General features: G+C 38.5%; 3 protein-coding genes across 5 annotated transcripts in view; 2 read left to right on the top strand and 1 right to left on the bottom strand.

The window, feature by feature from the left end:
- The first annotated feature begins 125432 nt into the window (after positions 1 to 125432).
- LOC109075763 (zinc finger BED domain-containing protein 4-like) lies at positions 125433 to 127773 on the top strand. The gene is made up of 2 exons (XM_019091614.2): positions 125433 to 127054; positions 127245 to 127773. Exons 1-2 carry the CDS (start codon positions 125727 to 125729, stop codon positions 127771 to 127773), a joined length of 1857 nt encoding a protein of 618 aa, XP_018947159.2. The 5' UTR covers positions 125433 to 125726.
- Positions 127774 to 278577: 150804 nt separating this feature from the next.
- On the bottom strand, positions 278578 to 521416 carry LOC109059203 (glutamate receptor ionotropic, kainate 2-like). Of its 3 annotated transcripts, XM_042755741.1 has the most exons (17): positions 521307 to 521416; positions 518753 to 519093; positions 464505 to 464672; positions 463700 to 463957; positions 447743 to 447924; positions 434778 to 434831; positions 434251 to 434424; positions 381317 to 381460; positions 375882 to 375989; positions 372460 to 372573; positions 345008 to 345214; positions 335889 to 336112; positions 327959 to 328077; positions 323894 to 324111; positions 306686 to 306911; positions 287917 to 288167; positions 278578 to 280326 (listed from the first exon to the last, which is right to left on the bottom strand). In XM_042755741.1, the coding sequence occupies exons 2-17, from the start codon at positions 518877 to 518879 to the stop codon at positions 280162 to 280164; spliced, it is 2739 nt and encodes a 912-aa protein (XP_042611675.1). In that variant the 5' UTR covers positions 518880 to 519093; positions 521307 to 521416; the 3' UTR covers positions 278578 to 280161. The 3 variants fall into 3 exon arrangements, with proteins under 3 accessions (XP_042611675.1, XP_042611674.1, XP_042611676.1); XM_042755740.1 differs by lacking the exon at positions 521307 to 521416 and having other exon boundaries at positions 518753 to 519406; XM_042755742.1 differs by lacking the exons at positions 278578 to 280326; positions 521307 to 521416 and adding an exon at positions 285519 to 287586 and having other exon boundaries at positions 518753 to 519407.
- A 42156-nt stretch (positions 521417 to 563572) lies between these two features.
- Positions 563573 to 576716, top strand: part of ascc3 (activating signal cointegrator 1 complex subunit 3) — a 168847-nt gene continuing 155703 nt past the window's right edge. The window contains exons 1-4 of the mRNA XM_042755765.1: positions 563573 to 563697; positions 564550 to 564657; positions 568491 to 568641; positions 576606 to 576716. The exon at positions 576606 to 576716 is cut by the window's right edge and continues 473 nt beyond it. Of these exons, the coding sequence (XP_042611699.1) occupies positions 564568 to 564657; positions 568491 to 568641; positions 576606 to 576716 (352 nt within the window). The 5' untranslated portion in view covers positions 563573 to 563697; positions 564550 to 564567. The remainder of the gene's footprint in view (positions 563698 to 564549; positions 564658 to 568490; positions 568642 to 576605) is intronic.

Below are 576716 nucleotides of genomic sequence, written 5' to 3'. Positions count from 1 at the left end.
TCCTATCCACAGGCTTTATCCACAATACATTTCTTAGTGCCAAAGGGCAGTTACGCCCTTTTGGCACAAACTGGCTTAGTATGTTCAGAGTTAAGTCTTTTGGTTTCTAATGAAGAACTCTAAAATATTAAGAATTCACTTGTGCCCATTTAGCAGTAGAAAGATCTCTCTCCCACACACACACACAAACAATATATATTGATATATTAATATATATATATATATATATATATATATATATATTTTTTTTCAATTTCACCCAAAATGTTTTTCATTTTTTAACCCAGAAATTAAATACAGAAAATGTGGTTTCGTCTTTAATGGTTCAAACACTGATGAATAGAATAAGCAGACACAAGCAATTTTTCATTATTCAAAATTTGTATTTCATAAAAAAACATAAAAAATATATAAAGCTTGTTCTCACGCTACTGACTTGGCCACCATAACTGCTTTATGAAAACCTTTAGCTTCGATATTTTTATGATCTTAAAGTGCCCCTATTATGCCCCCTATTATTTCTAATGTTGCTAGTATTGTTTTTGGAGTCTCCTACAATAGGTTTACATGCAGTCAAGGTCAAATAACCCGTTCATTTTCTCAAAATATGCATTTAATATCACCTCATTTTCCAACGATTCTCAAACGATTGTTCGAAGCAGTTCTAAGTTTTAGTCTCTCTAAACCCCTCCTATGGTCAAGCCTCATTGATTATAATGGATTTTTGTGAGATTGCGATAAAATAAAAAGAAAGACAGCTTTATGGTTATTATAGGGAGCGCAGAGCATGCTTTCTTGGCTAATTCATTCAGAATTTGAATACCTTTTGTTTTTCATGATGCTGTTGGACCAATAACATTTTTTTTTGAGAATGTGGGAGTTCAAATTTGTGCAAGTGCATGGTCTGCCCTGGTCCAAAGCATCTGCTGCATACAGCAAGGCACACTGTAGCAGGAGTATGATTTCACTGATCACGTTAAGAGAGGCGCTTTCAATGCGCATGCTTCAGGTGTAGAGCCTGGTTTATACCTTCCGTGTCAGCACAAGCACGAAAGTGCGATCTCCAAATATTGAAATTATGGAAGACGACGGATTTGGTTTTCACATTAAAATAAAATAAAAGTCTGCTTCATAAACCAGAGAAGGTGAACATATTGGTATTCTTGTGAAAAAAAAAAAAAACTGCAAGTCCTGTCACCGCTGTTTTTGTTTTAAAAAGTTTGTTATCTTTGCTGAATACCTCACGTTACACTATGGAGGCTTTCTTTAATATTTTTGTTTTTTATTTGATTCCTCACTTTTTGCTTAACATTCTGTAATTTATTACTTAGTATATAATAGGCCTATAGCATGTGGAGCCATGCTTCATCAGTTATGCGTTTTTGTTACTAAACGTTATGTAAGATAGTTTGTCATTATAGCCTACTGTTTTATTGTTGTTGTCCTTTTTAATTAAGAATAACAATAAATCAATCTTTTGTTTTAGTCTTAAAAAGTGAAAAGTGTATAGACATAAGCAAAACAGACAATTATCTTTTCTTGTAAAATGTCGCAAATTCAAAGTGAATGAAAGCCGGCTTATTACACCGCAAAAGAGGAATTCCCATTCACAAAATTCAAATCACAAATACTACTGATGAAAAAGAACGGGTTGAATGTTGAACACCCGTTACCATATAACTATATGATAAAATTCATCAGCATACATGCCATGTTGTAGCAAAAGAAATAAATAAATAAAACTGCCAAATGATGTGCTACTACGACCAACTGAGATAGTCGCAAAAGAGCGACCTGTGGGAAGAATGAGTCTAGAGCCCTGTATAGCCTATAAACGCGGCATTATGCAGATGCCACTATCAGTGAACAGGGCAAAAATATGTCAAAATGTATAAGGCTAGAGCACCCTCACTGATTTCTGCAATGTCTATTTTAAAAAATTATGTAAGTATCTGCATCTCTGTTCCAAAGATGGCTCTAGTTATCAACTGAACGTGCGGGAGAAGCATCAATAAATTTGAAAGAAAACTTGTTAAAATCAAAATTTTTCTATATTAATTTGTGCATTTTTCAAATATTTATTAAAAGTGCAAAAATTCATTAGCAAAAATCTGAAAAGAAGTCAATATTTTACTTTTTCTGGCAGATTTTTGTGTATACAGTTCTAATTAAAATTTTGGTTTTTCAGCAAGCATTTAAAAATACAATAACAGTTCTTTTTTTATTTTAAGTTTTTTTCCGTCATGGTTAAAAAACTAAAAACGAATGGACGCAAAAGTACACGGACCGTAATATGTGATTTTTTTTTTTTTGTATTTTAATTTTTTTTACTCAGGATATGTTTACTCAAAAATTGTTAAATTAAAAATAGTAAAGCTTGTCGTGTGCATTTTGGAAAGTTTCATGTACAGATGATTCATGTACAGTGTTGTCAAAATGATCCCCATTCACAGTGAAATATGAAAACGACAAAACATGCTATATTATGCATGCCAGGCCAGTAGTTGGCAATGACATTTTGTAAAGAAACATATGCATCTGTGCACATACAGTACACATTTCTATAGACTGAACACATAATATACATGATGTCACCGTTTTCACAAATTCACGTTTTTGTAGTTTATGCATAAGCAATAATGGTATAATTTTTGGTTACACTTTAAGTTTTAGGTGTCCTTGTTACAGTGTAATTACACATTTGAATACTAAGTAATATCATAAGTAATAAAATCTTTCACTTTGAAACCCATTTTCTAAATTTTGCATTCTCAGGCAGCAACGTTGTTGTGTCAATGAATACCCAAAATGCATGAAAAGTTTTCCATTTTTTTGTTGAAAACATTGTCATGTAAACACCCCCTCAGTATATCTGTTGTGTTTTACAGAATATCTAAACATTCAAAAATCCAGTTATATTCACTTACGATTATTAAGACACTCACAAAATAGATCTTGTTTTCTGAAAACCTGATCAAAATTAAATACAAAATTATGTAATGAAACTCTAGATGGCGATAGGTTCTAACTCAATCTGATATTATGACATCATTATTCACATGGTGCAGCTGATTGGTTTCTTTTCACATCATCAGCCAATGAGCTTGCTGCTAAACATTAACTGGCAGTAGCAAGTCTCGGTATTGCCATTCTGCCGCAGTAGCAGCGTAGCAGATTTATCCCGCTAAGACCAAATATATTAACATAGTCGTGTATATTACCATGCTAAAAGAGTTGTCATGACAGAAGTGAATTTATGCTTTAAACAAGAAAAATGTGGGGTATAGGAAAAATAAACAATTAAAAGGGAAAACAAGATTCTTTTTTTTCTGACCCTACTGACAGATATTTGTTTTTGTTTTAGGCATAAACTTCATTTTGATTTATTTTTCAGAAAACAAGACTTAACATCTTAAGTCATATTCCTTCTTAAGTAAATGCATCTTGATTTAAGAATTGTTAGATATTTGTACTGGAAAACAAGACAAAAATACTATGTAAATTTTTTTTTTTTTTTTTTTTTTTGCAATGCGCAGGGTTCAATTCTAAGATTTCTCTCTTATAGGGGTTAATTCCCCTACCTGATATTTACACAAGTTAGAAATTGAAATTGAAATAAATAAATAAATATATTGCATTTTGTGATTTCACTGGAATGCATTTTCTCCTATATTAAAGACGTAAAAATATACAACCCATCTGCAACACTACTCACCAACCATTCCCACTTTTTCTCACCCACAACCTACACATTCTAGAAAACAAAAATGGGTAACTACAGATGGTAGACAACCAAAATGGGTAATACCGCCGCGCGTACCGCTGCGGTTAACTGCAAATCAGTCGCGTGTTAAAATCATTCGCGAAACTACCGCCAGGTGGCGCAAAGGGACGGATTGCGAACTGAATGTAATTTTAAAATGAAAGGAAGACGTAAAACAACAATAACATTATAATATACATTATAACATCCTTAAAAGCCATTAAAAATAGGATAGTCTTAGGCTACAGTCTACTCATCAAAAAATAAAAAAAAAACCTTTACACAAAGGCTCTTATGCATGCTATTGTTTTTCAACAGTCATTATATAGGCCTATATATATATATATATATATATATATATATATATATATATATATATATATACGGATTAAAAATGTTTTTCATTTCGGTTCATTCTTGGTTTAAAAATAATAATAATAATAATAATAATAATAATAATAATAATAATAATAATAATAATCTTCAGGTTCCATTTGCAGAGCGAAATGAGAACGGTCCAGCATTTACAAATAATTCTTATAACTCTGTTATTATTCTTGATTTTTCAAACTGCTAACACGTTGCATTTTTGAATTATGCCTTTACTGTTTGACCAATAATTGTGAATTTTAACTTTGATCGCGCTGGTGCCTCACGCACACATATTCATTGGAAACAGCAGCCGTTCACCGAGCCATGCGGCGCGAGCAGCGGTCCACTTTGGCATAATTTTGCTAATTATGAGTTGTTGTTTTTTTCGTCGATACTGAAACATGTGTGAAATCCAAAGCCTATTTTACCTAATGAATAAGAGTTTAGCTTCAAATGGGCAACATGTTTGGATTTGTCCCGAATGAGAGAGATAAGCCCAACATAATCTATCGCTTTATATTATTTTAAAATTATTATTATTTTTGTTGTTGTTTATAAGCCTATATTATTATATAGCCTGCTGCAATTATATTTATCCATTAGAATTATATATTTGTAATTCTTGTTCTGTTCTGATATTAACTTAAAATTTAAAGGATTTGTTGTAAAGTGAAGGGAACTAAAAATGTCCTGTTAGCCTATAGCATTATTAGGCCTGCCGTTATTATTTCTGAATGTAATAAAATGCAACTCTCACAAATGTAATTTATTTTTTAGCGGGTTTTCGTGTATGTTTTTATCCAGCTTTATTTTTCCATTGCATCTAAAAATGACTTTGTGCATCACATTCACTTCGTGAACAAACAAATATAACTTCAGATCTGCCTCCTGCGATGCTCAGATTTGGACGATTTCAAAATGTTTGATATAAAGGTTGCTGTCAAATTTTATACAGGAATTGTTCATTTAAAAAAAAAAAAAAATCAAATTATATTGTTAGTTTTATGCTAACATGCACTCAAGTCTTCGGATACTATACAAGATACAAGTTCATTTAGGCTAGCATGCACTGTGACATTTTACCGTTTCAACTTATAAACTCCTTGAGATTTTAAAGTCAGTTTAATAGTATTGAAATTCAAGTTGAATCTCAAAAAAAAAAAAATTAATTAAATTATTTCTATGAATTAATAAGTTAGCATGACTTTTTCATCATAGCATTTTTACGAGGTGTATTCGTTTTCTGAAACCAAGCACCCACTTTTTTCTTTTTTAAATCTATGAATCGCTCGCATATCTCCTACAACCTACAAATAAGGGCTAATAGAGGTTCCTTTCTTTAATTATTTATTTATAATGTTTATTCTTGAAGAAAATAAGTATTTATTCTTTAATAAAATAAGGGATCCAAATATTTGTAATGTACAATAATATAGGTCTATATCTGCCTGCAGTTAAAAAGTTATATTTGTTTTGATTCATCCATTTATGTTACAATTATCCTATTCTAAAAATAAAAATAAATAATGTCATAAAAAATTCCAATCGGTTTGAATAAATTTTACCATTATAGAATTGGGGTAGTAATTTAGGAAGTTAAAATACAGTGAAATTACAAATGGCATGGGATTTTAAAGCATGACAACTGAAGGTCTATGAAACATTTGATGCATTTTTTTAAACAATGGCACTTAAAGTTTTCAACTAAAATATTACTATTTCAACCATATAGCCTGTGAATAAATAAATAAAATGCATACTTTTCAGTGAAAAGAACACTGAGAGTGTAGGTTGCTTCTGGTGTTTGGATTTTTACTTCAATATAATGAGCTCCAAGTTTAAGGATAGCCTACACTAGTTGTATTTTTTTTTGTGTTTTACTCTCTATTTAACAGCATTAACTTACAATGAAATACGTCTTCCTTCAGGCAGACTGAATGTTTTCCTGTCTTGCTAAATGTTGGGTCAGTTTGCGCGAGTCCCGCGCGCTGTGAAGCGGGAGCAGCCTTACGGAGGATTCCGCTTGGTCTTAAAGCCTTCCGCAAACGTCTACGTTCACAAATAACAATGATTTTGGCAAAAATAATGATTAATTATCAATTTGTTATTATTTTGGTCTAGTGAAAATAATAATATGGGCTGCGGGAAAATAATGAATAAAAAGAGAAGGGCTGCTGTGAGTGCAGGCATGTTTCAACCCAGTAACACACCGCTCCTCACGGCCAAAAAACAGAGCGAGTTCAGTTCAGCTGGAGGGGGCTGGGGGTAGTTCTGAATAGCTTGTGGGGGTCGAGATAAAGGTGTGAATTTCTTGCTCTTTCATATGGACAGTCTTATGAGGGTATCAAACTTGCAGAACAGGTTTTAGGACAACTTTAAGAAAGGTTTGATCACTTCAAATGTTGACTACTCTATAGCACAATAAATTAAATTAAAAAAAAAAACTCAACATCAGAGCAAGTCGACCTAACTTAAAAAAAAAAAAAAACTGTTGCATTAGGGCTGGGCGATCACTAAGCTCCGTGTTCATTGATACCAGAAACACTGCTCCGCCTTCACTCCGTGGCTAAAGTTGAAATGTTATGTTCATAATAGCTTATAAAAATAAAATAAAAATAAATAAATAAATAAATAAAATTACAGGAGAGTTTCATAGGGGAATAGGCTATTGTGTGCAAACTTTTTGTCCTACCAAACGCCAAACTAATAAAATTGTCAGCTTTAAAAGGTATAATTGCTGCTTTCTGCTGTGCAAATTTTGTTTGTGATGAAAATAAGTTTACATCGTCAGTTATTTTATCTACAGATCAATGCATTTGTTACAGATTTCTGCTCATTCAAAACCATATAAAAATTAAGTAGCCTACTGTAAGATTACATTTTTTCAAACTCATCACACCGACAAACATTAACTGAGAACCATATGTATAGGAGAGCGGGGTATGTTGTCACACTTTTCACACTGTCTAACATTTACTGAGCACCATACATCAAAATGGTATAAATCTCATACCAAATGAAAGAAGGAAGTCTTGGGCACATATGTTGTATTCATAACATCTTTATATCTTATCTCATTACAGAGTTGTAGACTGTTGAATAGTGACTGTGCACTTGTGACAATTTGCCCCATCGGAGGGTAAGTTGTCACACTAGGGCGGGTAAGTTGTCACACTAGATTATCTAAAAATAAGAACACAACTACTTAATTGTGAATATTGATTTTAATTTTTAAACTCAAACCAAACTGGAAATATAAACATCCGTGCCTGGAGAATCTGGAAAAACAATTATTTCAATCCAAATAATGCACATTTCAATTAAGTGGCAAGACCACTTTACTTTGAACTTTGGTTCAAATGTTCTATGGCTTTCACATAAAACCAGATAACTGAATGGAACGCTGCAGATAACTTGCTTAACTTAACATGTTTAACCTCTGAACAAAACAGATGCCCTGTATGACTAATAGGACTCATCTCCAGAATCACAATTCTGACACACATAAATTGCCTGGCCTGAGGTGCAAGCATCATGGGCCCAATTGTTGCATTTTACACATTTTACCCAGGTCTCCTTTGGACGACTCTTTGAAAATGGCTCTACACAGACGAGGCAGAAGCACTCTTCATCATCTGATGATGACTCTTGCATGATTTTTCTTCTTTTAGCTGCCTTGTTTTTCATAGGTCCAGATTTCTGCTTCCCTTTCTTTTGAAACAGCTTTTTGCTAGATTGAGGCTTATTCTTTTCTATTTCTAGTTGCTGCTTCACTGACGTGTCAGTAAGTATTGCTGTTTTGCATCGTTTTCTTCCTTTGCTGGCTGCTTTTCGGGGGCCGGCTTTTGGATATGGCCGAATGTCCTCTGGAGTTGGTAGCCCACTGTCAGCAATAGCATTGCTGGGTAAGGGTGAGCTGGTGATAGCTGAAGCATAACTCGGTGTGCTCAGCACCTCAGAGTTGGGGCTGGGGCCTGGCATGAAATGGTTGGTGCTGGGGCCTGGCAGGGAAGAGTTGGTGCTGGAGCCTGGCAGGGCAGAGTTGGGGCTGGGGCCTGGCATGGAAGGGTTGGTGCTGGGGCCTGGCAGGGCAGAGTTTGGGCTGGGGCCTGGCATGGAAGGGTTTGTGCTGGGGCCTGGCAGGGCAGAGTTGGTGTTGGAGCCTGGCATGGAAGGGTTGGTGCTGGGGCCTGGCAGGGCAGAGTTGGTGCTGGAGCCTGGCATGGAAGGGTTTGTGCTGGGGCCCTGGCAGGGCAGAGTTGGTGCTGGAGCCTGGCATGGAAGGGTTTGTGCTGGGGCCTGGCAGGGCAGAGTTGGTGCTGGAGCCTGGCATGGAAGGGTTGGTGCTGGGGCCTGGCAGGGCAGAGTTGGTGCTGGAGCCTGGCACGGAAGGGTTTGTGCTGGGGCCTGGCAGGGCAGAGTTGGTGCTGGAGCCTGGCATGGAAGGGTTTGTGCTGGGGCCTGGCAGGGCAGAGTTGGTGCTGGAGCCTGGCATGGAAGGGTTGGTGCTGGGGCCTGGCAGGGCAGAGTTGGTGCTGGAGCCTGGCATGAATTTGGGCTGGCTGGGGCCTGGCAGGGCAGAGTTTGGGCTGGGGCCTGGCATGGAAGGGTTGGTGCTGGGGCCTGGCAGGGCAGAGTTGGTGCTGGGGCCTGTCAGAGCAGAGTTGGTGCTGGAGCCTGACAGCGCAGGGTTCTGAATGGGGCGATCTGTGGCGTAGGATGGTGCAAACTCGGTTTCCATAAATACATCTCTGTTGTAAGGTTGAACGCCAGACACCCTAAAGCCAGCCTGAATGTTTAAGGGGGTTGCAGCAAGAGGATAGGCAATTGCCACAATCCCATGTATGTCATAAATCGACATTGTCTTTCCAGGGTTGTTCCTCATCCAGGCATCACATGCGCTGTTGATGTGCCTCTTTAGTGGCCCGTAGACAGACCTGTCTAATGGTTGGAGCCGATGTGAGCAGTGGGGTGGGAATGACAGCATGATTATGCCATTTTCTTTGGCATAATTGAGTCCATCAATGGACAGATGAGACTCGTGGTTGTCCAAAAGGAGTAAACAAGGCTTCTCCTTTGAGCACTTTGTTTGTTCACTGAAATGTTTCAGGAAGTCAACAAAGTGTGTGTCTTTCATCCATCCAGAGGAATTTGCCCCTCCTTTGCTGCCAGGTGGCCCGTTGATCAGGAAATGAGCACGGAAGTTGACACGGGGGAAAATAAAGTATGGAGGTATACTATTCCCTGTGGCTGAGACAGCACAGGCCAGTGTGACAAGGGTTCCTCTTTCCGCTGAGGTCAGTGACCCTATTTGTTTGAATCCACGTCTGGCCACCACTTTGTCTGGTTTATGTACAGTGGTGACCCCAGTTTCATCAACATTCCAAATGTCTCCTGGTCCAAATTCATATTTGCGTAACACAATCTCTAAGTTGTCAAAGAAAGCATTAACATTCTTTCTGTTGAAACTACTTGCCCTGGCAAGGCTAGTTGCCTCTGGCTTTCTCAGTGACAGCATTGTATGCCGCTTTAAGAAGCCTGTAAACCACTCTTTGCTGGCCTTTTCTTTTTCTGACCACAAAGGTGCAAAATTCAGCTGGTGTGCCACAGCAAACTGGTAGGCAAGCTTTCTGACCTCACTTGGCGACAGACCAAAATAAATGTCAGCTGACCTGGTAATATACTCAACAAGCTGCTTTTCCAAATCAGGTGAAAAAATCTTCCGTGGCGTTGTATAACCAACCATTGTTGTTGGCATGTCTGTCTGACTTTCAATTTCTTCTCTGGTAATCTTTTGACAATACCGAGTCAGAGTACGGTAATTTATGTTAAAATCCTTTGCTGTACTTCTGATGGATTTGTTCTGCAACTTTATCTGCCTGACTGCCTTTAACATTATGTCAGGTGGTGTACTGCCATGCTCTGTCTTTCGTTTATAGTTTCGAACCATCTTCCTTCCTGCCTTTCCTTCCTTAATTCCTGATTTTCCTTCCTTCCTTAATTCCTGATTTTCCTTCCTTCCTTCCTTCCTTCCTTCAAACAACTTATTGCAATTAGAAAGAAATTACAATATCACAATTTATCATGTTTTCTGAGCATGTTCGATGTGTTTGTTTGTACAGGGGCAAGTTGTCACATGTGACGACTTGCCCCAAAGTCATTGAGACAACTTGCCCCATACTTACTTGTGTGCTAATGTTGTCTAAATCTCAAGTTTAGCTCATCATATCACTTTAGCTAAAGTATCAAAAGACACGTTACTGTCTCCTCTATTTTGTGCAAAATAATCATTTTAAACATTCACACCTAACAAAGTTGTATTGCATAAAATGTAAAGTGATTTTTTTTACTTTTTAAGCAGAAAAATAAGAAAATTGTGCTAACCTCAGATTACAGTGATCTTGACCACATGTGAACAGGAAGTTGACTATAGAAGAAGAAGTCACATAAAGTGCCTATTTGATTTTTGAGATAGAGCCTCTAGTGTTGGAGTTATGAACAGTGTGACAACTTACCCGTGTGACAACTTACCCCGCTCTCCCCTATCTGTTTAAATCATGCTTTAACCCGAAAATAATCAGTAAAAGGGAGACAAATTCCTTGAGAACTAACCTGTAACATCCCGCTCGACTATTGCCTTCATTATAGTCTTCTGATCGGAGAGATTATGTGTATCAAGCTATAGCTAAATATGTTTATCATGTGAATTCTTGCTAAATATGCAGTTATATTACGGGCTGTTGGCATGAATTGTATTCGTGATGGAGCGGTGCTGGAGCAAGTGAAAACCACGACGCACCTGACTTTTAAAAAATCCGCTCCTCTTCAGTCAGAATCACTCCGCTCCGCTCATACTCTGCTCGGCAGCGTGTCTCAAACGCGCGGGGGAGGGTTGAGCCCAATCATTCTCAGAACATAAAATATTTATTTTATTCCAATTTTCGTTTTTTGTGTTTCAGAGGAAAAAAATCAGTGTTAAGGCATCTCTCCATTACAGACCGTTCTGAAGGAAGAATTTATGCAAATGCGTATAAAATTCTTTAAAAACTTTAACAGAGATGTCTAGAGGGTATTTATTAGGTCTGCTTCCCACGTAATATTTTTCTAGTTACTAGTCGTTCATTTGTCATTATTCAACTAATCGCAAATTTATATTAAATTTACAACTATAATCCAGCCTTAATATATTCCACGCTCAAGAACATGCATTAAGTTCATCACAAAGCACAGGCAGAAGTAGCCTTATAATTATGAAAAAGGAGACATTTTAATTATTTATTAATAAACGAATGTTTTCTTGTCGACTGCAAGATGAAATTCACAGTGCTGACTCTCTCCACATGGACGCGCCTTTAAACAGAAATACAACCTTTTTACAGATTACATAATGCTTTCGTTTTGAATTGATTCGTTTAAAAGACATTTCAAGCTTTCTGTAGATATATTTCTCATGTATGTGAGACGCCACAATTTTCAGTTATTTCATTATTAGGAAAAAAATTACGTGATCGAGAGGGCGCCTCCCTGTCATGCATGCGCATTAAAATTTTTGCACAAACACTTTAATATAAATAATAATTCACATTTTGCATATGCATTACAAAGTAAATAATTTTTTTTCATGCAATTATCCAAAATAAAACCAAACAAGATTTGTAATTAAGATAAAATATGTAGACAAATAAGAATAAATGCTGCGTGCACTCAGCATCATGCAGAGCAAATCTTGCACTGATATTTTAGGGAATATTATACAAACCTGCATTTAAATGCCGCTGCAATTTATTTATTTATTTTATTTATTTATTTTCATTTTACTTAAATTATATGAAAGCAAGCAAAGAATACTCCATTTAAAATCATTGAAGTTGTCAATTAATGAAGCTCTTTTTATTTTTACATCGTGTGCACTTTGTTGATAAGTAAGGACGTTTTATTAATCCATCCATTCTTTAGAGTTGCAATGATTTAGTTAAATCGTGCAGGTTTAATTTATTCGTTTCTTGTTTTAATTAGGCCTAAATAATGGGAGGGAAATTATACAGTGCCTTATGTTTTACTAAAATAAAGAAAATAATTTATAAAACACGCAAGCCTAGCTCACAATAGGCTATCACTTTTAATGCTCCGATGCAAAGTAAACCACATTTTCTTTTTAATAATATAACACATAATTCATATTATATAAATAATACTGCACACTAGTATTTAAATGTGTCTAATCTAAAATATGGTGTAGAGAAAATATAAGCACAGGCTCATAGGCTTGACATTTATCCTGCTTGAATTCGTTCTAAGAAACGCACATATCTTCATAAGGACTACACTTTCATCTGTGAATATTAAATATTTTTTCTTTCATTTTCCCCGACTGCAATCAAATATAACACTTCGGTGAGGCAAAGCTGACGTCTATTTGCGAAAATGTGCTTTGATGCGCTTGTTTGAAAACCTGTGATTAAAGCGCCACTCAGCGGTCAAAAGCTGCAAATGCACTTTGCAGACGCCGCGGCGGCGGTACGAGCGGCAGTAGAAGCAACGTTTTGGATGTCCACCTACTTTAGTACTTTAATAGTCTTTAATGGGTTTGGTAAGTGGAGGATTCAGATTGAAATAATTTCGGATGAGAATAAACAAATGCACCTGTAAATTGTGACTTCACAGTGAGTAAGAGCAGGAAATAACAATGCTGTAGCAACATTATATTCTAGAATCACACAGCTTGTCTGTATTACAGTAACCTTATTCATTAACTATGTAACAGTGTGATATCCATAGTACTATGCTGGCATTCCCAGCATGTATTGCAACATTAATAAATGCATATAATTCATGGTAAAGAATCAATCTTTAACTTTTTCCATGCCAGCATTTTGAAAATAGTTGCCAGCCACCGCTAGCGATTTTGATGATTTTCACTAAAATTTGATGGCCTACATTAGGAAAATATATATATATATTTTTATCAAAAACTACATCTGGATAATATTCAGTACAATTATCAAAGCATAAATCCAGTAAAATCGCTTCCACCAACACCTCCAAAGCTTGCACAGCCATATATCACTTCCTGGATCATCATTTTACTCCGTAACATTATGCAGTTCCTCTTCAGGAACTCGAGCTGCGTCGGAGAACGCTTTGGGGAACGCCTTCAGTGAGACCGGCTCTGAATCATGTGTGTAATCAGACCAATGGATGGGCAAGACGTCATAGGCAGGTGACGTCAGAGACCAGGAAGCTTAAAAGCACGTGCGGTGAAACTGGCATTTAGCCTTCTGTCTTCAGCAAGCGCTCTGTGTGTGTGTCAGTCGCTATCTAATTGTGAGTCTTATTTAGTGTTGTTTGTCCACTGTTAAGCTCCATTTGTCAAAGCTTCAATCAAGAGAAGTCTTGGGCGAGAGCAGGCAGCGTTCAGACTGTGTGTTTTTCCTGCCCGCAAAAAAAAAAAAAAAAAAAAAAAAAGGGGTAGGGACACACGCAGTTTGCGTGTTGTCTGCTTGAGAGTGAAGCGCGCAGAATCAGCTCTCGAGGGAGTTGACGGCTGCGATACAAGCTTTTTACTTCACTCTCAGAAGGCTCTCTTTGAGGAGGGAGCCTTCACTGGCGTTTCTCGCGATGCCAGCCCCACTTTCGCCGAGGCGGAGCGGTGGTTGTGCTCGCGGGTTTCGCTTTCGTATCCGCTGGAAGGAATGTAGACGGGCAAGTCCCTATCTTCTTCCTTAACCACCAGATCTCGGGGTTTTGGAAGCCAGCATTTGCGGTACTTTCTCCCCGGTGAGAGGGCGTGGCGCTCTGCCTGTCTTTCTCTGAGGAGATTGATGTGGAAGGCATCGATGAGCTCGTCCAGTGCACAAGCATCAGTTACACAAGCATATTATGCCTGATATTATAATGAGCAGCTTTAATGAGGAGTGGAGCTCGCGCAGTCGGGTCTCGGGGGGATGATTGTGCTTTTCTCGCTGTTAAGCACTCCGCTCTCGCCGGGCAAGCTATGAGGCGTGTGTCCGCGCATGCAATCTTGCGGTTGCGGTCCCGCTGCGGCTGAGGCACGGCAGTGACCGAGATCACGGGAATCGCACATGATCTGGCGAACGGGTTGGAGACGGCTTGTCCTATCTCCACCCGTGTTCACTAGATCTAGAGCTCGTTCTCGAGGCTTGGAAGCCCGCGCTGCAGTTTCTTCCCATTCTGAGGCGGAGCTCGCTGCAGCATTCATCTTTCTCTGAGGAGATTGATGTTGTTTGTGTGACTGAGTGCCAAAAAAAAAAAAAAAAAAGAATGTGCGCTGCTGAGACAACGTGTATATTTCTTTGTTTCGTTTAATGTGAATCTTTCTACACCAGACCGTGTTTAATCGTCTGGTTATTGACTACATTTAATTCTGAGGAATATATTTAAATATTTATCTGACTATGACAGTTAGATGTACAGGGGCTCCTGGGTTTTAATTTCTCGAGTGAGAACATGTGTTTACCTCTCTTCCTCTGAGGAGGTTGAGGCGGTCAGGGGCTGCTGGGCAGAGCAGTCCCAACCCTACCGTGTTCCAGCCCCTCGTGCCGGGGGTGTCACTTCTAGAGTCAGAGTGGAAAGCGGTTCTGCGGACCGTCATTTTCGCTGGAGAGCCTTCGTCATAATGTCCTGATGCATAAGGGCTAGGACTTTTTGAGGGCCAGCTCCCTCTGGGGAAGAGTGGTGTACACCGCATTACACAGTGCCCGTCTCTCCTCAGGGCCCTCAGGAGAACGATCTGCCAACCCTGCCGGTGTTCCAGGGCACAGCGGTCTCTGGAGAGCGCTTCTCTCAGTTACCGCCCGGAAACGAAGCGGTGCTAAGAGGCTTGCGACCTCTACGGAGGTCCCTAGAGCAGCTAGTACGGTCGTCCCCTGCCGGTCCACCGCTTCAGGGCACTGAGCTAACTGCTCTGATGGCACCAGAGATCAGTCTCGAGAGGCTGATTCCCTTAGTAGACTATTTGGCAGCGTGAAAACTACTGCCAAATGTGTCTCAGTGGGTCCTGCACACTGTAGTAGAGGCCACAGAATCCATTTCACAACTCAACCACATCAAAGATTGGTTGATCTTAGCTCGATCAGAGTGGTTGGCATCGAGATGTCATTCTCGCTCACATGAAAGAGCTGGAGTTAAGACTTAATGCCAAGAAAAGTGTGCTTTCTCCAGTAGAGAGAACCACTTATCTGGCCGTGGTGTGGGATTCGAACACGATGCAGGCACGTATGTCACCTGCTCGGATCGAGTCTATCCTCACTGCAGTCGCGAGAGTGAGAGAAGGCCGGTCACTCACTGTCAGGTAGTCTCAGAGATTGCTGGGTTTGATGGCAGCTGCGTCCAACGTGAATACTATTGGCCTGCTGCACATGAGATCCCTACAGTGGTGGCTCAAGACCAAGGGGTTCTCCATGAGGGGAAACCCACTTCGCATGCTAAAGGTCACACGGCGGTGCCTACGTGCCTTGGACATGTGGAGAAAGCCTTGGTTCTTGTCTCAGGGCCCGGTGCTGGGAGCTCCTTGTCGCTGTGTGACGCTAGCGACGGACGCCTCCCTCACCGGCTGGGGTGCTGCCATGAGTGGCCACCCTGCCCGCGGTCTGTGGAGTGGTCGCCATCTGACATGGCATATAAACTGCCTGGAGATGCTGGCTGTGCTTCGAGCACTATAATATATTCTCCCGGACCTAAGAGGTCACCATGTGTTGGTGCGCACCGACAACACAGCGGTGGTCTCTTACAATCACCACCAAGGAGGTCTGCACTCACGCCGTTTGTACAAACTAGCATACCAGATCCTTTTGTGGTCCCAGGAAGAACTCCTCTCGCTGAGAGCAGTCCACATTCCTGGGCATCTAATATGGGAACAGACATCCTGTCGAGGCATGGGCCAAGGCCCGGGGAATGGCAGCTTCACACTGAGGTGATGAAGCAGAGTTGGAGAGGTTGGCCAGACTGGGGTGGATCTGTTTGCGACTCGAGAGACATCGCACTGTCCCCTCTGGCTTCCTCTGACTCATCCAGCTCCACTGGGGCTCGACTCCATGGTACAGACGTGACCGAGGCTTCATCTGTAAATTTTACTCCGATTGCTCTGCTCCCGGGAGTTCTGGAGAGAGTGCGCCGGGACGCAGTCTGGCTGCTGTTAGTAGCCCCGTTCTGGCTGGGCCGGGTATGGTTCTTGGGCCTGATTTCTCTTTTTGACGGCACTCCATGGGAGGTTCCCATCAGGAAAGATCTCCTCTCGCAGGCAGAGGGTGCGCCCCCACATGGAGCTTAGAGGCTGGAGGTGTGGTCTCTGAGGAGGCACAAATGTTAGCTTCCGGTCTCTCAGACTGTTCTTCAATCCAGAGCTCCTTCAATGAGGAAACTGTATGCCTTGAAGTGGAAGCTTTTCATTTCTTGGTGCGGAGACCGCCAGCTCGACCCAGTTAACTGCCTGGTTGGTACAGTGCTGAAGTTCCTGCAGGCCCTTCTCTCCGCAGGGTTGACCCACTCCACCCTGAAGGTCTATGTGGCGGCCATTGCGGCCTACCGCGCCCCTCTCGGTGGCCATTCATTGGGCAGACACCCTCTGGTTGCATGTTTCCTCCTTGGTGTGGTGGTGAGGCCTCTGGCCAGAAGAAGCTTATGCTAAGCGGTGATCAGCTTGCTATCCTAAGCCTCGAGTCCTCTGATCTCCGCTCTCTTAGGGGTCAAGACTCACTCCTCTGAAGTTTGGCCATTGGACGGGTTGTCCCCGATTGCTGTCAGGCTCCTGTCTCCTTCTCTTGCTTTAGCTGTGCTCTTCCACACTAGGCAGAGATTTGGAAGTCTGGCGGCGTAGGCATTCTCGTTCCCCAAAGCGTTCTCCGACGCAGCTCGAGTTCCTGAAGAGGAACGTCTCAGGTTACGTATGTAACCATGGTTTCTCGAGGGAACGAGACGCTGCGTCTCGGGGCCATACTTCCAGCATCCCTACCGGTGCTTGCTTCATTCCTACAGGCTAAAGAGCCGGTCTTCGCTGAAGGCGTTCCCCAAAGTGTTTTCTGACGCAGTGTCTCGTTCCCTCGAGGAACGTCTAGGTTACGTATGTAACCCTCGTTCCCTGAAGGAAGGAACGGAGACATTACGTCATAAAGAGACTGAGGAATGGGGTCTCGCCCGAGAGCCCAATCACCTTCGAGTGGTAACAAAACGAGCCAATGGTACACAATGTACCTTGGTCTGCGGGATTTGCATCGCGAGCTCCGCCCCGCTATGTGGGTATATAAGGAGCAGCGCAAGCAACTCGCATTCAAGTCTTCGCTGAGGAGCCGAGCCCAGTGACCCGGCCGTTCAGCGGAACAGCGTTGTGGCAAAGGGACGTAACGTCTCCGTTCCCTCCCTCAGGGAACGAGGGTTACATACGTAACCTAGACGTTCCCTTTCAGTCGGTCACTTTCTACGTTACGTCAGAAAGAGACTGACAAATGGGGTCCCTTACAAAACGCCACATGGCTGTCTTCCAGTGACCCATGTGAGTGATAGCACCCTGTCGTGAGGCCAGCACGAGTGAGGGCCTATGCCTGACACAGAATACACTGGGTAGCATATTCCAGCTGGACGTATGCTAGCAGGCTGCCTGCTCATAGGAGGACTTACAAGGCAGGTATCAACTGAGAGGTGGTGATACACATGAATTCTGAGCTACCCAGCCCGCAGGGTGGAAGTTTCAACGACAGAGCTGACAAGGAGCTTGCCAAGGAAAAGACACTTGCTATGAAGAGACTTAGTGTGGAGATACACGCGTGGGATTGCCCAGAAAGGGGAATCACAACACATGGAGGCACCTAGTCCCACACAGGGCTGACCAATAGGGCATGCATGCAAGTGCTGGACATCAACAGTGCTGGAGGAACCCAGGGAAACCTGAGGGAAATAGCGCACCTATCCAATCCGTGGAGTGGAATGGTGCAGCAAGCTGATTGACACCGAGCAGGTCCTTACTGGTCCAAAGGGGCGAGTACCCGGGAGGACACGGGCTCTACACGGAGATTATAAAATCTCGCAAAGGTGTTAGGTGTCGCCCAGCCTGCAGCTCTACAGATGTCTGTTAGCGAGGCGCTATGTGCCAGCGCCCAGGAGGAGGCTACACTCCTAGTTGAATGAGCTCTCAACCCTAGGGGGCATGGCAGGTCTTGAGCCTGATAAGCCAGGACAATAGCATCCACTATCCAGTGGGATAACCTCTGCTTGGAGACAGCCTTTCCCTTCTGCTAGCCTCTGTAACAAACAAAGAGCTGGTCTGAGGTCCTGAAGCACTGAGTTCTGTCTACTCAAGTGCGGAGCGCACATACTGGACAGAGCAGCGCCAGGGCTGGGTCTGCCTCCTCCAGGGGCAGCGCTTGCAAGTTCACCACCTGATCTCTAAAAGGAGTGGTGGGAACTTTGGGAACGAAAACACCCCCATGTCTCAAGATAACGTGAGAGTTGGCCGGCTCGAATTCCAGGCACGCTTCATCAACTGAAAATGCCTGCAGGTCCCCGACCCTCTTAACCGAAGCCAAAGCCGTCAGGAGCGCAGTCTTCAATGATAAAAACTTTAGCTCTACTGAGAGCAAGGGTTCGAAGTGAGCCCTCTGCAGTGCAGATAGAACAACTGCAAGGTCCCAAGAGGGAACTTGATGAGGGCGAGGCGGATTGAGCCTCCTGGCCCCTCTCAGGAACCTGATGATCAGATTATGCTTCCCAAGAGACTTACCTTCAACAGGGTCATGGTGAGCCGAAATGGCGGCCATGTAGACCTTCAGGGTGGAAGGAGACAGCCTTCGTTCCAACCCAACCCTTCACTCGGAGTGTGCCCTGTTGCCATTCCCATCTCGGGACTCAGTCGTGAAGCCAGTGCTGAAGCGGTCTCATATGGAGCAACCGGAGCGGTATTACTGCCGCTGCAGACGCCATATGCCCCAGGAGCCTCGTAAGCTGCGCGAACATGGCGACCGAGTCTATTTCCATACCGAGAAAAGAGATCCTCTGCACAGGGGAGAATTTGCTCTTTTCCCAGTTGACCCGAAGACCCTGACGGGGGCGAGGTGTCTGAGCACCAGATCCCTGTGCTCGCACAACCGCGCTCGAGAGTAAGCTAGAATCAGCCAGTCGTCGAGGTAGTTGAGGATACGGACACCTTGTTCCCTGAGAGGAGCCATGGTATGCCTGCCCCTCGAAAGCAAACCGAAGAAACGGTCTGTGTCGAGGAAGAATGGAGACATGAAAGTACGTGTCCTTCAGGTTGATTGCTACAAACTAATCCAATGGACGAATGCATACAAAAATGCGCTTGGGCGATAGCATCTTGAATGGAAGTCTGTGAAGAGTTCGGTTCAAGGCACACAAGTCCAGGATTGGCCATTGTCATCATTGTCGCGCGAACACCCCGAAACCTGGGGGACGCCGGGTGAACTGAATCGCGTAGCCGAGCCTGATCGTTCGGATGAGCCAGCGGGACAGCCTGGGGAGCTTTAGCCAGGCTCCCAGAAACCGATCCAGCGGGGTCAAGGGAACTACAGGCATACCCACAGTGGGGCAGTGAGGCGGAAGAGACACCCCCGGCATGGGAGGCATAGCATCCCTTAGTGGGGGCGGAGTGCAAGCACTCGTCTGATTCCGAGTGGGCATGAGAAGGCAATGCGTTCTCAAGCTGGCTCTGCGTGGAAACTGGCAAGGGAAGAGGGGAACGAGAGCGGCAAGGAAGCACGTCGCCAACTGTCATCCGTGGCCTCTTGGGACCCGGAGGTAGAGGAAACAGCTCTTTCAATGAAGGTTTGGGTACCACTGGCCAGTGGCAGAACAAAAAGAAAACGATAACAAAGGATTCTCCCCCTGCCCTCCTCCGGGGTAAGGAGTGGTCCTGCTACCATCTCCTGATGAGCTGACATCCCCAACTCCGGATCTCCTGTCTCAGGAACGCCGCTTGGCCTGAGGCTTGGCAGGTTTAGGGGCAGAGACGGGCTGCGCTGCCCTTCTGCGGCCACCTCCTCACTGCGGCCGGGGTGAAGGCTGCTGCTGTGGCCGAGTGGGAGTGGAGGAGACCACAGGGGGGCACCCTCGAACGACCAGCAGGCTGAGGTGGCTGCACCTGCGGCAGTGTGGAGGCAGCAGCGGGCCGCCGGGGCAGGATGTGTTTAATGGCCTCAGACTGCTTCTGGGCGGCAGAGAACTGCTGGGCAAAATTCTCCACCACGTCGCCAAAGAGGCCAGCCTGGGAGACTAGGGAGTTGAGGAGCTGAGTCCGATCAGACTCCCTCATGTCTGCCAGGTTTAGCCATAAGTGGCGCTCCTGGACCACCAAAGTGGACATCACCTGACCCAGGGAGTGCGCAGTAACCTTCGTTGCCTGAAGAGCGCGGTCGTTAGCAATGCTTGCCTCCTGCAAAACCTCTGGGTCAGCACTGCCCCCGTGCAGCTCTTTGAGCACCTTGGCCTGGTAGACCTGCAGGGTGGCCATGGCGTGAAGGGCAGAAGCGGCCTGACCCGCAGCTCTGTAAGCCTTGGCCACAAGCGTGGATGAGAACTTACAGGCCTTGGAGGGAAGCTAGGGACCACCACGCCATGCGGAGGTGCTCTGAGGACACAGTTGTATGGCAACAGAGCACTCCACTAGGGGAATCCCAGCATACCCCTTGGCCGCTCCACCATCGAGGGCAGTGAAGGCGGAGGAAGCACCAGAACAGTTTCGGGCAGTTAAAGGTGCCTTCCATGAACTGATCACTTCCTGGTGCACTTCCGGAAAGAAACCAGCACGAGCAGCCCCCAGGAACCAATCATCCAGCCTTGAGCGCTCGGGACAGGGTGGAGGATTCCACTCAAGCCCGGTGCACTTAGCTGCCCGGGAAAGCACGGCTGTCAGCTCGGGATCGGACTCGGGCAACGCTGGCACTCCCGAGGGAGGCAACGCAGCCGAATCCTCATCTCCCGAGGACTCAAGCCCGCCTTGTGATGCGGCGATCGACATAAGGTCTTCCTCCCGAGTCCCGAATGAGATGTCAGGAGCCTGGGAGGGTCCAGCAAACTCATCCAGAAACTCAACCGGCTGCGGCGTTTGTGAGGGGGGGTGTGGTCCGAGGAGGCTGGCTCGTCGGGGAAGCCCACACTGTAACCCTCAGATCACCCTGGCCACCAGCCGAAGTAGCCCTCTTACGAGAAGAGGAGCTAGAACGGGGTGTGGCAGAGGGGACCCTATACCTTTTCAGATAATTGAGTCTCAATCTTAATGCCGAGATGGTCATGTTCCCGCAATGAGAACATGAGTCATCCACAAACGCAGTCTCAGCGTGCTGAAAGCCCAGATACGTGACACAGCGATCGTGGCCATCACGAGGAGCAATATATCGACCGCACCCAGAAACACATGGGCAAAATGACATCTTTAAAAAAAAAAAAATTCAACCCGTTTACTCTTTTAGAGACAGGAAAAAGCTCATAGTGGTGCTGAAGCGCTCAGGGGAACGCGGGAGCTGACTGCAGGAAACCCAGACGAACCGCTGAATCGCGCCGTCACAACAAAACCAGCTGACTCACTTGTAAACACTCCGGTGAAAGCAGCAAGCGATGTGCTCGGCTCCAAAGTGAAAGCTTGAATGCGAGTTGCTTGCGCTGCTCCTTATGTACCCACACAGCGGGGCGGAGCTCGCGATACAAATCTCGTAGACCAAGGTACATTATGCACCATTGGCTCGTTTTGTTACCACTCAAAGGTGATTGGGCTCTTGGGCGAGACCCCATTCGTCAGTCTCTTTCTGACGTAACGTAGAACGTGACTGACTGAAAGGGAACCATGGTTACATACGTAACCTGAGACGTTTTCATTTATATGCTGTCTATTGCTGATGATTGCATTACTTATCATATGCATCTGTTTACATAAGAGAACGCTAGTTTTTCCGTCCTGTTCACGTGTGTTTTTATTTCCCGTTTTTAATGTTTAAATATAAGTAAAATAATGAATTCATTTAATTATTTCAATTGTTAAGTCTGTGCAAACAACATCACATGTGGAAGTGATTTGAGGGTCCATTCATGCTTACGGTCAATGGAGTAGACTTTTAAAGGCAGAGAAGAGACAGAGAAGAACAAGGAGTCACACTTTATGTTAAGGTTGACTTTTGGCTCAATAAACTCCTAATTTGCTGTTTATTAATAGTTAGTACGGTAGTTGTTAAGTTTAGGTAGGGTAAGGGTTCTAAAAATAAACAGCTGATATTAAAGTAATATGCATGCTAGTTAACAGTGAGAATTGGTCCTTTAAAAAAAGTGTTACCGACCAAGGAAAGTAAAGTACATATATAAGGGGCTTTAAACTGTGTTTACACTGGCATGGAGAGAACAGAGCGGAGCAGGCATTTTCAGTTCATTTTTAGTTTGCGTGGAGGATTGTGGGATTGATAGTGGATCAGAGAAAACACTGAAAGAAGTTCAGATTTTCCAAAAGTTGAGAAATTCTGAACACATGCCAATCACTGGAAGGTGCAGCCATTTTGAGTTTTTCCTGAATTCTCAGAAAATATGTGAGTTTACAAGTTGTAATTAGGAGATCTACAAGGACAATGAACGTTTTTTCGGAATCTTGTATTTATGGCAATTCCGAAATGACTATGTTATAGGTACGCTTTACATGTAGTAGTGTTTAGTAGTAGTAGTGCAAGTTGAAATGATAGATTTCTATATTTCAGGATATATAAAATTATGTGTACTACATTTTAAGTCTTCTGAAGCTAAGCAATAACTTTGTGTGAGGAACATAAGGTTTTAATCACTGAAAATCATCTTTCATCATAAACACAATCAGATCTCATTCACATCTGTTCCTCACAAAAAGCAACTTACTGGTCATGGAAGACTTGGAATAATTGTAATGTTTTGAATAAATTGTGATTGTACGGTTGATTTTATGAATTTTTTTTTATTTTATTTTTTTTACCTAAAATTTACAGTATTTATAATTATTTAAAGGAATTGTATTTCTTGAACAATTCAATGTTCCATCACTAAAGATTATTGTTCTTGGCATTCACATTTTCCCCGATCAAAAAACAACATCTAGAGTCCCCCAACCCCATCCATAACCCTTATCGGTAAACATGTAATGTTGGCAGAATAAACTGCATCATGGGCCACAAATAGTATCAATTCTTAAGTCTCCACATTTTTAATTTAGTTTGTGTTGACACAGATTGCTATCTTCTATCACTTGTCTACTATCACAGTGAAGAAATTGAATTTTTTGATGCCATATATAGGTGATTCTCCAGGAGCTTATCTGTCATAGTGTGGAAATGCCTTATCTGTCATCAGCAGTGACTTTATTCATTTTTAACAGCTTTCACCCATGTTCAGATTTATAGCCGTTTTGTCCTTGCTCAAAGCCTTGTGCTTCAACCCTCAGCAAATAGAAGCAGCAATTGAATAGAAGCTGTTTTAATGTCTCTCTCCCAAGGCACATCAGCAGTACACGCAGGCCAGGTTTAATCTGGCCTCAGATTGAACTACATACAAGGGCAGCTCTCAGAGTCATGATCGATACCTATGCTTTGATTATTGCTTAACATCATATTGAACGGGTTGGCAGAATGAATCCTCAGAACCTCTGTTAATTGTGTACTAAAGTTACAGTGCTGCATGTTACTATTGCATGATGCCTCAATAGGGAAGATTCATTTTAGGACCATTAAAATTATAATAAATATTAGGTATTATAAATGCAGAACCTGATTTTACTAAGTGCAACATGTTCCTGGATCAACATCTTTTTTGATTCTGGAACAACATTGTGATTAACCAATCAGATTTGAAGAACCAGTTTATAGTTTTTGTGAAGTTTAGGCTTATAATCAGTGTTTGGTGCTTGTACATCAGTGTCATTCATCTATTATTTCCTGATTTTAGGGATTTCTCATGGTTAAGGTTAGGTTTAGGTGTAGGGATATGATCAAGACTAAATTTTTGGATTCAAATGTTGTTCTAGGGTCAACAAAATATGTTGACCTAGGAACACATCTAACTCAGCAAAATCCGAATGTGCATTATAAATGCTAATCACTATAAAATACATTAAAACTAGAAAGACTGCAAACCCTTAAGGATTTTCTATATAAATTTGACCAATTTCGAGATAACAGGTCTCCAAAAACTAAGAATCCAAGAGTTTTACATAGCTTCTCTAACAAGGATATTTACCATGATCATTGTGGTCCATAAATAAGCACAATATTTCCAAACCAGGCTCATTGAAAATGCGTGCTTGTGGCCACATTTCTGCAACACTGATATAACGTACCTTATTGCATGTTTCGCAGCAGTTTCAAAGTGATATGTCCAGTCATCATCATTATCATCTCCTGCTGTAACGCCCAAGGCGCATAGGACAGCAGTGAAATCTCTCCAATGAAGAGCTCTTTATGATGGATCCATCCTCTCTTCTTAGCACATGTCCTATCCATCGCCAATGTATTTTCATGAGCATTGTGGCCATGTCGTCCTGTTTGCAGAGGGACAGCAGGTCTTCATTGGAGATCTTGTTTTGGCCAGAAAATACGAAGTATTCTTCTTTGGTTCCTAGTATGAAAGGTGGACAGTTTGGGCAAGTCTTGTTGTTTCAGTCTCCAGCACTTTACTCTATAGATAAGTACTGGGAGAACACAGCTGTTATAGAGTTTCATGTTTTGACACTGTATTGTGAAGATTTTCAAATGTTGTTCATATTGATGATGACATTCCTTGCTTTACTGAGTCTATTTTGTATGTCTTTCTTACTTCCGCCATCTGGTGTAATGATGCTGCCCAGGTACACCAAGCTTTCGGTGAAGGGAAGATTGTGGTTGTTGACTTTGATTGGAATTTGTCCTATGTTGTTCAGGGTCATTATTTCTGATTCCTTTTTGGCTGAACTTAAGGCCAACTTGTGAACTGTATTGACTCAATTCATCTGTCTTGTCCTGCATATGTCGTAAGGTGTGAGAGAGTAGTTCTAAGTCATCAGCAAAACTAGATCTTCAAGGGTGGAAAAGATTGTCAATCTAATGTCTGTATGTCACTTCCTCCTACACAGCAGCTGTAGTTGCAGCTGTAGTTGTTATAGAAGCACCTTTATTTATATAGCATTTTATACAAAACAGATTGTGTCAAAGCAACTGAACAACATTAATTAGGAAAACAGTGTCAATAATGCAAATTGATAGTTAAAGGCAGTTCATCATTGAATTCAGTAATGTCTTCATTCAGCTCAGTTCAGTTTAAATAGTATCTGTGCAATCATTTGCAATCAAGTCAACGATATCGTTGTAAATGAAGTGTCCCCAACTAAGCAAGCCAGAGGCGACAGCGGCAAGGAACCAAAACTCCATCGGTGACAAAATGGAAAAAAAAAAAAAACCTTGGGAGAAACTAGGCTCAGTCAGTGGGGGGGGGGGGGGTATCTGGGTATCTGGGGCTCATCTAGTTGTCCTGGTCTCCGCTGTCTTTCAGGACTGTAGAGGTCCCTTCTAGGTGCTGATCCACTATCTGGTCTGGATACTTACTGGATCCGAGTGACTGCAGTGACCATCTGATCTGGATACAGATTGGATCTGGTGGCTATGGTGACCTTGGAATAAGAGAGATACAGACTAATATTAGCGTAGATGCCATTCTTCTAACGATGTAGCAAGTACATCGGGTGTTATGGGAAGTGTTCCCGGTTCCGATTTACCTAATTAATGCAGCCTAAAAATCCTTTAACAGATATGGATATTAGAAGTGTATTAATGTGTTATGTATAAGCCAGGTTAAAGAGATAGGTCTTTAATCTAGATTTAAACTGCAAGAATGTGTCTGCCTCCCGAACAATGTTAGGTAGGTTATTCCAGAGTTTAGGCCCTAAATAGGAAAATGATCTGCCACCCACAGTTGACTTTGATATTCTAGGTATTATCAAATAGCCAGAGTATTGAGAACGCAGGGGAAATGGAGGACTATAATGTAACAAGAGCTCGTTCAAATACTTAGGTGCTAAACCATTCAGGGCTTTATAAGTAATAAGCAAGATTTTAAAATCAATACCATGTTTAATAGGTAGCCAGTGCAGTGTTGACAGAACCGGGATAATATGGTCATACTTCCTAGTTCTAGTAAGAACTCTAGCTGCTGCATTTTGGACCAGCTGGAGTTTGTTTATTAAGCGTGCAGAACAACCACCGGATAAAACATTACAATAATCTAACCTTGAGGTCATAAACGCATGGATTAACATTTCTGCATTTGACATTAAGCGCATAGGTCGCAATTTAGATATATTTTTGAGATGGAAAAATGCAATTTTACAAATGCTAGAAATGTGGCTTTCTAAGGAAAGATTGCTCTCAAATAGCACACCTAGGTTCCTAACAGACGACGAAGAATTGACAGATAAGCCATCAAGTCTTAGACAGCGTTCTAGGTTATTACATGCAGAGTTTTTAGGTCCTATATTTAACACCTCTGTTTTTTTTTTCAGAATTTAGTAGTAAGAAATCACTCATCCAGTTTTTTATATCAACTATGCATTCTGTGAAGAAATATAGAGCTGAGTAACAGTGTAACCCAGCACCGTGTTTCCTGATGATATCTCTCAAGGGTAACATGTAAAGCATGAAGAGTAATGGCCCTAGTACTAAGCCTTGAGGTACTTCATACTGCACTTGTGATCGATATGATACCTCTTCTTTCACTGCTAAAAATTGATGGCGGTCATATAGGTATGATTTAATTCATGCTAATGTACTTCCATTAATGCCAACAACGTTTTCTAGTCTATGCAATCAATCAGTCCCTAATAAAACAAAGACAGAACATACTCGCCCTCTAAAGGATAAACAGATCAAAACTTAAAACAAATGAATCACAAATTCATGAATATGTAACACCTTCACCCCCTGCAAAAGTGGACCTTCACCTTTTCATTACCTCTCTAGTTTATGCCCCTAACCCACCCAGGACAGGGCATCAGCCACCACATTATCCTTACCTCGAACGTGTTTGATATCGAGGTCATATGGTTGTAACATCAAACTCCAATGCATAAGACGCTGATTAGTGTTGCGCATTGAATTGAAAAAAAGAAGCGGATTGTGATCACAATAAACAACAATAGGATGAGAGCAAGTCAAATAGACCTCGAAATGACAGATGGCGAAGAATAAAGCCAAAGCCTCCTTCTTAATAGTAGAATAATTCCTTTGGGCAGCAACAAACTTTTTTGAAAAGTAACAGACAGGGTGTTCTACTTCATCAGAACGCCTCTGCTGAAGAACCGCTCCTGCACTTAACATTCTCAAAAGCACTCTGACACGAATCTGACCAGTGAAACAACGGCTTAGGACTTAGCAAATCGGTAAGGGGAGAAACCACAGTTGCAAAATTTTTACAGAACGCTCGATAATAACCGACCATCCCTAGAAAACGGCGCAGTTGTTTTCGATCAACAGGTGGTGGAAATTCACAAATTGCGGTAACCTTTGCCGCAACTGGACGAACCTGTCCCCCTCCACTCACTTTACCTAAATAAATTAGGTTAGCTTTACCGAATTCACATTTACTTAAATTTACAGTCAGCTTTGCATCTGCCAAACGAAAAAAAGACCTCCCTAAGCAAGTTCAAATGCTGATCCCAGGAAGAACTGTATAATACTAGATCGTCCAAATAGGCTTCACAACCAGATACGCCGGCTAGAACAGTATTCACGAGTCTCTGGAATGTGCTAGGAGCATTTCGCCTTCCGAAAGCCATTACCCTGTAATTAAGGAATGCATCAGGAGTTACGAACGCTGAAATCTCCTTAGCACGATCCGTTAAAGGTACCTGCCAGTATCCCTTTAACAAATCAAGTTTTGAAACGTACGTAGCGGAACCTACACGATCTACACAGTCATCTACTCTCGGCAATGGATAACAATCAGCCTTGGTTACAGCATTTACTCGCCGGTAGTCAGTGCAGAATCGATAACTACCGTCAGACTTCCCCACCAGCAAACACGGTGAACTCCAGGGACTAATACTAGGCTCTGCAATTTGATTCTCTAGCATATACTGAACTTCTTTATTCAAAAGAGATCTTTTATTTGGATTAACACGATATGGATGTTGCTTTATGGGTCGAGTGTTAAATCCCACATCTATATCGTGCTCTATAACAGACGTTTGAGTACTTGCTAAAACATACGAGATGTAAAATTAGTACCTTGATTGCTCTGAACTACTTTCGGTAAACCGAACATTGTAAAGAACTTAACGAGTGCTTTAGATATCGTTCTCGCCGTTATAGTACGTAAAGATACCACCTCAGGAAAACGTGTAGTCACGCACATTATGGTCAGCAAGTATTTACAACCAGACTTTGAACGAGGAAGAGGCCAAACACAATCAATGATTATGTGTTCAAAAGGTTCAGCCACCACAGGAACTGGAAACAACGGAGCAGGAGGAATAGTTTGATTAGGCTTCCCAACCATTTGACAAGTATGGCAAGTTTGACAATAGCGGGACACATCTTTCTTCAAACCGGGCCAGTAAAAGTTACGCAAAATTCGATGGTATGTTTTCCTTACACCCAAATGACCAGCCGTACCATCATGAGCCACACTTAAGATCATGTCTCGATAACCAACTGGAATCACAATTTGATCAACCACATTCCAGATATCAGACGAGTAAGAAGGCACCCACTTTCTCATCAATATCCCATCTCTGAGAAAGTAACCCTGGGGTGCATTCCCAAACATCTGCTCTGTATGAACCACTTCAAATAATGACGCAAGCGTAGGATCTGACCTTTGAGTGGCAATTAGTTTATCATAAGACAGAGACGAATCACCAAGATGTTCAAAAACCTTTTCAGCACTCAGAGGATGCAGATTTAATTCCCCCTGTGGAGCAACAGAAGACAACTTGGTTAAATCAGGATTTTCAAACCACGTACCACTTAACTCAACCTCGTCTGAGATGTGAATGTCAGGTTTAACCATAGAGTATGTAACCGCACATGCTGAAAACCCATCAGGGTGCTTTACAGCACACTCATCAGTAGTAGCAACGAGAGGTGACGTTACAACTTCAGGGGGCACATTTAAACAACCCCACACACTGCCTCCAGCTAAATCGTTTCCCAGGATGAAAGTTACGTCAGGAATTGGCAAAGACGAACGAACACCTACTATCACGTTCCCAGACACCAATTCAGAGTTCAAGTGAACACTGTGTAATGAAACTTCTAGAACTCCCATTTCGAACTTAAGACTGATGAAGAAACAGGATATCAGTCCCATGACTTCTCCTTAAATGCTACCTTATGCGTCAACACAAAGTCATCAGCTAACATAGAAGCGTTGTGAAGCATCTCAGCTTTCTGTTCATTTAAATACGTAGACAGAACAGCAGGCAAGCCATTTTTAAAATCTTCCACCAACATTAGTTGTCGCAACTGTTCTCTGCTTTCAACTTTTTTAGACGCGCACCATCGATCAAACAAGATCTCTTTCTCATGTGCAAACTCCACATAAGTCTGACCAGAAAGTTTTACATAATGTCTGAAACGCTGTCTATACGCCTCCGGAACTAATTCATAGGCTTTTAAAATTGCGGATTTCACGGTTTCATAATCTGCTGCTTCGTCTATAGTCAAGGCAGAATAAGCTTCTTGCGCCTTACCAGTGATCACACATTGCAGTAATAAACACCAAAAATCTGCAGGCCACTTTAAAGTAGTAGCAACTCTCTCAAAATGACTAAAGTATTTCTCAACATCCCTTTTGCAAAAAGGAGGAACCATCCTCCGATTTTGTCCCACATCAAATTCAGAGACAGCAGCACCCTTCTTATTGGCCATTTCTAATTCCATTCGTTTTAATGCAAACTCATGATCCAATTCACGATTTCGTAACTCTAATTTTGCTTTTTCGAACTCCATCTCTTTTTTTCTCAAAGCTAATTCTCTCAAACGAAAAGCATGATCTCCCACAGAAGGACCAACCATTTCCTCTACTAAGGGTCTTTCTGAAACACCCAACTTAACAAGATTACTTTTCAGTCTGCTCCGCAAAGTTTCCTTTAAATTCCTATCCTTAGAGGTTATTTCTATTTTATAAAACTCTGCTATCTGCAACAACTGCTCCTTTGTATACAATGAAAGCAGTTCCTCAGAAGGAGATTCCTGAAAAACATCCACCACCGAAGCCATTTCAACTAACTTTTATCCGCACTCGAATAACAAACGAATGTAAACCATACATGCACGTATACAAATAACTAGCTCTCACTAATTAATGATCACTTACGCAACTAAACACGTGCGGCTAACAAACTAGTTGTAACTACCAGCGATCCCGCCAAAATAAATAAATAATGCATTTACCCTATAACAATTTTATCTAGTCTTCAGTGGTGTTAGGGGCTTGGGGCGACTTTAAACGCTAAACTCATGCCCACCTGTGCCCTGATCCCATTAACAAGATCAGTCACACGTGAACTGAAACGTACCCCCACTCCGAATAACCACCAAAAATAAAAAAGACAAAATAACAAAGTGGCAGGTCCAACCTACCCGACGACTACAAAAATAAAGGGCAAATACTCACATGGGACCACCGCAGTTACACCAAACACTTTCCAGGACGGGCAAGATACGTCACAAATTTTCCTCCACACACAAAAAAAACAAACAAAAAAAACTTAATTTAGGACGAGCCCCCAATTATGTTACGACCGCAGCCATAACACACGAGAGGACATAGACAACACAGCTCGTACAATAGGGATTAAAAGGACAAACAGATCAAAACTTAAAACAAACGAATCACAAATACATAAATATGTAACACAGTACTATGATACGGTCTAAATCCTGACTGGAAATCCTCACAGATACCATTTTTTTCGAAGAAGGAATATAATTGTGAGGATACTACCTTTTCTAGTATCTTGGACAGAAAAGGGAGATTCGAGATCGGTCTGTAATTAACTAGATCTTTGGGGTCAAGTTGTGTTTTTTTGATGAGAGGCTTAATAACAGCCAGTTTGAAGGTTTTGGGGACATATCCTAATGACAATGAGGAATTAATAGTAGTCAGAAGAGGATCTATGACTTCTGGAAGCACCTCTTTTAGGAGCTTAGATGGAATAGGGTCTAACATACATGTTGTTGGTTTAGATGATTTAACAAGTTTATACAATTCTTCCTCTCCTATAGTAGAGAATGAGTGGAACTGTTCCTCAGGGGATCTATAGTACACTGATAGTGTCTGATGTGATACTGTAGCTGATGGCTGCATGGATACAATTTTATCTCTAATAGTATCGATCTTATAAGTAAAGTAGTTCATAAAGTCATTACTGCTGTGCTTTTGGGAAATGTCAACACTTGTTGATGCTTTATTTTTCACTAATTTAGCCACTGTATTGAATAAATACCTGGGGTTATGTTTGTTTTCTTCTAAAAGAGAAGAAAAGTAATCAGATCTAGCAGTTTTTAATGCTTTTCTGTAGGATAGGTTACTTTTACGCCAAGCAATACGAAAAACCTCTAGTTTTGTTTTCCTCCAGCTGTGCTCCATTTTCCGGGCTGCTCTCTTTAGGGTGCAAGTGTGCTCTTTATACCACAGTGTCAGACTGTTTTCCTTAATCTTCCTTACACGAAAATGAGCAACTGTATTTAAAATGCTAGAAAAGAGAGAGTCCATAGTTTATGTTAGATCATCAAGTTTTGAAGTTTTGAAGGTTTTGGATATGCTAAGGAATTGTGATACATCAGGAAGATTACTTACAAAGCAATCTTTTGTGGTAGAAGTGATGGTTCTACCATACTTGTAACAAGAAGTAGAATTTACAGTTTTAGCTATATGAAGTTTGCACAAAACTAAATAATGATCTGAGATATCGCTTGGCTGCATAATTTCAACACCATCAACATCAATTCCATGCGACAGTATTAAATCTAGAGTATGATTTTGACAATGAGTAGGTCCTGAGATGTGTTGTCTAACCCCAAATATAGTTCAGAATGTCTATAAATGCTGATCCCAATGCATCTTTTTCATTATCAACATGGATATTAAAATCACCAACAAATAAAACTTTATCTGCAGCCAGCACTAACTCGGATATAAAATCAACAAACTCTTTAATAAAGTCTGTATGGTGCACTGTTGGCCTGTATACAGTAGCCAGTACAAACATCACAGGGGATTTATCATAACACTTGTTTCTCTGGATAATGTTATATGAAGCACCATTACTTCAAACGAGTTATACTTGAAGCCCGCCCTCTGAGAAATACACTCAAAAAAAAAAAAAATATTTGTTGGACTTACATAAAAAAGAGTGTCAAGTGGTTCCACGTAAGTGTGTTGAGTAGTTTCTACAAGTAACAATATAGTTGAATGAAGAAAATAAATTCTGGTAAAGCTGACAATACATTTTTTAGTACATACAACCCATTCAGATGTGTCACTACTGAATTTTATTTATATGTATATTTTACCTAGTAATGTTATGTTACAATTATGAACTTTCATTATGTAAGGTGAGCACATTTTTTATTGATTTTATTCACTTTAAGTATTTGCTCTACAAGTGTAAAACAAATAATCAAGCATATTTTTAGAAACATAATTTATTTTCTTTGTTAAGTTTTGCTATATACAACTGCTAAAAACTGTAAAACAACTTCAATTTCACAGGTCCTTTGAAACAAATACACTACAAGATCAATAATTTAACCGTAAACGTTCTTCACAAGGTCTTTTAAAGTGCATCTGGCTTCAAAAATTTGAAATAATCTTGCTCATAAAAATTTTACATAAATGGAATGTCTGTTGAAATTAAGCAGCATGCCCTAAAATACTGCTAAACTCCATTTCTGATATTTCAGATCTTTAGAATCAACAGTAAAAGTAACATTAAAACTGGCCTCTATTTTTGTAAACAACCACAAACAGCTTAAATAACAGTTTAAAAAAAAAAAAAACCTTTGTCAGTAGTAAACATTCTTACAATGTGCAACTGCCTTTAAATACTGTAATAAAATTTAACTTAGAAAAATAAGTAAAGTTTTTCTTCAAGACAGGCAGCCTATCACAAAATGCTACAGTGCTCAATTTTTGATATTTCAAATCATTTAAGCCATTGGTAAAGAACATTTTAAAACTGGCCTCTATTTTTGTAAACAACCACAAACAGCCAAAAACACAGTAAAAGAACAACATTTTTGTCAATAGTTAACATTATTACAATGTGCAACTTCCTTGAAATATTGTAATAAAAATGTAACTTTGAAAAATAAAAGGAAAGTTTGTTCAAGACAGCATGTCACAAAATGCCACAGTGCTAAATTTGTAAAATCGTTTGAGGCATTGTTAAAGAAAACATTATAATCGGCCTCTATTTTTGTAAACAACCGCAAACAGCTTAAATAACGGAGTTTGTTTCAAAAAGACAAAAGAAACAAAATAATAATAAAAAAAAACTGTAAGAATGTTTACTATTGACAAAAATGTTATTCTTTTACTATGTGCAACTGCCTTCAAATATTGTAATAAAAATGTAACTTCGAAAAATAAAAGGAAATGCTACAGCGCTCAATTTTTGATTTTTCTAATTGTTTGAGGCATTGGTAAAGAAAAGATCCAAAATGGCCTCTAATTTTTGTAAACAACCACAAACAATTTTAACTTCAGTTCTTACAACTTTACAGTTCTTACAAACAATAAACAGTCTGTTCAAGTAAGGCAGCATGCCTCAAAAAGCTGCAGAACTCCATTTCAAATTTTGGTGCAATCAACAAACATAACATTAAAACTGGCCCCCTAATTTTAAAACCAGAAAAAATGTAAGTCACAGCTCTTCACAAAAAAAACAAAAAAAAAACAAGCATCATTCCGGAAAAATCAAGATGTACAGATTCAACCAACAAGTTTGTTCTTGAGAACCTGTATTTTGTGTGACAGTTTCTGTGCATCAAGTCCCAGCAACACTTTCTGGAAAAACTCCAAAGTTGTCTTCAGGTCTGAAGGATAACTGAGATTCAAGCTGTATATGACTCCCAAAAGAAGAGCATAAGCCTTGGTGACATCGCCAAGATTCTGAAGAACTTTCACTCCCTCAACAATCAGTCCAACATCCGATGGTGGGTCACAGGTTTCTGCATCTTCAGGTCTGATGATGTAAATTCCAGTTACAGTATTGGCCATGTCTCTCTCAGAATTCTCAATGTCTGTGTCCTACAAAACACAAAAACAGTAACACTTTGTCACTTTAATTGCATCAAAAATGCAGGTTGTAAATTTAACATCACTTAGTAATACATCTAGAAAAAGCAAATAATCAGAGAATTCTGTATCAACTGTCCATTCCTTAATGTTTCACATCACTGACTTGCAGTGACTTACAAGATTACTCTACTGTGTTTGTTAGGGTTGTCAAAAGTACAGGCTTCGGTACTGAAATTTAAAAATGTGATGAAACCAGCATTTTTCGCAAGAAAATCACTACCGCTTATTGGCCATAGTGTTCATTTGCTAAACAGATATGACTGTGGTGCTCTTCACCAAGCGCTCACACAGATTAACACAACAGAGAGTTTAAAAGCCGCATCTATCAGCGGATCAGTCAGTGGTTCTTTAATATATCTGCTGAGACACGGCTTTCAAACGCTACCATGTGTGAGCATAATCTGTGTAAGCACTCGGTGAAGAGTTTGAAGCAAAGATCATTGAAGCCAATCACAGTTATCTGTCAAGCATGTAAACACTATGGCCAATGAGAATCTGCTCAACAGCGCTAAATTCTCACATGAAATGCTGGTATCACAATTTTTTAATTTCAGTACTGACTGGTACCGAAGTCGGTACTTTTGACAACCCCAAGTTAAATATATTTTGTGTATTTAGATTTCTTGACTATATTATGTGGATTTTGCCAATATATGACCCCTGTATTGTATTGTCTAGTGATGGGGGGGGGGTACTCTAAATATTCACAAAAGACTGCCTGAGAACACTTACTGCATACTCCTTCATGAGGTTTTCATAGTCTTCATTAAGATACACAGAAAGTGCTCTGAGAATGCAAGCTCTCTGAAAGTGGACATTATTTACAAGCATCATAAATACAGATAACTAACCTTGTCGATGGTAGCCATCAGTTTCCAAATTTTACGTCCTGCAATTCCTCCTTTTCTCCGGTAGATGCTGGCCAGCTTGCTTGTGTAACCATCCAGTTTTGACATAAATGTTTGAATTAGTGGGACAGTAGTGATGCAAGGGAACTCAGCAGCAATCTGCAGATTTAAGACACGTAAGATTACAGTAAGGATAGCTTTCATGTTTAAAAATATATTTAGGGTCATTCATTGACATCTGAACACAAAAGCATTTAGGCTAACTCTGCATGGACATGAATAACTAAAATACAAATTTGACATAAGGGAAATTAATTACCATTTGTTTCACCACTTAAAACTACTGTATTAAAGAAATAAATAGTTATACCATCATATTTACCTCATGTTCACAAAACAGAGGTGGCCATCTGCTTTTGAAGTCAACAATGAAGGGCATCTCTTCAATCACTTCATGTCTTCTGTAGACAAAAGTTTTTTCCATTTTGTGTTTAATAATTTGATGGTTGTCCCTTTTCTGGACCTCAGACAGCAATGACAGTCGCTCTTCCTCTAGGCTTTATTTGTTCTCTCCAGCTGGATAATCAGGGTAGAAATTGACTTAAGCCTCCTTCGGCTTTTTGACTTGGTTTGGACTTATATTTTCACCGGGTTTGTGTTTTAAAGAATTTATCTTTACTTCAGAACAGCCAGCTGCTTGTAGTGTACGCCGATAATTCGCCATCTTCCACTGTAGACTGTTCCAGCCATAGAACCCACCAACTGATCCCTTTTCCTGTAGGCATGGATGCTTTGTGATCAGCGCTTTCCCAACCTCTTCATATTCTTCAATCCTAGGGTACACTTTGTACTTCACTACTTCTGCAGCCAAGGATTACAGATTTAGTTTAGGCTTTGAGTCTATGTTAAGTGAAGTACCATCATTCACGAACTCTTCGTGGGCTTTCAGTTCCAGCTCTACCTCATAGGGAAACTTAGGGATCAGAAAGTTAGTTGGCCAGGTTTCACTCCTCAGCTTTGTGGATGAAGACAGCTCAGAAGTTGAGGCAGAAGCAACATCAGACGTTGTTGGAGAAACTGACAGGCAAGATGGTGACGGAGATGAAGTTGATGAGCGTATATCAGTGTCCGCAGAAGATAGAGAACAGACATCATATGCACTTTGTGCTACCACTTTGACTGTTCCTTTGTCCTGGAGATCCACAGTTGAGGTAGCATCAAGATACTGCAGCCTGAAATCTCCTGTACAACATTGTTTCCTAATCTCAGATTTAAACTCTTCAGTAGATTTGGGTATTCCAGAGGGCAGCGTTAATTTCAATGAATTACTATCTCCTAGAACAATTTAGAATTTTGCTGGATCAGTCATTTTCTGTTTGATCAATCACTCTGAAAGTGAAAAAAGAAAACTGGTCAAGCAGCGTGTATGTACCTTTTCAAGGTAACCATACGGATAGCACCAACTTTATAATCACAGAGAGGATAACGGTCTGCCAATTCACCCAGCTCTATTAACGAAACATCCCTTGGATGTGGTTCCAATTCAAAGGATCGATAGTGTTCATTGTACCAGGAACCTAACTTTCTTGCTATAAAAGCAATTCCATCTTTCAAAACACAAATCTGCACAATTTCTGCAAAATCTGCATAAATTGACCAACCATGAGCTAATGTTTCCTGGTCAAAGTCTTGGTGATATTTTTGAAACAGTGTGCCTAGCTACTTGTTTAAAAAAACTGTGCTTGGCTTTGAATCTCATTGTTCAAAATGAAACAGGTGGACCAAAGAGATGGATCATCACTGGATAATGTTCCAGAAAGTGATGTTTTGGCAAAAGCTTTCTTTCTGGAAAAAGTACTTGGAACATATTGCGGTGTTCAGATATTTTGCTCTCCAAGTATGCAACAGACTCCGTGTATGCACAGGACACACAACAAGTTCAACAATGTCTTTCATGAGAAGAATGAGTTCCCAAGCAGGTTCATCCTGAGGTATAAGTTTTCCAACAATTAATGGTATTAACCGCAGCAAACACCAATTCTCATGTGCATTTCCCCCAACAGTTGAGTGGAAGCACATGAGGGCGATTGGTTTTATCTCCCCACTTGAATGGGAATTCCTGAATCAGCTTATTAAGTTGATCAAAGGTGAAATATTTCTTCTTTGTAAATATTTCAAAGCATCCAGCCAACTCAACAGGCAATATACCTTCTAGGAGATCATGGGCCACATCTGGTGGAAAACCTGCAGTAACTTTAAAGTATGAGAGGTTCTCAGATAAAGGACAAGCATTTTTTACACCACAACATGCTTCTCCTTTCTTACATGCATCTGCTACATCATGCTGCTCTTTAGATCTGAGAGGAAAAGCACCATCTCTGACCACCTTTGACTGAATATCTGTGCATGTAGCAGTGCAAAACCTCCAAAAATATTCCCCTGAAAAATTCTCAACAAAACCTGCTAATGCATGTGCACCAAGACTGTCTACAACCACATACTGCACTGTGCCTCTGATAAATGTTTTCAAGTGACTGACAAACACACCCTGTTGCTCTAAAGTGATGAGATTGTTCACAAGAGGCTCAAAAATCTTTCTATAGCCATAGGCCTTCACATCATCACTTTTACATAACAGAGCGAGATGAATTGAGGACAACAATAAACTACAGCCTGTAGGTAAGTTCCCTAAGATCCAATAAACTGCACAGATCTTATGCTTTTTGCGTGAATTTCCAAATGGATTATACAGCTCAAAGTCATCTATGTACAGACACAAGGAGAGTCTGAGCTCAGTCCCTGAGAGAAACGTATTATCTTTAAAGTGCTGACCATCTTTGAAAGATCTGTAAGACCCATCATTTATGATTTGCTGCCCTGTATGAGCACCAACAACTTTATCAAGTATGTCTTTCTGATTAAGCAGCTGTTGTAATGATTTTAGGATGGGTATGTATTGGAAAGATCTTTTTTTTTCAGACTGAAGAATCATTTCAACAGGTTCAATTATTTCAAAATGTTCCCTGTAATATTTCATGCGCCTGAAAGCAGTGGCTAAAGGACCATCTTTTGAAGTAGCTTTCAACAGAGGATTGGATGATGACAAAGAACTGATAAGCTCTTTTATGACCAGCTGATCTAAATGAAGATCATGTTTCTGAAAGTTATCAAGAATAACTTGCGTTGATACGGATCCTGATGCAGAACTGATCAAGTACTGCAAATCTGTGATAAGTTCATCAATAGCATTACTAGGAACATGAAAATAATTTTTAAGTTTTAGCAAAATGGATGCAAATTTTAGCTCTTTGATCTTGGACAAATCTTGTCCTTCTGTGACCATTTCCACACTACCTGAAACATCTAAATTCTCCTCTTCAGCTTGCTATGGATCTTCACTGAATTCCAACCAAAAAAAAACAACCCCTGTTTTTAAGTTCTGAAGAGAATAAGGATTGTGCTTCCTATTCTTATGGGACTTAAATGTGCCATACACATTTGTCTGAAAAGAACAGTGCTCAAACATACAATGCACGTTTTTTAGGTGGTTATGGATGTGACTAAAATACTCTCGTTCTGACGCTATATCGCAGCAAGAACACACATGGCAATTGAACGTGGCTACACTTGCAGGTAACCCAGTGTTCTCCTTTGCATGGTTACAATTGAGATGGCTGTGTAGCGCATTCAAGGTTTTAAATCTACAGGGACACTTGGAATAAGTGCACGGAAAATGATTACCGTGACCATAATGTCCATGCACTAATCTATAGTGTTTCAACAACTGTGATCTAGTCGAGACTTTTATTTTGCAGTCCTTGCACTGCCACATGCTTGCCTTGAGAAACACGACTTAGTATAACTGCCTAAAAAACGCTAAAACTCAAAAGACTGATAAATTAACATAACTCTGTGAACAGCTACATCACTTTTTCCTGGCGGTATTTAACTGGATGAAAGATTTATGAAATATTCATACCTGACAAAGTCGCAACCTTCTCCTCAATGTGGTTCGTGCTTCGCGCTTTCATCTGTCTTCTGTTCCGTTGCTCAGCTCTCCCAGTGAGCAGCTACGGTATCCTCAAAGATCAAATTTATTGGGGTTTTGCGTTTTACTCAACAATGTTAAGTTGGCCCATCAAACTCAGTCATTTTCTTTGTCTGAACCATCACTCTGAAAGATAGGGGGGAAAAACTGGTTACGCAGCACATATATGGATAACACAAACTTTATAAATCACAGAAAGGATAATGCCAAATCAACCCAGCTCTATAAATTAAACATGCTCGGATGCGGTTTCAATTCAAAATACCTTCATTGATAAACACACATAAAAATAAAATCTAATCAAAACTGTTATTTTGCAGTCCTTGCACTGCCACATGCTTTCCTTGAGAAACACGTGTTAGCATAACTGCTAAAAAAACAAAACAAAAGAAAAACTCAAAAGACTCCGAAATACACCGATAACATAAATTAACATAACTCTGTTAACACCCACATCATTTTTTCCTGGTGATATTCAACAGGATGGTAAAGAATTATGAAATATTCATACCTGACAAAGTCGCCATCTTCTCCTCCTCAATGTAGTTCGTGCTTCGCGCTTTCGTCTGTCTTCCGTTCTGTTCTGTTGCTCTGCCTCCAAGTGAGCAGCTACAGTATCCGCAAAGATCTAATTTCATGGGGTTTTACGTTTTATTCAAAAATGTTAAGTTGGCCAATCAAACCCTTATTAAGTAAAGTCTACAGTAATAAATTTTTTGTAGAAATAACAGTTAACTTGTGTTAATTTAGTTACTTTTGTGTTTTATGTACTTTGAACAAGGGTGAGTGTAGTTCCCTTTCAACTGCGTCCTCTAGGGGTCGCTATGGGGAACACTTCGTCGTGACCCGTGTCTGAAGCATACATTGAAAAAACACCAACGGGTTGGCCGGCGACAGCCTCTGACGTCACTACCGGCGTGACTATAAACAGGCACTGGGATAACACGTCATTCTCTTCTTCGTCTTCAAAACTGACCGTTTTGTTTGAAGCGTGCATCTGAAAGAACCGGTAAGAGCGCTCTTTCTCTGACTATCATGGCGACTACTAGCGAGCGTTTAGACAATGTGTGCATCCGTGTCGGCGTTATTTGACACCCGATGACACACACGATCTTTGCGTCATTTGTCTGGGTAAAGACCACGCACCTGATGTCTTTGAGGAGGCAATCTGTGTGCATTGCGAGCGTTTTTTCAAGGAAAAAGCTCCACTCTTGTTCGTCTTTCTTTCCCAGGAAAAAAAAAAGGCAGCCATCTGCTTCCCGCGGTTCAGGACCCGCCGCTGCTGAGCCACGGAGGAGAATGAGCATGTGAAAATTTCAGGTGGATCTGTCTGAATGATTTAGAGAGGGACTTTCCCTTTCGCGCTCATAATGGCGGCGGACGAGAGAGAGCCTCGGGAAGATGATGTTATATCTTTAACACTTTCTGATACTGAGGTTAGTGCTCTGCTGGGTTTTTTTACCCAGGAAAAGCAGTAGATATTTGAGGATGGTGAAGAAGCTGAGGCTGAGCCTTCTCAATTCTCCTGCCCTGCGTATGTAGAGTTGTTGGAGTTTATGGATCACGCCTCGATGAGCGTTATCTTTCCGACCATAGCCCTCCAGCTCAGGTGAGCCTTCCATTTCTGCCTGATCTCCATACAGAGATCGAAAGGAAATGAAAGTGGCCGTTTTCTTCTCGCATCCATCAGTTTTGGCATAAGAGTTTTGCCGACATCGAGGCGATGCGCGAAAACGGCTATGAGAGGATGCCCCCTGTAGAAAGAGCTTTCATTCTGCGGGGAGACATCCTCTCTTAATCTCGTTCCTTGCCATCTAAGCCCCTTCAAGAAATACATCTCGCTTAAATGGCAGGGCATACGCAACAGCAGGTCAGGCTGTGGCTTTATTACACACGATGGTGGTGCTTCAAGCATATCAGACTGATCTGCAAAGAGACCTGGATAGAGGCGAAGGCCTTTTTCCTGATCAGGTAGCCGAGCTGCGCCACACCACAGGCCTCTCTCCAGGCTACCAAGCAGGCCGCCTCTGCCATCGAGAAGTTCGGGGAGACGAAGGTGCACTCCGCTGCTTTCAGATCCTTCGTTCCACGAAGGTCCAGGTCTGTGCCCGAACAACATAGGGGTTTTGGCCTGTCTCGATCTGAGGATCAAAGACGGGCACAGAAGGCTAGTGTCGCGCTCCCCTCACTAGAGGTTTGTAATATTTGAGCTTGCCTCTCCCGTGCGGTTCAGCACCTCTGCGATGCTTAGGAACCTTTAGGTACACACGCTAAGCTCTGTGTCCTTTCTGAAAAACCACATGGTGGTCAGTGTGCACGTGAACACTTTGCGCACTTTCTAAAAATCCACGTATTGGTAAGTGTGCACGCAAGACTCTGCGCACTTTCTGGAATCCTGTATGGTAAGGGTTACACACTCCACCTCGTTCCCTTTCTTGAGATGATTAGACCTTGGCTCCTTGGGCTCCATTCAGCCAGTGTGTATTCGTTTATACACTTCAAGCATCGCTTCCCTCAACATGAGGGGCTATTTGGGCGATTCTCATGGTAGTTTAGCAGCGCTCCCCTTTTCCAAGAAGGATCGCCTATGAGCGCGCTACTCTGGATTCAGGAGTTCTCCTCTCATATGAGACTGAGTTCACTGTTTTTCCCCAGAGCACTCCAGCATTATTTCCCCAGATCGAGTTGATGACTCTCAAACATACTGTTTTGAGATGCACCATTCCATCTATGAGCTGCTCTATCAGAGTGCCACGAGAGCCCTTCCTTAGAACAGTATTTGAAAATCCATGCTATGGTAAGTGTGCATGTGAAGTCTTTGCACACTTTCTGAAATCCCCACCATGGTAAGTTCGCACGCTAGTATTCTGCGTTCTTTCTAAAATCCTATATGGTGAGGGCTTTGCGTGGTTGCTTCGTGCCCTTTCTTGAGTTGGTTAAAGCCCCGTTCATCTTGGGCGCCACTCCACCTATGTATCCTCGGATACCTATCTAAACAGGGTGTTGCTATCTGTTGAGACAGCTCCTTCAGCAAGCTTTTGCGGAAGCAAGCGGTAGCCCCTGTGTGACAGGCAAGACTTGGTATAAAATGCTAGGTTCCTAGCCGTATACCTTTAAGGGAATCTTTCCTGATTCCAAGCCTTCAGCTCTACCCCGGGCCGAGGCCCTAACAATTAAGTTGGGTATGTAGCTTTGGCCTTTGGCCGTAAGTGGTACTGTCACGGACAGCCTTCTAAACGTCCCAGGGGCAACTCCCATGGAAATGGTAGAGTTGGTACTTAGTGTTCGCCATGATTCTGGCCTGAACTCCCCTCAGCATGGCGGCGTGGGTATACTGTTCCCCATAGCGACCCCTAGAGGACACAGTTCGACATTCCCTTGAAAGGGGACGTCTCAGGTTACGAATGTAACCAACATTCCCAAACTAAGAAACGAGACACTGCGTCCTCTAGCTCCCTGCCATGCTTCGGACGCAAGCTTCAGACGAAGAAGTGAATGACGCGTTATCCCGGTGCCTGTTTATAGTCACGCTGGTAGTGACGTCAGAGGCTGTCGACGGCCAACTCGTTTGTGTTTTTTCAATGTATGCTTCAGACACGGGTCACAACGAGGTTTTCCCCATAGAGACCCCTAGAGGACGCAGTGTCTCGTTCCCTACTCAGGGAACCATGGTTACATTCGTAATCTGAGACGTTTTTTGTATTTTCTAGTTCGGGGAACAGACACAGTCTCTATAGTGTGATATCTAGGTGAAAGAGTCTCTATGTGCTGACAATTAACAGACTTCTGTGACATGAGGCGGCTAGCAGATGATCGGTTTAGCCAGTCTGTCTGCTTCCTGACCTGGGCCCCAGTTAGTCAAGTACAAACTCTTAGACTATGTGCCATATTTCTAGTGAGAAGAGCGGCACCACCCCAGGAGGAATGAAGACCATCTCTTTTCAACAGGTCAGGTCTGCCCCAAAAGCTCGTCCAATTGTCCTAAAAAACCTATGAAACCTATTTTATTCTGCGGGCACCACTTAGACATCCAGCCATTGAGTGATGGCAATCTGCTATGTATCTCATCACCACGGTAAGCAGGGAGGGGACCAGAGCATATTACAGTGTCTGACATCATGCGTGCAAGTTCACACACCTCTTTAATGTTATTTTTAGTGATCTCCGACTGGCGAAGTTGATTTCACCGAGTACAACATGTTCCTGGATCAACATCCTTGTTGATCCTGGAACAACATTCCAATCAACCAATCAGAATTGAGATATACCTTTTCAGGAAATATCTGTTTTAGGCTTACAATCAGGGTTAGGTGCTTCTACACTCTTGTTAATCAGCTTTCATTCCACACTGATTTTAGGAATAAATTATTGCTAGGGTTAGGTTTAGGGGTAGGAATTAGGTCAGTTTCATATTTTTGGACATCAATGTTGATCCAGGATCATCAAAAGATGTTGATCCAGGAACATGTCTTACTTGGCAAAACCACGGCAACCCATCTGGTACACAGGTTTTAGTCCAAACTGCTCTAAAAAGTGATTCCAGGATTCCTTACCCTAAGCATGTCTTGAATAAGTCTGCATGTAAATTGTCATGTCCTGGAGCTATGTTATTTTTCAGTGATTTGATGGTTCTTATAATTAATTTTCAATTAATTGCCTTTCTTTTCTTTAATTTGTGGGCTAACTGTGGAAAAGAATTTTCCACAGACCTGTTTAGTAATTCTGTATAACTGACCTTGTTCACCTTGGGCTGCAGCATTTTCCGCTTCCTATGCGAGCTCCTCAGTGAAAGCACAGTGGTCAGCACGCACCATCCTTTTCACTGTTTTATTGGCTTCGCTGTACTGTTGCTTGTATCTTTCTTGCAGCCTTTATAATCAAGTTTTTTTTTTATCTTGCGTCTCTCTTCTATGGCTTGTCCAGGTGTTTTATGTGATCCATTCCTTTGATTTCTTCTTTTCCCTGTATCCCAAACATTCTTCTGCACACTTGGTATGCAGTCTTCATGTTTTCTGAATATTGAATCTTCATTGCATGTGGATCTTATTCAGCGCTTTCCTGAGTTTCAGTCTCACTATCGCTGTGACCAGCTGGTGGTTACTTCCAACGTCAGCACCTTGCTACACTCTCACATCCAATATTGAAGTGGTCTCTCTGGTTTTTGTCTTTGTCATTGGGTGAATACCATGACGATTTGTGAATATAACTGTGTGTGAACAAGGTGCCTCCCACAACAAGATTGTTGTTGCAAAAATTCATTAATCTTTCTCTATTTTCATTCATTGATCCACATCAATGTATTCCCATTGTACACTCATTATTGGTGTTATCATCTCCAACTTTTGCATTTAAATCACCTATGATGATCATTAGGTCGTGCCTTGGAGTTGTCTTGACTTCTGCGTCTAACTGTTCATAAAAAAGGTCTTTTGCCTCATCATTGCTGTTGTTGGTTGCACTGTAGCGCTGTATGATAGCCATGTTTACCCATTTTCCATTCATTCTGATTTTCATCAATCTGCTGTTGACAGGTTTCCATTCAATCAGGCTTTTTTCTGCACCTATTCTTAAGATGATGGCAACTGCTTCTTTATGTTGGTTGTCCTCTCTTCCTGAATATAAGACTGACTCTCCGTTTGGTGTTATAATTTTACCTGATCCAGTCCATCTGCTTTCACTGATGCCGAAAATGTGAAGGCTGTATCGACGCATCTCTGTTGTTATTTGGGCCAGTTTGCCTGTTTGATACATTAAATGGACATTCCAAAAACCTTTTCTTATATTGGTTTTAGAGCTTAATACCTCTATCATCCACAGGTTGGTTTTCACCACTGTCATTCATACAGGTCCCTTGGGGTGACTGTAGAGGCCCATCACACCTGCTTGTGGATGTGGATATTGATTTGTCAGTGTTTCCGTAACCAAGTAATATTTTTTAGGACAGTGTGGCCCTGTGCCAAACATACAGCCTGGAGGCGCAGGGACTGTATTTTGTCTGGTTTCTGCCCTTCAACTTGTCTGGCATGGGAGAACCTACCAGGAGCATAAGGCTCCAGCCAGCACAGCTCTCCAGGTCACTGAAACACTCAAACCCCCCACCTCGACAAGGTGACAGTCCATGGGGGGACATGTCCAGTAAGTGACACTAAAAAGCATGTTCAGTATGTGACTGTGGCCTCGTTTTTGTGGAACAATTTAAATAAAAATAAAGAAAGTGAATGACTGTAAATTCTTTAAGTGAAGATGAGGCAACAATACAAATAATTTTGCCATTGCAACAGATACAGACTTAGACACAGAAATGGCTTTGCTATTAAAAAGGTGATCACAAAAAAAAGGCTTTGCTGCACACATCTGCAAGCTACGTACATACCGCACAGTGAATCGAGGAGGCCTTATGACAGAATAAGTTAAATTGAATGCAGAAATACAGAAAATACTTCAGGATTCACACATTTTCTAGCATATCCATATCAACCATATCAGTACTTCAAGAATTGTGGTTTCACAGTCCTATAGAATCTAATATGGACTTGCAATGGACTTTGGTGCCATAAGTATTTCTACAAACAAACTGGGAAAAGTCTCAGTGATCGATCTTATAGTGCACCATGTTCGTGGCAAAAAAACAAAAGCAAGTCAAACCAAAAGGTGAAAATCTTACATCAGAAACTCAATACTACCTCTACGCTGCAGTTGAACATATCGTGCAATTAGTTTTGTACTTTCCTCATTAGCTACAGAACAGTAATGTATATTATTCTTAGATAATGATGGACTTAATCTGTTTGTCAAAATGACTGTTGAAGACTGCTGTCTCTTACGCATGAAATGTATTACATTACCATCCGAAGAATACAGTTCATTCCAAAATATAATAGCATTATTACACACAACACAATGGATTTTTATTTGCAAAATGTTATTATCGTGTCTAATGTTTAGTTTGCTCTTTGAGATGTACTATACATAATTTGGATAATCTTTTATGCCTGAATCTACAACTCAATGACTAATTTCCTCTGTTAATCTATTCTTGTGACCATATTTATCAGTGACCTGATACTTTTTTTCCTGGTGATTTTATTGTTTACAGTTTTTCTAACTGTGTCACTTGTGTTTCCCTTATGGCTAGTGTGGCATAATGAGCTGAAAGCCCACACGCAGTTTACGTGACGTCATTAATTTGCGCTGGCATATAGGCTCCTTGCGCGTCTTTTGTGAACGCTCGCCTGTTTGCTTTATGCTGCACGCTGCTGTGACCATTCTCAGCGTGTCCTCTGTGAAACCTCACCTGTTTGCTGCGCGCTGCTCTGACCATTTCGGACGGACGACAATTTCCCATTTGCGTTTCATTACAATTGGCTTCATTCGGATGACTGTTGTGCGGGCATCTGTGGACTTCAGGTACGGGTATGACTGGTTTTAATTTATTGTTGTCTTATTAAAGTGTAGCGACTGGTTAGGTGGCAACTTTCCTGCATTTGTTTTGATTAGTTCGTGATTTGGTGGGAGAATGACGACTGTATCAAACTATTGAGGGAATATCCTTTTGGGTGCCTGGCCTCGCAGCTACGGAGAACTACAGTTCGGTGCAGTGTCACCGCTGTTTTGTTTATAGACAATCTGATACTGCTGTAATACAATGTGTTGATACACAATGCTTTAAAACATACCCCACAAAAACTTTCCAAACACACACTTTGCCCATATAATAAGATCTCGAATTATATTTCTTTATTGAAACCTCAAGCAACTTGTGGTTTTCTTTCTTTGGGTTTTTTTTTTATTTTGTGTAATTTTTCATGTCTAAATTGTCACTTTTGGTATAATATCTGTGAATTTATTTATTTCATATATTGTTTATTCATTTGAAGTGTTGATTTATGTATACAACGTAATAACTGTTGATTTCCAACTATATTACTCAATATGTTCTAAATGGCTTTTTTGGATTGGATTGGGCCCATTAAGGTTGAACGTCAAGACCTTTAGGTGGATGGGTATTTGTCATCCACCTGTTAGCTTGTATAACCTTTTTCTTTTTGTATTAATCTCTTTCTTTTCTGTGTGTGTGTGTGGTGTGGAGTGTGTGTTTGTTTTTTTTTAGGAGCTGCGGCCTTTTTGGCTTAGGAAATTGATCGTTTCCCTCCTATCTTTGGTGGTGGTGTCTACAACGTGTGCTGTGACCGATTATTTCACTGGGGCTCTTTGTGCTGTGAGAGTGAGTGTGCTGTGTGAGGGGAACGTACACATCTCTCGTGAGGCCGCAGCTTCCTTTTTGTGAACATTGCGTTTGTGGTTTGTCATTTGTCTGTGCATGGTTTTTATTATAAATTATAATAAACTTTTGGTAATTTTGTATAAATACCTGTGTCTCCATGTTGTTCTGTCTTTAGTGGGGAACCTGTGTGCGGGTATATTATTCCCTGGGTGAAATTCCCAGGGTGGCGTAGTCTAAACTAAATTCAATCATATCTACACTACCCTGTTTCAACACATAAATATTGCTAGCACATTGCAATTTATTCTCATTACAAATGAAAAATGGAGGCTTTGAATATCGATATTCAATCATTTATCCACCAATGTGTTTCAACATGTCTGTATTAAATGTTTCTATTTCTCATAATATTTGCATGTAAAAAAAAAAATCTTACTGGACAGGAAAAACTGCAGCTTATTTATTCATCTCATTTATTTAGTACAGTGCCTTGAAGTCAACACTATTGAAATTCCCCAACTTTTCACATTTTTAGCATACAGACTCCATTCAACCTTTGTAAATCTTTTCAGGCCTGTATTTGTTTATTTGTTTGTCCTATAACTTTATATAACATTTGCAATGTACCAAACAGTAATATCATTTTCACAATACACTAATTAGCCACAAGATTAAAACCACTGACAGGTGAAGTGAATAACATTAATTTTATCAATGTCAATGGCACCTGTCGAGGTGTGGGCAGCAAGTGAGCAGTCAATTCTCTAAATTTACGTGTTGGAAGCAGGCAAAATGGGCCAGGAAAAAGATCCAAGGACCAAATAGTGATGGCTATATGGCTAGCTACTGTAGATCGGTCAAAGCATCTCCAAAACAACAAGTCTTGTGGGGTGTCCTGATATGCAGAAGTGCCTACCAAAAGTAGTGCAAGGATGGACAACCAGTGAACAAGTTAATGTGAACCTGTCAATTGGTGAAGAAGTTAAAGTGGTCATGAACTGCATTTTTATTATTATCATTATTATTATTTTTTACTGTTCTATGAGGTCCACTTATAATGTTATCAAGATTTTTAAGCTTTTGACCGCTGAGTGGCGCTTTAACCACAAATTATCAAACAAGCACATCAAAGCACATTTCCGCAAATAGCCGTCAGCTTTGACTAGCTGATGTGCTACATTTGACTGCTGCTGTCAGGGAAAATCATATTCCTTAAAATTTTAGAGTGCAAGATCTGCGTGCGCGTATGATGCTGAGTGCGACGTGCAGCATTTATTCTTATTTGTCTACATATTTTATCTTCATCACAAACTCGTTTAGTTTTTTTTTTTGGATAATTTCATGTAAAAAATGATTTACTTTGTAATGCATATGCAAAATGTGAAACTGCAATCTTATTCCCAGTCTATAGCATTTAATAATTATCTGTACAATAATATTTAACTTAACCTGCTTTGAATCTTTATTATTTAATGCAAAAGAGATTTATTAAAACAAGTTTATAAGAGTCATGCATCCGTTTAATCTTTATCAAGAACAATGAATGATCAATGATTTGGAGTGACATCGGGTGTTAGGTCATTTTTAAAACCTAGAATAGCCTTCAATTTACAGGTTATAACTGCATCTGTCTTGGTTGTAGACTTGTGAAGATTTATGCGGATCCCATACTGTAACCTAAAAGAAATGTGCTCTATTATTATTCATATTCAAGTGTTTGTGCGAAAATAATTAATGAGCATGCATGACAGGGAGGTGCCCTCTCAATCACTTGATTTTTCTCCTGATAATAAAATAACTTAATATTAGGGTGTCTCACATACTGTACATGAGAAATATATATACAGAAAGCTTGAAATGTCTGATTTTAAATGAACCAATTCAAAACGAAAGCATTATGTAATCTAAGGTTGCATTTCTCTTTAAAGGCGCGTAGAGTATACTGTGGAGATGAAGGTCAACACTGTGAATTTCATCTTGCAGCCGACAAGAAAACATTAGTTTATTAATAAATAATTAAAAGTCTCATTTTTCACAATTATTAGGCTACTTCTGCCTGTGCTTTGTGGCAAACTTAATTCATGTGCTTGAGTGCGGAATATATTAAGGCTCATTATGGATTATAGATATTAATTTAATATAAACGTGCGATTAATTGAATAATGACTTAAATGAACGACTACTAGAACATAACTAGAAAAATCCTACTAAATACCCCATATACATCAAATACAAACTATACATAAATTATTTATTTTGTTAAAGCATCTTATAAGCATTTGTATAAATTCTGCTTTCAGAACGGTCCGTAATGGAGAGATGCCTTAACATTGATTTTTCCTCTGAAACACAAAAACTAAAATTGAAATAAAATTGATATTTTATGTTTTGAGAATGGTCAGCCCTTCTCCATTCTGCAGATATTGTTGCTTCTGGTTTGTGCATTGAAAGTCTACAAAATATGTTGTCTCCCAAAACCTTGGGTCTTTTTGTCATGTTCGTAATGCACGTGTATTTCCCAAATCTAAAATAGCCTATAAAACACGTTCATAGATGGATACTTTTCTGATGTCTGGACTCTGTTTGGGATTTAGAAAAACATAAAGTGATGGTTTAATATATTGGTAATGAATACATTCTGTGAGAATTTATATTTCAGGTTTTGACCATGAATGTCAGTACACTGAAAAAAGTTTTTCAAGCAGTACTTCATCCAGTACTTCATCCAATTAATAATTTGTCTTTCAAATTAATTCCTGAGATAAAACAAAAACATATAATATTGTATGTAATACTCTTTAGGCCTATACAGTTGTAAAAATTGCAAAGGCCAAACCCAACGAGGCATGAAAACCCTTTGCCTAAACCTGCTCTGCAATATGAAACACTCATAAGACACTGTCCATATGAAAGAGCAAGAGATTCACACCTTTATTTTTCAACCCCCACAAGCTATACAGAACTACCCCAAACCCCAACCCCCTCCAGCTGGACTGAATTTAGTAGCTACTGGTTGCTTAGTGTAAAATTAACACCACAACCCAGGATTTGAACCTGTGCTGCTAAAATCACTGACTAACTTGATAAACGAAACTTCCCTTTTCCAGACATGCTCTTCATTCATCTCACTTCGCAATAATAAAAATAACCGTGTAATCAGGCAGATAATTCTTGTGTGCTTATTATAGTGTTTAAATGCTGATCTTGTGTATATATATGTCGGGCTGGATTGGCTAATCGGGAGCACCGGGAGGCTTCGGTCTGTTTCTTGGCTGAGGGCCGGTGTTGTCATGCTACTTGGTTGAAATATGCTGCACTCACAGCAGCCCTACTCTTTTTATGTATTATTTTCTCGCAGCCCATATTATTATTTTCACCTGCTCATAATAATAACAAATTCTCAACTGATAATTAATCTTTTTTTTTTTTTTTTTACGAAAATCATTGTTATTTGTGAACGTAGGCATTTGAGGAAGGCTTTAAAACAAACCAAAGTCCCCTCCAAGCTTCACCCAACTCACAGATCATGAGACCAGCGTTAACTGCACCCAGGTTCACCGTCACAAGTTTTGATTTTACAAAATCAGTTTTGGCTAATGCAACTTATTGATCATGAGCCCAACATTTTGCAAGGCAGGAAAACATTCAGTCTACCTGAAGGAAGACGTATTTAATTGTAAGTTAATGCTGTTAAATAGAGAGAGAAAAAAAATACATTAAAACAAACAAACAAAAAAACCTAGTGTAGGCTATTCTTAAACTTGGACCTCATTATACTGAAGTATCAATCCAAACACCAGAAGCAACCTACACTCTGTAAGTGTTCTTTCATTGTAAAGTATGCATTTTTATTCATTCACAGGCTATATGGTTGAAATAATTTTTTATTTCAAAACTTTAAGTGCCATTGCATATATATATATATATATATATATATATATATATATATATATATATATATATATATATATATATATATATATATATATATATATATATATATACACACACAATGGGTACGGAAAGTATTCAGACCCCCTTAAATTTTTCACTCTTTGTTATATTGCAGCCATTTGCTAAAATCATTTAAGTTCATTTTTTTTCCTTATTAATGTACACACAACACCCCATACTGACAGAAAAACACAGAATTGTTGACATTTTTGCACATTTATTAAAAAAGAAAAACTGAAATATCACATGGTCCTAAGTATTCAGACCCTCTGCTTTGACACTCATATATTTAACTCAGGTGCTGTCCATTTCTTCTGATCATCCTTGAGATGGTTCTACACCTTCAATTGAGTCTAGCTGTGTTTGATTATACTGATTGGACTTGATTAAGAAAGCCACACACCTGTCTATATAAGACCTTACAGCTCACAGTGCATGTCAGAGCAAATGAGAATCACGAGGTCAAAGGAACTGCCTGAAGAGCTCAGAGACAGAATTGTGGCAAGGCACAGATCTGGTCAAGGTTACAAAAAAATTTCTGCTACACTTAAGGTTCCTAAGAGCACAGTGGCCTCCATAATCCTTAAATGGAAGACGTTTTGGACGACCAGAACCCTTCCTAGAGCTGGCCATCCGGCCAAACTGAGCTATCGGGGCAGAAGAGCCTTGGTGAGAGAGGTAAAGAAGAACCCAAAGATCACTGTGGTTGAGCTCCAGAGATGCAGTCGGGAGATGGGAGAAAGTTGCAGAAAGTCAACCATCACTTCAGCCCTCCACCAGTCGGGGCTTTATGGCAGAGTGGCCCGACGGAAGCCTCTCCTCAGTGCAAGACATATGAAAGCCCGCATGGAGTTTGCTTAAATATAGAGAAATAATATTCTCTGGTCTGATGAGACTTTTTGGCCTTAATTCTAAGTGGTATGTGTGGAGAAAACCAGACACTGCTCATCACCTGTCCAATATAGTCCCAACAGTGAAGCATGGTGGTGGCAGCATCATGCTGTGGGGGTGTTTTTCAGCTGCAGGGACAGGACGACTGGTTGCAATCGAGGGAAAGATGAATGCGGCCAAGTACAGGGATATCCTGGACAAAAACCTTCTCCAGAGTGCTCAGGACCTCAGACTGGGCCGAAGGTTCACCTTCCAACAAGACAATAACCCTAAGCACACAGCTAAAATAATGAAGGAGTGGCTTCACAACAACTCCGTGACTCATCTTGAATGGCCCAGCCAGAGCCCTGACTGAAACCCAATTGAGCATCTCTGGAGAGACCTGAAAATGGCTGTCCACCAATGTTTACCATCCAACCTGACAGAACTGGAGAGGTTTTGCAAGGATGAATTGGCAGAGGATCCCCAAATCCAGGTGTGAAAAACTTGTTTCATCTTTCCCAAAAAGACTCATGGCTGTGTTAGATAAAAAGGGTGCTTCTACTAAATACTGAGCAAAGGGTCTGAATATTTAGGACCATGTGGTATTTCAGTTTTTCTTTGTGTAAGAATTACAACAGCTCCCCCCCAATGGGGCGCATGTCCCTCAGAGGTTTGGAATAAGGAGCTGAGGCAAGGCACTGGCCGACGCTCGTCTGCATATACCGGCTCCCCCTCCGGTAGAATTTGGCACCCAAGCAGGCTTGTGGCCCCCCCAACAATTCAGAGCATGAATCCCCACCCTAGAGAACGAACTCCCCAACTGAGAGAATGAAACCCCGACAAGGCGCATGAATTTCCCGACAAAGAGCCTAAGCTGACCCTAGCCTGTATCTTCCATTCCTTCTTTACAGAACTTTGGCCTCCCGGATTATCAATTCCCCTGCCTCCAGATGCTCTCCCCACCTCCAGCCCACTCAGATCCCATCTCGCAGACCAGACGACGGCTGGAGCCCATGAGACTAACCTGGCACATGCCCCTGTTTATTAATCCCCGGGACCGATGAATACTCGGAAATCCTTGAAAAAAAATATATGTGTCTCCCCACTGGGAGGCGCCCTCCGTTTATCTGGTCAGAAACCCATATGTGCCAAGACCGAACAATCTCACCACCGCTGCTCCTCGTAATAACCTAAACCCAAGCCCTAAGGTTGTCAGCGCCTGTTTAGTTGACCTACCATCTCACTCAACTTGGGCCCCATTGGCCTTTCCTAGTCTCCCCAGAGAAAGCATCGGGAGAAATGTTTAAGACACATTATCAATAGGGTACCCCAGGATCATCAGGTGTTTCGGTTCTTTAAACACTAGACACCCTCCCCCAGGGCGACCCGCCCAGGGTGATCAGACCTCGGCGTGTGTCTCATAGTCAGTTGGCTAATATGACCTTCACCGGATCCACAATGCTACTGTTGGGATCCCACCTTCCCCCAATCTCCTAATCACCTCCACACCACGAAAACCTTGGACACAGAAGGTGCAAGACCCCTGAACAAGCCAGCTCCGAACCGGTGAACCCAGCCCGAGCCCGAAGGCCCAGACCGAGTAATCCCGGCCCGGCATCACACCTTCCCCCATATCATAAATAGCACAAGCTCCCTGGGTGCAGAAGGTGCAAGGCCCCTGAACAAGCCTGCTCCAAACCGGCGAACCCAGCCCGAGCCCAAAGGCCCAGACTGAGTAATCTCAGCCCGGCATCACACCCCCTACCCGGTGAGACCAGAATAGGAATAGGGGGCCCCCACCCACTTCCCTGTGGTTTTCCGGTATATCACGTCCGATGGCTCTAGCGAAATGTTTTTTTTTTTGTGTAAGAATTACAACAGCTTCCTCCAATGGGGCGCACGTCCCTCAGATGTTTGGAATAGGGAGCTGAGGCAAGGCACTGGCCGATGCTCGTCTGCATATACCGGCTCCCCTTCCGGGAGAATTTGGCGCCCAAACAGGCTTGTGGGCCCCCCAACAATTCAGAGCATGAATCCCCACCCCAGAGAACGAATCCCCCAACCCTAACCCATGAATTTCCCGACAAAGAGCCTAAGCTGACCCTAGCCTGTATCTTCCATTCCTTCTTTACAGAACTTCGGATTATTAATCCCGGATTATTAATTCCCCTGCCTAAGATATATGTGTCTCCCCACTGGGAGGCACCCTCCGTTTATCTGGTCAGAAACCCATATGTGCCAAGACCGAACAATCTCACCACCGCCGCTCCTCGTAATAACCTAAACCCAAGCCCTAAGGTTGTCAGCGCCTGTTTGGTTGACCTACCATCTCACTCTTGGGCCCCGTTGGCCTTTCCTAGTCTCCCCAGGGAAAGCAACGGGAGAAATGTTTAAGACACATTATCAATAGCGTACCCCAGGATCAACAGGTGTTTCGGTTCTTTAAACACTAGACACCCTCCCCCGGGGCGACCCGCCCAGGGTGATCAGACCTGGGCATGTGTCTCATAGTAAGTTGGCTAATACGACCTTCACCGGATCCACAATGCTACTGTTGGGATCCCGATAACTCTCTCGATCCCCCGCTTTATACTACAACCTCCCCCGGCTGTCAGAGTACACCTTTTTACAAACCCAGGCGAAAAAAATCCTGAACTGGACTCTTCCACTAGCCCTATCCCCCTCTATATTCCCCCACCCCATGCCTGGCGCAGCAAATGTAGTTGGCAAAGTGTGTGCATCCCCATAGAAGACTGGGCTCCAATCAAGGCCTTATAGCCCCAGGCCACCTGCCCTGCGTGCTGTCCAAGTGGACCCAGGTAGGCTGGATACTCACCGTGCAAGTGACCCTTCGTTAACACCGCAAGGTATCCGGGTCACCTGAAAAAAGCCCAACCCCAAATTTAAACCTCCCGCTCAATCCCCTCAGGCCGAGAGCGTGAGACTGGCGGATGCACATTTCTGCACATCAAGCTTCTACCAGTCCACCCCTCTTCAAAGTTCATGCATCTTAGAACCGAACCGAACTCATCCTTACCAGGACAACCGCCAGATGCAGTAACTTCTGCCGTTGCAGTCCCCTGTATCCTCCATGCACCCCCAACCTTGTCCTAGTCACCCCTAGTGATACCCCCAAAAAATGGTTAAATTTTGTCTATTCTTTGTCATTCATGCCCTCATTCCCGAACACCCGAACACCTCGCCAAACACACACACACACCCAACATCTCCACCACCCAACCACCTGGGCAGATGAACCGATCAGCCATGGCTAAGCACACATCCCTCACCGCCCAACGAAAAAAAAACGGCAATGATCGAGACCCTTCCATCCTATGAGGGTTAAGATTAGGGTGTGGGTGGGTTCAGGGCTAATTCCTGCCTTCCATCCTATGAGGGTTAAGATTAGGGTGTGGGTGGGTTCAGGGCTAATTCCCGTCTTTCATTCTATGAGGGTTAGGGTTAGAGTGCGGGTTGGATCAGGGCTATTTCCTGCCCGTCATTCTATGAGGGTTAGGACTGAGGTATAACCTTTTCAAAACTATTTTCTGCCCCGCATTCCCTGAGGGTTTTCAATAGAGTATCGACTAAATTAGGACTATTTTGCCCCCCCCCAAAAAAAAAAAAAAAACTGGGTGGTATATAATTCCTTTTTAATCTAGGGAGCATCAGAAACCGGGATCAAACAACAAAATCTTCTCTGCTGTCATCCCTGGAACATCATCTCTCCCGGGCCAACATTTCTACTTTTCTCAAGTCTGGCTCTTTTTTTTTATTTTTTTTTATTTCTCCAATCAAGATTTTACAAAAAAAAAAAAAAAACCTTTTCTGGACAAACCCTTTTTAAGAGGAAAAAAACCCCAAGGCATACAAATGAAAATACTCCATATAAACAGAACCAAAAAACAACCCTTCCCCAACTGAGTCCCCCAAATCTTATTCTGCAGTGATGTGACTGATCCAGTGCTCAAACATGGCCACCGCCATCTGTACCCTTCAGTGCAGCTTGTCCGCCTCGGTCCTAAACTTTTCCCTCGGCAACAACGGGATACCCCGGCCCACTTCCTCTATGCAATCGTTCAACATTTCCAGGTTGTCCACCTGCCTTCTTAACAAACCCCTGTTATAGTTCATTTTCAGGATGTACACCCGCGCCTGCAGGAATGTTGCCGTTGCCGCCTCCAGCAGCTGCTGAATGGCCCTCCTCATGGAGACCAGACTACTGTCATCCCTATTATTCAGGCCAAACGCCAGGACCACCTTCTTCACCCGAGCCAACACCGGAGTCTTGTGCTGGATTATGTTACACGCCTGGGCCAAATTCCCTCCCGGGTAACAGTGCACCTCCACCTCCACATTATCTATGGGCACAAAGCGCCCCACGTTGGAATCCCCCATGATCACAATGGATCTGCTGGGGGCCAAACTCCAATTAGTATACTTGCTGCCCTGGTGGTCGTGTTTCTTATGCAGACTCTTAGCCCCAGCCCAGGGGCCCATCCTCACTACCCTCTGCTCTTTCGGGGCCTCCGAGCCCTTTGAAGAAGCCGCTGACTCTTTGACTTTCTCCAGAGGACCTCCCTTGCCCAATTCCTCCTGACCCCTTGGGTTCACCAGCCCCGGCTCTGGGGTCCAAAACCAATCCATCTCCTCCTGCAACTCCTCCCACTCAATTTCATCCTCCTTCTCCTTCCGTTCCTGTTCCCGCACTCCCTGTACTTCCCTCCTTTCCGGGGTCCTCTTCCTGCGCCTCCTCCTCTGAGGCTCCTCTACTGCCGTCACCACCAGCCCTCCTTCCTCTTCCTCTCTCACCCTGACCTTACAGGTCCCGGGTGACAATCTGGGCCACCCAGCCTGGTGGTGCCTCTGCTGTGACCCCTCCTTCTCCCTCTCTCCTGATCCTCGCTCTGTTCCCCACCCAGAGTTGCTAGGGCCAGGGTGGATTCTGTGACTGTTTTCATATCCTTGCAGGCCCACCTCATCGCCACCTGCCACGCCTCCCTCCAGTGCCTGCCTGAGGACTCCTGCAACTCCACCCTGGCCCCCTCCAGGGCATCCTGGTAATGATTATGCAAAATATCCACCCCTGTGTGGAACCAATTTTTGTCATTTCCGTAAATTAACCACCTGGTGGTCATGGAGGGGAGGGCCATGTGCATGCCTTCTGAGAGGCTATTGGCTATCCTCTCTAGGCCCCTCGTCCCCCGCTTTTGCTCTTCCGCCACCCGGACCATGCGGTGGTGGTGAAAAGCCTTGACAAATCTATTAAGGGTCTTCACCAGCCTCCGGAACTCCATATCCTCTGCCATTTCAATCTGATATCTATAACACAAAATGACTTACCAGAACCTGTCCTAACAATTGACCAAAAATCCTCTAGTCCCTCCCACATATACACACACACACGCACACCCATACACCCACACTCCCCCAGAGATTATAATTAAATCCGCAGACCAGGAGAGGATATAACTGTCCGGGCCACGCCTCTCCCCTAGGTGAAGGTCGTATTAGCCAACTGACTATGAGACACACGCCGAGGTCTGATCACCCTGGGCGGGTCGCCCCAGGGGAGGGTGTCTAGCGTTTAAAGAACCGAAACGCCTGATGATCCTGGGGTACGCTATTGATAATGTGTCTTAAACATTTCTCCCGATGCTTTCCCTGGGGAGACTAGGAAAGGCCAGTAGAGTGAGATGGCAAGTGAAAGTGCATGCACAATTTGGAGGAGGAAGCAATTTTCAGATGCAATGAAACAAAAAGGGGATAAACACAGACACAAAACTTGTAAATAGTTAACAACATCTCACTGTAAATTTTCTAATGGTTTTTAATTATGTTGCAATGTTATATTATAATGTTACTGTTGTTTTACTTCATCCTTTCATCTCCGTTTACAAACCAACATTTTACAATTACAGTCAGTTTGCAAACCGTCCCTTTGCGCCACCTGGCAGTAGTTTCGCAAATGATTTTAACACTCGACTGACTTGCAGTCAACGCTGCGGCCCTGCGGCGGGGGTATTACCCATTCTGGTTGTCCACCTACTGTATCTGGTATATGCATGTGTTGTCTGTATGTTTCCCTATTACATTAGTCTAGTTACCACTGTTTATTTGTATTAGTTAAGCTCTAAATGCTAATATTCCGGTGTATGAATGTATCTCTGGTTTAATATCTTCTAGAAGTTTCATCCTTGGTATCAAAATTTCTTCCTTGGCTCTCAACGAAGGTGGTCGCATTTTCTCTCCCTCTCCTCCCCCTTACCTTCCCTGCTTTGCTTGTCTCTTCTCGTCTATTGTCTTATACTTTGAGAGACTCTCTCTGCACTGCGCTCCAAACTGAAAAATCATGGATTTCATCAACTGGTCTCTTAACGCAATTGACACCATCTTCTCGACGAGAAGCTTGGGTTCAGGGGAACCTGACTGCCCTGCCGGAACGTTCGCAGCTGGCTACACAATGGATGCGTGGGATAGGTGGCGGTTCGTGTGTCTGGCGGCTCTTTCCATGGAGGACATTGAAGATATCTACCTATTCGGAACCATGATAACAGGTCTTCTGCTGATTGGATTAGGCTTTGCCCTGGGTTATCGAAGAATTCAGAAAATGGGAACAGCTGTCAAAAGCCTCACAGGGCTGCCCGTTGTGATTGGAGCAGTGGGCAGAGCGGTCAGCACTGAGACTGAGACTATTAACCGCAATATGGATAACATCACGGGGGAATCTCACGGCTTTGCAAAGGCAAATGGATCGATTCGGAGACCAGAATGGACTAAGAGAGTAGTCGTGTAAATTGGAATGCGGCTACTCGCCCCAAGACCAAACAATCCCAATCTTATCTGCTTTTGGCTCCCCTCAACCAGCACTGGCCTCAGCCAAGGCCGCTGTTGGAACAACAACTCCCCCAGAAGAGCACTGCAGTGAGACGCTCTTGCGTTCCTCCCCCCACTCCACAGACACCTGCTGATTGTTGACTCTGTCTGGGACCTGATCAAGGCTGTCTTCATGGCAACTTGCTGTGACAATCACTATAACAATCCTGCGGACTGAGGCACCTAGATTTGATGCCAGGAGTAGCGACTCTCCAGGCCTACATACAAGAACTTTTACATACATACACTCACAGATACGCACATATATACAGATATGCATTCACCCCAACCCAGCCCCCATCCCTCGCCTTCGCCGCTTTGTACCGCCAGTCTGACAAGCGGGTATGTGACCAGCGCCGAATGGCTGAAGGACCGGATGGCTGCTTGCCTGTGCTGGGTTACCTCCACCCCCCACTCCCCTCCCCTGAGGATTTCCGTGTGTTTTACATGCTGTATTGATTATGTTCTTTTGTTGCTGAGGTGTTTTTCCTGTTCCCACACTGTACTCCCAGATGAGCATAGTCTGGGGGTTGTTTTTTTTTCTCCTCCCTTCCCTCATGTTATGCTGTATTTCTTCCTCCCTTGTACTGTATTTCGTACTGTATATAAAACCTCTCCCACACCCAAAAAGTGTGCTTCTCTTCACTTGCGGTTCCCTGGAGACACTCATCACCTGGGAAACCCCGCGACTCCCCTTCCGGGGGGAGTCCAATTTTCTGGCAGTTTTCAGCTTAACTTCGGAGCTTTCACACTTAACAGGATTTCAATGGGAATCTACACATTATACATGCACCAGGACAGTTTACTCAGCACCTACAGAACCAATGCAAGTAACCTCTTGTTAACTCTCGAGTTGCGCTTCTAGGCTTTGACCCCTTTTAATTAAGGTGATGTGATTCTTTGAAGGTTCTTAACAGGTTGTGATTAGTTTATGAGTAAACACTGCTATTACTCTTTTGCGCTCTCTCTCTCTCTCTCTCTACATTGCACTCTCTCTCTCTCTCTCTCTCTACATCACACTCTCTCTCTCTCGCTCTCTCTCTCTCTCTCCATGCCTTCCTTGCATTGGCATCTAGGTTTAATGTGTGTATGTTTGTGTCTAGTCAGATGCTGCATGTTCCCCTGTAGTGTAGTATAATAAATATCCATATGTATTCACACTTGGTTGTCTGTGTTTGCTGCTCACAGGACGGGGTCACTTTAACGTTCCGGTTTTGTTACATGCTCTGGGAGCAATGTATTAGTAGTAAATTTTTTTTTTGTGGCCAGAGAAATAATTTTACTTAGTCAATAAACGATTAACACTGTCCGTCCTGTGGATGAACAAATCATATTATTGTACTATTAATGCTATACTGCTACAAGTAATTCCTGAAGATTAATATAGTTAATAAGCCATTATGATTAATTATGTTCATCTCACTTTGAGCTATTTTTTTTTACAGCATCATTAGTGCATCTTGTAATATTATTAGCAGCTTCAAAATAATTTGGTCCCAGCACATATAAGAATCACTATAAATCTCTTGAAACTCTAGGTAAATAAACAGAGCAAATTTTTAGCGTTATGCTGCACAGTGACATGAAGTCAACAGAACGTGCTGAGGGTCATGAAACCAGTAAGCAGCTCACATACAGCATTTTATTTACACAAACACCTTAAACCCATTTCCATTAGGAAATGCAAATGTAGTTGCTTTCATAATTTAATGGGAGGCTTATTGTGATAATACACCTTAAAGACAAGAGACTCTTTTGTATTCTCACTGTGATCAGATGTATGACCTTGAAGACCAGACGAAGGCTAGAAGCTGTTACAGGTGAATTATAACTAGTGGATTTACTTGTTGTAATTCACTAGGGAGTGAACTTTCATCCTTTTTCAGTGATTCTCACAAGATCCAAGATCCAAGGTCCACAAACCTGGACACAGTGAGGTAGAATACAGGCTTATATAGATGATACACACATGCATTACAGCCTTCATCAAATGAGAAAGAGTCATCTGTGCAGTCGTAATAAATGCGTAACACGGTAATCAGTATGCATGGGTGGAGAATGTGGTTTAATCAGATGTTGCTCAAATTATTGTTTTCTCAATATTTGTCTTATTCTGTTGTTGGTAGATACTGGGGAATCCTATACAAGTTGGTGTGTTCTCCTGCAAACATGCTATTGTATAACACAATTTATTTGTTTTTAGTCTTTGTGTGATTACATATCATAAAGTCACTACATGTAAACCTTATTTGGTGGTTTTTACTTAGAAATCCAGCTTGAGCTATATTTTTCTTGCATTCAAATAACAATCGATAAACCTGAGGTGATAGAAGGACTGGAGATGAATTTATTTTACAAATAAGGTAGGAAATGTGCATACATTTAAATCTACACCTACCACGTTGTTTCTTATTTGTCATCTGTGATCCCTTTTGAGTGTCCTAAAAGCTGATGGGGGAGTGGAGAAACATACAAAATGTGCAGAGCAGGGGGGGGGCGCAGGGACTGGAATTGAGAACCGCTGACTTGTACTATCTTTTTACGCATTGCGTTGCATCGTGCCACATAAACATAAAACCATGTCTACATTTGTGATCGGAGAAACGACAAATAATAAGTGCTTCTCTACACTGCTCAAAACTTGCATTTGAATTGTCAGTGGCAAATCCTTTAAATATGTAAACTTACTTACAGACTGTCAGTCAGAACAGCCAGCATTGTAGTCTACTATCCCAGGATCACGAAACCGTTAAATGCACTGCACACATCTGAATATTTGGGTTGACCTATTCTGGAACAGTGCTGTAAATATAACTTAACCACTGATTTCTAGTTTGTCCTCTTTTGGAAGACCAAACAAAGTAGTTTCTCTTTCACAAGGAAAACACAGCGTCTCCACAACATGGCGGCAGCAGCAACAGCGAGAATAAAAGTTTCGCCTTCTTTCTTTGTGTGAACATTTGGGCGCCATTATGCAAATCTTCCCACATTGTGATGCAGACGTGTGGGGGCATGTTTAGATGAGCTGTTTTAGGTAGGCGTGGTTGACTTAACTTTTATCAAGAATATCTCTGGATTTGCAACTTTAGTCTTTGCAACTTTACAGATCTTCTTTATGCACAAAGAGCTTTTAAAACTCCAAAGAGAAAGGAAAAAAAAAAATCATATCATATGACCCCTTTAATGACAATATATTTATTGAACAAATAATATTTATATATTTTTTATAATAAGCAAAAAATAGTGCAATCTTTGCTAAAGTGATTATTTTGAACAAGTATTAACTTTAGACATTAGACATTATATACATTATAGACATTATATCAAATAAAACTAACAAACATAAAAACAACATTATTTTGGCTGAAGTATATGTATTAATACCGTGTGCATTTTACCCCATGCTGGTGCGCTTTTTGCCCCGTGTGGGCATATATATGGGTAAACAAAGGCCTCCTGTAGCGAACTGATGTGTTTTTGTAAGAAAAATAGCCATATTTAAAACGTAATAATCAATTTAATCTAGGTTGTGCTCACTGTTGTACACGGAAGCAGCTTCGGGCGGATGATGTATGAGGTCAGCTTTGTGCATGCGCCACTCAGAAGTGACAAACGTGGAAGCGCAGGGCAAAACAAAGATCAAAACAAAACAACAGTCACTAATGCTGGCAGCCGTGTTACCCTGTAGCCCAAGACTGGTTACCCACTGAAGCTAAGCAGGGTTGAGCCTGGTCAGTACCTGGATGGGAGACCTCCTGAGAAAACTAGGTTGCTGCTGGAAAAGGTGCTAGTGAGGACAGCAGGGGGTGCTCACCCTGTGGTCTGTGTGGGTCCAAGCACCCCAGTGTAGTGATGGGGACACTATACAGTCAACAAGCACCGTCCTTCGGATGAGATGTTAAACCGAGGTCCTGACTCTCTGTGGTCATTAAAAATCCCAGGATGTCTTTGAGAAGAGGAGAGGTGTGACCTCGGCATCCTGACCAAATTCACCCATTGGCCTCTGACCATCATGGCCTCCTAACAATCCCCATATCTACTGATTGGCTTCATCACTCTGTCTCCTCTCCACCAATAAGCTGGTGTGTGGTGGGCGTTCTGGCGCACTATGGCTGCCGTCGCATCATCCAGGTGGATGCTGCACACTGGTGGTGGATGAGGAGACACCCCTTGACAATGTAAAGTGCTTTGAGTGCTTTGAAAAGCGCTATATAAATGTAAGGAATTATTATTATAATTATTATTAATTAGAAGTACAAAATGAGGATTTGTAAAGAAGAATGTCAGAGGTTTTCGATATAAGCCAAGAGGTAACTTTTTTTCTTTGCAAAAGTAAGGAAACTTTGCTTCCTTTGCTCCTGTTAACAAATGTTGGTTTTCACAAGACTCAGAATACAACATGCGTAACTGCGACCTCATACGTCATACACCCGGAGCTGCTTCCATGTACAACTGTTGGCGCAAGCTAGATTAAAGTGAATATTACATTTTGAATATGGATATTTTTCTTACAAAAACACATCGATTCGCTACAGGAGGCCTTTGTTCACCCCCCGGAGCCATGTGAGACACTTTTTGTTTTTTAATGGATGAGCGCTTTTTATTTAACTTCTTTTGGACTGAAGCACTGCAATACCCACTGAGTGCCATTAAACAGCATGATAGATCAAAGACAATTTTTAATATAGCTCCTACTTGATTTTTCTGAAAGAAAAAAAAAAATCATATACACCTAGGATGCCTTGAGGTTGAGTAATTTAAGGCCTAATTTTCATTTTTCAGTGAACTAAGCCTTTAATTATCTAGATGAGCTTCCCCTGTGCTGAACTGATTGATTATCTGAACGTGCTCCTCCTGAACCTTGTTAATAAGACATCAAATAGCTAGCTGGTACAATCTTTCGTCAAAAATAAATGCATGCATGTACAGTATTTGAGCTCACTGCTGGCAAGTCAAATTAATCTCTAAAAATACAAGCTTTAGCTTGGGAAAATATGTATTCTTAATGTTAAAGGATAAACTGAGTAATTTGAACTATATGATTGAATGCACCACTGTACAAAAGAGCCACTAACAATGAAATGTAAAACAATGCTATACTGGCTATGCAGGTGTCTGAACTGCAGTTGAACTGTTGTATATACGCAATATCACACAAGTAGCAGTGCAATTATGCTTTATATCAGCACACTGTGATTACATACTGCACTCGGCCTATGGCCAATTCACAGCCGTGCTGATATACAGTCATATCGCACTGCTACTTGTGTGATATTGCTTATATATTACAAACATTAATAATGAATAGATAATTTGAACTTTACTGGTTATCTCTAGTCAGTTACTTTTATTGTTGAAAATCGTCTCTGTGAGCAAACACTTTCAAATTTAACTCCATTTGATTGTTTAAATATAATTGTTCCTTCTTTGCATTGTTCCTTCTTTTGCCACAAAACATAATTTGTTAACATAAACTCAGCATAAAGTAATTATTATTTTGTATTTTTGTAATTATTTTTAAGTGATCCAGTTAAGTAATTATGAAGATGACCAGATTTCTGAAATGGAAACTGGGGACTTTTAAATAAATTTACTTTATACTAAGTATACTTCAAATCCATTAACATATTTATTGACATATCACTTAAAGGGATACTCCACCCCAAAATGAAAATTTTGTCATTAATCACTTACCCCCATGTCATTCCAAACCTGTAAAAGCTCAGTTTGTCTTCGGAACACAATTTAAGATATTTTGGATGAAAACTGGGAGGCTTGAAACTGTCCCATAGACTGCCAAGTAAATAGCAGTGTCAAGGTCCATAAATGGTATGAAAGTCATCTTCAGAATACTCCATCTAATATCAGACGTGCACTCTGGGTTACATGAAGTGACGGGAACACTTTTTGTAAGCGAAGAAAACAAAAATAACAACTTTATTCAATAATTCCTTTGTCAACGGTGTCCTCTGTGTCTCTCCATATCAACGTATGCTGTGTATGCTCTTCTGTGTCGTCCTTGTGGCAGATGGAGTATTTTGAAGATGACTTTTATATCTTTTATGGACCCTGACACTGTTATTTACTTGGCAGTCTATGGGACAGCCTCCAGGTTTTCATCCAAAATATCTTAAATTGTGTTCCAAAGACGAACAGAAATTTTACGGGTTTTGAACGACATGGGGCTTAGTGATTAATGACAAAATTTTCATTTTGGGGTGGAGTATCCCTTTAAGACTTACTGATATAAAATTATATTTAAACTTTATTTGGAATATTTCTTCATTGCACAATGGACAATATTATTCCTAAAATGTGTTTTAATATCACTATTAGATATGATATGTAAAGTGTACCCGAAGTATATTTGCAATAGTTCTACTTTAGCACAATCAAATATACTTAATTGTATCTTTAGTTGTACTTTAGCACTACGTCCGCACAATTAAAATGCATTAAGCACAAAATAGGTTGTTCCACTTTAGCAGACTTTAAGTATATCAGTTAAGTATACCAAAAGTGCAATTATAGTTCATAAATTTCACGTCTGAATTAAAAAGGGGACAATATATTGTTCTATGTTTTTACTTTTATTTGTTGTGGGTTCCGTATATACTATTATTACAGTAATTAAAAATTATTTTTTACAACAATTTACCAAGAATCACACTATGAAAAATAGGATATGTTTAAATGTGTGTTCAAAACAATCCTACATCCTGTTCAGGCCCTGCTATATAGTACATATAAATAGTATTACTTTAAAATTAATTGTTAGTATGTGACTACCTTGAAACTGAAATTTATGTTGATACAGTAATTTATTATAATAGTGCTCTCTTCTCTTTTTGCAGTGTTGAACATGCTGTGAAACAGGGATGTCACTTTAGAGTCAAAGTTCTTTCTGCATATTCAGTCCAAGTACAAGTGTCATTGACAACAAGCATGACACAGTTTGAGGCAGCATGTTTTAATGTGCACAAGTAAAACTGAGATTTGGAAACTGTGGTGGAAGGGATATCATATGGCTTTAGAAATGTTCAATGTCTATATAGTAGAATCATTAGATCTGGAGCTGTCAGAAGTCAGCTGAATGATGCAAAATGGCACATTCTGCATCATCTGCTGGAATTTTGCTGAAAATAAATGGGGTTATTTGGGTGCAGGTAACATGAAAAAGAATATATATTGTTAATTTACATAACTTCCAACATTGTATCAATGTAAAGCTGGCTGAAAATTGGGGGACCCATTTCTTTATGCATTCTTCAGCACAGCCTTTCAATCACACCATGCTTGAGTGTGCTTTGCAGTATCTCATTTTATTTTCCTGAAAAGCAGTCTACTGTTGACTCTGTATGTATATATGTTCCTTGTCTTCATTGGTAGCCATAGGGGTTGAGAGTACTTTAGGTGAATTAATGGTACTGTCCCTTCACATTACAGTTGTGCTGTAAACAAAATAAAGCCCCAAACCAGCAATGGCAGAAGATCTGCCTGCTCCAATGCCCCTCTTAATCCTTGGGAAATTTGTGTATCTCTGTATCAAGGACCTGCATTACATACAGCAGGACCATAAGCAGACATTGTCAGCTTAGACAAACACAAATAAGATGACAGCGTGAAATCACTTTTTTATTGTTAATGATTTGATCCACCCAGTGTTGTCTGCATGTGCATATTTTAAATATCATGCACTTTTTTAATTTGGCTCATTCTCTGTTTACTCCATTTAGTCATTGCAACTTTCAGATAGGTTAAACAAGAGTTGGCAGAATATCTTTAAATTCAACAAACTCTCTATCTATTAGCATTCAGAGCAGTTTGTGGAATAATTTGAAAAGCTCTTATAAAAGTGCAGATAACAGGTTTAAAGAAGAAACATAAGAACATAAGAACCTTGGATAAACAACAGCAAAGAAACCACTGAAGCACATCACAACTTTCACCAAGAAACTGTATAATCAAGAGCTAGATGGATAGAAAGATATTTATCTCCCAGCATTCCTATAGTGTGCTACATTCAGGTCCTGGAAGTAAAAACTCTCCATAAGTAAAAATATTTTAGTGACAACTTATGAACCTTTAAAAACAGACCTGCTGTGGGCTCAGAATTGGTTGATCGTGGTATATGCTTTCGTTGAATTCTTGCTCTGAATCTTTAGGTCATGCCAAGTCGAATAAACTTTAAAATTCATAAACTGCAAGGTTTAGTTTTTCGCTATTTTTTATTGTTCGTAAAACCTACTTTTTCAAACTCGTCCTAGGCCGCTGCACCGATTGTCGCGAAATTGAACCAGATTATCTTCAGACCATGCTGACCATGCATTATGGAATTCAAGTTGATTCGTCCAACCATTCTTGAATAACATGCGAAAGAATTCTACGAAAAGCACGCAAAAATGCTATGAGGCAATATCTCCACAACAGTTTGAGACCATATTGAGACCAAACTTGGTGTGTGTTATAACAAGCATAACCTGAGACTACCTGCAGTGTTTTGGCACTGTGCCACCTGGTGGTCAGGATATATGAAAAAGGCATATTTTTGCTTATAACTTCTGAATGGTTGGGCCAAAAATTACAAAAATGGTCTGTTTAGATTCGATGCATCATGCCAAGTCGATATCCAATTTTCCCATGTCAGCCATTTTGGACGTCGGCCATTTTGAATTTTGTCATAAAATGTTATAATTTACGAACATATTGACGTATCGTTACAAAACTCGTTAAGCATCTTTGACACCATGCCCTGATGGTACTCAAAAAGTTTGGGTTCAGCACCACCTTGTGGTCAATAGTTAAATGCTAATAACTTTTAATATTAGCCTATTGTAATAGATTCCTTGGATCATGCCGAGAACATTTTGCCATAATTGACTGAACTTCCTGTCCACCAATTTGATTTATGTTGAAAACCTACTTTTTCTAACTCCTCCTAGACCGTCAGTCCAAATTTCAATAAATTCGACTCGGATCATCTTCAGACCATGCTGGCAAAAAGTTATGGATTTTGTGTTGATATAAGAAATGGTTCTCATTTGGTACATCAACGAATTTGCTGGAAAGATGCCAAACTGCATCTGAGGGATGTATCTCTGCAACGCTTTGACATATTTACATCAAACTATATATGTGCCATTTGTTACCTCAAACTGATCATAACACCTCAATCTGGTAACAGCGCCACCTTTTGGTGAAGAGTAATAAGCCATTGTAACAATAAAAAACTTCACAATCACGGGAAGAAGGAGGCGGGAACCGGCGAACATTCAAATAAAACTTTAATAACCAAAATAAGCACAACACAGCCCCTCACGGGCGACTGCCGCGCACAAACAAAAACCAAATACAAAATAAAGCCCAGGCCTGGTCCTCTCTCGTCCTTAACTGTCGTTGCTCCTCTTTTATATCCTTCCGATCTCCTCCGTGGGACTCAAGACCGGTGAGTGGAGCAGGTGTCACTCATACTCCCGAGACTGCGCTCTAACCCCCCCCCTCCGGGGGGGACCACTCACGGTGACCTGCGGGAACCTGGGGGTAAGGACAGACGAGGCGAGAGAAAAGGAGATGGAAGGATGAGGAGCGACAGGAGACGAGAGAGGGGAGAGAAGAGAAAAAAAAAAAAAAAATTCCGGTTCCCAGACACACTGCCGCTTAGCCCTACACCAGCTGTGTGAACTCCTCCGCAGTGCCTGGCGGTGGCACTGGACGGCCCTCGGTGGATGGCACGACACTCCTCCGCCGCCCGGTGGACGGCGACGGCTCCTCAGGTTTTGGGCAGCCGGCAGAAGTCCCCCGTTCCCTGCTCCTCCCCATTCTTGGCGGATGGCAGCAGGCTCCGGCCCCCTGGAGAACGGCGCCGACTCCTCCGCTCCCTCACGGACGGCAGCTGCCCCTCCACGTCGCGGGCGGCCGGCAACGAGTTCGTCCGTCCCCAGCAACTCACTCCAGCCCACCGCCTCGAGCGTCCACGGCGCCAGACTGATACGCCCTGCTCCATGGCACCGCGGATTCACCCCAGCGGCAAGGGATCTTCGGCAGCGCGTCCCTACTTCCTCCCGGGTTTTGGCACCAGTGTAACAATATAAAACTTCACAATCATGGGAAGAAGGAGGCGGGAACCGGCGAACATTCAAATAAAACTTTAATAACCAAAATAAGCACAACACAGCGCAGGTCATCCCGACAACATAGATACCAATTTTTGCTTAGACATTCAGAACTTCCTGTCCGCCATTTTGATGTATGTTGAAAACATACTTTTTCGAACTCCTCCTCGACCGTTGGTCCAATTTTCACCAAAATCAAGTCAGATGATTTTTAGACTATGGTGACAAAACATTATGGATTTCGTGTCAATAAGCGAAAGTGTTTTCGTACAGCACCGCTACAAATTTTAGGCATAGTGCCAAACTGAATCTGAGGCTGTATCTCTGCAAATATTTGACATATTGACACTTAACTTTGTATGTGACATTGTCACCTCACACTGACCATGCCACATTAATTTGGTAACAGCGCCACCTATTGACCAAAAGTGACAAGCCAAAAAATCATATTACTAGTGGTTGTATTTATGATTTTTTCAGCCATTTTGACTAAAATAATCTTAAAATGTTTTATATATATTTTTTTTTTTTCCTTGAAACATGTTACCATTAATACTATTAAGCCTTTCAGAAAATAAGCACAATACCCCACAGGCTCAGGTGGTGGAGAGCAGTCAGACTACACTGCTGATCAGTCACCGATGAGCCCTCACTCAACTCACCAAGCTCAGGTGTGCAATTACTAAATCAAAATGTGCTTTTGTTTGATATGCACTTACAAGATTAAGTCACTTGTGATGTCCAGGCAAGAATAATGTAGATATCCAGATATCAGGGCCTTCAATTAAATAATAGAGGCATAAGTAGTTATTCAGAAATACCTCCATGCAGGAACAGCACACATTTTTAAAAGAAAAGATCACAAATGACAGAGTCTGGACTTGAGAGGCCATCATGCCTGTGTGCAGAGACAAGCATGGTATTGATGTGTTATTTTTTTTAACTCTTTTGTAGCATTCTGAAATATAGAATATTACCTAACAAAGGTGTCTGTTTTATCCTGATACATACAGAGGTGTAAGTTATTTTATTTTGTGGAATCTGTATTTTTCTTGCGTGCCGCTATTTACAAGGGAAAAATAATAAGTTAATAATAATAATAATAATAATGATAATAATAATAATAAGTTAAAAAGTAATATGTTTTACTCCACTATCTATCTATCTATCTATCTATCTATCTATCTATCTATCTATCTATCTATCTATCTATCTATCTATCTATCTATCTATCTATCCTCATGTGACTAACAAGCCAATCAATAATGGTAAGTCAAGATTTTTTATACAGTAAAACTTCTACTTCCAAACGAACTCTGGTACAGTTAAATGGATAAACAAATGAATGGATGACCTTAAGCATATGTGTGGTTTTGTTTACAGTTTCTGGTTCACTTGCAAAAAAAGGGCAGTGTGAAAAGCGAACCGCACCAAAAAAATAAACAAACAAAACAACAACAACAACAACATTGTATTTGCTCTGGACCAAAGAAAGTGAACTAGTGTACTTTTCTGGTGTGAATACACCCTAATTATTCACCCTCATATTGTTCCAAACCTGTAAGACCTTTGTTCATCTTTGGAACAAGATATTTTTTATGAAATCCAAGAGTTTTCTGACCCTGCATAGACAGCAATGCAACTGACATGTTCAAGGGCCAGAAAAGTAGTAAGGACATTGTTAAAATAGTTAATGTGACATCAGTGGTTCAAGCATAATTTTATGAAGCTACGAGAATACTTTTTGTGTGCAAAGAAACAAAAATAATGACTTTATTCCAGTGGCATTCCATCCATATGCGCTGCATTCCCAGGCTGTCTGAGAGAATGAGTTCACGAGCCAATCAATATAAGCATGATTATAAGTTGATCCCTTGTAAAATTCAGACAGCTTGTGAAATGCACACAGCTTGTGGGGACATGAAGTGCCTAAATGGAGAGCTGTTGTTGGATTTCTAACCATTGCCTGCTTATCCTCTTTGTGGAACTAGAGTCATTTCTCTCAAACATAGCATAATATATATATATATATATATATATATATATATATATATATATATATATATATATATATATATTGGGCTTTGGAGAATGTTTGGGTTAACACTGAATTATAATGTCTGACCCCTTTATTTCTTAGTAATGGATTATGTAGATGGTGATCTTGCTGACTTCATTGGTTCTGTGCTGCCAAATTCAAGTTCAAAAGACCCGGTGTTGGAGACTCTCCAGACCTTAGTTGTGGAAACCCTGGAAGATCTTAAATATGTCCAGGAGCCAGATTTTATTAACGTCCTGAGGCCAACTGAAGCTAGAAAATTGATTGCACAGATTAAAGCTTTACATAAGTGTATTTAATTATAAGTAAATGTATATAAACATTAAAATATTATATCCTCACAACATAATGGATCAATTATATTATTTTAGTTTCGCAAAGCAATTGATAGCAAGCCTAATTCCTATTATGTCTCTTCTGTCCAGCTAAGAAAGATGCCAGTGAGATTCCTGATCTCCCTCCCAGATCTCAGCCGAATGTAACGCCATGCAGAAACCATTCGTCTACAAGTATGAGTGCTTAAATCTTTTGGCTTAATTTAAAAAACATGATATTTTCGAATGGTTCCTTGAAAGGATTAGTTCACTTCCAGAACAAAAATGTACAAATAATTTACTCACCCTCTTGTCATCCAAGATGTCCATGTCAGTTGTAAAGAATTATTATTATTATTATTTTTATTTTTTTTACGGAAAACATGTCAGGATTTTTCTCCATATAGTGGACTTTTATGGTGCCCACGAGTTTGAACTTCCAAAATGCAGTTGAAATGCAGCTTCATAGGGCTCTTTTTTGAAAGGTAGTTTTTAGACATACACAACTGTATTGAACCGGAGTACACAGAGTATGCATGTACATCACAGAGCTAGACAAGATTTTTACATTTTAAATAACCAATCATTTCACTAGATAATTCCCTTCTTCCTCTGCAGGGATTGTTTAGAACCCTTTGAAGCTGCATTTTGGAAATTCAAACTCACAGGTATCATTGAAGCAAGCTCCTGGAAAGTTTTCCTAAAAAAACAATTTCTTTATGACTGAAGAAAGAAAGACATGAACATCTTAGATGACAAGGGGTAAGTAAATTATCTGTACATTTTTGTTCTGGAAGTGAACTAATCCTTTGTGAATATAACAATAGAAATGTATGGGCATAAGAGGTACATCGGATATATTTGAAGCTTACATGGAGTGAATATTAATGAATGCTGAAATTTAATTCTTAAATACTTTTTGTGCTGTCTCCAGGTAAATGCAGTGCAGATAATTCTAACTCCTCCGTCTACCTCAAGCTTAAGTGAAGTTTCAACTCATCATAGACACACTCCATTGAACAACAACTGGCACTTAAATTTTGAGATACCCTGGAGTAAACTGCCATCAGAAATTACTAGAAAGCTGAAAAATAAAGAGCAGCCAACCGGACGTGAAAGACGTGAACTGATTGAGCTAATGGTAGGGGAGATCCTGACCATCTTCCATACATCAGGGAAGAAACATCTTAGTGAAATCGCCAGGAAGGTTGTTTCAACTTATCCTCAATCATTCAGAGATGTTACTGAAGATCAAGTTGTAGGTAGTGGTTATGACCACCCTTACCAAGCAGCTGTAGAGTAGAGTTGACAACATGAAAAGGGAAAAAATCTCACTTTACCCGAAAAGACAGACATCCAGAGCAAGTTAGGGAGAAGACCGACCTCCCAAGATGATAAGAGTGGATACCTATGGCTGTATAAATTGCGCTACTGGGATCGAGAATACCAACGCCGCCGCACTGGAAGTGTCTGGACCCCAAGGGTTGTGTAGTGTGCGAGCACAAACATCGAAGAGGTCTCAGACATGCCTAAGGGATGTTGACTCAAGGACATGCAAGCCCGGAGTAGCATGGACATCCAAACTATAGAATCTGACAAATTGCCGCATCACACACTTGCTGCAGAGGGCGCACCTCTTGCTAAAGCCATTGAAGATGCAACCCCCCTGGTTGAATGGGCCCTTACTCCTAGAGGCGAAGTTTGACCACGTGCCTTGTAGGCTAGGCTTGTTTGCCTAGTGGCAGTCGCCCCCCGGTTGCACCCCACATGGCATATAAAAAGCTGCTCCGACTTAAGCCATTGGCTAATGCGGTGGACGTAAATCTGAAGAGCACGTACTGGACACAGTAAGTGAAGTCTTTCCTGCTCCGTGTGTTGTGAATGGGGGAGGACAGAAGGCTTCGAGAACGACCGGATGTATGGTCGAGAAAGGAACTTTCGGAAGATAATTAGGGCGAGGATGCAAAATAACTTTGACTCACCAAGGGGCAAAATCTAAACAGGATGGCAGGACTGACAAAGCCTGTAAATCCCCAATTCTCTTTAGAGAGGTAATGGCCATAAGAAAAAACATCTTTAGAGTCAGAAGCCTGGCAGGTGCTGATTCTAATGGTTCGAAAGGGGTTCCAGCCAGCCAGCCCTTCAAGCACTACGGCTAAATCCCATGAAGGGACCGTAGCTCTAGTGGGTGGCCTCAACCGCTTAGCCTCACGAATGAAGCGGGCGACTAGAGGGTGCTTTCCCACAGAAACCCTGTCAATCAAAACATGGCAAGCAGAAATAGCGGCCACGTAGGTTCTGAGAGTACTAGGACAGGTGCTTGAAGACAATTTCTCTTGCAGGAACTCCAGCACTGAAACAGCTTGGCAGTAAGCCCGGTCTACATGGTGTGTCATGCACCAGCCTTCGAAAACACGCCATCTGAGGGCATAAGTTCTTCTAGTGGAGGGTGCCCTAGCACTTAGAATAGTCTCTACAACGTTGGCTGGAAGGCCAGCATCTCTTAGTTGGTCCTCCTCAGGGGCCAGACATGAAGGTTCCATAGGGCACGGGCCGTCTGCTTAGTTGCATGGAGAGACAGATCTGTGGCGCGGCGAAGTTCTAAAAATGCCTCTTCGTCGATGGACCCGCCTGTGCTCAAGTCTTTTAGCAGGTCAGCCTGGTATGCCTGCAGAACCGCCATGGTGTGCAGGGCAGCACCAGCCTGACCCGCGGCCTGAAAAGCTTTCTCTACCAGTGAAGAAGTCATTCTGCACAGCTTGGTGGGGAACATAGGCTTTTTCAGGGACGATGAAGAGAGATAGCCCGCAAGCGTCTCTTCCACCTGGGGCATTATCATGTAGCCCCATGACTTTGCATCGATAATAGTCAAATAAATCGACGTTGACGGCACGAAGACACGGGACGAATACGGCTTACTCCATGACCACACCAGCTCTTCGTGGAGATCGCCGAAGAAGGGGAGAGACCATTGCTGAGGTCCCTCCCCCTGGCCACCGAGTCTTCAGGAATTTGAATCATATTCTCTTACGGCTCTACTTCACGAAGTAACACATTTGCATAATGTCCGCCCACGTTCTACATCGCCAACTTGCCTGCCCACAAACACATTACAATTTCTGTGTGGTTAAGATCATGTCAAGAAGACGCTGTATCCTATGCTGTGAGAGTAAATTTGTTTTATCACATCTCATAATTAACACAAACTTGTCAACACTTGATACTTACCACTGAGAAATGTCCTGCTCCAGTCATGCTTGTGAATCAGTCTCTTGTCCATCAACCAGTTCAACCATTTCATCATCAGACTCTGGCTCGAGTTGGTAAGCTACAATCCATACTATGTTTTCTATATATTGACAAGTCTCTAGGGCTGTCATTTTGTCATGGTAATAAGCATTTGTTTCCGACATGCACTGTACGTGGTAAACCAATCCAGAGCCAATCTCTACGATTCTGCATCAATCACAAAGGACTGCGCCATCTGACCAATCACAGCAGTGAGGGCTCATGGAAAGGAGGGGAGAGACTGATTCTTTGAACTGCTTCGCAGGAGTCGTTTATGAATCATTTAGAAATTAGGTAAAATTAAATCTATTCTCTGAGCAAACTAACATGTTTTTTGACCTTGCATGCATGTATACCTGTTTCAGGAGTCTCATAAAACAATATTAGCAACCTTAAAAATGGCATAATAGGGGCACTTTAATATTTGGGTGAGCTATACCTTTAAGGAACAGAGTTGAATTTATGTTGTTAATATAACATGTTACTTTGGAATGTAAACTTTCCTTTAAAATCTAGCTGGAAAGCCATGGTCTCCATTCATTTTTGTTGTAAACATGAGCAGTTTCGATATACTGCTATATAATGCCTTTTGTGTTCCATTGAAAAATAATAATAATAATAATAATAATTTTGGCTTAAAAAGACAAAGGGTGAGTAAATGATGACCGAATGTTCATTTTTTGGGTGAACTATCCTTTAAATACAATTTAAATAACTCATAGAAATATGCAGCTATTGTTGTCTAAATATATTAACATATATCTCAAAGAGTATGCACTGTATGAACTGAACTAATGGTGTATTGTAATACTGAACAATTAATAATAACAATAATAATAATAATAAATAAACATAACCACTGTGCTGTTTATTTGGTGTTTGTATTTTAACTTTTATTTCCTGCATATGCATGAATTATGGAAAACATTATCTAGATTTTTTTTATGATTCTTTTTATTACTATGATATGAAGCATTTTTAGAAAATTCTGTTTTATTGCATGTGGACACCATGCAACAAAGGTGTAAAATAGGACACAAAGCCACAGCTGACAATATGGAATATTGTGAATTTTTTATGGCATGTTATGTTATTTATATCAGCTCAGTTATTAAAAACAATAATATCACAATATAATAACAATAAAACACATATTGTAGGAACAATAACAGTAGTTACATGTATGTGGAAACCCATTAGCAATATGGGCAAATCATTTTAATTTTATAACTTATAATTTTGTCCTTATCCCTCTGGAATATTCAATATTATTCTCTACTGACTCCTTGACCTATGCTGTGCCTGTTTGGAAGGCAAAATGCAAATTTGTCTCCATATGTATGTGTAAAGTTGCAATTTAATGCTGTAATATGTCATTTTAAATGGTTATTTTTGTTGATATGTTTGTTAAATGTCTGTTTTATTACAATATAAGACAATTTATAACATATTTGAAAAAAATAGAATAGATATACTAGCAGGTTATATAAATCAGACTTTATGCAATCTGACTCCACTGTTGCAAGATGTCTACATACGTGGACAGTTGGTTATTGGTGAATAAAAACAACATTTTACTCTAAATTTTAGTTTATAAAATACTAACATATTCATCATACTTTACATACTATATATATATATATATATATATATATATATATATATATATATATATATATATATATATATATATATATATATATATATAATAGCAGCGGCCAGTAAGTTAGGCTTTATATATCAATTGTGGTTGGTTTCCAGCATATTACACTCTATATTAAGTGGATAGTTCCCGAGGAGTTACCATGTATGTACATTGGTATTACAGTAGTGCACCAACACCACCAACTCAAGATCCAACTCCTCCCACTTACATATCCCTAAACCTACCCATCTGCACCCCCTGGATCCCATTTCCACCACTAAACCTACCCATTTCCACCCCCTGGATCCCATTTCCACCTCTAAACCTACCAATCTCCACCCCCTGGATCAATGGTTCCAATTACTCTTATACATGTTGTTACAAAATGTAGTTATATTATTCCTGGTACACAAGTACTTAGTGAAGTGGGAAAAAAAGTGTTGTTACCAATGTCCTGTTACACATTTGTACTTACACAAACCATCCTGAGGGTTGTTACATGTGTTAAGTTACTGTAGATACTATGTACTAATGTGTACTTATACTGTGGTTACATACTACGTACACATGTAGTTACTACGTAAGTACACAGGTATTAGGGACACAATATATATATAAAGTGGGACCCAATATTGCTGTCAATCTACTGAAGTGGTTTGGAGAAAATTACACTGATAAATGATCCCTAAATGGAGTTAAATTAACTGTCCACAAATGTGGACACCATGCATGAAAGTGTTAAAACTTATGTTTAATTTAAGTATATACACATATGTTATAAATACAACAAATTAAACATGCCTTACTCATATATGAACATGATTTTATAGGCATACAAGTGTTGTTTATTTGTGTATTTGGGAAAATATTTGTTACATATTTGAAAACTGCCATTTCTGTAATATTTTTAAATATATGTTGCATATATGTGCAAGCATTTGACATATATTCTTATATCCATAAAATCCATAGATGGAATAAATGTGTTTTTTTTACATATATTGTCATATATCAGATTTCTGTATGGGAATCTTTGAGCTACAAAGTGATATTTTTTCTTACGATGGATGAATTAGAGTTGAATGTGAACATGGTTCATGATCAGTCTTGATTATTTGTCTAAAAATCGCTATTCAAATGTCAAACCACTGTAGAATCATCTGCTGCTATCTGGAAATTTTCAAGTGAAGGTTTCAAAATAATACTATGAAACAATTGCAATGGAAATGTAAATTTAAAAAGCTAAGAAAAGTGTTTACTTTTGAATACTTACAATTAAATGCTAACAAGCATTGTTTTAAAAGGAAACTTTTGAGTAAAATATCTGTGCTTTAAGTGCAATTTCTCAGTATTTTTTCACACCCCTGGTTACATTAATATACATTAAGCATATGAGTTGGAATTTATGTTGTAATGAAGCCCTTCCAAAAGCACAAAAAACAAGCCACTTTTGAGCCACGTCTATGTGATCAACAAAAGATTGTGACATACTTTTTTGTTTAATACAGAAATGCTCTATAAATAACTTGTATGCCCTTCTACTATCATATGAAGGCTTTGCAGTTTTCTGGTATCTTTACACAGATATCTATTGACAGTCTCAGGTTTGCTTTGACCGAGGAGAAAAAGATGCCTGGTTTGAAGTCTTGTCAACTGTGCGGCTCTCGGCTGAAAATGGATCCTTTGCATAAAACGAGGCCTCCTGTAAGTTTGTTCTACATTAGCAACAGAATACGCATGGCCAAATGCCAAACTATGAATATATTAGCATTCAAAAGTGCTGCCCCAGCCCTGCTCTACACAGAACATTAGTCTTTTTTTTTTTTCTTTTTTTCTTACACTAACGGAAATGTGATTTATGACGACATAAAATAGATGACTTCTTGTCTTTTTACCCTTAAGGCCCAAGAGAAGATGCAGGGATGTAGTAAGCCTATTAGAACTAATTAAAATATATTACCAAACACTATTTTACCTTGAGTAAAATAAATAAATAATTTGCAGATGTGGGCCCAGGTCACTAGATAAAGCAGCCTTAAAGCTCGCAATTATTTTTTCAGGGTGTTAGGTCTGTGGCCTTTGCTGGCAGCAAATGCTTAAAATTTCTAAAAACACTGTCACTGAGGTTTCTGCTCTTTGAGTTATGAAAGAAAAGATGATGTTATTCCAGTTATTACAAGCATTAGCATTACTTCAGTTAAAGGTCAAATTCATGCACATTTAATGTGGTGATTGTAATAATTAACATGAACAGGGGAAGTGGGCCCATAGATAACATGCTATTTGTCGTTGTCACATGTTAAATGTTACAACATGCCACATATTCCATGTGTTTGTAGGTTGGAAATACTTATTACATTTTATAAAATGAATAGTTTCTTTTATTATAGTAACTAGTTATAGTTAAAATAGTTAAAACTAAAACTGAAACCTAAAATTAAAACCATTAAATATAAAAAAATGAATAAATGAATGAAATAATAAATAACTGCAAAAGCTAAATAAATACAAAAATAATAATAATTTGTTGCATTGTGGGATAATAATGCAAATAGTTGTGCTTTGTTTAAAGTGACCATCATGGTAATTTGTGTACCTCTTGGGAACTTGGACCTTATCTGCTTTTAATTAATTTTCTTCTAGCTGCTTTTACAGAACATTTAGTTGTTTTGATTTATAGAAGTGTTACTGTACAAATTTCTGTGATAGTTTGGCAATTAGTGGTCCTGTAAATTCATGTTTTTGTGTAGTGTAAGGTGACGTCCAACAAAAGATGTTTAGACGTGGTTTACAGCATGTCACAATACAATTCAAAGGATGATATCCATCCCACATGTCGTTGAAGTGTATGATAATGACACAGGCTGGAGAGAATGAAAGCTTGATCCTTTCCGGTGGAGGTTATGCCACTCAACACTCAATCAATGACAGGAGGGACAAAGGAAGAGACGAGCGCCTCCCCCGTGCACTGATCCAGCCCTAAAAACAGCTCTGCTGCTTATGCCTCTGCTCTGCCGTCACAATCATGGCACTGCTCTGCCATCACAATCATGCCACATCTGTCAACGATGAATGGAAAATATGTTTTCCGTCATTTCCTCTCTCAGTAATACCCATGATTAAATCTTATTGAACATTTCTCTATTATGCTAATGTGCCGCATTGGAAAAGTCATTATTTTTAGCAGTTATTTTGCAGTAAAGTCTTTCTGATTGACACATTCTGATGGTGTTGAGACTTTTAATAAAGGAAGACTAAAAGTGTTATGGTTCTTTTTTTATTTTTTTATTTTATGAAATCTATATTAATCTATACGACTTTATATTACTAAAGTACTATAATACACTTTAAATCTATATTATTATACAACTCCAAAACCTCCAAAAAATTTTAGGTGAACAAACCTTAACGTGACTTTAGGTTATCCCAATCATTATTTGGATCACTAAATCCTAAATTGGTATTCACTGTCAATAATGACCAGCCTTTTAAAAAATTGCTTGGTAATCTTGTATTATGCTATATTATTACCGAACACTGGATTCTATCTTTTTATCAACTCGTTTTGTTCAGTATACATAAGCTGTCCACCATATTGTAATGGTCAACTTGACGTCATTCACCATGATAGTCAATGAATATTCGAAGTATCCACAATCCTGCACAGCAGATGGTTGTAAAAACCATTGGTATTATCATCTTTGAATATTCATTGATTATTATGGTGAATGACATCAAGTTGACCGTTAAAGATGGCGGACACATCTACGTGCTTGGCGCAGTTGAATGGGGCATCTACCTTTCCTTATCTATGGGTACAAAGAACATGATGTTAATGTCGGGACCTCAGATGATGCCAACCCTGAAATAACATACAGAACTACCACATTTTGCTAAGTTTGATTGCAGCAAATAATAATTGCTGTTAATAGTGTTCATAGTCTGTTAGATTACGTCTTTAATAGATTTTTTTTTTCTTACATTTCTGCGATATGTACATTTATTGACATAGTCACCATTGATAAGCTACTACTAAATATATTGCAGAAACATATATTGTACAGCTGCTTTACAATGATTTGTATCGTGAAAGGCGCTATACAAATAAACTTGAATTGAATTATTGTTTACACGGCCATCAAGGATACGCAGAGTGAATGTGGTCAGCCATGCCATTGTTTTCAAAAGTCTCCTTTTTGGTCCGTTTACACTGAAACACAACCCTGGAGTTTTCAAACTAAAACGGGGTCTTCAGCATTTTCGAAAGTCTCTGTTTTCAAGGCTCGAAAAGGTGGGGGTAGTGTAAACAAAAGGCATAACCATAACAAAAGTTATGCATTTTAAAATTAAAATGCACTAGTGTAAACAGCCTGATGTGCATAAGTTCAGATCAGTGATGCCTACGATTAGTCAGTTCCAAAAAGCAATACCTTATTGTTATACCCTGTGTGAGAAAAGTAAGTACGTTTTTGTCTTGGGTGACCAGACATCCCTGTTTTCTGGGGACAGTCCCGGTTTTTGGAGTTGTTCCTGGAAATGTCCCCATTTTATAGCACATTCAAGACAGCCTGCAAATACATGAGGTATGTCCAAACTAGTGGTGGGCATAGATTCATTTTTTTAATCTAGATTAATCTCACTGTAATCTTGGAATTAATCTAGATTAATCTACATTAAAATGGCTCATTTGATTTCTGCCGAAGGCATTCAAATTATGTTCAATAAGATGTACTTGTTAGTACTGATAGAGCTCTGCTGCACTCAAACATAGTAGTTTGACGACACTTCCCTTGCGCTACATTGCTTGGCCCGGCATCTTCTGCATTAGCTAAGGGATGCTTTGGGTTTAGGTGCTACTTGAGACTGGAAGAACTCCTACAGTAAACTAATTCCGCATTGCACAGTTGCAAACAACCTTAGCCTGTTTCACACATACTCCGTCTGCAGTGCATATGCGTTGCATTTTTAAAAAAAAATTTTTTAACACACCCATGTTAACGGATTCCAGCGTTCACGCGGTTGTGGTCCGTCAGTGCGTTCCAGGAGCGGTGCGTCTGCAGCAGTGCAGCGATCGTTTACTTACTGAGTCTATTTTTGCTGTACTGTATGCGCTGAATTAAAATGACAGCGCATTGTTCGCGGTAAAAATTAACATGGATTGACACGGAAATGCAGTAATTTCACAATAAATGAATACTAATTAAAGGCTTCTGTGTTATACACGGAACACATGGGTTTTTGGCTAGGTTTAAAACAAGAAAAAGAGCACCTTTAGATAAACGAGGCAACGTGATATAGGCCTATGCACTTTTATGGAATTAGAAAAACAAAGTTCATTAAGAACCGTGCGATTGCTTGTAATATAGATTTAAATGCAAAAGGCACAAGAGTCGACTGTTTCTGTCTGTGGTGCTTTAATTTTAAATATTTGCGATATCCCAACAAGAAAAGTAGGCTAATTGTTGTGTTTAAATGTTTTGCCGCTTGCTTGAGCAGCTTATTATACAAACCTAGAAGTCAAATGCATGAATAATATGTTGTTTATATTTATTAAGTTTAAACTAATGTCTATGATTATGAAAGATTGTTACTGTTCTGTGATAAGAGTCACAATGTTTTTTTTTTTTTTATATATGGTTTGAAATATAGAATAATGAACAAATGTTGTGTTTGTGGACTAAACAGCCGCAGATCAGTAGCGGACTGCAAACGCGTCCTGTGTGAAAGCACAATGAGTCTGCGCTGCTTCTGCACCACACACACACGGACTGCATACGCACTGCAGACGGAGTATGTGTGAAACAGGCGTGAGTCTTGTCGAGGTTTTTTATTTTGGAAAGCTTGGTAATTTCACAGCAGGCATACACACTGGTTCGAAGACTCGTTCTCGTCCCCTACAGTGCAATTCGTCTAGGTATACATCCACGCTAAACTATCACGGTGAAAGTCATCATAGCTTGCGTAGTATAGACCCAGCTCCCAACCCAACTTTGAGAATAGATTAACGGCGATATTTTTTTTATCGCCCGATAAGAGTCTCACGTTAACGCAGCACGTTAACGCCGATAACGGCCCACCACTAGTCCAAACACAAACATAAAAATTTGTTTAAAAATTAAAAAAAGACGTTATCACTGTATACAGTATAATTAGTTTGTGAAAATAAAAATATTAAATACAAATAGAAAACATTAAAAGTATTTTTTTCTTAAATACAGTTTCATATCTTCCTGTATTTATTTTTGTAATGTCTTTTTGTAAAGTCATAATTTTGTTATGTAATACTGTTTTGAATTTCTTGCTTTTTACAGTGGTTACTATTAACTGCTTTCATAGTGTGATTTTTGGTGAATTGTGTTAAAACTACACCAGAAATCACTGTATTACTAATATCATACTAATTGTATGAGATTTCAATGATATTTTGACCACTCATATAGGAAATGTCCCCAGTTTCCATTTCAGAAATATGGTCGCCTTATTTTAGTTAAATAGTTTTCAGGGAAAAGACAATCCTCTCTGGGTCAAAATGACCAGAACACAACATGAGGGATATATTTGCAATTTCTTAATATATTATGATGAAACAAATAAAAAGAGACCATAAAATAAATGTTGTACTTATGGGGATATATTTATGATATTCTCTTAGTTCTGTGTTTATGGCCAGCAGAAAATAAAGTGTTTATTTGACAGAGTCTCAGACATGGGTTTTGTCGTACTCCAGTGACTTTCTCTAATGTACCTGTCATGCCCTTGATATATGGCTGCATGTATATTTTAAGGCTCACCTGGCATATGTGTCACTTGCAGCCTGTTTGTGGCATAATGATTGATCAACACTTCTTTCTTAAGGAAAGGAGGGGGAAAGAATTTACTCAATTGGTGGAGAGCTCCATTTCAAGGTAAACAATAACACATCCTATACTATAAAACTAAACTTTCCTAATTTTTCTGACCAAACTTGCACTTGCCCCCTCAGAATTTTGAGTTTGAGTGTTTTTTTTAATGCACCAAACATGCTTACTAAAATAAAAGTTTGATAAATTGCACCAGTAATGTTGGTCTAAAATAGTCTAAAATGCTTTAATCTATTGACATTCCAGTCGAGTTGCACCTGCAAATAATATACAGAACCTTGTCATCTACCCACCCCCAAACTGGCACATTTCCCATAAAAATAAAATCCAATGTTAAAAGGAAATAAATAGATTAGACAGCTTTTAGAAAAAATTAGTTTTATGATCTCTAAAATAAACTGTGATGAAGAACCACCATCATTTTTGACCACAACACAGACTTATTTCTTCTTAAAGGGATACTCCATCCCAAAATGAAAATGTTGTCATTATTCACTTACCCCCATGACGTTCCAAACCCGTAAAAGCTTCGTTCATATTCAGAACACAATTTGAGATATTTTGAATGAAAACCGATAGGCTTGAGACTGTCCCACAGACTGCCAAGTAAGTAACACTGTCAAGGTCCAGGAAAGTATGAAAAGCATCATCAGAATAGTCCATCTGCCATCAGTGATTCAACTGTAATGTTAAGAAGTGACAATAATACTTTTTGTAAATGAAGAAAACAAAAATAATGACTTTATTCAACAATTCCTCTCCTCTGTGTCTCTCCAAATCAGCGTAGCGCCATTTAGGCAAATCTGAGCAGTACACAGGCGGCGTGTCTGTGTCAGCCCCGCCACAAGGATATGTTTTTTACATTACGCTTTGGTTTTAAAGAAAATAGCGCAACAGTGCAGCGTGGCTGAAAAAGAAGAGTGTACGCCGCCTACATCAACATCACAAATTAACAGCCCTAAGGAAAAAACAAGGTCCAGAGTATGTCCTCTCTCATCTGTAGGGCCAGAGACATGCTGAATAAAATTAAATTAATCCATCAGGTCCGAAAACTCCTTGACCAAAGGCTTCCCAGGACAACAGATATGAATATTAAAATCGCCCACAATTAAGATATAATAAGGCATTAATAAAGTAGAGGATAAGAAATCTGAAAATTCCTGGATAAAAGCCTGGCTATAATTTGGAGGTCGATAAATGACCACACCCAAAACAGGCTTAAAGAACTTCAGTTTTAACAACTGAACTTCAAAGCTCGAGTAGATCAGGGTTGATAAACGGTGACATTTAAACTGCTGTTTGCACACTGTAGCTAGTCCCCCACCACGACCAACTGATCTTGGGGTATTAATTAAATTATAGTCAGTTGGACAAAGTTCATCACATGGACTTTTTATTTATCCAAGTCTCTGTGATAAATAAAAAGTCCAAAACATTATGTGAAATAAAATCATTTAAAATTAAAGTCTTATTTGTAATCGAGCGTGAATTAACCAGCGACATCTTTAAAGTCTGTGAAACCGTGGAAACGACAACTGTGGCTTGACCAGACTTTACTGTCTTAGGATATAGTAAGTTACTCAATTCGGCACCTCTGAAACTCGACGAAGACTTTGCATCCAAGTAAAAGCGCAACACCGACGAACATCCATCCGGAACCCCAAAACTCTGCAGCAAACCCTGCATTGCCGTCTTCTCTTGCAAGCTGCACCACATCAGGATATCTCTACAAAAATCTCCGCTTGACGTGAGCGCCTGCACGCCTTCCCCGTCTTCACCGGCGTCTTTGCTTGCAGTACACACATCCAGCCGGAAAACACTGTATACACAGTGGCAGCACAGAGAAATACTTATTTCCACTGCTAATCGAAAAGTCCACAACAAGTGAGCAAATCTGAAACAGGGTACTGCGATCATAAACCCACAGCGACTGACAAGGACAAAACAAAAAGTATAAAAGAACACAAAAAAAGAAACAAACTAGTGAACAGTGAGGAGCGACGGCAGGCCACTACATTGGTCGGCACCATTTTTTTTTTTTTTTTTTTTTTTACCCAAAAATAAAAATTCTGTCATTATTTACTCACCCTCATGTCGTTCCGAACCTGTATGAGGTGCTTTCTTATGTTGAACATAAAAAGATATTTTGAAGATTGCTGGTAATCAGGTTTGGTAAAACGTAAATGACAGAATTCTGGTTAACTATACATTGAATTAAATGAATAAACACTTTTCACCAGTCATTGCTATGCAGAAAAATAACAGTGACACTGCAATAAAATGTTTGAAAATTACACATTCAGTAGATCCAAAGCTTGCTGTTGATCAGGTCTCTTCAGTTATTATTCCCCACAGTTACTGCATAAAATAACATGGTGAAATGGTCAATGCAAACATTTTACTTGAACTTACTTTCTCATTGGCTCTAATGCTCCTTGCTAGTTCAGTCATAAGTATAGTAAAGACGATGTCCACTGTCTTGGACTCCAAGCACTGCTCAGTGTTCACGTGTCTGAGTAACGTCTGCCATTCCTTCATTGATGACAATTCTATTGGTTACTACAAAACATAGAAATATTAAAAGAAATTTGTAGCATGTTAAGAGAAATAATCAGTTACTCCTGTGTGGCTCTACATCCTGAAGAAGCAATTAAAGTATCAACAAAAGTGATGAACTGTGATGAGCTGTGTTTTTGTTGTCATGTGTTTTGGCAGAGATGAGCATCTGTACAAGTATAGTGATGCATACTGTATATGAATGCAGTACATTCTTATCATAAACATAACTAAAACTAGCTTATGTATTTAGTTGAGGTTATTTGTAAACAACGACCTTAAACACACTTAAATCTTCACTCGTACATACTTTAAGAAATATGGGGGGAAAAAACAATGTTTGCTTATTGTAACTGCATTTACAAAAATAAGAACGTGGAAGCTAAAAAATACAAAGAAACCTTTCTTTTTGTAAATGCTGGACCACCATCATCCTCCTCTTCCTCATATGTCTGTTGGTGGACTGTGTTGCTCATCAGTTTTCTGCAGCGTAAAAACTCTAGACCCACACAACACTTTGATCAAAAATTAAAAATATATTGTTTGTTTTTAACTTACGTTTCGCACAAAGCTGCGATCGCTGCAGTCTCACACGAGGTGAACTTTTGTTAGTTCCTTTATGAGCTTATAAGCACCTGCGCAAGTAAAATACTAAAAATAAATGCTCAACAATGTTTACCAGAAGTATTTTATTGAAATGAGTACATACATCCATATCTCCTGGTAAATAATCCATTGTTTTGTTTGTATCCAAACCGCACAAACATGGCAGACAGCACTCATGAGCACAGGTATGAGACTGGTGAACAGGAATCGGGCCGGTGCTTTACAGCTGCATCACAAACACATGCATGAGAGCGAGCTGCGGGCCACACTCAGCCTGGATAACACTCGCCAGTGCCGAGTCTGAGCCGGAGGTGCCGCAGGGCAGCCGAGCTTGGCCGATTCCTACATGCTATCTGGATTGTTGGTTCCCATTGACTTCTATAGTATTTATTTTCCTACAATGGAAGTCAACGGCAACCACCAACTGTTTGATTACCAGCAATCTTTAAATATATTTAAATATTAATATCTTATTTTATGTTCAACATAAGAAAGCAACTCATACAGGTTTGGAACAACATGAGGGAGAGTAAATGATGACAGAATTTTCAATTTTGGGTGAATTATCCCTATAAGTACACAGACAAATTAAGATAATGAACTAGACACACCTGAACATAATGACATAATAAGACATGAGTGAAAACTAGGACAAAAACAGAAAACAAGACAACAAACTAAAAGTCCATGATGGTGACAGTCGGACAGTATTAGGGAAAGTTACTTTTAAAAGTAATGCATTACAGTATTGTGTTATTCCCTAATTATGTTTCTTAGTTACTTTTTATGGAAAGTAATGTTATGTTACTTTTGCTTAACTTTTTCTCATCTGGGCTGGGCTTGCCTTTTTTATATAAAAAGGTAATATTTTTGGCAAATGTAAAAGCCCTTTCACCTCAGGCTGAAGGGAATGTAATTTCAAAAAGCTCAAACAAATCTTTCTGCTATTCTGGACTGCATGAAAAATAGGACACATGAGAAGAAAGTTCTTCACTCTTTAGCAGAAGAAAGAAAGAAAGAAAGAAAGAAAAAACAAATGTATTTGTATTCTAAAGTATTTTTTTTGCGTATAGTTGAATTGGTTCATTGAAGATCAGCAGCACAGAGAATTTACTGGTTTTCATTCATTTTGAGTACTAAATCTTTTTTTTTTCTTTTTCTGAGCAAGTGAGTTGCACAAAACACAACACCTCTGCACTTATGTGCGATGCATTCGTGGCAGCAGTTTTTGTTTGCGCTTGATTTCCAAGGTAATCTAGCGGCTGGGCGGAGTGTGTTTACATGCTGTGCGTTGCGGTGAGAACATGGAAAGAACCTGACGGGAAATTTCTCCCTATCAGTAATTTCCTTTTGTTTATATAGGAAATGTATAGTGTGGATCTGTCTGCAGTTATTGCACATATGGTTTATATCATGTCCTTCTTGGATAACCACATTATACTGCACGCCGGCTTGAAAAAGAAAAATCCATTTTCATTACGCAAAAACAGATTCCAGCATACTAGTTATGCCAACATCGAGGGGGTGCGTGAGAATGGTTATGAGAAGATGCCACCTGTTGAATAGATGCTGGCCTGCTATCTCTCCATGGGGGAGATGTTTTCTCTTAAGGCGGTAGCAGGTCAGGCTGCAGTCATGTTGCACGCCATAGTGGTGCTTCAGGTTTTTCAGGCTAATCTGCTGAAAGACCTGGATAAAGGCAGGGTCTATCCCCTGATGAGGTGGCTGAGTTGCGTTGCACCACGTATCTTGCTCTCTGTGCTGCTAAGTAGGCCGCCACTGCCATTGGCAGATCCAAAAAAAAAAGGCCATGGTGGTTATGGAGAGACATCTGGTGAAACACTGGTGGTTATCGGGTTGAAAGAGAAGGACTTTCTTCTTGATGCGCCTGTTTCCCCTTCTGAGCTTTTCGTCACTTCTGTCAAGATGGTGGTCATGAGGTTTAAGGAGGCCAAGACATGCTTGGCTGCCTCTATTTCCTTCATTTCATGAAAGTCCAGGCTTCAGACTTCACCTCCAGCCTATGTCATGAGCCTGAGTCATGCGCGGGAGCCATGGTTGGTTTCCTAGTATAACGCTGCAACGTCAGGACCTGTGGGTCCGTCTTGTGGGCTAGTACCATTCTGAGTATATGCTTCGTGACATGCTCCCTATCCTCTGGCCAGATGTGAACTACTCATTTCTCACCCTGTGAGGTCTCCCGAGATTTGAATCATTCCTTAACCTTCATGCACATTCTCTGTGCTAGAGCTCCTCTTGCTGATGCATTGAGGAGCTCAATGCTCCACAGACAGTCGGGCCTGTGGGTCCTCACTGTCACACTGCCCTTATGGTGGAACCAATAATCATCCCTCTGTGGAGTGGGCTGGATTACACTGTGTTCCCTGAGGTAAGAGGTGTTTGTGTTTCTGTGGAAACCCCTCCTTTGTGCTTCTGCTCTGAGGAACAGTAAGCTCTATACACATGAATGGTTATTGGGTCCCACTATTTCTTCAGATTCTTTCGGGTCTGGTTATACGGGACCCGATTGAGTGGCTGAGGGCAGATCTCTATAAAATCCATACTATGGTAAATGTACACGCTAAGCTTCTGTGCACTTTCTAAAATCCACATGGTGGTAAGTGTGCATGCTAAGCACTTTGTGCACTTTCTAAAATCCTGTATAGTAAGGGTTACACGTTATTAGCCTTGTTCCCTTTCTTTGAGTTGGATTGCACCCCGGTACTCGCCTTGGACTCCACTCAACCAGTGTGTTTTTGTTGACACACTTTTGAAGCATCGCTCCCCTCACTGTAGAGGGTTATTTGTGAGCAGGATGCTTTCTTCTGAGCATTCGATTTCTCTTCAGTAATTCAGTAAAGGAGTTGAATTCCCCGCTCTGTGGGCTGTTTCGTGGTGGTATTTAGCATTGCTCCCCTCTATCAGAGGGTTGCCTTTGAGCATGCTACTCCTTTTCTGAATCGCTTCAGAGGGTTGTATTTGAGGTTGCCTCTCCCTTTTGGCTCATTACTTACGGGTATCTGTGAACAGATGCTTGGGAAGCTCTTCAATCCATGCTATGGTAAGTGCACACGCTAAGCTTTGTGCACTTTCTGGAATCCGCATAGTGGTAAGTGTGCATGCTGACCATTTTGTGCACATTCTGAAATCCTGTATGGTAAGAGTTATGTGTTATTAGCCTCGTTCCCTTTCTCTGAGTTGGATTGCACCCCGGTACTCACCTTGGACTCCACTCAACCAGTGTGTTTTTGTTGACACACTTTTGAAGCATCGCTCCCCTCACCATTGAGGGTTATTGTGAGCATGGTGCTTTCTTTCTAGTGTTCAAATTCTCTCCCCGTTTGAGGAGTTGGATTCCTCGCTCCGCGGGCTGTTCTTGTGGTAGTGTTTAGCAGTGCTCCCCTTTATTAAAGGACTGCCTATGAGCACGCTACTCCTTTCTAAATTCGGAGTTCTCCTTTCACGTGAGTTGAGTTCTCTGTTTTCCCAGAACCTGGAACTGGTGACATCAGGCAAGCTAGGCCCTTCCTCTGCCTCCCTGATGCGTTTTTGACTAAGCTTGCAGTATGCTTACCCTTCTTTCTGCACATTTCTATGAACATGTTGAAGGTTGAGCCACCACTCTCGACTGAGAGCTGTGTGTGTTGCTCCCTCAGCTAGGTAACTTACTGCTAGTCTTTCCAGCATTTTACCATAGATCGAGCTGATGACTTCTCAAACATTTTGTTCTGGTGATGTACCATTTCCTTCTATGGGCTGCTTTTTCAGAGTGCCACAGGAGCCCTATAGAACGGTATCTTTAAAATCCATATTATGGTAAGTGTGCACGGGTAGTCTTTGTGCACTTTCTAAAATCCACACTGTGGTAAGTTTGCACGCTAGTTCTTTGCGTTCTTTCTAAAATCCTGTATGGTAAGGGCTACGTGCGGCGGCTCATGCCCTTTTCCTGAGCTGGTTAAAGCCCCGGTTTCACCTTGGGCACTACTCCACCTATGTATCCTCTGGATACCTACTTTAACAGGGTGTTGCTACTAGGGGTCTGTTAAGACAGTTCCTTCAGCAAGCTTATGCAGAGCAAGCTGTAGCCCCTGTGTGAAAGGGCAAGACTTAGTATGTTTATGTATAGGTAAACATTTATATATAGCATATTTATAGTCAAAATCTGTCAGTAAGTTAGTTGTGTATAGGTTTATACTGTTTTACTTCATTGTTGTATGTCTGTATTTATATAGCACCGTGGTCCTGTGAGGCACGACATTTCGTTCCACTGTATGTCCACACATGTAGCGGAATGACAATAAAGCTCAACTTGACTTGACTTGACTTAAAGAAATCTTCTCCTGATTCCAAGCCTTGAGCTCTACCCCGGGCACAGGAGTCTGGCCCTAACAGGTACATTTTTGTGGTGTGTAGCCTAGGCCTTTGGCCGTAGGGGGATAATGTCACTGACAGCTGTCTTAACGTCCCAAGGGCAACTCCAATGGCAATGGTAGAGTTGGTATTTACTGCTCACCGTGGTTTTTTTCTGGCATGCACTCCCCTCAGCATGGTGGTGTGGGTATACAGTTCCCCATAGCGACCACTAGAGGATGCAGTTTGAAGTTCCCTTGAAAGGGAACGTCTCAGGTTATTTATGCAACCATGGTTCCCTTAGTAGGGAACGAGACTAAATAAAATATAAATTAAAACTAAGCTGCTCACATATAACAGTGCTGCACTTTAAGCTCTGCAGCAAGGAGCTTTTATGACACTCCTTTCAGATACAGACCAATCATGTAATTTAAATGTAATCTGAATGATTCTTTCACAAATCAGATTTGATTTTTTTTTAAAATTATTATTATTTTTTTTTATTGGTTTCCATAGTCGATAGGATCAAAATCATTATATAGTATGCTGATTACCTGCTAATATAGACAATGTATTTAGCCCAAAACTAACCCCCCTTTTTTCAATTATGTACATGTTTTTTTTTTTTTTTTCCTCTTTTGGAATGTTCTGGAAATCATATATCATAGATTGTTTGTTTTGCTATTGGAGCAAATGGGAATGCAAAAATCATATTTGCTGTAGTCTCCTTTTCACCATGTAAGTTTTCCCAACTAGCCAATGATGACTATCACTTGAGAACCCTTGAAATGTGAAAAGAGATCATGTTTATGGTATATTTGTATTCAATTCATGTTCTGCTAATGATGCCAGATATATGATCATGTTTAATATTCCCAGAACAATTGCATACATACAGAAAAATATTTTGGGGATATTTCAGTTTTGGGACCAGTTCTCACTAACAACTAGTCGCTTATTAGCATGCATATTATTAGTATATTAGCTGTAAATTAGTACCAATAAAGCACAAATTAATGCCTTATTCTTATTAGAAGCTAGTTATTAGAAGCTAGAGATTACGGATTAAAACGTTTTAAATATGGATATTTTTCTTACAAAAATGCATCAGTTCAAAAGCTGTGTGGTTCACTTTTTATGATGGATGGATGCAGTTTATTGGACTTTTATTGGACTATTGAATATCACCCATTCACTGCAATTATAAAGCTTGGGAGAGTCAGGACATTTTTAAATATAACTTTGATTATATTCGTCTGAAAGACGAAAGTCATAAACACCTAGGATGGCTTGAGGGTGAATAGTAAATCATGGGGTAATTTTCATTTTTGGGTAAACTATCCCTTTAATCCTACCCCATACCTAAGCAGCAATTTAGAAGTTTATTAACGCAAAAGTTATAGTTTATAGTTAGTTAATAGTGATAATTGGTCCCCAAACTAAGGTGTGACTATTTTGGGCTAAGTCAATTACCTTTGTTGGCAATGTACAACAGACAAACCATCTTACTGATTTCTATATATTGCTTATCATGAGCAAAAATTACCATAAACATTAAAAACATCCACAATAACAATTAATTAGTAGACATAAATTCCAAATAAATAAATAAATAAATGTCTGACTGATAAAGTGTAAGTTGTGTCATTTTAGGTCAAGGTATCAGTCACTGACGCCGTCTGATGCTTAGGAATAGTAGCCACAGGAAACACTTCTGGGAGTTTAGAAATCTCACAAAGATTGCACAAAATGGGACAGTGTATAAGCCAACATTTGAAACAGCTGTTTTCTAAAAGTGTTGCAGCTTACTCTGATAGTGGAGTAGGACCTTTATACAAAACTTAATAGCAGAAAAATGTATTGGAAAACTGCAAAAAGAGTTATAACCTTCCCTGGTCTCCCCTATATATCTGCTTTTAGTGAATGAAATGATTGTTATACCTCTAGTTTTAAGGTATCTAGATACTGTACCAGCAACACTGTGCAGTAGCAGGCACTATTTGTAAAGACTAACAGACTAAAATTACTTTATCTAACATGTTTCTCTAATGCATCATTTAATCAACTTAGAATGAATACAAACACCTCATTACAATGGGTCAACTGAACTTGTTCATCTAAAAAAACAATATGTCTACAGACCATGATTATGTCTCTACAAACTAGTCTGTCACATTAAGTGAAGCTGTGCACTCTGCCTGTATTCTAACTTAATGTTGCTTCCCTTGCTTTTGTCATTTCCATGCTTCATTAGCATAATGTGGAAAGGATGTTTCATGACTCCCTAATGACAGGAAGATAACCTTATAGCACAAATTTACATATTAACAAGCTTTTACCTATAATGGCAACTGAAATGGAAAAGCGCAGTGCTAACCGTACTTATCAAGTGGATATACCTTGATCTCTGTATCCTTCTACCATATTAAAACCAGTCCGTGGATAGTTAATCAGAGAAGAGACCGCAATGACTAAAATTAAGCTCCTCTCTTAAAACTTTAGTGAGGGTTATAAAGTGATTGAGCAAAATGGAATAATGATGCACACACTGGTAAATGGCCACTGAAAGTCTAACCATGGCTGAGGTCATAAAAACAACTGATAGAAATGCATGATGCAACAGAAAAGTGCTATGAGCCCCTTGTTGTAAACTTCACTTCACTGCCTTGCAGAATTTGTACTGGCTGAGAGTTGCAGTTTTGTGGTTATAGTAGTCTAACCAATGTTAGATACTGATTTTAATTTTTTTACATAATGGCATTAACCATTAACCAACAAAAACAAACTTAAAATCCATGAACAGAACATAACCGTGACAGTACTCCTCCTCCTGCCAAGCACGATCTCACGCTGTAACAAAAACAAAAGAAAGAAGGGTCAAAGGAGAGCAGGCAGGAAGGCAGGCAGATGACCATGGTGGACCAGACAGAGGGAGGAGCCAGGAGGGAGACAGGAGGTATTTGGAGCAGGAAGAGAGGAAGTCAGATGACCAGGATGGCGACAATGAAGGGAGGAGTCAGGCGGGACACAGAATGCAGCCATAAATGCGGGCCACGGTGGAGCCGATGGAGGGAGGAGCCATGGTGGAGGAAGGGCTGACAAGGGTGGAGCAGGTGGGAGAGGAGCCAGAGGCAGAGACGGAGAGCTGCAGAGCCAGGGCGACAGGGAGGAACCAGAGGGCAAATGCGGAGCAGATGGCTCAGGCGTCTGAGGCGCAGGTGGGGATCCGGAAGGCCGTGGTGGAGCCGGAGCGACAGAGGACCATGATGGAGTCAGAGAGAGGGAGGGAGGAGCCCAGCAGAGCCAGAGGGACGGAGAGACAAGGTCTAGATGGAAGAGCGAAAGGGGAACGACCTCAGTGGTCGTGGAAGGACATACAGACAGTTCAGGGCAGATGGGAGATTCAGGGCAAACAGGGGTTCCCGGACAGACAGGAAGGTCAGAGGATGGCTGAAGACAGGGCATATAATTCTTAAAGTCCAAGTATTCATCTGAGCTCAGCATTTGCTCACCCTCAGCGGTGGTGCAGCGGGCGGGACTTTCCTTCATGCCCTTATGCTCCACTGCGCCATCCACCGTAGCGATGAGCCTCTGGCTCTGGGGCGATCCTCAGCACTTTCGCTCCTTCTGGCAATAGCTTGTAGATCGCATTGCTCTCTGGCTCTCCATCCATAGTGGGCTCGGGCTGACACTCCGCATAACGGGGTGATGATTGGCTGAGCTCTGGGTCTTGCTGTGTACTGGATCGGGGCCAGAGGCTATCCATTTCCCCGTGTTAATTTTTCGCTTTTTAAGAAGTGTTTTGTTTTGTTTTTCCCCGTTCGTTCCGCCGCCTAAATGGCGCGGCACTGTTCCGGATCGGGATAACCTTCCATCGTCCCGCGGAGCTCCCAGACACAACCAACCTTGACTGGAAGGAGGCAGTCATCCGGTATCTGGAGAGCCTCCGGTCCCGATCCGGAACCCCTCAGCCGGCAGTTCCCAAGCCCAGTCAGCCGGCAGTTCCTGAGCCCAATCAGCCAGCCACACCGAGGTCAAGCCTGCCGCCGTTCGTGGCTCACCCAAGCCCGCCGGCTCATGTGGAAAGCCTGCCAGTTAATATGGCAAGCTCACTGAAGATTAATATGGCAAGCCCATTGAACATTATAATGGCAAGCCAAACAAACATTAATATGGCAAGCCCGCCAAATGGTAATCCAGCCCCAGAGCTCTCTCCAGTGTCGGCTCCAGCCCCAGAGCTCGCTTCAGTGTCGGCTCCAGCCCCAGAGCTCGCTCCAATATCAGCTCCACCCCCATAGCCCTCCCCAGAATCTGCCACAGCCCCAGAGATCACTCCAGTGCCAGCTTCTCAAAAGCACTTTGCTGTGCTTGCGCCTCAAGAGCACCAGCCGGTGCCAGCATCACGTAAGCGCATACCCGATCCCCAGTTAAGCCCAGGAAGGGCTCCTGTTACCGAGGTAAGCCCAGGAAGGGCTCCTGTTCCCGAAGTAAGCCCAGGAGGGACTCTTGTTCCCGAAATAAGCCCAGAAAGGGCTCCTGTTCCCAAATTAAGCCCACGGAGGGCTACTGATTCCCCGTTAACCCCCCGGAGGGCTCCTGATTCCTCGTTAAGCCCACGGAGGGCTCCTGTTCCCGAGTCGAGCCTAGAGTGGGCTCCTGATCCCCAGTTAAGCCCATGGAGGTCTTCTGATCCCCCATTAAGCCCTGGGAGGGCTTCAAGCCTTGAGTTCAGACCTGTAACTTCCTCCGCCATGGCCCCCCGGGTCTCCAGCTCCGCCAATGCTCCCCGGGTCTCCAGCTCCACCATGGCCTCCCAGGTCTCCTGCTCCGCCATGGCCCCCCGGGTCCCCAGCTCCGCCATGGCGTACTGTGCAGGTGCCGCTCTGGAGGTCCACTGTCCCGGGTGTGTCCTAGGTGCCTCCAGAGTGCCCACCCCCCCCTCCCCTTATGATGTTATGTGGCGTGAGGTCACGCCTTCCGGAGGGGGGTGTCATGTCAGACTCTGTCCCGTGTTTTGTGTGTGTTCCTGGTCCCTGATTGTTTGAGTGATTAGTTAGTTTGATCCCAGGTGTTCCTCGTCTTCCCCTCATCAAGTCATGTAAATAGTGTTCCCAACCCAAGTTTCTTTGTCTGCTGTTAAATGTCATCCCCGATGTTCCAGTGTTTGTTATTTCCTTGTTTTTTGAATAAAACTCCTTCGAAGTATTCTCCAGCTTCTCTTCGTCCCTTCCTGCCTGAGGAACCATTACAATTTCACGTTTCTAGATATGTGAATATATATTAACTAATGGCCCGTTAAGCATAACATAATGTTTGTTATTGATCTATTAATTATATTAAGTTATTATAAAGTGTTACCCATATTATGTCTAATGTAGCAGCTCTGCTTGATAGAAACTATTTGATTTTTAACACAATATTGTGTTTATTAAGTAGCCAAAATACACAACTAACAGTTTGAATACAGACTGCCATTTGATGAATTTAGTAACATCATGTTAAAACATTGGTGTTGTATGTACGTGTATTTTCTGCTGTTTTATCTAAACCTAATATTGAAAGTATTACAGTAAGTAGTATACTGTATGCATTGTATGTGTCTATTTTGTATGATTCTAGGTCAATATTTGTTACAATTTGTAGAATAACAGGCTTACCTGAGCTAGTTACTTCAGGTTGTATTTCTTGCAATATGTTGTAGGTCATATGGTGATGGGTACAATGTGTTGAATTTATAAGCATTTGGCTCATTGTTGAAGGGTGAACACCTCCAAAGGACATGGATAACTCAAAGACATGTAGGAGGCATCGCATGCCAGCTGTTTACAATTTACTTGTAGTTTTGCCTAAGTTGACAACAATTTTGATTCATACGACAAGAAAGGAAAATCTTCGGCTCCATTTACACCTGGCATTAACATCCATCATGGGTGATCTGATCACAAGTGGTCACCTGAGACATATTACTTTTTATACGATAAATTAGCATGTCTGAAACAGGTCTCTAGTGAGCATTTGTGATTAGATGTCATTGAAGAAAGGGTCTTTCATCACAATATATATCACTGTCTATGTCAGAGTGTTGATGCATGTTAATGACAGACTTGCCTTGTAAATTCTTGCGTATAGGTCTATTTATTTATGGTAGTTTTCTTGTAAAACTTGCAAAGTAGAAAACCCTTGTTTACTTCAGTGTTATTTAGGACACATCAGGACACGTTAGTGTTTACACTACAAACCAATGTGGCCATATGTCTCCCTGATCATCCCTGAATGTGGTTTGAGTAATCAAATATTATGACTCACTTGTAATTAGTTCTATTTGTATTACCTGGGGTGGATGTTAATACTAGGTTTAAATTGCATTATACTGCTCCTATAGCAAACACTGCCTGCTAAACACACAGCAAAATGTTCATAGACTTTACAGTATTTAAAAGCAATTTTACTGTGAAATAAATGTTTTTTATTTATTTATTTATTTATTAAATTTTTACAGTTATTTTGCTATAAAAGAGTTAGCTACAAAAGCTAATTTGCATCTGCAGTCACTGTGCAGGATGTTACATATTTTCAACAACACAATAAATCATCATATTAACTATATCAAAGTTGTTTTGTTAAATCGTGAAGTTACCATTGTGTTGATTACAGTCCATTTGGCTGGGAACTTGTATATTATTTACTTATTATTATTGTTTTTACTCAAGCCAGAGCAGAAAAGACACAACTTGCTCCACTGAGCTATGTACAGAAAACAAACTAAGCAATACTGTGATTTTCTTATAAGTCTGATTATAATTTGCAGTCTACACAGTATCCACTATTACATTGGCAAGAATAAGTTGAATTTACAAAAGCAATCTGACTAAAATATGGAAGCTTGTTTCTGCCACGGGATAATAAATAATAAACAAATAAATAATTACACAAAAAGGCAACTGTGGCTTTTTATCTCACAATTCAGATTTTTTTTCTTCTCACAATTTTGAAAAAAGTCAGTACTGCAGAATACACACTCAGAATTGTGAGAGGGGAAAAGTCTGATTTAAGATATTTAAATGTAAAATTATGATATATAAACTAGATATTTTGAAAAAAAGAGTCAGTATTGGGAGATGTAAACTCAGAACTCAGAGGAAAAAAGTCAATCAACTACTTCATGTATTTATATATTTACACAATTAGGTCAGTGTTCAGATGTGGACTTACCCATTAGGCAAAGGTAGGCGATCGCCTTAGGCCCCAAAACCTAAGGGCCCCCTGAAATGATTTTCATATATGAGATGCTCAGCTTATCGACTTAGACTGGTTTCACCCAAGGTTTTTTTTTTTTTAATATTATTATTATTTTTTTAGATTTCTGTCACAGATGGAGTTTTGGTTCCTTGCCACTGTTGCCTTTGGCTTGTTTAGTTGGGGATGCTTGACTGATTGCACAGACACTATTAGAAGAGAGCTGAACTGGATGATGATGTCACTGAATCATCAAATAACTGACTTTTCTGGAAAAAAAATGACTCTGGACTCTTTGTTATTGATTTATTGCATTATTGACAAGTTATTTTCCTGTTTGACACTGTAAAGTTGCTTTGATACAATCAGAATTTTATAAAGTGCTACACAGATAAAAGTGACTTGATTTAAGCGTAGACATGCGAACGGTTGCTTTTTACTCTGTTTATTACTACAATAACCATCTGTGTGTCTGAGATGAACATGCTTTTGTGTATCCTGCTTGTAGCAAATGAAAATATCATGCATCTGAAGCTGTAATTAAATATTGAGAAACAGTACATATTAACTCTTTCCCCGCCAGCATTTTAGAAAAAAGTTGCCAGCCATCACCAGCAATTTTAATGATTTTCACCAAAATGTGATGGCCTCCAGTATATTTTGCTGTATGAATATTTGAATATGCAATACACCAAAATAAAGAGCACAGCCTCTACTTTTAAACAAAAAATCTGTTTTATTCTAGCTTAAAGCATTATTTTTCTATCAACACTTGAATATAGGTAGATTTCATAAAAATTTATAGTTTTGAGCAAAAAGGTGAGAAAATAAATTTTTTATCAAAAACTACATCTGGATAATATTCAGTACGATTATCAAAGCATGAATAAGTAAATCTCTTCCATCAACAACTCCAAAGCTTGCACAGACATAAACCAGTTCCTGGATCAACATTTTACTCCGTAACATTATGCAGTTTTCATTTATATGCTGTCTATTGCTGATGATCGCATTATTTTTAATATGCATCTGTTTACATCAGAGATCGCTCTTTTCTCCATCCTGTTCACGTGTGTTTTTGTTCGGAGGTTTTGTACTCATTCAGAAGATATGTAATAGCGTCCCCCGAGTGTATAACAGTGAAAACACGAAAAGCCGTAAAAACTTGTCTTTGGTGGGGAAGCATGTCTTCTAAAAGACGATAACTCGTCAATGGTGGGGAAAGAGTTAAATGTTTACTGTTTATGAGAAGGACCCACAGGGGAGTGTTTAGAGTTTTTGGGGCCCTAAGCAAGCGCATGTAAAATTGTGATATATAAACTAGAAATTCTGAGTCAGTATTATGATGAGAAACTTATAATTACAAGAAAGAAAGTCAAAATTCTAAGTCTGAATTGTAAGACAAAGTTGCAATTTTACTCTATCCCATAAATACAATTTTTAAAGTGTGCAATACTTTTCAAAATTTTCTTGAAGACATTGAGTAAACTAAAGGGGGAGGGTGGAACTGTGGAAGTCAATGGGAATCAGAAACTGTTTGGTTACCTACATTCTTAAAAATACCTTATTTTGTGTTCAGGAAAAGAAAGAAATTCATACAAGTTTGGAACAACAGGGTGAGTTAATGATAACAGAAATCTTTATTTTTGGATAAACATTCCTTAATGTAACAGTTGCAGGTTACCCTTTTTTTACAGTAATTGGGTAAGACATACAGTCTTCATTTAGAAAATTAATTGTACATCCACTACTGTAAAAATTACATCGACAGAGTAGCAAAAAGCACATAAAAACTTGACTTCAGACACAGAACAATCTTGAATGTCTATTGAAGCATATACATTACAGCAAACAGCATCAAGCTCTTTCTATAAAAAAAAAAAAAAAAACGCTGAAAGAAAAGGAGTGGCAATTGAATGAAGCGAGATTTGGCAAGAAACCACAGCACTGAGAGGTTGCTTGTGTTAACTGAATGATCTGTGTAGGAAGATGAGAGCTGCAGCGGGCGTTAGAGGATCATGCTCTGTCTGTGTATATAACCCCAGCCCTGCAGGGGAAGTGTACCGTCTGTCATGCTACCAAGCATAGGAGTTAACTAACACAAGGAAAACTTTCTACCAAAGCTCCTTTACTTCCAATTAAAAAGATGCAAGATTGTGTTTTCTTTAGTATTTTGATAGCAATACATTTTATACTGGCATTGTGCCACAAAGAGTTTGTCACTTTGTTGTGTGGCTTACTGTAAAGCTTCTACTACTTGCCTCATTTAATAATTTATATCTTTAAATATTTCAAGTATCATTTCAAATACAAGTGTTTTTGTCAGCGAACTGGAAAGGCCATGACATAATTTCTTATCTGGTTGAAATCCATCTCAAGCACAGTATTACTTATTTAAGCGCTGAATGTTGGTGGTATAAAAAAAAAGAAATGTGTCTTAACATTTAAAATATTGAACTATAGATTGTAAAACAAACAACTACTTCATATATTGATATATTTACACAATTAGGTCAGTGTTTAGAGGTGGACCCATTAGGCAAAGGTAGGAGACATTCCTCTGGGACAGGGGGGCATGCACTTAAAACATTCTAAGTTACTAATTATAATGCTTTCATTGTACAGAAATTAAGCCAAGAACATTTACATTAGAAAATAACATTTTCATAAATCTGGAAACAAATCAAATTTAAGCACTCTCAAAAACCTCATGTTTGTCTATAATCATTGAAGCTGTCTACACTGTGAGATTAATCTCTTTAACTACAACGTATGCAAATTTGCACTCTGATGTTTATGATGAGAATTTGCAATGAGATGAGAGTGCAGAATTCAGTCAGAGAGCAGGCGCACTGAACAAACCTCCACAGCATTTCAGCGATGACTAATCTGAACACTTCTGATTGGACGCTGCATTCATAAGCCCAACTGAATAGTCTGTAATTGGTTTAATGCACAACTCTGGAAAAATGCATAAAATAAAGATATGGTGCAACATGAGCAGATAAATTTAATGCCACAATCAACACTTCATTTTATTTTTCTCTTTATTTGCAACAGTGTGAGAAACATAAAATAAATATTATATGGTTGAAAACACTGAAAAGTTTTGATAGATGACAAGTGAGCCGTCTTATCTTTGGCTCTGCAACAGCCAAAGCACGAACTCAGATTTGAATTGAGCAGCTTATGATAATCTCTCTCTCTCTCTCTCTCTCTCTCTCTCTCTCTCTCTCTCTCTCTCTATATATATATATATATATATATATATACTATTAGGCTTTGTCTTTTGGAAGCTGCATTAAAAATCCCCTTGGGTCAAAAATATGAGGTGCACGTGCCCCCTCGGTTTGAATGGACATGACGCCTTTTGAATTATACAGCCTTTGGAGAGTGGGGAGGCAATTGCGCTGAGCGCAGGCACACAGGTTTACGCTGGAACTCATCCAGCAGCCAAGAGCATTGGGCTGGAACATGTTCCACCTCCCTCAGCCAAGCTTCCCCGGCTGGATGATTGGTTTCTGGGGTCGGAACACACTAAACAGTCACATTCTGTCCCAGTGAATTTCTTCCTGGAAGTGCACAAGTAGCTCAGTCATGGAAAGCTCCTTTTTTGAGCCGTACACACTTCGCTGGGGCCTCTGGTCTCACTACCATCGATGGTTGGGCAGCGCACATTTATGTGGACGTTCCCCAGGTTGAGCACGATATTGTTATGCATTTATGCCCAAGTCGCCCCACCATCTGGTGCGGTTGCTTACAACTCCCATCCAAGGCGTGTGAATTTATCTCATCTCGTCTCTCATGGCGAGGGCTTACAACGCCTCTTGCCAGGTCCTCCTCCCTCCATGCCATGGACATCCTGCAAGTTTATCAGGCCAAGGCATTGAAAGATCTGGACGAGGGTAGTCCCGACCCAGAGGTGTTGCAGGAAATGCATTCAGCCACTGACTATGCCTTTCAGGCCGCGGAGGTAAAGGCGCAGGCCCTAGGTCAGGCAATGTCCACATTAGTGGTCAAGGAGCACCACCTGTGGCTTAACCTGGTTGAGATGAAAGACGCCAAGAAGGTTCTCTTTCTCGATGCCCCACTGTCACAAGATGGCCTCTTCGGTAATACTGTTGAAGAATTTTCCAAGCAGTTCTTGGCAGTGAAAAATCAGACGGAGGCTTTCAAACACATCTTGCCTCGGCACGGTGCCACCTCTAGAGGAGCAAGGACCCGAGGGAAGCCAAGCCTGTCTCCCACCGGAGAGGTCAGCCAACTGAGAGTGCTGCACCGGCTCCGCCTCAGCCTTGGACGGCAACCAGACTGCAGAGGTCTGCTCGCAAACAGGTGGTGCCACCAGCCCATCCTCAGGTCACTAAGAACCTTTGTAAGGCTCCTAAGTGTTCCTGAGATAAGTGACCCAGGGCATTATAGACTGCGCATCAGCTTGCCCTTCACCAGGCAAGCCTCACTCCTTGGGAGGAAGGAGTGAATTTTACAACCTCAATAAAAGAGTAGTTTTCTCTTTCCCTGGGTTAAACTATTTTTCCACTACGGAAGCAGGCCATTCACATCCTCACCTACCTTGACGACTGGCTGATTCTAGCTCAGTCCCGGGAGTTTGCGAACACTGGGAACAGATCGCAAACCAACAGCCAGCCAGACTGCAGAGGTCTGCTCGCAAACAGGTGGCTCCTCGACAGGTCCCCGCCTGCATTGGCACGTTCTCTAAAAAATAAATAAATACCTGTTTAAGGTTTTGGAGATGTTCTTGAACATCTTTGGAGTAAATAACTATATCATCAATATAGACAAAACAGCACTGGCCGATCAAGTCTTGTAACACTGTGAACATCAACCTATGAAAAGTGTTTTAGCATTCAAAGCTCGGTAATCCACACAGAACCACATGCTACCATCCCGCATGGTACCAAAACTGCAGGAGAAGCCCAAGGAGACGTGGGTGTTCTTACAATCCCTCTTGCTATCATAGATGCTACTTCATCATCAATGAATTGCTGTTTACACTTTGGCACAGGATATTTATTCTTTCTTACAGGAATTGGATCAAAGTTACAATCTGATTCTTAATGACCCCTGTGTGCCCTAGTTTGTTCGTGCACACTGTTGGCCAGTTTATCAGCAGCCCTTCAAGTTTTTTTTCTTTTCGGGTCTGGATGCATCAGCGTTCATTGCCAACACTTTGATTACTGTTACTGTTGAGCAACAGGTAGAGCAAGATAAAGGTTAACCAGGTCCAAGGTGGAAAGACAATGAAAAGATCTTGAAACAGTTTCTACCTCAGGCAAATAATGTGTTAAAATCCAGCCTTATTCCTGAAGTAAAAAGAAATTCAAGCCCCAAAACCACAGGGAATGTCAAGTCTTGGTCTTTCATGACAAGCAATGTTTAAGGATAATCATACCCATGCAGAGAGCAGCTCCAGGTGACTCTACCCAATGCTGACTGAGCTTGACCGTTAGTGAGAATAAAAGTCTGTCCTTGGCTGGTTTGCCAAGTTCTGGTTGCTGACTTTAATTTTCTCCACAAAGATTCTTGTATCAAAGAAAAGGTGCTTCCTGAGTCAAGTATAGCCTATCACTATTGACTTTTTATTGATACAGATAAGGTTAAAGGTCCAGCGTGTTTCTCACCTCTTTCTACATGAACAGCAATGGGATGGCTTTGTGCTTGCCCTTGTTTGGGTCTGCTTGTTCCATTACCCCTTGGAGCTTGTTCACGCTTTCGCTGCCTCCAAAAAGCTCTTTCTTCTGCCATGACACATTCCACAAGTGTACCTTAACTAACTCATCAACCAATGTCACAGTTCCACTTAAGATACTGGCAATCATTGGATTACAATTCCGCAAAGTGTGTTGTAGTATCTCCTTTTCTGTCATTGTGGGTTTCACTCTCAAACACAAAGCCCTGTACTAAAAGGCAAAGGTTCTGATGCTTTCATCCACTCTTTGTTTTTGTTTACAAATTCTCCTTTCTGCCTCAGCCTCATGATCGTCTGAGAGGAATGACTGCAAAAAAAAAAAAAAAAAAAAGGTTTTAAACTGATTCCACAATTTTACCTGAACTTTAACAGCCACCCACCAGTCTTTAGCAGTATGGGTTAAAACTGATGGAAGTGATGCTAATATTTCGTTGTCACTCATTGGCCAAACAGTTAAATATTCATTACACTTCTCCAAATAGTCAACAGGATCTTCCTTTTCCATGTTTTAAAACCCTGGAAATTCTACTGTTTGAGTAAATGAATTACTCCGGGATATTGGTTTATTTGAACTCAGAGGGAGTGTCAGCCATGTTAAAGAAGTTAACAGCTTAAGTCATTTGTGGATTAATGCTTATTGTTGACGGGAACCGTTTCAAACGATTCAGTTCGATTTGGTGAACTGGTTCAAGAAGATCCGGTTACATCGAGTGATTCGTTCGCGAACCGGATATCACTAAACTGCAGTGTTGTGAACGCGCTCATAACAGACCCGGGAGAGAAGTCAATGCTGAATAAAGTCGTAGTTTTTGATATTTTTTTTGGACCAAAATGTATTTTCGATGCTTCTATAAATTCTAACGGACCCTCTGATGTCACATGGACTACTTTGAAGATGTTTTTATTACCTTTCTGGACGTGGACAGTATACCGTACATACATTCTCAATGGAGGGACAGAAAGCTCTCGGACTAAATCTAAAATATCTTATACTGTGTTCCGAAGATGAACGGAGGTCTTACGGGTTTGGAACGACATGAGGGTGAGTCATTAATGACATAATTTTCATTTTTGGGTGAACTATCCCTTTAATCATCCCAGCCAACTTCTCATCAAGTTAAGGTCCTTGTCGCTTCTGCATTTGTTTTAGACTTTCTTGTTGTTCAGCTAGATCTTGTATTTGAAATTTTAAATCACTTAATTGACTACTTATGGGTTGGATGGCTCTCTGGACGATTCATTTTGTCTTTAACATGTTTTGCAGAATCAGCTTCTAGCATATCCAACCTAACCTCCAGACGATGGACTTTTGAGGCTATAGCCAAACTAATAAGACTCTCTTCGTCTACTAGAGGAGGAAGTGGTGGTGGCAAAAGTTCTAATTCACCATCATCATTAATTTCTGCTTCATTATCTGATACTAGATATAGACTACCCAGTAACTGAATTAGTTATTGTAATGGCTTATGTCGAATGACAAAGGGGCCTGCAGTAAAATTTGGATCTAGGCTCAGTATCCATCTTCTACTTCATCATTAAATGTGGCCATTATATATGTTCTGGAGAGGGGAATAACAATCTGTACTCATTATGGTTACATGTACAAAAATATATAACATTCACAAAACATCATTCAAAAGTCTACTCATAGGGTAGGCAAGAACACTTTCGATAAATGTCCAAACAAATTTTGCCCGGGCCAAAATAGACTTAAGGATGTTCATGTTCGGACACCAACTTATGTAACACCAGCTATAATAAAACAACCAGAGTTACACAAAATCTGAGAGAGATCATCCACCAACTGTATTTTAAAGTTTTTAACCCCATTACAATATATATATTGTAAAATAAACCTTCAAAAAAAAAAAAAAAAACATAATAATAATAAATAAATAAAAATACATCATTGAACCTGACCACATACAGACATTAAACAACACTACCTTATAACACTCCTCTTAAAGGAGTAGAGATTGCAAAGATATCACAGATCACAGTAATGATGGAGCTCACAGTGGTTAATGTCCATATTAAGGATCCATTTCCCATTCCAGAACAAGGATCAAGGAATATCCCAAGAACAATCAGTCAAAACGAGTACTCAGGATGAAATAGTCCTTACTCTTTCCAATACTCATGGTTGATGGTTGGCACAGCCCATACACCCACAAAAGAAAATCCTATTGAGCTGAAAGAACAACATAGTGATGTTACGTTCTGTGCCGAGGCTTCAGAGCGCGTGTCAAGAAATCCCGGCAGCTTTCAGTGAAGTGTGTATCGAGGTTTATATCGCTTTAGATATCGCAACGACGTCACTGATGACGTCCGAAGCCTCGCTTGGCCAGACTGGTTCAGCGAGCAGTTAAAATCTTGTAAATGCACAGTCCTCTGCCCTGTTAAACCCAGACACTTTCCAGTTTTAGACTAATAATATTGGCCCTCCTGCCAATTATGAGCAAAGACTTGATTTACACACATTTGATAACCCCATTAATTTCAAGCCAATATGTTTATTAAAAAATTATTACACATACAACAGCTTGAACAAAGATGTGCTCCTAGCCCTGCCAAAGCACATGGCTACAATCTTACTCACTCCCTTATAAAAGGGTGAGCTAGAATGGTTACCTTCCTCAACTTCCCCTAGTGACAGGGAGGGGAGTTACAAAAGGAACAGTGGTAACTGTTACATAGTAAGATTTGTGTTCTCTTTTGGATGGTTATTCACTCTTGTAGAAGAGTGGAAGACAAGTGGGGAGAAGAGTTGTGCAATTTTGTCTGCAGAGAGGAGAAGGCAAATGACAATTGGAAAAAAACAGAGTAGTGCTGGAGCCAAGTGATTACAGAACGCAATGAGCAGTGGAGAGGAAATCTGTGTAGCTGTGCTCCACTCATATACGCTGTTCCAGAATTACTTGTGAGTTGAGAGCTACTGCAGGTTGGGGAAGACAAAGTAGCTTATCTGGCATAGATTACTGGAACTGTACAGCATCATTACACTAATGTAGGCATGCATGTCAATGATCTCTTTGAAATTCTGAAAGTGCACTACTACACCAACCATCTGGATCTGCCAAGTTATGCTCTTCTCCTTCTTTTTGCTTTTCACTTTTTTTTCTTTTTTTTGTGTGTGTGTGGCCAATAACAGTGCAGCATTAACTGTGGCAGGAGAAAAAAAGGGAATTTTGTATTTTACATAGGCTATAATTATCCTATATAGAACACATGTAGACATGTTTGTGCTGAAAATAATTAGTATGTCTTTGTATTGTATTGGTGGTTATAAGTTATTATTTGTGCAAAGGTGACACTTTTAGTGAATTCACCCCCTATATATTTTAACATGAACTGAAGGGAAGTCGTAAAGAATGTCATTGCCATTTCTTGATAAAATGAACCTGCCTTGATAGAACACCAGATGATGAGTGTCTTTAATTTGTGTTTCTCTGTATGAATGGATTGTGCTGTTTCAATTAATATTCATCAGACAGGGACATGTTTCAGATTAAATGGATATTTCCTCATTCAGTTTCCATGCTTCCTGGTAATTACGACAATGGCTTCACATTCTCTGCTACAGATTTTGGTTCTTATTTTGGATTTGTGGTTCAAGGTTGTTGAAAATAAATGAAATGGTTTGTGTAATGAACAAATTAAGGGAAACAACCTAGTTTAGCTTAAGACACTGTTTGGCAGTAAGATGATTTGGGGGATTTCTTGTCTAAGAGCAATTGAATTGAAAGGATTCCAGTGTGTTTACAGATTAGGAGGATTATTTAAAAAAAGATCTCTCTTCTTACACCGTAATAATCCAAGATGTTCTTTTTGTTGCCTCTTAGTGGAATGATGAGCAAGATTGTGCTGGAAAAATGCAGCTCACAAGACTACTCTAAAACTTGGTTTCTTTGTCTGCAAAAAATAAAATAAATAAATAAAACTGTTGGCAAAGTTAAGCTTGTGAATGTGCTTAAAATGCTATCTGAAATGTAGCATACACACAGCCTACCTTTCATCAGTATTATTCCGTTTTGGTAACATTTATTTATTTTAAGAACCAATTCTCACTATTAACTAGTTGCTTATTATAGCATGCATATAACTAGCATATTGGCTGTTTATTAGTACTTATAAAGCACATATAAATGCCTTAGTCTGCATGATCTTATTTTAGATCCCTTAATCCTAACCCCATGCCTAAACTTAACAACTACCCTTCTAACTATTAATATGTAGCAAATTAGGAGTTTGTTCAGGGAAAACTCTTAATAGTAAACATGTGTTCCCTTTTCTAAAGTGTTGCTGCAGTTTTTAGCAAGTAGGTATAATGAAACCACACTGGAGTCAAACTATATAATGATTTTCAAACTTATATTTTTTTGCACTTTCATTGTTTTACTGTATATTTAATAGCAGATTCAATTGTGAAAAATACCCCAAAGTGTGATAGTATGACACTGTAGCTTTAACATAAATGTTTAATAGCTTTTGTAGTCTGTACAGAAATGTACTTTCAAAATAAAAAGACATTGCAAAATATTCACTGGAGTAAAAGATCTGACCTATGGAACACATTTTACAGTTAAATTTGTTATTTGTTTTATAGTTTCCCATTGTTCCTGGGTGGAGGTGCAGGGCAGCACCAAGCCAAAGCTGTAGCATGGATCATGTCTAGTAGATTTCTGCTGCTTCCCCAGTGGGGATCGTCATCACTGGTGCAATCATGATGACATATTGATCACACTTTACCTTTCATAGAACTTTGGAACTGTCATTTTGTGTACATTTGCACATCTGCAGCAAGTAACTCAACCTACTTTTGGATCAGCTCATTTTTTCATCTTTTTCCTGTAGAGTTTAACATCATCCCTAATTAAACACACCTGAACCAACTAATCAAAGTCTTCTGGCTCACTAGAAACTTCCATGCAAGTGTGTTGGAGATAATATCTGTAGAATAGGCCCTACAGGAGCAGGACTGGACACCCCAGGCCTAGGTTTTCAAACCTGCTCATGGGGATCTGTCAGGCAAAGTTTATTTCCAACCTGCTTCAGCTCACCTGGCCTGTGATTTTTCAAGCAATCTTGAAGAGCTTGATTAGCTGGTTCAGGTGTGTTCAATTAAGGTTGTAGCTAAACTCCTCAGTACAATGGGTCCCCAGAAGCAGGGTTGAAGACCTGGGGCCGTATGTATAAAGCCGCTCAGAGTAAATTTTTTGTCTTAAGTGTGTCAAAATTCTAAGAATGACATAATTGTCCTTGTATTCCTAGACTTAAGAATAAGAGTGATTCATAAAGGTTTGTAAGTGTTAAGACGGTCTCAGCTCCTAAATTATTTAAGAGAGCTGGATAGGTCTCCTAACCTAGTTAAGAGTAAGAAGACGGCAGCAAAAAGGAGGAGACAAACACTTCCCAACAAAGATTGGACATATTGTAGTTATATGAAGATATGGAGTTGATAAAATGATACAAACTTGATTGTCATGATAGTCAATTTGTTTTTGTAACTGACAAAGTAAGAAATTTAATAACCTCTTCCACTCTAACTGCGGAAATAAAAGTAGCAATTACATTTTTTGGCTGAAAAAATGGAAGAATGCAGCAATGCACCGGTGATGACACAGTAAGCAGGGTCTTACATATTGTGGCACTAACCCAACCAAACACAACAGTGGCCAAAAGTGATGCTTGGTTTTTTTTTTATTTATTTTTTTTCTGACCCCACACTATTATAAAAAAGGGTACGGTTGGGGTCCGTTTGTGAACACTTAGGGTACAAATGGTGAAGTTGTACCCTTAATGGGTCATAGTTACACCTTAGGGTACTTAAATGTACCATGTTTGGATCATTTAATCCCCAAAGGTACAATCACTTGTGTGACAAAAGGAGTAAGCCAAAGTGTATGAAACTGTCACCCAAAATAGAAACAGTAAGATATTCATTTACATGAGCTGTTGGTTATTTGGAAAAGATGCACAACATAACCAAATATATTTAAGAGCCCACATCTTTACTGACTAGTTCTGAACATTACACAAACACATGACATTTAATTGATTATTCAGAGCATCAATATAACATCTTTTAAACATAAAGTAAATGTATTAAAGTAGGCCTACATTTTAATTGCAATTTTAAACCGATATAAGAGCTGTTTTAAGTTAAGTTAACCCTCTGGAGTCGATTAACGCGTATAAGCGTTTTGGGTTATTTTCTCCTGATAACCCCGAAAAGAACTTAAATTACACTTTCAGTTTTGATCGTACAGATAAGTGCAATACATCAATCGAATCTGTAAAAGGGTCTACTTTTTTTTGTATACAGACATAATAACAACAAAACTTTGTGCACTTATAAAATAAAGATAACAAACAAGGAGTGCTGTCTGCAGCCTTTGTCTGCGCTGATCTTCAGATACAAATGCGTCATTAAAATGAACTGTAACTCAGTGAATACTCAACGAAGAGACATGAGAGAGATATCTATAGAAAGCCTGACATGTCTACTTTTAAACTAAACAAGTGCTGCTGAACAAATATTCTGTGATAAAGTAATCCATATGAAAACAACGCGATGTCCGTTTTTCACGTCTCCCTTCATTATCTTCTAATGCGACCACGCCCCCGCGCCGAGCGCGCTTTTGAGATTCAAATGTTTCACTGAAGCGCGCGGCTTTTGAATACGCCCACACAACAGAAGACAACGCGGCGAGACTGTTCTTCAAGTTTTTATTATTTTACTGTTTGCTTCGCGATGAGAGGAATAAGACATAATTCACCCCCCAAAAAGATGTAATGTGGTTGAGGATTTGAGATTTGGATTTCCTCAGAAAAAAGAATGAAGCACTTTATTCAGCAGAGATCATAAACATGAGTAAGTCTCTTTTTATTGATTTATATACTTGTACTAGTTTTCACATAACGTGTAAACATTTTACTAGTTAGACTTTTTCCAAAGACTTTTTCCAAACTATAATTCCTGACTAAATGTATAATCAAGTGAAATATTATGAAGTTTCAATAACAATATACACTACTATACCATTCAAAAGCTTGATGTAAATAATATAAATGTACCAATAAATGTAACTGTAACAAATGTAACAATCATTGCTGTTCTTTCAATTATATCCCCCCTAAAAAAACCTAAAAAAAATATTCTCAGCTCTTTTCAACATTAATAATAATAATAATAATAATAATGATAATAATAACAATAAATGTTTTTTTTTGTAGAAAATAAGATTTCTAAAAGGATTTCTGAAGGATTGTGTGACTGGAGTAATGATGCAAAAAATTCAGTTTGAAAGTCAGCTTTGATTTTTCCTAATAAACTGTTTAACTGGCACTCACAAGTGAATATTAAATTATGTTGTTGGATAATTAAATATATTCTAAATAAACTACAAACATAAAATTAAATAGATTTATTTTGTCCTCACATTCTTTCTTGTAACTCATCCCTCTCAGTGACACAGGTGACTGAATGGCTCATTATGCAGCTCATTATGCAGGCCTTTGTCTTCTCAGGTGTGAATTCATGATAGTTGACGCCCTACTCGCATATGACTTTTACCAACAAAAAGTGTCTTAGAAAAATTTAAATCAATATATTGTTTTCTGTAAGTGAGTAAACAAGATGATTTTCACATCATTTAGAAAAAAAAAAATTCTAGGCTACAAGCTCCAGTTCTCAAAATATCTGGGAAACAATTTTCTGTATGTGTTTTATTGCCTTTTTCACGTGATTTAACATTTTTAGTTTTTCACTAACCACGCATAACATTTTTTTTCTCAAAAACACAATCATGTACATACATGCTGCTCACATATAGCCTAGTTTGTGCTGATTACAGTGAGATTAGACTTTAGCCATTTAGATATTTATAAGAAACTGAAAAAAGCACAAATGTCAGGGCATGACAAAACTTCTCCAGGCCCCAAAAATACCCTTAGACTCCAGAGGGTTAAATTTAAGTTAAATTCATGTCATCCAATGGGATTTTAGCCCGCATGGGACATTTTAATGCTTACAAAGTTGAGATTGTGCACGAGCATGACGGTTATTTCAAAAATCTTCAAAAACTGAAAGAAGCTGGAATACATGTCACTGAAGACGGAACACAGAAATTCAGAGCTAAGTTTAGTTTTAAGTACTGTGTAAATCCGTTGGTTCCGTTTCCAGTCATGTTCACTTGACACTGTGTCTGTAGCTAGGCCTGTTAAGTTACCTGACGCGTGAGGGAAACCTTTCTTCGAAAACACTGACCTGACAAAACCGAAGCATTGTTATTACATTTTAAGCTTATTGTTATTATAACAATAATTTTTTATTATTTAGCCAGAAATTAAACTTTAACTCTTCGCATAACTTATACTCTACCACGACGCTGACAAAACAGCTGTGAAATGGCCATAGAAAGAGTTCAAACCCATCGCGTTTTGTGCGAATCGCCTTTTATTTTCAGTAAAGCTGGGTCTCAATATGGAAACACAGATTTATAAATTCAGTTTCCCAGAATTTTCTTACTATTACCTGTGTTCACTCCGGACACGAGCGAATGCCTCTCCTAGTCAGTCTGAAATTATGTAATTTACGAATATTATCCGTGTTGATTTATAACAGTTTTATTTTGTAACGTTAAGTTACATAAAAAATAAAAAATAAACTTCTAAATATAAGTCCAGGAGAGTCCCAATCATTTAGTCCTGTCAGTCATCCCGAGCGATAAACTGAGGTGATAAGCTCAGAGATGGAGGCGTGCGTCAGCTTTGAGCCCAACAAGCAAGTCAAGTAAAATTTGTTTACCATTATTTATCAAAACTGGTAAACTAGTAAAATAAATTTCTAGTCTTTGAGCTGCTAATTTAAATAATATTGCATCTAATCATACATTCTCAGAAAAAAGTAATGTACATTTCTCTGTTAGTGTACATATTAGTACCTTTTAGCTTTTGTACCTTAAGGTACTGCACCAGTGACAGTTTTGTACCTTTTCTGAGGGTGTATATGTACAGAGTTATTGTGTATTTTGTTAAACTGATGTATTGTTTTTTTTTTTTTTTTTAATACTGATGAATGTCCTTTAAAAATACATTTATTTTATTTTTGCTGTTAAAACCTCAAGCTCACTGTGTGGTCTCACAGAGAACATGATATCATTTATGTCAAGGCTCCTTTAAAAATCAGGCCAAGTTTAACAAATTTGTACACAAGATGAAGACGGTGGTAAAAATAACACAAGAACCAGTGCCAGCAGAATCCTAACCACAAACTTTGACTATAGAAATGTAAGTATAACACTGAGTATTGTGTATTATATTTGTCCTATATTTAGTGGTTGACGATATTGATTTTTTTATGCCTGATGCCGATATCTTAGAAAGCAGGGTGGCCCAGCAGCACACTCAACGAAACTCAGTTTACATGATGTGCTAAACATTCAAAATGTGGAGTTTTTACATTTATAATATATGATGCATTTGCGTAGTGCTGGAACGACGAATAAAATAAATATTAAAATTAATAAAAATATTAACAAAATTACAAATTTGAGCCAGAGAAGTTTCTGAAATGTGGTTGATTTGACATGTAATTACTTATTTGCATAATATATATATATATAAATTCATTGTGCAGCCTTAAATTGAATATCTCTCTTTGTGATGATAAAAATGTAAGGTAAGGAAATAGTGAATGACATTATGTGTTTTTGTGGTGTAACTTTTATTATTATTATTATGATTATTATTGTTATTATTATGGACTTTTAAATTTGATCCAATAGATGATTGCTGTCATTGGTGAGTCACTTTTGAGGGTCATGTAAATGTTCCGCATATCCAATACAACAAAGTGTGACCAGACACCTTGGTGGTCAAAGACTGAATGCATTGAACGTTTGTGTGGCAAAGAAGGGAGATAAGAGATGGAATCACTGGAGGATATACTTAAGAAATACTCTTTCTTAAAAAACACCCTCAGGGTCAGTGATATCACATATTTTAAATCAGTTTTCAGCTTAAAATAATGTCGATATAAACAAACAGAATGTTGATATAAACAAACAGAATGCTAAAATGATCATTCAAACACAGCAAAAAATCCAGAGTGTAATTAACTCTGCTGGGAGTACATGTGAGACCACACTCAAGAGTGGGAATGTGTTAAAACAGGTGTGTTAAATTAACACTGAAGCTGAGTTAAAGTCAATGAGATAATTAATTGATTAATTGAGTGATGACTGACGAGACCTGATGTTAACAAGCAGAATCAACAAAGACGAAAATCACAATTTTTATGTCACCATTATAGTGGTCAGTGTTTGCTTTAGTTGGGTTCTTGACCCTTACATTTTTAAAGTTAGATTTGGTTTGGCTGTTATAACTGAATTGTAACAGACAGACAAGCAAAAATAAAAACATGGGGATGTGATGTTAGTTGTGTTTTTCCATAATGATCATTTGACCTTAATCACCAAACTCATTTAAAGCCTAAACCTAAAAGTGTTCGATTGACCTTGTTGATAATAACAACCCTGTGATTGTACAGTACCCACTAACTAAAAGGATTTCTTGAAAGTTGTTCTGATAATTAAAAAAATAAAAGATTGTTTTAGGCACACACACACATCAAAAATCAGTGTAGAAATCTCAACAATGGTGACAAACAGCATATTCAGATAAACAGATCAACTCTAAACATTAGAAAACAAACTATTAAAAGTAACATTAAAAAACAAAAATAGAATTGTAAGATTAAAGGAAATTACTAAAACAATTCAGCTAATAATTTATTCATGCCGCAATGCATCATGGGACCCATGGATGAATTTTGATAGGTGCACCCAGAATGCACTGCAACATGCTTTTTTGATTGTCACCGTCGTTGAGATTCACAGGTTGATTCTTGATGTTTGCATGTCTAAATGAAAGACTCTTTTGAAAAAACAACTTTTATTTAAAATGCTTGAAATCCTATGCTGAAGAATCATAGGGCTGCAATAATCAACAATGTAAGTTTAACTCAGTGATTCAGGAAAAAAACAATATTTCTTGATTGTCCGTCTTTTTTATAACTCAGTTACAACAGCCAAGAAAAATCTGACTTTAAAATTTTAAGGGTCAAGAGCCCAACTAAAGCCAACACTGACCACTATAATGGTGACATAAAAATAGCGATATTCGTCAATTGTTGATTCTGCTTGTGAACATCAGGTCTCATCAATAATGGTCAATCATCACTCAATTATCACTCAATGCTGACAGGATTTTGATTATGGGTGATTTTAATATCCATGTTTGTTGTCCTGGTTAACCCATGACCAAGGAATTCTTGAATTTAGTTGATTCATTTAACTTATTTCAATGTGTCTCCGGACCAACACACGATCATGGCCACACACTTGACTTGGTCTTTTCTTTGGGGATAACGATAGAAAATATTTGTGTTGAAGAAATGGCCATCTCGGATCATATGCCTATTAGGTTTAATTTTACCTCTACAACAAATGACTGTCATCAGCCTCCATCATTCTTGTCCAGGGTTATCACTACTTCTACATCTAGTGCGTTCTCAACTGCTTTTACTGAATTAGCCCTTCATATTGAGCCTACCATATTGTCAGTTGTGGGACCTAATGAATTGGTGGACTTTTTCAATCATGTTTGCTCTTAAATCTTGGATAATGTTGCACCTTTTAAAATTAGATGTCAAAAAGTTAAAAAACGACCGTGGTTAAATGATGTAACGCATAATTTGAGGTGGGTTTGTCGGCTTGCAGAACTTAAGTGGCTGAAAGATAAATTGCAGATATCTTATGATATTCTTAGAGAATCTCTATCAAACTATCAAAACGCTGTTAGAGCCGCTAGATTCACGAATTATATCACATAATGCAAATAATCCGAAGGTACTATTTTCAACTATAGATCATGTATTGAGTCCATCTATCAATTATTTAATCCTTCCCCGTCTAAGGATCTGTGTGATAGTTTTTTTTAAATATTTTATTGATAAGGTTGTTCTTATTCGGTCGAATATTGTGCCTGTAGGCAATGTTGTAGCCAATATAATTAATCCTTTTGGTTGTTTAAGTAAATTTGCACCTATTACATTAGCTCAGTTGGAAAAGATAATAATGCATTTAAAGCAGACTACCTCACTTTATGATCTTCTCCCGTCGCGATTGTTGGTTGTAGACACTATTGGTCCTAATATACTATTGATTATCAATAGTAGTTTATATCATGGAACTGTACCTTCAGGGTTTAAGCATGCTATTATTGACCCGGTTTTAAAAAAACATAATTTGGATTCACATGAGTTAAAAAATTTCAGACCTATTTCGAAATTGCCTTTTATGAATAAGATTTTAGAGAAAGTTGTCCATAATCAATTTACAGATTTCTTGATTGTAAATAGCATAATGGATTTTTATCAGGCTGGATTTAGGACCAAACATAGCACAGAATCAGCATTATTGAAGGTTACAAATGATATTTTGTGAAGTATTGACTCTGGGAAAAGTGTTGCCTTAATGATGATAGATTTAAGTGCAGCCTTTGATACTTTAGATCACGCTATTTTAATAGACCGCCTTAGAGATTATTTAGGAATCAATGGTGTAGCCCTTAAGTGGTTTTCCTCTTATTTGCATGACAGGACATGTTCTGTTAAAATTGAAAATTATGTCTCTGCATCCGCTGCTATTTCTTGGGGGGGTTCCTCACGGATCAGTCCTTGGTCCGACTGTGTTCTCTCTGTATATGTTACCCCTGGGGTCTATTTTTAAGCAGCATAATATTAACTATCACTTGTATGCTGATGATTTACAATTGTACCTTCCTTTGGAGTGTGATGGTTGTGCATCTTTTACCAATTTTTATAAGTGCTTGACTGAGGTAAAGGGATGGCTAGCAAATAATTTTTTACAATTAAATGAGGATAAGACTGAGTTTATTATGTTTGGGAACAAGGAGCTTGGGGATGACAGATAACCTGGACAGAAGTCAGTTCCAGATCCAGCCTCCTTACCAGACTTCTCACTCACATGGATTGCTGTCTACTAGATATTATCTGTACTCTTCAGACATGCATGCAGATATTATTCATGGACGTGAACACCCGAATATTGCAAAAAATAGAGAAAGTACCTTATTTAAGAATTTAATGTTAAATGTGTAAACACACACACACATATATATATATATATATATATATATATATATATATATATATATATATATATATATATATATATATATATATATATATATTTATATATCTATATATATATATATTTATTTATTTTTATTTTTATTTTTATTATATTTATTATTTTTTTTTTACTGTGTTTTTTGTTTTCCAAAGCACCTAAAAGCCAGTTCACACTGACATACTCCAACAGAGTGAAGACACTGACCAAGCCAAACAAATAAGCATGTTTTTTTTATAGTTCTGTGGAAGTGTGAACTGACTATAATGCTGTATGTAAGGTTTGAGATTCATTCAGCTTGTTTTGCTGATTTAACATGATTAAATATTTGTTCAGAATACTGTCGTTGTTGTGACTTCATCTGTGAGGGGTGTGTATCAAGTGGCTTGGTTTGTTGTTTGGTAATTAACATGGCTGAGACTTTGGCCAGTTATGGCCCATGTGTGGCCCTTGTCTGGAATCCAGACCTGGTCCACACTAGGGCCGTCATTCATTGTGGTATGTGGGCCAAGTAAAAGCTGGTTATGTGAGCCAGAGCTGGGCCAGAGAAAAATTGCTATGTGGGATGGGGTCTCACTTGGGAGGCCAATCATCTCTGAGTTTAAGAGAAAATGCCAATGAAAATTGGCTAGTGGATTTAACATACCTGAGCCACTCCCCATGCCTACAGGTATAAATAAGGTACAGGTGCATCCACTCATTCAGATTTTTGCTTCGGAACCGAGTAGTCGATGAGATATAGTCACTACAAAACCATTCAACTTTTTGTTGCTGGAGTGCTGTTCCTGGTCTGCGTGACGCTCAGTACAGCGGTGTCCCTGCAGTGGTGTTTCCCCTGGGCGCTTCGGCTAAAAGAGCAGTTTCTAAAAGAGCAAATCACGGACGATTCGGGTCTTTTTCAAGATGCCTTTTCGTCCGTGTCCTTCTGGATGTGGTCGTTTCCTGTCCTCGGTTGACGGTCATGAGCGTTGTCTGCAGTGTCTGGGCGTCCAACACGCTGAGGAAGCGCTCATGGATGACTCATGCATCTATTGTGGGCGTATGACCATGGCATCGCACCGATCAGGTCTCTCACTCCTCAAGGGGAGTGCAGCAGACCCCTCTGTCGCCACCCATCCTGGTTTCTCTGGCTCGAGCAGGGGACCGCCGGCTGGCGCTCTGGGAGATCTGAGGGTGACAGTGAGAGCTTGTCCACCGGGCCATGCCCCACGGACCTCTCACTCCTCCCGCAGCGCATGTGCAGCTGCCAATTGATTCTGCTGAGCCGTCTCACAGCGGCCCCAGCGTGTCTTTCAGTGTGCCGCCCGAGGATCAGTTGTTGATTGCTCCATGGGGGGATGGGCTATCGGCCTCTGAGGACGAGGATTCGGTGGGGCTGCCCCCCTCGGGTGTTGTTGCTGCTGCCGAATCTGTGGTATGTGGTATGAGTTTGGGGGCGTGCCTTGCGCTGCCCAACCCGTCGCACTGGCTCATTCGGACTGTTCGACTCGGTTACGCGATTCAGTTCACCCAGCGACCTCCCAAATTCAATGGCGTTCTCGAGACTTTGGTGGCAGTCCGGGACGCCTTTGTCTTGCACGAGGAGATTGCTGTCCTGCTGGCGAAGGATGCAATCGAGCCGGTCCCTCCAGCTGAGATGAGGAGAGGGTTTTACAGCCCTTAATTCATCATACCCAAGAAAAGCGGTGGCCTTCGACCTATCCTGGATCTGTGAGTCTTGAATCAGGCCCTGCACAAGCTCCAGTTCAAGATGTTGATGCAGAAACGTATTATCAAATGCGTCCAAGCCCAGGATTGGTTTGCAGTGATCGACCTGAAAGATGCATACTTTCATGTCTCGATCCTCCCTCACCACAGACTGTTTCTGCGGTTTGCATGTGAGGGTCGGGCATGGCAGTACAAAGTCTCCCCTTCGTGCTCTCCCTGTCTCCCCGTGTCTTCACGAAGGTTGCGGAGGGCGCCCTTGCCCCACTCTGGGAAGTGGGCATCAGGATCCTCAACTATCTCCACGAATGGCTCATCATGGCCCGGTCCCGAGAGGAGTTGTGCGATCACAGGGACCTGGTGTCTCGGCACCTCAGTCAGTTGGGGCTTCAGGTCAACCGAGAGACGACCAAGTTCTTCCCTGCACAGAGAATCTCTTATCTCGGTATGGAGTTAGACTCAGTGAGTATGACGGCGTGTCTCACCAGCGAGCGTGCCCAGTCAGTGCTGAACTGCCTGAATACCTTCAGAGGCAGGACAGTGGTACCACTGAAACACTTTCAGAGGCAGCCATAGTCACACCGCTTGGATTGCTTCATATGAGGCCACTTTAGCACTGGTTGCGCTCCTGAGTCCCGAGATGGGCATGGCATCGTGGTACACATCGTGCCACCATCACACTGATGTGTCACCGCCTATTCAGCCCCTGGTCGGACCTTGCCTTTCTACGGGCCGGCGTGCCCTTAGAACAAGTGTCGCATGTTGTTGTTATGACAGATGCCTCCAACATGGGCTGGGGCACGACGTGCAACGGGCAGGCAGCTTCAGGGTCCTGGACAGGACCTCGACTGCTTTGGCACATCCACTGTCTGGAGTTGCTGGCAGTGCATCTAGCTTTAACAGCGGTTTTGGTCGCTGTTGCTAGAGAAGCACGTGTTGGTCCGCACGGACAACACTGCAGCTGTTTCGTACATCAACCGACAGGGCAATCTACGATCACGTCGCATGTCTCAACTCACCCACCATCTCCTCCTCTGGAGTCAGATGCACATCAAGTCACTGCGTGCTGTCCACATCCCAAAGGGGAGCTCAATCGTGCAGCCGACGTGCTCTCACGACAGCTCACTTTCCCCGGGGAATGGCCACTCCATCCCCAGACGGTCCAGCTGATCTGGAGTCGATTCGGGGAAGCCCAGGTAGACCTGTTTGCTTCCCACGAGTCCTCCCACTGCCAGCTGTACTATTCCCTGTCCCAGGTCCCCCTGGGCACAGATGCACTGGCACACAGCTGGCCTCGGGCTCTACACAAGTATTTGTTCCCCCAGCGAGCCTGCTCGCACAGACACTGTGCAAGGTCAGGGAAGACGAGGAAAAGGTAATGTTGCTTGCGCCTTACTGGCCCACCTGGACCTGGTTTTCGGAACTCATGCTCCTTGTGACAGCCCCTCCCTGGTGCATCCCCTTGAGGAGGGAACTCCTCTCTCAGGGGCTGGGCACCATATGTCACCCACATCCAGATCTTTGGAACCTCCACGTGTGGCTTCTTGATGGGACGCGGCAGACCTAAGTGATCTGCCACCGGTGGTGGTAGACACTATCACTCAGGTTAGAGCCCCCTCCACGAGGCAGGCCTATGTTTTGAAATGGAGTCTGTTCACGAATTGGTGTTCTTCTCATCGAGAAGACCCCCTGAGATGCTCGGTCAGAGTCGTGCTTTCTTTCCTGCAAGAAAGGTTGGAGCATAGGCTGTCACCTTCCACCTTGAAAGTGTATGTGGCTGTATGTGGCTGCGGACTGTGGACTGGCTCGGTGTCATGCTTGCTGCGCCATTCCCCCTAACATGGGGATGCGAGCGCCTTCTTCTCCCAGTAGAGTTCCCCGGTTGGTGTACCCTGGTCGAGCATCCTTCAGCACCCTCTACGGTCAGACTTGGCGGAGCAGTCTGGCGCCAGGCCCAGTATTGGTGTTAGCATGCCCGGAGTCCCGGTCAGCCGCTGTACTAGGCTAGGTGTCCATATGGCTTGATTCCCTACGGGTAATACTATATGTGTATTCTTCCATGGTAATGTTTCCGTCTTGGTAAACCCGTTTCTTCCCTTGACTGACCCTCTCTTTCAGTCTCTTCTGGCAGCTGTTCAATCCCTACTCTAAGGTAGGACTTGCTCAGAGACCCATTCCATATGTAGTCCTGCCCCCAGGGTCAGTCCATATCAGTATCTCCACGTCACCTTCCTATGGGTAGGATGTGGTCTCCGTAGTGACCTTTTCCTTAAGGCTCGCTTCCCCATTGTTCTGCCAAGCTGAAAGAACAAATAGGAAAGATTTGAAGCAATCTCTCACTGAAGGTTGAAATCCCTTCCAAAAACTTTTTGTGGACGGAACAGCAGCATGACCTTCTCCAGCAGCAATGTACTCACCCTTTTGGTCCCCTTCTTTACCAAGGTCATTGAATTTGTGCTGGGGCTTTGGGAAGGTTACGACCTTAAGCATAGCTTTTGTGACACGCCGCAGCTTGTCGACAATTGCAGCACCACAGGGTCGTGATGGTGTTCAGGTTGTGGCGTTTTCCATAGGACCCCATATGTCATTCGACATAACTCGTAGTGACCGACAGATAGGGAACGTCTCGGTTATGTACGTAACCCTCGTTCCCTGATGGAGGGAACGGAGACGTTATGTCCCCATGCCACAACCTTGAACCATTTGCTGTTGCCGGGACACGTTCTCGGCTCCTCAGCGTAAAACCTGCATGAGTGGATGCACCTGTCCTCTATTTATACCCGTAGGCACGGGGAGTGGCTCAGGTATGTTAAATCCACTAGCCAATTTTCATTGGCGTTTTCTCTTAAACTCAGAGATGATTGGCCTCCCAAGTGAGACCGCATATTTCGTTCGACACAACGTCTCCGTTCCCTCCATCAGGGAACGAGGGTTATGTACGTACGTAATCCATCAGGGAACGAGGGTTACGTATTGACGTTCTGATAGATGTTGCATTGTTTTACTGATAGATGTTTAACATTTTCTTTTCACAGTGTGATGCTGACACTCCATACCCAACCATACAGTTGCTAGAAACTGACTGGAAAATGACTTTCTCCAAGAGGGTTCAAGTCCTTGTCAAAGTGGATGGTGTGGAGCTGTGCAGGGGAATAGGACTTGAAGAAAGGATGACTGCAGCCTTCAGTGCTTACTATGTTTTCAACTTGGCTTATCCACCTTACATGAAGAATAAACTGACCTTCCTGCAGCATGCCATAGCAAAGATTACTGAGGTGGGTGGCAAACCCCTTCCAATAACTGTCACCCAAATAATTAATATTCTGTGCTAAAAATCGTCATTCTGCGTGTTTCAAATATGACTGTTGTGAAGTGTGCTTTAAAAGACGTATTCATAATTGACTATATCCATGCAGAGGAAATTCCTCTACTTTTCCAAATTAAATACATTTTAAATGACAATACTGTATGATTTCTGTGTGGGAAGTTTTTAATACCAGTGTCGTATGATTCACACTTCCATGTGTACGCAGTAAAAGTTGACTTTGAATGGAGTGTTATAATGATAAATTGTTTATGATCATTAAGAATGTTTAAGAAAGTTTGAATTAAATGTGTAGTACTGTGTTTGGTGAAATGTGTTTGTGATAAAATGTTTTAAGGGTATAAAGTTAAAATTAATGAAATGTGTACTGTTGGGAAAAGATTGCTTTGTGGTTTTTGATGTTCAAAACTTGTGAAAATTTAGAATGTAGTAGAAAAATGTACTTAAAATAAGATCTAGTGCTGTTTTAAAAAAAGTTAAATTACTTTATAATGTTTTATTACATGGTAAAAAAAAAAGGTTAATGAAATGGGATGTACTGATTTTGAAAAAAAAAAAATAATATTAAGCTTAATATTCTTGCTGTTTACAATTTTATAATATGTTTTAAAAAGTTAAATAAAATTTGTAAATAAAATGTTAAGGGTATAAAGTTACAATTAATGAAATGTGTACTGTTGGGGGAAAAATATGCTTTTTGATTCTTGCTGTTTACAGTTTTGAGTATAAAAAGTTAACTGTTTTTTTTAAGTAAAATTGTGCAATATATGCATTCTGTTATGACATTGTGATAGAGCTTAAAACATTCATCCTGTGAAAAATGTGAGAATGTAATGGTTTTGAATGTTTAATAAATGTGATAAACAGCATTCTAGCCTTTTTAATGTGCTGTATGGAGTACAAATTTGCCATCAAATGGTACAAAAGGCTTGTCACTGGGGCAGTACCCATAAAAGAACAAATTTGCACCTTTTTTAAAGGTACATTATGGTACCGTAGCACTATAAGGTACAATTTAGTCCACAGAGGTACATATTTGCCTTTGAAAGGTACATACTGAAAGGGTACAGATACGTACCAATATGAAAGGGTACAACGGGTGTACCCTTGAGGGTACTGCCCCAGTGACAAGCCATTGTACCTCTAAAGGTACAAATTTTGCAAATATTTTTCTGACAGTGCACATTTTACTTAAACCATCAAAATATGAAGAAAATAAATAAATAAAAATAAATAAAAAACTGCTTTTAGTTGAAGGTGAGTTCCCTGATCTTTATTTATATTTATATAGATCAGTGAACTCGCCTTTATGACGTCACGGGAGTGTCTTGGAATGTAGATAAGGTTTGCCCAAGAAACTGATTTTGATTTTGGAAGTCACTAAATCTAGTGACAAAATCACTAAATTGGCACCATTAGCACATTGACTGCAACATAGGTTATTCATATTTCATTGGTCCTCTAGTTTTTGCATGTGTTCATAATTTCTTTGTAAAAAATCAAAAACAAAAAAAAATAACCAAATAATTTGGGATGTTTCTTTGCATTATTATTACAAATAAAACAACTGACTCTAAGCAACTATGCAATATGCATACAAAATCTTTTGGGTGGGGTGTAAGGGTGAAGATGTCAAATTTCCTAGGCTGGACATCACTTTTTACCACTAATATAAGTCAGTTTATTGACTTTCAAGTCAAGTCAAGTCAAGTCTGCTTTATTGTCAATTCTTCCACATGTACAGTACATACATACAGAGAATCGAAATTGCGTTACTCTCAGACCCCCGGTGCATACAGATAACACTAACAGTAGAGCTTAAAAATCTAGATCAAATATAAAATATAAGATAAAACTATACAATAAGGGAATGTAAAAAAGACATAATAGAAAAAATAAAATAAAAATAAGGTTAAATAAAAGCAGCGCAAGGCACATGGCAGATAGAGTGCAAACCAGTGAACAAACAGTGCAGATAAAAAGATTTTTAGTGCATAAAAAAATAGCTTATTCAGTCTGATTAAAAGTGACAAAGTGACAAAGGGCTCAGAGCAGTTATTTTATTAAACTGACTGATGAGGAGGTAGAATGATGTCAGATCCATGGTGAATGAGGTAGTGAGCAGACCACTGCTGCACAAAGTGACTGGTGCATGACATTCGTATGTTAGAGGGAGGGGGGTGGAAGGACCTGGGGATGTGGGACCTGGGGGGGGGGGGGGGGGGGGGGGTTTCATAGTTCAGTGGTGCCTGAGACAGAAGAGGGACGGGGGGGTAAGTTCGGGAGCGAGTTCAGCTTCCTGACAGCCTGATGGATGCAGCTGTCCTTCAGTCTGCTGGTCCTGGCCTGGAGACTCCGCAGTCTCCTCCCTGATGGCAGCAGACTGAAGAAGCTGTGTGACGGGTGAGTGGGATCACCTGCAATGCAGAGGGCTTTTCGAGTGAGACGGGTTTCCAGCTGACTGCCAAACTATATTGTAAAAACAAACCACTTTTGTGAGGATTGTGGGCTTTCATGGAGTTGTTGGAGCCAATAGAAAATGAAGCATCAGTAATAATTTGTGATAATTTTGCAAAGCATTTAAAAAAAAATACATTTAAAATATTTCAGCGTCTTAATTAAATTATTTTATTGTAGTTACATTAAATGATTGGTATTGTGCTGCTGTGAATTTACATGAGCAGGCTCACTTTTGGCTGATTCAGAGATCGAGGTCAGCCATTTTGTGTGGACATCATTATAGTCCTTAGGTCACAACACTTGTGTTACCTCAGTTAATATTTAAGAATCAGTCTTAGACTGTTAGTTGTTTTGAGCTTCTTTATAAAATGCTTCTACTCTTAGAAAAGTCCTACTTTTTACTAAGAATTTGTTGACAATTAAGTCAAAGCTTAAGACTATTCTTAAAAGCATTTCTGAGAGGTTTTATACATATGGGCCCTGGGCCTGTATTCTTAAAGATTCTAAGAATCCTCTCAGAGAGAGCCTAATTATCTTAAACATTTCTATTAGCTTAAGAGCAATTCAGGACCAATCTGAGAGCAACTCTAAGCGAAAAAGGCAAAAACTTTCATCTTTGTTGAAGAGGCAGGGCTGACCCCGTTACTATGTATGACACAGTCTTTCTAATACTCCAATAAGAAAAAAAAACTGCTACAAAAAAAATAACAATACCCCAAATCTGACAGTAGAGTTGTTCCGATTCCGATACCAGTATCGGAAATGCCTCCGATACTGCCAAATATGCTGGCATCGGAATCGGCGAGTACTGGAGTCCAGGCACCGATCCGATACCATATAATTTATTAGAAATAGGAATCTATTTACTGATTAGCTCCGTTAGCTTACAGTTCTTCTTCTCCGCTCTTAAAACAGTTGCGCTGTGTTGCCATCGGCAGCTACTGTTGTTTTAGAGGGGCGAAGAAGAACTGACCACCTGACTCCTCCCTTAAAAGGAGCTAACCATAGAGCTAACGTTAACGCATCATGTCGGCAGTTTGGCAGTACTTTACAGTGGATTTTCCCACCAGTAAGACGGCGAAATGCAACATATGCAAAGAAGCAATTTCGAGGGGTGGCACGAATGTTGCAAATTTCAACACCAGCAACTTAATCAAACATTTGAAGACACGACACACTAAAGAGCATGACGAATTCACCAAAGCTAAGGGTAAAAAAAAGGACGAACTGCAGCAACAAACTCTGGAAACTGCCTTCCAGCGACGAGATAAATTCCCCAAAGACAGCCAAAAAGCAACAAAGATAACCGACAAAATTGTGGAGTTTATTGTCCTGGATGACCAACCCCTGTCTGTCGTCGAAAATGTGGGATTTCGCCGCTTAATGGAGCATTTGGAGCCAAGGTACTGTTTGCCAGGTCGTAAATATATCTCTGAAACTGCGCTACCCAAATTATACGAGACAGTTAGGGAACACATTTTGTGTATGCTGAAAGACGTGCATGCAATCAGCTTTACCACGGACATTTGGAGCTCCGACGTGTGCCCCATGTCTTTGCTAAGTTTAACGTCACACTGGGTGGACAGAGAGTCAACATTTACCCCTCGAAGTGCGGTGCTGCACGCGAACGAGTTCCGAGGGTCACATACTGGCACATCAATTGCCGAAGCAATTGAGGAGATGCTAGTAAAATGGAAAATCCCCAAGTCCAACGTTCATGTTGTTTTGCGCGACAACGCTAGCAACATGAAGAAAGCCATGGACGAGATGGATGTAGCAAGTTTGGGATGCTTCGCCCACACTCTCCAGCTGGTGGTGCATGAAGGACTACTGTCACAGAGAAGTGTGAGTGATGCACTGGCGAATGGTAGCAAGATAGTCGGTCATTTCAAACACTCGCCACTGGCTACTACACGCCTGGAGGATATTCAAAAAGATCTCCAAATGCCCACCAAACGTCTGCACCAAGACGTAGCAACACGATGGAACAGTACCTACTATATGGTCGAAAGTTTACTGGAGCAGAAGCGGTCAATTTCAGCATATGGAGCTGACCACGACCTGCCAGTGACCCTTACGTCTTACCAGTGGGCTTTACTGGAGAAAATCATCATTGTTCTGGCACCATTTGAAGAACTGACCAGACAGATTAGCTCCTCCACCTCTTCTGCAGCTGAAGTCATTCCCTCAGTCACAGTGCTGAAACGCCTGCTTGCTCGGGAGAACGAGGGGGACACGGGTATAAAAACCATGAAAACAACCCTTCTTGAGGCTGTCCAGAAAAGATTCAAGACCATCGAGAATGAGCCCTTGTATGCAGTTGCCACTCTTTTAGACCCACGATTCAAAGACAGGTATGTCTAATATGTTTATTAAATGTCTATATTATAAACAAAATTTTGAAATGGTGTTTTGGATAACTAGATATTGCATTATTATTGATTACTGTTGCATTAATATGTTACCACTAAAAGCTATTATAGAGGTTGTTTATGTTTATTTTACACATTAAGACATTTATTTATTATTTTTCATTGTTTTTAGATACTTCACAGGAGCAGACAGCAACAAGAATGCCAAGGATGCTCTGACCCAAGAGGTGGAGAAGATGGAGGCAGCGTTACTGAGCAGGACCACACCTGAGGGAGCAGAGACAGTGCCAGAAAACCCCAAAGCCCCACGTCTGGAAGCACAGCCAGACAGCAGCAGCAGCAGCAGAAAGAGCAGCTTGAAAGGCCTGTTTGAGGAAATCCTGCAGGAGCATGATGAGGAACGTGGGGCAAGTAGCACTAGCACACAAGTTCAAAATCAAATACAGACATATTTGACAGAGCAAACGGTCCCACGCTCAGACAGCCCCTTCCAGTACTGGGGAGTCAACCAAATTCGTTTTCCCACCCTGGCTGCCACTGCTGCAAAGTTTCTCTGTGCTCCTTGTACCAGTGTTGACAGTGAGAGACTGTTCAGTGTAGCATCCAACATTATTGATGCAAGAAGAAACAGGCTAGGAGGAGAGAGGGCAGAAATGCTCATCTTCTTGAAGAAGAATCTGCCTTTGCTCTTGAAATTATGAGCAATACTAAATTGCTTAAATGCTACTGCAATGTGTAGCCTACTTGGTGTAAAGTATTTTTTGTTTAATATGTAGCTGCTACTCTTTTGATTTGTATTTTTGTTTATGTTTACTTTATAGGTTGGTGTTGCACTATTGTTAAATACTGCACTATTTGAAGATTTGAATGCCTTTTTATTACATAATGGCTGCACTTTAAGTTTTTTTTTTTTAAAGGAATCATTGAAGTTGCTGTTGGACTACTGTTTTATACTGTTCTATTTAAATGCCTTTTTTATTTTACAATATTGTGGCTGCACTTTATTTAAAAAAAATAATTATTCCTATATCTATTTAGTTAAGTTGTTGTTGCACTACTGTTTTATACTGTTCTATTTAAACATTTAAATGCCTTTATTTTACAATATTGTGGCTGCACTTTATTTTAAAAAAATAATTATTAATATATTTATTTAGTTAAGTTGTTGTTGCACTACTGTTTTATACTGTTCTATTTAAACATTTAAATGCCTTTATTTTACAATATTGTGGCTGCAGTTTAATTAAAAAAAAAAATTATTCCTATATTTATTTAAGTTGCTGTTGCACTACTGTTATACTGTTCTATTTAAAAATAAATGGCTTCCATTTCCTCTATTCATTCATGTTTTACAAAGGGTTTAACCTGAGCCAGACCTTACCACAATGATAATATCACAGTTATGCAGGCGTAGTATGATTTTTTCCTTTTTTTTTTAACACACTGGTATCGGTACTCGGTATCGGTCGATACCCAAAGCACGAGTATCGGAATCGGTATCGGGAGGGAAAAAATGGTATCGGAACATCTCTAATTATAAGCCTTCACTTTGAGATTACAGGCTTATTTTTTTCCTGTTTTACCGTACTCTCTCACACACACATTTATATATTTATATATATATATATATATATATATATATATATATATATATATATATATATATATATATATATATATATATATATAGGTCCTTCTCAAAAAAATTAGCATATTGTGAAAAAGTTCATTATTTTCCATAATGTAATGATAACAATTAAACGTTCATATATTTTAGATTCATTGCACACCAACTGAAATATTTCAGGTCTTTTATTTTTTTAATACTGATGATTTTGGCATACAGCTCATGAAAACCCAAAATCTCAAAAAATTTGCATATCATGAAAAGGTTCTCTAAACGAGCTATTAACCTAATCATCTGAATCAACTAATTAACTCTAAACACCTGCAAAAGATTCCTGAGGCTTTTAAAAACTCCCAGCCTGGTTCATTCCTCAAAACCGCACTCATGGGTAAGAGGTTAATCCAGAAGGCCATCATTGACACCCTCAAGCGAGAGGGTAAGACACAGAAAGAAATTTCTGAACGAATAAGCTGTTGCCAGAGTGCTGTATCAAGGCACCTCAGTGGGATGTCTGTGGGAAGGAAAAAGTGTGGCAAAAAACGCTGCACAACGAGAAGAGGTGACCGGACCCTGAGGAAGATTGTGGAGAAGGACCTATTTCAGACCTTGGGGGACCTGCGGAAGCAGTGGACTGAGTCTGGAGTAGAAACATCCAGAGCCACCGTGCACAGGCGTGTGCTTTTGAACCAGAAACAGCGGCAGAAGCGCCTGACCTGGGCTACAGAGAAGCAGCACTGGACTGTTGCTCAGTGGTCCAAAGTACTTTTTTCGGATGAAAAGCAAATTTTGCATGTCATTCGGAAATCAAGGTGCCAGAGTCTGGAGGAAGACTGGGGAGAAGGAAATGCCAAAATGCCTGAAGTCCAATGTCAAGTACCCACAGTCAGTGATGGTCTGGGGTGCCATGTCAGCTGCTGGTGTTGGTCCACTGTGTTTTATCAAGGGCAGGGTCAATGCAGCTAGCTATCAGGAGCTTTTGGAGCACTTCATGCTTCCATCTGCTGAAAAGCTTTATGGAGATGAAGATTTCATTTTTCAGCACGACCTGGCACCTGCTCACAGTGCCAAAACCACTGGTAAATGGTTTACTGACCATGGTATTACTGTGCTCAATTGGCCTGCCAACTCTCCTGACCTGAACCCCATAGAGAACCTGTGGGATATTATGAAGAGAAAGTTGAGAGACGCAAGACCCAACACTCTGGATGAGCTTAAGGCCGCTATCGAAGCATCCGGGGCCTCCATAACACCTCAGCAGTGACACAGGCTGATTGCCTCCATGCCACGCCGCATTGAAGCAGTCATTTCTGCAAAAGGATTACCGACCACGTATTGAGTGCATAACTGAACATAATTATTTGAAGGTTGACTTTTTTTGTATTAAAAACACTTTTCTTTTATTGGTCGGAAGAAATATGCTAATTTTTTGAGATAGTAATTTTGGGTTTTCATGAGCTGTATGCCAAAATCATCAGTATTAAAACAATAAAAGACCTGAAATATTTCAGCTGGTGTGCAATGAATCTAAAATATATGAAAGTTTAATTTTTATCATTACATTATGGAAAATAATGAACTTTTTCACAATATGCTAATTTTTATATAATTACCCTAATAGGCTACTTACTTTTTTATTTACCATGCTGTTAATGTTGTACTTAAGGTATTTGGGTATTTGATTGGAAATGAACAGCGACACAACAAGGTTCTGAAAGTGCTGGAATTGTTTGTGTGATTACTTTGCTTGTAGAAAGGTATGACAGACTAAAATCATCACTGCTGCAAAGTTGCATTTTTCCAGTTGCCAAATATGTTAATGTACAGCAGCCACGTTCACACAGCAGCAGAATATGGTTATCAGTCCTGTATTTGAGTCCTTAACATGGTTACGCTCACACAATACAGTTATTTACGGGGTGATAACTGCATTCTATAACCGAAATCACACCCGTCTATTTTCAGAACTCACAACAGTATTCTCAGAAAACACACGCTGCATGATCTGGACAACTTGTAGTACAGTGCGAGAGAGTCGCTCATGTGTGGTTTCACTCTGCATAAGTTACAGCAACAGACAATAAAGCTGTGCATCTTCTGAAGGTTTTAGATCCAGTCACTGTTCTCCACTGGAGCAGTTTCTGTCAGTTTTGTGTTCTGAACATGACTCAAATTCAGTGTCATGTGTGAGTATCGCAAGCCCAAAGGGTCAGAATTATGCTATAGATTAATCACATTTGCAGCCAAACGCAGTCAAATACGGCACTTTAAACCATATATGCACCGCAAAATATGCCGTTGTGATTACAAACGGAGTAAAAAAACGTGTGAAAATAGGTCAATGATGCCGTATCTGACGGCGTTTTAGTGTGCATGAAAAATGCCGTTCTCTTTCAAGAGAACTTTGAACTGCATCCTCTAGGGGTCGCTATGGGGAACGCCTCATCATGACCCATGTCTGAAGCATACATTGAAAAACACCAACAACACATTGGCCGGCAAAAGCCCATGACGTCACTACCGATGCGACTATAGTATAATTAGGCTCGGGGAGAACATGTTATACACTTCTTCATCTTCACTGACTGTTTTGTTTGAAGCGTGGTAAGAGCGATCTTTATTCTATCATGGCGAGTACTAGCAAAACGTTTAGAGGATGTGTGCATCCGTGTCGTCATTATTTGTCACCTGATGACACACACGATCTCTGCGTTTTTTGTTTGGGCGAAGAGCACGCACGCGATGTCTTTGAGGGAGCAATTTGCGTGCATTGCGAGCATTTTCTGATGAAAACGCTCCGCTCTCGTTTTTTTCTCTTTTCGAGGAAAGAGGGGTAGCCATCTGCTTCCCGCAGTTCAGGACCCGCTGCTGCTCAGGCACGGAGGAGAATGAGTTCATGGGGATCACAGGTAGATCTGGCTGATGAGTTTAGGGAGGGGCTTTCCTTCTCGCGCTCATCGGCTGGGGACGAGAGAGAGCCTCTGGAAGATGAGGTATTTTCTTCTTACATCGTCTGATCCGGGGGCCAATGCTCTGCTGGGTTTGGCCCAGGGAGAGCAGGATATGTATGAGGATGGCAAAGAAGTTGAGGCTGAGCCTTCCCAATCCTCCTGTCCTGTGTATGACGAGCTATTGGAGGTTATGGATCATGCCACGGCGAGGTTGGACTTGCTGTTGAAGCGGGCAAATAAAGTGATGCCGCGAGGTTGTCTCGATGAGCATTATCTTTCTGGCCATAGTCCTCAGGTGAGCCTTACATTTCTTCTTGATCTCCATACAGAGATCAAGAAGGAATGGAAGAGGCCGTTTTCCTCAATTCCAGCATATGAGTTATGCCAACAATGAGGCGATGCGCGAAAATGGCTATGAAAGGATGTCCCCTGTAGAAGAGACGCTGACTAGCTATCTCTCTATGGGTGAGATGTCACCTCTTAATACTCTGTCCTTGCCATTTAAGCCCCTACATCTCACTTAAATGGCAGGGCATATGCAGCAACAGGTCAGTCTGGGGCTTCGTTGCTCATGATGGCGGTGGTCCAGGCATATCAGGCAGATCTACTGAAAGACCTGGATAAAGGCAAGGGCCTTTCTCTTGATGAGGTAGCTGAGCTGTGCCGCACCACAGATCTCGCTCTCCGTGCTACTAAGCAGGCCGCCTCTGCCATGGGCAGGTCTATAGCATCCATGGTAGTAACGGAGAGACATCTGTGGGTGAACTTGGCAAGTATCAGGAAAAAAGAAAGGGGCTTTCTTCTTGATGCTCTGGTTTTGCCTTCTGAACTTTTTGGTACCTCCATTGAGATGATGGTCAAGAAGTTCAGGGAGGTGAAGGTGCGCTCAGCGGCCTTCAAATCCTTCATTCCACGAAGGTCCAGGTCTGAGCCTGAACAACATAGGGGTCCTGGTCCATCTTGGTCTGAGGATCAGAGACGGGCACAGAAGGTTAGTGTCATGGCTTGCACTCCTCCCCCACCTACGGATAGGGGTAGGATGAATCACGGGTCAAAGGCAGTTAGGCAAGGCCTAAGGGATGTGATCCAGACAAGGCGTCAGTGCTTTCGTCCGGATCAGAGTGATACTTGAGTATCTACTCGTTCCCTTTGGGGGGTTTTACATCTGCCCTTATCCTCCCCTTCCTAATTCCCCTATAACCACTAGCTCTCCACCTGACCGAGGTTAGGTGGGAACTTCCTGCATTACAGTCTCCTATGCTGGACCCATGATGTTTTGGTTGGTTCTATGGCTTCATAGTGACCACCTTACTGATGGTCCGGACTGAAGGCTTCTTTGGAGTCACCACTTGAGCGGGGCTTCAGCGCGGCAACCATGGTGGGTCAGTATGATCCATTCTATATATTTTTGTGTATATATATATATATATATATCACACATTATATATATATATATATATATATATATATATATATATATACACACATATACATATATTAATGTGCTGGTGGTTATGTGTGTATAATCCTTCTGTGAGATTTCTTTGCAGTGTTTTCTGTGACCTGTGGGTTTCTGTCCTTTCTAAGGTAGGTCCTCTGTAAGAAGCCCCTTGGCTGGATTCAGAAACCGGGTACTCGACTTGCAGTGTTACTTTACTCATCGATATTGTGTCCAACCGATATGATATCCCTGGTTCCGGCTTCATGCTGCCTGGATCATGCAGCCAGGTTATAGGTTTCTGTGGGAGCCTTCTTGATCATCAGGTCCCCGGGACGGCACTGTAGAATTTCCTAGGTCGCCCTGAGGGGCTTCCTGGTCACCAGGATATTCTTGCCCCTCTTGCTGAGGCATTGAGCGGGAAGTATATGTGACGTTTGCAAGAACCTTCTTGGGTAATGCTGTCTCAGGCAGTGCTCCCGTTGCCATAGAGGGTTGTATTTGAGCTTGCCACTCCTGTTTGGCTCAGTACTTCTGGGCATCTGTAACAGATACTTGGGAAGCTTCAAGTACACATGCTAAGCTCTGTGTACATTCTGAAATCCACATGATGGTAAGTGTGCACGTGGAACACTTTGCACACTTTCTAAAATCCACATAAGTGGTAAGTGTGCATGCAAGACTTTGTGCACTTTCTGAAATCTTGTATGGTAATGGTTACGCGTATTAGCTCCGTTCCCTTTCTTTGAGTTGGTTAGACGCCGGTACCTTGGGCTCCACTCAACCAGTGTGTCTAACACTAGTATGTGAACAGATGCGTGGGAAGGTTTAAGTACACACACTAAGCTCTGTGTACTTTCTGAAATCCACATGGTGATAAGTGTGCACATTGAACACTTTGCGCACTTTCTAAAATCCACATAAGTGGTGAGTGTGCACGCAAGACTCTGCACACTTTCTGAAATCCTATACAGTAAGGGTTACATGTATTAGCTTCGTTCCCTTTCTCTGAATTGGTTAGACCCCGGTACCTTGGGCTCCATTCAACCAGTGTGTCTATTAACACACTTTGAAGCATCACTCCCCTCAGCATTGAGGGTTATTGTAAGCATGGTGCTTCCTTTTGGGCATTCGAGTTCTCTCCCCTTCTGAGGAGTTGAATTTCTTGCTCCGTGGGCTGGTCTCATGGTCATTTAGCAGCGCTCCCCTTTACCAAAAAGGGTTGCTTATGAGCGCGCTACTCGTTTCTTAATTCAAAGTTCTCCTCTCACGTGAGAGTTGAGTTCTCTGTTTTTCCAGAGCACCTGGAACCAGCAGCATCAGGTGAATTAGGCCCTTCCTCCACCTCGCTGCGATTTTGGCTATCTTGCAGTACACTTACCCTTCTGATTCTATGATCATGCTGTAGGTTGAGCCCCCTCTTTAGTTGATAGCTGGGTTTATGCTCCCTCAGCTAGGTAACCTACTGCTAGCCGTTCCAGCATTGGAACATGCTATAGGTTGAGCATATCTCTCGTTGAGAGCTGGGTGTGTTGATCCCTCAGCTAAATAAATTACTGCTAGCTGTTCCAGCATTGGAACATGCGGTAGATCAAGCTCCCTTCTTATTTGAGAGCTGGGTGTTTGCCCTGCCCTTCAGCTAGATATTTACTGCTAGCGACTCCAGCATTTTACCATGGGTCGAGTTGATGACTCTCAAACATATTGGTTTTGGGATGTACCATTCCATCCATGAGCTGCTCTTTCAGAGTGCCACGAGAGCCTCTTAGAGCGATATCCTAAAATCCATGTTATGGTAAGTGTGCACGTGAAGTCTTTGCACACTTTCTAAAATCCACACTGTGGTAAGTTTGCATGGTAGTACTCTGCATTCTTTTCTAAAAACCTATATGGTGAGGCATTTGTGCGGTTGCTTCGTGCCCTTTCTTGAGCTGGCAAGCTCCGTTCATCTTGGGTGCCTATTTAAACAGCATGTTGCTACTAGGGATCTGTTGAGACAGTTCCTTCAGCAAGCGGTAGCCCCTGTGTGACAGGCCAAGACCTAGTATGATGCTAGCCTCTTGGTTGTATCCCTTTAAAGGAATCTATTCTTGATTCCAAGCCTTGAGCTCTACCCCAGGCCCAGGAGTCTGGCCCTAACAGGTAAGTTGGTTATGTAGCCTATGATAATGTCATGGACAGCCATCTAACGTCCCAGGGGCAAATCCTATGGAAATAGTAGAGTTGGTACTTAGTTCTCACCATAGTTCTGGCCTGCACTCCCCTCAGCACGGCAGCATGGGTATACTGTTCTCCATAGCAACCCCTAGAGGACGCATTTTGAAGTTCCCTTGAAAGGGAACATCTCAGACGCAAGCTTCAGACGAAGAAGTGGATGACGTGTTCTCCCGGCGCCTATTTATACTATAGTCGACGAGGCATTCCCCATAGCGAACCCTAGAGGACGCAGTGTCTCGTTCCCTACTCAGGGAACCATGGTTACATAAGTAAACTGAAGCCCCTTTCACACTGCACATTGGACCCGGAAAATTGCCGGAACATTGCCGTGTCGCCTTCTGTGTGAACGCAAACACGTCCCGGGATTGATTCCGTGATTGATCCCGTGTCGGGACCTAGTAACATTGCCGGGTTCAGTCCCGGAACGAGCTCTGTGTGAACAAAAGCCAGAACTAATGCCGTAAAGTGTAATTAATAATAAATAAGCAAGTTACCAACCAACCCCTCTAAAACTTATTTTGAAGGCAGATCAACGTTCACAACAAAAAAAATATGTGCAAACTGTAATGAAGCAGAGATCAGCTAGTTCCTCACTTTCCGCGCTGAAGCTGAGATCGTTCGCAAGCTTCAGTGAAAGTTAACGTGTCTAGCATTTTCGACTCGTACATTACACGTAACATCCTGATGTCACATGTTTTTATGGGACCTTTACGGGTTGTGTGTGAACGCAAGCAAATATTTCGGGTAATCACTGGCAGTGTGGAAGTGCAAAATCTAGCAACCCGGGAACAATTGCCGGGACACATTACCCGTGTATTTTCCGGAATCGCAGTGTGAAAGGGGCTTGAGACGTTTTTTACGCCGTGTACATTGCCAAATGATAGTGTAAAAAAAGCTGTTTTGGTTGCACAAAGCATGCATCATTTACAGGGTTTTGCTTATAGTATAATTAGCCACACCCACTGATTCCCACAGCCAGTAAGTTTGAACCGTTTTCAACCAAACAATGGTAAACTAAAACAGACCAGACTAATTCAGCACAGATCATTTTAGCCAAATGAATTAATAGGATATATTTATGTACAATAGCTTATAACTTTTTGGATATTTTCATCTCTACTAACATTAAACATATTCATTAATGATTGCACCTCTTCATCATAGTTTGATGTAGGCTAATTGCTAAGATTTCATGTTCAGCAATTATCCTTTTAACTTATTACACAGATACATTTTACTATTGTGTTAGTAAATAACTGGACACAGCTTTGAGTATTGTTTCCAAATTGAGAAAACGTCCCTAGTAAACTAGATGTGTTTAAAATTTGCGCAACATGTCATGTAGTAGCCTAGCTGATAGCCTGTTGTTAAAGTGCCCGACTCCCAAACCGCACCGATCGTGTTCTGCTCTTAGCATTTCAACTTTGATTTACTGGTGAATCAACGTCGGGTTCCATGGTTGAATCAACATTGGATTATGTTTAGATTTTGCTAGTTGGATCAACGTTGATATTGTGACATTGTTACACCATAGTCCCTTTCAACATGGGTGAATACACAGCTGTATGTTCAGTTAGAACCTAGTTTGCATTTAGATCAACACTGTACATTCATAAAGGTTAAAAATCAAATGATTGGCAGCAATGGAATTACAACCAACTTCAATAAACTACAACATGCTAAATTTTTTAAAACAAGTTTTATTTTGGAAACATTCTGTATAAAACAGATGAAAATAATCTCAAACTTTAGCTGGCAGTGTTTTTTGCATTGATGTATTGTTAAAAACCTGTAGAAGAACAATCCAAATACAATATTGGCTAACAAAAAAAAAAAGTTTTTGTAAAAAAACATGCATATTTTGCACTGCACTTGCAAGAGAAACCCTTGTACTTTTTGACTGAAACCAGTTGATCTTTTATTTTGGTGAAAAACTAGTTTATGTGAAAACATGTTTTACTAATGTGTCTCATTACAAGAGATTTGTGCAGTGAGAATGTTTACCACCATGTGCCAGTGGTAAAGGGGTATAGCAGCATATGACCCGTCTTGATTTTTGATGACAGCCAGAGGTGGCACTAAATTTGACAAGAGACAGTCGCCTTGAAATTCTTTATGCAAGAAAAACCCTGCCTTGAATGAAATGCATTTAATATTTTAAGTAGAAATGTTTCTTCAAATTCTGATAAAATGTTAGAACCAACAGCCTTGTGCATATAGCGTGGTTGTGCTTCGGGTGATCATTGAAAGTGTCCCAGCTCTAGGTCCTTTCTGATGCCGTTCCGTCCACTCTCTCCCACTTGTGTGCTTTCTGTATGGTCCTGGGCCGGGTTTCCCGATAACGATGTATCTTAGCTCTTAAGAGCGTTTTCTACGTGCAAACTTACGAACGCTCGCAGCAATTCCACGAGCGTTTCCCAAAAAATGCACTTAACATGAACGCGCGAGAACGCGCTCTACGTGCTACTTACGAGTCGCTGTCCATTCGCGAAGTGCTGAAATTTAACCTTATATGGAATCGTATTCTGAACGTTTAACCTAATAATTGTCATCTGTTTTGGATTACCAATCAAGACAATCAAGTCTATATAAAGCACCTACATACAGGCGGAGACACTGACAAAATGGCTGAACAAAAAAAAAACAAGAAAAGATACCTTTCAAAAGGATGAAATTAATGTCCTCTTAGAGGAGATAGAGAAAAACAAAGATGTGATTTTTACCAGATTTAAAGGACACCATACTAATAAAGAAAAACAAAACATCTGGGAGGACATTGCTACCAAACTAACTGCAACCAGGGGTGTTCAAAGGTCAGGGAAGGAGGTCCGCAAGAAGTGGCAGGATTATGCAAGCCTGGCAAAAAGGAAGAGGGCACTGCAGAGGACTGCAATTAAAAAAAACAGGTGGTGGGACCAATGAGTCCCCCCTTCTTACAGCCGAGGAAGAAAAGGCATTGTCAATACTTGGCACAAGTGCTTTAGATGGAATTAGTGGTGGTATTGACATCCATGGAGGAGTAGGGATAACTCAACCTGAGCCTGAGCCTGAACCTGAGTCAGGTCCTTCATGCTCAGAGGAACCATCAGTTTCATCTGCCATCTCCGAGCACCTACCATCTCCTAGTCCTCCAAAAAACCCTCCCAGGCCACAGCCTCCATCTTCAGTGGTCCAGACTGCAGCCACAACAACTCAGCAGTTTGAGAATGTCTGTAGCTGTAGTCAGGACCTAGTGCAGCTGGAGAGAGAGAAACTAGATGTCTTGAAAGACATTAGGCAATGCCTTCAAGAAGCCAATGAGAGAGACAACAACTTCCAACAGCAGCTCATTGAGCTCAAGAAGGCCAAACTGGCCTTAGAAGAGAGGAGGCTTGCACTAGAGGAGATGAGTTTTGCAAGGCCGCTCAATTTCTGTGCCAATTATCTTGCCAGAAGACACAGGTAATGTGATTTATTGTTTCAGTAATTTGTGCAATGTGAAATTTTTCTATATGTAGTTATGACTCATCTCACTGTACAATGTATTTTGCAGGTTGTGGGGAACTGAATAACCCAAATTAATAAAACTATGCAATGTTTTTTATTAATAAAGCTATATGCAGTGTTTTTGATGTCCATGTGTTTGTTGAACCATGCACACGAGGCCTAAGACCATATGAAATAATATAATAATTGTTATGAGTTCTTCCAAATGTTTCTGAAGTAAATGGCTAATGGTTGATGATTATTTTCAGACATAAGCATTTGTTTCAATATTATTAATATAAAGTCTATATATTTGGCGTGACAGATAACACAAATATATATACAGTACTTCATCTAGCCAATACATTTCTACAGGTATAGACAAAAAAATCAACAACATTTTTTACCAGTACTGTTCTATGTATACATTTTTATAATAAGCACAACTTTTCATCATTATGAACATAGGAAAGATTAAAGGAATATAATATGTAATCTATACAGTTTCTAAGTATGCCACACCTTCACTTTCTTCAAGGTAGGGCCTAATGTCATTACTGAAATTGATGATAGGCAGTGGGATATGTGAACATTATCACAACCTGATGACCTTCACATGGTTTCTTCAATTAAGCTAGGATTAGTATAGAGTTTACACCTCACTAGACTTGCAGAGGAAATCATGGCTGCACTACAGCGTGTTCTTCAATTGAGGGTCAGAGAAAGACAAAGACAGAGACGACCACGAAGTAGACTGGTGACTTTTAATGCCTTCATCAGACAGCATCAAACCCCCTTGGATATCCTTGATGACATGGCTATAATAAGGCGATACCGTCTGCCAAGAGGACAAATAGCCCAATTGCTAAATAGCATTGGACCTCAGCTGATGCGTGCCACCAGGAGAAATTTTGCCTTGTCCCCTGAAATCCAACTCCTATCAGCCTTGAGATTTTATGCAACAGGCAGTTTTCTCCAGGTACTTGGTGATGGGCTTGGACTAAGTAAGGCATCAGTTTCAAGAGCTGTTCAAGCGGTCACCAATGCATTACTTCCACTTGCTGTGGAACACATTCAATTTCCAGCATCAAGACAGGACATCACAGAAATACAACAGTATTTTTGTAACACATCATCACATCCCACAGGTCATTGGAGTGATCGATGGTACCTTGATCCCTATCCTTACACCATCTGTGGATGGCCATGTATATATATGCCACAAAGGCTATGCAGCTATCAACTGCCAGGTGATCTGTGACCATAAGGGTTTGATTACAGACATTGTGGCAAGGTGGCCCGGAAGCACACACGACTCCTTCATGTTCACCAATTCATCTGTTGGTCAGGAGGCACAAAACTTACAGGGACAGTGGAGGCTGCTTGAGGACAGTGGTTACCCACTGAGGCCATATCTCTTCCACGCCTGTGGCTAATCCTATGAATAACAGGGAGACAAATTTCAACGAGGCACACCGTGTTGCACGTAGTATTGTGGAACGCACAATAGGGAGGTGGAAGATGCGCTTTCGGGCAATTCACCAGTCCAGCGGTGGTCTTTTGTTTTCTCCACAAAAGTGCTGTGCAGTAATAATAGTAACAGCTATGCTGCATAACATTGCAGTGCAGATGAGAGTGCCCTTACTTAACAGGGAGGAAGATGAAGAGGTGGAGGAGGAGGAGGAGGAGGAGGATGTGGAGGATGAAGATGGCATGGGACCACATGGCCAACCAAGAAATGCCCAATACATGGCTGGTTTTCGTGCACGTCAGCAAGTCATTGACAGATTTTTTTGAATTCATTCCTATTTTGCCCAGTCTTTGAAGCAAATTTCCCACATTACTTCTTTTATGATTTTTTTTGTTCATTCATTTAATTTAGATGTGTTTTTTTATCTTGTTTTCCCCTTTTTATTTATTTCATTTATAAATTCATGTAAACAAAAAACGAGTACAATAAAGTGTACAATAAATTACAATCAAAATATTATTATATTACTCGCGTTGCAGTGTGTTAAATCTAGATAAAAGTGTAATCTGCCGGTTGTCCTGCAGGTGTCCTCATAAATCTGTCTTCTTACGATGCACTTGGGGATGTACGATTACTCCAGAGCACTCGTAGATCTACGAAGATTTTCAAGTGCTTCTTAAGCTACGATGCTTTTGGGAAACAGACCGTAATATTAAGATCAATCGTATGATCGTTTTTACGATCAACTTAGGCTTACAATGCTTTTGGGAAACGCAGCCCTGTACTAAATACTCATAAAATATCAACTTTGATATTGTGAAATATCTTTAACTGAAAACTGAATGCAAAACAAAGCACATACAATATTTTCACTTTACAGTTCAATAACAGTAGGGTTGGAAACAAAGTGCACAAGACTATTCATTAAACACTTATTTAATGTATTCAAATAAATGTTTGCAATATTAACTAATTATTCACAAGCTGTTTTTTTACACTGTTTTAATCAGAACGCTATCTATACAGTGTATTTAGTAAAACAAGTCAAATCAAATTAAGTAATTTTTTTATTAAACCAAGTAAAATCAAAACCTATCACAAAAGGTCAATGAATCTCTACCTGAAGTGACAGTGCAATGTAGCAGATGAACAATTCCTTAGCAATTTGCCAACAAAAAGCTGGATAGATGACTCTACAAGGGGAAAGAAAAAATTGTTTACTGAAAAGTTCTTAAAAAGCAGGACATCATTTTATTAAATTTCTTTAAACTAGTGGTTCTCAAACTTTTTTATACCAAGTACCACTTCAGAAAATATTTGGCTTTCTGAGTATACCACCATAATGACCAACATTAAATTTCAGCAGCGTAGTAGGCCTAACTATTCAGCTACAGCTCTGCATAGTTCAAAAAGGAGGCAGTTTTATTCCTAATAAGAATATTTATTTTTGTCAGTCACTTCAACATTGTAAATACACAGTTTGAACATTAACACTGTACTGTGCTTACATGCTGCTAAATTAAAAAAAATAATAATAATAATAATAATAATAATAATGATTAAATTATAATGTGTTATACCAAAAGTGAAATAAAAACTGTACTGTACTTAAATGTAAAACAACAACAACAACAAAAATAAACTTTACTCAAATAAAGATTAAATTAAAATGTATTAACATTCATTTATATTTTATTTAGTGATTCCTCTGCGTACCACTAGAGGTAGCCTGAGAACCACTAGTCCTACTCGTACCACACTTTGAGAACCACTCTGTGCATGGCAATATGAACAGGGTAAAAAACGGCATTTTTCATGCACACTAAGATACAGCGTCATTGACGTATTTTCGTACAATTTTTACGGCATTTTTTAATCACAACGGCATATTTTGCAGCGCAAATACTGTTTAAAACACTGTATTTGACACAATATTTCTTCAGACAGGATTAAAATAATAATAATATTAGTGATGATAATATAATAATAAAATCAAACTGTAATTTCTCTTTATTTCTTTTTGTTCGTATTTAGATTTGTTGTTAAATCAAACTTGAGTCACTCAAATAAAGAAATATTCCTAGCCCAGAGTCAGTATTGTAAAAAAAAAAACATAATAATAATAATTGGTTTGATCTGATCATCTTAAATCTTATCCTTTGGGTCTGAGTGCAGTTATTGGATAGCATATTGTAGTAAGATTGGAGATTAATCCTAATAAACATGACACTGCAGTAAAAATATTATAGTACATTTAAAACAGTGTATTTTTATAATTTCAGCAGCATGCAGATGCTTGTTTATTTCAGGACTGCGGCGACAGCAGCGCGGACAATCACTTTGCTAGCTAACATTATGTGATCTATAATGGGAAAATCATATCGTTTTTATGACATGGTGTTATAACAAGAAATAAATATGTTGTTTTAAGGAGATAATTATGTCGTTTTAATGACGTAACATCTTGTTATTACGAGAAAATATGTTGTTTTAACGACATAACATCTCGTTATTATGATGTGAGTGGAAAAAAGTTATATGTGTGGAAGCAATGCATCACTGTATACTTGTTTGTTAAACAGCAAATAAGCTCCCCGTATACCAGACTCTGTATGGAGCGCGACTCGAATCAGCGGTCGTAGCGGTATAGGGGTCAAACACTCTATAAAAAAAGGCTGGACCATTGCCTCCAACTTCTGTAGCTGCACAGCTTTTACACACTCTCTGACTTCCGTTAGCATGTATGATTTCTTGTATTGGTCAAGTCAAGTCAATTTTATTTATATAGTGCTTTATACAAAAAAAAGATTGTCAAAGCAACTGAACAACATTACTTAGGAAAACAGTGTGTCAATAATACAAAATGTTTATACAATTTTTCCTCTCCTATAGTAGAGAATGAGTGGAACTGTTCCTCAGGGGATCTATAGTGGACTGTCTGATGCGATACTGTAGCTGACGGCTGCATGGTTACAATTTTATCTCTAATAGTATCGATCTTAGAAGTAAAGTAGTTCATAAAGTCATTACTGCTGTGCTGTTGGGAAATCTCAACACTTCAATTCAATTCAATTCAATTCAATTAATTTGTATAGCGCTTTTTACGATACAAATCATTGCAAAGCAACTTTACAGAAAAATTAAGTTTCTACAATATTTAGTAGTAGCTTATCAGTGATGACTGTCAGTTTATGTGCATACGGCAGAAATGTTCAGAAAAATCAATAAAAGATGTAAACAAACAGACGATTAACACTATTAACAGCAATTATGCAATCAAACTTATAGCAAAATGTGGTAGTTCTGTATGTTGTCTGTGGGTTAGCATCATCTAAAGGTCCTCTGAGGGGCTGGCATCATCGCTTCTCAGGTGTTCTGGATCCAGACTGGAGCTTAAGTAAATCCCATGGCAAAACAGAGAAACAAATAGAGACATAATTAGCGTAGCTGCTGTTCCAGCCAAGTAAAATTAATTAGTTTAACCCAAGCTAAAGAATAATAATGCGCATTTGATCAGATATAATTGCAGTCCAAAATTATGAGATGCATTATTTGAATGCTTGGCCAAAGAGGTGTGTTTTTAATCTAGATTTAAACTTGTTGATGCTTTATTTTTCGTTAATTTAGCCATTGTATTGAATAAATACCTGGGGTTATGTTTGTTTTCTTCTAAAAGAGACGAAAAGTAATTAAAAAATCTAGGTTACATAGGTTACATTTTCCGGGCTGCTCTCTATAGAGTGCAAGTGTGTTCGTTATACCATGGTGTCAGACTGTTTTCCTTAACCTTCTTTAAGCGTAAAGGAGCAACTGTATTTAAAATGCTAGAAAAGAGAGAGTCCATTGTTTCTGTTACATCATCAAGTTGTTCTGAGGTTTTGGATATGCTTGTACCAAGAAGTAGAATTTACAGTTTTTGCTATATGAAGTTTGCACAAAACTAAATAATGATCTGAGATATCATCTGAGATATCATCGCTTGGCTGCATAATTTCAACACCATCAACATCAATTCCATGTGACAGTATTAAATCTAGAGTATGATTTCGACAATGAGTAGATCCTGAGACGTGTTGTCTAACCCCAATATAGTTCAGAATGTCTATAAATGCTGATCCCAATGCATCTTTTTCATTATCAGCATGGATATTAAAATCACCAACAATTAAAACTTTATCTGCAGCCAGCACTAACTCGGATGTAAAATCAGCAAACTCTCTAATAAAGTCTGTATGGTGCCCTGGTGGCCTGTATACAATAGCCAATACAAACATCACAGGGCATTTATCATTAACACTGGTTTCTCTGGATAATGTTATATGAATCATCATTACTTCAAACGAGTTATACTTGAAGCCCGCCCTCTGAGAAATACTGAGAAGTAAGTAAGTAAGTAAGTAAACTTTATTTATATATCACCTATCACAGATAAAATCACAAAGTGCTTTACATATAGCAAATTAACAAACTTAAAAATAAGAAACATCATACAAAACATAAAACATAATAGCTCAGTCAACTGAAAGCTTGACTGAATAGAAGTGTCTTTAGCTGTTTTTTAAAAGAATCAACAGAATCGACCACACGCAGAGACAGTGGCAAGGCATTCCACAGTTTGGGAGCAAATGCTTGAAAGGAGCGGTCTCCCCCGAGTTTTAAGGCGGGTTTTAGGGACAATCAGGAGATTTTGACCTGAGGAACGAAGAGTACGGAAAGAAGAATAAGGAGTAAGCATGTCTGCGATATATTGGGGGGTCTGTCCATGTAATGCTCTAAAGGTTAAAACTAAAATTTTATAATTAATTCTAAATTTTTTACCGGAAGCCAGTGGAGAGTAAATAAAATCGGAGTAATGTGTGCCCTTCTGTTGGTTCCTGTTAAAAGCCTGGCTGTTGCATTTTGCACCAATTGAAGACGGTTCAGAGAAACATTGTTAAAACAAGTAAAAAGAGAGGTGTTGTTTAATTTGAGGTATTTTTTGTTCTGGAGCAATGATCAAAGTTTCAGTCTTTTTTATATTCAGTTGTAAATAATTGTTGTATAACCAAGTCTTAATGCATGACAGGCATTCCAATAAAGCATTTAATTTACCTAACTCTGGCTCTTTGAATGAGCAGTACAACTGAATGTCATCAGCATAAAAGTGATAAGACACATTATTAAAATTTCGAATAATTTCACCAAGAGGGCTAATATACAATAAAAACAAAATAGGACCCAAAACCGATCCCTGAGGGACTCCATATGACAGAGGGGTCATTTCTGACAGAATGTTATTCATAGACACACAAAATGATCTATCACTCAAGTAAGAGGTGAACCATTTTAAAACAGACCCAGAGAACCCCATTTCATTGCATAACCGATGTATCAATACTGTATGGTCCAATGTATCAAATGCAGACGATAGGTCAAGTAAAATCAATACAGTGTACTGTCCAGAGTCAGCAGCCATCAAAATGTCATTTGATACTTTAACCCTCTGGAGTCTAAGGGTATTTTTGGGGCCTGGAGAAGTTTTGTCATGCCCTGACATTTGTGCTTTTTTCAGTTTCTTATAAATATCTAAATGGCTAAAGTCTAATCTCACTGTAATCAGCACAAACTGGGCTATAATAATATGTGAGCAGCATGTATGTACATGATTGTGTTTTTGAGAAAAAAAATGTTATGCGTGGTTAGTGAAAAACTAAAAATGTTAAATCACTTGAATAAGGCAATAAAACACATACAGAAAATTGGTTCCCGGGACTTTTGAGAACTGGAGCTTGTATACTAGAATTTTTTTTTTCTAAATGATGTGAAAATCATCTTGTTTACTCACTTACAGAAAACAATATATTGATTTAAATTTTCTAAGACACTTTTTGTTGGTAAAAGTCATATGCGAGTAGGCGTCAACTACCATGAATTCACACCTGAGAAGACAAAGGCCTGCATAATGAGCTGCATAATGAGCCATTCAGTCAGCTGTCACTGAGAGGGATGAGTTACAAGAAAGAATGTGAGGACAAAATAAATCTATATAATTTTATGTTTGTAGTTTATTTAGAATATATTTTAATTATCCCACAACATAATTTAATATTCACTTGTGAGTGCAGTTAAACAGTTTATTAGGAAAAAATCAAAGCTGACTTTCAAACTGAATTTTTTGCATCATTACTCCAGTCACACAATCCTTCAGAAATCCTTTTAACAATCTTATTTTCTACAAAAAAAACATTTATTGTTATTATTATCATCATTATTATTATTCTTATTATATATTATTATTATTATTATTATTATTATTATTATTAGTTGTTTAGTTTGTTTAGTCTAAGAATATTTTTAAGGTTTTTTAGGGGGGATAAATTGAAAGAACAGCAATGATTGTTACATTTGTTACAGTTACATTTATTGTTACATTTATATTATTTACATCAAGCTTTTGAATGGTATAGTAGTGTATATTGTTATTGAAACTTCATAATATTTCACTTGATTGTACATTTAGTCAGGAATTATAGTTTGGAAAAAGTCTTTGGAACAAGTCTAACTAGTAAAATGTTTACACTTTATGTGAAAACTAGTACAAGTATATAAATAAATAAAAAGAGACTTACTCATGTTTAAGATCTCTGCTGAATAAAGTGCTTCATTCTTTTTTCTGAGAAAATCCAAATCTCAAATCCTGAACCACATCACATCTTTTTGGGGTGAATTATGTCTTATTCCTCTCATCGCGAAGCAAACAGTAAAATAAAAAAAACTTGAAGAACAATCTCGCTGCGTTGTCTTCTGTTGTGTGGGCGTATTCAAAAGCCGCGCGCTTCAGTGAAACATTATCATCTCAAAAGCGCGCTCGGCGCGGGGGCGTGGTCGCATTAGAAGATAATGAAGGGAGACGTGAAAAACGGACATCGCGTTGTTTTCATATGGATTACTTTATCACAGAATATTTGTTTTCAGCAGCACTTATTTAGTTTAAAAGTAGACATGTCAGGCTTTCTATAGATATCTCTCTCATGTCTCTGTGTTGAGTATTCACGGAGTTACAGTTCATTTTAATGACGCATTTGTAACTGAAGATCAGCGCAGACAAAGGCTGCAGACAGCACTCCTTGTTTGTTATCTTTATTTTATAAGTGCACAAAGTTTTGTTGTTATTATGTCTGTATACAAAAAAAAGTATACCCTTTACAGATTCGATTGATGTATTGCTCTTATCTGTACGATCAAAACTGAAAGTGTAATTTAAGTTCTTTTCGGGGTTATCAGGAGAAAATACCCCAAAACGCGTATACGCGTTAATCGACTCCAGAGGGTTAAGAAGCGCAGTCTCAGTTGAATGACATTTACGAAAACCTGACTGAAATTTATCAAACAAATCTTTCCCATCAAGATATGAAGTCAGCTGCCCCGCCACCACTCTCTCTAGAATTTTAGATAAAAAGGGCAGTTTAGATATAGGCCTGTAGTTAGTTGGTTCAGAAGAATCCAAATTAGGTTTCTTCAATATGGGGCTGACAACTGCTTGTTTAAAATGGCTAGGCACAGAACCAGTTAAAAGGGAAAGATTAATCAGTTTAACAACATACGGTCCGACTAAATCAAACACATTTAGTAGCAATGCAGTCGGCAATACATCAAGCGGGCTTGAGGATGGTTTCACTTTACTCAATAAACCCTTAATATCCTCACAAGTGAACGGTGAAAAAGAGTCCCAAGAGTATGAGGATGCAGAACCATAGGATATAGTCTCAAGAGATGGGTTTATAGTAGCTCTAATATCTTGCACCTTGTTTACAAAAGCATGTAAAAACCTATTACAATCAGACTTTGAGTGCCCAGGTACTTGGGGAGCGAGAGGAGAGACAATCTAGAAATAGTGTCAAACAGGACTTTAGGATTTTTCTTGTTCAAAGTTACAAGATTAGCAAAATAGGTCGACCTAGCCTGTTTTATCATAACATTAAGCAATGTGATAAGCTCCTTCAAATGCAGTCTATGTACTTCCAGACTTGTGGATTTCCACAAACGTTCAACTTTACGGCACTTTCTCCTAAAATACATTATTTCTTCATTCAATCCTTCAAGGGCAAGGATTCTTAGGGAATGTGCTTATTACTTTTCAGGGTAGCAACATTATTTAAAACAGACAGACAATGAATGTTAAAGGACTGAAGAAAAGATTCAGCATCACTACAATCCATAAAAGAACTAGGGTCAAATGACTCTGAAAATTTCTCAGATGTAGTTTGACTAATAATACGTCTTTGCAATGCTGGATTACAGGGAAGACATTCAACAGGTTGAAAAATATGCAACTGTGGTCTGACATATTTAAGTCCATAACACTCAATTGGTCAATGTTCAGGCCTAAAGAAAAAACAAGGTCCAGAGTATGGCCTTTTATATGTGTAGGGCCAGAAACACACTGTTTAAAATGAAATGATTCAGTGAGTGTTAAGAATGTCTTGGTTACGTATGTAACCCTCGTTCCCTGAAGGAGGGAACGGAGACGTTACGAATGGGATCTCGCCCAAGAGCCCAATCACCTTCGAGTGGTAGAAAACGATGGTCACAAAGTACCTTGTTCTGTGGGATTTGCATCGCGAGCTCCGCCCCGCAGAGCGGGTATATAAGGAGCAACACGAGCAACTCGCATTCAAGTCTTCGCTGAGGAGCCGAGCCAATGACCCGGCCATTCAGCGGAACAGCGATGTGGCAAGGGGATGTAACATCTCCGTTCCCTCCTTCAGGGAACGAGGGTTACATACGTAACCAAGACGTTCCCTTTCAGTCGGTCACGTTCGACGTTACGAATGGGGTCCCTTACACGCCACATGGCTGTCTTCCAGCGATCCTTGTGAGTTATAGCACCCTGTCGTGAGGCCAGCACGAGTGAGGGCCTATAGCTCACACAGAATACACTGGGTAGCATATTCCAGCTGGACGTATGCTAGCAGGCTGCCTGCCCGTGGGAGGACTTACAGAAGGCAGGTATCTACCAAGGTGGTGATACATAAGAACTCTGAGTTACCCAGCCCGCAGGGTGGAAGTTTCAACGACAGAGCTGGCAAGGGGCTTGCCAAGGGAAAGACACATGCTGCAGAGGGACTTACTGTGGACATACACACGTGGGATTACCCAGAAAAGGGGAATCACAACACATGGAGGCACCTAGTCCCACACAGGGCTGACCAAAGGGCATGTACGCAAGTGTTGGACATCAACAGTGCTGGAGGAACCCAGGGTTCTGACTGAGGAACTCACCTGAGGGGAATAGCACACGCATCCAGTCCGTGGAGTGGAATGGCGCAGCAAGCGGATTGACACCAAGCAGGTCCTTACTGGCCCGAAGGGGCGAGTACCCGGGAGGACACGGGCTCTAAACGAAAATAAAAAAACTTCTCGCGAATGCGTTAGGTGTCGCACAGCACGCAGCTCTACAGATGTCTGCTAGTGAGGCGCCATGCGCCAGCGCCCAGGAGGAAGCTACGCTCCTAGTTGAGTGAGCTCTCACCCCTAGGGGGCATGGCAGGTCTTGAGCCTGATAACCCAGGACAATGGCATCCACTATCCAGTGGGATAACCTCTGCTTGGAGACAGCCTTTCCCTTCTGCTGGCCTCCGTAACAGACAAAGAGCTGGTCTGAGGTCCTAAGGCACCGAGTTCTGTCCACGTAGGTGCGGAGCGCATGTACTGGACAGAGCAGAGCCAAGGCTGGGTCTGCCTCCTCCAGGGGCAGTGCTTGCAAGTTCACCACCTGATCCCTAAAAGTAGTGGTGGGAACTTTGGGCACGTACCCAGGCCGGGGTCTCAAGATAACGTGAGAGTTAGCCGGCCCGAATTCCAGGCACGCTTCGTCAACTGAAAATGCTTGCAGGTCCCCGACCCTCTTCACCGAAGCCAAAGCCGTCAGGAGTGCAGTTTTCAAAGATAAAAACTTTAGCTCTACTGAGAGCAAGGGTTCGAAGGGAGCTCTCTTCAGTGCTGATAGAACCACTGCGAGGTCCCAAGAGGGGACTTGCTGAGGGCGAGGCGGGTTAAGCCTCCTTGCTCCTCTCAGGAACCTGATGATCAGATCGTGCCTCCCAAGAGACTTACCTTCAACAGGGTCATGGTGAGCAGAAATGGCGGCCACATAGACCTTGAGGGTGGAAGGAGACAGCCTTCGTTCCAACCCCTCCTGAAGAAAGGAAAGCACTGACCCAATCGGACATTTCCAGGGGTCCTCACGTCGTGAAGAACACCAAGTGACGAAGAGGTTCCACTTCAAAGCATAGGCGTGTCTGGTGGACATGGCTCTAGCTGAAGTGATGGTAGCTACCACCTGTGGTGGCAAGGTACCTAAACCTTCCGTGACCCATCCAGAACCCACACATGTAGGTTCCACAGATCGGGACGTGGGTGCCAGAGGGTGCCCCGTCTCTGAGAAAGAAGGTCCTTCCTCAGAGGAATTGGCCAGGGAGGGGCTGTCGCTAGGAGTACAAGTTCGGGGAACCAGGTCCGGCCGGGCCAAAAAGGCGCAACCATGAGGACCTGCTCCTCGTCCTCCCTGATCTTGCACAACGTCTGTGCAAGAAGGCTCAATAGGGGAAATGCATACTTGCGCAGGCCCAGCGGCCAGCTGTGTGCCAGGGCATCTGTGCCGAGAGTGCCCTCGGTCAGGGAGTAAAACAACTGGCAGTGGGAATTTTCACCCTGACGGTTGATGTACGCTACGGTCGCAGTGTTGTCCGTACGGACCAGAACGTGCTTGTCCTTCAGCAGTGCCCTGAAGCGGTGCAGAGCAAGACGTACTGCTAGCAACTCGAGGCAATTGACATGCCACTGAAGTCGGGGTCCTGTCCAGGAGCCCGATGCAGCATGCCCGTTGCACATGGCACCCCAGCCCGTGGCAGAGGCATCTGTTGACACAACAACATGTCTGGACACTGGTTCTAGGGGCACGCCGGCCCGTAGAAACAAGGGGTCCAACCACGGGGTGAAGTTTCGGCGGCAGGCCAAAGTGATGGTCACTCGGAGTGTGCCCTGTTGCCATGCGTTGTGCCCGGAGAGCGAGGTCGGTAGCAGTGCGCGCCTCCTGCAAAACCCCTGGGTCAGCACTGCCCTTGTGCAGCTGCCGGAGCAGCTTGGCCTGATAGACCTGAAGTGAGGCCATGGCATGCAAGGCAGAAGCGGCCTGGCCCACAGCTCTGTAAGCCTTGGCCACAAGAGTGGATAAGAACTTACAGGCCTTGGAGGGCAGCTTGGGACCACCACGCCAAGCGGAGGCGCTCTGTGGACACAGTTGCATCGCAACAGAACGCTCCACCGGGGGAATCCCAACATACCCCTTGGCCGCCCCGCCATCGAGGGCAGTGAAGGCGGAGGAAGTACCAGAACGGTTTCAGGCAGTTAAAGGTGCCTTCCATGAACTGGTTACTTCCTGGTGCACTTCCGGGAAGAAAGGATCCGCATGAGCAGCCCCCAGGAACCAATCATCCAGCCTCGAGCGCTCGGGACAGGGCGGAGGATTCCACTCAAGCCCGATGCTCTCCGCTGCCCGGGAAAGCACGGCCGTCAGCTCGGGATCAGACTCGGACAACGCTGGCACTCCCGAGGGAGGCAACGCAGCCGAACCCTCATCTCCCGAGGACTCAAGCCCGCCTTGTGATGCGGCGAGATGGTCATGTCCCCGCAATGAGAACATGAGCCATCCACGAACGCAGTCTCAGCGTGCTGAAAGCCCAGACACGTGACACAGCGATCGTGACTGTCACGAGGAGCGATGTATCGACCGCACCCAGAAACGCACGGGCGAAATGACATCTTTAAAAAGACGCAAATCAGCCCGTATCTCTTTTGTGAAAGGAATCTTGCTCTTTCAGAGGTGTTGAAGCGCTCAGGGGAAAGCGGGAGCTGTCGCAGGAAACCCAGAAGAAACGCTGAATCGCGCCGTCACACCAACACCAGCTCTTGCTTGTAACACTCCGGTGATAGCAGCAAGCGATGTGCTCGGCTCCGAAGCGAAAGCTTGAATGCGAGTTGCTCGCGTTGCTCCTTATATACCCGCTCTGCGGGGCGGAGCTCGCGATGCAAATCCCGCAGACCAAGGTACTTTGTGTACCATTGGCTCGTTTTGTCCCACTCGAAGGTGATTGGGCTCTCGGGCGAGATCCCATTCGTAACGTCGAACGTGACCGACTGAAAGGGAACTCAGATGCCACAGTACATGAAGAGTCATCAATATGGAAGTTAAAATCCCCAAGTATCAGAACATTTTCAAGTTTGATAATTGAAGATAAAAAATCTGCAAATTCCTCTAAAAATAAGCGAGCAGGACCAGGAGGTCAGTAAATTAAGACACAGTATAATGAATCAGTATTTCCAACCTTAGTCATCTGTAGTTCAAAGGAGTCGAAAGAGTCCGAATTCATTAGCCTGCAGCAGAAACGGTCCCTATACACGAGCGCGAGTCCTCCATCTCGCCGCAACACCCGTGGTGTCCCAAACACAGAACAGTCCGGAGGACACAGTTCATTGAGATGAGTGTAATCCATTTCTCGCTGCCAAGTCTCAGTTAGGAACAAGAAGTCAATATGTTCCTTTGTGAATAAATCATTAAGGATGAACGCCTTGTTTGCAATGGAGCGCGTGTTAAACAAAGCAAATCGCGCCGACTGGGCACGTTCAGATAGGTCGCGATTGTCACTTGCAAACTGGCATGTCACAGGACACAGAATCCGCTCACGCAGAAAGGGATTACGGAGCCGCCGAGTTGGAAAAATCCGGTCAGATTGACTCCTCCAAAGGGACGGAGGCGCACAGGACGAGTTCCAGCCCAACTTATGGACAGGAACCGACCGTAAGCATCGCTCGACCCAGCAAAATCCGGGACCACTCGTACATAGTGGTTGTCTACGGTGTTTCCTCAGCCTGGCCTGGACACCAGCCCTGGATCCCCGCTTCCTTCTCCGGCCGCAAGGCTTAGTTACTAGCAGGTACACCTGTGATGACGTGGAATATTCCAAATTTGGAGGCAAAAACTCTGTCGACCTAGCCCAGGTAACCGAAAAGTCTATCATAGTCTTCTTGATGCGGAATAACGTGTAACGATCATATTTTAAAACAGCTGAGACACAGCTACTAGTTATCAGGGCTGATAAGACAAACAACAACATTAGAGAAACCACAGATACACGTGAGAGCAGAGGCAAAGCCGATCACAGGCGCCATCTTAATAAGGGAACTGAATATTGTTATAAATTAAAGCAACACCTCCCCCTTTACCTTTTGGACATGGCTTATGTTTATAACAGTTATACTGGGGGGTAGACTCATTTAAAATAATGTTATCATCAGGTAACTATCATTAGCACCAGCAAGAATAACAATCTTACTGTATTTGCATTTAGCATTAGCCAGCACTTTTAAATTTTCCAAGATGTCAGGTGCTCTGGCTCCCGGTAAACATTGGACTATGGTGGCTGGTGTCTCTATTTTCACGTTCCATACAATAGAATCACCAATAAATAGAGCACTTTCATCAGGTTTCTCAGTTGGTGCGAAAATTAAATTACTCAAAGCTTATCGAATATTATGAACCAGCACTTATTTATATACATAAAAGGTATTTGGCTAGTAAATGATATATAAACTTGGGGTTGGTATGCTAAAATGTTGTCCATGTAATAAACAATTATATTAAAGTATGATAAAGATGTGGAATCAGCCTATGTTCAATGTATGTAGAGATGAAATATACAAAAAGTTACTTCATATTTCCTGTAAGTTCACAGGCACTTCTTCCGCTTAAACAATCAATTGATCAAGACTGAGGTTGATTAATAGATTTATGCAAAAAAGTTTGAAACAAATATTTATCTGATACATTTTTACAGCAGTTTAATTTAGTGGATGTTTTCATCCACGAACATAACGAAAGGGTAGGGAATTTGCCCACGGTGTATTGTTTTTGAAAATTTTAATTTTCCCAAAATATGTGTCAAAATGAGATCTGTCACCAAAATCATTCCATTTGCTGAAATACAGAGAAAGCTGTGGCCAAAATAAGACTCAACTTTACCCCCTAGTGGACGAAAGCGTCCCCAACAATGCATAATAGGTTAATAGGTCTGCCCATCACGTATGATTTTTCTAGTTACTAGTAATCGTTCATTTGTCATTATACAACTAATCGCATGTTTATATTAAATTAACACAGTCTAATCCATAATGAGCCTTAGCTAATATATTCCGTGCTCAAGCACAAGCAGAAGTATCTTAATAATTGTGAAAAAGGAGACATTTTAATTATGATCAAGATGAAATTCATGGTGCTGACTCTCATCGCGACAGGATGCGCATAATCAAGGAGTATTTGCTTTCGTTTTGAATTGGTTCATTTAAAAGTAGACATTTCAAGCTTTCTGTAGATATATTTCTCATGTAAGTAAGGCACCCCAATTTAAAGTTATTTCATTATCAGGAAAAAAAGGGGAAAAAAATAATAATTATCGCTTCCCTGTCATGCATGTGCATCAATAATTTTCCGCACAAACGCTTGAATATGAATAGTAAAAGAGCACATTTCTTTTAGGTTACAGTATGGGATCCGCATTAAACATAAATCTTCACAAGTCTACAACCGAGACAGATGCAGTTATGACCTGTAAATTGAAGGCTATTTGACGTTTTAAAATGATCTAACGGCCGATTCCGCTCCAATTTGTTGATTTTGATTGTTTTAATAAATCTCTTTTACATTAAATAATAAAGATACAAAGCAGGTTAAGTTAGATATTATCGTACAAATAATTATAAAATGCCATAGACTGCGAATAAGATTGCAGTTTCACATTTTGCATATGGATTACAAAGTTAATCATTTTTTACATGCAATGATACAAAATAAAACAAAAAAAGATTTGTAATGAAGAAAAAATATGTTGAAAAATAAGAATAAATGTTATGCGTCGCACTCAACATCATGCGCAAATCTTGCACTCTGATATTTTAAGGAATAAAATACACTCCTGCATTTAAATGCTGCTGCATTTTTTTTAACTTACATTGTATGAAAGCAAGTAAAGAAGGTTCCCTTTAAAATCACTGAAGTTGCCAATTAATGAAGCTCTTTTTTACATCGTGTGCACTTTGTTGATTATAATGGGAGAACTTGAGTTTAAACGTGAGGACATTTTATTAATCCATCCATTCTTTTCAGTTTCAATGATTTAGCTAAATCATGGCCAGGTTTCATTTATTCGTTTCTTGTTTTAGTTTGTCCTAAATAATGGGAGCAAAATTATTCAGTCCCTCATGTTTTACTAAAATAATGGAAATAATTTATGAAACAGGCAACAATTTTTTAATCAGTGTACAGACAGATATCTTTCCCGAATAACAAAGTATGTGCGTGTTTATTCATTCTAAGAAACGAACATAACTTATTAAGTAGGCTAGTAAAGTTTCATCTGTGAATATTAAATATTTTAACTACAGTGTTTTTCTTTCATTTTCCTCTGACCACAGCCGTCAAATGTTACACACCAGCGAGGCAAACCTGACGGCCATTTGCAAAAATGTGCTTTGATGCTTTTGTTTAACTTGTGGTTAAAATGCCACTCAGCGGTCAAAAGCTGGAAATGCACTTTGCAGATGTGGCGGCGGATGCACTAGAAAGCACACTCTGGTTGGCCACCTACTGTAGCTGTCTTGCTTGCGTGCTTTGGTGTGTGAGGTTTGTGTTTGTTCTTTATGTGCTTTGGCACGTGTTATTGTGTTTGCCATGCATTCATCTGTCAATTGTTGCCCCGCCCTCTTGTTATCATGTTAGTTGATTATTAATATCACATGTTACTCCTTTTTAGCTTCCCTTTATATTCCCTTCATGGTTTCTGTTCTGTGGCAGATTGTGTTAATGTGTCTGGATATGCATGTCTTGTTTTTGTGTCAGTCCTAGTTTTCTATTCAAGCCTTATTTTCTTTAGCTTTATTTTTGTCGCTTAATTCCACTTAATTTCAATTTTGTTTTATTTTGCTGTGATGAGCCAATTTACATTTACATTTAATCATTTAGCAGACGCTTTTATCCAAAGTGACTTACAAATGAGAACAATAGAAGCAATCAGATCAACAAGAGAACAACAATGGTATACAAGTGCTATGACAAGTCTCAGTTAGTCTAGTACAGAACACATAGCCAGGGTTTTATTTATTTTATTTTTTTAATAAGAATATGATAGACAAGAAAAGAAAAGGTAAGTACTAGTATTAGTTGGTTAAGTGCAGGCGAAAAAGATGAGTCTTTAGATGTTTTTTGAAAATGAGTAAAGACTGTTCGAACTGAGATCGGGAGGTCATTCCACCAGCTGGGCGCAGTCCAGGAAAAGGTCCGTGAGAGTGATTTTGAACCTCTTTGGGATGGCACCACAAGGCGTCGTTCACTTGCAGAGCGCAAACTTCTGGAAGGCGCATAAGATTGAACTAATGAGCTTAGGTATGTTGGTGGCGTGCCAGTGGTCGTCTTGTAGGCAAGCATCAGTACCTTGAATTTGATGCGAGCGGCTACTGGTAGCCAGTGTAACCTGATGAGGAGAGGAGTAACGTGAGCTCTTTTTGGCTCATTGAAGACAACCCTCGCTTCTGCATTCTGGATCAGTTGCAGAGGCTTGATAGTACATGCAGGAAGGCCCGCCAGGAGAGCATTTCAATAGTCCAGTCTGGAGAGAACAAGTTGGGTGGCTTGCTCTGGCAGGAAGGGTCTAATCTTCCTAATGTTGTATAAGGCAAATTTGCAGGACCGGGTCATTGTAGCAATATGGTCTGTGAAGCTTAACTGATGATCCATCACAACTCCTAGGTTTCTGGCTGTCCTGGAAGGAGTTATGGTTGACGAACCCAGCTGGAAATGTCACTCAAACAGGCTGAAATGCGAGCAACTACCGTCGGGTCATCTGGTTGGAATGAGAAGTAGAGTTGAGTAGAGAGTTTTGATTTCCAGCTTTGTTTTGATTTTTATTTATTTATTTATTTATTTATTTATTTATTTATTTATTTCACAAGTTTGTTTACTAATTTATCTCGTGTGGTTTTGCCTTTAGATTAGTTCTGTTTAGTATGTGTGTGTGTGTGTGTGTGTGTGTTGGGGGGGGTGTTTCTTTTTTTTCTCTCTCTCTCTCTCCGTTCTCCCTTTTTTTCCCTGGCTGCTGGATTGTGCTTATCTGCCTGCTAACTCTGGCTTTCCCGCTGCCATCTCCCCTTCTCCCCTCCTCACCTGCCATCATTGCCTGTTGCTCCTCCTGTCTTGTTCGCCTTCATCCTTGACCTCCTGAGCTGCAGACTGCTCTTGGCTGGGTAATATCATTCTATGGACTTTGTCTTGCTATCTGAGGCCATCACTGACTATGAACATTATCCAGTCTAGCCCTTGCGGCGATTTCATTACTCCTTGATTTCCTGTTTTCCCAGTAAACTGTAATACCTTGCAAATTGAGTCCTCTTCTTTCTGAACCCTACCATATATGCGGACGTTAAGTGAGTTTTATAGACTTTATATGGTTCTGCTGTGTAAAGGATTTATTGGATTCCTTAAATTAGTGACTGCAGAAAGCAGTTCTGTAACCCTAGAGCCCTGAGGGGTGTCCAGGGTGGCACTGCACACTCCTTTCTTTGTTTAATCATCCTTGAAGCATTTATTTTAGTCTCAAACTCAAGGGTCTGGTGTGCCGCATCACACTTAATCTTGTCAAATGTCGCTTCCCGCCTCTGCTAACTCTCACATACGGTCTCTCACGTCACGCATTAATTTTCTTATGGAGTAAAACATATTGCTGAGCAAAGAGGACATAGACAACATTGACAGAGCAGGTTACTTTTGATAATAAGAAACCAATTCTCAACATTTAAATTCTTTTTGTTTTATTAAGAATTTCAATCAATAAAGTTTTGGAACTCTTTAGTGGCGTGATGGTTCATGTGCACTCCCACTTTGACTCAGTTCTAATTTGCATGAAATAAACAATAATGAACATCTGAGGGTGTGTTGAAACACACTACAACTTACTGAATGTATAATGTCTCATGCAAGCACTCAGCTTGAAAACAGCTTGAAAACATTGTCACATAACCTCAGTAAATCCATTCAGTGTCCATAAACTAGTGATAAAAATGTACACTAGAGAAGAGAATTTAGCAAAATTTACATTTATTATATTTTTGCTTATGTAATTACATTTTTTTATTATTAAAATTAAAATTGTATAGATATAGTTATTATAAAAATGGTCTAATATAAACTTGTATACAAATCAGTTGTTACTTTTAATCTTAACAATGGGGTTTCCTGTATAAAGTTCAGAAATAAAAAAAACCTCTATCACAAGCTTGTTAATTATTCCTGAATAATTCTCACTCCAGTCTGAGCTCAAAAGTTGGCAGCCATATTTGAAGTAAGTTGAAGTTTTAGGTTTCCTGAACAACATTTGCAAAATTCATTGTATGATATTAGATTAGATTGCTTCAACTGCTGGTTAATCAGATGATAAAAATAAGTTCCAATAGACAAACATTTGAAGTTATGGTAGGAAGCTAATGTGTGTTAATGTGAAGTAATCAGCAATCATAGGATTTATTCATACTTTTTTATATCAGGTTAGAGTTATACAATGATTTTCTGTCATGGTCCATGGACCCCTGGATTAACCTTGGCCACTCCATGTATAAAACTCTAGCTTGAAAGGCATGTCATTTAGTGTTATCTGCGCATAAGTGCAGGTGTATTTTTATGTGTGAATGGACCTGCCTAAGTAAGACTTTGCCCAGACACTTAATAATAGTTCTCCTCTTCTATTACTGAGCTGCAATCTGATCAATAGTTTGAATTTGTTTGCTTGTATGTGTATTACAGTTTGTTTGTTTGTTTTTTGCCTAAAGTCAGTGCATTTTCAGCTCTCCTCTTAATAATGCAGCTGTGACTTTATGGAAAGATTATCATGCTAAATTTCTTTTACACTTGTTGCAAGGCTGTCATGTTTTGGCAGCTTGCCCTTGTTATAAACAAACGCTAAAATTGTGAAAGCATTTGGCATCCATCTGGGATAAATTTAAATGTAGCGCACCAGGGTTTGTCATTCAATTATAAATAAGAGAAGAAAAAAAATAACAAGACAAAAATTATTTGTTGTAAAGGTGGTGCTTTATGAACATATGAAACAGATGTATTATACATGTCTCAAATTGTTATTCTAATCAGATGGTATGTCTTGACAGCCTGTATTCTGTCATTAAATTTTTTATTGTTTGGCAAGATAATGTGGATTGAGGGTGAAACTCAATATTAAAATTATTATTATTGTTATTATTATTAGGAAAAAAAGTGTGCAGATTGCTTACAATGCTAGGGTTTTAAGGATGGTTGCTGGGGACTTACCATGTAATTGTTTGGATGTTTTGGGGTTCAAAGCATGTGGTGGTGATTTTTGCATCCTGGAGAGAGCATTTCCCAGCAACACTGAATTAGTGTATTTTAGTAAAATTAAGTATTTTTGTTGTAAATCATTTTAATTTATTCAACACGGGTAATGATTAAATCAGCTAAACGTGTCATTCACTATCAGTCATTTTGCATGATGCTTTTGCCTTGCAAAAAATGAAGCTATATTATTTGTTATCATACTTAATCTAATTACTTGTAATGCTAACTCTGTACTGTTTGTTTACTGGCAGTTTATAAGGAGTCAATCAAAACATCTTCTGACTATCACAAATATGGAGCAGAGGTCACACAGGCCCAGCACTGGCTTCCAACTGGCATACGAATCAGTATCTTTTCAGTGGAAAAGGCATAACGAAGAATAAACAACAAATGCAATTATGAAATATCTATATTTAAATTAAATGTAAAAAATAATAAAAATGTAAAAAGAAGAAAGAAAGAAAGAAAGAAAGAAAGAAAGAATGAATGTACCCATCACGCTACTGCAGTTAGGGAGACGAAGGCATGTCGAAGGTTATAACAACAAATCCTTGTAATGGTAATCCACACAAAGAAGAGGGTCTATCACACAGGGTTACATCAACACTACCGGACCAAAAACAGTGAAGAGAACACAACTTAAAGGGGTCCTATTATGCTCTTTTTACAAAGTTTTGTTTTGGGGGTGTACTAGAACAGGCTCTCATACTAGGTTGTTCGAAAAACACATTATTTTTCACATATTTTACATTATTACAAACACCTCTCTTCGTGCCCTCCCGGAAGGCGCGACATCGCGCTGTAGAAACAACAAAAGGAGGGGAACTTAGGAGGAGGACAAAGGAGTGTATATGGGATGGTGACAGGGGATGGCAAAGGGCTGGCAGGAAGGCAGGCAGACAATATAGGTGGACGATCAGGGCAGGGTGAATCAGATAGAGGAAGAAGCCAGGGAGGAGACAGAAGGTGCTTGGAGGAGCTAGGCGGGACCCAGGTCACAGCCATGATGGCGGCCCACGGTGAAGCCGATGGAGGGTGGATCCATGATGGAGGAAGAGCTGACGGCTCCAGGGGGCTGACCATCAGTAGCGGAACAGGTAGTGGAGCCCGAGGCAGAGACAGAGAGCCGAAGAGCAAGGGTGACGGGGAGGGTTAGGGTGGAGATGAGGGAGCTAGGAGCCATGGTGGAGCCGCTGGGTCGGAGGGCTGAGGAGTCTGGGACTGATGGAGACTGGCAGACCGGTGGCGATCCCAGCACACAGATGGTGGGCTGAGGGTGAGAAGAGGGGCTGCCAGGAGAGGGGCTGCATATATATCCCAATTACAGTCCACTGAGCTCAGCTCACCCTTAGCCATGGTGCAGTGGATGGAGCTTCCCTCCACACTCTCGCTGCCCATGATGCTCTCCCCCCGTGGCGAGATCTTTAGCCGGCTCTCGCACCTGGTCTGATGTGATGGGCTCTAGCTCCGGGGCGATCCTCAGCTCTGTCACTCTCCTTGGTGATGGCTCGTCAGTCGCAGCGGGCTCTGGCTCTCCGTCATCGATGGGCTTAGTCTTTTGCTCTGCACAGCAGGGTGATGGTGGGCTGGGCTCTGGGTCTGGCTGTGTTCTGGATCGGGGGTAGACACTCTCCAGACACCAGATGATTGCCTCCCTCCAGCAAAAGTTCAGTGGTGTTTGGGAGGTCCACGGGACGATGGGAATTTGCCCCGATCCAGAACAGGGTGTTCAGCATAGAGTCGTCCAATGCCTTCAGAATTGTGAGCTGGCTGAACTCCACAGCATTCTCCAATAAGGGAAGGTCTTAATGGGCAAGTGAGGTGAAAAAGGGCCGCAATATAAATGGATACTGGAAAAAAAAAAAAAAAATTCAAAAAAGAAAATAAAACACGAGGGAAACACGGCGTGTTACTTTCTGTGTGGGTCCGGTATTCTGTCTCACTACTGCTGTTAGGGAGACGAAGGAACATTGAATGTTATAACAAGAAATCCTTTTAATGTTAATCCACACGAAGAAGAGGGTCTAACACACAGGTCAAAATCAACACTACTGGACCGAAAACAGTGAACAGAACACAAATCAAGTAGGCTGGCACAGGAAGATAATAAACTAGACCAAATTACATAATCATTGGGAAACTAGGTCGCACAGAGCACATGGGGAAAGAAAACACAACAAACAGTTCAGGGGTGTGACAGTACCATGTAAACACACTGACTGTGTAGTAAATGCAAGTTAATCTGTATGTTTTGACCCAAGTATGGATAAAAAAAAAAGAAAAAAATACACCTTTCTTTCTTTCTTTCTTTCTTTCTTTCCTGTTTATGATTGAAATGCAGTAGACCTCAAGGGCCAGATTTCAGCAAATAATGCAGCATCTTGTATGTATGTATGTATGTATGTATGTATTTATTTTTATTTTTTTATGGCAAACAAGTAAGCAAATACATACATATTTATTTATTTATTTATTGCACTTAAACATGGTAGTATTATTAAGATTATTTACTTATAAATTTGGTTTATAATTTGGCACACCAGTTGCTTTTAATCTTTTCCACTTTATCATATATATATATAGTAAGTTGCACAGACAGTCCTGCACTGGAGTTCATTAGAGCATAGTGGACACTCCTACAGGAATGTCTCCCCATAATGATGCATTTTTCTCTATAGTGCTATGGTTAGGCATTAATTAGCTCTAGCATTCTGAAATGTTTGGTACACTTTCAGGGGAAATATTTATCAATGAAAACTATGGCAAGTGTGATGCATGAAGGTGTATGAAGCTTTAAATATACGAATCTTCTGTTCTTCCCCCCCACAAAGAGCAGTTAAGACTTTTTTTTAAATGTATTTATTTATTTATTTATTTTTTTAGACAACTTTTGAGACAAATAGGGATTGAGATCCCACCTTGCGAGTATCCTAATTTGATAGATAACTATTTTGGCAATGCTGTAGATTAGGGAACATTCTTCACTATTAACTACTTGCTTATTAACTTGCACATAACTAGCATATTGGCTGTTTATTAACACATAATAATGCCTTAATCTGCATGACCATATTCTAGATCCCTTAACCTACCTCATACTTAAAAATAAATAAATAAACATAACTGCTACAAAATTACATTACTATTAATAAGCAGCAAATCAAGTTTATTGAGGAAAAACTATTGAACAGTAAACTTTGAAGTGTCAACTTTTTTAACATATGTTGATTATGTATCTAGTCAGAAAGACTGATGAGCAGCAACCTTTTTATTTTGGGTATGTCATTTGTGTCTCCATGCCAAAAATGGGGGTTGACAGCAAAGAGGTTAATAGTAGATATCTGTAGGCCTCCCACTATTTTATACAGTATCTTAAGAAATCTTATATGACAAACAAGCAACAATGCAATTTGGACACCAAAACACTGACTTCAAAATATTTTATCTCTCAACTGTCAATTATTGATCAGTAATTACTAATATTCATATCTGAAAGCAGAGCACAGTTTCTGATCAACAGGCATGTTGTCCAAGGTCACCTGATGCCTACAACTTTTTGTTGTTGTGAATTTCTGAACTCATAAGGAATATTAAATGACTGAACTAAATACAAATAATATAACACATTATCATCTCTAACTCTAATGGAGGAAATAGCTGCTGACCTTGCAAGTAAATACTGAATATTTTTCTAAAAGGGAGAATACCTGAACCTGAGGTATGAGGAGAATTTTACATTTCACATTTGCCACTGATTTGCACTTCCCACTATTAGTTATTCTATAAGACAGCTTCAAATTCCAAAGGCATTATATATATATGTGTGTGTGTGTGTGTGTGTGTGTGTGTGTGTGACTCAGAGGAACTATGTGGTGACTTGACAGAACTATTCTATTACTAGAGATAAGAAATGAGAGAACCAGGTCCTAAGAAGTGGTGGAAGTTAAACCTAGTGCAAAAAAATTAGGTCATGAATTTCAAAAGTGGAGATTACCATTTCCATGCCTCTTCCCATTAATCAATACTTCACTTTTGATTCCCACCTGAGACAACAATGTATGAGGACGTTACCCAGGGATTATTCTATTAATCAAATGACACATGAAAAAGTACCTGCACTCATGGTATCTAATGATAATCTTCATCGTGCTTAGAGGCTGTGGAGGAAGCTTGGGATATGTTCTCCCTGCTGCTGTGGGGGATCATCTCCACTTTACTGTGCATAGTGGAGATTTGAACCTTATTCTCTACATCATAGCATGTTTATATCTTCAATACAAAAAAAAAAAAAATTCCAGGATTCCTGCCTTACTCAGTGACCCCCATTCACACTACACTTTAAAGGAATAGCTCCCCCATTAATGAAAATTTGCTGTCAATTTACTCACTTTCAGGGCATCCAAGATATTATTGACTTCATTTTTTTTCATGGGAACAGATTTGAAAAAAAAAAAAAGAGCATTACATAACTTGCTCACCAATGAATGATACACACACATATTTTCACTCCACAAGATGTTAATTGATGGACTGGAGTGGTGTGGATTACTTGTCGATTTATTGTAATGTTTTTATTAGCTGTTTGGACACACCCATTCACTGCAGAGGGTCATTGGTGAGCAAGTGATGTAATGCTACATTTCTCCACATCTGTTCCAATGAACAATTGTAGCGTATCAGACCTGAACCAGACAAATTAAAGATTTGATCAGGACCATGGTTGAAACATGAGGTGCCGAATTCCTCAGAAAAGCAACAGGATGTTGTAAATCAACTCCTAGCACCACAGCATGAAGCAACATAACCAACCAGCTCTTTCACAGAACAGCTTTCAACATTAACACCATTAGAACAATTATTGACAATTTCAATTCGAAGAAGAGATTGTCAAATTTGGGGCAAATAGTCAAAGAGATGGACAGTCTGACCCTCACATGTAAAGCCATGAGAGTAAACAAGATCGTTGGATTGACCCCCCCCCCCCCCCCCCCCATCTAGCAGAACTATACTGAAATTCCTAAGGGGACCTTTTAACCTCTGGTCCCCACAGAACATCTTTATGTCAGAGAATGGCACAAGAACTGTCGTTTAATGAACTCAAAAGGACTTATAAATGAATATCAGTCCATTGCTTAACTCCATATTCATTTATATGTAAACCACACATTTGACTATCATGTTTATAATCACTTATTGTGTATGTCTTTTAATAACTATTGGATAGCTTAAGTATTCATATTCATGTTTAGTATGTATGTGTTTCAATCTGCTTGCTTGAAATGTTTCTGACCATCAGTTATTTATTCTTGTTATAGGAATCATGTCCAAATTATACCCTGCAAGAGTGGAAAAATTTGGACCACGTGCTTGATAAGATAACATATGATTTATGAATGGGTAACACCCGAGCAAAGACAATATCTAATTGGTCAAGACAACATTTGAGGTGTGGCCAAAAGGCCAGTTTAAATACTCAGGACACCATCAAATTTTGCTTTTTAGCTTTGGCATTTCAGCTGCTGCTTTTAGTCATGCTTTGTCATCACTTTTAGCATTCTTCGAGCGCTGTTCCAGCGTGCTTCGGCCTGCACACCTGCTGCTACTTAGCTATGATGAGAAGAAACACCACCTAGTCTCGTCAAACTTTACTTCTGTTCTTTTACTTTAGTTTCTTTTCTTTTCCGTTTGAGAGTTTCATGTTCTGAGTTAAGTTTTGTAACGCCGTGTCTCCGAGTCTGACCTCGAGTGCCCGTTCAACTTCAACCAGCCCACAACTCCGCATCGTCAGCCAACACCCATCCACGGGCTTCCCAAGACGTCACTTCAACGACTACTGAACTTCCAGCCAATCAGCAACCTCGGGAAACCCCCTTTTCAGCGACAACAAAGGGAACCCCGTTACACAGGCATCACAAGTAACGTACCTCCAGACTCTGATCTGTACTGGTGAATCTAATATAATTTTAACCTCATTGAGGAACTCAATGTGAGGGTTAATTAAGTAATTAATGGTTGTTCATGTCTATGCAATTTCACGTATTGCTGTAAACTTGGGATTTCACATTTTCATTCTCTTAAACTAATCCTTTCCTAACTTTCTATCCTCCTGCAACTTGTGTGAATGTGTGAGTACATATGCTTATGTGTTAGATTAGTTTATATGTCTTAGATTTATCTAATAAAGCCTTATTCATATTGAAAAGAGAAGTATCTTGTGTTTTGTGCTTACAAGTTAATGTCTTAAACTGCTGATCTTGTTACTGTGCTAATTAATAGTGTTTTCACTATACTTTGGATATTAATATCCATAGCAGAGTTGGTTATACGGCTCATTCAATGAATTGCTGGCCGACTCAGTGATCAGCAGTGAAACAGTGATTCTGTTCAAATTCCCTTTAAAATCTTAAATGATTCCCTGTGAGCTAAATTGACCTGTTTCCCTTACACAATCAAACTCATCTACATCTTGGATAGCTTGATAATGAGTAAATTATTATTGTTGATGTTTTAGTGGAGTAGACCAAAGTAATATCAGAGATTGGAGACTCTTAATGATACCCGGTACTGGTGAGAGAAACTCAATCAAAATTTGTCTACTGGTCAAGAGATGCACCTGTGTTTTTCTGATTTGCTATCACCTCAGATGTCTGCGCCCAAAATAGAATGATCACCGCATTTCCAGCTAGTCGTTGTTCAGTTTGGTTCTGTACACTTGTCACAGCAAATTTAAAAGTGTTAAATTCACACAGTGTGAAAATTAACACTTATTCAGGGTTTATATAGGTCCACACTATTATTATTATTATTTTTTTACATTTGCATAAAGTAAAAAAACAACAACAACAAAAAAAAACAACAACAACAACACTGTGTTCACAGTTAATGCCATTAGTGCCCCCCCCCCATTTACACAAAGTTAGTGTTGAAACTGCACTAGGTGTGTCAATAGCTTAACACCAAGGGAATTATTTCCACACCGATTTAGTGTTTGTACAAACCCTGATTTGTCATTAAATGTAAACTGCATTCAGTTCAACTAAAAATACATCATGTGTCATTTAGCAGATGCCTTTATCCAAAGCAACTTAAAAATTAGGACAATACAATCAATCAAAACTAACAAAAGAGCTACAATATGCAAATGCAAATGAAAAGTCTCGGTTAACCTAATGCAGTACACATAGCAAGTTTATATATATGTATATTAGGTGTGGAACGATACATGTATTCGCACTAAATCGTCACGCCCGCCAGCAAAAGAACAGCGAATGCCGTGAGTTGCTCACTTGAAAACAAAGCCCACTAGACAGTGACCATGTGCTGACACTGAATAAGTCTCACAGACTGACAGAGGAGCATACTTTAAAGAGTTGTGCACTCAACTATTTGTGAAATGGAGCTTTGTGCTTGTGTATCCTACCTCTTTCATTTGGCACAAATCCAAATATTCCATAATATTTCCATATTTGCGATGTAACGTATCTGAATGCTAAACCATTATTCATTATATAAATTATAGGCTTTGTTCTTCAGTTGCATTCCAACAATGACACAGAGGCGGGCGCGCTGATGTTTGGTTCATTGTATTTTATTTTGATAAGGTACCAACTGCGGTGTCAAGTTAGCAGTGCTGGAACTGATGTGTTTTGTGTGTATGTGTGTGTGTGTGCACGCGCTGGTGCGATCACTTCAACTGTTTCCCTTATACCAGCAGAATTAACTTTAAAGGGTCATAAAACCTAGCAAAACTTCACATCATATAATACAATATTAGTTTGTGTTAAACACCATAGAATAAAACCATATCATCCAATAATTTTAACTGTTGGAGAAAACTGGTTAATTTTAAGCTTTTTTTGCTCTATTTCCATCTTCCGGGTTTAAAATCTACATTGTGTTGACGTCACAATTTGTGACATGGTAATGGACTATAGTACATCGATAACGCGTCGGTGTCTATTAAATTATTCATGAGACTGAGCGTTCTTATCCTATGAAAAGACACTTTGCTTAATTATTCACAACAGCATGTGTTGATTTGCTATGACAGATGTTTCAGAATGTAAGATGACATCGCACACATTAACTGAGAGAAACGTTCATGGATCGAAGAAGAGTGTTTGTTTTTGCTTTGTAATAACAGTTAGGCACAAACACGATTCAATCACTTGGTGAGCATAACTGTTTTTACAGCTTTGTGACACAACCCATCAAAAGACTTATATAAACATCACAGTAAAGCCTAAAAAGTTCTCAGAGGTGCAACAGCATCGTTGCACACCTGCGCCTACTCGTCACGGGCTGAGCTGCCACACCTGCGTGCCATCAGCCGCTGCTCATTTAAACCCCGCAAGTGGGCACAGAGGTGAGAGATGTCTCCACGAGAGCCGGCTAACATTGTCTTTTCCTCTGCCCCTAGAAAGCAGCGTGTGACCGACAGCCCCAACGCCACGGGAGAGCACGGACCCACACTGCACTAGAAGCACTTCCTAGACAAGACGCCGAGCACCGAACACCCAAACCACCTCACCGCATCGCCCATCCTTACAAAATCCACCCTTCGGGGAACTTACCCTCATCCTCGTGTCGTGTCCTACTTCACCCTGCTCACAATATATATATATATATGTATATATATGTGTATATATATATATGTGTGTATGTGTATGATATATATATATATATATATATATGTGTGTATGTGTATGTATATATGTGTATGTGTATGTATATATATATATATACCCTATATATATATATATATATATATATATATATATATACATGTGTATATTTATATATATTTATATATATATATATATATGTATGTATGTATATGTATGTATGTATGTATATATATGTATGTATATATATATGTGTATATATATATGTAGTTCAAGTTCAATACCTTTATTTGTCCCCCAGTGGGGCAATTAGTTTTACAGCATAGGAGCACACAAACTTACAAACACAAGTACACATAGTATAATAAAAAATAAAATAAATATAATACACATTCTAATTAAAAAAATAAAAAAAAAAAAATAAAAATTATAATAATGTGTAAGCTACCTTACCCTCCTAGCATTTAGAAGAGAGACAGCAGACGGAACAAAGGAGTGTTTAAATCTGTTTGTTTTGGCAAATGGAAGTCTGAGCAATGAACCTGATGGTAAAAACTGAAACTGTAGATATAAAGGATGAGAGAAGTCAGTCAAGATAGAATTTGCTTTCTTAAACAGCTGTTTTTCGTAAAGATCCTGTAAAGTTTCTTGTGGAAGCCCTATAATTTTACTACTGACGCTAACAACCTTGTTCAGTAAGTTCCTCTCTTTTACCCTCAAGGATTGAAACCAACAAACAAAGGAGAACGTAATAATAGACTCAATAAAAGAACGATAAAACAAAATCATCAAAGTAGAGTCAACCTGGAATTTAGATAGTTTTCTAAGACAAAAAAGACGCTGCTGGCTTTTCTTATGGATCGAGTCAGTATTTTTCTTAAATGTCAGCTTGTCAGTGCCTAAGTACTTATAAGACTCTACCGATTCGACTGTCTGACCATCAATCACTATAGTGTCAGGGGAAGGCTGAACACGTCTAAAATCAATGCACATATCTTTTGTCTTTAAAACGTTTAAGGATAAAAAAGATTCCTGACACCATTTTAAAAAGTAATCAATCACAGGACCATGCGAAGTTTCAGTGCTATTCAACAGGCTCACTATGACTGTGTCATCCGCAAACTTCAATATATGACGGTATGTATATATATATGTATATATATGTGTATGTATATATATGTGTATGTATATATATGTGTATGTATATATATGTGTATGTATATATATGTGTATGTATATATATGTGTATGTATATATATGTGTATGTATATATATGTGTATGTGTATGTATATATATATATATGTATATATATGTATGTATATATATATGTGTATATATATATGTATATATATGTGTGTATATACAGTATATGTATATATGTATATATATGTGTGCATATATATGTATATATATATGTGTATATATGTGTGTATATGTGTATATATATATATATATATTAACTCGATGGGAGCGAAATGAAACTGTCTAAATGCGAAGCTGTGTTTGTTGTCTGTTTCTTCCCCCTCCTCCGCTCCGTTGAACACCACGCACCACTTTTATTTAGCATTTTTTAAACTGTGGTGAGAACTAACCAGTGCTGAAACGGAGGGATTCATTACCCTTTAAACACTAATGCATCACAAGGTCTGCTTTTATTTGTGTACACTCACAATGAAAACAAAACATTGTTCTTTTGTGAAATAAAGAAAACAAATAGGATGTGACTTTCTGCCATTTGAGTTTCTGTAAACAAATTAAGCCTGTCACAAAAATGTTGCACTGTTTTTTTCTCTCCTTTTTAATCTGTAAACTAAATTAAATATATTTCAAGAATTTAGTTCTTGTATGTATATATGTACTGCAGATTTTATATATATATATATATATATATATATATATATATATATATATATATATATATATATAACAATGTAATAATATTTAGTATTTTCACATCTAGGTGGATTATTATTTTTATTATTATTTTTTAAATTTGCACTACTGTCTGTTCAAAATAAATTAAAAGAAACATGCATAGTAGACTTATTTTTTACTTTTTTTTCCTGCTGTACCGAAATCGTATCGAACCGTGACCCACGAACCGAAGTACATACTGAACCGTGACATCTGTGTACCATTCCACCCCTAATATATATACACTCACTGGCCACTTTATTAGGTACACCTTGCTAGTACCAGGTTGGACCCCATTTTGCCTTCAGAATTGCCTTAATTCTTTATGGCATAGATTCAACAAGGTGTTGGAAACATTCCTCAGAGATTTTGGTCCATATTGACATGATAGCACCACGCAGTTGCTGCAGATTTGTCGGCTGCACATCCATGATGCGAATCTCCTGTTCCATCACATCCCAAAGCGGTTCTATAGGATTGAGATCTGGTGACTGTGGAGGCCATTTGAGTAAAGTGAACTCATTTTCATGCTCAAGAAACCAGTCTGGGATGATTTGAGCTTTGTGACATGGTGCATTATCCTGCTCGAAGTAGCCATCAGAAGATGGGTACACTCTAGTCATAAAGGGATGGACATGGTCAGCAACAATAATCAGGTAGGCTGTGGCATTTAAACGATGCTCAATTGGTACTGAGGGGCCCAAAGTGTGCCAATAATATATCTCCCACACCATTTCACCACCACCAGCCTGAACCGTTGAGACAAGGCAGGATGGATCCATGCTTTCATGTTCTTTACGCCAAATTCTGACCCTACCATCTGAATGTCGCAGCAGGAATCGAGACTCATCAGACCAGGCAATGTTTTTCCAATCTCCTATAGTCCAATTTCGGTGAGCCTGTGCGAATTGTAGCCGCTGTTTCCTGTTCTTAGCTGACAGTAGAGGCACCTGGTGTGGTCTTCTGCTGCTGTAGCCCATCTGCTTCAGGGTTTGACGTGTTGTGCATTCAGAGATGGTATTCTACATACCTTGGTTGTAACGAGTGGTTATTTGAGTTACTGTTGCCATTATATCATCTCTAACCAGTCTGCCAATTCTCCTCTGACATCAACAAGGCATTTTTGTCCAAACAACTGCCGCTCACTGGATATTTTCTCTTTTTCGGACCATTCTCTGTAAATCCTAGAGATGGTTGTGCGTGAAAATCCAAGTAGATCAACAGTTTTTGAAATACTCAGACCAGCCTGTCGGGCACCAACAACCATTTCACATTCAAAGTCACTTAAATCCCCTTTCTTCCCCATTCTGATGCTCCGTTTGAACTTCAGCAAGTTGTCTTCATCACATCTAGATGCCTAAATGCATTGAGTTGCTACTATGATTGGCTGATTAGCAATTTGTGTTACCTAGCAATTGAACAGGTGTACCTAATAAAGTGGCTGGTGAGTGAAAAAAGAAAAAAGATGAATAGATAAAGTAGAATTAAAATGGAATAGAAAGTGCTAGAGTTAGAGGGTCAAATAAAGATTGTGTTTTTAAGTCGTTTCTTGAAGATGGCTAAGGACTCAGCTGCTCGGATTGAGTTGGGCAGGTCATTCCACCAGGAGGGAACAGTTAATGAAAAAGTCAGTAAAAGTGATTTTGTGCCTCTTTGAGATTGCACAATAATGTGTCATTCAGTTGCAGAACGCAAGCTTCTAGAGGGCGCATAACTCTGAAGTAATGAGTTTAGGTAAAGGGGTGCAGAGCCAGTGGTGGTTTTGAAGGCAAAAATTTATGCCTAGAATTTTATACGAGTAGCTACTGGTAGCCAGTGCAAATTGATGAACAGAGGTGTGACATGCATTATTTTCGGCTGATTAAAGATTAATCTTGCAGTGGAATTTCGGATTAATTGTAGAGGTTTGATAGAAGTGGTTGGAAGACCTGCCAAGAGAGCATTGCAATAGTCCAGCCTGGATAGATCAGTTTTAGCAATGTGGTCTTGGAAATTCAGCTTATCATCAATCATATCTCCAAGGTTTCTAGCTGTTTTTGAAGTAGTTATGGTTGATGAGCCTAACTGGATGGTGAAATTTTGATAAACTGATGGGTTTGTTGAAACCATAAGCAGTTCTGTCTTAGCCAGGTTGAGTTGAAGGTGATGGTCAATCATCCAGCAAGGAATGTCTGTTAGACATGCTGAGACACGAGCAGCTATCGTTGGATCATCAGGATGGAATGAGAGGTAGAGTTGAGTGTCATCAGCATAGCAGTGATATGAAAAGTCATGTTTCTTGTGATGCCATGTAGACAGAGAAGAGGTCCAAGAACTGAGCATTGAGGCACCCCAGTAGCTAGATGTCGCGACTTGGACACCTCACCTCTCCATGATACCTTGAGGGACCTATCTGAGAGGTAAGACTCAAACCACTGGCATCTGGTTCCTAAGATGTCCAATAGGGTTGACAGGAGAATCTGGTGGTTCACTGTGTCAAAAGCAGCAGACAGATCCAGCAAGATAAGTATAGAAGATTTGGGAGCTCTTGCCAGTCTTAGGGATTCAACAACTGAGAGCAAGACAGACTCGGTCGAATGCCCACTTCTGAAGCCAGATTGGTTGCTGTCCAGGAGGTTGTTCTGTTTGAGAAAGGAAGAGACTTGGTTGATCACAACTCGTTCTAATGTTTTTGCAATGAAAGGTAGAAGGGAAACCGGTCTGTAGTTCTCTAAAAGAGTTGGGTTAAGAGTGCCTTGAGCAAGTTAGCGAGCGCTACCATCTGTGTTGCCAAGTCAGCGGTTGTTTTTGATGTTGCGGGATCTCAATTCGAACAGCTGAGTCTTTACTCATTTTCAAAAAACATCTAAAGACTCATCTTTTTCGCCTGCACTTAACCAACCAATACTAGTACTTACCTTTTCTTTTTCTTGTCTATCGTATTCAAAAAAAAAAAAAAAAAAAAAAACCCTGGCTACGTGTTCTGTACTAGACTAACTGAGACTTGTCATAGCACTTGTATACCGTTGTTGTTCTCTCGTTGATCTGATTGTTTCTACTGTTCTCATTTGTAAGTCGCTTTGGATAAAAGCGTCTGCTAAATGATTAAATGTAAATGTAAATGTAAACTGTAAACGCTTAACAAAACAATAATGGTAAATACGTTAGCCGAGTGCTAACGTGACTAACTGGTGAAACGATACAGTTTGAAAACCAAAATATGTCTACTGTAATATCTGAAGAACGACAGACAAAAGACACTTCGTGTTTTAACCTTTAATTATAACGCAGAACAGCTGTATCACATGCACACCAGCCTAACTAACTCGTCTCTCTCTACCGGGTCTTTTACTCCCTGCATTAACCCTATAACCAGTGTTGGGCAGTAATGCATTACTTAGTAACACGATACTGTAATTTGATTACTTTTTTAGTAACGGTGTAATCTAACACGTTATAATTTTCAAAATAGTAATTAGAGTATAGTTACAAGCCAAGGTCTCTATACGTTACAGCCAAGTTAAATTGCTGACAGAATGCAGTGTTTTATAATCTAGAGATTCTGCACAAAAACTGTCGAGTCAAGTGGCAGTGGATTAGATACCTGCTCCCACGAGACTCAATGCAACAGAGCGTGGCACGGGAGAAGATGGGCGAGTGCTGGTGCGAGCGGGTAAACACTTGTGTGTGTGCAGGATGCGGGAGAATAAAATGATTCACAGGACTCCCTCAAAATAGAAATATCTAAACATAAAATATCTAAAACAAATAAATGGTTATTCATATATTGCACAAAAGCAAAATGAACTAATATAAAATCTAAACTATTAACAGGCGCAAGTGTATGCTGAGTTTCTATTTAGGCTATAACACGTGCAGCGTTAAGCAATGCAGTGCTGAAATTTGCATGCTCAGGAATCCTCTCATTATAACACACGAATTGAAGACATAATAAATATATGCATAAGGAATATTTCATAGTGTTATAATTGTGAGATTGCGATGAACTGAGATGTCTTTTAGAGATTATAAATGCAGTGCTCTTTGTTGGCATTCTGCCATGACAAACCATGCATACAGCAGCCGCTTGCTTTAGTTAAAAACAACAGTGTTCTGTGAATGTTGATGCTTTAATAATAAATATTTATCGGGAGTGTGTATGCTGGGATTTCATAAATTTAATGGATAAAAAAGTAACGTAACTAGTAATGTAACTAATTACTAATTAATATTGAAATAAAGTAATCAGAATAGTAATGTGATTACTTTTAAAATGAGTAATCAGTAATTTGATTACATTTTCAGTGTAACTTGCCCAACACTGCCTATAACTACATAAACTGCACTTTCACAATGATTATAAAGTCTGTGCGCTATACTACATTCTTTGATATTAAACAAATTAGAACAACATCAGTCTACATTAATCTACACATTCTTAGGTTCACAGCGAATTATCAGAACTATTTCAGAAAAACATAATATCATGCTTTACCTGGAAACCTAAAGCTGCACTAGGTATACATCACATGTTAGCACAAAAAAATAAAAAAAAAAAATAATAATAATATTTTGAGGACTCAATAGAAAATGTACACACAATGTATCAATCGTACTTACAGGTTGTGGTTAGGTGACGCTTGTTGGTAAGAAGATTAGAAGCCAACGAAGATAAAAGGCAAGATTAGAGAAGCAGTCCTCGGTAAAATGACGAGCACAACAAAAGGTTTGAATTGTATTGCTGTGGTATCATGGAACACAGCATCTTCTCAACACAGAGGGTATTCATATTTCGTGGGCAGGTGGGGATTATGCTAATGTGTTACCCAGTGACGTATACCAGTAACAGGCAGACGATTTGAAAATATAATGACTCATTAAGGTGATTCTGAGTTGACTCTTTCTTTTGAGAGACAATATCTTCATTTATCATCCATTTTTTTGATTAACAACTTTGCAGACTGTTTACATTGAAGGATAGCTACCTTACAAACTGCAAAATCTGTATTTTTCAAAAACCCATATGACCTGTTCTTTAAGAAGTGGGCTTATACGAGCCTGTTTGAATGCTGAGGGAAAAACATTAGTGTGAAGGGATGTGTTAACGATGTGAGTGAGTGCAGGTACAATGGTAGGAGAAATGGCTTGAAGGAGATGAGATTGAATAGGATCAAGTGGACAATAAGTAGGGTGATTGGAAAGGATGAGTTTAGAGACTTCTACCTCAGAGAGTGGGGAGAAGGATGAAAATGAGTGTATATTTGCTGGTAAGATGTGTTTGACAGTTTGTGGGGTGGCAAATTGTGCACTGAGGTTAGTAATTTTATTAATGAAGAATGTGGCAAAGTCGTCAGCTGTTAGAGTTGATGCAGGACGGGGAGGAGGAGGACAAAGGAGTGAGGAAAATGTTTTAAAAAGCATGCGAGAGTTAGACAAATTGTTAATTTTGATAAAATTAAATTGTTAAAAAATGGTAGTATGTTCTTTTAGCAGTGGAGACATTAGCAGAGAAGGAAGAGAGGAGTGACTGATATACATTAAGGTCAGTAGTATTTTTGGATTTGCGCCATACCCTTTCAGCAGCTCTAAGCTTAGAACGATGTTCGCGCAGAACATCAGATAATCAAGGGGCAGAAGGGGTGGTATGGGCTGGCCTGGAAGACAAGGGGCAAACAGTGTCTAAACAAGATGTAAGAGTGGAGCAGAAAGTATCAGTAGCACTGTTAGTATCAAAAGATGCTAACAGTTTAGCGGAAGGAAGCGAAGATGAAACCATAGCAGATAGCCGGGAGAGGAGCGTAGGTTACGTCGAAAGATGACATGTGGAGGGGTAAGTGATGTGTCAGGGACCATGTTGAGGTTAAGAGTGAGGAGGAAGTGATCCGAAGTGTGCAGTGGAGTAACCAGTACATGATCAGTGGAGCAGTGTCGTGTGAAAATAAGGTCCAGTTGGTTGCCTGATTTGTGAGTAGAAGTAGTTGACACTCGGTTGAGATCAAAAGAAGCAAGCAGAGTGTGGAAGTCTGCAGATAGAGGTTGTGGCGAGGGGGGCATTGGAAGGCGGAAGGCTGCAGTGGGAGAAAGCGTGTGGGGACAAGCGGTAATAAGGAGGTGAAATGATTAATGATTAACACCTATTTTTAATTCCAGTGATTGGGTGAGAGAGGAGTTATTAGCGCCCTGCAGACCGGGGAGGAGACCGACCACTCTCTTATTCTTATTTTTCCCTGATAAAAGATAGGTTGTATCAGGTGACCCAAGATACCCAGACAAAAAGGAATACAACCCAGATATTAGTCCCAAAGAGCCGTCAGGAAATGCTTGCTCTTTATCTAGGTAGATGTTGAAGTCTCCATGCATAACTATAGGAGCACCATCCTCAGGAAAGGTTGAGAGCTGCACATCTAATTCATCCAAAACGTTACCTAGTGGTCCTGGGGGTCGATAGACAACTACAAAATGGATTTTAAGAGGGTAGGTAACTGAATGGGATTCAAAGGAGCTGTTGATACCCAAATATGGTAAAGGATTAAATTTCCAATCATTAGAGATAAGCAGACCAATACCTCCACCTCTTCCAGTCAAACGGGGGGAGTGGGAAAATGAGAAATTATTGGAGAGTGCTGCAGGTGTAGCAGTGTCCTCTGGTGTGATCCAGGTCTCTGTCAGGGCCATAAGATTTAGCTTTGAATGACTAATAATATAAGTAATTAAATCGGCTTTGTTTACAGCAGACTGGCAATTCCAGAGACCAATAGAAAAAGAAAGTAGTGTATTAGCAGACATAGGCAAATTATACAGATTGTTAGGATTGTGCTGCCTACAGTGTGTGATGCGTGGTTTGCGAGTGGTAGTGATAGTAGGGATCTGGAAACACAGTAAGAATTGGTTATAAAAACTGAAACAGAAGTGAAACAAGTAGTAGGAAAAAGGATTAATCAAAACAATACTTATATCCCTTGCCGGTGTCCCTGCCTGGAGGAGTTGCACGGTAGAGTCGATGGTCTTTACACTCCTCGGTCTTCACATGAGGAGGGCTTAACAGGAAGGCTGCTGCGACCACTGCCGCAGTATAATAACCTTTTTTATACCCGTCAGACAAAACGGAAATTGAATTCAGCTGAACACACTTTACTGTTTATCACAACAAAGATCTAAGCAAGCGCACAACACTGACAAGGTATGCGATAGAGTACAAGACTGGGAGAGTGAATATGAATATGCTGCCATATTGGAGATACTCAGATGTAAACAACAGCATGGATTGCATGAATAAAGAAGACTTTTGCTACTAATTTATGACGTCTAAACCATAATAAAAAATTGTGTGGAAGCTGCTTAATCATATAGAGGACTTAGTAAGCAGGAAGGGGTGCAATATTTTGACAATCTAAAGTTAATAGGTGGTAAAGATCAATACAAGCTGGCAACTTTGTTGTGGACTGATGACCTGACAATTATTCCTTCTATTACTTATCCTGAAATAAGCTATGTTTCCATTACCATTAAAACTGTGCAAACTGAAATTGCAAATTGAAAATACTCCCAGTGGAAACATGTCAATTTCGTAAAACCTCCGTGCTGCTTTGATAAAGATACACATCTAATTCTCCTTCGATTAAAAATAATGGCTACTGCAATGGTTGCAATATAGTAAATCTACCAAAATCTGCATAACATTGGTTAATGGAAACACTGTTATTTCATAATATTTTTTATCACAAAAGTTTTGCCAAATTGTGATAGCTACATGACTGGGTCAGAACATTTCCAAACCTGCATAGCCGCAGACCAGTCAGGGTGCCAATGCTGACCCTTGTCCACAGCCGAAAGTGCCAACAGAGGGAATGTGAGCATCAGAACTGGACCAAGGAGCAATGGAAGAAGATGGCCTGGTCTGATAAATCATGATTTCTTTTACATCATGTGTATGGCTGGATGCATGTGCATCGCTTACCTGGGGTACACATGGCACCAGGCTGCACTATGGGAAGAATTTCCTGGTGGCTGTGGCGTCTTTCAGCAGGATAATACACCCTGACACAAAGCAAAAATGGTTAATGAATGGTTTAAGGTGCACAACAATGAGTTTGAGGTGTTGAGTTGGCCTCCAATTTCCTTAGATCTCAATCCAATCGAGCATCTGTAGGATGTGCTGAACAAACAAGTCCAATCCATGGAGGCCCCACCTCGCAACTTACAGAGCTTAAAGGATCTGCTGCTAACATAATCTAAACACAATAATCTTCTTGACTTCTCTAAATTCCTCAGCATATCCAATAGCTCACAAAAACTTGATGGTGTAACAGAAATGATTAACTCTCTCTATTCTTGCACTTTAGATACGGTTTCTCTTTTATGCTTAAAGCAGATTAAGGAAAACAGTTTGACACCATGTTATAACGAGCACACTCACACCTTAAAGAGAGCAGCCCGACAAATGTAGTGCTGCTGGAAGAAAACAAAACTAGACGTATTTTGTATTGCATGGCGGGAAAGTACTTCTACTTATAGAAAAGCTCTAAAGCTACTAGATCTGCTTACTTTCCATCTCTCTTAGAAGAGAACAAACACAACCCCAGGCATTTATTCAATACAGTGGCTAAATGAACAAAAAATAATGCATCAACAGAAGCACACCACTAACAACATCACAAAATTAATTACAACCATCAACAAAACTACTTCCAAGATAGATACTATTAGAGACAAATTGATAACCATGCAGCTTTCAACCACAGTATCACATCAGATTGTGCACTATAGATCCCCTGAGGAACAATTCCACTCATTCTCTGCTATAGGACAGAAAGAATTGTATAATTGTATTTGTCAAATCATCAAAACCTACAACATGTATGTAAGACCCTATTCCATCTAAGCTACTAAAAGAGGTGCTTCCAGAAGTCACAGGTCCTCTTCTGAATATTATTAATTCATCAATGTTTTTAGGATATGTCCTTAAAACCTTCAAATTGGCTGTTATTATGCCTCTCATAAAAAAAAAAAATAAATAAATAAATAAATAATAATAATAATAAATTAAAAAAATAAACACCTTGATCCTAAACAGTTCCTTCTTAGAGAGAAATGGTATCTCTGAGGATTTCCAGTCAGGATTTAGACCGTATCATAGAACTGAAGCTGCTCTCAACAGAGTTACAAATTACCTGCTCTTATCATCCGACCTTGGTTATATTTCTCTGTTAGTGCTACTGGATCTTAGCACTCCATTTGACTCTATCGACCACAATATCCTTTTGAGTAGACTACAAATAATTATTTTTTTATCTGACCGTCATTGATTTGTAGCAGTGAATGACGAGATATCATATCGATCACAAGTGCAGTACGGAGTACCACAAGGCTCAATACTAGGACCGCTGAATATATCATCTGGAAACATATGTGTTAGCTTTCACTGTTATGCTGATGATACTCAGCTCTATATTTCTTTGTGGTCCGATGAAACAAATTTGCAAAACTAATGGAATGCATAGTTGATATAAAAAACTGGATGACTAGTAATTTCCTATTGCTAAATTATGAAAAAATAGTTTTTTTGTCCAATAATTAAATAACAGGATGTAATAACCTAAAACACTGTCTAACACTTGATGGCTGCTCTGTTAATTCCTTATCATCAGTTAGGAACCTTGGTGTGCTATTTGATAGAAATCTATCCTTTGAAAACCATGTTTCTCGCATTTGTACAACTGCATTTTTCCATCTTAGAAAATTATTTCTAAATTACAACCTATGCTCTCAATGTCAAATGCAAAAACAGTTATTCATAAGTTCGTGACCTCAAGGTTAGATTATTGTAATGCTTTATTGGGTGGTATATCTGCACGCTTAATAAACAAACTCCAGCTGTTCCAAAATGCAGCAACTAGATTTTTTACTAGAACCAGGAAGTACAACCATATTAGTCTGGTTCTGTCAACTCTGCACTGGCTCCCTATTGAACAACGAATACATTTTAAAATCTTGTTAATTACTTATAAAGCCCTGAATGGTTTAGTTTCTCAGTACTTGAGCGAGCTCATATGGCATTATTGTCCTTTACTTCCGCTGCGATCTCAAAACTATGGATATTTGATAATACCTAGAAAATCAAATTCAACTGCGGGCAGCAGATCCTTTTCCTATTTAGCGCCCAGAATCTGGAACAATCTACCTAGTGTTGTTCAGAAGACAGACACACTCTGTCAGTTTAAATGTAGATTAAAACCCCATCTCTTTAACCTTGCATACACACAACACACTGTCACATTTCTATAAATCAAATCTGTTAAAGGATTGTTAGGCTGCATTTATTAGGTCAACCGGAACCGGGAACACTTGCCCATAACATCCGATGTATTCACTACATCAAAAGAAGAATGGCATCTATACTAATATTAGTCTCTTTCATTCTTATTCCTAGGTCACTGTAGCCATACGGATCCAGTCTGTATCCAGATCAGTTGGTCACCGTAGCCACCCCAGATCCAGTCTGTATTCAGTCCAGATGGTGGATCAGCACCTAGAGACGACCTCTACAGCCCTGAATGTCAGCAGAGACCATGTCAACTAGATGTGCCCCAGAGACATATCCCCTGCGAAAGACCATCACCTTTACGACCATCGGCACTTGCAGCCTGGAAATAAACCACACCACTCCACCTATATTACAACCTGCAACTAAACCACAACATGCCCCTTTCATCTGGCCAGAGGAGAACTGCCCCCCCAACTGACCTATCAGTAAGCCCCTCCCCTTGATCACAGATGAGCCAATGGCAAAGGAGTATTAGTTGCACGGGGGTGGAACTCTGACATCAAGGTTTCAGTGCCATAGAGAATCACTGGAAGATCTGAAGTTCTCATCAGTTTGTTGGTGTTTATGCTACAAAAATGGAAAAGCGATGTACTTGTAACACTGATTCCAGGTATCCCGAGAGGATGGGCAAGATAATTTAGTTTATTACATTTCCTAAACCCACACAAAACAGAGCAAAATGTCCCTAAGCATTCAACCCCAATCCCAATGAAGGCAAAAAAAGTTAATTTTCTGGTTGTACACTCATTAAGTTACAATTTTAATCTCCTCAAGCAGAACATTAATGTCATCTTGTGCTTCAAAGCATCTCTGGCTAAAACTAGCTAACGATAAAGTTATTGAGTCCATGCTATAACAAACCCAAATAGCTAACTGTTCTCACATCATGTACAGTGTAGGTCAAAAACACAAAGGTCTACATTTCAGTGCCTCTCCGTATTAAACTGGTTAAATGTACATTAATTTAATTGTACCCAGTGATACATGAACAGTGTTGATCCTGCATGTTGTCATCCGTGATCGTGATGACTGTAATATGAGACTTCTCCTGCTTGCATTGTGATCTGTGAACCCTCGCTTCGAGTTACCCAACATATTTATTTTAATCTTTTATATATCTCTCCATGGAATATTTAATTCCCACTTGAATGGTGGTGTTACGAAATACCCAGGAGGCTGAGGATAACAGAAAGACAGTTTTATTCAGGCTCAAGCAGAGGAGCGGGTAGTGCTGGGAAAAAGTGATATGGAGACTGGCAGTGATGAATGGATCCGTAGTAGAGGGGTAGAGACGTCAAGGTAGGGAGGTGTACCACACACACGCACGGAGATGGCTGGGAACTTCTGGAGATCGCTGGAGAGAGGTAAGTAGAGATAGAGTTAGTCCTTAGAGTTAGCATAAAAGTAAGACCTTGTTGCGAACGAGACCGGACGCTGACTGAGTGCGTGTGTGTGGTATTTGTAGTGCAGAGGTGATTGACTGTTGATGAGGGTCAGGTGGAAGTGCTCAGCACTCAGGTGAGGGGGTGCGCTGTGATTGAATGGAGGTGGAACCTGGCGTGTCTGTAACAGTACCCCCCTCCCCACGGCCCGCTCCTGAGGGCTGAGGACCCCGACGACGTGGTGGACGTCCTCTTCCTCTGGGAGCTGGCCTGTTAGGATGACTGGAGTGGAAGGTGTTTAAGTTCGGATCCAGGATGTCGTTGCGTGGGACCCATGAACGTTCCTCTCGACCATATCCCTCCCAGTCCACTAGGTATTCAAGTTGTCCACCACGCCGCCGGGAGTCCAGGATGTCTCTTACTTCGTAGGCAGCACCGTCTTCAAGGAGGAGTGGAGGGGGGGCTTCGCCAGGTTCTGTGGAGGGAGAAACAGAGGGATGGTGAGGCTTAAGGAGAGACACATGGAAAGTGGGGTGAATCCGGTACTCAGGTGGTAATTGGAGTTTGTAAGTGACCGGATTGATCTGCTCAAGGATGGTGAATGGGCCAATGAATCTGGGACTTAGCTTTCGGCAGGGCAGGCGCAGGCGGATGTCCCGGGTGGACAGCCAGACCTTCTGACCGGGTTGGTATGCCGGAGCCTCGGATCGGCGAAGGTCGGCTGTCATCCTGCCCCTGCGTAGGGCCCATTGGAGTTGGTGGTGGGCCGCGTCCCAGACCCTCTCGCTCTCCCGAAACCAGTAGTCGATGGCGGGGACATCCGAGGGTTCTCCTGACCAGGGGAAGCACTGGAATGGAGTGAGTCCGGTGGTTGGTTGTCGCAGGGAGTTCTGTGCGTACTCGGCACACCCTAGGAACTGGTTCCAGGAGTTCTGGTGGCCGTGACAGAAGGTACGGAGGAAGCGTCCAATCTCCTGAACCTTCCTCTCCGTCTGCCCGTTAGATTGTGGATGGTATCCAGAGGACAGACTGATGGCCACACCTAGGAGCTAATGGAATGCTTTCCATACCCGGGAGATGAACTGAGGACCTCTGTCTGAGACGATGTCTTCTGGGATGCCAAAGTACCTGAAGACATGGTTAAATAGTAACTCGGCCGTTTCCATGGCCGTGGGCAGACCTTTCAAGGGGAGAAGACGACATGACTTAGAAAATCTGTCCACTATGACAAGAATGCAGGTATTATTATCAGAGGGAGGAAGATCAGTAATAAAATCCACCCCTAGGTGTGACCACGGGCGATTAGGGACGGGCAGAGGATGGAGATTGCCTGATGGTAGATGGCGTGGGCTTTTAGAGATGGCACAGTCTGTACATCCGTTCACGTACCTTATGATGTCAGAGGCCATGTTGGGCCACCAGAAGCATTCCCTTAGCAGCGAGAGGGTTTCATTGACCCCCGGGTGACCAGTGCCAAGAGATGTGTGAGGGGCGTGAATGAGTGGAGTGCGGCGTGTCCTGGGGATGTACTGGTGTCCCGGTGGGCAACCCGGCGGGGTGTTGGTAGCCGGATCGGATGGAGGAAGAGTCTCGGCAGACAAGGTAATGTGGCAGATGATGACTTTTTCTGGGAGTATGGTTTCCGGTTCTTCTAGGTTTTCTTCGGGGGTGTGACACCGGGACAGGGCATCAGCCTTCACGTTCTTAGCCCCCGGGCGATACGAGATGGTAAAATGGAAGCGGGTGAAGAATAGTGCCCAGCGGGCCTGTCTTGGATTTAGCCTCTTGGTGACCCGAAGATACTCAAGGATCTTGTGGTCAGTGAGAACCAGAAAGGGGTGTTTGGCTCCCTCCAGCCAATGCCTCCATTCTTCCAGGGCCAACTTGATGGCCAACAGCTCACGGTTGCCGATGTCATAATTTACCTCCGACGGGTTGAGCTTCCGGGAGAAGAAGGCGCATGGGTGGAGGCGACTGGGATTCCCCTGCTGCTGAGATAAGACTGCTCCAACTCTGGTAGTAGAGGCGTCGACTTCAACAACGAAGGGTCGGTTGGGGTCAGGATGGACCAGGAGTGGAGCGGTCGTAAATGCCTTCTTGAGGGAGTCAAAGGCCTCTGTGGCGGCTGGAGTCCAAGAGAGTAATTTTGGCTTATTCCGGAGGAGACTAGTGAGAGGGCTGGTGATGGCACTGTAGTTTTGGATGAAACGTCTGTAGAAATTGGCAAAGCCAAGGAATCGTTGGAGTTCCTTGATGGTGGTAGGTATGGGCCAATCCCTTACAGCATTTACCTTCCCCTTGTCCATCCGGATGCCACTGCTGTTGATGTTGTAACCAAGCAACTGCACTGAGGGCTGATGTAAGGAGCATTTCTCGGCCTTGAGGTAGAGCTGAAAGGCCCTCAGGTGTTGCAGGACCTCCGCAACGTGGCGACGATGTTCCGCTAGGCTCCGGGAGTAAATGAGGATATCATCAATGTAGACGAGGATGAACTTATGGAGGAACTCCCGGAGCACCTCATGGATGAAATCCTGGAAGATGGAGGGGGCGTTAACAAGTCCATACGGCATCACGCAGTACTCATAGTGGCCAGTAGGGGTGATGAAGGCTGTTTTACACTCGTCCCCCTCTCGTATCCGGATGAGGTTGTAGGCGCTGCGGAGGTCCAACTTGGTGAAGACAGTGGCACCATGGAGATGTTCCAGGGCAGCTGGGACGAGGGGAAGTGGGTATCGGAACTTGACAGTTATGTTGCTAAGAGCCCGATAATCGATACAGGGTCATAAGCCTCCGTCCTTCTTTTCAATGAAGAAGAAACTCGAAGCAGCAGGGGAGGTAGATGGACGAATGTAACCCTGGGCCAGCGCCTCCATGATGTACTCCTCCATGGCCTTCTCCTCCGGAATTGAAAGGGGGTAGATCCTTCCTTTAGGCACTGGTTCACCCGGAAGCAGATCAATGGCACAGTCCCACGGCCGGTGTGGAGGCAGCTTGGAAGCCCGTTTGGGGCAGAATACGTCACTGAAGGGGGCGTAGCATGTTGGGATGGAGATGGATTGGTTCTCCACCGGGCTCTCAATTGAGGTAGTACAAACTGCAAGAGGTGGAGGGGTAGGTTTGGCTGGGACAGGACAACCGGTGATGCAGCTCTGGAAACAGGAGTCGCCCCACTTCAGGACTTCGCCCATCTTCCACGAGATGACAGGGTTATGCTGCTCCAACCATGGGCGCCCTAGGATGACGTCAGCGGTGGATTCCTCCAGAACCAGCAGGTGGATCTCCTCTTCTAGAATAGAAACAGATTAGTGTAGCAAGAGTCTGGTACTGATGCCAAAGTACTGAAGTGCAGGTGGCTTTATACTGGGAAGGATAATTAAGTGCAGGTGCAGGTGATCAATACTCCGGCGATTGGGATCGGGTGTGATTGGGAACAGGTCATGGTGATAATGGAGGTGGCTGTGACAGTGATGTATCCCTGACAGTTATATTGTCTTCTTGCATCATTGACAAACTGTTTTCCTGTTTGACTCTGTAAAGCTGCTTTGACACAACCAGTATTGTTTAAAGCGCTAAACAAATAAAGATGACTATCTATCTATATATATATATATATATATATATATATATATATATATATACATATATATGAATATTGCGTTAGTTATGTTCATTTGTTTCAATGTGTTATACATATACATGAATCACAGAAATTATCATCTACTTTTTTTTTACCCCAAAGTAAATTTACCCTAAAACAGTTGTGCTGAATGTGCTGAATCTAAACAGAAAAAATGTTAGCATTCTGACAATGTTGTGGAATTTACAAATATTATTCTAAATTCTGAGAAATTAAACTAAATATGAAAATTGACACAATTAAGTGGTTACAAATATATTATACCTGTCCAAACACTCTCTGCTCCTCGTGGTTATCCGCCATTCATCAAAATTGAAACAATGTGTTCCACTTATCACCAATGTCAATTATGTCAACTCGCTGTAATAGCACTGACTCTGAACACTGATTTACAGTAAAAACCAACAACACAAATCAACAGTTTTTAACACTGGAAGATTAACACAATAAAAACAGCTCTAAAGAACACTGGATATTTTGCTGTGATGAAGACTTTATATAAATGTGATTGTCACTACCTGCAAAATAACCAATCTCTGTGTGTACAGAACAAGATTAAGCTTGCAGTAGGAGTGGCAGTCATATTAGCTGCTTGTGTATGGGAGCAAAAACAACACAATGGGCTCAAAGGAGCCAGACATGCTGTTTCCTTCTTAATCCTTATCCACTGGTGTCGCTATTGGACAGTTTTACTTTGTAAAAACAAGTGATTAATATTTGATTTATTATATAATATCATAGTAATATTTGTTTTTCATCAGATTTTCTTTGAGGAGACAATGGCTTTATTGCTTCTTCAGTGAAAATGCCTCTTTCACACATTATAATGTTGTGCTTTTTGTTTTGTTAAGACTGTCTTTATTTGTTTAATTGTTATTATTAAATTTAATGAGCCATTTAATGAGCATACTAAGCCAATGGTTTTCCCTCTAAACAGTTTTCCACATACAAATGACTACTATTTTCAATGACTAACATAATTTAGCGAAAGCTAGATAGTACACACATAACAGGTTCAACTCTACTGAGATCCAGTTTTTTTGATCAACAACACAGTGGTAAAAGTTCCTTTGCTGTTATTTGTGGGGTCTGAATCTGCAATCTGTTTGTTAATCTTGCCCATAATTTATATTATACTCAAAATCATTCTCAAAACTTTAATAGACATTCCCTAAGAATTACCCATTAATCAAAAAGCTTTACTATTCTGATCCTTAAATAAGACGTAACTTTTTATCTCTCTCTTTGTACTTAATCATGAATAAGAGTTAACAAGTCTGATAAAAGTCAGAAATTATCCTTTAGTGTCTTAAAAGACAATGGATATTTAGGAAGTTCGGTTTATTGAGATAATGAAAGTATATTGGAGTGTATCATAAAGTGTTAATACAAATCACACAGCTGAAAATTAGCTCTCTAGATTGAAGATGTGACTCTTTGTCACTTAATTCATCTACACTTTTTGTGTTTTTAAGCTTTGAATTTAACCTATGATTTATTTTTGCTTTCTGTTAATTGTAGATGTTTACATTTGCTATTGAATAAAATATATAAACATTCTTAAATATTCATGTTAATGTGGGACAGCAAGTGGACCTAAATGGTAATCTGGTTCAGTTTTAAGACATTTCTACCATTTATAAATGAGATAATAATAATAATAATAATAATAATAATAATAATAATAATAATAATAATAATAATAATAATAATAATAATAATAAACATAAAGCCACTTATTGGCAAGTGTATTTTTCATTGTTAAAGAATTTTGCTGTAATAAGGGTATAATCTGTCTCTTTAAAATTTTATCACACATTCATGAGATATGGCATTTTACATTGTACTTATGTTTTAAAAATACCTTCATGTAATTACATCTATAATTAATTTCTGTAATTACATTTATAATTACATCGTTGATCCATCCCTTACACCTTGACCTACCCTTAATCCTACCCATACCAACAAACCCGTCCCTGACCTTACCAGTATCCCACCTCAAAAGCAGCAAAAGTGATTTGCAATACAATATGAACAAAATAAGTAAATTGTAATTGTGTTTATTAAACACACACAAAAAATGTGTACTGTACATCATAGTTTATTCAATATTGAATATATGTAGTACATTTTGTTTTCCAAGAAGCATACAATAGCAAGAAAAATTGAAGTAAGGGTCCTTGCATAAACTCTGGCCCTCATTATCGCTTAATTTATAATTTTGGCACCTCGTGAAGGCATGAAGCTTTTGTATCAGACTCAAAAAAGATAAATAATAATAATAATAATAATAATATATATATATATATTGTTTTACATTTTTGTAGTTGCTTGAAGTGTGTATGATTTTAAAGCCATGTCTGTGAGCACAGTTCTTTAGATTGTAAAGAAAAGGTTTTCATGTTGGTATTAGTTGAACATTTTCATTAGGAAGTGATGTGTTGTATTCACAATATCTGATGTGGTCAGTTTGGGCATGGTTGGTAGTAGATTGTTAGATAGTTCTTTGTAGTAAGAGTGAACTTGCTGGACACAGAGGGCAAATTCCCAATGGTGTTTTTGCACCCATGTAGGGCACTTCGGAAAGGGGATGCCATTTGTAGATCAGCTGTTGAACAATGGATTCTCTTTATGTAGGGCCCTTCCCCAAGTCTGTTAGTGAAGGGAATATGTGATTATTACTTTGCACAAGTGATCTTATTGTGTATGGTTGTGACCCAGAGTGGCGAGTCCTTGCTGTTCATTTTAAAGGTGCAATATGTAATTTTGACAGCTAGTGGTTGAAATGGCTACTGCAATCCAATTTCAAAATATTACAGAGGGTTGCCAGAGTGAGTAATGCAACAGGAACAAGTGAAATTTACAATAGGCATTGAACTTTAAACTGTAAGTCTGGTTAATGAAAATGTCTATATCTTTAGTCATAACACAGTTTGTAACATAGACTTCAACTAGGAATATAGAGTGTTTCTCAAAAGACTGTGTGCTTGTATGTGTGTGTTGAGCTATTTCCTTTTGGAAAACAAATTGGGGGAATGAAAGTTCTCATCCTTTGTCAAATAACCAATCTCCTTTAGTTTACCTCACAGTCTGGCAAAACCATGACTATATTTTGAATAGTGTATTCTGTGTGGAACATTCAAATTTTCTTCATATATGAAAGACCAACATGATAGTACATTTGCCAAAACAGGGAACACTATTGTATAAGATGGAAATAACATTAGAAAATATTTATTTTTAAAATTACAATAAAATTTAAATTAAAGATACAGAATCACCAAACATTTCATTCTGAATATAGCTGACTTAGCATGACTTGCTGGTATCGCTAATGTGTGCCAAGTGGCATTAGAAGGAAGAATATTTTCCCTGTTAGAGGATAACTTTATTTTCCAACTCGAAAACTTCCATTTTCCCAGGGAATGAAATGTGTATTAATGTTAAATGTACATCTTGTTACATACAGATGCTATAAACCTTAGATCCCTAAACTAAAATAATAAAAATAAAAATAAAAATAAATGTTGTTTCATGGAGTCTTGAAAAATACAAAAGAATGAATCATCATCAAAAATCAGATTTAGATAACACTGGGTAAAAAAGAAAAGGGAACTTCAAAACATCCCCAATACAGTGCACAAAATACTAACAGTGTGAATATCCTGCTGAAATGAAGCCAATCTGTTAGAAAAAAATAAATAATAATAATAATAATAACAGAAATCTGCCATCTGCTTCCATCAGCATTACGGTCTGTGTGCAATGCACTAATCAGTCAAGGATCTCACTCCTTGACTGTTCTAATGTTAATGCTGTGCCATTACAGTCTAAGATAATGGAGCACATTCATGGTGATGAGATGGGTGGAAGTAAATTAAAACATTGTGAATACAGATTGTAGGTTTCCTAACATCAGATTATGGAAACAAATTCATGTGACCTAAACTTCTTCAGGTACAGTACATTGTAGATTTTCAATGCATATCATTATTATTATTATTATCATTTTTAAAACAATAAATAGCATAAGTATGGCTGGTTCAAGTTACACAATGACAGTTTAATTTATTTAGCATCTTTCAAAAGTTGTTTCAACAATTTTGTCACATTAGCAACCAGAGAGGTAAGGAGTGACGCCATTTCTTCAGAGCTCCATGAATTATGGAACACAGCACCTGAAATGTCAGATCATTATCAGATCATTAGCAACTCACGTCATGCATTTTTCCTTTAACTTAACTGAAGACAAAACTTAATGCTGTTAAGACCTTATAGTAAGGTTATTTGCATACCCTTTGATATATTTTAAAGTTCCTGGCCACAGAGGAATGTGTTGCTCCTGTCAGATGAAGCTGAAAAACCCCATGTGAATGTTCCCTGAGTCAGCGTTTGTAAAGATTATTGTGCTTGAGTGAAAAATGTGTGATTTTAATAAGTTGTGGTCAAAGTTATTTGATTAAAATTTGGTTTAGATGCATTTATTTCCATTCATAATGAGAGTTTGACTACTACGCTGGATTGCTCATTGTTGTCGCAGGTTTGTCATAGAACTATCTGCCAATAGGTTCGCCAAAATGTGTGCCAGTTGTGGCAGATATATGCTAATTGTTTGCCAAAAACTGTTTGCCAGTAGTGGCAAACTCTAGTTGTGCCAAAGGTTTGCCGTAGGTACGACTAATACCAGTGAAGAGCTGCAAACATCTGGCAAAGTGACATCCATTTGGCATAAAACTCGACATTTTCATGTTTTCTGTAGATCTATAATGAGCCCATCCCTTGTTTTAGTGAACATGCTTGATGAATACAGTAATATGTGTTTATTGGGCTGGCTGTTTCTTTATCTTTTGTGTATGTTTTTTTTTTTTTTTTTTTTTTTTTTTTTTTTTTGAGTTTCCATGTGTATGGAGTTATTATTAACTGCTCAGCACAGGCTAATAATTCATCCAAATAATTTCTACTGGTCTGTTTTTTTTTTCTTCTTTTCTTCTTCTTCTTCTTCATATGACTAGGATTTAATACAGCAGTCCTCATTTTCTCCAGTAAAGTGAAACTAGACTACATATAGGGACTCCAGTGACAGTAGTTTTCTTGTTAAAGGAATACTATCCTTAGACATAACCATTAGTTCAGACATTTTACATAAGTCTGGTAATGTATGAGCTCTGTTTCCCCACCACAGTAACAAGACACTCTGGCCATATTTTATCTCTATCAGCTGCGGTGATAAATAGACAGTGTGTAGGAAGCTTGTGGAAAGCGAGAATGAGGCATTCATTTTTCATGATCTCACTCAGCATACTAGAAACTGCCCTGAAACTGGTGGCATTTGCAGTCTGGGGAAAAGAAACAAAATGCTGCCTTACAACTTAAGACAAGCTTTGTCCAGCTTCAGAATAAACTGCAAAATTACAAACTTTGATTTGAAGCATGAGAGTATTTTAAAATAAAATATGCAAAGGAATAAAATAAGTCTGTGTACTTAACATTTATGAGACAATACTCATTCAGTCAATAATTGTCAATGGCCATAATGACTTTATACGTATATTATAACATATTTGGATATACAAAAAGGATGACTATAATGAGAGCATGGACTCTGCAACATCGTTTGCAGTGGTCTATGAGAGCGGGTGGTTGCTGCTGAGCTCTCTGATTGGTGATGCTCTCTTCAGGATTATGGCTAGTAGTTCTTCACTGAGTATTCAGCCACTAAACAGTTTTTTTTTTTTTTTTGAAGATGAAGTTTAGAATTAAATAAATAATAATAATAATAACAAAAAAATCATGTTATATGTTAACTCTAAATAAATATATAAACAAACAAACAAACTCAGTAAACTCAGTCTAAGGTTATGTTCAGCAGTGCTGAGACAAGCTTATGGTAACTATATCCTAAGGGAAACAAAAGAGAAGTTGAACCAAAGATCTAAGTCAGGGATTGTCAACTTTGGTCCTGGAGGGCCACTGTCCTGCTGAGTTTAGCTCCAATCCTAATCAAACACACCTAAACAAGTGTCTTCAAGATTACTATAAAGTTAAAGACAGGTGTGTTTAATTAGCGCTGGAGCCAAATTCTGCAGGACAGTGGCCCTGCAGAGGCCTGTTTCAGAAAGGAAGTTAAGTGAAAACTCTGAGTATGTTAACCCTGAAATGAGTAAGTCAAGCCAGTTTCTGAAAGAGTGGTAACTTATACTCAGAGTAAGTTACCATGGTAACTTACACTGTGAACCTAACCTGGGATGCGCTTCCCAATAGCAACTATGGTCACAAGTTCCCTTTCAAATGGAAACTCATACTGCAACTGTTGATGCGATGGGGAATGCCTTTAGTGTGGCCAGTGTCTAAAGTATGCTTCTTAAACACAACAATCTTATTGGTAGACGACAGTACATGAAGCTACTACTAGTGCACCCGTGAGTATAACAGGGCAGCAGGGTAGTACATATCATCAGGTTTTTCATCATCAGGAGCTGTTTGTTTGTTTACATGCAAAAAAGGCAACCACTATGGACAAACACCATGCCAAGCTTTCAGCGAGTGTGTGCCTTTAACGCGATGTTAGGTGTGTTAGCATGATGTAGAGAGGTTTCTGATACCTGAGGACTTGTGTGTTATGTGTTTGAGTGAGGTACAGGGGTGTTTTTTGCTGAAAAATGCCCAGAGAATTAAATGAAATTCATTACAACTAAAATGTGAGCTTTGAGCTTCTTTCTTTCTTTCTTTCTTTCTTTTTGCGTTTTGGGTCAGGTTGGTCAGGTTCTTAGTATAGTTGTTTTCCCCTTGCTGTCCATAAAACAATCAGAAGAGATCTTCAACGCATTATTCAGTTGCAAACCATTGTGAAACACTGTGCTATAATATATGTAGCTTTTGCAACCTGTCTCTTTCTCTCAGCACTCAACTCTGTTTGTCTGCCTGCTTACTCTAAGGAGCTCACCGTACTGTAGATGTGTTTATGTGTTTCTGAACACATGGCGAACACATTCACATACAAATAATCTCTTTCTTTTGCTTTTTCCTGTGGTTTTTTCTTCATATCACCATAGCCGACAGAACAATAGGTTAACAAGACTGAAATTTCAGGAGTAAATTCTATGTCATCTCATTGTGGCTGAAGCTCTGTAGGAACAGCACGCTAACAAGGTGGATTCAGCTGGAATGAGAGGCAGTGAGAGGGAAGAAAAAAAACTCTTGGCTCAGTCTTCCTCTAATATTTATGAATTGCGTCTTTGTTTTTGTGGAGCTGATAGGCAAGACAGATCCATCCCTGGAGCTTGAAGGTATTCGAATGCTGAAAAATGCATGAGTCTCTTTAGCGATGGAAGTACTGATTCGCATGTGATAGATCATCAGTGATAGCAAAAAGAGAGCAGGAATGCCACTATGTGAAGACAATGTAAGCTGCTGGGAGAGTATTTGGTGTCATTTGTAATGTTCAATGACTATTTGAATTATCTCTACCATGGAGATGCCATCACTGCAGGGATCTGACAACACACAAAATTATAATTGATAAATTAGCACATGAATATCAACAGATCAATCCACATACAGCACTCCCCTTGTATCTGGTATGCCTAAATCATGCTGCATCTACCTCACTAACTGGTGAACACCACAGCTAAATGCATTCAATTCAATATGGTTCACCAACTTACTGTTATAGGCACATCATTTTACAAACTAAATTTATATCTGTGTATAATCAAATACAACCATACAGCTGTAAATTCAGAGATGCTTAGATGTCTAGCTTCAGTGGGCAGAAGTCTCTGCAGTTACAGTGTTGTGTAGTAGATGCTGTGTCATGCATTATAGTTTCAAATATTTAAATCATTACTGTTTCTGAAATTTGGCTTTTTAGAAAATTGTGTCACTAATGTCAACATTTCAGTAATGAAATTTAATTTGTTATTTTTCAAGCAATAAATTGCTAATTACACAATCATATACACTGATAAACTAGTCAAGAATATGTATTGCATGACATGGAATATGCTGTGCTATACATGCAATATATATTTAGTGTGACATACTGCTGAAGCCTTGTTGATGTTGATGATGATGATGATGATTATTATTATTATATTTTGATTTTGTGTCTATACACATAAATTGCTCATGTATAAATGTATAATAATTATACTTTAAAAGGTAATTTATACATCAGCACTGTTTAAATTTATACATCACTATTTAGAAAAAAAGTGATTAAGAGGTGATCAATATACATTTTTACCATAAACTCTTGACATATTTGTTCAAACTCACATGATTTTTTTTTCTTCCATGCAACATACCAAAAAGGTAATTTTGAAGACTCCTGTAATTGCTCTTACATATGTATATAGATATATATTGATTCACCCTTTCTCAGTATGACTTTTAAGATTTGCTTTGTCCACTAAAGTAACAGATTACTCATAGAAATGATCTATGGCCAGATTAGATTCGGAGACTTGTCAGCCCAGCCATGGTTGCCTGACTGCTGCTTAGCAACAGTATTTATGGACATCATGTGCTCTGTCTGTTTTTCCCTTCTTTCTTTTTCAGGTCTTGCATAATTTGATACTGTTTTCTTGGATTTTTCAAGAAAGCCTCAAGATATGCAGTACTTCTGCAACATTAACCTACTCAGTCTCACACACAGAGCTCACATAAAACAAAACAAAGTGCTCTGTGCCCATTTATTGCACTTATAGTAGGTGCTGTTGCGGGTTATTTTCATATAATGAACTTAATAACACCACTTAAAAAAAGTAAACATTAAAATAGGTAAATCATAGAAAGTGATGGGGGGGGGGGGGGGGGGGGGGGGGGGGGGCATGGTGGCTTGTAGGGTATAGCGGGCAGTTCCCGTTTGTACCAGAAGCCTTTCTGTGGGAAGTTTGCATGTTTTCTCCATGCAGGTGAGGATTTTACTTGGTTGCTCCAAATTGTCTGTAGGAATGAGTGAGATTGTGAATGTGTGTATGTATGTTAGCCCCTTGATGGACTGGCCATCTGTCCAGAGTGTGTCCCTGCCTATGACCAGAGATGATGGGAAAAGTTCCAGCACCCATGATAAGCATCTTGGAAAATGGATGACTGGATTGAAGGTGATAAGTGAAAGTGGACTGGCTCCAATTATATTGGATATTAATATTATTATGGATGTGTATATTAATATATATATATATATATATGTATATATATATATATATATATATATATATATGTATCAAGAGTTCGGTTCCAAAATGCAATAAATCCATTTTGATCAATTTGAGTAAAAAAAAAATTTTTTTTTAAACAATAAAGTGGAAAGATGAAAACCATTATTTTCTGTTTCAAACTTTCACATAGCATCTTTAGGTTATAATAACATAAAACAAATCAAATCCAGATTTTGATTTTCAAAGATTTATTATGAAATTGTATTATTTTTTTTCCCAAAATGAAATAAATCCATGACACTTTTTATTTTTCACTGAATCAATATAAAAGTAATTTTTCATATTGAAACGGTTGAAAATACATGACATAGTAAGTTGATCCACATATGACAGGCTCTGAACTTGGTCAGTACTAATCTTATATACAGACACTGGACTAAAAATACATTCAATCAGTCATCACTCCCAAAATGAATTCAACGGGGCATCTTGTTAGTCAAGTCAAGTCAAGTCTGCTTTATTGTCAATTCTTCCACATGTACAGTACATACATACAGATAATAGAAATTGCGTTACTCTCAGACCCTTGGTGCATACAGATAACACTAACAGTAGAACATTAAATACAGATAAAATATAAAGTACAACTATACAAATATACAAATAGGTCATGAAAAAAGAAAGATAACTAAAGCAGCACAAGGCACATTGCAGATTGCAAACCATTGAGAGTGCAAACCAGTGAAGAAAACAAACAGTGCAGATATAATGATTGTAGTGCAAAGAGCTTATTCAGTCTGATTAAAGTGTCAAAAATCTCAGATATCAGTTCCCTATATAAACTGACAGAAGATGTAGTTGAATGAGGTCAGTTAAATGCTGAATGAGGTAGTAAGCAGACCAGTGCTGCACAAAGTGTCTGGTGCAGGTCCCAGTGTGTTAGTGGGAGCTGGGGGGGGGGGGGGTGGGGGGGGGGTATGGGGGCTGAGGTTCAGAGTTCAGTGATGCATAGGGGAAAAGGGGGGAGGCAAGGTTGGGAGGCAGTTCAGCTTCCTGACAGCCTGATCAATGAAGCTGTCCTTCAGTCTGCTGGTTCTGGCCTGGGTGGGTAGGATCACCTGCAATGCAGAGGGCTTTACGGTTGAGACGGGTTCCGTAAATGTCCTGAAGGGAGGGGAGGGAGACACCAACGATCTTCTCAGCTGCTCTCACTATGCATTGAAGGGTCTTCCGGCAGGACGCATGGCAGGCGCCATACCACACAGGGATGCAGCTAGTCAGGATGCTCTCGATAGTGCCTCTGTAGAAGGTGCACATGATGGGGGCTGGGGCTATAGCTCTACACACTTCTCTGAGGAAGTAAGGACACTGCTGTGCTTTCTTGGCCAGTGCTGCGGTGTTGTTGGTCAAGGAAAGGTCCTCTGTGATGTGCACACACAGGAACTTGGTGCTGCTCACCCTCTCCACAGTTGCACCGTTGAGGGTCAGAGGAGCATACTGAGTGTGCACTCTCCTAAAGTCAACAACAATCTCCTTTGTCTTCTCCACATTCAGCAACAATAAAAGCCGGCCAGGCGGCTCACCTCGCTCCTGTAGTTTGTCTCATCTCTGTTGCTAATGAGACCCACCACAGTTGTGTCATCCGCAAACTTAATAAAGAGGTTAGAGTTGTGTGACGGTGTGCAGTCGTGGGTCAGCAGAGTGAAGAGTGAAGAGTGAAGGGGGCACAGCACATATCTTTGGGGGACCCCAGTGTTCAGTGTGATTGTGCTGGATGTGTTACTGCCGACCCGTACTGCCTGAAGTCTTCCGGTCAGAAAGTCCAACAGCCAGTTGCACAGCGAAGTGTTGAGCCCCAGCTGGACCAGTTTGTGAATGAGCTGTTGAGGGATGAGTGTGTTGAATGCTGAACTGAAGTCTATGAAGAGCATTCTGACATATGAGTCTTTTTTGTCCAGATGGAAGGGGTCCAGGGAGGGGGGAGGGCAGACTTGATGTGGTGCATGACTAGCCATTCAAAGCACTTCATGAGAATAGGGGTAAGTGCAACTGGACGGTAGTCATTGAAGCAGGATGGAGACGGCTTCTTCAGGACTGGAATGATGGTGGTAGCTTTGAAGCATGTGGGAACAACAGCCTGAATAGGCAAGATGTTGAAAATGTCCGTGAAGACATCAGTGAGTTCCACTGCACTGTCTCTCAGTACACGCACAGGAATATTGTCAGTAAATATTTTGTTGTTGAGCTGGACAAATCAGGAAACGGCCATAAGAAAACAGGCTGAAATACTTATTTAAAAGTTTAAAACTGGAAATGTTAGCAACCTACCTAGAAGAGGAAATATGTCTATATTGGCCCCTCACATTGCGATGAAGATGGTTTGACTGACCAAACAATCTGTGAGGATCACATGTTTAGAAATGTGGATGCTAGCTGGGTCTTGTGATCATAAAGGTTGTAAATAATGTTAATTTTCTTGCATAGACTGATCATTTTGCTTCATAAAACCTCAATTTACCATCAGGAGCCACGGGTATTAATTTGGTCTTGTCTGCATGTTTCTTTTTTTTAATGCTTAAAAACCAGCAGCCACAGACATGCAGTGTATGACTCGCCAAGGACATAGGTTTCACCTAAAAGTCTCCTTTACTGTTCTACTGAAGAAAAAAGTCACCTATATCTTGGATGACCAAAGGCTGAGAAAATTGACAGCAAATTTTAATTTTTGGGTGAACTATCACTTGAAAATTTTGGGTCATAGCAGTCACAGCAGTTCCCCAACCCAATCCCCATATAAAACCTGCGGAATCAGGTGTAGAACAAGCATGGACCTCTGAATCTTTAAGATTTGCATGGGGTAATGGTCTAATGGAAGTGACATTTTTAGCTGCTATATATAAAATAACTGTTATAAATATAGATAGATAGATAGATAGATAGATAGATAGACACACAAAACTTTTATTTTTCACCACAAAGATCTGTTTGCTGGCTGGCATCGCTTCTCCACAATGCCTTTTATCACACATACCTTTTGGAATAGTATTTCAGCACTGGCTCTTTTTTGACAGACTCAATATTTTCCTCCCTGCTTCATGATGTGCACTTTCCAGGTGGCACAGGAAGCTGGCAGCTTCAAAACTCAGTCCAACTTACAAACTTCAAACCAACTCATTTATTTCAAGTAAAATGATCATTGAAGGTTTACAACTACATGGGCATTTGATTTGAATGTCTATGATGAGACAAATAATAATAATAATAATAATAATAATAATAATAAACATAATAATGTTATTACTCCACCACCTCCATCTACATACGATCAGAACCCCTTGCACTGAGAGAGAAAAAAAAAACACTCATTATATCACTGGTTTCCAGCCACACTTTATAAAGGACATCAAGCACAAACATTGCCTTCATAGTGCAAGAAGTATCACTTGTGTCTACTCCTGTCCCATTTGAAAGGCCTGGAAGTGTCTGCTGTCGCATTAACAGACTAAAAGGCCCTGATATACTTCAAACGAAGTTTGTTCTTTGTTTGGGGGAAAAAAGAAGTTTGAAAATGCTGAGCGACGATATACTGTTTCCGAACATTCCGACACCCCCGCGCTGCTGGAGGCGGGGTGTAGATTAATGTAAACATGACGCTCGTGCATATCCCCTAAACAAAACAACGATGAAATGAAGAAGTGTAGGCAATCTAGGTGTGAGACAGGCCCCAATGGTCAGAATATTATGGACAAAAGAATAATGATTAGAAGCAGTTCAGAGTCAAGTATTATGTTTTCAATACAAAAGAGCAATTCTTTTTCTTTAATCTGTCCTTTATGGGAAGTGTGAATGGCTCATACTCTGAAAACTTTAGCATGATGTGGAAAAAAAGTCAGTTTGTTACTTTATTTTATTAGTGTTTATTTATTTTATTAAACTGGATAAATTGTTACACCTTTTTATATTTTATGTAGTGTCATGATTTACTTTTGATAAAAAACAAAGGTTTATTATTGTATATTTGTTTGGCATTTCATTTATTGTACCCTTTAAATTTGCTTATTGAAAGACCAATAGCAGCAGCATGGTGTAGCATTTATTTGAAACACATGTAGGCTATTCGGTACTTGCTACCACAAAACATCTACTACTTCCTCCCATCATTCTCATCACTTCTTAAAAAAACTTGTCTCGGATGTTTCTCTGCGTCACATTTTGCACAACTCCGGGTCGTCGACACCAAGATTTGTTGCAATTTATTTCTAGGAATTAAACACTTTCTCTGAATCTTTAAAATCTCTATGCAAGCGATCGTACAAGTTTAGATATATTTGTGCCAGCTCAGCTATTTAACACTCCAGTGTAATCAGGAGATGTTTTTCTATGCTCGGACCTCCGTAGAATGAGAAACGAACCTGGGGAAAAAATTGCACATCAAAGAAGATGGAGTTTCAGAACACACCCACCAATTGCTTAACCGCCATGGACCAATGGAAGCTCAAAAGTGTTTAGGAACCAAAAATAACTCCCCCAGAAAGTTTGCTTTGGTGAGATGTTTTGACCTGATTATCTTCAAAATGACGTCATATCAGTTCGTTCTTCGATTTCATTTGAGGTATATCGGGGCCTTCAGGAACAACTTTTCCCCCTCATATGTAAAGCTGTTCAAGGCCTACTTTATAATTTTATATTTTATATTTTGGGCATATTGCTGTGCATATGTCCTTTAATGGGTTTTTTTTTGACCCCATCTGTCCACATCCTTTATTTAATGGTCATATTTATCTTCAATTAATGTAAAGTTAGTACAATCCACTGACTCTGGAAAATAGTATTTTTTTTTTTTTTTAAATCAAAATTCAGCTTAGGGTTTATCCTCCGATAGACATTTTACTTTATTTGTAAAGTGAGGACATAGCATACACATTGATGATTTGTATATGAAGCTATTTAAAATGACTAGACTAACCCTACAAACCCCACTTTTAAATTTAGGTATTCACAAATAGTGTTTTTGTAGGTTTGTCTAACTTCTGCATTCCTACAGAAAAGGAAAGAACAGATGCACAGGAATGAAAGTAAATCCAGTATTTTTGGGCCTGCAGCCATTTTTAAAAATAAATAAATAAATAAAAAATAAATAAATAAATAAAAAAAAAAAATTATCTTACCATATATATATATATATATATATATATATATATATATATATATATATATATAGCTGATGCTGCCTTTATTCATTTAATAAAAAATCTAAAAAATTCTCTTACCAGTGATTATAGCTTTTCCCTGAGGATAAGCATAGATCCACTTAAAAAGCAGCAGACATTAATGCTGATGCTGCCTTTATTCATTTAATAAAAAATCTATTCAAATCAGATGTCAGAAGCCCTAGAGCAATCAACAAACTAAGGCCTGTCTCAGGGTGTTGATACTGATAGCAAGATGTAACAAGAATAAAAGCTTTGACAGTTAACAGAGATCGAGAGAGAGATAAACAGAGAGAGGGTGAAATTTTAACTGTAGATCTTAGACATTTTAATAAACAACCCAATGAGTAAAGTACATTTTGTTGAAGTGCAAAATAACGTTTAACATATTTAGACATTTATTATTAAATGTTTCAAAACTTACATAGGCAGCATCCTTACTGAAATGAAACGCAACATTCTGCATGACTCACAAAATAATATGTAATATAATCTTTTTAATTTAATAAAACTTCTGAGTACATCTCAGTATTGAATGAAATATGTGCATTAGACATTTTTATCATCTTCATGGATTATTTTTATTTGTTTATGTAGTTTGTCTTGAAGCACATATGGAAAAACAAAAGTAAACAAATTAATAACTAAATAATAATAATAATAATAATAATAATAATAATAATAATAATAACAATGCATTTCCTATTTTCTGTTTGATTAATAAAGATTAAGATTAAAAACATTGCTGTATTTGGAATCGCTGTGGAGTTGTAAATTGTTGAGAAATCTATTTTGTGAACACACCTTTCATATCTTAGATGGCCACTCCAATAACTTGCTTTTCTCAACTCACTGATCAAATGAATGATTCAAGAGAATATGTGGAAGGTGATGTATATAAAGATTTCTTTTTTTTAAATAAAGAAATAAAAAACTTAAATTATTCATCATGAGTTGAATGATGAAGAATAAGTTGTCTATTTTAATATGCACAATTATTTCCAAAACTTACCCATTTAAGATATCATTTCTTACAACCCCTTTGGTTTTTATTTTTAGTGAAGTGGGATACAGTAAAAATTAATAAATTAAAATGGTTGAATGTCAAATTTCATTTCCTATACTTATCATAATGGAATATCCCCTAGTCAATAAAAAGCTGAGCTCATATTGAGAGTGTCCTCCTGTGTGATACAGAACCATTATTGAATTTAAATTAATCTTCATTGAGTCTAGGGCTATAGGCTTTGTACTGTATAATGCATTAGGTTTCTCGAATGCTTTAATCCAGTTTAATATATCATCCTGTGTGTGTAATGCAACCCAGCCTCATTGGAAATATGTGACTCTATCTAGTTTTCTGCAGAACCCGAAATACGTTTCTCCAGGTACAATTCACTGCGCTTTTCAGGTGAAACATCCACTAAGTGGTTTAATTTTTTCTCCATTTCAGACGTGCCTTTATTGAAGGTTAGAAAGCAGACAATATCTGTAAATAATGTTCTGTCTTCTCAGCTCTCCATTAAAAATTAATGGGCTCATGTTGTTTTGTCCCTGTGTGTCACTGGAGGTGTGAACGGGGCTTTGCCCTGTAGTTGGTTCACCCTCCGCCTGTGGGTGGATCGCATTGGTAGGGATTCGCACGCCATGGCAACGCACCAAACTGCAAAAAACTAGTTGGCAAGCTACTATTTAATGGTGAGCAAGTATTAATTTATAAATGTGTATCCAGTCTCTTGTGTCTCACTACCGAGAGTTAACTGTAAGTCGAACATATAATAAGATATTGAATAATATGGGGAAAGCATAAATAATTAATTTTGTCAGAATTAATTTTGTTGGGGATGATTTGACTGATTGCACAGAGACACTATTGGAAGAGAGCTGAACTGGATCATCAATGAACTGACTTTAGCTGGAAAAAAAATGACTCGTTATTGTCTTCTTACATTATTGACAATCTATTTAACTGTTTGACACCGTAAAGCTGCTCTGACACAACCAGGATTGTATAAATAATACAAATAAAGGTGACTTGTCTTGACTTGACTCAAAACGTAACAGCATTACGTTTCAGTCAGGTGCTTTTTTATGTAGCCTACTTGTTGAAACGTACCATAAATTTACTAGTGGACAACCACTTTAGTTGACTCTGGTGAAAAAAAAAAAAGTAAAATAAAAAAAATAAAAAAAATGGAAAAAAAAAATCTTTTTTACACTGATTATTGTCATAAAATCTTATAACTCAAGTCTTAGGTAAAACTTACTTAGGTTTTTTTTTTTATTATTATTATTTGAAGTAATTGTCAAGATAACTAGCAGTTCCTGAAAAGTGACTAAGTAACATTTAAGTAATTAGTAATGGATTGTGTGACATTTAGTGTAAAAAAAGAGACAATTTATTATTTCTCAGACACATTAATGTTGTTATTAGAAATTAATTGCTAATTCATTATAGTTTGTCATAGTTATTCATTCTGACTAAAGGTTGATCTTATTCAGTAATTTTTGTTTACCTTATAAAAACTTTATACTTTAAACAATGTACTAATATGTACTGATCTGTTAACCTTGATTCCATATTAGTAATTATGTAACAAAGTTCGTAGATCGGGGAGGAGGAGGCAGGAACTGGCGAACATTTAAACATAATTTAATAACAAAACACGGATGACTGCTGCACACAAACAGAACCAAAACAACATAAATAGTCCAGGCCTGGTTCTCTCTTGTTCATCACTGTCGACACTCCTCCTTTTATCCTTCCGGAGCGCCTCCGTGGGACTTGAGATCGGTGTGTGGCGCAGGTGTCCCTCATTATCTTTCACTCCACCGGCCTCGCTACGTTCCCACAGCTCTCGGCTCCGAAGCATGCACTGTGGTTTCTTCCCCCCAGAGAGAGAGCAATAGGTTTCATCTATCTTCCTCCTCCGAGGTTGATGTGTTTGACATGAGTATTGAGTGTTGACATGGAAGAGACTCTGGACTCGCCACCACAGTCTCTCGCATATGGGGAGCTTGTGGAGGTTGTGACTCGTGCTGTAGCAAAGTTAAACATTAACTGTATCGAGAAGCATGAAGTTCATCCCAAGAGTAAATTAGATGAACGCTTTCTGCACACTAGATCGCATTCTTCATGCTGGGGCCTTACATTTTTCCCTGATCTCTACACTGAGGTGTCCAAATTATGGGATAAACCATACTCGTCCGTTTCTTTTCAGCCCCACCAACACAAATTATTCCAACATTGAGATGCTCACAAGCTATCTCTCCCCATCTTCAGCATCATCCCTGAAGGCCCCAAAGCTTCCCACCAGGCCATTTAGATTGACATCTGGTCTGGTAGGGAAACCTTGTACAGCGGCAGGTTAGGCCGGCGGGTGACTGCACACTATGGCAGTGTTGCAAGCATAACAGGCTGACCTGTTCAAGGAGGCAGTTGCACCAGTTGGTACAGTTCTGGAGTTTCTACAGGAGCATTTCTCTGCAGAGTTGTCTCCCTCCAATCTAAAGGTATACATGGCAGCCATAGCTGCTTACCACGCCCGTCTGGGTGGTCAGTCATTGGGAGGACACCCACTTGTCAGTCGTTTCCTCCATGGCACCCTGAGGCTGAGGCCAGTACAGTGCACTAAGGTGCCTTCATGGGATCTGAAGGTGGTTGTGCAATGCCCCCTTCAAACCCTTTGAGGAGGTTCCAGACAAGTCCAGGGCCCATAGTTCTACAAGCCCTCTGTCCTCCTCCCTTCCAGGAAGCCAGGATGTCACAAGGTGACGGGGGCGGAAAAAATTCGGGAAGTTTGGTTCCGCCCGGAAGTGTTTCCGCCCGGAGAACAACCGGAATTTCCGGTAGCGCCGTAAGAAGGAAAATCAGGGAATTCGATGCACCTGTGCCTAGTTAGGGACAGCGGTTGGTGATTGGAGGATACGCTGGACAAGGCAGTACTTAAGGCCAAGTTATTTCACAGTCTGCGCGCTCTTTCTGGTGTGTGTGAAGCACTGTGTTGTGCCCGTCTTGGTGCGCTGCTGGCGGCTGTCTAACTCTCTCTCTCCCTCAGGCTGGAATTGTATGATTGTGAAGACATCGCGAACCTTAAAGGTTGAGAAGTGAACGGATTATACGGCGAACTGAGACGACGTGAAAAAGGGGATTGGAAGCGACATTGATGTGAGTACTAAGAGCCAGTCGAAAGTGCCCTGTATATTGACCTGGCGTTGTGTAGATCTCTCCAGGAGGAGGAGGGCGCGGCCCTACCCCTAATATAGCGTGGTGGGAGAGCCTAAGGAATACTTATTGAAGTAGTCACAACGACGACATCACTAGCTAGGCCGCATATTCCATCGCCAGATCCGAACCAAGCGAAGTGAAGGAAGACGGGTGTCCTTTTCGTACACTGAGTGTGGTGGGTGAGTCTTCATGCTGTGAAAACCTATAATTTTGACGTGGTGCTGTATATTGCTGTGGGCTGCTGTGTATTGCCGTGTGTCCTGTCAGATAAACCCCCGCCTTCACGCACTTCGTCGCGGGGGGAGGACCAGGAGACTGCTGGTCCTAGCCTAGTTCAGTACAGTATATGTTGTGAGCGTGCTTCAGATCTCCGGAGATAGCACAGTACGCTGTGTCCAGCCCAGAGGTGAAAGCCATCCAAAGCAGAGTAACTGTGCTTTGCGTCCAAGTTGATACCTGTGGAGAGGAAAGGAAAGAGAGAGTGAGTAACACAAGGAGAAACAGAGGAAACCTGTACTTACAGTACGCTGTGTCCAGCCCAGAGGTGAAAGCCATCCAAAGCAGAGTAACTGTGCTATTGTGCCCAAGTTGATACCTGTGGAGAGAAAAGGAGAGAGAGTGAATAACACGAGGAGGAAATAGAGCGAACCCTGTACTTACAGTACGCTGTGTCCAGCCCAGAGGTGAAAGCCATCCAAAGCAGAGTAACCGTGCTTTGCGTCCAAGTTGATACCTGTGGAGAGGAAAGGAAAGAGAGAGTGAGTAACACAAGGAGAAACAGAGGAAACCTGTACTTACAGTACGCTGCGTTCAGCCCAGAGGTGAGAGCCATTCAAAGCAAACTAACTGTGCTATTGTGCCCAAGTTGATACCTGTGGAGAGAAAAAGGAGAGAGAGTGAATAACACGAGGAGGAATAGAGCGAACCCTGTACTTACAGTACGCTGTGTCCAGCCCAGAGGTGAGAGCCATTCAAAGCAAACTAACTGTGCTATTGTGCCCAAGTTGATACCTGTGGAGAGAAAAGGAAAGAGAGAGTGAGTAACACAAGGAGAAACAGAGGAAACCTGTACTTACAGTACGCTGTGTCCAGCCCAGAGGTGAGAGCCATTCAAAGCAAACTAACTGTGCTAGTGTGCCCAAGTTGATGCCTGTGGAGAGAAAAGGAGAGAGAGTGAATAACACGAGGAGGAATAGAGCGAACCCTGTACTTACAGTACGCTGTGTCCAGCCCAGAGGTGAGAGCCATTCACTAACTGTGCTATTGTGCCCCAAGTTGATGCCTGTGGAGAAGAGAAAGAGAGTGAGAGAGAGCAAAAGCAACTTACTGTGCTAGTGTGCCCAGTGAACCACTGTGCCCTTGCCGTGCCTGTGGAGAAAGAGAAAGAGAGTGAGCACCCAGAGAACGAACTGTGTGAACCAGTACTTACCGTGAGCTGTATTCAGCGAAGAGGTGAGAGCAAAACCAAGCCGAATTAACTGTGCTTTTGTGTCCCAGCCGTTGCCTGTGGAGGAAGAGAAAGAGAGTGAGCACCCCGAGAACGAACTGTGTGAACCAGTACTTACCGTGAGCTGTATTCAGCGAAGAGGAGGAAGAAGGAGGGCGCTACGGATACCTAAGACTCAGGCCGGGGCCCGAGTCCCACGCCCCGGATCCCCGTGGCCCCCTTGCTCCCTGACCTCTTCCCGGCCATAGCCCATCTGGAGGGCCGAGTCAGAGTTTAGTTTTAATTGCCCTTTCCCTATTCCCCAAGCTATTTTTAAATATTTAAATAAAGATTGTTTTATCACTTACTTGTTCTCGTGTTGTTTGGCCATTGGGTTGGCTTTGGGGACCTCCTCGAGGTGGAAGTTGAGAAGGGGTGTGGCTTAGTCAAAGCATAGCCAGCCCCTGGGTGTGACAGATTTGGCGTAGTCGGCAGGGTCTCCACCTCGAGTTGAGTAACCAAGGTCGTCCAATGACCGACAACGCGGGGCCTTCAGCCCAACCCCGTGCCATGCCCGTTTTTATGGGGAGCCCCTGGATCCAAAAATATGGGGGGACAGAATCCGAGGTACGATTGTCTGAATGGAAGGCTCAACTAGAGTACCTGGCCGACCTACAGGGCCTTAGTGCAGCCCAGCGGCTTCAATTTGTGTAAAACTCCCTGGATGGAGAAGCGCGGCGAGAGGTGCATGCCGCCCCCGAAGCCGTTAGAGCCAACGCCCAAACCGTGTTCCAGTTCCTCACTGAACAGTATGGTGACCACACCCCCGTAGCTGTCCTTCGCTCCCAGTTCTTCAATTGTAAGCAGGGCCCCCGCCAACCGATTAGAGCTTTCGCCCTGAGGTTGCGAGAGCAATTCGCCCGACTACAGACCCGTCGGGACCACGGGTTGGGAGATGGAGAGACTCTATTGCGGGACCAGTTTCTTCTGGGGTTGAAGGAGGGTCCGATGAGACAGAGCCTACGTATCCAGTTTCGAAGGGACCCGGGTCTTACGTTCGAAGATCTGAAGAAAGAGGCACTGGCCCTGGAAGGTGATGAGACTGAGGTGAGTGGTCCCCCAGTGTGTGCGGCCGTCAGTGAAGTAGCACCAGCACAACCCGGAGGCCCTGACTGGAAGCAAGCACTGAAGGCTGAACTTTTGAAAGATGTCCGCGATCAGATGTCTGAACTGTCTCTAAAGCCCTCGTAGGAGAATTGCGCCAAGGACGGGCGCGGGAGGAACCACGGCCGGCGCCCCGAGACCGAGTGTACTCAGAGGGAGGCCGAGAGCCGTTCAGGCGCCCGAACCACTTTAACCGGCCCCGTTTTGAATGGGACGAGCAAGGGCGACCCATCTGCAACCGCTGTGGCAAACCAGGTCACTATAGCCGCCAGTGTGGGCCCCGCAGGGCGTCAGAAGGGGGTTTTTAGGTCGGCCGGCCACTGTGGGTCGTGTGGCCGGGACCCCTCGAGAAGACCCTGGAAGAGGATATGGCTCTAGGAGCCAGATGATTGGGCGTAGCCCCGTGGCGAAGGTGAGAGTGTGCGGCAAGGAGATTCAATGCCTGGTAGACACAGGCTCCCAAGTGACGTTATTTGCTGAGAGTTTATCCGAAGAAGTGTTTGGGAAACAAGGGGCACCAGGGGCGGAGGCCCCCTGGCTTACTCTGAAGGGCGCAAACGGCCTCGACATCCCATATATTGGCTACCGATTGACGGACCTAGAGGTTCACGGAGTGATGGTCCCCCAGAAAGGTGTGATTATCGTGCAAGACCATTGTCTGGGTGCACATCGAGCCCTGTTGGGCATGAATGTCCTCGCTGATTGCTGGGAAGAGCTATTTCGGGCTAGGCCCGTATCGAAGATACCACCTGCAGAGAGGCCCAAGTGGGAGTGTGTGGTAGCTGACTGTCAAAGGGTGCAAATGAGCCAAGTCCGCAGAGAACAGGAAGAGGTAGGAAGAGTGATGTGTCGTTTTGCTTTGTCTGTCCCCGCAAAAAGTGAGGCTGTTGTGTGGGGGCGCGAGTACCGCCCCGAAGAGCGGGCCCAGAAGAGTGGGTGCTGGTGGAGCCCCATGTGGATTGTCCACAAGTGGAAGTGGCACGAGGACTAGCGACGGTCCGGCGGGGGAGAGTCCCCGTGAGGATACGGAATGTACACCCATACGCGGTGCAACTACATCGGCACCAACGATTAGCCCGTCTGACAACGGTTACACCCCACCAAGTAAGGGAAGAGAGGGATATTAGTTTTCGTCAGGTGTGCCCCACTGTCATCGAGGTGGCCCTGACACAAGTAGACACCCCATGGGGTGGTATGGAGAGGAGCGTGCCGAGCCACCTGGCGGGTGAGTCATTACAAGGGGAGGATTTAGAGCAAGCACAGACACAGAAGTTACAGGCCCTCCTTCGGAGATGGCAGCATGTGTTCGCCACCCACGATGAAGACTACGGATGCACCCAGGTGGTACAACATCATATACCTACCGGGGATGCAGGGCCCAGCCGGGAGAGGTATCGCCCAATTCCGCCCACTTTGTATACCGAGGTACGTACACTCCTGCAAGGCATGCTGAAGCAAGGAGTTGTCAGGGAAAGCAGCAGCCCGTGGGCGGCCCCCATAGTGCTGGTGCAAAAGAAGACGGGGGCTTGGAGATTCTGCGTGGACTACCGTAAGCTGAACCTCGTGACTAAGAAAGACGCTTTCCCTTTGCCACGGATCGAAGATTCGCTTGCCAGCCTCACGCAGTCGGCATGGTACTCTACCTTAGATTTGGCCAGTGGCTACTGGCAGGTGCAGGTGGCCGAAGCAGACCGGGAGAAGACTGCCTTTACAACCCCGTTTGGACTATTTGAATGGGACCGGATGCCTTTCGGGCTCTGTAACGCTCCGGCCACCTTCCAGCGGCTGATGCAGCGGTGCTTGGGAGGTCAGTTAATGGAGTCAGTATTAGTTTACCTGGATGATGTGATTGTCTACTCCCCAGATTTTGATTCACACCTGAGGCACCTCGAGGAAGTCTTTCGGGCCATGGAGAAGTACGGATTGAAACTACAGCCCAATAAGTGTCACTTACTACGGAGAGAAGTCAACTTTCTGGGCCACGTGGTCAGTGCGGCTGGAGTGTCCGTAGATCCTGGAAAGGTATCGGCCGTGAAGGACTGGAAGGCCCCGAGGACAGTGAGGCAAGTGCGATCCTTTTTAGGATTTGTGGGATACTATAGGCGTTTCATAAAGGACTTTTCAAAAATTGCTAAACCCCTTAATCAGTTGCTGGTTGGCACAGGTCGTAACCGGGGCCGGGGGTCGCCCAACGTAGACTGGGATGCAAATTGTGAGTCGGCGTTCCAGACATTGAAGCAGGAGCTGCTACAGGCCCCTATCTTGGCATACGCAGATTTCGCAAAACCATTCCTTTTGTATACAGATGCCAGCAATCTCGGGCTGGGAGCGGTGTTGGCTCAACGGCAGGACGGAGTCGAGAGGGTCATCGCGTACGCCAGCCGGAGCCTCCACCCAGCCGAGAGGAACGATGCGAACTATAGTTCTTTCAAATTGGAGCTGCTGGCGTTGAAGTGGGCCCTAAGTGAGAAATTTAAAGACTACCTCTGGGGTGCCAAGGTGACGATCATTACAGACAATAACCCATTAGTACACTTACAGACGGCGAAGCTGGGAGCCGTGGAGCAGCGGTGGGTGGCCCAACTGGCCAACTTTGACTATCAACTACAGTACCGACCAGGGCGTGAACACACGAACGCGGACGTCCTCTCAAGGCTGCCCGAAGCGGAAAGCCCCGGAGGGGCCAGCCCGGAGGAGGGCTATATGGTAGGAGCAGTAGAGGCACCAGGCAGCAGACAAGAGGCCGTGCCTGAGAACTGGGGATGGGATCCCCGTCGGTGGAGGGAGAGACAGGCCAGGGATCAAGATGTGCGGCTGGTCAGAGAATGGCTGGAACAGGGCCGACGGCTGACGCCAGCAGAGAGGTTAGCACAGACGGATACTGGGAGGAGGCTGCTGGGGCAATGGGACAGGCTGGAGCTGAGAGATGGCGTTCTGTGCAGAAGGGTCAGTGACCCGAAGTTGGGCGAAGAAGTACGCCAGATCGTGGTACCCGCAGATGAGGTAACGGCGTTAGTTTCGGCGTACCACAACCAGTTGGGGCACCAGGGACAGGAGAGGACCGTGTCCCTGCTTAGGAGATTCTTCTTTTGGCCCGGGCTAGAGGCATCGGTGCACGCCCTAATTCAAGCTTGCCCGAGATGCATATTGTTTAAGTCCAGACGGGAGGTCCGAGCGCCAATGGTACCCATCCATGCGAAGGCCCCCCTTCATATCATGGCTATGGACTTCTTGACACTGGGTCGACCACGAGATCGCTACCAGAACATCTTGGTAATAACGGATTTGTTCACAAAGTACGCTTGGGCTATCCCCACCCTCGACCAGACTGCAACCACCACCGCTACAGTTTTATGGCGGGCCGTCTTCCAGACGTTCGGATGCCCGGAGTTTCTGCACTCCGATCAAGGAGCCAACTTTGAGTCCAGGGTAATTAGAGAACTATGCCAGTTGTACGGTTGCACGAAAACTCACACCACTTCGTATCATCCTCAGGGGAACGGCGGCTGTGAGAGATTCAATCAGACCCTATTGGGGCTGCTGGGGACCTTGGACCAACAACGGCAGGACGATTGGGTGAGTGCCTTGCCAAACCTCCTACAGGCCTATAACAACAGTATACATAGTACTACGGGTTACGCCCCCACTTACCTGATGTTTGGCAGACACATACGAATGCCTACTGACCCTGGTCCTAGGAGTGACAGCCGACCAAGAGGAAGCAAGCGTAACGGAGTGGGTGGGGCGCCATCACCAGCGCTTGCATTTCGCCTACGAGCAGGTGTCGAAAAGGATACAGACGGCAGGAGAGAAAAGTAAGCGGTTGTATGATCGGACTGCTAGAGAAGCCCCTCTACTGCCAGGAGAGAGGGTGTTGGTGAGAGATAATCGGCGGCAGGGGAAGGGGAAACTGAGTGACCGTTGGGAGGCCACCCCTTATGTAGTCTGCCGGCAGCAGAGGCCGGGACAGCCGGTCAATACCATCCGGCCAGAAGGGAAGTCAGGCCCCGACCGTGTGGTGCACCGGAACATGATTCGCCCATGCCCTAACTACCCCGAAGCCGTGGAAGAAGTCCCCACGGAACCTGTACCAGCGGCCCCCTGGATTGAAGGTTGGGCTGTGGTACCAGGGAGACCCGTGGTGGCACCACCCCCGATCGCCCCGAGAGAACCAGAAGCAGCCCCTGAACAAGCTGAGCCCGATTCACCAGTGAGACGATCCCAGCGAGAGAACCGAGGCCGACCCCCCTGCCCGCTATGGGGAGTGGACAGCCCGAGGACGTTCTCAGGACTAGAACGGATTGGCGGGGGAGGATGTCACAAGGTGACGATCTTTAGGGGCGGAACCAAAATTCGGGAAGTTTGGTTCCGCCCGGAAGTGTTTCCGCCCGGACCGGAAAAACAGAACAACACCGGAATTTCCGGTAGCGCCGTAAGAAGGAAAATCAGGGAATTCGATGCACCTGTGCCTAGTTAGGGACAGCGGTTGGTGATTGGAGGATACGCTGGACAAGGCAGTACTTAAGGCCAAGTTATTTCACAGTCTGGGCGCTCTTTCTGGTGTGTGTGAAGCACTGTGTTGTGCCCGTCTTGGTGCGCTGCTGGCGGCTGTCTAACTCTCCCTCTCCCTCAGGCTGGAATTGTATGATTGTGAAGACATCGCGAACCTTAAAGGTTGAGAAGTGAACGGATTTACGGCGAACTGAGACGACGTGAAAAAGGGGATTGGAAGCGGCATTGATGTGAGTACTAAGAGCCAGTCGAAAGTGCCCTGTATATTGACCTGGCGTTGTGTAGATCTCTCCAGGAGGAGGAGGGCGGCCCTACCCCTAATATAGCGTGGTGGGAGAGCCGAAGGAATACTTATTGAAGTAATCACAACGACGACATCACTAGCTAGGCCGCATATTCCATCGCCAGATCCGAACCAAGCGAAGTGAAGGAAGACGGGTGTCCTTTTCGTACACTGAGTGTGGTGGGTGAGTCTTCATGCTGTGAAAACCTATAATTTTGACGTGGTGCTGTATATTGCTGTGGGCTGCTGTGTATTGCCGTGTGTCCTGTCAGATAAACCCCCGCCTTCACGCACTTCGTCGCGGGAGGACAAGGAGACTGCTGGTCCTAGCCTAGTTCAGTACAGTATATGTTGTGAGCGTGCTTCAGATCTCCGGAGATAGCACAGTACGCTGTGTCCAGCCCAGAGGTGAAAGCCATCCAAAGCAGAGTAACTGTGCTTTGCGTCCAAGTTGATACCTGTGGAGAGGAAAGGAAAGAGAGAGTGAGTAACACAAGGAGAAACAGAGGAAACCTGTACTTACAGTACGCTGTGTTCAGCCCAGAGGTGAGAGCCATTCAAAGCAAACTAACTGTGCTATTGTGCCCAAGTTGATACCTGTGGAGAGAAAAGGAGAGAGAGTGAATAACACGAGGAGGAATAGAGCGAACCCTGTACTTACAGTACGCTGTGTCCAGCCCAGAGGTGAAAGCCATCCAAAGCAGAGTAACTGTGCTTTGCGTCCAAGTTGATACCTGTGGAGAGGAAAGGAAAGAGAGAGTGAGTAACACAAGGAGAGAAACAGAGGAAACCTGTACTTACAGTACGCTGTGTCCAGCCCAGAGGTGAGAGCCATTCAAAGCAAACTAACTGTGCTATTGTGCCCAAGTTGATACCTGTGGAGAGAAAAGGAGAGAGAGTGAATAACACGAGGAGGAATAGAGCGAACCCTGTACTTACAGTACGCTGTGTCCAGCCCAGAGGTGAGAGCCATTCAAAGCAAACTAACTGAGCTATTGTGCCCAAGTTGATACCTGTGGAGAGAAAAGGAGAGAGAGAGTGAGTAACACAAGGAGAAACAGAGGAAACCTGTACTTACAGTACGCTGTGTTCAGCCCAGAGGTGAGAGCCATTCAAAGCAAACTAACTGTGCTAGTGTGCCCAAGTTGATGCCTGTGGAGAGAAAAGGAGAGAGAGTGAATAACACGAGGAGGAATAGAGCGAACCCTGTACTTACAGTACGCTGTGTCCAGCCCAGAGGTGAGAGCCATTCAAAGCAAACTAACTGTGCTAGTGTGCCCAAGTTGATGCCTGTGGAGAAAGAGAAAGAGAGTGAGCACCCAGAGAACGAACTGTGTGAACCAGTACTTACTGTGAGCTGCAATCAGCGAAGAGGTGAGAGCAAAACCAAGCCGAATTAACTGTGCCTTTGTGTCCCAGCCGTTGCCTGTGGAGGAAGAGAAAGAGAGTGAGCACCCCGAGAACGAACTGTGTGAACCAGTACTTACCGTGAGCTGTATTCAGCGAAGAGGAGGAAGAAGGAGGGCGCTACGGATACCTAAGACTCAGGCCGGGGCCCGAGTCCCACGCCCCGGATCCCCGTGGCCCCCTTGCTCCCTGACCTCTTCCCGGCCATAGCCCATCTGGAGGGCCGAGTCAGAGTTTAGTTTTAATTGCCCTTTCCCTATTCCCCAAGCTATTTTTAAATATTTAAATAAAGATTGTTTTATCACTTACTTGTTCTCGTGTTGTTTGGCCATTGGGTTGGCTTTGGGGACCTCCTCGAGGTGGAAGTTGAGAAGGGGTGTGGCTTAGTCAAAGCATAGCCAGCCCCTGGGTGTGACAACTATGTCTAATTGATGTACATATGGCAGAATTGTACTGTACGTAATCAAACAGACAATAAATACTATTAACAGCTATGATTATATGTTGCAATCAAACTTGTAGCAAATTTTGGTAGTTTATGTTGTTTCAGGGTTGGCATCATCTGAGTTCCTCTGAGGGGTTTGCATCATCTCTTCTCAGGTTTTCAATCATCTCAGGTCTTTGTAAAGGCTGGATCCAGACTGAAGCTTGTGTAATTCCTAGTTATCACGGGATGTCAATCCCATGGCAGAAACAGTGAAACATAATTAGAAAAAATAAAAGACATAATTAGCATAGCTGCTGTTCCAACCAAGCAAAAATGATTTGTTCAACGCAAGGAATACTAAAATGCATTTAATCAGATATAACTGCAGTAGAAGGTTATGAGATGCATTATTTGAATGCTTGGCCAAAGAGGTGTGTCTTTAATCTAGATTTAAACAGAGAGAATCTGAGTGTCTGAACCCCAAACGTTATCAGAAAGGCTATTCCCGAGTTTGGGATGTCAAATGCAAAAAGCTCTACCTCCTTTAGTGGACTTTGCTATCCTAGGTACTACCAAAAGTCCAGAGTTTTGCAACCTTAGGGAGCATGATGAATTGTAGCATGGTAGAAGGCTAGTTAGGTACGCAGGAGCTAAACCATTAAGGGCCTTGTAAGCAAGTAATAATATTTTGTAACTTATACAGATCTTAATAGGTAGCCAGTGCAGAGACTGTAAAATTGGGGTAATATGATCTTATTTTCTTGACCTGGTAAGGACTCTAGCCGCTGCATTTTGGACTACCTGTAGCTTATTTATTGAAGATGCAGGACAACCACCAAGCAGTGCATTACAATATTCCAGACTAGAGGTCATGAATGCACGAACAAGCTATTCTGCATCAGAAAGAGGTAACATGTTTCGTAGTTTGGCTATGTTTCTAAGATGGAAGAATGCTGTTTTTGTAACATGGGAAACAAGATTTACAAAGACAGGTTTCTGTCTAATATAACACCCAGATTTCTGACTGTAGAGGAAGTAACAGTGCATCCATTTAGTTGCATAGTGTAATCGAAGAGATTCTGTGTACTGCTTTTTGTTCCAATAAGTAATATCTCTGTCTTATCTGAATTCAATAGTTGAAAATTATTGGAATTGTGGGTCAACGCCCGACCAAGGCGGAGCTGAAGGGACGAGGGAGCCCAGTGGAGCTGATGGATCGATGGTTGATGGTGGAGGCGAGGGAGCTAGGAGCCGAGGTGGAGCCGCTGGGTCTACTGTCTCCTCTACACCAATAAGCTGGTGTGGTGGGCATTCTGGTGCAATATCAGTGGTGGAGGTAACAAATTACAATTACTCACGTTACTGTAATTAAGTAGTTTTTTCGGGTACTTGTACATTTTTAAGTATATTTTTAAAGCTGTACTTTTACTTGTACTTAAGTACAAATTAAGAAAGATAATCTACTTCTTTATTTTTTTAAATCATAGTTTGTTACTGAGTACGCCCACAATTTGATATTCAAACTTCTGATGGCACTTCAGTAGCCAATAAAAATATCCGATCGTAAAGGGACCAATAAAAGCACTGATATCTGAACCGGGAAAAGCGCCACTGTAGCAGGTGAAGAGCTGATCAGATAGTGAGGGAGCTCAGTGTAATTTATGAACTCAAAGCTTGGAGAAACAAACTACATGATAGTGTTATCATAAATATCTATATTTTGATACCAATTCTGAAATATCTGACACAGTTCCATTACTCATTTTCCACAGTATCTACCGAATATACACCAATACAATATGCGTCTCTCTTTCCACTCAGACAGTGAGTTTGACACGCATACGCCTCCTGTCAATTTCAGAGTCTGAATGTCTGCGCGGGATTGCTGGTATTCAGCATAATTTTAATAATTCCTGCGCAAATGTGGTGAACGCGTTATTGTAACATGAGAACACTGTCATGTAATCACAGAAAATTGGATGCTAGCTCTCAAATAGGCTTAACTAATAAGATTAGATTAGATTAGATTCAACTTTATTGTCACTGCACATGTAAGGTACAAGGCAACGAAATGCAGTTAGCATCTAACCAGAAGTGCAATAAGCAGTAAGTACAGAATATACAAGGTCTACAATATGTACAATAACTATACAGATAAGTATTATGGACAAAATTTACAGATTTTAAATACTATCAGCATGATATACAGATAGGTGTACTATGAACATATTATACAGATGAAATATGTGAAGTGTATGTACACTATAGGCAGAACTATGAACATATGAACAATTTACACTATTGCAATGGAAAGTAAAGTGCATAGAAAATATTTCAGTGTGCAAATGGGTTATTCAGTGTTCTGGATGAACAGACAGTAGTGCAAGTAATAGCAAGTTTGTTGTTTTGCTTGTTGTAAATAAATAAATAAATAAATCAGTCAGATGTAGTGATGAAGTGGGGGAGGAGTCTGTGTGTATGGTGTGGGGGGGTGTCAGAGGTCAGAGTTCAGCAAGGAGACAGCTGTAGGGAAAAAGCTGTTCCTGGATCTGCTGGTCCTTGTCCGGAGGCTCCTGAAGCGCCTCCCGGAGGGCAGGAGGTTAAACAGTCCATGGTCAGGGTGAGAGGAGTCCTTAAGAATGCTGCGAGCTCAACGTACACAATGGTTCCTCTGGATATCCTCAATAGCAGGAAGTGGTGTCCCTGTAATGCGTTGGGCAGTTTTCACCACCCTCTGCAGTGCTTTGCGGTCAGCCACCGTGCAGTTCCCATACCAGACTGTGATGCAGCTGGTCAGGATGCCCTCGATCGCACACCGGTAAAAGTTCACCACTATGGCTGAAGACAGTTGGTTCTTCTTCAGTGTTCTGAGGAAGAATAGGCGTTGGTGAGCCTTCTTGACCAGGCTGGAGGTGTTTGTGGTCCAGGACAGGTCCTCCGTGATGGTGGTTCCCAGGAACTTGAAGCTGGAGACACGTTCAACAACCAACCCGTTAATGTGGATGGGGTCATGCGTGCTTCCTTTCTTCTTCCTGAAGTCCACAATGAGCTCCTTTGTTTTACTGGTGTTAAGGAGCAGGTTATTGTCAGTGCACCATGTGGCCAGGTGCTGAACCTCCTCCCTGTAGGCAGTCTCATCGTTGTGCACTGATGAGGCCAATCACCGTGGTGTCGTCTGCAAACTTAATAATGGATTTGGATCCATGCACAGGCTTGCAGTCGTGGGTGTAGAGTGAGTAGAGGAATGGGCTCAGCACACAGCCCTGTGGTACGCCGGTGTTAAGTGTGATGGTGGTGGAGTGGGTGGTGGCCCTGACCGAACATGCTGAGGCCTGTTGGTCAGAAAGTCCATGATCCAGTTGCAGAGGGAGGTGTTAATGTCCAGGTCTCCAAGTTTTGTGGTCAGCTTGGAGGGAATGACGGTGTTAAATGCTGAACTGAAGTCAACAAACAACATCCGTACATATGTGTTGTTATTGTCCAGGTGTGTGAGTGCAGAGTGCATTACTGTGCATACTGCATCCTCTGTGCTCCTGTTTCTGCGGTAGGCAAATTGATGTGGGTCCAGTGTGGGTGGGAGGCAGTCTTTGAGGTGTGCTAGGACCAATCGCTCAAAGCACTTCATAATGATGGGTGTGAGTGCTACAGGGCGATAGTCATTCAGGCACATTGGGGAGGAGTGTTTCGGGACTGGCACAATGGGATGTGGACTTAAAACATGTTGGCACAGTTGCTTGGGTGAGGGACAGGTTGAAAATGTCTGTGAAGACCCCTGCAAGCTGCTCTGCACATGCTCTAAGCACACGTCCAGGAATGCCGTCCGGGCCGGCAGCCTTGTGTGCGTTGATCCGGCTTAATGCAGTGTGGACATCTGAGGGGGTGAGTTATATAGGTTGTCGACCTACCAAAAAAAAGGTTTTGGTGGCCGTCTCCTTGCTGTCGCTGTTGAAGAGAGCATAAAAGTCATTTAGCTCGTTAAGGAAGGAGACGTCTGTGACAGTTGGAGGAGAGTTGCTTGGTTTGTAGTCACTGATGACCTGGATGCCCTGCCACATGCGTCAGGGGTCAGAGTTGGAAAAGTGTTCCTCTACCTTCAGCTTATAGCAGTACTTGGCCTTTTTGATGCCCCTCTTCAGGTTAGCCCTGGATTTACTGCAGGCCTGCACGTCATCTGACCTCAAGGCAGTGTTGCGGGCTTTCAGCAGCAGGATTCGCACCTCCTTGTTCATCCATGGCTTCTGATTAGGGTATGTTGTGATCTGTTTTTCTGATGTAACACTGTCAATGGTGGTGTTGATGTAAGTCAGTACAGAGGAGGTGTAGATGTCGATGTCCGTGTGAGAGCCACAGGCAGCCTGAGAAGCAAACATACTCCAGTCCGTGTGTTGAAACCTGTCCTGAAGTAAAGAGTCTGCTCCAGCTGGCCACACTTTGATGGTCCTCACTGATGGCTTCACACGGTTGATGAGGGGTGAATACTTGGGGGGTGAGAAACAAAGAAAGGTGATCAGACTGTCCGAGGTGGGGGAGGGGGGTCGCGGTGTAAGCTCCATCAATGTTTGTGTAAACATGATCCAAAGTTTTGTCTCCTCTGGTGTGGCAGGAAACATGCTGGTGAAATTTGGGGAGCACTGTCTTTAATTTGCAGTGATTAAAATCACCCGCGACAATAAAAGCAGCCTCCGGGTGAGCAGTCTGTTGTTTACTAATGGCTGCGTGAAGTTCGTTCAAAGCAAGCTTGGCATTAGCATCCGGTGGAATATAGACTGCAGTTATTATGGTGGAAGTGAACTCCCGCGGCAGATAAAAAGGTCTACATTTAACCATGAGAAACTCTAGGTTAGCTGAGCAGTGTCTCCCAACAATGACAGTGTTCGTACACCAAGCTTTGTTAACATAAATGCACAATCCACCACCTCTTGTCTTGCCGGAGTCATCTGCTGTCCTATCTGCCCGAAGTGTGTAGCGTCCGGCTAGCTCAATAGCATTATTGGGTATGTCGCTGTGTAGCCATGTTTCTGTGAAAACCATGACATTGCAGTCCAAAAGTCTCTTACTGTGGGTGATGCGAAGTCGTAACTCATCCATTTTGTTCACCAGTGACCGCACATTAGCGAGGAAAATGCTTGGTAAAGAGAGCCGGAGCGGTGTTAGCTTTAGCTTAGCTCTTAGACCTCCGCGCTTCCCCCGCCTTTGTTTACGATCTCGACGCCGCCTGCGAGCACTTCCGCCCGGCCGGGTAGAGTGCGCAGCCTCGGGTGTTCTGGCGATCTCAGGGATGAGTCGAAGATTGGTGATAAAACTGTTGGAAAAGTCCTCACCGATATCCAAAAGCTCCCGTCGGGTGTATGATGTTAAAGCAAAGCTGTTCAGTACGAACAGACCCGAGATGAGCAGGAAAAATACTGCAAAATTGCAAAAACTGGAGAGACGCTGAGCCTCACGATGTGTACGCGCCGCCATCTTGGTCATCACAAACTAATACAAAGGAACTGCCTGTCCTCTCACTCCGATATTGCTTGTGTGCAGACTGTGTGCAGCAGTGCAGACTGTGTGCAGTCACAATAATTGGGGAAATTATTTCTCTTTGCTCCTGGATTAAACTTTGTCAAAAGTTATCAACCATTCAGAATAGAGCCACACCTGACCGATGAAAATACTTCTAGAAATGTTATTGTTTGTAAGTGAAATGCACCAGAAAGTCTTTCAACAATCAAAGATGGAACTTTAATTTCTTTACAATGTAAATTTATGCTAGAAATGTTTTGGAATGGGATATTTGTCTGATTTGTACATATAAATATCTTAGTCTACCTAACTGCATCACTACATTGTACAGTCATTACAGGTCAAAGCCATCTGATATTCCATTTATCTAAATAAATAGGCCTAACATACTGTATATGGCTCTTAAATCACTGCTTTTAAAAATTCAGTGTTGTCATATTTTGAATACTTCAAACTGAATTGAGGTCATTTGTTTTATAATTTTATTACTAACTGTGTACTTATCTTTTTTTTTTTGTAAATTCAATACAGTTTGAAATCAAATTTGAAATCAAGCTTCCTTGTGCTGTAAGCTTTTGCAACAAAGTCACCCTATTTTAAAGACACAAGAATGAGCTTTTTGTAATGGTAATTGATCAATATTTATATATATGTAAATAAAAGCCTATATTAAAATCTGTTCATCATATAAAGTGAATGTGTCTTTTTAGAAGACTTAGATTAAACCAATTTCAAGCCTCTACTCATTTCACTTGAGAATACTATCTCAGCAGCAATTTATGAGCACTATTTAATTAATATTACATATTTAAGCTAAGCATTTAAAAATTTGCTGTGCACACTACAGGCTCCGTGCTCACAGTGTCTCGGACACTAATATTTTAGCTGAATCACTGTCAGTCCATCTGGGATTTCAGTATGGAGATAAAGGTTAGGGTTATATTTTTTCAGTATTACATGACATCATGAGTGTGTATATGCACAGTTTGTTGTTTTTTGGGGGGCGTCTGGCAGATCGTTAGGACCCAGAGGCAGTGAAGCCTGATGTCAGATGTAACAAGCAGATATTCTTAAAAAGGTCCTAAAATGCTTTTTCACTTTTTGAATTTTAGTCAGTGTGTAGTGTGTATGTTTGTGCATAAAAAGATCTACAAAATTACAAATCTCAAAGTCCACTCCAAAGGGAGATATTTAATTTTTAAAAAAAAATCCATTTTCAAGAACTAGAACAAATGGCTCATTTGGACTACAGCATTGTTTTCTGGGGTTTGTGATGTCACAAAGCGGCCCATTAGAATATCATTAAAATAATTCCCACCTATTGAAATTCGAATGGTTGGGGGGTGGGGAGGGGCAAGATCGTGGTTAAAACACTTGGTTGAGTGGATCAGACAAGACAACGACAAACAAGTGCTGCTGTAGCATCAAGTTTTGAGGGGAGTCATGAGGGAGTACAGTGTGGTTTTCGCCAAAAAGCTTTTGCTTAAAGACAGAGCAGTTCCCACTTTGTTGGGACAATCTGCTGTATCTGCATCACAGCCTGTAAGTGCGCTGCTTTGTTGTTGTGTGTGTTATTTACATTTCAAAGTATAAGTTGAATGCTGTTTCTGCGATGTAATACATAATACTGTTGCACTTATCTGTACATAGGAAATGCAGTTGTTTTTAAGCGGTTGTTGACATCCTATCTAAAACGTGATTTAGCCAAAAAAAAAAAAAAAAAACAACAATAACATTACCACTCTAATATGTCTTGCAATATCCGTGCGTGCAAAGGTTCTGCGCGATCCTCTTGTTTAATATTCTCAGGGTCTGAATCCAGCTCAAATTGATATGGCAATATTGATGCTATCCTTAACTAAACTGGAGCAGAGGGAACTCGCTGCTTTGGCAAACATCAATACAATACTCAAACACCAACCTATTATGGCATTATTTCCCTGTCAAATGTCGAGAGCGCATTATTGTAGCGCGAAAGTACATTAATATAATGTGCGAGCGCGAATCTCTCTGCTCGCGCGCGGAATATAATGTACCCGAGCGCGGATCTCTCTGCTCGCGCGCGGAATATAATGTGCGGAGCGCGAATCTCTCTGCTCGCGCGCGGGAACTGGGCGCGCGCTCTCAGATACACGTTGGTCTTGTAAGAATTTTCTCTGGGCTCGCTCAAAGAGTATGCCTGCGCTTAAAACGTGTTCAGTGCAATCACGAACCTCCCCTCTTCGCTTAAAGTAAGCGTGTATGTGCTTAGACTGTGTCCCGTGCGTTCACACATGGCCAAGTACTCTTCTCTTCAATTTCTTTCTCTTTGCTCTTGGCATAAACGCTGTCAAAATGGCAACAACCAATCAGAAATAGGCTTCAACGACTGACCAATGAAAATGCGACATCGTACATGGAATCTTATTGGTTGATATTGAGCTGCACATGGAACAAGTTCACTGAAGTTCAATCAAGACGAGCCGAGATGGATCTGCCGAATCGACGATCTCAGGTAACCAGTTTTATTTGTTTTGATGTTAAATATGTCAAATGTATCTTAGAAATGTCTGTGAAGAGGGTGATTTGATTATTTTACATATAAATTACCTAGACTGTCAACCACATTGTTCACACTACGTGCCATGCCCATTGAAGGTTAGATTTTTTAGCCAAATATATTTGAAAGCCGATTCGAAAAGGCAAAAATAATATTTTATGTCTGATAATTAACACATTGTCTTTTGCAATCACACCAGTGATTAAACATTAAGTACGTAGCGAGATCAACTGCTAAATTGAAACAAATATTTCGGGGGAATAAGATAAGGGAGCAAAATGCCCCAGTAAAATTATGTTATCTATGGCTGTCACGAATGAAGTGATGTGAAATTAATGAAAAGTGTCATCTGCAATGGATTTTCTTTATCGCGGATTGCATCGTTGAGTGTTATAATCAATCACGCACTGTTTTTTTTTTTATTATTATTATTTTTTTATCTAAAAAATCTAACCTCCAATGGGCATGGCACGTAGTGTGAACAATGTGGTTGACAGTCTAGGTCATTTATATGTAAAATAATCCAATCGCCCTCTTCCCAGACATTTCTAAGATACATTTGACATATTTAACATAAAAACAAATAAAACTGTTTACCTGAGATCGTCGATTCGGCGGATCCATCTCGCCTCGTCTTGATTGAACTTCACTGAACTTATTCCATGATGGGTCGTTCCCGAATGAGCCGACTCTAAGAGCCGGCTCTTGTAGGTGAACGACGAGAGCTGGCTCGCATTATTACATAAATCATTATGTAATAATGAAATAATGGATGCATTTTATTTTATTTAAAATAATTGACTAATTCAAAGAACAAAAGAAAAATATTATATAGGCCTAAAGGCGCACATATTCGTTTCGACTGTCTGATCAGCCTCACATTCTGTTCCTGTCAATCATACATGAGGTGTCAACCAATTATATGACATGAGGGAGGGGCCGAGCCATCACACACACACCACACACACAGTGTCAAACTCGGAGAAGAAACCGCATCAGCCCCTCGAAAGTAAGGCAGCTTGCATTTCTGAATGTAAATCTCTCATAAAATAAAAATATGATCAGCATTGTGTGTGTGTGTGTTCATGCTAATATACAAAACATAACTAGTGAGATAGTTCATGCTGGTTATATAACATGCCAAAAAAGAGGGACCAGTTTAATCCTTTCAGTTATTTATTTTTCTTTAATATGGGTTCTATTATGTTGTTCAGATTCAGATTGTATTTGTTTTGTAATGTTGTTGTTTCTATACATTAAAAAGTTGTAATTTAAATGCAAATGTTTAATAGTATTCTTTTTTTCATAACAAATCAATGCATTTTTAAAGAAATTGTGAGACATTGTGAGTATGATTTCATTTAATAATTTAATTAGAATTGCTTTCACACCTATCATAGTCAAAATATTATTGTTTTTTAAAGAGCCGTTTGTGAGCCGAAATGCCCATCAACCAATAAGATTCCATGTACAATGTCGCGTTTTCATTGGTCAGTCGTGGAAGCCTATTTCTGATTGGTTGTTGCCGTTTTGACAGCGTTTATGCCAAGAGCAAAGAGAAAGAAATCGAAGAGAAGAGTACTTGGCCATGCGTGAACGCACAGGACACAGTCTAAGCACATACACGCTTACTTTAAGCGAAGAGGAGAGGTTCGCGATTGCACTGAACACGTTTTAAGTGCAGGCATACTCTCTAAGCGAGCCCAGAGAAAATTCTTACAAGAGCAACGTGTATCTGAGAGCGTGCGCCCAGTTCCCGCGCGCGAGCAGAGAGATTCACGCTCCGCACATTATATCCCGCGCGCGCGCAGAGAGATTCGCGCTCGCACATTATATTAATGTACTTTCGCGCTACAATAATGCGCTCTCGACATTTGACAGGGAAATAACGCCATATCTGAGCTGTTTGCCAATCACAACACATTGGGACAGCTAACCAATCACAACACATTTTGTTTTTCGGAAGGCGGGCCTTCATCAAACCCGGAGCTAATTGAGCCGTTTGTGCCAGGCTGGGGAGAAAGGTATTGTAATAATGTAAATTATTTGAACCACCAAGCATAAGAGCATGTTCTAGTACACCCCTCAAAATGAAATCAAGACTTTGTGAAAGAACATAATATGACTCCTTTAACCACTCCTATCCAACCAAGGTATTGAAGTTAGAAATTCCTGTATCAGTTCATCTCCGTGGCTGAGACAGGACAGGCAGAGAGCTCGTGGACGGCCTCCTTGGCCCGTAACAGGACAGGCAGAGAGCTCATGGACAGGAAAAGTCTCTGGAGCGCAGTGAGCGGCCCACACGCTCAAAATGGCGACTGCCATTACTAGAAGTACTGAGGCCATGGGAACAGTCTCAGTGACTGCTAAGACTTGACGAGACTCAGGCGTCTCGGCCATCTTGCCCGGGGAGTCAGGCGTGGCGGCCATCTTGGCCGGGGACTCAGGCGTGGCGGCCATCTTGGCCGGGGACTCAGGCGTGGCGGCCATCTTGGCCGTGGACTCTGGTGTGGCAGCCATTTTGCGTGAAGGCCCTGGCTCGACAGGCATGTCGTGACGGGACTCTGGAATGGCAGCCATGTCGTGACAGGACTCTGGAATGGCGACCATGTCGTGACGGGACCCTGGATGATCAGCTGAGACGTGACGAGGCTCTGGAAGTTCAGCTGAGACGTGACCAGGCTCTGGAAGTTCAGCTGAGGCGTGACGAGACTCTAGAAGAGCAGCCTTTTTCCGAAAAGACTCTTGAGTGGCAGCCATTTTGCGACGGAGCTCTTGAATAGCGGCCATGTTGTGGAGAATCTCTTGAGAAACGGGCATGATGTGAGTAGGCTCTGGCGTAGAAGGCATGACGTGAACAGGTGCTGGCTTGGCAGGCATGACGTGAACATCTCCCGACATGACGGTTGGGACGTGGAAAAGTTCTGATGTTGCGGGTACTGTGGGATAGCTGTGTTCCTCATCAGCAATCCCCACAGTAAATGATGAACCAGCCAGAAAAAGAGCATGGTCAATATATTCCTCCTGGGACCAGTGAACTTTTCCCCCAGGAAGCTGAGAGCAAATGGGCTCATTAAGACTCACCCGAAATATGTCCTTAAGGGCCACATCATTAAAATCCACAAGATGACACAAACCACAAAAGTCCTCCACATAGTTCTCAATGGCCCAGTTTCCTTGGCGAAGACGCAGGAGACGAACAACTGCTGGGTTCATTTTTAAGGTCATGTATTCTGTAACGAACAGTCCACTGAAGGCAAGCGTAGCGATGAACCCAAGTGCAGTTTTATTCACAATGGTGCAATCCAAAATCCAAATATAATCCAAACAGTAAACAAAGACTTGACTTGACGTGGCATGAACAGACTAGACTCACCGACAGCAGGTTACAACATTACGTTACGTTAATACACGACAAGTGACAGTCGCAAAAACATGACTACTTATAGTAAACAATGATGGACACATGACATGAACAAACCGATGGGGAACAAGGCACATGACTAAAACAACCAATCAGAACATGACACATTGTACAAAGGAACCAATAGCAGGAATACAAGAGGGAGGGGGAAGCTTGACACAAACAGCAAATCAAACCACAAAATAAAAGACATGAAAACAAGAACATGAAACAAAACCCCAAAACAGACATTACAGTACTTTTACTTAAGTACTGTTTTGACACCAGTACTTTTACTTGTAATTGAGTATTATTTCAGCAACGTAACAGTACTTTTTTCAGTGTTTTTTTTTTTTTTTTTCAAATTTTCAGTACTCTTTCTACCACTGCGCAATATGGTTGCCATCGCATCATCCAGGTGGATGCTGCACACTGGTGGTGGTTGAGGAGATTCCCCCTTTCTATGTACAGCTCTTTAAGTGCCCAGAAAAGCGCTATAAAGTAGGTTGACAACCAAAATGGGTAATACCGCTGCGGCGCTAACTGCAAGTCAGTCGCATGTTAAAATCATTTGCGAAACTACCGCCAGGTGGCGCAAAGGGACGGATTGCGAACTGAATGTAATTGTGAAATGAAAGTAAGACGTAAAACAATAATAACATTATAATATACATTATAACATAATTAAAAGCCATTAAAAAATAGGATAGTCTTAGGCTACAGTCTACTCATCAAAAATTTAAAGAAAGACCTTTATACAAAGGTTCTCATGCATGCTATTTTTATTAAACATTCATCACATAAATAGGCATATGTACATATATACATATATATATATATATATATATATATATATATACATATATATATATATATATATATATATATATATATATATATATATATATATATATATATATATATATACACGGACATATATATACGGATTAAAAGCTAAATGTTTTCATTTCGGTTCATTCTTGGTTAAAAAAAATAAATAAATAATCTTCAGTTTCCATTTGCAGAGCGAAATGAGAACGGTACAGCATTAACAAATAATTCTTATTCACTCTGTTATTATTCTTGATTTTTCAAACTGCTAACACTTTGCATTTTTGAATTATGCCTTTACTGTGTAACCAAAAAATGTGAACTGTGACTTTTATCGCCACGCGCACATATTCAGTGGAAACAGCAGTCGTTCACCGAGCCATTCGTGTGAGCAGCGGTCCACTGACATATTTTTGCTCATGATTATAATTAGTTATTTATGTATTTATTTATTTTATTTTTTTTTTTATTTTTTTTTTTTCATTGCGTAGATACTGAAACGCGTGTGAAATCCAAAGCCTATTTTACCTCATGAATAAGAGTTTAGCTTCAAATGGGCAACATGTTTGGATTTGTCCCGAATGAGAGCGATAAGCCCAACCTTAACTTATGTATCGCTTTAAATTATTTTTTATTATTATTTTTGTTGTTGTTTATAAGCCTATATTAATATATACTGCCATTATATTTATCCATTAGAATTATATATTTGTAATTCTTGTTCTGTTCTGATAAATTTGTTAAATTTAAAGGATTTGTTGTAAAGTGAAGGGAACTAAAAATATCCTGTCGGTACATTATAACATTATTAGGCCTGCCATTATTATTTCTGAATGTAATAAAATGCAACTCTCACAAATTAAATGTATTTTTTAGCGTGTTTAAAAAAAAAACACAGCAAGCAAAAATAGGTGATTAATCGGTTAAAATGTGTTATTGTGGGTTAACAAATTTACATTATATACTTAGGAACAGAGTATGGGCCTAATCTAGGCTATGTTGTTAACTATTTACAAGTTTCGTGTATGTTTTTATCCAGCTTTATTTTTCCATTGCATCTGAAAATGACTTTGTGCATGCGCATTCACTCCGCGCGCTCAAGCTGCCTCCCGTGATTTTCAGCTGTGGACGATTTCAAAATGTTTAATATAAAGGTTGCTACTGTCACATATTATATACAGGAATTGTTCATTAAAAAAAAGTCCAAATATATTGTTAGTTTTATGCTAACATGCAATCAACGTCTTCAGATACTATATAAGATACAAGTTCATTTAGACTATTTAACATGCACTGTGACATTTTACCGTTATAAACTTATAAACTCCTTGAGATTTTAAAGTCAGTTTAATAGTATTGAAATTCAAGTTGAATATGGTATTTAAAAAGAAGGTTTTAATTGCTTAAATTATTTCTATGAATTAATATGTTATCATGACTTTTTCATCATCATTTTTACGAGCTGTATTCGTTTTCCATTTCGGAAACCAAGCACACTTTTTTTTCTTTTTTAAATCTATTAATCTCTCACATAGCTCTAACAAGGTTTAAATTTTTAAAGGAACGTGCCACTGTCAGGGGAGTCACATCATCATTAGAATTGCACATTAACTTCAGAAATGGAAAATAAGGGCTAGTAGAGGTTCTTTCTTTTATTCTTCATTTATAATGTTTATTTTTTAAGAAAATAAGTATTTACTCTTTAAGAAAATAAAGGACGATAAAAATATTTGTAATGTACAATAATATAGGCCTATCTGTCCATTGGATTTTAAAGCATAACAACTGAAGGTCTATGAAACATTTCTACGATGCATTTTTTTTCAACAATGGCACTTAAAGTTTTCAACTAAAATATTATTTCAACCCTATAGCCTGTGAATAAATAAAATGCATACTTTTCAATGAAAGAACACTTAGAGAGTGTAGGTTGCTTCTGGTGTTTGGATTTGTACTTCAATATAGACAAATCCGGCGAAACACGGAAGTAAAGCAGCGCCGCCATTACTGCGTGCCTTGCTGCTAAGGAAGTAGCAGAAGTAGCGTTAGTCCCGTAGGCGGCTGTAGCAGATTATAGCTGTACGAAAAGTTATTTTTATTTAGTTTTTTTAGTACGTATGCTGTCCAGTGATGCCGAGAAGAGTGTGTTGTGTGGTTGGCTGTTTTAACAACAGCACAAAACTACAGGCATGGAATAAACCCGTTTGTGAAATCCATGAACCTTAGTTGCACATTGACTGCCCATGTTCACGGCCATACGGATTACACAGTTCTTTACTATTAGCTAGAGATGATGAGTTCAGGTGCCGCTAGGGATCTGTCGCGTCACGTTTACAAGCACCAAAACGGTATTCATTGTTTGAATTTCATAATAAAATTGACAGAATCTGAGAGCTGAGATTGTCAGTCTCCGTGTCCTCTTTGCTTCGCGATTTTTCTGTGCGTGAGAAAATGTATGTGTGGTGTGAGAGCGTGTGAAAAGCGTCAATTGCGTGTGTCTCACATTTTATTGCATTTGTATTAGTTTGAAGAGTAAAAAAAAATCTGTGGGTCTTAACGCAATTATATTACAATCGGCAAGTCGGTCGGACAAAAAGGGGAAAAAAATAATTAATTGGGTCAGTCCTAAATTGACAGGGTCGGTCAGTTATGGCAAACAAGAATATTTTTAAGGATGGCCTAATAGTTATTTGAAACTTGTGAAGCTTGTGAACATATTAACAACACAGCTAGTAATGACAGCGTTCGGTTTTATTGTTGTCATCAATTAATACACTTCTTAACAACAATACATTACATATTTATACATTATTACATTATGTTGTCAATAAATTACCTTTATCAGTAAGTTTTGGCCACTGCCTGACATCATCTACCCAATTTTCCCTTTCACCAGACATTTTCTTTAATGAGCAGGATCCGCTTTCATTGAAATGTCATTAGAGGGCACCGGCAAGTGTCACACCGTCACACTTCGCAGGAACGCAGTAATGGCGGCAGGCAAGATGGCGGCGCCCATAGAGTTTGCGGCGGATTTGTGTATAATGAGATCCGAGTTTAAGAATAGCCTACAGTGTTGTTGTTGTTGTTATTGTTTTTTGTTTTTTTTAATCTCTATTTAACAGCATTAGCTCAATGAAATACGTCTTTCTTCAGGTAGACTGAATGTTTTTCTGCCTTGCTAAATCTTGGTCTCATGATCAATAAATTGTATTCACTCAAACTGATTTTATAAAATCCAAACGTGGACGGTGAAGCTGGGTCAGTTAGAGCTCGCACTCGCTTTGAAGTGGGAGCAGCTGACAGAGGACTCCGCTTGGTCTTAAAGCCTGCCTCAAATGTCTATGTTCACAAACGTCTACGATTTTCTCAAAAATAATGATTATCAATTGATAATTTGTTATTATTTTGGTCTAGTGATAATAATAATATGGGCTGCGGGAAAATAATGAATAACAAGAGTAAGGCTGCTGTGAGTGCAGGCATGTTTCAACCCAGTAACATGAGAACACACTGTTCCTCACAGCCAACAAACAGACCGAATTCAGTCCAGCTGGAGGGGGTTGGGGGTAGTTCTGTATAGCTTGTTGGGGTCGAGATAAAGGTGTGAATCTCTTGGTCTTTCATATGCACAGTGTCTTATGAGGGTTTCAAACTTGCAGAACAGGTTTTTAGGACATAGGGCCTATTGGTTATAAAACAACTTTAAAGAAAGGTTTGATCCACTTCAAATGTTGACTACTGTATAGCGCAATAAAGTTTATTAGTTATTATAACTTAATTTCAGAGGAAGTTGCCTTAACTAAAAAAAAACAAAAACTGCTGCATTAGGGCTAGACGATGGCCTAAAAAAAATAGATGATTTTTTTCACAAAAAATCCGATTTACAATTTAAATTGATTTTGTTGACTCCCTACTTAAAATCAATATTCAAATGACAAATAATTTGTTCAAAACAAGTTTTAATATAGTTTTAATATAATATTCTTTATCATTTACCAGTCAAATTTATAACTGAAACAAGATGATTAAAAAAGCAGTAGCTAATGTTATTTGGCTACCTTAATGCTGGAAAGAGCTTTATTTATTTTATTTATTTTTTTAATACTATCCCATCATGCATCTAACCATCCACTCAGCGTTAAGGGCTGTTCAAATTAAAACTGGCAACTCCCCAGTGAGTCAGTGTCATGATGCAGGTCAGAGCAAGTGTAAATATATTTTCTAGTCTATATTTTCATCTCGTTATGCCGCTGGCTTAGGTCATGTATTTATTTTTATTTCTTATATCAATTATTTGTAAATATAGCAGACACTGTCTAACCGTGTCTACACCTGACGGTCTTGTTCATATAGGGTGAAACATCTCTCTCACTCGGCAGCAGAGTATGTGAGAGTGCAGCAGCAACAGTTTCTCCTCCGTGCTCTGAGCATTTAATAATCACTCCGCTCTGTGGTCATTGATACCAGAAACACTGCTCCGCACTCGCTCCGTGGATAAAGTTGAAATGTTATGGTCATAACGTAGCCTATAAAAATAAAATAATAAATAAATAAAATAACAGGAGAGTTTCAAAGGGGATTAGGTTATTGTGTGCAAACTTTTTTTCCTACCAAACGCCAAACTAATAACATTGTCAGCATTAAAAGGTATAATTGCTGCTTTCTGCTGTGCAAATTTTGTTTGTGATGAAAATAACAGTACATTTTCGTCAGTTATTTTATCTAAAGATCAATGCATTTCTTACAGATTTCAAAATCAGTTACAGATGAAGCAGCACTGTAAGATTACATTTGTTTGAATGCATTACTGCGACAGCAATTGCATGTGAATGTGATATCTGTTTAAATCATGCTTTAACCTGAAACTAATCAGTAAAAGGAACAGAGAAACTCCTTGAGAGTTAGCCTGTAACGCTCTACTATTGCCGTCATTATAATCTTCTGATCGGAGATATTATGTGTATCAAGCTATAGCTAAATATATGTTTATCATATGAATTCTTGCTAAATATGCAGTTATATTACGGGCTGTTGGCATGAATTGTTCTAGTGATGGAGTGGTGGTGGAGCGAGTGAAAACCACGACGCTCCGACTTTTAAAGAATCTTCTCCTCGCTCCAGTCAGAATAACACAGCACTGCTCATACTCTGCTCGGCAGCGTGTCTCAAACGCTCAGGGGAGGGTTGAGTCCAATCAGAACTACGAGCCCTGAGTTGAGCATCGGCCGTTTTATTTTGTTGCGTCCATACAATATTTTTTAGAGTGAGAAATATAAATTTTCACAGAATGTAGCCTATTCATGAACAATATATTGAAGTTTTTCTAAATACCAAACAGAGTCCAGACATCAGTAAAGTATCCGTTTATGAACATGTTTTAAAGGCTTTTTTTTTACAGACGTGACAAAAAACACAAGAGTTTTTATATATTTTGTAGACATTATGTGATTTAAAATGCACAAACCAGAAGCACAATATCTGCAGAGAAGGGCTGGCCATTCTCAAAACATAAAATATCAATTTTATTTCAATTTTCATTTTTGTGTTTCAGAGGAAAAATCAGTGTTAAGACATCTCTCCATTACAGACCGTTCTGAAAGAAGAATTTATGCAAACGCAAACTTTAACAGAGATGTCCAGAGGGTATTTAATAGGTCTGCCTCCCACGTAAGATTTTTCTGGTTACTAGTCGTTCATTTGTCATTATTCGTTGCATTATTCAACTAATTGCAGGTTTATATTAAATTTACATCTATAATCCATAATGAGCCTTAATATATTCCACGCTCAAGCACATGCATTAAGTTTGCCACAAAGCACAGGCAGAAGTAGCCCAATAATTTTGAAAAAGGAGACATTTTAATTATTTATTAATAAACAAATGTTTTCTTGTCGGCTGCAAGATAAAATTCACAGTGCTGACTCTCTCCACATGGACACGCCTTTAGAGAGAAATGCAACCTTTACAGATTACATAATGCTTTCGTTTTGAATTGATTCGTTTAAAAGACATTTCAAGCTTTCTGTAGATATATTTCTCATGTATGTGAGACACCACAATTTTTGGTTATTTCATTATCAGGAAAAAAATCACGTGACCGAGAGGGCGTCTCCCTGTCATGCAGGAGTAATAATTTTCGCACAAACACTTGAATATGAATAATAATTCACATTTTGCATATGCATTACAAAGCAAATATTTTTTTTACATGCAATTATCCTAAATAAAACCATACAAGGTTTGTAATAAAGATAAAATATGTAGACTAATAAGAATAAATGCTGCGAGCACTCAGCATCATGTGCCGAACAAATCTTACACTGATATTTTACGGAATATTATACAAACCTGCATTTAAATTAATTAATTAATTTATTTATTATTATTTTTTATTTATTTTTTTACTTAAATTACATGAAAGCAAGTAAAGAAGACTGAAGTTGTCAATTAATGAAGCTCTTTTTTTTTACATCGTGTGTATTTCGTTGATTATAATGAGAGAACTTGAGTTTAATCATGAGGACGTTTTATTAATCAGTCTATTCTTTAGAGTTTCAATGATTTAGTTAAATCTTGCAGGTTTAATTTATTCGTTTCTTGTTTTAATTACCAACGTTTTGGATGGCCACCTACTGTATAAATGTAAGGAATTATTATTATTATAAGTGCAGTTTCTGTGCTATGCTGGGGCCTGAAACCTGACTAAAAATCTTCATAGAGATCATTTTTTTGCAAGAAGGTGTACAAATGAGCAGGAAATTTTTCTAAAATTTTAGACATAAATGGAAGATTTAAAATGGGTCTGTAATTTGCCAGTTTATTAGGCTCTAGTTGTGGTTTCTTAATAATAGGATTAATAACCGCCAGCTTGAATTGTTTTGGGACGTGACCTAAAGATAACGACGAGTTAATAATATTGAGAAGCGGTTCTTCTGCTACAGGTAACAACTCTTTCAGTAATTTAGTGGGTACAGGATCTAACAGGCATGTTGTTTGTTTAGATGCAGTGATAAGTTGCTCATCCTGTCCTATATTTGTAAAACACTGCTTTTTTTTTGGGGTGCGATGAATGAATCTGAAGTACTAGATGCTGTAGAATCTAAATTTGTTATTGTATTACTGATGCTATCTATTGTATCAGTGAAGAAATTCATAAACTTATTACTATTAAACTGTGAGGGAATATTTAGATCGGGTGGTGTCTGGTTATTTGTTAATCGAGCTACTGTGCTAAATAAAAACCTTGGATTGTTTTGGTTGTTTTCTATGAGTTTGTGGATATGCTCGGCCCTGGCAGTTTTTAGAGCCTGTCTGTAGCCGGGCACACTGTTTTTCTATGCAATTCTAAAAACTTCCAAGTTTGCGCTCAAGATTATGAGTTTCTTTCTTGAGAGAGTGGGTATTACTGTTGTACCATGGCACAGTATGTTTTTCTCTAACCTTTTTAAATTTGATGGGGGCAACGGCTTCTAATGTATTAGAGAAGATAGTGCCCATGTAACTAATCATTTCATCTAGTTCATGTGTATTTATGGGTACACAGAGCAGTTGAGATAAATCAGGCAGGTTATTTGTGAATTTGTCTTTGGTGGCTGGAACAATAGTTCTACCCGGACGATAACGTGGAGCCATATAGTTAATATCAGTAATACACAGCATGAACAAAATAAAAGAAAATGGTCAGTAACATCATCACTTTGAGGTACGATATCTATATCAGTAAGATCAATTCCATGCGATATAATTAAATCTAGCATACGATTAAAATGATGAGTGGGCCCAGTGACGTTTTGCTTAAACATAAACTCGTACATAAATTCAATCCAACATCACACAGTATTTCAATAAACACTATCCAAGCATGTTTTTGATAGTTTGCATTTTTTTAAAGTACTCATTTAGAATACAGATTCCCAATTTTTTTACTTTGGGAAACCATGTTCTTACAAGTCATATGTTTTGCCTGCCTTTATTCTGGCTTTGTCATTCTGTTATGTCAGGAGTGATTTAAGTAATTGCCACATTTTATGCTGTTGTGTGCCATTGTTTTGATCAAAATTAATTGTTGAATTCTGAAAATATTGACAGAGAAAACAGAACTTTATTTGAAACAGGAGTTGTATTCTATCTGGTATTTAGGTATGGTTTTTGAAGTATTATGACAAATAAATAAATAAATAAATAAATAAAATAAGCGCAATTGAATAGTGTTACAACACAATGACCAAAGATGTCCTTCTGACATATGATGTGTCTTACTCAAGGGTACAGTTGTAAAAGCTCATGGTTTGCTTCCTATAGAAATCAGCAACCTGGTGGAGATATGAATAATGGCTTAGTGATTAACCCGCATTATTGAAAAGTGTGTGTTAAAAGAATAGGTCACCAAAGTAAAAAAAAAAAAAAAAAAAATCTTTAATTTCTTACACATATCTTTCCAGACTGACCTGGCAGATACCACTGAAATATGTGTTCTGGGGAAAAAAAAGTCTCCATTTGTGATCAGAGAAATGACAAACAACAAGTGCTACTCTACACTTCTCAAAACTCGCGTTTGAATCACCAGTGACAGAAGCGCCAGACTGTCTTTGCAAAGTTAGAATTGTCCCACTTTATAGAAACAGACACCTGCATTGTAGGCTACTCTCACAGGAATCAGTCCTTCGCAAAATGTGCTGCACACATCTGAATATTTGGGTTGGACTGTTCTGGAACAGTGTTGTTAATACAACTTAACCACTGATTTCTAGTTGTTTCCTTTTTTGGAAGGCCAAACAAAGTAGTTTCGCTTTCGCAATGAAACACAGCGCCGGCGGCAACAGCAAGAATAAAAGTTACACCTTCTTTCTTTGCATGAACTTTTGGGTGGTGTTATGCAAATTTTCCCACATCGTGGCGTAGATGTGGGGGCGTGTTAGAACGAGCCATTTTAGGTAGGAGTTGTTGACTCTTAACTTTTATAAAGAATATCTCTTTGGATTTGAGACTTTAGTCTTTACAACTTTACAAATCTTCTTTATGCACCAAGAGCTTGTAACACTCCAAAGAGAAAGGGAAAATTGAAATTGCATCATATGACCATTTTAATCAAACAGAAAACTCTTGAGATACTCAGTCAGGGATGTGGGTTTTTTCTGCAGATCAGATTGTTGAACAAAAGAAGATGGAAATTGTCCTTTTGAAAATGTTATTTTTTCCAATTTTTTTTTTTTTAATGCATAATGCCTAATTGTTTACTGGAACTTTAATATCAGGCGAGAATACTTTTCAGACTGTCATTAAATTATCCTGTTAAGGTGTAAAGAGATGAGAATAAGGCTTTTGGGGTCTGTGCTGCCATTTGATTATAGCTTTTGGGTGCTAAATATCAAAAGTTTCCCTGAAATAGGGCTCATCATTAAGACAAATAGCTGTTTTCCCTAATTTTGGTTGGTACGGAAGCCACAAGATACCTGTTGCTATGGTAACATGCCTGGAAATATGAGATCTCAAAACAAACTGTACGCTGTGAGAGCAAACAAAGCCTTCTGCCACATGTTCTTGGTCAAGCCTTGATAGTTCCATGACAGTGTTAGGTCCGCTAGGGGTAAGACATAATAAATAAATAAATAAATAAAAAAGAACAACAGACTTCCAGCAATGCGCCAGACCAAACAAAAGAACCAAAGAAAACACAAAGTTAGCTTTATTGTACATCACCAAGATAAAAAAACGCAACCACCAATTAAATTCAAGGTGGTCCAAGGGTGGACTTCCTTTTCAGAAACTTTGGACATATTGGCATCCCCGGCCTTAGTCGGGTGGTGAACTGTCCCTTTAACACCTGTCTCACATTTTCAGTAATTGGCATGGAGAGAGAGACTATTAGACACTGGTCAACTGGGAAAAGCATGAGAGACTTCCTGATCTCCTCTGCGTGTGTCTCTGTGGTGAATGAGCCCTGAGTGTACTCCTTCTTATCATGAGAAACATCACATCATGGTTCCTGTTTTGTGTCACGTAACTTATGCCCCCCATGTGATCTTGTAATGTGCATCCTTTGCTTCATGTGTTAAGCTTTCATTGGTTCTTATTTCTGTCTTCTCATTGGTTCACTGAGTACATTTACATGGACAACAATTCTCCAATTTTAATACGATTAAGACAATACTCTGATTAAGAATATACCATGTAAACAGATTTTTGATTACCTTAATCTGGCTAAAGTCATAATCGAAGTAAACCGAAATCGAATTAAGACATGTGGGGTATTCCTATTTTAGTTGCATTACTGAAGTGCAGAATAGACATGTGTAAACACCTTAATCACATTTTTACCATTGTGTAGGACTTTTTGCAGCATTTTGCGACAGGATACACACACGGCAGTGGTCAACCATTTGACGGCAAATAAAAGAGCTTCAACACCGCCATCGTCTGTATGCAAATACGAATAATTAACTGCACTTGTAGCTTCCATAAAAATTAAAAATCAAACACTAAAAACTGTACATGGCATCATCACGAAGATGAACTGTATGTTAATACATGAAATTCCGGAGGGGACGTCGGATGGTGTCAAGTGGGGACGTAATGACGTGTCCCATTAATCGAACTATGTACTATAACATGTAAAACGGGAACATGAAAGGAATATTATAAAAGCAACTCATGTAAACACCATAATCATAATATAACTACACTAGCCTGCCACCTGCTGGCGAGAGCACCCGCTTGCACTCAGGGGCAAAATATATGCTTTTATCAGTGTTTTTGATAAAAAGAAATAATAATAATCAAGATAACAGTGTGACTACACTAAAAAAATTGTTAGAATAAACACGCAACACACGTCATGCTTGTCACCAATGAGAATAAAGTGTGTCGTCATCAAGGCTCTCACAGCCGATTTTGAGCAACTGCAGTGCCTGACCTCGGCGGCTGGTCTCGTTTTGCTCTTGCGGTACTTTAATGGCACATGTGATTGTAAGGTGGCCGCAGCACCGATCAAAGTCAGACAAATGTTCTAACCAGAATGCATTGCTTTTGTCAGGCGGCAGACGATCTTTGCGGCACCGCGTGAAGTTGAACAAGCCTACAGTCGAGCTGTTGTTGTAACCTGCTGTTGGTGAGTTTTTTCAACTCTGTTTATGTTGAATTTAAGTTCTCAATTTCAAGCCTGCTCTAGTTTATGTCATGGTTTTTGTTGTTTGTATCTGGTCCTGTAAAGAGTAGTCCACTGAAGGCAAGCGTAGATGAACCCAAGTGCAGTTTATTTACAAAGTGCAATCCAAAATCCAAACAATAAACAAAGACTTGACTTGAACAGACTTGACTTAAACAGACTTGACTCACCAACAGTAGGTACATACGTTAATACACAACAAGGCACAAATGGCAAAAACATGACTATAACAAACAATACAGGTCACATGACAAGAACAAACTAATGGGAAACAAGACACATGACTAAGACAACCAATCAAAGAGGAACTAATAGCAGGAATACAAGAGGGCAAGGGAAGCTTGACACAAACAGCATAAATCAAACTACAAAATAAAAGACATGAAAACAATGAACAAGAAACAAAACCCAAAACAGACCTTACAGGTCCATGGTTGTTTATCAATAAAACTGCACTTGGGTTCTCTACTCGACTCACCTGCAGTGGACTTTACGTTACAATAATATGGTAACATTTAAATTAATGTGCTCTGATTAAGTTAATCCAGATTTCATAACTACTGCAAAAGAGCACTAATTTCAGTGACATGTTAATGAGCATCAGCATGCTATATTAAATATTGTTTAATATTTTGCATTAGGTGATTTAGAAAGCTGAATCCTATAACAACATATAAGCAACATTTATTTTAAACTCATAAAATAACATAAGTTTGATAAGTGAATTTATGCACACAAAATAAATCACCATAATGTCTCTAAAATCAGTCTGTTGTGGAGCATATCACATTCTGAGGGAAGCCACATATGCCAGGCATTTCATGGATAGAAAGTTCTGGAACATCAACCCATTGATTCTGATAGACAAAAACAGCTGTCAGATATAATACCCACTGCCTTTCATCTCAAACGCACATCGCCTCTGGGATACAGAAGGTATCTTGAAGAAAACAATAAAGGAGAACAATAAAGGAGTTGCATGTAGCAACCAGGCAATAAGCTCATGCAAAATATGAAGGTAAGAAAAGCTAAAGGAATGTGTTGTCAAATCCTCAAAAAATGAAGTTGCATGATGATAAATGTTTGAAATGTAGACCCAAATATTATCAATAATGTTGCTTGCTTTGACATGAATATAAGGTCACTTAAGTCGACAAGAAGCCCAGATACACATCAGCAGACAAAAGCACTAAAAGATGAAACATATAATATTAAAAACAGCTACCCATGCAGGCAACAGCAAGGCTGCTTCATAAAGAGCAACATAACAAAATCTTTGAATATATTTAATTTTTGTCTCCCACTTTTAAGTATTAATGGTTGTTTGTTTCTGTTAAGAAACTGCTGAACACAATTTCTTGCAATATTTGTTGGTTTGCAACATGACCCCACATAAACACAATATATGGATGATGCATGTGCATCTTATGATACTTTTGACAGAATGAGCATTATGATCTAGCCGCAGGTGTTTTTTGTATTTTTATTTTTATTTTATTTTTTGAGAGCTATGAAGGCAAGACTATTGACATGGAATGAGGGTAAGTAGGTGAGGGTCAACATTTTCATTTAGGTGTGAATTATTCCTTTAATTTAACTCTTGATGTGATTAGCACACAACCATTTGGTTAATATGCTTATCATATCAGATTTTGCACATTTAACAAGTAAACACATATATCTGTCCATTTGATAGTTCATAGAATCATTTTCCCTTGGTCTGATGACCAGCCTCTTGTAAGAGCAACTCATGTGTCTCCATTTTGTTCATCTGAATCATCAGACTCAGACAGCATCCTTCAGGAAACATACCGTCTTATGTAAGATGAAAGTGAAACCAAATTTAATGAATAGGCAATAATTATGTAAAAGCTAAAAGTAAAAAAAAAAAAAAATAATTATATAAAAAAATTTATTTTAAATATTTTACAATTAAAAAAAAAAAACACTGGTCAAGTCTAATGTGTAAAGAAAAGCAATAATGTGGAGCTGACTCATAAAAATCCTTTCATGACTACCCCAATCAGACCTGACCTCTGATTATTGTGCTTTGCAAAACTGCTTCATGCATAAATTAATCTCTTGAATATTTCTAAATGTTTAGTGGAGCATACCTCCTAAAGGTACATTCAATTTGGATGATTTTATTAGATTTTGAAAAATCAATATGATAACCATAGTACTAAGTGGGAAGCAAGGTCTCACCATTTGAATGTTTCTTTAGAAGAGGTTGTTTATTGTTATTCTCCTTTTGTGTGGCTGCTGGCACAGCCTTGACCAGGTACTTTGTCAGTTACCTTGGGCTCCTTTTCTCCACTCTCCTCTATCTTAGGTCAGCAGATTCCTTCAGCTGATATCCACATACAATATTATTTTCTGAATGGAACACAAAAATAAATAAATAAATAAATACTATACTATACTATACTATACTATACTATACTATACTATACTATACATGGTAACTTTTTTTTCCAAGTCAAAAATATTATTTGTCATCACTGAATCAACCTAATTACATTAATTTTATACCAACAAAAATCATTCATATAATAGCTGATAAAGAAATTCAATTTACAAGTGCATTATACAGCTTTAGTTTTAGATTATTATCTGGTTTTGCATTATTTGTTATATATGTTGTTCCCCTGCGTAAACTAATTTTCTTGCAAGTAAAATTCTTCTTCTTCTTTTTTTTTTTTGCCTTGACTAAGATCCATTGTTGTTGATTCCAACAGATCATGCATTTTTATCCATACAATTATTTAGCAAAAACTGAGTAAATTATTATAATTCTAATGAGAGCAAATTCAAATGGGGGAAATGTGAATATAAATTAAAACAGAACCGATGTTGAGTATTTAATCAGTAATATCGAAATGATTCCCAGTAAACGCAGGACATGTGTAAATTGCTTATTTTTTTTTTCTAAAAAATATATGTGTTGTTTAATGTATAATCTATAATGTACTCTTTGAGGACAATGTTTACAGGAAATATGATTTAGAATGTTTGAGCCTCCTGTCATGTACTTAGTGTTTTTTAATGTTTTGTTTAGTGACTTTTAAATTTGTAGTTCTATCTTTTGCCCTTTGGTTCTTTTTTTTCTCTCTGTTTTCCCTTCCTACCCATTAGTCAGCCATTTTCATTCACTGGACTACATCAGTGGAGTAATGTAGGAAATAGTGAATGGGGTTATGAGGGTGATTTTGGATACAGTATGTAAGCCAGTATGTTTCTACAATGTAAACCCATGGGTATTCATATTTATGTCAAGTGTGGTCATATCGACACTGAAACATACAATACTGACAGCATGTAAAATGTAAATTATTTACATATGAACTTTATAAATGTACAGATGTGCATGAATGCTTTTGTATGAATTTATGAAACTGTGCCATCAAAAATTAAGTCTATTGTATTTATTAATTATTGTATTCAATTGCTATATCAGTTATATTTTTATTTATTAAACACGGTTAACATATTTAAAAGGAAACAAAACTTTGCTCTAATTACATGTTAAACTTGATTACACTTTAAAACTTTAAAATGAAACATTTCTGTAATTGTTTAACCATTAATTATGTGATACTTTTGTTCGACACAGGACACAAAAGGCATTTTCTCAGCATATAGGTGTCTGCTGTGACTGACAATAGAACCATAAAATACACCAAAAATGCAACATAAAATCACAAAAGTAATCAATGTTTGTGTGTGTGTGCTGTAATCAAAATCCTCAGAATCCATACATTTGCAAGGAACAGACTCACATTCAAAGCCATTCAGTGATCTTTATCTCCGCACAGCAGCAACTGTAAACATCTAAAATATCTGTACCTCACACTAAATTATTGTAACCGCTAAAAAGGACTACAACAAATCATAATTTGGACTACTACTGCTTAAGACTACTATACAAATATCTTTATGCTATAAAATTTTCATAAATATTTTACATTTATTTAGCTGTTAATATATAATATGTCCATACTGTATGTTTCAGCATCTCTCCAAATATACTGTACAAAAATGTATGTTTTATACTTGTAAATGTTACATACTAATACCTACGTATCACAAATGAGACCAGGCTGGTTTCTAGTTTTCTTGGTCTGGTTTTGTCCTTGAAAGGCTTTAGTGCTATCAGCTCCATTCTTGCTCCTGGTTTGATGACAGTGACAGTGACCCAAATTCATCTTTATCAAAGAACGTTTCTTCAGCAAAATCCCACTAACAGCCAAAGAGCACTCATTTAGAAAGGCCCTGTAAAAGCCTCCATAAATGTGCCTTACAAAAAGCTGATCATCATCAAAAAATCTGATTTGACAATACTTGCGACTGACATGATGTCAGGATTCCTTTGTTATATGCACAGTTGCTTTTGACTTGTATTATTAGGTCAGGATTTCATCTTCAAGCCAGCTGCTTATTCAGGACACAATGCTGATGGGCTCACAGCAGCACACTAGCACTGTAGTGCAGTTCAGGGCGGAATGAGTGTGGATATCATCAGCAATCCTATCACATCATTGTGCTCCAACTGTAATTTTTCCCAGGTCAATGACACAAAGAGTAAAAGCTTGCAAAAGACAGGCAGACAGAGAATTACAGTAGTCACCTCAGAAGTGGAAGTTACTAATGGAAGTTTTTGGAGCCTTTGGACCACACTGAAAATGAAGAATGAAAGGATGCTGTGAAAGTGGTAACACAATAAGGCTGAGGTAATTGCTCTCAGTTCAGAACTGAATGACAAATGTCTCGGGCACAAAATGAGATTCATTCTTTCATGCTCCTGTGCTTTATAAAACAGTTCTCTCACTTCTATTATTGCAGAAAAAAATGGCTGCATGAGTGATTAAATTCAAATCAAACTCTTGGCCTAGTGAACCTTGGAGTAGTCATTTTGAGAGTGAGTAACTTGGGAATGATAAAATTTTTGCCTCATTGACATACAAACATTTTTTGCAATAGTCAAGTCAAGTCTGCTTTATTGTCAATTCTTCCACATGTACAGTACATACATACAGAGAATCGAACATGCGTTACTCTCAGACCCTCTGTGCATACAGATAACACTAACAGAAGAGCCTAAAAATCTAGATCAAATATAAAATATTAGATATAACTATACAATAAGGGAATGTAAAAAAAGACATAATAAAAATAAAAATAAAGTTAAATAAAGCAGCGCAAGGCACATGGCAGATAGACTGCAGGGCGATAGGGCGCAAGAGCAGTTATTTTATTTAAACTGACTGATGAGGTGGTAGAATGGCATCAGTTCCATGGTGAATGAGGTAGTGAGCAGACCAATGTTGCACAAAGTGACTGGTGCATGTCATCGTATGTTAGTGGGAGGGGGGGTGGAAGGACCTGGGGATGTGGGATTGGGGGGGGGGTTCATAGTTCAGTGGTGCCTGGGGCAGAAGAGGGACGGGGGGCAATTTCGGGAGCGAGTTCAGCTTCCTGACAGCCTGATGGATGAAGCTGTACTTCAGTCTGCTGGTCCTGGCCTGAAGACTCCGCAGTCTCCTCCCTGATGGCAGCAGACTGAAGAAGCTGTGTGGCGGGTGGGTGGGATCAACTGCGATTCAGAGGGCTTTGCGAGTGAGACGAATTCCGTAAATTTCCTGGAGGGAGGGGAGAGAGACACCAATGATCTTCTCAGCTGCTCTCACTATGCGTTGCAGAGTCTTCCGGCAGGACGCGTTGCAGGCGCCATACCACACAGTGATGCAACTAGTCAGAATGCTCTCAATGGTGCCTCTGTAGAAGTTGTACATGATGGGGGGTGGGGCTCTGGCTCTCCTCAGTTTGCGGAGGAAGTAGAGATGCTTTTGTGATTTCTTGGCCAGTGCTGTGGTGTTGTCGGTCCAGGAGAGGTCCTCTGTGATGTGCACACCCAGGAACTTGGTGCTGCTTACTCTCCACAGTCGCACCGTTGATGGTCAGAGGAACATGCTGAGTGTGCGCTCTCCTGAAGTCAACAACAATCTCCTTCGTCTTCTCCACGTTCAGAGAGAGATTGTTGTCACTGCACCACCCTGCCAGGCGGCTCACCTCGCTCCTGTAGTTTGTCTCATCCTTGTTGTTAATGAGACCCACCACAGTCGTGTCATCCGCAAACTTAATGAAGAGGTTGGAGTTGTGTGATGGTGTGCAGTCGTGGGTCAGCAGAGTGAAGAGCACACATCCTTGGGGGGGCCCAGTGTTCATTGTGATGGTGCTGGATGTGTTGCTGCCGACCCGTACTGCCTGAGGTCTTCCAGTCAGAAAGTCCAACAGCCAGTTGCACAGCGAAGTGTTGAGCCCCAGCTCGACCAGTTTGTGAATGAGCTGTTGAGGGATGATTGTGTTGAATGCTGAACTGAAATCTATGAACAGCATTCTGACGTATGAGTGTTTTTTCTCTAGACGTGTGAGTGCTGAGTGGATGGCAGTAGTGATGTCATCATTGGTCGACCGGTTGGACCTATATGCAAACTGGAATGGGTCCACAGAGGGTGGGAGGGCAGACTTGATGTGGTGCATGACTAGCCATTCAAAGCACTTCATGAGGATGGGGGGTAAGTGCAACAGGACGGTAGTCATTGAAGCAGGATGGAGATGGCTTCTTCGGGACTGGAATGATGGTGGTAGTTTTGAAACCTGTGGGAACAACAGCCTGACTAAGTGAGATGTTGAAAATGTCTGTGAAGACATCAGTGAGTTCTGCTGCACAGTCTCTCAGTACACGCCCAGGAATGTTGTCAGGTCCCGGAGCTTTGCGTGCATTGATCCTGCTGAAGGATCTCCTCATGATGTCTGGGGTCAGCGTCATCACCTGGTCACCGGGAGGAGGTGGAGTCTTCTGTGCAGTGGAGCTGTTTTGTGCCTCAAAGCGAGCAAAGAAGGTGTTCAGCTCGTTCAACAGAGAGATGTTGCTGTCACAGGTCCGTGGCTGGCTTGTAGTCCGTAATGGTCTGTATCCCCTGCCACTGGCTCCGAGTGTCTCTGCTGTCACTGAATTGATGGGCTATCCTCCTGGAGTACTGTCTCTTAGCCTGTCTGATGCCGCGGGACAGGTTGGCCCTGGCTGTTCTCAGGCCCACCTCATCTCCAGCTCTGAATGCAGCGCCCCGCGTCTCCAGGAGTCTGTAGACCTCCCCTGTCATCCATGGCTTCTGGTTAGCCCGGACAGTGATGGTTTTTGTGACTGTTACATCCTCAATACACTTGATGATGTAGGCAGTGACAGTCTCTGAGTACAGCTGGAGGTCAGTGGTGTTATTGTAAGTGGCAGCCTGCTTAAACATATTCCAGTCAGTTGTATCAAAGCAGTCTTGAAGAGCCTCTGACGATCCTTCCGGCCACACTTGAATCTGTTTTTGAACTGGTTTGGCGACTTTAATGAGCGGTCTGTATGCAGGCATTAGTATCTCAGATAAATAAAGTTTCAAGTACCAAATATTATTGGAAACTTTCTGTAAACCCTTTACAGCACATTTTCACTATTTTTCCCTTAATAAATTCCTTATTTCCTGCTTATTGAAAAAGTAGTTGTAGTAGTTTAGTTATAGGGTTGTTACGTAGGAGGTGTGACAACAGAGTTGAGGATCCAAATGCAGCTTTTATTCACAAGAGTGGTCAAAACAGGCAGGGTCAAACACCAGCAAACAGGTTCAATCCAGGGCGAGACAAAATAGTAATCCAATAAACAATCCAAGGTCAAAAACAAGAAGGCAAGGAAAAGCAAAGCTAGGAAACACACAGAGACTAGGAACAGGGTACAGGCTAAACAATAATCAGCAATGTGCATGTGGATGAGTGTAACCTTTATAGTGTCACTGATAGGAAATAGGTGTGGTGCAATAATGAGTTCCTAGGCAGGGGTTTATGGGGAATGGAGTCCAGAGAGAACCTTATCGTGACAGGGTTAGGGTTAATGGATCTAAAATATGGTCATGCAGAATAAGCCATTAATGTGTGCTTCATAATACTAATAAAGAGTCAGTTATAAGTCCTAATGAACAACTTGTTAGTAGGGAATAGTGTTCCATAATCTAAAGTGTAACCAAACTTTCTTTTATCTTTGAGGTGATGTGAGGCTCTGATGTGGTGATTGGCTTTCGTTACCACTGTCTTTCTTTCTGTCTAACTGCATTGATTTGGGTTTCCAGAGTTCACAGCAAACATCTTGAGAGAGAAGAAAGTTTGATCTATAAAATATATGTTGTTAGAAACTTATTTAAGAAATATCTATCTCAGTTCTTGCAGTCTATTAATGTCTTTGACAATTGAATTCATCAACAAAGAGCCGTTGTTTCAAATATTTAGTCGTCTTCCCATCATACTTTTCCATATTTACAAGCTTTTTGATGTTTGCACACAGCACATATCAATAGGCAGGCCTGCAGCTTTGATCTAACTTTCAACGATTGGTTGGAGTGTCAGTGCACCTCTAAGGTAATTATTCCCTCCACTCATCTTTAAGTAGGAAGCTATTCACTGCATTACAATGGGCATTGATCTGTGTGTGTCATGCAGAGAACATAATTCAGAACCTTTCTCACACCTTTCTCACACCTTCTAAGACATCCTTTTTGGCTCCCAACAGTGACCATTGCCCAGATCAGCGATTAACTGGAAAATAATGTCTAAACTCTAAATAAGAAAAGCTGATTATCTCTGAACAGTCAAGATCTGAACCACAGACACACCAGAATTGTGAACATAGTTGTGACTGTTGTTACGTTATGTTTTTCGTAGTGTTATTATAATACTTGTGTTCTGTTGGATGTTTTCTTTTTGAGTTTTAGATTGCTGCTGATTTGCTGAGAGTGCTGCCGTCTATCAGCAGTAATTGGGTGATCAGCTGGTGGTCCTTTTAAAACACCTCTTCCGTTTTTCAGAAGGGGGTTGGTGCAACTTTGGGCCGGTTGTGCTGATCCAGACTCCCTGTTAGCCGCCAGACCAAAATGTATTGTTAGTGTTTTTGATTGTTTCTTTTGATTGTTTGTTTCCTTTGGAATGTGGTAGTAATGTAGGGGAGACCTGCCCTTTTGTTTAAATATCATTTCTACCATGATTTTTTGGTTAAGAGTGGTTAGGTTTGGTTGATTGTAATCATTTTTCTTTTCTTTGTGACAGGTTATTTATATTGCTGTTTTATTTTATTAGATTGGTTTTGTTTGTTATGTTGGGCGTTGGGTCTCTCTGACGAAAAATACCACTTTATTATGAGTATCTCTTTATATTTCTTTATATTTGTCCCTTATATTTCGTTTTCTTGTTATTTATTTGTTTGGACCGTGGGTCCCTCAATGAATTCTATTAAAGGACTGTAATACCAGATACTTAAAAAGTGATCTGTGTGTTTGAGCCACTGCAGGGGCACGTAGTCCGAACAGAGGGTGAACTTTCATCATCCCAGGAGGTAATAACAGAGGTTGGCCATCTAAGGTACTGTACCAACTGTCACTCCCTGAGATCAAGCGCATCAGATTGCTTCAAAGCGATTCTCAGTAAATGAATAGTGCACATTTACAGTATGCCAAGCGATTGCCTATGAACTCCAGTTGATGAATTATGACAGTTTACTTTATGACCTTTATATAATGTTTTAGACGGTTGTAAGAATACATATTTTATCTCTCATCTGAAGGATCAGCCCGCAATAGTGTAGACTGAATATAAAAATGTAGTCATTTTTGAAATTGAATTATTATTATTTATATGATGCATGTTTTGCATTCCACTGTGTCTTTCTGTTGTTTTCTTCATAAACATGCACTAGATGGATGTCTTTGACTGTTAAATTTGTATATTTTGTAGCATATCACGTACAACCTTATAAAAATGTGCCGTTCATGTTAACAAAAAGTTTAAAATTTAAAAAACACATCTGTAGACTTTTTTAAAAATTCCTTTGCATTGCAATGTGTATTGCATTTTATATGTAAACTGTGAACAGGTTGAAAAAAACAACAACAACAACAACAAAAAACAGTAATTTTTGAAATGGAATTATTAGTTATCTGATCCGTGTCTGTGTAAAGAATGGGGCAAAGAATCCGTTTGGATTACAAATTTTGTATGAGTGTGAAAGATGTCCTAATGCTAATTTTGCATTGGGTTCAAGTTGGTCCCGTGGATTTGCTGCATTGACCATCTGGAAGCTGCTTGGTTTGAAAGTGACTTATGTGTGAACTTCATATATCACGTAACTGTTAACAACAGACGGTCAACCTTTTGTCTGCAAAAGTTTGTCAAAGTTTCCGCATCTTAAGACATCAATGCTGGCAAAATATTTTACAAGTTTTCATCTTTTACAACATTTTGTACATTTGCAGTCACACTTACCTTTGTGTAATGAAATTCTGTACAGAATTGCAAAATATAGTCCTGAATTTCCTGAATTTTATGCGGTTTAAGGTTCAAAAACACATTATTTTCCACATACTGTACATTATTGTTTCTTCTCTATACCCCACCTTTCTGAAAGGCATCGTTTTTTACAAAGCTCATCAGTCTGAAAAGTGAGGTGTGCTCTGATTGGCCAGCTATCCAGTGCATTGTGATTGGCCGAATGCCTCAAGTGTGTGACGGAAATGTTACGCCCCTCACCATACTGTGATGCATGTCCCGGTCAGAACACCAGCACGACAAGACAAAAACAATAAAACCCATTACAAACGAGCCATTTGTTGCATCCAGTGGGGACATAATTATGGATTATAATGACTTATACTGTGTTTTTACATGTTGCGTTGCATTGCGCCGTGTAAACATAAAACCATGTCTGCATTTTTGATCGGAAAAATGTCAAACAACAAGCTTTATTCTATACCAGCGGTTCTCAAATCCAGTCCTTGCGACCCCCAGCTCTGTATATTTTGCATGTCTCTATTTGTTAACACACCTGACTCAGATAATCAGCTCATTAGAAGTGAGCTCGTGCATGAACTGTGTTCCCATTGACATGGTCCCTACACAGTGTTAATGGCTCCCTACTCCCTGAGCAGGGGAAATCTGTTAAAGTTTACCTCACTTCTGAACATTCATTCACAGATTTGCACTGCGCAACGTCTTCACACACGGACAAGTGTGACATCACATACCTCTGTAAATAAATACAATTTAAATTCACATCTCGCAAACTTTAATGCACTTTGAATGGAGCATATACGTTCGCTTTAAACTGGAATCATGGCGGAATATCCTGTGATGTCCACTTCGCAGGGCACTCACCTTAGAATAGAACTAACGTCTGAAGCCATAAGAGAAACAAACAAAATGTGCAAAGCAGGGGGGCGCGAGGACTGGAATTGAGAACCGCTGCTCTACACTGCTCAAAACTCACATTTGAATCATCAGTGGCAAATACTTTACATATGTAAACCTACTAACAGACTGAGTGTCAGAACAGCCAGCATTGTAGTCTTCTCTCCCAGGATCAGGAAACAGACCTCCATAAAATGTGCTGCACACACCTGAATATTTGGGTTGAATTGTTTTGGAACAGTGTTGTAAATACAACTTAACCACTGATTTCTAGTTGTGTCCTCTTTTGGAAGGCCAAACAAAGTTTATTTTTTTCCCTTTTACAAAGAAACAGCATCTCCACAACATGGCGCCAGTGGCAACAACGAGAATCAAAAGTTATGCCTTCTTTCTTTGCGTGAACATTTGGGTGGCATTATGCAAATCTTCCCACATAGTAATGTAGACGTGGGGGCGTGTTTAAACGAGGTGTTTTAGGAGGGTGTGGACAAACTTAACTTTGATAAAGACTATCTCTTTGGATTTGAGACTTTAGTCTTTGCAACTTTACAGATCTTCTTTATGCACCAAGAACTTGTAACACTCCAAAGAGAAAGGAAAACTAGAAATTGCATCATATGACCTCTTTAAACACTCAAATTTGCCGTTTTGACCAGTTTTGGAAGTGATCTCTGAGTCAGCAGAATGTCATGCATTGTGGCACTAATATAAATAGAAAAACTGACCTTCTTTGTTTGTAAAATTTTGCTAGATTTTTGCTAATGTGACCATGATTTGGAAAGCAGATCTATAATAATCTTGTCTAACAAACCTGGTATTGTGTGCTATTGGATATTGTTGTAAGTCACTTTGGATAAAAGTGTCTGCAAAATGCATAAACTTAAACATAATGTTTTTTTTTTTTTTTTAATGTAAAAATCATATTTAACATTATATGTGAACCTCAGAGAACATTATAAAATAATTTAAAAAAATGCAGTTCAATAACCCTTTAATGTTATACTGTGACATATGCCATTAAAGTACTGAGAGCAGCTGGCTGGCTCATTCTGTGCAGCATCAGCTATGATGCTATGATGACGACACAGCTGTTTAACGATTGGCCAGATTCACAGATGAACTGTAGTTCTGTTAATGCTCATGGATTAACAGGGAAACACTCTTCATGCAATATTCATGTTATATTGTGTCATGGTTATCAAAATAAATTGATTAAAAAAAAAGAGACCCAACTTTATTGCTATTTTAATAGTATATGCTTATGATGAACTTTAGTCTTGTATATAAAGGCAATGTATTAAGCAGTACGTACTATAAAGTGTTTCTGTTGCTTCATGAAAATGTTTGAAATGTCTGTGTATTTGACAAATATTAAATTTATTCCAGTTCATTTGTGAATGTGTCAGATGGCAAACATCGCCAATTGATTACATGCAGCCACAGCCTAAATCAAACACACCTAATGAAAGGATAAAGCAAAGGAAGATCACATGACTACACAACAAGGAAAACAGGAACCATGAATATGACAAATAAAAGACATGAAAACATGGACATAAAGGAAACCTACAACAGACATTAAAATTAGAGAGCTTTACTGCCGGGAAGAGCAAAGAAAAAAAAATATTAGACTGGATTAGACTATAAATCTAATAAGATCAATGTGCATCATATGCGCAAGTGGATATGTGGGCTTTGCTAGTGATTCTCTCTCTCTCTCTCTCTCTCTCTCTCTCTCTCTTTAATGGAGTTCAACAGAAGGAAACTCACTCAGGATTAAAACAATTTACGAGAGTGAGTAACTGACAGAATTTTCATTTTTGTGTGGACCATCCCTTTAATGTTAATAAACAACAAAACACAAAGAAAAAATCACTCACTGCTCTTGACTGAAGAACTTTAATACAGTTGCTTTAATAAGAATCAATGTATAATTTATACAGTGATGTGTATACTGTATTTTATTTTTATTAGTTCACTCAATTTCTTGAATGCTACTGCTAAATATACCTGCTGTAAAAATAAAGCAATGTTTGTTTAATTTGTATAATATGTGTATTTGTAATGTCTTGCTGTTCTTATGTTTTAATAACAAATATAAAATAATGACAGATTTTTATCTTTGCCCACTTTGGCCTAAATGTCTGCCATTCATTTTTTGTTTTGTTTTTGTTTTATTTTAAATTATGTTATCTTATAAGCCTTTGTTTTTTTTAAAAAAAGGGAAATTAATTTGCCTGTACTGCTCAGACAACTTGCAAAATAGTAAAACCAACAAAGAATCGTGATAAAATCATGTAACAAGACTATAAGTCCCGCTTCGTAGGGGGAAATTACCACGTGTCCTTTGAAGACCTAGAAGTGAAAGGATCTCAGTCACCACTCTGGTGCTTTTAGTCTCAGTATGCACTATGTGCTTTAGTTACACTATTGTATTGTATACTACAGGAATAAGGAACCTTATGAATCAATGTATGATTCAGTTCTCACACCAAACACAGTTCAAATTCTCTGTTCAGTTCAGTCTATATCAGTAAGAGTTTGTATGTGTGTGCAAAGAACATTTGTACCAGTGTGTAGCAATGATGAATTTGATTAGATAACTTGCGATGACTTGTGTTGATTGAAAACAATGGACGTTGTGTCCATGACGTCACCCATAGGTTTCTGAAGAGCATTTTTGAAGCCGAAAATGGGTGGAACCAATTGTCAGAATCTTGGAAGAGTGTCACCCACCGATAATCGAAAATGGGCAAAGAGGCGGGATGTGGGAGGAGCTGAGGTGCCTGGGTTTCTGAAACCTGTTGATCCTCGTGGACTAACAAGTGCACTTAAGTGATGCACAGGAAGAAATTAATGTCTCTCTATTTATGGAAGAGTTCATAAATGATTCGGGAATGCAGCATGGCTCTCAAAAAAAAAAAAAAAAAAGAAAGAAAATAAATAAATAAATCTCGCAGCTCGAATGACACCAAAACAAGTGCTCAGTACAAAACTCACAGCTGCAGCAACTCTCTCTCTCAGCCAGTCTCACACCGTTCTCCATTCAATGTCGCAATCAGCTAAACTTCTGCTACGTCTCTAGTCTCCCATGATAGCTTTAATGTTCACTTAACACACAAAACACAATTTGGCTGTGTATGTGTATATGTCTTCTGTCAAGTCCCCTGCTGCAAAAATTATCTTACACAGCATGTTTCTCTCGTAACACCAGAGATTGCCTTACTATAGGGAGATGAGAGGGTCTGTATTACTTACAATTGGAGAAAGTGTAACGGTCAACTTGGATCATGTGTACCTTAATAACCAATCACATTACAGCCATGACCTCACTGAATCCCACCGGTCGCAAAAAGTCAGTGACTTCTCTTATGCAATGGATTTATTATTATTATTTATTATTTACTTTGTGTGTGTGTAGACTCTGAAAATAGTTAAATCCAAAAATTTTGTTTAGTGTAAAACATGTTGGAGATTAGCCGATAGGCTGTCGATCCATTAAATAAGCTGTTTCCTCTAAAAAGCTGTTTATTCAGCGTAGCGAAGCCTCTCCTCCATTGACATCCATTGAAAAAAAAAAAAAAAAAAAAAAAAAAAACGGCCTCTAGCCTCCTTTCCCATGTACTGCCAAAGCGAAAGAGTTATCATTAACCATTACACTTTTTGGCTAAAGGTTGTAGGCTTGCCGTATAGTGGCTTTGGTAACACTGCTCTTTCTACTTCTTCACGTCGTTGCATCATCTGCGAGCATACCAAAAACAGGACAACCCATCAAAATAAAAGTCCATTTAAGAAAAAAAATACCTCTGTTACATAAATCATTGATATGACACATGATATGATATTTTTGCCATATAGCCCACCCCAAGTCAGCAGCATATGTTTCATTTGCTTTGTGATTGACTGGAATAATGAGTATGCTCCTCCTGATCTTTTAATTAGAGCACTATTACACAAGTTGACATTCACATATTCTATGACAGCAAAAGTAAACTGGTTAGATTTGCAGTTCACAAAGCTGAAGCCAATGCGCGAGACTTGATTTAAGCACTTAGGTTTACCATGTGTGCTCTCTGGATGTGTGGTGAGCAACTTTAGTTAGATGGTAGGCTTCCCCATAGAGCATGGAAAAACAGTGCATAAATAATTTATGAAAGTTGAAAAGAATGAAATAAAGGTACTTAATTAGGAGCATTCAGTGCAAAAGGCATCAAGTTTGCATCTGTGATTTCAGAATTTCCTTCAAAAGGGGAGGGATGGAGAGACACTATACCAAACATGAAAGCTCACATTCAAATAGTCAAAAAAAAAAAAAAAAGGGTCTGGCCAGCCCAGCATAACAGGTACATTTTGGCAAAATTTTATTGCGTTGCTTGTAACAAAATTTCACAGCACTCTCGAAGTGAAATTTCTGGAATGGCACTACTACTTTGATGTCAGTTTGATGGCTTGGGCAGAATATGCTTAATCATGCCCCTCCAACCGTTAGTTTGCTGCTAGTGAGAGTTAAGAGGAGGAGCACCAAAATAAAATCCCACCCTCTATTTAATATTCTGTTTCAGTTGGAAATATGTCACTTTACTGAAATAAAGTAGGCGGCAGCTTCCGGTTCATGCAGACTTTAACGTACACCCTACTCAAAAAAGTGAGAGAAAAATAAATTTGCTGAAGCAGGCATGCAGGTTTCGATTCCTTCTAGGAGGCTTTAAAGCTTTTTTGTAGAGTGTTGTCATGAATCATGTTTCATGCACTTCGTACCCGAGAAATCCGTATTGTGTACACTCTTCTGTGTAAGCCGTGCTGCTCTGATGCGCTGTTTTCTTTCAAACCAAAGCGCAAATACACGTAAAAAAAAAAAAACATATTCTTGTGGCGCGGCTGACACAGAAGAGTGTACGCCGCCTGCGTACAGCTCAGATTTGCCAAAATGTCGCTACGCTGATGTAGAGAGACAAAGAGGAGAGAAATTGTTGAATAAAGTCGGGGTTTTTTTTTTTTTTTTTCGTGTACAAAAAGTATTCTCGTCGCTTCATAACATTACTATTGAATCACTGATGGCAGATAGACTATTCTGATGATGCTTTTCATACTTTCCTGGACCTTGACAGTGTTACTTGGCAGTCTATGGGACAGTCTCAAGCCTCCAGGTTTTCATCCAAAATATCTTAAATTGTGTTCCGAAGACGGATGAAGCTTTTATGGGTTTGGAATGGCATGGGGGTAAGTGAATAATGACAAAATTTTTATTTTGGGATGGAGTATCCCTTTAACAAGCATACTTGGATGCTTCTACTGAGAGTTCTTTCAAGTTCCAAGGTTATTGACATACGTTGTTGCTCACAGTTTGTTGATTCTCATTTTGTGATATGATCTTAAGCTGTTTTCAGGACTGCCACTGGAAGCGCACCCCCTACATCCTACAAGTGTAAGCTCCCTCTCACCAGTTATGGTCAACTAAGTGAGCAGCGCCTTGTTGTTTCTTCACAAAGAGACACAAAGTTGCTCTCCAGAATCTTCACCCCATCTACTCATATCAGGTGGAATGAACTGCCAAACTCCACCCGATCTGCTGAGATCATCACCACTTTCATGAAGCACCCTCAGATGATGACTTTAACCTATACTTGACCCCAGAATCTTTCTTGCACATTTTATACATGCAGACAGGACAGGGCTGTCTGATGACGTTACACAACCCACATTATTTTATTATATTTTTTGAGTGCGTAAATGTGAAATCGATTATACCAAAATTATAGACCATTGTGTAATCAAGGCACTGTTTCAAAGTTGACCTGCCTAGGTAATTTTGCAAATATTTTACTTCCTGTATGACTAATAATAACCTGCATGGCTGACTCTTGTAAGTTGCATAGAAGCCAACAGTCAAATTGGAACTACAAGCTCTTGAAATCTACCATTTTGCCAAGGCAATATTGAGCTACTAGTTCCCAGGCAGAGTTGACCTCATAGAGTCAAGTCAAGTCAAGTCACCTTTATTTGTATAGCGCTTTATACATTAGAGATTGTGTCAAAGCAGCTTTATATTGTTAAACAGGAAAATAGTGTGTGGATAATGCAGGAGGACAATAGTAAACAGTCAGTTTTTCAGATGAAGTCAATTCATTGTTGATTCAGTGAAGTCATCATCAAGCTAGGTTCAGTTCTCTTCAAAAAGTTTCTGTGCAATCAAGCCAACAATATTGCCAGCAATTAAGTAGAGCAGCTTCAGTACTTATGAGAAGGCACAAAGTATAGTGGACAGGGCTACACATGTAACTACACATATTAGTTCATGTTGCTTTTGTGCAATAGATTAACAATTTATTTGTTTTAGATATTTTATGTTTAGATATTTCTATTTTACGGGAGTGTCGTGAATCATTTTATTCTCCCACATCCCGCACACATGAGTCGCACTCGCCTATCAAGTTTTGTCCCACGCTGCAATCTAGCAGTAATATCCAGCAGTAATATATAGAGACCTTGGCTTGTAACTATAACTTATAATGCATTAAATTACTCCGTTACTAAAAAAGCTCTGTTACTGCTGAAGGCTAGAATGAGCTGCAGTGCAAAAAAAGGTGTACAACACAAGTTGTTCAAAGAATGGCCACAAGAAGCTATTAGGCAAATAGTTTAATGTGGGCAGATTGCCATCAATCATGCTGAGTGATTTGCTATGTAATTAAAACAATGTTGTTATATTTACATATTTTTTCATCATTACTTATTGTACCCACTCAAGTATATATTACTGCTTTGAAGAAAAAGAAAAAAAAAAACAATACAAATTATTAGAAATTAGTTTATTTTGAGTTGAATAAATCCAATTTGGGTGTTTTAGAAGAGCACTGTCCTCTTATTAGTTGATTGGTCAAACCTGTCAGAGTTGAGAACACATAGTGTTTTAATCTGACCTATCCTGTCCTGTATTGTATGTTAAATGTTACAATCTAAGGCATGGGAGCGTGTACTGTAAATACTTGTCATTTAGAATCAATGGATGCATTTTGGCTGTTCGTTTAAATGACAACAGTGTTTGGGAGGCCTGAAAATGCACACTTTTGAAAATGGGTTTCAAAGTACAAGTTTTTAAAAATGATGTCTCTGTGTACACGGGAAAGTTTTGACTAACTTTATTTAATAAATGAGTTCAAATAAACCATTGTATACCTATACAGAATTTGGCTTCCAAAAATAAACTGTATTCTAAGGAATATTCACTGGAGTCAAAAGTGTGACGACTAGCCTGGTCTTCCCTACAGTACTTTATAATCAGATGTGTACTTAAACAAAATGCAATATCTCAGTAAATTGCAATGTCTTATGCAACGTAAGGATGTAGTATCATGTAGGGACTAGCTGTCAGTATATTTCATGCATATTTCAATATAGAGAACATAGCATGTTAACTTTCTTCAGTGTTAAGCCACACTGTTAACAATATATATCTTTTTCACAGAATATCACAGAAATCCCCAACAGTCTAAGGCGAATGAGAAGGATTTATTTGCAGACCTTGCAGTTGTGTTATAACTTTGCATATGCCTTGCATGCATCCTTCAGATGAGTTAGCTAATTGTCATTCTGTGAAAACATGGAAGCTCATTATCAAACCCTGAGGCTGTGAACAGAGTTGAGAGAAATGGGCCACTTCGTTTGCATAATATTTGCCCTAATGGCTTTACCATTAGGATAAAACTATCATCTGCATAGTAAAATGGATTTTGAAGGCAAGGATTTTATTTTATTTTATTTTTTATCTAGTGAGAGACACTGTCTCCTGAAGGTTTTTTTGTTTTTTGTTTTTTATCTGAATGGGGAAAAAAATGTATATGCTCATTTATTTTTTATTCCAAATGTAGTATGGTAGCTCACCTGGTCATTTTGTCAATTTGCATCTTGTGAATGACAGAATGATCAGGTGAGCTACCAAGCAAGTTTACTATGTCAGAAAAGCCATACATATGGAGCTGGTTATGTGATGCAAACATTAAAATGTATTTGTTTATAAATTATGCATCATGATAAAAGTGTTTTAAAGTTATGACAGTTTTGTGCTTGAAAAAAATAATAAAAATAAAATAATAATCGATAATCTGCCCCTGTAATCATAATTTGTGTGAAAGGAACAAAATGTTATATATATATATATATATATATATATATATATATATATATATATATATATATATATATATATATATATATATATATATATATATATATATATATATATATATATATGGTATTTTATTGCCTCTTGTATTCATTTCACCTGTACTGCAGTAAAATGCATTTATAATTTTTTTTTTTTTTTTTGAAAATTTATTTATTTATTTATTTTTATTTTTTATTTTTTGAAATTTAAGTAAACAGGACTATTCTTGTTATTCCTGTTTTTATAGGTAAGGAACATCAAAATTATGTATTGTGGTAATCAAGGGAATATCAGAACATTCCTTTAACTTACAGGTTAAACAAATAATGTCTGTGTCTCTAGTGAAATCAGTTGCAATCTGTTATTTGATTGGCCCAACTCACTGGTAATGCTGGTAGATAGCAAGTTTGTGCTGGTTTCTGTTTGATGATGGTAATGGTATTCAATCACACACCTAAACTTTATTTGACATAACAAGAAAACTGTAAGGGACGCAGTATGTAGACCATTTACACTATGTGCCCCAAACTCTTGGATATACTGTATCAAAAAGATTTTATGATTGTAAGGTTAGACTGTTTACATTATTAGAATCGTGTTAAAAAAAGAAGTGTAACATACACCTCACACTTTACATTTTTTTTCCCCCTTTCTATATTTAATACATGTATTGATGTATTTTAAAGGGGTCATTGAATGCTACATGCACTTTTACAAGTTGTTTGAACTGAAATGTGTTAGTAGTGTGTACACACAACCACCCTATAATGATAAAAATCCACCCAGTGTTTTTTATTTGTGGCCCCCGATCTACCTAAATGCGTCTATCTTCGCGCGAATCATTCATGGTCCAGCTTCACCTACAGAAAAAGTGAGTATAGGTTTTTTTTTTAATGAATCTTTGCAAATTGCCTTTCCTAATAATGTGCTAATTAGTGAGTTTCACGATGAATGCGGCTAAAGTAAACAGTCTCTCAGAGAGCGGCTCGGAAGAGAGGGGCAGGGTCAGCATAGCTCATTAACATTTAAAGGAAAATGCTACAAAACGGCTTGCTCTGAAAAGAGCTGTTTTTGACAGGGTAAAAAAGGTGTTTTTACATTACCATTGATACATTTTAACCAAACTATGTCACAGACTTTTCCTTAAGACCCTAAAGAATCATATCAACTTGTGGAAAATGGGCATCCGATGAACCCTTTAATTTTTGTTAAATATAATCTGTTTAATGTTCTTTTTTTTTTTTTCTTTTTTTTTCAAAAAGGAATGCAAATGACTTCCATCATTTTTAATACTTTTATCTTTTGGGTATTAGAGGGATAATTACACATTATTGAACTCTTGTTCAGTAAGTTTCTCTTTTCCCTGCAGAGGCCCAAAATCATCAGTATGCATTGTCAGAAGTGTAATCTACTTTTCAGCCATGGCAGAGCACAGACCAATTCATCATCTCAGTAACAGATATTACAACTACCACATTTGTCTTCAGCTGCCACAGATGAATACTTAAGTCAGAGAGCCACTGACTATGTGTGTGCGCTGTTAGAGACGTTTCCTTTCATTTAACCTTCTTTTTACCTGATAGACTTTTTTTTTTCCTTTTTTTTTTTTTTTTTAAATACATAACGTGCACTGTGATTTTTCTCCAAATAATGAAAAATTTATTAATATGCTTAAACCTGTTTTGGTAAGCCTACATAAGAATTTGATCTAATTAAAAAAACAATCAAAACATATTCTACAAAAATTATGTTTTCTCTTTCAGGTAAGCTGCTATGGTAGATAAGGTATCCCAAGCCTGTGAAATGCAATACAGTAGATCAGAGAGAGAGGGGGAAAAAAAAGGAATAAAAAAAACCTCCCCTTGTTTAACTGCTCAGACACTCTGTTCATCATGTAGGTCAAAATCAACATCCAACATTTCATGCTGGCTATTTCAATAAGGCCATTCAAGGCCGTTCAATTTAAAGGTCACAGCAGTAATAAAACAATGCAGAATCATCTGCACCTTGAACTAATGACATCTCCTATTGGTCACATTCATTACACACAATGCTTTGTGGAATCACACTTTGAGATTTGCTGTACCTCTCACTCAGTATAAAAAAAGATTTATATACACACATTCAGACATGAAATAATAACAATATCATTCAGTGGGGTTCAAAAGTCTGAGATCACTAGTGAAAATGCAGGAACACTTTACAATAAGGCCACATTAGTTTAATTTTAATGCATAAATTAACATTACTCTGTAAGAAGTTGTAACAATATGCAGGTGTTACCTTAAAGAGCCATTTATACCTGATTTAACCCACATATATTTTTATTAAAAAAAATAAAAGGTTTTAATCGAGTTATTTTTATATCTTTTGCTGTAGTGTGTCAGTAGGAAATATCAGTTTACATTTCCAAACATTCCTTTTCCCATTAATTGTAATAATTCAGTGAGATTTTTTGTATGCACAAGGAATCTCACAGCCAGTTCTCCACACAAAGATCTGATCTCGCCATCACCAAGTCCATCTAGAATGACATGAAGAAACAGAAAAAAAACTGAGACAGACTAAATCCAGAAGAATGGTGGCAATGCCTCCAAGACACCTGGAAAAACCTTCCTACAAAGCTACAAAGCAAATGTAAACTGATATTTCCTACTGACACACTACAACAAGTTAGAAATAATTGTTTATTTATTACATTTTAGCTCTGGTCCAATAAAACTAGTGTAACTTTTGCACAGTACTGTATATGTGGGATAATCAGGTATAAATTGTAAAATGCTGTTGTTAGTACATGTTAGCTCTGGTCCAATAAAGCTAGTGTAGACAGTTTATGTGGTACTATCTAACGTAGCTACAAAAACAAATCGTTCAAACAATCTTTGCAAATGCCCCTTTTTAAAGTGTCACAACACAACAACACAAACATCACAGGTCCTACAGGTCTATAAAAGTGAAGGCAAGTCTCTCCAGGTAAAAGTAGGCTACTTTCAATCAAAGGTCATGTGACTCGAGTCCCCCACCTCTGACTTTTAATTAGTTCATGTTAACTAATGTAGTGAAATAATTTTAACAAATGGAATCTTATTGCAAAGTGTTACCAAAAATGCTTCTATTTTGCAGTATTTTCTTCTATTCAATAATATGTTTAAATTAAACATTTCATTATATATTACATTATCAATACTGTATAGCCATTTGAGTGAAAAGTGTCATTCAAAAAAATTATACATTTTAGGTTATTTTGATACATTAACAGCTGCACTCAAGGTAACAAACAAAACATACTGCTCATGTTTTATGTCTCATCATTACGTTAGAATGTTTAAATACATTGTGAGCTTCAGTGGCAGCAAAAAATCTGACATTTTTGTTCATATTCTGTCACAGATTTGCTTACATTTGATTGCTGACTTACAGTGGGTAAAGAAAAGAATCACCCCCTTTAAAATAATCACATTTTGTTGCTTTGCAGCCTGAAATGAAGATGGACACGGTTCTTGTTTTATTTTTATCATTTTGATGAGCTCAGTGTGAAAAGAGCTTTCCTGGAGCATTTCAGTCCTTAGTAGTGCAACTGAAGCAAACAATCAACTATGCACTGTCAAAAGATCTGCGGGAAAAAGATAGGCACAGGCACAAGTCAGGAGATGGATACAAAAAAAAATAAAAAATTGTCAAAGGCTTCATCAATGCCTAGTAGCACAGTGAAGTCTATTATTAAGAAGTGGAAGGTTTGTTACAGCACAGACCCTCCCTGGATCAGGACGTCGCTCCAAACTGGATGAAAGAGCCGGGAGGAAACTGGTCAGAGAGGAGACCAAGAGGCCCACAGCAACTCTGAAGCAGTTGCAGGAATATATGACAAACAGTGGTCATTGTGTGCATGTGATAACAATATCACAAATTCTCCACAAATGCAGTTTCTATGGGAGGGTTGCAAGAAAAAAAAGTCACTCCTCAAGAAAGGCCACGTGCAGTCATGAATGAGCTTTGCCAGAACGCACCTTAAAGATGCATTTTGAGACTTAAACTGAATGAGACTAAAATTTAATTATTTGGCCTCAACACCAAACAAAATATCTTGCATAAATCCAATACAGCTCACCATCCAAATAACAGCATTCTTCCAGTAAAGCATGGAGGTCGTGATGTCCTGTTATGAGGTGTTTCTCTGCAGCAGGGACTGGAGCACTTAGAAGGAAAAATGGATTTGGCAAAATACCATCAAATTCTTGAGGAAAATCTGCTGCCCTCTGCCAGAAAGTTGTTAATGGGAAGAAGGTTTACCTTCCAACATGACAATGACCAAAGTACACAGCAAAACTGAGCACACTGTGGTTGAAGGAGAAAAAGAGCCCAGACTTAAACCCCACTGAAATTCTGTGGGTGTTTATTAGGTCTGTAAACTTTTAAAAAGCATGTGATTTGAGGCTGAGTTCTAATTGGCTTATTTCAGATTGTCCTCTGGGTGCAGAGCACCATGCCCCAGACCCTCCCACTTTTGATTTGAGCGAATCAGTATTGTTTTTATATATTTTGGCCTCATGTGATTGGATATCTCTTCTGAGATTAAAGTAAATTTGATTTTGTCTTGACAAAAAATATTTTCACAAGACATTTTTAATGAAAAAAATAAAAATACGCAACATGGAGCTTGCAAGGAATTGGCTAGCTGGATGTGTAGTAAGTCATGCCATTTATTGTTTTCTCTGTTTTTTATTTCAAGGTCCTGTTACAGAAGCATTGTGGACAGCGACACAGAAGGAAACTGAAACAATGCAGTTTACATAGGTGTGATTGGCAAAGGACAAAAAAAGCAGGAAACTATACAGTGGACTTACCATGACGCGGCGATATACATTTAATGAAAAAATGCAAACAGTGCACATTGAAGTAGACTACTTCTGTTTCTTGGCAGTAGTGTTGTCACGGTACCAAAATTTCAGTATTCGGTACCAATACCAGTAAAAATCCACGGTTCTCGGTACCAATTTCTGTACCAAAGCAAAATACAAAAACATAATTACATTTTTTAAAAACATTTTAGAGTTTTTCAGCGAAGAATAACATCTAAGTTAGCTAAAAATGTAAAAAAAAAAAAAAAATAAAAAAAAAAAACAGAACTGCTTTTCTGACTGATATGACAATGTTAACCATTTGTTCATTCTCTAAAACGCATATTTTAGATTCATAATTCATTTAAAAGCCTCTTGTGTGTAAAAATAGTAAATAGCATCATGTTCTCTTGTTTTTTTATACCTAATAAAAGTTATAGGAGCATTAAATAGTTAAAGAAACTTCATTCTAATGCTCATTATATTTATAGTAGTTATAATTCATTATACGATTAACTACTCTAATAACAGCATTCATTTCAATCCGACATTCAAATTAAAATATTTAATAATATTCATAACAGAAGCGGTGTTTTCCACAGCCTTCCACTATTTTTGGTGGCATATATATGCTAATTAATTTTCTGCCAGCAGGAGGCGCTTGTAGAGCGCGAGAGAGGTTTCCTCAGTAACGGCTGTAATCAAATAAGCGCTCCTTTCCTTAATTCCTCCTTTTGATGTAGTCATGTCTCAGTGCTTTTATGAAGAGAGCGCATCTGCACACCTTTCGGATAGCGCATTAAGAACCGGGTTGACCGGGCGCTCGGTACCACCGGTACTTTTGACAACACTACTTGGCAGCAAGCTTTTTTAATACTTTCAGCCGCAGCTTTTGATAAGTCAGAATACGATTCCATAGGTTATATTTCAGCACTAATTTCGTGAATGCGTTCATGTCAAGTAAATTTTTTGGGAAAAGCGCGTGGAATTGCGGTGCGCGTTTGTAACCTTGCGCGTAGAGAGCGCTCTTCAGAGCTAAGATACATCGTTATCGGGAAACTCGACCCAGATCAGTTTTAAGCATTCATCATAGTGAATCGGTTCAAAGGAGTCATTAGTTCGCAAATGTGTCACTAGTGGACAGATATGCTCATATGCTCCGCACATATAACGTTACTCCCAAATATATTTTTAGGTCACACAGATTAAATTTCAGGAGCATATGCGACAAAAAATGTTGGCAATTTCGAGCCTTGTAGAAGCTGCTAAGCTTTCTAACGTTAGCTAGAAGCAATAACCAACATGGAGTTACTTTGCTAAGTTATCCCAGAATCGTTTAACATTAATGTTATGGAATCATGACAAAAATGATCAATAGATTGGTTAAATTTGACTAGACCTGCATATAAAAATGAAAGACAATATATTGGATTTGATCACCTGAATCATCTGTGTTCACTGTCTTCGTCAGTCAACTGAAGCTGTTCACTTGAGTAGATGCTTATTCATAACGGTGCGCGTACACTTTGAACTTCAATCGTGACAAATGATTGGACTACTTGCGGAGTGACGGCATGAATCAGAGGCACAAAAAACGTTGACAGCGGTGAGCGGTCATTATGTTTACCAATACTCAACCCATCGCACCCCCGCACCCCCCCCCCCTTCTTTTTTTTTTTTTTTTTGCAAGATTTACGAGAGCATCATTTTCAGGTCGGAAAAGCCCGATTTTAACTTGAGCATTGCGGTCCAAGCACAATGGCTTGTGTAGATGATGTAGGTATCCAATTGTCAAGTAAAATAGTCTTTATGGACATTTTTATTATTCTCACAATATTGAAATAAATAAATTGGACATACATTTATGTCTGACAACTTGACATATGTTGTCAGTACCATTATAATTAAGAAAATTATAAAGAAATAATGGTCTATAAGTATTTAGGAGATTACAGTTTTTGCATACTTATTATATTGGGCTTTATTAAACTTTAAGAAAATATAATGAATTTTTAATGCTTTTTTTTTTTTTTTCTACAAGTCAATTTATTGAACAATTTTCACAACAATTTTCTTAAAGGATTTGATATCCTGTGACTCCTTCATGTAGACAACATTAGTATTATGGCCCTCATCTCTGAATCACTTTAATATAAATGGCTGATATTTTTTGAATGAGTACACGTTTAATGATTACTTTTCTAACAATAAACCCACATTAAACTCAAATTCACTGATTCATGGGATCTTATTTCATGCTTTAACAGTTGAATTTTCCACTTCCATTTTTTAGCTAAGCACTAAGCAGTAATGATTCATTATTATGTCACTTTTTAAATGGTTATTTAACAATTGCATCCAGTCCTGCTGCCTGCATAAATAGTGTGATTCAGTTTGTTTGTGCCCGCCCCCAATTTTTTTAGCACCAGCCACCACTGTAGTAGATTCATATCCTGACAGACTAAAGGCTGTAATTAAAGTAAAATGTGTTTCAACAAAATATTGACACAAGGGTGTGATACTTTTTTTCAAATCAGTGATTCTGTTATTTATTATTTTTTTTTTTTTTTAACATACTGGTGTTATATCTTTCACTTGGATGTTATAAGCTGCACTGAGTAAATACAGCTGGATAAAACAAAAACTGTGTCGTCTTCATTTCAGGCTGCAAAGCAACAAAATGCGAGTACTTTAAAGGGGGATGATTCTTTTCTGTACCCACTGTAGAATCTTTTCTATTTTCCCATTACATTTACATTTGAGATTCTAATGTTTTTTTTTTTTTTGCTTAAAATATTTAACAATCCTAAATGGTTCCATTTATTTCAAGGTTTAAAAATAGCAATATATACTTTTGGAGCCCACTGTATGTGCTAATATCTCTGAGATTATTCAGTGTTTTGCATATGTGAATGATTGAAAAAGGATACAAAGAAATAAAAAGAAGAAAGTAAGGGGGAGAGAAACAGCAAATCTCATTTCTGCCACATTTGACAGGAGACATATGTGCGGCTCTCTGCTTCTTTGTCAGCCTGTGGCCAACCGGAATGGATATATTGGCACAGGCTGGTGGCAAGAGCAGGCGGATGATTGATTTAATATTCAGTTAAATAGAGGGTAAATAAATATATTAGGACATCGGAGCTTGTTTATGCTCATCAGGGTTAGAGCAACACTGTCGGCGCCAGGTCCCAATGCCAGAGCTGTCCCCCAAGGACAAAGCAAATATGATGTTGATAAGGAAATTGAAAGGAGGGGGGAGCAGGGATGCTTTGTCCTGGAATAATGAAAGACAGAAGTGTCTCTCATATTCTAGAATGGACTTGTCAGCTGAAGGACTATTACCCATGCGGTCACTTCATTAATCTGATAGAAAAGGTTGACGGCAACAGGGACTGAGTCTTTGTAGTTCCTTGAGTAAACAACAGATCAATATGGCTGTTCATGTATACTGCTGGTACACCTCTGTTAATGAACACATCTCCATGTTGTTTCACACCCACTGAGTGCAGCTCATTAAGCCAGATAAGAGAGAGAGAGAGAGAGAGAGAGAGAGAGAGAGATATTTATCATATTTGGACAAGAACAATAATGCACAAGAAAAGCAATGCAGTCAATGGTGTCATTTTGTGCAATATGTGTTACTAAGACTTACTATGTTATTAGTAGCATACTGAATGTCACATTATTTTTTGCCTGTTTTATGGGCAATGCAAAAGAAAAAGTGTTAGAATGTTTTTTTTTTTTTTTAGGTTATATATTTCCATATTAATAATAGCAAAAGTAAGTGTCACAGTGAATTCTCAAGTGTGAGCTTTCTAAATATATGTTGGTTCTGTATCTAGTCAGACTCATGAGCAGCAACCTTCTTATTTCGAGTATGCCATTTATGCACCTCCTTGCCAAAATGGGGGTGCAAGAGAAGGATTTAATTGTTTTTAAGGTTGGAGTTATGTATCTCCTTATCTCTAAGGATACACAGTTTGTCAAGATGAAATAAGAATAACATCTAAAAATTGTACAATAAATACAAAAAAAAATAAACTAAATAAAAATAAAAAAACTCTTATTAATCTCTTATAATTAATATCACTGACATTTAAACTCAAAAATTAAATTAAATTAAATTAAATTAAATTAAATTAAACACATATACACCTCCAGCAGTAATTATTTCAAATGAAAAGTTTCAGTAAATACATAAATATTTCTGGCATTTTCAGGCATAAATGGCACCATTTCCTGAGAATCACCCAGTTATGTTTCTGATCCTTATTTTTCAACAGTCATATAGAGTACTGTTACAGCTCATTTACAACTTTTTACCAGAGCAGCATTTTGAAAAGCTCTTACAAGTCCTGGACATTTGCAGTGGAGTGTTTATAGGGGTGAACTGAGCTCATGTGCCCATAGCTTTGTATGTGACCAGCCCATCGTTTAATTAAGCCAGACAGAGTTCATCACTAACTGTCTGCCCTGCACGCATAATAACATGCTAGCTCAGGCATCGATTTCTCTGTGAGGTTTTTTGCAGTTTCTTCCAGAGCAAGTAGGATTGGCATAACCATCTTACTAAATGCAGAGATATGAGTGTCAAAAAGCTTCAGCAAAACACAGCATGGTAAGGTTTGCCAGGCACAGGAGCGATAGGCACAGGGTGAATAAGAAGAGAAAATTACATTTAGAATTTCCTGCATGAGACGACCACTTTTAATTCACAAACAGTGATAGACATTGTACATAGCACAAAAACAGCAGCTCTAAAAAAAACAAAAAAAAAAAAAAAAAATGGAAAGGAAAATGTTTTTAATCTATGATTGTAACATTTGTATTTTAAATTTTTTAAACAAATTCTGTATGCATTTCTTTTTGAAAACCATGCTTAAAATAGCTGACAAACGCCAATGAAATAGGTGTTTTGAGAAATCTCGCCTGTCTGTAATACTCTGAGATGAGTGAATTCTTAGTTGGAGAAGGAAAAGTGTGAGGTTAAGGGTGACATTTACACTACAGTTTTCAACTAAAAACAGGGTAGGGACCAATTCTCTCTGTTAACTTATTGCTTATTAGCATGTGTATTGCTAACATATAAGCTGTTTATTAGTACTACTTATAAAGCACACACTAATGCTTTATCTAGCATATTTTAGATCCCTTGATTCTACCCCACATACCTAAACTTAACAACTACCTTACTAACTATTAATAAGCAGCAAATTAAGAGTTTATTGAGGGAAAATTTGTAGTTAATAATTAATTAATAGTAAGAATTGGTCCCCAAACTAAACCCCAAACTATGGTGATAACATTTTATTCATTTTGAGTGTTCATTTAATTATTCAAATGAATTACCTTTTATTTCAAAACGATAACATTATCTTCTCTGTGTAAACTACAAAAACATAAATTTGTGAAAACTGATATCATTAGGGGTGAAAATTGGATGGTTCGTCACGATACGATATGTGAACCTGGACCACAAAACCAGTCATAAGGGTCAATTTTTTAAAACTGAGATTTATACATCATCCATTTTCAGATGTCATGTTAAAAACAAAACACCTGTTATGCAAACTGCATAGCCACACCCTGGAAACCTTCCACAACAACCCAGCATTGTGGGAATAATTTTTTTCTCAGAAAATGTAAACAACTATTTTTAATCGAAAGGTGCAATGGTGTGTTTACTGTATAAATGCATCTGTGTATTTGTGCATATTTGGATTCTGTGACATGGTTTCTGGAGTGAATATAGAGGTGTAATTTTCTTCTGTGCTGCGATAAGGGTTCAACCTGCCTGTGCCTCCTGGAAGAATCTGATATCTTTAAATTGCCTGAATATTAAAAGTGTCTCTTTTTTTCTTTACAATCATGTGCTGGCCCACAGTGATCTTCTTGGCCTATATACCTAGAGCCATTAATTCAGGAGAAATATGACACTGAACGCATGGATGCATATCTGACAGTTCACGAGTCAGGTTCACATGGCTTTTGTAACTGCCACAAAGCAGCAAATGTTTTTTTTTTTTTTTTTTTTTTTTTTTTTTTTTTTTTAGATGTAAAAATTATAATACTATATGTTTCATTCAGCTGCAGTCTTTTGACCCAGATCTGTTTTGGTGGTCTGTTGAATTGTGTATACTGCATAGTTAGACTAGTAAAATAAATAGGTTTACCAACTTTTAAATAGAGAAAATAACATTATTATATTATATTATATTATATTATATTATAGTATTATTCATTTATGTAGATAATAAAACATCATAAAATATAACAACAAATAAAATCAAAACATATTATATAAAGCTGTGTCTGATTAAACTAAGAAATCTGTTTTCTGACTTTTTTCCTCAAAGACCAAATCGCGAAATACAAAACTCAGAAGTGTGAGACAAACTCAACTGCATGACATAAACTGCAGAATTATGAAAATAAAAGAAAGAAATCAGAAATGCTAGATTTTAACTCACAATTGTGAGTTTATAACTCTCAGTTCTGATAAGCAAATTCCAAATTGAGAGATATTAACTCGCAATTGTAAGAAAAAAAGTCTGAATTATGAAATTAAAAGACGCAATTACGCTTTTTATTTTTAATTTTTTCATTCCATGGCAGATACAAACAACAACAAAAAAAGAATTGCCATGTATAAACTCAGAATTCTGTGGAAAATGTAAGAAATGAAAATTATAAATTGAACCATCAGATGTGATTTCAGAATTATAAGAAAGTAAGTCAGAACTATGAGTTTATATCTCATAATTCTGACTTTTTTTTTAAAAAATGTTAAATTTTTTATCAGAATTACTGGGAAAAAGTCTGAATTCTGAGATATAAACTCAGAATTGCAGACTTCCATAGTAATAGGCAACAAAATCAAGAAATGGCAAATTTCCTAATTAACACATTTACAATTTACATAATTCATGCAATGTTTTCTTCCAGACTGTGTTGGGTAAAATATCTCCACTGGCTTTCTCTTTTCTGATGTCAAATTATTCCTCATAATTTATTCATATTTTCTCTGTCACCCAATGAACATCCATTGTATGCTGGAAGAAACAGTGACAGAGGAGGATTATGCTTTATCCCCAGGGATGAGTACTCTTTCTCAAGCAAAAAAAATAAATATATATTATATATATATATATATATATATATATATATATATATATATATATAATGAGTATTGGCATAAAAATCAGAATAAAAATCAATGGCAGCCTCATGCCATTAGAAGATGGATAGCAGGCAAGCACGCCTCAATATAATAAAGCACAAGAGCTGTTATACCCCTAAATTATGGTTATTATTAAAAGTGAAATGAGGCAGTCCATCATAAATCGTCACTAACACAGAGGCTAATGAAAGACTGGTTGGGCTGGCGAGGACTCTTAGCTCTTACACTGGCATGTCTGTTGTGTGCAACACATTAACCTCTATCTTGCTATGTAGAGATGAGCTGAGAGAGTAAATCCATTTTTTGTTTCTTCTAAATTGACAAAAGAATAATCTGTCAACTTTAAACAGCTATCCTACAGTTATTTACAAAGGCAAAATGACTGAATAAAAGCATGACTGTGAGGTAGGGCACAGAAGAAAAAAAAAAGCATTATACTCAACAAATAGAGAACGATTTGCAAAAGACAAATAGAATAAGAAATGAGAACAATATAAACTGCATGATGCATCCCTCTATTCAACTTTAGTAGTGTACATAACATGAGAGTATACATCTTATGCACACATCAGATTTTTTATTTTTTTTTTAATAATAAGGTAGTTGTTAAGTTTAGGGATGTAGAAAAAGGTCTTGTAGAGTAAGGCATTAATATGTGCTTAAAAAAGTTCTAATAAATGGCTAATATTCTAGTAATATTCATACTAATATGCAACTAGTTAAGACACCCTAAATCAAAGTGTTACCGTTAAAATTAGAGTGCTTTTCTGACCCACTTAAGTAGGACTTAAGTACATCTTTAGTACATGCAGGGTGCGATGTTTTCTTGCACTGCCAAATTTACAGAAAAGCATTTATTTTAAATTAAATATACTTGTAATTGTGTAATTGTGAAGTTGCAATTTAATTATTTGCTTACAAACATTCTTGAAAATATCTTCTTCTGAAAAAAAATAGTTTTTATAAGGATACTTCTTTTTGGTTAGGGACAAGATGGGAAAAGGTCATATGTGCAAGCTGTGCTGCTTTTAGAGTGAATAATGCATTGCAAACCTCAAATAAAGCTGGAAAACTGAGCATGAAGCCACCCATGCCACTCATTAATTTACTGCACCTGCACAGGAAGTTTGTTTTTATTCATTTCTTATTCTGTAGACATGCTCATGGGGCTGTATTTTGTAGTAGAAACAAAGCATAAGTTTACCCTGCAGAAGGATGCAACCCTCAGTTAATTTTGAAACAAAAAGAGAAATATTTTTCAAGGCTTCATTTTCATTCATATATGCAGCAAAAAAACAAAACAATGAAAACGCAAGCGCACAGCCATTGTGATAACACACTGAAACTCATAAAGCGCTGCAGAAAGATTATCATTTTTGGGCTACTGCTAGAAACAAGCTAGAAACCGAGAAATGTAATATCCTGCACCTGCTACTGTCAGAGAGCAATGGCTCCCAATGATTCTGTGAATATTTACTTTTTCTAAAGGTTGAATTTCAATGCGTCTTCACCCACTCGCCTTTCAAGTCATGCACCCGATCCTCAGGTGTTTTAATACCAATGCAAAAAGGGAAATTTTACAGAAATCAGACTTGAATTTCTTTTCTTAGATTTTCAAAGCTATTTACCCGTCTGCTGGCAAGAGTTGTCATCCCTTCCCGCCTCTGGTTTTCAGTGTGACAAGTGGGTTTTGTGTCTCTGGAGCTCTAGCTCGATGGCACTCAGCTGTAGGTAATCTGGTCATGTCCCATTAGGCTTGTGTGGGACAGGTTTAGCGTAATCTGTCACGCCCCGTGGGGTTTGGGAGGACCTAGCTCAAGTGTAATTTGGGATTATGTCTATAGCACTGATGTCTTGGGATTCAGGAAAGAATCAACATTTGTGTCCCTTTCTGTCCCCGTGACCTAATACTCTGCTGCTTTTGTGCTGTTGGGATTGATGTATTGTACAAGAAATATATGGAAAATCAAGCCTAGGTGCCACGATTGTTTTCACAGTAACTATTGTGGCATGGTGACAGAGTGTGTCACAGAGGGAAGGTAAGTGCTAGATGGCTACAGCAAACAACAAACCAAGATGGCCACCTGCTCCCAGACTACAGTTACCAGGTTCCTCTGCGGGGGAGGCACAGCTGCGAGTGAAGGAAAAAAGCTGGTGATGAGCTGGGAACAAAGTGACTTGCATTCTCTTTTGTTAGAATGTGTTTAGAGAAGCAGGAAGAGTTTTTTCTCTATTGTAAGTTTTGGAGTTCGGAGTTGATGGTTAAAAAGAAACTTGTGGCTTAATCTCAGTTTGAACTCGATTTGTGAAACAACCCATGCTATGGTGCTATCCTATCTCTCATGATGCCATACTATCAAGTTTGCATTCAGAGGTGGTTTGATAAAACACAATAGTTGGTGATAAATCTTCCATTAATCTTCTCTCTATAGAAGAAATTGAATTTTAAATTTAACCCTATACATTTTTTGTAGAGCCCTGCTGTGAGATCTTCAGTTGTTTACCACTTCATGGAATCCATGTCAGTATGATATAAAATTGTTTTATTTAATTCCCACTACTCATACACTTACAGAGTGATCCACCAATCAGAGATGTTGCTGTTAGCATGAAAATGTAAGCTATACACAAGAGCTCAGAACTGACTGCTCATTCTATGAAATATAACTGTGTGATTTGAATGATTTGATTATGTGATTCAATATGCTGGAAAATGGAATGGAAAATAAAATAATTTTCATATGCTTTAAAAAGAAAAAAGCTTTAGAAAAATGCCATTTCAATATTATATATATATATATATTAATCCATTTGATGTATATATATATATATATATATATATATATATATAATTACATCTAAATATATATATATATATATTAATCCATTTGATGCTTTTTGTACATTTAAATACACAGTCTTAATTATGTCTCAGATATTATTTCTATTTCTTTGTCAAACAAAACAAATGTAGTTTTTTTTTTTTTTTTAATGTATCTTTGTCAGTTTGAAAGGCAATTTATTTATTTATGTATTTATGTATGTATGTATTTATTTATTTATTTTTGTATTTAAAAAAAAATACACTGATTATAATGTAACTGTCACTCCCCTGGACTCATTATGTTGTGTTTTCCCTCCATGTGCTCCTTGTCCAATGTTTATTGTGTCATTATGTTCAGGTGTGTCTTGTCATTACCCTCATTAACGTTCACCTTATAAGTTACATTCAGTTCTGTGTGTGGTTGTCCGGTCTCGTCGATGTGTACGTGTGAGTCTGCCTTCTCCCTATGGATTACCCCTATATGGATTATTAAAGAATTTGTATCATCATCTTTCTCGTTTACGTGTTTCTCTCCCACACCACACCGTGACAGTAACATTGGATAACATAGATAATGATACATTTTGCATTATGCAGGGGTTCATGTTTTTTTTTTTTCTTTTTTCTTTTTCTGATTTTCACTAAACATGAATAATCTTGAAGATTTTTTATTTATTTTTACTAACTTTGACTTTTTATTCATCTAAGAATCCTGAAAAAAAATAATTAAATAAATAAATTAAATAAATAACAGGTTCATTAAAATATGAAGTAGCACAACTGTCTCCAAAATTGATAACATTAGCATATTATAATGATTTCTGAATGATCATGATGCATGTGACACTAAAGAAGAAATGGCTAATTCCAAACTTTTGGCAATATATATGTACAGTATGTGTGTGTGTGTGTGTGGGTGTGTACTTAAATTCTTACTTTTATAAGTAAAATAAATTTGGTAACACTTTATTTTAAGGTGTCTTTGTCACATGTTACATGTACTTACTTTTATAATAACAATTAATTATGCATAATTACATGTACTGTAAGTAACCATAAGCCAAACCCAAATCCTAACAATAACCATAGTAGTAAGTACTTGTAGTTAATTAATATATTACTCAGTACTTATAATTACACTGTAACAAGGACACCTTAAAATATAATGTAACAAATATATACACACTATAAGGTAACATAACAGTTAAGTAATAGATTTTACTGTACAATTTTTGATTGTTAAAATGTGTGTGTCCGCATTGCCCATTCTCAGCAATTCCATTATCAGATTGATGTTTTCACAGAAGGTGGGCTTAGCTGGCCTCCAATCTTCACACTTCCGGCAGGTCAAGTGGAAAGCTCAGCAGCTGATAACAAGCCTACATGCCACATATAATTAATTGGCTAATTATCATAGTAGTTGCGAGAGCAGAAAAATCTAGACCTCACAAGTCATCTTTGTCCTGTGGCATTCTTCTCATCATCAGGTCAAATCCCATCTATCAATTAACAGTTTTAATGAGCATGTAAATGGACATGTCTGTGTAATGTTTCAAATGATGATATTTAAGACTTTCTTGGATTTTAACTGAATCTGTATATTTACAGGAAATATAATTTTATTGTATTAATTGTCCCTTTATTGAAATATACTATTACTGTTTATTTTTTGTTCATTTACAAAAAAAACAGATGATAGGTCATTCGTAGACACTTATGGACTGCCTAGCTGCATATTTAAGTCCCCATTAAAGCTAGTGTAGACAGTTATGGCGCTTTTCCACTACATAATATGACTCGGCTCGGCACAGCTCAGTACGGCACGGTATGGCTCGGCTCAGCTCAATTTGCGTTTCCACTGCAGTTTAGTACCGCTTTAGAGTGGGCAGGATTATTCACATGTTGTTATAGTTGCGCCGCCTCTATTGTGGTAGTAATCTTATCTAGCCGAACTGCAAAAACATAGTTTTCGAACAATCTTTGCAAATGCCCTTTTCACGTGTCACGAAAGTAGGCTACTTTCAATAAAAGGTCCAACATATTAGAAATACTTTAAGTTTAGCTTACCAGTCGAGAGGAAACTTGTCGAATCGATTGGATTCTTTTTCCAGACTGGCTTAACACCCTCTGGCTCAGCCAGCCACAGTGAAGATGAAAGTGAAGATGGTAAATGTGAATACCGGTATGGAAAAACATGCAGCTTTATCCGCGGGACGCACACTGTGGGGAATGCTGGTGCAGTTGCACCAGTGTTCCAAGGAATGTACTCTCCGAGCTATGGACAACAGTAACTTCAGAAGTTGGAGAAGTATGTGTATGGGACGGCTTGACTGACTAACGCACACACCCCAAACACTCACCAACACTTTCGCCACACCCCCTCTTTCACATCTATCGCCATTTAGCATGTGAGTATATAATTTTTTTCTCTTTATTTTATAAATTTTTCTTAAGACAGTGATAAGTTGCTGAATTAATTTTGTTTGCATTTTTCCCTTTACTGTTTTCTTTGAAATACTTTTGCATTGAGAATTGGACTCTTGAAACTGCTGATTTGAACAAGGAAATAGAGTGGATCCGCATCATATTCGCAATCTCAACTATTATTTTTTTCCCCTCCTTTTGATGTTACAAAGTGAAAAGTGTGCAGAACATTTTTGTTGTTTTTCTTTGTATTTGTGAAAATATAATTGAAAACACAACTAAAACCTGGTTACTGTGAATTCTTATTAATTTTTATTGTGCATTAATATCTTATCTTTTGACTAAAAAGTGTAAAGAGGTTTAATTATTTGTGTATGTAATCGGTGGCTTTCTTTTTTAACACATTTGGGTTGATCTTAACTAAATTTAAATTAAAAGTTACTCCCGTCTGGTGCCCGAACTTTCTTTAAAAAAAAAAAAAAAAAAAAAAAAAAAAATCTGTTTGTGTTTTGGGCAACCACCACCATTACATTACAAACATTTTATTGTCCTGAGCCTTCCACACAAGATATATATTTAGATTTTTAAATTTAAACCACTTTAATTATTGATTGGTATCAGAATGTGAAATGAATTTAAACCAGTATATATAAAAAAAAATAAGTTCCCTACCCTAGCTGTAAAATCAAAGTTTAGTATGAATATGTTAGTCTTAAGGTTGTTTATAAGCTCATGTGCACCAAAACAATGAAATTTACATTTTGAAGATATGTGCATTGGACATGTACAGTCTCTCTAACACCAATACAGAAAAACAATTTTGATGACATCCTTCCAGCCTTCAGCTTCTCATCAGAATTTCTGGCCAAATGATCTCTAGAATCTGAAGTGTCCTGACCCCCAACACTGTGAAATTATGCTAAATCTGCCTCTGAAATCACACATTTTCTATTTTCTATAAGGTGAGTGGCACATAGTGCACTATACAGAGGATATAATTTCAGAAAATGGTGTGTGAATATGCTTTCTTTTGGGGTCAGTGTCACCTGAACCTCCACAGCACACACAATGATTCACATGAAACACAAAACCTATCTGACCCAGCTGAATTCTACACTGAATGCTATATTTTAAAGGGCTACAGAGGAGATCAAACCCAGCAAATGAACGGACAGACACAGCATTATAAACAGCACTGATGAGCACAAGAGATACTGCAACACTGGTGGCAAGAACCAACATAAATTGCAAGTTTTTCAAACTACATATCATAACAATTAATAAATTTATAACCTTTTTTTTTTTTCTTCTGTAGTACAGTTTTATATCTAAAGGGTGAATCTATTAGGTCTCTTTACACAGGTAATGGCTGCTCAGTTCCTGCTAAAAAATGAAAAAAAAAAAAAGTAATACAGAATAAAAACCAGACTAAATTATGCCTGTGCAGACCCACCTCAGCCCCTAGTATTGTAGTATACAGTTGTAATTGGTATATAAATGCATGTATGCCACCTCTGAGCAGCATTAAACAGTCTGTGTGAAGACAGCTAAATACCACTTCAGAAGTGCTTCTAAGCTTACCTTTTCAGTGTACATTTGGCATTTGATTATTTTTAATTTATTTTTGAGCTCTTCGATATGTTCAGCATGGACTACTTTCAATTAGCAATATGCCACAAATTGGGGAAAAGTAACCTCATCACCTTTAAACTCTATTGACAAATGGCTAAAGAAAAGTATTTGACAAAAGGATAACAGGAAGTTTGAAAATTAAATCAGTCTGTATAAAGCATTGTAGGAATACAGCTTTATCTCATATTTCAACAGATACTCCCTGTGTAGAGGAATATTTGAGGTACAAAATTGATTACCACAAACAAATATATATATGTAAATAATATTTTTGATTCATCCCTTGTTTTCTTTTACCCCCTCGTTTAGTTTTAATTCAGGATAAATTCAATTATTTTAGGTTTTTAAGTGTTACATTGTCATGGCAATACAATTTTCACAATAAAATCATAATAAATAAATAAATAAATAAATAAATAAATAAATAGTTTACATCTCATAGCTACACTATTTAAACAGTTATTATTTTAATGTTTAAAGATAAGGATGCTTACAATTCCTTGTAAGCGCCTCACTGTAGCTTAGATTTTTTTTTTTTTTTTTTTTTTTTTTTAAAGTTGAAATTAAATGACTCCACAAATGTTAATTGAGTTTAACCTGTACTAAACCCAGAATATTTAATTAAATTTAATTAAATACTTTAAGTAAGCTTCTTCAGATACAGTACATGCTTTGACTGTATATAAAAAAAAAGAAGAAAAAAAAAAAGGTTAGGATAATATATATATTATATCACATAGGGCATCTCAGGAACCACACTCCAGTGGTTTGAGTCTTACCTCTCAGATAGGTCCTTCAAGGTATCTTGGAAAGGTGAGCCTCAGAGGTGAGGTGTGTCCAAGTCACAACATCTAACTATTGGGGTGCCTCAGGGCTCAGTTCTTGGACCGCTTCTCTTCTCTGTCTACATCGTATCACTAGGTTCTGTCATTCAAAAAACATGGCTTTTCATATCACTGCTATGCTGATGACACTCAACTTCACCTCTCATTCCTTTGTGATGATCCAACACTGCTCGCATCTCAGCTTGTCTAACAGACATTTCTTGCTGGATGAAGGACCATCACCTTCAACTCAACCTTGCCAAGACAGAACTGCTTGTGTTTCCATCAAACCCATCATTTCATCACAATTTCACCATCCAGTTAGGGACATTAACCATAACTCCTTCAAAAACAGCCAGAAACCTTGGAGTTATGATTGATGATCAGCTGACTTTCTCAGACCACATTGATAAAACTGCTTGGTCCTGCAGATTTGCTTCATTCAACATCAAGAAGATCAAGTTTATATATATAAAAATTTGCCCCTTTTAGACATGCACTTGCATTTACTATCTGCTTATTTTCTTAAAAAAAAAGAAAAAAGAAAAAAAAAGAAAACGACTAGCTTCTGTAATCTTTTTGTATTATATCTATTTGTTTTCTTTTTATTTATTACAAAAGTAAAAAAAAAGCCTCTAACATTAGCTTGCGCTATTCTTTTTTCCTATTGTGTTTTCTTTTTATTTATTATATTATAATAAAAAAACCTTGCTACGTGTATATTGCATTAAGCTAACTGAGACTTGTTATAGCAATTGCATATCATTGCTCTTTTGTTGATTTTGATTGCTTCCATTGTCCTCATTTGTAAGTCGCTTACAATTATATATATATAATTTTCTTTATTATTTTTTTTTTCAGTGTTTCCGTAAGTGGAACTGGGAATAAGGGAACAAAAATGAGACCACAACCAAGTGTGCTGACTTTTTTAATTACTTCCTTTAAACGTGTGCATCAACTTCAGACAGAAAACTGTGTGCACTTTGTTTTGTTTTCACAATATGGTCAAAATTAGTTTATATCTGAAAAAATCTTTAAATACATCTTATCCATTTGAAACCATTTACACACAACTTCTCGGCACTGAGTACTAGCAGTCTATTAGAAACCGGGGCATTGAATATGAAGCATATTAGCAGTCCTCTTCAATTGTTATATATGTATATATCACACTTCTGAATCAGTTTTGTTGTTTCTATTTATCTCAAGTAAAAATATCTTTCTTTAAATATGATTTATTTAACATGATAAAAATAGGATCTGTCCAAAATGAGTGTCACATCAACACTACCAGGCAAGCTCAGCACTTCTCCTGTCCTGTGTGGGTCTATCATGAACCCTGGCGCAAACTCGTCCTCATGGAGGCCAGGTGATGAGATCCTGTGTTCTGTCACATGGGGCTCATCCATGCAGAAGTGCATCAGTCCCAGGGGCCACTGCGACTTTAAATTCTGGTGTGTGGATTCCACAGGGTGGCCACCCCCGTATCAAGAGAGATGTGCCAATGATTGATTTGTGTTGATAAAAATTATTACAAAATGCTGATATTCTTTAATTGTACAAAACACCTTATTATTTTATTTTTTTATAGAAACCTTACATTTGCACACGTTTACATGAGGACTCTTTTTCTGAAATCTAAACTCAAATTCACAAAGTACATTCATTAAACTGAAATGAAATGTAGTTATTAAAAATAACAGACGTAAAATATTAATTTCAGCTGTGTATTCAAAGTTGCTGTGACCATCACAGAAAGAAAGAAGAAGAAGAAGAAGAAGAAGAAGAAGAAGAAGAAGAAGAAGAAGAAGAAGAAGAAGAAAAAACATTCATAAACCAAATGAAAAATGTTTGAATAAATGCATCACAATAGTTTGTTTTGAGTTCACTCAACTAATTTTTGGAGAGTTGTTCGGATGAATCTCATGAAATTAAAATTTGAGGTGAAATATTATCTTCTAATAAAAAAAAATTACATGAAAGAAATCAATACCAATATGTCTCATAGCATAAATTAAATGAAGCCTATCTTAGGACCATAATTTTTATTTATTCTTTGTGATATTATTGTCAAAACACATTTACCTCTCTTTACTAAATTTATATGAATTTTAACTCAATTCAATTTTAAATAAATCGTTAAATTTAAAGAAAATGTTAAAAATAAAATGTTAAGAATTAAATCATTAAATTTCGAGAATAAAGTCGTTTTGAGAAAAAAAAAACTTGTTACATTTTGAGAAAAAAAGTCAAAATAAGATAAGAGAATAAACTCATTAAATTGCAAGAAAAAAAGTTGTTTCGAGAAGAAAAAAAGTAAAAAGTCAAAAAAATGCTGAGAATGAACGTACTGGTGTCATGTTCATCTGATCTCATTGGACAGTATTAATCATCGTCTGCAGTGGTGTAGGTCGAAGAGAGTATTGCTCATGGATGAAACATTTGATGTGGTCGAAGAGAGTTCAAATTCACCTTTTGCTGAAATCGCTCTTTTTCCTTTTTTCATCACATATCACATCGGAAAAGTCGAAATCAATTGCCTAATGAGTGTTTAGTAATGATGTATTAATTGGGCAGGTTTAGGTGTAGGTAAGCTATAGGGAGGGCTTTGTTGTACCAATAAGGCAGCGTCTATTTAATAATTTGAATAAATAAAATAATTTACATTCTATGTTATTATTGCATATTGTTAATGTACAATACTGAAGTGCAAATTATGTACGTCACTGTTTATAAGTATAAATAGCATCTACTAATAGCAAGTACTATTTACACTTATTGCAAAGATCTGCTACTTTTACGTAGGGTAAACATAATCGCTATTTTCACTTAGTCTAAATAGCACATCGCTAAAAATGCTGCTGTTTGTCACTTAGTGTAAATAGAATATATCACTATTTTCACTTAGTGTAAATAGCATCCGATGTGATATGTGATGAAAAAAAAAAAGGAAGAAGAGTGAGTTCGGCAAAAGGCGGATTTGAACTCTGGTCGATTGCATCATTTGCTTCATTCACGAGCATCGCTCTTTATGACCTATGAAACTGATTAACATTGTCCAACGAGATAAAATGGACATGGCACAAGTGTGTTTATTCTCAGCTTTTATTTCGACTTTACTCTTGTAATTTAATGAGTTTTTTTCTCAAAACAACTTTTTTCTCATAATTTAATGTTTATTCTCAACATGTAATTTTAACTTTTTTTTTTTCTTGGAATTTAATGAGTTTTTTCTCGAAACAACTTTTTTTTCTCATAATTTAATGAGTTTATTCTCAACATTTAATTTGGACTTTTTTTCATCAACATTTAACAAGTATTTTCACGAAACAACGTCTTTATTCTCTAATTCATCTTCTTTGAATAATGTTTAGATATTTTTACTGTAAATGAACAAAAACTGATATTTTCTGTAGGGTACTGTAAATTTGGATAGAACATATTCAGTTGTGCAATGGTTTTAATATGCTTAAAATAAACACAAATGTTGGAATGTGTTGTGGGTCGTACATGTTTTTGTGAGATTCACCATTAGTCATGGTCACACTCTGCAGGGGCCTGAAAATGCAAAGAACTGAAAGTGGTGTATTGCCTGTTGCTATGTCCTGCTTCAATTGCTTGCGAGTGGAGTGTGGGTGTGAAACACACTGAATGATTTCAGTGATATTGCTGTGGTGCTCAGCAAAAGAGTTTTTTTTTTTGCTCCTAAAAGTAGCACAGGTACTGTGGTTTAAAACCTGTCCTTCTTTTGCTTCTGTATTTGTCAGGACGTGTCTCCTCGTTCTCTCTAAAGGACTCAGCTGCTCTCTGTGGACGGACAACAGCCAAATGTGTCATCAAACCAAAAAGAATATGAACATAATGAGCAGACAATCCTCCTTCTGTCACACGCCTCTAGCTGTGTGTGTGTATTTCCTGCTAAAAGTTACCCTGAACCCTGGCATCGGTCACTCTTTGCTCTGGTGGTGATCTGGAGCGATGAGGTAACTAAAATTTTGCCCAGATTCAATTTATTTCCACAGGAAATATGTTTCAGTTTCTGCTGTTGTTTTCAGTAACTAATTGTTTAAAATTACATTTAAGATCCCTTCCCTGTATAGAAAATCGACTTCCTCCCCGCCCAAATTTCTCCCCTTGGAGTTTCCTTTTCCAAGCTCAAGAAAGAGCGAGCTGGTGTCCGTTTTAAGCCATGGTCTCTTTGCCTGGCAGTCTTCGGTCATTGAAGGTATGCATGTTGATGACTTCATCCGTTTTGACCATGACCGGTGGCTGCGGTTTATGTTTGAGTCGGCGCTGGCACTTGAGGGAAACCCTTAGCTCATCCACCATGGCACTGCAGAAGGATCTCTGTGCGGACAGAAGAACACAGCTGATTGGATGTTCCTTCATTTCCAACACACAAACAAACATACTGGCTTTCAGTTCCTGGAAAGGTGGAGGACAGTGGGTGAGTTGGGTCAGTGATAGATAGCAGGTGGTGAAAAGTGAAAATGGGATGAAATTATTATGCTGGTGTCCGTGTGGATGCACAACATGGGCATCATAACTACTGATTTCTCTGTGGCAGATTTCACCTTGCTTCCTCCTGCCAGGATGCTGCATGATTTATTGATGCATATTATTTACCTTTAGATTCATATCATGTATAACTGTATGGCAAGGCAAAAGAAACAAATGGTGAGATTCTCAGCTTTGTAATGGTGAAGCAAGCAAACGTGTGATTGTCATCCTATTTTTCCTTTTGATAAATAATTAACACACATTACAAAACACCCACACCCTATAAAAAGTTATAAAAAAAAAATTAAAAAAATAAAAAAAAAAAAAATAATAAAACAAAAAACACAACATTCACATTCATTCTGAGTAAAAGAACAAATCACCTATGCAGTATATAAAATGAATAATTTCATCTTGCGGCTCACAGGAAATACTGTCTGCTTTTGTGAAGAATATGGCTTTATTTACAGCATTTTCATTTAAGATATGTTTGTGAGAGACGTGTTATATAGGAAATAATAAGGTGCTTGTTAGGCATTCCAATCAGAGTGTTCTTACCCAATGATCTGCCTTCTTCATAGCGACATCCTCCATAACAGCCAATAACAGAACATTAGCATCTAGATTATGATTACTGGCACAGATTTTAATAATTGATGGTTTAAATTTGACAAATTCAGCCACACATAAGAGATTCTGGGTTTAATAGAAAGTATGCTCTATGTACAACGTCAAGCTGTTGATTACCACGGGGGAAAAAAAAGAAAATTGACTCTTCCTCTATTTTTACTAATGCACTCAATTAAAGTCTAGCAAAGCAAAAAAATAAATAAATAAATAAAAAAAATTAAATAAAAATAAAAAAGAAATAAATAATCTACTTAAAGCCATTCAATATAGTGCATTATAAAAGTAGTTTTAATGCATTAATTAGGAATGTAATGCACTCTATAATGCATTGTATGATCTCATGAATAATTAGAAACAATTATAATACTAATATATTCATTGTTGCACCATTAGAAAGTATAATTCATTAAAAAACAAGAACAATTAACCTACAAATATTATAATTCATTTTAACTTTATTAAAAATAAATTACATAAATTATTCAGACCCCCTTAAATTTTTCACTTTATATTATATACAGTGGGTACGGAAAGTATTCAGACCCCCTTAAATTTTTCACTCTCTTTGTTATATTGCAGCCATTTGCTAAAATCATTTGTTCATTTTTTTTTCATCATTAATGTACACACAGCACCCCATATTGACAGAAAAACACAGAATTGTTGACATTTTTACAGATTTATTAAAAAAGAAAACTGAAATATCACATGGTCCTAAGTATTCAGACCCTTTGCTGTGACACTCATATATTTAACTCAGGTGCTGTCCATTTCTTCTGATCATCCTTGAGATGGTTCTTGCACCTTCATTTGAGTCCAGCTGTGTTTGATTATACTGATTGGACTTGATTAGGAAAGCCACACACCTGTCTATATAAGACCTTACAGCTCACAGTGCATGTCAGAGCAAATGAGAATCATGAGGTCAAAGGAACTGCCTGAAGAGCTCAGAGACACAGATTTGTGGCAAGGCACAGATCTGGCCAAGGTTACAAAAAAATTTCTGCTGCACTTGAGGTTCCTAAGAGCACAGTGGCCTCCATAATCCTTAAATGGAAACCGTTTGGGATGACCGGAACCCTTCCTAGAGCTGGCCGTCCTGCCAAACTGAGCTATCGGGGGAGAAGAGCCTTGGTGAGAGAGGTAAAGAAGAACCCAAAGATCACTGTGGCTGAGCTCCAGAGATGCAGTCGGGAGATGGGAGAAAGTTGTAGAAAGTCAACCATCACTGCAGCCCTCCACCAGTCGGGGCTATACGGCAGAGTGGCCCGATGGAAGCCTCTCCTCAGTGAAAGACACATGAAAGCCCACATGGAGTTTGCTAAAAAACAGAGAAATAAGATTCTCTGGTCTGATGAGACCAACATAGAACTTTTTGGCCTTAATTCTAAGTGGTAATGTGTGGAGAAAAACCAGACACTGCTCATCACCTGTCCAATACAGTCCCAACAGTGAAGTATGGTGGTGGCCAGCATCATGCTGTTTGGAGTGTTTTCAGCTGCAGGGACAGGACGACTGGTTGCAGGGAAAGATGAATGTGGCCAAGTACAGGGATATCCTGGACGAAAACCTTCTACAGAGTGCTCAGGACCTAAGACTGGGCCAAAGGTTCACCTTCCAACAAGACAATGACCCTAAGCACACAGCTAAAATAATGAAGGAGTGGCTTCGCAACAACTCCGTGACTGTTCTTGAATGGCCCAGCCAGAGCCCCGACTGAAACCCAATTGAGCATCTCTGGAGAGACCTGAAAATGGCTGTCCACCAAAGTTTACCATCCAACCTGATAGAACTGGAGAGGATCTGCAAGGAGGAATGGCAGAGGATCCCCAAATCCAGGTGTGAAAAACTTGTTGCATCTTTCCCAAAAAGACTCATGGCTGTATTAGATCAAAAGGGTGCTTCTACTAAATACTGAGCAAAGGGTCTGAATATGTGATATTTCAGTTTTTCTTTTTTAATAAATGTGCAAAAATGTCAACAATTCTGTGTTTTTCTGTCAAAATGGGGTGCTGTGTGTACATTGAGGAAAAAAATGAACTTAAATGATTTTAGCAAATGGCTGCAATATAACAGAGTGAAAAATTAAGGGGGTCTGAATACTTTCCGTACCCACTGTATATATATAAATATAATATATAGTATATATATATAGGATATATATATATATATATATATATATATATATATATATATATATATATATATATATATATATATATAATATATTAGTATTAAAATTTTTCATAAATAAAGTTAAAATGAATTATAATATTTGTAGGTTAATTGTCGTGTTTTAATGAATATATTAGTATTATAATTGTTTCTAATCATTCATGAGATCATACAATGCATTATAGAGTGCATTACAATCCTAATTAATGCATTAAAACTTCTTTTATAATGCACTATATTGAATAACTTTAAGTAGATTGTTATTTATTTAATTATTTATTTTTGCTTTGCTAGACTTTAATTGAGTGCATTAGTAAAAATGGAGGAAGAGTCAATTTTTTTTTGTGATAAGCAACATATAATATATATATATACTGTACAACAGTTTGGTCTGGTTCTCAAATCTGATTGGTGGAGAACCGTGAGATATCGTACTGGTATCGCTACAGGAACGCCCTTTCACCATTTGTATCACTCTGCTTCCCGTATTTCTCACAGGGAGTGTCATGGCGGACACCTAAATACACTAAAATGTAAAAATAATACTGTTTTTGTCTCACGGAATGTAGTTTTTTTTTGTTTTTAGGCGAGAATGTACTTGTTTAGACTTCAAATATGTGGTTTGTTAATAAAGATAACGTCTATTTGAAATCTTGCCTCAACCTTTTTTAGAGATGTGAGCTCCAGGGCATCAGTGGCGTTCAGCGCTCATGAACCCGCCGAGTGCAGCCTCACCTCGGCCAGATTTTCTGGTATTTGCCACTGGCTCTGATGTCTTTATAGTGGTTAAACATGATATATAATTTGTTTTGGGTAATTGTAATGGGCAATCTTTGGTCTCATTAATTTATTTTTTGTTATTAATTGGCATTATTATATGGTGACAAGAGAGTCAGCGGTAAAGACTTTTATAATTTACAAGTTAAGATATTTTTACTATTAACAACAGCTTGTAAGGCGCAGTATATGCACTGATCAGCACTGTCATAGCGGACATTCAAACTAATGTTTTATTGTGAATATGAGATTGAGCTGAAGAATGAATGCTGTATCAGATGCAGGTAATCACACTCACTCAGTCCATCTCTCTCATAATAATTTACATATAATACAGAAATCAATCAACACAGTAATACAATAATACTTAAATTAACCAATCACAATTACCAATTGATACTTGTTCTAAAGTGACATTTTAGAATTAGTAACAGAAGCTTGTGCCTAAACTGTCAAACTGAGCTTTGAATCTGTGGTGGAAGGAAGTAGTTCTGCACAAAAGGGTTTTTAAAGACATTCTGTTGTTATTTTTCTTACATATTTACACACTTGTGCTGTCAAATTGTTGTATAAATGCAAAATCACACTCGTAGATGCAATATATGGCTGTATATCAGCATGCTGGTATTTACCTACGGCACTCTGCCTGTCGATATACAGCCATATCTCACGTCTACTCATGTGATATTGCTCATATATATATATATATATATCTCTCTATATATATATATATATATATATTATATTTATATATATACATTGCACTGTATATTATGAATATCTTTATAATGCATTATACAAAAGGTTTTAAGCAAAGTGTTACCAAAATTACAAATAGAAATAGTAGTTTTATTTTTTCTATTATTAGGAATTTTAAGATAAATATTTATATTATTATTATTATTATTATTATTATTACTATTATTATTATTATTATTTCATTGGATCCAACAGCATGATCCAAAATTTGTGGAAATGTATCACATATGTATGTACGGACAGTGGGGACTTTCAGGAGCAAGGATTACTCTTGGAAGGTGGTGGAAGAAATTTGGGAAGTATATTCATGTAAAATGTGCAAAAAAGGAAAACAAGAAACAGAAACATTACAGTAATCCTTTTATTTAAACATTAATTTATATGTGCCTTTGTGCATGTGTGATCTTGAGCATATACACTATCAATTTAAAGATGCACTAAACAAATATTTGTAAAATACATAAAGAAACCATTAACAATGCTAAAAATTATGTTGCAGTTTTCATGAAATACTTGATGTATTTGCCAAAATTATACACCATTATGTAAAGTTTTATTAACAATGTAAATTATTTTAACAATACCTAAATAAATCTGTTTTTGTGATTCTTATCTGGTGGTAGGAAAACCGCAGGAAATCTACATCACATTATGTTAGAACAATTTATATATATATATATTTTTTTTTTATCTAGAGCAATAAGACTGTTGGTCAGATTGTTGGCTCTTTCCTAATCTTACAAAATAGAGGCAATTATAAAATGCAAATTTCTGGGGGAATGCGCTGCTGAGGAGCAAGAGGCATTTCCATATGATGATTATTTATTTATTTATTTATTTTTTTCAGAAAACACTGAACAGAGGACAGCAGCTCAAGTCTTGTACAAAAATGCTTTAATTGCCTCTCTATCCTTTTCAGTTGCCAGATTTGAGACCTAATTTAAATGTTCTCAAATGTGTGTTTTCTATTGCATTGCTTTGTATTGAATTTAAATACTAGCAAAATCACTCATATAAAATTTGACACTTCCATTTAGATCATGAACCCTCAGCACTCTGTCACTCTGTATACAGCCTATACAGTTATGATTATGATGATTCTTAAAAATAAATTTAGTCAAAACCGTTTTCAACCCTTACATCCACTTTTTAATACAACAACATAACTCACTGCTTAGCCACTGTTGTTGCATTGTTGTAGAAACTAACTGGCTGTGACTGCTTCCCAAAAATGTAGGTCCTCTGTCACACATCCGTTGTTTGAACCATGTTGTTAATGTAATCAAACAAGTGGTGGAGTGATAATTCCTGATAATTAATCAGCTTAAGATCAAATTAATGACATAATATTCTTATAAATAATGAACATGGCATCTGAGGACTGCTTCACAATTTTTGTTCTCCATTATTTTGTGGGTTTCCTTACATCACTCCAGGATTCCCCAGGAGATGTGCAATCTTCAAAAATGGTGCTTTAATTTTCTTAACAAACTAAAAGACATAGAATGAAATTTGTATATGTATGGAATGAAGCATATAGATTCCTTATTTTGCTGAAGAGCATGATCTATTCCATATACCATACTAACAAGAAACGATGCTTCTAACCACAGGTCAAGAGCTGCAGTTCCAACCACATCGCTTTGCAATATTGTTCGCAAATGTTTGTTTGAACTATGGATTCAGGAAACATGAATGAACTATAGGTATTTTTCTTTCTATATGTCTCTATATAGAAAGGCACTAGCTCTAGAGTGATGCTCAATATCATTGGCCAGTAGGTTTATCATGTCCATGTAATCATTAAACAAGGATCAGGCAGCAAAATAATGCCTTGCCAGAATATTTGTGAATGTCAATACAATGACTTACAGCAAACAAACAGAAGCACTTAGATAGATCAATATCTATCATTTTCATTTTACTCAGATATTTGCAAGTTATGAATATTTTGGCCGTTATGGCCTCCCATTTAAATTTAGTGCTGATATGCAAATGGGATTAAATGAAATTATTATTCTATTTTTGTGGTGATTACAGAACAAGAGCCATTCTAACTTTTTTTTAATGACTGGCAAAATCTATTCTAAAATAAACAAAGGCAATTAAATGCCTTGTTTTAGTTCCAAAAATGCAAAAATGAAGGCTCAGCGGAGAAGTAAATTATGACAAATATATTAAAACTGATTATTAACATTTTAACAGGACAGTGTGAATGCAAAGAGAACTTCATAGCCTGCTTGGTTTATCCACTCAACTGACATTTGGTTATTTTAAAGAGAATTCTAGAGAAAACACCCATGAAGATCAGATTTACACAGAAACTGCATCATCAAATGGAAATGAATGCTAATAATGATAGGAAAAAAACCTACCAAGCAAACCTGTCCTTTAATCTAGTGAGTGAAATCACAGCTCATGAGTAGAATTTCCAAGATGTAAATTCTTTAAGATGTGCTTAAACATCATATTTGTGATACAAGAGAACTGGAGTTCATTCATTTCAAAGGTTTTTAATTATTAATTTTTTTTTTTTTTTTTTTTTTTTGGGAGAATTATTGTCTACCTCATTATTGACTGTACACTTCAAGCAGTCACTGTTTCAGTAGATCAAGTATACGAGTGAAGTGGATGGGGGAAAGAACAACACATCTGTTCAGGCGGGATGACACAATGGAAGCCATTTGAGCAAGTAAAGCCCAAGCCCTTCTGTCTTCAGAGACTTACATCAAGAAGGACTGTTTGCTCTCCAGACACAGGCACTGTCTGTAAAATATTACCAGTGAAATATACCTCACACTTTGCTCTCAGTACCACAACATAAAAGCCAATTTTAGACAGACTTAATATTGTTTGCATTGATCTGTAACAGATTCTTTCATACTCAGGGGCATCAGTTGAACTCATCTGACTGGCTAGTTTATATTACCCACAATACCCCCGCTGATGAAACACAAAATTGCAGACCAATTTCTTGTGATTATATGTGATTTGTTTTCTCTAAAGAGACTTGCATAATAACCCTAAACTCTTAGTATATCCTAACAGTTTGCAAAATGTTCATTGCAGTCCAGAAATGTGAAAATGTTGCTTTACCTTTTCCAGCTGTGCGTTTTGTTTGGATTTATAGAGAAACTCTCCAACTGCCACAAACACAGAGAGGACGAGTCCCGCAGCCAACACTATGAAAATGCCACCGATGTTCTGGACACCCAGCGCACTGGCCTCCTTATTCTCCTCCTCAGGACAGCCGTTTCCTCGCCACCACTTCTCCTTCATCATGTGCAGCTTCCCTTCTTCCTGTAGCTGCAGGATTGCGATGGTGATCTTATCTCGGTAAGGGGACCCTGAAGGGTTAGAAAGGGGAAACAAGATGCTGAGAATTAGTTCAGCTGAGCATCTGCTTATTTCAGTTGGTCAAATGGATGAAATCTCACAATATTGTCAAGAATGTGTCATATTCTTGACCTACTGGGTCACATTTCACCTCAAAATCAAAAGAAATAAGAAATAATACAGCTGCAAGCAGCCATTCATGAGCAATTAAGCAAGCATTGTAGAGAGCATAATGCCAAAAAAAAGTAATTAAAGACATCTGCTGATGATTTTAAGCAAAATTGTTTTAAACCAATATGATCACTTGTAATTTGTCATAATTGCTTATCACTTTTGACCAATAAGTGGAACAGCCTCTGGCATTGCAGAAATACTTTTTCTAATTTTACTATATATTTTTTTTTATTATTATTATTTTGTACCAGCTTGATGATGATGTGTGTGAAATTTGGTGAAGATTGGGCAAACGGTCTAAAACAAGAAAAAAAAACAAGATTCTTTCGGACCGAGAAAATAGAAAGTTTTTTATAATACATTATTGTGTTTATAAAATATAGTATTTTATCATAAGTTTCAAAATGTATTATGCCCAAAATGGCCAACATGTGACAACTGTGTATGCCGATTTACAGCTAAAGAGACCAGTCTTATTTTAGGCTAGACTGTTCAGAAGTTACAAGTAAAAAAGTCATTTTTTTAATATCTCTCGACCAGTAGGTGGCGCTGTGCCTAAAATGGCTCATTTACCCTCAGGTCATTGTTGTTATAAAGCATACCAAATTTGGTCTGAACCCACTAAACCATTGTAGAAATATAGGATCACATCCATTTTGGCATGCTCTTTGTAGAACATGCTGATGTATCATAACGATTTGGTCTATTGAAAAACTTTTACTTTTTGACTGTCCTCTACCTGTGTGCCAAATTCCATAGTTTTCCTGCAAGCTGCCAAAGAGCGAAGAAGAAGAATAGGTGGCTTCACACCTCTGGTGCTTGGCTCCTAATTTTGTTTAAGAAAATTAAGCCTATTGATGAAGAATTAGTTGTTTTGGATTACAAAACAGACTGAACAATTTGTTCAAGAAAATCACTGCCTCGATGATCCGGTAACAGCAGTTCTGGAGGGGGATATTATAAGTGAATAACGAATTAAATTTCAGTCTGTTTCTGAAATGCATGGCTTCAAAAGTCCTTGAATACAGTGCACCAGTATGGCCTACCTCATTTTTAGAAAAAAGACTTGCAATGAAAATGCTTCAAAATATCAGACAATCTCAAATAAATAATGAAATCTTATTCAGATAATTATAAGGTATTTATACCTTATTCTGGTATTCCTTGTACTGAGTATAAATCAAGAATAAAGCACATTCAAACAAGCCAATGTATAAAACATTCTTATTGACTGCACTACTACAAGACTTGAGGAAAGCTGAGGCAGTGAAAAAGAAACATGAAGTTTGTCACTTCAGTGGTGTGAGATTATGTTTCTCACAGTCTTACGAGCAGTACAGAGGTGAGAAATACAGACACTAATGCAGTGTGAGCCATAAAAGCCTAATGCTGTTTGTTGAAACACAGCTCCCAGGGTGCCATTGATAACACACCAATAAAACCCAATTACATTCGAGGGACTGGCGTTTCCCACTTTTATCTATTTATTTTCTGTCTAATTAAAACTAGTTGCTATTCTTAATTTGAGCTAATGTTTCCTTCTGGGCCTCCTTGCAGGCTTCAATTTGTAACTCTCCCCCATTTCCATCAGCCATTTTACCTCCCTCGCAAAAAGAAGTAAACAAGTCGTGTTCCCTCCATTCAACACAGATCAAAAATGGCTAGAGAGGTGCTTTCTCATTTCATTTGAAATATGAGGTAGAACAAGAGCACTCACAAACCTCGCTGATCCTTTCATGTTGTTGTAGTGGTACTGCTGTAGTTAACTCTCTATAATAAGGATTGTACTATTGCCTGAATAACTGAGCACTCAACTGTTCTTTTGCTCAAATGCACCACACAAGTACTGTATACTGTATATCAAACACAAAGTGCCCTTTATTTGCTGAAATCAAACTCAATTTTATTGTATTTTTTCTTGCTCATTGTTTGCACTTGGGTCATAGGGTTTTGTATAACAGTTGATATAAATAAGTTAATTTGAATATATAAATGTAAATCTGAGTATATAAATGTTAATCTGGATATACAGAGACAAATCTAAATATATACAAGTACATGCTCCCGTACTCTCCATTGTTGAACTGCAAGTCCTCTGCCTCTCAAGCTACCTTGAATGTATGTTTCCCCAGAGTAAGGTGTAGATGACAGGATGTTGATTATAAGATTGGTTAAGCTTCATATTAGAGAGCTGTGTAAACCCCCTATTCTCTTCCAGCCATAGTGTGATTCTATGATTAAATAAAGTCCTGACGCTAATGTATAGCGCTTGAGATATAGTGGTCCAATTAAAACCAATATCACATAATTTCCCAGGTGATTCCTTGAAATATTGAACCTAGTAAAGGGGAAAATGTGCTATGTGATAACATGCATTTATTTATATTGGAATAACAAAAATAAATACAGTGACTGGTTTACACTGGACAAATGCTTGCAAAATGTGTAGCTATGTTGAATTGTGAAGACCTTTTGGCACAGCCTTTTGAAAAATGCAGCAAAAATACTCCATTTGGTTTAGATAAGTGATATGCACTTACAGTAATTAATACAGTACAATATCTGCATTGATGCATTCAGGATGTATAGGCATACTGTTTTAATAAAAATAATAAATAAGAACATCTGTCTTTTGACATGCCTGAATATAAAGATAAATGTACTGTATATTGGTCAATTATATACATATATACTCATATATACACTTAAAATAAATTACAAATTCATATCTAAAAATTCAGATTTACATCTTACAACAGCACAAAAACCAATACATTTATATATTCAGATTTACAGGCAGCCCTGGACCGCATTACATGTCCATATCATTTTGCCAAATTATTTCTGTTATTTCAAAGGTCTTACAACAGCACAATAACCAAAACCCACAACGGAGTAGTTTTACTTTATTAATGTACTTAAGTACATTTTTCAAGTATCTGTATTTTACTGGAGTAGTTTTATTTTGAGTAACTTTTACTTTTACTTCACTACATTCCAAAGCATAAGATCATACTTTTTACTTCACTACATTTCATAAAACATATCGTTACTCCTTATAATATATCACGTGATGCGGTGTCTGACTCAAGAACTACAAGATTCTTTTCAATGAACCTTTTAAATCGGTTCGCAAATCGCACCAAACGATTCATTCACGAATTAGAATGACCTGATTGCAGCTGTTCTCGAGTCTACAACTCACTGATTCAAATGAACCGTTTAGTGCGAGTCTCCAGTGAACTGAATTCACAAGTAAGAACTGGGAGATCTTGTGAGTGCACGCGCAACTGATGCAGCTAAAAGTAAATTACTAATGTCAAATTTTAGGATTAATTATTGTAACTGAAACACATATAAAAACATATTTAGGTCAAAACTGTCAGTTGTTTGTGAACTAAATCTGCTGTAAAGGGTGATCTATTTAAGCTCACTGAAATGCTTGAATGCAGACACATCAGCATAAGTGCCTCTTAGGTAAAAAAAAATAAAAAAAATAAAAAATAAATAAATAAGGACACATTAAAATAACACAGATTAGATAAAATAACTCATGCACGTTCAAATTCCCTGCTGCCGTAACGTTAACAGTTTTATTAAAATGCTACGCATGCCCTATGTGATGTCTGTTTTTATATTGTTTATCAACAGTGTAAATTTGTATATTTTTTGGATTAACTACCCAAGTAGACAGATATGAATGTTTATTAATAACCATACTGAAAATAAGTAAATATTGTTAGCTGATGCTAACTGTCTAGCTAACAAGCTTGCTGGTGCTAAGATGAGGTCATTTTTAGATATAAAGTCCAAATATTTTTATTTAAACACCTATATAGATTAACATTACATCTGGGGGGGAAAAGAAAGGATGTGATGTTCAGAACATGGTAAATGCAGTAATTATCAAAGTGGGAAGTGATGCCCTCTGGGGGCATTTTGCCAGGCGTGTTTTTACACCACAGACAAGGTTTGAGAAGAAAAAAATCATTAAGAAAATTTTTTTTTTTCCTTAAAATGTTCACAGGCCTTATTACCAAAACTGCAGGCCTTTTTTTTATGTCATATATAACTGTGATGTTCTGCAAAACAACAAACTTTAAAACACTTTTGTCTTGCTGGTAAATATCTGATTGTCAAATGTGACCCTGGAGCGCAAAAGCAGTCTTAAGTCGCTGGGGTATATTTGTAGCAAAAGCCAAAAATACATTGTATGGGTCAAAATTATCAATTTTTCTTTTATACCAAAAATTATTAGGATATTAAGTAAAGATCATGTTCCATGAAGATATTTTGTAAATTTCCTACTGTAAATATATCAAAACTTAATTTTTGATTAGTGATATGCATTGCTAAGAACTTCATTTGAACAACTTTAAAGATGATTTTTTCAATATTTAGATTTTTTTGCACCCTCAGATTCCAGATTTTCAAATAGTTGTATCTCGGCCAAATACTGTCCTCCTAACAAACCATACATCAATGGAAAGCTTATTTATTCAGCTTTTGGATGATGCGTAAATCTCAATTTTGAAAAATTGACCCTTATGACTGTTTTTGTGCTCCAGGGTCACAAATCTGTTTTCTCTCAGGTAAATCGCAGTGAACATTACTACATCACTCTCGTCAACGTTGTCCATATCAACAACAAAAATATCTTGACTCCATATAGTGGTTATTTTGGGAAAATTCCTGGTATTTTGAGCAGTAGGATTATATTAAAAAAATGTGCTAATATAAAATTAAATTAGGTAGTCTATATAAAATTGCAAAACAAATCTATCTATCAGTACTTTTTTACTTAAGTACTTAAAAAATCTAGCACTTTTGTACTTTCACTCGAGTAAAATTTGTACTTTTCACCCTTTAACTTTTACTGGAGTAATATTTTATTATACATATCAGTACTTTTACTCAAGTAGTTGATTTGTGTACTTCGTCCACCACTGCTGGCCAGACAAATAAATATGGAAAGCAACATGATAAAAATGACAGATCATTTCCATGTTTTGCCACATAATTACGTTTTATTATGTAGGTAAAGCACATATTCAATCTATCCCTCCCTCTCCCTCACAGACACACATACATAACTTTTAAAAAAAATGTAAAAGCTACATGATATTTCTCTCAAGCGAGGTAACAACGCGGCTGTTCATGAAGAAAATTAAATTTAAGTTTCACTGTTAGTAGAGACACTGCTGCCGAACAATTTTGAGAAACACAGACTCAGAGAGGTGATATACATGCACTCTCTCTCTCTCGCTCGCTCTCTCTCTGTCTGTCTAATACCTTCATTAATATCTTCATTAATCTGCTATCAATGGCTTAAGCCTCCGTTACTAGGTCTAAAATGACATTTTGGAATTAGCAACGGAGGCGTTGGATGAGATGTGGAAGAAATTAATCCTACTCACAATAGCGTTTTAGTACAAAAACCGGACGAGTGCCTTAAATATATCATCTGATCAATGTCTTGAGGTGTGGCAACCATAGTATAAGCGTAATAATTGACTCCGGGCCATTGAATTATTAGAAAAATAATCCACACCCTAGGTGGTGGGAGTCAATTATTCCTTACATAATTTCTTATTCTGCAACAAAGACAAGTGACAGAATAAATCCTTGATCCACTCTACAGCACAGCACTGCAAGTTTCTTCAAATGCTTATATATAGAGAATGGATGTGGTACCTTTAGGAAGCAAGGACAGAAGATAGCTTAAATGTAACCAAATGATAAGGGTTTACTTGGATACTAGTAGCTCCTCATGCACAAGCAAACTTCTGACAGATGTTTGATGACATGGCTTTGTACGTGACTCTTCTTAATGATGCCTCCAGGGACGGGGCCCGTCTACTGGCTGAAAGCTGACTGGGGGGCTTTCTATTCCCACAGTTCTCAAGGGGCATGCAGCACTAACCCGGAACATTGATATACACAGCAAGTGCTACACACATTTAGCAAGACAATGAAGTCACAAGTGAAAAAGGAGCTTGCAGCGGTGCCCATACTAAAGGGTGAAGTGTGCAGGTGATTCAGCGTTAAAATACTTTTCTTCTAGCCCAGTTTACAGTCATATAAATAAAGCCATTGGTCCCACTTTATATTAAATGGCCTTAACTACTATGTACTTACATCAAAAAATAATCACAATGTACTTATTGTGTTCATGTTGTATTGCAAAATATTGCTATCGAGGTGGGATATGGGTAAGGTTAGGGACAGGTTTGGTGGTATGGGTAGGATTAAGGGTGGGTTAAGGTGTAAGGGATGGGTCAACAGTGTAATTTTAAATGTAATTACAGAAATTAATTACAGAAGTAATAACATGCAGGTATTTATTTATTTATTTTAATTTAAGTGCAATGTAAAAACATGTATGAACACAATAAGTGCATTGGACCAAATGATTAATTAACCGTCATCCGTCCCTCCCGAACCTATAACAAAAGTGTCCCTTGCGGGTCAAAATGACCCAAAGGCCAAAAATTACACTAATTTTATTTTTGGTCCAGAAAGCTTATACTGGTCCATGTGTATGTATGTATGTATGTATGTATTTACTTATTTATTTATTTATTTATTTATTTAAATATTTATGTAGGTTTTTCTTTTCTTTTATTTTGGTGATTTGTATTATATTTACCTTTTATTCTGGATATTTTTAAGAAAATATAAGCAAATAAGCAGTTTTTGTACATTATTTCAACAACAACAAAAAAAAAATAATAAAGACACAATTTCAGTCCTGTTTCATCAAAAACCAACAGTTGGCCTTGGAATTGAGTCACTGAGTGTCTCTGATGCCATCTGGTGGAGCAAAAAATTACATAAAATTGCATTTTATTTTAACAGCCACTAGAGGGGCCTATAGAACCCTATGGAGATTTTTAACTAAGCAAAACAATTGAAACATGAGAAATTAAATAATCTTTAGGCTTCAGTTTGGTTGTTTATGGATTAAAATTTACATTTAAACATTACAAAATCCATATTTTGTAAAAAAAAAAAAAAAAAAATCTAACTGATTTATAACTTAAACATACGTATATTCATACACTTTCAGAAATATGAAATAAACATAATATATATGTTTTTAAATATAAATATGATATAAACTCATTGGTCTCCACCACATCACTCAAATCTAACTGTGTCAAAAAAAAAAAAAAAAAAAAAAAAAAAAAGGAAAATTAACTCATCTCAGCAAAAAAAAAAAAAAATTATTCTATGATATTATATACAATACAATTTTTTTTTTTGTGCGTGTGTTTGTTTGTTTTAAAGTGATATAGAGTTTTTTTTCTGCATTGGGGATATTCTGTAGTCTCAGCCCTTCGTTTGGGTATAAATCTTTACTGGATTGTCTAAAATTTTGTCTAAAAAAAATAAATAATAATAATAATTCAAATGTAATGAAAAAATGCAGTTTTCTCATAAATTAATTAATCCATTAATTCCTATATGGGTCAAAATGACCCGCAAGGGACACTTTTGTTATTTATTTATTTATTTATTTTTATTATTGCACCCATTCAAACTCCTCAATTTATTTATTTTTTTATTCCCATTGCAAGTATGACAAAAGTAAAGAAATCGACCGAACGTATGGCGAAAGAGCACTTCGCAGCACTTCGACCTCGGTGCATTAATATCATCACTCCTGAAAACTCCCCCTTGCATCGCATGCATGTCGCTCTCTATTTGTGTGCACTTGCCGCACATCTTTTGCGCACTTAAGTTTGTTATTTCAAATGTAGACAAGTCAAGTCACTTTTATTGTCACATCACATGTGCTGTGGTGATGTGACAATAAAAGTGACTTGACTTGTCTACATTTGAAATAACAAACTTAAGTGCGCAAAAGATGTGATATGTGAATGGCCCCTTAAAGTACATTCATGACTATATTCAAAAACACTTACACTTTTAAAAGTGCACTTTGTATTAATGTCTAATTAAAAGTTTCATATTTAAACATTGTTTTTAATCTTTTGTTGTGATTTCAGTGCAGCTACACTGAAACAAATGTGTAATTTCCGATGTATTTAAATACATAAAAGTTTTAATAGAAATTAAATTAGATATTAATTTGGCCTAAATGCTTGTCAGAACATTCAGAGATGCACTTTATATTTTAATAGAAGCTATTATGAAATTATATAAAAATATGTACTTAAGTCCTTACTTAAGTTCTACTTAGGTAAGCTCAATTAATTACATTATTAATAGCATTAAATTATAAGACATCTTCATTTAATTGTAATGAACATGCAAATAGTTGTCTGAAACTTTACAATCAATTTGCACTTAAGTATATAAAATTTAAAGTGTATTATTTCTGTAATAGGTACTACTGTATTTTAAAAAAAAGAAAAAAAAGTTCAGTTAATTACATTTAGTATTATTTATAATACATATTCATTTAATTGCAATTAACATGTAATTTGCTGTCTAAAAACATTACAATCAGTTTGCAATATATTGCATTTAAAGTATATTAGAATACAGTATATTCAGTAATAAGCACTATTTTTAAGGCTAAAATGCTGTTCTTTCACAAGAAATGACATGTCATTCTCATGTCATTCCAAACCTGTGTTCTGTGGAACAAAAAAGAGGATACTATGTATGGTGAAAAACAGCTGAAACATTTTTCAATGTCAATGGGTTAAAATCAAATTAAAGAGAAAGAAAAGAGAAAAAAAAAAAAAACAAAACATACTGTTCCAATCATTCCAATCATACAGGTTTAGAATGACGTGGAGGTTAGGGAAAAGTGGCTATTTCATACCAGAACAGAGGCAGAGCTGAATGTGAATTTACAGTGGATTGTCAGCGACTACTGCCTTCCTGAAACACCGCTGCCACCGATTTGAGGACTTCATGCATTTCACCTGCTTGTCACTTTCACCTGTCTCAGTATAAAACCAGACGTTCATCTGTGCCAAGAATTAACATATTTTCATTTAAACATCTAATTAAACAACACACCAAATCGCAGATGGTTTGAACACTGGCCCTGTCTGTTCCAGTGCAGGAATGCTTGCCAGAAAGACTTGGGCTTCTCTAGCCATCACAGTTTCAACATTAATTCATCCTGCTGACTGTGTGCTGCTGAAGTCAACAAGATATATGCTAAACGCGTGCCTGTATGCAGTCGGCCTATGTTAACTGATTCCAAAAGGGTAGGATTAGCAATGGAAATGGCCTGTGCTGAGCTGTCTGGGAATGGCACACAGGGGAGTGATGATGCATCCTTTTTCATGTGCCCTGCATTTGTGCAACACAATGCAATCCCATGACACACGACTGCCAAGCTAAAAACACCCTCACTGGGTTGTCTGTTAGACAGCATACCTGACAGATTTGAGCCTGCTGAGTGACAAAGCATTAATATCTGCAAGACGAGGCACTTGATAGCCGGATTTCGCTGTCCATGTGGAAAAGCCTGGATACCACCTTAATCCATTCATGGTTTGGAGGTCTGTGTGCTGGTTTAAGATATTCTAGGCTGTTTAGTCCCTGACACATGGACAATTAATGATTATATGGTTTATAGCACAATAGTGTCAGAACACCTGGATGAATATTCACCTTCTGGAAAGCATGCTGCCTTGATCAGCCAACTTTATTACTAGTGTAATAGAGAACGAGGATGGGAAACAATGAGTAAAAGAGAGGGAACAAGATTAGGAAATAATGCTAACAAGTTTAAAAATTATAAACAGCATGCCTTACAGCGACAGAGCTTCGGTTTCAACATCTGTCCCTTTTTCAAATAGCTACAGGGTAAATTATTTGGTAGACTCAGTCTCTGATGGCATGGCCGCAGTCTGTTCAAGTCAAGCTAGTCATATTTATTTGCATAGAACTTTCTCATAGTCTATGTTGTTTCAAAGCGGCCTTACATATAAACAATGAATCAGACCATCTCATGCATACTGCGTACGAAAAGAGTGGCTGGCTTCTCTAAAACATCTGCGATTCAGGATGCACTAGTCTATTCAGAAATAAAGTCTTGTGAAGGTTGTGGGATGTTAAAGTTGGCATGAAATGAAAATTCACCTTATCTATTTTCTAAGTGCATGTTATAGAATAGGGCTATTCAAGAGTTACAAGAGGTCTGCTCTCTATGTTTCGTTCCCAGCAGAGGTGCAGACAATACTTATTTGAAAAGGTTATACATTTCCATTTGGGTAGCAGTAGAACTTTGTAAAAAAAAAAAAAAAAAAAAAAATTCCTAAACAGTAAAAATATCAAACAAAGATGATAATACTCCCCAACAACACAACAGCAATCAATCAATAAAAAACATAATCAATAATACTATTATTATTTTTACATTTAGATACCTATTTATGGCACAAGGCTATGCGATGTGTAGGGGGTTTCAGGTTTTCAGAGCAATTTTATATTTTGCTTAAAGTAAGTATCTACTGGTTTATTTGAATGGAATCATACAGTATATGATAAATACAAATAATCGTATTTGCTGCATTCTCGTTTTAACGTGGTGTTTTAGTGAATGTATCCACTTATTTTGCTAACCATGTCATCTGCATCTCTTGCAGCACTTTCAGTTTTTATCAGGGGAGAGAAGCGACACACATGGAATGAATAGGCCTAGAATGTAGTGTGTTTGGCTTTAGATCAAAATATTATAGGATACAGAGCCAAAAGATCATTACCATAAATGACCCTGAGCGCTTGCTGGGTGTACTTGCTAGCGTTGTTTTGATGCGCTGGAACATTTGACCTGTTGGAATAAAGCTGGGGTCCAAAACAGACCACGGTTCGATACTTTTTAGGACCCCCGTTATAGAACTTATTGTCAACAATTCATCATTTTAACCGTGGCCCAGTGGTTAGAGAGTTTGACTCTTAACCTTAAGGTTGTGGGTTCTATTCTTCTGGCAATACCACCACTAATGATGTGCCCTTGAGCAAGGCCCCGAAGCCCCAACTGATCCCCGGGTGCCGCAGCATAAATGGCTGCCAACTCGTGTGTGTGTTCACTGCTGTGTGTGTGTGCACTTGGATGGGTTAAATGCAGAGCACAAATTCTGAGTATGGGTCACCATATTTGGCTGTATGTCACGTCACTTTCACTTTATTTATTTATTTTTATTAATTTTTTTAAGCATTTTGGCCTCATAAAATTTAATCAAAATGTAATAATTGGATCTTCTGGTGAAAACGACAGACATCTTTTGAGTGATGTATGCAGGACCCTTCAGTCATTTAGTCAGCTTAAACACACATCTCAAAACCCACCCTACATTTTTACATCACTATACAAAAGAAAACATATGTCGCTACTTCTGTTTCATTGCAGATTTAAGCTGGTGTTGACAAAGAGCTGCTCACTGGATTTGCCTTTTCAGGTCAGTGACATCAAGATGCTCAGTGTTGTTTTTAAGGCGCTTAGGCTATCTAGATATTCACAGGAAAAACTGTATATTCAGCTTTGGTTTCTAAGTTAAGTCCTTTAAAAGATGTCCTTTTAAAGTTCAAAAGTTAATAAGATGTGTTAAAATAAATACATATGAATCAATCAATTTTACTGAAGACACACAATCGCTTCATATGATGAAGGATTTTAGTCACATATAAACATTAATCAACAATATACAGCACATCAAATATGGTTGATGTCTCAGGTTTCATTAAAAATATATTCATTTGTGTTTCAAATATGCAAACAAGTCTTATGAGTTTGAAACAACATAAAGGTGAGTAACTCAGGACAGAATTTTCACCTTTGGTTGAACTTTGAAAAACCTAACTAACTTTAGTTGATCAGTTCACTTGCCAGTAAGACAGTCTCTTCCTAAATGAGCAGTTCTTGGTAAGAACATACTGCAAAATGAACCTAACTTTATTCCAAGATTTTAAAAGTCCAATTATTCGGTAGAATGTGACTCTAGATCACTGATCAGGACTGAGGATCAATATTCAGCTCCCCTGTTAAGAAATGTAGCTGTCCTTCTTTTAATCAGAATATTTCTCACCATCTAAGTATTGACATTCCCTGCAATACAGGCTCAGTAATGTTCTCTTTGAACATTTACTTCCTCTCGGTCTAATGACTTGATAACCGTGTATGTAGTGTTTATCAGTTGTAATGCAGAGAATTTTTCAGTTGTCCCTGGAACTTTACTGACCAGTGTATGACAAGTATTTCCAGATTGTTTTTTCTACATAACACAACTCTCAGAAAAAAAAAAGCTGTCACTGGCGCGGTACCCTTCAAAAGCTACTAATATGTACAAATTAGGTACTACTATGTACAGATATTTAAGGGTAAATAAGGTACAAAGATGTACATTTGAGGTTTTCTACCTTAGGGTGCTGTTCCAGTGACAGCTTTTTATCAACATCAGGGGCGGACTGGCTATCTGGACAGTATGGAGAAGTCCAGAACAGCTGTCCATCCAAAGGCTGTCAGTCTGACTGGTTCATCATCAAAGAAAAAGTGTCAGATAAAGTGTCGTTGACAGCCGACAAAAGGGGACGCCAAATGCAATCTATTTTTGCTTATAAGAAATCGAAACTGCCGTATATGGCCTGCAATGTCTTTTAGTACGGCCCGCTGGATCATTTTAGACTCGGATGATCAATTTTAAAATATTTGAAATGTAAGTCACATAAAGATTGCTTTCAGTTTAATACTATCTTCAACCAGGAGAGGTCGCTAGTTTCCAGCCGCTCCCCATATTAATTTCTTTCACTAATATTAGCAAATAATAAATAAAAAACTGACCATGAAAACAGCATTTTCCAGTCAAGATGGTAAACAGCTTATCTTTTTTCTAAGTTCAATATGTTTGGAGTGTTTGGAAATCTGTTATTTAAATCGTCATCACACCACTACAACAGGGACGCCAGAATTGCACTTGCCTCAAATTTCAAAGGTAAAATGCATTGTCAACAAAAGCTTTTTGCCAAATGCATAACAGAAATGTTTGCACTGAACTATGTTCTTAGGGTTTCCGCAGGTCCTTAAAAAGTCTTCAGTTAAATCGTTTAAATTTAAGGCCACGAAAACTCTAAAATGATACAAAGTCTTAATTATTAGAGGTCTTAAATACGGGGACAGAAAGACAAAAATTGCAATATAGATTAGTATGTAGATTAAATTTCAAAATGCTATGATTTCACTGAATAAACTTGAGCGCTGCACGTTTCAAAGGCAGGCAAGCTGCTTTGTGCTGCGGTTACCGGGGAAACTGCTATATTTCTGCAGTTCCGAAAGTGAAACTCGCTGCTGGCAGAGAACGAATTTGCTTCAATAAGCCCGGCTACTATTTTTGCTACATATTTTTAAATGTGAACCAGTGGATAGACAAAAAGCTAATGCATTATAAAAATGTTATATTGTTATAAAACAATTAAGACACTAAGATATATTTATTTAATTTAATATAATAATTGAATAATAATAGTCTAATTGTTTAAATTCATATAATAATTAATACTTTTGACTCTTACCTTTTATTAAAAATTGTTTAAAGGATGAAATGTGAAGTGCAGGACTTAAAAGGTCTTTAAAGCTTTTAAGTTTTATTAAAAAAATCCTGCAGTTACCCGGTTTTTAAGGTACCATTTGGAATAACTATTTATTTATTCATTTTTAATAAACCCTTTTTAACTGTGCTCTTACGTTGTTTTGAGAATGTTCTGTAATAAAAAATAGGACCTGTTTACATTTGTTTGTTGCAAATTTACAGACAATGTTTATTTGTCGGGGTTATATTGCTGACAACAAAGTTTTCCTTCTGAATTAGCTTAACTGCACACGTTTTATAGTTAATAAAATCTTTAAAAACAAATTACATTAATTATACTAATTTTCTTCAATAAAAAGGAAATTGAGTAAGACGGTGTAAAAGGTGTGTGAACTTTTATTTATTAATCTGGCCCTTGGTATAAAGGAGAAAAAATGTTGGCCCTCGTTACTATCAAAGTTGCCCATTCCTACTATAGAGCATATAGCCTATGAGCACTATATTAAAATCCCAGGACACCCCGGCCCTAGTCCGAACGTTCACTGCTATTTACTACGTCACATCGTCACACACACACACACACACACAGAGAGAGCGAGAGAGAGACGTGTGAATTCTCAAATTGAAGAATTCTGTTGTTTCAGTTTTCTAGATTCTAGGTTTATGCTTATTATTGTCATATTATACATTTTGCATTCTGCTCTTTTTCTATAGATTTCAAGTATTTTAGTTCATACAATAATACATTTATTTCAATCCCCTACTGAAAAAAAAAAAATAATTATGAACCATCACATAATTTGTAATGGTTTTACTGGTTGTAATGAAATTCCGTTGGTTTTAATGGAAACTGTAATGGTGCCTGTTGGTCTCTACTGTTAATTGGTTGCCTTCTGTTGGTGGCTTTTGTTAAAACCATAAAATCCTAATGTAATATGTCCCTAAAAACACACTACATGATACCATTATTTAATGGTTTTAATGGTTGAAAGTTGATGGTTTGTAGTGGTATTTGTAGTTGAAATCATTTTCTGTGATGGTTTTGATTGTTTTTGTCAGCAGGGTCACCATGGGTTTTGTGATGTTATTTGGCATAAATGCGACAGAATTGCTGTAATAATGTGAGACTGTAGTGACTGTTTGTAGTTTTGGTGAGCCTATTTGGGAGAAAATCCAGGGCCGTTTTTCACTCCCAGTCCGTCCCTGATCAACATCAAAAGTGAAATCTATGACAGAGGGGAATATTATTATTAGCATAATTATTTAAATAATATGTTGCTTTTGTGTGGGCTGGGCAACAATTAAATGTATTAATCGCATTGTTATGCACAAAATTCAATAATGAATTCAAAAGTAGTGTATTGTGCACTTCTTCATTTAAAAGTACTGCTATATGAACAAAAGCGCAATAGCATTTGGTTTGCAAACAGTTTAAGCAATTTTTTTTTTTTTTTTTTTACACAGCAGTGTTCCTTTTACATAGTAGCAGTTAAAAAACTACTAAGGCATAGACCAAACTACTTAAATGTTTTTTTTTTCTTCTTTGCTGTTATGTTGTTATATGCTTCATTGTCTCGTTCAGTGTGGAAACTTCTTGTTTCGTTTCTAGTCAGGACATGATGTCATCCTATCATTACATCTCATTAACATCTTCATACACTTTTTTTTTATAACTTTACCAAAAGCTTATTATATGGCATTCCAATTGGAATAAGAATATATTTTAAGGTGTCTTTTACTATAATACATGCACAGTTAGTGGCATATGCCAGGTAGTGGGAAGCTTCTGGGCAAGTGTCCAATCTGCAGGCAGATTAATCTCTACTTCAAAATTGAATGAACATATTAGACACACAAAGCCACATAATACTGAACACAACACACCAGTGCATACACAGTACACTGAATGAGTGAAACAAAGCTAACATTTTACATTCATTTGGCTGATTGACTTGGAGCTTGAGGCAGAGGAATCAGGCTTCAGAGGTGGCCAAATAGCTTTTGATCTTACATTAAGTTGCCTTATCCTTTCTTGGTTATTTTGGTCCTTTCAAAGCAATTCTGCATGTAATGGATCACACTGTTTTATATCCGATATGATCGCATGCTGAAGCAACATGTAGAAGCAACATATTACTAGTAATAATATTACTTTCCCCAGGAACTAGTAGTGTAACTAACTACAAATAAGATTTCAGCAATATTACAGTTACCATCCATAAAATATCTATTCAGTGTTACTTTTGTTGCCTCACGCCCACTGATTTGAAATCCAGCAATCCACTCATCTCTAGATCCATTTTCATAATAGTCAAATTTGACAAGAACATTGTTGTCAAATGTAAATCGTGGCATTACGCACTCTTGCATTAAAGGCTTGTCCACCCACATCCCTTTGATCTTGATATACATTATTCCCAACTATTATCAAAAGTCTTTCTAGAATCTTGCGCGAATATTGACAACATACATGTACAAACATGAAAAATAATTGCACCTGGGTAACAGCTGCATTAGCTGCCATTAACATCAAGCTACATGTGACAATTTCTGAGATTAATCACATGCTATCGGAATAATCGTAAATATGAGTTTCCTAGTTGGAAATTGGACATGAATAGGCCATTGTTGAGTGGGCCATAAACTTTAAACATGGCGGAGGAGAGAAAGAATATTTAGATGCAGTGAATGTTTATATGGTTACCAATGAATGGGACGCTACAACTTACTCAAAACCTGTTAAATATTAAACATTAATTCTATACATTTTAGACTAAATATGAGTTCCTCAAGAAACAGGCAAGAATGAACTCATGAATGGGCTGTCCACCATCATTCCTATTATTTGTCCTATTATTTATATAAAAACAAGTAATTCCAACTTCACACGTGGGAAGTATAGGAAATTTCGGTTTTGGTCCTACAATGAGGAGGAAATATGTTATGTGTAGCATTTTATAAAAAGCTAATTGTTAAAGTGCTGGAAGCGGCTAATGCTCATCAGATCAGGTTATTCACTAGAAAATGAATAGAAATGATGATTCTGTCTGAAGAAATATTCAGAAAGATGTGCACATATGAAGTCTGAATTGGAGAAAGGGCACCATTACCGATTTTGTGGAGTGTAATAAAAAAAGTAATGAATCACTGTTGACAGGAAGTAATAAGTAAAGTAATAATATTACATTTGAAAGCAGTGAGTAATAAAAAAACAAACAAAACAAAACAAAAAAAAAAACAATAGTGTTACATACATATATATATTTCTATATATATATATATATATATACTTGTATTTGTAGTGTACTTCAAATCTTAAAATACTCTCTCTCTCTCTCTCTCTCTCTCTCTCTCTCTAAATACTCTCTCTCTCTCTCTCACTCTCTCTCTCTCTCTCTCTCTCTCTCTCTCAACTGAGGACAGTTATTTCTTCTTACATTATCTTCTAAATTTCTGCTGCTGACACAGCCCGCAGCCGCATGTTTAAAAGAATTAAGATAATCTGCTACTGAGAATGATAATCTTATGCACAGGGGGAAACACCTTACAGTTTCTCTTTGCATTTATTCATCTCATCCATTCATCTATTTCATGCACGTTTGCCTCGGGGTCCGCATTTCTGCACATTCACTGAGCCGCTAAGCTGCGTTCAGAGATGCTAACCTCAACTGCTTCACCTTCACTGACAGAGCCAGACAGTCATTAATCAAAATGAAATGAAGATTTGCGTCAGTGCTGCATACACTTCTGCATGGCAGAGATGTGTTGATAAATGACTGTGTTTCTCATTTCAATCAGTCTGTTCAAATGATTCATGTTTTCGTTGAGGTGTACGACGGATATTTTTTTGAAAGTTAATGCTGCTGAGACTATGTATTTTGGCACAATAGAAATTGTTTTCATTTGAATATGCAGATTTGCTTAGCTCTTGGCAAATAGATGACTGATTATTTATTAGGGCAGTGAAATGAATATCTGCAGCAGCCATTCCTCGGGATATTGATTGACAATTAAAAAAACACTGTAGGATTAGCGATCACTGTTTTGGGGGTATAAGATTAAACCTGGATTTTAGGTACCATCCAGATATCGATCATATTTTAAAAGCAAATTTAAAAAAAAAAAAAAAAAAGAGTAAATCCTGATGTAAATTTAAAAATTAAAATAATTAAATGGTTTCGTCTGGTCAGAGGAGAACTGGCCCCCTGACTGAGCCTGGTTTCTCCCAAGGTTTTTTCTTTCTCCGTTCTGTCACAGATGGAGTTTTGGTTCCTTGTCACTGTTGCCTCTGGCTTGCTTAGTTGGGGACACTTCATTTACAGCGATATCGTTGACTTGAATGCAAATGATTGCACAGATACTATTTAAACTGAACTAAGCTGAATGATGAAATCACTGAATTCAATGATGAACTGCTTTAACTGTCATTTTGCATTATTGACACACTGTTTTCCTAATTAATGTTGTTCAGTTGCTTTGACACAATTTGTTTTGTATAAAGCGCTATATAAATAAAGGTGACTAAATGGCTATGTGCCTAGTAATAAAAGGACATGCAATTAACAAATCATATTGACTGCAAAAAGTGGTAAAATGCAAAATATTTCTACCTGATTTAAACCATATAAAGTAGTTTTAGTGCTATAAATTAACATGTGTGTTAGATTGATTCAGCAATATAAAATTGTTTGACTTGAATGAATCCAGATAATTTATATGTTAGCATTTTATTCAGTGTAAGCTTAAAACATGAAACTATAATGCAGTTATAAATTCAATTCAGTTGTCAAGTAAATGTAAACTGATAAATTATTCAAATAAGACTGATAAATATGCCTTACCCATTGGGGTGCCAACCCCATAGGCCTTGGAGTCTATGAGGCCTCCGATCTGTGTGAGGTTGCAGTTGCGCTGAGTGACAAATTCAATGGTGGTGGACTCCATAAGGAAAGCATAATCTGAGGTGAGTACACGTTCAATTCCTTCCTCGATGCTCTTCACCATCACCGAATGTCTTCGACTGCTCATGAACTCCCACATCTTATCATACGTGGAGATCTTTGTTTTCTGGGACAAGAAGTCAAATTTATTATCAGACTTCTGCTTTTTGACACATAATATACTTTCCTTCCATTATGGCATTAAATTCACACATTTCAATGGCAAACAGAACAGAAAATATCTGAGCTCAAAACAACAACAATATAATAATAAATCTAAAATAGGAAAGAAACGCTGCAATACACAACAGCACAGCAAAATATTGACAAGTACTAAAGTCTTTTTAGAGAAATACATTAATGACACTTTTATTTGGAAATGGAATCAAGACAGGCTAATAAAAGTAGTCACTTGCGCTCTTTGCATGAATGAATTTAATCATCAATGCTGAATAAGTATGGAACATATAAATCATGTTTGTTATATGCATTGTTTCACTGATTTACAGATTTGTGTTTTTGTACTGACATTGGTTTAGACCAGTATTTAGAAATACTTAAATATATTAAAATAAATTAAATAAATGTGGACATATATAATTATAAACATTTAAGTAACATCATGTATTATAAAATAAATAAATAAATAAAAATCAACCTATGAAATCTTTGAATTCACTATTATGAACCTCAATGATTGTCTCTAAAGTCGCATGCCTACAAATACAAATGAGATCACACAGAATTATCAACCACCCACAGACCAGCTTTTCTTGCTCACACTGCTCTCCTGCTGGGAACACAAAGCATATGCAGGTATTTTTCAAAATAATCTTTTTAGGAAGAGTCATACAGCTATTGGTTAAAATGTCAATTTTTTGCCCCCTTTACATGATTACTAGGGCACAAATTGTGGCAGAAGCACACAAATCTGTTTATGACTAATCCTGACTAATCTCCAAAACTGAAATGTTTACCAACAGCATGTAAATTAATACCATCTTATTCCAGTAGAACTGCAAATAAACCCGTAATCAACTTAGATATTAAGGTTAGTAGCAAGAGAAATTGTTGTCAATTGCAAAGAATCTTCAACCATTTTAAAACTCAGGTCTTTCTGTGCCTCTGAGAACACATTTGATGGCATTTGAAACCTAATTAAGTCACATACTCAAGGTCCTGCCTACCATTATTGTGTGTAATGACTTTTTGTGGCCGGTCGATATTTTAGATCAACTGGGTGATTTGCCAAGTGTCTATCAGAATCTTCTGGAGTTACCCTTGACAAATCAGCCGATTGCACATGTAAACTACTCCTGCTGATGAGGCAAAACCATAAGGGCCAAGATAGATAGACTGAAAGAGAGACCAGGAAAGTAAAATCTCATGTAATAAATAGCCAAATAAATATTCCTTCTCATTGGTGTATTGTACTACTCAACTTGTATACAACTTGTATATACATTTTTGTGAAGGCAGTCCACTAGGTTTTGGAACAGAGCTTACCAATGGATCATATGCCATGAAAAAAAAATATATATATATATTTTGTGAGGTGTGAGGTGACAAAAGTTCCCCAGTGTCAGTTCTCTAGCATTTATATCTCATTTTCATGTCATTCTTCCTACAATGCTGTGATGCTGTTTGTGTATTTCGGTTGATTTGAGATTGTGTGGATTGATTAGTGGTGATTTGTCGAATACTTTGATCATGCTGAAGTGCTCACAGATTGCACTACTTAAATCTGCTCTTAGTTCTCGATCTGTTCTGATGCTTTGATTAATTTATGGCATACAACAATCAGACCCAAAGCATTCTCCGCTGTTGCTGTTATTGTTACAGATGACAAGAGAATAAAAAAATAAACAAATTTATTGTCTGTTCTGACTCTGAGACAAATGGTAGAGAAATTGATTTGTTCTGATAAATAGACATTATTGTAGGAGTATTGTGTATTTTTTTTATTATTATTATTATTTTTTTTTTTTATAAAAAATGTATATGTTCCAGATATAAAATATTTAACCAGCGTTTTGAATGAAAAGGAACATCCATCAGTTTTCACTGAGAAACATACACAGAGCACACAACATTATTGATGTATTGGATGTGTGAAAGTAATCATATGAGCCTGTTGTTGACTCCTGTGTGGACATTTTTTTTTTTTTTTTTTTTATGCACAAAATTCAATAATGCATTCAAAAGTAGTGTGTGCACTTTTTTTTCATTTAAATAAGTACTGCTATATGAACAAAAGTGCAATAACATTTGGTTTGCAAACACTTTAAACAAATAAGATGCTTTTTTTACAGCAGTATTCCTTTTACACAGTAACAGTTAAAATGTTTCTTGTAAATCTCAACTTATAACATTAAATAGCGCCGTGACATACAGCCAAGTATGGTGACCCATACTCAGAATTCGTGCTCTTCATTTTATGCTGCGGCACCCGGGGAGCAGTTGGGGGTTCGGTGCCTTGCTCAAGGGCACCTCAGTCATGGTATTGCCAGCCCAAGACTCGAACCCACAACCTTAGGGTTAGGAGTCAAACTCTCTAACCATCAGGCCACTACTTCCCTTTAATGTAATCAAATTAAATATAAAACAAGCAATATTTCAATGCACAATAAAAAAATTTTTTATAGAAAAATATTCAGTTTGTTAAAGAAAAACAAGTTATGCTCAGAGTCCTAAGCCTCCATCATAACATTATAACAGGCACCTTCCTATTAGAGACCTGCACTGTTGCGGGACCTAACACAGCAGAGTGCGTCACGGGACAACTCTTGATGGGCGAGTCGAGTGCTGGTGCGGGCGGGTAGAGACTTGTGTGTGTGTGGGATGCGGGAGAATAAGAGCCTAAATAAATTGATTGGGGTCATTCATGTTAGCACTGATGCAGTCTTAGGCCCTTCCCAAATGCTCTCATTGGTTGAGATGCGTGATGTCACTCATCCCAAGCCAGCACTGATCAACATCCCACCCCTCCTGTGAACCCTGGTTGGTCTGTGTGTATTCAGGGACAGTGAGCAATTAATGTGTCAACGAGATAAGGCATTAATGTGTCAATGCACAATAAAATAATTGTCGGAGTTAAACAATTAATGTGTCAACGAGATAAGGCGTTAACTTGCCCAGCCCTAATATATATATATATATATATATATATATATATATATATATATATATATATATATATAGGCTGATATAAAGTCTGTGGTGAACACATGCTCAAGATATTTTTTTTTTTTTCATTGAAAAAATAACACTGCAATATTTTAAGCTTTTACTAATCTTGAAAGATGTGATTGCTAACAAGTGTCTAAAAAGGTTTGTTAAATAAAGACTTAAAGAGTTTGCAGAAGGTAATTGGTGGTGATGCTGAAGTCATGTGACTGTGGTGTAGTTCATTTATAGTTTACATTTGAGATTTTTAGATCTGGCAATTGTATTTAGGCATCATAATCCATAAAAGTTATGTTCATTTTTGAAGATTCATAATAAACAGTGTGTAAGAATCACTAACTTTTGCTGATCAAAAAGCTTATTGTGTGAAATAATCTAAAGGCCAATGGAAAAATCCTACTGGGTCTTTGTTGAGGGAACCAAGCTGATGCAAACTTCTGGGCTGACCTACAAGTATACGTCATCACTCTATTGGCTGAGACAGTGGTGGAGTGCTTAAAAAGATTGGCGGTTCAAATTCCCAGACAATTAAAAAGTATGCTGCACCCATGTTAGCTATTCTTTACTTCATGTGGTTGAGGCTTACACTGCCATGGAACAACTTCAAACCATCACATAAATATTAAAATGAAGCACTCTAAAAGGACGGATAAGGATCTTAATTGATGTCTAAATGTGTCCACATCTCTGCTTAAGAATGCAGGCCTCGAGTATCCAGAGCTGAATGTTAAGCAGTATGAGCCTACATTACAGTGAATGGCCCATTATTCCTTAATAAACTTTAATGTTGTGTAAAACACATTTAAACTGCATTTAAACTCCACTTATCATATGCGACTGTGAAGTACTACCACATAATGGTTTCATATTAAAACAGAAGACTAGGAAGCTTCAGGGGTTTGCATTTCAACTGAAATGCAGTGTAGTTCTCAGGTTTCCAGATGTTGGAGCAGTGGCATAAAATAGACAATAAATTTAAATGTATTTACATTAATTTCATATTAAATTATGAGTTATTATGTTATTATAACATGAAAGTATTTTTTTTTTTAATTGATGTTCTGACTTGAACATATTGTATACACAAATCAATTTGAGTAATGTAATGAGTAGTATTTAAAAATCAAACAAGAAAGTCAAATTAAATAAAAGTGTTAAACACAACTATGGTATTAAATGTTTAAGTCAATTGCAGTTATTACATATTTATTAAAGTGTTATTATCATTTTATAACAAATGTAATGTAATCACAATTAATCACAGTTTTTGTAGCTAACATGTTAATGGAGTCCTTAAATAGTAATACATGTTAAATAGCAATTTTACTAATACTAACTGTTATATAGTAAATATTTTTGTGACGTAAACTGAATGGATTGAGCAATAAATCCAGAAAAGATAAGAAGACTTTATCATAAATATCCTCACTAAATATTTGAGTTCTCCAGCACACAATGCTGTGTAGATTGCTCGTCTTTTCTCCATGTGAGATATTCCAGAGAGATGCCTGTGTGCAATGAAGGAGATCAGTCCAAAGCAAACATCTCCTGGCCTTACCCTGGCTCAGCCACTAATAATGATGCTGGAAACTACAGCAGGCAGGTGGCTGTCCATTTTAATTCACATTCTCATTATATTGACACACGCAGGAAGGTGACAGTCTTTGTGAAGCCATACAACAGTTTAACAGGATACATCTCACACAGACCAAGATGTGAAGATATTTTTTAAAAAAGCTGCTAACTGTTCAAATTACAAAAAAGCAGACGCGTAGGTTGTGCCATGAGAAAGAAACAGAGAGACTGTATGTGCACAAGGAAAGGAGCATCCACAGGGAAGGGTGTGTGGTTATGTATGCATGTTTGTGTGTGTGCATAATTGCAGAAAGTCTCTTGGGTCTCTATTGTTAGACTTGTCAAAATGCCTTTGATTAGGCCTTATATAAATATATATAACACATAACTGCATCTTTTTAAAATATCAAATGTGCCTTGTGTGTATACCCTATCCACAACATTCAAACAAATATAAATATTTACTGATTGTTTGCACAATTTCTTTCAGCATATTTCATGAAAGTGTTAGTGGAGGGCATAAAACACATTAATGCAAAATAGCATGTTGCAGATTTTCAAAAATTCCACCGCACATGCCTGATCTGAGCAATCGGATGTCGAAGGAAAGAACAAAAGAGTGTGATGGAATTCTCTGAGCAGAATACTAGAAAGTCTCAGACCTCCTATATAGTTACACTTTTTTTTAAGGAACCAATTCTCACTAGTAACTGAGAACTGAGGCGGGAGCACCAGCTTATATGCATTTAAAGGGACAAAGACAAAAACGGCGCGTTTTGGCTCATACTCTAAAAGTGGCTAAGGAGCACCTAAAGGGTCATGGTGGTGGAAAAAAATCAGAGTGAGTGAAAAAATTTGGGGTGGGAAGAAAAAATATTTTTCAGAATTTTTTGCGTTCTCTCACAAAACTTTTGCGTTCCCTCGCAAATCTTTGTGCTCCCTCGCAAAACTTTTGTGTTCTCTCACAAAGATATTTGCGTTCCCTGGCAAAACATTTGCGTTCCCTCGCAAAACTTTTGCGTTCTCTCGCAAAACCAGTTGAGTTCATACAAACACTTCCTGTTTACTTTACAGCTTGTAGTGGTTCATACAGCTCCATAAGTTCACAATGGAGGGGTTCATAGAGTTTTGTTTTGAACTTGGACGAAATAGTCAGTTCATGCTTATTAAGGCACGGTTCTGGGACATTCTAAAACGCTTAATAAAAAACACTGGATGACTAAATTCAGTTCACACCTTATTAATAAAGCATACAGACAAGCAGAATAGCCCAGAAAATGAACGTAACCTGGTAAATTGCACTTTAAGCGTAGGCTATACCTCATAGAAAGAAAACGCTTAATTAATGGACTTAGACAGTGGTATAAAATAGCAGAATTCGGTATACAGTTTATTAATAAATGATACATAAAAGCAGGTAAACCCAGAAGAACAGAAGTGTTTTCTTACCATAAAGAAAATGCTGAGTTTTATTTTAAACTTGGACTCAAGTTCAAATACAGTCAGCTTTGCTTATAGTTTAAGGCTCGGTTTTGGGACATTCTAAAATGCTTAGTGCAATGAATATGTATGCATGAGGCACCGGCGCGATCAAATCGCTGAAACATAAAATACTCCATCACCTACAGTAGGGAATAATTTGATTTTGAATACAGTTTAAAGATTCAGTAATATAAAAGATTATTAGAAAATGTATAAAGCGAACACTGTTACGTTCTTATTTCTCTCTGGAACCTACCACAATGCAATTTTCCCTGAATGTCCAAAAGACTGCAAATGTGACTTTGATTTCATATAACAATTCAACAAAAAAGGCAATATTAAGTGCACATTTTACATTTTAAATGTAGCCTACATTTTAAACACAATATTTTCAATATGGTTTGTTATATTTTATAACAAAATAATAGTTCTAATGAAATCCGCAACAGAACTGGTGTGCGTCTCCAAGCAACAGCAGTGCTTCATTAGTGAATGAATCTGCAGCTTTGAATGATTCGGAGAGTCAGTAATGATTAATAACCCAATCATAACTACAACCATTTGCTTCATTACTGAATGAATGAATGAATGAATGCTTCGCCTTGCTCATTAGACAGTAACTTGCCACCACCTACTGGCGATTTTAGTTTTGAATCTACAGGTATCACTTGTTTTGCCATCATTATTTGCTTTATTCATTATTTTAATAATACACTTAATGGAATGTCAAGATTATGACATAAAACATGACATACAATTAATAAGGCTAGAAAACCTTTTTCTCTATAACAGTAAAAATACACCTGAAAATCAATTTAAGAGAGCAAAAATGTCCCTTAATGGAAAAGGTGTGACTGCGGTCTAAGTGGGGGTAGGCTACTCAGAATAATGTTAGGCTAAATGCCCAAGTGGATACACCATTGTAAAAGGTTTGAGAACCACAGGCTTAATAGATTTCTGCATTGATTGCCTGTAGTAGCCTTTATTTTTAATAAAATAAAAAATGTTCTTATATTAAGCCACGTTAAGCGCGTTTTCTATTGGGAAGAAAACGCTTAAAATGTAATTCAGCTCATATGGGCTGATCTGCTTGCATGTACACAGAATATATTTTTGATAAGTTCTATAGCATATTTGGTCTTTTTTTAATCAGCGTCTTCATTAAGCTGCATTATCTTTATGGGAAAAAAATGCTTCTGTTTTTCTGAGCTTACCTGCTTTCATGTATAATTTATTAATAAACTGGATACCGAATTCAGCCTTTTTATACCACTGTCTTTCTATGAGGGATAGCCTACGCTTAAAGTGCAATTTACTGGGTTATGTTCATATTATGGGCTATTCTGCTTGTCTGTACACTTTATTAATAACGTGTGAACTGAATTTAGTCATCCAGTGTTTTACATTAAGCATTTTATAATGTCCCAAAACCATGCCATGCCGTGCACTGACTATTTCATCCAAGTTCAAAACAAAACCCCATGAACCGCTCCATTGTCAACTTATGGAGCTGTATGAACCACTACAAGCTGTAAAGTAAACAGGAAGTGTTTGTCCGAACTCAACTGGTTTTGCGAGAGAACACAAAAGTTTTGTGAGGGAATGCAAAGTTTCTCGAGGGAACGCAAAAGTTTCGCGAGAGAATGCAAAAATTTTGCAAGCAAATGAAAACAAATATCTTTGAGAGAAAACAAAAAATTTTCGAGAGAACAAAAAAAATCTTCATGAAACACCGCAAAGTTTCGTGAGGGAACGCAAAAGTTTTGCAGGAGAACGGAAAAGTTTTGTGAGGGAACGCAAAGTTTCGTGAGGGAATGCAAAAGTTTTGCAGGAGAACGGAAAAGTTTGGGAGGGAACGCAAAGTTTCTTGTGGGAACCCAAAAGTTTTGTGAGGGAACGCAAAGTTTCCCGAGGGAACGCAAAAGTTTTGCAGGAGAACGCAAATATCTTTGCGAGAGAACAGAATTTTTTTTTTGTGAGGGAACAGAAAGTTTCTCAAGGGAACGCAAACGTTTTGCGAGCGAACGCAAAAAATCTGAAAAATATTGTTTCCTGTTTTCACCACCATGACCCTTTAGGGGCTCCGTAAGTGCCAATTTCAACAAGCTATATAAAAAAAATAAATATCTGTGGGGAAATTTGAGCTAAAACTTCACATACACACTCTGGGGACATCAGAGACTTATTTTACATCTTGTAAAGGGGCATAATAGGTCACCTTTAAAATAAAGTGTGACTAAATAAATAAGCTCTTTCTGATATACAAACTCGATTCCAAAAAAGTTGGGACACTGTACAAATTGTGAGTAAAAAAGGAATGGAATAATTTACAAATCTCATAAACTTATATTTTATTCACAATAGAATATAGATAACATATCAAATGTTGAAAGTGAGACATTTTGAAATGTCATGTCAAATATTGGCTCATTTTGGATTTCATGAGAGCTACACATCCCAAAAAAGTTGGGACAGGTAGCAATAAGAGGCCAGAAAAGTTAAATGTACATATAAGGAACAGCTGGAGGACCAATTTGCAACTTATTAGGTCAACTGGCAACATGATTGGGTATAAAAAGAGCCTCTCAGAGTGGCAGTGTCTCTCAGAAGTCAAGATGGGCAAAGGATCACCAATTCCCCCAATGCTGCGGCGAAAATTAGTGGAGAGTTTTTCAGAGAAAAAAATTGCAAAGAGTTTGAAGTTATCATCATCTACAGTGCATAATATCATCCAAAGATTCAGAGAATCTGGAACAATCTGTGTGCGTAAGGGTCAAGCCCGGAAAACCATACTGGATGCCTGTGATCTGTGGGCCCTTAGACGGCACTGCATCACATACAGGAATGCTACTGTAATGGAAATCACAACATGGACTCAGGAATACTTCCAGAAAACTTGTCGGTGAACACAATCCACTGTGCCATTCGCCGTTGCCAGCTATAACTCTATAGGTCAAAAAAGAAGCCATATCTAAACATGATCCAGAAGCGCAGACGTTTTCTCTAGGCCTAGGCTCATTTAAAATGGACTGTGGCAAAGTGGAAAACTGTTCTGTGGTCAGACAAATCAAAATTTGAAGGTTTTTTTTGGAAAACTGGGACGCCATGTCATCCGGACTAAAGAGGACAAGGACAACCCAAGTTGTTATCAGCGCTCAGTTCAGAAGCCTGCATCTCTAATGGTATGGGGTTGCATGAGTGCGTGTGGCATGGGCAGCTTACACATCTGGAAAGGCACCATCAATGCTGAAAGGTAGATCCAAGTTCTAGAACAACTTATGCTCCCATCCAGACGTCGTCTCTTTCAGGGAAGACCTTGCATTTTCCAACATGACAATGCCAGACCACATACTGCATCAATTACAACATCATGGCTGTGTAGACAAAGGATGTGGGTACTGAAATGGCCAGCCTGCAGTCCAGATCTTTCACCCATAGAAAAAAATTAGCGCATCATAAAGAGGAAGATGCGACAAAGAAGACTAAAGACAGTTGAGCAACTAGAAGCCTGTATTAGACAAGAATGGGACAACATTCCTATTCCTAAACTTGAGCAACTTGTCTCCTCAGTTCCCAGATGTTTGCAGAGTGTTATAAAAAGAAGAGGGGATGCCACACAGTGGTAAACATGGCCTTGTCCCAACTTTTTTGAGATGTGTTGATGCCATGAAATTTAAAATCAACTTATTTTTCCCTTAAAATGATATATTTTCTCAGTTTAAACATTTGATATGTCATCTATGTTGTATTCTGAATAAAATATTGAAATTTGAAACTTCCACATCATTGCATTCTGTTTTTATTCACAATTTGTACAGTGTCCCAACTTTTTTGGAATTGGGTCTGTAAATACATTAATGAATGATTAACAATCCCTATTACATATGGTACAAAAATAAGTACTGCATTTCAACAGTGCCCATAACAACATGTATATAGTATGTTTACTTTGTAGTTAAATTATTATTATTTTATTACGACAGATTAGTTAAATATTTGTTGCCTAAATATGAAATCTATTGCCTTTAGGATGTAGTATATAGTAGCACATACTGCAGAAACAGATTTAAAGGGGTCCTATTATGCCTTTTAAATTTTTCAGCTTTAGTTAAGTGTTTTCTTGCAAAGGTTCTGCATGATCCTGTGTTAGTAAACATTCTCATGGTCTGAATCAGGCTCAAACAAGTATCACAAAATTGAAACCATCATTAAAATTTACAGCTGAGCAGATAAACTTGCAGTTATTGTAAGGGGTGCTCTAAGTGGTTCACCAATCACAACGCACTAGGCCAGCTAAACAATCAGAACACATTTCATATTTCGAAAGTAGGGGTTTAATCGAAATTGGAACTAAACAGTAATTGAGACATCAAGAGAGATGCTGCAATAAATTAAAATATGTGAAAAATAATTGGAAGTTTTAGAATAATCAATCATGAAAACCTATTCTAACCTATCAAGACTACGTCAAAGGGACCCTACTATACTATAAACAATTATAGTATAGATTTTTGGGCAGTTATCATTTCATTGGTGAATTTGTCATTGAAGTACACTGCAGCTAAGCAAACACACATAAACGCTTGACAATCCCGACAACATAGGAATTTTATTTATTTATTTATTTTTAATGGCAGCTATCTGAACTGTCTATAGGCATTTTATTTGAGCTTATTTTTAATTGCTCATTAATTTTACTATGAAAGCTGTACAGAAGAAAAACACTTTACTGTAAGCTTGTGCACTGCATGCAAAGTCATGTCTGCGACACAAATGCACAGTCTTGTATGTGATTTTCTTGTATAAAGCAGGCTCTGAACAATCACTGTTCTTCCATCAGTTTCACTGTATCATTTCAACCGGAAATCTGCTGTGACCGATGTAGAGTATAATGCATGCTATAATTTGACTTAAATTCAAAGTAATAAAATAATATAAGAAATATTTCTCAATCCACAAAGTGAGGTTTAATAAAGATAGAACTGCGCCTTTACATACATAGTGTGCAACAACCATAAATGATCACTAAATTAATGTCATGTTAAATATAGCCCAAATTCATAAAAATGCAGAAAACTGAAAATCTTTGATACCTGACTTTCAATGCCTAAAATATTTTATTTAAATTTCTAATTAAAAATTAGACTATGTGACACGTGAAATTTGAAGTCCTCCATAATCATTCATTTAGAAGACAATAAATTCCTGAAATTGACATGGTAACACTCTAAGGTGTAGTTACATGTTCTTAATATAGCAATAACAGTTAATTACGCATAACCACATGTGACCTAACCCTAAACCAAACCCTAACCCTAACATTAAGAGTAAGTACTTGTAGTTTATTAATATTACTCAGTGTTTTTGTAACAATGTCACCTTACAATAAAGTGTAACCTTTGAAATTACAAACTTACTGTACATTCAGTATGTATTTATATAATTCATAATTAAACATATTACATTAAAATGTATAATTATTATTTTAAAAATGGTACACCTTAGTGTTATACTTATATACCAGATGCTCCATTATATATATATGTATATATATATATATATTATATATATATATATATATATATATATATATATATATATATATATATATATATATTTATATAACAGTCCAGGGGTGCTCTTCACAGGATCCAAGAATGAAAAAATCACCGAAGATTGATGAGACCAAGATTGCAAAGGAAATATGAGAATCTGCTAGTAAGGGTTTTGAAACCGAGAAATGGCCGCACATTCCACAAAAACTTTCTCTACAAATTAAAAAGACAGTGATAGCAAGTGAGACAGTCGGCAAACATTTTCTCACTGACTCTTATGGAGAGACAGATGTGACTGAGGAACAGCAGCCTAGAAAGTGAGCCAAGGTGTGCTCCTCTCTGTGAAAGGTTGCCACAGATTGTTTTGATACTGAAGGATAAGAGAGAGAAAAAGAGAGAGCGAGAGAGAGGTCGTGCTGCTTTCCCAGTGAGCCTGCTTCTCTTTTTGATCATAATATCTTTTGAAGCATAGAATGTGGCATACTAGACGTGACAGATAATACGATGCCTCAGAGCAGAGAAGGACAAAGAAAGCAAACCTCCAGAGAAGAGGAGGACTATATCTGGCCAATACGTCTGCTGTGTTCTCCACCTGCTTTCATGGGTTAGAATATTCTATAATTTAATGTGTCAGCCTAAGGGCAGTATGTTCAGCATGGGAAATGCTTGGCTTCCAGATGGTGGCTACCTAAAATGGCCATAATCTTCAGCTACTATGATATTGAAGCAGATGACAAACTATCTCATGGCTGAAAATCAGATTTTTTTGTTAAAGCTAATTTTTACACTAAAATGTTTTATGGCAGGTCTTTTTGATAGAGAGAAAGCTGTACATTTATGATTGTATTTATTTGTTTATTATTATTATTATTATTATTTTTACAATAATTCAGTACAGGAAGATTTTTTTAACTATTATTTCAAATGTCAGGCTTAACAGGGTTAACAAATACAAGTTTTGATTTTAGTATTGTATTAATTAAACTCAAACAGTTTTATTCAGAAGCCCAAACAAAGAAAAAAATATGAAATTTGTGGGCCAAAATGTATGCTTTTAATCTATTGCAATACAATGACGATTGAGATATTACCTAATAAATATTCCTCAAAAGCATGATATATCATATCCGAAACTGTATTTTAACAAGATATAAGTTGCTTTAATTTGTAAGTGTTCATTTTGAAATATTACTAACATTATACAAATATATTCATACTTTATTAAGACTTCACACCAAGACATTTAACATTTTTTTGAAATATACTAAAAGGCCTTTTATTTGCCATTTTGTACAACAGGATTTTCAGACCTTAGAAATCTGTGTACCAAATATTATTAAAGAAGGCATTACAGGATTTATAATAGGCTTTATTTAGAAATACTGTAATAAATGTATTGCCTATTGTTATTTAATGTTAGTTAATACATTAACTAACATTACAACATAACCTATTTGAACCTTATGTTAAGTGTTAGCAAAACATGTTCTCTTCAAAGAAGCATACAAACACACACTTGATTTTACTGGCATCACGTGCAACAATTTTCAGTATATTGTCACAACGGGCAAACCCTTTTTTTTTCTTTTTTTTTTTTAATGGACAGTTTTCTCTTTCAGGTTAGATGAGACATTTGCTATATAATTTAGTTAAAGTTAGCTAACTGGTTGACATGTTTATAGCTAACCTCCTGTATAATCTAGTTTAATGACAGACATTTAAAGTAAACTCTATCGCCCCCTCAGGTTTGTCACTGCCAGATAAAAGAACACACATTAAGCCTGCCTGCAGTGCATTTGCCAAACATTTATGCAGCATAACACGCTCTCATCGAGCATGTTTCAAAGTAAAATCCCACAGACTACCCAAAAAGGAATCATTTTAACAGGACAGGCGAAGTATATTGAGGATAACAGAGTGATCAAAGGATTAAATCGGTGCTCTCTCATTAATGCAGTCATCCAGCTCCAACTCCCCAGTGCCTCATCAGACACTCGCTAGCGGCCATTTCAATAAACCTCAACATATATTATTAAAATCATTTTTTCAGCAATAAAACCCTAAATTGCTAAAAACCTCCAACAGTTTCAAGGTCTAGAGATTGCAGCACTTGAAATCGCCATTCTGAACTCTTCAGCAGAATCTCACACAGGAGGCCAGACACTACAGCATACCCACACCATCTCATTCCAGCCGGGAGTTAAGTCTGTCGTTACAGGTCACCGATTTAAACTGCTCTACTGTAAAATAAATGAATAAACATGGGTAAAAATGGACCAAATCCATTACATTTTTAGGGCCAAATGATTTCAGCCTAAATCAACAAAATAACCAAAACCCACAACGACACTAGCCAAACCAATATATATATATTAAAAAAGATAAATTATTTCCGTGTTTTTGCCACAAAATTATGTTTTATTAGGCTATATGTGGAATGCACTCGATTTCTCTCGCTCTCTCTCCCTTAAAGACACACACATACAGTACGGACACACACTCACACACGGAAACACACACTCGCACAGAAACTATATATATAATAGCCTACATAACTGCATAGCATGTGGACATGTATAGTATTTTTCTTTTTGCATATTACAGTAAAACAAGAAAAAAAATCTCACTCACTAATAACTGCGAGGGTTATATGCATAGGAGATGTTTTCAAAAAAAAAAAAAGAAAAAGAAAGAAAAAAAGGGCTAATTCACAGCACATGTATATGCATTAAAATCTGTTCTTAACCTTATTATAATGTTAATGCATTTGGAGTATTCTAAACGAGTGACTACATACCCATAGATTAGTAATTTGCATAAAACACACCCAAACCTTCTCCACATCCTTTACTTCATTTCAGCAAACATATGACACTCTCTAAAGATGTGATCCAACCTGAGAGCACGCACTGAATGATCACTGAGCATGGGGAAAAAATAAAAAATAAATAAATAAAATAATCTACTTTATTGATGAAACACGGTTTGTTTGTGAAAATGCTTTTTCTTTCATATCACACACAAATTTAAGCATATCCACGACTAGTGAATGAGACCCATTGTTCTAGATTATATAGCAGTAGATTACAGTTATTTGGCTTGTAACAATAGCAAATTAATAGCAGCTGAAGAAGCCAGCTGTGAAAGTAGAGATGTAAAGAACATAAAACCCCAAACACAAAACAATTTCAGCCACAAGGGGTTACATATGGTTATGCTAGATATAGTTCTAAATTTCTGCAATTAAAGAACATAAAATCAACCCATCTAATTTAAAGTGTAGTGTTCTTGAGTTCTGTGACTTGTCTCTCTGTAGAGCATTATAAAGAATCAATAAAAGCAGTTTATCAAACCGTCAATCACTCACACTGCCACTCAGTTACTCAATACATCAGCACCTGCTAAAAGAACATATGTGTTCAGCTCTCTGAACATCTGCTGTTCCTGTAGGAAATCTGACTGCAATGGATTACAGGCGTTGTCAGGGCCAGGATGCTTTGAAAGGGCTATGTTTTGTTGTTGTTGTTGCTCTCTTTCTCTCTCTCGCTCTCTCTTTCTAGTAATCTGCTCTAGTCTTGTTATCTACAATAGGATGTATTTTTCTTTCAATATTTACACATTATTTGAGTGTGTGTGTGTGTGTGTGTGTGTGTGTGTGTGTGTGTGTGTGTGTGTGTGTGTGTGTGTGTGTGTGTGTGTGTCTGTGTCTGTGTGTGTGTGTGTGTTTCGCCAGAGTGAAGCCAACACTTTTTCACTCCGTAATGTATAATAATTCCATGGAATTTAAACTGGATATCACTGGATATGAAAACAAAAATGTTAAGCAGGACTTGATTTTGTCCTTCAGGAACTGATTGGATCATGATAAGAGATTGAACAAAATGGGTTGAACAAGTTATAAGCATATGTGACATCAAAAAATAATATGAAAAAAAAAAGATAAATGACAACCAAATTTTCTTTTGAATAAACTGTAATGATGAACTGTTCACAATAAGGCAAGGAATATGCAATGAAGCAAACAGGGTCAATTTTGACTTCTGCTGACTAAAGTTTAAAATAAACAATGCAAAACTAAAATAGATTATGATAACATTTAAATTTCTATTATAGTCGAATTCAGTGAATTACAGAACATCATTACATGCGCAATATACCTCTGTAAATTTGCAAGGATATTAAACAGAAGCTGACAGGAAAGACAAAACGTCCTTTGTAAGAGCTTACTTCACTTTTGGCACAGAGGTAGCTGAGGATTTCACTGAACTGGTTACAAACTGGCAATCAAAACCAGACTGAGGGGACACTCTCCATGCTGTGATCTCAGAGCAAAAAATATTGACTTAATAAGAGGAATTTAAGTGTCGCAGTGAACACATTCACAGCCCCCTGGGACTGAATAAAGAAATGCAGAGTAGATCTCCCGCATGCAGTCATAAAATGCTTTCAACCTTTGTCACTTCCAGCAGTCCAAAATGATAAAAGCTCTGAAACACAACCTCAATTATTAGGTCAAGTTTAAAATCTTCATTCTCAAACATTTCAAACATTCAAACCCCTTTTAAAGCTTAGATTTTCAGATAAGATGGTCTGATGGGAGACCACTGATAGCACGTTTGCCCTGTCATTGCTATTATATATAAAATAAATAAATATCTCCATTTATACAGTGCATTAAAAAAAATCACAAATTTTGTGTTCTTTATATTTATTATTATTCTCCATTTATACAGTGGATTTCTTCCTTAAAATTACGCATTACTAAAACCTACTTCTGCTGGGTCTATTTGAAAACTTCCAGGTGTTTCCATAGAGAAAACAGAAAATGTCAGGAATATCACAATCCAGATTCAAACTCACACAAAACATGTGACACCAAAATTCAATATGCCAAGGCACGCAAATTTTTAATGTCTCTTCACCAGATGTCCTTACTGCACAAAACAATATTTAAAATATTACCCTGTCATTGACCTCCCTGGTGACTCAGTAAAGCTGTAATCAATTAAATATGTAATTAAATCAAATCAAATTAGAAAAGGATATTGTACAGTTAGCTGACAGGGTGATAAGGTTATATATCATCCTGATGTGGTCAATTAATTTTTTCTCATCCCTCTAATTATACAGTACATCTGTTTAAATTATAAACAAATAAACTGCCATAAAATACTGATTTAAGTTAAAATAAATGAGACAAAATTGTCCATGAGACAAGAAACACAATGGCCAAAGGTCGTTATTGAGCCTTTTTAAAAGTTCTCTGTAGGACTTGATATTACATGTGCTTCAGTTGACAGCTTCAACTCACCTTAAAGAAGGTCATTGTAGCGCCATCCTCCACCACTCCATACTCAATCTTGGTCTGCTTGGCCAGGTCATCAGCCGAGTCAATTGGAGATTCCATTCTCTCCACAGTAAGGAAGGCGGCTAGGTTGGCAGTGTAGGAGGAGATGATGATTAAGGTAAAAAACCACCAGATGCCTCCTACTATCCTGGTGGAAAGTGCTTTGGGCATGAGCTCAGATCCTAGCAGAGAGGAGCAGAGATAGTAGTTAGGGAAAAGTAGTGGTCTTAATGTGAGGACCAGCATCAGATGCACAGGCCCAACCTAGTCTGGACACAACAACTAGTTGCAGGGAAAGGCTCTGCCTGCTGACAACTGGGAAAACACATCTATGCTAACCGAATATGCCAAAGTCAACTGCAGTGAAGGTGGGAATTCATTTATATTTTAGGATAATTTCTGTGGTCAAATTTAATTACATTACAGACTCTCAGATTTGTGTTAAATCATAAAGGGCTCATGATTTGCTTCTGTCTTTGAACTGCCCTACACACTTTAGTCCATTTGGCTTGTGGGTAAAAGCCAGAATGAAGAAGCATTTTGTGTCACAATCTACGTATAATTTTTCTGTTATTCCTTAATCAAGCTGTCACCATGGTCATGCAGAGGAAATTAATTGATGGGGAAAAGTCCGGACAATAACTAGTTGTCCTAGGAGGAGATGTCAGAGGACAAGAGCGCAGGGAAATAACTGGCTCCTCTTCTCAAGTTCTATGAGTCAGCTGTAAGCTTTGATCTGGCACATTGAGTCCATGGCAAAACACAATGGACTGTTGAAAAGATTAGCCGTTACATGAATTACAATTGAACTGCAATTGTAAGTTCCAGTCAGGCCTGTCCTGTCAATCAAGTCTAAAGTTTGGATATTTATCTCTAGCTGCCAGACAGCCCGAACAACCACAGAAACGGGAAGGAAGAAAGAGAGAATTACTCTTCTCTTATATACACTAGCAATTCCGTTGTTAAAAGTGATGTGTATATTTTCTTCGGTTCTTAAAGACATTCTCCTTTCCCATCAGAGACGACTTTAAGTGCAAACACTGGGGTGCTTAAGTATTTAGACATGTGGCTCAATCAGTGGTATGAGTTTTGGACAGGAATGCCTGTTTATCCAGACTAGTAGTCAGGTACAAGGTAGAAGGGGCAGGGGGAGTGTGTGAGAATCTAGAATCGCATATATTACACACTTCACCTTTAAACATGACTTAGCATAACCAATAGCAGAAAAGCAATGGAGAAACAATGGAAATATATATATAAGAAAACCATCCCAAGAAAAAAGTTGAATGCTGTATTTTCAAAGTATCACCATGCTGGACCATCTGGTGACCTTATATAACCTGGTTGGGGCTGACTGTCATGTACCCAAGGTAACGTCATGTCCAAGCACGCCATCCCACAGTTTTCTGGGGGCTGACAAGCCATGGGCAGGGGAGCCTCTCTACAGTGTAGTGTTTCCCACTCATCATGAGACATGCAGACAGTCAACATACACAATCCCTGCCTGTTTAGCCCTCAGCCGAATGCCACATCTTCTCTTCCAAACTCAAAGAGAATCCTGAACAAATGACAGTCCCAATGACACCCTACAATTATGTTGTAATGGGGTGATGCTGTTGGACGATAATACCTCCCTTAATGATCCAGTCACACTAGCACAGGCTTTTAACAGCCTTTGCTTAATGAGGATTCCTTGTTGATATAAATATTGTTGATAGAAAAGATAAATAAATAAATGCAATCCACACTGTCAGTCACATGGTGGGGTTCAGTAGTTAACCTGCACACTGATGAACCCACATTTGCAGTCAAGCATCTAAGAAAATCACGAACATGCTGCTCCTTCTTATGTGTCTCAACATCATTTGTCCCTCTAGTTCAGAGATCTATATCCCTGCTCCTGAAGAACCACTGTCCCATAGAGATTAGCTCCAAGCCAAATCAACACACCAGAACCAAATTTTTCAGGACTGCTTGAGAATCCAAGACAGGTGTGTTTAAGTAGCTTAGAAATAGACATGTGCCAGTATTCGGTAATGTGATATATCACGGTAATGAATATGCACGTTATTGTTATCGTAAGAACTTCTAAATACCATGAATAATTATACATTACAAATTATTCAGAATTTTGGATGCATTTTAAGTATACTTTTCCCATCAACTGGTCAAAATGCACAACACAGCTGTATGCTGCTTGAAAGACAAGCGTGGGCTGTGATGTAAACAAGCACGCATGAGGAGCACATGGGGGCACACGTGAGAGACCTGCTGAATGAAAGCACATTCACTCTCTGACAGCATATGGCGCTAAACTGCAGAAAATGCAGCCATTTAGCCTGGAAACCCCATAAATAAAGCAGCTGCTACTTTCTAAAACGTATTTAAATAGATTTAAATAGCCAATCAGATTTGTGGATTTGCTATGGTGTTCATCACAGCGCCAAGTACTTAAATATTTAGACTTAATAGGCTATTCATTTACAAACTTTCTTTTTTTACATTTTAATCTGGACTACAACATACCCTAGATGTTGTTTGAAAGTGTTTTGATTCTTTATTGTTCGTTAACACTTTACATTAGGGCTTCATTAGTTAACATTAGTTAATTCATTAGTTAACATAAACTTAATGAAACATTCTTCTGAACATTCATTAATCTTAGTTATTCCAATATTTAATAACATGTTGTTAAAATCGAAAGTTGCAACTGTGTTATTTCATGAGCTAACATGAACCAAGACTTTTTTATAAAGATTAATAACTTATGTAGCAAATGTAGCTATTGCTCATTGTGAATGTTAATGCATTAATTAAGGTTAACTAATGAGGTCTTTTTGTAAAGTCATGCCTATTGGTCTTTATAGTACTTTTGCACTTTAATCTGTGTAAAACAATTTACTTTATATATTTTTCTGTATTGCTTTATTGTATTTAAATATTCGGTTATTTTTGTTATAAGAAAAAAGTTATTAAACCTGTTATACTGTATTATGGCCAGTTTCAATACCGTGATAATACCGTTTACCGTGAAAAAAAGCAATAGCAATTAATCGCAACATGAAAATTTGATACTGGCATATCCCTAGTTAGAAATAAACTTTGCAGGACAGTGGGTCTCCAGAAGTTGGGCTAAAGACCGCTCCTCTAGTTGCTGACTGCATATGGCCTGTGCATGCTTTTTGATTCATTAGAAGAATTAAACAGCCAAATAGCTCTAACAACTAGAACTGCTAGCCAAAAATACCTGCAATGTTTCTTAACTTCTAAAATTGAAAAATAATAAAAATAACTAAATCTAAAAAAATAGCAAACAACTGGTCGCTGGTTTCTGCCAGTCCACAAATACATCTCTTTCACAATGTAGATTTCACAAAGACTCACAGTGCTAATGAGTCTAATGTGACATGGCAATCCAATCCCAACTCTAAACCATTTCTTTTGATAGATGCAGTGCAGATTTGATCATTACCCATGCTACTTTGCAAACAAAGTTGTCTTTTATTACTCAACCAAATGTCATTACATTCTGATGCAACACAAAGGCATGCAGATCAAATGTGACATTCTCCTTCAATCATCATAGGCCTTTCTCTATCTCAAACATCTGCATCCTGAGGCTGAGAAGATGTGGCATCAGGTTTTGACAGGGTTAGGGTTAGAAGTTAAGAATAGATATGGCAGTGTAGGACATAAGACCAACAATTTATCTTTGTGTCATGCTGCCATTTTTTTTTTTTCATATGGAATTGGACTTACCTGCTCAGAACCTTGAAGAGTGAAGACAATGGTGGTTATGGAAAAGTTTAGCATGCAATAAATGATCCTCTGATTCTCTACCAAAAAAAAAAAAAAAAAAAACGAAAAGTCCCACACAGTCCCATTCATACCATTGGACGGCAACCAATTTGCTTCAAGAACTACATGCACAGAGGCAACCATGCGTCATAGTGGGCCTGACAAGAGCAAGTTGGGACCCCCAGCAAAAGAGTGGGATGTGTGCTAAGGGGGGCAGGCAGAGGCGTCTACCTTGTTGCATGAGAGCTCCAACTCCGAACCAGAAACTATTTAGCAGGGTGAAATTGTTTTCCACCACATCCGAGTCGGGGTTGCACGGGTGGGGGTTATACCATTCGTAGGGGCTAAACCTGTGGCAAGCAACACAGAACACACATATACATTTTAGTCCATATTATAGTACATAGAAAAAATAATTGAAGGAATGGCAGGTCAACCTATAGAGAAACAAGGAGAAATAAATAGGTTAGCAATTATTAAAGAAAAATACTGTTCTCTTGAATAATCTATCTATATCTCTCCGTCATTTTATATAAATGGTTATTATTTTTTATTTTCTCCTCGATGCAACAAATAAGTTAGGCTTGTGTTAGGTTACATGCTAGAGCTGTTTATGTTCATTTCAGTCACCCTTTTTAAATTCCAGAAACTCTCAAATAGCATATTCATATCAAAGGCAACCATAATTATCAATGCATAATTTTATTATTTTCTGCAGCACAATCCTCTACTTTAGTAACAATGAAGCTATTGTACAACAGTTTACCATTTATAAACAATAGTTTATATTTTATAAATAATTTATCTATTGTTTACCAATAAAGTTTTTTTTTCTTTATTTTTTTTAATGTAATATACATGTTTATATATGTATGTATATTAATCAATGTACCACATATTCTGTCATTAAAAAATGCATTCAGTAATTTGTTTGCACTTGGTGTGAACAAACAAAAAAAATATTTTGAATAATAATAATAATGACATGCACTCACAAAGTACACAAAATATTGTATGTTATGGCCTGGAAAAGTACTTTGTGTACTTAGTAAGGCACATTTCTTTTTTATTAGTGATTTTTTTTTTTTTTTTTTTTTTTTTTTGTAATTGACAGCCATGCTGTCAAAATAGCTTAACTTGTAGTTAACCCAGAATATTAATTTAAAAAGGATTAGTTTAGATGCCCAATGCAGAATAGCTAGTCTGTTCCATCATCCCCAAACCCCGATCCCTTGTTCTGTGCTATCTCTCTCCCACATTGAGATTTCCCATTTACTCCAGCTAAATTTAAGTGACATTACATTAATAAAGGTTGATTGGTTGACAATTAAGCATTGCGACCCAATTCTGTTTTTGCTGAAGTAGTGGAATAAAAAAAAAAAGCATCAACAGGCTTTTCAAGAGTTAAGCAATCAGATACCAGGGAGAATTTTTTTATTTTGTGTGTGTGTGTGTCTGTGTGTGTCAGCAATTTTTTTATTCTCTGAAATAATAACAAAAATGATTGACTTTCAGAGACTAACAGTGGCGTACACAACATTTTCTGCATAAAGCCTATGAGCAAGATTCATCAAGTGCTGGTGCAGTTTTTTTTTGTTTTTTTTTTCTATTTAAAATGACTGCTGTGCTCTTTAAATAGCTCAACTTCTTCATAATAATAATAATAATAATAATAATAACAAAAACAGTCTACACAACATTCCCACATAAGCTCTACTCAAGAACCTGGCTAACGGAACATACCAAAATATAAGTATATACATACAGTACATACCTGTATGAATACCTTATCATTTTATGACATGAAGTTAAGAGGTTAAGATGCTTCCTTGGAGCTAACTTCCTATGTAGGCTGTAGACAGCAAGGCAGCTCAATAGAATAGAACCATAGGACAATAATTTTTGAGCTTGAAACTGATAGATCTATTCATTCGTTTGCTATTGGTGATGCAAGTCTGAGTAAATACAAACTATAAACTTGCAAAGATGCTGCCCCAGACATTTCATGCTAAGGGTCTTTGTGCAAGTTCACACAATCATGTTCTGTAAAGCCAATTACTAACGGCAAATCTAACATGGATGGCTGTCATCGAGTGGAACGTGCCAGCGGAGGAGAGAGGTGACGAACAGACTCTGTCTGCATGAGACGCGGCTTAACCTGCTGCTACGGGAAGCGTCAGTCGCCCGTTAGCTGTCAGTTTGATCCAATTATACTGACCTTCTGCTATCTCCAGTCATCTGCGCCGCAGAGGGACAATTTTGTGCAAGGTCAACATGAAGAGATAAACAGAGGCTGAGGAAACATTGATGCCTCGGGAAAGAACAATGGTGTTTTTGTTTTGTTTTTGTTTTTTCCCAGAAAGTCATTGTTCACAGGTCTGATAACGCACCTGATAACAGTCATGTCAGATCAGGAAGACTGACATATTTAAATAATGCAACTGTGTAGTTGGGTTTAGCAGCAAAAACATGGGCTGAGGTCATGTTGTTGAGCTAACATACAGTTCAATACGGATGCTACACAAGGATGCATTGCTAATCAATGGACTACCATAGATTTCAAAGACTGACTGCTTGTTCAGCATAGTCTTACTGGGTTTTCGGTCTTAAGAGATGTCTAACTTCCCTGTAGTATTCCAGTGCTAAGCATGACTTCTATTGAATCTAAATTTTCCCTAACCTAAAATGGAAACATCTGTGTAACACAGTTCATAGTTCGGGAAGAAGGAGGCATGAAAGTGGCAAACATTTACATAATTTAATAATAATAAATAAACACACAACTTAAAATAGCGCGACAGCCCCTCACAGATGACTATATTAATATATTATATTAATATATAAAATATATATTTTAAGCATAAATCTTTGTTAATAAACAATTTCTTAATGTTTATGGTTATAAAAAATGGTGATATAAAAATGCATTTAATAAAAATAAAAAAAATGTTTTTTCTTCTACAATTTTCCTGTTTGACACTGTAAAGCTGCTTTGACACAATTAGTATTGCATAAAGTGCTATACAAATAAAGATGACTTGACTTTACTTCTTGGGTAATTGTATCTTAAATATTTTTACTGGAAAATAAAAGAAAAATGATTTTTTTTTATCTTTTTCCCAGTGCTTTCTTTCCATCCTCCCTCCTAGACTTGGAGTTAATTATCTAGTCAGCCCCACACAGCAGTCTGTTAAATCATCCTAAGTGCAGCCCATTTAGAAGCATATTCCACCTGGAAATGAGTGCGAATCTGATAAGCACTTGCCCTGAATGGTGAAGGCATTACTCATCTTGTGAGGAGCACGTATCCTTTCCTTTCACATGCTTGGGTTTTCTCACTGCACTAGGACCGTTGTTCATTAGTGATGTTCACTGAGGCAAACATCACAACAAATACTGCTCATACTTTCGTTCAGGGATTTGAACAAACTCCTAACCCTTAGAATTAAACTCTGGTGTATAACATCCAGCACCATTTGCTACAGATTTGAGCAATACCTTAAATCATACTACTTGCTGAGAGGAGGTGTGCTATTAATAATATAAACAACTGGATTTATGATTTTGGCCTAGTAGGTGATACAAAAAAATCCTAGGTTTTCTAGATCCTTGACTGACACTGAAGAAGGGACCTGAGCACTATCTAGGGACCTGTATCACACTGGCTCTTTTGACTTGGACCAATAAGCAACCTCCTAGAAAACACCCAGAACTTTCTGCACATCAACTCACTGACAAGCACTTAGAACACCTTAGCAACTACCCTGAACATATATTATTATAGTAGCAAAGGCATGCACTATGCATACCATAGGTATAGGTAACCTTATTAATTTTCTTAAATGCATGTTGTATGTAAAGTTTGGTAAATAAGTAAATAAGTAAATAAAAAGGTACAAAAGCTGTCACTGGAACAGGACCCTTTGAAAAGGTACATTTTTGTACCTTATATCCACCCCTAAAAGGTGCAGTTTAGCATCTAAATTTAGTACCTAAATTGTACATATTAGTATCCAAATACATATTAGTACCTTTTGAAAAGGTATCGCCGTTAAAAGTCAATTTAAACTAATCATTTAATGATTAAAACAAATATTTATTTATTTATTTATGTACATTTTTTGTTTTTTTTCAGTGGGACAACTGTGGCTAATGACAAACACACCAGAGAAAAAAATATCATAATATGTATTTAATAATCACTGTTACTATGTAATGTATTATAAATGTCAGTTATGATCATTTATGGTGTGTTTGTTTTATTTTTGTTGTCTTTGCAAACTTTCATCAAAATAGTGTGCTTTGCATCTGATACGGTTTTATAATATATTTTCAGACTTTATGAATCTCGCTTATTTTCCATATGACTCATCCATTGTGGTATGTAATGCCTACTTTCCAATCAATTTGCAATGGATAAAATCTGGTCCAAAATGGCATTTTCTCGCACTTGTTTCACTCATAAGTAAAACTGGTTGCAAACTTTAATCTGTAAATAAGATAAAATAAACATCTGCAAAATATATTTCTATTACTGTATATATTATGAAATAGTGAGATAAGCTTGCCTTTGATAAGAATATGGTTTTACACGTGCCAAATTCACTGTCAGATAACAGAAAAAAATGGGGATTTATTTAAAGCATTAGATTCAGAAGCAGCAGTTGAGTATTGCATCAGCTCAATGATTTACAGCATCAAGGCACAGGTAAAGATGAGAACCAGTAGCATAAGTAAGAGTAAATCATTTCCAATTGAGACTTCCTCAGCTGTTTCATCACCTGCTTTCACAGAAAAGAGAAAAAAAACTTTCTTAAGGAGAGGAAAACAACAGGAACAAAAACAACTGCTGATATGCATTACAGATTTTGAGAAGAGGATAAATATTTGACTTTCATACTGTGCCCAGAAGGAAGGTTTCTAAATACTGCATGGTGAGAGTAAGCCTTAGGAAACCCTCTACCAGTCCCCATTATGTCACCCTGTGATCTCTTTCTCTCTCGCTCTGTCTTTCGCTCTCGCACACAGACATGTTTGCTGCAATACTAGCTTTATAGTGAACATACAAAAACAGTTGCACATGCACACATAAAGAAATGTGTACAAAGAGACAAACACATAAACACAGTAATACTATTTTGTGTTAGGTCTTGTCTGCTGTGTGTTTCTGTTGAAGCATGCTGTTTATTTGTGGACTGGTAATTTGTGCTCTAGCTGAGAATTAGAAAGGTGAACACTTACCCAGCATTAATGTTAGTGCAGTTATAAGGTGAAAGGTGCATATTCTGAACCAACTTAGATGACAGTTGTAGCTTGTTATAAACTTGTGTGATCATATTGCCAGTAACATTTATAAAGCACAAGTGCATTAACCATAAAACTCTCGGGATAGACCAGCCGAATGCGGTCAACCCAGGAGTTTTAAGGTTAAAATAAGGCCTTTTCTTTGGATTTCTCCCCACCATGCTTCAAATGAAGACCAATGGAAAGTACCAATGCATATTCATCTGTCTCAAAATCCAATCAACAAGCGATTATCCATTTTTTGAGAATCTGTTACATTACATTACAATATGGAACAAAGGATCTTCATTTTATCTTGACCAGTGTAAGCCCACAGATTTGAATGTTACATGGGTGTTATTATTTAGAAATGGCTGTTACTTCAAAAAAAAAAAAATAATAATAATAATCTTATCTTGTATAAATTATACAAGAATCCATTTTAAAGCTATGAACATATATGAAAAGGTCCATTCTGCTCTTTTAGAGTACTTTCCTTTACACAGTTCTGCTAACTGCACCTTGCAGCTATATTTTAGTTTGTCTTTACAAACTGAGTTACAAGTCAAAATTGTTTTCTAATTGACATATTAATATGCACTTAACCCAGACATTTTTACTTTAAAGGACAATTAGTCTGTAATGAAGTGTGATTTCCATAAATTAAGTCCTAAAATTACTTTATTTTGTAACTAAATTTTACCTAATTTAAACAGTTAAGCGATAAATGGTATTTACTACAGTATCTGGGGTTTAATTCTCCAAAACAGGAGCATGTCATACAAACAACAATTTAGATGTTCACTGCTCCACAAAGATTTCTAAGTTGTTAGTGTCTTCAACCAACTGTAAAAAAATAAATAAAAAATGATTCTATCAATTTTGGAAAATGTGAATATACATTTTTGTAGCATTACATGTCATAGAATCTCAGTTTCCAAAGGAAATATGAAGCAGGATGTGGAAAGACCCAATCAGAGAGAGAAAAAAAGTATACAAAATAGACACAGTAGGGACAGCGAAGGATGGGGGAGGTTGCGTTTCACACCCGAAAAAATATCACTCACACACACACACACACACACACTTGAACACTCCCACATACCTATTTTCTGTCTTTCACACACACATACTGTCTTGAAACTGTAATTGTGTATCTTTGCTTTTATGGTTTGTGCTATTGTGCATTATCTGACGTGAGGCACATACTGTAGCTCCTCTGTGTCAAGTCAGGAAGACCAAAGCAACCTTTACAGTTCCTCTCTCATGTGTTTACTGCATGTGTGTGTGTGTGTGTGTGTGTGTGTGTGTGTGTGTGTGTGTGTGTGTGTGTGTGTGTGCTTCTCTCTCTCTCTCTCTCTCTCTCTCTCTCTCTCTCTTAACTCTTAGTTATCTGCTGTTCACACCTGCAAGTATTTCATATTTCTAATTTCCCCAGGAAACGACTAAGCTGAACCTCATGACGTTTCATCATGTAAATATTCTCAAATGAATAGTTAACCTAAGTCAGGGGTCTCCAAACCTGATCCTACAGGGCCACTGTCCTGCAGAATTTAGCTCCAACACTAATTAAACACACCTGAAGCAGATGGTCAAGGTCTTCAGACTCATTAGAAACTTCCAGCCAAGTATGTTGGAGCTGGTTGGAGCTAAACTCTGAGCATTGGCCCTCCAGAAGCAGGACTGGACACCCTTGACCCAAGTAATAATTTACAACTTTGTTCATTTTGGTCCAACACCATAAAACTGAACTTTGAAGAATATCCAGAGCCGTTTTTTTCCAAATAAAAGGAATAGATCTTGGGACTGACAAGCTCCAAAATGATAAAAAAGCACCAAACGTGTATCATAGTCCATACGACTTGTGCTCTATATTCAACCCAGGCTCATTGGAAATACATACTTGTGGCGACGTTTCGGGAACACAGAAATTTAGCACTATACAGCATGTATCACAGCAGTTTCAATGTGAAATGTCCAGTGAGTGGCGCTAAAATGCATGTTCAATGCATGACCTTGGCAAAAAAAAAATTTGTTGGTACAGACATGCCGCAATTTTATTACATTGCTTTAGGAACATATTGCGGCAGTTCAGAATTCGAATGTCCTGTAAGTGTTGCTAAAAGGTTAGTGCTCTATTGTGTTGGAAAATAAAAAACCCTACACCAAACCCAACCCTTAACTGACCTAATAGTGTTAACGAAAGCAAAAGTAATATTAAACCCATTCGCTGATGCAACCGTGCTATTTTAACTTCCTTCCACGTGGGTTTGAGCTGTTTTGTCGAACTGTACAGTAGTTTCATAGGATTCGTACCAAAGTGCTACACCTCACACCGTACCACGCTGTATCACTACCAAGCAAACTGCGTTAGAAAACCCATACATATGAAGCTGTATAGGTGACACTAACATTCAAAAGTATCAGTTTTAAAATCAGCATGATATTGTGCAAGCAACTGTGCAAAAATTAGGCTTTCTTTGTTGAAACTCTGTTTGTGTGAAAAAGGAATAAAAGTTGTCAGAGTTTTACCTCCTTAGTGTTCATTTCAACTGGAAACTGCAGCAATTTGTATGTATAGATTTTTTTCAGAAGACATAGCATATTGTTCATGGGTCGCATTTACTTCTTTTATGGTGCTTTTAATCATTTTGAATCTTGAGAGTCCCATTTGCTTTGACATTTTGACCTCATGTGTTCCATGGAAAAAGTCATACAGATCTGGGACAATATGAGGGTGAGTAAACAATGTCAGAATTTAGATTTTTGGGAGAACCGTTCCTTTAAGGCCAGAGTGAACTGCTTCAGTTAGCAAAACATGTTAATGAGACGAGGTTATGACATGGGGTTATGTCTACATATGTGACTGGTATGTTACCTGGCTATGACAAACAGCACACAACTGACACCCAAGTAAGCGAGCAGAATATACATCCAGATGTCGGGGGACAGGGGGTTGAGAAAGGAGAACACCCCCGGGTTGGTGCCATTGGGTTTGCGGTACAGTATACTTATCCCCAGCGTCATGAAGGGTTTGGAAAAGTCGATGACCTTCTCCCGCACGTACGTAATGGCCAGGGGTGCCACTGCAAGATCAGCTTTCTGCCAACAAATAACGCACAGGGAAAAGAGCGATAGGCTGTAAATCAGAGTGAGCAGAAGCATTTAGAGGAAATCAAATTAAGAAAACAGGGCTTTTACACATCACACACTCTGCCCCACAGCGTTTAAGAGGAAATTTAAAGCCCTCTCGTGGACTCGCGCTCTCTCTCTTGATTTACCTGCTACTGTTTCAGCACTTACTAAAGCCTTTCATGATTTACTGGGTCTAAGGGACCGGAGGAGCGCTGAACCGAATCCACTCTCTCAGCTACCCAACTAGACTAAAATATGAAAATAGCAGTTATAAAAAAGGGAAAATGAAGGGGGTTTAAGGTTTTACACAAGTCCGCCGCTGTTGGCTCTCTGTCAAAATCAGAATAACCTTCGTCTCTTAGCATATGTTTTCAGAGCCAGTTTGACTAACTTTTAGTCCACATGAACATTTATATAAATTAAATTTAAATTATATAACTTTCCACTGAGTTTGATATGTTGCATTTTTGGTCATTTTTGTTACTGTAAATAAAAATGTCTTAAAATACATACCATTTCCCAACAATTAATGAAAATAATTAGAAGGTTGACAGAATGGGACTCATTTGCGTATTCTGCTCATTTCATTAAAGAGGCCCAATGTTTGGAAATTGTTATGACCATCAAACCCAATCTCATGAAAAAAAAATATATATATAATTATATAATTTTACATGGACAAATTATCAGTGTACTTCACTTTTACACTTTCATTTGTACGAAAATGTCACTATTTTGCGTTTTGATAAATTAGTGGTGAATTTGTTTTTGACGATTTGGTGGAGAATTTATAGGAAAAATTCCCTTGTTTTACATTTTGATGAATTGGTGATGAATTTGTTCAATTTTATTTGTACAAAAACATCACAATTTTAAGTTTTGACAAATTGGTAGTGATTTCCCAGTTTCATTCGTACAAAACAAACTTTAGAAGAAAAAAAAAAAAAGTCTAACTGTCATTGGGGCGTAGGGAGACTTTTTGAAAACACACAAAGGAAATGTACTAATTCGCCAAAATGTAAAATTGTTATAAATTATTGTGACGACCATCTCCTTACCAATATCTCATTAGTTTCTCATTTAGTTTTTAGGCTTAAGGATTGTCAAATAATGCATATAATTATGTAATCAGATTACTTCCTGGAAAAAGAAGAAGAAAAAAATGTTTTGGATAAGTAATGTGCCTTTTTAAAATAACATTTGTTTACTAATAATATGCAGGCACACCAAACTAGATCAATCCTATTGTAATCAACAAAGGTGTCTATACTTAAAGTGATGCATTATCTATATAGTCATTGAGACACTACAAACTGGGGGGGGGGGGGGTGGATAATAATAATAATATTAAACATCATAATAAATAAATATAAATAAAATCTGCAAGCCAAGCATTTTAAGGAATAATATGCACTCTCCCAATGCAAATAATGTGGCACAAGGTAGGCTCTATTATTATACCGATCATTTTAGCCTAAACAAATTGCGGTCTGCATAGAGTGTTCCAGATCAGTCACTTATGAGGTTCCATTTCTATTGGCTGCTACCTCGGAAGGCAGATAATGACGCTCTAGGCAACCGCCTTGTTTACTTATGCTTAGAAATGGCCCTGCCTACACAAACGCTACTCAACATGCCCTCAAATATATATATTTTTTTTTTGGCCTGCGTGATGTTGTCATCGCTGTGACAACCGCAGCTGCAATAATCAAAACCATGTCATCTTAGCATATCAGTAAGGAGTGTGACTGTATATACCATGTGAGGGCTGACATATATCAGCTGTTAGAGATTCTGCTGTGCTGCTTATCCCACTGTATATTCTCAGGAAAGGAAGAAAAAAAAAAAAAAAACTTTGTTCTGCTTGTAGTGCAGGCAGTTTACGGGAGGAATTCAGATGTGTTTCTTCACTCGTGTCCATTGTAAACAGATGTGAAGTAACAATGCAGTTTTTCACAGGTGTTCGTACTGTATATACAGTCTATTACTGTTCGAACATTTGGGGTCAGTAAGATTCTTGGTAACACTTAATTTTAAGAACCAATTATCAAAACTAACTATTTGCTTATTAACATGCATATTACTAGCATAATAGCTGTTTATTAATACTTATAAAGCACATATTAATGTTCTTATTCTGCATGACCATATTTTAGATCTCTTAATCCTACCCCATACCTAAACTTAACAACTATCTTACATAACTATTAATTGTCAGCCCTGTGTCTTGTGTTTTCCTCCCCCACATGCTCCATGTTCATTTTAGGCCCATATTTTTATTCCTTCCTGTTCCTGTCCTTATTATGTAATTTGTTTACAGGTGTTCCCAATTTCGTTCTATTGATCCCAGGTGTGTCCCATTAGTTCCCTCATTACTTAAGCCCTGTGTTGTTTCCAGTCTAGCGTCCGGTATTGAACGTCGATGTTGTGTTTCCTATGTGTCTCTACCTGCCTTGAGTTACCCCGTGTTGGATGATTAAAGACTGTTTACTTTGAGTTCAGCCCACATCTCCTTGCTTTTCGTTTTGCCAAAGAAGGCAATTGTGACATTAATAAGCAGCAAATTAGAAGTTTGAGGCAAAAATCCTAGTTAATAGTTATTTAATACTGATAACTGGTCAACAAACTAAAGTGTGCCAATATTATTTATTTCTTTATTTGTTTGTTTGTTTTTTATTTGTTCATCAAGGCTATATTTATTTGACAAAAAATACATTAAAAGAGTAATATTCTGAAATCCTGCTGATAAAAACATCGACAGCCAATAAAAATCCATCTTGTTTTAAATAGCTCGAGTGTTCAAAGAAGTAGATGACAAAACTGCAGTGTGTGTGTATAATAAACAGAAAGTTATTATGGTTGGTGTGAACGCTAATATAGTTATCATTATAGTCATCTTTATAGTTATTGATCTTGATGTAAATGGGCAATTATTCCAGTCTTTAGTGTCATGTGATCCTTCAGAAATCATTTTAACATGCTGACGGTGCTTATTATTGTTATTGTTAATATATATATATATATATATATATATATATATATATAAATATATATATATAAAACCATGAAGCTTTTTTTAACAGTAATGTATACATTATAAAACAGTTTCAAATGTGGCTTGTATTGTAAATTTATAACTTGAGAATTTTGCATTGAACTCAACAGTGAAGTTGTTTTTACACGGATCCCAGACTTATCATTCATTCATATTATGAATAATTGTATCGTTCTGATTTGTGTCTCAAACTCCAAATAAAACAGAAAGTAATCAAATGACAAAGTATCTACAGGGCTAAGGAGTCCTGGTCTACAATCTACAGTCTCTTTTAAATCCTGCATAATAGTTTGGAGCCCTCAAACTTATCTTTAAAGGCATATGTCTTAACATTTGAATTACACATTTTCAAGACTAGCGCTGAGTATTCATAGTTTGACTACAGTATGCCTGTAAATCAGAGATTATACCCTGTAAAATTCCAACACAGTAAGCCCGTTACTCCTCCTCCAGAACTTATGGAGGGTCTGCTGTCGAAACGCTGACACTGGCTAAGATGGCTGTGCCCCTAAAACTGACATTTAGTTCAATTTCACTACTTTTACTGTTAGAATTGGTATAATTTCATTCAAAATAAAGGCTTCCATCTAGAATTATTGGATGGCTATAATTATTCCCAGAGGGGGCAAATTAATGCCAGAAGTGAGCAGATGTTGCCTCGCTACCTTCCTTTTTTTCTTCTAAAGTCCTTTGACAAGATATTTTTATCTCTAGCACATCAATGTACTGGCAAACCGCAAACTCCAGACTGCTCTGAAAGCTTGTCAAGGCCAATTACAGTCTGTCCTGCTCCCGTCTTGTGGGGGGGGTGGGGGGTGGGGGGTTGCTGGGGAATGTTACGACATCACACACACACACTTTCACACCAGACAATCCGACCATGACCAATTGAGGAGCAGTGACTAAGAGATATGTCTGATGTATTGGTTGGCACAATGGATACTGCTGTTGAATATGAGGTGTGCAGCACTTTTCTCAGCAATGTGTTTATTCCTATATTAGTCTTTGTGGAGTCTAATGAGGGTGTCGAAGGGCAGTGTATGTGTGTTTGTGAAAGTGTGTGTGCTTAATAAGCTCTATGGGGGAAAAAACTAATGCCAGATTTTTCACTTTGTGTCCTCTCGGTAGTATGTGCTGGAGTTTTATTTTAATGCATTTCATAGCATCTGCTGTGCACACACACACACACACACACACACACACACACACACTGTACTCTTATTTTCATATGTTTCCTCTCTACTCTATAAGCATCTATTTTAATTGTATAATCTTGACAAGTCCCTACTGCAGCAGGGTGGGAATACGTCAGGATTGTGCACCATCCTGAATTGAATTAGGAATGCCTTATAAATTATACTACAATTTCCTAATAATCTAATTTAATTTGAATTGAGGCAACAAACAGGAGGCAAAATTCAAATTTTAGTTTGTAGATAATTCAAAGAAATGTATATAACCGCTGTATATATATATATATATTTAATAATACAATTTTATTTTATTTTTCAGTATCAATTAATATGATAAACATTATTATACACACAAACATAAAGGATCTATTCAGAAAAAAACTGTGAAACTGTGAAAAGCCAATTATATAAATTTATACAAAAGTAAAAAAAAAAAAAAAATAATAATAATATTTTTATATTTATTTGTTTTAAAAAAAAATACTTTTATTCAGCAAGGACACATTCATCAGTTTCCACAAAAATATTACATGGCACACTTGATTTCAACGTTTATAATTACAATGGAGATCAAAATTAGATAACAATTTCCTACATTTCAAGGTCACAGTCCCATTTGAAGTTATCCTAACAGGAGTAGAAGGGCCGTTTTTAAGCATATTTCATAAATTAATGTATTCTGAAGGACAACATTACCCTTAAATGAGATATTTGAGAAAGAAAAAAAAAAAACTCTTACAGATACTTCCAAGTTGTTGGTGTTAATCTGGCACCTGTTGCTAATTTCCTTAATTATATAACAAACCCTATTTAAATGGCAGCATTCCTCTAATTTTCACTGAGATTGTAAGACAGCAGGTCGCTCTAAGGTGACTGAACCCCTGCGACAGGAGGTTGTCCAGATGAAGGCCAAAGGGATGACGCTTTCAGCCACTGTAAGAGAAGCTGGTCATTCCAAATCTGTGGTTTCTAGAATATTGCAGCTTTACAATGATGCTAATTCATTCAAGTCCCCCAAAAAGTCTGGTCGTTCACGTAAGACAAATGCATGAGAAGACAGGATAATGCAGAGACACTCAATGGAGAATAGGTTCAACACTGCAGCTGGAATTGCTCGCCAGTTCAGTGCTGAACGATGCTTGGATCTGTCTTGGCATGTTTCAAGAAGTCAGACTGAAAATGCGTTCTGCAGTGACCAAGCCTCTCATCAGCAGAAACAATCAAAAGGCTAGACAAACCTTTGCTGAGGAGCACGTTTTGTCGAGAGAGGAGAATTGGTCCAAAGTTCACTTTAGTGATGAGAGCCAGTTTAATTTATTTGGGTCCCTTGGCAATTTTTTTTTTTTTATTTTTTGCCATCAAACTGGGGAAAGACTGAACCCAGAGTGCGTAAAGAAGTCAGTAAAAGATGGAGGAAGAAGTCTCATGCTTTAGGGGATGTTTTGTGCAGCAGGAGTTGGGCCTCTTTTACAGCTACATGGCAGGTGAATGCAAATGTTTATCAGAACCTCCTTCAGCAACATGCAGTTCCTTCCCTGCAAGCATTTCCCAGTCAGCCTGCAATTTTCAAGCAAGACAATGTTCCTGTCACACTGCAAAATGGGTAAAGCAGTTCCCTGAACACTGAAATAATAAAGTGTCTGGCCCAGAGTCCTGAAGCCAGATTCACAAAAATCTTCTTAAGAAATAACTTAAGAAATTTCTTACAGGGGTCATATGATGCGATTTCAAGTTTTCCTGTTCAAGTTTTCTCTTTGGAGTGTTACAAGCTGTACGTGCATGGATAAGATCCCTAAAGTTGCAAAGACTAAAGTCTCAAACGCAAAGAGATATTCTTTATAAAAGTTAAGACTCGTCCACGCCCTCCGAAAACACCTCATTTAAACACGCCCCCAAATGTCTACGTCACTGTGTGGGAAGATTTGCATAACACCGCCCAAATTTTCACGCAAAGAAAAAAGGTGTAACTTTGATTCTCACTGTAGTATTGTTGCTGCCACCGCCATGTCCTGGAGATGCTGAGTGTTTCGTTTTGGGAAAGCGAAACTAATTTGTTTGGCTTTCCAAAAGAGGGCACAACTAGAAATTTGATGATTAAAGATTAAAATTTGATGATTAAAGTTGTATTTACAACACTGTTCCAGGACCCTTCAACCCAAATATTCAGATGTGTGCAGTGCATTTTATGGAGGACTGTTTTCTGAACCTGGGAAAGGAGCCTACAATGCCGTCTTCACACAAAGGCTGTTTCTATAAAGGGGGGCAGTTCCAACTTTGCAAGGACAGTCTGGCTCTTCTGACTCACAGCCTGTAAGTACGTTTTCATATAAAAAGAATTTGCCACTGACAATTCAAATGCGAGTTTTGAGCAGTGTAGAGTAGCACTGTTGTTTGTTGTTTTTCTAATCACAACATTAATTTTTTTTTTGTTTACGCTACGCGATATGCAACACAACATGTAAAAAGACAGTATAAGTTATTATAATCAGTAATTATGTGCCCACTGGATGTAACAAATGTCTTGTTTGTTATGTGTTTCATTGGTTTTGTGTCATCGCATCACAATATGGTAAGGGGCGTAACATTTCCATCACATGCTTGAGGCAATCGGCCAATCACAATGCACTGGATAGCTGGCCAATCAGCGTACACCTCACTTTTCAGACTGATGAGCTTTGTAAAAATCGATGCGTTTCAGAAAGGCGGGGCATAGAGGAGCAACAATAATGTACATTATGTGGAAAAAAATGTGTTTTTGAACCTTAAACTGTATAAACACATTGCATTACACCAAATACGCAAAATAATGTTCTTTTTAGCAACATCATATGACCCCTTTAAGATAAAATCCAAGAAGTTTGTCAGAATGTTCCTGAGTACAATTCTTGAAAATTTCTTAAGATGTTCTCAAATATGTTCTTAAGAACATTTTTTTTTAAAGAAAATTAAAGTCTTTACGTGACTGAAAACATAGTGTTTCTAGCCAAAGACTCACTGTTAAACTAAAATAAAAAGAAAATCATTGAAAAAATTATGAATTATGTTGTGTTTATACTAAAATTAAAAATGAGCTTTATATATATGACTTGTTTTTGCAGAGTATTTCTGAATTTTGAATTCAGCAAAGAGTCTCATCACATAAGCTAATCATGACTGACCATTGTTTACATTATCAGTCATCGGTGTCACTTTAGAAAACTTTTGCACATCCCTATTAATATTCCTACTATGTATTATATGTAGTAAGTGTTGTTGTAATGCTTAAATATAACGATGAATTTGAAATAACCCAGTAAATCCACTAAATCATTCTTACCATTTGGGATTTAAGACAAGTCTGAGGCTATCCTAACTTAACTTTATCCTAAGTTATTTGCAATGATTTTTAAGAAGATTCTTTTTTAGAATTCCAAAGAACAAGAAAAAAGATAAGAATATGCTTTAGAAGAATTTTGGAAATATAAAATACTCTTAACTTTTTTTCTTAAGTTAGAAAATAAGATAAAGCCAGTTAAGTAGAAATTTCTTCTAAAGAATGTTTCGTGAATCTGGCCCCTGATCTAAACCTGATTGAAAATCTCTGGAAAATCCCTGGCGACAAAGTTAGAGCTAAAAACCATTTACAGTCACAAAATTATGGAAGAGACTGGAAGAAGAGTGGACCAAGATCACACCAGTGCAGTCTGAGAAACTAGTGATGTCCTGTGGCCGCAGATGTGCTGAAGTCATTCAAAGCAGGGGTCTCTACACTTCCTACTATTTTTTTTCACAGCTGTAAACCTCCAAAATTGTAGTTGTAATCTTGTTTCGTGCTACAGTGGTTACTGTTCTCTAATTTTTATCACTGTGTTTTCCACAAAATGAAGGTTTTTGTTGAAATGCTTCATTATTTTGTCAAACATGTTAGTGGATTAGTGGTATACCAATATTCCTTCAAATTCTGAGCGATGAAGATTAAAAAAATTTCAGAAAAAAAAAAAAGTATTTATAGATTGTTCTCAAATTTTGATCTCCACTGTAATTGTTTGTATTATTATTAATATTATTATTATTGAGCAGAAAATAATCATTCATTAGAATGATTTCTGAAGGATCGCGTGATATATTCAAATAGAAAACAGTTCATTTAAATTTTAATATTTCAGAATATTAGTGTTGAGCATATAATTGTGTTAAATATGTTAGAAGATAATAATTTTGCACTAAATTTGATTCACATTTTGTGTTGCTGTATGAAAGAAATCAAGTTTGATTTAATTGTTTTGACATTTATTGAGAAAGAAATCAGTCTAGTCAGATGAGGGAAACATATCAGGTAATACATGGACATAATAAGTCAAAATTAATGATTATTATTTGTCACAAAGATTTTGTGGGATGATGTTGGATTTCTTTGTATTGCTATTCAATAAATTCCTCTTCCAGTTTTTCAAATTTAAATTCCAATTCAACATCTTTGGGGGACAGGTAGTGTCCATGTCTATGTATATTCGCATTGATGATTTGAAAGGGAAGCAATTTTGCTCAACCTTGCAGGGTTTTATGGAATGATGAGTGGAAAAGAGCCAACCTGAGTGCAATGAAAACAGTATTGGATTGTGGAGTCGGACTCACATGGTCAATCAGTTCTCGGATCATGCCATTCCACTGGCCCGTGCTCTCTTCCTGCGCTCCATACTTGCCATCCTCCACCAGTCGTATTTCATAGGTGAAGCCCAGGATGGCAGCCAGCTCTCGCAGCAGGTCGATGCAGTAGCCCTCGAAGCGATCGTTACCGTATAGCGGCTTATCTGACTTCTTAAACATCACATAAGGCTCTTCCTGTGGAGAGAGAAGACATGTGCTCTGATTGTCAGGAATATGTCTGATATACACCTGATAGGGCTTGCTCACCCAAAGAGATGTGCAGCCACAGTGAGTGAAAAACTGTGTCATGCAGCTCAATTTATGGCTGATAATATAATATAATATAATATAATATAATATAATATAATATAATATAATATAATTTGCATAAATAACATTTTATTATTATTTAAAAAAATATATATAAAAGGGTATTTTTGTCAATGCAGTGAATCGCAATGGGGCCCAATGGTGGGACACTGACACGTTTCGAGTACGTTTCAGACTTGGAATAACGCGAGGGTGAATAAATCATAGCGATTTTCATATCTTTGAATTTCTTTGACATGGTGTTAACTATAGTGATGCATGAGCAACAAATCAGCAATATGAGACAGCTGATCTTGGCAATAAGAATGCACATATCTGGTTTAGATTACAGGAAGCTGGTGTGAACTGATCCTTCTATACCAGTGAGACTATTCAGGAAAATGTGTTGTGCCAGGGGAGCTGCAGCAGAGAGCGATAAGCGCTTTCCTGCCCCCACGCTGCTTTACCGCCCGCATATTCACAGTCCTAATGAACCAATGAGAGGCAGCCTGTTCACAGCAGGAGCCCTGCATAGAAACAAGAGTTCTTTTCATGCATCAATGCACTATGTATAAACTATTTTTGACTTTTTCCCCTTTAAATTCTCTGACATTTGAAAACATTGTCAGTTAAGCCACCTTAAGACCTGTCCACAACAAGCAAAACAAATTGCACAAAGCATGTTGGTCATTCAGCTTTATTCACCTTAAATATAAATAACCCATTTAACACATTCATTCAATATAAAATATAAAACTCATCCGATAATACAGAAATTGCCTGTTTTAGTGCAGGCAAAAACATTTAGTGCATTTAAAAAAATAAAAATAAAATAATAATAATAATAATTAAATAAAATAAAATAAAGAATTTTGTGTTTGTTTGTTTTTTTTGTTTTGTTTTCTTTTTCAGTCACGTTTAAGTGACATCAAGGCAATTTCATGTTAACGCAGAGTTTGCAAAATATTTGTGTTAGATTATTATATTAGAATATTTTCTCTTTATCATTTTTTTTAATTGAATTTAATAAAATATGACATTTAAATATGCTAGACCTACTGGATGATATGCACAATCTCTTGCATTGCCATTAGATTCTATTGTGTTATTGCTGTGAACAGGTTTACAGGAATGCACTGTTTTATTTTCAGCTGACAAAGGTTAATAGATCTGTTGTCATTGTTGCTTTCATTGTAGTTGTATTATAGTGCTTTTATAAATAATAATTAGTGGTGTTTAATAAAGCAAGCATCATTTCTCATACTCATTTCTCAAAATCCATAACATTAAGTTTACATTTAACTCACCTCAACACCCTCAAAAAACAAACAAACAAACAAACAAAAAAAAACCTGTCACTAGAGAAGTACCTTTTTAATATGTACACTTTAATACAATTTGGGTACTAATATGTACCTTTAAAGTACCAATATGCACCCTTTAGGTACAATGGTAATGCCCCAATGACAGCTTTTGTACCTATTTTTCTAAGAGTGAATCTTCCAGCATAGTAATACAACGAAAGAGGGACTTAATCCATATCTAAAGATCAAAATATCATAGAGACTTGGGTTGGGCTCTTTTGAAATGGACTACAGTATTTAAGTAACCACTTTGTAACCACCCAGAACACCTTAGCGACTGCATATAAATGCAGAACACCTATCCTTGCAACACAGTGGAAGCCCTTAGCAACCGCATAATAATGTCCTGGCAATCACCATGGCAAGTCTCTATAGGAATGCAGCAGTCACAATTTCTTTTGTGAAATGTAAAATCTAGTTTCATGTTTCATCATGAATTTTTCTTTGTCTAAATTGCTCATGGTGCATGAGGTTTTGGCCAGAGCTCTAAATCAAAACAGAGCCAATAAGAGCTTTTACGTAAGAGCTCTGAAATGTAAGCGGACTGGCAGACAGGGAACCTGTGTTGCTTCCAGCTCAGTCAGAGCCACCTTTAGTTTATGAACACTGACTGCAAGCTCCTTCAGGCCTCTAGTGTTCAGATCAGATTTTCATTGGCCGGAAGCTCTGTCAAATAACCCTTCTTTGTGCTTGAGCGTTGTTTGTGCATGTGTGTATTTCCATGGAAACAGTGCTGAAGTTGCTCACAGAGAGGGATAATATGTCATAACTGTCTGAGCTTTTTAATCACATGTAGCACTTGAATACTCAGCGAGCGCTGCTGCTTTCTTTTCCATTTGGCTTTTGTTTGTGAATGGTTTTACATTCAGCTGGGTTTCATTTAGAGTGCTGAACTTAAACATCTGCAAGATCCACCAGCCTGCACAGACAACATATCATTCAGAAGAGTGGAAGTTTGCTTGCAAATGGGTTTTTAATTAGTTAGATGATTTTACAATTCTGTTTGGCCAATTTTAAAATGCATTCCTTAGTATTGTCTTTTTCTAATACTTGTTCTCTATTATTCAACCAAAATGTATTTTTGTGATGAAAGACAGGGAGTGAGATAGTGTATACTTTAAAACTTGTCTCTGTGTGTATACACAAGTTTGCGCCAAAAAGAAAGCAGATCATTCAAGTTCAGAATCCTGCAGTGGCTGATGGATAGGACAGCTACTCACAACTCTGAAAAAGATGCATCTTAATATCTGAAAATGCATCGGAATGCTTTGAAGTACTCGTGAAACATTTCATGGAAAAATAGCAGGAGATACATTACATTTTCTCAAGTGCCAGAGGCCTTTGATTAATGTTCCTGAAAACCTGCTATTTCTGCATTACAAACCGCCCTTGATCAACAATATGAATTTGAAGATGTCTGCACTTTGCAGCGCTAACTTCAACAGCACTCCTAAAACACTTCAAAAGTTTGTTAAGTCATCAAAAAGTAACTTCTTCATGAGATCTATTTCATATTGAATACATTTTGGTTAAATCTCTTACAAAACCTGTCAAGATGTAGGGATCGTATTGCAGCCTACAATCAGAAAGACAAATATAAGATAATATATTTTTCCTAAGGAAACAAAGCCCCTTTGAAAACCATTAAGATGTTTTGCACCGCTACTTTTTTTTTTTTTTTTTTTTTGATGTGATAATAGTGGAAATCAGCCAATCTTATCAGAACTGCTGATTTTCAGATAGTGGTTTGGCAGTTTTGTGTGCAGTCTGCATCAGGTGGCCAGTGAACATACTGTAGGCTTCTGAGGAATACTTTACTCGCACATCACACATAACAATACAGTTTCATTTTTCTTATTTCTTATCTTCCGAGATGTTTTGTTTTCCAGGTCCGTGATTAATAGCAGAATGTTTTCAGCATCACAATTTCAACCAGCAATCTGGGTTGGTTCAGGAAAAGTGAGTTCAGGAAACAGCAGCCCAATGTGGTGTGTGGCTTTCCAACCGGATTCAATTGCCTTCACTTCCAGATATTACTAAGTGTAACAGCTTCACAACAGATTGATAAAACTGTGGTTCATTTATTATTATATATATATATATATATATTATATATATATATATATATATATATATATATATATATATATATATATATATATATATTATTTTTTTTAAAAGGTACCAATGAACCAGTATCATTTCCAAGAGTCAGAATATTCCCACTAAAGGTACCAATGAACCAGTATCATTTCCAAGAGTCAGAATATTCCCACTTTTAATTAGATGGCTAGTAATGGAAGGTGACTTAGCCTTTAGGGGCTGTTTCTCTCCCATCTGCTGAATGGATTACTGGTTTAATTAGAGTTTTTATTCTCTCAGTTGCTCTTTTATGAGTTTAGATGCAATATTTCCTGAAGAAGATGTGGTATAAATTGTCTGTGGCAGTTTGGATGCTTCTTAGACAGAATTCTAACACAATTACATTTACATTATATTTGCATTATATTTATGCATTTAGTTGACACTTTTAACCAAAAGCAACTTACGATAGAAGAAGCATCAATTCATAAAGAGAGCCAACAATATTAGTAAATTGTAAGTTGTATCGTAAGTTGATTTATTGACTAAATTAAAAAAATGACATAAAATATGACACATACATAACATTAGGAAAAATGGCCTTTTCTTTTTTTTTCCAGAAATCTGAGGGCAAACCTGCAGCATGTTTGCTCACAACCTATTAATAACAATTTCCTTTCTGCAACAGCACAATGACGGCTTCAGAGGCAAACCTGAGGGCATTAAACTTTCATGTAAGGACTGACATTCACCGCTCAGCATTCACCCCTCCTAGCAGTCTCCTCTCACACTTTCTCTCCTTTCATTTATGACAGCTTTGATCCTTGGCCGCCTGACTCAGGCAACTAGCATTTGTAGCATTTAATGCATTCTGATCGGCCACTGAAAGTGAATGATAATGCTCATGCTACACTAAGTCTAAGTAAAATAGTTTTGCAAGGTTCATGCAGGATTGTTATCATTAACTAAAACTAAAATAATTAAAATAAATATTACATAAAACAATAATAATAATAAGGCTGCAGTGTTGGGCAAGTTACTCTGAAAATGTAATCAAATTACTCATTACTCCTTTTAAAAGTAATCACGTTACTGTTCTGATTACTTTATTTCAAAAGTAATTAGTAATTCCTTGCATTACTAGTTACATTACTGTAAGAATTGTTGTAGCTTTTTTTTCTTTTAAAGAGGGGAATCGAATCTAAAGATTCAAATTGATTTAATTGAGCTGATTCCCAATTTAATTAGTTTATACTTGATCAACGGTTCGTCCAGCGAAGGTTAAAATCAGTATATCTTAAACAGTTCTGTTTATACTACTTCGTGGCCAACGATCATATAAACAAAATGATAATTTATAAGCTACGAGCTGGGTAGCACAGGATCTGGGCAAAGTTTAACTTCAAAATACATGACCCAAGACAATGCTTCTTTATAAATGAAACACGTTACATGGTTATATGGTTACATGGAACTGCTCTAATGAACACAAATACACACACATGCACATACAGTTACTGAAGATGAGGATTAACGGAATTTGAATGAAGTCCCAAGGTTCTAGTATTGGTTGCTAGTTCTTAGATCGCACCAAGAGAATCACAAAAGCAGAGTTGCTCTTCAGGAACCCGAGCTGCATCGGAAAATGCTTTGGGAACGCCTTCAGCATGACCGGCTCTGAATCATGTGTGTAATCAGACCAATGGATGGGCGAGACGTCATAGGCGGGTGACATCATAGACCAGGAAGCTTAAAAGCACGTGCGGCAAAACCGGCATTTAGCCTTGTGTCTTTCAGCAAGCACTCTGTGTGTGTGTCAGTTGCTATCTGTTTGTGAGTGTTATTTAGTGTTGTTTGTCCACTGATAAGCTCCATTATGTCAAAGCTTCAGTCAAGAGAAGTTTTGGGGCGAGAGCAGGCAGCGTTCAGGCTGTGTGTTTTCCCTGCCCGCAAAAAAAAAGGGAGGGGGGGGGACACGCAGTTTGTGTGTTGTCTGCTTGAGAGTGAAGCACGCAGAATCAGCTCTTGAGGGAGCTAACGGCTGTGATGCGAGCATTTGTTACTGCTTTGCTTCACTCTCAGAAGGCTCTCTTTGAAGAGGGAGCCTTCACTGGCGTTTCTCGCGGTGCCAGCCCCGCTTTCGCCGAGGCGGAGCAGTGGTTGTGCTCGCGGGTTTCACTTTCGGATCCGGTGGAAGGGATGTTGACGAGCAAGTCCCTATCTTCTTCCTTAACCACATGATCTGGCACGTGCTCTCGGGGTTTCGGAAACCCGCGTTGCGGTACTTTCCCCCCGGCTCGTCCTATCTCCACCCGTGTACCCTAGATCTAGAGATCATTCTCGAGGCTTGAAAGCCCACGCTGCGGTTTCTTCCCCCTCTGAGTGAGAGCTCGCTGCAGCATTCATCTTTCTCTGAGGAGATTGATGTTGTTTGTGTGACTGAGTGAAGAAAAAAAAAAAAAAACGAGGCAACACGTATATTACATTATTTCATTTTTGATGTGAATTTTTCTACACCAGACCGTGTTTACTCGTCTGGTTGTTTGACTACGTTTAATTCTAAAAAATAAAATGAAATATTTATCTGACTATGAGAAGTTAGATGTACAGGGGCTCTTGACATATAATTTCTCGAGTGAGAACACGTGTTTACCTCTCTTCCTCTGAGGAGGTTGAGGTGGTCAGCAAGGGCTGCTGGGCGGGAGCAGTCCCAACACTACCATGTCCCAGCCCCTCGTGCTGGGGGTGTCACTTCTTGTACTCCGCAGAGTCTAGAGGCAGAGTGGCGCTCCCAGGCCGAAGGCTTCTAGTGGAAAGCGGTTCTGCAGACCGTCATTTTCGCTGGATAGCCTTCATCGTAAATGTCCTGACGCCTAAGGCCTAGGACTTTTTGAGGGCCAGCTCCCTTTTACACAGTGCCCGTCTCTCCTCAGTGCCCTCAGGAGATCGATCTGCCAACCCTGCCAGTGTTCCAGGGTGCAGCGGTCTCCAGGGTGCAGCGGTATCCAGCGAGCGCTTCTCTCAGTTACCGGCCCGGAAACATAGCGGTGCTAAGAGGCTCGCGACCCCTTGAGGTTTCCAGAGCAGCTAGTACGGCCCTCTCCTGCCGGTGCGTCACTTCAGGGCACCGAGCTAATTGCTCTGATGACACCAGAGATCAATGTCGAGAGGCTGATTCTCTTAGTAGACTATCTGGCAGCGTGAAAACTACTGCCAAACGTGTCTCAGTGGGTCCTGCACACTGTAGTGAGATGCCACAGAATCCAGTTCGGTTCTCCTCCGCCTCAATTCAATCGGGACTTTTCCAACCTGGTGGGCCCCGAGCAGGCTCTGGTAATGGAACAGAAGTAGACACTCTTTAAGGACAGAGGCCATCGAGGTGGTCCCTCCTCGCGTTGCAGAGTCTGGGTCCTACAGCCGGTACTTCACTGTTCTGAGGAAGGATGAGGTGTTGAGTCCTATTTTAGATCTGCGTTTTTTGAACCGCTCAGTCAGGGGATTGAAGTTCAGCAAGCTTGCACAGTCCAAGTCCGAGGACTGGTATGTTACTATCGATCTAAAAGATGCACTTATCTCCATCCTTCCTCATCGGAAGTTCCTGAGGTTTGCTTTTGGGGGCAAAAGCCTATCAATACTGGTTCTTCCTCTGGCCTTGCACTTTCACCCCACACTTTCACAACTCAGCCACATCGACAATTGATTGATATTAGCTTAATCAGAGCGGATGGCGGTTCAGCATCGAGGTTTCATTCTCACTCACACGAAAGAGCTGGGGTTAAGACTTAATGCCAAGAAAAGTGTGCTTTCTCCAGTACAGAGAACCACTTATCTGGGCATGGTGCGGGATTCGACCACGATGCAGGCACGTATGTCACCTTCTCAGATCGAGTTGATCCTCACTGCAGTCGCGAGAGTGAGAGAAGGCCGGTCACTCACTGTCAAGCAGTCTTGGAGATTGCTGGGTCTGATGGCAGCTGCATCCAACATAATGCTAGCGACGGACGCGTCCCTCACCGGCTGGGGTGCGGTCATGAGTGGCCACCCTGCCCGCGGTCTGTGGAGTGGTCGCCATCTGACATGGCATATCAACTGCCTGAAGATGCTGGCCATGCTTCGAGCACTACATTACTTTCTCCCAGACCTAAGAGGTCACCATGTGTTGGTGCGCACCGACAACACAGCGGTGGTCTCTTACATCAACCACCAAGGGGGTCTGCGCTCACGCCGTTTATACAAACTAGTGTACCAGATCCTTGTGTGGTCCCAGGGCGAACTCCTCTCGCTGAGAGCAGTCCATATTCCTGGGCATCTGAATATGGGAGCAGACATCCTGTCGAGGCAGGGGCTGAGGCCCAGGGAATGGGGGCTTCACACCGAGGTGGTGAAGCAGAGTTGGAGAGTTTTGGCCAGGCTCGGGTGGATCTGTTTGCGACTCGAGAGACATTGCACTGTCCCCTTTGGTTCTCTCTCTGACTCTCTACTGGGCTGGATGCCATGGTACAGACGTGGCCGAGGCTTCCTCTGTGTGCTTTTCCCCCGATTGCTCTGCTCCTGGGAGTTCTGGAGAGAGTGTGCCGGGACAGAGTCCAGCTGCTGTTAGTAGCCCCGTTCAGGCCGGGCTGGGTATGGTTCTTGGGCCTGATTTCTCTCTTTGACGGCACTCCATGGGAGGTTCCGGTCAGGAGAGATCTCCTCTCACAGGCGGAGGGTGCGCCCTCGCACGGAGCTTGGAGGCTGTAGGTGTGGTCTCTGAGGAGGCACAACTCATAGATTCCGGTCTCTCAACCGAGGTTGTTGAGACCATTCTCCAATCCAGAGCTGTATGTCTTGAAGTGTAAGCTTTTCACTTCTTGGTGCGGAGACCGCCAGCTCAACCAAGTTAACTGCCCGGTTGGTACAGTTCTGGAGTTCCTGCAGGCCCTTCTCTCCGCAGGGTTGACCCACTCCACCCTGAAGATCTACGTGCAGCCTACCAGGCCCCTCTCGGTGGCCAGTCAGTGGGCAGACACCCTCTGGTTACACGTTTCCTCTGCGGTGCGCTGAGGCTAAGGCCTCCAAGCTTATTCTAAGCAGTGGACCAGGATGCTATCCTAAAGCCTCAAGTCCTCTGATCTCCCCTCTCTTGGGGGTCAAGACTCACTCCTTCTGAAGTTTGGCCATTGGATGGGTTGTCCCCGATTACTGTCAGGCTCCTGGCTCCTTCTCTTGCTTTAGCTGTGCTCTTCCACACTAGGCAGAGATTTGAAAGTCTGGTGGCGTGGGCATACTCGTTCCCAAATCGTTTTCCTACGCAGCTCGAGTTCCTGAAGAGGAACATCTCAGGTTACGTATGTAACCATGGTTCCTTGAGGGAATGAGACACTGCGTCTCGGGGCCATACTTCCAGCATCCCTGCTTGCTTCATTCCTACAGGCTAAATGCCGGTTTCACCGCACGTGCTTTTAAGCTTCCTGGTCTCTGACGTCACCCGCCTATGACGTCTCGCCCATCCATTGGTCTGATTACACACGTGATTCAGAGCCGGTTGTGCTGAAGGCATTCCCAAAGCGTTTTCCGACGCAGCGTCTCGTTCCCTCGAGGAACCATGGTTACATACGTAACCTAAGACGTTTTGTCTTATCTTTACTGCTTAAGATCAATTTGCACCTATTTCAGCGAGAAATGAAGTTTGTTTGTTTTACTTGCATTTGTGCTGAAAAGCGGGGTTCAGAAGAGTTGGAGATTCGCTTATTGCCTCATCTCAGGGAATCCCCGCGCCTTGGATTGGTTGCAGATCTGTCATCTGGATGACGTCTTTGGAATTCACATGGTGACGAAAGGGGTTTTCCTTGTAACTGCTGAAGTCAGTTGCTTTAGCTACGGATGGTGAAGCACTGGAAGTTCTTCTGAGAGTTTCGTTGCTCGGCTTTAGACTTTGAAGATTTCGGCAGTCATTGAGGATTCAATGGAGTATTTGATGTTATAGCGCATGAGCACAAAGGCTAAAAGCCCAAGGGAGCGTGAAAAGCAAAACAAGCCAAGATCTGTTCATGCCATTTGGTTTTAAAGCGAGCCGATTTGGTCCCTCCCAGAAGTGACTGTTCCAATCGGACACTGTTGCAGGGGCTTAGCCACGCCCCGTATGGTTTCTTTCCCGTGCATAAATTAAAACACTGTTTAATTCATCACTGTGGAAGTGTGTCACTGTGTTTGGTAATAACTTCTATAAAGTTTCTTAACGTGCGTATGATTCCAGATTTCACCATTTCATCCATACCAAAGCGGTGCAAATAAAACGAGCTTTCATTCAACACTAAACTTTCCATATCTTACACATATTAAATAGCTTTATCTGCTTAAAGGGGTTATAAAACATTGGTTAAAGTTGCACCGATTACATGAAACACATCAAGCATATATAAGACATAACACATATTATTTGGGAATATAGTTGCCCTTTCATACTTTTAAATGGTTGTTTTTTGAACTAATCTATATGAGTTCCTTCGTTTGTACAAAGGAAAAGCGCACATTTTTCTGGAATGTAGAGAAAGGAGGGGGAAAGTGGGGACAGTCCTAAGGTGTCTGTCGCTGGAACCTTTCCAGATACAATGTTCTTTGTTCTGTTGCTCGGTTAAACGTTATCGCTGTTCCTTTGATCCTTGTTTTGGAGGCTTGGAGCTTGCTAGCTAAATTACTCTCTTCCTGTGAAACATGAAGCCGGATCAGCAGGGGACAATCAACCATTTGCTGGCATGGTTCTAAACAAAAGGGTTTTGATTCTTGGATTACCACCATTCTTGGTCTTATCACTGCTTCAGATGTCTCTTGAGACAATTGGGTGCCTTGGTTAACCCCTTTGATCAATTTTACGACTTGCAAAATGGTTAGGAGGGAGAAGCTTTAGATGTCTCTGGAATGTAGAGTTTCAACAGCTCATGTGGTGATTCACAGGTTTATTTGTGTCTGTTCGACAGGGTCCCTACATTACTTTTTTCTCCATGAAATTTATGAAATCCAAGCATACATGCTCCTGATAAATATGTGTTATTAAAGCATCAACATTCACAGAACATTGTTATTTTTAACTAAAGCAAGCGGCTGCTGCGTGCTTGGTTTATATGGTATTGGAAAATGCCAGCAAAGAGCGCTGCATTTAATCTCTAATAGACATCGCAATCTCACAAATCTCTGTTATAACACAATAAATATATGCATAATGAACCTTTCATAATGTCTACAATTCATGTGTTATAATGAGAGGATTCGTGAGCACACAAATTTCAGCACTGCATTGCTCAATGCTGCAAACATGTGTATAGCCTAAACAGAAACTCTACATACGCTTGTGCCTGTAAATCATTTATATTTCATATAAGTTCATGTTGCTTTTGTGCAATAGATGAATAACAATTTATTTGTTTTTAGATATTTTATGTTTAGATATTTCTATTTTGCAGGAGTCCCATGATTCATTTTATTCTCCCGCATCCTGCACACATGAGTCGCACTCGCCTATCAAGTTTTGTCCCGTGCTGCAATCTGTTTCGTAGGGTCTCGCTGGAGCAGGATTCTAATCCACTGGCACTTGACTCGACAGTGCGTGTGCTACATCCTTTTTACAATCTCTAGATTATAAAACACTGCATTCTGTCAGCAATGTAACGTGGCAGTAACGTATCGAGACCTCGGCTTGTAACTATACTCTAATTACTATTTAGAAAATTAAAGGTACTAAAAAAGTAAACAAATTACAGTGTTACTGCCCAACACTGTGAGGCTGATGGCATTAGAGGATACTGACATGATATTTAGAACATAGGAAATTGTTTAAATTCATTAGCAATGTCATAACTCCTCTCATATTCAGAGTTTTAAATGTTAACTGTTAAATTTTAAAGGGATCCTATTATGCTTTTTCACTTTTTCAACTTTAGTTAGTATGCAATGTTGCTGCTTGAGCATAAAAAAAAAACTCAAAATCCAATTCAAAAGGAGATATTTTATTTAACAGAAATCACTTTTCAAAAACTACAACAAACGACTCGTTTGGACTACAACGCATATCTTCCTGGATTTGTGATATCACAAATATCGATGAATGGTTGAGCTGCACTAGAAAAGGCAAACAGTGTTATCACTCTGTCAGAGACACACTAGCTTTCCCAAGAAGACAGACTTAGAGTGATTACAATTATCCAGGTTTAAATCATGCTCTAATTGATTTGATTTTGACGCAATATTTACACTGAAGCTTGCAGCAGGCAGCTATGTAAGGGGCATGACATTTCACAACCAGGTGCCGAGTGGAGCCAGTCACAACACACACTGGCCCAGCTAACCAATCACAGCACATTTTGTATTTTGGAAGGCTTTCATTTGATACAGGAACTATTCTAGCTGTTTATGCCAGACTGGGGAGAGAGGTGTTATAATTTAAAGTATGTGAAAAATAATGTTTTTTGTTGTTGTTGTTGTTGTTGTTTGTTTTTCTTTCACGAACAACCTAGTATTAGAGCCTGTTCTAGTACACCCCCAAAACAAAACCAAGACTTTGTTAAAGAGCTTAATAGGGCACATTTAAGTTAATTAGGCTTTTCAAAGGCAATGAAGAAAATCCGTTCCCCTCTTCCTGACTGTCACATATATGTTCAGTTAGTTTCAGTTTCATGGACTTTTAGTTTGTATTCTTCAGTTCCTGTGCTACTTTGTTTGATTTTCCCTCCACTATTCTGTTTTCATGGTGATTCATTTGATCTCCACAGTCATTTACCATTATTACCCTCATTTGATACCTATTAAAGTTGCAAAACTTTTAGTCCCTAAAACGATGAACATTTGATCTAGACAACTTTTTGTCGGTGACTCGCTGAATTTTTGAGCTAGAGTGCATAAACTTTAAAATGACCCACATTTGTTCACTACAAAATGCACCAATTCAAACCTCTGCAAGAATATCTCAACCCTTATAAGTTGATGTCAAATACATGCAGTGCCCTTGTTACAATCTACCCCACTACTGGGGTAGCTTGTAACACATACTGGGGTCAGTCAGACAAACGAAGCAAAATCAGCAGCCACCCTTATAAAGTTTGCTTCAAATACAGGTTTATTGAAACAATCTAAAAGAACAATACAAAACAATGCCGCACTTTCTACGAATGACCACAGCTCAAATCCACTTTCTGGGGTGCGTTTCCCAAAAGCATCATTAGCCGACTATGGTCGCAAGTTCCGTCATTACCAACATAGTTCAACGATTCGGTGATTAGCGAAACCACAGTTCAAACGAACATTCGCAAAGAGCGTCACAAACTTGCGTGGTTGGAACTACAGCTCTCCACCTGTGGTTAGAAACATAGTTTGTTGTTAGCAAGGGATATGGGCTTAAATAAATATGGTCTTGGGCACAATAAGCAAACTAACATGCAGTACAATCTATATATTCCATTCTATCTAAATATAAATGCATTTTAATTTATGTATTTTTCTCAGGGTTCTGTCACTTCTGTCTAGTGTCATTCATGGTTTTTGTGACAGAGCCCTGACACTCACGTCATGTCATTGTTTTAATGTGAGTGCGCGGCTTCGAGACTGCTCGAGCCGTGCGCTCTCGTCTGCGTGTCCTGTTTTCATGTTGGAGCGTGGTGTTCGGATCCCGGCACTCATGTCTTGCTGAGTTTCGGTTTCGTGTCGGGGGCCCGGACACTCGCGTTCCATGTTTCTGTCTTGTTGTGGGAGTGTGCGGTCTCCAGTGTTTTGTATTGTTGCACGAAGCTTGGTTTTCGCTGGCTGCGTGCTGTCTTGTGTGAACACGCGGCTGATAAGTTTGCTCATTAGCTGCGTGTTTTGTGTCTAGTTCAAGCACATGGCTTGTGATTGGTTTGCAGGCCATGTGCTAGTGTTTTTGTTTTGTGTGTAAGCACATGGCTTTTGTCTTGGTTCCTATGTGCCATGTGTCCTCATCAATTGTCTTGACCCCACCCATCTTGTTTACCTGATTATTTGATGTAATTTTCCCCACATGTGTTCCCTCGTTACCCTCATTAGCTCCCTATTTATTCTCATTGTGTTTGCAGTCTGGTTGTTAGTTCGTCGTCAAAATATTTGTCTGTGTTTTCTCGTGCCTTGCCTTTGCCAGTCTAGTTTTGTCTGTTTCCCCCTACGGGGTAGTTTTTGTTTGTTTATCTTATTTTTTTATTATTAAAGAGCCCTTCTCTCTGCATCATTGAGTCCTTGCCTCATCCCTCTACCGGAACCCTGAACAAGTACGAAACGAAATAACCAACTATGAGGACTCAGCGGAAGAAGGGTTTGCAAAACCGTTCCACCAGCCTCCACTCTCTCCAGCCCCCACTATCAGCGCATGCTCCAGTTTAACACCTTGAGCTCTCTCCATCAACAAGGGACTGATGTGAGGGATTTTGCCCTGGAGTTCAGCGGTAACTGCAGAGGGATTGGAGTTTAATGATTCGGCCCTCAAGGACCCTCTTCAATTACGCCCTTGATGAGCCTCTCAGCTGGTGGAGTATGAAGGGGGCTGGACCACCTGTCGTTTGGGGAATTTGTGGCGTTCGTGGCACGTTCCCCAGCTAAGGAGGCTTCAGTGCTGCCTGTGGTGCCTGTCATAGCGGCAGTGCCCCCTGAGGTGACTTGTGACACTGCAGAACCCCTAGAGGTGGCCGAAGAGACTGCAGCACCTCACTCTCGTAGACGGAGGAGGGGAAGGAAGAGGAATGGCTCTGCCCTGCCACCCCAGAGGTGCCTGATGAGGCTGCAGCGCCCCCAGAGGTGCCTGATGAGGCTGCAGCGCCCCCAGAGGTGCCTGATGAGGCTGCAGCGCCCCCAGAGGTGCCTGATGAGGCTGCAAGCGCCCCCAGAGAGGTGCCTGATGAGGCTTGCAGCCACCCCCCCGTCTCTCGGAAACGGAGGAGGAGAGAAGAAAGGCTTCCTCCATCCCACATGGCCCGGAGGCCATTCGGGAGCCCACTGCTGGTCTGGAGAACATTCCAGTCCATGCCCAAGCTCCTTGCCCTGCCGGCGCCGCCCCTAGCTCCTTGCCCCTGCCGGCGCCGCCGCCCAAAGCTCCTTGCCCTGCCGGCGCCGCCCCTGCCCAAGCTCCTTTCCCTGCCGGCGCCACCCCTGCCCAAGTTCCTTGCCCTGATGCTGGCTCCGCCATTGAGTGCCTTGCCGGTTTTGCCCTTGCGATCTGTTGGGGTCCCTGTTTGGCTGGAGGCCTCCTGGTCTCTCTGTCTGGTTCTGCCCTGGTGGTCTGCCGGGGTTTCCTGTTAGGCCGGATCCTCGCTGTGGTCTGTCCCCTCCCTGCTCCCGCCCCCTGGTGGTCTGCCGGGGTTCCTGTTAGGGCGGAGCCCTCGCTGGTCTGTCCCTCCGGCACCGCCCTGGTCTTTTGTCGGGGTTTCTGTTAAGCCGGAGCCCTCTTGGTCTCTCCCACTGGTTCCGCCCTGCTGGTCTGCCGGGGTTACTGTTAGGCCAGATCCTTGCTGGCTCGTTCCTCCAGCTCCACCCTGGCCCACTGCTGGGACTCCTGGACTGCTTGAGCCTCCTTGGCTCAGCCCTCCCGCTCCTCCTTGGTCCCTTTTAATAACTACTTGGGTTTTCCTGTTGGCTGACTGGGCTCCCTTCCTTCCCTCCCCTATTTTGTCGGTTTTGATTTCCATGTCTTGTTTTCTGTTGTGTATCAGTCTTGTGTTGCCTTGCCAGTACTGTCATGTTTCCTGTCTTGTTTTTGGGTGTTCCTCGTTAGGGACGCCAGGTGGCGTCCCTTTTGAGGGGGGCTAGTGTCAGGGTTCTGTCACTTCTGTCTAGTGTCATTCATGGTTTTGTGACAGAGCCCTGACACTCACGTCATGTCATTGTTTTATAATGTGAGTGCACGGCTTCGAGACTGCTCGAGCCGTGTGCTCTCGTCTGCGTGTCCTGTTTCATGTTGGAGCGTGGTGTTCGGATCCCGGCACTCACGTCTTGCTGAGTTTCGGTTTCGTGTCGGGGACTGGACACTCGCGTTCCATGTTCTGTCTTGTTGTGGGAGCGTGCGGTCTCCAGTGTTTTGTATTGTTGCACGCAGCTTGGTTTTCGCTGGCTGCGTGCTGTCTTGTGTGAACACGCGGCTGATAAGTTTTGCTCATTAGCTGCGTGTTTGTGTCTAGTTCAAGCACATGGCTTGTGATTGGTTTGCAGGCCATGTGCTAGTGTTTTTGTTTTGTGTAAGCACATGGCTTTTGTCTTGGTTCCTATGTGCCATGTGTCCTCATCAATTGTCTTGACCCCACCCATCTTGTTACCTGATTATTGATGTAATTTTCCCCACATGTGTTCCCTCGTTACCCTCATTAGCTCCCTATTTATTCTCATTGTGTTTGCAGTCTGGTTGTTAGTTCGTCGTCAAATATTTGTCTTTGTTTCTCGTGCCTTGCCTTGCCAGTCTAGTTTTGTCTGTTTCCCCTACGGGGTAGTTTTTGTTTGTTTATCTTATTTTGTATTATTAAAGAGCCCTTCTCTCTGCATCATTGAGTCCTTGCCTCATCCCTCTACCTGAACCAACACAATATTAGCACGTCCTCTAAAAGCGCCATTTTTGAAGAGTGTGCATGTGCACAAATACTTAAGGAAACCCCGGAGTATGACGTAAGAGGTAACCTGTGATGAATCAAACATCACATAAAGTAAAATGACAGGGAACAAAAAATAGTAAATTAGTCTTCAGGTGCCATGTTCAATATAGCAGCATCTTAGAGATGTCTAGTCGGTTAAATAGCAGAAGTTATCCTCTACCACATGCATGTGACGTCATTAACATTTTCCCTATGTTGTTAAACTAATGTGGTTCAAACGAATGTGATGCGACCGTGTTTGGGAAACAGTCGTAACTAGCTAGTTAATTTCAACAACAATGCATGGTACTATGGTGGTTAATCAGCGAGTTATGCCATTGTATGGGAAACGCACCCCTGATCGATGCAGGAGTTTGTGCGTGTGTTGTCCTAGTGATGTCCGGACCGTGAACGAATCGTTCTATTTAACCGGATCTTCTTAGTGAACCATTCGAACCAGTTCACTAAGTCAAACTGAATCGTTTGAAACGGTTCGCGTCTCCAGTACACACTAATCCACAAATTATTTAAGTTATTCAGTTTATAAACGTGCCTGACATTCCCTCTGACACGAAATAAACCAATATCCCAAGTTATTCAGTGACTCCTAACAGTACATTGACTAAACTGCTAAAAGAGAATCAATGATGGGATGTGCATGAGCAGAGCAGCTGAACCGAGTCTCATCCTGCTGGGAGACGGCATCACAGTATGTTAAGGGGCTTAACTTTTCTGTCACACGCTTGAGGCATTCGGCCAATCACATCGCACTGGATAGCTGGCCAATCAGAGCACACCACGCTTTTTTAGAACGATGAGCTTTGTAAAAATTTCCGCATTTCAGAAAGGCAGGGCATAGAGAAGAAACAACATTATATGGAAAATAATGTGTTTTTTGAACGTTAAACCGCATAAACACATTGCATTACACAAAATAAGTTTTTTTTTTTTTTTTTTTGCCATGTCATATGACCCCTTTAAGTTCTAAGCAAAATATAGTTTTGGTAAAAGAAAAGGAAAAAAAAAAATTACATCAAAATCAGTTTTTTTCTTTATAAAATCTACATATGCCTATTTATACCCTTGACAACCATTCATATAAGATCAGGGTGGAAGTGGGTAAATAATGAAATTATCATAGGAATCCTAGCTTGTCCCAGAAAAGTGGAAATGGTGATGTTACAACTCTCCCCATGTTACAACCAAACCCGGTCTCCCCTACTTTAAGTGGATTATTAAAAACTTTTGAAATGTTATCTTTTTGTTATTCCTTCAACCTGGTGTGACACTGACATTAAGTCTTGATGCTGTTTTTTCAAGAGTTTTCTACAGCAGGGAAATTTTGCATAGATTTCTATTTAAATTCTGTAAATATAGCCCTATATTTGAAACAATTGCACCATTTGACAGCAAGTCCATCATCAGAAACAATGAGTGATGCAACAGTGAAGGAATTTATTTGCATAAAGCAGTGAGAGATTTTTCATTTTTATTTTCTGACTCCAAATACTGTCATACTGCATGATCAAAAGGAGAAAAAAAATTGTAGAAGTGGAAATTTAGAAATGCAGAGTTTGCCTCAAATGTCAAATACATATTGACTCTTTCCGGTGTCATTTTCCTGTTGTCATTTTGTTTTCATCCATTCAATCAAAAGGCAATTTTAATGCAAGTTTATGACATTTCTGTGAATATTTAGATTTTTTTTTTTTCAATAAAGTTGAGACAAGCAGATCAAAAACATTTTGTGTATGTGCTTTGACACAACACAAAACTGTGAATAAGAACATCGCCTTTGTCAGCAGTCAACAACCTATGGTACACGTGCCTACATCAATGGCACATGAGCAAAAGCAAGAAAGGTGAATGTATTTCATTTATATAAAGCCCCTTACACCCGCTTCCACATTTAGAATTTTCTATGTTTTTCATAATTTATTTAGTTAGGAGGTATAAATACCCTTTAAAATGTAAGAATTAAACTACAAATCAACAGCATACAGCTCAAACAAACCATTCGCTTGACCACTGTGCATCATGAGCCATTGATGGTTCAACACAGATCAAGGCAGCAGTGCATGCTTTAAGTGTCAATCACACAAGTTGAGTCTGTTTTGTTTTAGTCGCACTGCACAATTGAGTAGATGATAGCTCACAGTTTGTTCTGCTCTATTTATTGCTCTTAGCTTTCAAGGAAAAAAAAAGAGACAGCTATTAATGTATCAGATATTCAGCTATACAGAGCTCAGTATACAGTGCACAATCATGAATCAATATGACTATGATGAGCAAAATTCAAAACATTTACATATCCTGTACAAACTTTTGGGTTCAGAATAGGGTCACACTGGAAATGTTTTATTAAATATGTTATATGTAGTCCTAAAGCTGAAAATAAAATTAAAAATTAAAATCTCTCTCTCTCTCTCTCTCTCTCTCTCTCTCTCTCTCTCTCTCCCTCTCTCTCTCCGCTCTCCTCTCTCTCTCTATATATATATATATAATATATATATATATATATATATATATATATATATATATACACACACATATGAAAAACTGCTTCAGAAATAATTGATCAGAAATATGGTACTACTCAAAAAATGAATTTTGTATGAAAAATAATTATGCATAAATACAACTTGTATTTATACAATTACAAAAGCATTAAAGTGGGCAATTAATGAAAATAAAAAGCCAAACTCTTTTATAAACCTACACATACAAGAAAGAAAGAGAAAGAAAGAAAGAAAGAAAGAAAGAAAGAAAGAAAGAAATAAAGAAAGAAATAAAGAAAGAAAGAAAGAATCCCTTGAATATCTCTTAGACCAGAATAAGATTTAGTCAAATTTAGCAAAGATAGCAAACAGGTAATCAGTCTCCTGCTTCTTAGGCCCCGTCCACACGGAGACGGAGCTTACCCCAATCCGATCTTTTTTTCCTCGTCTCAAGAATTAGCAAAGATAGCAAACAGGTAATCAGTCTCCTGCTTCTTAGGCCCCGTCCACACGGAGACGGAGCTTACCCCAATCCGATCTTTTTTTCCTCGTCTCAAGAAATATCCGCGTCCACACGAAACCGCTAAATGATGTAGTATACATGCCAGACCAGTATGTGGTGCTGTAATTCTGCCACAGAGATACACTAAAAACGGAGAAAGAGAAGAAGACTTTTGGACTATGCTCATAAACCTTGCGCGTGGTACACAAAACGAACATGGAACAATACATTTATTAATCTGTGTTAATGTTAGTTAATAAAAAAAGACAATCGTTCAGTGTTTGTTCATGTTTTTGTTGCTGTTACGTGACGTAGAGGTGTCTGACTGGGGGGGAGACGTGGGCTGATGACGTCATTGTTTCAGAAAATATACGGATTAGCCGTCCAGACGGCAACGCAAAGGCGGCGTTTTCAGATTTATCCACTTTGGGACCCGGTTTCAAAAAATATCGGTTTCACCTTACGAAAACGCCGGATCCATGTGGACGAAACGCCTATCCAATAAAAAATTTGTGCGTATTCACAGAAACGCGTCTCCGTGTGGACGGGGCCTTAGACATTTCTTCTGCAAAAGCACCCAGTACAGAATTTGCAAACAATGCCTCAATCTGTGCCCTAAAATACCAAATTCTGCAATCAAAATGAACGTCCACAGGTTACGTATGTAACCATGGTTGAAGGGAATGATACACTGCGTTGGAAAATGCTAATGAAATACCCTCAGTGTGACCATGCTCTGAATCATATGCGTAATCAGTCCAATGGAAGGGCCAGACATCACGGTTTGGTGACATAATGACCAGGAAACTATAAAAGCATGTGCGGTAAAACCAGAGTCAGCTTCTAGGAATGAAGCAAGTGTTCGCAGAGATGCCGGAAATATGGCCCTGAGATGCAGCATCTCGTTCCCTTTTGGGAACCATGGTTACATATGTAACCTGGAGACGTTCCCCTTTAGGAACTCGAGTTGAGTCGGAAAACGCTATGAGAACAAGTATGCCCCGCCGCCAGATTTGCAAATCCCTGCCTAGTGTGGAAGAGCACAGCTAGGGCGAGAGAACAGAAGAGCCAGGAGTGGCTCACATATTAAGGTCATAGAATCTGGTAAACGTGAGAGGCGTGGACCAGCCCGCTGCATCATAGATGTCCTGCATGGACACACCTGCATAAAAGGCCTTGGAGGCTGCCACACTTCAAGTTGAGTGAGCCTTGACCCCCAGAGATGAGGGGAGATCAGAGGACTCATAAGCAGTAGAAATGGCATTAACTATACACCAGCGCACCAGTCTGTTTAGTAGCAGGAAGACCTCTCTTGGGGGACCATAGCACACAAGCAGTTGGTTCATCTTTCTCCGCAGAGCAGCTCTGTGGACATATGTGCCCAGTGCTTGCACATACAATTAAGCTTCTGCTTGTCAGGTTCTCTGAAGAGTGGAGAACAGAAGGCCTGGTGTACGATAGGCTGTGGCATGACAGAGGGGACTTTAGGAACATAACCCACTCGAGGGTAGAGAAAAGCCTTGGACAAGCCGGTCGCAAAGTTAAGGTAGGAAGGGGCCACTGAGAGGGTCTGCAGATCCCCAACTCTCTTTAAAGAAGAATGTGACAAGAGGGGCGGGCCGAGAGCTGTGGGAATGGAGCGAGGCCAGTGGAGTAAATGCTAATGCACGACACCTGCATCACTCACCAGTCTCAAGTCCCGCAGAGGAGCTCCGGAAGGATAAAAGGAGGAGTGAAGACAGTGTTGGATGAGAGAGGACCAGGCCTGGACTTAATTTTGGGGCTGCCGCTTTACTTTCATTTTGTGTTTGTTTATTTTATTGAAGTGTTTAAATGTTCGCCCGGTTCCCGCCTCCTTCTTCACGAGCTATGAACTTTTGTTACAAAGATATCACTAAAAGGAAAACAGTTTTTATGGTGAGAAAGAGATCAGAAATCTCAAAAGAAGGCTTGCAGAGAGCATTTAACACCACAGCCAGGTCCCATGTGGGGACCCAAGATCATACCGTGTAAACGTGTAAATAGGGGGTGTCTGCCCAATGACTGACCACCGAGAGGGAAGCCCCAGTGGAGCTGGATAAGTCAGGGAAAACCAGAGGGGACAGAGCGATGTCATTATTAGATGCCCAGGAATATGCAATGCTCTCAACGAAAAGAGATTGTCCTGAGACCACACAAGGATCTGGTGCACCAGCTTGTACAAGGGGCGCTAACGCAGACCTTCCTGGTGGTTGGTGTAAGAGACCACCGATGTGTTGTCGGTGCGCACCAACACATGACAATCTCTTAGGTCTGGGAGGAAGTGCTTCAAAGCTCAAAACATGGCCAGCATCTACAGAAAATTCATGTGCCACGTGAGATGGTGACCGCTCCACAGACCACGGGGAGGGTGGCCACTCAAGACAGCTCTCCAACCGGTGAGGGATGTGTCCGTTGCTAGCATTACGCGGCGACAAGGAGCTCCCAGCACCAGGCCCTGAGACAACAACCAAGTCTTCCTCCACATGTCCCCTCAGGGAGAACACCTTGTTCTTGAGCAACCACTGTAGGGGTCTCATGTACAGCAGGACAAAAGGTATCACATTGGATGCAGCTGCCATCAGACCCAGCAGTTTCTGAAACTGCTTGATAGTAAGTGACTGACCATCTCTAACTCTTGTGACTGCAGTTAGGAGCGACTCGATCCAAACAGGAGACAGCTGTTCCTGTATCGTGGTCGAATCCTACACCACGCCCAGATAAGTGGTCCTCTGTAAAAGAGAAAGCATACTTTTCTGAAAGCAACCTCAGGAACTTCCTGTTATGAGGAAGTATGGAGACATAGAAGTATGCAACTTTTAGATCTGTTGTAACAAACCAGTCTTCAGACCTGATCTGAGACACAACTTGCTTGATAGTGAGCATTCTGACTTCAGTCGCAGGACTGACCTGTACAACTGACGCAGATCTAAAATGGAATGCAACCCTCCATCCTTCTTCGGAACAATGAAGAACCGACTATAGAACCTGGATCCTCTGTAGTGAGAAGGGACCACCTTGATGGCCTCCATCCTCAAAAGAGTGTTCACTTCTTGTTTTGATGCACGGCTAAACAAAGGCAGAATGCCATAACTCAATTTGAGCATTCCAAACAAAAGTCAAGTCAAGTCAAGTCTGCTTTATTGTCAATTCTTCCACATGTACAGCACATACATACAGAGAACTGAAACTGCGTTACTCTCAGACCCATGGTGCATACAGATAACACTAATATATAAAATATAACTATACAAATAAGGGCATGCAAAAAATAAATAAATAAATAAAAAAAATAAAAAATAAATAAAGTTAAATAAAGCAGCGCAAGGCACATGGCAGATAGAGTGCAAACCAGTGAAGTGGACAAACAGTGCAGATAAAAAGATTGTAGTGCAAAAAAGATTATTCAGACAGAATAAAGTATCCAAGGGCTCAGAGAGCGGTTCTTTTATTTAAACTGACTGAAGAGGTAGTAGAACGACATCAGTTCTATGCTGAATGAGGTAGTGAGCAGACCAATGCTGCACCAATTGACTATTTATGTTAGTGGGAGGGGGGAGTGGAAGGACCTGGGGATATGGGACCTGGGGGGGTTCATAGTTCAGTGGTGCCTGTGGCAGAAGAGGGAAGGGGGGACAAGTTCGCGAGCGAGTTCAGCCTCCTGGCAGCCTGATGAATGAAACTGTCCTTCAGTCTGCTGGTCCTGGCCTGAAGACTCCGCAGTCTCCTCCCTGATGGCAGCAGACTGAAGAAGCTGTGTAACAGGTGAGTGGGATCACCTGCAATGCAGAGGGCTTTGTGAGTGAGAAGGGTTCTGTAAATGGCCTGGAGGGAGGGGAGAAAGACACCAATGTTCCTCTCAGCTGCTCTCACTATGTGTTGAAGGGTCTTCTGGCAGGACACGTTGCAGATGCCATACCACACAGTGATTCAGCTAGTCAGGATGCTGTCAATGGTGCCTCTGTAGATGGTGCACATGATGGGGGCCAGGGCTCTAGCTCTTCTCAGTTTGCGGAGGAAGTAGAGATGCTGTTGTGCTTTCTTGGCTAGTGCTGCTGTGTTTTCAGTCCAGGAGAGGTCCTCTGTGATGTGCACATCCAGGAACTTGGTGCTGCTCACTCTTTCCACAGTCGCACAGTTGATGCTCAGAGGAACATGCTGAGTGTGCACTCTCCTGAAGTCAACAACAATCTCCTTCATCTTCTCCACATTCAGAGAGAGATTGCTGTCACTGCACCACCCGGCCAGGCAGCTCACCTCGCTCCTTTAGTTAGTCTCGTCTCTGTTGCTAATGAGACCCACCACAGTCGTGTCATCCGCAAACTTAATAAAGAGGTTGGAGTTGTGTGATGGTGTGCAGTCGTGGGTCAGCAGAGTGAAGAGGAGGGGGCTCAGCACACATCCTTAGGGGTAGGGGGCCCCAGTGTTCAGTGTGATGGTGCTGGATGTGTTGCTGCCAACCCGTACTGCCTGAGGTCTTCCAGTCAGAAAGTCCAACTTACAAAGTCCAAAGTACAATTTTGTAAGCTCCTCTCTGTGTGATGTAAACAAAGTCTAAAATTGTATTACCTCGTGTTGGAAAGTTAATGTGTTGGTGTATTTTTGGGAACACACTCTTTAAGTCTGCATGGTTGAAATCCCCAGCTATGATGAGAAAAGCATCAGGGTGGGCTGTCTACTGCTCACTGATGTGCTGGTATAGTTCATTTAGTGCATCGTTCCTGTTGCTGTTGTTGTTGTTCAGAGGAATGTATACAGCAACAAGCAGTATGGCTGTATATTCCCTCGGTAGATAGAACGGCCGGCACTTAATAATCATAAACTCCACCAGGGGTGAGCAGTGTTTGCAGACCACATCAGCATCACGGCACCACGCGTCATTGAGGTAAACACAAAGCCCGCCGCCGCCGGTTTTACCTCCTGTGACGAGAGCTCTGTCCGCTCGATAGCATGTCAGCTGATCGAGCTGAATAGCGCAGTCTGGAACATTGATGCTGAGCCATGTTTCCGTGAATACAAAAAAACAACAGTCTCTTACAGTCCTCTGTGTTGAGCGTAGTAGTCGGATGTAGTACAGTTTATTGTCCAAAGAGCGTACATTAGCCAGTATGATGTGGGGATAGCTGGCTTGTGTGGGTTAGCCGTTAGCCTAGCCGGATACCTCCATGCTTACAACTCTTCTGCTTCCTCTCACGCCGATTGTGGCACCTCCGCTGTGGGCGAGATGCAGTAGTGGGGGTCGGTGATGGTGTAGGCCTCCGGAGCAGACAGAGGTTCCACAACTCTTCCGCGTGCACGGAGTTTAACTCAAAAAATGTGGTTCTGCCGACATCCAGCAGAAACTCACGACTATATGCACACTTAAAGACAGGTAGACGCAATGAAGATGTACAAAAACACTGCAACTCACAAGACAAAAAACACAAAAACACCGTTCTGACGGGAGAGAGAGAAGCTGCTGCATGTGGACGTTATGGTCTTTTGCCTTTGCATGGAAGTATATTACTAGTGCACTATATTATGTAAGTTTCTAAAATAGTATGTACATACATATGCTGGAGTACTACCTCAAAAAGACAATATGTTTTAAAATAAATAAATAAAAATAAGACTGTATTTAAAAGGTATTTAACAGGTTACTCTGCCACGCCCCCCTAAAACGGCTCATTCAAACACGCCCCCACATATCTACGTCACTATGTGGAAATATTTGCGTAATGCCGCCCAAATGTTCACGCAAAGAAAGAAGGCGTGGTTTCAGTAACAGCAGTTAGTGTTGAAACAGCCATGTCAGGGAGATGCTGCGTGTATCTAGGCGAAAGCAAAATCAGTTTATTTGGCCTTTCGAGAGTAGATGCATTTAGGAAGCTTTAAGATTACTTACAACAGAACAGCAACACATTTTATGGACGTTTCATGAACCTAGGAGAGGAGGTAATTCAGACTTTGCTACGACAATCTGGCACTTCTGAATCAGCTACTGTAAGTATGTTTTGTTATTAAAGTATTTTCTATTGACTGTTCAAATGCAGAGTTTTGCGTGTCGTGTGTGTGTGCACGCGTGTGTGTGTGTGAGAGAGCGGGTCACACAGTGGAGTCAGCTGTCTTAACCGTCCATGGCTTGTGTATTGCAAACACATACAAGCATCATCATTGAAAGTGAAAGTGAAAGTCGTGACATTTGTCAAGTATGGTTCCATACTCGAAATTGGTGCTCTGCATTTAACCCATCCAAGTGCACACACACAGCAGTGAGAAGTGAACACACCGTGAACACACACCCGAAGAAGTGGGCAGCTATATATCCAGCGCCCGGGGAGCAACTGGGGGTTCAGTGCCTAGCTCAAGGGCACTTCAGCCATGGGTATTGAGGGTGGAAGAGAGCGCTGTTCATTCACTCCCTCCCACCTACAACTCCTGCCAGCACTGTGACTCGAACCTGCGACCTTCTGGTTACAAGTCCAATTCTCTAACCATAAGGCCACAGCTGCCCCTGTGGCCTAATTGTGTCTGTCACGTGACTCTTATCCCCTTCCGGGCTTGAACTGATGGTAAAACTAAGGATAATATTAACTGTCTTTGCATTTATTTTAGTGTGCTCGACCAATCACAATGCACTGGGTCAGTTGGCCAATCAAAGCAGACTGCGCTTGTCAGAAGGAGGGACTTTGTAGAAAACAATGTATTTGAGAGAGGCGGGGCACAGAGGACCTACTATAATGTACAGTATTTGAAAAATAATGTGTGTTTTGAACATTAAAGCATGTCAACATATTCTGTTACACAAATACACAAAATAGTGATATTTAAAAAGTAAGACAAATATATGTAGACTTTTCTATATATTTATTGGTATAAGCTAAATATACTTATCGTAGAATATATAATTATACTTAAATATATCTAATTCAAAAATTAAGTACAATTAAAAGCCAAACAGACTAAAGTGCAACAATGTTAAGTGTATTGTTGATTAGTACATAAAAAGTAGACAAAGTATATTTAAAAGAATTACACTAATAATAAGGGAAAAGCACCTCACTCGACGAAGTGATATTTAAATGAGTACAGTGAGCTCCTTAATAAAGTCTGTTTATACAACTGTCTCTACAGAAATTGAAGAGTTTTCTCAGTGAATTTCTTCAGCTGGCATGTCATGAAAAGATGACAGAGGAACAAAGAGGCTATCCTGATTGTTGGTGAAAGACCGGAATGGTTGGAACAGCCTTAAAGTGTAAGTGAAGCAGTCAGTCAAGTTTACTACATTTAGTAAAATGACTCCCACTTTAATAATAATAATAATAATAATAATAATAATAATAATAATAATAATAATATATAAACACACACGAATAATGTAACCATTTTAAAGAAAAAGGATGTTTTGTTATAGCTTTTGGAGCAAGGGTGCTGCAAAAAGTGCTCGGTTCTGACTGCACGCGAGTACTCTATTGAGTCCCCTTCTCCAAAAGCTAATCACGTCACACGCAGTGGTACTGCAAGATGGTGGTGCCCTTGCTCCAAAAGCTAAAACAAAACATCCTTTTTTCTTTAAAATGGTTATGTTAATCACTTCAAATATCAGAGAGGTTTAAGAAAAGAGGGTGAAGGGAGCAGTAATATATAAAGAGAGTTTTCAAGGTCTGCTGTTTTAAAGAGCTAATCTCAGTGCATGAGAATTATGTATTTAAAATGCTATTCCACATAATTTATCCAATAAAATGTAATATTTTATTTTATTTTATGAATATACCTTAATTAAATTGTTACATATATGCTTAAACAGTGTATATATATATATATATATATATATATATATATATATATATATATATATATATATATATATATATATATGGCTGATTAATTGATCAATGATTGTTTTTTTTTATGTTTTTTTATATTTTATAATGATTTTTTAAGGTAAAATAAGACATAAATACTGATAAAGAAAATTATGTCCATATTGATAGATTTTAAATGCACTTATGTGAAATCACTAAAATGTTATGCAAGCAAAATAGAAGAAATAAAGTGCATAGAATTTTATTTATTTTTTTGTATTATTATGATTTACCAGTATAGTGGACACCACCAGCGATCTGTTGGAGAGAGAATCCGTCACATTGGCTGCCTTTCCCTTCTGGTTTTCTGTCATGTTCAAACCACTCGCAGGATCCCATGTCCCAATCTGCAAAAAACACTTGATGTTTTCATAACTCTATGACATCATACAAAAAGAAGATGAATACTTCAATAACACAATAAAAAGCACTTTCCAACATCCAGTTCTCTTCTAGGGCCATAGAATCTACAGTTTCAGTGAATGCTGTGTGGGTTCTTTACCCATTAGGACATTATCTATGCAGAGCAGTACCGCCGCTCCCTATACGCAGAGTATGCAGTTTGCGTAGGGCACCAACTCCCAGGGGGCACCATCCCAGTTGCTCAAAAAGAAGAAAAAAAAAAAAAAACATGACGCACCATTCCCCCATCCGTGCTTGCACCTCATGTTTGCGGCTAAATGCAAATGTTCATAACTGATGGATGGACATCTATGCCCGTGAAAATCATTCATAAATCACACATTCACACAAAATCACACATTCATAATCCTTTGAATCTCTTACGGCTGTTGACGTTAATAACGTGTTTTAATGTTGGAAATTTCACCATCACCAACGCATCTAATATTCTCTCTGTGTTTCAATGTTCCTGAAAATTAGCCATGGTTTTAACACAAATAACACAAATTAATCATGGTGTTATTACTTCAAATAATAATTTTCAAATAAGTATTAAAGGGATACTCCATCCCAAAATGAAAATTTTGTAATTATTCACTTACCCCCATGTCGTTCCAAACACGTAAAAGCTTTGTTCGTCTTCGGAACACAATTTAAGATATTTTGGATGAAAACAGGGAGGCTTAAGTCTGTCTCTTAGATTGCCAAGTAAGTAACACTGTCAAGGTCCATCTGCCATCAGTGATTCAACCGTAACATTATGAAGCGACGAGAATACTTTTTGTACATGAAGAAAACAAAAATAATGACTTTATTCAACAATTCCTCTCCTTCGTGTCTCTCCAAATCAGCGTAGCGTCATCTTCCGAAGACGAACAAAGCTTTTACGGGTTTGGAACGACATGCAAGTAAATGATTAATGACAAAATTTTCATTTTGGGATGGAGTAACCCTTTAAGATAAGATTTTTTGTGGTTATAAAAACAGACCTGAGCCAACAATAGCCTTTTACATGTAAATGGCTTAAAATACATTAAATAAAAACAAAAACGCAAAAAAAAACTGCTAAAAAAAATAATAAAATACAAAAACAAAACAAACAAATAATTAAAAAAAAAATCCACAAAAGATACCCAAAAAGCCAGCCAAAGACCTTGTAATTGCTGCTGGTACACTTACAGGACAATCAAATCCTTGTTTATAAGGCTACTGACCAAACATTTAATTCAAATATTCACTTAATCTTTCATTTTTGGTCAGCTTTTCGCTATAGATGACACAGTCTCTATTAATTATTTAACAAAAAACATGTGGACATCACAACCCTTACAAAAATCAATCATGGTTTTATCATAGCAAAACTGCTTAATTTTCTTTTGTATGATTTCTGAATGCTTGAGACTATAAAACCAATTAGACAACTGTATTAATAAAGTCATAGCCATAGGTAACTGTCTAGAGCTACAATTGTAATTTGTAAATAATAAAATTTATTTATTTATGTACTTTCATATGTTATTAAAATTCTATTTTGACCCCTATCCCCCTGAAAACTAAAATATAAAAAGCTTTGTGAATTTAGTATTTTTTTATGTCATTACATTGTTTAGAGCTTAAGGCAAAAAAAAAAAAAAAAAAAAAAAAAAAAAAACGGTAAAATAACATTTTTGAAAAATTATATTTTATTTCATGTTATGCTATGTCCTCTGTAGAGAACACCAGAACTCAGTTTTTCTACAAATAAAATGACAAGAATAGACATGAAAAGGCAAAAAATATGTGAATTAAAAAAAATAAAAAATAAAATTCAATCAGTTTTTAAGTTTCATGATTTTTTTTTTTTTTTTTTTATACCACACTTTAAGGATGGTTCTCAGCTATGTTAAAAATATATAACAAAATGATTTGATATACCATTTTGCTTTATGCAATATGTGTACAAAAAGTTTTTTTTTTTTCTCCATTAAGCACAATGTTATACACTATATCTAATTTGCATATTAAAGTGCTGTTGGGAGAGCATGTTGAAAAAAGAAGTGTAATAATGGGAGTAGTAATTGGCCAGATTTTCATAATAATATCTAATATTTCATAAGAATAATGCTATATGATGTGTTTTCCTATGCAATTCTTTTGTCTCCCAAAATGCATAATAAACATGCTTTTAGTCCTGGTGTCCTCTACAGTGGACATGTATTTAAATCAATATCCCGTTTCATAACAGGTCATATTTTGGTTTGAAACCCCATAATATTTTCCTGAGATGTTGATTTATGACAAACAATTTGAAAATTAATCAGATTTAAATTATAATTATAAAATATTATCATATTTCTATAAGGATGTACAATTTTACCACTAAACTAATCTCAGCCATTTATAAAAACCAAGGAGAGGGAGTGTTCATGGTGAAACATCCAATCATTAACCCTGACTGCGCTCTGTACATGTGAGGTCTCAGAGAAATTCACTAAAATATTATGTCTACTATAGAGGCAAAAACTCCATAGCTGGGTCTTAGGAGGATATAGTAGGTGTGTTTTTTTTTTTTTTTTTTTTTTTTTTTTAACTTCCATAATATTTGAGGAAGGGGGCACAACAATACAATCCTGCTTAGGGCACCCATTTGGCCAGCAGCTGCCCTGATGCAGAGGCTTTAAAGGAACTGATGTGAAGACCATGTTATCATGCACAAGAGAGCAAAACGGAGAGATGGAAAAGAGAGATGGAGTAAATGAGAATTGCTTCAGCGGACCAGAGAACTGGGATCCCATCCCTCCCTTCTCATTTACTTCAGAGGACCCTCTTGAGAACTGACAACTCAAAACAAGATGACAAAGTGCAGACATTCTCCCACGTTCAGCCATCAGAAAACAAAGTACTTCAGAAAATGCACGGCCTGTAGTTTGTAATTGCAAATCACCTGTTTAATTCAGTCTTCATAAGGCTAAAGGGCTACTGAAGGCCTTATTATTAATGTAATGTATTATTCATGAAGGTGCAGACACATGTGGAAGAGAACCGAGAGGTCACAGTTTGCTTACAGGCTGTCTTTGTACGTATGTGTGTGTGTGTGTGTGTGTGTGTGTGTGTGTGTGTGTGTGTGTGTGTGTGTGTGGTGGTGGGGGGGGGTTGTTACTGTCTGTTATTAAGTGGCAGGCTGACTGTGTGTATTTTCTGGTGTACACATGTTTGTCCTTATGAAGGACAGCAGGTACATAACTAAGGACATGAAACCAGAGGAATTCAGCACCTTCTCCAGCCCCTCTTCCTTCAGGCTGATCACATCCAGATCAAAATCTGTCCTCAGGCCATTGGTCCTGTTGAAATTTATCCGTCCGGTCAAACCGTCCCAGTGAGCCTAGAGGTGTAAGAAAAGTATTCATTATAACCAACCTGCAACATCCGATGAATTCTTCCTTGCTGGCCAAACAGTTAAAATAAGTTATTTATCAGAATGTAAGGTTCACACTTTTGTATGTTTTTCAAATCTGATCTTCAGAACAGATGATCCTCACTGCCATTTTACAAGTTATGAATTCACATCTGTTTGTTAGGACAAGGGTTATTAGTTAACTAAAACTAAAACTAGAAGAAAAAAAATAATAATAATTTCAGCTACTGGTGTAGTTAAGGCAACACTCATTTTCTCATGTTCATTCAGTTTAACTTGATGTACTAAAATAACTAAAACTGAAATAAAATAACATAAAATGAATGCTTTAAAATAAATAAATAAATACTTACATTGTCACACTTTATGGACTTTTGTGTTTTTAATTTCATCACTAATGTTCTTTGACCTAGTTTCTGTCTCTCCTTGATTGTGTCATTATGTTCAGGTGTTTCGTGTCAATTATCCTCATTTACGTTCCCCTTATAAGTTGCATTCTGTTCTGTTCAGTGTTTCTTTGTCCGGTATTACATTTATGTTGGTGTGTGTCTACCCTTCTTTCTCTGTGGATTATCTTCGTATTGGAAGTTATTAAACTACTTTTAATTAGTTTAATTAATTCCATCATTGTTCTTGTGTGCCTTTCTCGACACGACCATGACAGAATAATGGACCATGAAAAGGGTAAGTAACGATGTCCCATCTATCCATTTTGTTTCCGTTTTTTGTCAGTTTTCATTTTTTACTCATGGATTACCTGAAAGATCTCTTTCCCCTCCTAAAACACGGACATCACCCCAATGTCCTCCTCCTGCTGCTGGAGCATGGGGAGATGCCTCTCGAGGTTCACTCTGCAATCTTTGTTGAGATCGTCAATCATTCCAGCAACCCGGACAGAATCCTCTGCGCGTTCTTCCAGAGTGCGGAGCGTGGTTGTCCAGAGGTTGACCTCGGGATTCATTCTCCACATTTGTGGAGTGGGTGCTGGTGAGCAACAAATCTCCATTCACCATTGGCCCCACCGAGGAGCATCTCAAAAAGTGCCACTCCAGATCCAGATCCAGAGCCCAGCCCACCATCGCTGAGGATCGCTGTGAAGCCAGAAGCTGCAACATCAGACCAGGTGCGAGGGCTGGCAACAGAGCTTGCCATGGTGGAGATTGTCATGGAAAGAGAGAGTGCGGAGGGAAGCTCCGCCCAGTGCACCATGGCTGAGGGTGAGCAGCGCTTTATGGACTGTAATGAGTGATTGTGACCCATACTTGGAATTAGTGCTCTGCATTTATGCCATCCTAAGTGAACACACCCACAACGTGAACACACACCCGGAGCAGTGGGAAGCCATTTTTTGCTGCGGTGCCCGGGGAGCAGTTGGGGGTTCAGTGCACTTAAGTCATGGTATTGAAGGTGGGAGAGATCGCTGTAAATTCACACCCCCCACCTACAATCCCTGCCGGTACTAGACTCGATCCCGCAACCTCTGGCTATAGATAAGAATCTTATTAACCTGGATATAGATGCAGACATGCCTATTCTGCTTCAGTCCTTCATCTGAACTCTCTAGCTAAGCTGAACTATATACATCCCTGGATTTCCCACCCGCCCTCCCTCTCCTACCTCCTCCTATTATCACTACCGCTTCAGCTCTGCCACCGCTGTTTCCTGGCAGCCCCTCAGCTCACCCTCAGCCCACCATCTGTGCACTGGATTTGCCGCGGGTCTGCCACTCTCCATCGGTGTCATGGCTGGAGGATCCCTTGTCTCCGCCTCCAGCCTCTGAGTCCCGGATTCTGCCTCAACCCTTCATCCCAGTGGCTCCACCATGGCTCCCTCCTCTCCACCGTGGCCCATCAGTCCACCAGCTCCACCAGGCTCTCTCGTCCTTCCGGCTCTGCCTTGGTCTTCCCTAGACCACCTGCCGCCTCGGGACTCCACTACTCTGGCTCCGCCTCATCCCTCCATTGCTCAGGCTCTGTCAGGCTCCTCCTTCCCTCCGGCTCCACCTAAGTCCTCTGTCACTCTGGCTCCACCGTGGCCTTTGGGATCCCCATTTCCGCCTCGGTTGTCGGCGCCATCTGCTCTGCCTTGGCCCTCCGGCTTCTCAGTGTCACCCTGGCTCACAGGCTCTCCGTCTTTGCCTCGGGCTCCTCCACTGCCATCAGTCGGCCCCCTGGAGTTGTCAGCCCTTCCTCCAGAATGGCTCCTCCCTCCATTGGCTGCACTGTGGACCGCCATCATGGCTGTGGCCTGGGTCTCGCCTGGCTCCTCCTCCTGCTCCAGTTCCCTCTTGTTGTCACCCTGGCTCCTCCCTCTGTCATCACCCTGAACACTGTTTATCATCCTCCTCCATCCAGCCACCTCCTGCACCTCCTCCTGTCTGGTTGTACCAGTCTCTTGCCATCCCTCCATCTCTTTCCTTCTCTACGGAATGGGGCTGCGCCTTAAGTGAGGGGGCCAAATGTCACACTTTATGGACTTTTGAGTTTGTTTTCATTGCATCCCTCGTGTTCTTTGACCTAGTTTCTGTCTCCCCTTGATTGTGTCATTATTTTCAGGTGTTTTGTGTCAATTATCCCAATTTATGTTCCCCTTATACGTTGCATTCTGTTCAGTGTTTCTTTGTCCGGTATTACGTTTATGTTGGTGTGTGTCTACCCTTCCTTCTCTGTGGATTATCTTTGTATTGGATGCTAAACTACATATTAATTCCATCCTCATTCTCGTGTGCCTTCCTTCATGACCGTGACATACATACATACATACACATACATTATTAAAGAGAGAAAAAAAGTTTATATATATGGTGGTTGTGTATTTTAAGGTACTAAACTGATTTTAATGCTTCACTAGTTTGGTACATTAACATTATTATTACACGGCTCTGTGGACTACTTGATTCAGATTGATCAGTCACAACATTCCGAGGTATGTTATTTCTTGATAACAACCAGTAAAACGGATACCACAGGCTCATCCAGGTAACTGAAGTCAGCGTTATGCTCGCTAAGAACAGTTTTTCTTCGTGGGAGCTTTGCATTTGGTTTGCTAATAAAATATCAAAACTTGATTCAATATAATGTGTTCAATTATTTATTAATGTCATCCTGGTATCACAGATTCACTCTCTCGTTTCGTAAAAATGGAGCTGCTGCCATTTTGCCACTATTGTTTTGTACTCTGTAATGGATTATAAGATACATAAAAAACAAACTGGTAAGATTTTAAAACACTTTTGTCTTAAATCAATATCTTATTTATGTGGTAAAATGTTCTGTAATACATAATGTGACTGTACCACAGTCTTCGCAGAAGCTTTGTGTTTAAATATTTCAACTCATTTCAATATTTTGTATCTAATTGATTACTTACGTGACAAGTAGCCATGTAATAAGTGGGATAATGTACATCCAACTGCTGGATGTACATTATCCCTTACATAATACATATGCTTTATTACTGTACATTTAAGTTCAATCCATAAAAACCTAAAATGTTGCTTTATTTATTTAAATAATAAAGTTCTGGCCACCAGTAGTATTTTTTTTTTCCAAAGCATATATTGTAAACTATGTAACTGTTCTCAGGTCAGTGCCAGGTATCCATCTAAATTAGGGCTTTGGCATTTTCAAAGCCAGTGAAATGTCATCAAACTAAGCTGTCCTCTAATTATCTGTTCCAACAAAACCTCAGCACAGCTTTCCCCGTCTTTCTACAGCCCTGAGCTCTACTTGTAGTCTAGACAGAGAAGATCCCAAGGAGGGTGAGGGGGTCTGGGCCAGGGTCATCACAAGCAGAGATTTCAGTCAATATATGCACTGGCTTACGGAGAGCAGACCACCTTGCTTTTATGTATTTATATCTCCCTCGCTTTGCCTTTGGTCTTGGCTGGCTGGTTAAGATATCACGCACAGCAAATAAAGACGGCTTTTAAGTCAGACTAAATATAGGCAGCAGAATGACAGGAGAGTTCAGATTAGCCGTCCTAGTTTTCCTGAAAATAGCACGGAGAAGAATCGTTTCCAGAGATTAAGATAAATTTGCTGTCTTCTGCAGTGGTGCTCTCACCATGTGGTATTCCAGGTCAGAAACAAGCAAACTCACACTCACGAACGAACACACAAGAGTAAACTGCAGCGTTTTCTCAATGTATTTAAATATACAAGGCATGCCTTCTTTCTATGTAAATTAGGTTTATTATAGATAAACCACATTACTCATAGAAGTCATTTGCCTGGTGCAATTAACATTATTGCAGCCTGCTAAACATTTATTTATTTAAAATAATGTTTGTTCATGTATTCTATTGATCATGGCAGCAGTAATGCATTAAACAATGGAGAAATCATTATGACCAGGCATAAATAAAAACTAATGCTTTTTCAGCATTTAATAGAGTTGATTCTGGTGACAGTATTGCAGGGGTGGATTTCTGATGTTTGCTGTATGTCTGTAACAGCACCCAGAATCTGGACACTTTTTAGTAACACTCTATTTTGCATTGCCCTTTATATGTTACATGCACTTACTAAAATAACAGTAAACTGAAACTTCAAATAAAGCGTCCCTTTTACACGTTACACTACTATTCAAAAGTCTCACCAGGGCTTCAGTTATTTGATCAAAATACACAGAAAATTATTATTAAATTATTAAATTTTAAATATCTGATTTATCTTTTATATTTTAAAATGTTATTTATTCCGGTGATGGCTTTTTTGTTTTTCAGCATCATTATTTCAGAATTCAGTTTTACATGATTCTCCAGAAATCATTAAAATATGCTGATTGCTGCTCAGGCAATACTTCTTTATATTATCAATGCTGAAAGTTTGTGTTGCTTACTTTTTTTCTTTTTAATTTATACATTTTTGAGAGAATCCTGAAAATCCCTTTCTGCAATATGTTTTATTGCAGCATACAAACTATTATGAAATAGGTGACAATATTAGAATATAGGTTAATTGAAATATTAGAAAAAAAAAATAATAATAATTTTGCCTTGGCAAATAATGGAAATAGGTTTAAGTTAAAAATAATAATACAAATAAAAATACTGAAAATAAACCAGAAAATGTAAGTAAATAAATGAAATAGAACTAATACTAAAATAAACTATATATATATATATATATATATATATATATATATATATATATATATATATATATATATATGGCATTCAGGGATTTTATTATTATTATTATTATTTTTTTTGTTTTGCCGTTATGGCAGTGCTAAAACAGCATATCAGCAGAGTGGAATTCATTCTTAGTGAACAGTGTGATGTGCAGTACCTCTTTGATGAGCATCATGAAGCGGTTGCCAAAGCGCCAGGGCTTGTGGCGATTACACTGGAGTGAACTGACAGTGATTTGAGGAGACTGCTGGACGGCCACAGCCACCACATGTACCGCGTCATACATCAGGGCAGCATCTGTCTGGAAACACACACACACACAGTCACAGGTCAATCGGCCATCAGCAGTGCACCTGAGGCTCTCTGACAGTAATTAATCAAGCCTCCAAAACAGGTTAAACTCCAGTGTCATGAGCTATGATTGGTGTATATTCAACTCAATGACCAATCACAGAGAATGAGAAAGTGTCAGAGTAGCCTTCAGCTGCCTGCCACACAAACTGTCAGCCCTTCATACCAGAGACCTCTCATTCCACAGACCAAAATAAAATCTAATTAGTGTTTGCCTTGGATGATTGAGAAGCAATCACAAGACCTCCCAAACTGGGCCGGTATGGAAATCATGCCTGAGGGGGCTTCAGAAATTGCTATCCTGTCAAATAAATCATAGCCAAACCTGTCATTTTCCAGCTTTTGTCTCTGATTTTCTGCCGCAAGGTTGTGGCTAAAGATGGCTCTGCCCTAATAATACTGCAACTTCATGCAAGCTTATTTGTATGTTTGCAGCAAAATAAACCATAGCTGAAGATTACAGCCAAACTGCAATTATACCAAGAATTAAGGACCAAAACCAATCTACTGTATGGATTAAAAACGGTAGAAAAACACGAGAGCTGTACATTTGAATTTGGGAACTTTTACAATGAATATCCGTTCTGCTGCGAATTTCATTGGTCATGTATCAACCAATAAAACAACCTCATTCCCACCCTTTGGTTCTGCTCTCTTGCATCTGCTTTTACAAGTGCACAGGTGAGTAATGCATCATCAATATTGCAAAAGACGTAGCAAAGTCAAGGTGTACTGCAAGATATGAGAGGCTTTAAATGCCGACTTTTGAAACTGAAGTACAAAAGTAAAAATGTAATACACATTTTTGTCTGTATTTTTAGTTTTTGTGAATGTAATTTAAAACAATTGTAACCATTTATCTGCAACTTTGAATTAAAAACATGGGTGTTTTGATTGTTGTCAATTTGCAAATTGAAACTTTCAGCTTTTCACATCAGATCTATGAGTGTAAACTTACATATATGGCTATTTATCGTACAAGTTCTTAAAATCAAATCTACAAGCTCTTGAGTTTCACTACTCTTTTCCATCCATGCATAGCCACCTAAAGTACTTTCTAGAAAACAAATTCCCTAATTCTTAAGCAAACCCTACTGTAAATTGAGACATATGTCCATCAGTCAATAATGTATATTTACAATAATGTAGTATCGATCATATATTAGTCACAATTTTTGGTTCTCTTGATTAATAATGCATAATTGATATTTGCCTACTGGCTATTTATCCTGAAAACTTCTCCTTTTATTTGACATTTCTTATCTTGCAGTGGCAACAATCTTACACTATCTTTCAAGTATGGGGTTGCCAGATGTCAAGAGTTAAAGCCTCCAATCAGATACATTTTCCGCCCAGTGTTTTATATAATCTTCCCAACCTGGCAACCATGTGCATATGCTCTCTCTGCTCCACAAAAAAGGGCAATCTCTACTGCGATATTCTGCTCTAAGGAAACTGTAATATAGCCAGTGTTCCTTCATTAAGTTGCTATTTGTGTTTTGAGCAAACCTTCTCAGTGACATACTACAATTAATTCATTAATTAAATGTCAGTTTAACCATTATCATTCAGCGCTTTTATTCTTTATACTGTCATTAATTTAGTTTTAAACATTAAAAGGCTTTTTGCTCAATGATAAGGCAACTTATCTCAAATCAGAGTAATCTGCTTTTTTGCTCATTACAGTCATCAAAATTACAATGCCAAACGTCAACAACAGGGGTCACATAATTCAGTCCTGGAAGGCAAGAGTCCTGCAGAGTTTAGTTCCAACCCTAATTAAACACACCTGAAGCAGCTAATCAAGGTCTTACTAGGTACAGTATACTAGAAACTTCCAGGCAGGTGTGTTGAGGCAAGTTGGAGCTAAACTCTGCAGGACACTTGCCCTCCAGGACCGAGTTTGGTGATCACTGGTCTACAACGTGGCAAATGTTCGTTAGAAACAGACAACAAATTGTAAATTACTAATTTTACATTAGCACTTCTTTATGCCAAACTCTCAGGTATTGTCACATGTATCTTTCAAAATGAAGGGGGAAAAATATTGTGTTGTTAACAACATAATAACATCAAATTCTGCTGGAATCAATAGAGTCGCTTGTGTGATTTGTGTAAGGAGTGCTATTTGTATAACACACTGATGTTCTGCCTGCAGCATTCTGAGTCAGTATTGGAATGGTCTCAGAGTAAATAGCAGCTATGTAGGCATCAGACACAGAGGAAGCTCACTAGGGTTTGGAACAGGGCCAGTCAGTCATGTTAACTTTCAAAGTGGGCCACCAGAATGTATATCTGACGAGATTTATGAATATATGATGTTATTAAATGTAATTAATTCATTAAATCTATTGACTGCCCTAATTACTACACGATGCCTATCAAAATAGACAGTTCATGTCCATTGATGATAATTAATTGTCTTCTCTTCCCAGGGAAAGTAGAAATTACAATCTCACAAATATTTTGTAAATCCTATTTTTCAGTTTAGCGGGGTCTTAGTAATGGGTCTTGAGTTCAAAATAATAAAGTTAAAAAAATGTTGAAGCCAAAATTATCTATAATTACATTTACTGGTAACACTTTAGTTTAGGGACCAATTCTCACTATTAACTAGCTGCTTATTAGCATGCATATCACTAGCGTGTTGGCTGTTTATTAATACTTATAAAGCACATATTCTGCATGATCATATTCTACACCCAATACCTAAACTTAACAACTACCTTACTAACTATTTATAAGCAATAATTAAGAGTTTACTTAGGCAAAATTCATAGTTAATAGGAAGAATTGCACCTTAAATAAAGTGTGACCCATTTATTTCTAAAGTCTGAACATTCAGAAAAATAAGGTTTGTTAAAAATAGTGTAAATTATTATTTTTTTCTTTAAATTGAACAAACAAACAAAATGTATCATAACACCATGCAATAAGCTATATTTGATGTTATTTCCTTCTGTGGCAGACATTTTTAATACATTATTTTAAGTGTCCTTTCATGTTTCATTATAATAACCATAGTTATTATAGCAACATCATAGTGATTTCAATTCAAATCTGTATTCAAATTTGAAGAAAACCTGATCAAAAAAATAAATAAAAATAAATAACGTGTTAAAACAAGGCCTACCAGTGAAATAATATTATTTGACTCTGTCCACTGATGATAAATAGTTGTTTGCCACATTTTTTTCTTTTTTTTTTTTAGCTTCTGTGTCAGGGGAATTTTTTTGTGTGTGCATGAGGTAAAAATGTGTGCATTAATTAATGTGTCCAGTCAACTATATTATTGTTAAACAATTTATGTATTTGTTCATATGTGTATAATAAAAGTGAATATATACTAAAGTCTTATGGGTTTGCAATGACATGAAGGTGAATAAATGAAAGAATTTTCATTATGGGGTGAACTATCCCTTTAAATACATGTTACTTCAAGTGTAGCACTTATTCAGAGTGTGGAGTGGCAAACAGTTGACAAATTCAGCAGGGAAAACCTCCTTTCCCTTGGAATATCAAAATGGGGTTTAAAGCTTGGCAACTAGCAGAAATATATAAACTGAAACCAAAAGTCATTTAATTAAGAAAACAGATTGTTTCGTCAATGTGAAATATACCCCAAATTATAAAATGAGCCATATACTGTCTATTCATTACGCTAGTTGGTATAGCCTCCGACAAGGTTCCCTGATGACTGAGGGGAAAAAAACAACTTCTGCGATATTAATAATCTGTCCATGAGTGAGCGTTGATGAAAGCGAATGGGTGTGAAGATGCCGTGGGAGGTGAACGGCCCACTTTGGACCCAGGGCTTCAGTCACCAGCTGCTGGTCAAAATGACTAGAGGGTGGTGTGTCTGTGTGTGTGTGTGTGGGTGTGTGTGTGTTTGTGTGTAAAGTTTGACTAGTGGCTGTTTCGCACCACCACAAAACTGTCAATCACCCTCCTACCTCATCCTACACTAACACACAGATCTGCTTCATAATCACTTGTCCACCATTCCACGCCTGTCAATCAATCAGGATGCAAAGGGAGCTCAAAGTGGCAGCCACTGGTCTTGGAGGAAGATGAGACACGGGATGAAGCGTTGTCAAGAACGGACGTGCCATGAATTCACATGTCCGATCACCCCCATCCCCCTCTTTTTGGCATCTGGCTGGGCCATTAAAAGGGGACAGCCGAAGCTGGGGCCCTGTCGCCTATCTGAGGAGAATACACATTATCCTTAGTCACCCGGCCCACCAGCAAGGCACCGTACGTCAATGAGACTGTCTTATGCATTGTGAATAATAAATAAGTAATAACATCAGACAAATAGAAGACAGGGCCTCCACCTGAATACTAAATGAACACTCCTATTACCCGCCTGTGTGTGTGTTTGTGTGTGTATTAGCGCAGCTTTGTGTGATGGAGCAGGGGAGAAAAAATCAAAGCCCCAGGTGCTTGCGATCTCTCCTGGGAGGCATGCTTTGTTTTCTTCAGATTCTCATCAAAGCTTTATGGATCTGTCGGTCTGGCTTACTCTATACCAAAGCGTAGCAGCCAGCCCATAAATGTACACTAAAGATGAGAAACTAGTAAAGACTTGTAAAACATGGTGGCTTCCATCTTAATGATTGTAGAGTAAGATATCTGCATTAAGACTGAAACAACTAAATGCCACGCCAGCAGAGGGAGCTCTCAACTCTGCACTGACTGTTACCGCTCCCTCTGCTTGCTCTATGGTTACTTCTTGTAATATAAGCATGGCCATGCCAAACAGAACTGGCGAAGTATTGTTTGCTAATGCAGACTCTACCAAGCATTTTCTCTGCCATTACCATTGTCTTTTTTTCATGCCATTGCCTTGTTTTCTTTGTCTTGTCTTGTTTTGTTTTGTTACTTTGGATTGCCCATTTGGACCATTGCCTTGTGTTTTGTGAACGTTTTGCTGCCTGCCCTGACCATTGCATGTTTCTGGTTTATGATTCTGTTTTGCCCTTGGATATTCCTTTTTGCTGCTGTTAGGACCTTGCCTGTTTTGACCACGCTGTGTTTTAATAAAAGCTCACACTTGTATCTACAACGCTTGTCTTGTCATAAACTGATTCTGAAAATTGTCAACAATGAATTTCCAATTACTCTCTGGTCTTTGTTCAGCGTAGAACCTTTGACAATGTTGTAGTGGTAATATATACTGTATGTATGTATGTATGTGTGTGTATATTATATATATATATATATATATGTATGTATATATATATATATATATATATATATATATATATATATATATATATAAATTTGAACTTTCATTGAAGATGAGAACTGGATTGTATTTCCAGATATATCTGATTAATTAATTAGTATGTATTTTATTTATTTTTCTATTTTATTTGTTTATTTATATATTTATTTTGAAGTTCTAGCCTGCAGATATGTTTTAAAAAATAATTAAATATATTTGCAAATAAAACAAAGATTACTGGAGTAAATTTTACAAGTTTGACCACCCCCCACTGACCATCGACAGCTCGACTGTGGAGAGAGTCAGCAGCACAAAATTCCTTGGAGTGCACATAACAGAAGACCTCACCTGGACCACCAACACTACTTCACTCTCCAAGAAGGCGCAACTCCGACTTAAAAGAGCAAGTCTCCCTCCACCCATCCTTATTACATTCTACAGGGGCACCATTGAGAGTGTGCTGACCAGCTGCATCACTGTCTGGTATGGGAACTGCAGTTCTGCTGACTGCAAGACCCTACAACGGACAGTGAACACAGCTGCAAAAATCATTGGTGCCCCTCTCCCCTCAATTCTGGACATTTTCCTTGGATGATGCTCCAATAAAGCCACCAGTATCGTGAAGGACTCCACCCATCCCTCCCATTATCTCTTCCAGCTCTTGTCATCAGGAAGATGGTATCAGAGCATCAGAGCCCGCTCTGCAAGACTGCTCAACAGCCTTTTCCCCCAGGCTGTGAGAGCCCTCAATTCCAACCACCTCACCCCCCTCTGAAACCCTATCCACAACCCTACCCCCTGAAACCAAGATCTTCTTAATGAGGACTTAACAAATGTTTACTTGTGAATGCACCACAAATCATATTCTACTATTTGCTTCCTAACCTTAAATACCTCTTTTGCACAATATCATGCACAGTTATTATTTAATATAGTATAATCTGTCTTAGGTTATGTATATGTATAGTCAACTATTTATAGTATATGTATAGTTAGATTACCGCTTTCAGTAAGTTAGTTATGTATAGGTTTTAAAATTGTTCTCACGTCTAGTGTTGTATGTTTATATTTGTTTATTTATGTAGCACCATGGTCCTGCGAGACACAACATTTGTAGTGGAATGACAATAAAGCTCGACTTGACTTGACTTGACTTGAAAATACTACTTCAGTCTTTCTACTTCGAAATTCCACGGTTAATTCAATATTACTTACTATTTATTTGTAATAATTTGTGAAATTTACTATCAATTTCTGAGTAAAAATAATATCCTACACCAAATAGTTTCAGTATTAGTTGGAATTTTTCCAGACTTGATGCAATAAATATAGCACATATATGGAGAATGGAGAAAAGAACATTCTTCATGAACTTAAACTAAAGAAGTAATACATGACCCTGGACCACAAAACCAGTCATAAGGGTCAATTTTTCAAAATATATCATCTGAAAACTGAATAAATACGCTTTCCATTGATGTATTGTTTGTTAGGATAGGACAATATTTGGCCGAGATACAACTATTTGAAAATTTGGAATCTGATGGTGCAAAAAAAAAAAAAAAAAAAGAAAAAAAAAGAAAAATCAAAATATTGAGAAAATCGCCTTTAAAATGGTCCAAATGAAGTTCCTAGCAATGCATATTACTAATCAAAAAAAAGTTTTGATATATTTACAGTAGGAATTTACAAAATAACTTAATGGAAGACAATCTTTACTTAATATCCTAATGATTTTTGGCATAAACTCATACAATGTATTTTTGGCCGTTGCTTCAAATATACCACAGCGACTTAAGACTGGTTTTGTCATCCAGGGTCACATATTAAAAAAGCAACACATACAAATTTCCAGAAATGTTTTCTACAGACATTTTTTATGGCTGATTAGAGTTGAATATGTTAGACTATTCTTAAACTGTACATTATGTTGCATTTAACTCACATTTAGAAACATAGAGAGGGAGAAAAAAAAGAAGAAAAACACCAAGATAAAGAAAGACTGAGGCAGAGAACTGTGGATGTTGGAGAATGCCGTACCTTTCTGTAGCTGAGCCCAACAAGCAGACAGGCAAATGATTGAGCAATACAACCACTTCCCTCTGTGAACATCTCATTAAAATCAATTATGTCACTCCTGAATGAAATCAAAGCTAAACACTTTAAGAGCTGCTTTTCCCCTGTGTAAGCCAATGTGAGCGTAACCTCAGATGTATTTCCTTTTTGCACCTCATTCACACGTCCTCCCCTGCCTTGTGCTGAAAGATTTAATCTTCTCGGCTCAGATTGCTTTCAACACTTTTATGAATTGTTTTATAAATGTGGAGGACTGGCAGGGACGTTTCCGTACATCACTGATCAGGGCCCTGGATAAAAACGTGACCCTCTGGTCATTTATTGCAGCAGCTGTTCTTAAGCAGGGCATTCATCTTTTTTTTTTTTTTTTTTTTTTTTTATAATACTAATACTTTAGTTTTGATTTTACTCAATATGACAATTTGACAGCTTAAACATGAAAAAGCTTTTATGCATATAATTTATGCAAAACTTTGCATAATTCAGATTTCAATAAAAGTTTTGACATGTATGAACATTTACTTGCAAAGCATTGACTTCATTTTGCCAAGCGTCACATGTTCTTGTTGATTTTGGAAAAATCTAATCACGGATATAAATAAAGAGTCGGCGCCCCGTTTGGGGGGTTGTTGGGGTGGGGGTAAAATAGATTTTATTTATGAAATATAATGGTTTATAACGGTTTAAATATGCAGTTGCCAAATGCATAGGCTTCCTAGCATTAATATTGCAACTATAGCAACAATTTAAGACAATCTGTTTCACAAAGTCACATTTTAATTGTTACATCTGACACAAACTTTCCGCGTTAACGATTCAACTAAGAATACAGCACTACTGAGTAAGCTAAAGGTATGATGAAATACATTTTTTAATGTTTAATAGAGGGCTAGATGGTCATAGTTAGTTTATTATTTCACTGTATTGTTATTGTTTGTTGCTTTTCAAGTTATTCTACTTAAAATGGTGCATCTTTTAAATGGGTCGCAATGAATGTTTTATGTCAGGGAATCGGTTGCAATAAGCTTGTATCATTGTAAAGCAGACACAATTAAGTTTTTCTGGTGGTTGTGGTGTTATCACTTGTTTGTATTTGTGGTAAAACTGCTGCCTAAGACATATTATTTTCTCAGATTTTCAAATTTGTTGTCTTTGCGATTTTGTTTTATTCAATAGCTACTCTGCTATCTTTATTTGCTAAGTACCTTTTAGCAGGGTCATTCACTCAGAACCCATTTTCATGCCACTGAATTACTTTTCCACTGGTATTTCAAACTAAATGCTCTACGGACATCTTTCACGTATAGATGGCAACAATGTCAAAATGATCCCTGTTCACACGGATCCACAAAAACGACTTAAAATGCTGTATTATGTGTGCCAGAGCAGTAGTTGTCATTTAAATGAACAGCCAAAATGCATAAAGTTTTCAGTTTTTGGTTAACAATGGTATTGTGTAAACACTCTCTGTTGAAAAGTTTCTTCCATTTTCTTTATACTGATGTTTGCGCTAGATAAATGCACTGAACCCCCACTCCTAAAGAACAAGTGCTACACAATGAAAGGTCTTCTCAAATGGGGGATCCTGCACACACTGCATCAATGGCGTCGTCAGTCATTGTGCTCAGGGTAAACAGTCTATATCTGCACATGTGATGCTATGCCAGCCAGGGGCAAATATTAAAAGTGCATGAGATGACCTTTGGGTCTCTAAACCATGAATATTCCTTTTTTTCTTTTTTTTCAGGTTTAAGCTGCCAGTATGAAGCATGTATATCAGGATGAGTTTTGCAGCATCATGGGTATGCTTGCATCTGGGTGTGGGGATTGCTGTGTAATTAACTGACTTGCTTGTAAATGAAATGTCAAGCTATTATCTGTCATGTTCGCTACCATGAGGGAGCGTGGTGCGAGGAACAAGGAGATGAGGAGTAAACTTCACACAAACAGACTTAAACATCCAAGGAACCAGGAAAACACACAGGGACGGACCCCTACTACCCCCCCCCCCCCAAAAAAAAATAAAAAATCCTTGGTGAGAATGTCAGTTTCAGAGGCCCTCCTAGGGCTGGACCTGGGGACTGGAGCACTTTCTGTGCTAAAATCTGGGACTGGAGCACTCTCTGGGCTTAACTAGGGGACTGGAGCCCTCTCTGGGCTAAACTCAGGAACAGGAGCCCTCCGTAGGTTAAACTCAGGAACTGGAGCCCTCTTTGGGCTGGATTCGGGGGCTGGAACCCACACTGGTGTGGGCTCTGGGGCTAGAGCTGACACTGGAGCGTGCTCTGGGGCTGGAGCCGACACTGGAGCAGACTCAGGGGCTGGAGCCGACACTGGAGCTTAGTCCTGTGGTGTCTGGGAGGTCCACGGGACTAGTGGTCGACCGATATATCGCCAAGGCCGATAAGTTTTCCAATATGTTTATTTTGACGGCGCGGCAGACTTTTATTTTGAGTCTGAGAACGGCAGCTGAGCACACAGTGCTCACATTTTCCCTCTTGTTTACTGTCGTTGTTAACAGTTCTGTCTAATATGGATAGAAGTCGTCTAATAATCAGAAGCAGAAAATGGAGTGCACTGTGGAAGCGCACAGGTGGAGCAGAGAAGCAAAACTACTGTTCAGGGTTTCAAATGCAGGTCAGTTTCATCTGTAAAGATGCTATTGTAGTTTTGTCTTTGTTTACTTAGTCAAGCAGCAGCAGCCCATTGCTCACCATCACTCAAAATACTGTATAAAGGACATCATTATTATCTATTGCAATGTTAAAGTAGTAATTTTGCAAAAAAATAATCATATTTTATAATAGGTTTAGAGGGAGCTAGGGCAGACCACAACACAACCCTTACAAAAATTAACAATGATTTTACTATAAATCCAAAGACAATGGTTACTATTGTTAAACCATGGTAACCACAAATTAACACATTAATTTACAAATTAATTTATTTAAAAATAAATACAAATGGTAATCCATTTGCCAAAAAAAAAAAAAAAAAAAACACTGTACTTTTACTATAATAAAACCATGGTTAATTTTTGTAAGGGAAAAACATGACTCATGTTCAGTATTAGGACTTTTCTATAAAGATAGCGTGTAGTGATGCACTAATTTTGACATGTAGGCAAATTAGAAAGTATAGTTTAGTAAAATCTTGAGTATTAAAGTCATGAGAGATAGATAGCAGGACAAAAAAAAAGAGACTGAAAAGAAAAATGGAAGTGAGGGTGCAGTTCAGGAGAAACCTTTTATTTTGCATGTCCCCAACCTAAAGATTTACACTTTTTTATGTCAGGCCCATATAAAAAATAGGGTTGTCCATGTTTCAGAATCTGTTTGTATGAGTTTGAGATTTCCCGGTCTGAGGGGCAGTCTGCCCCTCGTGGAAATTAATGGCGCAGACATGCGGTTTCATTTACTACACATAGGCCTATGATGCTAGCAGTGTTTTCAGTCTCTGCCGCCTCAATATATGAGTACATGAACACATAAACATGATTCTAAATAAAACATAAGTCACTTCTTGAGCATTTCACTTATTTTGAGAAAACTATCGTCATATCATATACAAAGAGACAGCAATGTTTCAAAAAGACACTAATGTTTCAGGAGTTTAGTACACAGAACAGGACGTATGCTTATTAGATAACCGTATTTGAGCTGATGTATATACTTTTATTTATTATTATTTTTTAATTAACTATTATTTTTTCCAAACAATTGTTAGATACAGTGTTTCCTGTAGTTATGCAAAGATTTGGTTTCAAAAACAGTATCAGTAAACTATTTCTCAACGAAACAGCATCAGCATATAGACCTATTTTTGAATTTAACAAAATTTTTGACTAAATTTACATATAATTCTACTAGTTATTTGACTGCTTTGTCCAACGTGTGTGATGCTGTTTCGTTGAGAAAGCAAAAAGTAAACACGACTAGAAATCATGTTTATATCACATTTATAATGGGTTTTATGTTTTTGTCTCGTCGCTCCGGCCGGACAAGGCATCACAATATGTTAAGAGGCGTAAAATTTCCGTCACTCGCTTGAGGCATTCGGCCAGTCACAATGCGCTGGATAGCTGGCCAATCACAGCACACCGTGCTTTTCAGAGAGATGAGCCTTGTGAAAATCAACCCGTTTCAGAAGGCGGGGCATAGAGGAGCAATTATAATGTACAGTATGTGGATTTTTTTTTTTTTAAACCTCATAAACACATTTCATTACACCAAAAACACAAAAACACATTTCATTACAACCAAATACACAAAATAATGTTCTTTTTAGCAGCATCATATGACCCCTTTAAAAAAGTGTACCCACTGCATCATTCTTAAAATAACACAAACATTACCTATTAAAAGTTCTCAAAAATCCCATAATCCATTGAGATTTCTCCATAACAAAAAGTTTTATTGGTCAGAGCCAGAGCACACTGTAGTTCCTGTTGTCAATTAAATGTGTCAACAGTAAAATGCTATTGCATTTAGCAGTAAACTATACAGTAAGTATAGAGTTAATGATTCAGCAGAATGAACTGATCCATTCAGGTTTTAGCCTTCACAGAGAAAAATTGCTACTGATTTGCCAAAGTTTGTGAGTTCATGGCATTAAATGATTAAAGTATACTCAAATATCTACCTGGTCTCATGGCATACATGTACCTGGGTGCACTTTTTAGTGAGACACGAAATACATACCAATAAGTACATCACTGCAGTTTCCAAAATAAATGAACACTAGAGGCAGTAAAACTCTGACACCTTTTATTCCTTTTCACACAAATTTACAGAGTTTTGATTAATAAAGCATAATTTTGACTTCAAAGCAATATTAATATGCTGGGAGTTTTGAAAACTGATGCTTTTGAATGTTAGAATCGCACATATCCAGCTTCATATCTATGGGTTTTCATAGACGGTAGGTTAGTTCATTAGCTCACAGAGTAAGGAAACATACTTGAGAGGCGATCCTGTGTAACCACGGTCGACAAAGCAGTAAAAATCTGCATATAAGGAAGTTAAAATGGCACGTTTGCATCAGCAAATGCGTTTTTATTTTTAGTTTTGCATTTGTTAACACTATTGGGTAGGTTTAGGGTTGGGTTTGGTGTAGGGCATATTTCCATCACGACAGAGCATTAACTTTTACCGACTGTCCCCGGATATTTGAATTCTGAACCTCCGTAATACTTGCCAGAAGCAACATAATAAAAACACAGCAATACATAGCTATTTCAATGTGCCAGGGTTCACGAATTGAACCAGTGTTTTAGCGCCACTCGGTAGACATTTCTCTTTGAAACTGTGGTGAAACATGCAGTAAGGTACATAAAAACAGTGTGCAGAGAGGAACGTATTTTTATGAGACCAGGTTGTCAAATATACTCAATCAATTAGACTGGATTGTAATTTCTTACATCAGTTCTGTGTTTGGCTCTATACCATCATTTGAAGTAAGCACTTTGCTGCATTTTGTTACGGTGTCATCATAGATAAGTTGTGCCTTAAATATCACATGCAAAAACATTTTTATTTCTTTCTTTCTTTCTATCTTTTTTTTTTTTTTTTGGTCTATAAATTTTACAGTGTACCCTTGAAGTTTTGAGTTGTTTTCTGAAAGAATATGCTGACAGCTTTGGAGATTAATTAAATCAGACCTCACAGCATTGGAAACTAAACTTTTTATGATAATAACCTTGGTGTGTTTGTAATTCTCAGCATTGATGAGGGTCCAAATTAACCAGGGCACTAATCAAAAATGCCACTGAATGTGAAAAAATGCCCAAGATACTGAAAATATGGGAATAATGTGGTGAATAGTAATTTTATCTGTTATAACATTTGATATATTCCATGATACTGTGCATTGAGTATTAAACTGCCTACTCAATCAGAAAACATACAAGAAATCAGAAATAATATAAACTTTAAATTTTTTTTTTTTTTTTTTAATCGTTTTTTAATCGGTTCATATAAATTGTATAATTATTGAATAGTTTAAATCATTTAAAATATATAAAATGTATTGTGTCTCAGAGCATTATCTGTGCATTATATATTTAGCATTGCTTATAGTCATGTTTGTACTTGATTTGATTTTCTGGATTACAGCTCTAATTGTTTAGACTGAGAGTTCATTGTAAAAGTAATTGATTATATTGAAGCATTTTATGTAAATTAGCTCTTTTTTAATATATGGTTGGGGGAAAAAATCTTTTGACATAATTCCACAGTTCAAATTTATATATAAAACTTACATTAAATTATCAAATTATTATTATTATTTTCTTTCTTAATGTTAAGTCGAATTACTTGGGAGTGGGAGTATTAATGCTTTTCAAATAATTAAACTAAAACACACAAGGTAAATAGAGCAAGTAAAACAGTAATAAATAAATAAATAAATAAACTTTAGGCTCTATGGGATGTGTCATTTATGCCCTGAATAAAAGCTAAGCTGAGTAGAGTCTCATTAAAACAGCACATGATGATATGTCAGAAGGGTTATCATGTCTTTCAGGCTTTTTGTCTGTTTGTGTATATGAAACAATGATGTGATGTTGGCACCCGAAGCCCTCTTGGTTGGCGATTGTTGTGTTTAGGCCAAATTTCAGACTCTTTTTGTACTTGTCTAGATGGCAAGTAAACCATCCTGACATATTCCCCCAACAACCCCATGCACACAAGCTTGCTTATTCTCTCCATCTCAACTAACTTCATTCCATTTTCTGATGTAATACCTGGAAAGATATGCTAACCTATTCCTGAGAGTTGATTTAATAGTCTATAAGCACGGGTAGTCAGATCTAGCTATTCTTCATCACAGTCCATCAGTCACTCTTGCCAAGTAGTAATCAGTCATTGGCAAAAATATGTTCATAATGCATTTAAATTGCCTGGTAACCAGAGCAGATTTCTCCAATTTTGTCTGAAATACTTCAGAAACATACTCTACACAAGTACACAAATACAGACAATTTACTTTCTTAATACACCTTCCTGGTCTTATTGTGAACAATGCATTGGTGCACATTAGTTCACAGGAAAAATTGTTGGTCTTACTCTGCTCTGTTCACTATAGCAGCTAATTCGGGACTTGCTTTTGCACATATAGATCTGTCTCAATGTTATTATGTAATGACTGACAATCTAATTTCAATGAGCCAATTAAATATTCAAGTTAAAATATTATAATATCCAGTTTAATTCAGAAATACAAAAATATACTGTATTACAGAAATAAAATGAGTTGCAAACAGCAAACCACCTTGGCGAGTTGCAAACAGCAAACCACCTTGGCTTTAATCCAACCCAGGGCTCATTAGAAACACATGCTTGAAGTGACATTTTTGCAACACTGAAATTACGTTCCTTACTGTATGTTTCGCGACAGTTTCAAGGAGAAATGTCCTGTGAGTGGTGCTAAAATGCCCATTCAATACGTGACTGTGACAAGTTTTTTATTATGTTGGTACAGGCACATATTGCCGAGTTGTTTCAGGAACGTATTGCGACTGTTCAGTATTCAAATGTTTGGTGAATGTTGCTAAAAGTTAATGTTCTTGCTGGAAAATAACAAACCCCCTTCACCAAACCCAACCCTAAACCTACCCGATAGTGTTAAAAAAAGCAAAATTGATACAAAAACACATTCGCTGATGCAACCTTACTATTTTAACCACCTTTTTCATGGGTTTGAGCTGTTATGTCAAACCGTGCATTGATTCGTACTGGAGCTCTTCACCTCACAAGTGCAACAGAGTATCGCATGAGCTACCGAAGAAACCCATACATGTGAAGCTGTATATGTGATGCTAACATTCAAAAGTATCAGTATTCAAATGTTGCAGCATGTGAAATTGTTTTGAATTCTAAACCAAATGTTGTGGAATGAATTGTGCAAAATTAGGCTTTCTTAATCGAAATTCTGGCTACCCCACCCCCAGATAAAAGAAAAAAATAAAAAAATCAAAGAAATAAATAGCACTACCCCACCCCCAGATGACAGCCAATAATGATTTTGGCTGAGAAATGAATAAAATATAAAAATTAAAGAATTAACATTTTCTCATTTTATTTGTATTATTATTTTAGTGGTTAGTGGTTAGAATCCACGGCTTTCACGAAGCGGAGTCCAGCCCGGGGTCGTCACATGTGGTTGCTGCAAGCCCAATGGACGCTCCTTCGTAGAATCCGGTGGCTGCGCCATTCTCAAGCTGCATGCTTCTGCTCACTCAAGCCGGCCTCCACTCACTCTAGGCCTCCGCTCACTCAAGGCCACGGTGTGTGATGCTGCTTCATGGAGAAAGCGAAACTACTTTGTTTGGCCTTCCAAAAGAAGACACGACTAGAAATCATGTTTATATCACGTTTATAATAGGTTTTATGTTTATGTCTCGTCGTTCCAGCCGGACAGGGCATCACAATATGTTAAGGAGTGTAACATTTCCATCACTCGCTTGAGGCATTCTGCCAATCACAATGCTTTGTAAACACACAAATAATGTGTTTTTTGAACCTTAAACCACATAAACACATTTCATTACACCAAATACACAAAATAATGTTCTTTTTAGCAACATAATATGACCCCTTTAAGGTATTCAGAACAGAGCACCATAAAAATCAGAAAATATAAGCAGCTATGCAATTATAGGACAAAGTTTTATGTATATGCTATTATAATTTGTGTTTTATTTTTTAATTGTACAGAATTATAAAATAAAACACAAATCATAATCGGGCCATCAATTATGGTGATAAAAAAAATGACTCGCCATCTCCTCATTGGATGTGCCTTTAGAGAGAAATGCATGGATTGCATTATGTAAATTATTACATAATTTCGATTTTACTTATTTCATTTTAAAGTAGTAATCTAAAGCTTTATATATATATATACACTCACCTAAAGGATTATTAGGAACACCTGTTCAATTTCTCATTAATGCAATTATCTAATCAACCAATCACATGGCAGTTGCTTCAATGCATTTAGGGGGTTGTGGTCCTGGTCAAGACAATCTCCTGAACTCCAAACTGAATGTCAGAATAGGAAAGAAAGGTGATTTAAGCAATTTTTGAGCGTGGCATGGTTGTTGGTGCCAGACGGGCCGGTCTGAGTATTTCACAATATGCTCAGTTACTGGGATTTTCACGCACAACCATTTCTAGGGTTTACAAAGAATGGTGTGAAAAAGGAAAAACATCCAGTATGCGGCAGTCCTGTGGGCGAAAATGCCTTGTTGATGCTAGAGGTCAAAGGAGAATGGGCCAACTGATTCAAGCTGATAGAAGAGCAACTTTGACTGAAATAACCACTCGTTACAACCGAGGTATGCAGCAAAGCATTTGTGAAGCCACAACATGCACAACCTTGAGGCGGATGGCTACAACAGCAGAAGACCCCACCGGGTACCACTCATCTCCACTACAAGTAGGAAAAAGAGGCTACAATTTGCACGAGCTCACCAAAATTGGTCAGTTGAAGATTTCTGTTAAGACATTCAGATGGTAGAGTCAGAATTTGGTGTAAACAGAATGATAACATGGATCCATCATGCCTTGTTACCACTGTGCAGGCTGGTGGTGGTTGTGTAATGGTGTGGGGGATGTTTTCCTTGGCACACTTTAGGCCCCTTAGTGCCAATTGGGCATCATTTAAATGCCACGGCCTACCTGAGCATTGTTTCCTGACCATGTCCATCCCTTTATGACCACCATGTACCCATCCTCTGATGGCTACTTCCAGCAGGATAAATGCACCATGTCACAAAGCTTGAATCATTTCAAATTGGTTTCTTGAACATGTCAATGAGTTCACTGTACTAAAATGGCCCCCACAGTCACCAGATCTCAACCCAATAGAGCATCTTTGGGATGTGGTGGAACGGGAGCTTCGTGCCCTGGATGTGCATCCCACAAATCTCCATCAACTACAAGATGCTATCCTATCAATATGGGCCAACATTTCTAAAGAATGCTTTCAGCACTTTGTTGAATCAATGTCACGTAGAATTAAGGCAGTTCTGAAGGCGAAAGGGGGTCAAACACAGTATTAGTATGGTGTTTCTAATAATCCTTTAGGGGAGTTTGTATATATATATATATATATATATATATATATATATATATATATATATATATGTATATATATATATATATATATCATGTCTGTGAGGCAATTCGCTGAGTTTAGGTTCATCATTGTGAAGCGCTCCTGTTCAAGACTGAGACGGCAGAAAGTGTTCATTTTCTTTATTTTATAAGGCACAACGTTTTGTTGATATTGTGAGTGCACACAAATAAAACTAGACCCTTTATACTTTAGAATGATGTATTACTCTTACCTTTATGAGCAAAAATGACTGCTTATTTTAAGGTGTTTCCACTGTTTCCACTGCTTCAGCTTCCACTCTCCACACAAATAACTGGATATGTGTCTAACAGCACACATTTATATGGGTTAAACATTTAAACAAACATTGTGATATGCTTGAAATGTTTTATATATAGATTTTATTTTATGGCAAGTTGTGATGATTTGAGAAGGCTAAATTGATCAAACATAGGCCTATATGATCAATGCACTATGCAACTGGCCACTTGGTCCTTACTTAAAAAAGAAAAAAAAACCTACATTTAATGAACAAAAAAATAAAAAAAAAAGTAGTTTTTAAAATTGTATGAAAAAAGCTACACTCTTCTGTGAAATCTGAGCTACTGTCATACTACTAAAAAAAAAGACACTAACTAGCATTACTGCTTCTAGTTAGTTTCTCATCAACCCTGATTATCATCCAGGCCACAAACTAAACCCTTAAAGTCAGTATGAAATCAAAACTATTTTTTAAACCTAATTGTAGATTGTACCGGCATAGTAAAAAATCCATCTGTGCATTTTTATCTTTTTTTTATAAAGGCAATTTCACTTAGTAATATTTAATCAAACTGTCATAACTTGCTCTTTCTATGATATCCTCACTTAACAGTACTCACTTTTCACAATCCTAAACAACAACATTGGATAAAATCCCTAAAGTCCTTCACTAAATTGTATTCTTGTTCAATAGCCAATACAACAATACAGTTGGCCACAACTTCAATTTAATGGCTTTAATTGTACTTTTTTCATGCTACCGAGCTAGATAACCTGAAAGTATGCGTCTAAAGATGAAAAATAATCTGAAACAATATGGACGGGTGAGTGCTTGTGCACATGGAATCAGAGAGGCCTGCCTCCAGGCTGTTGTTTGTTTTTGTGATCCTGCCTGGGGCAATATTCCAGATGGGGCTTTATGTTTGTTTCTTTCACTGCTATCAATGTGCTCCGCGTAATTTCTCCCTCGGCTCTCCTGCCTCCGCAGCCATTCCGACTCCACCCAGCCTCTGCAAGCATCACAGTCTGTTTCGATCCAGAGTCATTTGGAGTTTTTCAAATGTAGAACCGCACAGAGGGCATTATGAGCATGAATATATGGGAGAGATGGGCCGCACCTCGCCATTAAGATCTTAAAATGTTGTCATGAGAACAGGCTCGATGGGGAGGGAAATTGACTGTGTAAAATGTATCATTATTACGGTCGGCTTTTCACTTGTAATGACAATATGCTTTCTGCCTATCTCATCTCTTGTCTGGGAAACGATGTAGGGAAATGACCCCTGAAGATGACTGCTGCACATGAGTGATGGAGAGTGATGAAGTGTCTTAATAATGGGAACAGAGCATGAGTGTTGCGTTCAGAAACGAGAGGCTCCTGTACAGAGTGGTCTGTGAGTGAGAGCTGAGAACTGACGATTGAATCAGTAAGATAGATAAACAAAAGACCAGGAAAATAAACGGGAAAATGGATAGTTCTGGCTGTGAATTCTGACTGAATGAGCTGAACTTAAAGCAGTTGTAAAATAGCTACAAAAACATATCTGTGACCACATGTCAGTTACAGTAAATGCCATATTAATGGTTGCTTGACAGCCATAAACACCTCCAGTTGGACTCAGTATAAATGCTTATAATTTCTTAATGTTTGATTCAATGAACTGTCGGACGGACGGACAGAGGGAGGGAGGGAGGGACGGACGGACGGACGGACGGACGGACAGATAGATAGATAGATAGATAGATAGATAGATAGATAGATACATAGATACATAGATAGATAGATAGATAGATAGATAGATAGATAGATAGATGATCATACTAGAGCACTTGTGATTTTGGTGAACGGTGCTTTGACAGACAAACACATACATGCTCTAGCGCACAGGTCTCGACCCTCTGAGCCTCAGGGGAAATGAGAACAGAGATCCACTCAAGCTCACTTTGCCATGGCGGCGTTGATCTGCCCACCGCTCTCTCAAACACGCACGCTTAGCCTGACGGACCCACACACATGTTCAACACTCACCTCCTCTCACACACCAGCACAGGGTCACACATCACCTCCCTCTGTCCGCATGTTAATTACCTCATTCACAGACGGGAACAGCGCACTGCAAATCAGCCTCTAAAGCCCAGCTGATTACATGCAGATATGTAAGAATAATAATATATACGGTCCGAATCATCTTTAGGAAATTAAGAAAAAAAATGAAGCACTTAAAAAAAACAATGTTCAACAATTAATTAAAAAAAAAAGCCAATTTCAAAAGGGTGATATGTCGCAGTAGTACTGCCATAGAATTACTTATCCACACACAGCCAAAATGTTGCTCTGGGAACGTTTTAACCTTGCGTTTGGAGGATTCCATAAAGCCTGGGTTGTGTTCTGATCATATCACTTTTGAATGATGAGATAAGAAAGGAACACGTTGAGATATTCTTCACAACTGTGTGAGGACAGCACTCTAACTGAAATGGCACATATTAGAATGTTTTCTGAAGGGTTGTGTGACAGAGATGATAGATCGAAGTTATTTCAAAAAAAAAAAAAAAAAAAAAAAAAAAGCAAGTGACCATAAAGGCATTTATAATGTTCAAAGAAAGATTTCTGTTTACAATAAATACTGTTCTTTTGATTTTTCTATTCATCAAAGATTCCAGAAAAAAAAAATGCATGATTTCCACAAAAACATTAAGCAAAAAAAAAAAAAAAAAAATTAATAAATAAATAAATTAAAAAAAATGTTTCAACACTGATAATAGTAAGAGTCATTATTAATAACTGAGTACCAAATCAGAATATTACAATGATTTCTGAAGGATCATGTGAGACTGAAGACTGGAGTAATTCTGCATTGCATCACGGCAATAAATTGCATTTTAAAATAAAATCAAATAGAAGTCAGTTTTTTAATAATATTTCAAATATTAGGTTTTTTTTTTTGGATCAAAAAAAATACAGCCTTGGTGAGCAATGTTCAAAAACATTAGAAAATCATGACGATTCCAAAATTTTAATCAGTAGTGTAAATGTACGTAATTGACATAAGCCATATCGCATTCTCATGATCATGCTTTGTTAGAATTCATAAAACTGTTCCATTTAATGTTCTCACCGGTGCTGATTTTTATTCACATTAAGTGCTTTGAGAGTGTTTTTAAATATATTTTGTGGTTTGTTTAGTAATCGCCTAAGGCAATTTCATAGTTTTAATATTCATGCAGTCAACTTCTTTTCTCAAAATTATGCAATTAATGTGGGTCATGCTTCTCAAGTCAGAAAACATGTAAATCCATATAAATACTGAAAGTCTCATCCCTTCTGTCTACAGGAGACACAGCATCTACAGCACTCATTCTCTCTTCACTTTGTAATCAGAGTCTGCAAATCAACAACTAATTGCACCTTCATTTTCAAGTTCTTCCCTAACCTTTAATTCATTTATAGTTTGATTTAAATTTATCTGCTTCCGTCAAAGTGTCACAAAATACTTACGGAGTAACGGAGGTGTATTTTTCCAACAGAACAAAGCTGGCAGCATCTTGAGACCAGTTTGTGTTTATTGGCTTGAGAAATCCCAATTTATTGGATGAACTTGGCTGATTCTAACTCCATCCACCAAACTCTGCACAGCTGATAGAAATATGGAGGCAAAAAGCATCTTTCTCCATTGACAACCTTTCAAAGGCCTTTTATTTCACAGAATAGCTGATGAAATACATAATTTTTGAACACTTACAAGAACATACCATATATTTATATAAACATCCAATTGTTTTTTTTTAAGAGTAGTATAAATATAAAGTATTTAGCATACGTGAAGCCAACTTAGCCTACAAACTCTCAGACAAGCCAACATTGAAATGTCCTCAAAATCTGCCTTTAGTTAAAAAAAATAGTAAAAACAACAACAACAACAAAAAACATGCCACCTCAGGCCACCTAAGATGTAGATATATTAGTTTCTTCAACAAAATAAAGCATTCCATCACTGGCTCACCAACGGATCCTCTACAGTGAATGGGTGCTGTCAGCACACACAGCTTTTCACTTCAGAAGGTGTTAATTGATGCACTGGATTATTGTGATGTTTTTCTCAGCTGTTTGGACTCTCATTCTGATGGCACCCATTCACTCCTGAGGATCCATGGGTGAGCAAGTAATGGAATGCTATATTTCACCAAATTTGTTCTGATGAACAAACAAACTCATCTACATTTTGGATAGCCAGAGGTGCGAGTGAGTCTTCAGAAATGTTTCATTTTTGGGTGAACTATTCCTTTAATAATCTTTTTCTACAGATGTCAGAGCTATTCGTGTTAAAACAGTTCAAATTAAATGCAGCATCATGGGTTAAATGAATACATAATACAAAATGTTATATTCAAACAGATGAGATGGAAACAACTTTTGACATTTCAACACCAGCACATCAGTTCCAGCAGAATGCAAAATCACATATAATAAATAAACTTAAAAAGGAATAAACAGACCAACAATTGTCACACTAATATCAGTTAAGAGACACTGAAAATCAATTTTTTCTCTCACTATGGAAAGGTCTCCAGGGATTAAGCCATAAAGCAGCTTCTTGATGTCACATTAAACATAATGAAGGAGAAGAGAGAAAAACAATTAGCTAAATGTTCCTGGGGATCAGAGGTAATAATTAGAGTGAAATGAAGTGACAGGTTTAACAGGCAGGGATAATTTCACATTGCCCTTCATCCAGAGGGAAATCTGCCCTTTAATGGAGTTTGTAGGCTCTTTGTTTGGCAAACAGGCCAGAGAGCGGAGGCTCACATTGCTACTGTGTCCTGTTGTAGCAACTTTCCTGGGCTTTTATCATCCCTGGCTTCTCTCTCTTCCCCTCTTTTTATTTCTCTCTGTCTCCTTCTGCTCGCTCCCTTGCTCTCAACCTCCCAAACACACTTTACTTTGCACACATATTGGTATTGTCCTATAGAGACCCAACAAAATAACCTCCTGCTCTTTATTTTGAGCAAATGGATTCGGCATCCCATGAGGGGGAGGCAGGAGGCAGGGGGGATTTTGTGATGAAAAAAACTGCTGAAAAGTACTTCCACCATCCCAGCTCCAGTCAGGACTTGGAATAACCTGGAGCTCAATGGAGTGTTAAATGGGAAATCATCTGTATTTCTGCCACAGCCGTAATGTCATTACCCCCCCCCCCCCCCCCTCAATGCCTCACAGCCGAGTGTTGTTGTGAGTGAGCCCTGGGTTATCTAATCTACCGTGAGCATTTCAGCACTGTGTGCTTACAATAGACCATTGCGTTTGTAATGTATGTCTGTGCTTCCTGACTCAACAATGGAGACAAGCACCAAACTCCCAGCAGGAGCAACTCCATTACAGATTTCCAAGGAAAGCTGGTTCTCCCACTTCAAAATATTCACTCATAGGTTTATCTCAATGAAAAGCAATTCTGCATACAATTCAGCAACATCACTACTGAAACCAATATTGCCTAGATGTCAGCATCCTCTGTATACATTGATTGTTGTGAAGATGTGGGTGATCTTGAATTCTGCAATAACATATGTTTTAAAAGATAAAGGGACAGTTCACCCAAAAATGAAAATGTGATGTTTATCTGCTTACCGCCAGGGCATCCAAGATGTAGGTGACTTTCTTTCTACAGTAGAATACAAACAGAGATTTTTAACTAATTTTTAACCGTTGCAGTCTGTCAGTCGTATAATGCAAGTGGACGGGAATCACAGTTTTGAGAGTCATAAAACATACACAAACAAAACCAAATTAAACCCGGTGGCTCATGAAGATACAATGATGTGTAAAGACACAAAACAGTCGGTCTGTGTAAGAAACTGAACAGTATTTATATCATTTTTTTCTGATTTCCACTGCAGTGTCTGAACTTTCCTGAGCGTGTCTTCTTAGCTCTGTTAATAAAGCTATAATCACACATATTAGTCTATTATAAGATGTAAACATACTTTAAACACACAGCCAAATGCTGTCGAGGATCGATCAGTTCACAGCAGTTCATTTTCTCTTCAATGAGCCAACAGATGAAGTAATGTCTCCAACTCGCCCACAGGCATTCAGAAGAGACATCATAAGTGCTGCTGAGGGTACTTTGGGTGCTGAGGTTTTATATATTTACTTACTTATTTAGTAAAGAAACAGTCAGAATTCAACAAGCAAATATAACAAGAACAAATTTAAACCAAAATCTAATTTAAAATACATTTCTTAAAAACTACAAAGTTTACAAAAAAATTAAAAAATAAATAAAATGAGATAACGTGGCTGAAACGATCAGGCTGCATTAATTGCAGTTTAATACTAGAAAAATCCCTTGAAGAAGCTATAATACTAAATCTGAATATTAATTCAAAATGCCAAGTCATTGTCTAAATGAATAAAATTTGCTGAAGTCGTATATATTTCACATTTCTGCATGCATGGGCAAAACATGTAAACAATATACTGTCACAATTTGTTATCTTAATTTTCATTTAATGTTAAGGTTTTAATCTTGAGTTATACAGAGACAGAATGTGGAAGTTTGTCATCTAGGAATGATATGATTTATTTAGTAGTTATTTATGTGTTAACTTATTAGCAACAACGGCTATATTCATGCCAATATTAACAGTATAATTTCAATAGACCATTTACAATAATATAACATTTTCTTAAGAAACAATCATTATACAAAAATATAAAAGAAACAACAATAGTACTGATAAAAATCATATCTAGGCGTGATATGATCACATAATATGAATGATGTATAATTTAGTAGAAAATTAATAGAAATATAATTCTGTCTAAAGAAAAAGGAAGTTAATGCATGAATAGATCAATATGTCTCCGAGGCTTAAAACTAACATCTAATGCAATATCATCAACATCAAATGAAATATTAATAACATCTAACATCAGAGAAAGAAATGTACATACATGTACACCCATAGTTGATTCCTAGTTGATTAATTCTGAAAAGAGCAGATGGAAAATTAAAAAGTGTGGCTCGTGTACATTATGATGTAAAACTACATAAACATCAGAGACATCACTGTAATTACACATTCAAACATATGCTGTAGACACTACTGTGCTTTGTGTATGATGTTACAGTCACATCACATTCAAATCTAATCTGACATTTTGGACTGAAACACATTTCAAAAATCTTTTGATTCTGTAAAAACTGGACTGCATGATTTTTTTTAATTTATTTTTTTAGCTGCAATTTATATACAAGTGCTGTCTGTCTCACAACAAAATGGAGAAGTACTTAATCATATTAATAAAGAAATGAAACCATTTAATATTATTCAAAACAAACACTTAGTGACCGATTTTGTTTATCATGTAATACACATTTGTTCACATAGAGTTCACAGTTTGAGAGTTCTTGTTTCCTATAAGCTATTTTCTAGATCTCTAAATTATCAATTGTTGCTTTTTATTATGGCTGTTAAGGCCATAATTTATTTTGCACTAAATTAAACCATTTCAATATTGTATATGTTATCATGTTTTGTTTATTTATTTATTTACTTACTTATTTTTACTTACTTACTTACTTTTACTTATTTATTTATTTTTAACCCCAAATAAATTTATTGGATATTTCATGATTTTTTATATTTTGCTTGGACAATTTTATTGCTTAAACATTATTGTTTTACTATTTAAACAATCATTTTGTAAAAAGATTTAATATACAAAACTGCTAATATACAAGAAAAGAAAAAGACACCAACAACGACACCCACAATATGTAATCCAGCAGATCTATAGCAGGAGACATCCCCTCCATCCCCTGAAAACACTTTTCACATTATTTCACAGAAGTTTAAACAAGGTTTTTTTTTTTTTTTTTTTTTTTTTTTTTATTGCACTTCACTTGAACATAAACTTCTCAGAAAATAAGGTTTCATATTCATGAGAGTGTTTATATGTACGCATATTTGCAGTGTATTTGAGAGTGAGATGCAATCCAATAATTATCTTTTGTTTTTGTAGCAATTCACAGCTTTCCCATGGAAAACTGCACCCTGTGCATGTTGCCATTACTCTTGCAAGTGTCATAAACGGTTAATCTGGGGAACTGAATTCTACTTACAATGATAATCAACACACAACACGACCATTTGATGGTTGTATCATTGCATTCCACAATTTACACATTTAGATTACCAAAATGTTAATTAATCTAATTGCTTATAGCCTTATGTGTCCACTTTGCCCATAAGTTGCAACCACAATGTTAGAGTGCTGTAGGTGGTTGCCAGGCAGTTGCTAGGGTGTTCTGGGTAGTTAGTAAGACTGTTATTGACTTGTTTCTAAATTTCCAACACTGGAGACAAAGAAACAAACCCATAATTTCTTGGGTTTCGTCTTCCTTTTACCACTATTTTGCATTTTGAAAATGTTTGTTTCTGTGTTCTACAGCAGTGCTAGTAATATGTACCAATTAGTGAGAATGCATAAGTTCTTTATATTTTAAGTGTAAATAAATAAATAAATGAATTAATAAATAGGAACAGAAGAAAATATGAAATCCAAGGGGCAAGAGTGATATCAGACTAGTGTTCAAATGTCTGCGTTAATATTGAATCTATTCAGCTCTGAGCAATGTGGTCAATGGGTCAAAGAAAGGGCAATAACAACACATACAATGACAATCAATTTGGAACACAAACTTTAAAAGCGTCATGTTATATTTGAAAGTTCCCAATTTGGAAATAGGCTTTTGTTAATTCATAACCTTCAAAAAGCCAAAATGCCAAATCAACCTGCTGCAGTTCTCAATGTTACTTAAACAACAATAGAAAAATAGAAAATCACTCATTGCTCTTGAATTAATAACTTACCTACAAGGTTCTTAATGGTTTAGCTCCTGCGTACCTAATTAGTCTTCTACCACGCTACAATCCATCACACTCCCTAAGGTCGGTACTTAAAAGTAAGGTTCTTTTGGTAGTACCTAGTATAGCAAAGTCCACTAAAGAAGGTAGAGCTTTCTCGCATTTGGCTCCCAAATTTTGGAACAGCCTGTCTGATAATGTTCGGGGTTCAGACACACTCTCTCAGTTTAAATCTAGATTAAAGACTCATCTCTTTGGCCAAGCATTCAAATAATGTATCTCATAATCTTGGACTGCAGTTATATCTGATCAAATGCACATTATTAATTAAATTATTAAATTTTACTTTGTTGAAACAGCAGCTATGCTAAGTCTCTATTGGTTTCTCTGTTTCTGCCACATGATTGACGGGACTTACACAAGCTCCAGTCTGGATCCAGAACACCTGAGAAGAGATGATGCCAACCCCTCAGAGGACCTCAGATGATGCTAACCCTGAAACAACATATAGAACTACCAAATTTTGCTATAAGTTTGATTGTATCATATAATAATTGCTGTTAATAGTGTTCATCGTCTGGTTGTTTACGTCTTTTACGTAGTTTTCCATACTTTTATGCCATATGCACATAAACTGACAGTCACCACTGATAAGCTACTACTAAATATTGTAGAAACTTAAGTTTCTGTAAAGATGCTTTGCAATGATTTGTATCGCAAAAAGCACTATACAAATAAACTTGAATGGAATTGAATTTCATTTATACGGTAAAGTTTGCAACTAAAATTAAAGCTGCAAGCAGCGATGAACGGGCCCTCGCACCCGGGTGGCTTTTGTAAAACAGCGAACGGCGAGATATATGTGTTTAATGTGGTAAATATAAGAGAAATATGTCAAAGTCATTTATATGTGCCAATCTTCCTGCTGCCAGCTGGTGGCGCTATGACTATAACTGGAGTTTGGCATATACATTTCTTCAGTCCAGCACTTTTATCAAGCATATGAAATTTAGTGCAGATTGAACATGGAATGTTTGAGTTAGTATAAAGCATGAGGTGTCCTATTGCCAACAGGTGGTGCTATGATTATAACTGAATATTGGCCTTTAGATATCTTCAGGCCATGACTCTTTCCAAACATTTGAAGTTTGGTGCAGACTGGACATAGCATGTTTAATTTAGTGTAAAACAAACCATTTCCTGTTGCCAGCAGGTGGCGCTATGATTATAGTGGAATATTGACCTTCAGATGTGTTCAGGCCAAGACTCTTTTCGAACATGTGAAGTTTGGGGAAGATCTGACATCTTATGCCTGAGTTACAAAACTTCTATTCCCATGGCGAGACATCGAACTTTGTCATGGCGCCATGGCCACACCCTTTAATGAAAACTCAAGATGTTCACAATTTAACACCGCAAAGGCCTTTAGATTAGACTGACAAAGTTTGGTGTTGATCTGAATAAATCTCTAGGAGGAGGAGTTACAGCATAAAACATGTCACTTCCTGTTGCCAGCAGGTGGCGCTACGGCTATAACTGAATATGGGCATGGAGATATGTTCAGGTCAGGAGTCTTATCAAACATGTGAAGTTTGGGGCAGATTGGACATTGTATGTCTGAGTTATAACAACTTCCTTTCTCATGGCGAAACATCAAAATTTGTATGGCCGCCACAGACACGCCCTTCAACGAAACCTCAAGATCTTCGCAATTTAACATCGCAACGGCCTTTAGATTACACTGACAATGTTTGGTATTGATCTGAATAAATCTCTAGGAGGAGTCCGTTAAAGTATAACCCCTGAAAATGGCAAAAACGACACAAATTTTGCAGAGAAAATTCAAAATAACCGACTTCCTATTGGGATTCAAATTTCATACCAAGATACTTTTTTGTAGGTATTGGTGTGTTCCATGTGTGTACCAATTTTTGTACATGAACGTGAAACGTAGCTCGAGCCGCACTCTGTTAAACTTGTATAGGTGGCGGTATCGAGGCATTTTGCCACACCCGATGGAATATTGGCCTTCAGATGTGTTCAGGCCAGAACTCTTATCAAACATGTGAAGTTTGGGCAAGATCGGACGTTTTATGCCTGAGTTAGCATAACATTTATTCCCATGGCGAGATATCAAACTTTTTCACAGCGCCATGGACACGCCCTTTAACGAAAACTCTTCACAACTTAACATCGCACAGGCCTTTAGAATAGAGTGACTGAAAAAAAAAAAGATGTCATAAAATTTCTCAGAGTAGTTCATTACAGCGTAAAATAGGTCACTTCCTGTTGCCAGTAGGTGGCGCTATGACTATAACTGAATATAATCATGTCAATCTGTTCAGGTCAGGAGTCTTTTCAAACATGTGAAGTTTGGGGCAGATTGGACATTGTATGTCTGAGTTATAGCAACTTCATTTTTCATGGCGAAACATCAAAATTCGTCAGGCCGCCACGGACACGCCCTTCAACAAAAACTCAAGATCTTCGCAATTCAACATCAAAGGCAAAGGCAAAGGCCTTTAGATTAGGCATACCAAATTTGGTATTGATCTGAATAAATCTCTAGGAGGAGTTTGTTAAAATACAAGGCATGCAAATGACAAAAATGATGCAAGATTTGCTCATAGAATTAAAAATAACCGACTTCCTGTTGGGTTTCGGATATTGGTCCAAGAGTCTTTTTTGTAGGTACTGATGCTATACATATGTGTGCGCTCGGGCCCTAATAAACATAAAACAAAAAATATCTCTAGGGCTGCTGATTTTTTTAGAATAGGTGGTGCTGTTGAGCCATTTTGCCACACCCTCTTCTGAAACCTATATCAGACGTAAATTTTCACCAGGTCTGACGCGTGTGCAAAGTTTCATGACTTTTCGAGCATGTTTAGGCCCTCAAAAATTCATTTTGGAGAAGAAGAAGAAGAAGAAGAAGAAGAAGAAGAAGAAGAAGAAGAAGAAGAAGAAACAAAGCAGATACAATAGGGTCCTCACACCATCGGTGCTCGGGCCCTAATAACTATATGATGACATATATTGTTATTGTGAAATAAAATCAATCTTGTGACCTAAGATCATATCGCCCACCTCTAAGTCATATAATTCATGGTAGCTTTCTGTAAATAGATGCTTTTTGTCTTTTACATTTTTCTCCCTTCTTTGCAAAGATATGACAGGTCAAGGCCATATCTAAGTGACCCTGAACCAATGCATGCATGCCCAGACTCCTTATCTGGGAGCCATAAATGAGTTTCCAAGACTTAAAGAATGGCCTCGCCAATTAAACAGAGCTCCTTTGTGAGTCATATAAATGGACATGCTTTTAAATGGTCTACCATGGAGTCGTATAAATGGAGTCTAAATAACAGAAGACATAGTAGGCAGGCTAATACACAAAGTCAATTAAAAAGCCATGGTTGCTAGGACAGGGTTAGGTGGTTGCTATGGTGTTTTGTGTAGTTGCTAGTGCACTGCAAGTTGAGTGTTCCGGATGATTGTTGTAGCATTGCTATGCACAATTGCTATGTTTCTAACACTGTGTCCTAATCAGACATGAATGCATTAGGTTTCTAGCAACAAGCAACTGGTCTGTCTACACCAGACACAACATATCTGCAAGATGTTAGAAAATCAATCACAAATCACTAACAATCAGAAGAGTGTGTGGACGGGCTCTCTTTCTGCAAGCACTATCTGTTTTGCAATTAAATTAATAATAATAAAAATAAAACTGAGCTGTAAGTTCCGACTTTGCAGAGTAGAAACAATTAAAACTATTACATTTTCATGGTTGTTTCATATGACCAGCTCCATATCTTTGGCTTTTTTTGGCATAGTAAACTTGCTCGGTTGCTCACCTGGTACAGCAATACACTCGTGATGCGGAGTCCTTGGGTACGAGTTCCGTAAAACATGAGACACAAAAACAGCTCAAAGACTTGTAGAAGCAAATAAAAATGCCATGGTTCCTTTAGCAAATCCATTTTTGTCTCACATTTGCTTTTGTTAACACTATTAGTTTAGTTTAGGTATGTTATTTTCAAATGCAATAGAGCATTAACCTTTTAGCATGACTCACTAGACCAGGGATCTCCAACCCTGCTCCTGAAGAGCTACTGTCCTGCAGACTAAAACCAACATAATAAAATGTTGCCACATCCACGATATCAGTTCAGACAAAGCTGAATGCACTTTTATCATCGCTCACAGGACATTTCACTTCAAATATGTCGTGAAATGTGCAAGAAGCAACGTACAGTAATATAATTTTGCAGAAAGGTCGCCACATGCACATTTTTTCCAATGAGCCTGGGTTGATATTAATAGTGATGCTTGCCTTATTTGAAATGCAAATGCCTTTTCTTAAATTTAAATGCTCTTTCAAATTGCCAGATGGCAATACAAAACTGTTTCAGGAGTTCTATTCAAAGGGTTCTGTTCTAGAGTCTGTCTATAAAGATGTTAGTCCCAGAGGGAGGTTCTAGATCAGTACTAATACTGCATTCCCCTCTGCTGGTCTGTTCATAAACTCAGACCCAGAAGTGCCCTGTAGCGTCAGCTGCTGAGCTGGCACAGCTCATGACAATGACAGTTAAACATGCAGAGAATGAGTGGAGTGAGTCCACCAGTAGTCAGAGCCACAGATCTAATGATGGCTTTAGGTGCTGACTGAAGCAAAGCCCAAACCAGTGCACTATTGACAGCACAACCCTTCTCTCAGTAACTGCAAAGCTTCATCATTCTACTTGTAACATGCTGATATACTCAAAAACTCCTAGGAGCATTCGAATGGCATGTGCTATTTTATTATTTTGAATGGAAAACATCCTATTAGAAAAAAAAAAAAAAAAAACACAAGGGGAAACAGACCAAATGCTCTGTGCTTCAGGGAAGGACAAAATTATGTTTTTTGTTGTGGTGCTCAGAGAAGAGATATGTTTTGTGGAAATGAGAAGCAACACATTGTGTCTCCCAGGAGGAAGAGGATGCAACCGCAAGAATTCTTCAGGGAAAGAAGGGAGTAAAGATGGGAGGAACGGAATGGCACTGTTTCGGCTTCCCAAAATCAACATGATGGCTCCTGTCTGTGGTGTTACCTGCCTCCAGAGACACTTGTCTTACTGGATACCTGACAGTTACGCTGCAGGGCACGGAGTCATTAATCTAGCTTCATGTGTCGGATCAGCCTCCATGTGACAGCACTTTTCTACTCCACAGTACAACACCCCATCAAAAAAATAAAAAAAAATTAAAATAAATAAATTTCAATCCAGTGGAACATGGATTGCACATTTTTCATGTCATTTTTGTTGTTCTCACTGTGTTCTGCAATTCAAAAAAGAGCAGTTTCGATGAAATTGTGAGAGGGTTAAATGTAAAACCTCCAGCACAAACATAAGCACTGTTCCAAAAACAAGTAAGCTGCCTACTTAGACAGCACTGTAAGGCACCACAGGTTATGGCAATAGTGACATGAGCGACGGAAAATTGCAATACTAAACAAAAGTGGAGCGTGTGAGCTGTGTGCGGGACAGACACTGATAATATCAGCAGCAACTGCTTGCCAAGAAAAATTGCAGCAGCGGATTAGTGCTCAAAATAACAAACACACAAATTAAGTGCAAACTCCCATCCGACTGGAGATGCTTCGTCTTTATTAGATGCATCCCTGCTGTGTACATTTCATATAGTGTTGGGCACTATTCCCTCTAAGCTGCACACTTCTGATGTCACGCCCACATAAAGAGAAAAAATAAATAAATAAAATGCCATGATAAAAGATGCAAAATGAGTGGGGAAAACCATTTGATTGTTTTATATTAAATTAGGGAGTTTTTTTTTTTTTTTTTTTTTTTAAGTTTGGGTCAAATTTTATCTATGTAGATCTCAGTTTAATTGCTTCATTTTTTTTTCACATTATATATTCTATTCTATTCTATTCTATTCTATTCTATTATATTATATTATATTATATTATATTATATTATATTATATTATATTATATTATATTATATTATGAGCTTAATGAAGAACTGAAGTAATCAGAATGACTTTTTTTAAGAAAATTTCTTGGCAATAAATGGCACAGTTAACAGCAATGTGTAGATAACTTAAAAAGTGCTTTTGGTAATTTTCATGATTTAATATCACTTTACATCTTTTTTTAAGGAAACTTAAGTTACATTACCTAAAGTAGTTGTTAAGTGTTAAATCAAATAGAAATAGCAGTTTAAATTGAAAGATTATTGCAAGATGTAACCTGCACAGGTCTGATATAACAATACAACTGGTTGCCTATAATGTTTTTCCTCAAGAAATGAGTCTGCCCAATAGAGATTTCAACCACCCTTTTTCAGTAATATTAGTTCACAACTAAAAAGCTAAATGACATTGGCTCATATCAATGGCTCAAGCCTCCATAACTAGCTCTAAAATGGCTTTTTGGAATAAGCAGAGGCTTGGGATGAGACACGTATGAAATTAGTCTTGCACAAAAGAGCATTTTAAGGACAAACAACTGACAAATGTCTTGAAATGAAATATCTAAACAATGGCTTGAGGGGTTGTAGCTGTGGTACAAGCAGAAATGTTAAAAATAATGCACAACCACATTCCAATAATACAACAATTGCTCAAAATTATAGAAAAATTAAAAAATAATTTTTATGCTTATTAGAGTATCATGGCTTTAACTTATAGCAAAATGAAAATATAAAACTCAATGGGAATAAATTGTAAGTCAATTCTCCTTTGCTGCCTAATTCAAATCAATCATTTATGAGGTTCCATTTTGGCTGGGAAGACAGCTGCCTGTGTAAACAGTAGACGGTAAAGCAGCTCACTGATTTGGAACAGAGCAATGAACCGCTGCCATTTTAGAATACATCCATTTGCAAGAATGGGACAAAAAAGCCACTTGCTTTACGAAAAACATTCACAGACAGAAAGATTGGAGATTCCTGCTTGGTTCAGGTGCACAAAAGCTGGCTCAGTATTTTGGGCTGAGCTGAAATGGTCATGTCAGATCCTCCTCATGTCAACCTAACCGCAGTGCAAATACCTCCAACAGCATGTGGTCCAGGTCTGAGCCAAATTTCAGCGCCTCAATCCAAACCAAAACCAACAACCACCCTTATCCGTGGAGAAGGCAGTTGGCCATGGCTTAAAGGGGCTAGCTAGGGTGGGGTTTTTCTGAAATACCAGAGCTTTACAGAGACATTCTCCTCTTGCAGCAATGAAGATGCAGCCAAGGCGCAGTGAAGAAATTTCCCAGCCAAATACAACATCACATGCTTGTCACATGCACCCACACATCATGGAGTCATTTCAATCATTTCTGGTTAGTGAGCTCAGTCATTTCTCTCCGGGGCTCTTGGATTATTCTAGAAAACCTAAATCTGTTTAAGTCCTGTGAGCATAGGGATTGCCATTAAACAGGGATTCTTTCTAGGCAATACTGTGATGACCTTGGAATGGAGGGGGCTAATGGGATCAGAGAAAGCTGGCAGCTCCTCAAGGAGTCCATTTGTTAAGCAAAAAGGACTTGAGGAAAGTTTAATGGGTGTAATGAAAGATACAGAGGTTGATACTCATTCTTTATGGGCTATTTGCGGAACGTTAGGTTTTGAATAGAGCTGTGCTGGTGGGGCTGAGGATCACTTGTCCCCTTCAATCACACATTTACTCCCTACAGAGAGCTGGAGATCAGAAAGATCTCCCACAAGACACTGACAACAGATGGTTCAATCAGATACATACTAGGGGTGTTTGATATTTGCAAAAAAAAAAAAAAAAAGTGTGTGTATATATATATATATATATATATATATATATTTTTTTTTTTTTTGTACTTTTGTACAAAACAATATTTTGCTTAATGTGTTTTATGTTGGTTGGTTTAAGCCTGTCTTGGATGAATAATTATGTCAGAAAAAAAAAAAGCCTACATTCAGAAATAATATAGGCTAAAACACCAGTGTTACAAAGCAAAATGTTTACAAACATTATAAACACAGTTATTAGTTTCTCTCCACAACAAATCCTCTAAAGTTAAGGCTATGCATTTAGGCTATAAAAACTATATATATATATATATATATATATATATATATATATATAGTTATTCAGTATATATATATATATATATATATATATATAGTTATTCAGTATATATATATATATATATATATATATATATATATATATATTTATAGTTATTCAATATATATATATATTTATATGTTGAATCCAAATGTTCGGAAAGCATCTAGATGCTAAAATATTATTTATTATAGGCTTTGTACTTTCATCGACGTAAAACATCATCCTTCACATTGACTAGGCTATATCAGCACAGTGAGGCGCTGGTCACACTGAACGCAACAGATTGAACAACGGAGCAGTGTAACTTTTTATTTGTTTCTTTAATTGTATTTTATTCTGATAATGAACAGGCTGCAATGTCGCAAAAATATGTTGCATGTCCACGTGAGGTGCCGGCGAAATGGTCCAACGCTGGTTGCTTATACAGATAGAAGAAGGCATCATTCAAATCTGTCAAGCTTTTGCCAAATAAATAAAACTGTAAAGCTTTTACAAAATGAAAACTACTCTCTGCCGTCTCGTTTTCCTTTCCAAGAGCTTTGGAACACGTAACAAACCGTAACTCAGCACATTTTTTTCTTTTGTTCTGTTAATCTGTCAATGATTTAAGTGAAATATTTAAAAAACATTTTGTGTATATGCCTATATATTCCTTTTATGCAGTGAGCCTGCAGTTCTATTCTGTTTTCTCCGTTCACAGAAGCGCTGCGGGTGCGTGTGACCTGTTGAATCCTTTTTACACTATCCTCGGATAAACTCTAACGCCAGTGCATTGCCATTGCGAATTACCCATGATGAGTTCACAGCTGAGTGGGGATTTCACCCGTTGGATGCGTCAGCATTACATTTGCAGGCCGTACTACTGGAATTCGTAACTGGTTGACAGCAAATTTCAAATATTAAATGCAACGTTAACATAAATTTCATGGCATCAACTCGCATCATCATGGCATCATCTCAAAAAAGTTGGGACAAGGCCATGTTTACGACTGTGTGGCATCCCCTCTTCTTTTTTTAAGTCTGCAAACGTCTGGGGACTGAGGAGACAAGTTGTTTAGGAATAGGAATGTTGTCCCATTCTTGTCTAATACAGGCTTCTAGTTGCTCAACTGTCTTAGGTCTTCTTTGTCGCATCTTCCTCTTTATGATGCACCAAATGGTTTTCTATGGGTGAAAGATCTGGACTGCAGGCTGGCCATTTCAGTACCCGGATCCTTCTTCTACGCAGCCATGATGTTGTAATTGATGCAGTATGTGTTCTGGCATTGTCATGTTGGAAATTGCAAGGTCTTCCCTGAAAGAGACAATGTCTGGATGGGAGCATATATTGTTCTAGAACTTGGATATACCTTTCAGCATTGATGGTGCCATTCCAGATGTGTAAGCTGCCCATGACACACGCACTCATGCAACCCCATACCATCAGAGATGCGGGCTTCTGAACTGAGCGCTAATAACAACTTGGGTTGTCCTTGTCCTCTTTAGTCCTGATGACATGGCGTCCCAGTTTTCCAAAAAGAACTTCAAATTTTGATTCGTCTGACCAAAGAACAGTTTTCCACTTTGCCACAGTCCATCTTAAATGAGCCTTGGCCTAGAGAAAACGCCTGCGCTTCTGAATCATGTTTAGATATGGCTTCTTTTCTGACCTATAGAGTTTTAGCCGGCAACGGCGAATGGCACAGTGGATTGTGTTCACCGACAATGTTTTCTAGAAGTATTCCTGAGCCCATGTTGTGATTTCCATTACAGTAGCATTCCTGTATTTGATGCAGTGCCATCTAAGGGCCCGAAGATCACGGGCATCCAATATGGTTTTCCGGTCTTGACCCTTATGCACAGAGATTGTTCCAGATTCTCTGAATCTTTGGATGATATTATGCACTGTAGATGATGATAACTTCAAACTCTTTGCAATTTTTATCTAAGAAACTCCTTTCTGATATTGCTCCAGTATTTATCGCCACAGCATTGGGGAATTGGTGATCCTCTGCCCATCTTGACTTCTGAGAGACACTGCCACTCTGAGAGGCTCTTTTTATACCCAATCATGTTGCCAATTGACCTAATAAGTTGCAAATTGGTCCTCCAGCGGTTCCTTATATGTACATTTAACTTTTCCGGCCTCTTATTGCTACCTGTCCCAACTTTTTTTGGAATGTGTAGCTCTCATGAAATCCAAAATGAGCCAATATTTGGCATGACATTTCAAAATGTCTCACTTTCAACATTTGATACAGTATGTTATCTATATTCTATTGTGAATAAAATATAAGTTTATGAGGTTTGTAAATTATCCCATTCCTTTTTTACTCACAATTTGTACAGTGTCCCAACTTTTTTGGAATCGGGTTTGTATATATATATCATCCATTGTGCCAGTGCTGAAACACTCCTCCCTGACGTGCCTGAATGACTACCACCACATAGCACTCACACCTATTGTTATGAAGTGCTTTGAGCGACTGGTCATAGCAAACCTTAAGAACTGCCTCCCACCCACACTGGACCCACACCAATTTGCCTACCATAGCAATAAGACCACAGAGGATGCAGTATGCACAGTGCTGCACTCGGTACTCACACACTTGGACAATAACAACACATATGTACGGATATTGTTTGTTGACTTCAGCTCAGCATTTAACACTGTCATTCCTTCCAAGCTGACCACTATACTTGGAGTCCTGGGCATTAACACCTCCCTCTGCAACTGGATTATGGACTTTCTGACCAACAGACCTCAGCATGTTAGGTCAGGCCACACCTGCTCCACTACCATCACAATCAACACCAGCGTACCATAGGGCTGTGTGCTGAGCCCATTCCTCTACTCCCTCTACACCCACGACTGCAGGCCTGTGCATGGATCCAACTCCATCATTAAGTTTGCAGATGACACCACGGTGATTGGCCTCATCAGAGACAATGATGAGACTGCCTACAGAGAGGAGGTACAGCACCTGGACGCATGGTGCACTGACAACAACCTGCTCCTTAACACCAGAGAACACTGTCTATGTCGAACTTGCAGCATTCTTAAGGACTCCTTTCACCCTGATCATAGACTGTTTAACCTCCTGCTCTCCGGGAGGCACTTTAGGAGCCTCCGGACAAGGACCAGCAGACTCAGGAACAGCTTTTTTTTTTTTTGTTATTACTTGCACTACTGTACATCCGGAATACTGAAGGATCCATTTGCACACTGGAATATTTTTCTATGCACTTTTTTTAAATGTTGATTGCACTAGTGTTTTGTACAGCTTAAAGTATCGCTTACATATTCATTTGTAGATGATGTTCATATGTTCATTTTCTGCTTATAGTGTACATACACTTATTACATAATACATCTGTATATTATGTTCATAGTACACCTAACTGTATATCATGCTGATAGTATTTAAAAATCTGGAAATTGTCCATAGTACTGCTTTATCTGTATATTTATTGTACATTTATAACATATTGTAGACACTGTATATCCTGTACTTACTGCTTATTGCACTTCTGGAAATCTAATCCTTGTACCTTACATGTGCAATGACAATAAAGTTGAATCTAATCTAATCTAATCTAATCTAATCTAATCTAATCTAATATATATACTCACCAGCCACTTTATTAGGTACACCTGTTCAATTGCTTGGTAACACAAATTGCTAATCAGCCAATCACATGGCAGCAACATAAAACAAGAATATCATCAGATGTGGTGAAGACGACTTGCTGAAGTTCAAACTGAGCATCATAATGGGGAAGAAAGGGGATTTAAGTGATGTTTTTTGAACGTGGAATGGTTGTTGGTGCCAGACAGGCTGATCTGAGTGTTTCAAAAACTGCTGATATACTGGGATTTTCACGCACAACCATCTCTAGGGTTTACAAAGAATAGTCCGAAAAAGAGAAAATATCCAGTGAGCGGCAGTTGTGTGGACGAAAATGCCTTGTTGATGTCAGAGGAGAATGGGCAGACTGGTTAGAGATGATAGAAAGGCAACAGTAACTCAAATAACCACTTGTTACAACCAAGGTATGCAGAATACCATCTCTGAACACACAACACGTCAAACCCTGAAGCAGATGGACTACAGCAGCAGAAGACCACACTGGGTGCCACTCCTGTCAGCTAAGAACAGGAAATGGAGGCTAAAATTTGGACAAGCTCACCAAAATTGGACAAAAGAAGATTGGAAAAACATTGTCTGGTCTGATGAGTCTCGATTTCTGCTGCGACATTCAGATGGTAGGGTCAGAATTTGGTGTAAAGAATATGAAAGCATGGATCCATCCTGCCTTGTCTCAACGGTTCAGGCTGGTGGTGGTGGGGGATATTTTCTTGGCACACTTTGGGCCCCTTAGTACCAATTGAGCATTGTTTAAACGCCACAGCCTACCTGAGTATTGTTGCTGACCATGTCCATGCCTTTATGACTACAGTGTACCCATCTTCTGATGGCTACTTCCAGCAGGATAATGCACCATGTTAATATATATATATATATATATATATATATATATATATATATATATATATATATATATATATATATATATATATATATATATATATATATATAATATATATATATATATATATATATATATATTTTTATTTTTTTTTTTTAATTAATTAATCTATTAATAGCTTTTATTATTTATTGTAGATAGCATACAACATGTTTTGTCATGAAGAAGCTTCTGACCATTTCATTTCTGATGTCACCATGATTGTCTGAAACAGTGCCAATTTTACTGGTAACATTTTTAAAGTGCTCTTCCCATCCCTGTTGGAATCCCAGTAAAGACCCTTTTGTCTGGACACTTTTTCTGCTCTGAGTTGTCCTGGAAATGAGCTCCCTCAAAGTAAATCAGACAGAAGTTAAAGCAATTAGCACCGAAGGAAATTATGCTAATAAATCTGAGGACCTTGTTAGGTCATTTTCATTATCCATGTTAAACCATGACTCAGGGCAGCCTTTTACGAATAAAGATTAATTATTGTCCAAAGAGAAAATATGTGGAATTTGATATCCCAATACCCATAACTGAATCTCACAAACATCGGCCCTATCAAGAAATAATAATACAACAGTGCTGTTAGTTTTTCATTTAAAAATATAAAGAAAGAAATAAAGCTTACAGAACTGTTGGTCATCAAGACTTCATTAAATAAATAAAAAATAAATAATAAATAAATAAATAAAAACTCTCCAAGAAAGCACTGCTTTGTTGAACAGCTGATTCAGGTCAGCCAGGGTAGACTTTTGGGTAGACTTTCTTTGTAACCTTCTTTAAATTCAATTCTTCAATTATTAGATTGTTTATATGCTACTAAATGCCTCAAACAAAACGTATCTGTTTTATTTTATGAATCTAAGTTTTAAAAATCCTAAACGTCTTGTTCTTCTTCACAAGCAATCTTAATATTAACCTGACATCTTGAGTCTTGGAAGTTGTATCGCAGTGGAGCTTGCAGTTCCCTTTCAGTCTGTCACTCTCGACGTGCCACTGCAGCTGCAGGTTTGGACGGGCCTGCAGCTGCAGTGGCACATCAATTGGCTAGAGTTGTTAGCAGTGCACCTTGCCCTGAGCCATCTCAAAGGTCGCTTACGAGACAAGCATGTGCTGGTCCGAACGAACAACTCAGCGACCGTTGTGTACATCAACCAACAAGGTGGTCTGCGCTCCCGTCACATGTCACAACTCGCCCACCACCTCCTCCTTTGGAATCGGAAGGTTCTGAGGTCACTTCATGCCATTCACATTCTGGGCTTGCTCAACCGTACAGCCGACGAGCTGTAGAGCAATGCTCCTGGGAGAATGGCGACTCCATCCCCTGACGGTCCAGCTGATTTGGAGACAGTTAGGAGCCGCTCAGGTAGACCTGTTTGCCTCTCCAGAGACCTCTCATTGCCAGTTGTTCTACTCCCTGACCGAGGGAACTCTCAGCACGGACGCACTGGCACACAGCTGGCCGAGGGGCCTATGCAAATATGCGTTTCCCCCAGTGAGACATCTCGCACAGACACTGTGCAAAGTCTGGTAGGACGAGGAGCAAGTCTTGCTAGTGGCACCATATTGGCCCACTCGGACCTGATTCCCCGAACTAGTGCTCCTCGCAACAGCCCCTCCTTGGCAGATTCCTCTGAGGAAGGATCTACTGCCTCAGAGACGGGGCACCGTTTGGCACCCATGTCCAGACCTTTGGAAACTCCATGTCTGGTCCCTGGAAGGGATGCGGAGGTTCTAGGTGACCTACCCCAGGAGGTAGTGAACACCATCACTTCGGCAAGAGCACCATCTACGAGACACGCTTACACCTTGAAGTGGAACCTGTTCGTCGAGTGGTGTTCTTCTTGCCGAAAAGACCCCCGAAGACGCCCGATTGCAGTCGTGCTTTCCTTTCTGCAGCAAGGGCTGGAGCGAAGGCTGTCTCCCTCCACCCTCAAAGTCCAGGTTGCTGCTATTGCTGCGTACCATGACCCCGTGAATGGGAAGTCTTTAGGTAAGCATGACCTCATCATCAGGTTCCTTAGAGGGGCCAGGAGGTTGAATCCTTCCCGGCCCCCCTCCATACCCTCTTGGAACCTGACTCTGGTGCTGAAATCACTATAGCAGGGCCCATTCGAGCCTTTGCATTCAGTTGAGCCAAAGTTTCTTTCATTGAAAACTCTGCTCCTGCTTGCACTGGCCCTTCATCAAGAGGGTAGGGGACCTGCACGCATTTTCGGTCGACGATTCATTCCTAGAGTTTGGGCTGGCTGACTCCCAGGTATTCCTGAGGCCCCGGCCCGGCAACGTGCCCAAGGTTCCCACTACACCCTTCAAAGACCAAGTGGTGAACCTGCAAGTGCTGCCCCTGGAGGAGGCAGACCCAGCCCTGGCTTTGCTCTATCCCGTCTGAGCATTGAGGTGCTACATAGACTGGACACAAAGCTCTCACCTCAAACGGGTAGTGGCATCGAGAGGCCCTGGTTAGTGTCGGCTTGCTAAAACTGCTCCAGAGTGTCCGTACTGTAGATCTTGTTGAGATCCTCCATCACCCTAGGCAGCTGGACGCGGCGGAACGTCCGGCGCCAGGCCTTCATGATGAATCCGTGAGAACCATATAAGGCTGGGTTCCATATTGAGACCTAAGCGGTACTCATATGTGTATAGTCCACGGTATAGCCTTAGAGCCCGTGTTTCCCCGGCAGACTTCTGCCTTTCCAAGAGGGTTTGAATCACCTCAAATTTCTCCATATACACCTAAACGGATGCTATATGTGTATTTGCTCCCGAGACCTCCTTCGGGAAGGATGGGGCTTCCGCAGCATCCCTGTTCCAAGCGAACGGGTACATTTTCCCAGTGTTATCCAGTCTCACCCAGTGAGGTAGTGCTTTGACAATGGTGAGTGGAACTACTTGTTCCGAGCCCCGGCCTACTCCTAATAGGGGCACAGACGGCTCGCACAGGGCACTGGAAGGGGCAGCACCCATGGCGCTTTGGTAGGGATCCCAATTATTTGGTCACCAACATGACGTCGAGAGTGACCGACTGAAAGGGAACGTCTCGGTTACATATTGTAACCGTCGGACCCTGAAGGAGGGAACGGAGACGTCATGTCTCGTCGCCACGGTTGCTGTACCACCGCTGAGACACCCGAAGTAGACTGCTCTAAACTGGTATGCATTGCATCTGCTGCCTTCTTATACTCACGCTGTGATCAGCAGCAGCTGGATGCAATAATTGCATGCCAATGTGCATTGGCTCGTTTAGTTTACACTCGAAGTAGATTGGTCTATCGAAGTGATATCCCAACTAGTCGGTCACCGAGAAGACGTCTCTGTTCCCTCCTTCAGGGAACGAGGGTTACCACACGTAACTGAGAAATTTTCTGAAGTGCTTGCTTGTATTGTATGCAATACACATTATCAATATACAACAGTCAGTTAACTGACTGTGGATGCATTATCTAAAGATAAAATGTTAAAAAATTTGCTAAAGCTAAAATAAAAGTGTAAAAAGAAACAAATTGAATTTGTTACAACCTCAGCTCAATATGTAGCAGTCGTTAAAGCTTTGACAGAACCATAAATATAGCGAACCAGTGAAACTGTTAATCAAACATTTACAGAAACTTTTCACAGTGTCAATATGCATTAGCCTCTGAGTGATTGGCATTTGGCTGATTAATTAACGCCTTCAAATGCAGCTCTCAGGGAAACCTGGACCATTATGGTTTCTAAATAATCATGTTACAACTAAAAGGGATTGACATGTCGATAGACAGCCTTGAATAGAGAGAGTTTGTCCTTTTTCTGAGCTGATGAGTGAAGATTGACTGATGCTGATGTAAGACAGGCTGAGTCAGCTAATTAAAGGCTTTGAGTCTTTTAATCGACTTTGCTAGAAAGGGGAAATTTACCTTCCAACTGGCCTCCCTTCAGCTGTCTATATGTGTGTGTGGATATAGTTCACTCTCTACTGGATTCTTTCTTCAAATAATTCAAGGATTACTCGCCCTCACACTATTCCAAAGCTGTATGATTTTTGAAAATCTACATTGTCAAGCTCCAAAAATACAATATAAAAGTTAAAATAGTCATCCACACAACTTGTGAACTGTATTCCAAGTCATTCTTCTATGGCCATACAATGGATTTGTGTAAGGAACGAATTTAAGTCAACTGTCACATCAAATCTGCTAAATCTCATTCATCTTTGTGCACATTCAAACTCGATAACTCAAGACAGGTCACGTCAGGTTTGACGTCAGTGGCTACCTCAGAGGACATGGAATATTACGCATGAGTCATATGTGGAATTTATTTATTTATTTATTTAATTTTTTTGTGTGTGATTCACATCTGTTTTGGTTGCATTGAAAAAGTAGTCTCATTACCTAGACATAGACTACTGTCATAGTCTGGTCCATTTAGCAGTTTACCAGGGTTTTAAAGGTTTTTTACATTTGTTTTTTTTTTTTTTTTTTTAATGCAGACATTTTTAAGAAATAAGGGAACACAATACACCTACATGTTCTCCAAATGTAACTTCCTAGCATACAAGTTGTTTTAGCAACACTTCAAATTTTAAAATATTTCCAACAGATCTTCATTAATTATTAATTCATTTTACAACAAAACTCAGATTCCAACCATAAGATTATGTAAATCACTTTTACTGTACCTTCTGATAAAACTGGGGGAAAATATATATACTGTATATAATAACAACAATAACAACAACAAATAAATAAAATAAATGAATTAAATTGAACATTTGAAATGTTGATGTTCTTCCTCACTATTATTGTCTTTTTTTCCAAGAATCTTAAATCACAATGCATTTATTGAGAAGCAAAATATCATAAGAAAAGAAGTCATTTCTTTCAAGTTATTTTATGATTATACTAAGGACAAATATCTGCTTATGGGCTCAGAAAAGAAAAAGAAAAAAAAATCAATGGAAAACCTTTCCCTTTTAATATACCTCAGTGAAATAGTTTTTCTTGTTTTAAGCATAAACTTAAAATATTGAGGGAAATATTCTCTTTTTTTTCAGTACATGCAACATTCAATGTCATGATTTGAAGAATTTAAGACTTTCTGCTCTGATTTAAGACCTTAATTTGTAGAAGGGCAAATTAAAGATTTTAAGATCCTTTCAAGACCCACAAAAAACAAAAATCACCAATAGTGTGACATTTATGGGCAGCTTAATCTAAAATCAATGATTTCGAAATAATAGCTTAGTGTGGAAAAAGAAGTCCAAATAATTGCACAACATGTTCGCCTGACATGTGAAAACAAACCACACTGGTTCTAGCACATCAAGAGAATATGGTTCAGCTTCCATTTACCATATTTGACGTGCTCTATATATGCGTGTCAGTGAATGTTTATATGAATGAATGTTTGGATTCAATCTGTTAAAAAGCAATCATGTCTCTTCAGAAAGCTTGAAATAGACTGTTCCATTCATATTGCTTATTTTTGCGCTGTCTTTTAGTACTTTTTGATGAATGAAACTTTTGTTTTGTTTATTACTGTACAACCATACCAGAACAAACTGACATAATTTTGGAAACAGCCACATGACTGGGAAGTCAAGCAGGCAGCAGACTTGTGTAATTCTGCCTGGAGCAAGGACCAGGTGTTTAAAAAAATCAGACCATTGTGCTTCCTCTTGTTTCAAAACCACTCTATGATGAGCCCAACCAATGTTCTTATTTATAGTACTTAAGAGCCTTTTTAATGACCTTACATTTTGAAAAGTGACTATAAGGCACCCCCTGCATCCTGCTAAATATCTCCTATTGTGTTCCACAGAACAAAGACAGTCAGACAGGTTTGGAATGACATGAGCATGAGTAAATCATGACAGAAAGTCTTCACTTATCCAGGGACGTGCACAGGAATTTTGAGGGGCAGTTGCTCTGACCTAAAAAAAGGGCACTCTGATGAGCAGCTAAGGCTAGTGGGAAATGAAGTTCTGACGAAGGTGACAATAAGGGGAAGTGAGACCTCTAGTGGCCACCCAGGGAGACACAGAACAGACACCGTGACACTACCCCCCCTCTAAGGAGCAGCTTCCAGATGCTCCTCAGAACACAATAAACACAAAACAAAGAGACCAGGAGGGAGGTGGACTGGTGGAGGCAGAACAGGGGGAGGGATGGCGGGCCAGGCCAGTGTAGGGGAACTGGGACCGGCAGCGATGGCTCCCCTGGTAGCCCAGGTGGCTTGGTCAGATCAGGGGGCCATGGTGGACCCGAAAGTTCAGGGGACCACGAGGGACCAGGCAGTTCAGGTGGCCACGGTGGACCCGAAAGTTCAGGGGACCACGAGGGACCAGGCAGTTCAGGTGGCCACGGTGGACCCGAAAGTTCAGGGGACCACGAGGGGGCCAGGCAGTTCAGGTGGCCACGGTGGATCAGTCCATTCTCGTTGTGCAGACGGCCAGGGAGGAATTCGCCATTTGAGTGGCCCGAATGGAACCTGCCAATCGGGGAGCCAGTAAGGAGCAGGCTGTGGCAATGGCCAGGTCACGGCCTTGGGAACGGCATCGGGAATGGCCTCAGACAAGGGCACCGCCTCGGGAACGGCCTTGGACACGGGGTATCGCCTCCGGAACCATCTCGGGCCCCGCATCGGCCTCCGGAACAGCATCGGGCACCGCCTCGGGAATGGCCTCAGGAACGGCATCGGACAAGGACACCGCCTCGGGAACGACCTCGGCATCGGGCACCGCCTCGGGAACGGTCTCAGGAACGGCCTCAGGAACGGCCTCAGGAACGGCCTCAGGAACGGCCTCAGGAACGGCCTCAGGAACGGCATTGGACCAGGACCCCCCGCCTCGGGAACGGCCTCGGGCACGGCCTCGGGAACGGCCTCGGGCTTGGCCTCGGGCTCAACTTCGGGCACCGCCTCGGGAACGGCCTCGGCATCGGGCACCGCCTCGGGAACGGCCTCGGCATCGGGCACCGCCTCGGGAACGGCCTTGGACAAGGACACCGCCTCGGGAACGACCTCTGCATCGGGCACCACCTCAGGAACGACCTCGGCCTGCGCATCGGCCACCGCCTCGGGAACGACCTCGGCCTGCGCATCGGGCACCGCCTCGGGCACGGCCTCGGCCTCCTGAACCAACTCGGGCACCGCCTCGGTCTCTGGAACAACATCGGGCACCACCTCGACCTGCGGAACGGCATCGGGCACCACCTCCTCATCGGGAACGGCATCGGGCACCGCCTCGACCTCCAGAACGGCATCGGGCACCGCCCTGACCTCCAGAACAGCCTCAGTCTCGGGCCTTACATTGGGAACCGTCTCTGGCACCGTCTCTGGCACCGCATCGGGCACCGCCTCGGCATCGGGCACCGCCTCGGCATCGGGCACCGCCTCGGCCTCGGGGCACCGCCTCGGCATCGGGCACCGCCCTGACCTCCAGAACAGCCTCAGTCTCGGGCATTACATCGGGAACCGTCTCTGGCACCGTCTCTGGCACCGCATCGGGCACCGCCTCGGCATCGGGCACCGCCTCGGCATCGGGCACCGCCTCGGCATCGGGCACCGCCTCGGCAACGGGCACCGCCTCGGCATCGGGCATTGCATCGGGAACCGCCTCGGCCACCGCATCAGGCACCGCCTCGGGCACCGCCTCGGCATCGGGCACCGCCTCGGCATCGGGCACCGCCTCGGGCACCGCCTCGGCATCGGGCACCGCCTCGGCAACGGGCACCGCCTCGGCATCGGGCACCGCCTCGGGCACCGCCTCGGCATCGGGCACCGCCTCGGCATCGGGCACTGCCTCGGCATCGGACCTTGCATCGGGAACCGCCTCGGCCACCGCATCAGGCACCGCCTCGGGCACCGCCTCGGCATCGGGCACCGCCTCGGCATTGGACATTGCATCGGGAACCACCTCGGCCACCGCATCAGGCCCCGCCTCGGCATCGGGCACCGCCTCGGGCACCGCCTCGGCACCGGGCACCGCCTCGGCAACGGGCACCGCCTCGGCATCGGACATTGCATCGGGAACCGCCTCGGCCACCGCATCAGGCACCGCCTCGGGCACCGCCTCGGCATCGGACACAGCCTCGGGCACCGCCTCGGCATCGGGCACCGCCTCGGCATCGGGCACAGCCTCGGGCACCGCCTCGGCCTCCAGAACCACCTCGAGCCCCGCCTCGGGAACCTCGGGCACGTCCACCTGGACGACAGCGGCCTGCTCGGGAACGTCCTCCTGGACGGCAGCGGCCCGCTCGGGAACGTCCTCCTGGACGGCAGCGGCCCGCTCGGGAACGTCCTCCTGGACGACAGCGGCCCGCTCGGGAACGTCCTCCTGGACGGCAGCGGCCCGCTCGGGAACGTCCTCCGGGCTTTGAGGAACGGCTGACGCCTGTCTCCTCCTCCTGCGGCCTCTATGATGGCGTGCCGGTGGCTCCTTGACGGAAGACTCAGGCGTTGAGTCAACCATCTTGTCTGCCAACACAGGTGTAAATTCGACCATCCTGTGCAGTGGTGCTGGGCTGGCGGTCATCTCGTGCTGTGGTGCTGGGCTGGCGACCATCTTGTGCTGTGGCGCTGGGCTGGCGGCCCTCTTGTGCTGTGGTGATGAACTGGTGGCCATCTTGGGCATTGGCGCTGGCTCAGCGGCCGTGATGTAAACACTCCTGGGACACTCTGGAATCTGGCACATCCTGGAAAAGTAGCTTAATACTGTCTCCGCGGCCATCTTGGGCTGTGGCGCAGGGCTGGCGGCCATCTTGTGCTGTGGCTCTGGGCTGGCGGCCATCTTGTGCTGTGGCGCTGGGCTGGCGGCCATCTTGTGCTGTGGCGCTGGGCTGGCGGCCATCTTGTGCTGTGGCGCTGGGCTGGCGGCCACCTTGTGCTGTGGCTCTGACATGGCGGCCATCTTGTGCTGTGGCACTGGGCTGGCGGCCATCTTGTCTGGAGACTCAAGTGTGGTTGATGTATCCCACTGAGCCCGATGGCACAAGTAACGGGTAAACCCCCAAAAGTCTAGGATCTCCAGCCCCTTCATCTCCCATTGAGGCAAAGGGTCATCCAGACAATTGTTAAAAAAGTCCTTCAGTGCTGCATCATTATAACCCAACCCGACCGCCATGGTCCAAAACAATTGCGCCAGGCCACCCACCTCACTCCCCCTTTGACGAAGGGTGGTTAAGTTCCGGAGTCTCCCCCTCCGTTCCTCCATGGTGGCTGGGGAACGGATTCGAAATCCCACACCGCTGGATCTAGGCCTGACGGCGTCCTTCCTGCCTCGTGGCACTGGCTCTGCGGCCATCGTGGGCAGTGGCGCCACCATGGCGGACTTGCGCTTCCTCTCCCCTCCCCGTCCGCCATGGTGAGACAGTGGCACTGATCCGTCCCCCACGAGCCCAGGGTCGAAGGGAAGCCACGGTTGAGAGCGATGTTGCACCTCCTCTCGACCATTCCTTCCTTGGCGACCTCCCCTGGTTCCCCGGAAGACCACCAGGCGAGTTCCCTCAAACCTGCTCCTCTCCCGCTCTGTGGCTGGGGGAGAATCCTCGAAAAAACATATCGCTGGATCTAGGTTGTGACGGAGTCCTTCTGTCACGACACGCACACAAAAAGGTAGATCCAAGTGCAGTATGTTTATTGGGGCAATCCAAATATCATAAACGTAGCCAGGCAATGGTCAAAATCCAGGTAATCAGTCCAAAACAAGAAACACGAACACAGCAAGGAAACACGAAACCAGGGTGACATTAAACAATCCAAAACACGAACCACGAACATCCACTAGGGAACCAGGAAAAAGCAGGGTGACATGCAACAAGGACTCCGTAACAATGACAGAAACAACCAGGGTATTTAAAGACAGGTGCAAACAAGGTAAGTGGTGACAGCTGAATACAATGAACAGTGATGAGCAGCTAAGGCTAGTGGGAAATGAAGTTCTGACGAAGGTGACAATAAGGGGAAGTGAGACCTCTAGTGGCCACCCAGGGAGACACAGAACAGACACCGTGACAAAAACATGACTTTTTAGTGTTAGTTTTAGTCTTTTTTTGTAATTTGGGTTATTTGTCAGGGGCAAGATTCAAAAAGGTCAGAAAAAGTATTGTGTAATAATAACTCAACAAAAACATACAATTTTAGAAAATATTCATTCAAAAATAAAATCAGTACATAAAATGTACATATGGGCACACATATGTAAACAGTCTCAACACTCCGCAGTAAGTGCAAAATGTGTAAGTGACGTGTGCCAGTAAAAAAAACCTAAAGAACCAACAGACTAAAGAAGACATACATGAACCGCATGTGTTCAACCCATTTTTGAGCCACAACAAGACATTTCTGTCAGATTGTCAGGGAGCTTAATCTGAGAAAAGAACATGACAAATAACAAATAAAAAGAAAACTTTAAATACAGCATAATTTTTTTAGTGTGTGTGTGTGCCGTGGGTGTGTGCATGAGTGAGTGTGCATCGGTGAGAAAGAGAGAGAGCGCTTTACTTTAGTCAAGCAATAATTTTCTATACAGAATTCACACCCTATACAAATTCCACAGCTGTATACTATACTAAATTTACCCTATACAATAGCCTACTCATCTGGAATGAAGGAGCAAACATTCAGTGTAAGAGTAAAAAAATTACATAACATTATTTAATATTTATACTACGGGGCCGTTGAATGGTTGAATCTGATTGGCTGACGAACGTTCTGAGGCGTGACATTATTTTCTGGGAAAAGCATGGCGAACGTAGTTCCAGGCAGCTCTCTTGACCGCATTACAGTTCCATATCACTTCGCATAGTAAAACTGTAATAACGGAAAGTACAGAACTAACAAAAACAACAACATGACAGACGATTAATCAAAACTACACATGACATTTCTCACTAGCGAGGTAATAACAGCGCTGATTAGAGACGCTGCTGCAGTCTAATTCACACAAGCTCTCTCTCTCTCTCTCTCTCTCTCTCTCTCTCTCTCTCTCTCTCTGTGTGTGTGTGTGTGTGTGTGTGTGTCTCTGTCTCTCTCGCTCTCTTTCTAATAACTTCATTAATAACTGCATTATAATACTATCAACAGCTCAAGCCTCCATTACCAGCTTTAAAATGACATTGTGAAACCAGCAAAAGAAGCGTTGGATGAGATGCGGAAGAAATAGTCCTACCCACAATAGCGATTAAGTACAAAAAACCGAACGAATCCCTTTAAATATATCATCTGATAGATGTCTTGAGGGTGTGGTAACCGTGGTATAAGCGGAATAATTGACTCCGCTTCGAGTCGTGACCGAATCACCACCTCAGGTGTGCATTATTTTCCTAATAATTCAACGGCCCGTCGTCAATTATTCCTTACTTGAATCACAGCTTAAATAGTGTTTTGACATCGACAACCCAAGTGCATTTTACCTCGAACTTGCGTCTAGTTAACTTTCTAAAGTAGCAATCGCTTCTCGGGTCGACATTAACACACTGAAAAAATTATATTCAGAATTAAAAATATTTTTATACCACTTTTTAATGTGTGATTGTGTAATGGTTTTCACGAGATACCAACCTTTCGCAAACTTGCTTCCAACACTCGTTCTCATGGAGACGCGGTGTGCACGGAAGGGAGGGCTGTGCGCGCGCGAGTAACGTTATGTGAGAGAGACGCGTGAGTGAGAGACGCAGGGAAATGAAATGCAGCTGAACGTTTGCTCTATGAAAGACATTGACAAAGACGAAAACTAAGGACATTTAATCCATAATTTTATTTTATTTTAGTTAGTTTTGCCAAACACACATTACAGTTTTGAGTTAGTTATCGTTTTTTTGTAATGCCTCGTTTTTATTTTTATTTCAGTTAACACCATTTTTTTCCCAACTAGTTTTCGTTTTTTCGTTCGTTTTCGTTAACGATTATAACCTTACTATTACTTTTCCGACAACGTTGAGTCGTCTCACCCGACAACCGCGACAATCTCCTTAGGGCCGCTCATGCAGGCTCAGCTCAGGTGCCGGTCGCGTGCAGCGCTGCAGCCACGTAAATAGAGTTAGCCCTTCCCCTACCGACTTTCACTTTCGGACGGGTGCCCGAATATGGAAGTGAATGAGGCTTTGCTATTTTTTTTTATTTTTTTATTTTTTTTTATCTAGGCCTACGTGAAATTCTGCATCCATTGTACGATTTTTTTTATTTATTTATTTTTTCCACCTCGGAAGGGCAACGTGAGTCGAGAAGGGCATATGGGCAGTTGCCCGGGCAACCTGAGCAACCCCCCTGTGCACGTCCCTGCACTTATCATAGCTGGGTAAATTTCTCTCTAAACAGGACGTAAAGGACAGAGTCCAATAAAGTGTCATTGTGTTGTGTCCCATGAGAGTTATTTTGGCAGGTTGGATCTTTTTGGCATGTGAGTTCTTATCTTTCCTCTGTTTTCATCTCACCCAGTCACTAGTGAGTTCATATCTTGGCTCTTTTCCCGGATAGGAGAGCCACTGTTGAGGAAGAACTGGGATACTGCCAGTATGCTGATATCAGACAGTTTTTAGATCACTACACCAGAGTCCCTGTTTGTCACACACGCTTCAGATCGCAGCATACCCTGCAGGTTGTGGGTTCAAGTTCTCTGGGGAAAAGTGCTATAAACAGACAGAGCAAACAACTTCCTGCAGCGCATACCAGCATCAATTAAAAACAAACTCTACTATTATCACCTTGACTGTATTTTCAGATCATGCTGTTTGATGACTTAACAATTGTAAATAACAGACAAAAGACTTAAAACAATTACCACAAAAATCTGTCTAAGCTCTGCTCTGACAGAGTCACAGAAAAAAAAAAGCTAAATATCCAACTAACCATGAAATAATGCATAGTTAGCAGTGGTTGCTAAAGTCTAATGCTACTGTCCAGTCATAAGCTATTTTGGCACAAATTCATCTGTCACATGGTAAAACCAAGTTAAATGCCAAAATAGACAGGCTGCGGGACATGACCTCATCCTTGAAAACTGTGAACTAAAACTACTTTAACAACACAAATGATATTAAATACAAGTTCAAAAGATATATATAGTGTGTGCTGACCATATTTTATGTTAAATTATTATATATGCATTAAAATAATGTTACTTTTTAGTTCCTTTTTGTTACTTTGTATGAGAAGCAACTTGATTTTCAATAGTCCACTTCAGACATTCTACTGACTATAAATAGCTTTGCAACAACATCAGCTTACTCTCATTTAAGTATTAGCAAACTGTTAACTTTAGAGGTATGTATAGACTAGTAGGCTAGGGTTAGGGTTAATAGGATAATTTAACATGTACTTGCAAAGTTGCAAAGCAAGTAGAATGACTGTTGGGGGACCATCAAAATAAAGTGTTAGCAGATATTAAGCAGACAGTCTACTAATACTCTAATGACTGGTACTTTAGTTGACGTGTTACTCATAGTTAGGAGAATGTCTACAGTGGACTATCAAAATAAAGTGTTACTCAGTTTTAAAACAGTGTATGGTTGCCACATGATGGCATTGGAAATCTGAGTCAATGTCTTAAACATTTTAAAAGAAAACATGCTGTGAAAGTGTCTTACTGTCATGAAACCATCCAGCAGGCCAGAGTCTGGTTTAGGAGGTGCCTGCAGACGCTCCATGGACCACTTTTCAATGATGGAGGACACCTGGCTGTTTTCTGTGTTTAGGATACGGAATCCTGTCATGTTGACCCCGCTGTAGCGGTAGGGCTCCACATCCAACGCAAAGAGATCCTGAAAATATGTGAAAAGTTTATAAGTTGACTGAAATGGATGTGTGTTATAGCCTTTATAGGCTAAAATCCAGGGAGCTTCCTTGATGTAATTAGCAAAAAATAAATAAACTTAGGCCTATAAATGGGATATCAAGCAATAGGGGGAAAAATAATTTTATAATAATATCATTTTTTTATTGGCCTTAGTCATAATACATCAGCAGTGAAAAAAAAAGGGAAACAGTAATAAAAAATAAAAGAGTTTTAATATTCCTACTTAGGGCATATAATAGCCTGAAATCCAAATGATTTTATGAATATCACTGTGGTTTTGAATGTGAATTATAATATAAAGATTCATACATAACTTACCAGGGTAGTAAAAATGTAGTGGTAATACTCTGTCATCATTCCCATGGCGAGTGCCTGAAAAAAAATATTGAGAACCATGAACAAAACCATTTTGAGACAAGGGAACAGTAACGATGAAAACGTGCAATTTATCACCGAATCAAAGGATAGGCAGGGGAAAATAATGGCGTTTCTTGTTTATATGATGCTCTGCGGCTTGTAATAATTTTATATGCTGTAGGACTGTGAGCTGAAATCATTTGAAGCTTTCATTCTTATCTTTCTGTTCTAATCTTCTGAAATAGCCTGAGCTCTCTTCATTGCTCATAAATACAATACAGAGTGACATCCATGCAAAGTCTGTGCTCTACCTCTAAATAAACCAGTCTGATTTTAAAAAGCTGTTCAAGCGAAACATGTTCTTGTATTTTAATGTACACCTATATACAGCTGGATATCTTTGGTCACTGGATCTCTTGCTTGGTACCATCGGTGATGCATAGCTCAACCTTGAAAAATCAAAACCTCTCAAAACCTCTATATTCAGCTGTGCTCTGTCCAGCTTTCTTTGACCGCAAGAATGTGTCCTTTAGCTGGCCCATAGCTCATTCTGTGTTGTCTGTTCTTGGTAAGTGTGGTTTGTTAAGATGCGTTGCCTGTAGTAGCAGCTGAGGCTGTGCTGACTGCGCAATTCACAAAAACCTTGGTTCAGATGGTAGGAAAATTTCAGTAACACTGAGGTTTATGCAACACATAGTAGTGAGGAAAGTTTTTGTGGTAGTTAGGTTTAGGTATGGGGTAGTGAGGGCAAGATTGTTGTTGTAGATGTTATGTGTAGGTATGGGGCAGGGTTAAGGGATCTAAAATATGGTCATGCTTTGCGTTTAATAACTGCTAATAAACAGCCAATATACTAGTAATATGCACGCTAATAAGTAACTAGTTAATAGTGAATATTGTTGCCTAATCTAATGTGTAAACAAACTTTTTTTATATGATATTTATATAGAGTTCAGAGTGGATTTGGTATGGTCATTGTGGGGGCTTACACATTGAAAAAAAAAAAAAAAAAGACACGTCAGTTTTTTAGTGCATTTTATATTGGCCCTATCCAGTGAGGTCTATAGAAATTCAAGTGGAAAAAGAGTAAATACATACATACATACATACATAAAAACCTATTTAATTCTTACTGAAAGAGACTTGAGTTTGTTCTCGTAAAAAGTACAGCCATGTATGAACACATTTATTTATTTATTTTAAGTTTCTCCAAAATCTTGGAGCCCAGTTTTTTTTTTTTTTTTTTTTTATAATAGTGCATTATTATTATTATTATTATTATTATTATTATTATTATTATTATTATTATATATATATTTTTTTAAGTTTTATCTTAAATGATAATTCTACTTATATTAGTTATTATTATATTAGCTATATATTATATTATATTTATATTAGCTTATTAAATTATACTAATTTTGTGTTTTTGTTTATAGTGAAATTAAGTTGTAAAAAGCAAAACACACACACACACACACACTTATCAAATGAAAAAATATATAATTTCATAAATAAATAAATAAATTCAGCTATAACAAATTAGCGTATTTTTAAAATTGGTCGAGAATATCATTATTAGTTTAGCAATAATTTAATAAAATAATTATTATGATACTAATAAGTTTGTTAAAAAGCAGTCATGCATCAGGAGTGTTTTACAGCAGTTGTTCCCAATTCCAGTCTCTGTTCTGCACATTTTGCATGTCCCCCTTATTTAACACACCTGACTGAGATGGAGAACTACATGACTACTACTACTTTCAATTCATGGATCTCTCCCCTAATGAGCTGAATATCTCAGTCAGGTGTGAACCAATGTTTTAAAGCACTAAGCTCAGCTTTGATTTCTTGGAGAAGGCAAAGTATTTAAAAGAAGAGCAGATGGGATTTTATTTTGCAAATTGCTTATTTGTCTCCATAGCTGTAATGAGCTCTCGGGTTCCCACGCCAATCTAACCACGCATTCACGCAGCATCTCTCGCAGACTGACAGACAACTCAATCAGTAACAATAATTAATTTATGGGCCAAGCTGTTGTGTTGCTAAACGTTGGAACAACAACCATCTAAACCCAAGAGTCAGCCTGTTGCATGCGCTCTATTTAGTGTGCACTTCAGGGCAATGTGAAACATACATGAGGCGGCTCCGTGCAAGTGCGCCTGGTAACAGCTGCTAAATCACAGACGAGATCCTGTATTAGCATGTGAGCTAATTGTGCCCTGTGTGCTGGATGGAAATAGACGTCTTTAACATTGCTCACCCTGTGATATCTTCAGTTATATTACCAGAAGCTGCTGTGCGACACAGATGTGTGTGTGATACACACTCAGACTGCTAGAATGATTATAAATCACACATTATTACTGCTGTCAGCCTGGCGAGGGTGATTGGAATAGGTAGAGGTCAGGTCAGTAATTACATTTGTTGTTGTGTGGTCTGGCGCTGTTAATAACAGGTACTATTGTGAGAGAAAGCTACAGACTGGTGGTGGAAACTCATATTTACTTTGATGAGCCAGCAGCACTCGCACCATTACTGAGTAAAACTGTCAGAAACGGGAGAGCAGGAATTAAAACAGACACAATTTAGATCATTATAGCTCTGAACTTATTCCTTACTGAGAAGTAATATGGAGGTATTTTGATGGATAATACTATTTTTACTAAATACCAGAAGACAAATAGACTTTGATTCTAATTAGCATATAACTGATTCACTTAGGGTAAAATATAGAGGAAGTCCATTCTAAAGTTTCTGGCTGTGTTAACCCAACACAGCTCTAAAATGCTTATCATACAAGTACATAAAATATAATTAAACTCAAGCTTTCTCTTGTGAAAAAGTAATACTCTTTAGCATACTTTTAAAAAGTATACTTATGGAAACAATGTAAGGTACTTAAGTGCATATTACTTACAACTAAATGACAATGTATTATAGTTTAAATTTATATAAAATGCAATTAGTTCAACTTACGCATGCTCTATGATCCACTTAATTAGGACTTAAGCATATATTCATATGTAATTCCTTAATTATGTCTATTGTCTTTGAAATATGGTTAAAGTGTACTGCTGAATGAACTGACAAGCATTTATGGTTAACTGAAATATACTAGACAATATACTAATGTCATCACTTTTGAAACTTGTATGTCCGGTATTTAAATATATTTAAAGTTGCACATTTATAATGATGAAGTTGCAGTTTATGACGTGTAAAATATATTAACTTTAAATTAAATATTGAATAATACAATACAGTTACTTTCTTTAAGCACACTTTGGTGAGTTTTTTTCATTAATATTATATTATCTGCATGTGCAGTTTTATTTATTTATGTATGTAATATACTTTAAGATCTGGGGTACACTACAAGTGCTCTTTCAATACAGTTAAGTGCACTTCTTTTTGCAAGGGTGGTGAAATATTGTCAGGATTATTCTTCGTTTTAATGTTTTCCTGTGTTGATGGCTTCTGTGCTTCCTTTCATTTTTTGTCCAAAATATCCTCTATTGTGTGGCGTCATTACGATTATTTAACTGCTCATGATCGAGACTGAGCATCCTTTAACTCAAATCGTAAATACCAAACATGTTTGATATTTACAACTCTTGATGGGACTGCCTCTTACATGACACACATAGTCAATGAAAGTGAGAAAGTGTCACCTACCAGGTGTTGGGTGTTTCTATAGCTGAAACTTGGCAGCCACAAACATGCAACGAAAGTAGAGTACTGAGAAAGAACATGTCAATTGTCCTCCATGTGTTTTTAACATTGGTCACATTTGATCTCACGAGTCACCGTGAGATCATTCCTACAATCAACTAGTGTGTGGTCTCACAGTCTGGTCGAATCATCTAGAGTGCACGTTCAGAGAATTATGAGGCTAAAAATCAGTTGAAATTGTCTTCATGTCTGTGGTCTCCCATGGTTTTAAAATCTGTTAATATTTGAAAATCGTCTAGTGTGTCCTAGGTCTTATTTACTGTAGTTGCCTGTGTTGGCCCTTGTGTAGCCCTTTGTTTTGAGTTGTGTTTGTCTGTTCTCGTTACATGCAGTGTTTAAGTTTATTCTTGTTAATCTCTTGCTATCTCTGTTTGGTTAATAAAGACTGTTGCTAATTCGGAAAAAAAATAGTGCAAAAGATGTTTCATATCTTCCGTTACTAATTCAAAAATTTCACATAGAGCTAGCATTTCTGCTAAGCTCAATATATAAGACTTTACTATTAAGCAACTTACATTTTAGACACAAAATTGCCAGTTACTTTGTTTTTGAACAAACAAACAAAACTACTTCAAAACGAAACCACATTATATATATACAGTTTAGTGGTGTTACTGTTTGGTTCATGAATGAATCAGTGTTTTTGTTTCATGAATCAGTGTTGCCGCCACCTACTGGTGTTACGTTTAACCAGCAGAAAGCATCACTGAGAAATCCCCACCACTAAAATACACACTGACAGACTATCTGGAAGAATCTGTCTCAGGGCCGTTGACAGAATGTGTTTTAGCATTCCACTGCGCTACTTTTTAATTGGTTTTCTATGTAAACACATGCTGGATGGACGTCTTTAATCCTTTTTTAATGCACAATTAAAAAGTTAGTTGCATTTTAATGTTTGCATTTATTGTATATTGTATACAGTTAAAATGATATTGAATGCAACAGCAAACCCACAGTCCATGAAATAATGATATTTACACTGCATCCCCTAGTGGACATTTTGGGGACTGCCACCAGCAGGACAGATATCTGAAGCACGTGTGGAACAACTCCAATCATATTGGTTCAAGTATCCTCTGACATCACAGACGGACACCCAGAAGTATAAGAGGTCACCTGCCAAACACATCACCAACTTTTGTTGTCTTCAGTAGCCGTTTGTTTGACAGTGTGTGTGTGAAGGCATTATGGAGAAACCTAGGCAAGTGAGCATTATAGAAAGTACTGTATGTGTGTCTCTGTGTATGAAGTTTCTGTCACCCAAGGACACGCTCAATCTATGTGTTATGTGTCTTGGTGAGGAGCTAGTGCATTCAGTGCTTGAGGGCTCAGAATGCTCTTGTTTTGAGAATTTCCAAAGAGAAAGCTCTGTTCATGTTTGTCCCCCTTCTCGAGTGATGAGGGAAAAGCATCTACATCTCATGATTTGGGTCCCGTTGCTGCCGAAGTTCTGCTGAGGCGGTGGTCGAGAAGTTCAAGGAGGCGAAGATGCAGTCCATTGCCTTTCAGGAAGTTAATTCCCTGCAGTCCCAAGTCTTCATCAGGGGCATAACCACTTTTAGAAAAAGGTGATTCTGTACCCCACACTTTGTTTGACCCACCGCCGATATTTCAGCCCATGTCCTCTGATTTGTTTATTTAGATTTGAGTGAACTAACATTCAGTGAATCACAAGGTGAATCATCTCTTGGGTGCGTCTGTCATGAGCTTAAAATATCCTGTTGCTCTCGCGATTTCACTTTGCTCTTTTGGTGGTCTGGGGGTAAAACACACCCCGGAAAAAAGTAGTGTAGCTGTGCTCTTAGATCGGTTGATTGAATGTCCCTCCTGATTGGCTGGGTTCCCCATTTTTATGTAAGTGGCCCCAGGCATCAGTGCCTTGCCCCCTTTCTGAGGGAAGGTTCGTTGTATGTCTGTTGCTTCCATTGGTGATCTCTCATGTGCCGTGACATTGCTGTGTGGGAATTCCATTCCCCATAGTGTCCGCTAGAGGATGTAGTGCAAGTTCCTTAGAAAGGGAATGTCTTGGGTTACGCATGTAACCATCAAGTCAAGTCAAGTCACTTTTATTTTTAACCATGGTTCCCCGAGAAGGAACGAGATGCTGCATCCCCTCGCCATGCGTAGGGCTTGCCTGTTTTCATGTTTCCTTCAGACAACCAAATTGGTGCATTCAGCAGGTGCCCTCTTATATTTCCAGGCACCCTCCTGTGACATCAAGGGCAATGTTGGCCAATGGGATTAGAGTTGTTTCACATGTGCTTCAGAATCCAGTCCTGCTGGTGGCAGTCCCCAAAGTGTCCGCTAGGAGTAGCAGTGTCTCGTTCCCATGGTTACATGCATAACCAGAGATGTTCTCATTTACAGGTACATCTCAAAAAATTAGAATATCATGGAATAGGTTCTTTATTTTTTGTAATTTAATTCAAAACTTTCAAAAATGTAAAGCAAACTTTCTTATATTCTAGATTCATTGCACACAAATGGAAATTTAGTTTGATAAATTTTGAGTATAAATACTGGGTACCTCTTGGGCTAGTTTAGAACATGCAACCACAATTGTGGGAACGACTACTGACTTGACAGTTGTCCAGAAGACGATCATCGACACCCTCCACAAGGAGAGTAAGTCACAGAAGGTCATTGGTGAAAGGGCTGGCTGGTCACAGAGTGCTGTATCGAAATATATTCATAGAAAGTTGACTGGAAGGAAAAAGTGTGGTAGGAAAAGGTGCACAAGAAACAGGGATGACCACAGCATTGGGAAGATTGTCAGGAAAAGCTGATTCAAGAGCTTCACAAGGAATGGACTGAAGCCAGAGTCAGCGTCATCAATAGTCACCACGCTCAGACGTCTTCAGGAAAAGGGCTACAGCTGTCATATTCCTAGAACCAAGCCACTCCTGAACCAGAAAAAAAAACATAAAAAGCATCTCACCTGGGGTAAGGAGAAAACGAACTGGACTGTTGCTCAGTGGTCCACAGTCCTCTTTTCAGATGAAAGTGAATTTTGCATTTAATTTGGAAATCAAGGTCTGGAGTCTGGAGGAAGACTGCAGAGGCACAGAATCCAAACTCCAGTGTGAAGTTTCCGAAGTCAGTAATGATTTGCGGTGCCGTGACGTCTGCTGGTATTGGTTCATTGTGTTTTATCAAGTCAAAAGTCAATGCAGCCATCTACCAGGAGATATTGGAGCACTTTATGCTTCCATCAGCTGACAAGTTGAAGGAGTTGAAGGCCGCTATCAAAGCAACCTGGGGTTCAATAATGCCTCAGCAGTGCCACAGGCTCATCACCTTCATGCCATGCCGCATTGAAGCAATAATTTGTGCAAAAGGAGCCCCAACCAATTATTGAGTGCATAATTAAACCTACTTTGGAGATCTTGAACATTTCTTGATTGATCTTTGAGAAATATTCTATTTTTTTGAGATACTAAATTTTTAATTTTCCTAAGCTGTAAGAATATAAGAAAGATTGCTTTTTTAATTAAATAACAAAAAAATAAAGAATTTTTCCATGATATTCTATATTTTTTAGATGTGCCTGTAATGTGAAAAGGGCATTTATATAGAAGTCTTAAATGCACAGCAGTGATATTTATATCTATTATTCAGTCTACAAATTGTAGAAATTATAAATGTAGTATAATTGTTTTTGGTACGCAATAAACCTAGACTAACATTATTATTATTATAATTGTTTTTTTTGTTTTTTTTTTTGCTTATTTTTTGTAAAACAAATAAAATGACACAAACTATCACCTTATTTTAGAACACATTATTTTATTCCAGTAAACTGAATACCAATAATAATAATAATAATAATAATAACTAATCTGATAGGTTCAGATATACAAAACCTTACATCATTGCTAGACCCAGCCATCATTGCCATCTTCAGCCCCAAAGTGAAATTAATTATAATAACATATGGTTGGGAAAGAATGGCACTGTAGCCTGAGCAGAGTTTAAAAGTGTGGATAACTTCACAAAGCCAAAAGTTTCAAATGTGGATATCACACAAACCCTCTGAGAGCAGCCCATTATAGGAGCATATATCCACTGCCACTAATAATGAGTATCTTCATTATCACTTCAGTGGTCTTAAACTGATTAAGGAGGTCTGTGAGTCATTCTCTGGCTGAATAATACCCACTTTAATATTTGATTATTTCTGTAATTGGGCTAAAATTCTTGCAGTTAAGTCACACACTGAAATATCAGTTTGCTCTTTGGGGTTCTCTAATGTGAGACTGTTCAAAGAAATCTAGGAGTGCATATCCTTATCCATTGTTTGGCAAATCTTATTTAATCAATCTTTCCGATTAAGATTAGATTGCATTACATACAACACTGAAAAAAAAATGGTGGATGAATTATTTTGAAACAATTTTCACTAAAAATTATTAGTATGTTTCACAAATAATAATTAAAGTGACAAGTAACACTGCATTAAACATTAAATGTTGAGAGATTAATAATAATAATAATAATAATAATAATAATAATAATAATAATAATAATAATAAAATACATAAAAAAAAAAATAAACAGTGCAAGTGATGTCAATTGTGGAAGGATAGGTGTCTAGAGAGTGCAAGTGCATGTCTGCAGCCAGACCCTTCTCAAAATATAGCATTTACCTAGATATTAGGAACAAAAGTTGTTAAAAGCATTCTTCTTGTAGCACTTCACATCAGGAGCATTAACCTATTGACCAATTACATGCAAACATACTGAATAATGGAGCATGTATGTTTGACTGGCTGATGGGTAATCAATGAAACCAGTACACTTCACTGATTGTTTACAAATCAATCTCACACACACGATCAAAAGACTCAAATGAATGGGTCAAAAACAATGCATGCACTTTTCTCTTTCATGACATAAAAGAGAATAAAATCGCCATATCAGCAGAGCTTGTAATCATACAAATAATCCACATTTTAGAATCAGAAAGATGAGGGCTCTGTTCTTCACATGTCACTCAACAAATGTAAAATATTGTAATATGTCAGAGCTTCTCATTTTTGTAATTCATATCTGGCTAATTTAGTTCACATACACTTCTAGGCTGAGTTGAGATAACTTGAGTAGCAATGCACAATTGGTTGACGACAATGTATCACATTATATACTCCTATAAGATATAAGTATCATCCAAATCATATGTATTCATTTTGGACTATGTAATTAAATTCATTCATTCATTCTATGCCATTACATTATTTTGAGCATTAAAAACAAATGGAGAAAATTTGAAATATATATTTTAGTTTAGTTTAGTTTCTTATGTAGCAAGTCTACTGCCTTCAAAGCAGCCTGACGTGCTGTACAATGCATTCAAAAAAACCAAACACATACAATAACAAACACAACATCTTAAAAAAAAAAAAAGAAAACAAACATTACGTCTCTCCTAAATCAGATTCAAACGCCTTAATATAAAAATGCTTCTCCAAAGCCGTTTTAAAAGCGAATACAGAGGGGGCAGTGCAAATGACAAGAGGTAGATTATTCCATAGCCAAGGACCAGCAATCGCAAATGTCCGATCACCTTTTTGCTTAAATCGGGACCACGGTACCTGGAGCAATTGTATGTCAGCAGATCTCATGTTCTTAACAGGTTTATGTAAAGTAACAAGATCTGATGAATTTCAAAGGTGCGAGACCATTTAAAATTTTAAAAAATTATTACTAAGCCCTTAAAATTGATCCGTTATCTAGCAGGTAACCAATGCAAGGATGCTAAAATTGTAGTTATTCTATCCTCTTTCTCTTACCAATCAATAGTCTGGCAGCAGCTTTTTGAACAAGCTGTAATTGATTTATCAATGATTGAGAAATTTCTAAATACACAACATTACAATAATCCAATCTACTGTAAATGATATAAAAGCATGGATGATTGTCATGATGAAAGCATTGGTTTAATCTTAGATATTACCCTTGTTGTAGAATCTAGTTTTCGCAACAGTATTAAATGTATTTTTTTTTTTCTTTTTTTTTTTTGAAAATTCAAATCAAAAAAAAAAAAAAACAAATCCTTTTTTTTTTTTTTTTTTTTTTTTTTGAGTATGGATAACCATTTTTAGAAAGAGGCCCCAAATAATTAGAAATAAGTGGAGAAGAGCTAAGAGGACCAAAGACAACCACATCTGTTTTGCTCTCATTTAAATGGAGAAAATTTTTAGCCATCCAGGATTTCACATCCTTGAGACACTTGACATTTGTAGCACAGGACTTATCAACTGTGTAATGGGACATACAATTGAGTATCGTCCACATAACAGTGGTATGCAATCTCAATATTAAATTTTGGCTGTTTTAACTGATAGACCAACAAGCAGTTCTTAAAAATCTCCTTGGAAACTTGTAACCTATCTGACGTTCTGCTTTATGGCAAACCCACCTAAGCACATGGGTATGATGGTTAAACCAAGGGTGTGAATTCGATTTAAAGACTTTTGGTTTTAGTGGTGCAAGCAAGATATTTGCGAGTGAGATAAGGTGGTTGTATAAGATATTTGTACAAGTCTCATTAAACAACACAGTAAGATCCTCAGTATTGTGGCTATTAGATGTTACTTCTAAAACATTTCTAGCTGTGGACTCTAAATAGGCATTAGAGAATTCCTCTGCAGTTGAGGGAGTTAATACAAAAGAATAATACACATCATTCTGCAATAAATTGTATATAATTTGCATACATATTCCTGGGGCAACATGTAATGAAAAATAAGTGTTATAATGAGAGTAACAAATTGGCAAAATTTTCAGATCTCCTATTTCATAGGAATAAAGTTATGCAATTTATTTCCCAATTCATTTGCTGTGTCTTTTTTAAAAATGTCTGATAAACATGTTATTCTGTCCTCTACAGAGAACATGTATAAAATTGATAGCCTGTTTTGTAACAAAAAGTTATCTTCTGATTTGAATCCCCATAAAGCTCTCCTGAGAAAAAATTGGCAGATTTAAATGACAATTAAATGATAAAAGTGCTGAATTCAGTCATTCAGTTAATCACTATGTTTCCATCCAAAGTTGTGAATGTAACAACCTGTCCTCCAACCAATATGCCAATATAGGTAATTTGTCAAAATACCTGAAATAGGACCCATCAGAGCGTATACATTCTCATATTAATATTTTGTACTCTTTTATCTGCGCCATAATTTGGGTTTTGTGTAGCTCAGTTGGTAGAGCATTGCGTTATACAACGATATGTAATCATTTGATCATGCAGTCATGGGTTTAATCCCAGAGAATGCACTTGCTCATAAAACGTATATGAACTATAAATCATGATTTTGCATGATTTCTGTGAGGGGTAGGTTTAGGGGTGGGGTTAGGTGTGGCCATTCATACGAATTTGCCGCCTAGTAAAATATGTACCAATTACCGTGAGATCGGTGTAAAAAGTCCAGACACTGCATTTAAATAAACATGCATTTTGATTGGTAATGACAGTTATAAGTCATTTCATGATGACAGATGCAACACGACACTGTCATTATTTTTACGCCCGCTAGAGGGGACTTAACATTAAAACGTATATATAGGTCATAATAAGGTGCTTTTTGTTGGGGGACAGGCACGAATGTAACTAATGTGCAAAAATTGGAATATCGCATAAAACATTTGCAAATAAAGAACTGTTTCCATCCAATGAGTCAAAGAGAACTCACTTCCTGATAAACTGGCACTAAATATCACTAAGAAAAGTAGGAGAAGCCAATGAATACAATCATTTTCATATATAATACATTACTTCGCCTCACAGGCGAAAGCAGACAAGAGCAAACAGCTGAAACACAATAAATGCGGTCATTGCTTTCAGAGGAGAATGCCTGCTGTTTGGGAATGCAGTCTTGTAAGACAGTTCAAGAAGGCAATTATACAGAAATACTTTGACAACATACTTTGGCTCAGGCATTGCAAAATGACTAAAACAATATTTCAGATGCGGTGCAATGAGACTGGTCCACTGCTTGGTCAAGTTATGTCGTGCAGTCACATCATTTTTTGATGTGCATGGAGGAATTTACTCCGTAAATGTGTTTCCATCTCCCATTATTTGCATTAACACAAGTTAAGGGATTAATTTTTTGTTTGTTTGTTTGTTTCAAAATTTGGCATTTCCATCACTTGTTTCTGATGTGATATGTGCATAAAAACAAGGTGATGGAAACAGCTAATGTCAGTCATTTTTACAGACCAAGCAGGGGGAATTTTTATGGTCAAAAGCCCTGAATGTGCTCTTTACAGTACTTTGTGATATGTATGGTCTCAGAAAAATGTGCTAAAATATAGTGTCATCTACTGAGGAAAAAAGTCTATGGCTGGGTCTCAGGAACCTATTACGTACACTTGTAAATGTCTAGAGATAAGCAGGTTTTGTTATTATGCTAAACACTAGTTGGAACCCTGAAAATTGTGCTTGTAGTCCTACTTGAAAGGGCTTAAATCCTCTACAGTAAAATACAATACAATACAATACAGAGTCTTTATAGCATTTAGGGAGTTCTTTACTCCCCACTCTGAGAATAAACACATAAAGTTCCACCAAACCACTGCCCTGCTTGAGACTGAGAAACGGTTGTTCTCGTGCTTTGTTTTCTAAAATCTATGATCACTCCGTAGTACATTAAATTAATAATTTTATTTTACACTAGAACTTAATTTCCACACTAAAGTAGCCAACCTTTGTACTCTTTCATGTTTTCAATAAAATGATGCAAGTAGATTTGTCAGAGTGGAACGCTGATGGTACAGGTGTGAAATGTATTAATATGTTTTTTTTGTTTTCCTGCTATCCTTCAAACTTTGAAGGTGTTTTACAATTTCAGACTATGTTTTGTCACACCAACATTTAAATTTTGTCTTGATGAACTTTCTTTTTGCAGTAAAAAATTACACACTTTTGCTACTTTATTTATTTTGCCCACTCACAATTCTATCGGTATCTCATATTATGTATTGTGTTTAGTAGCATCCTGTGGTGGAAATGACTGTTTTTTTTCTTCACACATCACATTTATCAGATTTCATATCAAGCATGCTATATATATATATATATATATATATATATATATATATATATATAAATTGTATCAGTTAACTTTCCAAATCAGTCTTTGTAATCCTCAGTGTGAAATTAGATAATGGAAGTGACTCACCTGTTTAAGTATGCCAGCTGCCATTTCATGACCACAGTCAAAGATTACATGAAACTCTTTTCCTCGTTTCATTTCTTTAAGAAGGGGCTTGGCATCTTTTGTTTCTGCTGGTAGCTGACGGATTTTTAATCGGATGTTGTAACGAGATGGAGCCTTGATGAGCTCCTGTAATCGAATCAGACCTAAGTGGGAGAGAGAGAGAGAGAATATAAATAAGGCTATTATAGAATTACATAAATAGTTTCAGTAGTACCAATGGTTTCCAAAAATGGAAATTCTGTCATCATTTACTCACCCTGATGTTCTTACAAAGACATTTTTCTTTCATGGAACACAAATGGACAAGCATCGTTTATATGGTCACCAAATATTGTCATAATAAGACAGAGTCTGAATAAGACAAATGAGATTTGCTAGTTACCTTTATTTTATGAAGGATTGCAGCTTGGACACTCAGAAAAATAAATAAATAAATCTCCTTTTGTGTTCAATGGAAGTAAAAAAGTTGGATGATATTAAGCTAGTAAATGATGACAGAATTGTAATTTTTGTTGTACATTGTCCTTTAAATGTACAACAGAGCATCTGAAATATAATTTGGAGCCATCTATATAGAAGCTCCATTTCATGTAATTCTTATCTTTCTAATTAGAATAACATAAGAAAACCATAAGGATGGATGTTTAAAGTCATAATATTTTTGGGGAAATGAAATTGTTTAACTGCATGGCCCCTTGTTATCCATCTTCTAACTTTTTTTAACTCTCTTGCTCTCTTCTCTATTAATTACTTTTCAGTGAAATGTTGGACACTAAATGCCACCTCCTAATGTAATGAAACATCACATTCCCACTTCAAAAGGTCATCAGCTGAAGAAAAAATCCCATCGCCATCATTTACTTCACACAATGGAGGACTTATACATTTAGTTCCCCATCAGAGAACTCAAGCTGCATCAAAACACTTTGGGAATGCCTCTGCATGACCATGTTCTGAAGTTCTGTGTGGAGTCCAATGGAGAAACAAGACGTTACAAGTGGGGTGACATGAGGAACCAAGAAGCTTAAAAGTGCACCTGGCACAGTGTATGTTAGCTTCTGCTCTTCAGTAAGAGCATTGTGGTTGTGTTTGCACAAGCAGTCAGTCAGATACACTTTGTTAGTAAGAAAGCAAAAATATTAAAGTATAAAGAAAAGCCCAAAAATCGGCGAGCAGACGATTGTGTGTTCCTCCCTGCCCTCGTTACCTCATGGGTGGGGATAAGCACAATCTTTGCATCATCTTTTTGGGAGTGGAGCATGCACTGTCAGCTCTCAGGGGGGCTGACTGTCCTGATTGTGAGCAGCTCCCACTTTGTGTGCACCGCTCCCACCTGGCTATCTTTGATGAGAGCTGCCAGGCTCGCGATCCCTCTGGTTCTAGTCCCACAGCTACTGAGGCACAGCAAAGATTGTTGTCATGGGAATCACAAGTGGATTAAGCAGAGGGATCCAAGATGGGGTCGTCCTTATTTTGGTCCTCACCAGAGTATGTAAGCAGAGTGGAGTGGCAACAATTTCCCCTCCACACTCCGAGCATTTAATAATCACTCCGTTCCAGCTCCACTCTGGGTTCACAATTTCCCGCTCCCGCTCCCGCTCCCGCTCCGCTCCGTGCTCACTGATACCAGAAACACCGCTCCACATTCACTCCATAGCTAAAGTATTTCAGTATGTTTGAAATGTTATGTTCATAACATATCCTATATTAAAATAAAATAAAATAAATAAAATAACAGGAGAGTTTCAAAGTGGCTTAGGCTATTGTGTGCAAACTTTTTTTTCCTACCACATGCCAAATTAATAACATGTTTGTCAGCATTAAATGGTATAATTTCTGCTGTGCAAATTTTATTTGTGATTAAAATAAAAGTACATTTTGTCAGTTATTTTATCTACAGATTTATGCATTTCTTGCAGATTTCTGCTCATTTAAATTCAGATACAGATGAAGTAGCACTGTAAGATTACATTTGTTTGAATGCAAATGCAAATGACGCTTTATTGCGAAAGCGATTGTTTGTGAATATGCTGTACCTGTTTAAATCATGCTTTAACCTGAAAATATTCAGTAAAAGGAACAGACAAACTCCTTGAGAGCTAGCCTATAACTTCCTGCTTAGCTATTACCCTCATTATAACCTTCTGATTTCATCCATCTGTATCAAGCTATAGCTAAATATGTTTAACATGCAAATTCTTACTAAATATGCAGTTATATTATGGGCTGTTGGCATGAATTGTTCTCGTTATGGAGCAGCGGTGGAATGCTCTTGGAGCGACTGTAAACCACAATGCTCTGACTTTTAAAAAATCCGCTCCTCGCTCCAGTCAAAATCGCACTGCTCCACTCCGCACTCCGCTCCGCTCACATACTCTGGTCCTCACCCGCTAGATCCGTGTCTCCTTCTCAAGCAGGAAGCAGGATGTTCGTCAGAAGAGTAAATAAGATGAACGCTTCATGCAAGTTAGATCACAACCTCCATGCTGGGGAGTGTCGAGGTTGTGGAATAATCCCTATTCATCCTGGCCCTACAGCCCCACGGTTTCTGAATATTCTAATATTGTGGGGCTGAATGAGCAGGGAAATGGAACTATAGCAAGGGTGGCTTGTCTCTGAAGGCCCTGAGGCTTCCCACCAAGCCGGTCAGAACAATGTAGGCCTTGGTGGGGAAAGCTTATATAGTGACAGGTCAGGTCGGTGCATTTCTGTACACCATAGTGGTGTTACAGGCATACCAGGCTGACCTGCTTAAGGACCTGAGTGAGAGCGAGGGTAGCTTCCAGCGTGATTTGTAAAGCCCCGAATGGCTGGTTCCCTTAGTAAACTTTCTGGCAGCATTGAAACTTCTGCCAAAATTGCTCACAATGGATTCTGCAGACTGTAGAGAGAGGTGGTTCTCTCCCACCTTGTTTCAACATGGTTGTCCCCACACTAGTGGGCACCAAGCAGGCTCTGGTAATGGAACAAGAAGTAGAAACTCTCTTGAGGAAGGAGGCAATAGAATGTGTTCTTTCTCTCTTGAGAGAGTCCAGGTTCTACAGCCGATACTTCATAGTTCTGAAGAAGGATTGTGTGTTGCGTCCGATCAGAGATCTGTGTCTGCTGAACCATGCTATCAAATGCATTCGGTTCAAAAAGCTTTTGGTTCAGATTGTGTCTCAGATCAGGTCAAAATACTGGTTTGTTATGATAGATCTCAAGGATGCATACTTCCATGTATCCATCCTTCCTCAACACCGGAAGTTCCTGAGGTATGCTTTTGGGGGTGAAGCATACCAATATTGGGTTCTTCCCTTCGGCCATATACCAAATTATATTGATGACTGGCTGATACTACTGCAGTCTAAGCAGCAGGTGATTTGGCATTGAGATGTCATCCTCACCCATATAATAGCTCAGGACTAGAGGTGAAAGGTTTACTTTTACTTGAGTAGAATAAGACTAAAGTATTCAACTTTGCTACATTTATTTTTCACCAAAAGTACAAAAAAAAAATTACTAAGGTGCAAATGGAGAAGAGCGAACTGGCGTTTGATGGGCACTTTTCAAACTGCTCGGGTAGAGTCCTGCACTTCAGCCAATAACAGACAGGTCTGACTCGGGTGCAAAACCAATCAAAACTTCCAGTTCAGCTGAGGGGGCGAGGCGTTCAAACCGTGCTATGCTTTGACTGTCAATCACCGGCATTGTCGTTTTGAATCAGCATCATTAGCATTTCAGTATTTTAGTGAATGTGAGCTATGCTCTGATCTTAAATCGTAATTTTTGTCAGCTCCTGAAATGGATAATACCATCAATATTACACTCGGCTGATAGAAGGACACAGTTATTGCATGTATGGAAAAAGAACAATGTAAGTGTCTAAAATACATGCACATAGTTTAGTTGAATGGTTAAAATTGCCCTCTTTAACAGTGCAGTTAAACTAAATGTACAAAGCTAAAATAACCTCAACATTGAAATAAGAGCGCATACATTTTTTGTGCATCTGGCTGATAGAACAAACATGATTTATCTGTCAGTCAGTTGCATTTAAACTCACTTTTTCTGTGTGCATGCTTTGGATGTGTGAGCACATGGGCATATAAATAAGATGTAGTCTATGTATGACTGTATGACTGGATGATTTATTCATATCCAAAATGAGACGATATGGACATTACGGAGCGCTAAACACTCTCATGCAGTGCTTGTTTCATTCATATCCGAAGCAATCTCATGCAGAAAGTCCAAAACGGCCTAGTAGAAGTAATAAATTATGACATGCAGGAAATCCCTAATATGGACAAAGGCATCCCACTATTGCTCTAGCAAAAAAATAAATAAATAAATAAATAAATAATTGGTAATTTCTGGTAATTTCAAGGTAATTAATAATCCAGTGCTAATTGACATAACATTTAATACATAAAACAAACCAAAAATCCTCATTATGAAAATACATAAACAAATAAAAAAATAAACAATAGAAAAATAAAGAAAAAAAAAAAAAAAAAAAAAAAAAATTATTGGTTATCATCCAGCAGTGTATTTGATTTCTTATCCAATTAAAATACATGCGAAAAAATAAAGCCTTTCAATTAGACGAAAGTCAACTTTTTTTTTTCTTTTTTTTTTACATTTCTGTCCCCCATTTTGTTTTCTCTGCTGCACAAACATCTTTGTGTAAGTGTTCTTTAGCCTATTGATTTTTATTCACAGTATTCAGATAACAAGGACATATTTTGCAATACGAGTTAGAATAAATGTGAATGATATCTAAGATTTTTCATATTTTATTTATTTATTTATTTATTTATTTATTATTTTTACCTAATTTGAATCAAAATTAGGAATTGACAAGAATCAGAATCATGAAATTCAAATGATGCCCAACCTTACCCATATGCCACGTTATTTTTTACTGGTACATTTCATTTCACACTGTTTTAAATGCTTTCTTTTCTTTTAAACCCTTACTTACCCTTCTTTGCTTTTGCCCTTCTTAAAAACAATCACATAATCTTATACATGAATGTACTTTTTTAAAAATTAGTTATAAAACAGTTGCTCCTGGCAACAGGGATAGGTAGTATGTTTGCTTAACATATTGTCAAACTTGACAATTTATGAGACTAATATCATGTTTTGCTCCAAAATCACTATACAACATCAGTCGTGTTTGAAACAATTAGCTTCTGTGGTTCCATGTTGCTTCTTATCACAGTGAGACAGAAAAAAATCTTTATAATAATCTTTATTGTGATACAAGCTATGTCAATTAGCATTGCACTGTATTGCAGTTGGGTGTTTATTGTCTTCCACGTTTCATCAGTCAATGCGTCTCTACCTGCATGTTATTCAGCTGTAGTGATATCTAATGCATTTGTCCATATAAGGAATTTCCTGGGTTTCACTTGTGAAAGAAACATTAAAGTACATGCATGTTAGGGTTAGGGTTAACCCTGCTCCATAATGCTCACATTGTTTCATTTTGGGTAAAAATAGAAAAATAATACTAAAGTACTTTGTAACGCAGTAACTTGATTAGTTTTTCAGCAAACTACTTTTTTACTCTTACTTGAGTCATATTATTTTTCAGTACTTTTACTCACGTCACTTAATAAAATTGAGGTTAAACCACTGGAGTCACATGGAGTACTTTAACAATGTCTTTCCTACCGTTCTGGGCTTTGAATGTGTAAGTTGGTTACTGCCTATGGAAAGACAGAAAGCTCTTGAATTTCATCAAAAATATCTTAATTTGTGTTTGGAAGAGTAACAAAGGTCTTACGGGTGTGAAACTACATGAGGTTGAATTAATGAAAGAATTTCCATTTCTGGGTGAACTATCCCTTTAATTCGTCCATGGTTCCACCTTCCAACTGAAAAAAAAAAAAAGAAAAACTGTTTGGTGCTCAGTGCAAACTGTCTTAGTATGTACTAAAATATCAGATATTGCTCACTGAATTTTATTACAGGACAGAAGATAAAGCTGTGCTGCTCTACAACTTTGCTTTCTAGCTGACAAGTGACGTTAACTTGCTCGTAAAAGTTAGCTACTTGTTTCTAAGGACAAAATGAAATTTTTAAAGGGGTTTTATGAAAGAATTTTCAAGTATTAATCACTTTTTTATTACCAATGTGTGAACAGCATGTAACGAAACTTTAAAAAGTGAGAGCCTGTAATGTTTATGTTAGGGTGATCAAACATGCCATTTTCCCAGGACACATCCTGGCCGGGATTTCTATATTGCCTAAAATATACACATTTTGGCTTTGTTTGCGCTGCGCAGACCAATTGTTGTATGACAGAGCAGAGGGCTTCTTGTGCTTTTGAATCGCTCTCACGATACTTTGATGTCATGCACCGATCGGTAAGCTCAGTGCTGCTTCAAGTCGAACACTAATATGTACATGTATTTGCATCGCTTTGACCGTTCTCTATAGATCCCACCTTCTCATGCACCACAATTGGTCGATTACGTCCAATGTCTGCATGTTATTGGACAAACGATCATTACCTTCATTAAGTATGAAAACAGGAAACCAAAGCCAAAACCTGGATATTTTAGGCAATATAGAAATCCTGGCCAGGACGTGTCCTGGGAAAATGGCACGTTTGGTCACCCTAGTTTATGTGATATTTTTTACTCTGGAAAACCAAGGGAAACTATCATAACAGTGTAATTTTAATGAAACTTATCTGTTGACATGATGTTGGTGAATCACACTGGGTGCTTCTCAATATACCTCCTTGTTTCCTGTTTCCTCAGTCCTCCATACTATGACCTGGAAACCCATTGAGCTCAGCCATCTTGAAGGACATCTCAATTCTCTAATTGCACCACGAGGAGGCGAGGTTCGAGGAGTGAGGAGGCTTCCAGGGAGTTATGAGTGAGGATACACAGGTGTATCCTTTGCGGAAGGTTTTTTTTTTTTTTTTAATCTAAAAATCTGACGCACTTATAAATTCTCCTCCCCCTTCACATCTGTTGTTATAATTTTAATTTATATTTTACCTTTGCAGTTTAAATAAACCATCCATGTCATATATTTTAAACAGGGCATCTTGCTTAATTAATATTTGTTATGAATGTCTTAAATAACAAACTTTAACAACATAAGGGCAGATCTCTTCAGGGCAGCTGATGATGCTTTGAAGTGATGCTAAAGGGAGCGAGGATATATCGTTTCACTCGATTCCATCCTCGCGACTTTTCCTTGAGTTCTTCTCTCGCATCCTGAAGGGGTGGAGCAAAGACACGAGGAAAGGAAGCAAGGAAAGGGAACAAGGATGCACAAATAAGAATTGAGAAGCACCAATTGGCTGTCAATCACTCGCATTACTATAGAGTGTGTGCAAGAGCATAAGCAATAAGTTGCTGGCTACGGCTCACTTGATGGCCACCGGTGTCTCTAATAACAAGGGTTTCTGAATTCTACAGCCCTATCAGCCTTTTAGCAGTTAATCTTTACTGTTGACAGTGAAATAGCTTGAGCCATCCTCTTGAGGACTGCTTAATTTTTGACACGCTGATAAAGAAAGCACTTGTGTAAGAGTCCCATGAAACATGAGTTACAATAAAAGCTTAAGGACTTGTAGAAGGAAGCTAAAATTGCATGGTTGTGTCAGCAAATGTGTTTTACTTTTATTAACACTACTCTTTTCCAGTGAACCTGGGTTCCCTTTCAGTAGGTCACTCTTGACGTCATGTCAGATGACCGATGAATTGGGATCTCACTTAGAGAGACCAATCTACTTCGAGTGTAAACTAAACAAGCCAATGCACATTTAGCACGCTGAGGTAGTGTTTGTGGATGAGTCATGTTCTCATTGCGGGAAGATGAACATCTTGGAGTCACGGGCCAAGCTCCATTTCCTCAAAGGGGCAGAGCTCCGTTGCCTCTGCCTTGATCTAGTTCTCATCATGGCAGCAGTCAGGTGGAGACTACTTCAGGCAGTAGCATGGGCAGTCTTAGGGTAACAGTGATGGCAAATCCTCTAGGGAACCAACTGTTGGGGGACCATCACTCCTCTTGTACTCCTCAACCAGTTGAGCTGCCAATGGAACCTACCAGCAATAACCTTAGGCACTCCTCCGATAACTGGATTTCGATCACTGCATCGGAGGGTGAGCCGGAGCTTTCTGGAAAGGAAGAATCAGCTGCGCTGCTGTCCTCCGGGACTGCATCAATGCCTGAATCAGATCCGAAAATAATGGCTATGCTTTCCTGGGCCGGGTAGGGTAGGGCTCGAGTGGAGACCTCCACCGTGTCCCGAACACTCAAGGTTGGATGACTGGTTCGTCGGGGGGTTCCACGCTGGTTCTCAGCACCCCGCCCCGGTGCCATTCTTCCCGGAGGTGAATGAGGGACTTACCAGGTTGTGGATGGCACCTTTTTCTGCCAGAAACCTACCTGCTAAACTCCTCCTCCCTCACCACTCTCGACGGTGGTGCAGCTAGGGGGTATACGGGGGTCCCCCCTGGTGGAACAGTTGGCTGCAAGGTAGTTGTGTCCTAATACTGCCTCAACCCAGCAGGGTGAACCGTGCCCCCTCTCCCGGGTCTGTCGGTACTCATCTGGCCTTTCCGGCAATGCTTATACAGCTTGTGGAGAAGCTGCCTCCGCCTTACATGCTACTGTGTTACTGCAGGTTCTTTAGGCTAAAGAACTGATGCTGACAAAGTTCAGTTCCTCAAGGTCCCTGTGTACCAGACCAGCCTTTTCGGCAACACAGTCAAGAACATGGCCCATCAGTTCTAAGCTGCACAGAAGCAGACTGAGGCAGTCCAACCTTCTGCCCTGTTGGGCAGCTGCTGCCTCCACCTGTCCGCAGGCCGCAGCTCCCCAGCCTGCTCGTCACCGAGGGTGGCCTCCTGCGTCCACCCCTGCTCCTGTGCCACATCCACAGCAGCCTAAAGCAAGTGGCGCAGTGAAGCTGGCAACCCAGAGAGAGAGGGGTGCACCTCTCCCTTCCCCGGAGCAGGGTCACCTGGGCTGGTTTGCAGCCATCGACCAGAAGGACGCTTACTTTCATGTGTCGATCCTTCCGCACCACAGACCATTGCTGTGGTTCATGTCCAAATGATGAGCATATCAGTACGAGGTCCTGCCCTCCAGGCTGTCCCTGTCGCCCGGTGTCTTCACGTAATTTGCTGAAGCAGCGCTTGTAACCCTGAGAGAACAGGGCATTCATATTTTCAACTACCTCGATGACTGGCTCGTACTAGCTCAGTCTCAGGATCAGTTATGTGCACACAGGGACTTGGGTCTTCGGGTCAACTGGGAAAAGAGCATACTCTCCTTGGAGAGGATCTCTTTTCTCGGTATAGAGTTGGATTCGGTCCAGCATATGCTGTGGTTCACACGGATGCCTCTACCACCGGCTGGGGGGCAACGTTCTACGGGCTTGCAGTGTTGGGGGTTTTGATGGGCCCCCAAGTGCACTGGCATATCAACTGCCTAGAGTTGCTGGCAGTGCGCCTTGCCTTGATCCATCTCAAAGGTCGCTTACGAGGCAAGCACATACTGGCAAGCACGTACTGGTCTGCACGGACAACACTGCGACCGCTGCATGCATATATAGACACTGTGCAAGATCAGGGAGGACGAGGAGCAGGCCCTGCTCGTAGCGCCTTACTGGACCACTGGACCACTCAGACTTGGTTCCCGGAACTGATGATCCTTGTGACAGCCCCTCCTTGGCTGATTCCTCTAAGGAAGGATCTACTGATTCAGAGACAGGGCACCCTGCGGCACCCACGTCCAGACCTCTGGAAACTTCATATAATTAGCTTCAGTCATAACCATGCTTAAAAAGTCATTTACCAAGTGTATGCTGATTTGAAAGTGACAGTGAAAGTGACATGACATACAGCCAAGTATGGTGACCCATACTCAGAATTCGTGCTCTGCATTTAACCCATCCAAAGTGCACATACACAGCAGTGAACACACACACACACCCGGAGCAGTGGGCAGCCATTTATACTGTGGCGCCCGGGGAGCAGTGGGGGGTTCAGTGCCTTGCTCAAGAACACCTCAGTCGTGGTGTTGCCGGCCCAAGACTCAAACCCACAACCTTAGGGTTAGGAGTCAAACTCTCTAACCACTAAGCCACGACTTGGTAGTCTTAGCTGGTCTGCCCTGTTTTAGGTTGGTGTTACAGATGTTTGGGGTCTTTTATTTTTTTTTATTTTTTTTTTTTTTAGCTGGTCAGGCTGGGAGTCTAGCTATATCAGATAGGGAACATGTTGGTCAGGCTAGGAGACCATTTTAAATCAACTAAGACAAGCTTAATCCAGGATTTTCCCTGAAGGGCAAGGGAACAAAACAAGTTCTGCTGAGAGCTAGCTGCCAAACAATTTGCGTTAAAAAAATAAATAAATAAAAAACAACAAAAAATAAAATAAAATAAAATAAAATAAAATAATTATTTAATTAAATTAAATTTGACCAAGGTGGCAGTTTTGCTGATTTGGCTGGCTGGCCATTTGATCTCTCAGCCTGACCATCAGACAAGCCTCAGTTAATGAAAATATGAAACTTAACTTACAAAACAATTCCACACTAATTTTGGTTTTCAGCAGTGGCATCCTGGTTTTTATCATTGTTGTGATGTGAAAATGCAAGAACTAAGAGGGCATTTAGCCCACTAATCAATACTAATGGGTTATCACACTTAATACTATATACAAAAACGACATAAAATGAACAACGTTTAAAATGCCTACACTGTAGCAGTGTAGATTATTTAATTTGTGTACATTGATCAGATGTTTTTGATAACTAATACAGCTTTGTTCGGGTCACTATCTGAGGCAGATTTGCTCTTGTTTTTTGTTTTTTTTAATCCCGACTGGAAGCCGCAGTTCATGCAAAATGCCTGTGATAAATATCCACAGAGAGGCTGCATTGTTCAAAATAAAATTAATTAAATAATCAATTAAATTAAATTAAATAAAAGTATTGGTCTGTCAAGTCTGACTTGTAATCCTCTGTGGTTGTCTGGTCCTCCTCCAGAAGAGTGCTGCTATAAGGTAGTGATGTGAGATGAATACTGCTTCCCTATGGCATTAATTGAAGAGGAACGTGAAAGCTGACTTCTTACTCAAAGCTCTGAGCTCTCCAGACAGGAAGGTCAAGGTTAATGTAGCCTTGACTATATTTATGTATGACTTAATATGTAGAGCAAATTGATCAAGATTAAAATCATGTCACAGGCATGACAAAATTCAAAGGTTTTACACTTTGAAGAACTATCTACACCCAATTTTTCTCATTAATATCAGAGGCATTCTGAGATCTGGAAAAACATTTGAGAACTTCATCCTTTGAGGATAAAAGCTCCTTCTGTTAAGTTAAGATCCGACTTGGCTGTGATGTAGCAATAAAACCGCACGTCAATTTCTGTGAGTGGATATCCAATGTATTCTTATGCATTTTGTTCAACTGATTTGACATCAGATTATGGCTTTTTTAACAGTCACTGGCAGTTTTTTTTAGGTTAAATTAAATTATAACTTTACGCCAGGCATAATTGTCCACTCATTTAAAAAGACATTATTAGTTTAATTTTAGCACATAAGCAGTGAAGAGGCTCGGATTACAATAGTTGCATTAAAATGATATTAAAACTATGAATTATTTTATAATGATAAAAATGGCAGCTACAAAGCGGCAGTTATCAAAACAATTATTAGGACATTACAGCAAAGCCCTAAAAAATGCAACCTAGACTCATAAGAATACATACCTCTGTGCACAATTTGTGCAACACCGTTTTTACGTACAGTACCTTACTATACGTTTTGCCATAGTTTCAAAGAAAATTATGTCCACTGAGTGGTGCTAAAACACTGGTTCAATTTGTGAACCCTGGCACATTTTTATTTTGTTGATATAGGTATGTATTGCTGTGTTTTTATTATATTGCTTCTGGTACTTATTACGGAGGTTCAGAATTCAAATATCAGGGAACTCTTGCTAAAAGTTAAGGCTCTATCGTGTTGGAAATATGCCCTACACCAAACCTAACCATAAACCTACCTGATAGTGTTAACAAATGCAAAACTGATATAAAAACACATTTGTTGATGTAACCGTGCCATTTGAACTTACTTATATGCAGATTTGAACTGCTTTGTTGAACTGTGGTTACAGGGGACTCTAACCAGAGCTCCTCACCTCTCAAGTACAGCTACCGAACAAACCTACCGTCTATGAAAACCCATAGATATGAAGCTGGATATGTGTGAAGCTAATATTAAAAAGCATCAGTTTTCAAATCTCCCAGCATATTAATATTGTTTTGAAGTCATAACATGATATTCTTCAAGTAACTGCGCAAAAATTACACTTTATTAATCAAAACTCTGTAAATTTGTGTGAAAAGGAATAAAAGGTGTCAGAGTTTTACTGCCTCTAGTGTTCATTTATTTTGGAAACTGCAGTGATATGTACCTATCAGTCTGTATTTCGCGTCTTGCTAAAAAGTGCACCCAGGTACATTTATGCCATGAAACCAGGCAGAAAAAATTATGCCTGTTTGGAAACATGGCACTGCAGCTGTCTAAACAATCTCGTGGCCACTGTTAGTTCATATGATGGGCTACGAAAAGCACCACTGGATTGGTGCTCTCAGCAGAATAAATTGAAATGGATGAAATGGTTTGATGGACGCAATTTTCTTTCTTGTGCTGATGTACTGAATAGCCAATAGCCAATGTGAGGATGGCCCAAAGGTCTCTTTTTCTAGAAGGCACTTTATTAAAAAAGAAAAAAAAAGAAAAAAGGATATATATATATATATATATGTTGTGTACAGTGTCTATTGATACAGATTTATTATATCGTTCATATCGCTGTATGTAAATCTTCACAGTGCGTAGTACTAAAAGTTGTTGACACATTGGAGTGTTAAAGAAACGTCTATTATCTATTAATGAGAAACAGGATAAGGATCGATGTGTATTTAATTCATTGTGAAGACTATGCAGAGTTTTATTTTTTATTTATTTATTTTTTATTCCTGAATACTACTGCTAGATAGACCTTACTGGAAAATTTAAAGTACTATAATTTCATAAGCATATGTGCTTTACTGTATTTGTCCTAAAGTTTTGCTTTTTATCTAATTAAATAAAATAAAGTTATGGACCAGTTTTTTGTAGGAAATAGTTACTGAAATATAAGGTCTATCATTTTGCAAGCGCATATTTAAATTATGATTTTAATTTGTTTTTATATTTCATTCTGTATTACCTGAGCTGTGATTTTAATTATTTTATTTTATTTTATTTTATTTTAATTTGTTTTTAGGCATTACATCCTTATGGCAAAGACAATTGTATTGGATTGTAATTGGATGTAACATAACATAGAAAAGGTTAGAAAGTGATTTTAGACTAAAATTATGGTATAAGGAAAATTGCTTATGTTTTGTAGCTATACTTTTAAAACAGTATTTTATTGTTCACAGGTTAAAACCCGCACCATCATCAACCATAAAAAACTCACCACAACAACATGATTGTTGATTTTTCAATTGTGGGACAATTCAAAATTTATCAGCATTATGCAACAAATGCTGTCGACTGAGCTTAATTTACTGAACCCGGAATATTCCTTTAAGACTGTCATAGTAGTAATGTATGAAGCTTTTCTTTTGGGGCATTTAGCAACTTTTTAATCAGTTACTCTTGCTGATGCATGTTGATTTGTAAACACTGTTTCTCTCTGCTGATGCGGTTTGTCCAGGAATGGCATATGCATAACCTATTGTTATTCCTTTGACACATTAAATAATTTAGCAACATTTGTTTTGTGCAATGCAGACACACACTATGTTAGACAGCTTACATTTGCTTTGACAATATCACTGAAGGTTTCTTTGTGGACCCCAAAATCATTCTTCTATGGCATCACTGCAAAAACCTCTTTTGGAACCTTTATTTTTAAGACTGTATGTCATGTAAAAGAAAAAGAAAAATGAATAATAAATAAAAACTGCTGTGTGCCCTGCTATTCATTTCTAACACAATATTGAATTTAACAGCTGAGCAGTGTTGACAGAGCTTTGTGTTGCAGGCTGCCAGTCCACTTCTGCCATTTCAGAGCTGAGCCATTAGGGAATGTCATTACGGCTATTGATTTGCTTGTTTGCATTCATTCATAAAGTTGTTGTACAGCATGGAGAGAAAGACTCCAGTTGTGATTTTGAGGCAGCGTTCAGAATAGCCACCGCTTCTTGAATCAGCATGTGAGCATTTACACATTATTCTGTCCATTCTACTGTTATTATTTCTATCTGTATATCAACCTAGCCAATTTAATGTCAAAATAACTATAATTCAGTAGATACTAAATGTTACTAGCAGTCCATGAGAGATTTAAAAACATGTAGCCTAAATAAATGGCACTGATGGCTTGGACTGTCTGAAAAGTTGTTGGAACAAGGATGCAGCATGACTGTGTGAGATTTATTTTGCACAACAGCTCAATAAACAAGAAGTTAACAAAAATACTTATAAATATAGACACAGCATAACAGCAAACTACTATAGTTTGTATTCCTTTTTTCTTTTCTTTTTTGGCATTCGCCAATAAACAATATGAATAAATACATTTTAAAAATCATGGACGAAAAAGAATTTGGTAAATCACATTTATAAGACAATAAAATGTGAGATATATTAAATAAAGAGATACTAATGTATAACTATGAGATAAAAGTCAGAATTATGAGAAACTATGTTGAAATTATGAGATTTAAAAAATCAAAATGATGAGATACTAAGTCACAATTATGAGATAAAATTCAAAATGATGACATACTAAATCACAATTATGAGATAAAAAGTCAAAATTATGACAAAGGTCAAAATTATTAGATAAAGCCAAATTTATGACTTAAAACTTAAATTCTACCTTTCATATCATTTTTTTTTTTTTTTATCTAATAATTACAAATTTTTAATCACATAATTGACTTAGGGCCAGATTTACTAACAGCTTGCACCAGCACATCACCCATAATTTTGACTTTGAAGATAATATTTATGCATAGTTTTTTTTTGTGTGTGTGTGTGTGTGTGTGTGTGTGTGTGTGTGTGTGTGTGTGTGTGTGTGTGTGTGTGTGTGTGTGTTTTTTTGTGTGTGTGTGTGTGTGTGTGTGTGTGTGTGTGGTGGAAATAGGCTTCAGTAGTTTTTGAACCAGTGAATTATTTAGTGACTCACTCATGAAGAAAGCCACTTGTTTTGTTCCAGAATGATTTTTTTTTTCTTTTTTATTTATTTTTTACAAATCAGTTGAGTGAGTGATTTAGTGACTCTTATAAAGATACGATTGTAACCACCACTTTACACTGGGCATGGTAGAAATCAATTAAAATTAAAACAGTACAATGTGACCAATACAATATAATATCAAATAAAGATGGCTTTTGTTTGTAGCTTTCAATGAAATGTAATAGGGGAGAAATGGATTATTAATTGTTTTATAATACACCATATGTGAAATTCAATAATAAGTAATCATTTGATAATATTAAAAATCATTAGTAAATCTAAACAATGTGCCTCAGTGCCACATTTATATGAATACAGTGTCACAGAATAATAGTGTGTTGTTGCAGTGCAGAATTGTGAATAAGGCTGACTGAATGCTTTGGGAAATCTGGCAGTAAATCCTCTCGTTGGCAAGTTTGCTCCTGAGGCGACCTCTGGCATATGGCATATGTACCCCACACTGTGGTAGCACTTGCTGCCTACTGTTCTAACAGCGCCTGTCAACCAGGGGGGTTTGGCCATACTGTAGGCCAGACGGAGACCAGGGAATGGTGCACGGTCCAGGCCAAAGGGTCAGTCTGCTTAAGGACGGCTGGAGAACAATCACAACATACTATGAGCACTAAAGCGTCGAGCTCTCACCTGTGCTGTCATCGTAAACCACAGTGACCATTTTCCACTTGAAGAAGTGAACCAAATCTAAAATGGCTCTGCTGAGGGAGGAGAAGTCTGGGTAAAGGCTGACATAGAAGGAGTCGCGGTTGTCTGACGCTTGGTGCTTCCATTTGGTCTGGATGTGCGGCACCCCTAGAGCATTACAGATGGACTGCACCGCGTTGGCCGAAGAACTGTGGGAGGGACCGAAGATGGCCGCCACACCCAGAGAGAGCTGGTCGCAAGCTGGAGACAGAGGACAAAATGTTTATTTTCATTGTTTTATTTTGTTATTTTGTTATAATAGAAGCACCAGAGCCCAATTCATAGTTACTCACAGTGTCCAAAATAAAATTGCAACATCAGTAACTCTGAACTCATTTACTTTTATACCCCAGAGTTTTTTGCCAAAGCCACTGTGTTTTAATTGTGTCTTTGTAATCTTTAAATAAACTGTCATGGGGAAAAAAAGCACAGTTACAGTGGCAGTGGCTAATGGAGTGTATAATCATTATAAGAAAATTCAGATGTTTCCCCAGCGTGCAAATGACATATGATTGCAGTCTGCGAACCTGTCTCAGGGGTATCAGTAGTTCACTGAATCACCCCTTCTGACTCATTACATAAACCAATCATTTCTCTCTGCATATGCACCAGACGGCCACTGATGTCCCCCTGTGGTTAAATGAATTCAATCTAAAGCCCACGTCCCTCTTCATATATCTCACAGCACATTTGTTTCTGATTGTGTAGGGTCTCGCTGTAGACAGCTGATGGCTGAAGATGGCTTTACCTTTTCTGGAAGCCTCAAAACTGTCATGGATGTTTATCCTTTGGATGTCGTATGTAAGTGTGGTGTTTGGCAGTAAAGTTCTGTTCCTGTTGATTGTATTTAAAGCAAACTTAAAGGCAAGTTCTTCAGCACCAGATGGGCCACTTTCAATGGATTCAAATATCCCCCCTAAAAGAGAGAGAGAGAGAGAGAGAGAGAGAGAGTGAGAAAAAAACAGTTTTATTAACCTATTACCTTCTTGGCTCTGGTTTCCATAGAAATCAACAAATAATAAAAATATATAAATAAAATAATATAAATAATAAAAAATATAAATATATAATATAATATAATATAATATAATATAATATACCAGATTAGTGAAAAAAATAAAAAATAAAAAAAATAAAAAAACAAACCTTTAAAGTGTACATTTATTGCATGCTTGGATTTATACACTTAATAAATTAGTAATCTTTCAACTTGTATTTAAAGTTTATTTTCCATTTCTGTTATAAAACAAGACAAATACCATGTTGACAACTAAATGAAAATGTATTTTAGCTTAAATTGGTATTAAATGCAATTAGTTTAACTTAAGAGTGTTTTTGACCCACTTAAGTAGGACTTCAGTACATCTTTATATATGATGTCGTAATTACTTCTAATGTCTTTGAATTATGGTTAAAGTTAAATGGTGATTGCACTGACATGCATTTATGGTAAACTAAAATATACATGAATGCAATTTCTATTGAAACTTGTGTGCTTGTATGTCATGTATTTGTACATATTAATACATACAGTACATATTTGTAATTGCACATTTGTAATGAAAAGTACACTACAAATGCAAATTCAATAATACAAATTAACACTTTTTTCACAAAACAAATTAATTTTGAGGTAGAAATGTAATGCACAAGTAGAAATATCAGCATAAATAAAAGAACAGGAAAATATGTGATATGGCATCAATGCAGGTTAAGTGAATGTCAAAGAACAGTGTAATGTAAGAAGTTGGATGCGGAAAAGTAAATTACTGTTTGCTTGGACTCAACCTATCCGAGCATATAATAGATATATATCCAAGCTCCTTACAGAAGGTATGTTTTTAGAGCGCTAGCTACACAACAGCTTTCTCTTTGTGGGTTTGTTTGACAGGCTTTATATAAATGGATGCCTTTAGTGTTGGGGACTGATGTGTTCTGATTGGCTGGCGAATCAATCAATCAAGCCCTGGGGAGCAGTGAAGCACAGCATAGAGAGATTGAAGTGTTTTGCTTGGGTCAGTCAGCAGTTTGCCCCTGTTGACTCACCATATGTCAGACTAGAGCTCGATTCAGTGTTTTTCTTACACTCACTGGAGGCTCCATTATTGAAATGATCCCTCAAGACAGTACAAATAAAAGCATTTCACCGGCACACACTGTCTTTACACGACTCTCTACTGTCCAACATGAAGGACAAGAGCAAGTATTACTGTAGTAATTGTTGTTGTTTCAAATAGCACAGCATACTGCTGAAAACCGACAAAAAACAAACCGAGTGTAACAGTAGTATCGAAAGGATGTTTCTTCACTAATATTGTTATTTTATTTTCTTAGTTTGAAAGAAAAAAAGCCTTTAGTTAAGAAGTTAACAACTATTTGAAACCTCAATGTACTTATGAAGAAAATGTCCAAAACCTTTCCTATTTCAGTATAAAAAAAAATAAAAAATAAAACTATTGACATCAGCTGGTTTGTGAAAAGTAAAAATAGGTTCAGATGAAGAAAGGAAGAAGAGAGTAAATGACTAGAGAGTGCTTGGAACAAAACCCTTATAGGTTTGAGTTACTGTTTTTACTACCATTACTATTCATGGTTACTTCCCTTAAAAGTGCCTGATCAGACAATGCATGATGTAATGAGCATAACTTTTTTGATTATGATCATTATAGTGAAACAAAATAATGTATTGTAATGATTAAACAGTTTAAAAAGAGTGTTCATCCATCAATATGACTGAGTTATATTTTCTGACATTCAGCTTTTACACAGCACTCATGTATAGATCATGTATAGAAAAAATAATGTTGGATGTGTAATCATGTAAAATCATTTCAACAATGATGCTTATTTCCTGTGTTTACTTAAAATCATCACTTTGTTTTAATACTGAGTTGTGATGTAGAATCATATACATGCGTAAAATAAGAAATGTAATATTGATTTTCTGTATGAAAACAAATGTAAGGTTACTAAATGTCATCAGCTGATATTATAACAGAGACTCTGGGCAGGTAACAACAAACTTACCCTTAGGAAAAGCATTCGTACATGTTAAATATCCATCATCCATCTCGTAACTCATAGGGCGAGCTCTGACGTTGATAAACTGGGACTTGTATGACATAATGAATCAATTTCCTTTGGGGAAATGTCAGTTTCTCAAAGAGATCTCTGGGGGTTTGTATAGTCATTCTATCTATAAATAGTTTCAAATTACATGTAATTTACAGATTGACCATTCTAATCCTCCATCTCTTTTTATTTCAATGGGGTGAGTTGTCACACATTTTACTCCAGTGGATATTTCTCAGTTAGGTTTATGTTAAAACGTCCATTCCAGAATAGGCACATACCTTTAAAGCAATAAAGATATGCATTTGCACCAATAAATTGACACAATATATAGGAAACACACCATTAAACAACCTATTATAGGGTATACAGAAATATTTACAGTAACCAGTAAAACAATTCTGGAATGAAAAAAAAAAAAAAAATGTTTTGGACAGCAAATATTGTAATCGATTAATCAATTGCATAAGATTATAGCAACAAATAGATATAAGTTTTTACAAAAAGACCTGATCTTTGAAGGGACAGTCTATTAATGTTACTGGATTTGTTTATAACGTTGAGAGAATATCGCCTGAACTTTTCTGAAAATGTTCCCTGTTAGCTGGGTTAATTTTTTGAGAACATCTATACATCCCATACCAGCTTGTAAAAAAGCCACTGTTTTTGAGTTTTTAAGTGGTTGCTTAAAATTAATTAGGGACTTGACCAGTTTTATCACATGAAAGTGAAAACATGCAAAATGATATTCTTGTAGAGTAGACTGACAACAGATGTGCATGTTATTTTCTGTTTGCTATTGCTATCCTTTTTTAATATAACACATTCCTTGGGAATCTTCTTCATCTGCTATTCTCAGAAGTTAACTTTGATGAATATTATTGGTATTATTGGTGATTATTGGCGATTTGTTTACTCGTTGCTGTCCCATGTGGTGGTGGGAAGGAACCATGTTGAGCTGCTGAATTGGGGTGAGATTTATCTAGGAAGATATAAGAGGATTTTAGAGGGGAACAGATAAGGGGTGTGAAATCTCATCTACATAAATGTTGATTCGTATCGTTTTTATCATATGTTCAACACTACTTTTATAGCTTATTGAAATGTGCTGAGAATTGATAGCAGAAAGTCTGCTGGTCTCCACAGCTGTAGGAAGCCAGCAGCAACTAGAAACGCTCTCTTAAAAAGGACATATACTGTTTTATGGATGTGATGTGATGTGCTGGTGTCCCCATAAGGTATCTTAACAGCTTCAACAGAAAGATCATATTGGTAGACAGGCATTTTTTTGCATAGCTATGTGCTGGATCAGCATGAATCCAGCCATAATCACCAGGACCAGCATGGAAATGTATTCAATTATTCACCAGGACAGGGTCAGAAAATACATAAATGGTCAGGGACTCCACTTGAACTAGAGATAATTACAGGATACAAAAGGTATTCATTTCTCCAGCCCACTACAGATGAAATTTATATTGCTCAGTTGTATTGAAGTTTCACTTCACAGCTCTCAGAAATAATTTTAAAGTAGCAATGTTGTTGCAGATGTTTATGAAACATTCTCCTCCAAATGAGACAATTGCATTAGTACTGAGCACCGCACATGGCATGCAGGAAAAAACAGTTGGCTAAATCGTGTGCATGATTTACTATTTTGTTCCCTCGATTTATAAATTGTGAGCACGATTTACTAATTTGTTTGCTGAATTTGCTAAATCGTGCACATGATTTATAAATCGAGAAAACAAATTAGTAAATTGTGTGCATAATCGTGTGCACATTTTAGTACATCAAGGGAACTAATTAGAAATTTGTGTGCATATTTTTTCTTGCATGTCATTTGCGAGGCTCCGTACTATAGTAAGTGAATAGAGCTATAAAAATAATGTGGATATCTCCAATAGTTTAATCGCAGAAGAATTTTTGTTTCTCAAATTTATACTGAGATCTCTGACTTTTGGTTGTAGACTTTGGTATCTTGGAAAAACAGCATGCATATTTAAATTTCAATGGTAACACTTTAATTTAGGGGTTACTTCTCACTATCAAAAAGTTGTTTGTTAGCATGCATATTCCTAGCATATTGGCTGTTTATTAAAGCAAATATGAATGTCTTATTCTGCATGTCCATATTCTACATCCCACATCTTACCCCACACCAAAAATGGTTCTTAGGACAAAACTTAAGAAGAATTCAAATTCTTGAAAGCTTGAAAAAAAAAAAAAAAAAAAAAAAAAAAAAATTCTAATACGATATGGAGTTTTTCTTTCATTCAAGTCAAGTTTCCATCATGCATTGATCTGTTCTGGCTATCTGTATTATGTCTTTGCGTGAAGTGATGGGGCAGTGTAAAATCTATAATTTTCAGGTCTTTAAGAGCAGAAAATGCACAGCAAGTCCCTGCATGTGACAGACCATGAGGCAACTGCACAGAGATCTAAAGGTGAAACATCTATCTCAACATTCAAGAGAACAGGGAAAAAAATTACACAGAGAAATTAATAACAAAGCTAGTTTTGGTTTGATGCATCTAGGGAGGAGAGGTTATTTATGTGGAAAATGCTAGTATTTTCTCTCCCCAGTGGTGACAGTTTGATGGCAATCAGTGTCAGATTATCAGCCTAGCATATCGGGATGCGTAGTGCAGCGTAACAAGCTTGTAGGACACATTCCATCTTTATCAAACCTGGAGCTGTGATGCAGGAGACAAGGAGCGTGGACTCTGGGTTGAGAAAGAACAGCATGTTTCAACAGGGCTTAGTCTCTGCATACAGCAAGGCTCAAAGATGTGTACTCCAGTAACACAAAATCATACATGAAACTATAAGAATTCATTTCAGGTTTAATTTCAAATGTCCTTCTCAAACTAGCTTGCTCTTTTGAACTGTTTTAAAGCTGCCATGTTTAATATGTGGTGTTAAAATAATTTCTTCTAACCCAGTTTAATGAGTAGAGTCAAATATTTAAGTTTGCTATTGGTATGTTAACTTTCTTAAGATTTTAAACACTGTGACTCTGCAGCACTTTAAATAGATTGTCTACTTCTGGCTCAACCAAGGCAACAAAACCAGAGGAGCATATCAGGACAAGGCCTTATAAATCAACAAAACCAACCCAGGCTCATTGGAAAAAAAGTGCCTGTGGTGACACTTCAGCAAAATTATATTCATGGCATGTCCAAGTGAAATGTCCAGTGTGTGGTGCTACAACCATGTTAAATTTTCTCCAAAACAGATGAATGTGAATGTGGCAACATTACATTGGTTGTTGTACTGTACATATCAGGGAAGTACAGAAATGTCTAGTATGTGTCTCTAAAAAAATGTAATACTCTATTGCATTATGTACCACCTACTGTATATAAACCATATTCTTAATATCACCAATAGTGATAACAAAAGCAAATGTGAGATAAATTCACTTTTGCTGAATAAATCATGTAATTGTTCACTTCTACAAGTCGTTGAGCTTGTTTATTGTGACTTGTGTTTCATGGGACTCGTTCCTGAATGCTCCACATCGCAAGTGCAATGTTGTACCGGGTTGGCTACTGAGTAAGTTTACTACATCAGAAAAGTCATACATTTAGAACTGGTTATGTGATACAAACATGAAAATGTATTAGTTTACAAATCATGCATCATGTAAATGTGTTTTGAGGTCACAATATATGCAAGGAACCAAGCAAAATAAGTCCCTATTGATTTATAATCTGCCCCCTAATCATAATTTATATTTTGAAAACTGCAGTGAAAAAAACAGTAGTCTTGGACTTTAGGCTGACACATACTGGTGTGGCTGTAACATCTCTAAAAAGTATAACATCTTATAAAAGAAAAGTCTTCAGTTACGGATGTCATTGTATAAATGAATCATGTTCATTAAAAGAAAGTAGCTTACACATGGGAGTTACCAAGATATTCGGCTGGTCATGTGGCACTGTTGTAAACACACTGTAGGGACACCCTTATGCAGAATAAACAGCTTTAAAACTGCTCCAGAACTTTCCAGCTTTAAAAGTATGCCCAGTTAAATTCCAGTAAAACATTTTTCTCCAGTTGTCGTTTAAAATACAACCTTGGTGTTGTTGCAACAAATGTTGGTAATCATGAAGCTTAATAGAACCATTTTTAAAATCAATTGCATGTATTAATAATTTCTCAGCCCCCAGGAAACTCCAGTGTATTGTGTAACAAAGAACCAAATTAGTTGTATTTGAGAAATGGCCTGTTCCTTACTCCAGCTGTCACAAAATCACTCGCCCTCACCATCTGCCTTTCCCTGTTTTCCTCATTATTATAATCGCTGCTACATCTTTACTAAAGACCTACTTTGAACAATGTTATCACAGTGGGATAGTCACTCAAATGTTTTTTTTTTTTATTATTTATTTTTATTTTTTGGTTTTAAGCATGTTTTCGAGCTGAACTTCTAGAAAGCTGAATGTCTTTGGCAAAAACAACCAAACAAAACACATGGTACCTTACGTCGGGTAGACCTTGTGTGAGAGAACAAACAAAAAAGACTCGACGTTTAAATCCATGATGTCCAAACACACCGTTTGCACACATTTTTTCTATTCACTTTGCTTTCAAGAAAAATAAATAAATAAATCACACAGTTATGTATGCACCGGGGAATAGAAGACAGACTCCGAAAGCTGAAAAATGACTTTGAGCACACTGCAACATACTGGCATTAACACAGCTCATTTTGTAACTGCTGAGGTGAGCTTTTGGCTTGCATTTTGTGCAGCAGCACTTTGTTAATATGCTTCAGAATAAATCTTATTATGTTTTTTTTTTTTTTTTTTTTTTTTTTACTTTCCATTTCTTTGGTCTTCAGCAGATTGATTTGCTTAACAATTATAAGAATCCCCCCAGCTTAATTCATCCACCTTGGGCCAATTTACAGAAAGCTGGGATTGTGCAGCCTTCTCCATTTTTAATGAAGATTTCTTTTGAACTTGGCCCATGGCGTATTGATTTTCCACTTGCAGTCATGTGTTTGATATGATCTTGAATGGAGATGTGGATTGGAAGATGTGCCTGGATGTGGTTTTCTTTCATTTCTCATAAGTTTTGGCCTATGACCCATCAGTATTTTACAATAATCCTTGCCCATTTAAGAGATCAGCCTTGGATCTAATGAGTTATGAATATAACCCTCACAATGCCCATCAGCTTTGATTTAGGTTTGTGTGGTGAATGCTCACTCTCAGGCTGGGCGGCCGATATAAATTGGGACATGAGGTCTCGCATTAGAGGTGGTCTGTGGGGGCCACTTGCTGGTTGGAGATCAATTGTGAACTTTTAATTCTGGGTGAGAAGTCTTTCAGCTTGGATCCCCAAAGTATAGTATATGTTAACTTTTCTTTTATCTGCCTCATGAAATCCTAAACCCTCAAACTCTATAAAAAGAAGGCTCTACGACAAAGCACATGTGCTGCTCCTGGTTTATCTTGAAAGAAAACAAAGAAAAAAATGCAACATTTCATCCCACAACTGTCCCAAAACCACCTTGACAGGCACGTAGTTTGAATCTATTCTAGGCCAACAGTCACTTCTTTTAAGCTTGGAGAAAAAAAAAAGTAAAGATGCAAAAGACGGCACACAGGGGATCTGCATCAATCTTTACATCCAGAACTATTACGGGAACATTTGTTGTCTTGTTCAGAATTAATTTCTCTGTGAATTGGGGCCAATATCCTACTTATTCATTTGAATATGTTCCAGGGCAGCCAAGAAAATTGAACCTGTGCACTTTTGCTGTGCAGACAGCTATAAGTTTCGTTGCAAATGAGTATTTTGTGACTTATGAACTTGTAGAGGGAGTGTTTTGGGCAAGAGGAACGCTGCAGAACGCGCGCTCCTGATAATGAAAAAACAACGGATAGCAAATCAAATTGACAGAAATTCTATTTTCTTGTGGTGAAAACAAACATCAACTCTGCACTGAATTACAATGGAAAGCTAAGATGGTTCAAGCATTCAGTGATAAAACATGGAACTGCGAGGCTCAGCTACCGCAAACACATTCGAAGAGAAGGATCATTTCTCTCCAGCTGCTTACAGAGCCGGAAAACATCAGGAGGTATGTGTGCGGCCTATATATCTGTGTCTTCCTTTTTAATGAAGTCTGATGAACTTGACAAAAACACTGTCGCTTTGCAGACTCTTGGTAACAAGAAGATGGCCTTACACTTGCACGGATGGCTCCTATTGGTCAGCCGACCTGACAAAGTGAATGGACCATGGCGACGCTTTGTGACTAATAGACTCCAGATCATCCTCAAGGTCACGGCCAGATGGGTTCCATGGCAACAGACAAATCTTTATCAAACCATGGACCGGTTGAAGCGAGCCACTGCTTCTAGAAGGTTCTTTGGGAATCTTTGAGATGGAACAAAGTCTGAGGGATGTGGTGAAATGAGCGAGTTGTCTAAGTAATTAACTTGTTCCCTGGGATTTTCAGACAGGAATAGATGAGAGAAAGTGTTAACACTTTTCCATCTGCACACATGCCTGGCTAGCCTGCCGTGTGTACGGACCCTGATTAAATACAGGAAAAGTGGCCATGGCAACCACATTCATGTCAATCCAACTTAATTTGTGACAAAAATCATTTAGAGCTCCATCCCATATTCCACCAGTTCACATGTTCATTTAAAGGATACGAGGGTTGAGGAAGCAGATACAGATTGCTTGTTATCTGTAGAGGGTGTTGTGCATGAGGCAAGATCACACAATATCACAATTTCCACCCTGGACAAAACTAAAGAACAGTGTTTGTGAGAGGGAAGGATGGAAACCAGAGAACTATTATAATAAGCAGGATTCCACGTAACTGTTACTGAATTCTTCAATTATACAATCTGGGTTAAATGTGTATTAATCTGCCATTATCTATTAATGTAACCGGCACTGGAAGTAATGCTCATGGTTGCTTATGCATTAAATATCATGTGTTTCCCGGGTTCTTAAAAATAAATACATTACTAAAAGAGCAATATAGATCAACAAGACCAATATAAGTCATCAAATATTTGATCATTTTGATGATCAGAATTATCATGCTACTCAATAGCTATTAGAAAACACGAGCAAAACGTCTCTTGTTGCTGGATGAAACTGTGAGTTTCCAATCCACCGGAGTGGTTTCATAGACATCAAGACATTTCTTTCGGGTTTGCACAGCGATGACCTGTGCTCCAGTCTTCTCTCCTCATGACAAGATAAGAAAGACAAAACTCCTCCTTATATATCAAATAACACTTCACACTGGATCAGCTAAGACCCATGTCTATAGAAGCCTGAATTATTGCCAGAACCACAGAAACTGTAGAAGGATGCCATAAAGTTATTAGAGACAGCAACCAGAGGTTAAGTTTATTAAACAAGGAGACAACTGGAATGGCTCAAGTCTCACACTTTGCAATGGTTGAGCTATAACTCCTACACAACCCAAGTTAAGTGTCAATCATTTCTCAAAACAGTTGGAAAAACAGCCCTATATATGTATATATACTGTATACTCTACTTTTCAACAGTTTGGGGTGATATAAATGCTGTTCGTTTGAACTTTCTATTAATCAAAGAACCAAATACATTTTAAAATATACACAAATAGAATCGGTTGTTTTAAATTGTAACAATTAAATTTTTTTACTGTACATTTGATCATATAAATGCTGTCTTGGTGAACATAAGAGATTTAAATTTTTTTTTTTTACAATTTTACTGACTTAAAGGGATACTCCTCCCCAAGGAAAACTGTGTCATTAATCACTTACCCCCATGTCGTTACAAACCTGTAAAAGCTCGGTTCGTCTTCGGAACACAATTTAAGTTATTTTGGAAGAAAACCTGGAGGCCTGTTACTGTCCCATAGACTGCCAAGTAAATAACAGTGTCAAGGTCCATAAAAGGCATGAAAGTTGTCTTCAGAATACTCCATCTGTCATCAGATGTGCAATCTGGGTTATATGAAGCAACGGGAACACTTTTTGTAAGGGAAGACAACAAAAATAACGACTTTTTTCAACAATTCCTTTGTCAATGGTCTAGTCTGTGTCTATCCATATGCTCTTCTGTGTCATTCACGCCACAAGGATGCACTGTTTTTTTTTCCAAATCAAAGCTAAATACACGTAGAAACAGTGCATCCTTGTGGCGTGGATGATAGAGAAGAGCATACGGTGATATGAAGAGACACAGAGGAGACCGCTGACAAAGGAATTATTGAATAAAGTCGTTATTTTTGTTTTCTTCTCTTACAAAAAGTGTTCCCATTGCTTCATATAACCCAAATTGCAAGTCTGATGGCAGATGGATTATTCTGACTACGACTTTCATACATTTATGGACCTTGACACTGTTATTTACTTGCCAGTCTGGGACAGTCTCAAGCCTCCAGGTTTTCATCCAAAATATCTTAAATTGTGTTCCGAAGATGAGCTTTGGAACGACGTGAGGGTAAGTGATTAATGAAAAAAAAAAAAAAAAAAAAAAATTCATTTTGGGGTGGAGTATCCCTTTAACTTTTGAAAAGAAGTGTATAGCAAATATTATCTCAAAATTAGTTTTTCCATGTAATTTTTGTGAAGCCTTAACTGAACTAAAAATGGCTCCAAGTAACTGCATACCATGATATGCAAGAAAAACTGTCTATAATAAATTATAGAAACGGTGAATACTGCAAGCACTGAACGCAGGTTGGATTTTATCAGGCTTGAGAGACTCCTTTCTCTGGATGCAACAGTGACCAGTTCTTTTACTCTCAACACAATTTAAGAGACAACAAGATTTTAAAAAAGACAATCAGCTCTCTTTTTCAGCTTATTACATGATTAGATTGGCAAATGCTTGCATGAAATGGGAAATGCAAATTTTCACAATAGCATGTGACCTCATCACAGCACATATGAGTGGTGTCCAGTTATCATTTTGCACATAAAAATGGTATTCCATGCATCCCAAAAATTCACACACTGTATATTGCAGAAGTCGTAAGAGTACTAGGCTATTTGTATGTTCTTTCCTTTCCTCCTTTAATCAGAGTTTTGTTTATTCTTCTGCACTGCTCCGCCCACCTTCTCTCCATTTCTATCTGCCACCAGGTCTTTCCAATCTCATTCAGTGAGCACAAAAGCCAGCCATCAGTGTGTGTTAATGTATCCTAGCGTGAGCTGAGCAGACAGACAGCCTGATACATTGCATCAAAGATTTGCTCAAAAAATCTAAAGCGCTTCTCAAGAGAATAACAAAATAGCCTCGGAAGTAAGCGGTGACAGTAACTGATTATAAATATTCATAGAGGCTTTTAAAAGTGGGTAATCACTTTTGCTGTTCTGCATAATGCTGCTTATTTATTCAAACGCAGGGATGCATGTGGAGAAAAGCGCGCGAGGAAAGTGTCTTGTGGGTGTGGTGAGCTGAGGAGACAAAAGCACGTATGTGTGTTTGTGTGTGTGTGTTTCGAAAACGATGTTTGGATATTCGGTGATGAGAGGCAGTGAGTGTGTGTGTGATGGGCGGTATTTCACAGTCACACATACACATTATGGGTGATAATTTATGAGGAAACAGCGGCACCTAATTAGGCCTCACACTCAGTGACATCAACATCTGAGCATGTCTGTTGAGTGCTACTGAAACACACACACACAAACACACACACACACACATTCACTCCCCTGTCTTTCATTCTGTGTTTTTATATATTTATACTTACTGTATATTTAGAGATAATGATATATTAATGATTTACTTCTAAATATTCACAGTCTACATTTAGATACAATAAAATGTTTATCTAGAGATTCATATTTACAACTATATTTTCTGATCTATCATTATATATTACGCATGTAATGTATTATATATAAAATATATAATATTTCATAACTCTAAGAAAAATCTGCCTTTCACAAATAACAAACATACTTTTTTTAACCATTTCACTTAAAAAAAATAATTAATACTTAAAAACTGTAAGCATACAAAGGCATTATGATTATATTTAATAAATATAATCTCACAATGTCATCAAGGACATCAGGTTTTAACACAGTTGTGTTTGTTTATTTTCTCTCATTAAGTATATATATATATAATATATATATATATATATATATATATATATATATATTTGTTTATTTTCTCTCATTAAGTTTAAACACTCAGCTCTGGCTTCACTCACAGCTGCTGTGTGTGGTTCTCTCCTCATTGAACACTACAGCTTGAGAGAGGCAGTCCTGCTGGATCCCTGTCTGGAAATAACACTCTTTTTTTTCTGTGTTAAATGAAATAAAACGAAAGTCCTTGCAGCACTATCACTGCCTCAATCAATGTCACACTGCAGTCACACAAAAGAGTTTGCATTAGACATCACCCACATATGCTCAGAAAAACTATGATAGATTCTGCTTACACATATACAGTACATTCATGGAAACAGCTTGCTGGCAACATAGCATGTGTCAGTAAGTATGCTGCTTTCCCTCTATATGTCTCAGAATAAAACTACACAATTGCAGTCTGTAACTCTAAATACAATACTGTCATTTCCCTTCACATTCTCACAATTCGGTATACAGCATATTGCATTGCTAATATGAACAAGACAGTCTTTAAACTAACCAAAAACATGCCATCTGATTCACACTCATCAAGATCATGAAGAGCTTCTCAAGCTGCGCTATTAAAAACATATCTTAATGCATTCTTCTTTCGGATGCTGGCTGCATTCCTGATAAGTTAGCTGTTGTTTAAAGCAATTGCTTTTGTTCAAAGAGTTTTTTATTTTTTATTTATTTATTTTTTTTTGCTTTTCTTAGTTTTACTAAATATATGAATGTTGCCATGAGCAAGATTACAGTAATGCATGTCCTTCTTGTAAAGTCCTATAATGACATCAGGTACATTTCTTTCAGTCTTTTCTTAATTTAAGGGGGGTTATAGCTATATAACTGTATTTATGCATTCATGCTGTTATGATTTATTGCATTTGTTCAGAAAAGAAGACAGATCTGTTCTATGGACATGTCAGGAAAAAAGTGTTGAGTTTGGTTTTCAGGGATGATATTTAACATTTACTGATAATTATTCATTCAATTTGAGCTTGAAAGAAGTTTTAATTGACTAAATGAATACATTTATTACATGAATTACATGATCGTCTTATTTAATTATTTTTTTGTTTATCATTTATTTCAATAAGACACGAGTATAAAAAAAAAAGAAATGCTTGGGATCAAATCACTTAAAATTAATATTAAATAAACCAGGTTGTGATAGATGATTACTTTAGTAGATATTTTTAAATTAATAATGAAATATACTATCACAAAGGTTGTTTAAGCCATGTATTATGTTGCAGTTAGTTAATTTTCTGGCCAAAGCCAATTTGTAATTGCATGAGTGTTAATTTGGACTCTGGTTGTGATACAAAGTGTCCATGAACATTTCCCATAATTATGATTTTTAAAAAGTTTTTTTTTTTCTGTTTGAGAATAAGTCAAACAATGTAATGTATGCATACCATATATATTATTTACAATTTAGATACTACAGCAACATTAAACAGCACAAACAATTATTTATCTGAAATCTCTCTTCATAAAATTACAGAATATTTTGCAAATCGGGACATATTTAATGATTATTCACAGCAGTTCTGCATACCTGCTCAGTCTCAAGGTATTTGCTTAACTTAAATAATTGTGGTCTTGTTCATTAATGTTTCATTTGTGTGGTGCATGTTACATTCAACACATTGACATAATCTAGAATCAGAAGGGTGGAAAAATAGCAGCAGCATGCAATGACAAAGACTGCGTGCTGGCTGCAGTCAAGCTCAGACCCTCTAATGTGTAATCCGATGGCTCACCGTGATCTTTTAGTCATAAGTTCACATCAGTTACACTCCGCATTCAGCCATACACACCTTACTCATTCACGGCTTCACCTATCAATCAATCAATGCCTCCATCAATACACAGCATCAATCAAACAATCACCGCAGAGCTGCTAAGCCTAAAATACAGCACTCAATCTAACGTCCAGTGCTCTTCAACCTGAGCTTATAGATTTGCTAGAGGGGCCAAGACAGAAAAAGACATCTAACTGAGAACAGAGCCTCTTTACATCGCAACAAAGACCTCTCAGGAGAAAGCTGTATGGGCAATATATGTGGGACAAGGTTATAATTATTTATAGAATGTCTAAAAATATTGGACAGTATGGTTTATGGCACAGTTTGTTGATCTCCAGATTTTGGAGTCGGAAAGTAATGCTGCTGGGTTCAGAGTAGCATTTAGGTCACTCAGATACAATTTTACACATTTTATTTCAAGGGTCTGAGAGCAAAGGATTTTGCAAGTGTTAGGTTCATAGATCTACATGTTGTTGGCCAAAAGATTGGAATAATTAGAATTTTTCGAAAATTCGAAAATTGTATGCTGACCAAGGCTGCATTTATTAGATAAAAAATACAGCAAAACAGTAATATTGTGAAATATTGATATAAATACTGTTGAAAACATTTTTGCTGCTAAAAATTCTTGTGAAAACTATGATACACTACAATATAAAGTAATTTTAAAAATAAAGGTATAAGAAACCTGCAATAATGAATCAAAATGAAGTGCAGAAATGATAACATGCATATTGATTGTGTAATAAATAGGGTTATCAGTTGGTTTAAATATTTAATTAAGGTAATTGTTTATTAATTAGTCAAATTAATCTTATATAATCTTACACACACACACACACACACACACACACAAAAAATACATACACATAATACACATATATATATATATATATACATACACACACAATGTGTGTGTGTGTGTATGTGTGAGAGAGAGAGAGCGAGAGAATCTGTATTTACTGAGAAAATCCTCTAAGTAAACATGTTAAATCTGGAATGAATCATTGACAAAAATTGGATTTCGAATATGATACAATCATTGCAAAATTAGCTTTAGAAGTCAATATATTGCTTATTTTATTTCAAATCATTAAACAAAGTCATTCATTCGTCAATTTCAATCCATTCCAAATGAATTCATTTGATCTACACATGCAACAGACAGACATATTTGGTTAATGCATGTCTTGAGCCATGAGTGCTGCTTTAAAAAAAATGCAGTTTAAAACTTTACATTTTTTCGATATTTCTGTATAGTTAGAAAAGATGAATAATCATGTTAATATTTATTATAATAAGTAATGCTAATAAACTGCAATAAACTTTTTATAATATTCTGTTTTCAGTTACACTTTAATTAACATGCTAAAGTTGGCACTAATAATCACTAATAATAGTCACCAATAAAAAATATTGTAATAATGACTGACTAATAAGAACAACAAGTTAAGTGACAAAAGTAATATAATTTAACAAAATAAAAATATAAAAAAATTATCAAAACAAAAAGAAAACTTTTAAACTTGGTCCACTTTTTGATCTTTGGTCTTTGGGTCTTTTAAAGAAGGCTCATGTAGACCCTTAAAGCTATACTGTCAAGAAAAAAGACAGAGAGAGCAGTGTTTTGTCATAAGAGGTTTGGTTCTTCAAAGATCTTCTTTCTCAAGAAGAAAACATTACTAGGTTACACATTCCTAGAACAGTGTTCTCTTTCAAAGAGTATATTTCCTCAAATGCTAAGCTCACCAGAAGTCCTCCTGTAAAAAACATGTTAATCCATTGACCAAAACCCTGAGCTCCATAAGCCGCTCTGTCTGGCTTTTCTTTCCATACCGGTGGCATGTGTACCCTGCCACGTCTCCACTCCATTCAAATAAAGCATGTTCCAGCATACATTTTTAATGAGGCACAGATTAGAAAACTGGATTTAGAATCTGTAAAAGAGGATTAATATTTAAGCAAGGAACCAATTTCCCTTCAAACCGAGAAAGACGGAGAACAGTCCAAAGTTTGGGTAGGCCCCAAAAAAATCAGCTGGTTGTAGATGAATGACTAGGTACATAATCATCTTCTATATTTAATAAGGAAAAGAACATTTAGGATACTCCCTAAGTGGAGTCCAAATATGGGTCTTCACAAACTGACTGCAGTTTCTGCAGCAGATTGACTTCCATGGTATTTTGTTTTCCATACTTAGGTATACATTTGTTTTCCATACTAAGTCAATGGCTACCATCAACTGTTTGGTTACCAACATTCTTCAAAATATCTTTTATTGTGCTCAACAGAAATAGCAAACTCAACAGGTTTGAACCTTGAGTGAGTAAATAACAGAATTTTAATTTTTGGTTGAACAATCTATTTAATCTACAACATTAACTCTCTGTTGAATTAGATGGTATGCAATCTATTTAGAGTTTGGACTAAGGGCACAGCAGCTAGAGTAAGACCAGCAGGAGCTTTAGCGTTCCTTCGTACAACCTGTCTAGCAGGAAAAATCCAATAGGCCAAATGAATAATTGAACACGTCCCGTCAAATACTGTGTACGAATCTGTCAATTTTACATTTAGTCAATAGTTTGAGTGGTTGCTGTGTCAACTGTACTTAAACTCTGTGGAAACAAAGTGTTTGTCCAGCCTAAATGTCTGTAAGTGTGGCCTGAGGCAGTGTTTATGGAGCTGGGTGACAGCACTGATGATAGAATGAGGTCACTGTCATAATTCAGCATGAAGCAGATGCTTTTATGAGCCTGTCCTCCAACTAAAAACGACCATATAGGTCGTTTGTGCAAGCACCTTATTACGACCTATTTTTACGTTTTAACGTTAAGCGGCCTCTAGCGGGCGTAAAAATAATGACAGTATCGCGTTGCGTCTGTCGTCATGAAATGACGTATAACGTCATTACCAATCAAAACGCACGTTTATTTAAATGCAATGTGTGGACTTTTTACACCGATCTTACAGTAATTCGTACATATTTTACTAGGAGGCTTATTCGTTCGAATGACCACACCTAACCCCACCCCCTAAACCTAACCCTCACAGAAATCATGCTAAATTATGATTTTTTGAGCATATACATTTTACGTGCACGTCCATTCTCGGGGATCGAACCCATGATAGCATGATTGCATTTCAAGGTATAACGCAATAATCTACCAACTGAGCTACACGAAACGCAAATCACGGTGCAAATAAAAGAGTACAAAACATTAATATGAACACGACCTTTTGCCGATAGGGGCGCAATTGTAGTATACGCTCTGATGGGTCGTATTTCAGGGATTTGGACAAACGACCTATACGAGCGTATTAGTTGGACAACATATTAGCTTTTATTGTTAACCAAAGTTTCTCTTATCATTAGCACGCAATGGATTCTACTACTACTTGTTTATAAGCACACGTGATGTTTTGTTTTCAGCTTCTGCTGTTTCACTATATGAAGACATGAACACATAAACTTCAACTCCAGAGCTGCACTGAGAGTCGCTTCATCAGCATTTTCGACATTTAATTTGAGAAAACTATAGTCAGAGACACACAAACACTCAAAGGTCTTCACTACAACCCATCAAAAAAAGAGTTTGGTTTAACTTGAAGAAATTGTGACAGAAATATATTACAATTGCACAGTATATGTATTATGTAATAATACAATTATTAAAACTTTATTCAGAAATTTTTTTTTCCATGTTTTAACAGTAAACATCTGTTGTGCAGAACTTTTTTAGTCAAAAAACAAAAATAAAATAAAAGGAATCATTACATTTTCATTTGATTTAAAGGGTCATATGACATTGCTAAAAAGAACATTATTTTGTGTATTTGGTGTAGTGCAATGCATTTATGCGGTTTAAGGTTCAAAAACACATTATTTTCCACATAATGTACATTATTGTTGCTCCTCTATGCCTTCTAAAACGCATCGATTTTCACAAAGCTCATCGTTCAGAAAAGCAAGGTGTGCTCTGATTGGCCAGCTATCCAGTGCGTTGTGATTGGCTGAACGCCTCGAGTGTGTGACGGAAATGTTACGCCCCTTAACATTCTGTGATGCCATCTCCCGGCATGTCGAGACAAAACCAATAAAACCCATTACAAATGAGGCATTTGTTGCATAGAGTGGGGACATAATTACTGATTATAGTTATATAGTTATACTTATACTGTCTTTTTATGCGTTGTGTTGCATATCGCACTGCGTAAACATAAAACCATGTCTGCATTTGTGATCTCAGAAACAACAAACAACAAGCCTACTCTACACTGCGCAAAACTCATGTTTGAATCATCAGTGGCAAATTCTTTAAATATGTAAATGTACTTACAGGCTGTGTGTCAGAAGCGCCAGGCTGTCCTTGCAAAGTTAGAATTGCCCAACTTTATAGAAACAGCCTTTGTGCACAAAGCATTGTAGGCTATGGTTCAGGAAACAGTCCTCGTCCTCTGTAAAATGTGCTGCACACATCTGAATATTTGGTTTGAACTGTTCTGGAACAGTGTTGTAAATACAACTTAACCACTGATTTCTAGTTGTGTCCTCTTTTGGAAGGCCAAACAAAGTAGTTTCGCTTTCACAACGAAACACACAGCGACTCCACAACATGGTGGCGGCGGCAACAGAGAGAATAAAAGTTACGCCTTCTTTCTTTGCGTGAACATTTGGGTGGCGTTATGCAAATCTTCCCACATCGTGACGTAGACATGTGGGAGCGTGTTAGAACGAGCCGTTATGGGGGGTTGACTCCTAACTTTTAAAGAATATCTCTTTGTAATAAAGAATATCTCTTTGGATCTGAGACTTTAGTCTTTGCAAATTTTACAGATCTTCTTTATGCACCAAGAACTTGTAATGCTCCAAAGAGAAAGGCAAATTGAAATCGCATCATATGACCCCTTTAAAGATTAATTACATTTTTAATAGTTTATGCCATCATTTGGTTGTTACTGATAACAAATAAAATAAAATTGTATTAAATCATAAACCCACAAAAATTAAAACACAACAAACAGAATTTCTAAAAGAAATGAACATTTCTTGTGTTATTGTAAAATTTGTAATACATGATTAAACTGTTAAAGTTTTATGAGAATTTATCAGGACCCTATTTTTTTTTTTTTTAACATTTAATAACTTGTTAACTTGTATAAGTTTCATAATTTCAATTATTTAGACTTTTGATTACTTAAATTTAATTTAACCATCAAAATGAAATCCAGAAAAAATAAAATGGCTAAAAATGGAATCATGAGGAAAAAAAATAAACAGAAAATCAATTATTATTAATTTTTTTAAACAAAATAAAAATGGAATTTGGGACAAAAAAAAAAAAAAAAAATTCATAGGGCCATAGAAAAGCAGAGAAAATTACAGCATAGAGGAATACACTCACTGGCCACTTTATTAGGTACACCTTGCTAGTACCGGGTTGGACCCCCTTTTGCCTTCAGAACTGCCTTAATTCTTTGTGGCAAAGATTCAACAAGGTGTTGGAAACATTCCTCAGAGATTTTGGTCCATATTGACATGATAGCATCACACAGTTGCTGCAGATTTGTCGGCTGCACATCCATGATTCCACCACATTCCAAAGCTGCTCTACTGGATTGAGATCTGGTGACTGTAGAGGCCATTTGAGTAAAGTGAACTCATTGTCATGTTCAAGAAACCAGTCTGAGATGATTTGCGCTTTGTGACATGGTGCATTATTCTGCTGGAAGTAGCCATCAGAAGATGGGTACACTGTAGTCATAAAGGGATGGACATGATCAGCAACAATACTCAGGTAGGCTGTGGCATTTAAACAATGCTCAGTTGGTACTAAGGGGCCCAAAGTGTGCCAAGAAAATATCCCCCACACCATTACACCACCACCAGCAGCCTGAACCGTTGAGACAAGGCAGGATGGATCCATGTTTTCATATTCTTTACGCCAAATTCTGTAACCCTGCCATCTGAATGTCGCAGCAGAAATTGATACTCATCAGACCAGGCAACGTTTTTCCAATCTTCTATTGTCCAATTTTGGTGAGCCTGTGCGAATTATAGCCTCCGTTTCCTGTTCTTAGCTGACAGCAGCGGCACCCAGTGTGGTCTTCTGCTGCTGTAGCCCATCTGCTTCAAGGTTCGACATGTTGTGCGTTCAGAGATGGTATTCTGCATACCTTGGTTGTAATGAGTGGCTATTTGAGTTACTGTTGCCTTTCTATCATCTCTAACCAGTCTGCCCATTCTCCTCTGACCTCTGACATCAACAAGGCATTTTCGTCCTCACAACTGTCGTTCACTGGATATTTTCTCTTTTTTTGGACCATTCTCTGTAAACCCTAGAGATGATTGTGTGTGAAAATCCCAGTAGATCAACAGTTTTTGAAACACTCAGACCAGCCCGTCTGGCACCAACAACCATTCCATGTTCAAAGTCACTTAAATCCCCTTTCTTCCCCATTATGATGCTCGGTTTGAACTTCAGCAAGTCGTCTTCACCACATGTAGATGCCTAAATGCACTGAGTTGCTGCCATGTGATTGGCTGATTAGCAATTTGTGTTACCAAGCAATTGAACAGGTGTACCTAATAAAGTGGCCAGTGAGTACACACTTTATTTTAAGGTTTCGTTGTTACAGTGTAATTATACATTTAAGTAATAAGTAATATTAATTAACTACATGTACTTACTATATGGTTAGGATTAGGGTTTGGCTTAGGGTTACTAGTATGTAATTATGCATTACTAATTGTTATTATAATAGTAAGTACATCTAACGTGTAGGCATGGGCCGGTATGAGATTTTGATGGTATGATAACCTTAAGCAAAAATATCAAGGTTTCACGGTATCACGGTATTGTTGTTACAGCTCTAAAATAAACAATCAAAAAAAAAAAACCTAAAAAAAAAAAAAAAAAAAAGTTTCTTGCTGGACACAATATATTTTGTTTTTGAGCAACATACCAAATATTAGAAACAGTAGAATTAGTCTATTTCTTTTCTTCGATTTGTTTCCTAAAAGAAAAAAACCTAAATCTGTCTAAATTTATTTAACCTAAATCTGTAATTACAGTTATTTAATTTTAGTTATATATTTCATATACATATCATTTATATCATTTCATATCATTTAGTTATATAATAATAATCATACACATAATTTGATTTGAAAATAACCCAATTTGAAGCAAAAACAGAATGTTCTGACAAGCTTTAAGAAATTATACCACGTAAACTTTTCAGAAGACACTCAGCTCCACTCAGAAATACATTCATATAAACCCCCAAATCAATATTGAGGATTTTCTTCCAATAGTTTGTGCATCATGAACAGTGAGTGATCTGCCTGCTACAGTATTTTTCTCTGTGCGTCCGTCTTCAGCGTCTCTGAATGTGAACACTGAATGTGAAGTGTACTCGGGCCTTAAGTTCGGCCATCCTACACACACATGACTGACCGCTCGCTGACACCAATAGGAGGAGGAGGGGTCAGTGTTACTCTCTACACTGCACTCAGCCTGAGGGATTCCTACTCTTTCAGTCTTTGAGGAGACATGGAAAACCGCATACCACAGAAACAGTATAATGGAAAATATTAGTGGTTTTGAAACCGTGACATTTTCAAATCGCGGTATACCTTGAAACCGGTAATCGGCCCATGCCTATTAACGTGTAACAAGGACTACTTAAAATAAAGTGTTACCAGGACTTTCACTTTCACATTAACCAAACAAACTTAACCCGGACATCAAAAACTCTGGGGTATTGGTCATTGGTATGAACACAATTCTGCTGTACATAGACGTAGAATTTTCTAATTATGGTATACTGCATATGTCTCTACAGGATTTGCATTTAGCAGACAGTTGTTTTCTTTGCATCTTTACATTCACAACAGACCAACCCACATTCAGCTTCAGTAGACAGAAGATAAAGTTTTGCAGTAAAACCAAAGGGACAAAAACTTGAGTAAAGCAGCTGGTGCCTTGCCCTCCTGAGTCATTACCAAGTGACAGTGGTGAACAGCTGCTGTTAGTACTCATGGTGGTACCAAGCAATCGAACCATGTGTGAGGAGAGCCTAACAGAGCAGTTAATTATGTGATCACTTCGGAAAGTTTTCAAAAAAAAACAAAAAAACAGCATTAAACCTAAGATTTTTTATTTATTTATTTGTTTATTATTTTTTGTTGTTGTTGTTGTTTGTTTGGGGCAGTTAATTTATCAAATTAATTGCACATCAATATTGTCATTTTACTGTAGCTTTTGTTAGTATGTCCAAAGAACATTAGGGGCCAAGTCAAGGTATTCCAACTGTGGGACAAATTAAATTGTTGGTCTACAGTATGTATACAAGCAGATGAATATCTTGGCCATTTTTTCATGTCTATCATCTCACACCATAAGTGCCATTTTTTTAAAGACAGCATGTCAGTTCAGATCTCATTGGAACCAAGTCAAGAAGCATCATCTTTCCCATATCTTGCGCTATGAAGTTCCGTTCTGTTCTCAGTTTACACCAAAACATCTGAAGAGATTTCTTGCTTTACCCCTGTATCTTTTACCCATCTGCTCTATATCTCTGTTTGTCCCCTTTACTTTGCCTTCGCAAGGAGCCTCAACTCCTTTTAGCACTTCCAATCTATCTTCCCATGCAGCTTCTCTAGATGTATCTGATGTATTCTCCTACCTGATATAAAACCATTGGCACCAATTGCATGATTTTTATTTTTATTTACGCATTTATTTATTTTTTAAAAGATGTGTGGCAATGAACTTAAGTATACAGAGGTGCAAATCAGTTTTATACAGACCCTCAATTATGTTGAGTTTGCACTGAAATCAGTGCTGTGGAACACTTGGTCTGGAATTATACAATTAACTCAAGCTGCAAGCTGCTATACCGCTGCCTGCTGCAGACTTCCACCTGTTGCACTCCCTTCACCCTTAAACAAATGAAGCAGAGGCCGGAACTGATGGTCAAGCATCAGACATATGTTGGGAGTTTGGATACCCTCCACATGGCAATCTCCTTATTAGGATCTTTGTCCATTTTTGGAGTTGTAAACTTTTGGTGGCCTGTCATGGTTGCATCAGCATTGGCTGCTACAGGTAACAGGTAATTAGATTCACTTCTTGAGTTTCAGGTGACCTGTCATGGCCTCACCTACACCACTCTGAATTCCCGGTTTCAACCATCTCTACTCCTCAGTTACGAATAGCCCACAAATAAATTTACAGAACATGTTTAGTCATTTAAAAAAGAAGCCCATGAATGAAAAAGTGTTTATTGTTATACATTCATTTCTAAGGAAGAGGTGTGCCATTTCATTGTTGTTTGTCTCGAGATGCCATTCCAGTTCTGGGCAGCTCTGCCCCTCAAGGCCCACTTTCCTTGCAAAGTTTAGTTCCAACCCTGATCAAACTCACCTGCCTGTAGCTTTTTAGTAATGTTAGCCACTGACTGAGAAAACAAAGTGTGACATGGGCCATCTTGGGTTGGTTGAATACCAGATTCGCCACATATTCTGGTTCACCCATAAAGGATTAATCGCACTGGCTGGAATATGAGGATAGTGCATGCCCAACGCATTAGCCACACATTGGCTGTTATAATTTTCTATCTCAACGCTTCTACTCTTGTGTCAAGAAATGAATCACAAATGTGCTTCCACATAAAATTCAGACAATTACACAAAAGTCCTCAGCATCAACAACTTCACCATAGTATTGATCAAATTATCAACCTATTCAACCTACAGTGCTAATCTTTTACACACAGATTGACCCATCATTATGCCAAGCTTTATGCACAGGCCTAAAAGAACTTCTGATGTTCATTTGAGAACCCTACTTTCAATCTTACTGTATCTTGTATGATGCTAAACCCACAACCGACACATTATTACTGCACAGATTCTTATTCTGGCCAAAAGAAGCTGTAAATATCCACAACATAACCACCCCACCCCCGCCACCACAGGATGTTCTGCAAGCATTCACTGAATTGTGGTCTTACAAATTCCTAAAATCAACATCGTGATCACACATTCTCTTGGGGGAACTTACCTGCTAACATTGCCTGCGACATCAAAGGGATCTGATCCAATTAGATGAGAATTAATCTTATTTTGAACTGTTGAATATGGAAGTTCATGCCCAAGGAGGGCTGAGAAGCCCACTGTAATTGACTGGCCTAGCCAGTGCCTAATTTATTATGGCCTTTCTCCCAAAGTTAAACACCCCTTTCACCGTTATAATTCATGCAGTCTTTTAGTCCTCTCAGGACTCCATCAGAGAGAGGGACGGGATAAACCCTGTGCCTGGGACTTCAACCTCTGTTTCTCATATCATCCCAAAGAAAAGGATCACAAGGACGGATGGGGGCCAAGACAGATTATTAAATCAGGCTTGTTAGGGTATAAAAGTCTTTGTTCAACATATTAGCAATTGTAGAAACCACAAACTAGCTCATAAGGGAAACAGCAGCTAAATATCAGCTGCATTGCTGGGAAGCTCCAGAGGAAAATAGTATGTGCCAAATGACATCTAACCACAAAATCTTTCTTTTCTCTTTTTGTAAAACCTGAACTAGCTTGCTCAAACATCCACTCACCCAGCAGTAGAATACAGTCATCAGTCTTGTGCTATATATATATATATATATATATATATATATATATATATATATATATATATATACGTGTGTGTGTGTGTGTGTGTGTGTGTGTGTTATATAAAATTACGTTCACACACTTCAGTTATAGGCAAGAGTGACAATCACATTCTGACTGTAATTAAATTTCACAATGAAACTTTGAGAGTGACTTTGGTTAACCGAACTGGACAACTAGTTGTTTACGATGTGATGTGAGAGAGATACACTACGCCGTTCAAACGTATGGGGTCAATTTTGGAAGAATATAATACTTTTATTTAGAAAGGATGTAGAAATTGATCAAAAGTTACAGTAAAAAATCTCTTTCTATTCATCAAAGAATCCTAAAAAACAAGTATAACGGTTTCCACAGAAATATGAACCGGCACAATTGGTTTTAACATTGATAATAATAAGAAATGTTTCTTGAGCATCAAATAAGCATATTAGAAACATTTCTGAAGTCATGTGACAATGAAGACTGGAGCAATTACTGCAGAAAATCATCAGGGAAAAAAATGGCATTTTAAAATATACTCAAAGGGAAAATAATTATTTTAATTGTAATAGTATTTCACCATATTTTTGTTTTCACTGTATTTTCAAATGACGATCAAAACTTTTGAATGATAATGTAAAAGCTGTCATCCACAGGTTTTAGATCCAGTCTTTGAATAGAGATGTGTTATAAACTCATATTATTAAAATTTATTCAAAATTGTCAGTTAGTAAAAACTGAAAATGCACTCATATTAAATACCATTGTGTCATATGTGATAAGATTTTACAGTGTTATGGATGCATCTTTGATATTTACTTTAGTCTGTCACTATGGTTACAGACATTATTCATGGCTACTGCAACAAATGGGAATTGAAAAAAGGACTGACTTCAGTTATCCATCATATGCAGTATTAAAATGCTACTGTGAGCTGTTTTATGAACAGGACAATTTGAGACCCCGTTAGTAAAACATTGGCTTTGTGAATGTAGCCCCTGTGAACTGCCATTATAAATACCTGTGAGTCTCTATTCATTCTCGCTCTTTTTTAACTCTCTCATTTTTCCTCTCTCTCAAAACATCAATACCACACTCTCTCTCGTACAGAAAATCCTGTATTCTGGAGAAGTGCCACTTAATACTGGAGTGCTTATGTAAAACAGTAATAGCAGAGCGATTCCAGCCCACGGGTCTGCCATCACATCCAGTCACAGAAATCAAAACAGCAAGCACCTAACAAACTTCAGAACAGCAGATTTACACAGCTCCCTTCCAACAATACTGATTCCAGTCAAAGGTCAGTATAACCATAACCTCATTCTGCTGCACTGGATGCTGAACCTGGATGTAGAACTACATTTGAATTACAGAGATATTCAATGCCTACATCTGCCTATGTGTCTTCAGGGCACCTTATGATTTAACGGTGTTACGTCTTGCGGTCTACATTATCCATTGACTTTAATGAGTGTTCTATACTGCATTCATAATGTGCACTGAGCTGGAGAAAATGCGTACCATAAAGTCTGGCTGATAGAGACAGAATAATCCATCTCTTATGTACAGTTATCATGAACGGTGTTGTATTTTCATAGTAATTTAATACTAATAAAATAATACATTTATTTATTAAGCATTTAATAGTGTTGATATAGGTTAGCATTCATAAACTTGCTCACTAACAGAAGAACACACAGTATTCTCTCTCAAACATACAATCATTTATCACCCATGTTGCTGACAGCCATTGAGCTGCTGCATGAAGGATGTTTTGGCTGCAGTTTTGTTGTTTAAAAAAAAAAGGCACTTGAGAAAAATGACAGGTTTTCCTTCACACTGCATGTATAAATTGAAGAAAAAAATCAGTCTCTGATTTGTCTGTGGAGGTTTAATCAAGGTGTTAAATATTATTTTGTTTCACGGGAGCTGCAGTGTTCTTATAGCTCTAATAGTAGACCATATAGCAATGGCAACATTGTGGGTTAAATTCCCAGGGAACATTGTGTAGATAAAAAATATGTGACTTTGGATAAAAGTGTCTACCAAATGTAAAACTGCAAAAAAAAAATATATATATATTATGGAGCCAAAAGGAGTACATAATGGAGGTCTATATACCTGTATTGCATTCAGTGGTTTTCCTCAAAGAAAAAGCATTTTCATTTTCAATGTAATGAAAGAAAACTAAAAATATGATTATATGCAAATGTTTCAGTGATGTTCATTTGTTCATTTTCCCATGATCATATACAATCCAAAAAATATTATTTAAATGTTATTATCAGGGCTCTGAACCAGTTCAAGGAACAAGAAACAAAAACCAGAAAAAAAAAAAAAATTTGACAGGAACATAACCAGAAACAGAAATAGAAACAAAATCAATTTTAATATTAATAAACACAAACTAACAAACCACATAAAATTTAAATTAACAAATAAATTCAATCATTCTGTTTAATATTTTATTTTGCAATTAACCAGTCCCCGACAGCACACAGACGTCTGCAAGATGTCTAAGATTTCTTCATCTGGAAAGTATCTACTGTGTATAAACATCTGATAACTATCTTTAAGATGTCAGTTACATACATTCTAAATAATAGACATCTTAAAGACATTGATATATATATATAATTATTTATTTATGTAATTATTTTTGTAAATAATTATTTATTTATTTATTTTATTTTTTTAGCCATGGTTATTATTGATAATACTTATGACAACATAAAATTCCATAGAAAATGAATCCTTTAGAGAGAATTGAAAAAGCTCAATGTAAAACGCTCCGGTTACTTGTGTACCTGAGATAAGGGAACCAGTGTTACATCAGGTTTTTGACGCTAGGGGAAACTCCTGTTTACTCTATTACTGAAGCCTGATTTGTTCACATTTGTGTAGCTGCACAAACCAATGATGCTCTAGCCCGCCAGAAGGGGAGGAGCTGACTGCTATATAAGTTGGCTTAGAGCACCATTTCATCAGAATCTTTCGACTGAAGCGACAGTCATCGATTTGCGTGCAGCCTTATAGCATGGCAACTTATGCAACTTCGATCCCTTATCTCAGGGAACCAAGGTTGTGCAAGTAACCGGGGCATTCCCTGACGAATGGTCTCTCCCGTTGTGTCAGTGTTTTGATGGTAGAGGAATGCATCCAATCGTGCTGTGCTATAAGCAGTTGAATAATGAAGTCGCTCTGCAAGCTCAGGCATGCAGCACTCAACTGAGGGCTTCTGTAAGCACATAGTGAGACCCGAACCACAAGTCTGAGGTCTTGCAAAGGGGATTAGGCAGAATTAAGCAATTAATCAAACCCATACCTGCATGGCAGGGACGTCCAAATTATAAAATCTAGCAAAGGTATATGGTGACAACCCACTAGCGACTGCACAAATCTCACAAATGGAAATCCCACTACACCAAGTCCAGGAAGCGGTCATCCCTCGAGTAGACTGGGCCTTTATCCCTATAGGGCACTGCAAGCCTGTTGAGGCATAAGCCAAGGCTATAGCATCTACTATCCAGTGAGACAGGCAGCCCTTTAGAGCAGCCTCCTAAGCAAACAAAGAGTTGCTCTGAGTGTCTGAACAGGCCAGAGCACTCTACATACACTCTCAGAGCCTGTACTGGCCATGGGATTGGGACCTTGCTCACCGTCTGCAGTGGGGAGCGCTAGAAGGGTAATAACTTGAGCTCTGAATGGAGTCAAAGGCAATTTTGGCACATAGCCGAGTCTCGGTTTGAGGATGACTCAACAGCTGTTAGGCCCAAACTCAAGACAGGAGGCATCTGTCATGACTAGGCATGGGCTGATTACCGGTTTCAGGGTATACCGTGATTTGAAAATGTCACGCCTTCAAAACCACTAGTATTTTCCATTATACCGTTCCTGCGGTATGCACTGTTTTCCAGGTCTCCTCAATGACTGAAAGAGTAGGACCCCCCCAGGCTGAGTGCAGTTTAGAGAGTAACACTGACCCCTCCTCCTCCTGTTGGTGCAAGCAAGCGGTCAGTCACGTGTGTGTAGGATGGCCAAACTTAAGGCCCGGGTACACTTCACGTTCAGCGTTCCTTTCCCTCTCGCGCACAGCCGCATCTGCACAGCTTTCAAAAGTATACTCAACCGCAGATGAGCGCGGACGGATGAGCTCGACACATGCGCGACTGTCCACGAGCCCTCTTGACAACAAAAATAACATAATGCAGATGGTGCGCGGACGGCCGGAATATACTTTGGCCTTTACGCGATCGGCAACTGGCCGTTTTTTTGCCTTATTGCAACTCTCTGTTCTGGACTTGCACAAACTGCGTTGCAATGCAATCATTTTCCAAAATGTAATTTATGGTAAAATATGAAATCTGTTAATGCCCGTTAACACAGGCCAGAGACACTGAAGACAGACACACAGAGAAAAATACTGTAGCAGGCAGATCACTCACTGTTTATGATTCAGGAACTATTGGAAGAAAATCCTCAATATTGATTTGTGGGTTTATATGAATGTATTTCTGAGTGGAGCTGAGTGTCTTCTGAAAAGTTTAAAGGTATAATTTCACAAAGCTTGTCAGAACTTTCTGCTTTTGCTTTAAATTGGGTTATTATTAAATAAAATTATGTCTATGATTATTATTATATAACTAAATGATATTAAATGATATAAATGATATGTATATGAATTATATAACTAAAATTAAATAACTGTAATTACAGATTTAGGTTAAATAAAGATGTCAGTATTTAATTTTTTCTTTTTAGAAAACAAATTAAAAAATAAACAAATTCTACTGTTTCTAATATTCTGTATGTTGCTCAAAAACTAAATATATTGTGTTCAGCGGGATTTTTTTATATATATTTTTTTTTTCCCAGTCATTTAAAAATAACACATTTCAGAGCTGTAACAACAATACTGTGATACCGTGAAACTGAGATATTTTTGCTCAAGGTTATCATACCATCAAAATCTCATACCGGCCCATGCCTAGTCATGACTACCTTCCATCTGGAGGTCAGTCCCAATGAGATGCTTGACTGGAACAGACGAGAAGTTTTCCAAGGGGCCACAGCTCTGATGCAGCGGTGGGTTACCTTGACATAAAACCTGCCTAGGTGCCAGGCATGGGATGCGAGTCCCATTCCATGCCTGGCACCTGGGCAGGTTTTTATGTCAGGGTAACCCACCGCTGCATCAGAGCCAGTATTGAAGGGGCCACAAGGGAATCGCAGAGGAAGTGGCTGCCTTGAGGCAGTGCATATTCTGGGAAACCCTGCAGGAATGTAAAGTTCCTTGCCTTGAATGATGCCGCTAGCTGCTGAATGGTCAGGGAGTGTTCCAGTGTAATCCATGCTCTCATCAGAAAAGAGTCTATAATTGTTCCCAGAAAGACCACTCGCTGTCCGGGAGACAAAGAGCTCTTGGTCAAATTGATTTTCAACCTAAGACACTGTAGGTGGCTGAGCAGCAGCAACCTGTGAGCGTTGAGTTCCCGTTCTGATCTGGCTAAGACCAGCCAATCGTTGAGGTAATTCAGAATGTGCATTTCCATTTTTCTCAGAAAGGAAAGAGCCACGTCTATGCACTTGGTAAAAGTGCGTGGGGCCAAGGCCAGCCTGAATGGCAGGATTGTGTATTGATAGGCCACCCCCTTGAATGTGAATCTCAAGAACAGACTGTGATGGGGTGGGGCTATCTGGATATGAATGTATGCATCTATCAGATCCACAGCCAGAAACCAGTCCTCAGTAAATCCTTGCGCGAGGATCTGTTTCAAAGTTAACATCTTGAAAGGCCGTCACATGAGCGAATGATTCAGATGTCTGAGATCAAGAATAAGTCTGAGCCAGCTATCTTTCTTGGGAACAAGAAAGTAGCTGCTGTAGAAACCTGACTCGCTGTACGCTAGAGGAACCACTTCTGTGGCTCCTTTTTCAAGCAATGTCTGAATTTCAGACCGAAGAACATGAGCTTCATTGCCCTTTACCGTAGTGTGAATAATACCTCTGAAGCGAGGTGGCCTGTGAGCAAAGTGAAGCGAGTAACCTCTTTCTATCGTTTTTAGAAGCCAGCTTGACACATCTGGATTGGCTTTCCGAGCCTGCAGCTGGATGGCAAGAGGTTCTAACTTTTCGAATGGTAGTTCGCCACACGGGGACAGGGAACTGACATTTGTGATAATGAGGAGAGGAGAAATGCTCTTTTTGTGAATCTGTGGGTCTGCTATAACAGCGGTAGTTTGCTTGGGCCCACACTGAACTTTCAGGATAGACCCAGCTTGAATAGAGCTTCCATCACTTGGTGTTGAATGAAGGGATGGAGAGAGAGCATAAGCTTTCTTCGAGGGAGTTCTGGCCTCGGCGAGAACTGACCCTTCCTCTTCTTCTCTGCAAATGGATGGTTCAGGGTCCAACGTCACTTTAGGGGGGGACCTTGGGGCTTCGGAAACGGGTACCACCGGGGTTGCTGTTGAACCCTGGGCTAAGGTTTAGGCCAAGGCTGAGACGGCACGGGTTTTACAAGCTGCTGGCTGGTTGACTTGAACCAGCCACCGTACTGGAAGGTTTTGGCAAGAAGTGTCGCAGAGCCTGCAAGGTGTTCTGTGCCACTTTGAAATACTCAACAAACCCATCTACGGCTGGGCTGAACAGTCCCTTGGGTAAGACCAGTGAGTCGAGGAAGGCATCCCTGATCTTGGTTAGATTCATCCAAAGGTGGTGCTCCAGTTGCCTTGGTAGCGCACAGAGCTAGATCGGTTGCTGTGCGCAGCTCCTGGAAGGCATCAGCATCTTAGCCAGACTCGTCCATGGAGCGGAGAAGTTTGGCCTGGAATACTTGAATCACCACCACAGTGCTAAGCCAGCCTATCCAGCTGCTGAATAAGCCCTTTTTGCTAATGCTGATGTAGTCCTGTGGGGTTTTGATGGATGCACTGCATGGGCTTTCAGCCCAAGGGCCGATGGTGGGCACAAATGAACAGCTACTGCTTCTTCTTAAGGGGGTAGCTTGCTATAACCTCTCTCTTCATCGACATCAACAGTGGTGTGAGTGGAGGAAGTAGCGGGGTTAACACAGGCTGAGTAGGGGGCCTCCAAAGCCTTCGTAAGCACGCGGATTAGCTCGCTGTCCATGCTGAGCCACATTGACTGCATCAGAGGAGGGGTTTCGGACTCTTCACCGGAACACGCCCATTCTTCAGCGTCAGATGCCATCAATGACATGGAGCTGCTATTTCCTCCTCAGACGTGCTAAAGGATACCAGGAAACGGCGACATTTCTGCAAAATTATGTTATGTTGATTCTTGCACATTTTGTGGCACTTTCAAAGTGAAATTTCCAGTGAGTGGAGCTAAAAGTGTGTTTAGTTTTATTCAAAACAGATGAACATGAATCTGACTACTTTTTATTACATAGGTTTCTGTATGTACTGTGGCAATTCAGAAATGAAATGTTCAGTGAGTGCCATTGAAAGAACTATCGCATTACCAAATTAATGTAACACCTACCCTAAACCTAACTGATAGTGTCAACAAAACCAAAAGTTAAATAAACACACATTTGCTGAAGCAACTGACATTTTTGATGGCTTCTACAAGTCTATGAGCACTTCTATCATTACTCACAATTCACAGGACACTCATACTCAAGAGCTACACATTGTAAGTGAAAGCTATACCAGGTGGGCTACAAAAACTGTTTACTCTGTCAGAAAAGCCTACATAAGTAGCTGGTTATGTGATTCAAACATCAGAATGTATTACTTTACAAATTATGCATTATGGTCAAATATTTTAAGGTCATAACATATTATTGTACAAGAAACCATGGGAAAATAGAACTTCATTTGATCAATATTGATATTATATTGATATTATATAAAATATGATATTTTAATGGTGTTTTACAATTTTGCAAAAATGATGGTAGAGTTTATGTTGTTGTTTTTGTTGTTTTATTTATTTTAGAAATATCAGGCAATGAAATAATTTTATTTATTTTTTGATGTTTTGTTTTTGTTTTTTTATCCCACTGAGTTAATTTTACCCAGTTTACACATTCTAGGGTAAAGCCTACAAGTTTGATCATTTAGTATGTGTTTTAAAGCTGCATCATTCATGTGGAGTTAAGAACAGATTTGTGCAGGTGACAGATAGCGACCTAATATGGTTGCTTTCTATAAAAATGATTTTATTAGCCTTATCCTGTTAATTTCAGGAGCTGAGAGAATGCAAATGAGGAGGTGCAGATGTTTACAGAAAACCTGCCTAGTCTGTATGGAGCATCTTTCCTTCTGCCAAAACTCCCCACGTGCCCCTTTCACAGAGCTCAGCAGAAATGACCAGCACACAGAGCACCAAGCAAAGAAATTGCTGAAACAAAACACAAGCTATTACACTCCCCCAATGGAAATATATATTTGTCTTATTCTTAAGGTTGGTGAATTCAGTCCTCTTTTGCTCTCCATCTTTCAAAGGAAATCTGATTCCCAGCAGGCCTTGAGGCAGGAGCCTTTCTCAACCTGCCTTCTGACTCTTTTTGCATGTCACCATTTGTCATCTGTAAATAAATAAATAAATAAATAAAAGTTATTCTACATGCTCTACTTTCCATGCAAAGAGACATTCGGTGTATTTGCAGAAATCCACAGCCTTGTGTGCTGATGAAAGCTGCCTTTTTGTGCTCGCATGTCCCCCTCCCCCTAATTTCCTCTTACTTCATACGCCAGGCTGTGAATAGGCCTTTATCTCTCCGTTCGCTGAGCTCTTATCGGCTAAAAAGAGGAAATCATGATTCCGATCCCTCCAGTTCCATTCTCTCCTCCTTTTTGTTAAATCTATCTGTCTTATAGCTGCCTCCTCTTTAATATATCCCCCAACTCTTGTGCTTCATGACTTTATTTCAGTGTTCGCTGCCTGAGGGAACTGTTTTGATGTTAATACTTTCATCAGAGGGATTCCAAGGCAATTTTGTCTGCGCTTTGGTCACCCATGTATATCTCATAATATTAGTGCTCGGTATTAGCTCGACGACAACTTTAAAAATCTCCGGATGTGCCGGAAATGTAAACCAGAACCTCTGGGGGTAATTTCAATCAAAAAAAGGAACAAGGAAGTTGAAAGACTGAAGTTCTGTCATCTCGTCTGCTCTTTTTTTCCCTTCTCTCTCCTTCTCGCTCGCCGTCAGTTCTGTCTCTCATCAAAGGTGAGAATTGTAATGTCTTTCTTCTTAACCTCAGAGGAGGAAATGGCCAGCCTTTCTCCTCATTGACAGAGCAGACATTATCGTCTTTTGAAAGCAAAGGTCAAGTGCTAATTTCTGTGCTAAAGCACTTAATGTTTTCTGGCATCCATTATTAAGAGGCTCAGGCTCCGAAAGTGAAAGAGAATGAGACAAGTTGGTCATAATTAAAGCAGATCTGAGCAGCCGAAGATAATGATAGAAGACCAGAGGAAGAGAGGGAGAGCTGTGGAAATAATATGATTATTGACTGACCATGCCGTTGGAACTGACATCAACATCTGTTTTGGAATTTAATAGGCCTTAATGCTGGAAACAGGAAGTTGGAGCACACTAAATTTGAATCATGCAGCATATGCATCAGTCAAAAGCATGACAGCACAACAAAGTATGGTCAAAACCATAGTGTCTTGGAAACTGAATGCACCAAGTCCAGCCCAGCTTTTTTCTTTTCTTGTTCGATAAGCTTTTTTATTTGGATGTATCCCTCAGTATGGTAAAGAATTGTTGATTTCATGCCGACTTTAAAACACAAAAAGAAATTTCTTCCACAGAAGAAATAAAGTCTGGAATGACATTATGGTGGGTAAACTATTTTTCATTTTGAATGAACAATTTCTATAATTCAGTGCCTCAAGAAACTGAAGACAAATAAAAACTTTGGAGATGATGACACTGCAGACAAAGAAACAACAGCAAATAAGTAGAAGAGAGGAATAACTTGGTCGAGTAAGTAATGGACAGACTGTGATTTACAATCTGCAGAAAGCTTCCCGCTCCAAGGTTTGTTTTATGTACACTGTTTTTGAGGGCAGAAATTCAAGCTCAATGCCCAGATAAAAGAGAAAATAAAACTAATGTGGAAAGGAGTTCTAAGTAAAAAATATATAATTTTAAGAACAAAAGGATGAGAGGAGGAAGGTAGACAGAGTCATGCTTGTTGTTACTTATGTGGATGCATGTGTACTGTCCTTGAGATTATTTTTGTGTGTTTCTTGAACCTGAAAAGAAAGTTGCTTGCATTGTGTTCTTGCTTTTTTTGCCTCATTCAACTGGGTAAGAGTAATTTCATTTAGCTATGCTTGGGTTTTCAGCATTGATCTGTTAGTCGAGTGAATCCGACTGGTCAAGCGTGTGGCGGAATAGGAAATTCTACCTGATGAGCAGAAAGAAGGACAAATATGTGCTTTAACTCCACTTCACATGCACTTATTGGGTTTTGCCACAAACATCCAATATGAATTCACATAAAGCCTGAAATGGAGAATTTGAACATTTTCTGTATATCATTTATTCTAAAATAGTTTTCTTTATTTTTCTATCAGTTGTTGTTATTATTGTTATTATTATTATTATTATTATTATTATTAATAATAATAATAATAATAATAATCAAGTCACCCATGCAAAGATTTCACTGACAGATCAACACAAATAGAAATGTTGAAGGGAATGTGAAGAGCTTTTGGAAGCCAATTCAGTGTGTATGTATGAGCGAGTTAGTCCACATTGTGAGTGGCATTTCACTGATCAGATTACACAAGAGTGACAGTGAATTGAGCCTTTCACAATAAACTGACACCATATCACCCAATAAATTCTTCTCCATCACTTTTTTTCTTTTGCTGTTTGCTGTCTCAGTGTGCCTGTGTGAGTTTTGAGCAATACTGAGTGTAAGCTGATAAGAGTGACTGCTTCATGTTTTGTTTTATTTTAGTTTAGCTGATAGTGGCTGAAAACAGTGGTCAACTATATTGTATTTATTGGCACAGTTCTGTACATTCTCATGAAATTTTAAGCTGTTTGTTTAGACTGATAGCAAAATCATGAACAAAATTGATAGAAAAAATATCAAATACAAAATCAACAATACATACAGCAAATTTAAATATATTCAAATGCACATTTTACTGTTATTTTCAGCTCTTCTGGGATTAACCAGTGAATGCATTCATATTTCATGCAATATGAAAATTACAAGCGTGTTCAGCGAAAGTTACAATGAGTCTTCAGTGAGGGACTTTACTGCAAAAACAGACAATTCAGAATTTCTTTTAACATTTAGCTTCTATACATTTACTTTTGAACATGGCAACAGTAATTTGTCAAATGATGATATATATATATATATATATATATATATATATATATATATATATATATATATATATATATATATATATATATATATATATATATTATTAATTCATGTCCTAGGCACATTTTCTTGGTTAAATAAACATTACTTACACTATCAGAAAAATAAAAAAAATAAATAAAAAAATGGCCTCCCTTGCCTCCTCAGAGGATATGCCCCTGCCAGGCAAATATCCAGATGTGTGTGTAAATAAGCACACCTTTTAAGAGTCTGAACCTGATCTGCATAATTCCTTCTGTGTTGCTAAAACAACACAGACTATCAGCGGGCGGTTCATAATTATTGAATTCTCCTCATAATATGGCAATGTGATTATTAATGTAGACTAGTCCTAATCTATACACCGCTACACATTTGACAGATTCTTCCAGTCATGGCGCCCAGGCCTCTGTTAGTTGAATTATGTAGCAGGCATCATCACCCATGTAATAATGAGCTGTGAAAGATCCCAAGAGCTGTGACCTGTGCGTAATACCATGTAACACTCATTTACCAACAGGAAGAGTTCAAAGATCAGCCGTCAGGAGGGGAGAACTCAATGTACTCGCATATCTTTCAATACTAATGAATGAATTACATTTAGGTGTAGTACAGGAAACATCTAGTAGGTAAAAAAGGCTACCAAAGGCCTTTGTCAAACAATACAGCTTACACATCACAACAGTTGCCTAAAGTCACAATTCATTCACACAATCCAGTTCAGTCCATTATCGTGGTTTCATAAAACTCCATATATTTGATCGTCCTCCATAAAGTGATTTTTATTTACATCTCATACCTTTTGTAAACACTTGCATTACCAAGGCAACGGCTGACACATTTGTATTATGAGCTCTGTTAGCAGCCCCCCAGTGGAAAACTAAACTATGTCTATGGAATGGTTAAGCAATGAGAATTGTTCGGCCTAATGGTGGAAAACTGGCTTTGAATAGATTCTGAAACATACAATATGTATGTATTGATAACATCTTAAACATAAACATTATTATGCATATACAGCTACGGAAACATAAAATATTCACAAATCTTTTATATCACTACAGTTTTAAAGTGTATTCCTGTTTATTATTGTGTAATCCTTTTTTTTAAATGAGTTGTCAGAAGAAGTCACACAGAAAATAATGAAATGTTAACATTTCGTATCAAGTAAATGAGTAAACTGCGTTTAATAAATAAATGAATACAATACAATGATACACCAGAAAGTATGGTTAGCATGGCACACGACTGGCTACTTTTATGGTGGCTTTGTATTATAACACCACAGTCTTGACAACATTCATTCATCACTGGATGACCTGCAGTCTATCCATATTTATCACTATTGCTCTACATTGATTTTTTGCCATGTATTCATTTAAAGTTAAGAAAACGAACACCTATGACATATAGTTTAGCTCTATGAAGTGATTTTTATTTTCCAATCTCAATGTAAGGCTGTTTGGTCTGCCAAGAACACCACATAAAACAGAATCCACATCACATTAAACAGAATCTGAATCAAGTTGTATCACAGTGAAGATGAATCGTTACAATCGTAGCAGTAAAATCTGACTCAATATCCTATTACTGTGCTGCAGATCTGTTGAGATTTCCAAACATCCACTCCGCTGTATTCCCTGAAGAATACAGCACTTATTTACATTCCCCAACACTTTTCAACTGCACACATAATCTGAGACACTCGAGACGCTCTCTTAAACAGCACACTCTCTAGTCGAGAAAGTACTGAGCTATAGGAGTCCCCAAAGTCTCTCCAAGCATTTTAGAATTATGTTTAATTTAAGGGGAAACATCCTTTATTTATCTCTCTTTCTCTCTTTCCATCTCTTTCTCTAGCTCTAACTGTCTCTCTCTATCAAGTCTCGCTCCTCTAAAGTCTTCTCCTCCAAAGGACTGATGAAGCCTGACTGTGACATCTGGGGAAATCAAAACACATCCTATGGTAAAAGAACACACTTACACACACACAAATGTGCACACACATGAAAGCACACTGCTTTCAATCCGTGATTCCTCTCAACCCAACCCTGAATGTTTCTCCCAGGCTGATAGCATTCGCTGCGGGCTTCCCGAGAAACTAGATAACAGCATTAATGACAAAACTGTAAAATTGTTTTGACAAGAATCTGGCGGAGACATGCACACACAAAAGTAAGTGTTTAAAAATATATACAGAAATACTTAAACGTCCAGTAAAGAAAAAAAAGATTAGGTTTTAAACAACACAGGCTCAACACAGGAAAAACTAGCCTCTACCTACATTTTTGCAAAATTCCAAAAACATACATATAGATTCAATTCACATGAATACTAGTGGCTGTAAACCACAAATAACTTTTATTCCTTTTTACACAACATATGATTACAGGAGCAGATTATCGACGTACAGTATTACATTGCAGATTATATTACATCACAAAACCCGCTCTTTTCAGATGTAGTAAACCTTGCATTTGCAATGTAAAGCATCCATATACTAGCAACAATAAAACAATTTAAAGATTTATGGGAACAAGCTAAGAAGCATTTGTTGTATCAACCTCATACTTTGAAAACACAACTTCATTTTTGTTTCCAGGTTGTCAAAACAAGAAGATTTCAACCAATTAGACAACCAATCAGATTTGAGCTTACTAGGCCGAGTGAAAGTATGTTCCAGTTTTGCCTGCAATACACATCAGATGGGACTAAAGACTAATCACAATGAGTTAGTAAAATGCTTTCGAACACATGGAAGAGAGCACACAAAGTGCTTCTTATGCCTGTATGTCTTGCCTTTTCTAGAGCTTGACATTACAGATCATCATCCATTTTCATTGTGTGGAAAAGAGCAGTGTGAGCATTCATCAAAACTTCTACTTTAGTGTTCCTCAGGAGATGAGTTTGAAACAACATATATTCAAATAATTCATGTTTAGGTGAGCTTTTATGCTTACAGTGATTTCTATAAATAAAATTTCCCTAACTCCAACCACGTACAACAGCAAACCTCACATGTACACACACTCATGACCTTTGTAAATGAAAACCTGTTTGATGGAAATGGTCTGGAATCTCTCATGGACGTGCTTACACTATGCTTGACCTATCGATATTCGGCAAGTGAAATTTCCTCTCAGCAGAGCATGACCTGATAGTCAGAGCACAAAGGCAGATGGTTTACGTCAGATCTACGTTTCCCACAAGGCCTGTGAGAGAAGAACATCTCAAAATCTGAGCTTTTCAAAAAAATTGAAGTGTCTCTTTTAGCCTCTCCATCTGTGATTCCATCCTTCCCTTCCTGTTGTTTTCAGATCTTTGTCGAAAATGTCAGCTGAGATGGGCCTTGCCAAGCAGAGTTGGTGTTTAATAAGCACCCTGATTCGCTCCCATCTGCTGGTGAATGTGATGATTCTGTTTGGGCTGTGGGGTACTGGACGGGCTATTGATTTTGGGGTGAGGGGGAGAATGATGAAAACAAAGAAAGGTTTAAAGATTTTCTCTCCACTGAAATGGTCTGTGGACCTCTTTCAGATCCATTTGCAAAGCTTTTATTAATAGACGTGGTCACAAACACAGGCAGGGTTGAAACACCAGCGAACAGGCATGGTACGGGCAAAACACAGGAGCAGTCCAACAAACAGGCGTGGGTCGATCGACAGAGTCCGAAACAGCAAGGCAAAAAGGGTAATCCAAAAACACAGGCAAGAGTCTGAACACAGGAAAATATGCAAGGCAACACTATGACTAAACTAGGAAAACTGGAACTGGCTCCATAAAGTGCTATCACTAGGAGTGTAATAAATGCAGACAATACTCTGCGACTTGAGCAGGATATGGGTGGGTGTTATATAGTGTGTGTAATAGCTTTCAGGTGAGCATGTGATTTTTTTTTAGTTTTTTTTCTTTAATATAATATTTTTGGCTTCTTACAACTTTCAAATTTTACCATAAACAAAAGCTAAATTAACTATAATATAAAATCTTTGTATTTTTAATTTAGTTTATTTACTATGAATAAAGACATAAAAGTACATAAATGCTCATTGTCTTTTTAAAATATGCAATATATGTTGTGTTATCTACCAAAAAGCTAGCCAATATGTGTTCTGAGCATCAACACTCTTGGTCAAGTGAAAATACTATATATATATATTTTTTTCTTTTAATTTATTTTGCTTTTAAACAAAGTGCACTTCAAATAAATGACAGTCATTTCACTTTTTCAGTGTATATAAAGCAAATAATTCATAGCAATCAGTTAATACATGATAAAAACTTTAGTTTGGATATTACACTGTGTACACTCTAGCAACTGCAAGGTGAAGTTGGTGTGAATAACACACATTCATCATTCCCTTCATAATGTGTCAAATCTCAGTTTGAAAGACTTTTTGGAACTTCTTCAAGAAGTGACCAACAAGTGTCAAAAAAGGTACTGGCATGCACCTCATGGCTCCAGAGAACTGCTAACATTCTAAACGCCGATCCCACATTTAATATGACATTTCAGATTGGATTTATAGCATATCAGCAGAAATTGCCAAGACTACCTAGTCAGAGTGAAAGAACGACTATCCGATATCTAGCCCTTTGGCTTTGCATCCATACTGACTTCTTGGAGCAGATTTTAAATCATGTTTCTGTAGTGAACACGGGCCTGAGTGTACATACCCTACAGTGAGATTATTCAAATTTAGCAAGATGATTTATTGACTGAATCATAGAACACTGTGGGTCTGTCTATGATTCTGACCGCTTCTTCTACAAAGAACATTCTTCAAAATGCACATCAAGTTTAGCGTTCATTACAGAAACACACAAAAAAAATGGAATTCCAATAATTCAGTCCCATCAATCAAAAGGCAAAGTCTGACGTAAGAATATGCTATGTATATCTTCCTGCAGATTCACACCAGTTTTTCTGTCTTTGTGTTCCTAGTCTTAACAGATTAGTGTATTTGACCAAATTTACATTTCCAACTTTAGCTCTTTTGCTTAGCAACATGCTGATATCATAGCAAAGTCTCAATACGGCAAGTCCACTATGCAGTCATATACTTCCTCATTATTTACAGTCATGCAAGCACAGCTCCTTTTCTGTTTTAATAGGGAAAGGCCAAAATCTTCAACACTACTGGTATCTTTGGTTCAATTCACACACATATGAAGTTTTGTCTATAGTTAATATGCATACCTATTTAATATATATATTTTATTATTATTATTATTATTATTATTATTTATTTATTTATTTATTTATTATTTTTTTAATGGCCTTGAGCTTGGAAAATACACTACATATAAATCTTTCCCAGGTCAGCCACACATACACAATCATAAATATGTGACATTAGCCTCTAGAGATCTTCAACTCAGCCAAGCTGAGAACTAAATTTTATGAACTGAAATTGAATTACCATTTGCTTCATCGTCTGCAACTCTGTCTCTAAAAGTAATTCCAATGTAACTCCTGCTGTGGAGACAGCCGGTCTAGTACTTTCTGTATTCACTGCCAAGAGTTTGTAGTTGCCCCATCTTAACTAATTCTTTCAGTCTCTCGTTTAAGATTGAATATTTGATTTTTTTGTATTTTCCACTAGTCCCTCCCAAGTTGTTCCACATTAAAACATGACACAATCATCTAATAATATAACATGCTACAAACAAGCCACCCCTGGTGAAAAAGAAATTTGCTTATTTGTACTGAATGTGCACTTATAACGTACTTTAAATCTTAAAAAAATATTTTTAAAAAAATATATATGTATTTGGATATAATATATTATTGAGATAATAGGGCACTTAAGAGTACTTAAAGAGAGTACACTTTCATGAGTACACTTTCTTGACAGGTTTTAAAGACACAAGATTTTTAAAGAGTGAACTTCGTAATTAAAGTTTTACTTCAAAGTACATTTTAAATCATTGTGTTAAAAAACTTGTGCAGACTAATATACTAAAGCAGATGTAAAGAACTTGATTATACTGTAGTGTGTTATTCAGTATTAAAGTTAATCCATTTTAAATGTACTAAATTACAACTTCATCATGTGTAATTACAAATATATTTAATATAGCTGCAAGCAGCGATGGCGGGCTCAAGCCATCAGCGCAAACGCCACCCTGGTGGCATCAGGTAAACTGTGCCCAGCTGGCACATGCATTTACAGTAACCCTCTGGCACTCAGGTTTTAAGGGATACGGCAATTAACGGGTTAATCCGAACCATCAAGACTTTAAAATCACATACACAGAACAATATTCATTAAGAAAGTGAAATTAAATGATTAATAAACTATTTATTTGAACCATTGCTATTTTCTATTCTAATAAAAGTCTTGGCTGTGGAACATCTGTAATAGAGTTGGCTAGCTGGATGCAGGCTAGCTGGATGCAAATAAAATCACGCCTTTTATTTTTTCCCCTGTTTGCTATTTCACATTCTAGTCACTGAAGCGTTGTGGGCAAAGACACAGAAGGTAACTGAAACAATGTGGTTTAAGTCAAGGTGATCATCAGGGGTCCAAGCACAATGGTTTGTGTAGATGATGCAGTTTCACAATGAACGTGTCTCTTTTCAAGTAAATTATGAGTCCTTATGTCAGTACTATTATATGCACAACATGAAAATAGATAACTAATATAGTGTCCCTTCTACACTTTTTCAGTAATGTGTGATAACTTGAGAAATATATTGTCAATACAATTAAACTAACAAAAAGTAATGGTATTTAGGAGCTGATAGCTTTTGCAGAATTACAATAATGGGCTTTATTAAAGTTTATGAAAAAAGAATGAATGTTAATGCATTTTTTATTTATGCACATAAATGAAACATTTTCAAGTCTTTGAACAGATCTTGAAGTATTTGCTATCCTGTGGCGCCATCGTGTGGAAAACATTAGCATTGTGGCCTTCATTTTTGAACAACATGATGAAAGGGGCCAATATTTTTTGAATTATTATAAATATTTAATGATTAGTTTACTGATAATATACCCACATTAAAATCTAATTTACTGATTCTGTATCTTATTTCATACTTAATCATGAGTTTAATTTTCAATTTACATTTTTTAAGCAGTGTTGAATGATTACTATAACTACATACATTTTTTTTTTTTTTTTTTTTTATATATATTTATTTAATTTATTTTATTTATTATATAAATTAAAAAAAAAAAAAAATAGCCTACTTCAAACATTTTAAGCAGCTTGAACAAAACCTGTTAATATTTATTATAGACCACTGTAACTGTCTATAATCTAAAAAACAAATTTATTATGAAAATAAAAGTTTGTACACCAGTTAAATTGGACGATAAAGAAATTGCTAACAATAGTTTAATAGTGCATGTTTTAAGTTTATAGGTGTTTGGATGCAGAAATGGACAAATCAAATGTAAAATAATGTCATCAATTTAGTTAAATATAGATACATTTTTGTTAGAGCAAAATAATAATAATAATAATAATAATAATAATAATAATAATAATAATAAGTACATGAATATATACACACATACAAAAAAAAAAAAAAAAAAAAAAAACCAGCCAAGACGAATGATTTTCTGTTTTTTATAGATTAAAATTGAAGACAGAAAGCAGCTGGTAAATGCAGTCACTTTAATATTCAAATCCAGTATCATGATCCACTTCAGATTTATTTCTCAACAGTTTATATTCACGTGGCTGTTTTCGTTTATATTCGCCAAGCTATTATGTATTTTGAAATAATCTTGTACTTGATTTGTTTGTTCTTGCGACGAAAAGCCAGAATCAGCGTCCTTTGGCGCTCGACAGATCGATGTTATTCTGCCCTTAGACAGTCTCGCGCTGTCAAATAGTATTTCTTTTCACAATTAAACAGCTCAAAAACACCTGAATTCAACTCTTGTTGTGTTCTAATGGGTGGATTGTGTGCATTCGCGGTAATATTTTGTTTTAAAAAGCTCTTAAAACTATAAAAATGCTTTTATTGTGAGCTCGTTGTATGACTGCACGCGCTGATGCAGCGGGGATTTCTCTCTGGTCTTTCTCACTGTTCTGGCCAGACATCAATTATTAATGAGATCTGAGCCGGTAATAATAACATATGTTGGTTCAGCTTGTCAGTGTGAATGAAATGTGTATGTATTTGTAAGTTCTCGCCGAAAAACCATCACCGTGTTCTGGAGCGCAGAGCAATCGATGTGATGTTCAGCCCTTAGACAAAGAAAATCTCACAAGCACTCATAAACACTCATTTTCATCTCTATAATATGTTCTTTTAATTGTTTTGTGTTAATTCGCCGCTGTGTTTTAATGTAAAAGGCTGTAGTTTCTGTATGTAGACTTTTTTCCCTTCAAGTCTTCAAAAGTCTCGCGCTGTCAGACAGGCTGCAGCAAATATTTCATTTTAACAATCAAAAACATCTGAATTTAGCTCTTGGTGTGATCTAATTGGTGGATTGTGTGCAATCGCCGTAATATTTTATTTTTAAAAGGTCTTAAACAAGAATAAACTCGTTTGTTGTGAGCTCGTTGAGACAGCACGCGCTGTTCGGAGCGGTGATTTATCTCTCGTCTATCTCTCTGTTCTCTGGCCAGACATCAATTATTAATGAGCCCTGACCCTCTAATAATAAAATATGTTGGTTTAGCTTGTCAGTGTGAATCAAATTTATTTATTTATTTGTATTTTTAACCGATTTAAAAGTGAAACTAAGGGAGACTCCTCCCTCTCAGTCCCGGGAATTGCTCCTGTAGATGCGCAATTTCTCTCAGACAATGAAAGTCTCAGCACACATACACTCCTCACACATAGCCAAAAATCCATATTCAAATCAATATAGCCGACTTCCTGTTGGTCGTAGCTAATGACTGTAAATTAGAAAGTTGTCCGTCTTAATAAGAACAATATATGTACCGAGTTTGGTGTCTGTAGCTAAAACTAAACCCCCACTTTTGACAAAAGGTGGCGCTATAGAGTGCCTCCTCCACGCCCTTTTATGACCTTTTGCCAGTGTCTAGCTATCATTAATACTGATATGTGTTCTGAGTTTCATGAAATTCTAAGCATTTTATCTGCCTCAAAATCAGAATATATTATACAGAAAAATATTCCAGTTTGATATGTTGCCATGGCAACACTATATTAGATATCAATATCCCCTCAACAGTTTTACATGGGCCGTGTTTTGTCATTATTCTGATGAAGTTTGAAGCAAATTTGAGTAAAAATAAGATGCTGAATTCAAAGCATTTAGAAAATTAACACACTTCCTGCTGCCAGTTGGTGGCGCTATAATTTTGACTCCTAATAGTCACATATATGCGATCGGCATCATACAACGAACAAACTGATGAAGTTTAATTAAAATCAGGAAATGTATGTGAATGTTATCAGACACTTCCTTTTTCTCATTTCTCGCCATAATTTCAACGCCTCGCCACTAGCAAACCATTCGAGATATCAAAAATCCCCTGGCAATTTTGCATCCCCAATGTCTTGAGATCATGTTGACCAAGTTTGGTGGCAATCGGGTAAAAAACCTATGACAAGTATATCAAATTCCAGAGCATGCGCTTTTTACATAGCTCTAAATAGCTGACTTCCTGTTGGGCGGAGCCTATGACATGCAATACGAAAGTTGTTCGGCACAATGAGATCTATATGTGTACTGAGTTTCATATGAATACATGCAAGTATGTTTGAGCTATACATCAACATTTCTGACTGTGTTCCAGGGGGCGCCGTAGAGCCCCTGTGCCACGCCCGGGTCTCAGACTCTGCAGCCTCCTAATGGCCACAGATTCCAATGTGTGTGCAAATTTTCAAGAGTTTTTGAGTATGTTAAGTTCCCCAAAAGCCCCCAAAACTTTGACGAAAAATAAGAATACTAAACCCTAAATAGCCAACTTCCTGTTGGGCGGAGCCTATGACATGCAGTACGAAAGATGTTCGGCTTGATGAGATCTATATGTGTACCGAGTTTCATACGTCTACGTGCAAGTATGTATGATATATGGCCCTCCATATTCCAGGGGGCGCTGTAGAGCCCCTGTGCCACACCCGTGTATCAGTCTCTGCCCGGCCCTAATGGCCGCAGGTTCCAATGTGTGTGCCAATTTTCAAGAGTTTTCGAGTATGTTAAGGGCCCCAAAAGCCCCCGAGACGTTGGAAAAAAATAATATAATGTGATCTCATGATAATTCGTATGTATTTTACGCAAAATGTGGTTCTGCAAAACGTACATTTACTTACATTTGCACAGACACTAAAATGTACAATACTGACATATGAAAAACTTTATAGACTTACAAATGAATCCTTGTGAATATTGAAATCCCCGCATTCACATTTGTATAACAGACCAGGCTGTAAATACATGACAAGTTTCAATAGAACTGACTTTAGAGTATATTTTAGTTCACCATAAATGCTTATTCAGCAGTACACTTAAACCATATTTAAAAGACTACAGAAGTAATTATTTTAATTTTTTACAAATAAAGATATACAGTACTTGGGTCCTACTTCAGGCAAAAATGCAGGCAAATATTTGTTTTTAATACAAATTAAATCTATAAAACATTTTACTTTAATTGCAATTATCATGTAATTAAATGATGCATAATAAATACTTTTTTTAAATGTATGCTACAGTGTACTTTTTCACAAGGAACAAACCAACAAGTATTACAAGAACCAAAAAAAATCTTAAATTATGTGCATCAGTATATCTGCATTTAATCTTTTGCTGCTGTTCGGTAATCCTCCAACAGAGCCGCAGAACCTTCAGTTATCTCAGTGCCAAGAAAAAGAGCTTTAATATTCATCATATTCAACCATGTCCTGCACTTCCAGTGCTCTTGTGCTGCCTATCCTCTTATACTTGTATTTTTGGTCTCAACAAATGGTGCAGCTTAGCTCCTATTTATACAGCTGATCGTCCTGCAGTTTCATTGGCCGATTCCACACCTGCAGTGATTCTCTGCCATGAGACCACCGCTGCAAATTGCAACTGCTCCAGTTTTATATCCCTTTGGCACATCTCAATCCTCAGGTCCATCTCTTTACACATTGTACAAAACAAAACTAATCTGTTATAATCTAACATGTATTATTTACACTTACTGAGCTAAGTCTAGAAACTGACCCATTACTGTCTTAAAGGACATCTCAAAGATTAGGAAAACAAGGCTATTTTTCCCCGTCATAATGCTACTAAAATAAAGTATTATGATCTTTTTTATATACACATATGAAGAATCACTAGACAGTTAGCTTTGATGTTTGGCAAATAAATTTTTTTACCTAAATCAATGGGAAAAATTTGACACGGTTTCCATAAAAGTACACTTAAAAATGGTAACATCTAAGTTAAGTCAAACATATTATTAATATCACTAAATCAACCTAAGTACATTACACCAACAAAACTACATTTTATGGGTTAAAGCAATTAGAAATAGCTCTATAGGTAAAAAAAAAAAAAAACTGCAGGCTACCACTTTTTACAGCATCCAACATGGCTTCATTAAAAGGTGGTGGGTGGAGTTGTACTCAAGTCCAAGTACAAGACCATGTTTTCATGTTGTTGGTTTTGTCATGAACTCAGCACCCTCTGGATTCTTGACTCGGACTCAATACTTTTTTGTTTCAGTCTTGACTGGGTCTCAACACTGTCAATGGAGTGGTACGTTTTTAAAAAGGTACACCTTTGTTTCTTATTAACTCCTAAAGGGTGTATATAAGTACTTAAAATGTACATATTAGTACCTAAATAGTATATAGTTGTACCTTTTGAATGTGCTAATCTTAACTACAACACTGGTTAGCATTTTGTTTGGTGGAATTGTATAAACAATTCTGAACTTTTTTGTGGAAGTTAATTTTAGAAAATTGCATTGGGATGTAGAAAAAAAGAAATAAATTCAACATGTTTTGCTGGCTTTCTATAATTTAGTTGGAGAAGCTTCCTAAAGAGAATCTCTGGGTGCTGTATCAGTTTCAGGGGTTTTGAAGTACATGTGTTGTGTTGGTTAAGGTAGCTGTTGGAAGTTTACATGACTAAAATGAGGTCAGTACAGACTAGGTGTGTAGAAGAACAACATAGAGATTTCAAAATGCAGCTGCAAACTGAATTCCAGAGCAGGTAATGTGTATCAGTGGTTACAGGATGAGTATTATCAACAATACGCAAAGAGCTTTGCATTGCCCTGTTTCAGAAAAGAAAAAAAAAAGGATGGAAATCCCTCCAACATTGCTCATTGAGGTTTACTGACTGCCATGAGAGAATAATAACTGACAACTATGAAATGAGTGCTTGTTGAGCAGATTTTAAATAGGAGAAGCTGTTTGGCTGTGCCTTGAAGCATGGCAAAACTTTGAGTGTGGCTATGATCACTGATCCAGAGAAAGATCAGTACAGAGGTTTACCTGAATAACTGAAGAGAGTAAAATAGATTCACGTGGGTTGATGATAGCGATTAAAACTAGGTTTTTGTTTTTGTTCAGTAAGTGGTCTAGTGGAGAGTAAAGACGAGAGGAAACAAGAGGCAATACCATGGCCAAGGCCTCAAAGGTAATATACTCCAATAAGAAGATACCAAAGGTAAATAGAATTGGAGTCACTGCTCCAATAAGTACTTCAACTTCAAATAAGTAATAAGGTTTTTTTTTTTTTTTTTCACGGACACCTCTCCTGTCCCTGTGTCGAGAGAAATTGGGAGTGAGGTGCATAGAAACTTCCTTCAGCCTTCACTTTTGGCGTGAAAGGTCCTTTACAGTTGCCAAAAATAATACCTTTGGGCTCTTTGTTATTAAATACAAATAAGCAAGCCCAGCCCAGGTGACAAACAGTAATGCAAAAGTAAAGTAATGCATTACTTTTCCATAGAAAGCAATTAGGTACTTTTTATGGCAAAACGCAATATTGTAATGCATTACTTTTAAAAGTAACTTTCCCCAACACTGGTTGCTTCTTACATGTATTTCAACACTTTCAATGTGAAATGTCTCATGAGTGATTAATACTATACAGCATTTGAAAATAATGTATTACCTACTTTAAACCCTATCCTAAACCTAATCTGATAGTGATAACAAAAACTAATGTGAGATTGCAAAACATTTGCTTAAGAAATCATGCAGTTTTAGCTTGCTTCTACAAGTCTTTGAGCTCTTTTAGTGTTACTGGTGTTTCACTGGACTGTTTTACTTATTTTACAATGAGAAAATGCATATGGAGCTGGTTATGTGATGCAAATGTCCAAATGTATTAGTTTAGAAATTACTATGATAAAAAGTGTTTTGAGGTCAAAACATGGTGTTGTGCAAGTAGCATGCAAAAATAAGTCTCTATTAATTATCTGCCCTGTAATTATAATTTGTGTTAAAAGGAATAAAGGTTGTTGGTTTTTTACTACCTCTAGTGTTCATTTCATCTGGAAATCCCAGTGAATTGTACTGTACGTAAAGGTATAAGTTTAGAAAAATGCAGGCAGAGGCACATTTTTCCAATGAGCCCGTGATGAGAAATACTGTCATCATCACAACACATACATATAAAGGTGCATATAAAGGTGCACGAGGTGGAAAGGAGGCAGTAGGAAGCTTTGAAGGTACAGTGCTGGCCAGACCTGGATTAGCAAGTCTATGCTGTCAAATGCATCTAAAAAGTTCTGTGGGAGGTTAAAATGTTTAATGACAATGTCACACGGATACCTTTAACTGAAGTGAACTGGACTACCATCACTCTGCTGTGCAGTAGTTTGCAGGGAAAAGGATGTGGGCTGTGCTTTGGCGGCCCACTGGACAGGAACCATAACACTAATTATTTGTTATTGCTGGAGAAACTCCAAACTCCCGGTAGTGTAAGCAACAAGTACTCCATAGCCTGGCTCCTCTTGTGTTGCAAATAAGAAAGACGCAAAACAAGGTAGCAATAAACTGATTCCGTGAAGAATGTTTATCAGCAGATATACATTTTTGCAGACTTGTGGGTAGGAGTTACATGGAAATTACCCTTCTTACTCATCAGTTATGTTCCATTCAATGTATTTCTTTGAACGACAGAGACAGAGTCAGCATTACTGAAGCTAAACAACCACAACAAAATCAGGCATTTTCAAAGGTCTTCAGAGTGTTTCAGTGGACAGTGATATAACAACACACTGTGTGTCTTTAGGAACAACCTTGAAACATGAGATATGAACTTTAAGCTTTGTGCTCAGCATATAAACAAATATAGATGGCTGTGATATGCTCTCCTTTGTCTCTCAAGGTCACGTATGTCCTTGATGAAGTAGACCTTCACCTGGAGGTCGTGGAATAAGCACTGGAGCAAACGAATGGTCAGCACTACTGAAGGACAGCCTTACTGATGGGAAACACTTGCCACTTTTAGTGTCTTTAAGAATTAGGTTCTTTTAATTCGATCTGCTTGTCCTGATTTGAAGTGGAAATTCCATCAAATGGAATTGCAATCGTAAAATATGGTTCAACCAATGTTATGACGATCTGCTTGAAAAATGACATATAAGGGATGTGTTTGGAAATGTTTTGCAGTTCTGTTTGATGTTGTAGAGGAATTATCCTTAAGAATACTGGCAATGACACAAGAAAAGATCACTTATTTTAAATAAAAAATATTGCATAGTTCTGGATAAAGATGCATTTGTGTTTTATTGTCTTTTGTTAAAAAGTCTTTGTTTTGATCATGGGGTTGAACTGAAAATGAAAACGGATTTACATATTATAATATTCTACATGCAGCAAATGTATAAGCACTTTAAGACATTTTAGCTCTTTTTTTTTCACTGTTGCTCTTGCACTCCTAACACAGTAGGGAGAAGGACTTTTCATGTCTTGATAGCCTGGCTTTGCTCATGTTGCCCTGGTGAATTGTATTGTTTTTAACCAGACAGCTCTCTGTTTTGATTTTATGTTGTATTATGACCCGATCAGCTCTCTCTGTGGCAAATCATTGTTAATATTTGCTAAAGATATAATTGTTAAAAGCAATGCAGCCCTATAAATATGTATACAGTCCACTAAACTAACCAAAGCAGTTATCTAAAATACTGAAAAAATGTACTAAATAGCTATGTAGCTTTGGTTAGTATTATTCAGTACTAGAAACCAAAAGATGTTTTGGTTTCTCTTCAGGTGCAGCAAGTTATTATATTCTGATAAAAGACTAAAATGTTTGCACTAAAATGTTGTGCAGAATAAGAGCAGAAATTTGTATTGTTAAGAATGTACAAAGTGACAATATTTTTAAATGTGATAAATAATCATCATTATAGACTTTCTCTCTTCTATCTTATTCTTAACATTAATGCAACATTATTCTGTAACATTTTCTCTTGACATTAGTAGTTTATTGTGATTGCAAAGGCAAAGATGTAATGTTTCCAAATAAAAGAAGAGAGAAAAAACTAATATGAGTTAGGACATTAAGAGCTAATTAGCCTTCCCTCATTTCCTCAACAAAAAACAAACAAAAAAAAAAAAGCAAGAACTTACAAACAACATTACATACATACTACACTGAAATAATGGTAACCAATAAATTATCTGGATTAATTAGTTTTATTTATGTCAGAAATGTTACTTGACATCACTGAGCTCACCTAAATACATGAATAATACCAACAAAGCTCATTTTATGCATTAAATCAGGTAGAAATAGCTTACCACTTTTCACAGTGTACATGTTCTCTTTAGAAATTTTATTATTTAACTAAAATGCATTTCCATTTAAATTTCTGAATGTAAATGTATCAAATGATTTGAAATAAAAGCAGTATTTGTTAGAAATAAATATAAAACGTGTATCCAGACGTGGAGTGAATTATGTGTGAGAGTGAGAGAAGGGCAGCTGAAATCACAGAGGACGGTGGGACAGTGGCTGAGAGCCAGATGTTGTCACAGACAGCTGCTTCCTAATGCAGGGATGGAGAATGTGATGACACATACAAAAGACAGTAGCCCTCGTTCAGTTTTCCCATCTCCCCATCATCCAACATTGTGTATTTTCTCTGTGCAAGAAAAGGAGACCTCACTTGTCCTACACGGCTATGGATATGATATAATAACTCAGAGGACGCAGATACACAAACCTGTGCCACTTACACACCCAAGAATATATCCCTCCAGAACTAAGAGAAATGCAGTCTACTGTACTATTTTTATGCACACACACACACACACACACACACAACATCCAAGCGCTCAGCAGTGGATATCAGTGTATAATGAGAAACAAACCAACATGAACATTAACAGCAATAATAAGTGTAACATATATGTGCATCTCTGCCAGTTAAAATTGCTGTTATTATTTTTAACAATCCCATGGCAAATAAATGTCTAGTTAAATGAAAAAGTGGAAGATATTATATGATTTTAGAGAAGGCATATTTTTTGCAAACATTTTGCAGTTATGTGAACTTTTTTCAAATACACACAGGCTGCTTTCTTATACAATCATGCGCGAAATGCGTTCTAACAATTAAAGCGCAAAAGCTGTGAATGTTTGTTTGCAGGCTTCAGATAATTCCCTTGTGGCACGAAGCGTACATACCCATTCCGCTAATTGCAAACCATGCACAGTATAATGATAAACTAAATTTGGAAAATCTCTCCATTATGTTACATTAGTTCCACAGTTTAAGGCAGCGTCTGAGGAAATCAGTTATGGAAACAGGACTTGAAGGCTAAATTTTGCTAGTGTGTGTGATTATGTGATGTGTTTTCAGTTTGTGCTGGTGTCCTGGAGTGAGAAAACCAGCTTATTACATCACATAATTAAAAGAAGCCCTGGGCTATGCAACGGAAATCCCTGTGGTGCATTTGACATCATTTGATTGTATTGATTGAGACTGGAATAGGAGCACATCAGACAGGCCTCACCACAGAGAGCAACAGCTCTGATACGAGTGTTTTTTTTTTTTTTTGACATTTCCTCTCGCAGGGAAATTTCCTCTTTCATTGTTGACCATAATAAGACTGAAGCGAACATGTTGGCTCCTATTAAAACTACAACTCTATTAAGAAAACGCCTATGACTCAGTACCAGGAGGTGATGCTGAGCTTGGATGGCCTTCCTCAAAGCATTCATTAAATGGTTGCTAATAGCAACATGCAAGAGAACATCTATGCAGTGAAAGCATTAAATCATGTCTAACTTTTTCTGTGATGTCTAAAATATTAATCATAGCAAATGTCATGATAGTACAACTCAAAACTGAAATACACAGTTGGCTTATACACATCCTGTATCCCACTGTAGTTATCAAATGGTAAGTATTATCTGCACTGAAAGACAAAAGAACAATAATAACCTAAATTTGTAACGTATGTATTAACTGGTTTTATTCTAGTCAAAAATATGAATTAAAATCACTGATACATTACCAATACGTTACAATTTTACAATGTGTGACTTTTAGTGTAACCTGAACAATAGAATAGAATAGAATAGAATAGAATAGAATAGAATAGAATAGAATAGAATAGAATAGAATTTATACCTTAGGCAAGGACGGAACAAAAAATGTCATTGCAATACCTCACAGCCACACAGCCAAGATTTTTCTCCTCATTAAACATTCAGAAACGATATGAAACAAGATAATATGTAACCAACAAGAGAAGATGCAATATGCAACATATTGTAGAGTGTTTGGAGGGGGGTTGCATCAAAACCTGTACGCAACTTTTGCATGTGTGATTGAGGCTCAGAAAGTTCTGTGTTTGGAGAAGTAGCGTTCCCTACAAATCCGCACAGACTTTTCATTCTTTTAACGGGGAAGTTAAGGTAAGATAGCATCTTTCATTCAACATCCAAGCTTTAGATGAAATGTTACTGCACACAAGAGGCAACATTAAAACAACAGCAAGAGCTCCGCGGCGAAAACGTAAAAAGGCGCCCTGTGAATGTGTTTTAAAAGGCTCTTACCGAATCTTAACACATGTGGCATCCCGTGAGAATATCCCACACACAGTAAGAGCAGCAACAGCCCAAGCCATCTCTGATGAGTTACCAGAGGAGAGCACATCTTCATGAAGCCTGCGATACACTGCATGTCATTCCCCTGGATGGATCGTAAGATTCCCACTTATTTCTGCTTTGGATGTGTTTTTGTCAGCGATGTGATCACGGCATGGTCACTGAGACAGAAGAGGACACTCCATATCAGCGATGCTCCGCATGTCCGTCTCACTGCGCAAAGGAGCAACCTTCCGACCGGGCGTCCATGTTAGAAAAGGGAAATCCAGGAGAAATCCATGTCGGGTGGCCTGAAAGAGCGGAGCAATACGAGAATGAATGATGAGAGCTAGTGTAGCGGATAACTTGACGTGCAGAAGGCAGGAGCGGCAGCGACGAGCGCAGGCTGCTCATGTAATGCTGTCTACTGCACTGCTGCACTCACACTGACGTCGCGCCGAGAGCAACGCGAGCGCAACACTGACCACTCACAACATCCATTTCCTACTCTAACATGCTTCACATCTCAAAGCGAATGCTGTGCATGGATGTAAAAAATCTCTGTTCATGGATAACATATTCACTTGATGCTTGAGGCGCAGCCGTTTGTCCGTAAGCTCTCTCTCTGCTGTGCCCGCAGCCTACTGTCTCATGTATTTCATACAAGATATATATATATATTTTTTCCACATAGCTTCAGAAACAAATGATTGCAGTTGCATCAGACGAAAAACAAACCCTACAGCGCACGTGCTTTCGTGTAAATATTGAAATGGCACTTTTTTTATTATTATTATTATTAAATAACTGCTCCCGTAAACTGCAATTACTTTGCAAATAATAGCCTAATAATAATGAATAGCCTAACAGTTTTTTGTTTTTGTTTTGTTTTGTTGTTGTTGTTGTCATTAATGCACATAGATTAGCTACAATAAAACTATGATAACTTGGTATTGTTCACTGACAAAAATGACAGTAATATTCTGAAAGGTGATCCCATGTAAATTTTTATGATTAATTACTTGTATCACCATGCATATAACAATAACTAAACAACAACTGAAACCTAATTGTTTTCCGTGGTAAATATATGTGATGACATGACAGAAAGTAACAGTTCTGTGACCTCGTGTGTGCGTGCGTGCAAGTTCTTCTACTGTTCTATTATTCCACAAAAACGTTGTCTGAACTACCAACGCTATCTTCGACAAATTTGCCACACACACGCATCTATCTATCTATCTATCTATCTATCTATCTATCTATCTATCTATACATAATTCATACTTCTGTGTTGTATATATATATATATATATATATATATATATATATATATATATGACGACAGCTGCGGTTATAATGTGCTCTTTACGGTCTGGGGGCCTTTAAAACCAGGAAAGAGCCTAATGAGGACGATCCCTGTGCAACTTAAATTAAAAAGAACTCGATTGTGCCCCTACTTTCAAAATAGGCTTGAGGTGTGCATTAGAATAGACTGCCTTGAGCTCATATGAGCACTGGTGGCTTTCAGCACCACGGACAGCGACGACAGAGGCTCCTCAATCCACTCTACTGTATTTCATCAGTATCTACATTCACGTCGCTTTGTACGGAATCAGCTGCCATCACCTCACAGCTGCAGGAACACACACTCTTTTATACTTTCAGAGAGACCATTAAGATGTTGTTTTCTTCTAAGAAATGTCTGAGTATTGTATACAGGCCAAACCAATAAAATGCAAACGTAATGAATACACCGGAAAGAATAATTAATTAATCTTATATGTTTAAGAAAATAGTAAAAATGTTTTTGTTTTTTTCATAATGATAAATGTGTGTGTGTGTGTGTGTGTGTGTGTGTGTGTGTGTGTGTGTGTGTGCGTGTGTGTGTGTGTGTGTGTGTGTGTGTGTTTTCACACCAGATGATGATCCTAATCACTCTGACAACTCATACAGTATGAAACGTCATGTTTGCTGTGTATAGTCTATGTATATACGTAATTTTACCCAGTTTTGCTTTTGGATTTCTTTCACTTCTGCGTTACATTTGTTTATCTGCTCAAACATTCAGAAGATCGTTGTTAAAGTCTGAAATGAAATGTCTCTCCATAAGTGATGGTTCCCACAAAAGTCATTCAAGTGATGATAAAAGACTCATCAACACAGTGACACACTATGTCCTGGCAAGGGCATATATCTTTATATCTTTTCAACCTCTGAAAAGATATAACGTGCATGTGGATTCAGAGAAGGGGGCGGGGGCGGGGGGCTGATCGATCAGACCGAGCAGTCGAACCCGGGATCTCAATATGCTTTATTAACTTACAAATCTTTTTTTTTTTTTTTTTTTTTTTTTAAGGATAAAAATGAAGCACATGCAGCTGTCACATTAGATCAACTGTTCCGTCCCAGCTGTGAAATTTAAGCTGAACTTTAGTCGTTTCAGCGTCTAAATTAGATAACAATTTAAAAGCAACATAAGAGCCGCTAAAAGTGTGGTGAGGGTGAAGATAAATGCCCTTACCTCGGTTGTTGAGAGCAGCTCAAGCTGATGAAGTGTGAGTACAGTGGGAGCAGTGGTTCATGTGTTCAGATGGAGGAGCCGCTCGGCTCTGTGGAGGAGACACGCCTCCTGTCGGACGAACACAAGTCCCCGCTTAAAGACACAGCTTGCGCTGCACTATAATTCTAAATAAATGTGTTTAATCGATATACTATGCTTGGAGTATATCATTTAAAACGTTTCTAAAGCAAGGTAACGCTGGATTTAACGTATGCTTTCAGCTGCCATTTCACATTAATCGCACGGTGTAAGTAATTGGAGACAGTGAAAGAAATTATTTTTATTCTCAAAAAGACTTTAAAAACGTGAACCATGTGTTGGAAAAGCTGCTATATTATATAGGCATTTTACTAACATGTCGGATGGAAATTAGATGACTTTTTATTTTACTATAGCCTACCGAACTGAACTGAGGTATGAAAATAAAGTTAGAGAGTTATTATATTATTATGTATTATATTATAATAACATAAAATCGTGTTAAACCACAAAAAAAGACTACACTAAAATAATTTCATAAAACGCTTTGACGTAGGCTAAAAAAAAAGGTTATTTTTGTTTGTTTATTTTTGGTGGTTTGGGAAATTTTTTTTTGTGGGTTTTTTTTTTTTGTTTGTTTGTTTTTTTTACTAATGAGATGGGCTAACAAAGGGAATTATGGGAATTCCTTATTTTTCCATAAATTAAAAAGGCAATCATTTTTATTTATGAATTTAAATACACATTCTATACTTTCATTACAATAAATAACCATTTTCATATATTCACACTTGAATATATACAGTACAGGTCAAAAGTTTGGAAACATTACTATTTTTAATGTTTTTAAAAGAAGTCCCTTCTGCTCATCAAGCCTGCATTTATTTGATCAAAAATACAGAAAAAACAGTAATATATTGAAATATTATTACAACTTAAAATAATAGTTTTCTATTTGAATATACTTAAAAAAAAAAAAAATTATTCCTATGATGCAAAGCTGAATTTTCAGCATCATTACTCCAGCCTTCAGTGTCACATGTAACATCCAGTCTATCACATGATCATTTAGAAATCATTCTAATATTCTGATTTATTATGAGAGTTGGAAACAGTTCTGCTGTCTAATATATTTGATGAATAAAGGTTAAAAAGAACTGCATTTATTCAAAAAAAAAAAAAAAATTCTAATAATATATATTCTAAAAATATATTTTCTTTACTATCACTTTTTATCAATTTAACACATCCTTGCTGAATAAAAGTATTGATTTTATTTAAAAAAAAAGAAAGAAAAAAAATGACTGACCCCAAATTACTGACCATTAGTGTATATTGTTATTACAAAAGATTTATATTTTAAAACATAGCTTTCTTTTTTTTTTTTTTTTTTTTTTTTTTTGTTTTTTTTATATCATCAAAGTATCCTAAAAAAAGTCACATGTTCTGAAAAAATATTAAGCAGCAGAACTGTTTCCAACTTTGATAATGAATCATCATATTAGAATGATTTCTAAAGGGATCATGTGATAATTATCCAAAAAATTCAGCTTTGCATCACAGAAATAAATGATAATTTAAAGTATAATAAATTTAAAAACAATTATTTTAAATTGTAATAATATATCACAATATTACATTTTTTTTTTTTTTTTTTTTATATTTTTGATCAAATAAATGCAGGCTTGATGAGCAGAAGAACTTCTTTCAAAAACATTAAAAATAGTAATGTTTCCAAACTTTTGACCTGTACTGTATATATATATATATATATATATAATATATTATATATATATATATATATATATATATATATATATATATATATATTAAGTAATGAATATATGAAAATAATATATAATTATTTTATATAATAATAATAATAATAATAATATTAATAAAGAAACAATATTTTCAGCAAAATTGTGTATATTGTAATTTAAATCTAATCTCCTTTAAACACTAACTTTAAATAGTTAACAAGCTTTTAAACATTCTTTTCCATTATAATACTAGCATATATAACAGTATGCATTGGTATGAATATATACAATATAACAATTATGAAATGTAAATCATGAAACTGCAAATATATTAAAATTGTTTAAAATTACAATATAAAACATATGTGACAACTTGCCCCAGCATGTCATAATATAATGATGACTCATCACATTCCAGTGTGGTTTTATTGTGCTGACTTTTTTACTTGTTCATTCATCTATCAGTTTGTAGTCTGGCTTGCATATTGTTTATTTGCGCCACATATGTGATGTTGGTCCATATCCAAAAAAGAAAACCAACTTTCTTTGTCCCCTTCCACCACAAGACAAGGCACAAAGCATGTTGTCCCTGGCTTTAAGTCTTGAATGAAAGTTTATCCAGGCTAGACTTGTAGAGAGTGTGATCAGAGGTTTGGCCCAAATAATGAGATGGCTCCTTCCTGAGAACTTCATTTGAAATAGCCATGACAGCTCTGGGGGTCTTCTAAAGGACACACTCAGCTTTCTGTCTCTTATGTGTGTGCGGCTGTGTTACGAGTCTCTGGGAGAGAGAGAGAGAAAGAAAGAGAGGAAGTGATAGAAGCAAGGCGTCTCATTGCTTTTCCCATCTCTCTTTAATTACAACCAGTCTACCATATCGGAGAGGAAATTAATTATTCACCTAATCTGCCACAGGAAGAAATACACGTCTGATGAAACACACCGCCAGTGTAACAAACAATAAGACACATAGAGCACATAGTCATAAATAAGCAACCAAAAGGCTGTAATAATTGTACACTTATGTATAGAAAGAATTAAGAATTACTTAACAGCATATACAGTATATATATACAGGTCCTTCTCAAAAAATTAGCATATTGTGAAAAAGTTCATTATTTTCCATAATGTAATGATAAAAATTAAACTTTCATATATTTTAGATTCATTGCACACCAACTGAAATATTTCAGGTCTTTTATTGTTTTAATACTGATGATTTTGGCATACAGCTCATGAAAACCCAAAATTCCTATCTCAAAAAAATTAGCATATTTCATCCGACCAATAAAAGAAAAGTGTTTTTAATAAAAAAAAAAAAGTCAACCTTCAAATAATTATGTTCAGTTATGCACTCAATACTTTGTCGGGAATCCTTTTGCAGAAATGACTGCTTCAATGCGGCGTGGCATGGAGGCAATCAGCCTGTGGCACTGCTGGGGTGTTATGGAGGCCCAGGATGCTTCGATAGCGGCCTTAAGCTCATCCAGAGTGTTGGGTCTTGCGTCTCTCAACTTTCTCTTCACAATATCCCACAGATTCTCTATGGGGTTCAGGTCAGGAGAGTTGGCAGGCCAATTGAGCACAGTAATACCATGGTCAGTAAACCATTTACCAGTGGTTTTTGGCACTGTGAGCAGGTGCCAGGTCGTGCTGAAAAACGAAATCTTCATCTCCATAAAGCTTTTTCAGCAGATGGAAGCATGAAGTGCTCCAAAATCTCCTGATAGCTAGCTGCATTGACCCTGCCCTTGATAAAACATGGTGGATCAACACCAGCAGCTGACATGGCACCCCAGACCATCACTGACTGTGGGTACTTGACACTGGACTTCAGGCATTTTGGCATTTCCTTCTCCCCAGTCTTCCTCCAGACTCTGGCACCTTGATTTCCGAATGACATGCAAAAATTTGCTTTTCATCCGAAAAAAGTACTTTGGACCACTGAGCAACAGTCCAGTGCTGCTTCTCTGTAGCCCAGGTCAGGTGCTTCTGCCGCTGTTTTCTGGTTCAAAAGCACACGCCTGTGCACGGTGGCTCTGGATGTTTCTACTCCAGACTCAGTCCACTGCTTCCGCAGGTCCCCCAAGGTCTGGAATCGGTCCTTCTCCACAATCTTCCTCAGGGTCCGGTCACTTCTTCTTCTCGTTGTGCAGCGTTTTTTGCCACACTTTTTCCTTCCCACAGACTTCCCACTGAGGTGCCTTGATACAGCACTCTGGGAATAGCCTATTCGTTCAGAAATTTATTTCTGTGTCTTACCCTCTCGCTTGAGGGTGTCAATTATGGCCTTCAGGACAGCAGTCAGGTCGGCAGTCTTACCCATGATTGCAGTTTTGAGTAATGAACCAGGCTGGGAGTTTTTAAAAACCCTCAGGAATCTTTTGCAGGTGTTTAGAGTTAATTAGTTGATTCAGATGATTAGGTTAATAGCTCGTTTAGAGAACCTTTTCATGATATGCTAATTTTTTTGAGATAGGAATTTTGGGTTTTCATGAGCTGTATGCCAAAATCATCAGTATTAAAAATCACAATAAAAGACCTGAAATATTTCAGTTGGTGTGCAATGAATCTAAAATATATGAAAGTTTAATTTTTATCATTACATTATGGAAAATAATGAACTTTTTCACAATATGCTAATTTTTTTGTGAAGGACCTGTATATGTATATATATATATATATATATATATATATATATATATATTATATATATATATATATATGATAACTGTCAGTAAAGTCAGTAAATGTATGTAGTTAAGTTGAATCAGTGATAATAAATAATATTTTTGTCTTGAACAAATCCAGTTTTAATCGAAATATAAAGAAGCCTGCTTTTATGTGCTGATGACCCTTTTTTACGGTACTCTTAAAATAGTATTAAAATAGATGATATAAGACACATATATACTGGTTGTAGCATTAGGACAAGCTAAAACATGGGTATCTTTATGGAAATGTGTGCATTTCACTTATTTACTATTGTAAAATATGCATTATTCCTGTGTTTTTCTATGGGACACAGCAAAAAAAAAAGTGAAATGTGTAGTGTAGTATAAGCTAACTTGTGATTTATTTCACATTTCTACCGCCTCACATCTTCTGAGTAAACAGGGGAAATATCAACAAGCGACTTATCTCTGATCCTGTGTGGTGCAAGACTAATTTCTAGTTTTGAACGTCTCGTGTTCGCACCAATTATTTATGGTGACATCCCTATTAAGATCCCTCAGCTGCTTTTTGAATTAGAGAAGCGCTAATAAGGTCTTTCAGCAGTTTATACACTGCAGTCTGTAGACTTTAATGAGCCTCTGGTCGCCCCTATTATACCAAACAAAGATGGAGGTGGATTACTGCAAAGGCTGGATCAGCCCATGCTCTCAGACCTCCTGTCATTCTTCCTGGAATGTGCCTCCTTAATATTAGTGAGGAAACATTGCTTGAGGCAAACAAGTGCTGTGATATTTGTGAATTTTGTGGCATTCCCACAAGATTATAAATGTGCTGTGTCCATGGGAATGGAGGAAGGGCTTGCTGGTTTTAACACAGGGGAAAACTGTGTGAGTTCAGTCTATGTAACCTTCACTATGGTGTCCAGTTTATTTTCTCTCTCTGTCTGCTCACATTCCATAATAGTTGTCATGATATAGTTATCGTGCTGGTTTGGTTGGTAAACAAATACAAAATCAAACCCAAAGTTAATAATTTCCAGAGCTGAATAGGTAGAGAAGATACACCTTTCAGATAGATAGATAGAAGATACAACTTTCATTGTTCAAAACTGTGAGCGGTAGTTAATAACTGAGGCAGCAATCAATCCAAATTGTCATATTTCTTTGCACCTCTGTGAAGTGTGAGCATGAGATCATTTTGAATAATCCCCAGTATGCATCATAAAATATCATTACAATTTTTAAATTCTGCTAATTTTATCACAAAGTAAAATAAACATAAAATATTCCAATATTTGTGTGTGTGTATGTGTGTGTGTATGTGAAAATAATTTATGTGTGATAGCATACAAATGACACTATATCTCGCTTTTTTATTGTTTTGGAGAATCTGCTTATGATACTATTGTCACGACACGCACACAAACGGTAGATCCAAAAGCAGTGTTTATTGGGAAAAAAACAAATATCATAATCCAGCCAGGCAAAGGTCACAATCCAGGTAAGCAGTCCAGAAACAAGAAACATAAACAACATCCAAGAACCACGACAAACCAGGGTGACATTCAACAAGGACTCCGTAACAAAGACAGAAACAAACCAGGTATTTATAGACAGGTGATTACAATACTAACGGGGAATTGGCTGAGTGCAATGATTAATGACCAGGGACAGCTGAGTGCAATGAGCAGTGATGAAACAAACAAGACTAAGGGAAATGTAGTTCTAAGGTGGGGTGACGCTAAGGGGAAGTGAGACCTCTAGTGGACACCCAGGGATACACAAACCAGACACCGTGACACTACCCCCCCTCTAAGGAGCAGCTTCCAGATGCTCCTCAGAACAAAACAAAGAGACCAGGAGGGAGGTGGACTGGTGGAGGCAGAACAGGGGGAGGGATGGTGGGCCAGGCCCGTGTAGGGGAACTGGGACCGGCAGCGATGCCTCCCCTGGCAGCCCAGGTGGCTCGGTCAGATCAGGGGGCCATGGTGGACCCGAAAGTTCAGGGGACCATGAGGGACCAGGCAGTTCAGGTGGCCACGGTGGACTCGAAAGTTCAGGGGACCACGAGGGGCCAGGCAGTTCAGGCGGCCACGGTGGATCAGTCCATTCTCGTTGAGCAGACTGCCAGGGAGGAATTCGCCATTTGAGTGGCCCGAACGGAACCTGCCATTCGGGGAGCCAGTGAGGAGCAGACTGTGGCGATGGCCAGGTCACGGCATTGGACACCGCCTCGGGAACGGCCTTGGATAAGGGCACTGCCTCGGGAGCGGCCTTGGACACGGGTATCGCCTCGGGAACGACCTCGGGTTCGGGCACCGCCTCGGGAACGACCTCGGGCACGACCTCGGCCTCGGGCACCGCCCTGGGAACGTCCTCCGGAACGGCATGGGACAAGGACAACGCCTCGGGAATGGCCCTGGACACGGGCATCGCCTTAGCCTGCGCATTGGGCACCGCCTCGACCTCCGGAACAGCATCGGGCACCGCCTCGACCTCCGGGAACAGCATCGGGCACCGCCTCGACCTCCGGAACAGCATCGGGCACCGCGCCTCGACCTCCGGAACAGCATCGGGCACCGCCTCGACCTCCGGAACAGCATCGGGCACCGCCTCGACCTCGGGCAGCATCGGGCACCGCCTCGGCATCGGGCACGGCCTCGACCTCCGGAACAGCATCGGGCACCGCCTCCGCATCGGGCACTGCCATGGCCTCCGGAACAGCATCGGGCACCGCCTCGGCCTCCGGAACAGCATCGGGCACAGCCTCGGGCACCGCCTCGACATCGGGCACCGCCTCGACCTCCGGAACCACCTCGGGCCCCGCCTCGGGGAACCACAGGCACGTCCACCTGGACGACAGCGGCCTGCTCGGGAACGTCCTCCTGGACGGCAGTGGCCCGCTCGGGAACGTCCTCCTGGATGGCAGCGGCCCGCTCGGGAACCCCCTCCGGGCTTTGAGGAACGGCAGACGCCTGTCTCCTCCTCCCTCTATGATGGCGAGTCTGTGGCTCCTTGACGGAAGACTCAGGCGTTGAGTCAGCCATCCTGTCTGCCAACACAGGTGTAGATTCGGCCATCTTGTGCTGTGGCGCTGGGCTGGCGGCCATCTTGTGCTGTGGCGCTGGGCTGGCAGCCATCTTGTGCTGTGGCGCTGGGCTGGCGGCCCTCTTGTCTGGAGACTCAAGTGTGGTTGATGTATCCCACTGAGCACGATGGCGCAGGTAACGGGTAAACCCCCCAAAAGTCCAGGATCTCCAACCCCTTCATCTCCCATTGAGGCAACGGGTCATCCAGGCAATTGTTAAAATAGTCTTTCAGTGTTGCATCATTATAACCCAACTGCCATGGTCCAAAACAACTGCGCCAAGCCACCCACCTCACTACCCCTTTGGCAAAGGGTGGTTAAGTTCCGGAATCTCCCCCTCCGTTCCTCCATGGTGGCTGGGGAACAGATTCGAACTCCCACACCGCTAGATCTATGCATGACGGAGTCCTTCTGTCACGACACGCACACAAACGGTAGATCCAAAAGCAGTGTTTATTGGGAGAAACCAAACATCATAATCCAGCCAGGCAAAGGTCAAAATCCAGGTAATCCGTCCAAAACAAGAAACATAAACAACATCCAGAAACACGAAAAACCAGGGTGACATTCAACAAGGACTCCGTAACAAAGACAGAAACAAACCAGGTATTTATAGACAGGTGATTACAATACTAACGGGGAATTGGCTGAGTGCAATGATTAATGACCAGGGACAGCTGAGTGCAATGAGCAGTGATGAAACAAACAAGACTAAGGGAAATGTAGTTCTGAGGTGGGGTGACGCTAAGGGGAAGTGAGACCTCTAGTGGACACCCAGGGATACACAAACCAGACACCGTGACAACTATAGTATTAAAACAGAAACTTTACTTTTCAAAACTGTGAGCTGTAGGTTGGTTGTCAAAGTAACAATCAACCCAAATTGATGTATTTCTTTGCTCATGTGAGTGTGAGCTGAATTTGAGCAACATCTGATATTCTTCTTCTTTTAAGAATGTTTATTAAAATAAACTGGAAAGAAAAAGTTCACATGGTCAAAAACTCTAATTCTTTAATCTTACATTTCAAAATGAATATTTCAGGAAATGACATCACCATCAGTAAGCGAAATTATTGGAGATTTAGCTTCACATTTTTGGAAATATTGAAATCTTACAAATGTATTGTCTTACATTTTATTCACAATTATTAAGTCCACATTTGTATGAAGAAATAACTTAATTGTGGCTCTTATAGTTATTATACTAAACATTTAAAAAAAAAAACATCTGAATGAAAAAGGCGTCATCAAATGTAAATGGAAAACAGCATGATGTTACAAAAATGTTTAGTAAAAATGTCTTTAATTTAAAAAAAAAAAATAGACAATGAAAATGGCGTTTAGTTTTTCTACCTTGTGCCATACACAGACCTCACAAAAATATTGTTACATTTTTTTAAAAAACTTTGATATATTCTAATAAAACAGCAAAACAAATATGTTGGAACCAGCAGTATGGGCAAGTCCTCTGACATATGGTGCCGTTGCGCTTCAGGTGACCCAAGTTCAAGTCCTGGTCCAGTTCCCCTCTCTCCTATAACATGATTTCCTACTGCCCTATCTACACAAAGAATCCCAAACATATAACCTGAAAAGAATATTTTTTGTTTGAAAAGTATGTATTTTTAAACAAATTATTATATATATCTGCTGTGGTTTTGCAGCAAATGTGTTGGGGGTAAAAAGATTATTAAAAAAAAAAAAAAAAAAACAACAACACTGACCTTAGTATAAATCATGTCTATCTGTCTATCTATCTCTTGTGGCAGCAGGTAGAGGGACAGGAGTAAGAGAACTTTGATTGAGTGTCCACTGTGAAAGCATGGTGACAGGTGAGTGGCTGTTTTCTGGACAGCTGAGGAGTGGAGAGCACCACTTTTCATTCACACCTTGAGAGCACAAAAGAAACAAGCATCGGATTTGAAGTGGAAAGCAAGCTTACCTGCTGTTTCTCTCCGGCTCACTTGTTGCCAAGCGCCAGTAACTGGAAATGCCCAGGCCAAAATGACGCAGATAGGTATGAAGATTAGTTTCTGCCAATGCTGATCATGTTGATGGGATAATCGACAACCCATGCAAAGGTCAGTAACAGTGTGCAAGTAAACTTACCAGCAACTCAGTGAACAGTGCTTGTTTCCTTGTGTTCTAAGGAAATGACCAGAAACATACTCAAGTATATAAGTATGCAATTGCTTGGTTAACATATTGCAAAAGCATTGTCCACAGATGACAAGGGACAATTGTGCACTTGCCCAGGGGCAACACATCCAAAAGGCCACCACCACTTTCAGACAGGGTGCCATCTAGGGCTACATAAATGTTTTCAAATAGAGCAAGATGTTGTGCAAAGGCCAAAGAGTCAAAAGTCAACATATGTTGCCTCCTTGTGGATGACTATTCAGGATATAGTGAACATGGTTTAAGCACACTGGTTGAGATAATTTTTCCTTATTTTATAATCAAGAATGATCCATTGTGTTTTGAGAAGCGATTGACCCTCCCCCAAGCTAAGACAGAGGCGGTGAGGGGACGCTTTTATCTTGGTGCCAAGAACACTGCCAAGAGAATTTTAGACATCTAAGGTGTGTCAGCAGTCCTCCTCCCTTGCCCAATCTGTTTTTATTATATTGTTTTGAAAAATGAACAAGTATTTTCTTTTAAAAATGATTTGTTTTCCCCTATTTATTTATGATTCAAGAATATCCTGTTTAATGATATCCTGAAGAGAAGTATACTAGTGTGAGTGTTTTTTTGTTTTGTTTTTTGCACCAAAATTACAATATGTTGTCTTTAGAAAGCATTTAGCTAAACTTAAGCAGCCAACCTTTACACAAACCTTGTTACATTAGCTAAAAGTCCAATGCCCATAAAGATACTAAATGATTAGTAAACATTTATAAACATTTCCCCTTTAGATTGGGTACTGCAAAAACATGAACAAATAATGAATGGATTATTTGTTAAGATGTGTAAATAGAGATCTACACAATAAACAAAGAGAAACTAATTAAGATCATATGAAATGAAAGTTCACTGACATTTGTAAGCATTTCAATTTACATTAAATAATCATGTGTTAATCATTAGGTAATGTTTAATAAGTTCATTAGTAAACATTAACAAGAACATTATCTCATATGTATGTATATATGTATTCACATAGCTACAAATATGAGATATGAGATAATGTTCTTGTTAATGTATAATGCTCAACAGATCGTTTATATACATATATATATATATATATATATATATATATATATATATATATATATATATATATATATACATACATACATATATTATCTAATGATCTGTTGAGCATTATATAATGTTTGTTAATGATTTATGAATGAAAGTTATTATAAAGTTTTACCAAATGTGCTTTTTCCAAATGGACCCGATAAGACCTGGTCCCTTTAATGTACTTGTGTGTTGGTGTTAAAGGGATAGTTTACCCAAAAATGAAAATTACCCCATGATTTACTCACTCTCAAGCCAGGTGTGTATGACTAGGTGTATATGACTAGAGCCCCTTTCACACTGCACGTCGGAGCCGGCAAATTGCCGGAACATTGCCGGGTCGACTTCTGTGTGAATGCAAACACGTTCTGGGGTTGATTCCGGGATTGAACCCGGGTCGGGGACCTAGTAACATTGCCGGGTTCAGTCCCGGAACGAGCGCTGTGTGAACAAAAGCCAGAACTAATGCCGTGTCGTAGTGATGACGCACGTTATCGCGTGACTTTTTTACCAAGTGTTTTGAAGGCAGATCAACGTTCGCGACGAAAAAATATGTGCAAAGTGTAACGAAGCAGAGAGCAGTTAGTTCCTTACTTTCCGCGCTGAAGCTGAGATCGTTCAGCAGCTTAAGTGAAAGTTAACGTGCCTAGCGTTTTCGACTTGTACATTACACGTCACACGCTGATTTCACGTGTCTTTACGGGTTGTGTGTGAATGCATGCACATATTCCGAGTAACCACTGGCAGTGTGAAAGAGGCAAAATCTAGCGACCCAGGTACAAATGCCGGGACACATTACCCGTGTATTTGCCGGAATTGCAGTGTGAAAGGGGCTTAGGTGTATATGACTCATATGACGTATAGAATCAGAGTTATATTTAAAAACTTCCTGGCTCTTCCAAGCTGTGTAATGGCAGTGAATGGGTGTTATTTTTCAATAGTCCAAAAGACATCAAGTAAAGAGCATCCATCCATCATAAAAAGTGTCTCACATGGCTTCCTAGGGTGAATAAAGGCATCCTGTAGCGAATCAATGCATTTTTGTAAGAAGCAGATCCATATTTAAAATTTTATAAACAGTAATCTCTAGCTTTCGCGAACTATTGTTCGCGCATTCACAATAGAATGTCGTTCCAGTGGATGGCGTAGGATGTAGATGTAGCAGAAGGTCCAGTGAGAATATGCTAGTCTCGTGTGAACCAACATTTGTTTAGAAGAGCAAAGGAAGCAAAGTTCCATTACTTTAGTAAAGGAAAACCAGTCTCCTCTTGGTTTATATCGAAATCCTCTGACATTTTTCTTTACAAATCTTCATTTTATACTTCTAATTTGTGACCAGTGTTTTGTTTGGCTCTCTCCTCTGCACTTCCACATTCGTCACTTCTCATTGGACCTTACACAAATAGTGTAGTGATGGATATTCATGTCACCGATGATGATTTTTGGATCATGTGTCACTTAAGGTGCGGTTATGAATACATCAGATGAGAAAGATTGGTGGGATATCTAACTTGTAGACCCTCCTACTGTATTATCAACACAAGGACGACACAGATGTATAATAAAATAAATTTTATTAACAAAAGATAGACAAGAGTAATCAACAACTTCTAAATGAATACCATAAATGAAAAAGGAATAAAGTGCATAAGCTGCATAAAATGCAAGTGATTCAGTTGGGTGTTGCTATAGCAGAGTTCCGTCATCTTATGAAAAGAAACTGAAACTAATAAGGCAAAGAACCTTATTATGCCTCAAACAAATAAATGAAAAAATATTTGTCCTTAACTGATCAGCTATATAACATCTAATGTAAATTAGAAAATCATTTACTGATAATATGCAATAATGCCAAGGACTCTGGAAGAGGTTTGGATAAGTGATATTTAAGTTCTCTGTGGTCAAGCAGTCCGATGGTGATGACATCTTCCACTGGTTGTGCTGGTAACAATGAAAGCTGGATGAAGACTCTGAACGTAGAGTATCTCTTTCCTCACAGGTTGGAGGCGCAGAACATTCTCATATCTGTTGCTGTCTGAAAACCTGGAGACTCAAAACTTGGCATATGTTATTGCATCTTCCCTTAAGGGCCAGAGGCTCAGAACTTTGGTGATCTGTTAGTGTTTCTCTCTGGATGGGAGATCCAGAACTTTTTGATCTGTTAAGGCCTGCTCACATCAAGAAAGGTAACTATAAAGATAACTATATTAGCATCCACACCAGTTTATTCCTAGCGCACGCTCATCTGCAGCTTTAAACTCTCAAGCTATTATAATAGGACTGATTCTGATTGGCTGTCAATGTTTTTATAGTTCATCAGCTGGAGAAAAAAAAATTGTTCTGAAAGTGATTCAGATGATATCGTTTCTCTGTGCCGTTATCATTATAGCTGTGTGGTGTGGACTCTGCTATTCTTTAATATTGAGAATGATTTTTAGAACTATATCTTTATCGCTATCTTTATAGTTATCGTCCTACTTGTGAACAGGCTTTTAGTGTCCTTTCCCTCGTAGGACTGAGACACAGAAACTTGACTGTACCCGCTATTGTCTCCTTCCACGCAGGCCAGAGACTCAGAACTTGAATGTATCTGTTACTGTCTCTCTGGATGGGTGACTCAGAACAAGGAGTGTCTGTTGGAAGGGTACATTATCCCTTTCTGATGAGGTAGAGATTGCAATGTGGCGCTTCTCCATTCCAGTGCTGTGGTTGGCTGTTTCCATCAGTGTGGGAGGAACACATGTGGCCCACCCTTCTTTCCTGCTGTGGAACTTATTTGCATAGTCAAACACACATGTAGAAAAGTGTCACTAAATTTTAACTGGTGCATTTCTCACTTTCTAAACCATCACCAGAATACCTCTGGCAATATTTTAAACAAACAGAGACCAAACATGATGGAAAAAGATTGAACTGGCTTGCATGCATTCATTTGTCCATTAACAGCTGAGTTTGTGTAAGATCTTGCACTACACATAGCTATCACTGAGAATACATATTTCTCAGAATAAGTATAAAATGGGTGTGTTGTAGTTTGCATCAGTTTAAAGATTTTAAAACATAGTTATGAATGGATTTGGATGGATCTCTCTTTGTTTCACCCACTGCTGCTGCATCCAGAGGCCCTAAAGGGATTTTTATGGCAGTAGCAGGCCAAACCTTAGGAATCAGTCTCTAAGTGGGTGAGGGGCAGAAATTGCATTTTGACCAATGAGAAGTCTTGTCCTTCCCGGGCTTGGTACCAGAGGTCTTCTTCTTGCCCTCTAAGAGGTATCTGGCTGTTGTCCTACCATATTTATCTGATGGCATTAGACAGTTTGCTTATGTTAGTCCACCAAGATCCAATAAAAATTTAGCCAACCTCTGTCCACTATTGTTGTCAGAGAGGGAGCCTGCCATAAAATGGGCCTTGGAATGTGCTGTTCACAACAAAAGAAACATCAAAAAATTATTTAGCATTCATCACTTTTAATGACTGTATTGAGCTTCAGGATGCAATGTCGAATATTAAGTTTAATTTGCAGCACACACTCTTACACCTTTATTTTTTACTGTTTGAGAGGAGTAAAGCATGGTGTGGACCCCTGTGCAGGTTACAGGATGTGAGGCCCCGGTGAACGTAAAGGTGGGGCCTCCACCCTGGCTCATTTCTATCTTTTTCCAAATGGGGGCTCCCTCTTAGTCTGTTTGGGATAGCCCCCAAAAAAACCCCCACACCTCCAACAGCAATCAAAATTTAAGGGGGGCTCCACCTCGGTCTGTTCATGATTGCTTTCCTTTTCAACCATTTTTTGGTTGATGGCCCCCAAAAATGCTTGCACACTTCGCACAGTCCTTGCGACTGTTCTGCACATTTGTCTTAAACAACCAAATGATGTGTCTGGAATGCGTGTTTAACCACCTCATGAGGAGGGCTTGTGCGTTTTGGAGGGTACTTATACCTGGACTTTCACAAATTTGATTTTTAATGATGGAAAACCTTTAAAGGTTGAAAAAAGTTTCATATACTTCTATCTGTGCCATCAGTTCACAATTTTTTTTTTTTTTATAATCATGAGCCTCCAGAGAAATTCTCCTATCAAAGCGTTTCAGCAAAAGGAATCATTGAAAAAGAGCTCTGCAGTTCACTCTACCCACTCCCATTTCTGTGATTCACCTGAATGAGAAAAATTCTGAACTAAGATGGCCTAAACCATACACTGCATTGGTTCAAAGTGTGTCTGTAAATAAAGATGGCAAAATGCAGTTGTAACCCCTCCAGTTCTACTTCCCCTCACTCATTCCGAGCAGGATTCACACTGGCATTTTAGGCATGGGGTGCAGGTGCGCTAACAAGGATGCTAAGACCGCAGCCTCTAGCGTCAGTAGCTAGTATGCCTCTTGAGATCAGGGAAATAAGGTTAGCCTTTTAGGTTACCACAGCTCTGACCAGCCGGACTTCATTACACAAGCTGCATATTTTCAGGCGACATCCTCCAACTGAGCAACTGCCATTGAGAAGGGGAATTATTACTAATAGTTTTCTGCAGGTATGATATAACTTCTTGTTTGTGTAACCCTGATAGCATGGCCACCTCCCATTCTAGCTGAAAATATTTTCAAATAAGTTTTTATAGCATCCTGGTGTTATACATAGAACTACTGCAACGTGATAGTGTGCAATACTGTGTTTTATTATTTTTTCACTAATGGGAATAAGAAAATATTGAATCAGTATATAATGCTGTAGCTGATGCAATATTGCAGTTACAGTATTGTAACAGTATATTATTGCAGTGTCATAAGTGCATTTACTTGTTAGTAGAAATGCAATTTATGTAAGCCAAAAAGGAAAAGGGCCAGATTAAAGGTCAACGTTCACCGCATACTCTTTAACTCATCACTCTAGACTGTCTTAATAAGGCTGGTTAGATGCTGGCTGTCGGAGGGGAACAAGATTACAAAGAGCCAAAAAAGAGAGAAGATTGCTTAGGAGAAGAAGATTGCAGTGCCCTCATCATTCCCAGTGCCGAATAATTATATAAAATTGCCAGCTAGGGAAAAATATATGTTAACCATTGATTGTGGATGTGAAGCGGTTGCCTCGGGGGGGTTGTTTTATGTAATTTTACTTCTACAGCACACTCTAATTCAGATTTAATCACCAGAATAGAAAGTGAAGTCCAGGTGATTGTACACTCACCGCATAAGTCAATGCCGTTGGTGAAAATACCTTTGCAGAGGAAAATAAATCTAAATACACTGACTTTTTTCTTACAAATAGGGCTGTTCTTGTCTTCAGGCTGTGAAAAGTTTTTTAACTGATTTTCCTGCCCCAGAAACAGTCCTGCTTCAAACTCACACCATCGTTGAGCCAGTGTTGTTTTAATATCATCACACTGTTTACACTTTTGAGTTAATCAGAATTGTAATGGCTTACTAATAGTTCTGTCTGCAAAGCTTGGATATGAGAAAAAATAAAATCTAAATGTTACACAATTTACTGCTAAAGAACTGTCTTGTGTCTGGCAATCAGCACTGGTTTTTAATCTCAGTCTCTCTTCAAATCCAGCGTCGACCTGTGTCGTTTACAAAGGAATCCGCGCAGAAACAAAGCTAACAAATGTTCAATGTTTTATTCGCGTGAACTGAAACTTCATTAAAAATAGAGTTCAACCACACATTCCTAATATTTGAACCCGAAGAAAGGCAGCAACTGTGTTCTTCCACAAATTAGGCACTGCACAATATTTCACGATCTTCAAAGGTTTATTCCTTGGTTGCGCCACTTATGTTATTTCCCTATTATGTCATGCATGAATCAGTGGGCGGGGCTACAAAATTAGGATATTATTATTGATATTCTTCTGTGGAGACGACGTTTAACCTATAGGCACATTCCAGGATCTGGCATTTGCTGGGCCTGGTGTCAATAAAAGCTTTTATTTCAGTAACAAGGACGTTTTCAGTTCTGAAACTTACAGGATATTCTTTTAGTACGACGTCCTCTTATATATCAAAAGCTCAATTAATATTTAATTTCTCAATTCATGACCCCTTTAAAGTTTTATCCATTGTTCCTGTTGTTACATGGAGGTGGGCTGCAGTTTTCCATCCTTCTGCTTTGGGCTCTCTAATTACTTTATATGTGCATTTGGAATTTGACCACCCATTGATATAGTGGTGTGAACACCATGGTGGTGAGGGTCTCTAGTTCAAATCCTGGTGGTGAAGTTCTCAAGTCTGATTTTTTTTTTAATTGCACTATATGCAAGTGGATGTTTATTAGATGCATTTTATTTTGTGCTTTGAACCAAATCTGTATCTGTATGGTGCTATTATCACAATTTGTTTTTCTTTCTTCTAACAGGTAGAGTTATTTTTCATAGACATTCTATTTCAAGGTGTGGGCAGATATCAGATGAAGTGAGAGGAAGCAGCAAAGTACAATTCATTTTCAAGCAGTTGTCAATGAGAGGGCTGAGCGAAAAGGAAAGTGGGCGCAATCCCTTGAAACTGCCCAGAATATTGTATCTGATACGTGTACAGGCAACACAACATAATGTGTATGATAGGATCACAGCAAATACATTTGCAATTCATTTACAGATGTATTTATTTTATAGTGGATTCACATATTGTTGCTGTTAAACATAGTAAAACAAATGGTCACACTGTATTTTAAGGTCCAATTCTAACTATTAATTAACTATTAACTACAACTTTTGCCTTAGTAAGCTCCTAATTACTGCTTATAAATAGTTAGTTAGGTAGTTGTTAGGTTTCGGTATTGGTAGGATTAGGGATGTAGAATATGGGCATGCTGTATAAGTACTAATAAAGAGTCAATATGCCAGTAATATGCATGCTAATAAGCAACTAGTTAGTAGTGAGAACCGGTGCCTAAACTAAAGTGTTAACAAACAAACATAATTTAATGCTAATAATAAGTGTGACTTTTTGACATTGTGAAATATACAATACATTGACTTTTAATTTCTTTAGATATCAAACTAAATTTAGTCAAGTGTGTCCCTACAACAAGAAAACAACTAATTAGCCAGTTAGTAAGAATGTTGTAGCCTACATTATTTATTTAATATCTGTCTGAAAGTTTTTGAATCTTTGATTTTTACATGATTTTGAGTACAAAGCAACAAATGCCTTTTATTTTCTTTATTTATTTTTCTTTCTTTATATATTTTTAAGACTCAAAAATTAACCTTCACAGAGTCCATTTCTTACTGAACTGTATTAAAGTCAGGACTTAAATCTATGAAAAGAGCTCAAATAAATGGTTCCATTGTTTACTGCTTACACCTCCAGATTTCTGCTGTGCGGCAACCTTGTGAAATTTCCCATCTGTGATGCTATCTGCAACACGCTCTATGTGGTTAGAGCCACACATTTTCCTGATTAGATGCATTGAAGCCCTAGTGTGAAAGGACCTAAATATTTAAACTTAGAAGTAAGGGAATAATAGCCATTAGGGCTCCAGCAGGGTAATAAGGATCTACAGAAAAACACACAACCAAAGGCACTCTATGATTTTGTCAAAATGTAGCCCTAATTCTTTAACCTATTTAGCACATAAAAATTTAGATTTGAAAGAAGCAAATTAACAAGCACCTCAAATCATTCACAAAAAGCCAGGGTTAAATGTGCATGGTTTGTCCTCCATTTGGCCCAATGTAGAGGACAAAACAGTAAACAAGAGACATTAAAACAAGACATGGTTGACATGAAATATAGACATAAAAAATATGTGCAAAATGTAACTATGAAACTATTACTGCAGAGCATTTGGACACGATGAACATCTGTTCTCCAAACGTTTTATAGAAGCTCTTAAAATGAATTGTCAGACTTCCTGTATTTGTGGATGAAGTTATCAGTGTCATGTTATTCCTCCTCTACAGACATTCTGAAGGGCAGTGGCTCAAATGGGAGGGAAAAAAAAAAGCTCGGAGAAAAGGATGTAATGCAATTGCATAGAGGGAATCATTATACAATACATTTGATCAGTAGTCAAGCAATGAGACAGGATGATTGTCATTAATTATCTCTGCATCAAATGTATGATTAATAGACAGAGTAATCTTGTATCGTTCATATTGTATCCTTCAGATAGCTTTTATAACTTTGAATTGCTGATTACAATAATGCAAATGATGCACACTATTTATAACTATTTATATGGTTCGGTTGTATTTGTCCACATAAGTTTCTGATTTTTGCTTTCACCAGCTTCAGATTTTAGAACGAGCAGTGGCTAGAGTTGGAAACATTCGTTGAGCATCAGACTCATTAAATATTCCCAACACTGGATACCCAATTTTTTGGGAAAAATAAACAAAAAGAAAAATAGTTTTCTTAATGAACATTTTTGTCTTGTTTTCCTTTAAAAATATCAGAAAATCTTTAAAACAATTCTTATACATTCTCTTATTCTGATGGCACCAATTCACTCCATTTGTGAGGAAGTGATGCAATGCTAAATGTCTTGGTAAACTATTGCTTTATTTGTATTTGATCACCCATGGTTATTAACCATTTACCATAAGTCATTAAAATGACCATTCAATACAATTTTAACAACAAAAGTAATGATAATGATAAATGACTTGGCCTTGCTTTGATACAACAAAACATTGTGAAATCCACTGGAACAGTCATTATTTTATGAGCTTGGCTCAGCTGCAGGTACGAGGTCTCTGTCTCTCAGAACAGAATGAGCGAGCGAGAACTAAACCTCTCCTGCTTGTTTGCCATCCTCCTCCTCAACCTTCCTAAGTAATGTGAAATTAAAGGCTTCTTCACAGTCTATAATTAGTCGACCCTGACACTAATTAGAAATGCTCTGTATGGTGCCACTTCATATTAAACTGAATGGGATATTCTCTTTCATTTTCAGCTTCTGAATATTAGACCATATCGTAGGCTGAATGATAGAGGAGCAGAGAGAGAGGCACAGAGAGGCACCACGCACAAACCTCCACAAGAAGAGAAAAACAGAACTCAGATACCTGACCAAACAGCACAAGGCCAGATTCAATTATTGGGGAATATGTTTTTTATTTGATCTTATTTTTAGATGAAGAAAGATTTTGTTTAATATAGTTTTTATTTTTATTTGATTTATTTGATAAATTCAGTAATCACAATAATATAGTTAATAGTACAACTTACAATATATAATAATAATAATAATAGATACTAATTCTATTATATATTATTATTATATTTTACTATTCGTCTAATATATATATATATATATATATATATATATATAATCTATTATTATTGTTTCCTATTGTTTTAAAATTTAATTTACTGAAAACAGTTTTGTGGAATTCTTTGCAGGATTATCTGATGAATAGGAATATCAAAATAACAGCATCTATTGAAATTTTTAGGGTTTTTTTTCATAACAATGTAAATATATTTACTGTCACTTGATCAATTAACTATCCTTGCTAAATAATAATAATAATAAAAAAAGCATTAACTTCCCTAAAGATTAATCCTATTGACCCCAGACTTTTGAACATTAGTGCACTTTCCAACACCATTGTTTGTTTTCTTTGGTTGTATTCCAATAGTTTAAGGTTCATTTTTCCCCATGCAGAAAAAAAAAATAAGAAAAAAAAGTCTGATCAAAGCTATGTGTGTTTATAATATATGTGTAATATTATATACACACAACGTATCTGCATTTAACCCATCCAAAGTCCATACACACAGCAGTGAACACACACACACACCGTGAACACACACCTGGAGCAGTGGGCAGCCATTTATGCTGCAGCACCTGGGGAGCAGTTGGGGGTTCGGTGCCTTGCTCAAGGACACCTCAGTCGTGGTATTGCCGGCCCGAGACTTGAAGTCAAACTCTCCAACCATTAGTCCACGACTGAATTTAAAAATACTATATGCTGGGTTCATGAATATTAATTTGGTTACGTGGTAAGGTTACTTAGCAAAGTCAGCATGGCCTAATTAATTTTCATGCCATGACGTCACAACCAGTCAGTTGCCCCCCCCACCCCCAGCCTGAAGGCAAGCTGGTTAGAGGCCTTTTTGATGTTATGTTTTATTTAGAATATAGGTTGCTGTGAAAGCATTGCAGAGAAGTGCACTGCTACCTTCAGGGAAATGTCACAAATAACACGCTAAAAAGCTTTATTAACTTAAGGTTGACAGCTAGATCTGAGAGTAATGGTTTCAGCTGAGAGTAATGGTTAAAGAAATGGCAAAGCTGGGGAAAATGCTTCTTCTTCCTCACAAATCCTTCAGGGAATATGATCTTTACTGTGGTTTTGATATAATCCGGAATATTCAGCCTCCTACAGCTAATTAATAGAATAGCTCTGAAATCTGACAGTAAAGCACTTTAGAGTACATCATGTTTTTGATGAGATGTCTGGCTCTTAGGTTTTCAAGTTTTTACTGTGCTTATTTATTAAACATGCAGCTGTGGAGTTTAAAGTCTATTTAAAATAGCATTCAAAATTCATTTTACTCTCATAATGTGATGCATTAGAGCATGACTTGATTTTATCAATTGGGAATTAATGGGATTTTGAAAAGTCATAATGCAACAGAAACAAAGCTAGATGGGTGAAGAAAGTGACATTAGTTAGCCTACAGTACGGTAGCCTAAAAGACTGCCCAAGTTTAATTTTCTTATGCAAGTTATTACTTGGAATATTACAAACAGACATTTTTCTTTAGAATAACATGCACTAATAAATCACTCACAATAAGCCCTAGAGTGTGCATTAATAAATGAAAAAAATAAAATAAAATTGATTGCCTTACCTATATTAATTCAGATAGATTTGAAAGCTCACTCTCTTTCTCTCTACAGTTTTGGCCTTCCGTCCATGGCAGAATTTTTAACCATCTTTTTGAAAACACTCTTCCTGGACTATAAAAACAATGATGCATGTTTAGTCATGTGATGTAGTGAAGTCTTCTATTCAGCTCAAAACTATCAAGTTGTACTGGCATTGCTCTGTCTGCTATCCACTGCCATAGTGTTGCTTGAGATAAGTTACTTTTAGTTTTATTACGTTTCTGCGGAGATGACAGCAAATTTCCTCACAACTGCTGTTTCGCGGCAACACATTAAAGGCAACCGTGTTTTATACCATACCTAGAATGGTGATTTTGTGTGTGTGTGTGTGTGTGTGTGTGTGTGTGTGTGTGTGTGCATGTGTAACCTTCATGCCAGAAATATGATGTGAGAACTTTGTCTTAGTCTAATCTTTTGATATTGTTTTAGTGAGCTTTTATGATGTTTTACTCATGCACAATAAGATAAGTATTTCCAGATGTTTTGGAAAATGCTTGAAAACACTAAATGGAGCATTCTGAAACAAAAATGCTGTTTTCAAATAAATGTTTTTGAAAAAAAACAACAACAACAAGGGGACAATGCCATCAAATCTTGCTAATAAGATCGGTCACTTGGTTCATTTCTGAATTGTTTTTGAAAGAGTTGGTTGAATGAATAATTCAATGACTCATAAAGAGAGTCGCCATCTACTTTAAAATAAACAAATGTTAGCAATTTTTTTTTTCTTTTTATGGAAACAGGTTTCCATAGAATCAGGCAAGCAACAAACAAGCATAATGATACAAAAAAGTTGCGAATTTAACTTATGCGCAAAATTGAATATCGCACAAAACATTTGCGAACAAGCACCGTTTCCATCCAACGAGTCAAAGAGAAAAAAATTGTCACTTCCTGATAAACTGGCACTATGAAAAGTAGGAGAAGCTACAGAATACAATAATTTTCCTATAATAAATTACTTGCACCTCACAACGAGCAGACGAAACACAATCAATGTGTTTATTGCTTTCGGAGGTGGATGCTGCTGTTTGGGAACGTAGTCATTTAACAGTTCTGGAAGGTGATTATACAGAAATACTTTGACAGACTTTGCTCTGTCATTTCCGAATGATCATAACAACATTTCAGATGCTGTGGAACAAGATCGGTCCGCTGGTTAGTCAGGATTTACCGTCCCATAGTGCAAAGTCACATGACTTTTTTGATGCGCTTGGAGGAATTTATTAGCAAAATGCATTTCCATCTCCCATTATTCGCATTAACCCTTTTTCGCACAAGTCAAAAACCACCTCAAGTGAGCGTAAAAACGTTTTTTTGCAAATTAAGGCATTTTTATTCGAAATTTAGCATTTCCATCACTCGATTCTGATGAGAGACTTCAAAATGCGCATAAAAGCAGGGTGATGGAAACCCAGCTACTGTCACTGAAGGTAGACATAATCATAAAATATCTAAACACCATTTCATATAAGTTAAACATTCTCAATAAAAAGAATGTCACATGAAGCAGATGAGCAAGAGTTTGGTCAGGTGAGGTATGTTGGTTTGAAAGACATCGAAATAAGACAAAAGTGGCTGAATGGAGAAGAAGCCTGCAGAGATGTGATTAAAAGTCTATTGATCTGGCCATGCGATTGCTTTCTCTCATATTATATGAGGCCATGTTTTATTCAGCTCTGCAGTGTGAAGGCCAGTGATTGGCTCAATGACGACATTTTTGCATGTTTGAGAGTACTGCCAATTACAGCATTTGTTACATTAAGTTTATTTATCAGGACAATGTTGCCCTCATTGCAGTATACAGCAAGCGTTATATCTTGTATAGGATGAATATAGGAAACTAAGAAAAATGGTACCATTACCCTTGTGAAAAATTACACTTTAGCAAACTTCTAAAAAGAGTGCTTATTATGGAAATAAAGTTTTTCTCAGTCGCTTTGGTACATTTCTCGAATCATCCTTGACATTTGCAAAACAGTAAGTGCATTTCTCAAAACAACTCGTACAAATAGCAAAACACCATGGATTACCTGCAAAAGCCAGTCTCTTACTCAAAATCCTTAGTTCATCTCTCAAAAATAAATATCTGTGTCAATGAGCATGTCAGTGCCATCAAAATGTGTATGGATAAGACAGTCAAATTGCTTAGTCATGTTGTCAATATAACAGTGCACTCTGAAGGGATGTTCTGATGTACTACTATGGCAACATTTTGGATGAAAGTTACTGTTTTGAACATTATACCATATGCTTATGTATGCCATATATCCATTTCAAAAGTACAAATTTACACATTACTGTATGTGGGATATTGATTGAAAGAAACTGGATAGAATTCCCATAACACTTTTACTAGTAGTCTGACCAAAAAAAAAAAAAAACCAACAAACAAAAAAAAACCTTTACAATGTCATTGTGATATAGAGAGAGAAGGAAAAAAGAAATATGGGCACAAAGATGAAAATAAAAAGATAAGTCCACTGTGTAACTCTTGTGTCTGTCTATACAGTGTATGCTTTCCAACTGAAGAGTCATGAGATGAACCTTTGAGCTATTTCAGAGAAATGGTTTATCATTGGCTTATCTACATTCTCTTCATTAGTCAAGATTCACTTGCACAATTCATGCCAAATTTACAAAAAAGTCTAATAATAATGTGTAAAAAAAAAAAAGTGCTTGGCAGTTTTATGACAACTAGATGAACCTTTTTGCATTCAGTGACTTATACGATGAACTAACGACTAGATGTTTTGAGGGGTAAGACTATTGCACAGAAAACTAATATAATACATTTTGAGTAACATGACATTAGCAACTGATAATGTAGGAAACTGCAGATAAATGTGCATAATCAACTGCATGAATGTACAAAAGCAATCGCAACTTGTTCAAAAGAAAGAATGAGAAACTGGTTTTATGAAGTGTATAAATGACTAGATGATGTGGAGGTTGTACAAGTAGTTTTGAGAATTTAATTTCTGATTTGAGAAATGCACCAAAATGACAAATAAAAACTAAAATACACTTAAAAATATATACTTGAGTGCAAACTGAAATTACTTTTTTTGACACTTAATTGCATGTTAATTACAATTTAATGAAAATGTTTTATAGTTTAAATTTGCATTATAGAGTGCAATTCAGTAAATCTTTATATATAATTTTAGTCAATTCTACTGTCTTTAAAATATGGTGTGCTGCCCAGAAAAAAAATACATAATTTAATATAATTTCTATTGAAACTTGTTTGTCAAATATATTAAATACATTTATAATTGCAACTGCTGCAATTTAGTACGTTTAGAATATATATCAAATAACACACAATAGTTAAAAGTATAGTCCAGTACTTTACAAACAGATCAAAAGATTATTAGAACATAATATACTTTAAAGTAAAACTTTTCATTTGGCATTTTTACAAACTGAAAGCATTGTAAACTGCGATATACTTTAAAGTTATTTCTGTTGAAACATTCATGTCATATAGTTAAAAATAAAATGCATTTACACATTTGTAATGATGAAGTTTCAGAATTTTTAATATAGTGACTTTAATTATTACAACACACTACAGTAAATATTATAATCAAAACCTTTATATGGGTTTTATTATATAGTGAACACATCAACATATTAAAGCATAGCAGAAGTTTATTAAAAAGGGATATGACTAAATGAAAGTGCACTCTAAGTACACTTGAAGTGTCTGTTTTTCATTATATTATCTGCAAGTAAGATTTGAACAACTGAACATTAAATACAATTAAGCACTCTTCTTTTTTCACTAGGGTACATCCATATGAATTTACTAATTGTATCTTTGGGACGTTAAGCCTTTAAAGTTCCCAAGCTGATGATGCCATATCAAGGATCATGGCAGAGCGCCATTCACAACAACAGTTTTCATTTCATTCTCGTTAGTGTAATGTGTACTTTAATTAACTTATCTTAGTAACAGGTAACAGCACAGAAATAAAGTAAAATGGTAAAGTGATTTTTTTTAAATGTGCTGTACAATAAACATTACTCTTTACTTGTCTTAGAATATAGGCTATATGGTGTACATCACAGCACATATGTTTGTCTCCAGGACAAGCAATAAAAGAATCATTGACCTTTACAGAAATATTGCCATTTTAAAGCTGTGAAGATTTGCTTTAAATATTCTTTAGTATATAAGTGTTATAGTTGCTTAGTGCTGACCTTTGAGGCCATACGTGTAAAAAATGAAAAACTAAAGAACAAAGCGAACCTTCTCACCCTGAACATCACTGGAGATCAGACTGACCCTGAAACACACAGATGCAGGAGATATATGGATTGAAATTCACTTCTCATCTTCTTCTCACTTCTCCTCCAGACAGAAATCGTACAGGCAGGGCAAGCACAAATTGCTTCACTTTGCTCCCCCTAAAACATTTATGACAGTGGAATCAGTCATTTAGAGCCCAAAATTGTTTTGAACTGATTTGTATTTTCAGTGGCACAATGAATAGAGGAATTGGCAGCGACAGCAGTTTGCATTATAATGCGTGATCATTAGAGCTGAAGATGAGAGACAACTCTTCTCTTCCTCAGAGGAGCAAATTATGAGATATGGATTTCAGTAAAGTTGGCTTTAATCTTTTGGTTTTCGTTGGACATTATCCGGAGAACTGAGTGTGTGTTTTTAATAGTTTTATGAAACTCTATGGAACTGAACAGCAGGGCAGTGTGACATAAGGCCATTTTCTCAGGGCATTCAGAATTTATTCAGAAGCAAATGCTTTTTTAAGCTTCTAGTGCACTGAATTATGCAAAAGCTGGCATTTACATACAACAACAGTTGATAGTGGCTACGTCTGTTAAGCCAATAAAAAATAAAAATGTCATAAAAGTAGTCATACAACTCTGGAATATACTTTCTGTTCTATTCCAAAACATAAAAAAAAAAAGAAATAAAAAAGAGGACAGAAAGAAAAAAAAAAAAAAAAAAGAAAGAAAAATATAAAATAAATAAATAAAAAAAAAAAGAAAGAAAGAAAGAAAGAAAAATATATATTTTTAAATTGATAAATAATAAAATATTATTTTTATCAAATATTATTATTCGACTTTGGCCGATTATGCTGTAATTGGTATCAGTGTTCTTGATTGGTATCATCTATCATCTATTATCTAACTGGTATAATTTATCAAGACCAGTTTAATGACAATAGACATCAAATAATCAAAATCAATCATTACATTTCATCATAATTTTAACATTATATATGGCAAACTTTTTGAGTACCTTCAGGGCATGGTGCCGAAGACACATACTGAGTTTTGTAGCGATATGTCAATACTGTGGGATTACAGATGCAAGGATCTGTTTAAGATCTGCTGATTCTACATCCTGACATAACATCATATGAAAAACTAAGGTGATCTACATTGTATTGGGCATTCAAGCACATTCTCAATAAAGTGTCCTGCTGAAGATACCCAAGAGTCTCCTGGTCTTTGCTTCTGAGTTTCCAACAATAAGTTCATAAAATATAAAATATCTACAATATAAAAAAAATATCATACCCAAAAAACCACACACATGAAAAAAGTTTATCATCATTACACACAAAAATTCTCCAAAAATAAAAATACAACACTCATAAAATTTTACCAAAAAATCGCAATTAGCAAAAAAAGCCATTTTTCATTTCTCTGGTCCACGAGGTGGCACTGCGATGAAGCTATGCCAGTAACCTCAGGTCATGGTTATCATAACACGGTTAAGCCTAGATGACATACACACTACTGGGTATGCGCACATCAATATAGTGTAATTTTTGTCACATTGTACAACAATAATTACTATTTTTGCATTATTGTAACGTTAATAAAAAGCAATGTAATAGATATAAAAATTAAAAAAACACAAACCATCAGATATAAAATTTAATCAATTTTTAGCTTCCGGTTTTTGCTGTATCCCTTCTAGCCACAACCTCATAACACACAGTTTGGTCTGAATATGAATATGCGTTGGAGAGAAATAGCCTCATGTCTGATTTAGCAAGCTTTTCGTCAAATTCGTTTACGCTGTTTTCGAGTCCGAATGGGTCTAATAAAAAGCTTTTGATAACTTTTTTGTTAATGGTCTGATGGTGATCTGTGTCAATTTTGGTGAAAATTGAATGAAACATATAGGACGAGTTTGAAAAAGTAGGTTTATCCAAAAATTCAAAATTGTGGTAATTTTTTTATGACGGAAAATGATGCAGTCGAAACGGCGTGAGCTCCAAAATCAGAGAGAGAGAAAAAAAGATATTGTTTCTAGCCCTTATGGTTCAAAACGTATTAGCATAAACATGAGTGCAAATTTGACCAAGTGGTGCCGCTACAGAGTATGAGTTAGAGGCACCAAATTTGCTGTGATTAATGGTAAGACTGTCCTCTGTCAGTGTGCCAAATTTTATAACTTTCCCACAAGCGGTTCTATGTGCTGCCACAGACTTCCCGAGCGGAAGAAGAAGAAGAAAACTAATGAACACAATAGGTGCCATAGCACCTTTGGTGCCTTGCCCCTAATAGCTATTGTCTATTTGAATATTGTAATTTATTCCTGTGATGCAAGGCTGAATTTTCAGAAACATTACTCAGAACATTACTCAGAGTCACGTGATCCTTCAAAAATCATATAATAATGATGATTTGTTGATCAAGAGACTTGGTGAAAAGACTTTTTTCAACAACATTAAAAATTTTAATAATTGCAGGCTTTTGACCAGTAGTGCATTGTCTATTTATTTTTCTAATTATGTAAAGTGGGAAAGAAAATGCTCATATTTCCATCTTACCATTGCGTTTCGCAAAGAAGCAAGCCATCTTGATACTGCAAGCTCACAGATGCTGCCTTGAGATTGATGCAGCGCAGTGTTTTTTAGATGATTTCTGCGCCCTACCTAGACCTCACACACACTTGCTGCATGCACAAGAGAAAACCTGGATTTATGGCATAATAAGCATCAGGTGCATCTCAACAGAGTTCTGGTTTGGGGCTCCTCCTCTTGGCTGCAGCTCCTGCTGTGAATCTGGACATGGGCCAGTGGGAGGCTGAAGGGCGATGATGATTTAAGGGGAGTTGAATTTTCCATCATATTAATATGATACTTGTCAAAAATTGAGAAAAGGCTGATACGGCCATACGGGCTGACTGAAATGAGTTTCTGAGCTCTAATGAGAGAACAGTTTGAATAGCTCATTTCTGATACGGTCGTCATGTTTTTACATTGACTTTTGTGTCATAAAGCATCTGCAACATGATGTAGGAATATATTAATGTGCTTTCACAGATAGTGTTTAGATGTACTGCAAACTAGTCCTGTCTGACTTGTGTGCTCATTATAATTGATGGGAGATGGATTTTTACGGTCACTGCAGCTGAATACCTCATGATTCCTATATGGTTCACTTAAACAACAGCTGGCAGTTGAGGAAACTTTGTGAAATAAAGTACAGGAAAATATTAAAGGTACAGCATTACTTGAAATAAGACCATGGGTTTTTGAAATTTGCAACGCTACTCATTTCCAAAATGTATGCAGGTATAAAAAATCTAAAGCTCACAGAAAATACAGTGGGGTCAAAATGTTTAAGATCACAAGTACATTTATTTTTTTATTTTTTTTTATTTAATAAAATGAATTCATCATTCAAAAATTTTAGATAAGTAAGATTTTTTGGTAACACTTTAGAATATGTATTTAATTTGCTTCTTATTAATAGTTAGTAAGGTAGTTGTTAAGTTATTGGGTAGGATTATGGATGTGGAATAAGGTCATGTAGAATATGGCATTAATATGTGCTTAATTAGCACTAATACATAGTTAATATTCTAGTAATATGCATGCTAATAAGCAACTAATAGGTGTAACTGTAAAATAAAGTGTTACCTATGTTATTAAATTTAATCTATTCCTGCGTTGACAAAGCTGAATTTTCAGCATCATTACTCCACCAGTCTTCAGTGTCACATGATCCTCCAGAAATCATTCAAATATGCTGATTTGGTACTCAAGAAACATTTGTTATTATTATCCATGTTGAAAACAGTTGTGTTTAATTAATTTGTTTAATTTGTCAGAATTCTTCGATGAATAGAAAATTCAAAAGAACAGCATTTATCTGTAATAGAAAGCTTTGAATATAAATATAGTTTATATATATATATATATATATATATATATATATATATATATATATATATATATATATATATATATATAATGAATAGTATTTGCCACAGTATCAAGATTTCTTATTCACACAACATGTAAACCAACTTTGTCATTAAAACCTGTCTCATTGTTTATGAACAAACAAAATTACAATTCCACAGGTTATATAAGGGGCTGTGTATGTATTTTTGTCTGTTTTTTATTTGTGATTTTGTTATATTATGATTTATGTCTTCTACCATCTCCCTACATTATGTTAGTCAGGCCGTAGGACCAGGAAGAGTAAAGAAGTTAAGACTGCATGCTTGCTGAATCTAAAGATGCACACAGGAGAAATGGGGTAATTATTTCCCAATCAAAAACTTGCAGTACTTTTACAAAGGTGCAAACAATGGAAAACCAGCCTTTCAGTATCGACAGCCTCCAGCCAATGGACGCTGCGGTCAAACATGATATTTCTGACAGCTCCACAGGTAAACCTTTGTTTCCATGAGAACAGTCATGTGATTTCAGATGAGCAGCAGCGGTACATCGGCTTTCCTTTTTTCTTTGTTTCTCCTTTCTAGCACTTTTACCCCTCTCGCTTCAACGACCTGCTTAGTTTGAGACAAAGAAAGGCCAGTCTCATTTGTAGTTAGTCTCGGCTCCCTGTCTCTCAGCCCGGAGTTGATGGAGTGGTTCTTACCTACGATGCGCTTGAGAAAGCTATTGTGTGCTGCTGATGGATGGAGTTTGGAGGTGCAGTGTGGTCTGGCCACTTGGAGAGTTTAAATCAATCTGTTCATTTGTGTCTCTGTTGGGCTGATCATTGGAAAGTGCAAACAGTTGAGCGGCAGCAGTATGAACTGCCCTCATGCTGAACAGAACGTTTTCATTACAGTGCACTCCAACAATCTGAACGCGGTCTCTAGTTTCACTGGCCAAACTACGTCTGTACGAAAAAGACTGAAGATTAAGGTGCATCTATCTATGATTCACAAACACATCTCTCCAAAAAATCTCACAATTTGCGTGTTATTCAACCCTGTAAAAAAACAAAAAACAAAACAAAACAAAAATCAATTAAATTTACAGTAAAGAAAAAACAACAACAACAACAAAAAAACAGCTTGGTTGCCATAGCTTTACTGACAAAAAAAACTAAACAAAACAAAAATGATCGCCACATATTTTTAAAATGTTACGAGAACAATGTTACTTTGAATGGGTGACATCATGCATTGCAGAACTGAATTGTGGGTCCATTGCACTGTCGTTGCTTGCAGCAGAAGTAGGAAAATGTTCAACTTTTCAAGCGCGAAAGGCAGACGTCAGCCAATCAGATCACCTTTATGCAAATACCCTAGCACAGACGCTAACTAATCACATTTCTGCAACACCGGAAAATAGAGGAACATCAAAATGGAGGAAAAGGTTATCACTGCGGTGGGTAATCGCCCAGTTACTTAAGATCAGTCTTTATATGTTACAATACACCATCCAGCTGCAAGTCTGTGATGCTCTCCCCACTGACGGTGCTTTCTGAGAATCGAACGCACCCAACAGCAGCAGGCACTACATCGCCAGAGCTTATGCAGTGCATTAACAATAACTACACAAGCAATCGCTTGTGCGATCAAATCTGCATCCATTTCATATCACAAACTAGCTTTCAAAAGCTGGCTTTTAGTGTTGTGTTGTAGTCCAAGCAGGAAGTAATGTAATTGGCTGTTATCTCTATGACGGTCGCATCAGCACCAAGCTTCAGACACGCCCTCCATCAAGCATTGATTCCCCATGTGAATGCCCTGTTATGTCAGGTCAATGTTTATTTTCAAGCTTGTAGTTCATGTTTATATTTTGTTCCATGTCTACGATTATGTTCATAGTTTATGTTTTTGAATTATTATCATTTTGGATAAAACTGTGTTTGGGTTCTTTTACATTTTTATCCTTGTCTGCTTCAGGCCATCAGTGATTCAGAATACACAACCAGTCCTGAACCCAACCGTTTGAATTGTTCGTCTTCATCAGGACTCATATATACCATTTGGCAATCTCAGTGCCAGGCTTTCCTTTACGTCACGACTGCTCAGGATTCCTCTTGGGGGGGCTGTACATTTCAAGCTCTAATGGCTGCAGACCTCGGTCCACAACGGTCCTGACTACTCATGGCCTCCACTGCTCCACTTTACATGTCCAGACTGCTAAATCTGGTGCTCCTAAGTTCAGTGATCTCAAGTCTTGTGATCCTAGAGGTCATCCCACGGTCCTCTGTGCTTCCTGTAGTAGCCACCACTATTTTGTGTGTGTGTGTGTGTGTGTACTGTACACATTTTCCCAGAGACAGCAAGTCTTTCTGTGATCCCTATTACAGCCACGGAGACAGTCCATGCCTCCATGCCTGTACCACAATGAGCATAAAGGCCACTTCTGAACTCTGCAGGCTCTTTGTCCCACTGTCTCCACCCTGGCCTCATGCTCTGTCAGTTTTTCCCTGGTCCTTGGCCCAGCCATCTCCGTCTTGGCTCCATGCTCCGTCGGCCCTGCCCTGGTCCCTGGCCCTGTCGGCTCCGCTTTGGCTTCATGCACCATCGTCTCAGCCCTGGTCTTTTGTCCTGCCATCTGCTTGGCTCTATGCTCCACCATGGTCTCTTCCTCTGCTCTACAGTCTAGGCCCGCCTCTGCTTCATGGTTCAGAGCCTCGTCTGCTCCATGGTCTAGGTCAGCCACCATGCCACGAACCAGGCCCACTTCCACCTTATGGGCCTAGCCCTCCATCCCTCCCCATTGTCCTCCTCAGGTCCAACACCCTCCTGGACTTTTGGATTTGGAGTTCTGTTTGGGCATCGAAGCCCTCCGTTGAAATAGGGGATAAGTTACATCTGTTTAGACTTTTGTTCACGTTTCTTGTATTCTGCTCAAGTCATGTCTTTTATTTGAAGTTGCGTTATGCTGTTCCATGTTCCCTGTGTCAGGTCATTGTTTGTTGTCAAGCTCATAGTTCGTGTTTGTGTTTTGTTTCCTGTCAAGTTCATAGTTATGTATGTGTGTGTGTGTGTGTGTGTGTGTGTGTGTAAACACTGCTGTTCAAAACTTTGGGATCTGTTAGATTTTTAAATGTTTTAAAGAAGTCTCTTCTGTTCATCATGGCTACATTTATTTGATCAGAAATGCAGAGAAAAACACTAATATTGTAAAGTATAATTACCGTTTAAAATAATGGTTTTCCATTTTAATATGCTTTAAAATATAATTTATTTCTGTGATCCAAAGCTGATTTTTCATCATCACTACTCAAGTCTTCAGTGTCACATGATCCTTCACAAATCATTGTAAAATGCTTTTAAACAACCATTGTTTTAAATTCCAATAATATTTCACAATATTACTGCAGCCATGATGAGCAGAAAATACTTCTTTAAAATATACACACATATATACAGACATGTGTGATCCTTCAAATCATTTGTTACAGGGAGTTCTGATGGCACTCACATTTTCTTCAAAATACATGAATCTAGATTCCTATAATAAAAAATAATTTATGCTCTTCTATAGCAAAGTTTACATTTTCATTTATGCATTTAGCAGATGCGTTCAAATAAGTTTTAACAAACGAGGAGCATAAGCAATTAAAAGTAATATATATATATATATATATATATATATATATATATATATATATATATATATATATATATATATATATATATATATATATATATATATATATATATATATATATATATATATATAAAGGCTTTAATAATAAAGCTACAAATCAAACTAAATTATTCAACACTATAGCAGGAATTCACTAATTAACCTGCTGATGTCTCTAGATGTCTCTAACCCTGTGTCAGCATTGCAGGGATACATCTTGACATAAATATTCTTTACAGATATTCTGCTTTTATAGATGTGTGCTGATTATAGTTCGAACTGAGTATGCTCGAAAGTTAAATATAACACTATTTGACATGCTTACAAGTGAAGCACTATTTATTTATTGCAAATTGTGCAAGATACCAAGAATGTCAAGAGAGTCATGTTTAAAAATGCATTACACAAATTAAGCTTTAAATACATTACAGTGTAAAATGATTACAAATTATAACCATTTATAAATTACATGTTCACTTCATATTCAATTCAATTCACATTTTATTATTATTATTATTATTATTATTACATCTGTAAATTTAAAGAGAACAGAAATAAATGTAAAATGCAGAGGTCCTGTATATGGGAGTTTACTCTATAACTATAAACCAGGTAGCCTTAGATCGACCAATACACTTACATAGAACAGCTATCACACACACACACAGAGAGAGAGAGAGAGAGCGAGAGAGAGAGAGAGAGAGAGAGAGAGAGAGCGAGAGAGAGAGAGAGAGCGAGAGCTCCTGTCGGAGGCCTGGACAGATTGGAGTCTGGATTTGAGCTTGAGTTATTAAGATGTATCCGGTGGAGGCTGCTCCACAGGATAAGACCTTTACTGCAGAGTGCTCTTCACTTTGTGAATAATTAGGATAGGTATCCACGTCTGAGCGAGAAACCAGTGTGAGGCATTCTTGAAGTGCATTAGTGAAGTGTTCAGCACCATTCAGACATAAACACATGAGCCTATTCACTGCAGCAGATAGCCCTAGTCCTCCTTTATTATTAATTTTATGATTATTGCAGTTGGGGAAAGAACTGGTTTTGATGTTAAACCGCAAGGGGGATATAATATATGCTTTGCATTAAAAATGGTACAAGTAGATCAAGATTTTTATGTGTGTGTGTGTGTGAGAGAGAGAAGGGGGGGGGGTGACAATTGGTCAAAATAACAAAAAAAGATGCCATATTTTCAGACATGTATATATTCGTTTTAAGACAACACAATACCAATGTTTTAATTTCAAACGAGCTAAGAAATCAATACGTGGAATAAACCTGATCAGATGCTATAGTAAATAATTATATATTTATATATATATAAAGTTCTTAAAGATTATGTAAAAACAAATAATTTAATAAATAAAGACAAATACCGACATGAGATAGATAGATAGATAGATAGATAGATAGATAGATAGATAGATAGATAGATAGATAGATAGATAGATAGATAGATAGATAGATAGATAGATAGATAGATAGATAGTTTCTTTCAACCCCCCGGGAATCCTGTTACATGAATTAAATTAATTCCCTTTCAATTCATACTTTTTATTTCATTTGTGAAGTGGGAAGGAAATTTGATCAAATTTTAATTTAATGACATGTATTTACTGTGCATGTTAGTTGTTTTATTAATTAAACAAAATGTTGGAATCTGAACAATACCTGCACTGTTTCTGTAATAGAAATGCAGTTACGTTTTATTGGACACTTTCAATGAACAATGCTCATCTCCATCAGTATAATGAGGCAATTGTTACAGATATTGATCAGCGTGCAGCATTTACTAAATGAAATAACATCAGGTCTGAATGAATTGGAAGAGGAAGAGCAGACCATAATTTAGAACTGAAATGATGAAAACAAAGTCAGCAGATCTCAGTTGGCTGGACAGATACGTGTATTGTCTGCTGAGCCGCTCTAACGGCAGCACAATACTGCTGAACAGATCTCCACAAGCAGCACAGGTGCCATAATCACCCTGATCAGAAAATGGTGCAGCAGAACTCTCTGACTTATTTACATTCAGATGGCCTTTGGCGCAAGCGGTCACGCTTATACAGACACAAGGTCACTGCGGGGAGAACCAATGGCAGCTGTTCTGACTAACACAGAAAGATTAGTAGTGGATGTATGATAAAATTCTATTTCATCATTACCCAACAGAAAATATGAGAATAAGAGAATGTTTTGCTATAGTATGGCTATGAATAAAGTCACTCAGAAAAAGTAGTGTATAAACAATTTTCACCCAGAAATTGCTAGTAAATTTCACAATTACAAAGAAATAACAACACATTGAATTAATTGTGCAAAATTGAAGTATATACACTAAATTAATGTTTCCTTGCAAAACACACTTTAATAATCTTAGTTTCATTTACAACTTTGAAAAAATATTTTTACAGTGATACTGTGACAGTACCAAGACACAGTGAAAGTGTCACATGAATACTTTGAATACTGTGGTACTTTTAGGAATCAATTGATACCAGCTGCTGATTTCTATTTTTGTTATGACTAATATTTTATTACTAATATTATGAATGCATATTGCTCTTTCTGTTTTTTTAACCTGGGTTCTGGAGCGGATTTAGAGAATTGTGGGCCAAGTATATACAGGACAAATATACATTTGCACACATTTACCAAGATCAACCTTGAGGTTGTGATGCTTGCTGCTGCACAATGGTGCCCCATAGTTGTGTCCAATGTTTCTATTGTTTTCATGTACACATTATAATGGCTTTCTTTCATGTTGTAGACCACAAAATAGCAATTGTTTTACAGTTGAGATACAGGTTTTCACAAAACAAAATAAATTATAAAATTATAAATCTCACAATTGAGCCATTAAACCATTCTTTTTTAAAGGGGTCATATGATGCGATTTCAATTGTTCCTTTCTCTTTGGAGTGTTACAAGCTCTTGGTGCATAAAGAAATCTGTAAAGTTGCAAAGACTAAAGTCTCAAATCCAAAGAAATATTCTTTATAAAAGTTAAGAGTCAACCACACCCCCCTAAAACGGCTCATTCAAACATGCCCCCACATCTCTATGTCACTATGTGGGAAGATTTGCATAACTCCGCCCAAATGTTCACGCAAAGAAAGAAGGCGTAACTTTTATTCTTGCTGTTGCCGCCGCTGCCAAGTTGTGGAGAAGCTGTGTTTCATTGTGAAAGCGAAACTACTTAGTTTGACCTTCCAAAAGAGGACACAACTAGAAATCAGTGGTTAAGTTGTATTTCAACACTGTTCCAGAACAGTTCAGCCCAAATATTCAGATGTGTGCAGCACATTTTATGGAGGATGAGGACTGTTTCAAGAACCAGTAGCCTGCACTGCGTCTGTGACACAAAGGCTGTTTCTACTTTGCAAGGATAGTCTGGCGCTTCTGTCTCATAGCCTGTAAGTATGTTTTTTATAATTGGATAATTAGCCAATGATGATTCAAATGTGAGTTTTGAGCAGTAGAGTAGGCTTGTTGTTTGTTGTTTCTCAGATCACAAATGCAGACATGGTTTTATGTTTACGCAGTGCGATACGCAACACGTCAAAAGACAGTATAAGTCATTATAATCAGTAATTATGTCCCAACTGGATGCTACAAATGCCTCGTTTGTAATGGGTTTTATTGGTTTTGTATCATCTAGTGATGTCCGGAGCGTGAACACATCTTTCTATTAAACCAGATCTTCTTAGTGAACTGATCGAACCAGTTCACCAAATCAAACTGAATCATTTGAAACGGTTCGCGTCTCCAGTACGCACTAATCCACAAATTACTTAAGTTATTCGGTTTATAAACGTGCCTTACACTCCCTCTGATGTGAAATAAACCAATATCCCGAGTTATTCAGTTACTCCTAACAGTACATTGACTAAACAACTAAAAGAGAACCGATGATGGGATGTGCACGAGCAGAGCAGCTGGACTGAGTTTCGTGCTGCTGGCCTGTGAGACGGCATCACAGTATGGTAAGGGGCGTAACATCTCCGTCACACGCTTGAGGCATTGGGCTAATCACAAAGCACTGGTTAGCTGGCCAGTCAGAGCACACCTCGCTTTTTCAGAACGATGAGCTTTGTAAAAATCACGTTTCAGAAAGGCAGGGCATAGAGGAGAAACAATAGTGTACATTATATGGAAAATAATGTGTTTTTTGAACCTTAAATGCATAAACACATTGCATTACACCAAATACACAAAATAATGTTCTTTTTAGCAGCATCACATAACGGTTGTTCTGAATCATAAACTATTATATTAATTTAAAATGAGGTGGATTTCGCAATGGTCTGCACAAAAACAGCAGATGGAATTATTGCAAATGCACATTCATTCTCTGCCAGTAGGAGGCTTTTTTGGAACAAATATAGTGGTTTCCATGGTAATGGCTGTACAGGAAGCAGTGCTCCACTCATAAACGAAAATGCCATCGAAACTTTTCTGAAGACAGACGGTTCCATTCAGACATTCAATCATATTAATCTTTTATATTAATATATCAAAACCTGAATTATTGAGAATGAGAAAAGTTTGGAAAAAATATAGCCTATATTGATGAGGGAGGGAAGTCCACTGATGAGTTTCCAGCGTAAGCCTGTGTGCCTACGCTCAGCGCAATTGCCGCTCCGCTCTCCAAAGCACTTTCCAAAGGCTGTCTAATTCTAAACTTTAAAATACATTTATTTTAAGTTATTTTAACTACAAATTTAAATGAAACTGATAGAGAGAAGAAAAAAAGGATTTACAGACCTAAGGATTATATTTATATTATATTATATTGATCATTATTTGTATATATTTCTATATATAAATATATAGGTCAATATCAATATTGTCACTGATATCAAGAGGATAGACATGGACTCTTATCTGTGATTCTCACCTGAATGGTGGTTCCTGTGTGCATCACAGTTTCTCTCCTGCCATCTTCAAAGTGATGTCTTCTAGCAGTTTCCAACAATTCTCTCCAAGTTTTGTCCAGCAATCTCCTCAATATCCTCCATCTGCAAGAGAAAGGACATTCCCTAATCATCCTTATACCTACCTACCTCTGTTTACCTGAAATGTGCTGCTCTGGCCACAATCCATCCATCCATCCATCCTGCTGATCCCCTGTGTACCTGTAAGTAAGACACTCTTCAGTTCAAGTCACTATATTTGCTTCAGTTCCTCACCTTTGCACCATGCACCATTTCTGTTAAATAAAAACTGTCTGGGTTCATCTAACTTCTTGTGTGAGTGTATCTGTCATGACATAAACATGCAAAGGTACTAAAATTGGGAACTGTGGTTTGCTGCTGTAGTCCTGTTCTATAGCTGTGGAGTCTTAAAGTTTTAAACAGCTGAATTACTTGATTGTGATTTGTCAGTCATGGCAGTCTGAGGTCAAATACTGCTGTATAATGAGTGTGAAACTATAATTGACTGAACTGAATTTCTTCATAGCTGTGCTTGTTTGTGTTTCCTGTTCTTGACAAATATACATTTAAATACACATATTAACATTTCCTTTACAGAAACAAGAAGCCAAGCAAGTGGTGAACAAAAAGAGGAATCATCTACACAAACAGTTCTCTTGTGGATAACCTTTGACTATAGAGTCACTTTTTTCAAGCGTTATACAACTGCTGCTCTGTGTTACTACAGGTCTGGATGGGGGTTTATTTAACACTACACTAAACGACTTTGCCCATGGTTAAGTCAGGGTGCAGCCTCTCTGCTGTTTAAATCAGGTTAGTGTTACACACTACTATATCTACAATGACACTATTCAGAGAGGGTCTTCTGAGATACGAACCTCTTTGAACAGCCGTGCCTTGGGCATTTTAGAATTCATGGTAAATATGGGGCCCAATTTTGTGAAAATATAACAGACTGTTTCTGACAGTCGATTAGACATTGTGTATTACTAAAATTCTATCGGAAGGGTAGAAGTACTATGACTTCACAACTGCTTTTGACTTAAGCCTTACAGCATATGTTTTACTGGCCTGCAAACCTACCTGCAAGCACTACATACCAGAACATCATTATCGGCCTACATATCATTATGAACACTAAACATTACCAGAATCACCCGTTTTTTTTTTTTTTTTTTTTTAATCTTGGATTTTTGTGCTGCATAATTATCCAGTGTCTGTCATGGTATACCTCAAAATACTATGATTAAACCATCTGTGCAACACTGTGCCATGCTGTTACAATTCTACAGTATAAACAATTAAGTAAACACTCAAGAATATGCCATGAATCATTTAATTACAGTAATATATCACATAAATTTTAAATCTATCTATCTATTCAGCAAGGATGCATTAAATTGATGGAACGTAAGAGTAAAGACATTTATAATGTTACAAAAGATTAATATTGAAAAATGCAATTTTTTCTTAATGTTCATCAAAGATTCCTGGAGGAAAATTTTTTTTATATTGTTTCCACAAAATTTTTTAAGCAACACAATGTTCTAAACATATAAGAAATGTTTCTTGAGCACCAACTGATTAAAATGATTTCAAATTAATATCTGTTTTTGTAATAACAGTTATTTTTGAAATATTATTAAATTATTTTATTATTATTAATTTTATTATTATTATATTATTTAAATTCAAATGGAGTCTTGATATCCCTAAACTTTTAAATGGTATATTTAAAGTAAATTTTAAACATGATTTGGCCCAACAAATATAGTCAAACATACACACAGACACACACAAGCACATTCTTGTTGGGTTTCCAGGTTTTATGGGGAATTTAGATATAGATGTAATAATTTCTGTACTCTATAAACTGTGTGTTCTGTCAACTACCCCACCCCTAAACACAGCCCTCAGAGAAAAACTTGATGCATTTTTACATAAGGAAAAAAAAAAGAAAAAAGAAAACATTTAGTATAGTATGTTATACACAAGACTCAAAAATTCCCACAGCGTAGGAATACCTGAACCATGTGCACGCACACACACACACACACACACACACACACACACACACACACACACACACACACACACACACACACACACACACACACACACACACACACACACACACACACACACACACACACACGCCTTTAAACTGTGTAGGTTTATTAATTTGATCTACCTAGATTAGTGGTCTTAAATTGTTAGATTTGTGACATCAAGTGAGCACAACACCACTGCAGTGTATTACAGTTTTTCTCAGTGGCTTTGGTACATTTCTCGAATCATCCTTGACATTTGCAAAACAGTAAGTGCATTTCTCAAAACAACTCGTACAAATAGCAAAACAGCATGGATTACCTGCAAAAGCCAGTCTCTTGCTTGAAATCCTTAGTTTATCTCTCAAAAATAAATATCTGTATCAATGAACACGTCAGGGCCATCAGAATGACAAGTCCTTGTGTCACTGAGTTCGGATAAGACTTAGTCATGTTGTCAGTATAACAGTGTACTCTGGATGATGTTCTGATGTAAAGTATGGCAACATTTTGGATGACAGTTACTGTATTGAACAGTATGCCATATGCTTATGCCATATATCGATTTCAAAAGTACAAATTTACACATTACTGTATGTGGGATATTGATTGAAAGAGACTGGATAGAATTCCCAGTTACACTTTTACTAGTGGTCTGACCAAATAAATAAATAAAAAATAAATAAATAATAACACTGTTAAAAAAAAAAAAAAAAAAAACCCTTTAAAATGTCATTGTGATATAGAAAAGGAAAAAGAAATATAGGCACAAAGATGAAAATAAAAATAAGTCCACTGTCAGAATGTGTAACTATTGTGTTGTGCTCTGTCTATACAGTAAATGCTTTCCAACTGAAGATTCATGAGATGAACTTTGAGCTATTTCACAGAAGTTGTTTATCATTGCTTGATCTACATTCTCTTCATTAGTCAAGATTCACTTGCACAATTCATGCCACATTTACAAAAAGTCTAATAATAATGTGTAAAAAATAAAATAAAAAATAATGTAGTAATGTAATGATAATGTAGGAAACCGCAGATAAGTGCGCATAATCAATTGAATGAATGTACAAAAGCAATCGCAGCTTGTTCAAAAGAATGATAAACTGGTTTTATGATGTGTATAAATGACTAGATGATGTGGAGGTTGTACAAGTAGTTTTGAGAATTTCATTTCTGATTTGAGAAATGCACCAAAGTGATGGAGAAAAACTGTAATATTATTTTGGAAAGTTGGTAAGCAGGTATATTTTGCCTGCTTACAATCCTGATTAATATATGATTACCTGAGTTTTATTTATGTATGTATGTATAGACATTATGTATGTATTGATTGATTTATTGATTGCAGTTAGCATGACCTTATAATTTTTGGGTTGTGACCCACCAGTTGAGAAGCATGTCCTAGAAAGCCAGTTATGCTAAATTTATGTAAATTTATGCTAATTTTGTGAATTTTGGTCAACAAAAATCATATAGGCTACTAATAGTCCTTTGAAGAGTATACATTGTTTATACATGTAAATTAAATAAAACAAAAACAACAACAACAACAAAATCATATTAATCAAAAATACAGATCCTGCTTAATCATTAATATTCAGGCGTTTAAATTAGATATGTACATTACTGTAACATTATTCTGAGTCAGCCAGAACTTTATTGTAATAAGCAGCATCAGTTTATCAAGGTTTGATTTCTGCTGCCTTTGCTGTTTCCGCATTTGACGTTATATCGGATATTGTAGTCCACTAACTACATCTGAACCGTTGAAAAGGGGCGTGAAGTAACCTTACAAAACCACAATTCCCATAATGCACCGCGCCATGAGCCTGCCGCATGTACGCCGGTTGACGCTGTTCTGACGGGTCCAGCTGAGAGGGTCCACTTTACCTCAAACTCTTCACCGCTATCAACTTTAATTTATCCGTGGTCAGTCACCATTCTTATTAGTAGAAATGAACAATGTTTTTGTGTGCCGAGGCTGTTCATTACACTGATGTGAACTTGGAGAACAGACGCTAGCTCTGTTGTCATGTGCTGCTTATCTCTGTTTTGGTCAGGTTTGGCCAAATTTACACTTTATATCCTTTAGTTTATAGACTTTGTTTATAGACACTGTGTGTGTGTGTGTGTGTGGTTTCGTGAAGTGGTGTTTAATAAGTTATTTACATAATGAAGTTGCTGTAATCATACTGTGTTGTCATCATTAGATAAACAAACACGTAATGAGACATCTTATACGGATGTAGTTATTAAAATATCATCTATATCAGTATCATAACTTGTTAGATCAGCATTAAGCAGTTCGCAGTGTCTGACAGTCTTATACTTGCACAGACAGAAAGGATTGACACTTCAAATGAGATAAAATGCCATTTATTGTAATAGCACAAGCACACTTTTGAAGCAGTGTATTTCACAAATAAGGTTGGTTAAGTTTTAAATGATAAAACAGTAAGTATGTATACTAAAATGAAGACAATATATTGTGACAGAACAATTTTTGTTTCTCAAATGTTATGGAACAGATAATCAAACTGAGGGATCTGAGGAGAATTAACAAAACCCAGAATAAATTTGATTTTGGATGTCAATTTATGTAATTAGATTTTTTTTTTTTTTTTATTTTTTTTTTTTTTTCTCAGCTGTCTGTTGTGATTTTGTGTTGGGTGTTATGCACCCTAAATAAAATGAATTGATACGATCTATAGCGTCTGCTCCATTAAAGACACATAAAGGAGCTGTCTGTATTGACACTTGTCCTCATTCTCACATGAATAGGTCTGTACACAGACGACCATGTCTCCTCCTCGGCTCACTGGAGCCCTGCGCTCCTTTTCTAATGTCAGCAAACAGGAGGATTTAACACAAGACATTTATGATCTGAAGGTAAGACAACATGAATTCAACTGGAGCTTTGTTTAATGATTTGTTTAATATTTTGTCATATTTTAGTTTTGTATAACTAAGTTTTAATGTATGTTGAAATTTGGTGCATGCGTTAATATAGAAATCATCTGATGCAATCAGATGCTTGTGTAATTGGCTGTTTTTATTACAGCTAGTTCACCCAAAAAATTCAACTTCGGTCATAATTTAGCTGCTCACCCCAAGTTGTTCCAAACCTGTATGAAGTTCTTTGTTCTTTTGAACACAAAACAAGCTATATTGAAGAATTCGTCTAACTAAAGAGTTGTGGAAGTCAGTAGGGTTCATCTGCTGTTTGGTTATCTTCTTTTATGTTCTTGAGGGCGAGTAAGTGATTTTTCATTTTTGGGTGAACTATTCCTTTAATGGCTTTTATAATGTGCATGTATACACGCACACATGCACATACTGTACACAAATGTATTCTTAATTTGTAAATTATAGGACTGTGCAAAAAAATCGAATGCGATTTTCATGTGCATCTCATCAGTAAAGACGCTTTTGTAATTAGTAGTATATCTCCAGCACGTGCGTTAAGATCAGGGTTGCCAGGTTTTCACAACAAATCCTGCCCAATTGCTTCTCAAAACTAGTCCAAAACTAGCCCAATTGCGTTTCCAGGAGGTTCCCCGATAAAAATTGCATCCCGGGGTTAAAATATATGTTTTTTGGCAGAGTTGCCTTGGTAAAATTCGCATTTTACGGGCTTAATATCACGTTATTGGTATTGGGGTCGCTTCAACCCGTGGACATGAAAAACAACCACAGACTTGGCAACACAAATTGGCAACAAAAATTGGATTCAATTTTTATTGGGGAACCTCCTGGAAACACGATTGGGCTAGTTTTGGGCTAGATTTGAGAAGCAACTGGGCAGGATTTGTTGTGAAAACCTGGCAACCCTGATCTTAACGCACATGCTGGAGATATACTACTAATTACAGGAACGTCTTTACTGATGAGATGCGCATGAAAATCGCATTCGATTTTTTTGCACAGCCCTAGTAAATTATTGTGAATAATACTTTCATTGTTGAATGTTTTGGATGCATTCTGATGTGCTGATTTGGTGCTCAAGTAACATTTTTTTATTATTATCAAAACGGCTAAAAACAGTTGTGCTGCTTAATATTTTTGTGGAAACCCTGATATGTTTTTGCTTTGAATTGAAAGTTCAAAAGAAAGTAATGTATTCTTGCTGAATAAAAGTGAGAATTTCCATAGGTGCTGAAGCATATCTAGGGACCAGTAGGCCTGTATGAGGTTGTTTTTACCTGTTAACATCAGATTCAAATGAGACAGTGTTACAGGTGTTAATGGGGTCCAACATGGTTTGACATTTGTTAGCTTTCTGACAAAAAAAACAATTAAAATTCAGTTAATACAACTACTTCACTGAAATAAAAGATAGTTCCTCTTGAAATAGTGAAACAGGTTACCAGATCACTTGAAATCCAATCTTAAAAATGGATGTGTAACAGAAACAGCAATGTGTCTCGGCTGACCAACTTAATTCCAGGTTTAAACAGGACCATTTTAGATTTTAAACTTGCAGAAACTCAAAAAAAAAAAAAAAAAAAAAAAAAAGCATAGTACTACCCTGGCCCTTACAACACCGTAGGATTGTGATGGTGACTTTGCACGGGCAAGCTTAAGGAAATGCAAGAAATGTAGCTATTATGGCATTTTCTGGACAAGCAATGCCTAAACTGTTTTTATCAATCACCTGTAGTCACGTCCACTGCTTGGAACATAATCAGCAAAAGTTAGGAAATTTAACCAGAGGGTTAGCTGTGATATATGAATTAAAGTGGATTTAAGGCCACAGATATATCTGCAAAGTGCTGTTTTATGCTGATAATATCAGCCTACAGATTTATATCGCTTTAATTAATAGCCAAAACAGCTTTTGTCTCTTTCTAATCTGATGTCCTCTGTCTGTACTTCATTTAATCGTGTTTCTTTGACCTTGAGAGTGTGATTCAAGGTGTATTAAATGAGCTTTGACCGCTCTGTTTCTCTTTAATCTCTTTCTCTTGACTTTGTTTTTATTTGGATTTTGTGGAAGCAGAAAGCCACGCCTCAGTTCAGCGCAAATTCTTTGCTCGTCTCTAAATTCAGATTTCTTTTTCCAAGCCCTCACTCATAATGCTGAGTTTGAGAGTGCTCTGAAGTGCTGATACAATGGCGTGGTGTTAATTTACTTACTGACCTGGTGACACGACCTATTGAGCAGACATCACAAACTGAGGCCCTTATTCAAATAACCCTTTCACTGTACCCTTCAGCTGTGTGCAGCGGAACTAGTTTCAGTAATGTTTTAATGATTTCAGGTTTGCTAGTCTCACAGGAATGGGTGATTTAAAATAATTATATCTCAATGTTTTTCATCATTTTCATATTTTGTTATTTATATGGAGACCTTGATATTTATATGGAATAATTTTTTATCTCACAATTCAACCTGTTTTCTCAATTTCACAGTTCTGAGTTTATATTTCAGAATTATGACTTTGATCTTTAAATTGTGAGACATAAACGCAGTCTACATTTAGAAATGTATATCTTAAATGAGTCTATTGTGCTATCTTATATAGCAATTCTGTTTTTTTTTTTTTACTTTCACAAAAATAAAAATTAAAACTTAATTTCAACATAATTCTTACACATAATCTCAAATAACTTTCACATAGATCAAAAAATACATAAATGCTGTTTTCTGAATTTGTGTGCGCACCCGGAAACTGTACCCGAGTCTGCCTGAAAAGGATGGTCTGGGGCTCGAGTCATATGAACACAGTTGTACTAAATCAGCGTGACTGACGCGCTGCAGCAAAAAGAGAATTTATATTGAATTTCTCTGTACAGAAATTGACTCCCACATTCTTTTGAACCCTTTGAATTAATCAAAAAAAAAAAAAGTGATGTCTAAATATTTTCAGACCACTCATTTGCATACCAACTGACTAATTGTAATACTGTATAAGATTTCCACTCAAACTGAAAGCATAAATCTAGGCTATGTGCTGAAGGTTTCAGAGCAAAATGCAAAACTGACATTTCATTCACTGACGTGCTTCACTCGGCAGTGCTAAACCTGGTAGCACATATACTTACTTCAACCTGCCAAAATAAAAGCATGCTGAATTTAGGTTTGAAAACGATACTACAATAGTATTATCACACTTATTATTAAATTACAAAGCAATAATACTCTTATCACTGTTAATAATTATTTTACTTTTATATTTAATCTTAATGTGTCACATTATGTACAGTGTGAGTACCAAACCTAATCTCTGGGTTCTCTCTTGAAAATCAGACCAAAAAATTGTGTGTGTATAACCTGTGAATAATATTTCACAATATTACTGTTTTTGCTATATGTTTGATCAAGTAAATGCAGCCTTGGTGAGCATAAGAGACTTCTTTCAAGAGAACAGAACAGAACCCAAAAGGGTAGTGTACTTTATACATAATACATGGAACATGCGATGTGAGCACTTCTTTTAACATTTTTGAGTAAAATGCAAATGCATCAAATGCAACTTTTATTGCATCTGTCTTGTTAACATACTTTCACGTTGGAAGGCATTGCGAAACTAACCAAGTGATGCGGCCTTTAGGAAACTTAGTGGCAAAGTAAAAACCTGCCTCAGTCATTGCACATATATAGCATGAATATTCGGTATATTGTCTTGCTTGAATATAAATTTTTTTTAATAAACAGTGTACATTGAAATGTCCTTTCTGTTTGAATTAAAGTTTTTGTTAAATTTTGCAACTTTCTGCAGACCAAGCGCCTGAAACGGCAGAAAATATTTGCCCAAGATGGCCTGACATGGCAGAAGATAGTTCAGTTCTTCACCCAACATCTGGAGAAGAAAGATCAGCCGGCGGCCACTCATGAGTTAAAGAATATCCTCCAAGCAGCCAAACAGATCGGTAGGTAATTCATATCTTCGGTGTGTTTCATAAACAGTGATATAAGTGAAATTACAGTAAAGTGCACTTTGCAAACTGTCACAGATGGGCTCTTTCATTGCAGACAGCTTCATTGATTTTAATTGAAGTTAGTTTTGATGTGACAAACCAAATGCTTCTGGTGTAGATATTGTAACTGTAGGTTGTTTATGTTTACCAAACACATCTTAATGTGAGTATAATGATTATTTTTTGTTTATTAAAGGGGACATAACACACATTTTCACCTCATGTTAATCTTGAGTACCTATATAGTAGTATTGCATCCTTCATATCTCGGAAGAGTCTTTAGTTTTATCAGATTTATAAAAGAAAGATACAGCTTCACGATTCTCTACGAAAACAGCTGAGCTCCTGGAGGCATGCTGTGGGCGGAGCTTTAAACTTATTCGGAAACTTATTCAAACCCGGAAGGAGTGCATTTGGCACAGAAATACTCTGTCAAATGTCCAAATCGTTTGAGAATCGCATGACAATCCAACTATTTAACAGTGTAAATAACTCCAAATGCATGAAATAGCATTAGACCCCCCCAATCATATTTATTATTTAAAGCAGTTTTTTTTGCACTGTTGACAGACTACTAATTAATTTTTCTCATTATTGTATGAACATATGCCTATATTTTTATTTTGAAATTCTGGGTGGTGTGCTACTTGCAGTTATGTTGCTCGCATTTAAAAATGTATCAAGCAGTTATATTGCTTGCAAAATTGCTCATGTAAACTGTTTGTTGTCTTTTATGTATTATAGTTTGCTTACAAGTCTAAACATTTCTCATGCATGCTCATCTAATCAAAAGCTGGGGAACAAGTTAACTAACTTGGTCTGAACTAAAACATCAGACTGGCTTATTGAAAATGCAAATTCATTCTCTGCCAGCAGGAGGCGCTCTTGGAGCGGCAGAACTAGACGTTTCCCCAGTAAGGCCTGCAATCAAAGCAGTGCGGCGCTCAAAAGTGCTACTTTATCAGGCATCATAGGAAAGATGAAATGAAAATGACATCGAAGCTTTTCTGAAGACAGTCGGTTCCCTTCAAAGACACATTCATATAAAAACAGCTGCGCCGCATTTCGTTTTTGAAACGTGCAGTGCTCAAGTTTATTCAACGAAGTCAAATCATTTTGGAAAATCTATTTGTTTCTGTTAGTTTTGATATTGTGGTGGGCCGCCACAAATAAATCAATGTATGGGAAACACTGTAGTTATAGACAAATTGGGCGAACGCAGTTCCGTTACATGCAGCTGTGCGCACATTTTGGTGGCAGAAAAACACTGGGTACAAGTGGAGGGAAACGGGTAAAATGGAATAAGAGAAAAAATGTATTGTGCCTTTGGTTGTCCGAATTGGAATGCAAATAATTTTTATAGAATACTGTCATCAAAGAAGCCGTCTGAAGCTAAATGCAGACGTTTAAACAGACAGGCTATGGATGAAACCTGCTATGATTACCCTAATTTTAAAGCATAAATTTGATTTAAACAATAGGTCTTCAAAATATTCAGTTCATAGGGGACATATTGTATTAGTCCTGCAGTTACAGTATAAAATAGCCAACTGTTTAAACCTATAAAATTTACCTGTTTTATCTCACAATTCGGACTTGTTTTCGGAAGTTTCGGAAGTTTATATCTCCTAGTTGGGACTTTATAACTCAATTTAACTCAACAATTGCAATTTTGTCAATTCTGAGGGGGGAAAAACCCAGAAGTGTGGGATATAAACTCATGATTCAGGAACAGAGAAAATGACGAGTTGATTTTTCTTATTAGTATTGTGGCATATAATCTCGGATTTGGAAGAAAAAAGTCAGAATTTTGAAATATTAACTCAAAATTACCTTTTTTATTCTTTTATTCCATGGCTTCCATAGACTGCTTCTTTAAAACTGTCATTTTCTTCCGCCAGATTAGCCCCGCCCACAAAAAAACATCATCACTGTTTGCAAACACCAAATTGGTCTATAGGCATCTAAAGATTTATATCTCTTCAGTTTCTATTTACTATATGCACTCGGTTTCTCTACCTGTAGGTGTGTCAGGCCACTCCTGTCCATCCATTGAGTGAGTGTGTATGAGACGGCCAATCTGGTTTCTTCCGTTAAAGTTAACATTTTCAAATAACAATCATGATTCCGGGCAGTGAGTGACATTACATATTCAGATAAAATCAAATTTTCTCCAGTCATTGTTAAAAAAACAATCAAACTAAACTTGCTAGCTAGCATTAGTGAAGCAGTCAGAGGAATCTTTCTGCCTCCACCTAAGCTCCGCCCCTAAAAAACAGTTAACTGACCATAAAAAAAAATTCACTAGTAAGAAAGTTTTTAGAATTTATTCAAGTTATTTCTGCCTTAAAATGTATCCTAGACATCAGACAAACAGATAAAGAAGATCTAATGAAATAACACTTAAAATGTCATGTGATATTGAACACTTTGAACCTGCAATCACCAGTTTTGTTGAATGTCGGCTTCTCTTTTAGCAGCAATTGACTTGAAGGTATTTTGGTCTATTTTCCCTTATAAAACAGCTTCATTTCATTGATTTGTTTTTACATTTTTAACAGTCTTGAATAAACTTCTTGCTTCAGGTTAGATAATAATAATCAGATTCTTCTAAATTCTTCAAGCCTGAACATTGATTTATGCATGCTGAAGACTTTATCAAAGGTTTTGTAACCCTTTCGGGGCCTGTGGACATCCACGTTTCTTTGTTCAGACACTTGTGCTGGGAAAAAATAAGTGAAATTGTTTTATATTTTATAATTGAGTTCATCTTCTAAATTAAAATATATTTTGATGATTATTCATCTATGTAAAGAGCCCCTTATGCAGCTCTTCATATCAAAATTCAATTCTGTAATCTTTTACCATATGTCTTCTGGTAAAGGTTAACAGCCAACTGTGAAAATAGATTTTTTTGCAGTAACTTTGCTCTGGTTCATTTTCTGTCTAATACAGTGAAGAACTAATCAAATCCAGCACTGGTAGAAGGGTTACTGAGCCACCTTAAGGTCAGGATCATTTTCCACATGTCTTCAGCTCACTTAGCATCTAATGATTCGTGATTATATAGTTGTCCTGATGAATCTAATTCAATTTGATCCCTTATAGATCTGCTGTGGTTAAATAACCATGAATGAATCTTGAATCTTTCGCTTTCACTCCATTTAATCTTGATGTTCTGGTCCTGTCGTGAATATCTGGGGTGGGGTAGGAACTCTAGGCTGGAACTGGAGACTTATCCTTTCCTGAACAACGGCGATGTGTTGTCTGTCTTGTTCACTCTTGAGTAATGGCGAACTCCTAAGAACTTGTAGGACCATTCCACATTCATGTTCTTTATTTTTGATCTCTCTGCTTTGTGAAGTGGAGAGAAGACAGAATGGCGTTCTAAACATCATTGTGGAAAAGGGTCACCTCCGTGTGAATGTCTTTTGTAGGAACACATGTCTTTTGCCATCTGATAAGACAACTACAGGCCCTGTGGAGAGGAGGGCTTCTTATTGGCCACATATTACCTCTAATCAATGGAAACTCTGTTTCCTTCCGGAATCTCACTCCTAAGATTCAAGTGTGACTTGCCGTAATATTCTTGAAAGCTATAGAACTTTGGCCTCTCTATTACATTCTGTGTTTGAAAATGAAATTGCATGTTGCCTGCAGAGTAGTTTTGCTTCCACTTCTCTTCTGTTGAGATGAGACTGATGGTTTGAGAAATCCTCTTGGTTACTGGTGATCACATTGTGAGTGGGGATCTGTCACTGTCACCGGTTCACCAAGACCTACTGACAATATGAGGAATTTCCAACAAACCGTATATCAGGAAAAAATGTCATATGTTCCATATCTACTGATGTGGTTCAGATTTTATGTTGATGCAGGTTCTGTCGTTTCCCCTTTCTGATTTGCAAACTCTATGCAGCCCAAGATTTATTTTTGTCTGATGGTAATTTAAATGGGATCAATGATGGTTGCTTTTAAATGCTAGCTAGTGGAGTAGATCAAACTCTATGCAACAGAACTATTTATTATATCAATAACTAGAACAACAACAAAATACGCCACATCCATATCAAAACATTATTTAAACACACAACATATTTGACAAATCTTATATAAATTTTAAATTTACATTTTCATCATTAAAAATATATTTTATATAATATTAATTTATTATTATTTTCTTGTTTTGCTGTTTTGGAGCTTGCAAGCTTTTTCTCTTTCATCAGGAGAAATCTTGTGTCCAATGTTGAAGCTCATATGGTTTAGACCTGCATCACATGTGTAAGGGAAACAGGTCAATTTAGCTCAAAGGGAATCATTTAAGATTTTAAAGGGAATTTGAACAGAATCACTGTTTCACGGCTGATCACTGAAACGGCCAGCGATTCACTGAACGAGCCGTTTAACATCAAATCTGCGCTGGATATTAATATCCAAAGTATAGTGAAAACACATATTAATTAGCACAGTAACAAGATCGGCAGTTTAAGACATTAACTTGTGAGCGCAAAACACAAGATACTTCTCTTTTCAATATAAATAAGGCTTTATTAGATAAATCTAAGACATATAAACTAATCTAACACATAAGCACACACACTCACACATTCACACAAGTTGCAGGAGGATAGAAAGTTAGGGAAGAATGAGTTTAAGAGAATGAAAATGTGGAATCCCAAGTTTACAGCAATATGTGAAATTGCATAGACATGAACAACCATCAATCAATTAATTAACCCTCGCATTGAGTTCCTCAATGAGGTTAAAATTATATTAGATAACACCAGTACAGATCAGAGTCTCGAGGTACGTTACTTGTGATGCCTGTGTAACAGGGTTCCCTTTGTTGTCGCTGAAAAGGGGGTTTCCCGAGGTTGCTGATTGGCTGGAAGTTCAGTAGTCGTTGAAGTGATGTCTTGGGAAACCCGTGGTTGGGCGTAGGCTGACGATGCGGAGTTGTGGGCTGGTTGAAGTTGAACGGGCACTCGAGGTCAGACTCGGAGACACGGCGTTACAAAACTTAACTCAGAACACGAAACTCTCAAATGGAAAAGAAAAGAAGTTAAAGTAAAAGAACAGAAGTAAAGTTTGACGAGACTAGGTGGTGTTTCTTCTCATCGTGGCTAAGTAGCAGCAGGCGTGCAGGCCGAAGCACGCTGGAGCGGCGCTCGAAGAACGCTAAAAGTGATGACAAAGCATGACTAAAAGCAGCAGCTAAAAAGCAGGCTGAAAGCCGGCATGACTGATAGCAAAAGCTAAACGCAAGCTCAAAGCTAAAAGCAAAGTTTGATGGTGTCTTGAGTATTTAAACTGGCATTTTGGCCACACCTCAAATGTTGTCTTGACCAATTAGATATTGTCTTTTCTCGGGGTGTTGCAATGTTTGTCCCACCCATTCATAAATCATATGTTATCTTATCAAGCACGAGGTCCGAATTTTCCCGCTCTTGCAGGGTATAATTTGGACATGATTCCTATGACAAGAATATGATACATTTGACAAATAACTGATGGTCAGAAACGTTTCAAGCAAGAAGATTCGAACACACACATACTAAACATGAATATGATCCCTTAAGCAATTCAAGAGTTATTTAAAAAGACATACACAATAAGAGATTAGAAATATTATAATCAAATGTGTGGGTTCATGTATGATATGGAGTTAAGCAATGGACTGATATCCATTTAGAAGTCTTTTTTGAGTTCATTTTGGTGCATATATGCATTGGAAGGCATTCTCTGTGCCATTCTGGGGAGTAAGGATATGTCCTGTGAAGACCAGAGGGGTTAACAGGTCTCCTTAGGAATTTCAGTCTGGTTCTGCTAGGTGGGGGGAAGTCAATCCAACGATCTTGTTTACTCTTATGGCTTTACACGTGAGGGTCAGACTGTCCATCTCTTCGATTACTTGCCCCAAATTAGACAATCTCTTCTTCAAATTGAAATTGTCAATAATTGTTCTAATAGTGTTAATGTTGAAAGCTGTTCTGTGAAAGACGTTGGCTGGTTATCAGACTGTGGTGCTAGGAGTTGATTTACAACATCCTGCCTTTCTGTGGAATTCGGCTCATGTTTCAACCAGGCTCCCGATCGAATCTTTAATTTGTCTGGTTCACGCTACACATGAGAGAATTTGGAAGCTTAGCTGAGTACTTTACAGATCCCACCCAAACTCCAGTTTTTAAACATGTTGGAAACCTCATCACACTGACTATGGACTTAATGTTCATGCTGTTTTCTGCACAATATACGCACAATACATTTCACATTTCAAAAAGTTAATGAAAAAACTGTTCACTAAAAGAAAACCATTACATTATTTAAAACAAAATAAAATAAAACAATTCACACACTGCCAAACACAAGTTACTTCCTTTGTTTACTTATAATGAAAAAAAAAACAAAAAACAAAACTGATTTCTATAGTATTTTTGTCAACTGTTACAGACAAATTAGGCAGTGTAGAAATAATAAAAAATCCTTCTTGTTCTATTAGACAAACTGTCCTTACATCCCAACTGAGATAATATTTCACCTATGCATACCTTAAAAATGAAAAAATAAATAAATAAATCTGTCTTCACAGAAGTGTCCACTAGAAGCAACCATTTTTAATCTAAAAATGTATTATATACAATATCAAATAAAAAAAAAAGAAAATAAATAAATAAATGTTAAACTATTAAAAGGGTGCAAAAATAATGTGATTTTCAACAATTTCATAATTTTTGGTGAAAATAGGGCATAAACAGAGTTGACCCTGTGAAAGCTTACTCAAATTTAGCACAATCGCTCATGTGATTGTAGTTGGCCTGCCAGGCAGTACATTCATACCTTGTATTAACTGCTTTGACGTGATCACATGACTTGTAACGTGTGTAAGAATTCAAGACTTTGTGTCCAAACTCACACAGTATAAACACATCTCATGCAGCTGACAATTCATTTAGAATGAAGGGTGGGCCAAAACATGTGTGGCTACTTTTGACAACAACGGGAGTACAGTCCCTCAAGTCGACACACCTCAAGTAAACACGGGAACGAGAACATTCAAACTCATGCCTGCTGGCTTAGTTGGGATTCATACTGGGCATCTTCCTGCTTGAGTTTTCATTTTCACAGTATTGCTTTTTTAGCTGCTGCAATATTCTTTATCCTGAGGTCCTTCAAGTTCTTTGCAGTCTGCCTCTTGTTACATAAAGTACACTGTAGAGTCTGCAAACACTGTCCAGCACTGAGTCCCCTAATGTTCTCGTATGCCACAACTCAGATACAGTACCATGTCTCTGACTCATACAAAGTCTCCTTCGAGCCATTTTTCACAAGCACTTCTTCAAAGCATGTATTAAAGGAATAGTTCACCAACAATGAAAATTCCCACCATCATCATTGCAAAATAACTTGACTTACTCTCTCTTGTTGAACTCGAATGGCGATTTTAAGTATATATTCTTACATTTTGGCTTAAATATAGTAAATCACTGTCTGTTCCACACAAAGCTACAATATGGTTTCAGAAGACTTGGAATGTATAAGCGGTGCTTGTTAAAGCAAGCATGATAATCCATAACCTGGGAGCAGGTGCCATTTTACAGATACTTGCTATCTTTGCTCCTAAATGAGTTTCTGGCAGAAATGTTTATTAGGAAGATAGAGGAGTTTAGCATTAATGTGTCTGTAATTTTGCTGCAATGACCAATAAAAAGCCACCTAGCAGTTTCCTAGGAACCACCCAAAAGACCCTAGCAACCTTGTAGCAATATGATAAAAAAAACAGGAATTTTCTCTCTCTTAATAAACTGTTATATACAGTAGTATAGTCTGTATTTAGTTCAGGTTAAATCTGAACACCTACATATGTGTTTTTGTGCATGTAAACAAATAGTGTCTGTGTTTCCTTTTCATGTTTGCAGTCAGTACAGATCATGGGCAGGACACCATTGAAAGTGCGGGAGTCTTCTTGTTTAAAACATTCTACAACAAAGACCAGATCGGTCACGAGGAAACCAGGGCCATAAAACAGA

The sequence above is a fragment of the Cyprinus carpio genome, unplaced genomic scaffold, assembly GCF_018340385.1.
Source record: "Cyprinus carpio isolate SPL01 unplaced genomic scaffold, ASM1834038v1 S000006746, whole genome shotgun sequence".
Classification (NCBI taxonomy): Eukaryota; Metazoa; Chordata; class Actinopteri; order Cypriniformes; family Cyprinidae; genus Cyprinus; species Cyprinus carpio.
This window is presented reverse-complemented; position numbering and strand designations above follow the sequence as displayed.

Bases quoted from the DNA above. Each gene is read 5' to 3' on its own strand.
- LOC109059203 (XM_042755741.1), bottom strand. From the start codon at position 518,879: ATGCAGTGTATCGCAGGCTTCATGAAGATGTGCTCTCCTCTGGTAACT. The intron at 345,215-372,459 runs GTAAATCATAAT...CTCTCTCCACAG, and splicing joins TGGTGGTGTCCACTATACTG to GAAGAGCCTTATGTGATGTT. The intron at 280,327-287,916 runs GTAAAGCAACAT...CTGTCCGCACAG, and splicing joins AAAACGCACAGCTGGAAAAG to AGATCCTTCTGCAGTGCCAT.
- LOC109075763 (XM_019091614.2), top strand. From the start codon at position 125,727: ATGTCGGCAGTTTGGCAGTACTTTACAGTGGATTTTCCCACCAGTAAG. The intron at 127,055-127,244 runs GTATGTCTAATA...CATTGTTTTTAG, and splicing joins GACCCACGATTCAAAGACAG to ATACTTCACAGGAGCAGACA.